Source organism: Elgaria multicarinata, chromosome 1 (genome assembly GCF_023053635.1).
Source record: "Elgaria multicarinata webbii isolate HBS135686 ecotype San Diego chromosome 1, rElgMul1.1.pri, whole genome shotgun sequence".
Lineage (NCBI taxonomy): Eukaryota > Metazoa > Chordata > Lepidosauria > Squamata > Anguidae > Elgaria > Elgaria multicarinata.
Window position 1 is genome coordinate 108,086,836 of NC_086171.1, and position 576,716 is coordinate 108,663,551.

A 576,716-nucleotide genomic window follows, 5' to 3' on the forward strand; every position below is an offset into this window, starting at 1 on the left:
TCTAATGCAAGCCAAATACATCTCTATTTTTTAGCATCTGCACTGTCAGTATTTGGTGGTGGGAGCACTTCATTGTAAACTTACACTACTTGGATGTGATCTGAGGTCTAAGGGTTCTGTGGCTCAGTGGCAGAGCATCTGCTTTTCATGTGGAAGGTCCCAAGTTCAATTCCTGGTGTTGCCAGTCAGTGGCCCTGTTCAGATGACACTTTAGGCTCTGTGGTTAGCGAAACTGTGGTTCTCTGGGATTAGCACTAAGCACAAGCCATGCTGTTGCACACAACACTTTAAGCCATGGTTAGAGCTACTAACCCTGCTGCAGATGGTCCGACTATGGTTAGTGAGTTAGCAGGGTTTAGTAAAACGCATCGCACAAGACACCTTAAACCCTGCTGCTTAACCAAAAGTCTTAACCAGCAGGCTTTAAGGTGTCTTCTGAACAGGCCCAGTGTCAACAGTACTGGGCTAGAAAGAGATGGACCAAGGGTCTGATTTGGTATAAAGCTGCTATGTTCCTATGACAGTTTTAAAACATTGTTTTCCTTTATTTTATTTTATTCTTTAAAGATAAAAGACTCTCCAAGAGGCTAAGGAGTGAAGCTCCAGAAATGGTGTATTGTGATCGCATAACATTGTTTCCAGGGCCTGTACAGAAGGAAAAAAAGATAGGCCGGGTTGGGGGGGGGGGGCGGGTGGCCAGCAATGTGGTCACATAACAATTTTTTCCTGTACAGCACCTGTAAACAAATTACATGATTATGTAGCTCCATTTCCAGAGACTATTTCGGCCCCATTTTGAAAGTACCCGGCAGGAACCATACTTAGACTTTTGGAAAGGCTTTTAACTTTAAAGGTTCTTTAAACTTCTATTGAAAAAGTTAAAGAAAATAAAAAGGGAAATTATTTCAAAATGCTTTTCCATCTCGCATTACTGTAAGTTTAAATTTATGATTACTTTGAAATCTCATAACAACAGAGAACTTATATCTGAACTTAAAATACTGGATTTGTGACTCGGTGAGGAAATTATAAATTATGACAGGGTCACTTTGCCCATAACTAGTTATGGCACTGTCAGAGATTCTCTGCAGAGACAATCCTTCCTCCCTCACACCAGTTTTTTTTTAAAAAAATTGTTTTTCTCAAACTGAATAAGAGGGACTGAATAAAAATAAAGTTTGAATCAGGGGAATGACTTGATAAATAGATCAGTCAAGCAGAACTGTGGTTCTGATGCAAGCAGCAGAAACCTCAGTGGGGAATGATAAATACATTTGTTGCAGACCATGAATATTACAAAGGAAATACCACTTGTGAATAGGAAGACGCTTATATGAATTTCTTGACATTGCACAAGACTAGGACAAAAATTGTCCCCATTCCTTGGAGAACACTGAGCTATGCACTGCCAAAGAAAGACTTCCCACCCTCATTATGGTCAATCTTTCAGTAGTCAATTGTAACAGACTATAGAGGTGTACAAAATTATGCATGGTGTGGAGAATGTGGATAGGGAGATATTTTTCTCCCTCTCCCATAATAGTAGAACCTGGGGCCATCCCATTCAGCTGATTGGTGGGAAATTCCAGACAGATAAAAGGAAGTACTTCTTCACACAATGCATAGTTAAACTATGGAATTCGCTACCAAAAGATGTAGTAATGACCACCAATTTGAATGCCTTTATAAGGAGGTTGAATAAATTCCAGGAGGAGAAGGCCATCAATGGCTACTAGCCATGACTCTTATGTGCTACCTCCAGTATCCGAGGCAGTAAGCCTGTGTGCACCAGTTGCTGGGGAACATCAATGGAAGGGTGCTGTTGCACGATGTCCTGCTTTGTTGGTCCCTGGTTGACAGCTGGTTGGCAACTGTGTGAACAGAGTGCTGGAGCAGATGGACCCTTGGTCTGATCCAACATAGCAGTTCTTATGTTCTTTGCAACCAGACATCATCAGATGGTGCTGGGCTGAACCAACGGAATACAAGGTTTCTATCAGTAGGTCAAATCCAACATATGCCTAACAGAGTAGACCCATTGAAATGAATGGGACTTAAGTTAGTCATGACTAACTGTCCATTCATTTCAATGGGTCTGCTCTAAGTAGGATTTATGTTGGATTTTACCCAGTGACAGCAGTAACTGTCATTGATGGAAACAGAATGCTAGGATAAATGGATATTGGTTTAATTATAGGAATGTACAAGAATTTTATTTCATTTTGCAAATCGTCAGAACTTTCCCTGTTTACAACCCCAAACATGAATTGGAGTGCATTTTTCAGAAAAAGTTCATGCGTTCCCAAACTTGCGATCGCATCAGAAAAATGCGTACTTTGGGGAAACTGCGCTTTAAAATGTGGGGTTCCCCAAAAGTAGGCATTTTAATGTGGAGGGGGAGAGGCACACTTTTGAAATATACACACGGAAATGCAGGCTTTTCCCATTTAAAATGTGCACTTTTCCCATTTGAATGAAAATAAAAATAGGTCGTGAACAAAAATGGGAGTGAGGCAAACCGAGCTTCATGCGCAGATCCTCAATTGTGTTGGACTACAATTCCCAGTAATCTCCAGGCAGTATGGCTGGCTGGAGGATGCTGGGACTTGTAGTCCAACACATCTGGAGGCCACTAGGTGACATAAGGCACCATAGGTCTCCAGTACTCTTCTCTTGCAAGGAAACTGACTGTGTAAATGACTGCCCATAGCATTTTTTTTTAATGCTCTGAGAACTAAGGATCACAAAATAATGTTTCTTCACGACTGCCAGTCCGGGGATGGGTCAAACTGGTTTGTGTGCACAAGAAAGCATCTTGTAAATGGACTTTTGTTTTTAATCCTCAGTTTGCACGCACACACACATTTGCTGACTCTAGGCGAAATATTTGTCTGTGGGTCTATGTGGAAGATCCAGCCATGCGAAGTAAATTCTCCTCCCAGACCTGTTTGGTTGCGTTTTTCCTTGGCTTGTTTTTAAGGCACCGGATGCCAACAGGACGAAATAAATACGTCAATTGGTGTGAGGTTCATGCAAGCCAGAACTGTAACCTTCCTCTTCCCCACCCCACCCCCTTTCCCAAGCCCATGAGGTGATGACGTGCTGAAAAATCTCTCTCAGCTCATGAACAAAGGGACCTTATGGCATATCTGTTATAAGAATTAATGATAGCCTTGGTTTTCTATAATAAGCTACTCTACAATAATAAATGGGTATATAGACGCCTCTCCTTCTCTCCTCTCCATCCCACTGATTTGTGACAGAACATCCAGGTGCTGCCTTCCACGAGAGGAAGGGCCCTGCTAGCAGAAAGTTCTTCTGTCTGATTTTTCAGGATCTCTCCTTCCTCCCACACTACAGCTCAACCCATTCAGCACGGTCTTGTGACTCTCTCTGTATCATTTTCAGGGGGCTGGAGGGGCTGCCACAGGAAGGAGGGGGTGGGAAAGTCCACTTCCACCAGCGCAGTTGATCCAGCCTAAATCTGGATCCAATCCAGAGTAAGCAACTCTTTCACCCAAAGGACGGCCACCCTTTAACCTCTCAGTTTATGGCCAGTGCAGACATTCACCAAGAAAACTAAAAGAACTTATTAAAAATTGGCAAATCTCATTGATAACTCCTGTGGAAATCTCTGCAGATGCAACTTTTCTCAGCTTCCCCAAATGTGCGTTAATACTTAAGGGCTTTCTCCTTTCTTAGGATGTGATAGAAATACATGATACCCATTGGCTACTTCAGTAGTTCTCAAACTGTGTGCTGATCGAGCCCGTGTCTGTGCTGTGAAAGAATTGCTAATCTGCAGCAAGAAATAAATTAAAGTCTCTTGTGAGCCTGGGGCACTGATCCACAAAGGACTTTGCTTGTTGTATCTCTGCCTGCAGTGCTGACTCAAGGCGTTTCGCTACCTGAGGTGAAGGACAAGACGGTGCTCCCTTCTCTACAAACAGAAGCCAATTGGATTGGCAATTTAATCCTCTTTCAGTACTGGTGAGGGGACAGTGTCCTCCATCAGGTTAGCTTAATTCTGTCCTCTTTGCCAGCATCCCAGCACCTGAGGCAATTGCCTCACTCTGGTAGGGCCAGACTGAGTGATTCATTTTCTGTCCCTGCCTTCTTTCAAAATGGCCTCTGCTGGGGGCAAGTAACTCATTCCTGCTTCATCTCTGCATTAGGTATGATTTGATAATTCGCTCACCCCCATTGCAGAGGCACTTCAGAAATACCGACTCTCAGGGAGGTGACTATTGTATCTCTGCATTAGTCACTGTTCTAGGCTTGCCTCCTTCCAATCAGAAATCACCAGAAGTGTGAAATGTGGTCTAATTTAACATACTTGATTGATTTAAATCTATGGCCTACCATAGTCCTTCACCCTCAGGAAAGTCTACAAAACTGACATTTACTCCTTAGGTTACCACATCCATTTTCCTCCCAGTGCCTAGCCGGTATTTCCCAACTGTGTGCCATGAAAAAAACCTGCTAGAATGCTGCAACCAACAGACTAACGAAATATTCAAGGGCTCATGGAAGAGCCCCACTGAATCAGACCAAAGGCCTATCTAGTCCAACAGTGGCCAACCAGATGCCTATGAGAAGCCCACAAGCAGGACATCAGAGACAATAGCCCTCCCCCACTATCGTTCCTGAGGGACTAGTACTCAGAGGCCTCTGATCCTGGAGATAGCTTAATTGCTATTGATAGCTTTATCTTCCATGAAACTGGCTAATCTCTCTTCAAACAATCTGAATTGGGGGCCATCACCACATCTTGTGGAAGTGAGTTCCATAGTTTAACTAGACACCATGAGAAGTACTCCTGTTAGCCCAAAGTGGCCCATGCACTGAAGAGGCTTTTCCTGCTTCTCTGCATGGTTTGCCCTTGCCCCCCCTTCCAATTAGTTTCTTCTGTGTCTCTGCATTGAGTGTGATCAAATCATTCAGTCATGCACAATGCAAAGAATCATCAGAATTACTCATTCCCAGAAGAGGCTGCCTATTGAGTCTCTGCATGAGTGCCTGTTCTGGGTTCGCCTCCCTGCATTCAGGAGTCACATCCAGAGAAGTGACTCATGCAGAAATGCAAGCAATGGGCGTCTCTCAGAGGAGAGATGATTCTTCTTCTAACACATTCTAAAATCGGAGTATGTGTTCGCGTCGTGTCAGAATAGTGTGGCTGCAGCTTTCCTGGTTGTGTGTGTGTGAGATAATATGAGCATCGTCTATCAGAAGTGAGGGAATCTCTGAGCTAGCTGAACTGACAAGTGGCACTAATTAGTGGATGACTTGTTAACTCTGGCATTGAGGTTGGTCAGTCTTGTTTGAAAGGGGAGCAAGGATGTATCCATCCCCAATCAATGCACGGAATGCAAAGAATTGCAATGTTGCGTAATCAGCTTTTTGTAGTGAGTAAGATCGGTTCTGTGTGGAATCCAGGAGCTTTATAGATTTAGTAGCCTCTGTGTGCAGTGATCTGGGTCGAATGACAAAGCAGAGAGCACAAAGGGGAGATTGGGAATTATTAAAGTTTGAACAATGGAGTTGCAGATCACTGATTCAGCTCCATGGCAGATTTCATATGGCTATGTGCTCAAGCATTTGCAGGCTTTGTGTTACATAAGGGGATGCATTCTGGTAATGTGCACAGGGACTCCATTGCACACTAATTATTCATAGATATTATGTGGTCCCGCAAATAACCTAGAGCAAAAATCAAAATGATTTGTAGGAATGCTGAGCTCTCTGTTGCTTGCAGGGCAAATAAATATGTCCACAGGGCAGCAACAATGTTTTAAAAACCAGATTTAGAGCGTCATCACATGGGTGAAAATCGCATTTCCTTACCGTCACTTCTCCATATTTGTCCTCCAGTGTTTGTCCCATGATTGTCCCTCTTCTGCCCATAGGGGAAAGAGGAAGTAAACAAAGACCACATGGCCCATTCAGGAGCCATTTTAATCACACCACTTTCCCTGCACACAGCAGGAGATCGCAGCACATTCTGGTGGTGTTGTTTTTCTAAAAAGCCAGATTAAAAGGGGTCTATTTTGTGACGGGAAAACGAGCGGAAGGAGTGGGAGGCATGCGGGAGGCAGATGTCGTTCATCTAAAGCACATCCATAAGTGGGTAGTAGTGAGCGTGCAATAAAACACTCATCTGATGGACCTCTTAAAATTACGCCATGCATGCTTTTATAAAGGTGGCTAATGTAAGTTGAATGGAAACATTGGCCGTTGCACACACTCAACAGACATTGTTAAGAATGTGATTGGCATAAGTAGGAGGGTTCGTATACTGTCTGCCCAGTGTGCATAGCCTCCAGACAATGTTGGGGAATGTGGAGCATAAACAGAGGACCGTATACCTTGCTTGTTCACTCTACATCTAGTCTTCACTTGGCCACTACATGTATTCACCGTTCAATTTGTGAAATATGTAGCATTGTGAGTTTGGCGTGATCACTTGGTCAGGATCTTTGACAAAAGATCTTTGACTGTTAATGTTTCCTGACTGGGCAATTCACCTGCAGGGGTGGGGCAGAGGCCAGATGAGAGAGCTGTTGGCAGAGAGAGGCTTCATCTTGATGAACCTGGGAAGAACCTGCTCTTATTCTCTGCTGTATGATGAAATCGGCTCTGCTCCGTCAGTGTTATATGGCCGAGCTAAACTGTCCCTAAAACCCTGATTTTCAGTGCCAGGAAAAACATACTTTTGGGTGGGGGATGCACAGGTGTAATAGCTACCACCCTCTTACCCCATTATGCCCACTGTTCTGAGAAGATTCAAAAATCCCAAATTATCCAGGGCAGGCTCTGCACATTTGTGGAGGGAGCTTTTATCCTTTACTTTGCTGATGCACAGCAAATAGGGATCTGCTGCTTCCTTGACAGTTTGCTGGAATGGGGTGAAATGGGTGTGTGTGTGCTTTCCCTGCGAGAGCAGCCCTTCCCAATTTTTCCCCATTAGAGTAAACTGTCAGGGAACACAGCAGATCTCTATTTTTATAAACTAGAGATGCACAGCTGTGCATCAGCAAAGTAAAGGATAAAAGCTCCCTCCACAAATGCGCAGTGTCGGATATAAATTTGGGTCAATTAATGCAGCATCAGAGAAAATTAACACAACCCTGTCCTCTGCCCAGCTTCTGGCAACCAATTGGGTTTGCCATCAACCCCCCAGCTCGACCCTGCAGCAAGGTTACATGGCAGAAGGGATGTGGTGACCTCATTTTGAAGAAAAAAGTTGGGGTAAGTTCCCAACTTTTTTAATGTGCAGCTTTGGCTAAAAGCCCCGCAGTGGCTGTGGGTTGGCAGCTGCATCATATAACTGACCCAACACCACTGTGGGGCTTAGAAGACATATAGACAGCCCCAGAGAGAGGAGGGGGGAGTTTCTAGCTGGAGGTAGCTGAAACTTGGCGATGCTATTTTGAGGAGCACATTCTGAAAAACCTCCTGCCCTCTCTGGTTTATCTCTACTTAACCTCTGGAATGCTTGTTAACAAAGCAAATATTTCAAAGAAGTCATAAATCTCCAGTGCAATCTCAGTGAAAGAAAACTAAGCCACCCACATGCACACACACACACACACACACACACACACACACACACACACACACAGGTCCAGACTGTGTGAGAGGATTGGTATTACAAGGTCAGATGCCACTGTGATCCAATCACTTGAAATCAATGAGCAGAGCAGGTGTCAGAAATAGATCGACCGCTGGAGCTGATGTGAGCTGTAGTCCAAAACCTCTGGAGTGTACCACATTGAGGGATTCTGCCCTAAGGTGTATTTGGGTGAATTGGTCAGTCTTCTGCAATTTGGTGAGATATACTGTAGTATTTGTGGCACCCTGGTTGTGGAATGAACTCTCCAGAGAGGCTCATCTGGTACCTGCATTGCATTCTTTTTGGCATCAGGTGAAGGCCTTGGCCAGATCTACACTGTGTGTCAAATCATTATGATCCCATCATGGTAATGCTATATTCCTCTTGCATGTTTATACCTCGTAGGACAGTTGTTGTGGTATTTTGGATATTGTGAAATAAAAAGCAGGAAATAACATTATGAAAGCGGTATGTGGAATGTGCCCCAACAGTTATTGGTGCCCTTCAATACCACAGTAAAGCAGTAGTGTAGATCTAGCCCAGATTGTCACAGATCAAACATCACAGAGACAGACACACACACACAGAGAAAGAGCTTTATCACACCAGCGTTATACTGTGCTATCACTGTGAATTGCATGCAAAGGACTCAGAAGTTTTCCATCTTATAATCTGCTTTTGTTGTGAAGTACTCCCATGCATCCTGCCTTAATTGTGCAATAAAGCAAAAAGATTCGCCGTATTAAGTTTCATCCCGCGTACCTGCTTCCCTCGGATTATCCCCGTAGCACTAAGCTTTTGCGGTTGTTGTTGTTTTTGCTACCAGGTGACAGCGGTCCTTTGCATACCAGGAAGTAAGTTTAAGGGGGGAAGTAAAAAATCATAAAAAATCAATGGATGACCCAATTCAATTCAAATTTGGTATGCTTAAAGCTCTTCCTAATATCTATTACTGTGCCAATTTCGGTGTCTTTATCTTTAAAGCTTACGCAGATGTAAGCATTTCTTTAAATTCCTGCTCCTGCGCCCCAGCGGCGGCTCGGAAGATACGGCTAAATACGGCGAATCTTTTGGCTTTATTGCACAATTAAGGCAGGATGCAGGGGAGTACTTCACAATTAAAGCAGATTATAAGATGGAAAACTTCTGAGTCCTTTGCAGGCAATTCGCAGTGATTGCACAGTATAACGCTGGTGTGATAAAGCTCTTAGCCCGTACATTTTGAGCGTACCTTCCAAGCTGCCGCTGGGGCGCAGGAGCAGGATTTTAAAGAAATGCTTACATCTGCGTAAGCTTTAAAGATAAAGACACCAAAATTGGCACAGTAATAGATATTTGGGAGAGCTTTAAGCATACCAAATTTGAATTGAATTGAGTCATCCATTGATTTTTTTTAATGATTTTTTTTTTACATTTCCCCCCTTAAACTCACTTCCTGGTATACAAAGGCTTGCTGTCGCCCGGTAGCAAAAACAACAACCGCGAAAGCTTAGCGCTATGGGGATAATCCGAGGGAAGCAGGTACGTGGGATGAAGCGTAAAAGAGCGAGTGAGTGAGAGCGCTTTCACATCATCTGAAATGCAATAATTTCCAGTGGAGGCAGCTGATCCCTTCAGCTGAGAGCAATCACATGTTAAGTTAGTAAGCCCCAAGCAATTAACTGATATGCCTAGAAAGGCAGAACCCTGTACTCAGAACAAATGAAGAACAGTGTATCCTTTCTCTATCTTTTTGTGATGGTATCCGGCGTTGTAGTTGTGTGGTGTGCATTTTTGGCCGTACTGGTTACAGTTGCCTCAGGGCAGGCTTACAGGACACACCCATCTTCTCGTGTTGTCAAGTAGCGAGTACGTGATAAAAAAACCCAGTGAACAGCTAGCCCAGAGCACCACGTGAAAGTTATTTCCTGTTGTTTGTTTCTGTTATGATTCCAGTTCTAAGAATCAAAGTAGAAAAAGAGGAAGATGTGCTTGGGAATTAATGAAGAGAAGGCAAGGTGGGGGGGGGGGAGATAAAAAGATTTTAGCAAAGGGTATCGATTCTTTGTAGGGTGTGGAACAGCATTCCTTTACCTGGTACCCTGTAGATGTGTTGTACTACAACTCCTGTTATCAGAGAGCAGAGTTGTAGTTCAACACAACTGTAGAACTTTAGAATTAACTTCCCTAATGTAAATTGGGTTTGTTCTGCTCTTGGGCGAGCTATTAAACATGGGATGATGAGAGAGAGCTTCCTGTGGTAACTCAGCCTCTTGCAACAACACTATGAGGCTATCTCTGTGTTCCTGAATACACATAAAGCCCATTCTTGTCAAAAAACACAGGAAATTGTGCAAATGGACAGCAGTGGTCTGTCAGAAACCCAATTTGGTAGTCCCCTTGGCTTACATGCATGGGTCTGGTCTTACTTATGCAGAAGAATGAAGTGGCAGCATGCAAGTGGCAGCATTCAGTGGTGGCCCCCCGACTGTGGAATGATCTCCCCGATGAGGCTCGCCTGGTGCCAACATTGTTATCTTTTCGGCGCCAGGTCAAGACTTTTCTCTTCTCCCAGGCATTTTTAACAGCATTTTAACAGCATTTAACAACGTTAAGTTTGTTTTTAATGGACCCCACAATTGTTGTTTTTAAATGGATACTGTTGTTTTTATACTGTTTTTATGTGTGTGTGTGTGTGTGTGTGTGTTTTTAAATTGTATACTTTTAATGTTTACTATTTTTAAATGTTGTAAACCGCCCAGAGAGCTTCGGCTGTGGGGCGGTATATAAATGTAATTAAATAAATAAAATAAATAAAATAAATAAGTAGACAAACTAGCACTTCAGGGAGAAAAGTTCTAATCTAGGTGTCTCCCTGCTTTGTTGGTTATTTGCTTGCAGGGACTTTTATGTAGCTTTTTTTTTTTTTTTAAAGGAATCATCCATCCGCTTTCTGAAGTGATATACAGCCCATTCTACCATGTGATTTGGTTGCAGGGCTAGACAAGGCCATAGAAAACCTACCTGAAGATTCCAAACCTCCAACAATTCTGTATATTATGTTAATGTTCACATTGCATACATACACTCAGCCTGTTTAGTCTAAAGATTAACATCAGTAGTAAACTACAAGTTTGTTTCTTCAAGATTCAGAATAATTATGGTTAGGGTGACCATATGAAAAGGAGGACAGGGCACCTGTATCTTTAACAGTTGCATTGAAAAGGGAATTTCAGCAGGTGTCGTTTGTATATATGAAGAACCTGGTGAAATCTCCTCTTCATCAACACAGTTAAAGCTGTAAGTGCCCTGCCATCTTAAATCTGGTCACTCTAGTATAGCTCCTGCAGCTTTAACTGTGGTGATGAAGAGGGAATTTCACCAGGTGCTGCATGCATTCAAATGACACCTGCTGAAATTCCCTTTTCTATGCAACTGTTAAAGATAAAGGAGCCCTATCCTCCTTTTCATATGGTCACCCTAATTATGGTGTCATTCCACTGATTCCCCCCTTTTATATAGATGGATTAAAATGTTTAGTCATTGCCTAAATTTATATTCAGCCATTTAATAATAATAATAACAACTTTAAAACCTTTGTTTGTTTTACAGGGAAACCTTTTTTTTTTTAAAGGAAGCCTATTCCAGATATGTTCCCAAGGATGAGCAAAATGACAACATGTGACAAAACTACTGATTGTGATTATTTTCATAACAGAGACAGTCACTTATGATGATTTCAAAGGGCCAAATGACAGGTTATTATGGTCACACTTTAAAAAAGGAAGAAGGATGCTTAAACTACTGACGTTTATTTTGGAGGCAAAGCAGCCATGGTCCCTGATCTAGAACATGCACTGATACGGATTGGAGCCTTGTGCCAGTTTTCATTCGTGGGGCAAGAGCAGCTCTGGGTGGTGGGTGGGAATTTTCAGCATGAAACCAGTGAGTGGCCTTGAGGTCTTCTAGCGGCCTGTTCTTCAAAATAAAACTGATCAATTTGACAGGGGCTCACGAAGAAGGACCCCTGTAGATGATCTTAAGGTCCGGGCAGGCACATATGGGAGGAGGCGGTCCTTCAAATAACCTGGCCCCAAGCTGTTTAGGGCTTTGAATGTTAGTACCAGCACTTTGAATCGGGCCCAGACCTGGACTGGCAGCCAATGAAGTTGTAGAAGGACTGGCGTGATGTGGTCTCGCTGGCCACTTGAGGGCTGCAACATCCAAGTTGTGACTTGCATGTGTATTTGAGCAAAGTGTCATGCAATGTGTAAAAGCTTTCAAATCATATCAACTGCGATACTTACCAATTTATTATATGTCAGGGATTGAACAATCAAATGAGATTATAAAAGTGATGTCGTTCCATATGTAAAGCAGCCCCAAACAAATACTGTTGATTGTATATGTTCATTGCTGTTTTTGTGAGCATTTTTGCCTTGTGTACATTTATGGAAACACATTAAACAGCAAAAACAATAATGAACAATCAGTAAGTGCAAAGAAATCCACTTGATCCTCTCCTCCTCTAATGTTATGCTGTTCTGATACATGGAACAAGGAATAGATTAAAAGATACTGGGCTGCAAACACATAACATAAATCACACCCAGAATTCTGAGTGCAATCTCAGTTCTGCAGAATGTGATCTCAAGGTCTCACTGTTGTGCAAGCACCTTTGTGTGTGGGGGGGATGGAGTCATGTCCAGAAGGTATGCTGCCAAGCACAGTTTAAGCAGGCTAGACTGGTTGGTGTTTCTTTCCCCTTTCAACCTTGCCCTCAAAGCTAGCCAGGGGGCCTGTATTAAATGTGTGTTATATTTACACACATTAGAAAGTATGTGAGCAATGGCTGGTTTTACCATCCTCTTGGTGATACAGCAACTCCAGGCCAAGGATATGTCAAAGGCCTGCTCTGGACATACACTTCTCCCAGGGAAATACATGTTCCTGGATCATAATACCTCTCTCTCTCTCTCTCTCACACACACAGCATCTATATTCATTTGCAACTAGTAAGGCAGTTCACTGGGCCAAACTGCCAATGGCCATGGCACACAAAAGAGGGAGAAGAGGCCTTCCTAGCCTTGCCTTTCATTGCTATGCTATGAAATTGTGTGATGCTGGTGCTTCAGCCAGCATCACACAAGCACATGGTTGACTAGAGGATCACCCATATGATGACAGCAGCTTGTGGAGATGATGTCAGCAGCTGGGACAACCCTCCAATCAGCAACTGTACATTTGCTCTGTGTTGACTAGCACCACCACTGCCACCTCTTGGTTACAAAAGGTAAGGCAGGAAGGCCCCGTCCCTTCTGTTGCTTCACCGTAACTGTTGATGGTTTCACCTAGTGAATTGCCTCACTGGCCACTATTGCCTATGTTTAGTTTTGGAAATATGCAATTTTATCTAAAAGCAAATGATTAATCAACTTAAATGAGTTGCCAGGCCAAATATGTCCAGGCAAAGCAAAACATGGAAATTGAAAAGGCCAGCTCCTGCATGCATGCCATTGCCAAGAACTACCTCAGATTTATATCCCTTAACTTGCATCCGTTTGACAAAACAAGGAAAGAATGAACGTTAAGTGCTAATCAATGGTGTATTTATTGAGCTATAAAATGTACGGCTACAAGTCTGCAAAGACTGATGCCATTCTGCTCAGGAATATCCAAGTGAGCAAACTGTGAAGCCTGTGGAAAAACCCAGATTGCAAGCATAGACATTGACTGATCATGAAGATGTTTTTACTATTTAGAAAATATCTCTGAGACAGTACCCTCTAGTGAAGTCCTAGTTGAAGATGGCGATGTTTAGCTATACAGTTAGACATAGTGGAGAGGAAAGTGTATGAAGATGACTATGTACTAGGCTGGCCATGTGTCCTCTTCTATGGAGGACTATCCTTTATTTGAAGGGCTGCCAGGGGACAGCCCTTTATTTTGAAGGCATCCTTTATTTGAAGGTCTGTTCAGTTTAAAGACAAAGATTAAGTTTAAAGAACCATCAGAAGGAATTGCTGAGCCTTGAAGTTGCCCGTCAACAGCACAAGTGCGGCAGAGTGAACAAGACATACAAGAACCAATTTACATGGTAGGTTTAATGTGGAAGGGGAGCATGCTGGGGTTGTTCATGACAGATGCTGCTGTTGCCAATCCACAGCAACTCCGCAGTTTCCCTCTGGAAAAGGTGCATTTTGGGAAAGTCATTTTAGTGCATTGTCTTTCATTAAATGAGCAGTTCTGCTACAGTGTGCCCCGTCCCCCCACATTAAATCCTACGCATGCCTATTTCTGTGACCTGGGTCAAAGGATGGGGCCACACTTCCCCCACTTCCCTATTTTCCCCATGCGCAGAAGGACCACTTGCACAACAAATGGGGTCCTTTTCTCCATTCACAGTAGCACTGTTTCATTCACAATTGTGGAGTAGCCAGTTTACATGTAGTGCACAAAAAAGAGTACACAGAGGGAAAGGAAGGGGCAGCCAGTAGCAGGAGCCTGTAGCAGCGGCATTTTGCCATATCGTTCCTGCGATACACTGAAAACTAAAGGCTACACAGAGGGGAAGGAGAAAGGGTGCCCAGTTGTGGGAGCATGGACAGGACAGGGAACAAGTCTCTCTCTTTCGCTGAGCGGCATCTCTGCAGCTGATGACATTCACTTCAACTGGTGGGACTCGGCATATCCAACCTCAAAGTAAGGCAATTTAAAGTGCTATGTGACTTGTGAATGCGGGTTTTTAGGTGATGTACTGTATACTCCACTTCGCTTGCTTCATGCGCTGCTGATGAACCAAAGCTGATTGCTTCATAATCTGGATAAAAGCTAAAAACACTTCTGCGTGTGTTTCCTTGTTGATTGAGCCCAGGTCACCTGGTCACAGGACCTTTGTACACCTACAGGGGCAAGAGGGACGCAGGGGAGATGATCCTGGGATTTCCGGCTCCCGGGATCATCATCCTGCGTTCAGACAGCTGCGTGATCTCCCAGAAGTGAAGAGGGACGTTGTGCCCGTCATTTTGTTTTAAAGGAATAGGAGCCAGAGTGCACTTGCGCTCCAGCAAAAGTAAGTTAAAAAAAAAAAGCCCTCACCCTGCTCCCCACCCTGCCCCAGATGTCCCTGGCCTGCCCCTGGCCTGGCTCCTTCCCTCTGCTGACCCCTGTTACTTGCAGGGAGGAGGGAAGAAGCCGGGATGATCCAGAGACCGCAGGAACAATTGGGTTTTCCCAGGGTTTTTTTATCCCTGGGAAAACCCGTGTCCATCCCCCCTGCCCCCAGGAGTCCCTGTGCATCATTTGGATGCACAGGGACCCAGTTGTGACCAGCACGGACTATCAGGCTGGTGTAGAAACGGTCACACTCTTCTACACTATAGTGAGATGTGATCTATTTCTATTTAAATTATAATAATTAATTCTAAATTTACATCGATATATACAAATTAGCATATTCACATTTTATGCAAATCTGCATCTTCTTCTTAGGTAATGCATTTCCTCTTTTTTTTTTTTGTTAATTCATAAGTGGGCCCCCCTATTTGCTAGACATATAAGAATTCCTTTTGTATTCTCTTGTACACAACAATTCAGGATGGCTCAGTGCAGCACGAATTGGGAAAGCATGTAGTCAGTTGCTACTTTGGCCAGCAAGAGTTGAAGAATGTGGTAGGCGGCTGGAGAGAAGGAACCCCCCCCCCTTTTTTTTTTGGTTGGCTGCTGTTTCTGCCTAATGGGAGGGGAAAGATTGTGTGAGATCATTTTTTTAAAGTGAAGGGAGTGGGAACCCTGCACTTCTTTAAAGTAGGTTAGATATGAGGAAAAGCAGATATGGTTGTCATCACTCAAAGATGCTGGAGTTGAAAAGAGGAAAAGGCTGAGGAAAGTGGCAGTCATGTGCCCCAGGAGGCCACTTCCCTGAGAAAGGGTAGTGAGAGAAAGAGGAGGGGTCTAGGATGAAGCTATGGTTGGCGTTTCTCCCCTCAGCCCACCCCATAGTCAGTATTCTGGACTAAAAAGGAGAATTTGGGAACTCTTGAGATGATGATTCCACCAAATGGATAATCTGGCCAAATCTACACCAAGCAGGATATAGCACTATGAAAGCAGTATGAAAGTAGTATATAAGGGGCCCGAGTCACACTACTGCTTTATAGCAGTATTGAGGTGCACTGGCAACTGTTGGGGCCCATGACACATACCATGTACCGTTTTCATACCATTTTCATAGCGCTATATCCTGCCTGGTGTGGTTTCTGCTAGGGGTGTGCATGGACCCCCCCGATCCTCTTCGCGGCCAATCCGCAAATTGCGGATCAGGCCCGCTCCGCACGGCCTCGATCTGCCTGGGGGCCACTCCGCTCCGCTGCGGAGCTCTGGCTCCGAATCGGAGCTCCGCAGTGGTGGGGAGTGGTGTCAGGTAAAGCCCCCCTCCCTCCTCCCCCTTACCTGAGTCCATCGCGGCCCATCCCAGCTTCACTAGAACCTGTGGTTCAACCAGGAACTGTAGGCCCCGATTGTGGCCTACACTTCCTGGTTGAGCCGCGGGCTCTAGTGAAGCTGGGATGGGCCGCGATGGACTCAGGTAAGACCCCCCTCCCCCTTGGTCCCTTACCTGGCTCTGCCACCATCTCCACACAGGCGGCGGCAGTGGCAGGGCCAAACCCCCCCTCCTCTCCCTTACCTGTGTCCGTTCGTGGTCCCGCGGCTGCTTCAACTGAGCCCGAGGACTCAACCAGGAAGACTAGGCCGCAACTGCAGGTAAGGGAGAGGAGGGGGAGTTTACCTGGCCCTGTCGCTGCCGCTGCCTGTGCGGAGACGGCGGCAGAGCCAGGTAAGGGACCAAGGGGGAGGGGGGTCTTACCTGAGTCCATCCGCGGTCCCGCGGCTGCTTCAATTGAGCTCGAGGACTCAACCAGGAAGACCCCCCTCCCCCTTGGTCCCTTACCTGGCTCTGCCGCCGTCGCCGCACAGGCGGCGGCGGCAGCAGGGCCAGGTAAACCCCCCCTCCCTCCTCTCCCTTACCTGCGTCCGTCTGCGGTCCCGCAGCTGCGGACGGATGCAGGTAAGGGAGAGGAGGGGGGGGGTTTACCTGGTCCTGCCGCCGTCACGGCAGGGCCAAGTAAACCCCACTTACCTTTTTGGCGGAGCTCCGGATCGAGGCGAAGGATTCGCCTTCACCTCGATCCGCTCCGCAACGCTCCGCGGGTCCCCCAATCATCTTCGCCTCCGCCTTAAGGGTAGGCGAAGCCCCCCGCTCCGCTCCTGCTTCTCCGGTTCATGGAGAAGCGGAGCACATCCCTAGTTTCTGCCTCTTATGTTGACTTGGATATGGATACTGCCCTCTGTCCCAGGCCCTGCATGAAGATCCTGGGAGCCCTTCCAGGCATAAGAACAGTGTGCAGCTGTATCCCTTTAGGTTAAATGTTGTCTGTGAAGCATGCAACGGAACAGAAACAGTATGGAAGGAAGATCCATGACCTGCACTGACCTTTCAAAAACACCAGTGGCCAAGATCAAACACCAAGAAGAAAAGGAACACTTTCCTATATTTGGAAGAGGTACATTCAGTTTTGTTTCAGACAGCTCTCAGCCAGAAGATGAAATAACGGGATCATCTTGTAGGCTGCTCACATTTAATAAATAGATCTACATTTTGGAACCAGAAAATTATGTGCAGAAACAGAAAGCTTTCTTATGGAGAAACTGTAGAACATTTTGCTCAGCTGCATGCATAAAACAAGACTTCCACGTGATACTGTGCCCCTAACTTGCACAGTGGCTGATTGCTGGATCAGGAACAGAGGGCACGTGCTCTCCAAAACAAAGTTGCACTTCAACATGTGCAGCGTTGGCCAGCTATGCAACTTTATCAGCTGAACTAAAAATAATCCACCACGTTTGAGCCAAGTGGTAGGTCTATGCTGTAGGGCAGAAGTTCAACTGAGTGAATATTTGTACTTTGTCAATATAATACTCAGTTCTAGTGGTACAATGTGACCTCTTTCATTTAAATCTGACATTGGGGCTGAGAGAGATTTCGTGTGCCATTCTAAGGCGTTGAAACTATGAGCCACTTGCTTAATTTAGAGGAAAAGCTGCTAGAGATACCTATATTTACAGTATATGCTGCTCTTCTTCCAGGGGGTTCTGGAGGGTATATATCATTTTATTTATTTATTTATTTTATTACATTTCTATACTGTCCAATAGTTGAAGTTCTCTGGGCAGTTCACAACAATAAAAAACATAAAATGCAACACCAGAAAGGATGATATAAAAATTTAAAACTGTGGTATCAAATTAGAATAAAACTAAAACTTAGCAGCTTTGCAATTATTTAAAATACTATAACAGATTTACAAACAACAGAAACTGAAGGGCTAGAATGCTTGGGAAAATAAAAAGGTCTTCAGCTGGCAAGGTGTTACATAAAGGACAGGGATGGAGAGACGGGGGGAAGGTTGTTGAAGTCATGCAGTCAGTGTGTTCAGAGTTTTGGAGTTTATTTTTTAAACAACAACAACACCACAACAATGCAAGGTAGGAGGCGAATTTAAAGGGGGGGGGAAAGCAGCTGAGTGGGAAGGTTTAAATCTCCCTTACCTGTGTGGTGGTACCAGTTCAGAACAAGGGCCCAAGCACTTACACAGAAATAATTAAGACTGAGGATCAGCTGTAAGCTGCATATGTAAAATATCAGTAGTTTTGTCCTTAAGACGGAGTGGAGGAGGCGAAGACTTAAATGGATTAGGCCACAGTGGGCAACTTGCGCCCCTCTGGATGTTTGGGACTTCAACTCCCATCAACCCTAGCCAGCGGTGAGGGATCCTGGGAGTTGTAGGCCAAAACATCTGGAGAGCCACAAGTTTCTCACCCTTGAATTCCAGTCTAGTATGCCTAGATCTGTTGGGACAAACAAACATATAACAGCTGATTTCTCCGCTTTTGAAAATATAGAATCCTGTTATGACTCAGATTTCCCTCTAACACACAGGTTCCGTGATAGACAGTTGTTTGATCTCTGGAGAGGAAGGCTCTAAATTCCAGGAGCACTTCACACAGCGATTGTGGTGCTGCTAAGATTGTTAGGTGCTGCAGGTCTTAAACTACAAGCCCTGTAGTTTTTTTGATAACACTCACAGTTCCAGGTTTTCAAAGAAAATAAATCTATGTATATGGCACCACCTCGTGGTTGAAGTGTATGCAGCACTGTTTGTTTGTTTTTAAAACATTTATTGATCCCTAATTTAGATCACAATCGTTATACACTTCAATTGGGAAGCAGATCCTCTAACAACTCTTGCAAATTAGACCCCATTTTTCATGCCCCATGTATGTCAATTGAGCCATCTACGGGAGAAAGGAAGTGGGCTATTATAAAAACCACCATACAGGGCACCTGTTTCTTTTGTTTTATGGGCTAATTAACCCTGTGTGTTATACTGTAGCAATCTAAGAGCTCCATCACACTGGGGGGAAACATGCTTCCTACCGTCGCTTCTCTGCCCGTGTTTTCGTTCCTCAATTACTTCCTCTTTCAAAAGAGGAAGTACACAATGAGCACGAGGCCCATTCAGTCCGCTGCTCTAATGGCACTGCTTCTCTTGCACACAGCAGGAGAAGGCAGCAATTCCATGCTTAAGAATACATTGGACTTAACCAGAGCTTTTTTGTTGCGAAAGGAAGGTCAGAAGGTGCAGAAGGTGCACAGGAGGCAGACGACGTCATGTGACAGACCTGAACAAACTCCGTGAGTGCCCAGTAACGAGCATGCAATAAAACGCTTGTTGGATAGAGCTCTAAGTCTTATGATGTGCTTTAGAAAATAAAACTACTTTCTCGGTAGCACTGTAGAACCTGAGTATATTCATATTTACTTGTAAATCAATCCCAGTTGAGTTCAATAGGATTTGCAAGTAAATTTATTTTGGATTACTAAATCCTACATGTTTATGCAGAAATAAGGCCCTCTGTGTTCAAAGAAAAGACCATTTGACAAATCCAGTCCTCAAAGGACTGTATATGCTACTTAGATATTCATTTTTATCCCACTTTTTCGGTCATAAAATATGAGCTCCTGAAACGTCTAACAATCATTAAAATGCATTACAATATAGTTAGTTTGCCATTTAAAATAATTCAAAACAATCAAACAAAACATAATCATTATTATGCTGCTGCTGACGGTGTTGCTAATAGCACTAACCCAAGTAAATTAAACATCTTCTCAAATGAGAAGGCCCTCACATAGTTTTCCTAAAAGTACAAACCAAACAGATGTCTTCTGGGAATATATCCCACAAGGAAGTTGCTATGGCAGTCAAAAACCCCATGGTATCACTGCTGCGGGGTGGGGCGGGAAATCCCCATGCCAGGAGGGAGTGCGGGTTTTTCTGGAAGTCATCTGGCCATTGTAGCCCACCCCCGCCCTCTTCCTGGCTTCCAGAAACCAATCATAGGTCACTATCTGCCCTGGAACGTGCCCCGGATTAGCGATGGAGTGAGGTCACATGGCAGAAGGTCCATGGTGTCCTTGCTTTGAAGAAAAAAGTTGGGCTAAGTCCCTGAGTGTCATCAGATGAGCGTTTTATCTCACACTCGTTACTCCCCACTTATGGATGTTTGCAGGTCCGCCTCCCATGTGTCCGCCTCCCATATGTCTCCTGCTCCTTCTTGCCTTCTTTCTGTCACAAAATAGACCCATTTAAATCTGATTTTTTTAAAAATGGAATGTGCTGTTTCCTGCTGGGTGCAGGAAAAGTGGCATGATAAAAACAGCCTCTGAGAGGGCCAGGTGGGCTCCTGAAATGTCATTGTTTACTTCCTCTTTCTTCCCTGTGTGAAGAAAGAGGAAGTATTGTGGGACAGAAGTTGGGGTGGGGAGGAAGCAACGGTAAGGAAATGTGATTTCTCCCTGGGGGAATCTACAAGTAGTACTGAAGGCGCATGCATGCGCCCCCAGTATGCCCCCAAAACGATGGTGTAGACTGCAGCCCAGAAGAGACGGAGGAGGCAGCGGCTGGGGAATCCGGCTGCGTCCTTGCCGCCGCCGCCTCCCCGCCGGCCTCCTGCTGTTGGAGTAAGAGCGACCCGGGTCGGAGAGCTCAGCGGAAGTGGAAGCCGAGCTCTCCGACCTGGGTTGCTCTTACCCCGGCAGCAGGAGGCCGGCGGGGAGGCGGAGGCGGCAAGGACGCGGCTGGATTCCCCAGCCGCCTCCTCCTCCGTCTCTTCTGGGCTGCAGTCTACACCATCGTTTTGGGGGCGTACTGGGGGCGCATGCATGCGCCTTCAGTACTACGTGTAGATTCCCCCCCTCTGTCTGATGATGCGGCCTGACTTTTTTTAAAGTGTAACTTTGGGGAAAAGCCCCATGGTGGTTGCAAATTGATGCAGCACCAATTTGCAGCCACCAAGGGGCTGAAGACCTAGAGACAGCCTGTTGGAATCACTTCGCATGTTGCCGTACTAAAGTGTACCAATATATTGATCCAAGAATATGGTCCTCCAACAGGAACCTACAACAGAAGCCTTATATGTTTTTATTTTTCCTCTAACTTTGTCTCTTCTGTTGTAGAAAAGAAAGAGAAACTCATCCGGTAGCTGTATAGAGAAAGGGTCTGTATTTGACGAAAAGGGTTTTTGACTTCAAACAGAAATGCAATTCCGGAAATATTACAAGATCACATAGCTTGCCTGTTCATGTATACTTATATTAAGCATTCACTGACAGTCAGACAGAAGAAGAAACTGCCTCCAGTATACAAAAGTTTTCTTGCTTGATCACTTGGACACGGTCCTTATTTGCCACAGTTGAACCTGGTGAATGGCCATGTACAAACCTGCCTGTGAAAGCTTATACTATATTGTTGGTTTTTCAGGTGTGTGTGGGGTGGGGGCTTGCCATTTCCCCTGTTAGATTTAATGAAACAAAAAAGAAGCATTTCATAAAATAATAGTGTGTGGAATTACGCATTTCAAGCCAGCAGAAGGACTAGGAGCTGTCTGCCTAGAAGCACCCTGTTCATCAATTCTCAGTCTCATAATCTCTGGTGGTCTAGTGGTTAGTATTCGGCACTCTCGCCATTAACTCAATGGTCTCACCTTATATGCAGAAAACCTGCAATAAGAAAGGATTACTTTTGGTCTCTTACCTGGCAGATTTACTTTAAGATTGCATCTTAAAGGGAGTAGGAAGGAAATCTTATATGTAAATGTAATGTATAGCTAAACAAACTGTACAGTTCATTCTTAACATTGAGGTCACAGTAAACTGACTTCTGGATCCGAAAAGGAAAGACCAAATCTAAAGGACAACACAAAAAGGAAATGGGATTGTACCTGTAACTAACTATGAATCTAACTCATTCAAAATATAGGATCAGACTAAATGAATGTAGTAGGTAAATATTTCAAAACTAATCATAATAAGCCAACAGTTGGAAATTGCTAACTGTTAACGCAGGGTAGTATAATGCTGACATACTTCACCGGCGCGCTGTAAGGATCAAGGCGATCCATGTCCATGAAGTGCTCCGCAAACTCCTTTGCACTGTGATTCCTTCTTGTATTCCTGCACCATTGGCCATGAAGAGGCCTTGAGCTTTTAGCAAAACCTGTTTTCTAAATGACTTTGCCAAGTAACTCGCTGATCCCTGCAAGTCATTTCATGCAGGATAGAAATCAGATTGGTCTTAAGGTTCTTCTCCATAAAACAGTTGGTAATTTGGACTGGACCACCCTCCCGAGGCTCTGAGGAGGAAAGACAGAGAAAGGAAGGGGGGAACAGTTGACTGATAACTCTGAGCTATTGCCATTGAAAGGGACTAGGCCTCTGGCACATATTACAAATGTTTATTTTATTTATTTATTATTACATTTATATCCCGCCATAAGGATCTGTGCCTAGGATCCATGTTTTTATACCGTGGAGGTGCCTTTGAGTACCAGATCTGTGACTTTTACGCCTTGGATCCATGTTTTTGTGCCATGGGAGCACCAATGGGTGCTGGATCCATGATTTTTATGGTTCTCCTTCCACTCATGCTCCCCGCAGCTTCTCATAGTAGCTTACAAAAATAATAAAATACAGAACAGCAAATGAAAATCACATAAAATCACCAAATTAAAACAACAAGCAAGGAAGTACTAAAATCCAAACTGTTAGAAGCATTACACACAATCAGTTCAGCAGCCAGATTTCTGCTAGTCTTAGAACTTGATTGGGAAATGGGGGTGGTAAATACACATTGCAGTGGAGAATGACATAGCACATGAAGGGCTAAGCACCTCTGACCTGCCAGTTCTCTCCTCCTTTAGGATTAAAGAAGAAATGGGTGGTCGGAAACCATATGTTCCCTTTGTAATGTGTAGCTGTGCCTGGAGATACCTAAAGCTTGTTGCTAAAGTCTTTGGAATGGGATACCTGGTGTCTTAGGCCATAGCTAGACCTAAGGTTTATCCCTGGATTATCCAGGGGTCAAACCTGTTCATCTAGGTGACACACAGGGGATCCAGTGCTCAGGCAGGGGCGAACCCTGGATGATCCCAGGATAAACCTTAGGTCTAGCTGTGGCCTTAGTGTGAGCTGCATTTGGTGTGGTGCATGACAAATTGTACAGATCTGCTTTGCTTCTGTTGACTCTGAAGCTACAGTAGCTTTGCACAGAAGATTGAATACCATAGATTTGCATGAACTCTGTGTATGGGAAGATACTGAAGTCTGTTTCTGATTGAGGATTAATGAAATCGCCTGTCACATTCATGTTCTAGCGGTGTTTCTACGTGCTTGATTTCTCTAGTCTCAAAAAGCAGAACAGTAATTTGCAGTAACATTTCCCAGCCCCTTGCTGTGCTTATATTACGTAGCATCACCATTTGGTTTTGTCAGCTGGATTGCTTCAAAGTTGAACTGATTTTATTAAACTGGCTGAAAATGTGGGTTGAGCAGAAAACATATACCTTTAATAAAGCACCCGTTTTCATGTAATTCTGTGGTGTAGACAATTCCCTTGTGATAATGGAAGGGATTGGGGGCGTCTCATCACACCAGCTCCTGTACAGCTGAGGGTAGGACGAAGAGCAGGGCTAGATCTTCAGCACTGCTTTTATAGGTATTGAAGTGCACTGATAACCACTGGGCACATTACACATTCTGTATACCACTTTTCTAGCATTATTTCCCACTTTTTGTTCCGTATTATCCAAAATACTTCAACAGATGTCATTGTGTGTGCTAAATGTGCAAAAGGGATCTAACGTCACCATGGTGGGATCATATCAATATGACACAAAGAGATTTTTTACATGTGCTCTTGATGGTTCACTCATGGAAGTTCATGGGTCCTTTTCACAATGTTGTCAATTTCTGATGCCTCTCCTGTCATATTTTAGGTTTATTCCATGATTTTATAAATCAACAAAATGCAGTAATAAAGAAAAGTTGAGAAGGTTGAGAACTTCATCTTTTGTCACTAGTATCATGATCCACGGAAAGTGCAAAAACCATCATGATCCACGGATCCAAGAAAAACCTCAAAAAATCCCGTGATATTATAGAAATTTAGAAGCTATTGTGGAAGAGAGGGCTTCCTTCAAAAAATGGAAGTCTTGCCCAAGTGAGGAAAATAAAAGGGACCATAAGCTCACACAAAGGTGATGCAAGCAAACAATAAGAGATGCAAAAAAAAAAAGAAAAAAAAAAGCAAGCATTTTGAAGGGCACATCGCTAATAATATCAAGTCCAACAATAAAGAATTCTTTAAATATATCAGAAGCAGGAAAACAGCTAGGGAAGCAGTTGGACTGTTGGATGACAATGGAGTTACGGGAGTACTAAAGGAGGACAGGGAAATTGCAGAGAAGCTGAATTATTATTTTTTTTGCATCAGTGTTCATTGCAGAGGATACAGGACAGATGCCCATGTCTGAACTGATGTTTTCAGGAAGGGAGTCTGAGGAACTGAGGCAAATACAAAAGATGAAGTTCTCAACCTTTTTGACAAATTGAAAGCAAATAAATCACCAGGACCAGATGGTATCCATCTCAAAGAACTCAAATATGAAATTGTGGACCTCCTCACAAAAATATGCAAAATGACCCTAAGCTCAGCTTCTGTACCAGAAGACTGGAAGATGGCCAATGGAACACCAATTTTCAAAAAGGGATCCGGGGGGGATCCGGGAAATTACTGGCCGGTTAGCTTGACATCTGTTCCAGGTAAATTGGTTGAAAGCATTATTAAAGACAAAATTAGTAAGCATATAGAAGGGCAAGTCCTGCTGAAGAAGAATCAACATGGCTTCCGCAAAGGCAAGTCCTGTCTCACTAATCTACTAGAATTCTTTTTTTGTTTTTTTCTGTTTTTTTTATATTCTTTAAAAATTAAACATACAGGCATTACAATTAAAGAAAACAACATACTACATAAATGTTGAATAAATGTTGAATAAACTAGAATTCTTTGAGAGTGTCAACAAACATGCAGACAGGGGTGATCTGGTGGACATTGTTTCCTTGGACTTCCAAAAATCTTTTGATAAAGTTCCCCACCAAAGACTCCTGAACAAACTTAGTAGTCATGGAATAAGAAGAGAGGTCCTCTTATGGATCAGTAACTGGTTCGAGAACAGAAAACAGAGAGTAGGAATAAATGGTCAATTCTCCCAATGGAGGGAAGTAAATAGTAGGGTCGCGCACAGGGATCGGTATTGGGACCATTTCCCCCCCAACTTATTCATAAATGATCTGGAATTAGGAGTGAGCAGTGAATTGGCCAAGTTTGCTGATGACACCAAATTATTTAAGGCTGTTAAAACACAAAGGGATTGTGAAGAGCTCCAAAGGGTTCTCTCCAAGCTTGGAGAATGGGCATCCAAATGGCAGATGTGGTTCAATGTAAGCAAGTGTAAGGTGATGCACGTTGAGGCAAAAGTCCCCAACTTCAAGTAAAAGCTAATGGGATCTGAACTGGCAGTGATTGAACAAGAAAGAGGTCTTGGGATTGCGGTGGACAGTTCGATGGAAATGTCCACCCACTGTGCGGCCGCTGTAAAGAAGGCAAACTCCATGTTAGGCATTATAAGAAAAAGAATTGAGAATAAAACTGCCAGTAACATACTGCCTTTATACAAATCTATGGTGTGACCACACTTAGAATACTGCGTACGGTTCTGGTCACCACACCTAAAAAAGGATATTATAGAGCTGAAAAAAGTGCAGAAAAGGGCAACTAAAATGATTAAGGGGCTGGAGCATCTCCCCTATGAGGGAATGCTACATCAACTGGGATTGTTTATCTTGGAAAAATGGAGGCTAAGGGGAGACATGATAGAGGTGTACAAAATTATGCATGGTATGGAGAATGTGGATAGGGAGACATTTTTCCCCTCTCTCAAAATACTAGAACCAGAGGACATCCCATGAAGCTGATTGGTGGGAGATTCAGGACAAATAAAAGGAAGTACTTCTTCACACAGTGCATAGTTAAATTATTGAACTTACTACCACAAGATGTAGTGACGGCCACCAATTTGGATGGCTTTAAAAGGGGGTTGGTTCAATTCCTGGAGGAGAATGGCTACTAGTCCTGAGAGTTGTGTGCTGTATCCAGTATTTGAGGCAGTAAGCCTGTGTGCACCAGTTGCTGGGGAACATGGGTGGGAGGGTGCGGTTGCACCATGTCCTGCTTGCTCATCCCTGGCCGATGGCTGCTTGGCCACTGTGCGAACAGAGGGTTGGACTAGATAGACCCTTGGTCTGATCCAGCAGGGCGCTTCTTATGTTTATGTTCTTAAATCCTGCAGTGCCATCTACTGGCTGTATCAATGAAACATATGGAACATGCCTACAATGGAACTGGCAAAAACAAAGGGTGGGGGGAAGCACGTGTATTATCCCCAGAAAGATGAAGTCCTGGGAAGGAAGAGGGCTTTCCCCTTAATGTAGAGAAGCTGTGGATTTGGCCCAGGTATCTTAATTGTTCAGACAAGCAAGCCAGTCAGCCTGATCTGCTCTCACTTTATTTGTGCATGGAGGCTTCCTTTAAGCTTCATCCCACATACCTGCTTCCCTTCGATTATCCCCGTAGCGCTAAGCTTTTGCGGTTGTTGTTGTTTTTGCTACTGGGCGACAGCGATCCTTTGCATACCAGGAAGTGAGTTTAAAGGGGGAAATGTTAAAAATCAACGGATGACCCAATTCAATTCAAATTTGGTATGCTTAAAGCTCTCCCTAGTATCTATTACTGTGCCAATTTTGGTGTCTTTATCTTTAAAGCTTATGCAGATGTAAGCATTTCTTTAAAATCCTGCTCCTGCGCCCCAGCGGCGGCTTGGAAGATACGCTCAAAAAGTAGGGGCTAAATACGGCAAATCTTTTTGCTTTATTGCACAGTTAAGGCAGGATGCCTGGGAGTACTTCACAACAAAAGCAGATTATAAGGTGGAAAACTTCTGAGTCCTTTGCATGCAATTCGCAGTGATTCCACAGTATAACGCTGGTCTGATAAAGCTCTTTGTTGATATGGCTGGCCTTCTCTCCTTTGACCAGAGCTGGGTTTTGATTCTTGGTCTGGGTTCTGATCTGGCATTACTCAGGTCACCAGTTCAAGACCTATGGTGTGTTTCAGTCCTGGCACCTATGCCATAAGCATAAGCTGTGGGAGTGCAAAACAACATGTATAATGAACTCAGTACTGAGTACAGATTTCAGCTTCCATCCTACATTCTTTTGCTTTAAAAAGAAGAAGAAAATGCTCTGGCAAGTGTTTGAGCAACGGTGGCTGACATCTCAAGAGCTAAAGGGGCATCTGAATAAGACTAGGACATACGGTGAATGAGATGACATAAATTGGATGAGGCCACCTGAATCACAAAAATGCACAAGTTCTCTGCTGATCACAAACCTTGGTGGAGAAGCTATTAAGGAGAGCTTAATAGCTGCGGCTATGGGGCGGTATATAAATTTAATAAATAAAGAGGACAAAATTGGTTTCATCAAATCATCACAACATGGTAGGAGAGAAGCATGAATTGTTAGTAAAATGACTAGAAAAGGGGTGAAAAATAAAACTTCCAAGAGTAATGCCTTTATACAAGAAACTACAGTGCAACCACATTTGCAATACTGTGTGAAACCTTGGTGGCCACACCTAAAAAAAGTATATTGTAGAACTGGAAAAGGTGCAAAAAAAAAGCAACCAAGATAATCAAGGGCACTTAAAGGGGAAAATTATTATGGTGGCCACTTACGCGTTGCCAGCAAAGAGGAAAGGCATCACCCAAAAAACAAAAAAAAAGGAAGAAAAAAAAAGAAAGAAAAAAAAGAAAGAAAAGAGGACACAAATTTGCGTAACTTTTACACATTTAAAATTATTACTATATTTAAAATAGAAATTCATCATCTTTGAGCTGTTTTTCCACCCACAGTAGGTTATTTCCCCCAATTAAACCATCCTGGGAACCCACAGTCGGTAGTAAGGGTTATTTTACCTATGTTGGGTTAGCGTGTTGTCTGTCACACCAGCGTGGGTTATGGAGACCACTTTCGGAGCTGCCATGCTTGAGCGATCTCTCAGCAAACTAATTTCCCTGCCCATTTAGCTGGGACTCTGAATGGTTTCATGTGTGGATAATTCCTCACTTTCCAGGATTTATCCAGTGCGGTGTGTGGTGGCTCCCCTTAACGGGAACCTGTATATTAAATTTTGTTCAATTTCTGCAAATTTCCATGGAGTTAGAGACCCCTTTTTGTTGCACAGAAAAGGGATCTTGAAAATTTGCAAAGGAAGCTGGGATACTTGCCCAGCTGGGCAGGAGAACTATGAGGGAGGAGGAGCAAGGGGGAAAAACTATGCTGCATAGCTTATTTGTCTGGTTGTGTCAGAGGGCAGAGTAGGCTATTTGCAAAATAAACGTAGTTTATAAGCCACTATGGCTTAACATGGCATCTGAACACACGTGTCTGCATGTCCGCTCAGTCTGCTATCCAGGTACTAAGTGCTGATGAGCAACTTCAAGGCCCCTCCTCGCTCTCCTTTCTTCGGGTTCTTAATTTTTAAACTGGACAACCTTTTTAAAAAAAGACAACATAGAAGATTGTTCTCTGGCTACTTTTCAAACAGAGACTGAGGCCGTAGCTAGACCTAAGGTTTATCCCAGGATTGTCCTGGGGTCAAACCTGTTCATCTAAGTGCCACACAGGGCATCCAGTGCTCAGGCAGGGACGAACCCGGGACGATCCTGGGATAAATCTTAGGTCTAGCTACGGCCTGAGCTATGCAAAGTAGGAAGCATAGCCACTCTAGAAATATATATGTATGCTTGGTATGAAGGAAATAGATAATGAAAAGCTTTTTACAGGGCTGTTTTAAGTTTTGCTGCTTGGAAAAAAAAAGCACACATTGAATTTTAATCCTGGCTAAAAATCTGTTTTCTTAGTCTACATTGATCTATAAGTATCCCAGTCCAGAAATAAATTAAAGATCAGAGAGTTAGTCAAAAGATATGCAGAGGAACAGAGTACTATTTTTTAGCACATTTTCATTATATTAAAGAGTGTGTGTAGGGGTCCTGTGCTGGTAATATAATTGTTTCCCTCCTACCTGTGGCTGTGCCCTCCTTGGAAAATTATACCTGGGCATAAAGTGCTAACTTACAGCTTTGCAGAACTTCAAAGCTGACAAGGAGGCTTGATGGAAAATGCATACTTTTAAAAGTCCCCTTTCCAAGAAATCAGTAATATAAGCTCTGAACCTGGTTTCTTTTAAAACAAGTGAGATATATTTTACTGTTGGTTATTCAGCACTGCACAGGTGAGCTGGTCTAAATCATGTATAAAATAGAAGTGCAAAAGTTAAAATAGTAAAGCCAGCCCATTCCATAAAAACTCTTAGAAGGCTGGCTGACTGCTGTGTTCTATTTGAGAGCAGGGCTACAGGCCAAATATTTAAGAGAGAGATTCTAGAATTTCAGCGGAGGGTGCAGGAAATGGCTCCATATGACTAGGATTTGGGGAGTACTATGTTTTTGTATGCTTTGGTATAGAATTTGCTGGATCATTTTACAAGAGAAATATCTGGCTTATTATCCATTTGAAAATTACGGGTAGCATATTTTGATGTGAGGGAGGGGAAATGAACACGTTAAGGGTTGAATCCAATGTTAGTCCTACTTGGAGTAGACCCATTGAAAAGAATGGAACTTATTTCAATGAGTATACACTAAGTAGGATTAACATTGGGTACAACACTAGGGGTTATTTTTCTTGCGAAATGTCTGGAATAAATGTGCACAAATATGAAAGAGAATTTGCCTGTGTGAATTATGCTTTCATTTCAAATGTACTTTTATGTGATGTTCTCTGCCGTTGTTTGTTATTATTTATATAGCACTGTCATTGTCCATGGTGCTGCACAGAAAAAAGACCAATCCCTGTCTGTTAGCAGTTAATAATTTTAAGAAAGGCGTACCTAAACCAGGGCTGGCAACCCCACACCGGCAGCCTATAATGCATCCCCTGCTGGCAAAAGAATGGTCAGTTTGCCACTGAATTTTGGCGGGAAACCACACTGGAAGCTTAAACGTTTTTTGGGTGTTTTTTTTTAAAGCACCAATTATTTTTTGTCACCACCATACCACAGAATTTCAGCAGCATGGCAGGACTGTGTCCCATAGGGGTGTTTCAGACCCTCACCCCTCATAACCCCCCCCCAACCTTCACGATGACTGCGACATCCCCAAGAATTAGGATTGGCTGCAGGTTTTGTGGACCCTCAGGCAAAAGTAAACCAGTTGACCCTTGAAATGCCCACACCATCCAAAAGATGGTTATAGATGTCCCTACCTGCTCCTCTGCTTCCCTGGTTGTCATACTTGGCTGCTGCTGGTTGCTGGGGTGTATTGAGGGGGAAGGGAGACTGTTGACTTCAAAAAGCTGCCTCAGGTGGAATTAGGAGCTTCCTCCCAGCAGACTCCACCGTTTGTAAAGCCTCACACATATCCCGCCCTCTCCTGCCCATCTGCTCCGAAGCTCGGTCCTGTATCATCCTTAGTACATGTGCAAAAAAGAGTAACAAAAACCATCAAGGGGCTGCAGCATCACATCTATGAGGTTACAACGTTTGGGGCTGCTCAGCTTAGAAAAAAGGCAAATAAAGGTGCAATCTTATTTATTTATTTTATTACATTTATATACTGCCCCATAGCTGAAGCTCTCTGGGCGGTTTATGCATGTTTAGACAGAGAAAAGTCCTAGAACTCCCAGCATCCCCCAACCTTTAGTGTGGGACATAATAGAGAATGTGCACTATTATGCACAGGGTGGATAGGGAGATGTTTTTCTCCCTCATATTAGGAGCCGGGGTCATCCCATGAAGCTGAACGGTGGGAGAATCAGGACGGATAAAAAGATGTACTTCTTGACACAGTACTAGTTACATTACGGGATTCACTAGCACATGATGTAGTGATGGCCACATTGGGTCTTCTCATGCTTAAAAGTCAGGCAGTTATTTTTGGAGAGAGACTGTGCTCAGTAGTGGCTTGAGGGATGGGGAAGAGAACAGCTGGGATGGCGTGGGATTTGCTACAGAGAATTTGAGTTCGTGGGCAGGGTTAAATACTCCCTTGAGTCTTCCCTGAAAATTCTCCTTGCTCCTGTAGTAGGATTAGGAGGCAAATAGGGGGTAGGGAACCTTTGTTCGTAACAGTGTACCCAAACTTTCACATTGAATTGAATGGATTGTGCCTGTTGTTTCAAGAGATTTGGTCTAATCTACCAGTAGAGGGTGTCGGTGGCTTTTATATTCCTTATTAAAAACTATAGGGATTTAAATATACGTATGTAGCCAAAGATTTAGAGAAACATTAACAACACTAATCCTCTTCCGCTTTAATAATTCTGTAACAACAAGTCAAGAAGTAATGGTTCAGATTAATATTGTTCTTTAGCTTCTTTTGCATTGTCAGAAAAAAGTGTTGGAGATGGCTTGAATGGATCAAAATGAGAGCTACTCTCTGGGTCATCACCCCACCCCACCCCCTTGCTAAGACAGTGTGTTTATGGATACCATGACAATAAGCTCTTATATATTTGAAGTCTTGAAACAATTCTATACCATACGCTGAGCAGATGTACATTCTTCAGTGGCACAAATAATAATTTTAGCATCTGCAGCGTAATGCCGATATTTCAAGACGCAGAAAGTGCTTGCACTGTGGGTTTTCTGAAATTAGCATTTAACAGGGAAACTTTGCTATACAGAGAAACACAGATAATCCCTCTCATCAGTAACAATGCAAAACAGTGACGTTTTAAATCCTTGCTATGAAGTATTCAGCAGTATTAAGAATGAAAAATAATTTTAGGGGTTTGGGAAAGAGAACAAATGCTTGCTTATATGGATTCTATATACAGTGAAAAACCCCGTGTAGAATGGAGGCTGCAATTGCTCAAGTGTTAAGCAGGAAGCCAGACTGCTCACTTGAGGGAATGGTATTAAAGGCAAAACTGAAGTACTTTGGCCACATAATGAGAAGACAGGATACCCTGGAGAAGAGGCTGATGCTAGGGAAAGTGGAAGGCAAAAGGAAGAGGGGCCGACCAAGGGCAAGGTGGAGGGATGATATTCTGGAGGTGACAGACTTGACCTTGGGGGAGCTAGGGGTGGCGACAGCCGACAGAAAGCTCTGGTGTGGGCTGGTCCATGAAGTCACGAAGAGTCGGAAGCGACTGAACGAATAAAGAACAAAACTCAAACATCACCTCGAGAAGTAAGTTAGGCTGAAGTGAAAACTGCTTGAAGCAACAGAGCACGGTAAGGTCAGGTGGGGAAGGGTTCAGCTCCCCTTCTCCTACATCCACCCTTTGTTGTAAAAAGTAGACCCCACCTCCATTTTAGAAGTGAGTGGTATGGATTCATGAACAAACTAATATACCCCTGTTACATCTAGGGATACTTCTTAGACAATCAACTCCTAACTCTTCTCAATCAAAAGATGTTGTGCCGCAATTCCATCTTTCTCCTAAACAGATTTTCTATGGTAAGAAAAAAAACTAAAGAAGCAGTGGAAAAATATGGGAGTGTTATGGGTGGAAGAGAACATCTGGAACCCCCATAAAATTCTGTGAATGAGGCAAGGTGATGACATGATAAAAGCTTCACCTGGAAGCACCCTGGTTTAGTCTTAAGGCTATCTCTTATTCTGTCAGCCTGATACTATGCTGACCTACTGTAGAGGGCTGTTGTAAAGATTGAGATAGTATCTGTGAAGTCCTACGAACTATCTAAAGCACAGCCTTGCAAATATTTAAACATTTGTAGCCCATCTAATAGCCGCAAATGGACTCTCACAGAATTTAAGATACTTCTCAGGGCAATATTCAAATGCAAACCAAATTAAAACACTTTTATAAACAGGACAGCAGTCAAAAGATCAAAATCAGAAAGAGCAATAATTGATGAAGGGTGCAATCCTATGCATGCTTAGACAAAAATAACTCCTACAACTCTTTGTAGGATTGTTGGAGGACTTTTTGTAGGATTTTGTTCTGTCTAAATGTGCACAGGATTGTGCCCTAAAGGTCTGTCTAAAAAACAGAAGCTCTAAGACTTGATAATGCAGATTGGCAAGTGGATATGCTTGGAAGTTCTCCAAAGGTAAGAAATTCTACAAAGATGGTCCCATCAGTGCAAAGGTTGTCATTCATCTAAGCTAGGAAGGTTGAGGCATTCTAGCCAGAAGCAAACATTTCAGCAGAAGCCAGGGGGCTGCCTATATGCTCCAAAAGCCCTCAGTGTGTGTGTGGTGGTGCTGCATCAGTTATATGATACAGCAGCCACCTTCAACCCACCATGGGGCTTTCCTCCACATTTAAAAGGGACTTAACCTAGGGTGACCATATGGAAAGGAGGACAGGGCTCCTGTATCTTTAACAGTTGTACAGAAAAGGGAATTTCTGCAGGTGTCATTTGTATGCATTCCGCACCTGATGAAATTCTCTCTTCATCACAACAGTTAAAGCTGCAGGAGCCCTGCCCTCTTTTGTATCTGGTCACTCTACAATAGCTCCTGATGTGATAAATTGGGAATTTCACCATGTGCTGTATGTAAATAAGTGTCACTTGCTGAAATTCCCTTTTCTATACAACATACAGGAGCCCTCTCCTCCTTTTCGTATGGTTACCTTGCTTAACAGACTTTTTAGGCTGGAGCAAGGTGAACACAGCTCTTCTGCCATCTAACCTTGCTCCAGCATCAATGCAGAGGTGTTCCTGGATGGAGGGCAACCCAATTGGTTGCTGGAAGCTCGGGCAGAAGGCTGGGCCAGTTCAAGACAGTGAACCCCATGGCCGCCGGAAAGCCTGTGCTCTCCCTCTGCGTTGGGATTAGCAGAGAAAACATGGGGTTTTGCTTAAGGTGCTGTATATGCACTCAGCACCTGGTGAAATTCCCTCTTCAGCACAACAGTTAAAGCTACAGGAGCTATAACAGAGTGACAAGATACAAAAGAGGGCAGGCCCCCTGCAGCTTTAACTGTGGTGATGAAGAGGGAATTTCACCAGGTGCTGCATGCATACAAAGGACACCTGCTGAATTTCCCCTTTCTGTACAACTGTTAAAGATACAGGAGCCCTGTCCTCCTTTTCATATGGTCACCCTAATGTTGTTACTCTTCTGAGGGAGTGATAGTCTCTCTCACACTGCTCTAATCTTGCCAGAAACCCAGAGAAAAGTGAAAATCCCTCCCAAGCTACCTGGACATCACTGAAGACTTGGGAAAGTGATATTTGTGTGGGGCTTCTGAGAAATTTCAAAGTAGTATGAGGTGTTCCCCACCCCAGAGCTGATACCCAGCAAAGATCTGGGAGGAGACTGAGGGCTTAAATAGTGTAATAGTAGTTTCATTATTTATGATCTACTGACCGCAGACACACTGTGTGTATAAAGCACACAATAAGATAAAGTACATAGAAATTTAAGAGCAGAATTAAGAGCAGGAGACTGAGGGCTTATGTACATGCTGCCAGCTACCTCTCTTCCTAGTCCAGCAGTAGTAGCTGGGTCTGCTTCTTCATTGTCTGAAGCTGGGACTTTTCCCTTCTCTTGAGCAGATCCTTGCTCCTGAGTAAACCTGGAGTGAAAGAATCTTCTGGTGGCCAGGAAGGTGCTCTGATGATGACTCTGAGGCCATAGCTAGACCTAAGGTTTATCCCTGGATCGTCCAGGGGTCAAACTTGTTCATCTAGTTGACACACAAGGGATCCAGTGCTCAGACAGGGGCGAACCCTGGATGATCCCAGGATAAACCTTAGGTCTAGCTGTGGCCTGAGTTTTCCACTGGTCTAACACCACCTAGGCTCTGGATAAGCACGGGACAGCCTGAAACCAAGACAGATTGAAAGGTTTCTTTTGGACTTCAGCCAAGGCATCCCTGTGACAGGGCAGGGAGAAAGTCTGTCATACTGCTTTGAGTTTTGTTGCTGCCCAAAATACAGTGAACACATCCTACCCATGTTTTCAAATTTTACAATTTGGTTGTCAAGAACTTTATCCCAGCACTTTAAGCATCCATGTTATAAATATAAAATAACTCTGGTGTTCTGAAACCCATTGATGATCAATGTTCTTTTAGGTGTAAAGAATCTGTTTCACATTGGAAACAGTAACACACTGGAAATCAGTACCACAATCAATCAAAGCTGGAAAATGAAGTGTCTATAAAAGGTGGATTGACATTCGGGATAATACATTTTGAACTATGCGCTGCCTTTCTTTTACACCACATGCAGTAATATTTTCCCAAGCTTTTCAGCTGTGAATCACAATGACACTTATATGAAACTTCTGTGGTGCAAAGAAGAGAGGAAGTGGGAAACAGTAAAAATAAATCCATGTGATTTTTGGGCCACTGCAGGATGGAATATTTTTGCCACCAGAAATGTCTAATTTTTCTTTTAACAACATACATAATAGAATACAGTAATGGTTTTTCAAGATGGTCTTTTAGCAAGCTATTCTGATGGAGGTTCAGCAATTCCAGCCTTCCTAGCATACTAATGTTGCAATCTCCTGACTGCCAAAACTTATGAAGTAGTGAAAAGCCTTCGGCCTTTCGGAGCTCATAGTTCACGCAAGCTCTAGGAGGCAATCACTGTTGTTCCAAACTGCAGGAAGGAGTGATTCAAAGCCCAGAACCACAGAATTGAAAAGAACCCCCAAGAGCGTAATAGTTCAACTTCCTTGTATTGAGGCAAATGCATTACACCTAAACCACCCCAACAGATGTTTATCAAGTCTCTGAAAAACGCAGGAATTTCCTTGATTTTCCTGCACTTCTCTTACCCTCCCCTCCCCCACACTCCAATTTATTCACCATTCTTATATTTAATGTGTTTGGTCTAAACGTACATCATATAGTTAACGAGACAACTTGACTGCGTGTTAAGGGATCAAGTTGTTAAAAAGAATTTGCTGCAGTAAGTCAGGACATTCACTAAATGTCAGACATTCATTGTCACGTACATACGTTGGTAATACTTATTTAGCAAGAGATGTTGCATGACGTGTTAGTAATTTTTATTTCTTTCTGCGTTGATGTTATTTCACAGAAGATAAGATTTTTAAAGAGATTTGTGTGTGTGTGTGTGTGTATGTGTGTGTGTGTATTATGTCCCTTTTAATATTCAATATTAATGAAATGTGTTTGGAATTTTTTTTTGGTCAATTCATTCTCTATTTGGCATCAGTTTGAAGTTCACCTCCCTTTTAACCCTTTTGCCATTTTTAGTATTGCTCTATTTTGCCATTTTATGGACTGTGACAATGGCAGTGCTGGCCCTACCACTAGGCAGAGTGAGGTGGCCTCCTCAGGCAGCAGAAGCTGGTGGCTGGTGAGTGGCAGTAAAGCGGAGGAGGGAGGAACTGTGCGTTGAACTAATACAAGATTCTTTGATGGCAGCAAAGGTATTAGTAGCATGATATTGTTCAGGCATTCTTCAAGTGTATCTGTGAAGGAACCATGGTCCTCCTGCCTCCTGTACCCCTGACCTGCTTGCATTGAGTGGGAAGGTCTGAAGGGAAATCATAAGCATGTCTGACTGAATGAGGATTCTCCCCACAATCAGGAACACTGCATGATCAGGGTTCGTCATCACGGGGAGGACTGTAACTGTGCTTACTGTTTTTCTTCAGATCTTTTAGGGTGACCATATGAAAAGGAGGACAGGTCTCCTATATCTTTAACAGTTGTATTGAAAAGGAAATTTCAGCAGGTGTCATTTGTATATATGGGGAATAAGGGGAAATTTCCTCTTCATCACCACAGTTAAAGCTGCAGGTGCCCTGCCCTCTGTTAAATCTGGTCACTCTAGTATAGCTTCTGCTTTAACTGTGGTGATGAAGAGGAAATTTCACCAGGTTTTCCATATATACAAATGACACCTGCTGAAATTCCCTTTTCTATGCAACTTTTAAAGATACAGGAGCCCTGTCCTCCTTTTCATATGGTCACCCTAAACATGGGCATGTCGAAGGTGGAGCCCTACAGCTCCTTCATGGATACGATTAAAGAATGCCTGAACAATGCCAGTGAGGGAGGAAGCAGCAGCCAGGCACCTCCCCACCGTGCCTGGGTCCAGCTCCAGCTGAGAGCCCCCTCCCTCCTGCTACCAACTGTCACTGCAGAGGCCACCAGTGAGGGAGGAAGCAGCAGCCAGGCACCTCTCCATCGGGCCTGGGTCCAGCTTCAGCTGAGAGCCCCCTCCCTCCTGCTACCAACTGTCACTGCAGAGGCCACCAGTGAGGGAGGAAGCAGCAGCCAGGCACCTCTCCACCGTGCCTGGGTCCAGCTCCAGCTCAGAGCCCCCTCCCTCCTGCTACCAACTGTCCCTGGAGAGGCCACCAGTGAGGGAGGAAGCAGAGGCCTGGCACCTCTCCATCGGGCCTGGGTCCAGCTTCAGCTGAGAGCCCCCTCCCTCCTGCTACCAACTGTCACTGCAGAGGCCACCAGTGAGGGAGGAAGCAGCAGCCAGGCACCTCTCCACCATGCCTGGGTCCAGCTCCAGCTGAGAGCCCCCTCCCTCCTGCTACCAACTGTCTCTGGAGAGGCCACCAGTGAGGGAGGAAGCAGCAGCCAGGCACCTCTCCACTGTGCCTGGGTCCAGCTCCAGCTGAGAGCCCCCCCTCCTGCTACCAACTGTCTCTGGAGAGGCCACCAGTGGGCGAGGAAGCAGCAGCCAGGCACCTCTCCACCGTGCCTGGGTCCAGCTCCAGCTGAGAGCCCCCTCCCTCCTGCTGTCAACTGTCTCTGGAGAGGCCACCAGTGAGGGAGGAAGCAGCAGCCAGGCACCTCTCCACCGTGCCTGGGTCCAGTTCCAGCTGAGAGCCCCCTCCCTCCTGCTACCAACTGTAACTGCTGAACTTTCCAACTAAGATTGTAGTGCCTGAATTTGCTTTCCTTTCCCCCCCCTCCTCCTCCCTCCCAATTCCCTTTCCTTTTGTGTCATGTCTTTTAGATTGTAAGCCTGTGGGCAGGGACTGTCAAGAAATACTTTTGTAAGCCGCCATGAGAGCCTTTTTTGGCTGAATGGCGGCATAAAAATCCTTAAATAAATAAAATAAAATAAACAAGGCAATAGGAATGCAGGAAAATGACACAGAGAAGTGACATTATGCTGAATTATTGGTCTGTCTAGCTCAATACTGATGACTAGCCAGGGAAGGCAAGCAAGACCATGCTTCAAAGTAGGCCTCCTGAGCATGCTCCAACACCTTCCCCAAGTACCCCAAGATGGCCTCAAACCCATGGCCACAGATCATCCCCCTTCTAATGCATTGAAACGATGCACTTGCCAAATAGCTCCATCTCCCCCAAGCAGACACAGGGTAAGCATGTGGTGCAAGGGCCGGCCCTATCATTAGGCAAAGTGAGGCAGCCACCTCAGGCAGCAGATTTTGGGTGTCGTGAAAAGGCAACAAGTTGTTAATTATTAATGTAGTCTTAATTGTATTTTTACTGCCAGGGTTGGAGGAGAGATGCTTGTAGGGTTTTCTGCCTCAGATGCCAAACTAATTTGTTTAGCCTTGAGTGCTACGTACCTTGATTTTTGGGGTGGGGTGGGGCACTTGCTGTACTGCCTCAGGCAGAAAAATGTCTTGGGCTAGGCCTGCAGTTTGCATTCTGTGCTCACCCACCCAACTGTCAAAGACAACAGAGCTGTCAGGAGTGTTGTGGATGTCCCCTCATTATCAGGAGCATTGTCAAGACTGCTGCAGCTGTCAGTGTTGTTACGACAGTTCATGTTTTTAAGGCAGGTATTTTGCTTTGGATTTTACTGCCACAGAGAACGTAGGATTGTGAGACAATGTTAAGGTGGCAGGAGAATTGGCATAGCAACTACCAGTGTAGCAGGACCATAGGATCATCCGCCCCATCTTCTTTCTTTGCTTATTGGAGACTTTGGAAATATCAACATGGAAATGATACTATATAATGAACACAGTGATCAATATCAGTGCAAAGAGACAAGGGATAATTGAGAAGGTGTGAGGGAAAAGCTCAGTGTTTATGAAAAGGGAAATTGTTTGAATATCTGTGGTTCCAAGTATGTGGGATACGTGCAGAGATTTCGTTACCACAACAGAGGCTTTGTGAGAAAGGAGCATTTGTGGATACGTCCTGCTGTGTAGTTCATGTAATCTGGAGGAAAGTTAACATCATTATACTGCACTTGTGGGATTGTGTAAAGAAGCATTTCTTTCTGTATATCTTCATGCATTTTATTCTTTGAAGCAAACTCCAACTTCTGCCTCACTCTGGCTTTTGGATCTGTGTTTGCTCCATTGGTTACACATTTTGGACTGATCTAATCTCTTGGATGATGAGAGAGTTCAAGCCAGGCTTCTGGTTCATCTGATGGGCTGGATCCGGTGAAGGAGCAGCAGAATTGCCAGACTAGGTTCAGACATACTGTTCTCCCAGGACAGGAAGCAAAGCTGACTCCCAGCACTGGAGCAAGACCACTGGAAGCTCTATGGCCTCCTCCTGTGTTCTGTTACCACAGAGCAATTGATCATAGGATTTTATTTATTTATTTATTATTTTATTTATTACATTTGTATCCTGCCTTTTTTTCCTTCTTAAGGAACTCAAGGCAGCATACATAATTGTTTTATCCTCACAACAACACCCCTGTGAGGTAGGTTGGGTTGAGAGTCTGAGACTGGCCCTAAGTCACCCAGTGTGCTTCCATGGCCCAATGGGGATTAGAACCCAGATCTCCTGACTCCCAAGTCCAACACTCTAGCCACTATACCACACTGGCTTTCCTATATGTGGCTCTTACCCATTTCTACAATTGGTTTCAAGAAACAAAACATGTGGACACTCTTAACCAGCATTCAAAGGGAATCGCTGACATTTGTGTATGGTGCTGAACAGAACACCCTTGCAAAAGGATGGACTAAAATCCAGAGTACAAAGCATCCACCTTGTTTAACAAATCCAGAACACACAGCATTGAGGCCTCTCTCCAAAATTGTGTGAACGTTTCGGCGAATCTCAGCTGAATTTTCTAACTAAGAAGATTTGCAGAATGGGGGGTTAATTATTATTAAAAAAAAATTTTTTTTTTGCAGTTTGGGGTTTTACTGCATACACTTTGCACAGCTCTGGTTAAATACTTGCTTCTCATGATGTCATTGGCAAAAGGGGAGGAAAACAGAATGTAAACATCTGTTTTTTATAAACCAATCCCAGGCTTTATAACTTGATCAGAAAAAATAAGGTTTCTACATGATTAATTTTCCAGTCACAACATGATGAGGGCTTGGAAGTGCTGGAGCTAATTACTTCTCTTAAGCCATGTAAAGCAAAGGATTGAAAAATCAATATTACAAACTCAATTAAAAAAAACAAAAATCCTCATGACATTATCTGATTGAAGTAGTGCTGCAACCCTCCTGCCACATCCATAATTTGAATGGGAAACAATAAGGCTTTGTCTAACTTCTGGGTTCAGCTTTGGAACACGAAGGAAAGTTGCTTTCAAAACAAATGGGTTTAAAGCAGCCTTCGTTCATCATCCCAGAGCCCTCCAGCTATTTTGGACTTCACCACCCATCATCCTTCACCATTTGCCATGCTGGCTGGGGTTAATGGGAGCTGAAATCCAAGATATCTGTAGGTCACCAGCTTGGGGAAGGTTGGTTTAACATGAGCCATGGACCACTGTAATCTGTCTGTTGCATAGCTCCATAATTTGCTTCAAAAAATGCTAAGGAAAGCACTTCAGGGCAGTCGTAGTGAATGGTTTGGGCAAAAGTGCCACATATCAAATCCAAAATATGAGGCCAGTTCCAGGGTTCACTACAACAGGGGTGGGCAGAAAGTTGATCTCCAGATGTTTAGGACCAACTTCCAGAATTCCTGACCATGTTGGCAGGGGGTTCTGTGAGTTAAAGTCAAAACATCTTGACATCTACCTTCTGCCCACTCCTGTTCTAAGGACATATGCAACTATTGAGCTGTAGAGTGGGCACCATCCAACGCTGAAAAGGAAGTCAGGAAGTCAGTAAAAGCCATGTAAAGGAAGTCAGGGTCCACCTGACAACCCTGCAAGGTAGGCTCCTGGACCAAATGTCCTAAACTCCCAGGTAATCCACCTCCCTGCCTTGTCCACAACCGGGATGAGCCAGATGTTCATGGGAATAAACCACAGGGACACATTTAGGGACCAAAGCAACTTTATTGCAATCACTAAAACTACCACGCAGGGCCTTGGTAGTAAAACATCCCCTTTTAAGATAGGAAGGGGGAGAATAAAGGGGGAGGAAGAGGGAATGTGGAAAAAGAGGAGTGAGGAAAGAAGGTGAGGGAAAGCTCTAATACTTAGCCATTACCCCAAGAAGCATTCATACAACCCCACACCCAGCCAAAATCCGGCTGGCCTTCTCCAGAATACCCACACACGTTAAAACATAAAAAACCTTTCTAACTCCGGGCAACCTCCGTGGTTGCCACAGACCTGACCTTCCCCCTTGACTCTCAGAATACCTGACTCTATAGAAACAATGCTATAGGTCTCTATTGATGTCCGTACATGTTACAACCCGCCACTGTCACTTCTGGGTGACCATATGAAAAGGAGGGCAGGGCTTCTGTATGTTTAGCAGTTGTACTGAAAAGGGAATTTCAGCAGGTGTCATTTGTACGGATGCAGCACCTGGTGAAATTCCCTTTTCATCACAACAGTTAAAGCTGCCCTTTTTTGTATCTTGTCACTTTATAAAAGAGGGCAGGGTTGCTGCAGCTTTAACTGTTGTGATGAAGTGGGAATTTCACCAGGTGCTGCATGCATTGTATACAAATGACACCTGCTGAAATTCCCTTTTCTATACAACTGCTAAACATACAGGAGCCCTGTCCTCCTTTTCATATAGTCACCCTAGACTTGTTCTCAAGCTACAATTGGATCTTTTAGTGCTTCATAGTGCTAAAAGCACCATTTTAATGATTATATATTTGCTGCTGCTGCTGAATTTGGTGGTGCAGCACGAGGTGGCGGGGGCCTCATGCAGCTTGTGGGTAACATGTTGCCCACCCCTGCATTAGTGTTAGATTTTTGCTGAATCCTGCTCCGTGGGTCTACATGGAGTCCATACAGGTGACTCTTTTTTTGGCAGCACGATGACCAAGCTACCTGAGAGTGAATGAGCTTGCCCAGGCTCATTTTATCATCTATATGACCAGTGTCAGTGCCTCCTTCCCATCCTATGTGGCAGTTCTAGGCCTTGATCTGTGGGGTTGTAGTTATTATTTGGTGAGTGAGGATGATCCTTTGGGCAGGATGATGCATTAGGCAGCCTTTGGAGTATTGCCAACTCTATTAATTGATGTGGATTGGAAAGAGCCGGCATCCACTGCATCCTAGGATGGCAGGAGGTAATATTATAGCTCATGTACAATTTGGTTATTTTTACAATTTGGCTCAACCTTTAATTTTGTTTTTAAAGTAGCTGGATTTCTGCCAATGCCTCCCCCATCATTCTAAGAGCTGAGGGTCGGTATCAACATTAATACCCAAATGTGATAAAAAAAAACACCCCACAAATAAAATACAGATTAATGCAATACAATGCCAGAATTGTATTATCTCAAAGCAATGAAAAGGCAATCCAAATAAAGATGTTTTCTGTAATATGTTCAGCTTTGAAATTTGGCGGGCCTCCAGGGACATTCTTTATCAGATGCTAGATACCTTCAACAAACCAAGGTGTGTTATAGATCACAGCCGCTCTGCCACCTCCATCAGCCCTTGGATGATGCTATAGTGTGTACCTGGCCAGAATCAACTGGGCACACATGGGATGTCTCCTCTAGCCAGCTCTTGGCCGTGCTAACAATAAGATGTTCCATCGTTAATAAAATCATGACTCTGTGATGTTTCATTGACCGCACTCCTAAGCCTGATGCATGGGAAAATGCTCCTCACCACTTGGCAGACGATAGAGGTGAGTGGCTAACCAGATGGAACATGCACACCGTGGCAAGCGACTACATTGTAGCTTCTGCACTGAACTCCTAAATATCCATAGATGGAGAGACAACGAGACCTAGGCCAGATCTACACCAAGCAGATACAACACTTTGAAAACATTTTGAAAACGGTATATGGAATGTGTCCTGGGCCTGAACAATTGTCGAAACCATTATAAACTGTTATAAAAGTTTAGTGTAGATCCTGCCCAATATTACTTGCCTGTCTTTACATGGAAGTATTGGGAGTGAGATCTCCAGGTTGCAATAACTTGTCATTGTGGTTAGGAGGATAGAAGACAAAGCATGTGAACCCGGGTACTATTTCTCCCTTGGTACAACTTGGACCACTGGAGAGAAATAATTACAATTGAACAAAGCCAGCCATGACAAAATCACCTGCTTCTTAGGTTAACGTATTTTATTCTAGTAATATGAATGTATTTCCCCCCAGGGACTGTATATACAGGTAAGAAAAGGTTAACTGTCAGCAGGAGGGGGGTTGTGTGTGATTGGCTGCTTTGATTCTACCTGGGGGGAAGGGGAAGTGAGTGATGTCAGATGTGCTTTTTTCTGTTTTTGACAGTTAGTTTTTGAGGGTCAATATGCCTCGTGTAGTGCAGAGTGGAAAGCGGCAGTTACTGCAGCCGAAACTCTCCCCACGGCCTGAGTTCGATCCCAGTGGAAGGTGGTTCTCAGGCAGCCGGCTCAGGTCGACTCAGCCTTCCATCCTTCCAAGCTCGGTAAAATGAGTATCCAGCTAGCTGGGGGAAAGGTAACCGCGACTGGGGAAGGCAATGGCAAACCACCCCACTACAAAGTCCGCCAAGAAAACGTCAGCGAAAGCAGGCGTCCCTCTAGGAGTCAGCAATGACTCAAGTGCTTGCACGAGAGGTTCCTTTCCTTTCTTTCCCTTTGAGGGTAAATAGGCTTTGGAATCTGGCAGCAAGCCTATATACAAGGCAGCAAGCCTTTATACACCAGTTGGGGGGACCATGGGTGGGAGGGTGCTGTTGCACCATGTCCTACTTGCAGGTCCCTGGTGAACAGCTTATTGGCCACTGTGTGAACATAGTGCTGAACTAGATGGACCCTTGGTCTGATCCAGCAGGGCTCTTCTTATGTTCTTATGAAGCACCATTTTAGTTCTGAGGGAAGATTTAGAGGGGTAGTGAGGCAGGCTTAGGCTAATTATTAAACATTTATGTAAATAATAATAACATCTGTAGCACTGAAACAACTTCTTGTAAATAATATACTTTCATTTTGTGTTACTGAATTAAATTTATTTTGTATGCCAGGATACACTTTGCCAAACTTGAAGTTTGCACTGAACAGTGATCAATTTGGCACACGGCGTTAATTGTGGCAGGATATAAGGTTAACTACATCAGTGTCTACAGCTGATTTGGCAGTGACGTCCCACTCCTTGAGCTTATTATCCTAAGCGTGAAGGGATAATAGGGGAAGTAGAGGTGTCCAAGCAATTGTCTGGCCTCAGCTGGGGCTGGTTCCACTGTGCCCCATAGGTTGGTTCCCCCATTGTTTCACTTCTTTGTTAATTGGAAGAAGAACATTGATAGCAACAGTCTCAGAGAGGCGTGTTGGCAGTTGGAGCACACACCAGCAAGATTTCAGACATAAGGCTCCATCACACCGGGGGATGGGGGAGAGAAACACGTTCCCTACCGTCGCTTCTCTGCCCATGTTTTTGTTCCTCAGTTACTTCCTCTTTCAAAAGAGGAAGTACACAACGAGCACGAGACCCATTGAGTCTGCTGTTCAATGGCACTGCTTCTCCTGTACACAGCAGGAGAGAGCAGCAATTCTGAGTTTAAAAGTACATCGGACTTTGTGGAGAGTTTTTTTTTGTCGCGCAAGGAAGGCCAGAAGGCGCACGGGAGGCAGACAACGTCATGTGAGGGACCTGAGCAAACTCTGTGAGTGCCCAGCAGTGAGCGTGCGAAAAAATGCTGGTCAGATGGAGCTCATAGTCTTATTTGTGAGTGAAATGTTTTGTGATAGAAATTCCATGCTAAACAATACCGAGGTTCCCTCCATGGGTTATATCCATTTGGAGGCATTTGCTTAACTCTTCTGCTTTAGAAATTGAGTTGATCTGTCTTACCTCTAACTTTCCTGATGGAGCAGGCTTTCTGGTACTAAATATCTCCATTTTTCTGTAGGCTCCATAGGAATCTAGTCCAACCTGGTTCCTCCAGATGTGCTGAACTATGCGCTTCCATAATGCCCAATGCTTATGCTGGCTAGGAATTCTGTGAGTTGCCATCTAACACATCTGGAGGACACCAGGATGGGGAGAGGCTTTCCTTGTCCACTGTCCTTTAGATCACATAAAAGCACTCTAGCTTTACTCAAGTGTGTGTCTGTGTGCGAATGCATTGTGCAAATGTAAAAATGAGTACCACTCTTGTAGCTTTTGGAAACAGTATGTGTTCCTTTTATTTTCAGCTGTATAATAATTCTTGTGAAGTGATGGAGGGGAAATCCAAAGTGAATCATGTTATGCTAACCACTGCTTAAGCTTTTAAAATGAGAGGTCTTTTAGAACTAATTGAAAGTTCTCTGTAATAACAGATGTGTGAGACTTTATTGTGGTTATTCAGGCCCAATTTATATGCTCACACAACTCGTGATCCTGTATCTGCACACACACATGTAACGTGTGAGGTGGGCGCTCTCTTCAGAAGCCTATTTCATGTGCAACGTCAGTTTATTCAGTTCTTTCTCTTTAAAAAAGGGTGGTGGGAATTGTGTGAAATGAACTTACACATACATGGGCTACCATGTGAATGCCCTCTCTTCATATGGGATGTTGGTATGTACATAGAGAAAGGGATGGGTGCACATAGGTTGCTCCACCACCATGTATTTGCTGGTGGATGGATTTCTGGCCCAGTAAGTGTATGAAAAGGATACAAAGAGGGAATGGAATGGGATGGGGAAAGGGTGGGGAAAATATACTGTTTGTATTGTATTGAAAAATGAAAAAAACAACCAACAAGTGAATAAACTCTTAACAACAGCAAATGTATGGAAAGAGGCCAAGTAGTGTGGGAGAGGGACTCTGCACATGTTCAGAGGCAGGTTTTCTTTTATTATTCCATAGCCGAAAACAGACTCCAAAGCTATGCCCCAGAGAAGCCCCACACATATTAACTCATGTATGGTATGTTTTTAATCAGTTTTTAATGTGTATTTTATATCATGTTTTTATACTGTTTGTTTTATACTTTGAACGGTTTTAGTTTTTGTGAACCGCCCAGGGAGCTTCGGCTATTGGGCAGTATAAAAATGCAATAAATAAAAAAATAAAAAAATATTAAGCACTGAAATTGGTCCTAGAAGCTCCACTGCACAGACCCTCTATCTCGGCACATTGAGTGAGTGGATGCCCCATGCTGCTGATGTATGAGCATCCTTAGGTTCGGAAACTGGGGACCAGTCAAGACTCGGGAATAGTTGTGTTGAGAGGTGGAAAGGTGGCTCCTATACAAAAAAGTTTCCTTTCCTGGTCTTGTGTGGAGGAAGTAGTAATAATGTGGGTAAAGCCGCACACTACATCACAGCTTTTGCCCTAATGATTTCCCCTGCCTCCAGTGGTTTGCTACCTAAGGCACAAACCTCTAAACCAAGAAGAGGGAGCCATATCTCACAGCAGCCTTCCCTAACCTGGAGTCCGCCAGACCTTTTGGACTACAACTCCCAGAATTCTTGACCATTAGCCATGCTTCCTGGGGCTGATGGGAGTTAAAGTTCAAACCTTCCAGAGGGCACCAGGTTGGGGAGAGCCTGACTTTACAAAGTCCTACTTTACAAAGGACAGTTCTCCGTTTGAAGGACTATCCTGTTACAGTCCCATTTGAAGATAAAGAACCTGAAGAAGGAAAAACAGGAATGAGCCTTGAATTAACACTAACAATTAGCATCTGGTGAGCTGATTGACCAGGCAACACAGGTCACCCGTTCAGAGTCTTCCCCATTAAGGTGGAATGTAGTCAATTTCTATTTAAATTATAGTATTTATTTATAAATTTGCATATGCAGATTTGATGCCAAACCGTGCTCTCTTTTTCTGGTGTTCCATTTCCTCTTTGGGGGGCAATGAGTAAGCAGGGACCCCAATCAAAGGCAGAGCAGACACTTTGCAGGTAGAAGGTTCCAGGTTCAAACTCCTTGGCATCTTCAATTGAAAAAGGATCTTAGGCAACACACTTGGGAAAGATTTCAGTCTGAGATCTGGGAAAGAGCTCCTGTGCATCCTGTTTTCTCACAAAGCCAGTGCTATACTTGCCACAGCCACCATGGCAAATTTAGCAGCAACAGCATGGGACATGGTGGGGCCCACAAAACAGAGGAATGGAACCACATGAATTGCCCACCCTATGGACTAGACACTACCAGTCTAGATGAATCATTGGTTTGCTAAGGCAGCTGAATATGTTCTGCCAAGGGGAAATCCTTTAATCTGGTCACCAATTTGGGTGGCTTTAAAAGAGAATTGGACAAATTCATGGAGGATAAGTCTGTCAGTGACTTCTTCTCCTTATGGAAGAGGCAGTGTAGCTTTGTGCACCACATACACTACTTGCACCAGTTGCTGGGGAACATGGGTGAGAGGGTGCTATTGCAGTCATGTCCTGCTTGCCTGTTTCCCATGGACTAGATTAAAAATACATTAAAGCAGCACATTATTAAAACGCATGGACCCTTGGTCTGATCTAGCACAGCTCTTATATTCTTCATCTGGTTGCAGAGAGTAAGGAGGGGACACTGCACCAATTATCAGAAAATTAATCTGCAATAAACCCTGATTTTAAGATGTCAAATGCACGGCACTTGCAAACTGAAAGCAGGTCTAAGCCGATATATTTTTAAAAACGGTTCATGCAACTTTGCATTCAGTGGGTGCAAATGCAATAAATGTCCCCTCCCTGTTTCCAATTTTGCCTGAATGATCCAATCTGATGGCGGGCAGCTGTGGCCTCTGATTTCAGCTGAAATTACTCTTGCTGCGGAATATCACAATATAGGCAGCAGGGGAAACCTTCATGTGCCTTTCGGAGTGTGATTTCCCTACCAAACTGTGGATGCCTCCTAGTACTCAAGTTACTTTTTATTGCTAAAAGGAGATGGCGTTAGCCATTGAATAAAAACAATTCAAAACCCAGGGGTTGGTTGGGGAAGAACAAAATCTATAGTCAAGCAATACTCTGGTCCTAATAAAGCTATTGCCCGATTGTGGATTTCTCCCCTCCCCGCCCCCCATACCAATTGCTTAAAGTGGATTTAAACATTCTTGATAAAAGGAACCAGAACAAGGTCCCCCCCCCATTTCCCCCACAACCGAATCACAACGGTGCCTGTGTTTTTATGACTGCATATGAAAGAGATTTGCCTGGAGTGGTTTTGTGGCACTCCAGTGACCCTAAATACCTTTTTTAACAAGTCACCCAAAAAAGGGGCCTCGAAGGCAAAGGTGGGGAAGTGGGGTGGACCAATGAGAGGGCGAGCTGAGCTGAGCACCCACTCCTTGTCGCCTATGCAGCAGCAGCAGCAAGGAGAAGCCTCAGTCCGTAGCCACAGCAGCCGAACTTTGGAGATCCTCTCTGACTTCTGCCAAAGAATTCAGAGGCGGCGGCAGAAGTAGCAGCAGCTGCGCTGGGGACATGAATGGGACTCTCTCTCCCTTCCCTTGGTGAGAGGCTGCCAAACTCTTGCAGACAAGTAGGCTGGGGAAGGAGAGGAGAGCCAACAACTTGCAAAGAAAAAGGAGCTACATTCCCCTTGCCTTTCTACCTCCCTTGAGCCCGTGAAAAGTACTTTGGGCAAAAAAAGAAAAAAAGGAAAGGGAAAAAAAAGAGGATTTTTATTGTTGCTTTGAAAAAAAAAAGGGAAATATGAAATGTTTTTTCTTTTTCTTTTTGTAAAACGGACTGGCTCCTTTGTGATGCTTAGTGTGGGGAACTGAGAGCATCGCTTAGGTAGCAAAGAGGAAAGGTGGGTGGGGGGACATGAATTCCCACAGCAATGTTCCCCTGCGGGCCGTGGGATTCTTTGCATCATTACTTTTGGCTCTTTCTTTTTCACCTTGCTGTGCGCAAGATGCTGATGCAGAACTGGGGACTCAAGCCACGCTTGAAGAAATGCCAGAAGGCGCATCTACCTTGGCTTTTGTGTTTGATGTGACTGGCTCAATGTACGATGACTTAGTTCAGGTGATCGAGGGAGCATCCAAAATTTTGGAGACTTCTTTGAAGAGACCCAAGAGACCGCTTTACAACTTTGCACTGGTTCCTTTCCACGATCCAGGTAAGGCAATGCTTTCCAGCTCTTTTAGAATGGGTATTGCATGCAAAATGCCCACACCCACGTACAGAGATGTATATTGATGTACATTGTACATGTACATTGATGGTGCTATATAAATAAATAATAATAATAATAATAATAATAATAATAACAGTTGGACATTTTCCAGGATCATCTGTTGACTCTGACTTAAAGTATAACAAGTTTCTTTTTCTGAATTAAAATTGGAGGGACATTCGACTCCTTATATTAAAAAAAAAAAAATCGAAAGGAGAGAGATGTGATGGGCAAACTCATCCGAGGACAGGTAATTTTGGAACGTGCCTGCATTAAATGGGATTGTATCACTCCGAAAGTAGAGACCTTGCAGAATTACCTCCCCTGATTGGAAAAAAAGGCACACCCAGTGCTTTACATGAGCCTTCACGTATTTAATTAATTACTTTCCTGCAGCAAACTTGGGTGCTTAAGCAGACACATGGCTTAAAAACAGTTGCTGTCAAAGGCTGGCACATAACATCTTCTGTTAAATATAAGCAACTCCATTTACACAGAATTTTCTAATGGAGTGAATTGTGACTCACAAGTGGTGCCTTGCTGGATACCCATCCGTCACATGGAGATGTTAACTGCAAGGTCTTCCTATGGAGATACACAGACACAACGGAGGGCACATAATATTCCCAACCATCGGATGTGCACATAGATTATATGCAATATGTACAATCATATGGCACGTTTTCAATCAACATTTCCAGAGTTTTATTCTAAATGCAATTTGTCTCCACAGAAGCTAATATGAACACTGGATGCTGAAGGGCAACAATTTAGGCATCCTCCAAAATCATGACCTTTGACCCGCCACCCAAAACTGCTTGCTGCTTTGTTGCATTTCCCATTAAGGTTTCCTGGGATACAATACAGGTTTTATTGTAGTCCGCTTCAGTGCTGGTTCTCCTCCTCATTTGCCTCCCTGCATTCCTCATTCCTTCTGCTGTTTATATACATACTCTTCCTGCTTCCTCTCCCACTCCCCAGCATCTGTTTTCTATCCCCTTTCCTAGAACTTTCTCCTCTTCCATTGTCAAATGTCTCCTGGTGACCCCCAAAAGGAAATAGAAACACTGGATGCCCTGGGCTGGGGCATGCGGCAATAGAAGTCCAGAGATAACTTCAAACTAAACACTGAATGGTCTGTTTAAAAATCTGACATTCCTGCTGTTCATTTCACCTGAGACGCACCAGAACGCAAACATCTGGAATTCAGTTGTGTTGGGGGGGGGGACTGACAAATCCAGTTGTTTCCAGTTATTGCTGTGCTTGTTTGCCTTTAAGAAAAAGTCAGAATACTTATCATGACTGGTACGATAACACCAGTGATTGTTAACAGTGACATACTGCAAATATTTTCCATTCTGTCAATTAAATAAAAAAGAAGAAGCCTTCATTGGCCAAGAGTGTTTGCAAAGCCATTCCTTGCTGTAAGGAGCATGCCACAAAAGGGGGTGGGAAATACATGTTCTCCCTGCTGTTCTCTTGAAAGGCACCAACATATTTAAAAGGGAGAAATTACCATTGCAGCGCAGCAAATGCCAGTAGAGGGCCTGAAGGACAGAAGACTGAAACTCCATTGTGCTTCTTTAAACTAGTAGGCTATTTCAATGCCATTGTATTTTCCTATATTTTGGTTTGCCAACCAAATAGAAACATTTAGTTGATTAATCATCAGCTTTTTTTATTGAGTAGCCGATAATATTTAGATACATTTGCATATTGCCCCAAACCTTCAACATATGTGCCTTTTTGAGGCACTGATGTGAGATAAAGTACAATTTAATAAACAAAAGGTACCACTTATTGTCACGAGGAAAGGCCATCAGTAATACTTCTCCTCTCCCCCCCAAAAATAAACAAGTGTGCCCTTCACTCTCAGTTGTCTCTAGTTGGCGAACTCTGCCAAATGCTCTGAACTAGCAAAGATGTTTTGTGTGATCAGGGCTTTAATAACTGTGTTGAGAATAACTACTGTCCTGCAATACCATTAACTGATTTTCAGTTCTACATGAATGGTTCTTATGGTATTTAGGCTTTATAAGTAATTTTCCAATCTCATATATTGGCTATTATCGTCAGCAACTGTTGCTCAAAATGAGCTCCGCCCCCATGGCACAGGGGTGAGTTCTGCTTATACTGGGGTCCCTTCATTCTGTAGCGCCTGCTCTTTTGCTGCATTTCAGAGCTTGAATCAGGAACTAGAGTGGCCATGTGTTCTACTTTACTGAGGACAATCCTCTATCTGAAGGGTTGTCAGAGAGGACAGTCCTCTCTTTGAAGGCCTGCTCTATTTGAAGGGCTGTCCAACCAGTTTTGAAACTCAAGAATGCAAAGAAGGGAGATCAAAATGGGGCCTTGAAGACTGATTGGGAATACTGGTTACCTGGGCCAGATCTACACTGTGTGTCAAATCATTACGATCCCATCATGGTAACGCTATATCCCTCTTGCACATTTATACCTCATAGGACACACAATGACACTTGTTGCAGTATTTTGGATAATGTAGGATAAAAAGCAGGAAACAACACTATGAAAGTAGTAAATGGAATGTCTAATGTGCCCCAACAGTTATCTGTGCATTTCAATACTGCTATAAAGTACTAGCGTAGATCTAGTCCTGGTCATAGTCTTCCCCCTATGGTGAGATGTACTGAATTTCTATTTAAATTATAATAATGATTTCTAAATTTGCATCTGTGCATACAAATTGCTGTACACAAATGTGATGCCAATCTGTGCCCTCTTTTTTGGGTGACACGTTTCCTCTTTTTTGGGTGTGTGTGTGATGTGTATGCGGCCACCCTACATGACCCTCAGGCCCTTAGACTGGAATCTAGCCTAGTGGATCCTGGGACTAAAACCCTGCAAGCTTCAGTTCTGTCTTGCAGGGGGGGAATGGCTTGACTGTTTTGTTTGTCTTTGGCCATTTCTCTTTCTTTAGCTGCACACCTGTGAATACATACCTCCCTCCCCCAAGACTAGGTCTGCCCAGCTTCCAGAATTTTATTTCTCCAGTTCAAGAGTTGGCAGCCTAGTGTACAAATATCAACTTCTGTGATTGGCAGGGAATGTGAAGTTTTGGTTCAAAGAGACATAGGCCTTAGCTAGACCAGGCTTTATCCCGGGACAAACCCCAGGATCGTCCCTGTGCGTCCAGATGACGCACAGGGGATCCCAGGATCAGGGAGGGATCATCTCTCCCTTGCCCCGGGATGGAGCCCTCCTCTTTGGGCCCGCTTTTTCCACCGCAGAACATGTGACCCGTTTCCGTGGTTTGACCCGGCTCCGCGCACGGGGCACAGTGTTCCTCAGGAGCGTTGCGCCCATCAGGGTTAGGGTGGGGGGAGTGGGGAAACTAAATTAAATTTTAAAAAACCCTTACCTTCAGCACACAAGCATTGGTGTGCTCCGTCTTCTTTAAAAATAAAAATGGCAGGCACGACACCTCTCTTCCTGAGGTCATCATGCCTCACGTGTAAATGGAGGAGGGATCTCGTGTTAATCACAATGCGAGATCTTCCCTCCTCCATCGCGGAACAAAAGGTAGGTCTAGTTAAGGACATATATTCCACGAGACCGGGGATTCTTGATTGGAGACTGCATACTAGTGGCTAGATTGTTGGACTGGGAGTCGGGAGATGCGGGTTCTAGTCCCCCCTCAGCCATGGAAACCCACTGGGTGACCTTGGGCCAGTCACAGACTCTCAGCCCAACCCACCTCACAGGGTTGTTGTTGTGAGGATAAAGTGAAGAGGAGGAGGAGGATTATGTACGCTGCCTTGGGTTCCTTGCAGGAAAAAAGGCGGGATATAAATGCAATAATAAATAATAAATAAAATAAATTCAGATACGCCTGCCCATGGCTCTGGAGGGGCTCATACCCTGTGTGCATGCGCATATAAACAAACCATCTAATAAAAATCAAAGAGTTTGAAAGAACCTCAAAAGGGGATTTAGTCTAACCCCTGCCAGTGCAGGAAATCTGCTGCAGCGTTCCCTATAGGCGGCCATCCAACCATTGCTTTCTTTTAACCTGCAAGCTAGTGTGGTGTTGTAATGAATAAACCAGAGAAGTATGATGCTCAGAGGTTCATATATTTGTTACCTGAATCTCTTTTTCCCCTTCCCCCCTCTCCACCCCCCTCCTTTATCTTCCCCATTGAGAGCAGGGACTTGTCTGTTTTCGCTTATGTTACTCTGCAAAGCAGCCACAAATGTTAACATATCACCCTGATAATCACTGCAAAGGGGGAGGAGTTCTTAATGTCATTCCTGCTAAGGGACTGGTGGGCCGGTGGGTGTTACTTAAGGCCAAAGGCATTCCTTGCAAGAGGTTCGTGTCCTACTGCAAATTAAAGAGTACTGGCAAAGGGAAACTTTGCATCACTGCAAAAGCTTTGAGATCAAAGATTGCTGTTTGCTTCTGCATTGCTTACTGACTTCTCATTAATTAGCTCACATGTATATCAGTGGGAGGAAGAATTAATGCAGCAGACATGAAAGAACAGGCAGCTCACTCTGGAACATACTAGTGGGTGCTGGTGACGGTGTGGTCAGAGGTTTGCAGTCAATGCGCAACTTGTTGTCACGACCGTCTCTTGATGGTGGAAACATCCTGGAAACAAATCGCAGCTGAGAACCCGGGACTGGAGAGTGAAGGAAAAGTGATAAGTTGTCTGTCCTTGATGAGATGCAAGAAAATGGCTCGGATCAGTGTCACTGTTTGCTGAGAGGGCACTGGCCATTTTGGTATCAAAGGAAGACTCAAAAATGGTTCAAACAATTTGGAAAAAATTATCACTGCATGTCAAAAGCATGTCAGGGAGAATCTGGAGATGTGTACCAGATATTATTGTGGTTGCAAATGCAAATTACAAGTGCACCATCAGAAGTGTCATGGAACCAAAAGTTATTAGAAGTGTTCTGGAAGTTGTTTACTATGTTTAATGAGAAACAGAACAAATCACCCTGGGGCCACAATCCTGCTTCCTTCCCATTGATGGCAGGATGTGTGGGTTCTGTGCCTAACAGGAAGTGACGGGAGCAGACCGGGGGTGGGGGGGTTAGACTAGCCTGGTCGATTGTTCCCTCTTCCCTTTGATGGTGTAATTTGCATCTGCAGATACCTACAAGCCACCATTTAAATTTACCCACAATGCCCCAGAGCAGTCAGTAGGTGAAGAGCATTGTGGGGAATTTCAAATGGTGGATTGCAGATATGACTGCCAGGCGCAGGAGCTCAGGCTTCCATGCTGGTGGACTTCACCAGGACACTGAGGTCCCACAAACTATCCAAGGAAGTTACACGTTTGGTCCAGGTCTGCCACCTCCTCTCCATTATGTGGTTGCCATTCTTGAGTGGAAACTAAGGGAAAGGAACAAACCAGCTCATCCATTTCTTCCTGCTACAGTTCTCTCTTGTGCGCAGGTTACTCCAGGCAGCTGTAGCATTGCTAGGCCGGCCACTTAAGCATCTCCCCCCCCCCCCCCAAAAAAAAAGAGGACAGAAGAGGACACTGGTTTGTATAAAATCTGCATGTGCTAAATTGTACGTAGAGATGCAAAGTTAAAAAGAATCATTATGATTTAAATAGAAACACAGTACATCTCACCATAGTGTGAAAGACTGTGACCAGGTGACCTTTGTGCCTTCCTCAGCCTGCTGTCCCGGTGCTTTTGACGGGCAACTGCAAGGCCCCACGCTTCCATCTGTTGGTGCTTTATCTGTTAACTGGACTTGAACTGGGCAGCTCTTCACATAGAGGCTACCTTCAAATAGAGGACAGTCCCCTGGCAACCCTTCAGATTCAGAAAGGCCTCTCTAAAAGACCCTGTCCTCTCATTGGACTTCCTATGACAACAGGGATGAAAGCATCTTTAAGGGAGAGCCAGCGTTTTAGCTTTTGAGTTGAGTCAAGTCACCTGGCCCTTTCTTTGTTGTTTGTTTGACTCTACCTGCACAGCCACCTAGTAAAGGATCTTCTCTGAGTGGCTACAGAAAATTAACAGAATGAAATACAATATCAAGAATGTTGGGTTAGACTGCAGCCTTCCTGAACCTGGGGCGCTGCCCCAGGTTGAGGAAGGCTGGGTTAGAGGGAAACTTGCAGCTGGAGGTAGGGCAGGGGAAGAGCCCAGAGGTCAACTGGTATGTACTTTCTAATCAAGGTTTGAGTATTGGCAAGCTTGCAGTGTTTTGGTTTTGAAGGAGACGTATTCATGAGAGAAAATATTGGGAACACATGTTTATTAGAGCCCAAATTGCAAAGGCTGAAGTTGTTGAAAGAGGGTTTTGGTGTTACTTGAGCCTCCTCAGCATGCTCTGGTAATTGGCAATATTTATTACGAGACTCAGCGTAGACTGAAGCTCTGTACTTTCTCCTTTTAATTTGGTCTGACTCCTCTGCAGATTTGCTTGCAGAAGAGGGTGCATCTTTTCTCCGTGTTTACAATCTAGTGTAAGGTTAATTGACAGCTGGTGGCAGTGGCAGGAATTTCCTGTTTAGATTTATTGTTGTTTAATCCAGTTGGTAATATAGTCCCACCCCACCCCTTTTAACAGATTGGACACTGGCGCTCTGCAGGTTTAGTTATTTGATAAACTCCCCTGTTGTCAGTTGTTTGCCCAAGCTCTGGATTTTGTAACTGGAGAAGACCTTTATTGCTGTATCTCTTTGTAAAAGGGGCCAGAATGTTTTGAAGGCTGTTCTATTAAATTACTTCAGACCTTTAACACATAATGCAGTGGCAAGCCTGGGTTGAAGAAACACTTGACTGGGAGCCACTGCTGATCCTGGTTCCCAAATGTATGTAACAACCCCACCCCATTTTTTTTAAATGAAAAGCAGCCTTTAGAGCCTGCCATTTTGAGCAGAATGGCAGGGGGAAAGGAGAGGAGGGATTGCTTAACCCTTTCCCCACCATGTATGTTTCCATCCATCAGTCTCTGCCCCACCAAGTCACTATGGCAGATATTGCTGGTAACTATAAACGCCTACAGATTTTGCCTCTTTCTCCACTTGCAATGATGCATGAATCAGAAGGCTGTATTTTTAAAATGATTGTCCTCCCCCCCTTTTTTTTAATAGAAGAGTGCAACCCCCTTTTTTTGCTCCAAATGGGAAGGAAAAATGGGACAATGCATTCAGGGAGGCGGTGCTGACTCAGGAAGGTGTAGACTACAAGAAGGCCTCTCGCCCTGAGTCGGGTCCATCCTTTAAATCCTGGACGACCCCTTGTGAAGTTGGGAATGTGAGGTACGCTTCTCTTTGTTTAAAAAGAAAATTCTTCATGATGCTATTGCACTATTCTGATGGAGTGATTGACAGCTGCTGGGGACATTACATTCCCCTGTTCAATTCTCCCCACATTGTACTGCTCCTGCGTGATGTTTTCACCACTTCCCCTATTCTGTCAATAATAATAATAATAATAATAATAATAATAATAATAATAATATTTCTTACCCGCCTCTCCATCCTGATCAAGGCGGGGAACAACAGTAAGTATAAAATACATAAAATACGGATTAAAAACACAGTATACATTGTTAAAACTTCCTAAAAAAACATCCTAAAAGCATCCTAAAATTCCACTGGATAGGCCTGCCGGAAGAAATCAGTCTTTATAGCTTTCTTAAATTTTAAAAGACTGTTAAGTTGAAGAATCTCCTCAGGCAGGCCATTCCACAGTTTGGGAGCAGCAGAAGAGAAGGTCCTCTGGGTAATACTTGTCAGCCTAGTTTTGGTTGACTGAAGGAAATTCTTCCCAGACGACCTGAGTGTGCGGGCTGGATTGTATGGGAGAAGGCGATCCTGCAGGTAACCTGGACCCAAACCATGTAGGGCTTTAAAGGTGATAATCAACACTTTATACTTCACCCAGAAACTAATTGGCAGCCAGTGAAGAGATTTTAAAAGTGGCATAATGTGGTCATCCCTAGGTGTACCGGTCACAAGCCTGTCTTGGTCAGTTTCATCTTTGCTCTAGTCACCTGCTTTTTGCCTTTAAAAAATAAAAATAAAATCTTCATGGTGCTATATCAATATTCAAGGATACTGGGTGGAGGACCAGGATGGAACAAGAGGGGAAACTAGCTGCCACAAGCCCAATTGTCTGTTGGACACACAGACCACATACTGTGGGATGTTTGTGGAACAACCCACAGTGTGTAGCTTGCACCCATGATGGGCTTACATATTGGGTGAACGTGACCACTCACTTTAGACTATTCCAATGCATTGCACGTGGGGCCTATTTTTAGTCTGGAAACTTCAGTTGGTCCAAAATGGATTTCTACCTGTGACTGGGTGTTTCAACCATACTATACTGGTGCTTTGTCACCAACATTGGTTCTTTTTCCATTTTTTGGCCCAATTTAATGTGCTAGTTTTAACTTTTAAAGCCTTTTACAGCTTGAGGCCAGGTTACCTGAAAGATTGCCACACAAGAGAGATCTGTTGAAGAGTGGCCATACAGATTTAGCAGATAAATAAATAATACATTTTTTATGAGTAGGTTTCTGACATCTGCTGCAGGTAAAGAACCCACTGACGAAAATGCTATACTTGTATATACACCAGGGGTAGGCAACCTGGTGCCCTCTACTTGTTTTGGACTACAACTCCCATAATCCCTGACAATTGGCCATACTTACTGGGGCTGATGGGAGTTGTCCCAAACCTTTGGAAGGGCACCAAGTTGGCTTCGTCCCTTATAGAGGTAGGCAACCACCTGCCTCTCTAAGGCTGTATACCGGAAGTGTGTGCCCTCCAGGTTGTCAATTGACCATTATTTTTAGTGCTCCAACTATAAAATCACATTCTGAGGAGAGACAGCTCAACAAAGGTGGTTTGTTATTTTCTGCAGTGCCAGCATTACTAACATCTGCCAATCTCCACCACCCATGTCATAAGAACATAAGAAGAGCCATGCTGGATCATACTAAGGGACCATCCAGTCCAGCATTCTGTCTTACCAGATTATAGCCAGTTATGGATGCTACCAGGCCTCAGAGTTCGATGTGAAGTCTCAGGGTTTTAGACTCTTGCTCATGTCATGACTTGCTAGAAAGGAGCCCATGCATCACCAAAAAGAGGACCGAAGGGAATGATTTGCATAACATTTGCATATGCTAATATATAGCAGAGACTGTCCTTCAAATAGAGAACTATCCTCTCTATAAGAGGATACATGTCCACCTTAGGTAACTTTTCTGCCTGAGTACTTTTGATATGTCCATCAGTTTGCGTCTGTGGGCCAGGCTTTGTTTCTGACTCAGAAAGTTACATCCCCTATGACTACCAGTAGTAGAAAGAACCAGCTCCTGTTATGGATTTATTCTAGGCCAAGGCCAAATCTCCCCTTACTTCCTGTTTCCTGTGCTGATAACATCTCCCAGCAAGCAGTGTTCAAACTCTGTTGTATACCGGCAGTGCTATACTGAGAAAGACAACAGTTCTCCCCACCCGCTCCCGAGGATTTATCCTACTAAAACCCAGGCTATGCTCCTCAATTTCAGATTTCCAAGCCTGATCCTTGTCCCAAACCTTTGGCTTCACCCTGACTCCTTCCTCAGACCTATTTTATGGAACAATTTTAAAAAAAATTTAAAAAATTGCAGCCCTGGAAATCCTTAATATAGTATGGTATGCATTTGCCATTTGATCCTTCCATTAATGACTTAAGTGTTGAAGTTCCTTTGATGGCTGCTGCTTTAAACTGTGTGGCTCTTTAAGAGTGCCTCTCTGTTCGTGTGATCCTATCTGTTTAAACTGGTGCTGGCAGATTCCAGGAAGTCGTTTGAAACTTGAGCTGGAGTGAAGCAATATGGTCAGGATGCCCACTTAGAGCTAAACTACACATACTGCTAATCTTGTTAGGTGTAGCAGGACTTGATAGCCTTTTTTTACTCCAATGTAACTGCATGTGGTCCTGATTTACTTGGGGATCGAAGGATAAAACATTTCTCCCCCCCCCCCCCGCACTCCATGCCTCCCCATCCCACCCTGAAATTCCTCACCATGGAGATTTAAACAAAAACAAAAAACCAAACTACCCCCTCCCTGCTTTGGGGGATGTGGGGTGGAATCTCAGGAAAAATGGGTTGGGGGAAAGTTTAATTTTTCTATAATTTGCTGGTCCTGATCTGAATCAGGGCCACACGCAGTTTCCCTGTAGTAAGGAAAAATAGGCTCAATCTACAACTATACAATCAGCAGAAAGTATAATTTGGCCTTGCACATCCCTCTAAAAGAGGAAGTGCATCAGCAAAAAAGAGGACCAAAGAGGACAAAAACTGGTGTCACAACTGAATATGATAATTTCTATGTATATGCAGCTTTAGAAATAATTACTAAAATTGAAATGGAAATACCATACATTTCACCATAGTGGGGAAGACTGACCAGATATTTAACATATACATGAAACCGTTGGGAGAGGTTATCCGGAGTTGTGGGGTGCGGTGCCACCAGTACGCTGATGACACCCATCTCTACTAGTCCTTTCCACCCAATTCCAAGGAAGCAGTTTCTGTGCTAAACCGGTGTTTATTGGCAGTAATGGATTGGATGAGGGCGAACAAATTGAAGCTTAATCCAGATAAGACAGAGGTGCTCCTGGTCAGTCGAAAGGCAGATCAGGGAATAGGGATTCAGCTTGTGTTGGATGGGGTTACACTCCCCCTGAAGACACAGGTCCACAGCTTGGGTGTACTTCTGGATTCAGCCCTGAGCCTGGATGCCCAGGTTTTGGCGGTGGCCAGGAGTGCATTTGCACAGTTAAAGCTAGTGCACCAGCTGTGCCCGTTCTTAGAGATGTCAGACCTGGCCACGGTGACACATGCCTTCGTTACATCCCGATTGGATTACTGTAACACGCTCTACGTGGGGCTGCCTTTGAAGAGTGTTTGGAAACTCCAGCTGGTTCAAAGAGCTGCAGCCAGATTGTTGACTGGGGCTGGTTACAGGGAGCACACAACTCCCCTGTTAAAACAGCTCCACTGGCTTCCAGTCTGTTTCCGGGCACAATTCAAAGTGCTGGTTATGACCTATAAAGCCCTATATGGCTCAGGTCCAGGTTATTTGAAAGAATGTATTCTCCTTTATGAGCCTGCCTGTGCTTTAAGATCTTCTGGAGAAGCCTTTCTTTCAGTCCCACCATCTTCACAGGCGCGCTTGGTGGGAACATGGGAGAGGGCCTTCTCCGTGGCTGCTCCAGTGCTTTGGAACTCTCTTCCCAGTGAAGCTAGGCTGGCTCCCTCCTTGGTGGGCTTTCGGAAGCAGGCTAAAACTTGTTTGTTCCAGCAGGCCTTTGGAGAATAATCTGGCCTTCCATTTATTTATTTATTTATTTATTTTATTACATTTATATACCGCCCCACAGCCGAAGCTCTCTGGGTGGTTTGTTAATATCTATGTTAATATCTTATAATTTTGTTGTGTATTTAAAACGTTTATGGTTTTGTCCCCCCACCCCCCCAATGTATGTTTTAAACTTTGTAAGGCCGCCTTGAGGCCCAGCATTGGGCAAAAGGCGGGATACAGATAATATTATTAATAATAATAATAATAACAACAACAATAATAACAATAACTAGTGTGCCCTGTTTATGCTCAGTCTGCTGACCAGGTGATAAGTACTGATAATGGGCAACTTCAAGGCCTCTGATGCTTCTCCCTTCTTATGGGTCTTTATCTTCAAATCGGACTTGGACTGGACAGGCCTTCAAATAGAGGTCTTAACATGAGCTGGAGTGATTGAGGCTCTGGGTATGTGCTTTGCTCATTCATGTAATCCTGCCTTTGTGTGTGAAAGCCTGGCTGAAAGGAAAGGAAAGCTTATGGGGCAGAGAAATGTAGAGTCCCTAGAAAGCGGCTGAACTCAACCCTCCCCCCCTCCTTTCAATTTGGTCTTGCCTAGGGGAGACGCTTTGCAACTGGAATGCTGCCATACTGTTTAAATTAGACGCTTGGTGGGGGTAGGGGTAGGGTTAAATGTAAGCAGGAAGCCCATTGTAATTTTCATGCCTCGGACACTAGTCCATTTTCATGAGCTGCAGTTTTAAAGCATCTCTGGGGAAGCTGAATATCACTGAAACATTTCCTGAGTTCGCTTAAGCTGCACAATGGTATGCCGAATATTGTTTTTGCAAAAGAGCTCTGCTATTTTGTATGGTCAACTAGGTTGTAATGTAGCTCATTGAACTGGCCCATTTGCTGCACTATGAATTGTTTTTGGAAAAGAAGTCATTTGGGGAGAATAAACCATTCTCTTGTTTTGCAACACCCCATAGAGTTTAGAAGCTGCTTGATTCACTGCCTTAACCGGCACATTTTAAAATGGATCACAGACTTTTAAGGGACAGTTCACACATGCATGTTTCTCATCACTTGATTACTTGACCCTTGATTATGCAGGTTGGTGGGACTCCACTGAAAAGCTTTGGCCCAGTTTGGATCATGTAACAATCCAGGGTATTGTTGAGTGGGTTGTTGAGAAGGCAAGCGGCAGTGAGCGTGCATGCTGGTTCTCATGTCCCCACCCACTCCTGCTGTGATCAACAGCCCAGGAATGAAGCACCCCTGTGTTAGGAATGCCCATCCCTGGGAAATCCACTTCTTATTTTGGCTTGATGGAGTTTCATGGCATGTATGACTTGCTTTGTGTCTACGAGCTGAGCTGCGGGCCGTTCCCCAAACTCTGGGAACTTTCCCCCCCACTTTTTTTGGAAGATTCTGCAATTTGCACAAATTTCTGAGCAATTTATGCAAATTACAGAGAGCCAGTGTGATGTAGTGCTTGGAGTATTGGATTGGGAGTTGGGAGATCCAGGTTCTAGTCCCCACTGGGCCATGGAAGCTTACTGGGTGACTTTGGGCCAGCCCAACTTACCTCACAGGGTTGTTGTTGTGAGGATAAAATGGAGAGGAGGAGGATTACATACACCACCTTGAATTCCTCAGAGGGAAAAAGGCAGGATATAAATGTAATAAACAAACAAACAAACAAACAAATATGCCCGTAATTTGTGCAAAATGCCAAACTTTCCTCCCCCACCCCAAAATGTGCCAAATTTCTGGAAAATCCGTGAACTGGCCCGATTTGCTGCAGTTTGAGTTGGGCACTGCCTCAGGAACCAAAATGAAGTCCAGGGGTGGGGAGCTGAACCTGGGAAAGCCCCTCAAACGCAACCCTCTAAACAGATGTCTCCAACATCCCTATCCTGGGTTCCCCCCCACCCCAGCTGTTACAAAAAACTTAGTTAATTCAACTTTAAGGGGGAAAAGAGAAAAGAAAGGGGGGAAAGGGAAAAAGAAATAAACAAATAAACAAATTAATAAGTGTGCTGTGTAATCTTCATTTATTTTTATATTGTCCAAATGCTCAGAGCGGAAGTGGGCATATATCATTGTAAGTCTGGTTGTGACGTCTGTTGAATGAATCTCCACTATATAGCATAAAATGCTAATAGTTCTGTTTTTCCTTGGTTCAAAAGCAAATTTCCTTGGATCAAAAGCAAATCCTGGGTGGCTTATCTTGACATCCAAACCGAGAACTCTGGGTTGCTTGGGTCTGAACAACCCAGAGTTCGAACCATTCAAACCGGTCCAGGTTAGACATCGTGATAAATGGGGTGTCTTGGTATCCACCCTGTCCTGCTCTCTAAATAGTTTGGAAAACTGAGGACCCATAGAGAGGGGGGGGAAGTCTTTCCTTAAAACCAGTCCTCACTGCCGTATAGTCAAATGGGTTATGGTTAGTGTACCAGTGTAGATCTGAGGTTCTCCACGGGTCAAGAAAGATGCCATGTCTTGTAGAGGGGCAGGTAGGGTGGTTCCTCCCACGCCATACTTTCCCTGTTTAGATTGAAAATGATAGAGCTGGGAATGCATCACAAATTATTTGTCTTTCATCTAGCACAGTAGACTCGCCATTGTCCAATTGCTCTTGCACACACTTGCCAATTCCTGTGGCTTTGGATGGCCAGTCACAACATTTAATTTCCTCTCCTCCTGCCTGTCTATTCCCAGTCTCTCAGCATCACTGCAAGCAGTGCCATAGTTATTCTTTCCCTTTGCTGTCTCTCTCCTCCAGTGCTGGATCCTGTTTTCTAAATGTAAAAAAGTTATCAGCTTTGAGTCTGAGGAGCACATATTCAAAGAAATCTTAAGGAGGCATAGGAAGCAGTATACTCTCTCCAGCCAAATGAGCAGCTGCTACTCCCTGGTTTTTATCCCTTACTCTGTTTTCTCCCCTCCCCCTCACAATCCCCTGCTTCCAGATCCTGAGCCAATCAACATTACACAAAATTAGGGGATAGTTTCTGGATGGGACGATTTCAGACAGTAGGGGAGTGTTCTGCTTAGAACATTAAAAAACAGACTCCCCCTTCCTTGCATGCATTAAATGAACACACGAGAGGAAAGGGCTCCACGGAACCCTTCACTGCAAATTGAAGTGCTAATATTTTACACCCAGGGGAAATTTTGATCAGGGGGAGCATTCAAAATATCACCTCCATTTTTTTAAGCAGGAGCTTCAAAGCGGCCTGATTGCAAACATGTGGTGGTGGCAGCAGACAGGGCTGGTCCTGCCTTTCCCTCCAAAACTGGGCCAGAGTTACGTGTTCTAGGCCAGATCTACACCAAGCAGGATATGATTAGGGTGACCATATTTTGGAAACCAAAAAGGAGAATAACATGGTCGCCCCCCAAGGGTGTGTGCCCACCAACATGTCTGGCCCTAGGGTGTGTGTCCAGCATGAAGGGGGAGGAGTGCCCTCCCGAATATAGCCTTGGTCACATATCTGATTTTACAGCACACAATTAAGACAAATCTGTTCTACATAACGTCTTAAAGTTAAAATCACTGAAATAAAGAACAAGTGAGACATTCAATGTATCTGAAATTAACTTCACTTACTCCTACTTTTGTAGCTTTTGCTGTACTTTGAAGCTTTTACTATACTCTGTGTGATACAGTCTCCCCTTCCCTCAAATATCTTTTTTGACTGTATCCTCACTCCACTGCAACCCTCATTAGCAGCATTATCAATATCACCATCAACCATTATCATTATCAGCATCACCATCATTATCAGCATCAGCATCATTATCAATATCAGCATCAGCATCCATTATCATTATTAGCATCCATTATCAGCATCAGCATCATTATCAATATCAGGGTCAGCATTCATTATCATTATCAGCATCAATATCAGCGTCAACATTAATTATCATGATCAGCATCCATTATTATCAGCATCATTATCAATATCACCATCATTAGCAGCAGTATCATCATCAATATCAGCATCAGCATCCATTATCATTATCATCATCACCATTATTAGCAGCAGCAGCAGCATTATCAATATCATCATCAACATCCATTATCATTATCACCATCCATTATAAGCATCACCATCATTAGCTGTCCTCCCGGTACCTCCACCGCTGCCACTGTCCTCTTTAACTGGGTGGTCTGGTCCGCTACCTCCGTTGCTGTGTTCGCTCTCCGTCCCATTTCGCTCTCCGCCGACAAGCATGAGGGCAACACGAGGCAATGGGCGGGCCAGGCCCAGCCACCCACAGCAGGGAGCGAAAACTGAGCCGCCTAGATTGGCGATGGGGGGCAGGAGCTGGGAGACGCATTCCCAGAAGTCCAGAATGTGTCTTTCAGCTCCTCCCCCCCAGCGCCAACCTAGGTTTCTCCTGCACACTGGCACCATTGCGCCAAAGAAGGCCTGCATCAGCGTTGGGGGAGGAGCTGAAGACGCATTCTGGACTTCTGGAAACACATCTCCCAGCCCCCAGCCCCCAGCGCTGATCTAGGACAGCTGTGGGAGGGCTGCCGCACATGTTCCCGGAAACCCAGGAACGCGTACTACAGCAGCCCCAGTCCCTGCATTTTGCCTGGACATAACAGGGAAAATGGGGATTTCCCCCCCCGGATAGGGTTTGGCCCCCCGATTCCGGACATATCTGGGCAAAACCGGACATATGGTCAGCCTAAGTGTGCCTAAATGTTACAGGGGGAAGGAGGAGCACGTGACACAGGACAGCCATAGGAGAGGAATACACATCCTTCTTTGGCTGGTAAAAATGCAGTCCGTTAAACTCTACATGAAATTTATTAACATGCTTTTCTTTTGCAAATAAATAAATAAATAAATAAATGCAAACATTTAATTGTTACCGTATGCTCCATAAAACTGTTCTGCAGTGAGCAGTATTTAAATAATTGCATCACAGAATGAAGAAATCCACATCAGGCCTTAGAATAAAATAAAACAATTACAATGAATTGGAGCAAATCCCAGTTAAACCTTGGGGGAAAGCAGTGTTTTGATTCAAAGGGGTGGATATACTGGCCTGTGTACACCTTTTCATAGCAATTCATTCAGAAACCCAAGGGCCATATAAACTCACGTAAAGGTTGCTACCTGGCCCATTAAGTTGTTAACCTTCAAATGAGGTGCAGTTATGGAAGGTAGAGGTGGTTGTTATGGCAAAAGGATGTGGTTGTTCTTCCTTGCCCAGCACCTCACCCAACCTCGTCAGGGTAATCCTCTGGCACAATCACTTGGTGATTAGGGTTATGGTTTTTTCCATTAACATAATGAAATAATTGACATAACAAGAATGCATTACTAACATTGCTGACATCTGAATGGCATTATGGGGGCAACCTGTTGTATTTTTTTAAATTTTATTTGTTCCATTTATATCCTGCCTTTCCCCCAAGGAGCTGAAGGTGACCTTCCTCCTGTCTATTTTATCTTCAGAACAACCCTGTGAAGTAGGCTAGGCTGAGAGTCGGAGACTGGCCCAAAGTTACCTAGTGAGCCTTATGGTCAAGTGGGAACTAGAACTCAGGTCTCCCGAGTTCCAGTCCAATCCTCTAACCACTACACCACACTGGTTCACTGTTGCCATAAGTGTGGGCACCCTTACAAATCAAAGAGCAGTAACAGCACAATAAGTCTGTTTTTTCAGTCTTCTCTTCTGTAGCACTTTATTTAAGAAACCTCTGACTTTGCAGTTGTAACTCCCTATAGCGCCTAGAGAACAAAGTTACACCCCAGCCCAGCTGCATAATTTCCCATACACTTTGAAAATTTAGCTGTAGTTACGAGGTTGACTAGAACTACATTTCTTTGAGCCTTTCTTATGTGTGTCAATTTTTCTCTATTAAAAATGTGTGCATTTAAAATATGGAGTGTTTATAGTCCAGTTTTATTGGCCAAATATAATTTACATTAGTCATGTTTCAACGTAACTTTCTAGCTGTAGCTGGGAAGAAAAATAGCAAAGGGAATCACACCTTTGAGGCATCAAAGTGAAATATTTCCTTGAGGCCATTGCCTTAAGGAAAGGGCTATATAACTGCCACTCCCCAATAGCTGTGAGGACCCAAGAGGTTAATGTATTTCCCTGATATTATCTTAGTTATGCAGAACTAGCCTCTGTAGCAGGATGTGTTCACTTAACATGTGTGAGGAACATCTGGAGTCTCACCCATACATGTTTTCTTAGCCATAGTGGGTTTATTAGTAATATTAGTATTGGCATTAATCTAGTGCCTGGAGGCTCCATCCACAATTAAAGTCTTGTCTTTTCATTTTGGTACTGTACATACACAGTGATGAGGCAATTGGTTGTCCTCTGTGGAACTTACAGGGCAAATGTACACGATTGGAAAAATCTCTTAAAAGCCCAGAGATAAGATATACTACAAATAATCTCATCCATAATGCCTTTTCAGATTTTTTTTTTAAAAAAGCTTTTGCTTCATATCTGAAAGATGTTCGGGCTAACCAGGATGGAGGAGAAATTGTGCCAGATATGTTGGTAAGAGATGGTAGGGAGGAAGAGAGAAAGGAGAGCACATGTGCATGAGTAAACTGACAATATGGCTGCTAGAACCAGTACAATTCTCTGCTTGTGGTGTATACAGATGGATGTTCCCCCCTAAATATGGAAATAGAATTTAAGAGTTCATCATGTAATAGTGGATTTCACTCAGAGTTAAAATGTGCCTATGCTGAGGGCCTTATTGGTTGTGGCACCCAGTTTATGGAATGGCCTTCCTGCAGAGGTTTGCCTAATGCCTATATTGTTATCATTTTGACACCAGGCAATGACCTTTCTTTTCTCCCAGGCATTTTAGAGACTTGGGCCTTAGCCAGACCTAAGGTTTATCCCGGGATCGTCCCGGGGTCGTCCCTGCCTGCTCCCGGGATCCCCTGTGTGTTGGAGTGTGGCAACGAGGGACAGGGCCTTTTCAGTAGTGGCCCCCAGACTATGGAACGAGCTCCCTGACGAGGCTCGCCTGGCACCAACGCTGCTATCTTTCTGGTGCCAGGTTAAGACTTTCCTCTTTGCCCAGGCATATGGTGGCACATCTTAATTACCCACATGTTTAGTTTTTTTAATGGTTTTTAATGCTTTATGTGTGTATGATCTGTGTTTTAGAATTTTAAATTTTGTATACTCGTTTTTATCTTAATTTTAAAATTTCTGTAAACCGCCCAGAGAGCCCTGGCTATGGGGGCGGTATATAACTGTAATAAATAAATAAATAAATAAATAAATAAATAAATAAATAAATTTACATGAACAGGGATAACCCCGGGACAAACCTTAGGTCTAGCTAAGGCCATTGTCTTTAGATTTTATGGTTGTTCTTATATATCCTGTGCTATTTATTTTGTTGTCTTTTCTTTTCTTGTATTCTTTCAATCATTTGTAATCTGCCCAGAGAACATTAGGTATTCAGTGGAAGAATACAATTAATAAATAAAGGTTTTATTTAATTCTGTGGGACTTATATATCTCACTGTGTACTGAAGTGTCCCTTAGCCCTGAGCGCATGTTCAGCTCAGTGGATAATGGCAATGTCTAATGGAGCTGTGGTGTCATGCACACCTACTCCTGGGCAGGATCTACACTACTGCTTTATAACAATTTATAATGGTATTGACAACTGCTGGGGCCCATGACACATTCCATATACCATTTTCGAACTGCTTTCAAAGTGTTATATTCTGCTTGGTATAGATCTGAACTCCATGCAATTGTCTACATGGTATGTGCTTTCCAGCACCCCCCCCCCCAAAAAAGCTGGCATTACAATTGATTGCAATAATATTATTTTGTGAAATGTAGGGATTTTTCACTTTCTAATTTCCAGCAAGCAACAGCTCTATTCAACCAACTTTTAGTTCAACAGCTGCTGAAGCTGTTCTTTTGTCAGGCAGAGCCTGTTCCTAAGGCAGAAGTCTAATCTTTTACCATCATTCAGTTTGTAAAGTGTCATATAGCGCTTGTGGGATATAGCGTCAGAGTTATTCGAGAGCATAATCTGAGGGCTCACTGTTGTAGCCAAAGCTGTAGTTTTGCCTACGGTGCCATGCAGTCTGATTTCTTCTTATCACATGGGCAGAGTTTGCTAATGAAAATGGAAGGTTGTGTGCTACTAGGCCATGCTGTTTACATATAGCAGAAGAATAGATGCATGGACTTACCTTGGTCCAATGGGGTAGTGTGTTGAAGTTTAGCATCAATTGGAACTGATCAGAATTTCTCTCCTTTTAAGGAGGACAGGTGTATGAGTGTGTATGGGTGTGTGTGTGTAATGATCTAGAACGAGTTCTTTTCCCCACACCTCTCCCTTCCTGTGAGGGAAGAAGTGGAGTGTGCAGCAGCTGCACCTTTTTGGACTTGGTGAAGGGAAGCATGATGTCATATAACCTCAAATGCACACCAGTGCGTTTGCTACTCCAGCATTAGGTTCCACACCCAGTGCCTCATGTGTTATACAATGTTATGGCCAGCCCCTATAGAGATATGAATGTTAACTATGCAAGGTTGGGAAGAATAAAGGACATCTTCCCACACACTATAAGTTAGGAGTGCAAAGATGCTCTGGTTGAAAGAGTAATGTTGATATTGTACATTCCATTTACCCCCCTCATTAGAAAGGATTTAATCTAGTGATATTCCAGGTCACTTACATTAAACATTCCATTTATAATGTTTTAATGGTTCGAGCATTGCAAATGGAATGTTTTATTGAAACTCTTCTGAACTAACACTAAATGAAATCCTTTCCAAATTGGAATGCACCAGTACTGTAGAGAGTTAGAAATGAAAGTCTGGATGTGAATGAGCCAGACTTCGTCCATTTTTTTTTCCAGAGGAAAGGTTGCATGTATCTACTCCCTGTTGACCTTTGTTTCACCTTAGGCACTAAGGCCATAGCTAGACCTAAGGTTTATCCCTGGATCGTCCAGGGGTCAAACCTGTTCATCTAGGTGACACACAGGGAATCCAGTGCTCAGGCAGGGGCGAACCCTGAATGATCCCAGGATAAGCCTTAGGTCTAGCTGTGGCCTAAATATGTCTTGGCTAGGGCAAGCCCAGTCTTGAGCTATCTTGCGTTTTGTATTGGGGAACTATTCCTAAATCAAGTTATATCCTTGCGTCCATTTCACAGTTTTCTATAGATATACAGCTCATTCTTTTGTTAGGAATCTTCAGACTGGTTTTAGCTGAAGCTACTCTGCTTCAATTCTACATTGCCTCTTCTGCAAGATGGCAGAGCGGGACTTTGATGCAGGCTCAGAATTGCTATAGATCTTGTAACCGCGTAGGATACATCTTTTCTGCCTATTATATCAGCTGTGTCAAGTATATATGAAGCTAGAATCATTTCGGTCTTTTTATTTCCTTGATTGCAATTCTGTATTAGTTCAACTAAGCCATCATCAGTGTTCTGACCACAAGGCATTCAAACTAATTTTATTTCACTCCACACTATTCCCTTTGTTTTTTTAGCCATGGTAATGAGAAAGCATATTGTAACCCACTAAAGGAGCTGGATGGTCAGACATTGGAAACATTTCTCAGATCTTTCAAATAATGCAGTTGCGCCTCCCTCTACTATGCACAAGAGTCTTAGGCCATGGCTAGACCTGCCGATATCCTGGAGATCGCCCTGGGATCATTCCTGTGCGTCCACATGACGCACAGGGGATCCCGGGAGGAAGGAGAGATGATCCCTCCCTTGCCCCGGGATATCGGCATAGCATTTAATCCTGCTGTTTGATCCCGAGACTGTGGAATGAGTGGGCGGGTGTCGCAGATTATCCTGGCTCCTCACGAGTAACCGCAAGGAGCTGGGAGCCAGGCACAGGGCACAGAGCTCCTCAGGAGCTCTGTGCCCATCAGGGATGGGGTAGGGGGAGCGGGATTTTTTTAAAACAACAACTCACATTTGGCGCTCGTGCTCTCCATCTCCTTTAAGAAAAACAAAATGGCGGGCGCAACATCCTCTGCCTCCTAGGACGTCATGCACCGCGTGTAGACAGAGGGGGAGATCTCACGATAACCAGATTGCAAGATCCTCCCTCTTCCGTCGCTCTAGACCTGTAGCCATGGCCTTACTGTTCTTGAACACAGGAGGTGACTGATGATTTCTGTGTGTTTGAGACTCATCAGTAAATAAGTACACGCTCATCTAACCCTGTTTCAGAAGTGACCCCTATGATGGCAGGTTAAAGAGAAGAGTAAGGACTCTCCAAACGACCCCAGGATATAACAATCACTTTAATATCACTCTGGTTTTCTATACTAGTGCAAATCCCATGTCGCCACAGGGATTAGTAGTTTGATTGGATAAAATTGTGGTTGCCCATTTTCCTTGCAACCTGAACAACTTCATACTTCCAAAATAAATATACTACAAATTAACCAGCAAATGTGAACGCAAAAACAAAAAATGTTCTTTTTAAAATGCTCGTTTACCATTTCATGAAGCTTTGAGTTCGAAAACGGGTGATGTAAGATTGTTCTCTCTCTTTTCCCTCTGGTGCCCTTTCAGCTGTTTCTACTCAGCTTCTCCTCTTCCTCCTCCTCTAACTATCACCAATTGACTTTTCTTCAGCCCCTTTCCCAACATTCTGTGCCTGTCCTTTCCCAGCATACTAGTTTGCATTCCAGTTCAGCTGCATATTCTTTGGGTGGGCTTAGCTAAGACCATCTCGGTCCAGTCCTATGCATCTTTACTCAAAAGCAAATCTTGCTGATTTCAGTGGGATTTAGATCTGAATACATGTGCATAGTGCACTCTGCTCTTTCCTGATTAAACACTAGACTAGTGGTGCAAGAATATGGATGAGTGTTTGAATGTTTTTCTGCCCTGAGTTCTTTTTAGCAAGTCATGCTGGGGCTGAAACCTGAGGTCTTTTGGAAGCAAAGCACATGCTTTGCACTGAGCTATTGGCTCACCCACTCTTTTTTGTTTTGAATCTTTTACACAAAATTATAATCTTCTGTATGTACATACGTATCTATGTCTGCATACATGTGGTAGATCTTGAGTAATAAACCTTACACATCCATCCATCCATCCATCCATCCATCCATCCATCTTTCTATCTATCTCAGTGATTGTCTGAAATTTGATGAATATCAACATTCACACATGAATGCTAACAATCTAGGCAAATGATGTGAATACCCCCAAACCAGGGCATGTTTATTGTGCCCTAATTGTGATTGTTGGTGTTCACCAGTGTAGGTCCCAAAAGTGGGAAGATTGACATGTATTTTCAGACATTGGCACAACTTATCTAGGATTCTCAGTTGACAACAATCACTCACCAAATTTCAGAATTTACTATATATATACATGATTGAGATAGGTGGAAATTGATTTTTTAAATTAGATTTTCCAGTTGTGTGCCCACCTTTGTGTAAAGAAGGCTAGAATCTGTGGAGTCTCACTGCACATATCATTCTTGGTCTGCTCACTCAGTTCATTTTAAATTCTTCTTTCCCCAAGACTACCTATCAGCTTCTCAACATCCCTCGAATTTTTGTCCAGCACTGATATGTTCCAGTATGCACTACTCATTTCTGGTGAATGCTGAAGAGATGTATAATAAATATGCAAAGGGGTGACGTAATCTTGCATTTAAGCAGTTCTGTTTAACTTTTGTCTCATACTGCCACTGCTGATGAGCAGAACCAATTAACTGTGGTTTCTAAACAGATCCTAAACAGATTAGAAGGTACTTAAATGGTGATTCAAATATTCCACAGATCCATGCATCTCCTATGCATTTAGGACACAGCTGAAGAGAAAGGAGCAAGCAGAGGGAACATCAGGGCTTGCTCCATTTGGATTCCCTCCACGGGGCTAACTGACATCATGTCAAGGACCCACCAAGAGGGGATCTACACTAGTCAAGTTAGAACACGTCTTACCGTTTTTAAGTGTACCGTTTTTAAGTGTGGTAGTATTTTGCCACGTGACGTATAGTTTGTGACGTTTTCTGGTTTTTATTTTGAACTTCTCTGAAATAAGTCGTTTTATTTGTTATGATGTGGCCAATTTCATCATATTAAATGGGTTTCCTAATTAGCCAATCACATTCCTGGTGCTTTGCGGGGGGGGGGGGCACCTTGGCACCGAAGCTGAGGCGAAATTTGCCCTCGCCTGACAGAAACAGGCAAAGGGGACATCAGGGCCTTCTCCTTTGGGAGATGAATGGAGGGAGCAGGACCACCCCACCAGCCCTGCTAAAACTCTACTTAATTCTCTCTCCCCCTTTCCTCTTTCCTCCCCACCTCCTTTACCTTGTGTGTCATGTCTTTTTTAGATTGTAACCCTGAGGGTAGGGACTGTCTTCTTTGCTGATTGATTGTAAACTGCTCCGGGCACCTTTTTTGGCTAAGGAATGGGATAAAAATATTTATTTATTTATTTATTTATTTGTATCCCGCCTTTTGCCCAATACTGGGCCTCAAGGCGGTCTTACAAAGTTTAAAACATACATTGTAAAACCTAAGAAAAGAAATGTAACCCCCCCCCACACACACGTTAAAATACACAACAAAATTATAAGTCATTAGCATAAATGGAGGACCAAATTACTCTCCAAAGGCCTGCTAGTACAAACAAGTTTTAGCCTGCTTCCGAAAGCCCATCAAGGAGGGAGCCAGTCTAGCTTCCCCAGGAAGAGAGTTCCAAAGCACTGGAGCAGCCACCGAGAAGGCCCTCTCCCATGTTCCCACCAAGCGTGCCTGTGATAAATATTTATCATATTTATAAATATGATAAATTTGATAAAAAAGTCCTACAACTCCCACATTTCTCAGCCAGCATGGTTAGTTAGGGAACGCTGTGAGTTGAAGGCTTTTTTCCTGTTGAAACATGCATAGGATTGCTCTGCTACCTCCCCTTTTATACATTCCTGCAGAAAAACTGAGGACAATTCACACAGTATCCTGTCTTGTTCTGGTTATCATGACAAAGTGTGAAAAGCCCATTTTGGCTGTGATCAGCTTGCATGATTACCATTGCTTGAAGGGGAAAGCGGGGCAATGCTCACTAGCCCTGACCCCTTTGTCACATCCTCATTTACCTGGCCCTGCCACAGTTCACACATTGGTCAGAAAGGTCTGCATGCATGGGCTCCATGCATGATTTAGAACTCTGAAACCCCCCTGCTTCAGACCTGTAGCCTCAAAGAGTGGGTGGACAACAAGGAGGGCAGCAGGGAATGCGACAGCAGGGGGACATTCGCTCTCCTCTCATAATGGTAATTGTATGATGGAAGAACGACTGATGGGGATTAAGAAGCGTTATGTAAATAGGATCAACATGGATAGAATTGTATGCCACCACATGTTCCCAATTCTAACAAATTTTCTCCCTTTTATGGTAGTGGAAGGGAGCAACGAACAGAGGTCTCCACCAATTCCACCCAACCTACTCTCAGCACAGTGCCTCCGGCAGCCCCACCTTAAAAGCCTAAGGGAAGAGTAGAAGTTGGTTTGCAGTTGCTTGATAGGGGAAGGCAACAACAAACACAGGTCTTCACCAATTTCAACCAACCCACTCTCAGCCCCTTTATGCTTTCCAGTGCCCACTGTGAGTCTACACACAGTAGGCTTGGGGATTTGCCAGTGAACCTGTTCTCTGCCTCTGTTGCTCCTCCTTCCTTCATAGCATTTGGCCTCACTTGTTTACTGTGCCCGTCAGAAGTGGAGTTGATTTCAGTCGCTGTCTGTGTTCTAATGGCCATTATTTTATTTTCCCAGATGCCTGGGATGGTGCATTGTTGTGGGGATAAAATGGGAGCCATCATAAAAATGGAGGCTGCCAGTGGTGACCTCCAATTTCTTTCCCCAGAATGTTCCAGAATGACAGAAAGCATCTGTATATTAAAGAAACAATCTGCACTGTTACCATTTCTTCTTCTTCTAGGGTCTTTCCATATTGTCTATGGTTCCTTTGAAGGGCGACCAACAGCGACCATGTGATTTGTAATTCAAAAATTCCCCTCTCAGGAATGCTCCATAAAGTTAAACGAAACAGCGCCATCTTGTGGCCCAGGATATCCCATGCTAAGTTTAAATAGTGCATTGAAAGTGAAGTTACCAGGGAGGTTGACGGCATGATGTAAAGGATCCATAAACTTGTGTGAGTGGCCAGTCGTGAGTGAGCAATAAATCACAAATGTAGAAGAACTAGTGTACAGGAGCTGGGAAATTAAATTGCTAGAGGCACCTTTTAAATCAACATAATAATTACAAAATGATTAAAAAAAATCTTGCACACAACTAAAAATAAATTTGCTTACTAAAATGACTATTTTATATAATCATGTAATATGGATGTATTGTTGTAAATATATGAATTGGGCCAAAAGGATCTGTAGTAAATAACTTTTTCTAGAAATTGTTTCCAAGAAAATTTGTACAATTTATAAAGTCGTTAATTAATTAGACCATGAAAGTTGACGAAAACATTCCTTTTGAAATTAAAAATAAACTCTGAATGTGTGCCAATGGGCTGTTGCATTTCCCTTGACTCTAGAAACCTCACAGATTTGAGGCACTCCAAAGAACTCTGGCCAGTAAAGTATCTTCCCAGATTTCCACACTGTCAGAACAGTTTTATAATGTATTTAAAAAAACCCTTCTCTCTGTGTGTTTTAAAATAAGATGAAGAATGGTGAAACATTAATATAAAAAAGAAAAGAAAGGTTGGCATGGTACGTAAACCTTTTATTATTATTATTATTATTATTATTATTATTATTATTTATTTATTTATATAGCACCATCAATGTACATGGTGCTGTACAGAGTAAAACAGTAAATAGCAAGACTCTGCCGCATAGGCTTACAATCTAATAAAATCCTAGTAAAACAATAAGGAGGGGAAGAGAATGCAAACAGGCACAGGGTAGGGTAAGCAGGCACAGGGTAGGGTAAAACTAACAGTATAAAGTCTGCACAACATCAAGTTTTAAAAGCTTTAGGAAAAAGAAAAGTTTTTAGTTGAGCTTTAAAAGCTGCGATTGAACTTGTAGTTCTCAAATGTTCTGGAAGAGCGTTCCAGGCATAAGGGGCAGCAGAAGAAAATGGACGGAGCCGAGCAAGGGAAGTAGAGGCCCTTGGGCAGGCGAGAAACATGGCATCAGAGGAGCGAAGAGCACGAGCGGGGCAATAGTGTGAGATGAGAGAGGAGAGATAGGAAGGAGCTAGACCGTGAAAAGCTTTGAAGGTTAACAGGAGAAGTTTATAGTGGATTCTGAAGTGAATTGGAAGCCAATGAAGAGATTTCAGAAGCGGAGTAACATGGTCAGAGCGGCGAGCCAAGAAGATGATCTTTGCGGCGGAGTGGTGAACAGAAACCAACACACTGATGTGAGAAGAAGGAAGGCCAGAGAGAAGAAGGTTGCAGTAGTCCAACCGTGAAATAACCAGTGCATGAACAAGCGTCTTGGCGGAAGAGACAGACAAAAATGATCGAATCCTGGCAATATTATACAGGAAAAATCGACAAGATTTAGCTACTGCCTCAATATGAGGAATAAAGGAGAGCGAGGAGTCAAATATAAAGCCAAGGCTACGAGCTTCCTTGACCGGAGTAAGCGTAACATCATTGACAGTAAGAGAGAGTCAAGACTGATGACTTTTAGCACCACGATGTATTGGCATGTACTTTTTATCGTGAAAATTGTGACATTGGGCTTTCTACTATGGCTGAAAATTTCAGTGTGGAACATCTTTGAATATTACAGGTTCTTCCAGACAAGGCATATATAGTACCATTGCCCTGCCTTATTCACTGAGTTTTACGGGAAGTTCAGATAGCTTCTTCTTTCACTCATAACCCTCCCGTGTTTTCCTACCACTACTTGCATCTTTTTTCTTACAGCAGAACATCTGTTAAGGGAAAAAGAATTTCTGCAGAGGGCATTCTGATTCGGAGTTCCAGGAGCCCTCTGTCTGGAAGCCCTGTATTTCTGACTCAGCCTAATTTGAAGAGGGTAGTGCTTGGAATATTGTCTATTAGTTTTGTGTTTTGATTTTCAAAGGGTCCATTATGCTGAGAGTGTTATGGAAAAGAGGGGCCATAAGAAGACAAAATGTGGGTTTCTTGAACAGACGTCCCCGGGAATATTGAGGTCTGTTTGACCTGAACATATGACATTAATAAAACAAAACTGATAGAGACTCTTCCCAAACCCAATCTCAAAGTCAAATCATGGGTTGCATCCTGATTAAGTTAGCCACATTTTAGTCCCATCAAAATCAATGTCCCATTTTGATAGGACTGAAAAGTATGTGACTTGGTCTGAATCTAAACCTATGTCTATTGGACAATGGAGTGATGATTCCTGCATTGAGCAGGGGGTTGGACTTGATGGCCTTGTAAGCCCCTTCAAACTCCATGATTCTAGTACTCTAGAGTTTTATAACTGACTTTATAGAGGGCTGCTAAAGACGCTGATTTCATCAACAGATTATTTGAGCTAACATAGAGATTTCCATGCTGGAAAATGTAAGGTGTTTTTTTCCCCGTTCATGGTTTTTTCTTTTCATTTTCTGGCAACCTTTTAATGTTTTGCATGGTTTTATAATATTTACATGGCTTTATAATATAATAAGCTTCTGTATTCTGAATCAGTTTTGGTCTATTTATCCCTGAACTCTTTACACTGATAGGCTGAAGGCCTTCAGTGACTTACAGTGTCAGTTTTGGGCCTTAGGCATAGGCAGCTTACTACATGGGGAGCTGAAATATAAATCCTGGCAGGGTTGGTTCTGGAGCTGAACCACTCATAAATGGTTACTCCAAAAGCAGAGTCATGTCCAAGCCAGATCTGAGCCAAGAGGTCTGTTGGAAGGGTGGACAGCCAGATCAGGATGCAGCTGGAATCAAGCACATAGGGAAGCCGGCAGACAGGGAACAGAGCAAGTAAGCTGTGAAGTAGAGGAGGAACAGGCAGGTAGAAATACCTAGAGCAAACTAGGGAGCTATACAATCTAGACCAGAGTCTAGTTGTTGCTCAGATGAAGAAGCGGTATAGTAAAGGTCAGGTCAAAGGTGCCTGAGGGATGGAGCTATTCCGTCCACAACTTTGCAACCTTGAGCAAGTCACCACAAGGGACACCAGTGCACAGTGGGGAGTCTCCTGGCTCAATAACTGTGTTATTCTTTAAGGTACCACACTACTACAAGGTTCTTTGTTGTCTTAGGTAGGTTGTAACCACAGGTATATTATAATTTTTGCTAAGCAGAATTTAATTAGGAACATGTATTGTAACAGCTTTCATATTCCCTCTGTTATGCTTGGGGATAGCTGCTCCTCAAAGAAGGAGCTGTTGTGTGGTGTACCACAAGGTGCCATTCTATCCCCAATGCTGTTTAACATCTACATGAAACTACTGGGAGAGATCAACCAGAGGCATGTGTTCTGGATGGAGTTACACTCTCCCTGAAAGACTGCATTCACAGTTTGGGGGTGCTCCTGGATCCATCGCTCCAAATGACAGCCCAGATAGATGCGACAGCCAGGATTGCCTACTATCAGCTTCGGCTGATACACCAGCTGTGCCCCTTCCTAGAGTTGGAAGACCTAAAGACGGTAGTGCACGCACTGGTAACTTCGAGGCTAGACTTCTGCAATGCGCTGAACATAGGGCTACCTTTGTGCCTAGTCTGGAAACTCTAATTAGTTCAAAATATAGCAGCCAGGTTGGTACACCTAGGGGTGAACATATTACACCAATTTTAAAATCACTTCACTGCCTGCCAATTAGTTTCCACGCGAAGTATAAAGTGTTGGTTATTACCTTTAAAGCCCTACATGGTTTGGGTCCAGGTTACCTGCGGCATCGCCTTCTCCCATACAGTCTGCCCCACGCACTTAGGTCCTTTGGGAAGAATTTACTTCCGTCAGTGAAAACTAGGCTGACCACCATTACCCAGAGGACTTTCTCTTCTGCCACTCCCAGACTGTGGAATGGCCTGCCGGGAGAGATCTGCCAACTCAACAATCTTTCTGAATTTAAAAAAGCTATAAAGACCGATCTCTTCCAGCAGGCCTACCCAGTCGAATTTTAAAACGTCTGGCTGTTATTTTAATAATGTAGTAGTTTTTATATGTTTTTAATCAGTTTTATATATTTTATAGTATTTTTATATTTGATGATGTACACCTCCTTGATCCAGAGGGAGAGGCAGGTAATAAATAAATAAATTATTATTATTATTATTATTATTATTATTATTATTATTATTATTCATATTTAATCATAAGTAAGCCTCACTGAGTTCAGTGGGGCTTGCTTCCAAGTAAGTGTGCATGGGGTTTCAGTTTTAATATATTCCATCGGTCACTCCAGAGCATCGGATAGCTAACTATGACGTTATGAGTTAATGCACTTCTCTATGATAAGCCCATCACTAGGGCTACTACTGTTAGAGCTCAGAGATGAACTGACCAACAAACTGTTCTAAATATTCATTTAGTCAGCAGTGGTTTTCAAACTTTCCTCTTTGAGGGATTCCCCCCCCCATGTCAACATGTCTGCTAAGGAACTCCTTCACATCTGCCACAGAACCCCAATTCTATTCTATGATTCTATGTTCTGGGGCATCCAGTGTGTCTTCGTGTAGTGCTGGCCAGACCTATTGGGCTCCATAATTAACCATGCTTGAACTGAGAATGTGAGCTATAACAAACTCAACCCATTGCTGGGAATTAGAACAGACACAACCCATTGGTAGTGGTGAAGCAGCTGTCTTTCAGGGATATTTCTCTACCATTTGCTGACTAATATTGCCATTCTCTGGAACAAAGTTTGGAAACCACTGAGCATTGATTGCTGAATGAGGGAATCGGAAAATAAATATTCAAGACAGTTGGGATCTTTAGTCAAGAACTGATACCTTTATATAGTAGAGGTTGTTATTCCCAAAAAGCACTGAGAGGATTGTAACCGAGCTTTAATTTTCAGAATGAAGCAAACATGTTTAGGATCTGGGATATATTTTGGTTCAACTTGCTTTTTCTGATGGAAGCTGATTGATTTCCTTCCTTTCTTTAAAAAAATAATAATGATATAATTAAACCCAGCTTCAAATTTGGAGCTAAAAACATCTGAATAATCATAATGTTATGTAGGAAGAAATTTAATAGCTCATGACAGATTTCTAACTATGAACCACTTGGCACCAAGGACCTGATCCAGGTCAATTGATGCTATTTAACCTTTAATGAGCTTTGAGCAGACTTCTGAGAGAACTCTTAGCAAGAAGAATATATATATTTACTGCAGAAAGTCTGCAGCACTTATAATCTTATTTGTCCTTAAAACTCTGTGTGATATGTTGCTATGGGTAAAGTTGGAAGGAAAGCCAAGGAAACAGTGCCAGGGCTGTGGGTATTTGCAACAGAGCTTCATTTGTTTTTAGTGCAAGGTTATCCCACATATTTGTGCCAAGAAAACAGAATCAATTATATTTGCATATATTTACTTGATTTGCAGAATTTTGTCTGCATTTGGGGCGGAGGTGGGGAACACTTTAAAGTGCTTTTAAAGTGGGACTAAGATTGGGCATTTGACTTGGTCAATTTACTGTTCAGATATTGTCAAATAATAGCTGAATGTATTTTTAAGGCATTCCATTTATTAGAACAAAAATAATAATCAACACTTTGACATTTATGCTAATTACAAAAACAGATTAGTTAACTGTTTTTATGAAAAAATAAAAATTATTTCTACTATTAGTTATTTTATTTTAAAACAATGTTACGTAAGGTTTCTATAAATATGAATGATTTACTGAGTAGCTCTTCACTGTGTCTTTTATCCTGGAACACAAAGGCAGCCTTTAATTACAAAAGTAAAAAATAAAAATAAAATAGAAATTAAACAAACAAAAAAAATACCAGCACCAATTGAAACAAAAAATAGATTTTTTAAAGACAGCTGTAGAGGTAAGCTGCCAACTGCATAGTGCCATGGCCCAGTTCATATGCTTAATTCCTGGCTTGCTAAACTAGAGTTTAGCAGCCAGGAGCAAGCAATGGACAGCACACACGCTTCCCCCCCCTCCTGGCCTTCTCCCTTCATTGGTGCTGACATCATTGTCTAATTAAACCTCAGCAATTACAGAAAAAACAGGGAACCACAGTTTAATGTCAGTTTACTTATCAGAGACCCAAAGTGCAGGGCTGGCTCAAGGCATTTTGCTGCCTGAGGTGGAATAGTAAATGCCCTAACTTCCTCCAAAGTCAAGATATTTAGTAACTGAGGCTGCCCAACTTATTTTGGCATTTGAGACAGAAAATCCCGCAAGCAAGTCTCCTTGAGAGTAATAAATAAATAAGTACAAACATAAAATAACTAGCAACTTAACACCCCAGCTGCTTGAGACCACTGTCTCACTCTGCCTGATTGTAGGCCCAGCCCTGCTTAAATGAAAGATACATACAACATATCTTTCCTGTCTCCCCTTTCACTCTGCCGTTGCTGCAGATCCCCACAAATCTGCTCCTAAGGGTTGGAAATCGTGTGGGATATGGAGAGAGATATTAGCGGAAATCCTCCCTTATGTGAATAATAGAGGAGCAACTTAGGATCCAAGATTTAGCATCTTAGCAACTCATCTCCCTACAGGAATCAATGCAACAAATCTGGCAAATTTCCTCAGTTGCAAGAACCTGAGAGTTGTGGATTTGGAATTGGAGAGGGAGGTGGCTCTGAAACCTATAGGATACCCTCAGTGACAGAAGGTCAAAAGGAAAGATATTGAAAGAAACGGAATGGCAAGGACCTTCGGGAGCAAGAGTGGAGGAGACAAGGAGCACTCTGGTGTGTGGGAAATGGGGATATTTTGGTATTTTGTCACCAGTGTCATTGTTATCGTTATCATCATCATCATCATCATCATCATCATCATCGGTCAGCCAGCTGAAGACCTTTTTATTCTCTCAGTATTTCAACACTTAATTTTAACTTAAATTTAAACTTTACTGTTCTAACTCTGTATTTTAGTCTTATATCAGTTTTGCTCCATGGTCTTATCCTGGTTGTGCTTTTTATTTTGTATTTGTGTTTTTAACCTGTTGGTTGTTTTATTATGGTTTTAATTTTTGTGAACTGCCCAGAGAGCTTCGGCTATTGGGCGGTATTAAAATAAATAAATAAATAAATAAATAAATAAGCCACATGTCTGACAGGTGAAGAATCAGCTAACACAGGGGTCCCCCAATCTTTTTGGACCCATGGGCACATTTGGGAATTTGAGAAACTGCTGTGGGCGCAAAATGACCCCCACAGAGAATGTGGCTAGTCACAAAATGGCTACAAAAAATAGCTAAAGTGGGGCGGGGAAAATAAATAGTGGCGGCACCAGAAAAAAACAGGGGGGCACAGAAGGGACAAAGCATATTTCTAGGTGGGAAGGCTCATGTTAAGGTCTCTGAAAGAAAAATAACAGTATATCTCACACTAAAACTGCCATCCTAACCATATATTCTGAAATAAATCATATATTAATAAATTTGGTTAGTTTTTTAAAAAAATATATAGCTTGTATTAGCTATATAAGCCTCAAGAGGTGTGCCGGGGTAATAGAGAGGCTAAAGGCTGGGGGGGGGACAGAGGGGGAAATAGTAAGGCAAAGAAGGAGAGGGGCAAGAAAGAGCAAAGCTAGAGGCTAGAACAGGAGAGAAAGAAGAGTCTTCTAACATTTTCCAAGGTTTTTATTTTAAAAAAAGTTTTTTGAAGGCTCCTTGGAAGGCAGAGCTTCATGGGTGCCGTTCAAGGTATTCACAGGCTCCATAGTACCCACATGTGCCTTGTTGAGCATCCTCAAGATGAGACCTAGGAAATTTATGAAGGGAACACTGTAAAGGTGATTATGTGGCATTATCAGTATCACAAACTGATAGTGGCCCACTGGGTTTGGGGCTGGGGGTTCTGTGGGTCAGCAGTGGGCCTGGTGAGTCCAGTTTGTTAAGTCAGGGCTTAAGTTTATTAGTTTTTCAGATCCCAATGCTTGTTATCTGCCAGAACGAAGATCACCAGTATTTCCCTGGCAGTTGTCATGGATAATGGTGAAGCTCTTAGGAATGCACAGGAAATTGCAACAGGCAGCATGGATCCGCTGAGATGTGCATCCTTTGGGGAGTAGTAAACTGTGAGGGGCAAAGGAGAACTTTCAGAGCTTGGGCTGTGGGATTTCTCCCACTGAATCAGAGAAGTTGTTACGCCTCCGCATCTTCGACACAGTCACTTGGGATGTTGGTGGCTTTTCATGGCAATTGCTGCTACATAGCATGATGTTGATGATGTTGATGTCATCAGCTAAAAATGTGAAGCGGAGTTTTTCCCAAAGTGGGCTGTTAAAGTCCTTGCTGTGGAACTTTTAGATGTATGCAATAAAATGTGAGGAACTGGTATATGCTTAGTTTACTATGGCCACAGCTAGACCTAAGGTTTATCCTGGGATCATCCAGGGTTCGCCCCTACCTGAGCACTGGATCCCCTGTGTGTCACCTAGATGAACAGGTTTGACCCCTGGACGATCCAGGGATAAACCTTAGGTCTAGCTATGGCTTATGTGTTTATACGAGGAAGAAGTGAGGCCTCTAACAAAATTTTACACTGTATCCTTGCCTCCTAACCTGTGTGTTCCTCTTTAGCATTCTAGCCAACCAGCCGGCCAAGCTATCTTCATGGATACTATAATAAGCTGGAAGGAGTTTGAACAGGCCATCCTACACCCCCAGCTCACAGCTTCCCATTTTCTTTTCCTGACACATAATGTTCAGTGGTTCCTGGAAGCCCCTGAGCATGTTTAAGGTTCATTTAGATGAATTGGTCTTCATAATTCTGTAAACCTTGGGAGTTCCCTGAACATATGGATACTGGATACTACCTTCTTGTTTCTCAGAGCCCCTGTTTTAGTTCTAATCTTCTCAGTGCAGGAACTCTACATTAAGTATCAGAGGAGTGTTGTGGTCTCCATAATTAATGGGGCAGGTTACTAAAAGGAAATTACTCAATATATATCCCCATTTTGAAGTAAAATATGCAGGGCTGACATCAAAGATAGGCATGGTCAGGGTCTTGCTACTGAGAACAGCGAAACAAAGCATACATTATTTTTTCCTTAGTATTCCATCTGAAACTAGGATCCTGCCTTGTTGCTCCTGAGCAAGCCAGGATGCATAAGCCAAGATCAAACCCTGGTTTAAATTACTGGCTTGTAAAGGGAGCAACTAGGCAGAATTCTGGTATTGGGGAGCCACTATGCCACAATTTCTGGTTTGTTTAGCCACTTGTGCTAGTGGGTGGAGTCAAGCAGGAGTGAACAAACTGTACACTAAAGTGTGACTTCTTCACAGTAGATCAGGATTTGCCAGTTACTGTTCTGTCACAAAAGTGATCAAGAATTACCTCCTCTACTATCATTTCCTACCATTTAATAATTGTTTTGAAAGTTTGTTTTTCTTCCCATTCCACTCTGCCTTCCTTGCCATTTAACTTGAAGAATTTCTATAAATCCTGCAACTGGAACATGTGCAGTTTCCTGCAACTTTCAGTACTTTTTGTTCAAATGAGTCAAGTCTCTTTATTTTTGAGCCTCATTTGATTGATGGCTACTATAAGGTCCAGTGTTACATTACTTTAAATCTGTATCTAGCAGCTACATCTTCCCTCTCTCTCTCTCTCTTTATCTTTACTCTAGAGTAGGTGTAGGGGGGTAATCCACATCTTGAAAGCCCCCTGCTCCCCCACACTAGTGTCCTGATCCAGATTAGGCCTCCTGGACCTATTCTAGAGTAAAAATGAAAATAAAGATATAGCTGCTAAATACACATTTGAAATAATGTCTGTTTTGGCCCTATGTTCTTCAAAGATCATCCCCTTCATGTGGAATTAATTTTGCTGATACCTTACATTGTTATGGTTCTTAGCAAAGGGTCATTTGCAAACACTACAAACGCCACAGCAAGATGTGTGAATCACATATGCACTTAAACTGGATAATTGCTCTCAAACTCATCCAAATGAGACACAAAGTTCTCAGAATGTACTGAGATGCTCCAGAGTGTTTTAGTGTTGTCAATTTACTGAGATAGTTATTTATTTATTGAGAGGGTTTTCTGTTTGTTTATTTCTAAAGGGTGTTGGTTTCCAATTTATTTTTTTGGGGTGGGAGGTATCAACATTCTTATGGCTTGTCAAATCTATTGGCAGACAGTTTTATGTAGTACTGTTTGGTCAGTTGCTTAGGGACCGGCCTAAACACCATCTTGGTTGTGTTAACTTCAGTTTTGTGGTTTTTGAGTTTAGGAAGAGAAGGCCTTGTTCAGTAACATGCAAGTTTGGCGTAGGAAAAAAATTCTTTGCATATGCGAGCAATTCAGTGTCTTTTCAAAAATGTTTTAAAATTCCCTGAGCTAATGTTGACACTTGATATTTATACTTTTTGTTTTGCAACCAAAGAATAAAGTTGCAGACTCAAGCAGCATGAAGTGCCTCATTTATAATTTCACCAGGTTTCAGGATATATTGAAATCTGGGAAGAGCAAATTGGGCCTAAGGGAGTTAGGGTGCTTCCAGACGGACATCTTCCGGCACTATCTATCAAAAGGTATTGTGCAGGTATTGTGTTTTTCCTTCCCAAAGACAAAAGAAGGGGTGGCGTAATGTGGGAGGGTTACAAAAAGATGACATTGTATGGACCTCCCTCTACTCCATCTGGTAAAATTCCATGTTTGAGGCAGGGTGATTGCCCTTGCCTGGAAGCATCAGTAAAAGAGCTGGCGACTACAGACTAACTTTTCATTTATATGTGTATATCTGCAGTTCTCCATAACTGTTTACTACATATGCTGGATCTATATGAGCGTTCTCCAACATTAAAAAAACACAACCTCGTGCAAACAGAAAACTACAATAGCAGTGATAGCTCCCAGAACGGTGGAGCTGAGTAGGTCCCCTCCCTCGGCGTGTACTTTGCCAATGAATGCACCAGGTTGGAGAAGGCAAGTTAAAATTTATTGATGAATTAATGTTGCAACATGGAACTCCAGTGCAAAATGCAAATTAAGAGTTCCCCGAACAAAGGGATCCTCTTGAATATATAGACTCTGATTACATCACTTTGTTTGTAACATTATTGGTTAGTGTGCTTATCTCTAATGGACTTAACGAACTCTATAACAGCCCTGAGGAAGAGCACAGTTTGCGTTCAAAACGCGTAGGCGGCACCTTGGCACTGTAAATAAACTTTTGTAAATATTCCGTTTTGAAGATTGCCTGGTTCTACCTTTGCCTTTGCCTTCTTTTTACTCCCCCATGCTCTGTTAGGCCATAGCTAGGCCAGCTAGGTGTGTAGCCAGGTCTGCCGCTTTTCCCGGCTACCGGATTTACTCCCGAGTAGCCGGGAAAAGCGGCAGACGGGCCACAGGAGTGCTGTGGCCATCAGGGCTATGGTGGGGATGGCAAATGGAGGCTGGGGAGATTGGAGGGGGAATCGTGGCCCAGGGGACATTGGGGGGTGAATTGCAGGTGGGGGGGCGGGCGGGGGAAGGAGAACGGGGCTGGGGGGGGAGATTGTGGATGGGGGAAGGAGAAAGGGGCCACGGGGGGTGGCGATCACGGATGGGGGGGGGGAAAGGAGAATTAAAAAACAACAACTCTACTTACCTTTCCTGGCTCCTGCCGCTTTAAAAATAAAAAAATGGCGGCCGCGATGGCTCGTCACAGCTCCCGTGTGAATAAGGGCAAGATCTTGCGTTATTCATAATGCGAGGTCTCCCCTCCTCTCCCCCGGATTTTCCACCAGGTCTAGCAAGGCCCTAAGTGCCACACAGGGCATCCAGCGCTCAGGCAGGGACGAACCCGGGATGATCCTGGGATAAACCTTAGGTCTAGCTACGGCCTTAGTCAAACTAGGTTACATTGCCAATACAAGATAAGGTGAATACAATTCATACGTCACAGCTTACATTCGACGCTGATTGGTTGAAAGTTTTTCCTTTGTCTAAGATGCACATAGAATCCGCCATGCAGGAATGTTGGGGGGGGGGTTCTTAACCTTTCACCTGGAGCATAGACTCCCCTTTTACACACACCAGTAGAGGAAGGCTAGGAGATGTCTGTTTGTAGAAAGTTTTATGTATGGAGAGACATTCAAAACCAGTATTCCCTTCTGAAAAGATACAGGCAATTCTACTGCATGTGTAGCTCTTGGCTGTTGCTTAACTGAACAGCAATTTGGCAGTGCTGCCCTAGAGAAATGTTACCACATGGTAAAGAAAGTCCAGCCCAGCCACCCCCACTAATTCCTTCTACTCCTGGGTTGGGTATAAGGGAGACACCTGGGCCAGATCTACACTAAGCAGGATATAACAACATGAAAGAAGTTTGAAAACAGTATATGGAATGTGTCCTGGGCCCCAACAGTTGTCATTGCACTTCAATATCGTTATAAAGCAGTAGTGTTGATCCTGCCATGGATGATATTTATTTTAAAAGGAAGAGCTGGTGTTTTTAATTTCATGTATTTTTCTATGACTAAATTTATGTAAAATTCCAGAAAGTTTTAAAAAAATGGCCCTCAAGTCCACAGAATGCCCATTCTGCCATGCCCGGCATAGCCTGGGCGTGGGGAGGGATTTGCAGGTGGGGCAAGGGGGAGACGTGCCCATCTTGCATTGTGCAGGATTTCGCGCCACTGGGCTGGGAGGAGTTTTAGTCTGGCTAAAAGCAGCCACTTACCCCTTGCAGACCATCTTGCTTTCATGGCTCCCTCCCTCCCTCCCTCCCTCCCTCCGTGTAGGCAGTGTGAGCTTGCTGGTTGCCATTAGGGGGTCGAGTAGGATTTTTTTGCTCACGTTCTGAACTGGACGTGAGTTGTTTCGCCTGCTCCACACTGGGAGCATAACTAGGTTGATCTGGCTGCGAGCTAATTTGGTCACATCTAATTCATGGGCAGGTAGGAATGGGCATCCAGAGGGATTTGAATGGCGAGCATTCATAGGCACTGTTCCAGTGATAGGTGATTCCCAAGGGCTCCCAGTGTTGAGCCTTGTGGCCGGGCTGGGGGATAAGGACCACCTCTGAGGCCGACGTCTCTCACCCACCTTGAGTCTGGGGGCATGGGTTGGGGGTGACAAGGGAAGGTCTCCCTACCCCATAAGGGGACGAGCAGGAGGGGGGCGAAAAGCACAGCACCACCCACTGGGCCAAGAAAGATTGCCCTTTACATAGAAAGGTCTGTAAGCAGGCTAGACTGGATGCCCGATAGGTTACCCCTTTGCAGATCTTGAATAAATGTGGCCCAGTTTAAATCCAACAGTTTGTGTCGTCTCTTATTTCTTGCGTCCGTCCCGCAATCTGTGAGGCTTGGGCAAAGCCACTCTGGTGTGGAATCTCAGAGTCTGATTCGTAGCAATCCAAACTTATTTGATACTGTTGAGGATTTCTCTGACATTCCTACTTTCCTCATATGACATTCCTTGGGTGGTGGTGGGGAATGGCAAGGGAAGGAGAGGAATGGAATGGAATATTCTGGAAAAGTCTGGCTGGCTGGAACCCAGCAAGTTTTGTAGCACTAGACGTTTTGAATATCCATTCAGGCAAGATTTTATGTTAAACAAAACTTGCAAAAAAGACAGTGCTGTTTTCAGGGGGTGGGGAGTGGGACATGATGCAATTTCAGAAATGTTTTTTTAAAAAAGTAATTCTAGCAATTAAACAAAAAGTTTTCTTTCATGCCTAATGAGATTATATGGGATGGGATTGTGGTATGTATATGGGAGGGGGCTTGTGTTACAGAGCTCTTCTGCCCCAATCCCCAAATGATGCTTGGGCCGGATCTACACTACTGCTTTAAAGAACTTTATAACAGTTTTATAGCGCTTTAAAGCAGTAGTGTAGATCCGGCCTTGGACTCTGTTCCACACTGCAACCTTTTGTTGCAGTCCCACTTGTAAGTAATTAAATGCTCAAGAAAAAAAAATCTATCCATGTTCCATCAGGTATGAAGGACACATGTGTAAAATGAAGAGCACATGCAAGCAGTTGCCCAGTTGTCTCTCATTCAGAATGTACATGCTTTTCAAAGGGAGGAAAGATGATCTAAATGTGTGCGCCTTTCTTATTTGACAAATTTATGTTTCATACATGTGTAACAACTTGGCACCTAAATCCCAAAGGTCACATAAGAAGCAGCTCATTGTAGCCATCTTTGTTTGAATGTTTTAATAATGGAACCAGCCCTTTTCTTTAGTATATTCATAATTTATTTTCCCCCGTTTTCCAATAAATATACCTGGAGAAAAGTGGTAAAAACAGGCAATTACCAATGCCCTGTCTGAAGTAGTTTCCCTGAGAAATTGTTAAACGAGCTGAAGGTAGAAACCTGAAAGCTGCTGCTTTAAAAATGAGGTCAACCAATACTTGTACCTCCTTTTGAATAGATGGGATCAGGATCCTGCTTGAACAAACCCAAACAATATCAATATCAGTTTGTCAGAGTTGGAATTCAATCATTGCTTGAATTCCCACTTTTAAATGTCTGTTTCCCGCAACGCTCTGTCCAAAGAGAGAATTCTTGACCTTGTGGGATCTTTGCCAGTTATTTGATAGTGGGTCATGGTGTAACTTGAGGTATCTGATGTTGCTTGTAAATAAAATACGTGTTTTTAGGGAATGATGTTTTGCTTTTCAGGGATTTGGCTGGGCATAAGTGAAGGAATGTGGAAAAAATAAAATGCAGTACTGTTCATACATACTTTCTCACAGTTGGGCAATTGTTCTTGTAGAGCTGCCCAAATGGGACAGTATTTCACAAAGAGCCAATCTGACATTCCTTCATTAAAAAATAATAATCCACGTATTACCTTGTTTCTCATGTCAGATTCCATGATCTTGAAGCTATTAACGCTGTGGATTTCTCCTGGGAATTGAATTGTTTTGTTTTCCTTTCAGAAATTGGTCCTGTAACAATTACCACAGATCCTAAGAAATTTCAGTATGAACTCAGGGAGCTCTATGTTCAGGTGAGTGGACTACTTCCTTCATAAACTGATTTTTTAAAATAATAATTATTATTATTATTATTATTTATTTATATAGCACCATCAGTGTACATGGTGCTGTACAGAGTAGTTTTTATACTAAACTAATTAGTTTAGTATAAAAATAGTTTAATAGTTTAGTATTTAATAGTTTAGTATTTAGTTTAGTATTTAATAGTTTAGTATTTAATAGTTTAGTATAAAAAATTAGTTTAGTATAAATTAGTTTTTATACTAAACTAATTTATTTCCTCAGTGTTCTAGTTTAGTATATGAAGGGAGTGTTTTATTTGGGGGAGCATTCAAAAATATGACTCACCACCTCTCCACCTAGGCCGGATCTACACTACTGCTTTAAAGCACAGTAGTGTAGATCCGGCCCTATAGTCTGAAGAGATAAAGTTGATTCTACCATGTCAATTTACCAGATTGTTCTCTTTTTGTTTCTTTTTCTGGCATTTTAAAACTGCCTTAAGAAATGATCTAATCAAAAGAGTCAATTTTAAAAGGACAGCTGGGATCCAAAGAACAATGAAAGTAGTTCTGTGCACCTCAGGAGGCTTTGGGTATGAGCACACTGGCCAAAGAGATTTTGCTGACTGAGGCAAAAGATTATTACCTCACACCCATTCCACGTACAGATGCTGACTGCACTGGGACTTGACTACCAGTGATGGAATAGCATCCACTTTCATGCTTAATGGCAGCCGGTGTCATGTCTAGCCCTGCTCCTCTTGGGTTGGGGGAAGGTGTTTCAAGTGATCAATCAGAATCAGACTCTGAAGTAGAGGAGACAGCGCCAGAAACATGCCAGATTATACCAGTGGAGGAGGCAGCTCTCACAAGCTCTTCACTAGCTGGGAATGAACCTCCTCCAGAGCTTATCTCCTCAAGGGTAAACACCACACAGCCAGTGGGAAGCCAGTATTCTTCCAAAGGAGAGGGCACAGAGAGATTAGCCAATCTTAGAGTACGCTGCAGACTAAAACGGGCGGAGCTAAAGGAAGGTGAGAGGAAGTTGGCCTGGCTGGCATCTCGTCAGAAGTTGCATCACAACCAGTCTCTCTGAAGTTAACACATTTTGGGAAAGGGCTTTCTGTTTTAATTGTCTCGCTTAATCTCCATAGTTTTGCCTGGAGGAAAGTTACTAGAGATTAGACTCCCTTCAGGTGGGAAGGGATGTTTATTACTTGAATAAAGCTTTGTAGATTACTTAGCAGACCTCGTTATTGTCTCCCAAGAAGGAGGGAGGTCTTGGGAAACACGACAGCAGGCTACTTTAGGAGGCATATGACAGGATGCAAGGTACCCACAATTCTGTTCTCAAACAGAAGGGAGCAGTTGCAAAGCCCCCCCACCCCAAGAGCAATAACCAGGGTCTACTCACACTATTCCCCAGTACCTGCCACTAGAGGCACTATCCTCACTCTTCCCTATGGTAGAGCCAGCCACAGGCATGAGTTTCTAAAACAGCATCCCTTCCACCACCAACCCCCTTTACTTCTTTGCAAACAAGCTGCACTGTATAGAGATGTGTATAGTAATGGTTAAGAGAATGAGTGGATAAATTCCTATTTTTAAACATCCCTAGTTTTAAACTTTACTTCAATACTCACTAAAGCTTGTTTCCTCAGCAGTGTGACAGCCGTGTACATGCTCACTATGATGTTGGGGGTTGGAGAAGGAGGGGATTGTTTTACATGTAGTTGCTGAAGGTGAAACCTAGAAGGTCAGTTGGTACAGTTTTCTGTCTGCTCTCTAGATAACCAAATTATCATTGTTGACATTACATTTAGACCTAGTTAGACCTGACAACCTAGAGCAGGGTTGAGTATGGTTTGAATATGGGCTGTAATTGAATTGTAGGTTGTTGTTGAATCATGGATTTATGTATGAATCTTGCACTTATGGTTTTATTATGGGTTATTAACCATGAGCAACACAGTTCATAAGACAACAACAAACCCTGGGTTTTCTTCCTGTGAGTTGCCTTTGGTTAACAAGCCACAGTTAAACCATAGTGCAGGGTTTACACTTAATGACAACTCACAATTCAACAACAACCCATGATTCAAAACAACCCATACATAACCCATACTCAATCCTGGCTTGTTGTTAATTGCAAACTGGGGCAATAAACACGGTACAATACATTCCGAAATCCCAACATTAAATAGAGTGATACACAAAGTTGCGACAGGAAGATGCGAGAATCTTTTGCTGGAGCGATGTTGTTTCCGGCTTTGATCCAGAGGGAGAGGCGGGTAAGAAATAAAATAATAATAATAATAATAATTTGTGTGGTTCTGGAAAGAAGGTTCCCTTTCTACTCAACCTGCCCCAATGACGTATACACACAGAACCAGAGATATGGAAAACTGAAGTAGAAGAAAGAATGAAAGGGAGACATGTCTCAATGGAACAGACCATAGTACATAGGAAAATAACTTTCATGGCAAAAAACAAACAAAGACTCAGATTCATGCTGCAGGGAAGGAGAAAACAATCTGTTTTTCATTAGTTAAAGGGAAGACAAATTAATGTTATAATTTAATATCTTAAGAACACTAAGGCAGTGGAACAATTTTCCAAAGGAAGTTTTTGAGCAGTCTTCGCTGAAGTCATGACGATCAAATTTGAAAGACCTGTTGATGAGGGTCGTTTAGGGATAATGCACATCAGAAAAGCATGTGCTCTATGTGTCTGGGGAAAAAGTGTACAATACCATGGGAGAAATCTGGTATTCCAAACCCCTGGTTAAAGAAAAGAAGAAATACACAAACCAGTTCAGAATTGCAGGTGAATGTATGCACAATGGGAACACCTATACTACAGATGTAAATTGATTTAGAGCATCCTTCCTTACTTGGTGCCTTCCAGATCATCCCAAGCCAGCAAAACCAATGATGGTGCTATCTAGGGATGATGGAGTGTGTAGTCCAGCACATCTGGAGGTCACAGGTTGGAGAACGCTAGTTCTGAACCTGTTTTATAGTGTATGTATGTATGTATGTATTTCATATTTATACTGCCCAACAGCCAAGGCTCTCTGGTGTAATGGTATCCAAGGTAGGACTCCTGGGCATTGCGGTCCTACCTAGAACTGCAATGCCAAGGATTCATCATTCGAATACCGTGACACCTTAAAACAGGTTCTAAAAGAGCTTTCCGCAACCCGATGCCCTCTTTTGATTGTATAGAGGAGTCATGGTGTGAACAGAAAGAGGGCTTTGCAAAATGAGCATTTTCAGAAATGCAATATGACATTGCATACAACAGCCAAAGTCAAGGCAGTATAGTAATTTATCAAAGGGAATGTTTGCTTACGCAAGCAGACAAAAACTAGTAATACGGGCTATATTGATTCATTGCTAAAGGCAGAAAAAGCATTGCCAGTTCACATCAATAAAAGAAGTGTTTCTTTTTAAAATGCTCATTTCCCATTTGCTTTCTGGCTGATGGACCTTTTCTGCTTGGCTATCCATTCTAAAGTCGGAAGCTACATTTTGAAGAACCTTCCAAGCAGATTAATGGTTTGAGAACAGATATATTACATTTAGCTAACAAATAGCTTGTATTTGTTTCTCAATTTGTTTCCCTGCCTTTTCACCAATTGATCATCAAGGCACCTTACAATACTATTTAAAGCCAATAACCAACACCAACCAGAAAACAGGACACAGTAGTGAGCAATGAAAAGTACTTCTGTATTATATCCAGCCCAAGGCTTAGGAGAAGAGAATGATTTTGACCTGGGACCTTAAACATAATGCAGTAAAGTCCCTGAAAACCACATTTAGAGGACATCCACTGTTGGACTATCACCAGAGCCTGTCCCTGGTAAGCCACCCATCTGACTTCCAGAGAGCCAGTGTGGCGTAGTGGATAAAGTGTTGGACTGGGACTTGGGAGATCCAGGTTCTAGTCCCCACTCAGCCATGGAAACCCACTGGGTGACTTTGGGCCACTCACAGACTCTCAGCGCAACCCACCTCACAGGGTTGTTGTTTTGAGGATAAAATGGAGAGGAGGAGGATTATGTATACCACCTTGGATTCCTTGTTGGAAAAAAGCTAGGATACAAATGCAAAAACAAATAAACAAATAAATAAATTAAGCAGGACCTCAGCTGAAGACTGTAACAAATGTCATGATTTGTACACATCCAATACAGATAATAGGGATTAATGATGAATTTAATTTTAACCAGGACTTTTAAAAATACAGAAAATATATTCAAATTTGCACACAGAAATTGTGGCTTGGATCCTGAGAAAATTTAATTTAAGGATTGGCCAAGCATGGTATAGAAGAAGCCACCCTTCTGCTCTTGCCTCATCAATAGCTAGGGCTCTTCTGGTTCTACTACAAGGCTTTCCCCTCACCCCAACTGCATCACAAGCCTCCAACCAGCAATTGACCTTGGGAACTCCCTGGGTTAGAGAACACATGTACACTCCAAGTCTGGATTTGGGTAAGAACATAAGAAGGGCCATGCTGGATTAGACCAAGGGCCAGTCTAGTCCAGAATTCTGTTCACAGTCTGGCCAACCAGCTGCCAATGGGAGACCCACAAGCAGGAATTGGTATACATAGGCATACTGCCTCTGATCCTGGAGGTAGAATATTACCATGAGGACTAGTAGCCCTTAGTTATCTGCTATGGCTATCTACGGCCATTGCTTCACCCTGCTACTATGAAACTAGATTTTCGCTGAAGAATTTGAGTCTCCTCAGATGGTTGTCTATGTAAGGAGGAACCTTCACCAAACAATTCAATTGTTCATGCTTAAATCAAATGCAGGAAGCAGAATGAGAAATGTTTGTTTGTTTTCTCATTTGCCAATTATGAACAGGGAGGTGGTGACTGTCCAGAGATGAGCATTGGAGCAATCAAAATTGCTCTAGAGATTTCTCTTCCTGGCTCATTCATCTATGTGTTTACTGATGCACGATCCAAAGACTACAAGCTGACGCATGAAGTCTTGCAGCTGATTCAGCAGAAGCAGTCACAGGTAAGGAAACATCTTCTAATCCTGGCTATTTCGAGCCTCTGAATTTTGCATTTCCACCCAATGATTTTTATGCAATGTATCACAATATGGCTAAAATAGGGTGCTAACTGTGCAATCCTATGCATGTGAAACTCATCAAGTGTAAGTGTATATAGGATTCCAGCCTGAATTATACAGTTATGCAAGTTCAATGATGCCCCCGGGAGGATAAGATTGACTGGAATCGCCTCTCCAAATTCTTAGATCAGAGGTGTGCAGCCATAATTCAGTGGGGGAAGGGGACAAGATGACACCCCCACCGAGCTCTCCATAGGCTGTATGATGTCAGGGGGGCTGGTCCTACCGCTTGATGGCAGGCATTTAGCCATGCCCCCTGACATCAGAAGTGGCAGGGCCATGCCCCCAACATCATTTGGTTCCTGGTTCATTGAGGAGAGGATGTGGGATAGTGATGCTACTGTTTCGCAATCCCTTTGTTAAGCTTCATCCCACATACCTGCTTCCCTCGGATTATCCCCGTAGCGCTAAGCTTTCGCGGTTGTTGTTGTTTTTGCTACCGGGCGACAGTGAGCCTTTGCATACCAGGAAGTGAGTTTAAGGGAGGAAATGTAAAAAATCATAAAAAATCAACGGATGACCCAATTCAATTTAAATTTGGTATGCTTAAAGCTCTCCCTGATATATATTGCTGTGCCAATTTTGGTGTCTTTATCTTTAAAGCTTGCGCAGATGTAAGCATGTCTTTAAAATCCTGCTCCTGTGCCCCAGCGGCGGCTCGGATGATATGCTCAAAATGTAGGGGTGAACCTTTTTGCTTTATTGCACAATTAAGGCAGGATGCATGCATGGGAGTACTTCACAATCCAAGCAGATTATAAGGCGGAAAACTCCTGCGTCCTTTGCATGCAATTCACAGTGATTGCACAGTATAACACTGGTGTGATAAATCTCGTTATTTCCAAGCAATGCAAGCAATGGGAGGGGAAATGTATTTCCCCTAGGCATGGAGAGAGAGAAAAATACAGGAAGCCCCACCTCTCTCTGCACTTTGGGCCTATTGACTCTTGCCAGCAGGACATAGGAAAGAATTTATGGGTGTCTGTCGCTATGAAATCTGGCCCTTTGGTGGCCCGATGGACTCCTGGCAAGTAGCTGACTCAGCTTGCATTTGCTGGCCAAGTCAAGGTTTTTTTACCCCCTAAATTTGGGAGCTTTTGCTGGTTGTTTTTTAAAATTTAAGTAAATAGAAGTCAGCAAGCAAATCACGCAAATTACAACCAAATTTTGCATAAATAAGCAAATTGCACCCGGCAATTTGCGCCCATTTCTATTCATGTAATTTTTTTTTAAAGCTTGGGAGAATCCCTGAGCTGGCCTGACTCAATGCAGATCAAGTCAGGACAGCTCGCTGGGAAATGAGCCAAAGTTCTTGGAACGACTCCCCAGATGGACTCCTCCACCCCCTTCCCCCACAGATGGATTCCTTTGCCATCCCTAGAAAAGATTGGAACCTCTTGTGCTGGAAGCTCTGCTGAGAGAACCTTATAGGACTGTTCTCCAAGCCACAAATCAGGGTTTGTCCAACCCCAGCTACAATTTCCTCTATTTCTGATGTTCAAGCATGGCTGGTCCTATGATAATGCCACTGCCCATGCGCAAGAGTCCTGAGGGTTTGCAGAAGCACAAACAGACTAGTGAACCACCCCCTGCAAAATAGCCCAGTGAGTAGTGAGCATGCTCAGGGGACATGCTCACTACTGCCTGTTGTTAGGGGATGCGTGGAAGCAGACGACTGGGTGGGAGAGGGAAGGGAATGGACTATCACAGAGGAATCCAGCATGGCTGACTGCCTGGAACTCCAAACAAGAGCATTTCACACTGCAATAGTTCATTGCAGCCCACATGTGGAATTACTAATATTTTCCACTGATAATGTCCGGTCCTTGCTGCACCAAAGGGCTAAACCCCTTGCCTGGCATCCTTCAGCATATGTCCAGAAGTTCCTGCTGTTATTGATTAGAGCTGGAAGTCCCATTGGCAGGTCTGTACAGGAAATATGACCTGGAGCCTGCAGCTGGATAGGCGGGAAAGAAAATAAAGCATCTTGAAAGCTGGGGGTAATCGTTTCCATTTTTTTAAACCTCGATTTGATTGGGATCTTCGTTTGGCAATTCCAGCAGCTTTTTTGCTTAAAAACCAAACATATTATGACTAATGAAAACTTGTAATTACACAAGGCCCTAATGAATGTTATGAAATAATGCAGCCTATCATCCTACTTGCCAATATGATACTGTTCTTCTGACACTTATTACGCAAATTACTTGAGACTGAAAATGTTAAATATAGCTTATTCCTTTAATGACATAATGTAAATTTCCTTCACCTAATTGCTTTCTGACGCTTTGCTTTTTCCATTTTATTTTATTTTATTGCATGTGAGGGCTATTTAAATCTCTCTCTCTTTTTTAAACCGTATAGGTGGTATTTGTTCTAACAGGAGACTGTGATGATAGATCACATATTGGTTATAAAGTCTATGAAGAAATTGCATCAACAAGTTCTGGTCAAGTTTTTCACTTGGATAAAAAGCAAGTCAATGAGGTATGATGAGAGAAATTTCATTTTGATCTCTGTGGGATATTTCTGTTTCATAGAATCATCAAATCAGAGTTGGAAGGAGCCATTTAGGCCACCAAGTCCAGGAATCTAGTTTAAAATATCACTGACAGATGGCTGTCCAAGGCCATAGCTAGACCTAAGGTTTATCCCTGGATCGTCCAGGGGTCAAACCTGTTCATCTAGGTGACACACAGGGGATCCAGTGCTCAGGCAGGGGCGAACCCTGGATGGTCCCAGGATAAACCTTAGGTCTAGCTGTGGCCCAAGTCTCTGCTTGAATACTTCCAGCAATGGAGAACCTACCATCTCCCTAGGCACTTGTTTCCATTATCAGACTGTTCTGACCTTTAGATTTTTTTTCTGATGTTCAACCAAAATCTGCCTTCCTGCAACTTAAGCCCATTATTTTGTGTTCTACAGTTTGTGTGATGGAGAACAGGTTGCAATTATCTTCTGTGTGACAGCCCTTTTGGTACTCCAAAAGTGCTGTCATATCTCCCTTCAGTCTTATCTTCTCAAGACTTAGCATACCACGTTCCTTCAATCTTTTCTCCTAGGGCTTAGTTTCTAGTCCCCTCATCATCTTTGTTGCCCTTCTCTGAACCAATTTATCTGACTTAGAAGTGTTTATTTATTAGCTTTGTATCTTGTCCTCAGGATGGCATACATGAAGCAGTTCCATTTTATCCTTATGCCTGATTGTTCCTCAGTTTGGATAGAATCTGTCCTTCATTTTAAACTCCACAGAACATATTATTGTGTGGCAATGCAGAGTTTACCACGCATGGGAATGGTAGGATCAAAGCTGTGAGCTAGATCAGCATTTCCTGAACTTTTGATAGTCCACCCCTTATATTTCTGTATGAGTCCCTGACCTGGACTTATTTCATGTTTGGAAGGAAGGCAAGGCTAGAGCTAAAACAACAAAGACTCTTGTGGCACCCTGCATTTATTACAGAGGCCACTTCATCAAATGCATCACCTGTTATCGTCATTGCAGGGATAGAGAGATAGAGATGTAGAAACACAGAAGTATGGAAATATAGATAGTATGGGTGTACAGATAAAGAGAAAGAATGTGAATAGTGAGATCAAATGGCGATAATTGCAGAAAGTGCATCACATTTATTTTTATTTTTTTAATGGCAAATGAATAGTTCTTTCATGGCACAGTGTAACAATCATTGAGTTAGGCCTAACAATTTGCTTACATTGAGCAGCAGTTCATCACTTGGGTGAAATATACTATTTTCAATAATAACAATAACAATAACAATAACAATAACAATAATGACTTCCTATATTAAAGCTATTCACAATAAAAGCATTTTAAAGGTGAGCTATAAAGACACTATAATCTTGTAACTCTTCCAAGAAATTTCAGGTTCCACATTGTTGTTATGGACAATAGCCATTTCGCAAGCTTCTCTTGATTGAATTTGCCGAATCAAGAAGTCACATGTTGTTAATTTGGGTAATCTGAATCATCTGCCATTGTCGTAAACATTCCCTTCGACTTCCCAATATACACAATATTCCATCAGCTGTCTCGTGGTCTCTTTCAGGAAAATATAAATATCTTAAACAACAGCAACAACAAAAGACGCTGGAGTGTTGGTTTATGTAGTTAGAATTTTGACTGCTTTCTTGTTCCGTGCATGAGCTTCAGGACATTGTGATCATGAACTTTTGGATGATTGTTTGCTTTTTTGGTGGCAGATCTGTGTATGTTGTACTTGGAAGTGTTGTGTCTGTTATAACAGGGTTTTATTAAATAAATTGAAACTGGGAATTCGTGTAGCTTGCTCTTCCACACGTGACAGGTGGGGATCGGGCCCGGCTTTCTTACAATATATTTCAGGGGTCCAGAATCTCTTTCAGCCTGAGGGCCAAATTTCATTTCAGAGTAGCTCTCAGGGGCTATATTCTAGTGGTGGGTGGGGCCCAAGGCTAAAATCAAAAGACACCAACCTATTTTACCTTCAAGCTCTTACTGCCAGTAACTGGGCCATAGAAGAGACATTTTGACATTTTAGAAAGGGGAAAAATTAAACAAAAGCCGGGAAACCACCAATTGATAGGTGGTTGGGGAAAAGGCGTGGTCTTCTAGGGAACACTGGAGGTCTGGATTTGCACCCCTACTATAGTATAGAGCAGTAGTCTTCAAACGTTGTGTTATGACCCCAAAGCGGCAAAGCTGTTGCTGCCATGTTAGGCATGGAGAAAATTGTGAAAGTGGGTCCCATATTGCAGGTTGGGAGTCTGAGGTGAGTCTTGGGTTTGGACCAGTTGAAGATCACTGGTATAGAGAACATGGAAATTAAGATACTACTAAGTATATATTCTAACAGCTTTTCTCTCTTTCACTGTGAAGAGATTTTCTCACCTTATTTAAAGAATGATTGTATGCAAATGTATAGGGTTCAATGACAGGTTTGGTACATCTTGGGTCTGGGGGTCAAGTGTTTGCTAACAACATAAAACAGATTCATAAACTCATGGTTCTCCAACAGGAGTAAAACTGGTCATACAACTCATCTTTACATGGAATTCACCATAGCAAGATGAAATCAACATAGCAGAGAGAACAATGGCAAATGAGTTCATCCTGTTTATTTTATAGCAGGGTTGGGGAACAGTTTTCAGCCCTATTTGCTTTTGCCTAGGATATTGGGGGCAGGACCACTATCTAATGTGGGTGTGTCCAGAGCCCAATATGGGGCCTCCATTTTCACACACAAATAGACCCACACCCCATTCATGCACTATAGTTATTGAATTCAATATGTTCTTTAAGAGCAACTAATTTGTTTTAGGATTCCCACTGGACATATCCATACTACACACTTAAAACAGCCATTCCCTCTTCCCAGGATTTCCTTGGAATTATAGTTTGGCATGGTATGGTGAGAAGGCTAGCTGTCCCCTGTAGCATCCACAATTATCTATTTAGGAGTTCTAGTAACATATCCATAATTATACAGATGGCTACAACACATTAAATTGGAACAATCACATGTACATGAAAAACAGGTTGATGGAATCTGTTAGCTACTTAGAACAAACTTTACAGTTCCTTGTTTATAAAACTTGGAGGAAACTATTTTGGTCTGCTATTATATTTTCTTTTTTAAAAAATATTAAGTTTTCCATTTGGAAACACTAATAAAACAAAATTAACAAAATCTGTCTTATGAAAAAGAATGTTTATAAAGGAGAACTTGCTATTTTTTTAAATTTCCAGCTGACACGGGAGCCTGGAGCAAATTATTAGTGGAAAATGTTCACTTGGGGCCTTGCTAGACGAGGCCTTAGCGCGCCTTGAGAGCCGGTTTCCCTGCTGTGCGTCCACATGACGCACAGGGGAATCCGGCCCCAGGCTGCACTGAAGCCTCCTCTAACGCGCCATAAGCGAAGTCGCTTATGGTGCGCCTTTTCCGTAGCTCCGGCCTGAGGCCGGGGCTGCAGAACGTCTAGAGACTTCCGTGGCTTCCGTGGTCTGTGCCAAGCCACGGACTTGGCACAGCGCTCATACGAGCGCTGTGCCCATCGGCCCGGGGGGGGGGAAGAGAGGGGCAGGGGGAAGGCCGGACCTGGCAGGAGGGGGGGGAGAGCAGGCATCGGGGATGGCAAGGGGGGAGGGCGGGTGAGAGAGAGAGCGCCTGGCGCCGCTGCCCGAGCGAGCAGGCAAGCGGCGCTGCCAGGGCAAGGCCTGGCATGGGGGGGGGGCGGCATCGCCCGGACAAGCACCTGGCGGCGCCGCCCAAGGGAGCAGGCAAGCAGTACTGCCAGGGCAAGGCCTGGCATGGGGGGCGGCATCGCCCGGACAAGCACCTGGCACCGCCGCCCAAGCGAGCAGGCAAGTGGCGCTGCCAGGGCAAGGCCAGGGACAGGGAGGGGGGGCTTCATTTTTTTTAAAAAATGGACTTACCTGGTCCGTAGTCTTTGGGCCGCACGTGGCCCCTTTAAACTTTTTAAAAAATGGCGGACGCTGCAGGGATCCCGACATCCCTGCGCGTCATGCGTGTGGAAGCTGGGGCGGGGCACGCTAACGTCAGCGTGCCGCCGCCCCGCCTTCAGGCCGGCTTATCCGGCTGGGTCTAGCAAGGCCCTTGGAATCTTCGTCCTTTGTATACATGGATAGTTTAGATTTGTCTTTTGCATAAACAGAAATTATAGATTAATAATCTCAATTCTGTATGTGCAACATGTGTTCATTTACGATGAGTAAAGTGTAGATAGGAGATTGGCTTTGTTAAGGCTTCTCAAAGAGTTCTTCTAAGCAGTGATTTGAATACATGACAGACGATTCTATTGAACATGTACACTTTGAGCTGGATCAGACCAAAATCCAATCCCTCTTCATGCATTGCTTGTGCAAAGCGACAACATGGTTACAAACCGACTGTCAGTCTTAGCATATAGCTCCACCCCCAAAATTGTGGGTTTCCTCTCTGCCTCTCATTTGTTGAGGGAAAACTTCTGCAACAGGAAGCTTTTTCTCTCTATGTAGGCGCCCTGTGCATGTGATTTAGCAGCCTGGAAGATCAGAGTTTCAAATCATGAGGGCATCTTCTATGAGTAGAAAACGTTGCTCACAGTAGCAGTTGCCCCTCAATTGAGGAGCAACTGCTACTGTGGGCAACGTTTAGGGGCAACTCACCCAAACAAGAGGCCCCACAGCTCTCTGTATGCATGTTGCCCTTTTGCATGAGTAGGGGAGCTTCATGTTTATATGCTTCATATGGCTCCTCAAACTCAATTTATTTCATTCTAGGTTTTGTTTCTTAATGCAACATATTTCAGTCAGTAATGACTAATCTTAACCATACCAGCAGATTGATCTCGGCTGACAGGGTTCTGTTTATTTTGACACGGAGACGTATTTTATCCTGCCAAAAATGCACAAGGCCTTTTAAGAGGAGAGAGTGCAAGTTAAAAATGGATCCATATCTAGACGCGGTATTAAATCTCCGGCTTTATTACATTTTTTAAAATGTACTTTTTTTAAAAAAGGGAACAAAATGCAATTTTGAAAATCTATATAAGTGAAGAAACTAACAGTTCAATCCTAGTCATAGATACTCAGAAGTTATATCCCACTGAGTTCAATGGGCCTTACTCCCAGGTAACTGGTACAGGATTACATCTTAAGGTTATAATCCTATATACACTTGTTTAGAAATAAGCCTCATTGAACTCACTGGGATTTACGTTCTGAGTAATCAGCAAGCATTTTTGAAATTATTTTAATTTCAATGGGAGAACCAAGCATGTGCCTCCTCCTCTCACTGCCTTCTCTGGACTCTTTTATCATGCTGGTAAGTTGTGAAATATGTGTAGTTCTTACTTACATTGTTAGATTTGGTATGGTATTTAACTGAAGTCTCCCCTCCTCCAATGAAAGTATTTGTTTACTCGTAAAATGCCCACTGTTGTTCTGACTGGTTTGAAATGCTCCTCCCCCAACTTCACCATGCTGTTGTATGATGCAGAGTGAGGGGGTGGCCTTTGGCAATTGGGGTAGGATGCGAGGCTACAAACAGGGGGCGTGTATTTATCAGTTGAGCTTACCACCTGGGGCAACGGCACTCCTGGTTTGTGCCATTGATGCCCTGCAAGGCTTCAGAGTGAGGGCAAGGATGTGGCCCTCACTCTGACTTCGACATAATGGATGCCACCATGTGGCACCATCATAAAGCAATTGGAGTGAGGGCAATGCTCCCTGCCTTTACTGTGGAGCCTCGTGGGAGGAAAATGGTACCTGCCAGCAATTGGGAGCATGGTCACTGCCGCTATTGCTGCCTGAAGCATGGAACAGCTGCTGGTGACAGTGAAAGAGATGAGCGGTGGGTGGTTTTGTTAAAGCTTTCTCATTCTCTCTCTCTCTCACACACAGATGTACAGGGAGCTCCCACTTTCTATTGAAAAATGCCTGAGAAAAAGCTTTTGGATCAACCCTAATCCAATATGACAGGCAGGATATGCATCAAGGAAGGGCTTATAGTTAGTTAGTGAACAAATGCATCTACAGCCCAACTGTCCGATGCCCTTGGGGCAGTTTACAGATGTAAGAACAGCAACAGCACTACAATAACAACCAAAACAACACATGCAACAGTAAAAATATATATAAAATTTAAACACGAAGATATTAAAACTATTATTTATTTATTTACAATATTTTTATACCCCTACACATCCAAAGATTTTGGAGCAGTGAACAACAGATAGGATCAAAGAAAAGAAAAGAAAAAACCCACCACATTAAAAACAAAAAACAAATGCTATTTTAAAAAAGAAACAGAGGTCTGATAAAACTGACATGTCCGGACATGTCTGGGCAAAACTGGGCAGTTGGTCACCCTATGATAATATCTAAACCTGCTGTATTAATATATTAATATTAATGATTTTCCAGGTAGCCATTTTCCCAAAGGACTTGGATTGTGCATATATTCACCCTTTTCGAAGTCTGTTCAGCACCCTTGTTTCCATTAGCTGTGTCTTCTTTCTGAATTAGTCACGTGGGTGTTCTGAACTGAACCAATTGTTTAGTAGTTTTCTGGCTTTTGTGTAGTTTTTCTCCATTCTGAAAGTCTGAAATGCCTGTCCTGTGTAGTTCTCAGGCTGAAACACACCCCTGTTTTATTCAATGTGTGGGGATGGAGAAAGCGCATTAGACTACAAAAGTGGAAGGAGTCATGCATCACAATTGCAAACACCGAAAGCATTTCCATTATGTGACTGCAAGGAGACAGGTAATGAGGTAACAGCAAGTTGGAGAAGGGGATTTTATTAAGAAGTGAGAGAGAAGTCCTGAAAATCTAAGCGGTCTGCGGCCAATTATTTCTTAGACAAATATGCAATGCTGAACTATGGAATTTAAATGCGCTTGACATATGTTTTCAGTTTAAAAGCCTGTGACAAATTTTGCTCATTCCTCCCCCCCCCCCGTAATAAATGGACTACATTTACATTTAATTTGCAAAGTTAAAAAAAGGACAGGGGAGAAAGAAGGATTTATTATGTTACCTACATAAGAGAACAAATTTCATCCAACAACTTTGAGTCCTTATATACAGCACAACTGGTGAATCAGTTAGCACCAGCATCAAATAAATAAAAAGTTCAGAGTTTTTAACATAGCAGCAGATCATAATTTTTTATTAAAAAAGGGAAAGGTTTAAACATTTATTACAAGATACAAAGGAACTGCTGAGCACATGTGCAACTAGTTCCTTGTGCTCAACAAGATTTGTGTTTCTTAACCAGCGGCCCCTGTTTTGTTACATGGAAAACTGCTTCTGTATCCTTGCATGGCATAAAAACTTCCTACAGAAGACCAGAGATTACACATATGCTTTTTAGAAATAAATAAGAAAGATGAGATAAGATACTGAACATTCTGTGGTCTCCACTTAGATAAAAAAAAATACTGCCTGGGTTGACTACATCCATAACTTGGGGGATAGGGTTCAGCACCTTGGATAGCTTCTTTCAAGTTCTGTCTGGTTCTGACTGAAACCTTGAATAGGTTCACAGCCCCATCGAAATTGAAGCCACCAGCCTTCACTGGGGAGCCACAGTAGGAGAGGGCTGCTGACCTCATGTCTTGTTTGCAGGCTTCCCATAGGCTTCTTGTTGGCCGCTGTAGGAAGCAGGATGTTGGAATAGATAGATCTTTGTTCTGATCCAACTGGGATTTTATTATGTTCTTCAAGGATTCTCCAGGGGCAGCAGAGCTTCAATGTTCTGCATCACTGCTTTTCCTTTGGTATAGCTAGGAGAATCAGAATAAACGTTGCAAAATAAACAAGAGTGGTTCAAATTGCATAATTGATATACAACATTCTCTTGCACTGAACTGTGGTGCATCATCGTCATCATCGTCGGCGTATAGCTATAGGGCCTGCCATACCTTGGAGATCAAAGAGCTCATTGACTGGAACTTTGTACCCTATAGGTGCCCAGCATGGCCAATGGTCAGGATGTTGTAGGACTTTTTTTCTATCTAAACATGCATAGGATTGTGCCCATAGCACCCAGTTGCATATGACACTTAATTTTGGATTCTTTACCCCAATAGTTCATTTGGTTTTAAATGAAAAGCAGCCTCAGATACAGCAATCAGGACTGGCATGGTGAACCGGTTAGCCCTTTCCCATCTTGCCAAAGGTGCTTTGCATTGCTAGTATCTACTTATTTGTTTATTTACCACTTTTCTGTGCTGCCCTTCTGTTTAAAAACTCAAAGGGAAGCTCACAACCATTGTAAAGCAGTAAAATAGAAGCACAGAAATAAATGCAGTAATTAAAACCAACAACAACCCATAAAAAACAGCAGATTTAAAACCAGCTATGCCACATGCACGAGGTGAGCCTCCTTGGGAAGGGCCTTCTAGATGGGGGGAGGGAACCAGAACTGAAAAGGCCCTCTCTCCAGTCACAGCCACCTGTCTCATCTCAGAAGGTGGGGGGGGGGCTCAAAGGAGGGTCTCTGATGAAGATCTTAATGTGGCTCTTGTGAGAAAAGGTGGACCTTTTAGGCATGCAAGACCCAAGAGGGTGTGAGAGAGTGGGTGGGGTGGGCACGGCTCTCTGTATTGTAATAATAGTAATAATAATAAATTTATTTTCTACCCACCTCTCCCTCTGGATTGAGGCGGGGAACAACATTAAATACAATATAGTACATACAGCTGGTTAAAAGAGCATATAAAACAACACAATATTAAAATAACAATCACAACACCTTAAACTTCTTAGGTTTAAAATTCATCTGGGCAGGCCTGCCGGAAGAGACTATTCTTTATGGCTGCCTTAAACTGATCTCTGCAAATGCACATCTCTGCCACCAATGCACATCTGCAGCTGAACTCTGCAAGCAGAAAGGCAGCTATGCAGAAATCTTTCCCTTGCTAAATCAGGGGGAAGATCCAGTGACAGCATCATTTGAAACTAAAGGTTAGAATATGATGTCATGTTGATATCAAAAGGTGTCAGCCAGCTGTAAATGTGATTAAAAAATGCAATCCAATTGACAAAAACCTCTTTATATTGCCTGCTGAGAGGTTTTTAGGCAATTCAAACACATGTTTTTAGAATTTAATTTTAAAGCAAACACTCAGTCTCGGGCTGACACATTTCATCATCAAGTCAAAGCCAGCTGCATTAGTATGTGGTCTACTTAGAACCCAAGTTTATAAAGGCAGAGGGCAAATTAGCAAGTTTGCAGTCCTGCCTAGAGACAAACAATGCAGAGGCAAAAGAAGGAAGTCTGGCATGAACATAACATTTTCAAAAGATTCACTTCAAGTTTGCATACATAAGTGTGTGTGTGTGTGTGTGTGTGTGTGTGTGAGAGAGAGAGAGAGAGAGAGAGAGAGAGAGAGAGAGGGAGAGACAAAGAAAGTTACTCATCACCATCTTGATTTTAATTTTGCCAAAGTCAGTCTGCTCACAGACTGTGTGAAAAGTGGCTTAATTTAATGCATTTGGATGACTGAAATGTGTAACCCACTCTAACCCTTCCCCTCTCAGGAAACACTACAAGATTTTAACATTTCCTTCTTGTCACATCCATTCCTTATCTTCCCAATGCCTAGCCCAGTATTTTCCAAAGTATGTACCATGAGAAAAGTGCTAGAATACTGCAAGAAATAAATGAAAAAAAAATAACTAAAGGCTCATAAGAATATAAGAAGAGCCCTGTTCAGCATCCATTTCCTTATCTAGTTCAGCATCCATTTCCTACAGTGGCCAAACAGATGCTACAGAAAGCCTGCAAGTGGAACACGAGGGCACATGCCCTCTGTGTTATTATTCCCCAATGACTGGTATTCAGAGGGATACTGCCTGTATCCTGGAGGTAAGCAAATCAGTGGTAAGGAACTTGATTCCTAGTATCAGGACCTCTTGCTGGGAAAGATTGTGCTTGACCACATATTTTCATTCTTCATAAGGTACATGCCATTGCCTCAGGTTCTTGTCAGCCAGGAATCAAGCTCATAACCCAATTGATGTAAACCTAGCAAGAGAAGCACTTCTCAAATTTGAGTTAGAAGAACTTATTTGACCGTTTCTCCCCAAAGCTTTACCAAGCTCTTACAATTGCACCTCACAGAACTGGCACCTGGGCTCTTCAAGTAGCGAGACAAGAAGCATTAATTATTTGGTCATCATGAAACATTTGGAGAGAGAGAGAGAGAGAGAGAGAGGTGAATTTGTGTGTTGTATTGACTGGGCAACACCTTCCTTAGATTAAAGTCTCCAGATTAAACTTCCATTGCATTTTCATGTGGAATTCTGATCTCCCAATGTTCCATTTTATCATTTCTCGGAAAGGTACATCTGAAGAGGATAACTTCAGCAAATCTGAAAGAAACAGTGCCTTCACAAGGAGGCAGCAATTTGTCCAAGAACACCCAGCAGTTACTTGTATCGAATTTGTATTTTGAAATGAGCTCTTAAATCCTCTTATGCATTGGATCACGGGAGAAAAGGAAATAACTGAAGGGAGAATGGCAGAAATATACAAGAACATTACTGGCATGCAGGGGGTGGGCATTTTGTTTTAACAAAAAACATCTTTGCATGAAGAAAATATTTACGTAGTCTTGAGCAATGGTGTGCCATTTCATCAGTTCCACAGAAACGTGCATGCTATGTGCTATCGCTCACATCTGTGAATAGCTGAGAGAATGTACAATGCAATTGGGTCTGAGCCTGTAAAAGCCTGAGCAGTACTACGAAAAACATCTTCAGCTCCCACTAATAAGAGTGTGGAAAAGGGCAACTAAAATGATCAAGGAGCTGGAGCAAATCCACTATGAGGGGAAGTTACAACAGCTGGGATTGTTTAGCTTGGAAAAAAAGGAGGCTAAGGGGAGACATGATAGAGGTGCACAAAATTCTGCATGGTGTGGAGAAAGTGAATAGGGAGACATTTTTCTCCCTCTCCCATAATACTGGAGCCAGTGGTCATCCCATGAAGATGATTGGTGGGAGATTCAGGACAAATAAAAGGAAGTACTTCTTCACACAGCACATAGTTTCAAGTATGGAATTCACTAGCACAAAATGTACTGATGGCCATCAATTTGGATGGCTTTAAAAGGGCATTGGATAAATTCCTGGAGGAGAAGGCTATCAATGGCTACTAGCCCTGATGGTTATGTGCTACCTCTAGTATCAGAGCCAGTAAGCCTATGTACACTAGTTGCTGGGGAACATGGGCAGGAGGGTGCTGTTGCACTCATGTTCTCTTTGTAGGGTTCCATTGCAGCTGGTTGGTTGTTGTGTGAACAGAATGATGGACTTGATGGACCCTTGGTCTGATCCAACACAGCTCTTCTAATGTTTATATGTTCTTAGAAGTGAAAGGTACAGTGCCTCATTTTAGCTAGTAACGTTAAGAACTATCCGTATATGCATGGTGGTTAGCCAAAATTATCCAGAATTTTAGATGGAAAGGTCTGGGATCAGTTAGCATTAATGGGATTGTTTGTTATTCCAAAACACAAACACACTTGTGCCCTGAATAAATTTAACTTCAGATTGTATGAAACAAATGCTTAGATGGAATTTTCCAATGGTCTTAATGATTCCACTGGTCTACCAATCTTGACGCTTTCACAAACTGAAGGGAGCAGAGTAGAAGAATTAGACCTTTGTAGCTTTAAAGCACAGAGGTGTTACATTAATCCCTTGGCAGGCTCAATGTGATGACAAAATGACTGCTATACATACTGATTTGTGCAGGGTAGTGAAACTAAGACAGGCACATTTTAAAATCACCTTAAAATATGGCTGGAATCCAGAGCGGTATCCAGATTGAGCACATGCAACATCCCTCCCCCCCCCGACCCTGTGATTACTCTTTCGAAAGATGCTTTCCCCCATTCCTACCCAAGAACCTTAAAATTCCTGCATAGTTCCTTAAATTTCAAAAACGTTTTGGGAATTACACAGAAGAGCTGGCTCAAGGGGGAAATACTACTACAGCAGCCTTCCCAAACCTGGTGCCCTTCAAATGTGTCGGACTACAATTTCCATTATCCCCAGCTGGCACACCCTCATGGTTGGGTGTGCTAGCTGGGTTGTGGTCCAATACATCTGGAAGGCATCAGGTTGGGAATACTGGTACTAGAATGTGCTAGAATGTGGTACTAGAATCGGTGCTATCTTTTCCTGATTTTGCTTTTTTATAGGTCTCATTCCTAAGCCCCAAATTGCTTTTTGGATTTGGGAAAATTGAAAGAACTCTTTAAGAGTAGTGATGCACAGATTTTGTGAAATCTATTCCATCTGCACTTTGTGGCTTGTCAGGTTCCTTTCATTCCGTCATCCACTCTTTGACAGAATCAGATGCTTTCCAATTCCCCAAGTTTGCGTAAATTCGCATGATTTAAAATACATTGCACTGTGCACTTAATTTCTTAGACCTCCCATCTAGACCTCCAGCATAGCTCTTCTTATGTTCTTATGAGGGAGGGAGAGGAATGCTAGGAAGCTCAAAGAGCTGGGATCTAAAGAGTCAGTAACCTGAAGAGCAGGAACTTGAGAAGACAATGGGCATTGGAAAGGTTGAACTGATAAAAGGAGGGCCAAGGAAGAAACGAGGATTAAGGCAAAACTACACACAGAGCTTAATGGCAGGAAGGAAGAGGACAGGCAACTGAGGGAGTTGATGGAGGCAAAAAGTTAAGTCTAAAGGAGCCTTCCTCCAATTCCCATCCAGCATGATCAATGGTCACAGATGTTGGGAGTGGTGGCCCAAAACATCTGGAGGGCACCGGGTTGGAGAAGGCTGCTATAGTGTCTAGACCCTGACAGGAATTCTGCTAGTTATGGCTTCTTGTGTCACAGCAGCACTGTGACCTGGCCAAGAATTTCACACATTGCTTTAAACTAATCATTGCTTTGAACTAATCAGCCAATTCTTTAGCTGCTGGATTAAAAAAAAAAAGGTAGTTATAATAATCTGCTTTAATTGGAGTGTATAACCTTGATGATTAAAATTGGCATTAACTACCTTCTTTGTGGACCTCTGGACTTATTTCATTTATAAAGTGCAAGGAAATAGCCATATATTTTGCATTTTATAGCATGACATAAGGTGTATGAAATGATTGGACTGATAAGGGAGAACACACTAGACCCCTATAGTCTCATGTTGGTCTTGGACAATCCATTTTCCAACAGTCCAGGTTCCATGTGTGTAAAATGGTAATAATTGACTACATATACAAGATTAGTGTGTGTGTAATGGAAATCCAGACTGGAAAGAGCTTGCAATTCTAAATGATCAATATAAATTGATAGAAATGATCAGTGTAGATTCCTTTTTAAAAAGGAAGCTATATATTGCTCATATGACTCATTCTCTTAGTTTTCTGAAAGTGTATTGGAGAAAGAACAGTTTGAGGTGGTGATTCTGATGGTGATTTTAAAAATCTGAATAAATTACGGGTTAATGGGGACAATTCCTACCTGTTGAACTATGCATCTGTGGATGCTCTCCTTGGCCAAGAGAAATTCATTGCTTCACAATATGAGTTCAGTGGAAGTTCTCATATCCGTAACATGGAAGGGCTTTCTGATTCAAATGTTAATGCAGGCTCCTGGGCAAAGGGAGATATTCATGGCATGGTCCTTTACCTCCCTTGAGCAGCTTTATAGGTCCAGTGACTTGCTTTATATGTTAGGCTTTTGCTTCATTACGTTTATCCCCTGCTACCCCCACCCCACCCCAAAACTGAGATAATGTTAATTGCATTTAAAGGAGTATAAGGAATTGCTTTCTATTACATGTGGAAAACCTGTCCAAAAACAAAGAAACCTAAAGCCGCATGTAACATGCCAAGGTTTATGAACTTAAATTCCAGTCTATTTTTAAAGGTTTGGGGCAAGTGTGGTTTTTAACTTCACATCTAGTGTGTTTGATGGAGTTTTTAGCCTTTAAGCCTTGGCCTCACTTGAATTGCAAACCCAGGGGATGTGAACCCAAACTGAAAAAACAGTTTGTACGAACCTCTGTGCGCTGGGACCTGCCAACTTTTGCAGACTTTTTAGCAATGAGAGCATTGGCAGCTGCAGGGAAAATATGAAACCTTGAGTGGTGACTATAAAAACACTGGCAGCACCAAGGCATAACCTGGGAAGTCAGAGGTGAAACTCAGAGGAACCTGGTAGATTGGATGGGGTTGGGACAGAACTGACGCACTTTAGAGAAGTATATTGAGAGCAATCCAGTAGGCAATCTGGTGTCTTCCCGATGTTTTGGACTACAACGCCCATAAGCCTCAGCCGGTATGGCCCATGGTCAGGGATTATGGATGTTGTAGTCCAAAACTCTGGAGAGCACCAGGTTGCTCTTAGAAGAATCTGAACTTTACTGTCTTTTGAGACCCCAAGGCTGCATTGATATATACCCATACTGACTGGGACATAGGGAAGGAGGTGCTCCCTGAGGTACCTAGGACCTAGACTATGTAAGGCTTTAAAGCAGGGCTGTGCAACCCCCCCGATCCACCTCGGAGGCCAATCTGAAGCCCCGAAGTAGCCCTGAACTGCTTCTGGGCTGCCTCTCCGGGCTGAGCAGCTAGCACCCAGAAAAGTCTCCCCTTCTCCACTAACCTGGTGCCTTCGCCGCCTGCCGCTACTGCTATCCTTGCAAGGATGGCGGTGGCAGACAGCAGTGGCAGGTAAACCCCCCTCCCCACTTACCTGCTGCCTCTGCCATCCACCGCCACCATCCTTGCATCCGGCGACTTCCACTGCAGCTGACACATAAGCTCGGAAGTAGGCCACGCGGCCTACTTCCGGGCTTATGCGTCGGTGGCAGTGGAAGCTGCCAGACGCAAGGACAGCAGCGACGGCAGTGGCAGGTAAGCCTCCCCTCCCCCACTTACCTGAGGCTGCAGGTAAGGGATCCACTGAGGTCCAGCTCCAAAGCGCCAAGGTGGCCTGAAGCTTTGGAGCCAATTGGCTGTGGCTTTGGGCCGCCTCGGCCTTCACCCAAACCGCCTCAGATCTGTGATTCAGAGGTCCAAATCACCCCGATCCGCTTCAGATTCGGGGTTCAGATCCGAGGCGGTACACAGCCCTGCTTTAAAGGTAATAACCAGCACCTTATATTTTGCCCAGAAGCAAACTGGTAGCCATTGTAAAGATTTTTAAACTGGTGTAATATGGTCTCCACGGGATGTACAAATACGTAGGATTGCACTGTAGCAGTACTTATCTGATAGAACTTGACTTTGCTAGTTGGACCAGAAAATGACTGGTGAGCAACTCTTGTGGCAGCTGATTGAGCAGGTCACCACTTCTTGGCCAATTTATGTGGAGAAAGAGTTTGCTTAGAACATTCACAGACCTTCAACCAAGGACCCCTGCCCCTGAAAACTCCCTCTTGCATTTAAATTAATTGTTTTCTTTCTCGTATCCCAGTTCATTTTTAAAGAGATTTATGAGACACAGTTAACTTGTCTCTTCCTAAAACCTTAATAGTTTCAAAAGTGGCCTCTCTCAAGGCTAAGCCTATTGAAGTGGATTTATGGATTGCGTTCTATATCAAGATGGATTCCAGGCACTTGTGGGGGAATTAAATTGTTCAAGTAGCATCTTTCAAAAAATAAATCATGGTGGGTGGAGACAGTTTTGTTTGGGATCTAGTGGTTGCCACAGTTACTGTCTGACTGGCCCAGAAATCCCCCAGTCTGTATGGTGATGGTTTGTGGACCAAGTAGACTTGGTTTTAGCTAGGAGGGGGTGCAGATGTTTGGAGTAGGAAATGGGTGGCACTAGTCATCACTTTGGGACTACAGGTCTTTGGAGAAATGTGTTGAGAACTAGCTGTTTGATGATTGCTAAAGAATTTGATTATGGTGTCCTAGGGGTATTGTTCCGCAAAGCAAAGGATACATCCAAACCGACCAGAGAGCTTCAGCTATTGGGCGGTATAGAAATGCAATAAATAAATAAATAAAATCCAGTGAACTACAAAATGGGCACTGTCATCAATATCCTCTTCTCTTGCAGGTACTGAAGTGGGTAGAAGAAGCAGTGCAAGCTTCCAAAGTTCACCTCTTGTCCACAGACCACCTGACTTCAGCAGTAAATGCTTGGCAAATCCCCTTTGATCCCAGCTTGAAAGAGGTTACAGTGTCATTGAGTGGTCCTTCTCCAGCAATTGAAGTCCATGATCCTTTAGGTGAGTTGTTAATGCACTACTTCCTGCAAGGATGGGTGGTGATGGGTTAATATTCTCAGCACCTCAACAAACTGAACTTCCCAGGATTCTTCAGGGAAAGCCATGACAATGTAAGTGATATAAAAGCTGCAATGCAAGCTTGAAGAATAGACAGGGCTGGCCCAAGACATTTTACTGCCTGAGATGATGGATAAGTTGGCACCCCTTCCCATTCCATGTACAAAAGATGACCAGACTAGCAGTAAGACACTGGTGATGGGGTAGCATCCTCCACCAGCAGTTAGCTTAGGGGCAGACGGCATGTCATACAGAGATCTGCCCTGTCAACAACTTGCTGGAACTCTCTGCCTCCCGGGATCTGCTTCCTAAGGCAGCCGCTTCACTCTGCCTAATGGTAGTGCCATCCTGGAGAGCAGATATACCAATAATAATGTAAAAAAGTTTGGGCTTAGAGACCCACTTGATAGCCCTTTGGAGAACTGGCCTTATCACTGGGTGACTGTAGATGAATTTCTAGAGAAAGTTTCATGAGTACCCCAGTTGATGAGTACTCTTCCTTGGTAAAAGTGCTTCTGTTCTGACATGGAGAAAAAGAAGAATAAAATGAGAGCTAAGAAAATGAGGAGGGCTCAGGCATATTAAGGGATACTAGGAAGGTAGACAAGGAGACAAGGGATTCAAGAGAAGAGTACTAGCACCTCTCAGATGTGGAGGTTTGCTAACTCCAGCATGGACTGCAATGAGACAGCAATAGCAGCATTCTCCACCTATTATTTTCCCCAGCCACTCTCTCCATGAAGCTAAAACATTTAATAAAGATTCTGCCAGAGCCGCTGTTTACACTGGAGAGTAGGGTTTTGAAGAGTCCTTTACCTGTTAATTTGCATTTGGGTCTCTCATCCCTTGTTTACTTCCAAATGTAGCCTCTGTTAAAAATGGCCATCCAGAGATCTCTGGCATTTGCTGCTCCAAACATCCATCTCTAGGTACCAAGCATACTTGGCACTTAACATGTGATTGTATGTTCTTCCACTATGGAATTCCTGAGGTAATTTTGAAAAGCTGTTTTCATACACACAGAAGCACAGGCCTTCCTTTCCCCCCCTGATGCCACTAGATTTTCTTCTGAGTCAGTCCAAACAAAAAGAGAAGGAGAGAGAGAGAGAACCTGAAGCCGATATCCACGTTCAAAATAAGCAAGGCACGTCTGGCAGAGCCTGGGCTTGATGACGGCAAGCAAATACCATATTAAACTGGTCTCCAGAGTCACCCTCTGAGGAAAATTCTCCTTACCATTAAAAAGAGAAACGTTTGTTTTTTTTTGTTTTTTTGACATTATTATTATTATTATTATTATTATTATTATTATTATTATTATTTATTTATATAGCACCATCAATGTACATGGAAGTCTTGACTGTGCTGCCTCATAGAGACATCATGCCTGTCAGAAGAACATTTTATTGAGACTTTTAAAAGAGATGTTTAAAAAAATCCATAGCCCTTCACAAAGAGTCTTTAAATTTAAATCCAAGTACCTTATCTAAGCAGTCTGTTCTACAATTATTGTCCATATGTAAGGTGGTTGTCCCAAGATAAAACCTGGGTAGCCCAGATGGCGTATATGTCTCTGTTAACATCTTAATACTCCTGGAATCAATAATCAATAATCACAGAACTACATGCTGGGAACATGAGTGCTGCTATCATGCTGTGATAAATAAATTAGCTAAGGCCATGGCTAGACCGGGCGATATCCCGGTGATCGCCCTGAGATCATCCCTGTGCGTCCACAAGACGCACAGGGCATCCCAGGAGCAAGGAGGGATGATCCCTCCCTTGGCCCGGAATATTGCCCTACCCATTTTTCCTGCTTTTTCTGCGGAACGGGTGGCCTGGCGTTGCGGGTTGTCCTGGCTCCCCGCAAGTAACCATAAGGAGCCGGGACCCATGTGCGGGGCACAGAGGTCCTCAGGAGTCCCTCAGGAGCTCTGTGGAAGTTCCTCAGGAGCTTTATGCCCATTGGGGGTGGGGTGGGGTGAGCAGGTTTTTTGTTTTTTTTTAAAAAGTAACCTTTTGCGCATGAGAGCTCTTGCGTTGTTCTCCAATTGAAAACAAAAAAAATGGTGGGCGTGATCTCCTCTTCCTCCTGGGACGTCACGCACTGCGTATAGATGAAGGCAACAATCTCGCAATCATAAAATCACGAGATAGTCGCCCTCAAACCCCCTCGTCTAGCCATGGCCTAAAGCCCAAAGTACCAATCCACAGATGAGGTTGCCCACTGTGTCTTTGCACAATTCATTGCTCTGGCCTTGACTCCTTTCACTGAGTCTGAATTGTAACTCAGGAAAAAAAAATGTTCTTCAGCTATCAGAAGTCTGGGAAACAGTATTGTATGGTTTATACTTTTCCAGCGTTAATTCCCTTTATAGAACTCGGCTGGTTTTTCAGGACACTCACTCTTTTAAATAATTGTCTGTGTGAGTGATTTGCTCACAGGATCAATGTAATGTTAAAAGAGGGGACTTCTTTGGGCGCATAGCTACTTTTCTATGAACTATTCATAGGTTTTAAGATAATTACATGGAAATACGTTTGGTGCATAATTAACAGAAGAAACGAAGGACCAAATATTATACACAGCATTTCGTCTTCTCTTTGTGTGTTTATTTTATTTTACAAATAGCCATCAGGGGATGGGGAGAGGAGAGGCCCAGATTGAGACCGCAGACCATGTGCTTGAGGTGGAGTCTAATTGGGTCTGTGGAAGGGTGGAGGCTTATGGCTTCCCTACCTCATGGCTATGGTCCCAGTCCAGCTCAACCCCCAATGCCAGTTACTTGTAAAGAGAGAGAAAAATCAACCAAATAAGGCCAACTGAGATGGGCCTAATGCAATACGGCTGAATATGAAATATGTATGAATTGACAGAATCAAGTGTCATTCCAGTTTTTGCCAGAATCTTGCAAAACTGGGAGCCAGAATAGGCGCATCAGGTTTAGGGTGACCATATGAAAAGGAGGACAGGGCTCTTGTATCTTTAACTGTAATGGAGAAAAGGGAATTTCAGCAGGTGTCAATTGAAGAGGGTGAAATTCTCTCTACATCAACACAGTTAAAGCTGCAGAAGCCCTGCCATCTTTTGTATCTGGCCACTCTACTATAGCTAGTGTAGCTTTAACTGCTGTGATGAAGAGGGAATTTCACCCACTTCAATTGACACCTGCTGCAATTCCCTTTTCTACATTGCTGTTAAAGATACAGGAGCCCTGTCCTTCTTTTCATATGGTCACCCTAATCAGGTTGGCTTGTTGTTTCTTGGATCTCTGCACCTCTCTCTGTCAGAACTCTCACACTGTTGCTCTGTACAGCGATAGACCATGCTCCAGATTTTCAAGTTGTGTGTTGTTGTCAAGGGTACAAGGGCAAAAGGTTTGAGCATCACTGTGGTAATTGGTAAAAATGCAACACTTATTTCTTCTTCTCATGCTATAGGCAAGCTTTTAAAGAAAGGAACTGGTTTGATCGAGTTGCTGAATATTGAAAACTCTGCAAAGGTAGTGAACATAAAAGACCCAGAGCCTGGAATGTGGACAATTAAGGTAACGTAACTGTACTAATGATGTAATCAGTTTTCTAGACGTATGGTACAATTTTATATTAAAGATACGTAGCATTATATTAAAGATACATAACAGGATCCATAAAGTGACGTTGATGATGCATAATCCTTTTTATCATTTTGCTGGGGTGGGCAGAAGGTAGATCTCCAGGTGTTTGAGACTTCAACTCCCAGAAGGCCCTGCCAGCATGGCCAATGGTCAGGAATGCTAGGAGTTGGAAGTCCAAAACATCTGGAGAACTACTTTTTGCCCACCCTGATTTAGGGTGAAGTCTTTTTTTAAACTCACTTTCAGTTGGTTAGGGGCCCTATGATAAAGTTGGCTCTTTATAGTGATTGGATGTTTAAACCCAATCATTTTATTTACTTGTTTGGGGGAAGATGTGGGCCTCTTGACAAGGCACTCCAGAAGGTAGGCTTGGGTTTCTCCCTGGTTTTCAAGTCCTTACAGGGCTAAATCCAATGTGGCCTGGCTCTGAAGAGTGGTAGCTACTCCACTGTTAGCGGCTCACTTTCTGGAAAAGGATTAAACCAAAGCTGTTGCAACATTTGTGTGCCTGGCGAGGAGAACAGGAGATTAAATTTAGGCAAATGAAGCCCTAGGACAGGAATGTTGATCCCACGCCTCTTTAGCTTCTTTGGACAAACAAAAACCTAAGTGTGGTCTGTCACCACCCCAATGAAGCAGAAGACATGTCTGTGATGTGCATGTTAAGCAAATCACAGTGTACTTAAATGGGATATCTTCTGCTGAGCGCTACTGAACAGCATGGATTCCTCTCTAGATGATATTTGTGGCTAGTGCTGAGGTTCCAAAAGCATGGTACAAGCATGACAAAATTATTCCACACTCTGCTGCTGCTTTGAGCTCTTCTGAAGCCAACCCTTGCAAGTTATAATTGCTTAAAGGCTCTTGATGCTGAGCTGTGTCTCCTGACTTCCTCCTCTCCACATACATCACTCTCACTACAGAAAGCACTCCTTTTAAAAACCACAGCCAGCTTTGCAATATAATGAAGTATAGAAGATTGCAAATGTGTCTGAGATTCAGAAGCTCACAAGAGAGGACAAAGTTAAGTTTCCCTAAAGTAAATGAAAGTACTCATGGTACTTGCTCTGCTCACCCATCTGGAGGACAGCTAGACTTGGTAGTAGGCCATATGATTGCATGCTCTGCCCCCCATCCCTGTCTTCCCACCTTTAACTGTGGCTACAGGATATGTCAGCACCAACATTAACCCCTGTTGAGTTTAACCTGGTTCCTCTGTTGAAGCTGTTTAAGGATCCTGGTTAAATGAGGGAAATGGCACATGAATTTAACCACAATTTAAGTGGGTGCAGCTGTAGCTTTTAACCATAGTTAAGGTCAGCAAGTGCTGGTAAGACAGTATGATGGATAGTAACTAGCTGTCCCCCACTGAGAGGCAAGAGAAAAGGGTCCACATTCTTATCAGAGAGGGTTACATCATGGTGGCAGAGGCGGGGGGCACACAGTAGCCTTAGCTAGACCTAAGGTTTTATCCTGGGATCGTCCCAGGGTCGTCCTTGCCTGCTCCCGGGATATCCTGTGTGTCATTTACATGAACAGGGATGACCCTGGGATGATCCCGGGATAAACCTTAGGTCTAGCTAAGGCCAGTGTTTAAGAAAGAAGAAGAAATTTGTTCCAGGGGAGAGGGTGGTATGTGATCCTGTACAGCACTGCCAATCTGTTAACCATGGTTAGGAAAAGCCCAATGTTACATCTGCACGAGCTCTAAAAGGAGGAGGGAAGGATAAATTAGGCTTGTAATGGGCATAACCAAAAGGAGTTGGGAGGCGGGAGGGAGTAAAGCATTAAGGTTTAATCATTGAAAGATTGTGCTGGTGGGTGTTTTACCTGATGGGATTCTTTATTCATTGAAATCTCTATTCTGCCCATAAGGCAGCCAGTATATACTTCAAATACTATTCAAAAATCCTATAAAATGTGAAATGCATCTTTATGTTAGAGTGTTTTCTTATTTGGGTTCTAGTATGCTGCTGTAACAAAGAATGGAAAAGAATATATGAAGAATGCCCTTTCTTTCTAACAAAGTGTGCTAATATGTGTTAATATGCATCGGGTTAGAAGGGGGTTCCATGGATTGGGATCCGGGGAGCTGAGCAGGTGGAAACCTGGCAAGCTTAAGCTCCCAACTGGACTCTTGTGACATCCCTATACTCACTTTCGGGGTTATGAACAGGGCATCCTTGACTGTTTTGGAGAACGCAAATGAAATCCTCGTACATCTCTAGATTGTAGTTTCTCCATGAATGGACTGAACAGGTTTGTGATGTAAATTGTGTGCTTCTAGAAGTCTGCACTTAAATAAAACCTTAGTTATGATTAAAAAGAGTCACATTTTGCAACAAGGATGAATTATGCAACTTTTATTTGAAGTGGGATCATGCCGCCATAGTAGATTTACTAAAGGAATTGCATCGAATAACTCATCAGTTTCACCCTTGTTATAAAGAACATTGAAACTGCAGAGCTGGGGAGAGAAAATAAGTTTGTCACCCTGTTAGAGAAGGATGCAATTCCATATCAAGAATTTCATGTCTACACCAGCCCTATATCCAGGGATCGTCTCGAGATCGTTCCTGTGCATCCAAATGCCGCACAGGGGATCCCAGTAGCAGGCAGGCACAATCCCTCCATTCTCCTGGGATAACCCTTAGATGTAGAAAGGGCCTCAGTCTCCAAAAGGCAAATATAGTGCATCAGAAAGGTTTCTCTTTTTTTCCCCTGCTGGAAGATGGAGCAGAAACCTTCCAGCCAGTTAGGTAAATGGAGCATTTGTTTATGGAGAGAAAGAAAGTGTGTTTGGGGGCGGGGGAAGGATAACTGAATCAGAAATCAACAGGAAGTATTTACAGTTACTGGCTATAGTCCCACACATAGTAATGTGGCTATTTCCCACTGATTTCAGGGAGAGCTATGCAATTGTAACTGTGTGCAGAATTGGAACTGTTGTGAATAAAAGAGTTCTCTGTTGGATGTTATTTATTCAGAAGGTGATTGTGATGGTTGTAGTGGTGTGGTTGCTATTCACACGCAGCCTCCAAACCAATTCCAGTTGATTAGGTGAAGAAGGGTAACAATAAAGAAAGACAGAATCAACCCAGTTTAATGAGTTACACCCTTTGACGTATCCTTGTAACATAAAATGACCTGTTGCTATAGTAACATATAAACAAAATGTACATACTTTCTTAAAACTAAACACCACCCTAAGCCAGACTGCAGTTGTGCATATAACAAAAATGCATGAAATCCAGTGGATCTGAGACCTTTAATTTAATTTTCTAAAAAGAATCAAATCCCTATGAATTTAATTACTTAAATGTAATTGCTTACATTTAAATATTTTCAATTTCATTATGAGGAGGTAGGTTGCTTGTTTGTAATAATGTTTATACATGTTTTTAGGCGTTGTTAGTATTTTGTTTGGAGAGACATCTGAATGGATTTAGTTTTAAACCAAGCATATTTCTCTCTGTCTGTTGCAATCAGGTTTAAGCTAACCCAAAATTAGCCTGACGTAAGCTTAAATAACACAGTTCACATGGGATCTAAATAACTCAAATATGTATCCAATGTTCAAAATTGGTACCATTCAGACATCATGGCAAGCCTTGGTTAAGCACGCTTAACTATTTTTTAAAAATTATTTATTTATTTATTTATTTATTTTATATACCACCCCATAGCCAAAGCTTTCTGGGCAGTTTACCGCTATGGTTTGGTGTGACATTGACAAAGCTATAGTTAGGGCTGCTTTTCTATCTCCAGAGGCTGCTATACCATGGAGGCGGAAGTGAGCTTATGATGGTGTGATGAAAGGATTGAAAACAAAAGCGGACAGTCAGATATTAAACCCAAGTTTGCCTGTTGTATGTTTGGAAGCTCAAGCTGTGGTTTGGCATCTAAATCATGGTTTGCCATGACATCTGAATTGAGACTTTGTTTTATAAGCTTCATAAGTAAAGATAATGGGTTGGAAGGAGGTTCATGGAAGGGGACTGTATGCCTCCCCGTACACCCTTTCCAAAGAGCAGAACACTTTCCTGTTTTGGTGCAGGCTATCTCATTAGGGACTACACTGGGAAGGGAGAATCACCCCAAGTTAGGCGTTGGTATCTTGCACAAGCAGAGCTGTGCTTACGCGAAGCACTTCTGCCCAATTGTTGATAATTCTACCCTGCCTCAGCAGTTCACCATGCCCCATTTCACACATGAAAGAGGGTCATCATGGAATCAGGGGCTGCTGTGTGCATAGGGAAACACCCTTTCCACAAATTTCCTTCTGCTTGCAGGACTCAAGATCAAACTCAGTTTGAGCACCACTTTGATAAAATGAAGAAAACCTAATGGTACACACATCTACCATATACAATACATATACCGTATATTTGTATGTAAGCATAATATGCTTGATCATTTTCCTGGGCTACGGCAAGGTGTTGCCCTGAAATTCCTGCCTGTCGCTGAACAATGCACGTACATGCTAAGAATGTGTTGTTCATAAAAGAGTAATCTACAGAACATAGGCAGCCAATCCATGGCACAGGTTGTCGGAGTTTGGAGTGAATAGTAACAGAATAGCCCATGGTCCTGGCTATGTCACGGCATCATACCTGCTAAACTGAAAGTTGGTTGGCTGAGAGCTGTTCACTCCCGTGTGAATCAGCTGTCTTAGGTGTTTCAAGGTTCACTACCATAGACCTAGGACTGCAGCAGAATGAGGTGGTTGAGTGGACTGTACCACTTCAGACGATGGGCATGTGCAGTGCTGGCGCCAGGGACCTTGGGCAAGACACCCTTAATGGGCTCCCTCTTTCACCGAGTCTGCCTTCTCGCCACCATTGCCACCAGCTGCTTTTGCTCCTCCTCTTTCTCATCATTGCTACCATTTGCTTGCTTGACAAGCAGAGAGACAGTGAGCAAGTAGACAGTGGCATCCACTGCTCTTCCTCCTGCCCACCATCCCATTGTCTTGGCCAGAGCAAGAGGCAGATGAACAAGGAGGCTGCAATGGGAAGAGGAGGAACAACTCCAGGGGTCTCTTGCAGGGGGCCCCTGCTGGGGTGTGAGCCCTTGCCAGATGCCTGACCACCATTGACACTGGCATATCTTGTGCGTCACATGTTGTGTGTCACATTTTTAAGAAGATCCACCACAAAACAAGCCCTTTGTAAGCAGCAGTCCAAAGACTTTGGCTGGCCTTGGTGAACTAGAAACGTGGGGTTGTCAGGACCATATCACTCCCTCAAGCGACAGGGTCTTGTCTCTGACCTTGCAAGACCAAGATCAGTTCCCCTGTTCCCCTCTCCAGGTCAGTCCAATGAGGAATTCTTCCTAAAAATAAGCTGCTTTCCAGCTCAGATGTGGAAGGTAGGGCTTGGAGACTTGGGTTGATTCTGTGCCTGCTGGGTGCTCAGCTAGACACAGAGCTGGAGACAAGCTGACAAGCCTCTACCTCCCTGCACCAGCTCGAAGTGGAACGGTGGAGGTTTTTCTTGTCTCTGGGCTTTCTGTGGTGACAAGCCGACATGTATGTGAGCACACGGCCAGGGCAGCGCAAAGGGAATCCCAGGTTTGCTCTCAACTTTGGGTCTGGAACATGGGCAGAGATCCTTCCTTTTCCTCTGCAGTTCCAGGGTTGGGATGAAGCCTGGGGTTTGTCATGAATATTAGAGGCTGGACCCCTGTCTTCAAGTCAAGAAAATTAGCACCCCAGGGAGAAAAAAAAATAGAATAGGCTATTTGCAATGTGTTAGTTTTCTACTTGCAAGGAGGTTTGTTTTTCCCCAAAAAAGTGAGGTATAAAAGTTGTGATTTCCCATCTTACTGCCTCAAGATTCTATGCATTCCCACCTCATTTTGCTGCTTAAGTTTGTAACATTAGCAGTATTGTCTGGAATCCCAACAACTATCTCAGATATGTCCAAGGGCTTGGACATGTCTTGTGAGTGTGTTACATGTTTGTAATTTGGACAGCAGACCATGCTTCCCCACAACACAGACACAGGCCTTAGCTAGACCTACCTAAAAGTCCGGGGGAGAGGAGGGGAGACCTCGCATTGCAATTAACACGAGATCTCGCCCCCGTTTACATGTAATGCGCGACGACCTCAGGAAGAGAGGTGTCGTGCCCACCTTTTTTATATTTTTAAAGGAGACGGAGCGCACAAACGCTCGTGTGCAAAGGTAAGGTGTTTTTTTAAAAAATAACTACTTTCCCTGCTCCCCCCACCCTACCCTACCCCCGATGGGTGCAGAAACGGGCCACACACTCTGCGGTCTCTGTCTCAGCCCGAGACCACGGAAAAAGTGGGCCCAAAGTGTAGGGCTGTATCCCGGGGCAAGGGAGGGATGATCCCTCCCTGATCCTGGGATCCTCCGTGCATCATGTGGACACACAGGGATGATCCCGGGGTTCGCCCTTGGGATATAGCCTGGTGAGGACACACACACACACAATGCCACACCACACACTGCCTTCGGGGGGGTCCCCTTCCTTTCACAAGCAACTTGCATGGGATTCTAAAATGTCCTTGGGTGTGGACATCGTTGTGTTGTTTTTGGAGCCCTAATAATTATATATGGCATTATTTCCCCATTTAGATGGTTTGTAATAAAACTGTACATCCACTGATAAAAAAAGGAAAGTTCCTTAAAATGTATAATCCCATTATGAATGTCTTATACAGATGTTGTGTAAAACTATAAAAGAGATCTGTTGTCACTGTGTTTGCCTAAGTAACACTTAACAGCCAATTACCACTTGATAACGGGAGTCTTTTTGGCACTCTGTTAACAAAAAAAGAAAGAAAGAAAGAGTTTTCTTTACTCCACTGATCTTGACAGCAGCTGGGCTGTGCCAGAAAACCCTGGGGGTGGTGATTTTACTGAGGTGAAAGGCTAAGCCACATAAATAAATAGTGGCCTTCCCAATAAAGGCACACAGTGATTCGTCAGGGTGCCTAGAGGGAGTGGATTGTCTAAGTAGTGATTTTATGGAAAACAACAGTTTCTTTTAGGCTGCAGTCTATACACACTTACCTGGGAGTAAACCCCATTGAAATAAGTGGGACTTACGTCTGAGTAGACAAGTAGGTTTGTGCTGTTAACATATTTGCTGGCATTGTTTTTGCTACACAAAACAACTTGTGTTCTTTTTAACTTGGTGCGGTTTAATAAAAGAGCCATCAGTTATTCGTCCCTGTACATGGACAAAATAGGGATTTATGGATTCAGAACTAATCTCACTATCTCTTATTCTATGTTATCTCTGCCTTTCCTGAATCCTTTACTTGCATTTAGTGGATATGCGTTGACCATTCTGCTACTGTGCTGTGTGCATGTGTGTTTAAACTGTCCAGCACAAACTCTTGATAGTAATTTAGGATATGTAGTAATGTCAGAGAAATCTGCAACAGAATCAAATGAGTTCAGATTTCTATGATTCTGCAGTGGATCAGTTTTTCCCTAATCACATGGATACCAAGGACTTGTGGACTGGGTTTTTTTTTGGTAACTTTCTGGAATTTTATGCAAATTTAGTCGTAGAAACATGTGTAAAATTTAAAAAAATTCAATGGCTAAAAATGCACATTAAATGTTCATTCTGTGGTGGATTTGCATATTTTGGGGGGGATTTGTAATTTCTCTGAGTGCAAATTTGTGCAAATGTGAATTTGCCACATTTGGGAAATTGGGAACCCCCCAATTCTGTCAAAGCGTGGACAACGAAATGAAAGACACCATACAATCTGTGAAGCACAGATGGAACAGATTTTTACAAAATCTGTGCATCTCTCAGGGGATGTATGTGGATTTCTTCTGAATTGCCCTAGTGTTTGCAGTAATCAAGATGGACATAATATTTGGGATTCTGCAAGTCTGAGATGAGTGAAAAAAATTGTGCATTATACGGAAACTTCCCCAAGCTGCTTTTTCAACTGTTTAGCATCTTTGGAGACTGTCATGCCTTTACTGTATAGTATTTTTTGTCTATTTGTGTTTTTTTATTTTAACTTGTTTTGTTTTTCTTCTGTAAATGAATTCAATCAAGGCCAGATTTCTCTTATCGTGCTTAAGATACTGGGAATTAGGCAAGTCTCTTTGCATTGGTCATGTTTTTTGAAGAACTGTATCTCAAAAGCCAACTAAACAATGAAGTATTTCCTTTATAAAATGCCTGCCTATTTCTTGGTAAACCTTTGGTCTTATTATTTTTAATATGTGTTGCTTAATGCCTGATCTTGGCCATGTTTACATGGAAATAAGCTCCATTATTTCATTGAGACTTGCTTATATACCAGGATTGCAGTCTTAATGTCTAGTGGGGTCAATAAGCTTTCAATAAATTTCACATGCTGATTGCCAAAACGTATTCTCCTGCAATACTTTTTAGACATCAAGTAGTGGGCGACACTCTGTTCGAATCACCGGTCTCAGTACTATTGACTTCAGAGCTGGTTTTTCTCGAAAGCCGACACTAGACTTCAAAATGACTTCCAGCAGACCAGTACAAGGTTAGTAGCTACTGTAGTTCACATTTCAATCATCTTTACCTTCAGGGAGATGTCTCTAATTTAAGTGGTTATTGAATGCCCACAACCTGGGATGTATGAATCAGTCTATATCTGTGTTACTTTCACATATATTCAACATGTCTGCCCTGGCCAATTTCTGCATCATTCTGTGATATATATATATATATATATATATATATATATATATATATATATTAATGAATGAAAGTCCACATTAATTTTCACATGCAACTTTCCTTAGCATATGCATTATTGTACACAACTTCCCTGATGATTTTTTCAGTGATACTCAGCTGTCAGAGATGAACATATAGAATGTAGGGAAGGATGTGTCCCAAAAACATGCATAGCCATATCCCCAATGACAGCATGTTGGTCTGTTCCCCAGCAGCAAAGCTTTTCCTTTCATAAAATAGTAGCATTCGTATGCCAGAGTTTCTGAATTATGGTTGCAGCCTCTTGCTGGGAGTGCTGGGAGTGATATGATGGGAAGCTACATTACCACTTCCCGATCAATCCAAATATATTATGGTCTAAGAGAGACAATGGGGGACCTTGTGCTGCCTAAGACAATTGGAAAGGCCCAGCTTTGCGTGTTTGTAACTCTTCCTTTGTATTTTGTAAATAGGGATACCTACCTACATCCTGCTAAATACTACAGGGATCCATCTTCCTGCCAGAGTGGACCGTCTAGAACTGCTCAGCATCACTGGAGACCTTCTGAAGACACTGCCTGTGAAATATTTCCCTGATAGAAAACCTTATGGAATCTGGAATATTACCGAATTTATTCCACCAAATGATGCCTTCTTTCTGAAAATAACTGGCTATGACAAAAATGATTACCTCTTCCAGAGAGTTTCAAGTGTTTCATTTTCTAATATTATTCCTGGTAATTTTTTTAAGTGTTTTTCTTTACTTGCATGGTCTTCATATATTTAGTAACAAACATTTGGAGAGAGGATTTTCCTGTCTCTCCCTAACTCCTGTGGCTGATATAATACAATTCTTAGTACCATGCAGAAACATGATTGTACTACTCCATTATACTTACATTATACTTACATGACTTGGTTTTTATTGTAGAGGCTCCAAAAGTAAGCATGCCCAAGAAAACCCCAGGATATTATCTACAGCCAGGTCACATTCCTTGCAACATAGCCAGCCTTATACCTTTTACTATGCATTTTAGCAGAAATGGAATTAAACTGGGAATGGATCAGTTGTTCAAGTAAGTAACCATTTTTCAAGTTTATTGTTTGACTTTTAAATGAATAACACACACACACACACACACACACACACACACACAGAGAGAGCATACATTCAACTTCATTATTCAATTGTAAAATTCAGTGATAAAAATTCAGTGATAAAAATTCAGTAAAATATCCAGGGTACCTGTAATCCATAGACTCCCTTTAGGGTGCTTTGCATGTTGCAAGACAGGCCAATAGGCATTTGCACAAGAGATCTGAGACTAAATTGTAGTGTCTATGGGAAGAAGATGTATTTTCGGGTCCTCTTTAAAGTAATAACATTGCTGTAATTGTATGAATGTAGCCAGTAATATATGTGAAAACACTGGGTTGTATTTTAATTCACCAGCACATCCACATCACTGTGCACATGGCCCCTTTAAGTTTTTTTAAAAATCTGTGGTTCTTTTGAAACCCATTTGATCCAGCACAATTAATCTCTTAGTTATATTATTTGGCATGGGAGTGCTGATGGCAATGGTCTGATACTATGTGCTGGGGAACTCAAGTTCCTCAGAAATTTTGTTAGTGGATACTTTAAAGAGAAGGTCAGTTATAGTTGATAAGTTTTGCCAGAAGACAGCTTATTATCAATACTTTCCCCTGCAACACTCAGGGAAAGAGCGGGTGAGCGGTGTGAGCGAGCGAGGGGGCAAGTGAGGGGGCGAGTGAGGGGGGCAAGCGGATGGACGGGTGAGCGAGGAGGCGAGCAGGCAAGTGAGCGAGGGGGGCGGGTGAGGGGGTGAGCGAGCAAGGGGGTGAGCGGGGGGCATCATACATTGTGGGGGGTAATTGGGGGCAGGGGGAGCGTGGAACCCTTTTTTTTAAAAAAAGACTTACCTTATCGTTGGTGCGCTCCTGCGCACATGGCCCCTTTAAGTTTTTTTTAAATGGAGGATGCGATGGGGCTTTCCCTTACCCCGTCGCATCTCACGTGTAGAAAAGGGCGACGGCCCGCACTAGCTGCAGCGTGGCCTTGCTCCTTCTCCTCTGCGGATTAACAGGTAGGTCTAGCAAGGCCCCCTGTATACATGCTAGGATCTTGGCCACCTTCTGCCCATGTCTGGTCTAAAAAGCATTAGTACATTTTGCTTGCTGCACTGCAGGCTTTGGCTTTAGTCTCTAGTTCCATTGCCTTCTGGTCTACCTTTGAGCATGGATGCCCACAGCCCCACCTGACTTTGTGAAGATGGCGAGGAGCAGATGGCTGTTGAACAGTGCAATGTACCTACAGCTGAGCTTCTCCTTTATCCTATTCTACAAATCCTTTTTAGGATGTTTAATTTAATTTATTTATTTTTAAATTGCAGAGAATCTGCTAATGTGAACTGGGAGATTCCCAAGGTGTCTCTGTCGGATGAGGATTACTATGAATGTATTGCCAGCAGCAGTGCAGGAACTGGGCAGGCACAGACATTTTTGGATGTGTCAGGTTAGTACCATTTACTCTTTCCTCTCCAAAGGGGTTTATTTTATTCAAATTGGACTCTGTAAAACCAATCTGATAACAAATCATCAAGATGTCCCAAATTGTGCAGTGATCATGTAGCACAATCAAAAACAAAAGGGAACACCTACTTCATGCAGTGCCTAATTAACTTCTAAAATCCATGATCACAAGATGTCATGGCCACTGCCTTAGATGGCCTTATAAAAAGAGGAGAGATCAGATCCATGGAGAATATCAATAGCCCTGAAGAACAGAACAGATATTACTTTAAGGGCACAATCCTATGCATGTTTAGACAGAAAAAAGTCCTGTAACTCCCATAATTCCTCAGCCAGCATGGATGTTCAGGGAATGGTGAAAGTTCTAGGATTTTTTCTGTCTAAAGAAACATAGAATTGCACCCTAAATGTGGGACTATCAGCCTTGTCTTTTTTCTCATTTTCACTCTAGAGTAAGCACAGAGACCCCAATCCAGATAGGGATACTAGCATGGGGTGTAGGGGTGTTTTTTATGATCAGGATCAGGCAACCTGCACCCACTCTTGGGTAAAAATGCAAAGAAGGGATAGCTGTTAGACATACATCTAAAATAATGTCTGTTTGGGCCCTAAACCATATCTAAATGGAACCTCCATGTTCAGAGGGATGCTTGATGCATCTGAATATCAGTTGCTAGAGTCAAATGGGATGGCTGTCTTTGACTACTACTTCTGACAATGTGCTAACTCCTCCAGAACTGCCATATTTTGGCCATCTCACTGGAATCTTCCTCTAGAGCAAAGTAGAAGTGCTTATATGAGGAAGTGGCATCGTCATTAGCCACCAGTACCACCATATGCATTATGCTTATTGGCAGGGGACAGGTTGACAAACCATTTCTTAACCTAACCAGAATCTGCTTCTCTGTGTGTGGACAGTGAGGAGAGGCTATTGGATAGGGATGTACAGATCACTCTGTTACTCATCTGTGTAACTTTTGCATGTGTTCACCCATAAATTTGTTCTACCCATTTTCAGATGAATCTGCAAATAAGAGACAAAAATGTTCATTTAAATGTTAAAACAGATTTAAATGTGCATTTCTAAATGTATTTTCCCTCTACACATTTGAAAATGTATTTTTGATACTTGTATATCACAACAGTAGGTGAAGTGCAAAATCCCATTGGTAGCTACTTCTGTACATTATTTATTTATTTTATTACATTTATATACCGCCCCACAGCCGAAGCTCTCTGGGTGGTTTACAACAGTTAAAAATGGTAAACATTAAAAAGTATACAAAATTTAAAAACCATCAAAAACATAAAAACAGTATAAAAACAACGGTATCCATTTAAAAAATATAATTCTGGGGTCCATTAAAAACAAACTTAACGTTGTTAAATGCTGTTAAAATGCCTGGGAGAAGAGACATTACTACATAAGGTGTGGGCCAGGTCAGTTTGTATCAGGAATATGGTTGAATTCCTCAAGCTGCTTTCCCTGGACATCTTTGATGAAATAGTTGTTTTGCTTGAGAATCAATGAGTCATTGTGCTTGCTTGAAGATGCAGTCATTATTTGAAGCGAAATGTCTTCAGTCAATTTTCAGTAGCATCATCTCAGGTAAGGAAATTGCTAACTTCATCTCGATGCAGGCTATTTCCTTATCTTGCACATAATAGCAAATAAATTTAGTGAACGTAATTAAGAAAGTCTCCCTCTAAACAGATGGGAAGAATCTGAAAGCAACTATAGGATCGAGATTTTTCATGACATGTGATATGATATAATGACTTAGCAGATAAGGAAAATAGATTTAAAAGACTTTAAAAATACGCATGCATTTATTCCAAATAGTCCAACCAAGAAACGGGGTTAGCTGAACAGCAGGAGTTTTCACATATGGTCAAACTGTCTACAAACATCCTGAAAGAATTTTGAAGTAAAAGAAACTCCCTTATGCAAAGATAAATGTGGACTTGTAAATCAATGTTGTCATGAAAATTTAGTGCGGTTGTGGGGTTTGTTTAGCTTAGTTTTACAAACTGTAAATCTTTCTAAAGGCAACTCCTAAGGAAGAACAAATGTGAATGTTCGAGCATTCTGAAATTCTCCAAACGTCACTTTGAACCTTGGTTTGGCTTGCTCACATTTTTATTCACGACTTGTTTTTCAGTGTGTTCAAATGGGAAAAGTGCACATTTAGAACAGGTAAAGTGTGTATTTCCCCATTGACTAAAGCATGGAAATATGATTTTTTAAAAATAATGCATATTGCAAAGTGCACATCCCCCCCCCCAAATATATGTATTCCGAATGCAATTGCAACTTTGCAAACATTATTCAAAAAGTGTGTTCGTGTTCAGGGTTCTGGTGATTTGCAAACTGAAATGAAATTCTTGTACATTCTTATGTGAAATAATAGAATTTTTATTTAAAAATATATGTTTTGCTCTTATATGTATAATTAAAGCTGGATGCTCCTGTCTGGAATTTGGATAAATGACTGAGAATGGGTGCAGGAGAAATTGCCCTATTCAGGCAGAATCTATTCCTGGCTCTACTTAGTGAGAGCATGCGAGAGTGACCCGCTTTTTCTTAGTAGCCCCATTAGGCGAGTGAGAAATGGGTACTTTGATCCCACTGAAGATCTTCTTGGAACAGGCTTTCCTTCCTATACGAATATTTACATGCCTGCTTTCCTACCCAAGAAATGTATGACGTGTAACCTCCCAATTACACTTGGGAGGTTACACTGGCGCCAACGCTGATTTTATTCCGGCGCCAAGTGAAAACATGGCTTTTTAACAAAGCTTTTAATGGTTGAATTCACTAGGCACATTGTTTTAATTGTTTTAATAGTTTTACTGCTTTTAAATTATATATTGTTTTAACTTGGTTTATGGTTTAATTTGTTTTTAGCTGTGTGTATTTACTGTTTTTATACAGTATGCTTTTATCTGAACGCCGCCCTGAGATCTTATTGATAGGGCGAGATATAAATGTTTTAAATAAATAAATAAATTATAATTCTGAATCCAAACAAATGTGATGAGGGCAAGCTTTGGTGTTAAAGAGCAGTATCCCACAGGCCCATTGTGCAAGTGGCCGTTCCCAATTATTCTAGTGCACAGCTGAGATTTAATGCTTCCTGTAGGAGCCCTGAAATGAGTGACATTATGAATCAGGACAATTCTGCAAAACTCCATTGTGCAAGCATCACTGATATGCCCCGATCCAAAAATGAGCATTTCCACTCATTTCCGGTTGCTCCTGTAGTACACAGGCCGTTGCTAGAAGAGGGTTTAGCCCAGGCTGATACCTAGACTCACCCCTGTGCGTCCAGATGACGCACAGGGGATCCTGGGATCAGCCTGGGCTAAATCCTCCCTTGGCCCAGGATAACTGGCATCGGTTGTGGCCCAGTATTTCTGCAGCCCTGGGCTGATCCCGGGGCTGCGGAAAGTCTAGCTGGTTCCGTGGCTTTTCCCAGCTACATGGCTTACTCGTAAGTAGCCGGGAGAAGCTGAGCACTGCGCCCATCAGATGGGGGGGAATCATGGGGGGAGGGAGATCGGGGCCAGGGGGGAAATCACGGTGGGGGGGGGGGAGAGATTGGGGCCAGGGCAGAAATCGCAGCCCAGGGACAATGGCGGGGATCAGAGATCGCGGGCGGGCGGGCATCGGACATTGTTGGGGGGGAATCGGACATTGTTGGGGGGGAATCGGGGGCAACATTAAATGTATTTTAATGTTGTGCATCAATATTGTGTTTTTAATATTGTATTTTAATATTGTAAACTGCTGAAAGATTTCATTATATTCAGTGGTATATAAATGTCACAAATACATTAAAAAAATACCACTCAGGACCTGACACTGTAAATATTGCTGATTGATTCGAATCAGTCTTTGCTTCAAGGTCCCCATCCTCACATCCTCTTGGGCTTCCTGGGACCATGTTCCCCTAGCGGTGTCTACTCCCATTCTGCGAATACCATGGCCAATAGGTCATGGATAAGGTTTCCCCTTAACTCTCTCTTCTGCTGTGATTGACTTCTTTAGTGTAGGTGCTTTGATGTAGGGACACTAGCGAAGTACTTGCCATTGCGGGACAGACGCAAGAATAAACACACAGAACTTTGGGTTTAAACAGGGGCCACATTTATTCAAGATCTGCAAAAGGGGTGTAATCCTATCGGGCATCCAGCCTGGCCTGCACACAGGCCTTGCTACGTAAGGGCGAGCACTCTTGTCCAGGGGGTTGGCGCTGCATCTTTCACCGTCCCCTTACAGGATAGGGAGACCTTCCCTCGTCACCCCAACCCAACCCAGGCCACTAGGCTCAAGGTGGGGTGAGAAAGGTCGGCCTCAGAGGTAATCCTTATCTCCTAGCCTGACCACAAGGCTCAACACTGGGAGCCCTTGGGAATTACCTGTCACCACAACAGTGCCTCTGAATGCTCACCATTGCAATCCCTCTGGATGCCCGTTCCTACCTGCCGGTAATGAAATGTGGCCAAATTAGCTATCCGCCGAATCAACCTATTTACTCTCCCTGGCTGTTTTACAGTGTGGAGTAGGCGAACAAACTCATGGCTAATTCAGAACATGAGTAAAAAAATCCTACTCAGTCCCCTAACGGCAACCAGCAAGCTCACACTGCCTACAGGGAGGGAGGGAGGGAGCCGTGCAAAGCAAAGAGGGCTGGGAAGGGTAAGTGCCCAGTTTTTATCCCTTGGGTCACTCCTTCCAGCCCAGTGGCGCCAAGCCCAAATGCCCAATCACCATTGGGCAAGCCCCTTCCCTCGCCCTGCCCGCAATCCTCTCCCCATGCTCAGGCTGTGCCAGGCATGGCAGAATGATCATTGCACATGCATGAGAAACATAGAGAAGCATTCAACGTTGCAATCTGTTGTGGCTACGAACTGTGATGCATGGGGAGGTACTCTTGTTTCTCTCATTCTCTGCTCCCCAAAGACCACCGTGCTGCTGCTTTATTACCCTGTTTTCCCCAGAAAGATGTACAGAGCACCCCCATTTCCCTGCACAGTCACATAAAGGGAGTAAAGGGAGTAAGTTCGTCAGCTCGTGATTTTGCTCTATTGATGGCATTAACAAAAACAAGGGTCACATAAAACCTCCAACATCACATAACACACTATGGAAGGGATGCATGAAATGATATTGCAAATGATTGTCCAAACGTGTTCATTGTGGGCTCTATCCGATGCTGCCTGTATGCTAGCGGGACCCACTGCTAGCGCAATGAGAAACTAGTGTTTTTAAATTAACTGGAAACTAGGGGAGATTTATTTATTTATTTATTACATTTTTATACCGCCCAATAGCCGAAGCTCTCTGGGCGGTTCACAAAAATTAAAACCATCATAAAACAACCAACAGGTTAAAAACACAAATACAAAATACAGTATAAAAAGCACAACCAGGATAAAACCACACAGCAAAATTGATATAAGGTTAAAATACAGAGTTAAAACAGTATAATTTAAATTTAAGTTAAAATTAAGTGTTAAAATACTGAGTGAATAAAAAGGTCTTCAGCTGGCGATGAAAGTACAGTGTAGGCGCCAGGCGGACCTCTCTGGGGAGCTCATTCCACAACCGGGGTGCCACAGCGGAGAAAGCCCTCCTCCTAGTAGCCACCTGCCTCACTTCCTTTGGCAGGGGCTCACGGAGAAGGGCCCCTGTAGATGATCTTAAGGTCTGGGTAGGTACATATGGGAGGAGGCATTCCTTCAAATAACCTGGCCCCAAACCGTTTAGGGCTTTAAATGTCAATACCAGCACTTTGAATCGGGCCCGGACCTGGACTGGCAGCCAATGAAGTTGTAAAAGGACTGGCGTAACGTGATCCCGCCAGCCAGTCCCTGTTAGTAAACGGACTGCCCTGTTTTGTACCAGCTGAAGCTTCCGGACCGTTTTCAAAGGCAGCCCCACGTATAACGCATTGCAGTAATCCAAACGAGAGGTTATCAGAGCATGGATAACTGTAGCTAGGCTATCACTGTCCAGATAAGGGCGCAGTTGGTATATCAGCCTAAGCTGATAAAAGGTGCTCTTTGCCACTGAGTTCACCTGTGCCTCAAGTGACAGTTCTGGATCGAAGAGCACCCCCAAACTATGGACCTGATCCTTTAGGGAGAGTGCAACCCCGTCCAGGACAGGGCAAACATCACCTCGCTGGAGGTGATACTTGTTTCTGAAACTTGTTTCTGAAACAGGGCAGGGCATCAGACCTTGCAGAAGGGAGCCACGTTGACCTGGCCCATTCCAGAAATGGCTGGAACACTCATTTCCCAATTTGCTTTAGGAAGTACTAACTCCCTCGTTGTGCTAGGGGTGACTTCTGCAGGAGCAAGAGAACAAACTCTTGGATACTGGCCTGTGAGTGCATATGTTAATGTTTTCTGATCCTATCCCCGTCTGGTCTTCTAGTTGTGTCTGTTGTGAATTTAAAATAATAATAACAACAACATTAAAGATTTGCAAGTACAAAAACACTCTCCTTCCCCATCTCAGACAATCTTTCTCACCCAAATTACAATTGAACTGCCCAGAGAGCTCCGGCTATTGGGCGGTATAGAAATGTAATAAATAAATATCATCTCACTTATTTGTACTTTAGTTGGCTGTGGTACAGTGGATCAAGGATTATTCTTGTCCTCTGTTGCTGGAATCAGATCAGCCTTCCTCCAATGGAGAAACACCAAACACTTGAAGCCTTTATTCTCTGCCCCCCACACCCGCCCCACCAGCTTTGCCATATTAAATCTGAAAATGTTGAATGGCTTGTTAGCCTGGGTACTTACTACCTATGACAGTGGGGAAGTTTTGCCTGGAAGTGATATTCATAAAACAAATGTGCTATTCATAAAACATATAAAAGGCTGTTGAAAACTATTTCCAAGTTTGGCTCCAGAAAAGCTCACTCTGATCTCAAAATAATGTATGCAAATTTATAACGTGCTTATTTGGAGGGGGAAATGCTCTTTTATTTGCATGGTTTGTTCTGAGATTGAATTTATAATAATAATAATAATAATAATAATAATAATGATAATAATAATTTGAGGGCTTGACGTTGGATAGGAAAAGGATAGCTGTTGGAATACGGAGGGTACTAGTAGAGAACTAAGTCAGGAAAATTAGGACATAGTGGCTTCAGCCGTAATCAAATCCAGGATACAGGATATGAAGCCTATTTTCTGACACTGCCTGGGCATTTTCAAACACATTTCTGCACTGATAAGGGCCAGAAACATGTTTTCCTTTAAAGGATGGGAGGATATAAAGGAGTCTTTTTTAAGAATCCTTTTTTTTTTTTTTTGGCACAAGATATTGGGTTTGTGGATGTGTAATACCAGGAAATGAACAACAATGTGTCTTAGATAATTACACTGAAGCTGGGCCCATTTGCCTAGGACCCTACTTATGACACACTTAGAGATAAAGGATAACCCTGGGGCTGTCTATATGCCCTGGAAGCCCCAAGGTGGCTCAACTGGAGGCTCAGCATCAATTATACGATGCAGCAGCCACCTCAAAGCCATCACGGGGCTTTCCAGAGAAGTACCACATTTTAAAAGTCAGGAATTTATCCCGACTTTTCAGGATGGAGTGAGGTAAACAAGGCCCTTTGGCTGTCTAACCTCGCTCTGTCCTAGATGCGGAGGCATGGCCAGGCAGATGGCAACCCCTGATTGGTCGCTGTCCGCCTGGACAGAGTGCAGGGCCCTGGCTGGTGAGGTGACATTGGAATGCCCTGCACTGCCTTCAGCATGGGGAGAAGAGTTTCCCTTTTGCTGAGGAGCCTTTTGCGTCTAACATTTTAAAAGTAAGTGGGGGAAAGCCAGGGATGGACAGGGGCAGCTGCTGTAAACCCCATGCTTGCTCTTTGCCATGGGGATTACATGGTGCAACCCTGGAGGAGCAAAACCACAGGGGTTTGGGGGGATGCGACGCCAATGTTGCTCCATCAAGACAGCCCCCCCTGTTTCTTCATGAGCAAATAGTTAATTAAGGTTTCCCTTTCTCTTTTCTTGTGCGTTGTTCTTGTGGATAATTTTCCTGCTTGTTCTTGTGTTGTTCCCCACAGAACCTCCACCTGTCATACGGGTCGCTAATAATGTGACTGTCACTCCTGGTGATCGAGCCATATTGACATGCTTAACAGTGAGCACGGTGCGTTACAATCTCACTTGGCACAGAAACCACAGGGATCTGAAACTTGTGGACCCCCCTAGGATACGGATGATGAGCAATCTCTCGCTTGAAATCAAAGTAGTAAAACTCTCGGATGCTGGCGAGTACAGCTGTGTGGCTTCTAATGAAGGTGGATCCACTGTGGCATCTGTATTCCTTACAGTGCAAGGTAGCATGGAAAAGGAATTTCTCATATCTTAAAAGACAACACACCCTTTCTTTTCCCTTTCTTTTCATGTCTTCTTTTCTCCCAGATGACAATTTGGCTCTTAGCACACAGATAAATTAGAATACTGTTTTTCTGCATGGCTCCAATTTATTTGTGTGTTCTATTTCATCCATCCATCCATCCATCCATCTATCTATCTATCTAATCTATCATTTCCCCTTTCCCAAGTGCTCAAGGTGATGTTCAAAGTATAAAAACTCTAAAGGCATAAACCAATGGTTTGTGCCTTGTGTACTCAGAAGCCCCCAAACACCAGGATTTATGAGTATCCAATGCAAGGCACATGGAGGATGGAAAGGATCCTCTCTTCTATGCTCTGTCCGCCCTGCAGTTGTTGCTAGACGATTTTGAGTATCTACCTGGGGAACTTTGGGGCGGGAGGGGGGAGGCTGTGCATCGCATAGGGAGCTGTCTAAAGCAACCTCCGTGGTCTCCTCCCCTCCCCGCCCCCGGGAATGCCCCCCTTTTGCCCTCTCCACACTCAGTTTTACAAGCACAGAGAGGCACCCACTGCAGTTCTCTCTGTGCTTGCTGCAAGGGGGAGGGGGCGGGAGCACAGTTTCCTGGCTTCGAGCTTCGAGCGGTGTCTCTGAGGTCAGAGCCAGGAAACCCAAAAATCCTATGTCCCTCCAGACTCTGTCTAGGGGACATGGGATTGCTCCCTTACCCAATTAGGTGAAATCTGGAGTAGCTGTTGCCCTCTTCAGGGGTTGAGTTCAGAATGGGTGAAGGGGGGGATGTGTATAATGTTCCATCATGGGGATGGGAATTCTGATTGGCTAGAGTACCTGTCTCCATATTTGAAAACCTTCGTGCAATGACCTACCCCTTCAAACTCATTCTTCCGGTCAGGAGTGTTGCTGGCGTGTGCAGCATCATTGAGGAGGCTAGGCTCTGTAGCGCTACCCATTTGGCAAGGTCTTTAAATGTGCTCAGAAGCGAATGCCTAAAGAGGTCTAAGGTAACAAAGGAAGCAAGAAAAGGGGGTTGAAAGAAGGAAACATCTATGTCTTTTAAAAATATAATGGCTTGTAAGACAATCTTAGTAATTCAGAACTATTTCTTCATTGATCACATACTGTATGTATCCTAATCTTACTTCAAGGAGCTCAGGATGGTGTAAATGAAATCATTTGCTTTTATTCACTTTATTTTAACTGAATAAAGGGCCCAGAAATCAAAATAGAATACAGCTGCCTTTTGGGGCTGGGAGCTGAGAAAGAATTTAAAAAGAAGAATGTTTGGCTGCGAAAACAAAAGAAACAATCTTGATAACAAAGCCCTTCTTTACTTTCATGGAAGAAGGACACATTTTAAAACCCTTTGTTTAAAATATGTCTCTTTCTCTTTTTGCATCCTCCCCCGCCCCAGGAAATACTCTCAAAGCAATCCTTTCTCTTCCTTTAAAAGCCAATGTCCTTGAACGCACACCTAAATTAGTAGGTATACAAAGATGCCTGGATGCCCTGCGGTTGCTAATTATCGTTCACAGCAGGTTTCAATGGTAGTCATTAGGTGACTTTTTGAAGTTTGCCTCTTGCATGGAAAATATAGAATTGTGAAGGAAGAGTTAGAGGTAGCGCAAAGACTCCCATAGGGCAAAGACTCCCATAGGACCGAGGGAAATTTGTAATCAAGTGTAGTAATCCCTCTTTTCTGGGGTCAGTCAATCACCTACTTGCAGTGAAAGGAAAGTAACAGGGAACAAACATAAAGAGAACCTATGTGCATTGTCAGAAGAGTTTGTTTGGGGTGTCATTTAGAGACTGGGACCTGATTTCTAACACCTTGAAAGTGGTTTGAAAATGGTATATGGAATGTGTCATGGGCCCCCAACAGTTGTCAATACCATTATAAACTGTTATAAAGCAGTAGTGTGGATTCTGTCTGGGTTAGAGGGACACAGTTAACTCCCTTTGTATTTCAGGCCATGCATAATTATGTTCTCAGGAGTCACCTACATCTTTGCAGGTTCTACTGAGGAGGGGTGTCAATATGGCCTATCTACCCCGTCGTAGCTGCGTAGCGGCGCCACGTTGTTTTTATATGATGCAACTGTCAACTCGCAGCGACATCTGGCTTTTACCCCTGAAAGTGCACCTTTTCTCTGTGTGGTTTTACTACAATTTTTAAGTTGCTCTAGGGTCATCACGTTGCTTCTCCATCTGTCAGTAGTGGCCTCAGTTTGGGTTAAGCTGGTGGGCACAGCTGGGGGTGGATCCAAGTCCAGGGTAAGTGTGGGAATCTAGGGCAGAGGGCAGGCCACTGAATGGCCACTGGTACTGAGGTTTTTCTGGCTGGATAACACACACACACACTCCTGCCATCTATATTTATCATTTCTGCCTTGCAGCAGGGGTTTTGAGGAAATCGGCTACAAAGTGGCCTCGTATAGACATCCCCTGAGTGTTGTCATGCAGTACCCCAACCCATGCAGTACCCCAGTACCCATACAGTGCCTTCTCTGTGGTGGTGCCCACCCTTTGGAAAACCTTCCCTTGTGCACTTCAGCAGGCAGAAAATGTGGTATCTTTTAAAGGCCTCCTGAAAATGCATTTGTTCAACAAGGCTTTCCTGGGGCAGTAATTAAATTAACTGTGCCATTCCATTTTGCTGCTCCTTGAATTGTTTGTAGTGTAGTTGGAATTTTTTTTAACATTGCATTTTTATTGTATTTTAAATGTGAGTTTAATATGTATTGTGAACTGCTGAGAGATTTTATTATATTCAGCAGCATATAAGTGTCACAAATAAATAAATAAATAAATAAAGGGTTTTCTTTTAGGTCGTGATACACTGAGAAGGTTGTTGTAGCTGTTATGAAATAGGAAATTACAACAAATGCTCTTAAAATGCACTCTCTTTCACAATTTAATCTTGAATGTATCAAAGTACGGGCCTTTGTCCTACACTTAATCTGGCAACATTTTCAGTTGTGCCAGCCCCTGTCTCCAGTATGCTGAACGCCATCCTTTTCTGCAGTGCATTTAGTGTGGTTAAGCATAATTGAAATGAATAGAGTTGAAGCAAACAGTTAAATGTTTAAACCTCATTGGAATTTAAGCAAGGCTCTTAAGTTGGGCTCTACCTACCGCCTTTTCTGAAGCTGCTTTGCCTTCCTTCAGCTAACAAATAAAAGTTAAACATTGCAACAAAAATACTGAATGCTGAGCTACAGAAAATCCAGTACACATTGATGAAGTATAATCAAAGTTAACACAAGCCAGCCAACATTTTCTTATTAGAAAATATACTGCGATTGTTTGTGTCAATAAATATGCACTTTCCCGGAAATGGGTTCAGTTGAGTTCCATTCCAGGAAAAAAAAACCTAACACAAGGAGAGAATGTATTTTATCTGCCTAATTCTGCTCTTTCCGCAATCTGTGGAATTTAAAAACAATTTAAAATCAGAATGATTATGTGTTGATCTTGTAATTATTATTTTTTTGCATGTGCAGTCCTAGTGCTAAGGTATCACAGCTCTTAATATCAAAGGGAAGTATCTGTTTTCAGGGAGTCAGAAATGGATGATAAATTAAGAACTTTTAATGATCTCATGGCATCACAATTCTATGCCAAAATTCCTCTTGAAAACCACTTTACTTTTAACAGGATAATCCCTTATGGTCCAAATGTGTAGGTTCCACTCTGTACTAGAGCATGGGTGCAGGTAGGGCATATTCAGCCCTGTAGTAAAGCCATTGTGGTGTAGTGGCTAAGGTGTTGAACTTGGATTCGGGAGATCCAGGTTCTAGTCCCCACTCAGCCATGGAAGCTCCCTGGGTGACTTTGGGCAAGTCACAGACTCTCAGCCCAACCTGCCTCACAGGGTTGTTGTTATTGTTGTTGTGAGAATAACATGGAAAGGAGGAGGATTGTGTACACAGCCTTGGGTTCCTTGAAGGAAAAATGTAATAAAATAAATAAAGAAAGAAAGTGGCAAAGTAATGCAAGTGCTTCAAAAGAATAATAATGTTAGGAACCAAGGTATTCTGTTTGGTAAAGTTATTTGTGATTGTGACCTTAGTCACCAATGGCCAGTTGGGCTAGTATTTAAATAAGGAGGGGAGGCAAACTAGCAGGGTGGGAGAGAGCGATCCAGAGGATCTCCTGCAGTCTTAAAAAGCATTCTTAGAAAGCCCACAGGGGCTGGTGGTGTTTTTTTTAAAGAAAAAACCTTCCCCCCATGCCATTTCCCCAATAAATCCCCCACCACCATCCCAGAATTGCAATTTGCTCAATAGGATAAAATTTACAGATCTCGTAATATGGGTATCTGCATGTTTTGCCCTGAGAGGGCTGGTGATTTTCATCAGGAAAACAGTGTAGGAAGGCAATGGTGAAAAACAGCAACTCCAATAGCGCTGTGGTTCTGATCCAAATCCTATCTGCAGCTCCTATTAGCACTTTAGAAGTTATGAGATTATGATCATCCAGTGAAGGATTTGCAGACAGAAAAGATATTTGATTTGAGGGAAGGGGAGACTGTATCACACAGAGTATAGCAAAAGTTTCAAAGTACAGCAAAAGCTACAGAACTAGGAATGAGTGAAGTTAATTTCAGATTCACTGAATGTCTCACTCGTTCTTTATTCCAGTGATTTTAGCATTAAGATGGTATGTAGAACAGGTTTGTCTTAATTGTTTGTTGTGAAATCAGACATGGGAGCAAGGACAGGTGTGGGTGGGTACACACACCCCCGCCTTGGGACTGGACATGTTGGTGGGCACCCCCACCCCCACGTTGTCCTCCTTTTTGGTCACCCTAAGCAAAAGCCATTCTGTCTTGTTTCTGCATCAGTTAGAATTTAGGAACATAGAAAGCTGCCTTATATTGAGTCAGACCCTTGGTCCATCCAGCCCAATTTTGTCGACACTGGCTGGCAGTGCTCTCTGGGGTTTGAGCCACAGCCCTTTCCTGGTGGATGGTTTTTTTAAAAGCTGACATGGAAACCCTTACACATTTTTGTATGCATTTCCCCTAATGTATGCATTTTAAAAAACAACAACAGAGAACTGCATGACAAAATTCAGAGTTGTGCGCAAACTGCAAAATAACTGCACTCCAGTTCATGTATTAGTTCAGAAGTTTTTTAGGTCAGTTTGCATTAAAATATGAACCAAATGGATTTTGTCTCATCCTGAATGCCGAGGTCTATTTGCTTCAAGAGCAAACCCCATAGGACAATTATACGTTTGGATCCTCCATCTTTCTGTCCATTCCAAAATTTTGGATCTAGGGAGATCATTGCTGAGATTATGAGAACATAAGGATGAGCAAGCTCTGTGTATGGAGGACCACCACCCCTGCCAAACTCAATCTTTTAAAATAAATAAATAAATACTATCCCAAAGATGTTAAAAATTTGGGGAGGGGGCAGTGTTGCACCATGGAATGCAAGAGGTTTCCCCACCCCCCAATTAAAAAGCAAACTTGACATGGGAGAAATCACCCCCATTGATTATCCTTGTGTCGCTGGCTACCGCTGGGACAGAAAACAAAGCCAGTAATTGCAGCCAGATGTTGCTATGCTGGATCTTGCAGCATGTTTTGTTGACTTTCCACAGGGCAAATCACTATAATGTGCAAAATGTGTCTCTTAATCAAAGACCATTGTTTCTGAGTACCTCATTCGCTGTGTAACAGAATAACACTGTATTGTCAAAAGAGGTGCTGTTCAAGCACAGTGTGTACTCCCATTTGAGCCAATCTAATGTCAATAGAAAAGTAGATCTTCCTCAAACCCACAAAGCATTTAAAGCATCCCCCAGTCTGTGTTGGCAATGTTTAAAAGGAATAAAAATAGCCCAGGCAGCTGTCCACATGGCAAATCACTTCAGAGCAATTCTGTCATATACATTGAAAAAAGGTGTTTTTTTTTAAAAAAAACCCACTATCTGGATTTGATTCTGATCTTCCTTAACAGAACTGTTTAGCCTGTCCATTGGGTCTTTCCTCCCACAGTTTTGTAAAGCTACTTCATGCTGTTCAGAGCAATGATCTTTACCACAGCTATACTGGTGTTACACTAGTCTTTCCTACAGTACACTAATAAAGTGTGGAGAGCCAGGGTGGTGTAGTGGCTAGAGTGTTGGACTGGGACTCAGAAGACCTGGGTTCTAGTCCCCACTCGAACATGGAAGGTCACTGGGTGAATTTCGGTTGGTCACAGAGTCTCAGCCCAACCTGCCTCACAGAGTGGTTGTTGTGAGGATAAAATGGTTATGTACTCTGCCTTGAGTTCCTTAAGGATGAATAAAGACAGGATATAAATGTAATCTCTATAAAGCTGAAGGTATCTGTGTGGGATGTATGTCCGGAAATGTTTACCCACTTCCAAATGAGTTAGAAACTTGAAATTTGGCAAGCTGATACATCTGGCTGTACAATGTACCAGAAAACATGAAATTTTGGATTTTAAGTGTAATAAAAAAACTAGGCTTATGCCTACAAATCTCAGCATGCCTTGGGTGGAACTCCCAGCATGCCATTGTTAAGAGGCCAGACTTACCAGCCTTTGGCAGCCATTGTGAGAGCACACACAGGTAGCCAGTCCATACCTTTCACAACCAAGACCCCTAATATCGGTCTCGAGCAGTCAACCCAATTCCACATACAAGGAAACAACCCACATAAATGAGCTGCATTCATTTGCGGTGCCTCCTCCTGCCCACTGTGCATGCTTTTAAAATCATAACTAGATATGATAGCATGACTTTGAGAGGCCGAACTCTTAACTTGCTGAAAGGTCCCTCATCCTGATATTGCTGTTTTCTCAGAATCTGGGGTAGGGAGGGAGGACGGGGAGGCATTTTGTGCATGCCCAGAAACAGGCTCAATGGAGGGAGGGCAAGTGCCCAGCCTAGCCCTTCCTGATGGAGCACTTGGTGGACAAGAAGCATGGTCCCAGGACTCGGCCAGAGCTGGGCATGTTCACTGACAGCTGCCTATCTTCCCTCCTTGTGGTGCTACTCCTTGATGCTTTATCAAGGAGCAGCATCGGAAACGAGAGCAGGGAAATGCCTCTCACAGGATGTGGGCACCTGTGGGCTGCCAAAGGCATGTAGAGTGGATGATTTTAAATAAAGCATGGGTTAGCAAACCAGGTCACTATGTGCAAACCAGGTCACTACCTCTCAATCCTAACTCAGCTTGCATTTTCCTGACCTTTCACTAACTTTGTTCTCCTTCTACCTGACTTTCTCCAACTGCCACTCACCCTGCCCACCATTCCATTCTAGCCTCAGCTATCAGTCATTCCTCCATTCATTCTTCTGTTTCAATGGTATAGTCAGGCTTTTGCATAAAAATCATAAACTTTATTCAGTAATTCCTGCATCTGTCTTCGAACATTGTGGTTTAGTTATAACAGGGAAAAAAATGCAGCATAACAATTCTCATCAAGTTAAAAGGCCCGTGGGAAAAATTATTCACTTGGCACTGGAACGCCATTAATGCAGTCAGTATGCAAGCTCGCCTGGGACAAAGAAATCTATAAGCAGGGTGCCACAACTAAGAAGGCCCTCTCTCCAGTTGTTTCCCACCACACCTCAGATGGTGTTCAAAGATTAATACATTATTCAGTGACCTAGGCTTATGCCTACAACTCCCAGCATGCCTTGGGTAGGAGGAAAGACATATCGGGCCTTGGCAGCGATCACCTGGAAATGGCTCGCCATCGTAGGCCTGAAGAAAGAGCCCCTGGGGCTTGCTGCCTCAGTTGCTAGGCACCATCTGGAGTGGAAGGAAAGGAGGGTAGAGCTTGGGGCCCATCGCCAATGGCAACGGCTGAGCTAACCATCAGTCAGTCAGCTCCCTCATGGCCTACCTACGGGCACCGATTGTGCAGTGCAGCATGGACCAGTTCAGCCAGACTTCAGTTCCTATGAGCCTCAGTGGCAGGACTCTCATTGGGCAAGTTGGGCATGAAAGTAGAAGGCATGCCAGGAGTTTTAGATTTCGTTTTCTGTGGGGACAAGGAAAATCAAAATGGCAGCTTCAAGGCAGCCCTGGCCATGTGTCAGGGGTGAGAGAGAGAGGGAGAGAAAAAGAAGAAACAAATTTAATTCGATATAAAGTTACCTCATATGCTTAGCACTAGCCTACCTTGCAGGGTTGTCATGAGGGTGAAGGAGGGAAAAAGAAATGAATTTAATTTGTTAAAAAGTTAACTCACAGGCCTATCACTGGCCTACTACTTTAAGATGATTATCTCACAGACATATATCTCGGGGGGGGGGGGGGGCAAGCAATGCCAGCTATATCAGCTAGTAAATAAATAAACAAACAAATAAATAAAGTGTAAAGGGCTGTGGATATGAAACCCCCTGAAATTTGAAGTGGCACAGCCCAGGTACATGCTGTACCTTCCTAAATACTTTAGTCCACGGACAGGGGATCCATTTCTGGCACAGATTCACTTTATATATAGAAACCCATGTTTGCCCTTTATGGTGTTTTACTGCAAGAAACACGCAAAACAAAATGAGTTTAAGAGCACCAGTACAATACAAAGTTCAAATGGAGCTACCACTATACAAACTAAGATTAAATTTAATGAAATAACTAATCCAAGCTACTAAGCATAAAAAGTCGTAGTAAAAATTTAATAATTTTAAAATTTAATGATTTAATACATAACATAAAATTATATCAAAATAGAAGCTAAGTAAACAGTCCACAAGCACTAAATGGAAACTACAAATTTCACTTGTTTCTACTGGTCATATGAAAGGCTATACACATCCATCTGCCCTATATGTGTTTCAACCACAAGGGTCTTCGTCAGTGGAATGAGAAACTGGTCAAAATTATAGCCCCCAAACAGGTGCCTAGGTTCTTTGCATGCAGAGTTTTACTGAAAGCCTGTTCTGAAGATTTGGTTTATGGGTGCTTCAGCCATATAATAACAGCTATGAAATAGGAGGGAACACTACGTCCCCCTTCCTCCCTGATGCATCCATAAACTGACTGACATAGGCCAGATCTACGAGAGCGGTATATAAGAGGCAGGAGCCACACCAAGCAGGATATAGCACTATGAAAGCGGTATATGACATGTGTCAATGGGCCCCAACAGTTGTCAGTTCACTTCAATACCGCTATAAAGCAGTAGTGTGGCTCCTGCCTCTTATATACTACTTTCATGCCGCTTTCATAGTGCTATATCCTACTTGGTGTAGATCTGACTTAAGCTTCATATAATTATTCGTGGGCTCCTTAGATAAATCTAGTCTTATTTCTCAGCTTCCATTCCCTCTCTGTGAAATGGGAATACTGGTGATCTGTTTCATAGGAGATCAGATTATTGTTAGCCAAATTGGTTGCACAGAACGAGAAACACAGAGAAAGGGAGGACATACCTTTTATTGGACCAACTAGTTTATAAAAACACTGAGAGCTAGTGTTGCATTTATACACCAATAGTTTTGCAATTTCGTCATGCCAATGCCCCATTAGCAAGAAGAACTATATTTTCCTGAAATGAGAGGATAAATGATGGGAAGTTGATACTCCCAGGATCCTTAGTGTAAGCTCTCAAAGGAAAAGCCATTTGAAATGTAGGAAAAAAAGTTCTATGACTTGTTTCCTTTGGCATTAGCACCAACTAATTGCCGAGGGACTCTCAAGTAAATCTCAAGACAGAGCGAATAGTTAAAGATAAATTATAATAATCCTCTTGTGTTGCATTAGCGTGTGAGAGTTTTTAAAAGATATATGTCTTATACATAGCAGTCCTGCCACAGATAGAGGCCATGGCTCAGGAACAGAACACAACTTTTGAATGTGTATAATCCAAAGTTCAACCCCTACAGATCTTGGGTAGTAAATCATGTGATATTGGTTCTTGTGGATAGGGATAGGCAATAGTGGCAGTTCTCTGGGATTGTGGATTCTGGCTTCACTGGCAGGGCCAGCCCAAGACATTTTGCTGCCTCAGGAAAGGACAAGATGGTGCCCCTCCCATTCCATGTACAAAATCTGACTGGACTGACAGATTATTGTTATGGGAAGATGTACTTCACTGAACTTGAAGGTAGCAGGCTAACCTAGGAGACTCAGGCCTTAGCTAGACCTAAGGTTTATCCTGGGATCGTCCCGGGGTCATCCCTGTTCATGTAAATGACACACAGGATATCCCGGGAGCAGGCAGGGACGACCCCAGGATGAACCTGGGATAAACCTTAGGTCTAGCTAAGGCCAAAGTAGACTGGAAGTTAATCAGTTCTTTCCTTGAACACCTTGCTGCTGCCTCCCAGCATCTGCAGCTTGAGGTGACTACCTCACCCTGCCTAATGGTAGGGCCGGCCATGTTCATTGCCCAGAGAACCAAAGGCTAGTGGGAGGCTGTGCTCCCTGCCTCCCAGAAAGAACGTCATGACAAGGGGGAGACCAAGCTGGCCCACAATTATTGGCCAGAGAAGGAACAGCTGCAGGGAGCTTGTTTGGCCCTCCCCTTCCTTACAGAACACCTATAAGAACTTTGGAATTAAGTATTGGTGCTTGAGTTTCTTTTTTCCTTCCCCCTCCTAATCCCCTTTTCTTTTGTGTCATGTGTAAGCTGCCCTGGGAGACTTTTTTTTTTTTTAACTGAAGAATGGAGTAGAAACGCAGCAAGTGAAATAAATAAATAAATAAATAATGAGTTGGTACTGGTGTGAAGCAGAGCTCCTCACAGGCTAAAACCATTCCTTGTAGGTGGAGGAGTCCCATAAAGAATCCCTGCACATCGAAAAACAGATGTTGGGCAGTAAGGTGATGCTTTGGAAAACCATAATAACTAATATGTGTTCTATTTTATTTAACAGAACCACCCAAAGTTATTGCCTCACCCAAGAATCAGACATTTACTGAAGGTTCTGAGGTGTCCATTAGTTGCTCTGCAACTGGCCATCCAAAGCCGACAATAGTGTGGACGCACAATGATATGTTTCTCATGAGTTCCCAAAGGTACATTTTGCACTCCCCCCCCCCCCCCACTATCCTTGTCTTCTGTCTTGAGGGGGGAAATTAGTAAATGTCCTTGATTGAACAAGTTGTGTCTACCCAGGTCCATTTTTTGACTAAGGGTGCAATCCAATCCATGTTTAAACAACCTAAAACCCCTATGCTGGCTGGAGCATGCTGGGAGTTGTAGGCTGGTTGGGACATGCCGGGAGTTGTAGGATGTTTTTCTCTTTAATCATGCATAGAATTGTACCCTTAACTAAAGTCCTCAAGTCACCAACAACTTCAAACAGTGCCGGCCTAGCAAGGATCAATGCCACTGCATACAGAATCACCACAGAATTATGTCCCTGTGGATCATGAAGGATGCTACTAACACAGGCCTGCCCAAAGAAAGAGCAAAGAGGACTGGGGAGATTGTCCAGAAGCAGGGAAGGAGTGCAAATAGTGTTCATGTTAATTACGTGGTGTTTTGTGGTTTTTGTTTTGCTAGTGCACCAGGCTGTAAATTGATAGAGTTATTAGAACAGGTCCTGTTCTGGTGCTTTCCAAGGATTGGTCTAATCCATCCTTCCTCAACCTGTCACCATCCAAGTGTTTTGGACTATAATTCCTATAAACCCTGGCCATTGGTCATGCTGGTGGGGCTGATGGGAGTTATAGTCTCCTTGTGATTTTCTTCTTCTTTTGCTATGCATAAAATGATCATGGTATAGCAGGTAGATAGTCAATGATAGGTAGTAAATAAGCTGCCCTTTTTTAAAAAAATGCTGAGATGTTCTCTGAAAGCTGTCATATAATTAATTATATATGAAATGAAAGTAAGGGCAAACATGTTCCTTACACATAGAAACTGTGTGCATAGATGAAATTTATTATCTGCATTTTCTTGTCATGTTGCTGTGATCGTTGACTTTTTCAAGAATCACATTATGGTTGTTACATCAACTTCCAGTTTTTGTGGATTCTTTTTCCTCCCGCAGGTACAGGTTAACTCCTGAAGGCACCTTAATTATTAAAAATGCTGTCCCCAAAGATGCAGGACTCTATGGCTGCTTGGCTAGTAATGCAGCTGGAACAGCCAAGGAGACAACTATCCTCACATATGTCGGCAAGTATCATAAGAAACTGAATGTATTAATAAAGTCATCAACCATCAACCTATCAATAAGAGACTGAATTTAATCAACTTCTTCCTTTAATAGTGTTTAATCATAATTAATCAGAAAGTCAAAGATCAATGTGTGAATGTTGAAGATCAGTGTGTGATAATTTGAACATACAAGTCTTGCCTTATATTGATTCAGGCTATTGGTGTGATTAGGCCTGTCTGCTTTGACTGCCAATAGTGCTCCAAGCCAGAGAGGTTTTTCACTGCCCTGCTGCCTGAGACATTTTTTTAAATTGGAGATGTGAGGGATCAAACCCAGGATCTTCAACATGCAGTCTATTGATTCTATCACTGAGTTTTTGCTCATCATTATTAATCCCAATGTGAAAACACAGCTATAAATATCCATTGCAAGTTTCTGATTCAGATTAGATTTCTCTGCCGAATAGTAAGAAATGTCCAGAAGATGATTGGCTCAAGTGTTAGGATATTGAGTGCTAAGTTTGCAAAGAAATTTGTCATATGGCCCAGACTGACATAGGCCCTTCTGTTGTTCCTTTGCAGAGGTCCCTAAGTTGACTGTAGTCCAAAGTGAACTTTTGATTGCTCTTGGAGACACCACTATGATGGAATGCAAAACCACTGGAGTCCCACCTCCATGGATTAAATGGTTTAAAGGTATCTTCACCAAAACTGCATTCTGTTTGTTTTAGCTTCTTTTAAAATAACAAATAGTATTTTCTACAGCTCCATCATCAGTATGATATTCTTATATCTTATTTTATTAACAGGTAGCAGGCCTAAATCAACTCATACATCCATTTCCCGATGAGAAAAAATAGCAGCTCGAAATGGATATCACAGACTAGATAACATGGATAGGGCATTTTACAGTGAATAAAGTATCTCATGAAAAGGAGGGGCTTTGCTAGACCTAACGTAAAATCCGGTGGTGAGGAGGGGCCAGGCCGCGCTAGAAGTAGCATGGCCTGTCAGCCCCGTCTACACGTGAGACGCGACGGGGTCTAGGAAAGCCCCGTTGTGTCCGCCATTTTTATTTTTACTTAAAGGGGCCGCGTGCACAGGAGCGCACCACCGGAAAAGGTAGGGTTGGTTTTTTAAAAAAACAGGTCCCCTGCTCCCCCCTTTCCCCAATTTCCTCTTCCACAAACTCCCCTGGCCTCTGATCCCTCCACCCCGATGTCCCCAGCCACCATTACCTGCCGTCGCCAATGTCCCCAGCTGCCATTTCCTGCCATCACCGATGTCCCCAGCCACCCAGCCACTGTTATCCGCTGTCGCCAATGTCCCCAGCCTCCATTGCCCGGCACTGCCATGTTCCCAGCCTGTGATGCCCGGTGCTGCCATATCCCCCGGCGCCATGTCACAGGCCGGGGACATGGCAGCGCCGGGCATCGGAGGCGGGGGACATTGGCAGTGGCGAGAGCGCTGCGGCCCATCCGTCGCTTTTCCTGGCTACTTGCGTGTAAATGTGGTAGCTGGGAAAAGCGACGGACCCGTCTACATGCCCACAGTCTCGGGCTGAGCCATGGGAAAAACCAGGCCAAAAGTGGTGCCGGTTTGCCCAGGGCCAGGGCAGTTTGAGCCCTGCCTGAGCCCAGGATCCTCTGTGCGTCATTTGGACGCACGGGGACTAGCCCAGGCCTCGCACCGGGTTAACCTGCTGTCTAGCAAGGCCCTTAGTGAGAAGCAAATCTATTTAAACTTCCTCTTCTATCGACTGTGTAGTTTGGCCCAAATTCAAATGTTGTAATTGCTGAGGTAAATCCTGTAGTAAACACTACAGAGGTAGTATTGTTGCAAATATCTCATGGAACAGCATCCACTGTTTGCACCACTCCTTGTTCTCAACAAATTGGCAGCCCTTAGAATCATCTGGAAGTTTATAATGAAATAGTACCATTGTGTTGTCTCAAAAAGAAATGAAAAAGCTAGTCAATTCACTGAAATGGGTTTGAGGTTTTTTTTTTTTTAAAAATTAACTACTCATTGTCATTACTTTTTGCCTGGTTCTAGGTGACTTAGAGTTGAGGGCTTCAGAATTTCTTATTATTGACTTTCATCGTGGCCTTCTGAAGATTGAGGAAACGCAAGATTTGGATGCTGGTGACTATATGTGCATTGCAACCAATATTGCAGGAAGCGCATCTGGCAAAATCACTCTGGATGTTGGCTGTAAGCATAATGGCTTCAGAATGAAGCATGCAAATTGCGCAAGCTTGTATAAGATAAACACATGCATTTTGTTGATTACTATAATAACCCATTGTCTGGAATCTAAAGAGATTTGTGTGCACAGGGAAAGCGGTTCCCCGTAATTGGGTAAGTGGTGGTTCCTGATTTTCTTTTCCAGCTGCATCCCCTGTGCCGTATTGAATTCTGTTCCAGGGGGTCCTCTGACCTCTTTTGCGAGATGCAATGAATAGCAGAGGGATGCCTGAAAACCCCCAATGTATACATGGCCTTTGGTTCCTTGCCATTCTCAGTATGGAATTTGTATCGGGGAAGGAGGGAACAGGCTATGTACAGCCATACCTGAAAGCAGCTTGGTTAAATCTAATTTCTTAATACGTCCTGGAATCAAATGAAGTGAGGCGCTTTACATGAAAGTTTATGGGCCAGGTTTACTCCTTTATGTCTCTTTTATATAGTAATTTCAATGTTAGAAGAACTCTAAATCAATTGTTTATCCTTCAGTTCCCCCTCACCCCCACCCCTTGGAGGTAGGTAACTATTGTTCCTGTTTTACAGATACAGGTATGAGGCTGAGAGCTAGTGTCTTGCTTATCAAAAACCATCCAACAAGTTTATGGCTGAGCAATGTTTTGAACCCAGGCCTTTCCTGTCCATCACCGTTCCATTAACAGCATCACACTGAATCAAGAACCCAGCACTTGGCTGTTACAAGATATAAAACTGAGAGCCAGTGTGGTGTAGTGGTTAGAATATTGCGCTAGGACTCGGGAGATTCAGATTCTAGTCTCCACTGGGTCGTGAAACTCACTCATTGATTCTCAGCCTAACCTACCTCACAGGGTTGTTGATAGGATAAAATGGAGACGGGGAGGTCCATGTAAACCATCTTGGGCAAAATGAAACAGCACAGGATACAAACATAATAAATAAATAAATTATCTTGAGTCCCTCTTCTGGCATTGCAAAAGAAATACTAAATGTCGTATTACTCTTACTGATTCCCTGATTTTGTCCTTCTCTCTACATCTTTCACAGCTCCTCCAGTTTTCACACAAGAGCCTAGTGATGAATCTATGGATATTGGCTCAAACGTGACAATGCCATGCTATGTTCAGGGTTACCCAGAACCAAAGGTGAAGTGGCAACGGCTGGATGGCGCCCCACTTTTTTCAAGACATTTTGCAATTAGTTCCATCAGTCAACTCAGAACAGGCGCCCTTTCTATTAACAGTAGGTAGACAAAGCCTTGTAAATATAGAATGCAAGAGAGAAAATATAATGCACAATACCATATTATTGGATGTAGGCCAACTTTGCATGCTGCAGTTTAAAGACAAAGGAGTGCTCCTGCAATCATATTTATGTCGAAGACCATAAAATAGGAAATGTTTCTACACATCTGTTCAAGAGAACATGTGCTGGTATATTCAGAAGCCAGGAAGTGTTTGGCATAGCTTGCAACATCCTTGGAAAACAGATGTAGAAAACCTTCCCACATTACAACTTCAGCTATAGGAAGGAGTGATTTTTAGCAAAATGCTTGTGACTTAAAATCATGAACATGGGAAGCTGTCTTGATACTATGCTAACGAAGTGCCCATCAGAATGATGGATTCTATTTTTACTTTCTCCTTTAGAAGTCATGGGAAACATTGGCTCAGTTCAGACAACATGTTAGTCAACACAGCGTGAAAACTCTACTCAACGGTAGAGTTGAGTAGAACACAACGTGTTCTAATTCCACCATTGTGCAGCTGTGGGCTACCGTGGAGTTGAGTAAAATCCATTGTGACATTTGTTTGACAGTTTCTTCGCCCTCTCTCCTCCCCGCTCCTCCTGATGGTATCCCATCAGCCATTGCTGCAAAACAGCAATCCTGGTGGCTCTCCTAGAGCGGCACTCGCTCCCTTTGCTGCTCTTGCCAGGGAACTCTGTAGCCAGTGGGAAAAGTCAACTCAGCATAATGGGAAACTCCACGGAGCCCTCCACACAACAGTAGTGCAGGAACTCTCCTCTGTATAGTGTGGATATTCAGCAGGGTGTGTTTCCCCCCCCCCCCCCAAAAAAAAAACCACTGTGAGGTGGAGTTTTCCTGCCAGACAACATATTTCTCAATGGTGGTGTAAAAACTCCACCGTGGAGTTCTAAAACCACTGTTGAAAAACATGGAACTGAGCCATTGACTTGCTTCTGAGAAAAGAAATGGCCTTCAGTTGAAAGTCATAGGTTGAGTGGTCTGTACAAAACATGCCCCATCCTGTCCCTGGTGTTACCGTGGCGGGGGGGGGGAGTTTTGCTCCACCTCAAAGGTCCTCTGTTGCATTCCCTTTGCCTGTTGTTGTCAGTGGGAACTAAAATGTTTTATTGCTAGCTTGGTTTTTTTGGTCATACATTGCTTACAGTGTATGCTTGGATGTGCACACTCACACACAACACATACGTTTATAAGTTGGATCAAACCACCAAGTGTCTCTGTTCTGCAACCTCAATTAATTTCAAAATGTTAAGTAAGTCTCATTGACCTGAATGGAAGGTGCTCAGATGTAGTGTCTGATGGAATGTGCCTGCTTTTAATGGCAAGTCATTAAAAGGATGTGATTTATATTTAGAATTAGTTGGATTTTACATGGTAAAATGATAGTCAAGGGGAATTACATATTTGCACTGATCATTTTTGTTTATGGGAATTTTTAGGGTTTTTCTTTTTAGTGATAATCTTGTTTCTTTTGGTTAAAAAAATGTTAGTCAGGGGGAATATATATATATATATTTGCACTGCTCACATTTGTATATGAGAATCTTTGGGGCTTTTTAAAGTGCTAACCCTGTTTCATTTTGTTTGTTTTTTAAAAACTTTATCTAATTTTAGATTTATGGGTTACTGATGAGGGGACCTATATCTGTGAAGCTGAAAACCAGTTTGGGAAGATTGTCTCACGGCCAGCTACGCTTACAGTGACAGGACTTGGTAATTAACTGATATTGTGGGATTTGTAATGGTTGGCTTGCTTGACTTCACTCTAGCCCCAATATTGCATCCAGAACACAAGCAGAGTTTTCCCATGAGCCTTCTGCATATACTGGGTTGAAGAACAATACACGATAATAATCCTGAGTTCAGAATCCTCATTTGTGTTAAATCCATATCGGATTTTACTTCTTAGTTGATAAGTCATTGGGAAAGCAGAACAAAAAATTGTGTCACACTTAGTTAGTTAATTAGATTTCTCTCCTGCCTAGTGTTAAAACACATTTGTTTGAAACTAAAAACATAAAAAAACCTTTCAATTCAAATATAACCTATATAAAACATTTTAAAAGTACAAATATTATAAATATTATAAATATGGTATAAAGATTAAAAATATTAAATTATGTCATGCTAAGTAATTGTATATATTGTTGAGCATTCTTTTTGTTAATAATCTTTAAAACAAAAATGGCAGAAATCAAAACACAGTGCAATGAATATATTATCCTGCAATTCATTATTTAAGTAAGTTACGTACATAAAATTTGTGTATAATCCAGAATGATTTCTCATAAAATGAACTAATTCTCAGATAAGTGCTGTGTACCAGATTGTTTTAAACTGTTGGTAGAAACTCTGCCTTTATTATAGCAGTATGCCTCTCAGTATGCCTTTGTGGGTTTAGTGCCACCAGTATGCTGATGACACCCAACTCTATCTTCCCTTTCCATCTAAGTCTGAGGAAGCTGTTCTGGTTCTAAATCAGTGCCTGATGTCAGTTATGGACTGGATAAGGGCAAACAAAGTGTTGCATATCAGGGAATAGGGATTCAACCTGTGCAGGATGGGGTTACACACCTCATGAAGACTCAGGTTCCCAATTTGGGTGTACTCTTGGACTTGGCTCTGAATATAGATGCCCAGGACTCACTGGTGGCCAGGAATTTGCTCTATGTGGGGCTACCTTTGAAAACGGTTCAGAAACGGTTCAGCTGGTCGAGAACACTGCAGCCAGGCTGTTGTCCAGGGCCCACAACTCCCTCGGCTACTCATCTGTTTGGCTCTTTGGCTACTCATCTGTTTCCGGGCAAAATTCAAAGTGTAGGTTATGACCTATAAAGCTCTATATGACTTGGGACCAGGTTACCCAAAAGATCGCCTTCTCTCATATGGTCCTTAAAATCTTTTGTAGAGGCTTTTCTTTTGAGACCACCACTAGCAGAGGCATGTTTGGTGGTGATGCGAGATGGAGCTTTTTTGGTGGCTGCTCCCAGGCTGTGGAACTCGCTCCCAAGGGAGGCTAGGTTTGCCTCCTCTCTGCTGTCCTTCAAGAAGGACTTTGGCCTGTAAGAGGAACTATGGGTTGGGTGCTGTTTTTATTCTGCAAATCTTATGCTTTTATTGCAATTTAACATGTTTCATTTTTTAAATCTATTTTAAATTGTTGTTGTTTTTGTAAGCTGCTTTGAGTACTATTTGGGGGGGGGAGTGAGGTAGAAAGGCAGTGAATAAATCAAATCAAATAAATAAATAAATAAACAACCAGTTGCTGGAAAACACAAGAGGGTTGTGTGATATTGCTCTTGGCTTCATGTCCTGCTTGTGGGTTCCTCACAGGCAGCTGCCACTGTGGGAACAGAATGTTGGACTGGACAGCCTTTGGTCTGATCCAGCACCGCTCTTACGTTCCTATAGTTGAGCATTCTCTTTGCAGTTTCATGGGAACATGAACAATTATGTTTTATGGTTTCCTTTCCTTTCCTTTCTTTCTCTTTGATACAGTTTCACCTCTAATTGGAATGAGCCCAGCAGCAGCGAATGTAATTGAAGGTCAGCAGCTTACTTTGTCATGTGTGTTGCTGGCAGGGAACCCTATCCCAGAGCGAAAGTGGATTAAAAATAGTATGGTGGTAAGAGAATGTTTGATTTTCTTATATAGTTTTCTGCTTACTTCAGTGGAGAAGCAACCTTGAAAGGCATAACATTGTAATAACTGCATATATATGTGATATAACCTATAGGGTTGCGCTTGAACTATGGGGCCTCAGTTCACTTTCCCACTCAGTGAAGGAAACTGCTAGGTGACCCTGGGCAAGATACTGACCTGGCTTGGATGCAACACCCACCCAGGATTTTAAAAACCCAGCGTTGTCATGAATAACTGGGAATGAGCAAACATACTGAGTCCCACCACCAATTGCTCCTACTGGAAGAGCAAGTGGTTAAACAACTCAGGGATGTGCTGTCCCTGGGTTGTTTGGCATTGTGTGTGAATTGGGAATTCTGGGTTGTTAGTGGTTTGCTTATTCCCAACCCAAGAGTTCTTTTGAGGATAAAATGGGAGAACTCCATAAATGCCACTCTGAGCTCTCAGAGGGGGAAGGCAGGATACAAATCACACTTTTACAAATGTCAAGTAAGAGATCATGTTGAATAACAAAGGCTTAGGGTGTCTTTGCAGTGGGAGTTTTCCCTTGAACTAATGACATCCATTCTGCCCCTGCCTGAAATTACTTGGCGCCAATTCACACATACATTTATATCACTTGATGACTTAACATTTTACAATTTGCTGCTGAATGTATGCTTTTATCTGATTTTGTACCTTAGTTCTATCTCTGGGTGATTTGTGATCTGAGTGATTTGTGATCACTCACCCATACACGCACATTTCTATTTGATGTTGCAGACACCAAGTGATATGCATAATGTGCATGTGTGAACTAGGCCTCAGGTTCAACTTTATGTGCATGAATCCACTGTTCCACATTTGCACCAGTTTGAACTATAGATGAGCAGATTTCTTCATTAGTCTGTTTCATTAGCCTTTTGTGGGTTCACTCTGCTTTCCTTCTGCCCAAACCCAATGTTATAGGGATAATTTCTAATTAATTTCAGATTAGGCAAACCAGCAATTTGCCTCCATTGGATTCCCCCCCTTCCAAGTAAACCATTGTGTAAAGCTTCGGCTATTGGGCGGTATAGAAATGCAATCAATCAATCAATCAATCAATAATTGTGCATGTAGAAACAGCATGTTTTAAATTGTTTTTCCCCTGTGATGGCATGTTAATGCACTCATGCACTTCTTCAGTGGTAAAGTAAACATACACTCTTGTATAATATATATATTTACAATACATTTATTTATTTATTTATTTATTTATTACATTTCTATACCGCCCAATAGCTGAAGCTCTCTGGGAGGTTCACAAAAACACAAATATCAGTAAAGCACTATTGAAGTGTTAAAACCAACTTAAGACTCTTGACAATCCTTCCTCTAGTATATGTGGACTTATAGAACTATACATGTTCTAAAATAGATAATTGTAGAGAGGGCCAAAGGCTCCACCAAGGAGGACTGGTTTTTTTTAGTTTGACAAGGAACTGCTATAGTATGAAGTGATCATATGTGATCATATTTGATCATATATGAAGATCAAATAATAATATCACAATAGCTCAAGGTGGTGCCCAAACAACTTTCCAGCAACTGGTGCAACAGGCTTACTGCCTCGGATACTGGAGGTAGCACATAACCCTCAGGGCTAGTAGCCATTGATAGACTTCTCCTCCAGGAATTTATCCAACCCCTTTTAAAGCCATCCAAGTTGGTGGCCATCACAACATCTCGTGGTAGTGAATTCCATAGTTTAACTATGCACTGTGTAAAGAAGTGCTTCCTTTTATGAATGCATGATTTTTAACCCCCTGAAATTCAGTGACATCACTACTTGTAAGCTGACACATGAAGAAAAGAAAAGAGGAAGCAGGATAAAAAAGGACAACAGAAGCAGAAAGGGCAAAATTTAAATGCTTCATTAACTGCAGAAAGCAGATGAAAATGAACTTATCTTGAAGCTCTCCTTAAAGAATAGGAAGTCTGGATTGTATGAATATCTGGAGACAATGAGTGGGGACATAAGATAATAGATGTAATCTTAGCCGAACTAAAAAGAAAAGGACTTAGAAGAACAGGGATCAGAAAGCAATATGGTGAAGAGAAAATAGGCCTAGAAGGCCTAAAATAAGTTTTGGTATCCAACTGCAGCTATTGCTGGAGTTTCCCGCTAAACTGTATCTGTCACATTCTCAAAAGCTTATTTAAAACTGTGCCCTGGGATGGAATGAGAGGAAAGTTGCCAGGTTTTCTTGAGAATTAAGTACTGCCTATTTGTTTCTCCTCAGGGGTTACGAAGAACATTGGCTCTACCTCCACAGGTGTACAGAATTTGGGAGCATTGGCTTTTTTGTTAGCTTATCTAGCTGCTTTTCTTTTCTTGCCTATGCGTAACATTAGTGTAACATTAGTTGCATAATTCTTTCCACCTCCTCTCCATTTTTTCTCAGAGAGAGGTGTTAATCCCATTGGAAAGCATGACTTAGCCTCCTCTAGTTACTAAGTAGGTGACAAATTCTGCACTCCAAGGAAAAGCTCACAGGGGATTCCATTGCAAAATACAGGAGAAGGAAAAGGTGTTTGGAACAGCTTAGATCTTTCATTTTCATCCCACGTTGAGGTTCCATGCTGTGCCTTGATATTATAGAATGTTGCTGTTGTCTCTGTCCCTGAGAATAAAAGTTAGAGAGTCAATGAGATGATTCCTTTTACCAGACCACACTCAGGGATACTGTTTAGAGAAGGCAAAAGGGCTGTGCCTGCATAACATTTCATTCCACATGCAATTCTTCTTCTGGAGAACTTGTATCTCTGACCAGCTCACTGTTTCTACATACTGACTGACTTGTTATAAACCCCCTTTGCCTAAGAAATAGGGTTAGTGTTCAGTCTGAGTTGTTAACATGGCAAAAGCATTATTGTGAAGCAATAAAGGTAAACACAAAGATAAATGGAACATCACATCTAGTTTGGCTTTATGGTTGCAAGGATGTGGCGTGCTTGAAAGTGTGGGAGCAATGCTTGGTTAAAAAGGCAGAAGGCAGTTGATGGTCAAAGGGTTCTACACCTTACAAGGCCTTTTGCCTCTCCCCATCACTAGCAAAAACAAAAGCATGCAATAGAGATGTTTCTGGTATAGAAATTGGGTTAGCTTGGTGCAAAACTGGTGTTATTTGTGTAAACGCCACAGTATACACAATCCTGGCTGTTGATTCCCATGCTAAATGTAGACAAGAAATAAGGCCACAGCTAGACCTAAGGTTTATTTATTTATTTATTTATTTATCATACTTATACGCCGCTCCTCAGCCAAAAAAGGCTCTCGGAGCGGCTTACACTTAGGAAAAAAGACAGTCCCTGCCCTCAGGCTTACAATCTAATAAAGACATGACACACAAGGAAAAGGAGTCAAGGAGGGAGGGAGGGAGGAGAGAGAAAGAAAGAGAGAGAGAGAGAGAGTCCAGCAGGAGCAGGCCCCGATGTTACTTCTGTCTGCTCCTGTCCCCTCGGTCCTTCTTCTTCCCCACAGGGCCAAGATGGCAGTTTGCCCTGTGGGGGGGGGGGAAGAGTCCAGCAGGAGCAGGCCCCGATGTTCAATGTTACTTCTGCCTGCTCCTGTCCCCTCGGTCCTTCTTCTTCCTCACAGGGCCAAGATGGCAGTTTGCCCTGTGGGGGGGGGGGGGAAGAGTCCAGCAGGAGCAGGCCCCGATGTTCGATGTTTATCCTGGGATCATCCAGGGTTCGCCCCTGCCTGAGCACTGGATCCCCTGTGTGTCACCTAGATGAATAGGTTTGACCCCTGGACGATCCAGGGATAAACCTTAGGTCTAGCTATGGCCTGAGTCTTATCTGCTTTTCCCACCCTTACTCTGCCTCAGGTGGTCCAAACTCCCTATATCAGCGTTCGTAGTGATGGGAGTCTTCATCTTGAAAGGGTTCGGCTACAGGATGCTGGAGACTACACCTGCATGGCGAACAATGTGGCAGGGACAAACAACAAAACAACTGCCGTCAGTGTCTTCGGTGAGAGAAAGATTCAGTGTTTTCCTAGGTTTTCAATGTAAAGAATGCACAAGAACTCTGGGAGAAAACATTGTGTACAAAAAGATATCTGCGGGTCATAATCCACATAGTCATTTTTTTGTTTAGGACCCATTCATTTCAATGAGGCTTGTACATTCTCAAGTAAAGAATGTGAGAAGAGCCATGCTGGATCAGACTAAGGGTCCATCTGTTCACCCAGGGCCAAACCAGCTGTTGACCAGGGACCCACAAGCAGGACATGGGTGCAACAACACCCTCCCGCCCATGTTCATCAGCCACTGGTGTCTATAGACTTACTGCCTCTAATACTGAGATAGCACATAGACATCAGGACTAGTAGCCATAGATAGCCTCCTCCTCCAGGAATTTATCCAACCCCTTTTTCAAGCCATCCAAATTGGTGGCCATCACATCTTGTGGTTGAATTCCATAGTTTAACTATGTGCTGTGTGAAGAAGGCCTTCCTTTTATCTGTCCTGAATCTCCCACCGTTCAGCTTCCTGGGATGACCCGGGTTCTAGTATTTTGGAAGAGGGAGAAAAATGTCCCCTTATACGCATTCGCTACACCATGCATAATTTTGTACAACTCTATCATGTGTAAGGAATGTGGCTTGTGCAGGAGACGTTCCAAGTGCAGGGACGGGCAACCTGTGTCCCTCAGCCTAATTTCACGTGGGTCTCGGCCTACTGCAAGCAATCAGGTCCTTGCAGAGGGCCTACTTCAAGGCCCTCTGCAAGCAATCAGTTTGGTGATCTGTTCCTCCCCCAGCAGGCCACCAGGTGGGGAGGAAGAAGAAGAAGAGGAAAGGGAGAGGCCCTGCCCGTTTTTAGTTCTGGCTATGCCCGCCTCCAGCATGTCACCACTGACAGATTACCCCTGAGGGAATATGGCTCTTGACAGAAAAGACCATAGCCAGGTTACAGAGCCTTATGGTGGTTAAGCCAGAAAGTCAGGCCCTGTTCAGAAGACACCTTAAACCATGGCTTTAACCATGACGAATAAGGCCTTTTTGCTTTATTCACTATGGTTAAAGCCGTGGTTTAAGGTGTCTTCTGAACACGGCCTGGCTTTCTGGCTTAACCACTGTGGCTAATGGTTTAAGGTGTCTTCTGAATGGGGCCATTGTGTGAACCACTTGTTCAAGAAAAGCAGCTGTTTCACATGAATAAGATGGCCTGGATACTGGAGCATGTGAAAAAAAATCTGACATGGCTTTTTTAAAGACTGAGTAAAATATTTTTTAAAATATTTTTGTACATGGTATCCAAAAATATTTTTCCCTGTGGAAAGGTCTCCAAGTGATGATAGTTTTTGCAGACTCACTTGCTTTATTAACAAAACAGAGATATAAGTGGGAATTCTCCAAAGGCTATCTGAGCTATTTGATAATGGATAAAAACAAGCTGCTACCGAAGAGAGTTTGGAGTTTAAAAGAAATAACTTGGGTATCTTGTTTTTAATACCACCAAGAGTGGAATGCCTTTTCAGAGAAAGCAAAGAAAGCATTTGTTTTGTAATGTTTTATGTGTGTTTCAGCAGCCTCACCTTTGTGTGAGGTCATTGTTGCTCTGTTCTTTATAAGCAGAAAATTCTTTTCTATGTCAAATTAATGAAGAGGTACATACGGGAGCTTCCCCACAAAACTGCTGAAACATCCCTTTTCTGCATTACAAAAGAGGCCTTGTGTAAGTGTTTTTGCAAGTGAAGGTTCTCCTATACGTAGTACTTTGGGTTTATATTGCATCATGAAAAAGGGATTCTGCGGCGCTCCGAAAGGATCTCTCTAAGCTGGGAGAGTGGGTATCCATGGCAGATGCGGTTTAATGTAAGCAAGTGTAAGGTGATGCACATTGGGGCAAAAAACCCCAATTTCAAGTATAACCTGATGGGATCTGAGCTAACAGTGACTGACGAAGAAAGAGATCTTGGGGTTGTTGTGGACAGCTTGATGAAAATGTCAACCCAGTGTGCAGCAGCTGTAACAAAGGCAAATTCCATGTTAGGCATTATTAGAAAAGAAATTGAGAATAAGACTGCCAATATCATACTGCCTTTATACAAATCTATGGTGCAGCCACACTTAGAATATGTGTACAGTTCTAGTCACCACACCTAAAAAAAGATATTACAGAGCTAGATAAAGTGCAGAACAGGGCAACTAAAATGATCAAGGGGTTCGAGCATCTCCCCTGTGAGGTAGGTTATAATAGCTGGGATGTAGCTTTCAGAAAAAGGAGGCTAAGGGTAGACCTGATAGAGGTGTACAAAATTATGCATGGTTTGGAGAATGTGTTTAGGGAGATAATTTTCTCCCTCTCCCACAATACTAGAATCCAGGGTCTACGTAACTTCATTCCAGGATATTCAGAGAAAATTCTGCCAAATAGGGCTTCTTTTTCTATGATGGGGGATGAGAAAAAGAAAAAAATGTCTTCTGGGAAAATCCAGCTTAACTCTATTGGCAGGGCACAAGGCAGCTGCAGCTATTCCTGCCAATTCCATGCTTGGTCTAACCTCCTGCCTGAACTGCTGGGCTAGTCAGGCGTTCAGATGTGCCATGCAGCAGTGATATAGATCAATGCAGATTTTACAGACCCGGGGAATGAATAGATGGGAGGTGGCTTGACTCCCTTGTCTTTTGCTATATTGGGGTATTACAAAGTGTGTATTGAGTGCCACATTGCAAGGTAGCAATGGGAAGGGACAATGGTTCAGTGGTAAAGCACATGCTTCGTATGCAGAAGGTCCCAGGTTTAATCCTGGCACCTCCAGGTAGGGCTGGAAAAACTCATGCCTGAAACTCGAAGAGCTGCTGCCAGTCAGTGTCAACAATACTGGATTAGAAGGACCGATGGTGTGATTCAGTAGAAGGCAGCTCCCTATATTGCTAGTGACTCTGGTACTGAATACACCAGGGCAAGTGCTCTGGTGGGTAAATCAGGGGAACCAGAGGTCTATTTCCCTGTGGTATTCCTTAATAACCAGCCACCTTGTATTGCTAGTTTGACAAGACATAAAATGATCCCAGTGTATCAAATGAATTTCGAATCTGCCTTTTTATTAGTCAGACCATTGGTGCATCTAGTTCACCACTGCCTGCATTGAATGGCAGTGGATTTCCAGGTTCCACCCCCCACCCCCAGACAGGAGTCTTTCCTAGCCCTACTTGGAGATTCCAGGGACTGAACATGGGATTAAACATGTATGCAAAGCATGTCATCTACCACTAAGCAATGACCCCAGTTCCTGAGCACACATTGGCCCCGTTCAGGCAACACGCTAAACCATGCTGCTTATCCACAAAATGATTAACGGAATTAATGCATTCCATTAACCATTTTGTGGTTAAGCAAGTGGTCCCCAATCTTTTTGGCACCAGGAACCGGTTTCGTGGAAGACAATGTTTTCACGGACCGGGGGTGGTGGTGGTTGAGGGGATAGTTTTGGGCGCCCAGCCGAAGCGAAGCCAGGATGCTGGGGCGGGCGGGCGGCTTTGGAACGGCGCGCCCAGAAGTCACTCTCCCAGAACGACTTCCGGCCAGGCGCGCCATTCCAAAGCTGCCTCCCCCACCCCAGCGTCCTGGCTTCGCTTCGGCTGGGCAGGCGAGATGGCTCCCCGCGCCCAGATATGCTGGGGTGGGGGGTGGAGTGAGGGTGAAAGCAGCTCACCTGCACGGCCCAGTTCCTAACAGGCCATGGACCAGTACTGGCCCGGGGGTTGGGGACCCCTGGTTTAGCGTGTTGTCTGAATGGGGCCATTCTGTTTCTAGCTTGTAGAATGTTCATTTCAGTTGCCTTGCTACACTATTTTGAATCCTCCTTTTCTTTCCTGCTACTACATTCTCCCTTTATCAGATTGTTTTGTCTTTCTTAACGAGTATGGTGAATAACATACCCTATTTCTTCAATTCTAAGATGCACTTTTTTCCCATATAAACATCTCTAAAAATGGGGTGCGTCTTAGAATCGCGGGTATGTCTTAGGTTTTTTTTTTCTGTTGTTGGTACTGAAATTAGTGTGCGTCTTACAATCGATGGCGTCTTACAATCGAAGAAATACGGTATTTTATGTATTTGCCTCCTACCAATGGTATACTTAATGCAGTGTAGATAAAAAGAAATAATGTATTCGTTTATGAATGCAATGTGCCACACAAACTTTTTTTTTATGATGTAAGGCAAAAAAAAAAAGCCTCTAGCAGCTCCAAATAATGGTTTTGGATGCTTATTTCTTGATAGGACTCTAAATGAATAGGTAGAAATTACAGGCGTACATTGTACTGCAAGGTTTCACATTTTGTTTTGAAAATTGAATTAAATGACCAGAATGAAAGAACTTTGTTAACTATGCAACACAAAAAACTGATGGAAATGGTTTGCAACTCTTACATCCAGAGGGTCACAGGCAATAAAACACAATAAAACACTTATTAGATTGTAAGCCTATGCGGCAGAGTCTTGCTATTTACTGTTTTACTCTGTACAGCACCATGTACATTGATGGTGCTATGTAAATAAATATTATAATAATAATAATAATAATAATAATAATAATAATAATAATAATAATAATTCAATTTTTAGCATTTGGACTTCCAAGCAAACAGCAGTGTGTGAAACTTTTTGCATGAGACAGTGGGTCGGAGCACAAGGGAGATGCATCAGTCCATGGCTTGCAGGAGAGGTGGGGAAGCCGGCTTCCCCACCTCTCCCGGAAGTCTCATGAGAAGGGCGACTTCTGTGAGAAGGGGGACTTCCGAGAGCGACATATCTTGTGCTGTGTCCTGCTGTCTCCTGAGACGGCTGAAGAAGCAGCAGGTTGGAGCACAAGGAAGATGTGTCGGTCCGTGGCTTTACACTGGAGATTTATTCCATTGAGTAAATTTCTGTCTGGAGCCAGAGATTTACCAGAATCCGGGGATTTCCAGTGATACATTTTAAAGCATTTACGTTATAAAAGGCCTCATTGAACTTTTTTTTTAAAAAAACATTTTTTAAAATAAATTTCACTATGTTTTTCTTTTGGGGAACCTAATTTAAAACTTCTCTGAAGGACATCCGAAGAGTTTTTGCTTTACCTAAAGCTTCTCCTCATGTTAGGATTTTCCGACTGATGTGCTTCACAAATCCAATGCCTGAGGCTGGAATATGTTATGGCTCTCGCTGTTGCTAAAATAGGTGATCTTACATCTCTCTCCTCCCTCTCCTGCCGCTGCCCTGCAATGTTTAGGAATGCAAAATGTGTAATATGATGTCATCACATTCAGAATTTCCCACCCATTGCTCCCCTTCATAGGTGGCTACTTTTGTGAGCAGTAAACTCTCCACAATACAATGTCATATCATGTTACAGAGAGAGAGAGAGAGAGAGGAGATGTTATTATTAATGGCAGTCAGACACATCTTGTAATGTTTAGTTCCAGTCCGAGATTAAAACTGTCATACAAGAGGGATTAATGTATGTACTTCCTTATGAGACAATAGCATTATGCAATGTGTAATAATATGTAAAGTGCCTGTGTATTTTTTTCCAGTCCTACCCATAATTCAGCATGGACAGCAGATATTCAGTACTATAGAAGGCATCCCAGTTACGCTACCCTGCAAAGCCAGTGGAGTTCCTAAGCCATCTATAGTCTGGTCTAAGGTAACAACAATGCGTTAAGTCATCTATAGCGAAAGATCAACTGAACTCATAGCTGAGGAATTAATGAACCTATTAAATTTCAATAAATATAATGTTACCAAAATGCCACCTTTTAATATCTCTATATATAAAACGCTTAGGTATGTTTCTGTACAGGCTTCAGCTGATAGGCTTCAGCTGATACAGGTTGCTAGGCAACAGTAACAACGTGTAACATCAGCTGATACAGATTGATAAGCCCCTCACCCAACTCTTCCGGGCTTTCCAAGGTAATCCTGCCCCCTTTCTGCCTCTTTGCTCCCCCCCATGAAGGGGGCAGCACCACGGTCCGGAGCATGAGCGAGCCATGGCCAGGGCCCTTGGTGGCCAGGTGGGAGGCCGCTCGCCTGCTGCGAGCCGAGGCCCCGGCCTAATCTCATGCGAGCTGGGTGGGCGGCCCAAGGCTGACAGGAACCCCGGGCAGAGGGGGACACTTGCTCCCCAACCACTCTGCCCCCCCAGATCTGCCAGACGGCGCTGTATCGGTGGCCTCCAAGCAGCCCGCACCCCTGCGATGATATTTAATTAATAAACTTTAAGATATGCTACAACGGCATATGTTACGCTGGGTACAGCTAGTTTGTTTTTAAATTTCTTAGGACAGTAACAAGCCAAAAACCAAAGCATCATAAAAAGATTTGCCTTCCCTCTCAGCCTTACTCATTAAAATTGGCTCCTGCCATTTCATCTGGTAACACTTTTGTAAATTAATCTGCCCCCAAAAAAACTTTGCAATCCTACTGCCTTTTGAAAGGGGTTAAATAAATACATAGATTTATTTATTTAAAATATTTATACCTTGCCTCTCAGTTTTCATTAGCAAGGTGACTTACAACATTTGAAACTCTATACAATAAATAAAACCAATGTAGTGAAACATCAGTAAAATCAATAAAAACAGAAAAAAGCAGCAGTACAAATAGCAGCTCAGCTGATGGATTTGTTTTGGTTTTACATGGTATTTTAAAACTTTTAAAGCTTTACATTATGTTTTGATCTGTTGCATTTCATGGTTTTAATTGTGAACTGCCCAGAGAGCCTCAGCTGTTGGGCAGTATAAAAATGTAATAAAATAAATAAATAAATAAAATTATAAATATTTATGTCTTGCCTTTCTGTGAAATTCCCAAGGTGGTTAACAATAAAAAGAATGGCAAAAATCTTTAAAACAATTAAAAGACAACAGAAAAATACGGATTTCAAAAATACATACCAGTAGACAAGTGGCAAAGGTAAATTTATTTATTTATTTATTACATTTATATACCGCCCCATAGCCGAAGCTCTCTGGGTGGTTTACAAAAGTTAAAAACAGTAAACATTAAAAATATACAAAATTTAAAACCATCAAAAACATAAAAACAACAGTATAAAAACAACAGTATCCATTTAAAAACAACAGTTCTGGGGCCCATTAAAGAACAAACTTAGTGTTATTAAATGCTGTTAAATGCCTGGGAGGAGAGAAAAGTCTTGACCTGGTGCCTGAAAGATAACAGTGTTGGCGCCAGGCGAGCCTCATCAGAGAGATCATTCCACAGTTGGGGGGCCACCACCGAGAAGGCCCTCTCCCTTGTTGCTATCCTCTGACCTTCCCTCGGAGTAGGCACTCGGAGGAGGACCTTAGATGTTGAGCGCAGTGTACGGGTAGGTTCATGTCAGGAGAGGCATTCCATCAGGTATTGTGGTCCCAAGCCGTGAGGGGCTTTATAGGTTAAAACCAGCAGATCATTTGTTCTGACATAGCATAACCATTCTTACGTCATCGTTTCATCTGAGCGGGTTCATCCCATTGGTATTCTCCTGTCTTTCACAGAAAGGAGAGGTGATTTCTCCCAGCAATCCAAAATTTTCTGCAGGATCTGATGGGAGTCTGCATTTAGTTTCTCCAGGAGGGGAGGAGTCTGGGGAATATAGCTGCACTGCAACAAATGCAGGAGGCTATGCAACTCGGAAAGTACAACTGACTGTCTACGGTAAGTAAAAAATTAAAGCCCAAAATGGGCAAAACTCTCTAAGGGTGCTTCTACACAGTGCTTCCCATGGCAGAGTAACATAGGGTGTGTGTGTGGATTAAGATCCTGCTGCTGTTCTGGCATGACGGTAGCTCTGCCTCTAGCTGCAATGGGCTTGGGGACTGCCCTCCCCCCACTTAACATGTGGATTGCATTATTCGAATTCAGAGCACCAATCCCGCACAAAGAGCAACATGGAGAAGTACCTTTACAAGTTATCCTCTTGTTTTAGCATAGGGTCCCCCACATGGCCTTAACGCCAGATAGCGGTATGGTTCAAATTAAATATGCTGAAGTACTCATTGACTTAGTTTGCATGACATGACAACCCACTATGGCTGATCAGCTGCTCACAGCTGCAGGATAAAAGGTTCTTTTGGGTCAGGTGTTCTTACTCCAGTGTAACATGAAGCAGACTTAAAAACCAAAAGTGTTCGGTAGCATGGGAAGTGCGGGATGAAATTGGCCAGAACATTAACAAGGGGGGCATCGGTTTGCTGGGCTAAATATTGGTCAGGTGGTCTTGCACTGTTTTTGTTCCCTCAAAAGCTGGCAACCCCAATGGATCAATTGAAGAAAGGGCGCTGGTATAGGGACCAAGGAAATAAGACGTTCTACCACAAAGGCACCTGGGATACATGCCAGAGCCAGCAGGAGGACTAAGGTGGACTGAGGAGGGAAATAAGCCACTGGAAGCCACAGAGCGGCCAATTGTCTTTCGGGTTAGCTACTAAAAACAACAACCCATGGTGGCTTATTCTCAGGGTGGCTTGGCGTGACATGAGAATCCACCCACACCTGAATATTCTTTCCTGGTGTGCTAGACCATGATGACAACTAGAGGTGTCCAGTGGCTAGACTGTTGGGTGACCTGAACTGAAATCAAAGCTTTGGGGTTGTGGTGGTCTTGGGAAAGATACTAGCTCTTAGCCTCTAGCCAATTTCATTGTTTGACCATAGGTATTTTTAGCAGTTGTGTCTGTAGTATTCAGCTAGCCCAGAAGGCTACACTGGAACAAAATCCCTGCACCTGATTTGGGGCCATTTCTCCCCCTGCACCGCACCCTCTACAACAGAGGCCCCTCTGTTCAGGAGAGCCCCTCAACACTTTGGCGAAGAGTTTTAGAGGACACAGGATGCTAGAGGGGAGAGGAGGGGAAAAGAGCCTTCTGCTCACACAACTACTGGATACAACCCATTCTTCTGAAATTAAATATCTTTGTATGTATTCCATTTTGATACCTGGGTGTGCTTTGATGATAACATGTGTGTTCTATTTTAGTAAAACCAAGGGTGTCCAGACCTGGAGATCAACAAGGAATTTCACTGGAGAACCCAGTAGTGATGTCAGTGATAGCCGGGGAAGATGTCACACTTCCCTGTGAAGTCAGAAGTTTGCCACCGCCTATAGTAACCTGGGCTAAAGAAACGCAGCTTATCTCTCCCTTTTCTCCAAGGTAACACTTGTTACATTTGTTTTTGGTTTGTAACTTAAATTCATCCCACTGATGTGGATTAGGACTACTAGATCATTCTCTGCACCATTAAATTATATTTCTCTGGGAGGAAATGTCTTAATTGTTGTTCCCCGTTTAGGTCTGGCAGATTTTGTTAACCCAACAGGTTTCACTCTAATTGTTGGAGTGCTCCTATTGATATCAATCAATTCCCTTTATTTATTTAGTTACCCCAGTCCCACTTTTTTGTGGTTTTCCATATTGGGTATGTGCATTGTATTGCAAAATACACTTTGTACAAACTACTAGACTGTCTAATAGAATTGAATAATGCTGTTTTCATCCTGGCTGCTTTTATTAGTAATATTTATGTGTTAGTAATACTGTGTGCACCCTATTCTATTATTATTATTATTATTATTTATTTATATAGCACCATCAATGTACATGGTGCTGTACAGAGTAAAACAGTAAATAGCAAGACCCTGCCGCATAGGCTTACAATCTAATAAAATCATAGTAAAACAATAAGGAGGGGAAGAGAATGCAAACAGGTACAGGGTAGGGTAAGCAGGCACAGGGTAGGGAAAAACTAACAGTAGAAAGGAACAGTAGAAGTCTGCACAACATCAAGTTTTAAAAGCTTTAGGAAAAAGAAAAGTTTTTAGTTGAGCTTTAAAAGCTGTGGTTGAACTTGTAGTTCTCAAATGTTCTGGAAGAGCGTTCCAGGCGTAAGGGGCAGCAGACGAAAATGGACGAAGCCAAGCAAGGGAAGTAGAGGCCCTTGGGCAGGCGAGAAACATGGCATCAGAGGAGCGAAGAGCACGAGCGGGGCAATAGTGTGAGATGAGAGAGGAGAGATAGGAAGGAGCTAGACCGTGAAAAGCTTTGAAGGTTAACAGGAGAAGTTTATATTGGATTCTGAAGTGAATTGGAAGCCAATGAAGAGATTTCAGAAGCGGAGTAACATGGTCGGAGCGGCGTGCTAAGAAGATGATCTTTGCGGCAGAGTGGTGAACAGAAACCAACGGGCTGATGTGAGAAGAAGGAAGGCCAGAGAGAAGAAGGTTGCAGTAGTCCAACCGTGAAATAACCAGTGCATGAACAAGCGTCTTGGCAGAAGAGACAGACAAAAATGATCGAATCCTGGCAATATTATACAGGAAAAATCGACAAGATTTAGCTACTGCCTCAATATGAGGAATAAAGGAGAGCGAGGAGTCGAAGATAAAGCCAAGGCTACGAGCTTCCTTGACCGGAGTAAGCGTAACATCATTGACAGTAAGAGAGAATGAGAGATGAGGAGAAGGTTTAGGAGGAAAAACAAGCAATTCAGTCTTTGCCATGTTAAGCTTCAAGCGACGATGAAGCAGCCAAGCTGAGATATCTGAAAGACATGCCGAGAGACGATCGTGAACATCAGGAGAAAGTTCCGGAGATGACAGATATAGTTGTGTATCATCGGCGTACAGATGATATTGGAGACCATGAGATTGAATAAGCTTGCCCAAGGGCAACATGTATAAGGAAAACAACAACGGGCCAAGCACTGAGCCTTGCGGAACTCCTACTGAAAGGGGAAAGGAGGAAGACGAGCTGCCATTAGTCAACACGCTGAAAGAGCGACCCGCTAGATAGGAGGCAAACCAGTTATAGACAGAGCCACAAAATCCAAGGTCATGAAGGGAATCTAAGAGAAGATCATGATCAACCGTGTCAAAGGCTGCAGTTAGATCAAGGAGAATAAGAACGGAATAATGGCCTTTAGACTTGGCAGTAAGGAGATCATTGGTGATCTTAGTAAGGGCTGTTTCGGTGGAATGCAGAGGACGGAATCCAGATTGAAATGGATCCAAAGCAGAGTTACTAGAAAGAAAGTCAAGACAGCGAGAGTAGACCGCCCGCTCCAGGATCTTTGAAACAAACGGCAACAAAGAGACAGGTCGGTAGTTAGACAGAGATAGCCTATCAAGAGTAGGTTTCTTGAGAATGGGAGAGACTGTAGCATGTTTAAAAGCAGAAGGAAATGAACCAGAGGACAGAGAAAGATTAATAATATGTAGCAAGGAAGGGAGGATAGCAGGAATAAGATTAATAAAGACGCGAGAAGGAATCGGATCACGAGAACAAGTGGAAGGCTTCGAAGAGCGCAGTATTGTAGACAGTTCATCCGCAGAGACCGAAGGAAACACAGAGAAATTTGCAGGAGGAGCTGACAGATGAGGAACAGGAACTGGAAGAGGAGCAGAGCTGGCCAGATCAGAGCGGATAGTTTGGATTTTAGCATTGAAAAAAGAGGCAAAGTTATTAGCAGACAGAGAGGCGGGGAGAGATGGCGGATTAGGCTTCAGAAGAGAATTGAAGGACGCAAAGAGCCGCTGAGGATGCCTAGCATTTGACTGGATCAGCGTTGAGTAGTACTGCTGTTTGGCCAGTGAGATGGCAGAAGAGAAAGAGGAGAGTACAAATTTGTAATGGACAAAGTCTGCCCGGTCCCTGGTCTTACGCCAAAGGCGTTCAGCTGCCCGGGAACAAGATCGAAGGTAGCGGAGGGAAGAGGTGAGCCACGGTTGGGGTTGAGAAGGGCGAACTATCCGAGTTGTAGATGGAGCAAGATTATCAAGAGTTGAAGATAAGGAGGAATTAAAGAAGGAGACAGCTGAGTCCAAGGAGACAGCCGAACAGACAGAAGGAAGGGAGGAGGCTAGAGACTGGGAAAAAGCCTCGTAATTGATAGATTGCAAGTCACGACAAGAGCGAGAAGTGGGACGTGAAGGAGGAGGATTATGAGTAATATTGAAAGAAACTAGGTGATGATCTGACAGCGGAAAGTGAGCAGTAGAAAAGTCCAACACAGAGCAATTCCGAGTGAGAACAAGATCCAGACAGTGTCCAAGGGAATGTGTGGGTGCATCAGACCAAAGCTTAAGATCATAAGAGGAAGATAATGAGCGAAATCGTAGAGCTGCAGCATCTTGAGGGTCATCCACATGAATGTTGAAATCACCCAGGATAAGAGTAGGACAGTTGTCAGAGAGGAAAAAGGACAGCCACGAATCAAAATCAGAGATAAATTTTGAGGATGAGCCTGGGGGGCGGTACAGAACTGCAACCCGCAGTCGCAGTGGAGCGAAGAGCCTCACCACATGTACCTCAAAGGAGGAGAAGCAATGTGAAGGTGGAATGGAAAGAGGCTGGAACTGGCACAAACTAGATAATAAAAGACCCACACCACCACCCCGACCCTCTGGGCGACTAGTGTGAGAGAAAGAGAGTCCTCCAAGAGAGAGGGCAGCAGAGATGGCAGTATCATGGGCAGGAAGCCAGGTTTCAGTAAGAGCAAGGAGGTGGAGAGACCTAGAGATAAACAAGTCCTGGATGACAGGGGACTTAGAAGCAAGAGAGCGACAGTTCCATAAGGAACACGAAAAAGGCAGCTGAGAAGAGGGGAGACAGCGGATAGGAACTAAGTTAGGAGAGACGAGATTGGAACGAGCCATAAGGAACAGATATGAAAGTATGTGGTGACAAATAAAAAGCATTCAAACTTCCTGAAAAGGTCGTGGCAAGATTTGCAGAACATTGTTTAATTTAAGGATAGCAAGAAGAAAGTCCCCAAGTTATTTATACTAATAATTATATAATATTTATTAGTATAAATAATTAGTATTATTAATAAATATTTTTCCTCAGAATTTCCCCATCATTCTCCAAAAAGGTCTAGGGATAAATCCTAAAGTTAATACTTTCTCTTTGGCATGATAATATTGGGCCTTTTTAAACATGGGGCAGCATTCAGTGTTTCAGACCTCACAAACTGACAGTACATACAAAACCCAACAACAGATGCATGGCGTTTGCCTCTTAGTCTTGTTTCATGCCCAACTCCTGTCTCCTAGCCTTTCCCCATTTCCCGCTCTTATTCCCATCTCGGCTTTGTCTATCTGCTGTTTAGCTTGGCTTCAACTTTTGCCCCTTTCTGTGGCTTTGATCATCTTGTTCCTCACCTGACAAGGATTATATGGCTCAGACATAGTGTCAGAATACACCATCGGGAGTGGAGTCTGTTGTGCAGAGAGATCTAGTCCTGTTTTAGCCATGCTTTTAATCCTATCTTTTCGGGACAGCAGCCAGTAGTGCTGCTGGCCAAGCCGTCTGTCTTTATTTTGGCATGATCACCATAAGCCTAAGGAGACTCATTCTGACATAGAGAATTCCTCCTTTTGAAACATCATATTGACTATGTATCAACCATGGACAGCCTATTTCAGTGTTCCCACACCTGGTGCCGTGCAGATGTTCTGGACAACAGCTTCCAGGATTCCTGGCCATTGGCTTTGGGTGGGGCTGATGGAAGTTGAAGTCAAAAACATTTAGAGGGCACCAGGTTTGGGAATCCTGGTCTGCTGATAATATAGTATTTTTGAGACTTCTGACTTGGACCTTGAACCTCTATGGCTGTTGGTTCATACAATTCTTTTTGTCTCAGCATTTGTGTTTTTTAGTCAGCCAATATTGACTTTTAGCCATATTGGCATGCACGGTGCTCTCTTGCGAATGTTGTTGCCATGCTCAGAAGTCAACATGCATCAGGTTTTTTGTTTTGTTTTGCATGCCATTCTAACTGTTTGAAAAGCAGCAGCATTGATGCTATGGTTTGCAAACCTGTGGAATCGCATGTGTCATCCTTCTCTCTTGCAAGAATTGCCATGTCGCGCCTTTCATGGCTTGCTTCATGTTGGCATTATACTGTTAGCATTGAAGCAAGCAAGGAAGGTTACAGTTAATCAGGATTCCCTTGTAATATGGTTTGTTTGAACTAAAGTGAATTTAGAATTTATAGTTAAGAGGCAATATATTTAGCTTTAAGCTGGTGTGTGGTGTTGCCTAAATCAGGGTTAAAGCAAACAATGAAAGAGAGGGGAGGAACCCTAACTCAGGGGGACTGGCAGGCCTCCTCTTCACTTGACAGTGTATCCATAAGCAGAGGGATGGGTGTCACACAGCCAGTGGGCCACATTCAGCCCCCATGGCATCTGGCACCCCCTGAATTAAACATTTTTAAAAGAACAAAATGGCACCCTGGATGGAGCACTAAAATGGAAATAGCTTGCTTGCAAACAAGTTTAATTTAACCATTTTAGTGCTACTGAGCAGTTTCCTGCTGATTTCTCCTCCTCCCTACCCAGTGGCAGCCCCTGGGGGCAGATCAGGGGGCAAAAAATGCCCCCCCAGACCTCCCAGAATTATCCACACCTGCATTAGTACAAATGTTTAGTAAGTCCAGTGTTAAGAACTTCATTAGATGATACACAACTTATCTGAATTGTCTAAATTACACTCAAGTTTAGTGGAAGGGCTGCAGGCAAACTGGGAACATTTAAAAAATCTTTAGTGGGAGAGTTCTTTTGCACCTTTCTATGGCTTTTTAGAGATTAGTGGTTGATTCTTGTGATTAACGTGTTCATCCCTGGAACGAACATTAACCATCAGCCAACAAGGTTGCTGTGGCTTCCCTCATAAAGTCTTTGACAAAACTTTCCATTGCTAAAATCTGGATGTCTTCCATCCAATCAACTAAGCAACATGAGTTTTGGGAAGTGATGATTATGTACATACAAAATCAATCAGCAGGTACAGCTAGCTAGAAATCCAACCATAGGCCCAGCTTCCTTTCACTACATATGTAGCCAGCAAGTATATCTCTGCCAAGTACAGGCATGTGTATTTAATCTGTTGACATTGAACATTATTTCCTAGCTCCTCTCAGTTCATCTCTCAGTTTCCCTCTTCATATTGATTTAGCCTTGCCAAATCCCTGGTCTTGGTCAATAGAGGAGCAGACAGTAAAGGGTTAACTCTACTTCTGGTAAAGGGCAGGGGCAAATTTTGGGGGGTGGACTTTCCAGAGAGGAGATATAGTTATGGGATGTGACATAAGCATGTAATTTGCTCTGGAAAAAACTGCTTGTATATTACCTTTTCCAATATTAGAACAGTAGTAGAGAGAGAAACAATATGGAGGGACAGGAAGGAGGATTCTGTTGTCCTTAAGGAAGTACGAGAAATTTGTTTCAGTTCATTTTTTATCACGATTTACTCAGTTTGTACCTCTCAAGCTGAACATGGATTGGAACACAATGTGTGGTCGAAGTCCACAAATTTCCAAGCTTGCAATGTAACCCCAAAAATGCTTTCAATGTGATGCTTACATCTGAAAATGCACATGAAAAAAAAGTATATGTTCCAAAAACGTGCGAAAATTTTAATCAATGGAAGAAGTATGGCTATATTTTAAAATGTGCACAATTTATGTATACATTTGGAAAAACATGCACGAAAATACACAAACAAATGCATGCATCAAAAAACAAAAACAAAAAACTCTGAGAAAATTATGATCTGACATGAGATTGAACAAACTTTGAAGTGGAATTTGGAAAAGTTCAACAAGCTTGAGTTTTCCTTGTACGCACATCCCCTGATGTTCCTAACTTGGAACTATCGGGAGAATTGCGTGCATGATATACTCAAACTACTCTCACAAACTGATTTTTTCATATTAATGTGGGCAGGCCTGTCTGCTCTACTCCCTGCTTCCCAGACGAATACAGTAAGTCCAACGTTCCACTGTCAGTCTGTGTAAACATACAGTTATAGGACCACCTGTAGCTCTCCAGATGTTTTGGACTACAACTCCCATCATTCTCAGCTGTGGGAATGGGCAAGGCTAACCTTGAGTTACAATACAGTCAAAGCTGTTACAAGTCTCTTATTATAAACATGTGTGTGTGTGTGTGTGTGTGTGAGGGAGAGGGAGAGGGAGAGAGAGAGAGAGAGAGAGAGAGAGAGAGAGAGAGAGAGAGAGAGAGAAAGTTTGCAATATGGATAATTGTCAGGATTTTTAATTATAGGCCACTGATTCTTGACAACAGTTTTAAAATGTTTTATTTCCTTCTTATATTTGTTTGTCTGACTGCTGTGGCTATACTCAAACATCACTTTGTTTTTCTTGTTCTGACTGGAGGAATTACTCTGGGACAAGTTTCCAGCTCCAAATTATCACAAACGTTTCTTAGCCCCTTTGAGACATTGTTGTCTGGATGAAGGTTTTTTATGGGTTTGGGGCATTCTTGTTTTGGGCACCCAATCTTCAGAAGCCATATGATGGTACACATAGACAACCCATGATCTATCCACAAGCAGGTGTGGGGAGTCTTCACTTGGGTTGAGAGGTCCATACAGTGAGGAAGAGTGGATTTAGCCCAAATGTTCCTATTTGAGAGCACCGGGGAACCCCTATTCAGACTATTTATATCTTGCTTTGCCAGTAAGTGGCTAATGTACATAAAATATGATAAATAGTTTGAGTACAGCCACAGCAGTCAAACAAATACAATAAATAAATGAATCATCTTAAAACTCTTGTCAAAAATCAGTGGCCTATAATTAAAAATCCTGACAGAAAAGAAATGTTTTCGCTGTCTCCTTAGGAGCCAATAGAATGGATCTGGAGGATCTCCTTCGGGAGTGAATTCTGTGGGCCAACATCAAAAATGTCCTGTTCCTAGGCCAAGTCAGTCTTATTTTTGATGTTGGGGCCACCCAAAAGAGCTGCTCAGGTCCTGATCTCATTACATATATCAGGAAAAACACTTCCTCAAAAGTGAAAGCATGATAGGAAACTCCTCCAGTTTCTCTGTAGATTGGATCTCCAGGATGACATGTTAAAAGGAATTCTTTGGTCATTCTGAATCTTACTTCATTCATGAGCTATGTAGAATGAAGGAGTTAGACAGATTGCAAACACAGTTAAGTAAAAACAGCTCAACCTGAGCAAAAATAACACCAAACAGATGTTGTTTAGTGTGTGGTATTCGTTACTAATGTCTAAGTAATGCTTATTCTCCTCGTGGTAAATATTTATCCAGCCGTATCTGTTTCCTATTTTTCCAGACACACCTTCCTCTCTTCAGGTTCAATGAAGATCTCTGAGACCCGGGTTTCAGACAGTGGCATGTATATTTGTGTAGCCACAAACATTGCTGGGAATGTGACTCAGTCAGTGAAACTTAATGTATATGGTAAGCCGTTTAAATTTCCGCAAGAGTCTTCTCAGAATTGGCAAAGAACAGTGCATTACATAAATGCACTACTATGGTCCCTGGCACCAAACTCAAATGGGCTGAGGAGTCAAACTCTCTGTTCAGCAGATACTGAGGGGGTCCCAGCAATAATGTTTCCTTCCCAATCTTTATTTTAGTGTGTGTGTGTGTGAGAGCGAGAGCGAGCGAGAGAGCAGTAGTGAGGCCAACTGGTTTATTTATAAAGGCATGTCTACCCTGCTTTTTGGCTCTGAAAAGAGTCCCTGAAGCAGCTTGCAATAAAATACACTCATTTACACAATTGGCAATTTATTTTTAAAAATGCTCCTTTCCATTCAATCCAATATTGCACCCTTCATTACCTCCTGACTGTTCCCAGCTCTTTATCTATGCTACTGTTGGCCTTCCAGAATCCTCTCAGATATCATAATAGCTTCCTCTGGATCCTGATAGCCTTATTAAGACCGGAGGTTCTTCTGCATAAGCCCCGTACAACGATAGGGGCCTGCTCAGGAGCATGTATCTTTAGTGCCTTTCCAGACACAGCAAACAAATTGACAAACTCATATCTTCAGCTAACGCAAAAGCACTAAAGATAATACGGTTTAGCACTGAAGTTTCTGTCAGCAGTCCACATTTCCTCTCAGCTATTCCCTTCTCCTTCTGACTCTCGAACGGAATCTTCTAGAAGAGTTATATTTGTTATGTACTTCCTGTCTCACATAGCAAATGCAATTCTTTTAAGAACAAGTTAAGCTAAGAAAAGCTTAATTCCATCAATAGACTTACCTGTTCACTTGCATGTGTGAAGGACAGCATTGAGTGTGTGAAGGCAGCATTGAGTGTGTGATATATATATATATAATTAATTTTAAAGTTCCTGTGCCATTAATAGCTGCCTGATAAAAAGCAGTTTAGCAGGTGAAGTTTCTCCCAAGCTTCACTTGCTAAATATCCCATTTCTGTTCAAGGCACAGGAGCCATGACAGAAGAAAACTTTGGAAGCCACAATAACTGCAGGTCAAAACTCCACAGAGCATTCAAATTGCTGTGAGTAAATGAAGTCAAGTTAGGGAAGATGTCGTGCACGTGTGACCCAGCTCATAAAGTGTTTGGATTTGCTTTTATTCCATAATAACAAAATGAAACGTTTGTTGTTATTATTTTCATACTTACAGCCACCCTCTCTGGGTTTTTTTCTTTTTCTTTAATGTTTTCCGTCCCTTTAAAAAAAAGGAATGTTTTAAATCAGTGGTTGGACATCCACTGAGATGCTCCTGCATGCCCTCCTCCGCATTGCAGAAGATTTTGAGGCATGCTCTAAGGGTGCACAGTCATTCCATGTGGATCATGGCCAGACCCATTGCGCCTCATTCACCATTGCCTTGGATGAACATAGTGGGTGTCCTAGAACCTTCCCTGTGGCAATGAATAGGAAGACTGGTAGTGTTGATCAAGCTGCCTTACAGGTCAGCTTCTCTGCTACTGCTGTATTTATACCACCACCCCTCTAGTGGGGAACCCCAGGGCTGCCTGGAAGAACACTGTTCAAAACGTACTGATTTGGACAATGCCTTCAGCAGTTACAGGGATAGTTATCTATCATTTTTTCCTCTGTGGGACCTGCAGTATGTAACCCATCCCTGTGTTATCTTCCTGGCTGAACTTGTGTTGGCTGCAGGGGATTTAACAGAGAGGAAGTTAGACCGTCAAAGAGGATATGTAATGAACTGTCGTCACAAGACATTCAGATTGCTTCGCCTTGCGGAGAGCAAGTAACCGGAGTGTGCTTGAGGGAGGGAGGATGGAAAATAAAACACAAACATTTCCAGTCTAGACTTGTGGTATTTAATCAGCAAAGTCTTCATTGTTGGAAGCATTCAAGTCCAAATCTCCAGAGCAATCCTTTGGCCCCTAGATAGCGACTGGGGGTGCCATAGGATGCTGCAGATCTCTGCCCCTGTAGACAGAGCTTCTAGCACAGAGAAGGACACCTGCTGCAGAAAGCTTCTCTTACGAGGTTGCAACTGCAACCTGGTAAAAGACATGTGGGTGGGGGGAGGGGAGAAAATGAGCTGTGCTGGTGGGTGGGAGGGGAGAGGCCAGGCTGCACAGTATCCTATGGCCTCTTTGGTCTCCTCCCTGCTGAAAGGTAAGTCAGCTACATGGGCTCAGAGGCCTGTCTAGAAACTTTTTGTATCGACACACACACCCTCCTCTGACTCTACGTGGCTTTTCCCAGAAGAGCATAGGATAGGTGGAGGGCTACAAGCTCAAAGCCTTCTATCTATTGAGAGCACAGCCCATGCAGCTGAGCCCTTACAGTGCAATCCTATGCATTTTTATATGTAAGTAACTCCTACTTGTGTTCAGGATTGCAGCCGCAGAGAAATTAAATTGCAGTTTTATAAGTTGATATGCTCGCTGGGGAATAGTAAGACATTTTTTTCTGTCTAAACATGCATAGGGTTGTGTCTTTAGTTGCAGAAACAGGCTCTAGGTTGTTTTTCATGATTTCATTGCCAAATGTTATGCTATGTTGATCATATTGGATTGAGTTGCCTTCTAAAAACTTCCTATATCAGCACTAATTGATTTGCTTTGCCTAGTTCCTCCAAAGATCCAACGTGGGCCTCGAGTGATGAAAGCAAAAGTTGGTTACAGAATTGATATACCTTGCAATGCCCAAGGAATTCCACCTCCAATGATCACCTGGCTTAAAGAGCAGAATCACATTTTGATAGATGACAGGCAATATGCCATCTCTCCAGATGGGGCGCTGAGCATCAGCAAAGTCCTACTTTCAGACGCTGGAAGTTACAAATGTGTGGCAAATAACATTGCTGGCCGTGATGAAGCTGAGATAATGATCCATGTTCAAGGTAACTATAACACTACCATGAGAAAGATTAATTGCCCCTTACTTCTAAATTGGGGGATATAGTTTTAACTTGCAGTGAAGAGCTATTTGATGTTGTATTATTATTATTATTATTATTATTATTATTATTATTATTATTATTATTATTAAAATTTTCATACAAGTGCACATAGGTATACTGGTGAAGGGATCCTATTATATATCTATACATATGGAGAAAGACAATATACACAAATAAAATATAAACATAAGGTCAGATATAACAAAATTCAATGTTCATTTGCAATCCAGAAAAAAAAAGACTGTGGGGTGGAGGGAGAGGGGAGCCCAAATTCATGAGTAAATTCAACTAACTGTTATGAACTGTAATAAATAAATAAATAAATAAATACACAAAAAAACAATAGATCATATATAGCAAAATTAAGGGCCAGACTATATTAAAGATGTAGCATGCATCTGCCCCTCTACTTTTTATGCACGCACAAGAGGGTGTGCAGGGTCCGATCTGGATTGGGACCACTGCACAGAAGGAGGGGGGGATTTAAACTTTCAGTCCCCTCTCCCCTGCTGGTAGTCAACCCGCACCTCCATGCATGGAGTGTTTAAAAGGAAAGAAAATCTTCCTTCAGTGCCAATAGAGATTTCATTTTTTAAAATCCATGCATGGGGGGTATATTGTGTGTGTGTGGGGGAGAGATTTAAACATCCCCTCCTCTTAACTATACGCGCCTTGCACCCGGTGTTCCTAAACCAGATCGAGGACCTGCATGCTTAACTATGGGTAATTCATAAGCAGTGGAGGAGGTGCAGGCTATATCTTTAGCATAACAGTTAGTTTGGCCCTGAGAAGCATGTGGGAGAAATGTGTATTAAATTTCAGTGAAAATACATCCATTTCATATTTGAGTAGACACCTTTATATCTTGCTCAGCCCTTTCTGTTTGATAGGGTCATTTTTTCCCCATTAATGCGGTGGCTGAGAGCATATTCAGCCAGTTTATATATCATGGAGTGGTTGCAGCCTTCTCAGGATAATTCCTTTAGCAACTAGAAAACACACTGCAATCCGCTGAGTTGCAGTAGTATAGAATGTGTGAGAGATTGACCTGACATCTCCAGTACATATGATATGTTACCAACCTAGCCTTGGACAAGCATTCAATAAACTGCTGGCTGGGAATGATGGGAGTTGCAGTCCAACATATCTGGGGGACACCAAGCTGAGAAGGGTGCTGTCTATATGCACTCAAAACCTCACAGTGGCTGCGAATCTGCGCTGCGTCAGCTATAAGACACAGCCACCGATTCGCAGCCACTGCTGGGCTTTTCTGTGAAGCTGTGCTGTGAGAAAGTCATGGACTTACCCTAATTTTTTGGGTGGGAGTGAGGCCACCCCGGCTCTTCTGCTGTTTGACCTCACTCTGTGGCCAATCCAGGGGCGAGGGGGGGGGGTTCCTGGTAGATGGCGACTGGCAATTAGTCACCGGAAGCCGGGAAGAGGGCAGATGGGCGGCTTCAGGGCCAAAATCTACACCAAGCAGGATATGACACTTCGAAAACGTTTTGAAAACTGTGTATATGGAGTGTGTCCTAGGCCCCAACAGTTGTCACTACTATTATAAGCCATTCTAAAGCACCAGTGTCTATAGATCCTGCCCAGTACACAGACGACCACCAGAAACCCTGCGCTCCCTCCTTGGTGTAAGCAAAACGGTGGCGTTTAGAGGGAACGCGGTGCTGCAAAGACCGCCCCAAGATTGCAATAACACATTTTAACATTCTCTGGTCTATAAGTCAAGTAAGTAAGACATATCTTTGCTAGCATAATGATCTCTCTCAAGTTAGACAAGGACAAGTTCACCCCATTTTTTTGATGCACTGACCATTTCCAATGTATTTTTTTTAAAAAAAATAGATTTCTACCCCACCTTTTTAATTTAATCACTAGGTGCATAAAAATCTGAAAACAACATAAGACATAATAGTAAAAGTAAATTAATACCTCTAGAATCAATTCACAGACGTCTGGGGGGTCAAACACAATCTGTAGTCTTTTCAAGAATATGAGATTGCCAGGCATTATTTTTTGCAGTGAAGAAACTGCGCCCAAATGGTAAGTAATGGGTACATTTGGGGGAAAGACAATACTTGGTATTAGGTGTATTCTGCTGAGAAAGGTTACCTTGCTTTTAATGCCGATATTTGTGGGCATTATCCCGAAGTTGACACAGCCCAGCAGATGGCACCATCGCTTCTCTGGTGGACCATCTGGTAGATGCTAGCTACACAAAGGAGTATTTCAGGTTTCAGCAGTAAAAAGCCAAGTTGTTTATTATTATTATTATTATTATTATTATTATTATTATTATTATTATTTATTTATATAGCACCATCAATGTACATGGTGCTGTACAGAGTAAAACAGTAAATAGCAAGACCCTGCCGCATAGGCTTACATTCTAATAATTTTGTTAGTAATAAGTAATAATAATAATAATAAGTAATATAATAATAATAATAATAAATAATAAGTAATAATAAGTAATATAAGTAATAATAATATTATTAGTAATAATAATAAGTTTGTATGCTGATGTTTCCTCTACTAAATATGGTAAAATGTTAAGGGCAGCGCACATTTCTAAATACGTTGGAGACACATGTCAGGGCCTTGTGATTGACCTGGATTGAACTGATTCATGTCTAATCTAGCATGTGGTCATTCTTGTGGTATGTATTCAGAGAATGTATGCTTTCCTCAGAAAGTGCTAGAATTTTTGGCAAATTTTAGCACTCCATATTCATTGTATGAAACTTTTCAATGGAGGGAACAACTGTATAACCCAGGATATGTAATCAAATCCTCACATTTGAAAATTATGTATTAAAAATGACAGCGAAACAACATCAACAGTTCAATGTCAGATTTTGAGAATTTCAAAGGGTGGATTAAAATATTTCAATTTAAAAATGAAATTCTGGGAAACTTGTGAAATTATACATTTAGGCAAAATTCCATTTTTGTTCTGTGATTTGTTTTAGAACCTCCTACTGTAGGTGCACTTGACCCACCATACAACACTCCATTTCAAGAAAGAGTAGCAAATCAGCGAATTGCCTTTCCATGTCCTGCCAAAGGTATGAATACCATATTATTTTGTGCTGCTTGCTTCATCTTTTGGAAGCACCTTGTTGATTTTTATATCTTGTTGGCCTGTATTATAGTGAAACCATACTGGATGTGGGGGGAAAACACCCTTGGATAAAACTTAAAATGATTGGAGATTTTTTCCAGTTTTCCAATTGAGATAACATTAATTTTTATGGGCAATCACTTTGAATAGTGTAAGTTTATGATAGTGACCATGAGTCATTGCAGAGGTAGAAAAAAGATTTCTCCCTACCTTGTCTTACCTGTGAGAGGGCTGTGGCTCAGTGGTAGTGCACATCCGTTGTATGCAGAGGAACCCAAGTTAACTTCCTGGCATCACCAGGTAGAGCTGGAAAAAAAATTCTGCCTGAAATCTTAGTTTAGAGGTTAATCTGGCCCTGTACTTGGAGTCCTGAAGTATCTTCTCTGCCTCGTTGCCAGTTACCAGTTGGATTGGAAGCAAACACAACAAAACTAATCCGTTTATGAGCTAGGAGTGCATTGTTTGAGTCCTCTAGCACTTTGCTGCTGCTGCTGCTGCTGTTTTGGACCTTGTGTCAGTTCAAGTTCTTTGGAACTTGGTCTATATTTCATTAGAAGACTCCCAAATAACTTATTCATAGATGCTGTTTCCTTTTGAATTTAAAATCCAGAAGGCATATACAGGGCTCTCTATTCTCCCCTATAGGTACCCCCAAACCTATTATAAAATGGCTACATAACAACAGGGAGCTAACTGGCAACGAACCTGGTATTTCAATCTTGGAAGATGGCACACTGTTGGTTATTGCTTCAGTCACGCCATACAACAACGGAGAATATGTCTGCATTGCAGCCAATGAAGCTGGAAGCACAGAAAGAACATATAAGCTGAAGGTTCATGGTAAAAGCACACACCTATCATTATTTACAAAAGGGCATCTTTTATGTTATAGTAGCAATTAGATGATATTTCATGGTCCATTGTGATTTATTTATTTTTAAACCGAGACCCTGATCCTTAACTAGAGTTTAGGCGTTAGTTGTATAAACGTAAAAAAGAAAACAAAGCCAAAGCCATTTTATTGTGTGTGAAAGCCAAAACCCCAGAGGACTGAGAAACACCCAGATACGTGTGTTTACATGCATATTTATTCGTATTATTTTATGGCAGTTCCACCTGAAATCAGAGATCAGGACAAGGTGACAAATGCATCTGTTACGGTTAATCAGCCTGTAAGTCTGTTTTGTGAGGTATCTGGCAACCCATTTCCCATCATCACCTGGTATAAAGATGATGTCCAGGTATGTATAGGCGTGACTAATTGTTTCATCAAGTCCAAAATAAAATCAGTCTTAAACCTTGAAGTAATAACTGTGAATGTTTTTGCTAGCTTCTCTTTGGTGAGTGTTTGATGATGGTGGTTGGATTCAGTTAGATTTAAAGTGGGCATTGCAAAAGTTTAAGCAGTGCTTATACAGAGAAGGGCAGGCTGCCATGTGGCTTAGTGGTTACAGTTACGTTTCTTCCATGCAACCTTATGCAACCTTCTATAGTTGTTTGCGTAAGGTGGATCCTGATTCCAGTCGCATCTATCTATAGGATTTCTTCTTAAGTGTAGAATCACATATCCATAATACAATGTTGACATCCTGAGAATGGACTATGAGAAGTGGAGGGGCTACTACAGCTTTGAATTGTAGTATTTTTTTCTGCATCCTTTCCCTTGTAGAGAATTAGTCCAAAGGCCGGAATTAGTGCCTCTTTTCCACTCAGAGGTGCTTCAGGAAGCATCTGCCCTATCAAATTTGAAGAATCATGATAATTTCATATATGGTAATAAAGTTATCTAGCTTCTGCCATTACTCTTCATTGCTGGACATTCCTTAACTTGCAGTAATCCTTCGAAATTATGACTAATTTGGCACAGGAAATTGTCCGTGTGAGTTGCACAATTCAGATGCCGTATTTGGTGGCTGTTGGCTCAGTTGTTCTTGGATCTCTTTCAGATTGTGGAGAGCAGCACTCTGCAGATTTTGAACAATGGAAAACTGTTGACGCTTCTTAAAGCAGCTACTGATAATGCTGGCCAGTATTCGTGTAAAGCCACCAATATAGCAGGGAGCTCTGAGAAATTCTTCACTGTAGATGTGCGAGGTTGGTACTGTTGTAGTCTGAACAAGTAGTCTTTGGTATTTCAAATAAATCTGACTAAGCCAATCATGCAAGTATGAAAGAACAAAAGTAGGAAAGCTATGTCAAGCCAATCTTTCTCACAGTCTTTTGCAATATCTTGAAAGTGTCCTGTGACGCTTATTAGTTTTTGCTGCCCCACTCTTTTGATGTGATCCAGCCCCGCTTATGAGGGAAAGGGAGCAGGGAGGTTGCTCTTTTGAAAAGTACACTCTGTTCGACAATTTCAGTCCAGAAGAACAGAAGTAATTACTCTGAACTCCAGAACTGATTGCACTTTATAGTGGTTGACCCAGGTATAATAAAGACTGGGAGATAGTGGTTTACCTAAAGCCACTCAGGGTACAATCCTTAGGAAGAAACAAGTCCATAACTCCTGTCTATCTACACATGCATATGATTGTGCTCTTAGGTAGTATAGGATTGCACTGTTAGTGAGTTCATGCCCGAGGTGAAATTTGAACCTGGGTCTTCCTAAATTCACAGCTCAGGCTCTTAACCACTATACTAGATTTCACTGTTGAAACTACTGCCAGAACCTCCCATTGCCGTTAATTACAAACTACCATTGTTCAAGTGTCAACCCTATATTGGAAATGAACACATGTAGCAGGAATCTACAATAAATTCCTAATCTAAGAACAAAGCTATGATGGAGGCATATTCCGATGTATATATTTACAAGTGAAAAGAAAGTGAAATTTCAGGATTAGATTTCACTCATCCTCAATCATCCTGCTGAAAGAATTGCATTCCGCTCCACAATGCATTCTATTTAAGCATGCTCCTCCTCTTTGACGATTGATTGTTGATGCTTTCTTTTTCCCCTAGTCCCACCTACTATAAAAGGTTCCGATTCATCCAGCGAACTTTCATTCATCCTCAACCAAGAAGCCACTTTAGAATGTAGAGTCAGTGGCTCTCCTTTCCCCATCATCCAATGGTTTAAAGATGGCAAGTAAGTGAAAGTCCATAGATTGTTGGAAGTATTCTCTATGGATAGAAAAGAGAAGTGAAAAAATATATGGAATTCCTCTCTCACTTCCTGTTCATCTAATAAAATGGGTGCATAGCCACACTTTGATTGCACATTATGTACTAACAATAGATTTAAGTGAAAAACGTTTGTATAAAATCAAGTCCTTCACCCATGTCAGCTGCCATGTTTGTGGTATCTTTTACATCAGTGCAGGGGAATCAGAGATCTCAACCCAGACCCTTCTCCTTCGCTGTTGGCTGCCTCAGAAAAGTGACCTCAGAGGAGGAAAAAGAGACATTCTGGTGGGCATGGTGGGGAGGAGACCCGAGAGGGCTGAGCCACCTCCAACCTCCTTCTTTCCCTCTCTGAAGTGCGCTCACTAGCTGGGCTAAAAATCCCATCTAGCAAAAATCAGGAAAGACAGAGGACGAGGAGGCAAAGATCATCTCTATCTCTCTTCCCACCCTGGTGGCTTCAGCCTGGCAGCTCATAGGCAACTCAGCAGCCTCTGGGTTTAGGGGCTTCTGAGTTGTGAGGGTGCAATAGCCCCCTAAGGCTTTTAAGAATGTAAAATTCTTTTGAAGTAATCAAGCACTTCTGTGACGTTTGTAGTGCATTACCAATTGGTTAGTGCCAAATTCAGCTCAGGGTAAAACTAGGCCTTGTGCAAACCAAATCTGCATACTCCTATGGCTTTGCGGTCAAGCTTTGCATGTCATTTTTATATTTTTTCGAAGAGAAAATGGTGTCAGTCACGTGAACAAGGGTGGACAAAAAACTGCTGCAAAATTAACTCCCAGTTAAATGAATGGGGCTTACAACAAAACATGTGATTTTATTGGGGCTTGCACAAGAGAAATTAAGTGTATTATCAAGTGTATTATTTCATTTATTAGACAGAATACATGAGTACATAAAACATTTTAGCAGATGTAAAGAGTTACATTCCAGCACTATGTCCTGCAAGACTGAGCTGTTGTGGCTCTGAACTACTCATTTTTCAGGAAATTTCATCCATTAAGGGGATGAAATTTGGCAGTACAAATGTTAGTTGGATAACAAAAATGACTATATAACTATTCTTGGACAACAGTTAACATTTAGTAATGCAGATTGGTGGCCAACCGGAAATCAGGGCAGTGCAGAAATTTGCCAGTAACTGTTAGTTGATGTTTTATCTTTATCGGATGTTTCAGCACTACTTTGGGCCGATTTGCACACAGGCTTACGTTGTAAAGCCTTTTAGTAATTGAATAAATGCTGTAAAGCTGCTGTTTCTAATAGTCTGGATAGATCTACATAACAAATGTAAGGCTTTGTAGATCAAAGGGAAATCATGTTATCTTACTTGCACTTGCTTCCTGCTTCTCCTGCACAACTGTAATGTGCTCTGCATTCCACGGGAGGAGACGAACAACCACACGCTCTGTAATTGAAAATTTCCCCTCCTCATGGTGCTCATAGTAATGAATGGGAAATATGCCCTCTTATTGGTGTTTTTTAGTGCAATTTTGTCTGCACACAATAGGAAATCCCGAGGTATTTCAGAAGAATCTGGATATCCAAGTGTTTTTTTTTCACGGAATAACCAGGGGAAGGAGCAAGAGATGTGCAGGAGGCTCACGAAATGACCCACAAACTTCCATGAGTGGCCAGTCACGAGCTTGCCATAAACCGTTCCTTTAAAGAAGCCCGTAAAATGTTCTGAAACTAATTTAAGTGTTGAATGAGGTGGATTTGCTCAAAGGAACCTGGGGACAAGACCTTTGTGAAGGTGCAATGAATTTTTTTAGTAGTCCCTAACTCACTACCGGAACCACAGCTTGTTTGGTTTGTTGGAGCCATGGCAATTCAGTAGGTTTGGCATTGATTTAAATTTATAATGCAGATAACCGACACATTGGTGTTACCGTTAGGCGTGCTTAAAGAATTTGATCTTGGTAATTCCGATACAAATGGACCTGATCTGCACCTCCCAGACTAGCATGCAGTTCGGAACTTTGTTATCCACCAACTTTCACACTTCCAGAATGTTCCAGTGCAGTTCTTGGCTCCAAAAACGTATCAAAATATGTTTAGAAATGCATATTTAGAGAGAGAACGCGCTTAAAGATACGTATTTAAATCTGAAGTTTCATGTGGATTTTTAAAGAAAACATGGCAAATGAATGGTGAAATGAAACAGGACAGGCTTATGAGTGAACACTTGCATAAGTGACATGGTGCAGAAATGAGCTGATTTACCCATGCCTAACTATAATAGATGTAAGGGAATCATCTGTAAAGCAGGGGCGAGGAACCTCTTTCAGCCTGAGGACCAAATTCAATTTTGGAGATGCTGTTGGGGGCCACATTCCAGTGGTGAGTAGGGCTGAAGGCAAAATGGATGGGGCCAAAATACCCAAAGATACCCAGCATATTGTAGCCTAAAGCTGCCAGTAACTGAGGAGAGGCATCTCAAGCTTTTCGAAGGGAGAGAAAACCACACAAAACTGGGAAACCACCAAACAACCAGTGGCTGGGGGAAAGAGGTTGGGATCATGAGATGGGGTGTGTGACCACCTAGGGAGTGCCAAAGGGCAAGATTTGGCCCCTGGGCTTGAGGTTGCCCATCCCTGACATTTAGCTCCATCTGACAAGTGTTTTACTGCACGTTCGTTACTGGGCACTTGTGAATTACTCACATGACGTCGTCTGCCTCTCGCCCATCTGCCACCCTTCTGCCCATTATTGTGCTGCAAAAAAACCCCTCATGAAGTCCGGTTGCTGCTCTCTCCTACCGGACAGAATAAGGCTAATTACTTCCTGTTTTCAGGAAGTGACATGGGCGCGGTGACAGAAGAAGCAACGGGAGCCGCGCATTTGACTAGATGTGATGGGGCTTATAAGGGGATGAAACATAATCTAACGACTGTATCCAGGGTTCAAGGAACGGGAGTTAATTTGGTGTCCTTCAGTATGGTCTTGGTACACCCACATCTGCTTCATATGCACTAGCTTTCTATTCTGTAAAAATAAATGAGCAGAAACCAGAAACAAATACTCGCACCAAAACCAAACCATGAATTCTATGCCATTTAGAGGCATGAATTACAACTGGAAGATTCATCCCAGTAGGTTGGTTTGAATTTGATTTTTTCTAATGCTGGAAGTCCTATTTTAGTTCAGAATCAAGTAATTTTGTCAAAAGGAAGATACTAACGCAAACAGCACTTTGTCTTGCGCTATATGTTAATAGGTCATTTAAATTCAAATTGTCGAGAATGGGGGAGATATATATTTATGCAGGAATAAGTTTGTTGCATTCGGTGGGGCTTTTCCCAGTTAAGCATGCATAGGTGATCAAACACGCTATCATAATTGTAGCATTTTTTCCCCACAGGCCCCTCTTCTTAGGTGATCCTAATATTGAGGTTTGGGACGAAGGACAAATCCTGCACATTAAGAGTGCTCGGAGAATTGACAAAGGGCACTATCAGTGCAGTGCCACCAATTCTGCTGGTAAACAGCTCAAGGAGCTCAAAGTCAGCATCCATGGTATGTAACTACAAGTAGATACATGAACTTCTGCAGAAGGGTGGTCATAAAAATGGCGGAAGCCCTTGAATCATGGTGTGTTGTGCTTCAACCAAAAAAAAATGTTCTCTTCGCTTAAAATGCATTTTTAAAATATTAATTGACAATATTTGTAGTTACCTATATGAGAAAATTTTCAGGGTGGCTAACACCAAGGCATTTACATAACAATAAAAGAAACAACAAAAGTAAAAATACAGCATTAAAACAGTCACAGAGAGTAAAAATTGCTTAAAACTAAATCAGATTAAAAGGCCTAGGGTGGTGGGGAATGGTCTCTACCTGGCATTAGAATGGCACCAAATTCTGAAGAACATCTCCACAACTGGGTGGGTAATGAGTGAGGGAGGAAGCAGCAGCCAAGCACCTCTCCACCGTGCCTGGGTCCAGCTCCAGCTGAGAGCCCCCTCCCTCCTGCTGTCTCCTGTAACTGCTGAACTTTACAACTAAGATTGTAGTGCCTGAGTTTGCTTTCCTTTTCCCCCTCCTCCTCCTCCCTCCCAATCCCCTTTCCTTTTGTGTCATGTCTTTTAGATTGTAAGCCTGTGGGCAGGGACTGTCAAGAAATACTTTTGTAAGCCGCCGTGAGAGCCTTTTTTGGCTGAATGGCGGCATAAAAATCCTTAAATAAAATAAAATAATGTGGAATGAGGCAGTCCTTCAGGCCTTTCATTGTTCCAAGCCATGAAGGGCCTTAAAGGTCAAAAGCAGCATCTTGAATTGGTTCTGGAAACTGATTGGGAGCCAGTGAAGGTGGTGAAGCACTGGTCTGGTGTCCTCATATCATCCAGCCCCAGTTAGCAGTCTCACAGCCATATGAACTGACTAAAGATTTTGACTGTTTTCAAAGGCATTGCAGCAGTCCAATTAGAAGGTTTGTGATAAGGTGAGCCAGATATAAATAATGGTTTGAATTAACTTTTTCACAAGTTGAAGTTATGTGTGGTAGGGAAGCAAGGTCATGCCTTTCCATCCTGCCCACCTCTCTAGCCTCTAGGCTAACTGGCTACCCACATAGGAGCATTATATTTGCACATTCATTCATCCATTCATTCATTCTGCAGTACTTTTGTTTCCTGCCTTCTTCCACTTTTGGAGCCCAGGGCAACTATCAACCCAAGATAATACAACAATATAAAATAAAGATGGACATCACTAAAAAATAGCTTAAAACAGTAGTGATAGATCTTTGTAGGGATGAACCTAACACAGTATATAAGTACATCCAGTTCCAAGTACTTGAACAAAGAGAAATGTCTTCAACCTTTGTTTAAACAGATGCAAACAGTGTGGAGGAAGGCCTATTGTCACTTGGGTGGGAGCTCCATACATGGGGTGCCATCACAAAAAATGCCTTGTCTCTCGCCACCACATTTCCTAGCCTCTGCTATTGGTGGGACGATGGCCTAATCTACACCAAGCAGGATATTGCACTATGAAAGTGGTGTGAAAGCGGTATATAAAAGGCAGGAGCCACATCAAGCAGGATATAGTAGTATGAAAGCATTGTATGTTGGGTCCCAACAGTTGTCAGTGCACTTCAATGCCACTGTAAAGCAGTAGTGTGACTCCTGCCTTTTATATACCACTTTCATAGTGCAATATCCTGCTTGGTGTAGATTAGGCCAAGGAGCAAGACCTGCTGATTGTGGGTCTTAGGTCATTTGGTAACTGGGAAGACGTTCCTCCTATACTTGAGTCCCAAGTCAACTGCATAAGGCTAATGCATGTCCATTCCAACATAGGTAGACCCAAATCACTTGTGGGCTATTATTGATCATACAGTTCAGACCTACACATGTTGGATTTGACATACAAATGTTATGTACAGATATCTGGTGGGCAGAGTGAGAAGACAAGACTTTGACCATGCTTCCTCTCCATGTGATATTTCTACATGCAGAAACATTTCTCTGAACTGACCCAAAGGCACACAGGACAAGCTTGTGCGAAAGGGAATTTTTGGTAGTGCTGGGAAACAGCTTTTGAAGAAGTTGTTAAAAGTGCCTGAAGACTATGGCCATAGCTAGACCTAAGGTTTATCCCTGGATCGTCCAGGGGTCAAACCTGTTCATCTAGGTGACACACAGGGGATCCAGTGCTCAGGCAGGGGCAAACCCTGGATGATCCCAGGATAAACCTTAGGTCTAGCTGTGGCCTATATTGTTATGGTGATTATATATATATATATATTCCATTGATCTCTGAAGGAGTTCAAGCACCATGGGGCTTTTTGTCAGAGAGGATTTTGCTGAAAGCAAAGTTTCACCTTACTCCTAGAGTTAACAACAGCATCAAGAGGATTTGCAGACGTTCTCCAGGGCACAGATTGTGAGCATAACCCGAGGAAGGGAAGCTGGCCGGAAAGAGTAGCAGAGATTTATGTAGGGGTTGTAATTATTGTCTAGCCTTGAAAGAAGCCAGGCAGAACAAGTCAAATCTCATATAGTAATTGAGACAGGAGGCTTGTGATGGACTGCCAGAATACTTAAGAGGAGGTTATTAGCGAACTTGCATATCACGGCTTCATTGGAGTGGGGAGAGAACAAAGACAGACAGGAGGTGAAAAAGGAAATAATCTGTAGGGATTAATCTGTAGCCTATGCAATGCAAACTGACCACATGTTCTAGGGCTTCAAAATAAAACAGAATGGAGAATGAAGGCTTGGACGGGGGCGGCAGTATATCCAATTACTTTTTTCCAGCCTCTATGACCCCAAATGCAGACACTTGTTCAAAGCGTGGGTGTGAGACACAGACAAAAGAGTAGCTTAATTTAATCTGTTATTTAGTTGTCTGCTTTCTGAAAGAAAGGTAAAAGAAAAAAGGGAGATAATATGCTTTGGGGCATAATGATATCCTGTTTGTATGGATCTTACAGTCATCGCTGCTGTTACATTTGCACATTGCCTTTTAATGAAATTGAACTGTTATGTGTGGACCAATAAGACCAGCTTTACACAAATTTGTGCTGACATGGCTGCCTCTGCCCCTGTGCTTGTTCCCACGCACCTTTCTGGCTACATATAAACATGTCTGCCCTCATATTTCATTGTGAGCATCATGGGTTTACCATGCATGTCATGAGCTTCCCATGGGACTGGGCATATTGGGAAGTAACCTATACTGCTGCTGCACTTCCGCTCATTCTGTTGGGTCAGCGGGGCCCACAATTTGTGCAATGACGAGTTAGCGCTTCCTAAAGCAACCCCAGAAATGAGCAGAAAATCTAATTTCTGAATTGGCACACATCAATGAAGCTCCCTTCTGTGAACTCCACTGACCTGCCTCATTCCAGAAATTAGCTTTTCTGCTCATTTCCATGCTTTGAAAAGCATGGTTTAAAAAGTTTACTTTAAAAACTGCTAGCTCCCTGTTGTGCAAGTGGTGGCTTCCATTGGTGCACTAGAAGCACTAGATACTGCAAACACAATGTAATAGGCAAACACAATGATGGCCAGCATGTGCTGCAACCCACCACTGATTGTGTGAACTGTTGGTTGGTTGAGGCATGTGCTGACTATCACTGTGAATATTCAAGCTGCTATGGGCAGTTTCCACAGCTTATCATAACATATGGTCCTGGCCAGAGTGGCTTGTTGCCATGGGCAACAAGGCACCCAAACCCATGGGCAATCCTGCAGATTGGCCCACAGGTACTTAGATGTTCCCATATCAGTGTGGTAGCAATTACAGAAGCCATGCTAGTACAAGTGAATATGAGTGGTAGTGGTCGAAATCATCTAAATTGACTTTAGTCTTTTTAATGACTCCGTTTTATATATCACTGGCTATACCTAAAAAAAATATGGCCCCAAAGCTATGTAAAGGCTGTGGTCAGAAAGAAGAAGAAAGAGTAAACTTGTAGCATAGAAACATAATCCTAGCCAAAGTGTTTTTGTAGCATCTGCTAAAGTAAAACCGTATGTCTACCTCCTTACAGAATTTTGAAATGTTGGTGCTCTATATTTCAAGAGCTTGAGGCTGAACAGTAGATTTAAATATATTTTTCTTGTTGTAATATTTGTGTTCTTATCTTGCAAAATATTTATCCCCATTTTGCTTTTTGATGAGTTGAATTTGAATAAGCAGCTATAGCAATTTAGTAGCACATACTCCTTCTAAAAGTCATTAATATTGTCATGAAACCTTAGTTAAGATTAGTGGGATGGAATTGACCAGAAAGGAAGCAAAGTCATAATATTCAATGAACAGCAGGAACCTCAAATTAATTGTGATAGTTGTCAATAGAGCCAGCCCAAGAAATTTTGCTGCCTGAGACAAAGCGCAAGATGGTACCCTCCTGATCCATGTGCAGAAGCTGCTCAGACTGGCAGTTGTCTTATTTTGACACTGGCAATAGTATAGCGTCCCACCAAGGGCAGCAGGCTAGCTCAGAGCATGCAGGGTAGGCCACATGGCCCCCATAGCTCTTTTATTCAACACCTCATTGCCACTTCCTGCTCCCTCCTCAGCATCTGCCATCTGAGGAAGCTGCATCATTCTGTCTAATGGTAGGGCTGGTCATGCACAGAGAAGTAAAACTAGCTGATCCAACTCTTGACTGAAGGGGCTCACTTGAACCCAAATTTTTAAATGCTGCATTTTATAAAAGGTTTTAGCCATTTCTGATGGCTTTACTTAATTTATATAGAAATTACTTAGGCCTTGTTCAGACCAACATTTTTCTATCTAGCGTGAGAAGGGAGAGATCTTTGAGCTCGTATGCAATCTCTCTTTGCCCCGTTCTCCCTGGGTACGAAGTAATGGATGAATTGGCCTAACGCCAGATTCTTCTTTACCTAGGATCTTCCTCAGTCCTCTGTCTATAAGGATAGCAGGGTCAAAGAGATCTCTAGATCTTGCTCAGGCCAAAGAGGTCTCAGGATCATGTTCAGATCAGATATGGATTGTGATGTCAAGGTGATCGCTGGTTCAGTTGAATCCATTTTATAATCAGTAGAAAAATTGAAGAGATCTTAGACAGGATAATAGGCAAAAATAACCAGGAGGTATATCGATCATTCATTTAAACCCCTCTAAGCAGTGGTTTCTTTGTTCTTTTATAGCTCTGAAGCACAATGTTAACATGATGATATCTTGGAAACTTTTGGCAGGTTGGCATCTGCTGCCTTTGTTGGCAGCCCGCTGGCGTGCTCTCATGACCTCCATCAGCAGCCAGGCTACACATGTAGCGCTTGTTTGAGACAGCATAGGAGTATGCAGTGAATGTCTATTGCAGTGTCTTCTATAAGCATCTGCAAATGATTAGTTTACATACATTATTGTTGGCTAGAAATCTGTATAAGCTTTTGCCTCGAGAGTAAAGGGAATTAGTTTGGGTTTCAAGGCATGTTGAAACCAGCAGGGTGTTGAAGTGATACTTGTGGACAGGCCTCCTGAGGAAGACGCGGTGGGTTTGGAGGGTGAATTTTAAGGCCCTCCCTTGCCAATGTGAATCCAATGTTGGGGTGTGTGTGCATGTTTGTTTGTTTGTTTGTATTGTGCTGAGCTGTCCGGCAGTGCTGAGGGTCTGGCCAGTGAAGCAACCTCTTCTTTATCCATATGCTTTTCTTCTTCTTCTTCCCTGGAAGCCCTTCCTTTGGGGTTTTGACTGAACTGCAGGATCCATGTGGCTCAGCTAACTCTCTTTTCGTTTCTTTTACCCAACATAAAATAAAATGCACTATATCAGTTTGGTTCTTCTTACACTTGGGAAGGCATCACGTATATATGGGAAAGTGGGCTCACCTACATGTTCACACCTGGGACGGTACAGATGCTTGTGAATGTATGAATTGGGATTCTCTCTCTCTCTCTCTCTCTCTCTCTCTCTCTCTCTCTCTCTCTCTCACACACACACACACACACACACACACACACACACACACACACACGTATGGATTAAGGGGCCTTTGGAAGTGGTTTTTTTTATATGGAAGCCTATACTACTATGCTGTTCAGAGAAAAATTGAACATGGGTTGAAACCAAATTCAAATCTCTTCTCCGCTATGACGTCAGGGACAAATTTCTATCTCTTGTCCATAAATCCTGTTTCTATAAATGAAATTGACTCTCAGAGGTGTTGTAAAACACGGCAGAAAGACTATGTGGGACTTGATATAACTACTACTGTTTTGAAGTGCAGTTGCTTTGTATATTACATCATTGAATGTTTTTCCATATACAAACATACAAAATTATCAATTCAGGGAAATGGACTTCTGCCTAGCTTTTTTTCCTGACATGCTAGCCTTCTATGTGTGGAGGTACCCCCTCCCCCTTAGGGGAGTATATTTGAATATGCAGCATTGCCCCCGCCCCATATGCAATGGGCTAGGAGTAGTTTTTCCACATTACTTGTTTTTGTGTAGGCCAGCCTTTCGCAACCTGGTGCCCCCATATGTGTTGGACTACAACTCCCATCACCCCAGCCAGAAGGGTCATGCTGGCCAATACTTCTGGGGGACATCAGCTTGGAGAAGGCTGGTACAGGCTGGCGCTACGTGATGAGGTATGTTACATTCTTCACGTAGAGGCTACTATAAATAATTTAAGGTGCAATCCTATGCATGTTTAGACAGGGAAAAAAGGCTTACAACTCCCAGCATGCCCCAGCTAGCATGGCTGGCTGCAGCATGCTGGGAATTGTAGGCCTTTTTTCTGTCTAAATATGCATGAGATTGTGCCCTTAGAAACTATGTTCCCACATTACTGCACACCATGGCTTTGTTGGATTTTGTTTTGCTATTGTGGAGAAAATGACCTGTCAATGGGGAGCATTTTATACTCCAAGTTATCATTAAGCAGTGGCTTAATATTAGTTCATCTTTTAAAGACTTAAGATTTACTCTTTTTTGCATCTTGGTTTTAGTGTTTGTTTTCCCTTTGCTTCCCTGGAAACAGTCCCACCTGCCATCAAAGGAGGAAACGTTACCACTGAGGTGTCGACATTGCTAAACAGCATAGTCAAGCTGGAGTGTGAGACGAGGGGGATCCCAGCTCCTACAATAATGTGGTATAAAAATGGCCGCCCCATCATTTCTAGCCCACAAGCCCTTTATTTGGAAAGGGGGCAATTCCTTCAGATTCCTGATGCCCAAGTCTCCGATTCTGCTAAGTACATCTGCCAGGCAACTAATGTAGCTGGAACAGCTGAAAAAATATTCCAAGTGGATGTCTATGGTAAGAATAGCTGAGGTATCATTGTGCACTCTTTGTTCTGTGGTTACCAGTTTTAAAACCATGTACAGCGACAAAGCTGGAAACTGATCTGTGCAACGTGACAGCTTCTGGGCCTGATGAAAATGACCCTGTCTTGTGTTGCCTCGAGTCTGTCCCTCAGCATCTTATCAGCTGCTTTTGCCTCAGGCTTTCAGGTGGTTCAGGGTTGAGCCAAATTCATATAAAGCAGAGGGGGAAGGAGGAAATTATTTGAAATATAACAGGGGTGTGAGAGAGGGGAAAGTTAAGCCTCCCCCTTCTCTTCCCCCACACACTGCACTTTCCCTGTGAAACCACTTCTCTTCAGGGCCGGTGCCAGACTATTTTGCGCCCTAGGCAAGGTGAGCTACCTTCATCCCATCCCACCCCCCCCAAATGCCAACTTTGATTTTTAAGAACAGATGTTTCCTGGAGAAAATAAGAAGCACAAAACTTGAAACTGCTAAATTTATTTTAAAGTGCAAGAAATACGTCATGCCAATTATAGCAAACAAATTGGAAAGGAACGTCTATGAGTCTAAAATGCATTATTTAATAGGAATATCACCTCCAAATCATCCCCCACAACTCACACGCATGTACACACACACACTCAGCATCACTCACTCCAAACAAACACACGCATGAACACATGCATTCACTCAAAGACTCCATGCACCCCATTCACCCATACATTCTCTCTTTCTCTCTCTCTTCTGGGCATGTTCCAGAAGTTCGAACGTTTTGCTGCCCCACCTCCACCCCAGCGTCCCTGGCTTTGCTTAGGCTGGGCGGGCGCAGGGCGCCATCTTGCCTGCCCAGGCCCAGCTGAATCCTCGGGTCGGGCTGGCTCACAGCCAACGCGCGTGAGTGCTGCGCTGTGCCCGGTGCCCCTCTTAGCTTGGCGCTCTAAGCGGCCGCCTGAGTGGCCTCTATGGTAGCACCGGCCCTGCTTCTCTTCAACCATTTTCCTCCCAGGGAGATTACTTCCAGTCTTGGGGAACATCACTGGGAGAAAGTATAGGTGGGGATTCAAGTCTGTCTCCCCCTCCCACTCACCCACCTTGAGCTTTAAACACCCCCTCCACAATTATATGTGTGCTTCCAGACAAACCTTTTAATGTGCAATCATCCAGTCTCGTTCAAAGAATTCTGGGGGTTACGATACAAATAGTAGCCAGATCTACACCAAGCAGGATATGACACTTAACCTGTAAATAAAATGATTTATTACAGGTACTCTAAGCCAAAAGTGATTTCTTATCCAAGGAAGGTTTATAATACTCAAGAAAGGGAGGAGCTCAGGACTGAGTTAAAAGTTCCAAATAATAAAAGAATAAACAAAATCAGATGTTACTTTCCACTGTCTAATTCCTGCATAATATTAGAAAAATAAAGAGCTTTCTAAGATTGTTTCTCTTTATAGTTTTTTTTACATAAAAAAAAAGAGGAGGAAAAGTCACGGAATAATTACCAAATATTCAAAAGATTTATTTAAATAAATATTCAATTATTTATTCTTGTATTATTTGGAACTTTTAAGTCAGTCCCGAGAAAAAATAGCCCTTGGTACCAGTCAGCTTGGGTAGGTCTAATTAACTTTATCTTCAACAATAGTTTCCTAAAAAAATACAGCAACAGGTGCTTGCCTTTACCCTGGCCCTTAGAAGTGTTTGTTTTTGTTCCTTAGCACACTGGCCACTGAAGAAGACCTTGAGTTAAAATGTGTCTGGCCAAAGGGAAAAACTCCACTGAGCATTTTCTGTCTAGTAGTTTGATTGTATTACTGTACATGTGATAGAATGCTCTGTATATGTTTTTTAATATTATATTTTAACTTATAACACTGTATTTTTAACCTCTTTCCTTAACTTCCTTGTTTGCATTTATATTGAGTTAGGTTAAAGCCATCACCTTTTTGTTGCATTTATAAACCATTTTAAAGCAGTAATATAGATCCTGCCTGTGTCATCACTCCTGTATTTTCCCACATTTTGTTCCATCGTTTTTCTCCCCAGGAAAAAAATATGTTAAGAAAGAAAAGACCGAATAAATGCACAGTGCCCTTTTGATTGTTAGCTCTAGGCCCTCTGCCTAGAACTACCTTATATGAATTTGATCAGGGAAAAGCCACAAGTGAGGAACCAGCTCTAAGTGTTGCACATGTTCAGCATTCTCACTTGGAAAAAAATATTTTGCTGGGGCTGGGGGAACTCGATGACATCTGCCAGTAGGGTTTTTAAGGCACAATCCCATGCATGTTTTGATAGAAAAAAGGTGTACAACTCCCAGCATGCCCCTGTCAGCATGCTGGGGCATGCTGGGAGTTGCATGCCTTTTTTCTCTTCCATAAGCAAGTTTAATCAGTAAGTGTCATTGCATTGCAGTGTTGGCCAGCCAGAATATATATGTTGTCTTGTGGATGGGGGGGAAAAGCTCCACATTGGACATTGTTGTTTATTCGTTCAGTTGCTTCCGACTCTTTGTGACTTCATGGACCAGCCCACGCCAGAGCTTTCTGTCGGCTGTCACCACCCCCAGCTTCCCCAAGGTCAAGTCTGTCACCTCCAGAATATCATCCATCCATCTTGCCCTTGGTCGGCCCCTCTTCCTTTTGCCTTCCACTTTCCCTAGCATCAGCCTCTTCTCCAGGGTATCCTGTCTTCTCATTATGTGGCCAAAGTACTTCAGTATTGCCTTTAATGTCATTCCCTCAAGTGAGCAGTCTGGCTTTATTTCCTAGAGTATGGACTGGTTTGATCTTCTTGCAGTCCAAGGCACTCTCAGAATTTTCCTCCAACACCACAGTTCAAAAGCATCTCTCTTCCTTCGCTCAGCCTTCCTTATGGTCCAGCTCTCGCAGCCATAGGTTACTACGGGGAATACCATTGCTTTAACTATGCGGACCTTTGTTGTCAGTGTGGTGTCTCTGCTCTTAACTATTTTATCAAGATTTGTCATTGGACATGGTTAGCCATAAAAGACGATTTCCGGAAAGCAGAAAATTCCCATAAGCAACAAAACCCCCATAAGTTGGAGCATTCTCTGAACGTCAAGTTAGGTTGGATGGAACCAATCTGATTAATTTTAATAATACCTTTTCTGGATTGAAAACTATGTCTTTCTACTTCTGCCTTTTGTCCCAGTTCCTCCGATTATTGAGGGTGACTCTGAAACAATACAGAACAAGCAAGTGGTTGCTGGCAGTTCACTAGTGCTGGAGTGTAATGCAGCAGGCAACCCACCTCCCCTGCTGACCTGGCTAAAGGACGGAGTTCCTGTGAAAGCAAGTGACAACCTCCACATTGTGTCTGGTGGGAGGAAGCTGGAGATCTTGAATTCTGGAGAGGCTGACCATGGCCAGTATGTATGCGTGGCTACCAGCATAGCAGGAGAAAAAGAAATCAAATATGATGTGGAAATCCTAGGTGCGTTAAAAACAAAGAATTGAAGCTTCTTCTTTTTCGCTTATTTTTCCAGTATTACCAAATTTATATTTCCACAAAGAAAAACATGTGATTTATACACTGCATAATTTCTTTGGCTCCAATCTATGTTAAATTTGCAATAAATTGTTCTTGGCGTTCTGTGTTCAAAGCTCCCTTGGATACATATCACCATGGTCAAATCCATCTGTCCGGTTGTAGGGATGCTATGATTGGTTTGTCCAGTCAAAGTGTAGAGTCATTGTGGTGGAAAAGCTGAAAAGTAACAGGTTTGGGATTCAGTTGGGGAGTTAATTTAGGATTTAGGGGTGGTGGATTAATGCTGCTTTGAAACGAATCCTGTTTAACCTGTAAATAAATTGATTTATTACAGGTACTCTAAGCCAAAAGTGATTTCTCGTCCATGGAAGCTTTGTAACACTAAAGAAAGGGAGGAGCTCGAAGTAGTATTTTAGGCTCCAATCTTAAGCATGTTTAGACAAAAAAAATGTCCCACAACTCCCAGCATTCCCTAGCCAGCCATACATAAATGAATGAATAAATCTGACCATATTTCTGTCTGTGCTCCTTGTTTTGCTTTCTTTTGTTCCAGTACCACCAAGTGTAGAAGGTGGAAATGAATCTTCAGACTATATTGTGATTCTCCACAGTCCCCTGGAGTTGGACTGCCCAGCAAAAGGAACTCCTCTGCCAACAATCACGTAAGAGGCTGCAGTCCAATTATTTTTTAAAAAATAACCATCAGTTACTCTGATATGACATTTGGCTGGAAGTAAAAGTTAAATATAGAAATATGTGATCATAGGCAAAAAAGAAAGGAAGTGGTAGAACTGATGATGTTGTTTATTTTCTTTAGTGGATACTGGTGGAATAGCAATGGCAGGGGATCACATCAAGGAAAGTCATAAGTTAAGGGTTAATTTGTTTCTGGGTGGGGTGTTTTTTTTAAGCAATTAGTAGGTACAGTGGCAGGGGTCACTAAGTGATAGCTCTGGATGCAAACAGAGGCCACAAAGGGAGAGGGGGAATGTTGCATAGCAGCCAGGTGGAGCCAAATATGTTTCCTTTTAGTCTGGGTTTCTTGTGTATAAAAAGACTAACATGTTTACTTAGTTCTGTAGTAGTAGTGGTTTTATTCTGTTAGAAGCCTGGCCTGATTTCCTCTGCTGTTTTATACTTTTGGCTTCTTAGCCTGGAGACTTTGCTGATAAACTGCCATTTACAGCAGTCCTATCAACAGTTTTGTTCAGTAAAAATTGCCAAACGCTTCACTTTCTGGATTAAGGTCATCATCAGATGAGCATTTTATTGCACGCTTATTGCTGGGCACTCATGGATTTTTGCAGGGGGAATAGCTATTGCATCAAAGATGCATTCCTGTGCATTAATATGTTTGTGTTTTAAAAAAATACACACAGTCAGGGCCAAAACACGCCGATAGCCAATCAAAAAATGTGCCGAAAAGGGCGGCCACCCACTCCTGTACATGTCTGAAACTGCTGGACATGCCTCTGCCAAGCCAGGAGCTTACGCCAAACAGCAACAGCTTCGGGAAGGTGGGGCACACCAACTATGGACTTCGGGATCTTAGCGAGAGAGCTGGAAAAACCAAGGCAAAAACAGTCAGTGCTATTCCCGAATAACTGAGGGGTCATCCCTAGATCACTGCGGGAGTAGGTGAATGTCATGTGGCATGGTAGGGACAACCTTGATATTCTAGAATAAACAGCTGCTGTAGATTAGGCCTTAGACTCAAACTGGGGCAGCATTTGGAGAGTGTTCTCTCCAGCTCAAGGGACTTGAGGCATGAGATGGAAAGATGGAAAACCTGGGGCATCTGGAGCCTATGGCTTAAAGAACAACATGGAGAATGCATTGCTCTGTTTACCAGGCAAAGGCAGAAGAACTGGCTCCTTCCAGCTATACAGGCCTGGCCAATCCAGAGACTTCATACTGCTTGTATCTACAGTACCTCACTCGGCTACACTTGAGACTCTGAAGCTCAGCCTCTGGAGCCTCTCAGTTATTGTTATGTGTTGAATTTCTGTACCACCCCAGAGCTGAAGCTCTCTGGGCATTTTACAAAGATTTAAACTATTAAAAATACAGCATACGATTTTTTTTTAAAAAAATACCATTTACACAAACCGACAATACACACAGAGACAACATATATCTAAAAACAGGTTTAAGCAATCAACCATAACCATAAGACAAGTCCAGGACCTCAATAAAACTCATTGTATGCTGCCAAATGCCTGAGAAAAGAGAAAGGTCTTGACCTGGAACCAAAAAGAGACCATTCCATAGTTTTTTGGGGGGTGGGCACTCTAAGAAGGCCCTCTCCCTTATTGCCATCTTCTGAGCCTCCCTCAGAAGAGGCACCTGGAGGAGGATCTTAGTTGTTGAGCGTAGGTTCACATTAGGAGAGGCACTCCATCAGGTATTGTGGTCCAAAGTCATGTAAGGCTCTATAGGTTAAAACTTGCACCTTGAATCAGGCTCGAACGTATACAGGCTGCAAGTGCAAGCGGATTACAGTCAGTTTTAATATGTAAATATATTGACGTGCGCTTTTCTGTTGTGAATGTGACATTTTAAAGAACTGCTTTCCGTTCACTAGATGGTTGAAAAATGGCCAGCCTGTTGAGGAGGGAGCTGGATATAAGATCTTGCTGGATGGACGCAAGCTTCTCATCTCACGGGCTGACGTGTCAGATACCGGCCATTATCAGTGCATAGCGACAAACAAGGCAGGCGACAACAAAAGGGAATTCGATGTGACTGTGCACGGTGCGTTATTTCTCCAGGAAGGGACAGGGGCAGCAGGGGTGGGGGAGGGGAGTTGATTATCGCACAGCCTTTATTAAGCAGCCTTAAATCTTTATCAGTTCGCTCAATACATAGGAACAGAATTAGGTTATTCATGGCATTGAGAAGCTTTATGCTATTTCCCAGAGAAATACAATGCAAGTCTTTGAAAGGTGTACTACTGTATTTGTCTACTAAACCTTTTCTTATCTGGTTCTGAGTCTTTTCAGACAATCTTCATTTAGTGCAACTTGGATGTTGAGCAAAACTCAGACATCTTTCTAGAGTGTTCCCCCTTCCCCCTCCCTACAATTCCTCCTATAGCTCCACAATATATGGGGCAACTGATTGGTGTCCTACTGCCATGGCATTGTGAGTTTCCCCATCAGCAGCAGCCAATGCCATGGAGCAGGAACAGGAGTAAACATGCAATATTTTGACATTAGGACATGAATAGTATCCTAGTATATATCAAGGAGGGAATTAAACTCACTAGTTTTTGCAGGGGAATTAGCTATTTCCCATTTTCAGTTGCAGCTGCATGTTTACTGTATATTTTATTTGGCCCATTCTGACCTTGTTCAGATGACATGCTAAGCCACAGTGGTTAAGCATCTTGAGCTAAATATTATGGCTTAGTGTCTAGTGTGAACCATTCCTAACCATGGTGGCTACAGTTTAAGCACGCTCACTAACCATTTGCTGCAAAAGGGTTAGTGGCCTAATTATGGCTTAGGGTGTTGTCTTAACAGGCCCAATGGAACCATTAAAATATTCTTTTCACTGGTTCCTACAATTAGGTAACTATATGCAGGTCTATATTAGCTAGGGTGACCCTATGAAAAGGAGATCAGGGCTCCTGTATTTTTAACAGTTGCATAGAAAAAGGAATTTCAGCAGGTGTCATTTGCATATAGGGAGAACCTGGTGAAATTCCCTCTTCATCACAACAGTTAAAGTGCAGGAGCTATACTAGAGTGACCAGATTTAAAAGAGGGCAGGGCTCCTGCAGCTTTAACTGCTGTGATGAAGAGGGAATTTCCCCAGATTCCGCATATATACAAATGACACCTGCTGAAATTTCCTTTTCAATACAACTGTTAAAGATACAGGAGCCCGGTCCTCCTTTCCATAGGGTCACCCTAATATTAGCTAGATAACTCCCGAGAAATAATCTGAACCATTTGAAACAGTTCGGCGGAGTTAACGGATCTTGTACAATATTATGTTTGTGCAGCTCCTGCATAAAGTTATCTGTTGGTTTCTTTGTAGTCCCTCCAACGATCAAAGCAACTGGCCCTCCTGAGAGATCAGTGGTGATACACAAACCGGTAACACTACAGTGCATAGCCAATGGCACACCCATCCCTTCCATCACGTGGTTAAAAGACAGCCGGCCTGTAAACACTGCTAGAGCAAATATTAGAGTAAGTATCAATACTTAGATCATCTATAGCTTTAAATATCGATACCTATTGCCATGTTCGCAGTAAGGAATCAGAGATGCAAAATAAGTAAGGTGATTGGACAGAATTATCTTTGTGTGGGCCCTCGCCTCTACGACATTGATAATGCTGGGCCCGGCTGCTTGAGCCACAGTGCAGCTGCACTGACACTCCTTCTGAACGTCTACATGGGAATGAGCATAGCTGAGGGGTTTCCAGGTGCTGCCGCCTCCATGCTCACCCACCCGAGCACTCACAAGGCTGGTCCAGGGGCGCCTGGGAGCATCCGCGCCTCCTCTTCTATGGTTAGTGGGGGGTTTAAGGGGAAAATGGGGCTGACGTGTTTTGTTTTGTTTTGTTTAGCTGTAAATGCAAAGGATCACCTATTATTATTATTATTATTATTATTATTATTATTATTATTATTATTTCTTCTTACCCGCCTCTCCCTTTGGATCGAGGCGGGGAACAATATTAGTACAGGAATCAACAAATCTTAAAAAACTCTTGATTTTACATTGTCTGGGTAGGCCTGCCAGGAAAGGCTAGTCTTCAAAGCTGCCTTAAAATCACATAGAGAGTTAATTTTACAAATCTCATCCGGCAGGCCGTTCCACAATCCAGGGGCGACAGAAGAAAAGGTCCTCTGTCCTTTACAGCTAACTGTGAGGGGGAGAACAAGGGGGCAAGAATGGGGTACTCCCTCCCTGGCGGGACTTCCAACTTCCCTTTTAAATTTTATTTATTTTTTCTAAAGGCTCCGCAGAGGCCTTGCTCCAATCTAAAAAAGTTGGGTTAAGTCCCCGACTTCTTTAGTGCGGAGCTTCAGGGCTTTGCCCCTGGATTGATCTGGAGTGGCGGCTGTGCGTCATATAGATCACCTGCCGCCACTCTGAAGCAATCCAGGGGCAAAGCGCCCGTGAGGACGAGCCCTAGGACTAGACAAGTTTTTGTGTCTTATGCAGAATGAGATTGGGGGGGGGGACATTGTTTTCATATAAAGAGAACCAAGATGGTTGACAGTGCAAATATTTTAGACACTTCAGAGATCTGTATTTTCCCATTTATGTTTGTTTTCTTTTCCAAGTATATATAATAGACTTTGTAGTCAGTCTTAAAAATTAATTCAATTTGGGATAAAGGGTAGGAAGCAAAGATCTATAGTCAGTAATGGACACATAAGGCTGACCCAGGAATTGGAATCGAGACTCATCAATCTCTATATCCTCATAACAAGTCAAGAACAAAAACAGTGCCCTAAACTATCCAGCTAGAACAAAGCATGCATTGTGCACAATTTATCCTAACTGACAAACAGGAATTTTGTAATAGGGTTTTGGATTTTTGAGCCATGGTTATTGCTGTAGCTTGGGAGGAAAACGTGTCTTTTTATCAAGTCGTGCATATATTCTGCTGGAAATCCCAGTGGCTGCATTCATCATCCCAAAGATAGCTTGTCTTCTTGTTTGTTTGTTCTCGAGCAGCTGGAATCCTCAGGACGCATTCTGCAGATTTCTAAGACTCTTATGGAAGCTGCTGGCAGATACACCTGTGTAGCAACAAACGCGGCCGGGGAAGCTCAGCAGCACATCCGGCTGCATGTATATGGTAATGGCTTTCCTAATTCTGACTGGCAGCTCAGTGTAGTCTGTTGATTGATTGACTAATTGATTACAGCTACTTCTACAAGTACATAAGAACATAAAAAGAGCCACGCTGGATCAGACCAAGGGTCCATCCAGTCCTACATTCTGTTCACATGGTGGCCAACCAGCTGTTGACCACAAGCAGGACACGAGTGCAACAGCATTGTCACACCCATGTTCCCCAGCAAATGGTGTACATAGGTAACTATCTGGATGTGAAGCCATTGATAGTGTTCTCCTCCAGGAATTTATCTAACTGCATGTCCAACACTACATCATGTGGCAGCAAATTCCACACAGTTTAACTATGTGCTGTGTGAAGAATTATGGTACTTTCTTTTATCTGTCCTGGATCTCTCAGCAATCAGCTTCATGGGATGACACCCCCCACCCCAGTTCTAGTATTGTAGGAGAGGGAGAAAAATGTATTTCTATCCACATTCTCCACACCACGCATAACTGTGTACACCACTAACATGTTTACTGCTTGACATCCTAAGATTTCAAAGTGGTTTACATAAAAACACGTATGATACAAAATAAAAACCATTGAGAACTACAAGTTCAACCGCAGCTTTTAAAGCTCATCTAAAAACTTTTCTTTTTCCTAAAGCTTTTAAAACTTGATTTTGTTCTGACTTTATACTGTTAGTTTTACCCTACCCAGTGCCTGTTTACTCTACCCTGTGCCTGTTTGCTTTCTCTTCCCCTCCTTATTGTTTTATTATGGTTTTATTAGAATGTAAGCCTATGCGGCAGGGTCTTGCTATTTACTGTTTTACTCTGTACAGCATCATGTACATTGATGGTGCTATATAAATAAATAATAATAATAATAATAATAATAATAATAATAATAATAATAATACAATAAATACCTTTAAAACATTACAACAAAACACGTAAAAGAGAGCAGTGTCATAACTGATTACAAGTCAGGGAAAGCTTGAGTGAACAAATGCATTTTCAAGAGGCATCTGAAATTCACCAGAGTTTCCACCTCTTGAACTACGCATGGGAGAGTGTTCCAGAAAGTGGGTACCACTACTGAGAAGTTCTGCTTACATGCTATTGCCTGGTGAGACTCTGTTGGTCATCATTGCACACATGTCCATTTTGCTGCTCAGTTTTTCTTATTTGGCAAAAGTTTTAGATGCTTGTGTTCACTTCCAACACCGCCAATATGTTGCCCCTACAAGCATTAGTTTTGTAACTGAGCCCCAGTATTGTGAAGAAGATAATTGTGAGTCTGGAGATTCAGGACAAGTTTTGATGTGACCTGTTCTAGATAAAGGATGTGATAAGGGAGGCTGACTGGGAACAATGACTTCCACAGACAAATGGATGCAAATGTGCTACTATCTAATAAAGATAGCTGATCAGAGAGACCTCCTGCAAGATGGAGAGGGGCCATATTTTATCTTAGTCCCCATACAATTTAGGCTGAGATTACCAGCTGAGTTTAATTCCCCCACACAGTATGACACAAAGTGTTTCCTGTGACTGAACACTGTGACGTAAATTCTGCCCTCTCAAATACTTTTGGAATTGATACAACCATGGTTGAATCCTGGGTGTGAGACAGAAAGCACTTCTCATAGAATCATAGAATCATAGAATAGCAGAGTTGGAAGGGGCCTACAAGGCCATCGAGTCCAACCCCCTGCTCAATGCAGGAATCCACCCTAAAGCATCCCTGACAGATGGTTGTCCAGCTGCCTCTTGAATGCCTCTAGTGTGGGAGAGCCCACAACCTCCCTAGGTAGCTGATTCCATTGTCGCACTGCTCTAACAGTCAGGAAGTTTTTCCTGATGTCCAGCTGGAATCTGGCTTCCTTTAACTTGAGCCCGTTATTCCGTGTCCTGCACTCTGGGAGGATCGAGAAGAGATCCTGGCCCTCCTCTGTGTGACAACCTTTTAAGTATTTGAAGAGTGCTCTCATGTCTCCCCTCAATCTTCTCTTCTCCAGGCTAAACATGCCCAGTTCTTTCAGTCTCTCTTCATAGGGCTTTGTTTCTAGACCTCTGATCATCCTGGTTGCCCTCTTCTGAACACGCTCCAGCTTGTCTGCGTCCTTCTTGAATCGTGGAGTCCAGAACTGGACGCAATACTCTAGATGAGGCCTAACCAGGGCCGAATAGAGAGGAACCAGTACCTCACGTGATTTGGAAGCTATACTTCTATTAATGCAGCCCAAAATAGCATTTGCCTTTCTTGCAGCCATATCGCACTGTTGGCTCATATTCAGCTTGTGATCTACAATTATATTCAGACTATGTGACCCAAGATATTGTTTGTTACAGAAGAATTACTGTGTTCTCTGCTCTTTTTCCCAGAAAAGAGAAAGGAAGGTTCTATTGGAGAATCTGCCATCTTTCAAATATTTTGGAAGGTAGCCTTTAATACCTCAGAAATACCTCAGTTGCTTCTGTGGATCAACCTGCTGAATTTGACAGATATAAAAATGTTTTGATACAAGCCCAGAAAGGCCCTGAGAAGTGCTACACCTGTCCAGAGGTCCTTTGACAATGTGTAGCTCCCCCAAATGCAGCTTTCTGTGTACAAGAAGTGAATGTAAAAAATTCTAGTAACTTGATTCACTCACCATTGTCTCCATTTTCATGTCTACCATTTGCCCTTTTATGGCTTTACGTAATTTGCATGGTGTGGGGCACCACAACTTTGAAAACATCCCAAGGAAAAAAATCTCCACTGCTGGGGAAAACATCCCCACTGCTGTTTTCTGAGTGCCCTGCACTTATTTATTTTATTTTATTTTAAATTCTTTTTAGGATGCGTTTAAGGGTAAACCCATCTCAAGGCAGCATACAGGATTTTTTTAAAAAAACGTACAAAAATATAGAAATAGGCTCAAAAATACTATAAACACTACAAAACAATATAAGAGCAAAGTAGAAATATTTTGCTTAGAAATATGTTTGTAGGTCATATCTCTGCATTTCTTTGAGTCAGATCAATCTGTGTTGGTAATGTCACAAAACCTATGTACTGCCTAAGGACAGAGAAAGACGGGATGTTGTGTGGCCATAATTTTCTACTTCTTTCCAGAGCCACCCAGTCTGAAGGATCCAGGGAAAATGATAAATGAGACTGTGGTTTTGAACAATCCAATACAGCTGGAGTGCAAAGCATCTGGAAATCCTTTGCCAGGTATATATATCTGCAGAATTATTTCTCATAAATTATAATTTTCAAATTGGCTGGGTGGAAGGGGTTCTACCAGCCACCTTACCCTTGAGGAATGACATAGCTCATCTGCTGCAAAGCATCAATGCTGTCTTGTATTTGTTGCAATGAAGCCTCTGACACTGGCTAGGTGAGCTACTGTGAATACATGGAATGTTCACAAACATTCCAACTGCATTCCAAGGTAGAAAGTTGAGCATTTGGCTGGGATTCAAACCTCACAGATCCTAGGGGCAGAAGTAGCTTTATGATGCAATCTGAGGTTTGGGGTAACATGACGTGGCTAAAAGAAGGATGCAGAATAGAGCTGTACAGCAATTAAGACTGGGATATTTCCACCATGTATGTTTAGAAATACATAGAACTGCAGAGTAGTGCTGTGCCGAATCCTGCCCCCCCCTCTCTCTCTCACTCACACACACAAACACACCCATGAGCATTTCCATGTGGTTTTAACTGGTATCTGGAAACAAACCCAAGTAATATAGGGATCAACAGTGTCATATATTCCACAGCATCTGTCTGAGGGCTTATGGAAATTGCCCGAGAAGAGCAAGAATAGGAGGACCACAACAAATGCTTGAATAGGCAGCCTGATGAGAAATTTGTTATTGCTGAACTTGTTTGTGACTCAGAAGTGAGGATGAATCCCTTTTTACCTTTGTCCACCTTCCCCCCTCCCCATTTTGTACGGGAGTAAGGGGGGAAAACCCTTTCATCCCTCACTTTTCCTCATGTGCTATTGGCTACATGATACAGAATTCTGCAAAGTGTTTTACATCCAATCTTGACATAAACGTGAGTGATATTTGAATAAAAAGTTAGTAAAAAAGTCCCCTCAGAACAACCTCTTGTGTAGATTAATGCAGAGTGAGTAGCTTTATATTCCTGTCCCTCACATTCTCTAATTTCACTTGCAGTTATCACATGGTACAAAGATAACCAACCTCTCACCAATACTGCCGGCATCACTTTCTTGAACAGAGGGCAAGTTGTACAGATTGATGGCGCCCAGATCTCTGACACCGGCATTTATAAATGCGTTGTGGCGAATGCAGCGGGAATAGCTGAGCTGTTCTACAGTCTTCAAGTTCATGGTAAATATCTCTTCTCATTTTTTTTTTAAAAAAGGACAGCTCGGAGGGGGAAACACCTCTCTGCATTTCATCCACACTTTTCAAATTTTATTGCATGCACTTAATACCTTCCAGGTCCTCGTTAAAATCATTTTCCATGGTGGTTTGAGAAAAAGCAGAAAGCTTGGTTTTTGTAGCACTGACATAACTTTAAATGGGAAAATACTCAATTCCGAAGCGTTTTGCTTGTCAGAATTGTGCAGTATAGCCAAGCCTGGAAGATAGATCTCAGTGGCAAACTGAGCCATTCATTTCATTGCTGCTATTTTTTAAAGACAAGTAATATTCAATTTTTTCTGGCCCAAGGCCCACCTTTAATCCCAATGAACAACATTAGTTTTAAATGTTCATTGTTTTCCACACTCTGACCCAATTCAGAAACCATTGTTTGTCATTAGATGCTAATTACCCACATGTTTAGTTTTTAATCGGTTTTTAATGCTTTATGTGTGTATGTTCTGTGTTTTAGAGTTTTAAATTTTGTATACTTGTTTTTACCTCAATTTTAGAATTTCTGTAAACCGCCCAGAGAGCCCTGGCTATGGGAGCAGTATATAAGTTTAATAAATAAATAAATAAATAAATAAATTTAATAAATAAATAAATTAGATGCACAAGTCGCAGCAAGCCCCAGGTTTGTGTGGCTCCCCAATCCCTTCTTCTTTTAGGTGCAGAAGAGGACATTTATATTTATACTCTGCTTCTTGGATTTGTTGCCCAGAGCTTGTTTCTCTTTGTGTGAAGACATTAACCTCACAGACTGAGGCCTAATCTACACCAAGCCGGATATTGCACTATGAAAGTGGTGTGAAAGCAGTATATGAAAGGCAGGAGCCACGCCAATTAGGATATAGCGGCGTGAAAGCGGTATATGGTATGTGTCAATGGGTCCCAACAGTTGTCAGTGGACTTCAATGCCGCTGTAAAGCAGTGGTGTAGATCCTGCCTTTTATATACCGCTTTCATAGTGCAATATCCTGCTTGGTGTAGATTAGACCTGACTCTTCCTAGTCATTGTTCAGCTCGTTACCCTTATGATCCAGGTTCTTTCTTTCATAAATGTTCTGCATGAATTTATGATAATTTCCGCATTTGTTACCTTATAGCAGAGCTTTCCAAACTGTGTGTTGCGACACGTTAGTGTGTCAGCTGCAGTGTGTAGGTGTGTCACGCGAACGTAACGAGAAACCTCTGAGTCTATGTGAAATAAGCAATACCAACTTGCATGCATTTTTACACAGCAAAGGCGCCGATTAGTATGGTGCGCTAGTATATTCCCCTTCCGTCGTATCCGTGTATGCACACCACGGTCGAGGGATCATACAGGTACTGCGCATTCGCAGTATGCATAATTGGGTCGAAACAGCTGATTCCGCGTCACTTCGGGTGACACAGCTGCACCTGAAGTGATGCATTCGAGAAATTCCACGGATCCAGCTTTTTGATAGAACACCGTCTCAACCCCCGCTCGATCGCAGCTCGACAAAATTGGTTCAATGTGAAAAGTCTTGGAAATGTATGTTATTATCTTGCAAATCATATATTTTTAAAAATATAAATGAAAGGTTTATGTCCCCATACATTTCGTTATTACAATTTATGTATGTGTCCATATCTGTTATAAGGGGTTAGTTTAACCTCCGGTTTGCTAGTAAAACTGAATTACTGTGTCGCGAAATGATGCATGTCTAAAAAGTGTGTCACCGACGTGAAAAGTTTGGAAAGCTCTGCCTTATAGTATAAAGTATTTAATGTATACATTTTATGAGAAACTGATTGGCTGTTGCCAGCCACCTATGTAATCTTTGTACAGTTATAATGCTGCTTTTGTGGAATCGATACTAGCCCAAGAATAGCATGAATATGGAAAGCCCCCTCTCCCCACCCCTGCCAAATGGTTATTTGTTCAACACTGAAGAAGCACCATCCGCTTAGATATCTTTCCACTTATTCTATTGGCTTTTTGAAAGACAGGGCTGCAAGTCCACTTTGGAAAAATCTACTTTAACAAGTCCACTGCTGAATATTGGCACCCTGATTTGTAAGGACTACATTACTCCACTGAACTAAACAGAAACTGGGTGCAGTTGCTTTTAATATTAATTGACTAATAATGACCTTGACCAGGACATTTTCTTGGGAGTCGCAGATAACTCAAGACATAGCCAAAAGCAGTTAACTCCACCCAGTCATTAATGGTTAGGAAATGTTTGGTGACAAGGATATTAACTGCTGTTCTAAGCCAGAAACAGAAAAAAAAGCAAAAGCAAAAATCATAGTGAAGTCCCCAAATAAAATGTACCATTAAAAAGAAAGATGCCAAGTGAATTTTTAATAAGAAATGCATAAAGTTAGCAAACGTCTATGTATCATTATGACTGGCAGTGTGACTGTAGAAATGGAGCCTATATATCGCAAGGACACCCCCTACTCCATTGGGGGCAGACACTTCTTCCTCTCAAAATGGCCCTAGAATTGTTCTGATGCAATACGCTTCTGCAGAGGTAATGTGGGTTGACATTCGCCAGCCTGCCCCTGAAACATCTTGGAAGTGCATCCTAAATTTTGCCACTAGAGACTGAGACTGTAAAAGTCAAGAGGCACTTTTGACCCAGCATTTTACAAAAATCCATTTCAAAAAACACATATGCACACAATTCAAGGGTATATACATATGAAAGAAACATACAGATCACAGTTGTATTGAACACTTGATTTTTCTCCCACTTTCCAGTTCCACCCTCTATTTCTGGCAACAATGACATGGTAACTGTTGTGGTGAATAATCCAGTAAGGTTGGAATGTGAAGCCCGTGGGATCCCGGTTCCCATTCTGACCTGGCTGAAAGATGGCAGCCCTGTTTCTAGCTTTTCAAATGGACTCCAGGTACTTTGATGCTAATGTTGATACTTTAGATCTCTTATAACTATTTAAACCACTTTGTTTAATGGAATCAGTGAACTGGGCTCTTGGGTAGCCAAGGTGCTTGCCTAGATCCACCCTGGAAGTGGCTGTACATAGTTTCTTTGCAAATGCTGCTTGGTATGGTCTATTTGTAGTATTATGTATCTACCTGCACCTTCATTTGATGCACCAAAATTTGTGCTCTTTGAAAGTCACAGTAAAAACACTGTTTTTACAGTGAATTTGTTCCAAGCTACCATTATAGGTTTAGGTTATGGTATGGCAACTTAGCTATTGTCAGCCACTCTGGAAATTTTGAATCAAAGGGCAGCATAGAAATATTCAAACAAACAATTAATACAGTCCTTCCCTACATGGAAGTGTGTTTGGAGAAATGTTAGTGATGCTGCCAAAGTCCGTAGTTCCCTAGTTTGGAATATGAACCTTAGTCCTTGGTGCCTTGAGGTGCTTGCCTCCAATCTGAAGTGAGCAATGTGACCTCCAGAGTTCTTCATCTCAGATTCAGATATGAGCCAGAGAAGAAATCCTCCCTTTCCCATACCTCTTAATTGCCAATGGTAGTGGAGGCCAAAAGGAATGTGTCTCCCTCATTCCTTTCCTCCTTGGTGCCTGGGTCACTGCCATAGCATTGATCCAGGGAGGAAAGGAGATGCATCACATTGTCTCTGTCACCATGGCTGCTGCAGCCAGGTAAAGGGAGGGATCAGCTCTTGCGAGATGAGACAGGTAAGGAGGTTGAGGGGGGAGGATGGGGGCTCACAGGTATGGCTATGGAAGGGATTCTGACCCTCTAACACTCTGAATTATGTCGTCATGGACATGATGTGAGCCAATTTTAGACTGTAATTGGAGTTGTAACAAGCTATTTTAAGACATTTCAGGAAAATAGCTCATTTAACTTAATTTCAAACTGAGCCTAGTGAGCTTCGTCTATCACTGAAAATGTCTAGTTGTTCAAATTTTAGAGTAACAAATAATTAATAATTTTAGATTTATCTGTGGAAGATTGTAAAGCAATGAAGGAATTTTTCAAAATATGCAGGATTATTCTGTATGTAAAATCATATAGCAGCAGAAAAGTTACACTAGCTGATTAATGCAACTTAATATATGATTATGCTTATCAATGATGCCATCATGTCCTGAATAACCGAACTCATGACACTTATTGACAACTCTGCCCCCTTTCTAGATTCTTTCTGGAGGTCGCATCCTGGCATTGACAAGTGCACAGATCAGCGATACGGGAAGGTACACGTGTGTTGCAGTAAATGCAGCAGGGGAGAAACAAAGGGATATTGATCTTAGAGTTCATGGTGAGGACCCCTGACAACTTTCTTAAACACAAACATTGAAAAATGCCAGTGACTGAAATAATACATTTCTTGATGGATTAGAAAATTCCAGTGTGGCAAATAACACCTTTACCAAACCTCATAAATTACTGAAAGCTCTTCAGGAGTACTGTGTTTCTGTGGTTAATGCTCTTATACCTGTTTTGATGGTTGATTTTGTGGCAACAAGAATGCATTCTCCTGGGACTCAGAAGTCCGAGAGGCAAATTTGTGTACGCATCTCTTTCTGAGATGTTCAAGCTATGCATTTTTATAACATACAACTTAACCAAGCTGGAGGGCACTTTAAATTTGTGAGTTCCCCTCCCACCCCAGATTTTGGTGTCTGCCTTGGATGGCACTGATATGTTCAAGGGGAAATTTATGAGTGTGCCTCTTGGACATCTACTGGAAGGGAAGTTGGTTCTCCAGTTTAATAACTCAAAGGGAATAATAATCTATTGGGTCTTATGGAATGTTCCACCATTGTGGAACACAATGGAATGTTCACACACCAATATCACCTGCCACTAAAGCTATGTACATTAGATGTGCAGATGTTTTGTTCACATTTACTGATGCACAGGGAAGAGAACACATTGCTCTGCTGTTTTGGTGGAGGACATCTTGGTGCCAACCACAGGAGGTTAGTTTAGATGTTACACAATGGTCTCTGGTTTCTACAGATGGCCATTTAGAACTAAGAAGAGAGAATGTCTATCATTATTATTATTATTATTATTATTATTATTATTTATTGCATTTTTATACCGCCCAATAGCCGAAGCTCCCTGGGCGGTTCACAAAATGCTGAGATAGAGATACTTAGTAAATTACATTTTAGGTGAGGCTACTTGAGATAATTTTTTAGGTGTTCACCTAAGTTTTTTGTTTGTTTCTTGCTCAAAATGTAATGTGTGAAGGTTAAAGGTGCATGTTTGCAAATATATGAATGGTACAGGTACACTTATCAGAGACCTGGATTACCTGCAGCTCCCTGCCCAAGTGGCACGGTGTGGCAAACTAGGATTCACTGCTGTATAATGACCTTTCATTCATTCTAATCTATTCAGGTTTTGCTTCTTATTTTGAAATTCAGTGTTCTTCAGTTCATTTGACAGGGAGGAAAAGGAATTGGAAGAAAAATATTTGCAAATAAATAATCGCTTAAAAATACTGAGTCCAATTTTCTGTTCCTCATCTGCCGGAAAGAAAAATTGCCTCTGTGAATTCTACAAAGGGAGTGAGATAAGCAGGGATGTTTTTTACAGTTAATATATTGCTTATACACAGAGACCAGACTTTTCTCTAAATTATTTCCATACTCTGCAATCAGCTGTTCCGTTTAATGGTCCCTGTGCAAAGGAAAACAGAACAGTGATATATTTTTTTTAAAGAATGGCATCATTGATATACACAATATTGCAAGATGGAGCCATTTTAATCTTCTGTTTCTTAATTAACAAAATATTTTTCTCTGAGAAATGCTGCATACTATGGATATAGTTTGTTTCCAGTGTTTTCTGTTTCCACCTTTTGTGTTTTGTGTAAATCTGACCAATCATTTGCCCAAGGATATTTCACAGCTAATTTTAAAAAAAACTGGTGTTACTAGATGAACAGTTCAAGGTTACAGGAAACTTAAAAGTGGTGTAGGAAATTTTAGAAACAACTTTAAACTAATCAGGGTTTTGTTTTTAAGTTAAGCTTTACCTGCATTATAAAAACAGTATTTGGGTGGGGAAATGAGATAAAACCAATTGTACAGTCAAACAAGTAGTGTAGAAAAAGTTGTAAAACTGCTGTCATTTGTAAGTTTTAATGGGATACTATTTATTTATTTATTTATTTATTTATTACATTTATATCCCACCTTTCTTCCATTGTGGAACTCAAGGTGGCTACATGTGATTCCCAGGTGGTCTCCCCTCCAAGCACTGACCATACCCAGACCTGATTAGCTTCAGCAAGGTGGCTGCCTTCAGACCATGTCTAACAAGTCAGGCTTTCAGGGCTAGTAATGTAGTGGAGCCACGGCTCTCAGGGGCAGCACGTTTTGATTTGCTGAGCAGAACTGCAACTCTTGCAGCTGATGGGGGGGGGGGAAATGAACGCTTGCAGCAACAATATATTGTTCCCAGTTGTAATGCAAAGTGTTCTGGAACCTGCCTTCACGGTGCCACTCTGCCACCAAACCCCATGGTATCACTGCTGCAGGGTGGTGGTGAGTAATCCGTACCGGAGGAGGCAGTGTGGGCTTTCTGGAGACCATTTGGCTCGCCAGGCCCACCTCCTGCCCCTTACCTGATTTCTAGCAACCAATTGGAGGTTGCCTTCTGCCCAGGAATGCCCCCGGCACAACACTGGAGCAAAGACAGATGGCGGAAGAGCCATAGTGACTTCACTCTGGCAGGAAAAGTCAGGATAAATTCCTGACTTTTCCAGTGTGCAGTTTCGTGGAAAAGCCCCGCGGTGGCTGCTGTGTTGTATAACTGTGGGGCTTTGATACCATATATTATTTATTTATTTATTTATTTATTTATTTAGAATATTTATATACTGCTCCCCATTGAAAAATTTCGGAGCGGTGTACAAGGTAAAATGAAAATAAAAACAGAATAAAAACAGTTAGAACAAAATGTAAAAGAAGCAATAACAGTAATCCAAGGCTGCATGTTAAAGAAAGGCTTCTTGGAATAAAGATGTTTTCAGGAGGCGCTGAAAGGAGTACAAGGTTGGCGCCTGCCTGACCTCCAGAGGCAGGGAATTCCACAGGAGCGGTGCCACCACGCTGAAGGCTCTTCCTCTGGTGGATTCCAATCGGAGGATGGATCTATGTGGAACCACCAGGAGCAGGCCCTCAGATGACCTCAGTGACCGGGCAGGTCGGTAAGGGAGAAGGCGCTCTCTCAGGTATCCTGGTCCCAAGTTGTTTAGGGCTTTGTACACAAGTACAAGAACCTTAAACCTGGCCCGGTAGTGAATAGGCAGCCAGTGCAGTTCCCTCAGCAGAGGAGTTACATGCTGGAAAGAGGCAGCTCCAGACAACAGCCGAGCTGCAGCATTCTGCACTAGCTCCAGCTTCCGGAGCAGCTTCAAGGGCAGCCCCACATAGAGCGCGTTGCAGTAATCTAACCTTGAGGTTACTTATGCTTGTACCACCGTGGTCAAGCTATCCCTGTCCAGGACAGGCCGTAGTTGGCGAACCAACCGAAGATGGTAAAAGGCACTCCGAGCCGTGGCGGCTACTATATAGAAAACTGTCTGGCCTTGAATGGGCAATTAAGAACTACTAGCTTTACAAAAGATGAAAACTGGTGGAGATGAAAACTGCTAGAACTGTTTTGTTGGTATGAATCAACAGAGCCGCCAGCAATTTTTGGACTCTTCCTGGGGGCGTGACTATGGGGACATGGGGACCCATGATGAGGGCCCGCGCTTCAAAATTTACCAGTACGCCACTGTTCGGTGCTCTTTCGTAGCCTTTGGTTCTGTGATAACAGATGCATCTCATGCAGGCACCCAACTTTATTTGCCACAGCAAAAAGAGATGAAAGTAAATGTTGAAATGTTTGTTCCTTCAGTTCCACCCAACATCATGGGAGAGGAGCAGAATGCCTCTGTGGTCATGGGAGAAGATTTAGAACTCGGCTGCCAGAGCAAAGCCATTCCCCCGCCCAGCCTGCAGTGGCTGAAAGATGGTCGGCCGCTGCTGAGGAAGCTGGGCCTCAGCATTACAGAAGAGGGAAGTGTATTGAAGGTAAGGGTTAAAACGCCCAAGCTTTCCTCTTCTAAGGCTTTTTCACTCTTGTGATGATGTATGGAGTGGCGATCTGGGGTGAGAGAAGAGAAAAGATGGGAGGCAGGCATTGGCTCTCAGAGAGGGAGGGGGGAGAGAAAAAGAGTTTGCCTTTTGTGAAATAGGTTTCTGTTAACCCAGACAACTGTAGTTTCAAAGGATTTGTGTTTTGTGTTTTTTGGGGGGGCTCAGAAGCCACCTCTGGCTTGTACTCATCTTTGGGCCAGGTTACATGTCCTTGGTGTCTACCCATGCCTCCCATATCAGCCATTTTGGGATGCCTGGGGCAGTTTCTCAAATCGCCACATGTACCCATGGGCCCCAAAAGTTTGCCTATCCTTGCACTAGACTGTACCACCTCCCAGTTTTGCTTTAGGGAAGACACGGCATCAAATGTAAATCAGAAGAATTTCTGTCTAGCTATTGAACTATCACCAGCCCTTGCAAAAGCAGTGGAGACTGGTAGCTTCGATTGCCATTCTGGATTTTCAGTCAAAACCAGCCAGAGCTCTAAAGGAGCTATCCATGGTGCTGCACCTGTTTGAATGATAGCTGCTTTAGACTTCTGTCTGGTTCTGATGAAAACCCACAATGGATTCACACACACCCTGAAATTGGATAGCCACCAGCCTACACTGTGCAAAAGTATTGGGTGGGAGAGAGAATAACTTGTACCTACTGAGGTAGGAAAGCAATGCTTGAAATAGGTCTCCCTGTTCAGTAACTGCCTACTCATGGCCTTTGCAGATTCTTGAAGCTGCAGGGAGGTCTTGGGCAGTGAGGTCATGCTATACTGCGATGCATACATAAACAAGAGACCAAAGGTTTGTTTGTTATTTATTTATTGCTAGATTGAAGGAGCGCAGGCTCAAGACACGGGACGCTACACTTGTGAAGCGACAAATGTGGCTGGAAAAACAGAAAAGAACTACAATGTCAATGTGTGGGGTAAGGTTTGCAGCCAGGCATGGATGAAATGGGTGCTTCTGGAACATCTGCCGTCCTTCACAGGATCTTATGCACATAAATGCCTACATGAATAGCTCTGGCTCACATTATCCATCCATTGCTTTCTTGTATGGCTAATGGGTTTGATATGAGAGGGGCTACAGAGTTAGGAATTTACTGGAAGAAACATCTGTGGTGGGAACCAGTCTGAGGCTAGTGCCCGTAATCGACCACAAGTACAACCTGCCATGTTGGGGCCAGATGTGAACTAAGTTTAGTATTTCTGTGGAATGTCACACAATGCATTTTCTATGAATTGCAGCCCTTGAAGATCTATGATTTTGCGATAAGCCAAGATAAAGGTCTTCTTCGTATACGATCTTGCCTGTTACCTGTGTCCTGGTGCCCCCACCCCAGCAGGGCTAGTGGTCAGGAATGCTGGGAGTTGTAGTCCAAAACATTTGGGAAAGCTGGGTACCAATTTGGGGAAGTCTGTTATAGCCCAACAGTATGCTGAACAATAAGGCTATGCGTTCTTATTCTGCATATTGTTTCTTGTTGTCATATGAATACCCAGTATTAGAATAACCTCTGTGATCCTTGTAGATGGTGTTTTGGTTGATCACTTAAGCATCACACTAGATCTTCATATATATATATATATATATATATATATATATATATATATATATATGGCTCGTTCTTCCCAATTTTCATGGAAACCATGGGTTTGCCTGTGAAAATAATCTGTGAACAACTGTTTAGAATTATATTATTTGTTTGCACACTGGGGCTAGAAGCAATGTTGGACTGCCTTTTTGTGTTGCAAATCCAGTAAAGCTGTCTCTGTGATTTAGTATCAGCCTGTTCCCCAGAGCTAGCTCCAGCTCCAGAAGCTGGCAGCATTCAACAATATGTGTCAAAGGCTTTGCTTCTTGGAGACTTTAGTGATCTTACTGGATCAAAGCAGAAAGGACTAAAATAAAAGACTGAAGTTGGTGTGATGCAGCATAAAGCCTTACTGCTGCCTACATTAGAGCTTATGTATTTCTTTGATGTTTAAAACACAGAAAGTGTCAAAGAGGGTCAAATGGAAATGTTTTGTTCATGCTTTGCATATCGTTGAAATATTTCGAAGAAACTGAGATCCCTGCCTGTGTTTCTTATTTATCACGTTTAACCTGTGAGGAATTCAATTCTTGAAATAAACACCTGTGTAGGAATGGGCTTATATATGCAGTGGAAGCAGGCCTATCCAGTGGAATTTTAAGATGTTTTTAAAATGTTTTTAGGATGTTTTTAGGATGTTTTTAACAATGTATATTATGTTTTAATTGAGTATTATGTATTTTATTATTTATTGTTGTTCCCCGCATCGATCAAACTGGAGAGGCGGGCAAGAAATAAATTTGTTATTATTATTATTATTATTATTATTATTATTATTATTATTATGGATTCTTTGTGGGCTAGTGGTAATATATGTTATCAGAATATCAGGTTTTTTTTAATATATATATATATATATATATTTACCCATTGTAGTGCCACCAAGTATTTACAGTTCAGATATAATTACTCAGCTGACTGTAATTGAAGGAAACCTCATCAGCATGATATGCGAGTCCAGTGGAATTCCACCACCAGCCCTCAGCTGGAAAAAGAATGGTAAGTGACCACTCTTTGTGAGGCCTTTCCCGGGGCCTAGGTATTGCCTTCAACTCTTTTGAGCGTTGGTGCTTACCCACCACATTAGTTTACAAAAAGCAGCCAAACCAACCCCTCTTCTGTCCTCTTAAACAGGAATATGGCTGGTACCACCTCCAGTAGTTAATACAGATTGGACATATGAGTTTAAAAATGCTTTTGCTTTAATAGAAGGTGCTTTCAAAAGGTGCTTGCTCCTCCTTGGTTTAAGCTTACCCAGCCTGCAACTTGAAGTGACTGGAGTCAAGGCACCATTAATGTGTGGTGTAGTGGCTAAAAGGGTTGGACTGGGAGTCAGGAGATCTAGTCTGCACTTGGTCATGGAAGCTCACTGGGTCACAGCCTCTCAGCCCATCCTACTCACAGGGTTGTTGTTGTGAGGCTAACATGGAGAGGACGAGGACTATGTACGCCATCCTGGTTTCCTTGGAGGAAAAACAGTGGGATATAAATGTAATAAATAAATAATAAATCAGTACATTATGTGATGTTTGTGTCTACCTTCGACAATTGCAAAAGCCAACTTCCTTCCCCCACTAATCTCTCTCTTGCTTCTTCAGCCTTCCTTTCCAGTCAGCCAAGATACAGGCTAGATGCTTTCTTGTGGCAAACGAGGCCTTCAGTCTTTCTGTCTTACTTCTGATCATGGGGACCGTTAAACCTTTTGCATTGTGGAGCAGTATATAAATATTGTAAATAAAATCAATCAATAAAAATAAATTGCAAATATGTATGCCATCTAAACCCACCATAAAATGGGTTATTAAATGCCATAATTTAGACAAAACTTACAAAGTTTGTCATGATTTCTATTACTGCAACAATACCTGTGTCCTCCCTTCACCGACCATAGTTGTTGTTTGTGGGACCTTGATGCATTTTAGCTGATCTAGACTGACAGGAAACAGAAATGAAACAGAGTGTCTGCATTTTGGACAATCAAATCTCTTAATAAGCTGAGATATGAGCAAGCGTCATGCATCTGTATCATTCTTATCTTTGCGTGAGCAAGTAAACGAGCCAGAAAGCCACAGTTAACCATAGCTTCCTATTGTGCCCAAACCGTGAAACTATGGTTAAGCCATGGTTTCAAGTTGGCTTCTTTGGAAGTCCAGATGTAATGGGAAGCTATGATTAACAGCTGCTTCCTGGCATATTTCCATGTTTGTGCAAAGAGAGGCTGTAGTAAGGGAGGCAGTGGTGGTGAAAATGTGAACAAAAGGAACCCAAAAGGCGACCACCGTAGAAACAAAATATACCAAATGAATTAAATCGTCATTCAAAAATTATACACACTTGTTTTTACTAGAATAACTATTTACAATCCAATACTAGTACAAGTCTACAACAATCAACTATCACATCAGTGTAGCATATCAGTACATATCAATAGCATATCAACAATCATTTCAAACCAAATTTAAACAATCATTGCAAAAAATCCGACCCATAGACATCAAACACTTCATCTAATCACATCAACAGTATATTAAGACCAAATTCAGTCAACAAGGTTCATGTTATTGCTTGTTTCGAAGTATCTTCTTCAAAAACGTTGGTCTTAGTACTCTGTAAAAAATAACAATTCCAAAGTAAACAGGTGCATGAAGCTCATTCATATACTGGCTTATTAAGCTGAAATTTGATCTTCCAAACTCAGCCTGAAATACATGTAATATTTTGTCCTATGTTCTGTATTTTATATCTGAGAGAGTATTTCTCTTGCAGGTTCTCCATTACTGGCTGACCCTACAGGTAGGGTCAGGGTGTTATCTGGAGGAAGGCAGCTGCAAGTTTCTATTGCTGAAAAATCAGATTCAGCTGCCTATATGTGTATGGCTTCAAATGTAGCTGGATTAGCAAAGAAGGAATATAATTTGCTGGTATATGGTAGGTCACCAAAGAAAATTACCTGTGGTGTTAATTGGTTTGGAAACTATTGCTGTGTGAGATCATGTTAAAAAAAAAGCAGTGTTTACAATCAAAGAATGAGAATGGGCCAGAAGAATATTACATTCAGCCATCTATTTTGAAATAAGACCAAAAGAAGTTAGCTTGTAGTTCCCAGTCGGAAATACCAGTTTAGATTATCTGTAGTATAAGAAGCATTGATACCTTTGCTAAAGCTTTGGGACAAATGGAACATGCCATGTGAGATCCGTGATTGAATCTTGACCCAACGTTTTCATCCTCCTGCATGATTTCTGGATGGATCCCTCCACCCAGCTGATATTAACCATGGGATTAAGGATATACAGGCATTACTTTCCCCTCTGCAGTATTAGGGAAGGATTTGTATCAAGGGAACTTACACAGAGGTAAGGGTTGAACTCTTCTCTCCCCCCATGCCGTGGCCTTGATACAAATCTCCCCCACTCCACCCACAAATGCATTTTGCAAAAGGAAAAGATGTCAGAGCTTGTCCCCAATTTCTCACAGCAGATTTAATTTTGCTCTCAGAAGCTACACTCTTGATGCTAAAGTTTGGAACATTGTTTTGTTTTTCTGAATAGTTCGTCCAACTATATTGGACAGTGGGAGCCAACAATCGGATGTAACTGTGACCCGAGGAAATAATATTTCATTAGAATGCAAGGCAGACGGTGTTCCACAGCCAGCTGTCACCTGGATGAAGGATGGTCGGCCATTAGTCAAGGGGAGAAGAGTTGAAATACTGAATGAAGGACATCATCTTCGACTGAAAAACACTCAGGTGTCGGACACTGGCCGTTATGTGTGCGTTGCTGTGAATGTGGCGGGACTGTCGGACAGGAAATATGACTTAAGCGTTCATGGTGAGCAAAGGAAATGTTTGCAACAGAAGAGATATACGAAGATGCATGTTTTGGAGCCAAATGAGCTACTCTGCTCTGTAGTAGCTCTAAGTGGGAGTAAAGTACTTGACTTGAGTGAATGTGTGTGGATTTGCGCTGGCAAAAGAAAAAGCATGTCACTATAAGGAAGAGATGTATAGCAGCTAAAGGTAGTTAAGGCAAGATACAAAACTTACCATGGAATCCTTATAATAGTTCCTGTATCAAAAGCTTACTATCTCATTTGATTTTATGTTCCCTTCTATCCTACCATTAGGAAAATCCTACCATCAAGGAAAATGCCTTCATCTGTTCAGAATGAAAACTTCCTTTACAAATGTATGATATGTGGGATTTCTTCTGAAATTGTTTTAAGCAGAAGCAGGAATATGACTGAATAATGTTTTCTCATGTGTCTTGCTTCTCTTTGTTCGGGGCTTTTGTAGTCCCTCCAAGTATTGTGGGTGACCTGGCTGTGCCTGAAAATATCAGCGTAGTGGAGAAAAATCCTGCCACCCTGATTTGCGAAGCTTCAGGAATTCCTCATCCATCAATAACATGGCTGAAGTATGGGCAGCCTGTTTCTTTGAGTAGCACTATCAGAATCCTGTCAGGTAAGCAGGAAGACGTTGCTTTTCATATGAAAGTTCCAATGAAGAATATTGTTTGCAGTTGACTGAAGGTAGCACAAAGCAGAAGCATGGGGAAAAGCATCTGTAAACCAAATGCATGGTCAGCAAATAGTATACAATATCACGGGGAAATTATCTAGAAGGAGGAGACCCCGACATGCCAAGCTCACATAATCATGTTCCAACCAAACAAAATAAGAGGCAGTGCACAATCACAAAACAAGGCTGGACTATACCACTTCTGATTACAGGTGGGCAAGGTTCAGTGCCCTTACTCAAGAGGGTAATTCTCCTGCATACAGAACATTAGCAAGTCAGGGAGAAGCATTCAGGGAGAAGCCTTCCACTGATGAACTAATTTTCTGTCTGCAGGGATTTATTATCTTGCGGGAGAGCATTCGAATATGGTTTTGATCCATGTTCAAATCCCAACTCAGCCATAGACTTATCCGAGAGGATAGGTTAGAGGCCTCCATCTATCTTATGCCCTGCCAGCAAGAGCCAGGCAGGCTAGGAGAAGAATGCTTCCTTTTTCTCCTCCTCCTCCTCCTCCTCCTCCTCCTCCTCAAAAAAGCAAAGAAAAGATGCCCCCTTGAACTCACTTACCAACAGTGGATGGAGACAGGTGATCCATAGAATACTGTGGATCCTGGCCTCTATCCTTTCCTCACCCTTTCTTCCTTCCCCACCCACCAGAGCGCCCCCCTTTTGACCTTTCTGAGGTTCTCCAAAGTTGCTGTTGCCATTGCGACATTGGAAAACAGCCTCCACGGTGCTTTCCGTAGTGGCTGTGAGGGAGAGGGAAGGATCTGATGTCAGATTCCCTTTCCTTTGGTCATAGAGGTATTTTTCGCCTCAAGACGGGGAATCTGAAATATCCTAAGTTTCCTGGTATGCTCCCTGACCATAAGATTGCTCCGTTAGTAACCATTGCATAAGTATCTCTCAGTCACATTTCCTCATCACAGTTCCGCAGAGCTGATGAGAGGCTGAAAGAGATAAGTTCTGAATCTTAGGGGCTTTCCTGCTGCCTCATGACAAACCTTACTCATTTTTGAGTGACCCACTGAGGAAAGCTGCGTTGAAGGTTCTGGAATTTAGCTCTAAAAAGCAGTACACCTTGTGATTGGAATACATGTGAATATTGTGGAGGGGAAACATAAATTCATATATTTTATTCTGGCTCCCATTTTTAAAAACAGTGGAGGAGAAGGAGGGATATAATTTAAGGGACCTTAATGGGACATCCATAATTAGGAACATACTAGGGTGGATCTCATTGGGGAATAACACAAAGACATCTAATTGAACCACACAGAGAGCTGTGGCTATTGGGAAGTATAAATAAATACTAAATAAATAAATAAATAAAATAAAATAACCTTGTGTTTTGCAGCACGAATCTGATTAAGTGCATCATTAAGTGCATTACTGCTGTTTTTATCTGGTTGAGCTTTTATATTGTATTTTATATTATGGTTTTATATACTGTGGTTTTATACTTTGAATGGTTTTAATTTTTGTGAACCACCCAGAGAGCTCCGGCTATTGGGCGGTATAGAAATGTAATAAATAAATAAATAAAATAATTAAGAACCACTTTTTAAAAGGCTTTTCATTGCAAAAATGAAGACTTGCCACTGTATTTTGAAAACATTGCTTTTTTATATTTCTAAGCAAGTCTGCAATATATTTTTTAAATAAAGGCATACTTGGTTGCCAGCATGCAGAAAGATTAAATGTTAGAGTCAGCCTTTATTATAATGTTCGGAGTTACGGCTTTTTCTCTTCAGGTGGCAGGATGTTGCGCTTAATGCAGGTGAATGTAGAAGATGCGGGTCGTTACACCTGTGTGGTGACTAACATTGCAGGAGAGGAAAGGAAGAGCTTTGACCTTTCAGTTTTAGGTGAGTGCAGCAACTGTCAGAAGGGCTAAACCACCCAGACAGCTTCAAACTATTGGGTGGTATAGAAATGTAATAAATAAATAAAGCATTTTTCCTCCTAACATTCCTGAGTAGTTGTCCTGTTTTAAACTCCACTGAAAACTGGTGTAGCCAATAAATTGATGGCCCGAAGACAGGAAAATTTAGCTTGTAAAAATGGTTCCTCTTCAAAAAAATTCAGGATCTCAACAAAAGTTTGATCAGATAGTTTAGTTGAAACAGAAATCAACATCCCATTGAAACTAACATTATCTGGGCACCTTGTGCTATATTTGAGCAAACTGTAATATATAATACTTTTGTAGGCCTTTTTTTAAAGCAATGATAGTACACTGGGCTTATTTGCATTTAATGTTAAACTGTGGTTTAGTACTACATGCACAAGCAGAAAGAAGTGCAAACAAAGCCTTCCCTTTTGATCCCGTGTGGCTAGAAGTACTTTGCCAGCATTTAGTTTCAGTTTCCCCTTAATGCTGACCCTGCCTTCACAACACCACTTTGGCATAGCTCTGCTGCTAAAGACCGTGGTTTTGCTGATGTGGGGTGGCGGTGCGTAATGCAGATTGCTGGAGAGTGTGCGGGTTTTTCCAGCGGTCATCCAGGTACCATAACACATACACACGCCCTCTTCTGCTTCCGGCGACCAATCAGATGTCGACATTCACCCCGGACTGCCCCCAGCTCTATGCCAGAGCGAGGTCATACAGTGGAAGGGCCATGATGACCTTGGTCTGAAAAAAAATGTCGGGGTATGTCCCCAACTTTTCTACTGCGCATTTTAGTCTGTTTGCCCATAGTGGCTGTGAATCGGCAACTGCATCATATAACCAAAGCAACGTCAATTCACAGCCACTGTGAGGCAAAGAGGACATTTAGACAGCCCACCTGGCTTGCCATTATATTCAAATTCTGGTTAGGTAAGCCAACCAGCTTTATAACCCATGATTTGAAGTTGGCTTATTTTGAAACTTACTTTGAAACTGTTTTAAACCACTATCCTTGGTTGACAAGCCAGAATTAAGAAGAAACTGAAAGTAAGGCCGTTGCTAGACGAGGCGTTAGCGCGGTGTGACGTCCGGTTTCCCTCCTGTGCATCCAGATGATGCACAGGGGAATCCGGTGTCAGGCCGCGCTAAAACCTCCCTTAAACCAGCATAAGCGAATTCGCTTATGGCCCGGTTTTTCCACAGCCCTGGCCTGAGGCCGGGGCTGCAGAACGTCTAGCAGGGTCCATGGCTTTTTGCAGCTGCTCGCTTACCTGCTCATACGAACGCTGTGCCCATTGGGCTGGGGGCGGATCCCGGGGGGGGATCCCGGGGGGGAGATAGGGGCCGCAGGGGAAGGCCGGACCCGGCAGGAGGGGGGGGGGAGAACAGCAGGCATCGGGGATGGCAAGGGGGCGGGAGAAGAAGAGTGGGGGACAGGGCATTGGGCATGGGGGGAGGACGGCCGAGCGAGTGGGCAGGGGGGGCATCAGGAATTGGGGGGATTGGGCAGGGGGAGCGGGGGGGGTTATTTATTTATTTTTTTAAAAAACCACTTACCTTCTCCGGCGGCTCTCCAGCGCACATGGCCCCTTTAACTAAAAAATAAATAAAATGGCCGACGCCACGGGGCTTCCCGTTGCCCCTTCGCGTCTTACGTGTAGAAGCCGGCGACGGCCCGCACTAGCTCTAGTGCGCCATCGCCCCTCCTCCCTGCCGGCTTATCCGGCAGGTCTAGCAAGGCCCTAAGTGCCTGTAAAGTTTTTCTCCCAACCATACAGGTGGAGAAGGTGGTGGGTAACATGCAAGTCCCAGAGTTTGCTGGGGCTCATTCCATGTCATGTATGTAGTACTAAACTATAAATTAGCATTATGTGTGAACCAGGCCAATGATTTTATCCACCCAAGGAACTGAGGTGATAGTGGAATGGATATGCATACCATGAATAATGTTGCTTTCTTATTTCACTTGGAAGTCCCTGGGGTGGAAAAAAAGTCTAAATTAATGTATTTAATATTTCATCATACATTTAGAAAAGGCATGGCATTTTTCACATGTCCATCATGACTCAGCATGTAACCAGCTTTTGTGAGTGTAGAGAATATGGCTGCTGACAGTGACATAGCATTTCCTAATGCTGACTCATTGCCATCTTCTTGTGCTTCTGTGTTCTCATGCTGATCTTTTTTCTGTATCTTGTTTTTGTCTTAATCATGTAAAAGTTCCACCAGGCATTGTGGGAGGAAGTGAACAGGAAGATGTGAAAGTAAAAGAAAAGCAGAGTGTGATGCTAACATGTGAAGTGACAGGTAAGCCAAAGTTTGTCCTAAGCATACTTGGTTACAGTTTGCATTGTCACAAGACTGTGTTAGTACTTACTAAAGCCAAATTAGATGTGCTGTAGACATGGGCCTGCCCCGTTTACAACCAAATTGGTGGGCAAGAGAGGGGAGCTGAAACTTCTCCCTCTGTAGCCTTACCTCTTTGTCTCCATAACTTCAGGCTATGGATGCTTGAGCATTTTGTTTGGTCTGCAAGCAACCTGATCTGCACCTCCTGAACTACAGTGGGGATCCTCCAGATGTTGCACTCCTCTTGTTGATGGAAGAAAACCTTGTATTCAAGATGCAGTCATTAATATCTACAAATATCTGTTGTTCTTTTGTCAATTAAGGGAACCCCACTCCAGAAATTACATGGTTAAAAGACGGGCAACCTTTCCTACAGGATGATGGCCATCAGTTAACATCCAATGGGCGCTTTCTGCAAATGATAAATGCACAAGTAGCAGACACAGGGAGATATACATGCATTGCATCCAATACAGCTGGAGACAAGAGCAAAAGCTTTAGTGTTAATGTACTTGGTAAGTTTTCTGGGCTGGTAGAGGGAAGTGCTTCCTTCCAAAGCCGAAGATGAATCTATCTGGATTAAATTTATCAATAGATAAATGTATTTACATTTGTATCATTTCTTGCAATGCTGCTGACCAGACTTTCGGGGCTTGGTGCCTGGCACCTGGGGGAGGTTAAAGGGAACGGGGTGAGCATGTGGTATCAAGATATGAGCAGTGTGCTCTGGGTGAGTTGCAAGCAGTGCCCACATTCTCCTTGAAGTGCTTCTAGTCCACCTAGTTGACATGGGTCCACCTAACAGCTCCAGGCCCCATCACTAGCCAAGATAATTTGTAATGTTAATTGCTGGCACATAAGGGCTACTTCCCAGGTGATGTTTCTGAGTCATGGCGATGTGGCACTTGACATTTCTGCATCTATAAACAGCACAGGGACAACTTAGGTATACACATGTATATGACTACTTCAAATAAAGACTGCAGTATTGTTTTTCCTAGAGACCAAAAAGGCTTTTGACAACTGGAATGGCACTATCACTTTTGTTTCTTATAAATGCAATCAATCTTGGACATTTCTCTCTCTTTTTGTCCTTAATTTGACTTGAGTTAATAAAAACTCAATGGCCGTGGAAATACTCATACATAAGGACTGTTTCCATGTGACATTTGAGAGAGAACCTTAGGACTAGAATAGGACTTAGAAAATAAACCACAGGTGTGGGGGGGTGCGCGTGCGTGTGTGCATGGTGTTTACTACTGAGAAGGGTCATGTTGTCTTCTGGCTAAGATGAGAAACACTAGAGGCATGTATGATCCTATGTGAGTGCTAAAGAGTCCATATAGCACCAGTTGTTAGCAATGTCAGTCTGAGCTGAATTGCCATGTTTTTTGTTGAGTTGATTTTTTGTTAAGCTTGTTTTTCTTGTTTCTGATCTTACTCAGTGTTTCCATCCATTGTGGGGGCAGATAATGATGGGGGTACAGAAGAAGTCACAGTTATCTTGAATAACCCCACATCGCTGATTTGTGAGGCTTATTCATACCCCCCAGCTACTATCACCTGGCTGAAAGATGGCGTAGCTATAGAATCAAATAGGAATATCAGGATTTTGCCAGGTAATTATTTGTATTCCTTCTATAATTTGAAATAAAAATGCATCCTTGCTGATACTTACCTTCATAAATCAGTTTTGCAATATCACTTGGGGAAGTCTAGGTGGAACAGAGAATGATGCACAATAAGTTTTAGTTGACTGTTACTCTCTCCATGTGATCAATGCGTAACATATCCTTGTGCAAGGAACTGCAGGCAAGACAAACACACATTTTACATGTTGTATGATCTCACTGATATAGGTTTAGAAACCATCAAAATGTTTGTGTTATTGGAAATTTAGACCTAGCTCTCACTAAGGTGGTATGCCTAAGTCTAGGTATTTACCACCGTATAGAGCAGTTGGGTGGGAGGCTCACATGGCTGAATGTTCCTCTAAAAAAGAACATATCCTCTACATAAAAAAAACCCTAACATATGAGGGAAATGCTAGGTTAGAACCCTTCTCCCATGCATTTTGTTTTCAATTTGAAGGGAATGCTTTTTGTTTAGTTTAGTTTTGTTTGGAGGAACATTCAGTTATGTGAGACCTATCCCCACCTAACTCTGAAGTGCTAAACTCAGGCTTAGCTAGACCTCTTCAGTGAGGACTAGGCCTTGGGTACATAGGAGTTCTGTGTCTTTAGGATTTATTTGCACATGGGGGGCATCCAATGCATTTAGGATCCACTGTGGGGTGTGATCATGGGCTAGTGAGCTCAAGTTAGGTTTAAAATGATTGATCAGTGTAGGTTTAAGCAAACACGAGGACTTAGTAAAACCGTCTCCTTAGTCCCCACAACTAGCTTCTAAATCAAATTGCTTTTTGAAAATGGGCCTCTTCACCTTGTCTTGTGATGTGAGAACAGTTCAGGGATGTGGACAGGCACTCTTTCAAAACCATTAGAGAATTCTGTCATAAGGGAGTGTTCTAATTTGGCTAGGACTTGGGACCAATTCACATGACCATTGGGTATGTGGTGGATTATTATCGGGATTATTATTGCCTATTTTATTTTCTTGCTTGTGGTGAGCTTTGTGTGGCTGTCAACACATTTACTTCTCACTTCAGAGGAAGATACTCAAGCATTAACTTGGGGAAAAACACACTTTTTCAGGTGGTCGAACTCTACAGATTCTGAATGCTCAGGAGGATAACACTGGTAGATATACTTGCATAGCTACAAATGAAGCAGGGGAAACATTAAAACACTATGAAGTGAAAGTCTACAGTAAGTGTGCTAACATATCTTCCTTCTGTCACCTGTTTGATTCTTGTTTTGTTTCTTCCCACTTCCTTCTGCTTCTTGAGATTTCTGATGCAACCTCTCCTCATTTTATTCAACCACTACGTTATTCCCTTATTAAGCAAAGCAAAGCCATGTGTCTACTGGCGTGATTAAGCATGTATCCACATTTGTGTTGCATTTTGTGGCATTCATGCCAGTATATGTTAGGGCTAAACTAGACGTTGCACGGTCTCTTGAGTAGCTGCAGGAGATGATGGGTTTGAGCAGGGATGGGGAACCTTTTTTGGGTGAAGGACCATCAGCATCATCACACAGGGAGAAATCGCGTTTGCTTACTGTCGATTCTCCGCCTGTGCATTTGCCCCTCATTGCTTCCTCTTTTGAAAGAGGAAGTAAACAACTTGCATGTGGCCCATTCAGTGGGCCATTTTGATGGCGCTGCTTCTCCTGCACACAGGAGAATAAGTCGGACTTACAGGGGTGGTTTTCTTGTGGCGTGAAAAAGGCTAGAAGGGGCAGGAGGCAGCTGACATCGTGAGAGGGATCAACAAAAATCTGTGAGTCATTCTTTTTAAAGTCATTCTTTAAAAAATGACTAATAAACACCCCAGTTAAAACACCAAAGCAGCATAGATCTAAGATTAAACCACAGTTGCCACCCATCCATAAGAACTAGCACATGATATTGAGAATGGTTTTTAATTGTTGACACTCGCTGTATGAGAAGAGGGCCAACTTTCCAAAGGTTGGGTTCCACAGCTGAGAAGCCCCTTCTCCACACTCTCACCATAGTAAAAGAAGACGCCTCAGGTGCAACAATCCTGATGTAGAACAAGTCTTGCAACTCTGGCTTGGTCTTCCCCATCCAGTGGATATCCAAGGCTAGATCTACACTGCTGCATTATAGTGGTATTGAAGTGCACTGATAACTGTTGGGGCACAATCCGCATTCCATCATTTCCTGCTTTTTAGTTCACATTATCCAAAATACTGGAACAAATGTAATTGTGTGTCTTACGGGGTAAAAATGCGCAAGAGAGATATAGCATTACCATGATGGGATGGTAATGATTTGATACAAAGTGTAGATCTAGCCCAACTGAGAAACTGACGTTTCAGTTCTTGGACTCTTTCTTTCTGTGCAGTCCCTCCTACCATCAACAGAGGGGATCTGGCAGGAGTGGGCTTGTCCCCTAAGGAGGTGAAAATCAGAGTGAACAACAGCCTGACACTGGAATGTGAAGCTCACGCGATCCCTGCTGCTGGCATCAGCTGGTACAAGGATGGACAGGCCAGTCACAAAGTTACTTCCTTTCGATAAGCGATCTTAAAGAGACCAATAAGCTTCTTTGCAGCACTGTCTTCCTTGCCTCCCTTCCGTATCACAAAAATATGGTAATCTAGCACCATAGGAAGTCGTGCCTTCTTTCAATGGAAGGAGTAAAGCTGACAAAATTCCTGAGCCCCAGAGCTTCAGGATGGTATAGGAGGAACAACCCATGGAACTCTGCCGTTCTGCTTACGTTTTGCAATTCTGTATTGCTCCTCCTTGCACTTCCATTTTAGCACTCTGTACTTACAATGTATTCCATATTTTTGCTCCTCTTGTATCCACTGGCATGTGGAATATTACTCTTGGCTCATAAATTTTTATAGGTACTGAGAGCAAATCCCATCAATGGAGAATTGGATGCTCTAAGTTTTTCCAGAACTTGTCTTTTGGCAAGAGTTAAGAGCCCTAGTATTAGCAAGCACATTAATAGAAACATTATTCTTGTTTCAGTTGGCAAAGAAGAGGAGAGCATAATGAAAATCCCTACAAAAATCATTTTCTTTTTAATATTTCTTCTCTTAATGATTTGTAAATAAACAATCAGAAATAACAATACCCTCAACTTTGGGATGGAAATTATAGCAAAAGTGGAGTGTTAAAACATGACGCGCTTCAAATGCAGCCACCAGTCATATGTGGTATTCGGTTAACCTCCTCTCTTTCCTGCCGTCCTGAACTGCAGTTATGGAAAAGGGGTATCAAACACCTGACTGAGAAAAATGCGGAGGAAATTTCCAGGTGCACAGAAACATACTTATTGAGCAAAAACGTATTTATTGATTCTAGCATCTTTCAAATATTTTCTTTAGTGGCATACTTAGGCTCAAGTAACTCGAGTCTTTGGCCTCCAACTCTGCTGCTAAACCTGGCAGGCGACACTGGAAGTCTGGATGTGGCCTTGTCAGCCGCAAGTTGTGTGGGCATATTTTTCATGTGTAACACTTTCCTTGCATCTTTTATGAAATGCTCATGTCTTCTCTTGGATAATTCAATCACAGCCTATTACATCAGACGATCACATAACAATCCAAGCCAGTGGACGCATCCTACAAATCAAGGCAGCTCAGATATCTGACACTGGCCGTTATAGCTGTGTTGCCACAAATATAGCTGGAGAGGATGAGCTGGAGTTTGATGTCAACATCCAAGGTAATTCTCTCTCTCTCTCTCTCTCTCTCTCTCTCTCTCTCTCTCTCTCTCTCTCTCTCTCTCTCTGTGTGTGTGTCTTTCTGTCTGTTTTTTAGGTTTAGGGCCCATGGGCACATTTGGCTCTTTGAGAAACTGTCCTGGGCACCAACACAAAATGGACGTCATGGGAGGCATGGCAAAGGACAGGTAACCTGCCCCAAAGACTTGAGTACAGGGCAGAGGTGGTGTCTGAGCCCTAACACCCTAAACAACTCCTTTAAACCCATAGTGTTCAGCACCAACAAAACCTATTTCATAGCAAATCCAGCTACCAGTTAGAAAATGTCTTTTGGTGTTGTTTTTTTAAAGTAGGAGAGGTTGGCACTTTGGTGGGCAACAAGAAAAGTGTCTGGGGTCTAGGTGATAAAAAAAACAAAGTGTAGCATACCTCTGTGTACTTAGTATAAATGTAATAATAATCACTCCTACAAGTAATTAGTAATCCGCTTAGCTGGCATGCAGAGCAAAAATGGCAGAAGGGCAAGGACATGGCTGGGGAGGACTCCCAGGGTATGCAGGAATGTATCGGCATTTTGTTTTTTTTTGTTTTTTATAATAATTTTTATTCATTTTCAACACTATATAAACATAGATAAACATTTCCAAAATATAACTGAAACTAACACAATAAGAAAAAAAATACATCAAATATCTGCTGCATACATATTGAATAATTGTTGAGTACAAATATCAAAAACTATTACATATGCCTTATCACACTACAACATCTTCATTCTTAACATAAATGTGCACCCCCCACCTCGGGATCATTCTTGAGTCCAAAATCTAATCATTTCTTCTGCTGGTGGTTTCCCACTTCCCTTAGTAAACACAAACACTAGGAACTGTTTCCAGATTCCTTCGAACTCATTTATTTTAGTTACGCCTTTTCTCCACTTAATATTGCATGTCAGTTTATCATTAATGGCTATGTCCCATACTACTTTATACCATTCCTCAATAGAATATTCCCCTTGGATCTTCCAGTTCCTAGCTATCATCAATCGTGCTGCAACCAACAAACTCGATATCAGCTCTATAGTTCCTTTTCCACACTTTATATCTTCAAATAGTGACAGCAATGCTATTTTTGGTGTTTGTTCTATTTTCATTCCCACTATTTCTTCAATTTCTGAAAACACCATCTTCCATAATCTTTGTACATATTTGCATTGCCACCACATATGTAAATACGTTCCTTTTTCCCCACATCCTCTCCAACAATTTGCTGAATGTTGATCACTTATCTTATTCAATCTAACCGGGGTTAGGTACCACCTCCATAAAATTTTAAAATAATTCTCCTTTATTCTTACTGATAAACTTCTCAACACTCTTTGTTTCCATAGTCCCTCCCAGCTCTGTCGCCCTATTTGTATCTTCAAATCTGATTCCCAAATCATTTTCTCTGTATTCTCTCTAAACTCCTTCTCTAACAATATTTTATATATTTCACTCATTAATCCTTTTGAAACTATACTACTTCCTTTTCCTTTCTCCTTACTTACTACTAATTCTTCAAACCTCGTCATCTTTCTGCACATTCTATTATCTTTAATCCACTTTTTATTCCATTGTTCTAATTGACCATATTCTAGCCAAGATAGCTTCTTCTCCTTTAACAAATTTTCCATATCTCCTCTTGTTTTAATATCTCTTACCCAGTCCTTTAATTTTATTTTATTTTTCTCTTTTAATATTTTACATAATCTACCCTTTAGATCCTCTGGGAAATTCTTTAACATTATTATCGGTGTATCGGCATTTTGTATGGACCTGCTGCCTCCCCTCCCCACAAGCCCCTGAAGCTAGTGGGGCTGAGGGCCTCACATTGCATACTGCCTTTGTGCCACCTTGTTATATTGGCAGCAGAGAACAGCATCTGTGTATGAGCTCCCAAGACAACTGGAACTAGCAACTGGAACTGGGGATTAGGCAGAATGGTAGCCAGTAGCCTGCTCCTGTGTATCTCGATACTATCTACGAAAAGGTGTTCAGCCGTGTGCACTTGCAGGTGGGGAAAGGGACAATCAAATAAGCGCAACATTGAGTGTTTGCCTGTGACGATGCTCAACACGTTGAATCAGTTATTCCAAAGGTGTATGAAGTGTTCCTTGTGCATTGCTTAGAGATGAGCAGATTCATCAGAATATGGTGAAACTCAAGCATGTGTTTATAAAGTTCTCCCTGTTAAAGATGTGTGTGTGTGTGTGTGTGTGTGTGTGTGTGTGTGTGTGTGTGTGTGTTTCTATGGACTGTGCCCAAGAAAAGTATTGCACTTGTACAGGGCAATTCTTGCACATGCAACATCTTGTTTCCCAAATCTTTTTATTTTATCGTTAAGATAGAATGCTGTGGTTACACTCTCTCTTTTTTCTTTTTTGAAGTTCAGAATTAAAATGTCCCATTCTTTTTGTCCAGTCTTTTACCTGTGTCATCTGTCACAGTTCCTCCTAGTTTCCGAAAACCACCTGGAGGCTGGGAAGATGGCAACGTGCTGGGTACAGGACTAGGAGGAGAGCCCAAAACTGTGATCATGAACAATCCTCTCTCTTTATATTGTGAGACTAATGCTGTGCCCCCTCCAGTTCTTACCTGGTATAAGGACGGTTATTCCCTGAGTTCCAGTGATAAAGTATTGATATTACCAGGTTGGTATTAATCAGATTAGCATTTATTTATTCAGACAACCAATAATAAAAACATTTCCCTCTTTCTTCAAAGCGGTTTTATGCAGGTTACTGTCGCTCCAATTCCTGTTGGTGCAGCTTTGTATGCTGCAGCCTGCCAAATATGGCGACTACAAGCAAAGAAACTCTGCTCCATGACTGTCGCTGTGCATGGTTACTTTCATTTCAAGAATGAGAATAGAGTCCCCACTTTGCTCAGTTTTCCCTGAAATGACTGCTGTTGGAAACTCCTGGCACAAGGAGTGCAATATCTGTATTTCTTGGGGCTGGTACATGGATGCCACTGATTTTCATATGCACAAATGTCCTTGGGCTCATGTGCATCACAGTTTGAGGTAGAGGGATTTGAATGTGAGCCAATTTATACGTGACTGCCACTATCATGGCAGCTCCAGAAAGAGCTGTCAGAACATGGCAATCACAGTGATTGCCTGCAACTAGGTGCTCCTATACTCCCAATACATCTACTGGGGGAATTTACACCAGCCATTTATTGCAGGATTGTATCGTAGTTGTCAATAATGGGGCACATGATGTTCACCTGCTCCGGCAGTGCTCGCAGCTCCACCTCTCAGTTTAACCAGAAGATCTCTGACTGCTTCTGTCATGTTTGTTTTTTGGCTCTCTCACTTCCATTGCAAAGAATGTGTGCGGTGCTCCCCCTTTGTGAGGTCGCTGCTGTTCGCCACGAGTTCCGGGTTCAGCGAACATCCAATCAGCTGTGAGGGGCGTGTGCATGGGTGTTTCACCACTGACTTGGTTTTTTAAAAACATATCTCTGCACAGGAGCGCATATTTGCCATAATTCCTAACCCCTGCATGTGTTGCTGTGTATCTGCGCTGGGGCATGTCCCTCAAAAAAACCCTGTGCCCTAGCCCCACCCACTTCTACCAATACACAAGCAGAAATGCCATAACGGGGCACATGGGCTCCCGCAATAGCACTCCTGTCATTGCAGGAAACTTCGCTCAGGTGTGCCCCGTGAGTGCCAATCACGGAAGCAGGAAAACTGGCAGTCACCCCTCTTCCATTGCGAAAGTGCTGTAGGTCTAGATTAGGCCGCTATCTGCTTCATGCAAATATTGACAAGTATAGCCACACCTATGAAAACTTGTTATTAAGGCATTTCTTTCAGGGATGTTCAAGATATGGCAACCTATCTACTAAGGGGCTGGATAATCAGGAATCCTCTTAGATCTTTGCTTCCTTGGGTTTCTTTCAAGGCAAAATCCAAGCTGATGGTTTAGAATTAAAAAGCTTTAACCATTTTGGAGCCCAGTTCCTCCCTTACTTTTAGTTCTTTTAGTTATTTACTTATGAAATGTATTACCCACTTTTCGTTATAAAATAATCCCAACAACCAACAAAACACACTAAAATCATACAACATCAACTCAAAACAATCAGACAGTGGAGAACAGTAATGCAGATATATAACAGTTTACATGATGCAGGGGTGATGTTGGGATCCAGCCCAAAGCCTGGGTGAATGGAAAGAACATTCCCATTTTAGACTCTCGTTTTCTTTACAATAGATAGGAGTTTCCTATTTTGATGGCTACCAAGACATATCCTCTGGGCTATACCACCTGTATACTCTGAGCCCAAAGAATGGTGTCATATAGACATGTGTGTTCAGTTGTTGCCACAAACCTTCCTGGCCTTAACCACATGGCAGCATTTGAGCCAGAGGATTTCCAGGTAGCTACTGTAAGATGTTGTGAGCAGTTTTACTGTTGTTGTTGTTGTTGTTGTTATTATTATTATTATTATTGTTGTTGTTGTTGTTGTTGTTGTTGTTTACATTTGCATACCACCCCATAGCTGAGGCTCTCTGGGCAGTTTACATAGGATAAAAACACTTAAAAACAATATACAAAAATTTTAAATCACAAAAACATACAATTTAAAACCACAGGCTAATTACATATTGCTAAATGCCTGGGAGAAGAGAAAAGTCTTGACCTGGCACTGAAAAGATAACAATGTTGGCGCCAGGCGGGCCTCGTCAGGGAGATTGTTCCACAATTGGGGGGGCCACCACAGAAAAAGCCCTCTCTTGTTGCTGTCCTCTGAGCTTCCCTTGGAGCAGGCACCCAGAGGAGGACCTTGGATGATGAGCGCAGTATACGGGTAGGTTCATGTCGGGAGAGGCGTTCTGTCAGGTATTGTCCCAAGACGTGTAAGGCTTTATGTATGATAATATGCATATTTTTATATTTTAATGTGTAGTGCATTATATACTATTTTCAGATTTTCCTTTAGTGTTTAAGCATTGTTACCTTCCCTAAAACCGTAGAAGGAATAAATAACGTTTTAAGGCTAGAAGGAGAAATGCTGGAAGTTGAGCCTTAGCGAGGCCTTGCTTCTGCATTCCAGTCTTCCGGAATTTAAGAAAGCCACAAAGACTGATCTCTTCTGGCAGGCCTACCCAGTTGAATTTTAAGATGCCTTTTTAAATAATTTGCTGCTTTTAATAATGTATTCATTTTAAATGTTTTAATTAGTTATATGTATTTTATTGTGTTTGTATTTGTTCGATCCAGAGGAAGAGGCGGGTAACAAATAAACATATTATTATTATTATTATTATTATTAATTGGATGCATATAATCATGGAGATATATAATATAATCATGGAGAAAAAAGTGCAACAATATATTTCATTCATTTCATTTATTAAATTTATTTAATTCATTCATATGATGTATTCAGTTATTTGGATCTCAAAGGAGGGATCTGTGTTTAATATGATGAGAAGCTCCATTTTTCTTTCCTTTTAGGAGGTCGGGTGTTGCAAATTCCACGGGCTCAGAGTGAAGATGCTGGGAGGTACACGTGTGTTGCCGTAAACGAGGCAGGGGAAGATTCCATCCATTACGACGTCCGCGTGCTTTGTGAGCTCACCTTATATTGTTTGATTTGAAAAATCCTATGTATCTGTGAAAGTAACTTGCGCTAAACATTGGGAGAATGAAATAATTGTTCGGAATTGTTTTTCAATTAAAAAGTTAGGGCTGCAATGTTTAATGGGTTCATGGGTTAGATAATCCATTTAAATAGTTTCCACGATTAATTGGGCAACAGTTTTAAAATGTTTTGTTTTAAATACAAGTTGGTGGGTTAAAATCCCAACTCCTATATACAATTACCTATTAAGTCCTTATCAGTGTTCTGATTATAGAAGGTAGCCTTAAACATAGTGAGAAGATTCAACAAATGAAGTCAAGATTCCACTTCGCTTTCTATCTGCTTAGGCACGGAGCTGGCTCAAATCCAAAGACTACATTTTAACATCTCAAAGCTATGACTTTCATGCCTGCATTGGCCCATATGTTTTATCCACATAGTCTTTAATAACTTTTGCTGAGGCTGCATTCACATATACAAAAGAGACATGGCAATTAGCCTGCACCAATATTCCATGAGTATCTGGGCTTGACAACGTGTTCAGTAAAAATTTGGGCTTGCATACACTATGATGTGCACCAGAACATAGAAATTCCAAGTAGGCTCATACGAGAGCAGTAGACAGCAAGACCTCTCTGTCAACCCTGTTTCCTATCAGTGGACAGTATCCAGTGGTGTCATTCCGCACTCAAATAGCGTCAGCAGAATTCTTCTGAATCATTCTGTTGCACAAGCAGTTGCAAACCATGCTTGCACAACTGGTTGTACAAGCCATTATGCAAGTGTAATATGCAGCAGGTTGCATGACAGGTTGCGCAAGTGTAATGTGCAACAGTTTGGACAGGGGTTTGCACAAGCATAAGGTATAACCAGTTGCATAGCCACACTTGCACAAGTATAACTTTAATTGGATTCTCTTCTTGTGCATGGTTTGGAACCTGGTTTCCGCTAGTGCAATGTTATTTGAGTTAATGGAATAGCACAGTCCATTAGGATTGCCCTATCTATCAAACTGTCTATCATTAAATATTCAGTCTTAAGTGTTTATAGAATTTTAGTGTTTACAAACGGTGGAGCAAATTTGGCAGGGATCTGTCCGTTTTGAAGTATTGGGCAGCATATGCTAAGTACTTCATAACAAAAACAAGCATTTGTCACATATAAGGACCCTGAAACGTTTTATAATTATACTAAAAATAATTTCAGCAGTGGAGCAAGATAGAGACTGCATTATTTCATTTTGGGAGCTCCTTAAAGATTATAATTTGTTTATTCAAAGCATTTTTAACCCCATCTTTCAGGGGCCATTTCCCTCACAAGGCAGCTGCATTCTGTACTAATTGTAGTTTCCAAACCATCTTCAAGGTTAGTCCAGTCTAGATATAACACAGCATTTGAGACTAGGTCTGCCTTATCTGTATAGAGCCACACCTGTCTAACCAGTCTAGCTAACTACACCTGCACAGAGTCTCAGACTGCATACTTGACTTGTCAAGGGAAGTGCAATCCCACCAGGAATCAATTGCACACCTCCATCCAGATCAACAGATTTCCTGACCAACAGCACTTCCATCTTATCTGAGTTCACCTTCAGCTTGTTTTCCCTCATCCAACCCAAAATTGCCTCCAGACATTTATTCAGGTTTCCAATGGCTTCCCTGGGATCAGATTGTGGAAAACAGTGAGACAGTTGTGTTATATTTTTCAGAGGTATTTAGATGTAGCAGATTTTGTCCTCTGACCAGGTGACTCATGAAATCATTCTAGAATTCTTCTATAAATGCATTCTTTCACCAATGCAATTTTTTTTGCCACACTTACTTAGCTGAACAAGTGGAACATTTTTTCAAATCTCCTATTTTGTTTTTTGTTTTGAAATATTGCATTTCTCAGACAGAAAGCAACTATCTATATATGAATGTTCTGTTGTGAATGATATTTTGAGCAAGTATGTGAAGTGGGTTTTCTCAAAACTTTTTGTTGCTCAAACCAGAGATTCCCAACATGTATTCTAAAAACTTTTTGCCCAGTCCTCCTTCTCCGACCATTGCCTTTATTCCCTCATCATTTTAGAAGTCAGCCATTCCACTTTGGGAAACTCTCTGCATGCAGGAGAGACATGTTGTGACTTGACTGTTTGCAGACGGCCATTTTGGCCTGTTTGCAGATTTGATGTTCATCTTCACTTTTGTGCCTCTCGGATATTTCATAAGGATGCCTGTGGTTAGAAAACTCTTCCCCGTAACATTTGCATTCTCTCTAGTGCCACCATCCATTCCTGGAACCAATGGAGACATCCCCGAAGAGGTGACTGTGATGATGAGCAAGATGGCCGTGATGGAATGTATGGCAAATGGCAACCCTACTCCAACTGTTACCTGGCAGAAAGATGGGCAGCTCTTAGTTGAAGATTCCCAACACAAATTCTTAGCCAGTGGAAGAACCCTTCAGGTAACACCATGAAGACATTTCGTCTAAATCATGGTGGCCAGTGGACCACATCCAGCTCCTAAAGCAATTTTATCAGCTCCCTAAGAAGTCTTTACATTTATTTATTTTTCCCTTGAGGTAGTGGTAAAATGTTTGCTGATAGCTTCATTTGTAAGGAAACTTACACTAATTGCTCAAAAGATATTTATTTATTAATTAAATGTATATCCCACTTTCCCCTAAAAATAGCAGTCAGATGGATCAGTAACTGGTTAGAGAACAGAAAGCAGAGAATAGGAAAAAATGGTCAAGTCTCCTAATGGAGAGAAGTTAATAGTGGGGTCCCACAGGGATCAGTATTGGGACCAATTCTTTTCAACTTGTTCATAAATGATCTGGAATTAGGAGTGAGCAGTGGAGTGGCCAAGTTTGCCGACGACACCAAATTATTTAAGATTGTTAAAACACAAAGGGATTGTGAAGAGCTCCAAAGGCTTCTCTCCAAGCTGGGAGAGTGGGCATCCAAATGGCAGATGGAGTTCAATGTAAGGAAGTGTAAGGTGATGCACGTTGGGGCAAAAAAACCCAACTTCAAGTATAACCTAATGGGATCTGAGCTGGCGGTGACTGAACAAGAAAGAGATCTTGGGATTGTGGTGGACCGCTCGATGGAAATGTCCACCCACTTTGCGGCCGCTGTAAAGAAGGCCAACTCCATGTTAGGTATTATAAGAAAGGAAATTGAGAATAAAACTCCTAGTTTCATACTGCCCTTATACAAATCTATGGTGTGACCACACTTAGAATACTGTGTACAGTTCTGGTCACCACACCTAAGAATTGATATCATAGAGTGGAAAAAGTGCAGAAAAGGGCAACTAAAATGATTAAGGGGTTGAAGCATCTTCCCTATGAGGGAAGGTTACAACAACTGGGATTGTTTAGCTTGGAAAAAAGGAGGCTACAGGGAGACATGATAGAGGTGTACAAAATTATGCATGGTATGGAAAATCTGGATAGGGAGACACTTTTCTCCTTATCTCAACAAAATACTAGAAGCCGGGGTCATCCCATGAAGCTGATTGGTGGGAGATCCAGGACATATAAAAGGAAGTACTTCTTCACAAAGCACATAGTTAAATTATGGAACTCACCACCACAAGATGTAGTGATGGCCACCAATTTGGATGGCTTTAAAAGGGGGTTAGATAAATTCCTGGAGGCAAAGGCTATCAATGGCTACTAGTCCTGATGGTTGTGTGCTGTCTCCAGTATCCGAGGCAGTAAGCCTGTGTGCACCAATTGCTGGGGAACATGGGTGGGAGGGTGCTGTTGCACCATGTCCTGCTTGTTGGTCCCTGGCCGACATCTGGTTGGCCACTGTGTAAACAGACTGCTGGACTAGATGGATTCTTGGTCTGTTCCAGCAGGGCTCTTCTTATGTGCTTATGTAGTGCTAAAGCTCTTCCTGCAAGGGGTGGTGTAGACTTTATTGTACTGCTTGGCCATCTAGTTTGCATGGCAATTATTCAACTTTTTTGTGTGGCAAATATATTCACGTCCCCAGGGCACTGGTCTCTGAGAACTCAGAGCATGGCCATCCTTGTCCTAGGTCAAGCACAAGTGTCTCCCTTAGTCCTGATTCATCTTCTTCAAGGTTTATTTGCTTCCTCATTTAGTGTCCAATGAGCAAACTGCTCTTGTCCAATGCATGGCACATACCTCTCTAATTTGTCTGTCTGGAAGTAGCAGGGATGTGCCAGCAGCAACTTGCACACGGAGCATCTGCTTTGCCTGGAAAGGAGGAAGTGGTAGAAGCAGCCACAGTTTCTGTGGTCAGTCAAGGGGAGGAGCTGATGGGGACCCGTGACCATGGCTGAGCTTAATTCAAAAATGCATCAGATGGCAAAAGTTTAATCAGTTTAATGGTTTTAATTAGTGTTGTAGCCCTAATACTTTTTGTCAAAGCCTTTGAGGGCTAAATTTGGATCTACCTTAAGCCAACCACCTGAAGCATTCATTCATGTGATAAGGAGAATGTTATCATGGAAAATGGCAATGTTGCTTCCTCACACATCTGACTGTACAGTAGGGATATTGTGAGAGTCTGGTCAGGAGCTCGAATGCGGTGGGGATCCCCAATTACCCATAAGTCACTATTTTGCAGAAAACCGTAGGTAAGCATTTTATGTAAATTATCATTTTGTGAAAATGGCAGCTGTAAATAGGGCGATTTACACGAAATTACAAGAGTAAATGTAATTAGACTATTGTAATTTTGTGTAAATGGCTCCCCAGGGAAGGACATGAAGCACATACTTTTGATTATAGCTACAAAGCAAGCATTGTACTTTATACAGCATAGTTCAGAAAATAATATAATAATTGTCATCACTACTTACGTGTAGGAAGTGTGTTGTCCCCCATTGGCAGTTTCAAGTGACTGGCAAACTAAAATACAGACAGTGACATACAACTGAGGAATATTATTAGAAACGGAATGTATAATCCGGAATTACCATTTTGATATTGATTTGATTTGATTGGTATTGATTTGATTTGATATTGCAATTGGAATATTGATTGTGAACTGTTGAAATTGTAATTGGACTACTGAGATAGCCTAGCTACAGTTATCCATGCTCTGATAGCCTCTTGTTTGGATTACTGCAATGCGTTATACGTGGGGCTGCCTTTGAAAACAGTCTGGAAACTTCAGCTGGTACAAAACAGGGCAGCCCGCCTACTAACAGGGACTGGCCAGTGAGATCATATCACACCAGTCCTTCAACAACTTCATTGGCTGCCAGTCCAGGTCCGGGCCCGATTCAAAGTGCTGGTATTAACATTCAAAGCCCTAAACTGTTTGGGCCCAGGTTATTTGAAGGAACGCCTCCTCCCATATGTGCCTGCCTGGACCTTAAGATCATCCACAGGGGTCCTTCTCCGTGAGCCCCTGCCGAAGGAAGTGAGGCAGGTGGCTACTAGGAGGAGGGCCTTCTCTGCTGTGGCAGCCCGGTTGTGGAACGAGCTCCCTAGAGAGGTTCGCTTGGCACCTACATTGTTTTCTTTCCATCGCCAGCTGAAGACCTTTTTATTTTCTCAGTAAATTAACACCTAATTTAACTTAAATTTTAACTTTGCTGTTTTAATCTCATATTTTAACCTATATTAATTTTTGCTGTGTAGTTTTATTCTGGTTGTGCATTTTATATTGTATTTTGTATTTATGTTTTAAATTTGTTGGTTGTTTTTATGCTCTTCACGGTTTTAATTTTTGTGAACCGCCCAGAGAGCTTCGGCTATTGGGCAGTAAAAAAATGTAATAAAATAAATAAATAAATAAAATAATACTGACATGGTATTTGCTATATACATTCTATATGTATTAATGTAACACAATGATTGTGGTAAAAGTATTTATTTGTTAAATATACTTTATTGAATCAACAAAAATATCTCACAATATATTTTTGCGTTCTAAACATTTTAAATATTTTAGGAATTTGAACTATACTTCATAGGCCCTTGCTGATACTTGCCCATTTATAGCTGCCATTTGCCCCAAATGGCAATTTATGTGAAAGGGCTAGATGCCATTTTGTGCAAAATGGTGACTGCTGGAGCAGAGAGAGCGAGGCCACACGCTGGGCACCTGTGGACAGTCCAGCAGCTCACCATGCATGACAAACAGTGTCAGGTGGCTGGCAGAGGTCTGGTGAATGGCAGGCAATGTGGGCCTAGGAGAGTTCATCAGTCCCTACCAGACAGCGACCATGAGGCAAATAATAGCTGGATACCTATATTGAAAATATAGTTGGAGTGTGTGTATGTGTGTGTCATCAGTTTACTTGTTTAATATAAATGTGTCGTTGTGCTGTCTTGATACTCTTTTTAGATCCTGAATTCCCAACTAATAGATACAGGAAGATATGTCTGTGTTGTGGAGAACATTGCTGGAAGTGCCAAAAAATATTTCAATCTTAACGTCCATGGTAAGATTCCTATTTTCTAGGTCCGTTACTGGTTGCATTCCCATAAGTGATATTCCATGCAAAAAATAAATAAAAATCTGCTCCTGCCTCTTATTGTGTGTTTGCAAAAGAACCCACAGAAATAGAAACAAAGCAGAAACTGTTAAATAGACTTAAATGTACACGAATTGTCAAGTAAAGTCTTGTTTCAGCAAGGTATTAAAGTTTACATTCAAAACAAGAACTCTTCATGGAGCCAGAATATCACCATCTTAACTTAAATAGGCTTCTTTCTACCTGACCTCGGTCTTTGGGGCAGCGCTTCATTCTACTTTTTCCATCTGAGGTATCCTCCAGACAATCTGTTACCCAACCCCACCCGCAGTCTTCTTGATCACTTCTGATATCTCTGTAGAACTTTTAATTGCTCAAAGTGCTTGAGGGTGAAATCCTATGCATGTTTAGACAGAAAGAAATCCTGCAGTTTCTCTCTAAACATGCATAGGACTGCATCCTAAGAATTCGTATTTCATCCTCTTAAACTTCCTGCAAACTAGAATAGGTAGATTAGGATATAGTTTGGTAACACAACAGTTTTACTGGAGCTAATTAGGTTAGTACCTGGATGGTAGATAGCATGCAGGCTATCACTTGGTTAAAAAAAGCCAATAAATCAAGTAGATTTTGATTTCTTGATTAAGTGGAATACTGCAATCTTTGATTTACTGCCTGGTTCTGCTGTTGAAATGGTCAGACATATTGTCGCATACAAACTTTATCATGTGCCGCTATCTGAACCACTGGGACGTCTTTAGATGGTCTGACCTGAAAGTGCTATAGAATGTTGTTCTAATTCATACGTGAAACAAGACCAATGATGCCCCATGAGATAACCTCCAGAGGTCTTCTTTATATGAGCTGGACCATGGATGGTTGGAGTCAACAGTCATGGATGGTTGCTGTCAACCTTGTAAACAGATTTCAGTGAATGTTTGCTTTGCCAGAAGGAGTACTGTTGGAATTTGAAACCTTAGAGAATCAAGAAATAGATAACATTTTTAAAAAATTTAATCAACCACATGGAGCTAAATTAGATATTATGTTAAAAAGGCAACTGTCATCGAAATTAATGTCTGTACATCTATCGCCACCCTCCTCTTATGCTATATCTAGTAGAACTTACCTGTGTCTTGATATCATGACACTTCATGTTACCTCACACACACACATGCGCCACATTATTGGCTAGTGCTAATGGGGCAGCAAGATTCAAAATGTCGTGATATCAGAAGGACAGAAACAAGATTTGCTAGACCAGTGGTTCCCAATTAGCTCAGTACTGCGGACCCCTTGTTTTTCAAATGCCAAGCCATGCCTCTACTTTTGAAAATTTTGTTATCTCTATGGTAGTTACCTGTGCGAAGCAATTTTTTGGAGAAAATAAGGGGTAGCCCCTAATAACAAAGGATTTTAGGTATACTAAAAAACAGACAATAAAATTTGTGATAGTACCACACAAAAATGACAATGATTTAGTTAGGAATATAAAGACGGATTTAATTTTACTAACGTCTAGTTTACAATTGAACAAATTATGACTTGTCTAGCAGCGACTAAACCAAAATGTGATGGGAGAAATCTTGCCTCTTTTTGTCCCAAACAATCCCTTCCACATCCAGTTCAATATTTCCTACTTTTAATCTCAAATCTGGATCAACTTCGAGCTGATTTCTATACTTGTTCTTCATATAACAAAATGTCGAAAATGTGGAACAAAAGGCAACTAGATGTTTCAAAGCTTTTTCACCTAACTTCTTATAATCAGGAAAAACCGTCACCCAGAATTGGTCCAGTCCATATTCTTTGAAAAATGATTTCAATGAACCACCACAAGTCACATCAACAAGTGCATCTTGCTGTTCCGCAGATAGAGTTGTTAGTTGTACATCACCACATTCAAAAGGATTCCTTCTCCATGAGTTTTCAGGATTAGATGCAGGGAAGTAATCTCTGCAGCTAGTCACTAAATCACGCAGGTGCTTTCGGCAATGACGTCACCGTCGAAGCAAACAGAGCGCGGGAGACGGAGTATTTTCTTTTATTAAAATGCAGACCCTGCAGAGCTAATATGTGAATGGCGCCACGGACCCCCTGGGTGGGTTACGCGGACCCCCAATTGGGAACCTCTGTGCTAGACCAAATCGAAAGGTAAGAGAGAGCTAATAAACCAGTTGCATATTTAGCAAGTCTAGTTTTGTCCTTAATGTTTAATGTGAACTCCCCCTGTTTTTGAAGGCATGCGTATGCTTTCAAAGGAAGCAGTACCTTTAGTTTAGCTCCATCTCTCTCTTAAAAACTATTTATGTAGGGGATTAATCCTTGGCTGGGACTTTCCTTGAAAAACAGAACTGGGGAGCTTCATGGGTAGGGCCACCCAGCTCGTGTTTCTGATGCAAAAAACATTGTCATTCACCAGCATGAGTTATTTTCCTTCAGTGCCAAGAAATGAAGCGTTTCCTGAGATTTCTTTCTGCTTTTAAAAGCAACGATTACTTTCCTAATATTAAATGAGGGATAACCTAAGGCAATGTTGCTTGAGAAAAAAAGTGGAAATACACACTGTTCAGAAAATTGCAAATCATTTCCAAGGCTCTTAGGGTTGTGTTCTTTGTCCCCCACCATTCTCTCTTTGCACTCTCTCATCAAATCTTACATTTTTTCAGTACCACCTACTATATATCCTATATTCAGCTGTAACTCTCTTCCCCACACCTTTCTCCCTCCATTTGTATTGACATATTTTAAAATCCAAAAACTTGAGAAGTTTTCTAAAAAAAAAACCCCATTTATTTGACTGTCAAAATAAAATCAAGCAATCTTTACAAGAATACGTGATTCATAAAAGCACAACATATACATAGAATTTTGCAAAACTTGGTGGTAACAAACAAATGAAAAGATTTTAAAAATTCTAAGGATTCTTAAGGAGTATGTCTTACCCCACAGATCTTTCTGACTGTCCCAAATTAGACGAGAAGACAAAATAATGTTAATTTTTTTAGTCCTATAATGTCTGGGAACTGGCTCTGGGATTTATACTCTGCAACTTCGTGAGTTTGCAAGAAATCACTAACTTGAAAATGGTCTTTGAACGCCACCTCTTAACAATGGTCTATTAAAGCTTCTGGTTATATCTTTAGAAATAAAGTTTACTTCATTTCCATGTCAGAATTTTAGAACAATACATTTCCACAAATTAAGTTTCTTTCCTTTGATCCCAGTGTCTCTGGGTTAGCTTTGTTATTAACTATTAAATGCTCACAACTCTATTTTTCAAAATATTTTCTCTCTTCATTTTAGCATCATAAGTGGGATTTTTACCAACTAACTAGCTCTTCTGCTGAACTTCTTCCAAGAGATAGTGACATGCTGAAATGCAAGTGATCAAAATCTAATTTTGTTTGCCAATCAACTTAAAAACACTGGCCATGGTTACTTGGATTTGTTTGCAGGGTTTGTTTTTGACTTACAATTCCTGGCTTGTTTGGGAACAACAAGCCAGGATCCACAGTTCGGACAACATGCTAAGCAACCATCCATGTTTGTTTAGTGGTTGCAGGAACAGGGAAGAACAAATCTGGAGCAAATGGACTTCTTCATAATAAGCCAGCATTCTTGTGCTCAGATACATAGTTCAGGAAGGCACAAGATGGCAAAATAAAAGTGCATTAAGTCAGAACACACTGAGATCTAGTGTGGGGTAGTAGTTAGAGTGTTGGACTGGGACTCGGACATGACGCTCACTTGGTGACTTTGGGCCAGTCGCTGATTCTCAGCCTAACTGCTGTGAGGATAGAATGGAGAGGAGGATCATGTATGCCACTATGAATGATATAATATTGCACTGACACTAAGGTTGAGTGTATGTGTGCAATTTCCCACTTAGCGTGCAGGTTCCAAGACCTAGTGTGGTTGTAGGGTCAAGACTGCAAGATTAAGACTTGTATATCTTTTGACAGTTCCTCCAAGTATTGTTGGAATTAATCCGGAGAAATTGACTGTTGTGGTGAATAACTTCATCTCCTTGACCTGCGAGGTCACCGGGTTTCCACCGCCTGATCTCAGTTGGCTCAAGAATGGAAAACCTCTCAGCTTGAACACAAATGCACTTATTGTACCTGGTGAGCAAACTCTGTTGTTGTGGATGTTTTTTTTGTTCCGCAGAGGCATTTGCCTTCTTTTCCCATTATCTTAACAAAGCCAAGAAGGAAAGTAGATAGGGCCAAATATGTGCTTAGTGTATTTCTGTTCATCAGTCACTGCTGTACCAATAATGCATTTGGCATAATATATTTCTAAAGTGATATCATTTGAAGGAAAACACAGATTCCTAAAAGGTTTCAAGGAACTTGATCAAGCTGGAAGGAAAATTTTGTAACTATTTGGAACAGCCAGTTGGGTCTTTCTTGTTATCTATTTAAAAAAAAAAAAAAAAAACTAGAAGAGAAAAATGCTTCTTTTGTTACTATCAGTGACTTGGGGACTTTATTTTTCCATGGGAATAGATCTCATCTGCGAGTTGTTTTGGGAACTGCTCAGAGAATGTCAGCTATTGGGCAGTACAAAAATGTAATAAATTAATCAACAGGCTTGCCAGTTTCAAAGTTGTAGTTAACATTTTCAGTTGATTAGTCTAGCAAATATTGTGAAAGAAGTGCCCTTCCCCGTGTCCTGGCACATGGCCATGGGGAGGCTATTGTGGGTGTGGAGGAGAAGAGACGTGCTTGCCCACCATTGGGGGGGGGGCATTTGGTGCCAGGAGCTGTGGGGCGGCTGCTCCTATATAAGGTCCTTCAAGGCTCTTCAGATCACGGCTTCCTCCCTCCCTCCCTGTATGCAGTGTGGGGTTTTCCTGGTCGCCCTTTCGAAGGCCGAGTAGGAATTTTTGACACAGTCTTATTGGCCTGGCCTAATAATAATAATAATAATAATAATAATAATAATAATAAATTTATTTGTTACCTACCTCTTATTAGTACAACACTAATAAAAACACCATAAAATACATACAACTAAATGTGTTGTATGTGTCTTTTTGCCTACTTCACACTGTAAGAGGGGAGAGAGTGTCTTAGGAATTATAATATTCTAATTCTGGTTAATTTGGTCACATTTGACTCAGGCTGGTAGGGTGGGCATGCTTAGAGGAAAGGGATGGTGATCATTCTGTGGCACTGTTGTTTGGTGACAGGTAATGCCTGTCCTCCTTCACCCACAATATATGTATGTCATTGAAACACCATAGCTCAGTAGTAGAGCACATACTTCGCATGCAAAAGATCCCAGGTTCAATCACGGCTTCTCCAGATGGGGCTAGGAAAGAATCCTGCCTGAAACCCTGGACAGCCACTGCCAGTCAGTTGACAATACTGGGCTTGATGGACCAATGGTCTGATTCAGTATAAGACAGCTTCCTATGATGCTCCCACCCATCCTGAAAACACTTATAGGTCATGGAAACTGCTTCTGCACGTACCTTTGTTTTTTCCTTAAATGTGAACAAGTAAGGGAAATACATGCTGTTGTCTTTAAATTTCTACAGGTATTTCAATAAGAACATCTACATAATATAACATTTAAATCATATTAATGTCCCCCCTCAACTATTTCAGCTTATTTACTTGTGGTGTATTGGGAAAATAAATTAATACAAGCTACTTTTTTTTTTTAGCTTTGATACAAAATACAAGTAAAATAAACAATCATAGATAACTCTCTAAAGCATCAGAAAAATTTCTGATGCAAATAGAAACATTTCTGAAGCAAATTAATTTTGAATAGGAATTTATCCCCAGAAAACCCATATTATTAGTTTGTATAGAATCTACCAACTAACATGGCATCAAAGATGCTACTGGTGATTACTGGCACATGTGAAAATTATTTACGCTCATTTATTGTTGAAAATCTAGATAGGTTCCCCAAAGTTATTCTAAATTTCTGTAGCTGATGTTAGGAGTGCAAGTATCTAGATATCCATTGAACCAGGGTATATGAAGGATCTCTGTTCCCAGAATTCTTTTGGATCCCAGTTGCTTTTGTATTTGGGCCTCCCAAATTTAAAATAGATAGATGGCTCAGGTGGTTGTTCTTATACATTCCAAGGAGTAAGACAGTAAGATGAAAACAAAACAGAGTGAGAGAGCTATACTGAAGACAAGGTCGAAAAGGGTTTTAAGGGAAAAGGAAGGTACAGGGGGGGAAATAGGAACATTGCTTTGTATCATTCCTTTCTCTCCAGTGACGTCAAAAGACACAAAGAAGCTGACTATGTACACCGTTTCTTGTTTGTTACACCAAACAGAAAAGGCTAGGACAACATAGCCCAGAGAACTAAAGCATGCAAATTGGACTCCGACAGGCCAGGAAGCTGCTCATTGGCCCTTTAGAGAGGCCCACTTTGCAGTCTTGAGAGAAATAGTTCTCTAAGGACAATTATTACGTGCTATTTAATGAGAGAGTTCAGGCTGTCATATCTTGGTTTAAGAAGGCAAGAATTTAACAGTTCTTTTGTCCTTACCTGTAGCCACTTGGCTCCTCCCTTTGCTCAAGATGGCAAACAAACCAGGACATTTTTCAATTAATGATACCTTCCCATTTTGTTGAAACCGGAAAACTATGGTTAACAGCTATGGAATAAGCTCAGATTATTAAACCACTGTTTGAAGTTGGTTTATAATTCTGGCTTGTCCCAAAATTGTTAGCCATAGTATCCTGATTCGGACAAAATAGAAACTATAATTAATTGAAACCTTCCTGGTTTGTTTTCTGCCTCACACAAAGGGAAGGAGCAAAGGGTGTGTGTAGGGTGGGTGGGGCAAAAGGTCCATTCCTATTTTGGCTTACTAAGCCAAGATGGAATTGTCTAAATGTGGTCGATGAGCATGTCTACACTATGCCTATATCCCGGGGTAGTCCTTGAATCGTCCTTGTGCATCCACATGACACACAGCAGATTCTGGGGGCATCCTGGGACTAGCAAGGACTTAGTCTGGGATATTAGGAACCACGGAAAACTTAACTTGCGGGTCTAGGACCATCCCAAGGAGCGTGGGCCATGTGGCCGCTGCTACCGGGTTGTCCTCCCCTCCCCGCGAGTAGCGGGGACCGTAAAATGGGCACAGAGCTGCATGGTGGCAGTCTATGCCCGTGGGTGGGGTGGGGAGCGGGGTTGGGTGGGTTTTTTACCCTTACCTTGGCGCTGGAGAACAAGTGTGCTCTTCTTGTTGTTGTTTATAAAAAATGGCCACTGCTACATCCTTCTGGGACGTCGTACAGCTGTCTAGACCCCCAGGGAGGATCGCGGAAGCCGGTAAGTCCACAATCCTCCCCCTACATCCTTGTGGTGTAGACCTGCCCAATGTTTCCGAGACTGGAGATCAACAATAGCTTAAGAGAGTGAATGTGTTATGAGAGCAGCTAGATCTACTCTACAGCTTTATAGTGGTATTGAGGTCCACTGATAACTGTTGGGACACAATCCACACTCTATATGTACCACTTTCAAAGTCTTATATCCTGCTTTTTATTCCACATTTGTAATGATTTGACAAAAGGTGTAGATCTGGCCTAAGATGAGCGTACAACATGTGGGCAATGATGGCTCTATCATTCTACTGTATGTCTTTAAAAACAACAACAACAACTAATCTCCCTATCTCTAGCTTCAGTTCCATATGAAACCTGTTTCTAAAATTTTATGAACGCAATAATTATTTAATTATCTACAATGTTGTGGAGACCTGGTATTCTTTTGTCCCATATGTGAACACCACCTCACAGGTTCCTGGACCACTTAACAGCAGTCTCCTCCTTCTGGAGGGACTTACTCCCTGAGTAAGGTAAAGGGCAGGAACAGAGAATACAGCAAACAAACAAGGACAAGATTAAGTAACATTGTATGTGGCTGCATTCAGTATTGATTGTACAGAATAAACAGTACGGTATGGCTTGTACTTGCTCTTTGTGGCACTGTGTTGATTTTGCCATTTGGTGTTGTATTTGTTCTTATATATTTTTCCTGGGGGGAGGGATTTAAAACAATTTCAAAAATATCCCATTTGAACCATTTTGTCATCTTTGAATAATTTCAGGTGGTCGCACACTGCAGATTCCCAGGGCACGTCTGTCTGATGGTGGAGAATACGTTTGCATAGCCAGAAACAGTGCTGGGGAAAGCAGGAGAAGGAGTTTCCTGACTGTTTTTGGTATGTTCCTACATCTTTAAAATGAGAGAACTCCCCACCCCCACCCCATTGACAGTATTAACATTAAAAATCCATCAAAGGCAGCAATTCCTCCTTCTGGGAAAAGTTAAAGGATTTCTTCTTCTTCTTATGTTCACCCCCCCCCCCAAGTTCCTCCTAGCATTAAAGACCACAGTGGCACAGCTCTTGCCGTAGTAAACGTGAGAGTGGGCATGCCGGTGACGTTAGAGTGTGAATCCAATGCTGTTCCTCCTCCTGTCATCACCTGGTACAAAGACGGGCACATGATCACAGCGTCATCTAATGTCGAAATCTTAACAGACGGACAAATGCTTCATATCAAGGCTGTGGAGGTATACAAATGTGTTCTTTTTCTTTATTTACATTTACATTTGTAGGGATTTTTTTTACTCTAGGAGGGTCCTCAAAATGGCATACATCAAACAGAAAAAGGTAGGTATTAAAGCCACATCAAACAACCTTGAAATTGTAGCAAAGAGGAAAAATAGTAGGGATGTGCTCCGCTTCTAATTGGACCGGAGAAGCAGGAGCGGAGCGGGGGGCTTCGCCTGCCCTTAAGGCGGAGGCGAAGAGGATTGGGGGGTCGGCGGAGCGTGGCGGAGAGGATCGAGGTGAAGGCGGATCCTTCGCCTCGATCCGGAGCTCCGCTGGAAAGGTAAGTGGGGTTTATCGGGCCCTGCCGCTGCCGCTGTCGCCCATGTGGCGACAGCGGCAGGGCCCGGTAACCCCCCCGCCCTCCTCTGCCTTACCTGCCTCCGTCCGTGGTCCATCGCTGTCTTCAATTGAACCCGCGGTTCCACCAGGAAGTCTGGGCCGCTTGCGGCCCAGACTTCCTGGTGGAACCGCGGGCTCAATTGAAGACGGCGACGGACCGCGGACGGAGGCAGGTAAGGTCCCCCTCTCCCTTGGTCCCTTACCGGGCTCTGCCGCCGTCGCCGCATGGGCGGCGATGGCGGCAGGGCCTGGTAACCCCCCCTATGGGGGGGGGAACGGAGCTTCAATCCGGATCCGGAGCTCTGAGCGAAGCGGAGTGGGCACAGGCAGAGTGGGGGCGGGGCGGAGCGGCCCGATCCGAAAATGGCGGATCTGAAAGTGAAGCAGAGTGGGGGGTCCGTGCACACCCCTAAAAAATAGGAAATGATTATAAACAATATTTTTAATTGCATTTAGATCCCACCTTTTTTTCCTCCAGAGAACCCAAGGTTCTTCCTCCTCCTATCTATTTTAGCCTCACAGTAACAATCCTGTGAGGTAGGTTGGGTTGAGAGTCTGTGACTGGCCCAAAGTCACCCAGTGGATTTCCATGGCTGAGTGGGGACTAGAACCTGGATCTCCTGACTCCTAGTCCAACACTTTAGCCACCACACCACAATGTAACCATCCAGCCTGAAAGCCCTTTATGTCATACAAAGTTATAATCAGCCTTGAATGGATCCCTTGTATGCTATTTTTCTAACTGGCATATAACCGAAGGTAAGCCTGTTTCGTACAACCACTCCTGGGGCTCATTACACTCTCTGCAGCTTTTGCTCCACCTTCCCACTTGTACTGAATGCTTGTTTGACAGAGTGGATCTTTGAATCAACTGCCATGACTCCTGATCACTGGCCGACCTGGTTCCCGTAAATGGGCTGCTTACACATTGAAGGATAAAAGCATGGGTTGGGAAAGAAGACCTCTCCATGCCTTAGTGGATGCTCAGTCCAACGTTTGTTGGGCTTTGTGTTGAGCCTTGTGTCACAATGGAGGTCTTGGTTAAGTACAGCATCCTCTTAGCAATGATACTTTTTAAATCTGAAAAAGCTATTATTGGGGAAAGTGGCACTTTCATACCATTCTTCTTCTTACATTCTCAGGTATCTGATACAGGCCACTATGTATGTAAAGCCATAAATATTGCAGGACGAGATGACAAAAATTTCCATCTTAATATTCATGGTAAGCTTATGCTGGGTGAACTTCCACTGATGTAACCAACAAACTGACCCTTGTTAGGTTTAGTTAATCAATTTGCAGGAATGCTCCTTAATTGCCCTTGTTGCGTCCCATGAATGTATAACAACAACAACAACAACAACAACAACAACAACAAAGTCATGGGCTTGAGGAAGGGAGGGGGCACAGAGTTGGATTCCCATCCAAAGTATCTCAGCCTTCAGGATCAACCATCACCTTTTAGGTAATTTTGTACTGCTCTCATTCACAGTACCACCCAGCATTGAAGGCCCTGAGCAAGAGTGGATCAATGAAACCATCAGTAACCCTGTAACCTTTACATGTGACGCTACTGGAATTCCTCCACCAGCAATAACATGGCTTAAGAATGGGAAGCCACTCGGTAACACATTACACATTGCGGCTTGGATTGTATATGATGTTTGTTTGCTTAGACATCGTTATTTTAATTTATATCCCACTTTTCTACATATAGTACATATAGTACCCAAGGCAGTTACATATAGCATCTGCTGCAGCTTAAATATTCAAAATGGCTGCCAGCACAAACTGCAACCCACCGTGGCATAAATAACCTCAGTGGGCTGTGGTGATTGTGCAAACCAGCCCATTGTCTTCAGTGGATTGCTGCAACTTTCTGAGGCCAGATGTTGGCTGACATGTAGCTGGCCTTGCCTGCCCCTGGAGGAATGGGCTATTTTTTTAAAGCACACTTGCCTGATTCTGCATCTGTTGACTTCTGCAAGATTGGAGAGATGGAGGACTCTTGGGGACTCGTGAATCCAAGGGTGAATGTGAAGGGCATGGGAGAAGGAACTGGACATTCCTCCCTGAGGAGCCTGCACCCTCAATGGTCTAGCATATGCTCTGCATGGAGGTGGTCCCAGTTTTGATCCCCAGCATCTCCAGATAGGGCTAGGAAAGAATCCTGCCTGAAACCCTGGAGAGCTGCTCCCTGCCAGTGGTTATAATACTGGGCTAGGTGGACCAATGGTCTGACTCAGTATAAAGTATGCTTATATGCTTTAAGGTAGATTCCTGCAATGAGCAGGGGGTTGGACTCAATGGCCTTGTAGGCCCCTTCCAACAATACTATTCTATGATTCTAAGGCAGCTTCCTATGTAGCTATGTACTTTACCCTCCTCTGAGGCCACAGCTAGACCTAAGATTTATCCTGGGATCATCCAGGGTTCGCCCCTGCCTGAGCACTGGATCCCCTGTGTGTCACCTAGATGAACAGGTTTGACCCCTGGACGATCCAGGGATAAACCTTAGGTCTAGCTATGGCCTGAGTCTTCCTCAGGGTAAGCAGTCCCAGGGTATTGGGATCAGGTATCATGTCAGAACCAAACAGACCTTACAGGCCTTATTTCCCTTCCTCTAATAGAAGGGATTGGTTGTTGATTTTAAGCAATGGTTTACAGATTTGAGATGAAAATAAACCAGTTTGTACCAAGTTGAAACTTCTGCATATTTTCAACCTGCTGATTTCTTCTCTCCCCCTACCCCTGCATTTAGAAAACTCTGCCTCCCTTGAAATGCGTATTTTGTCAGGAGGAAGCAAGCTTCAAATCACCAGATCTCAGTATTCAGATAACGGGAACTATTCCTGCATTGCCTCAAATGTAGAAGGCAAAACTCAGAAATTGTATCTCCTTTCTGTTCAAGGTATGTACGTGTGTGTGTGTGTGTGTGTGTGTGTATGTGCGTGTGTATGTATGTGCGTGTACACCCATGCCTTCCCTATTTTTTTTAACTAAGGTGAAATTGGTATCAGTGCTGTGCAATAACTTAATTTTGTCCATAAGCTCCAAAACACTTTACAGATAAAATCCTAACTAAAATGCAGCAGACATGCTTAGCACAGCACTGTGAGAATGGGAATTCTGTGTGTAACTCTGTATCCTCATCCAATCCTTTCTAATTCTCCTGAGTGTGTTTCTATGAGCTTGATTAATTTACAGCCAGGTAAGAGTGAAGGGCTGACACAGAAGCACTCATCAACCTCCTATTCCCAATAATGGGCCAGGTGTTGCTGGGAGTTTGTGCTCTTCTTCCTTTCCCCACCTTATTGAGATATTGCTAAAACACTTTTTTTCACACTCCCAAAGTACCTCCAGATATTCCTGGATCTGAAATGCCAAGTGAAGTCAGCGTCATCCTTGGGGGAAACATCCAGCTTTCCTGTAAAGCCAATGGAATCCCCGCACCAGTCATCCAGTGGCTGAAAGATGGAAAACCAATCAGTGGTGATGAATCTCAGCGGATAAGGTGAAGTGTTGACTTTTCTCATTCTGAAGCAATCCAGAGTCCAAGCAAGAAGTAAAACGAAGGGGGAGGAAAGTTGAGGAAACTCAAAGGGAAAGAAAGGTGGGAGAAAGCCAGGAAAGGGAGAACAGCTTGCAAAACTAGTCAGAAAAACCCAACCAGAACTTTGTAATTTATTTATTTATTTATTACATTTTTATACCGCCCAATAGCCGAAGCTCTCTGGGCGGTTCACAAAAATTAAAACCATAATAAAACAACCAACAGGTTAAAAGCACAAATGCAAAATACAGTATAAAAATGCAGAATACAGTATAAAATACAAAATACAGTATAAAAGATTTTATGAGCCTTCGGTATATGCTGTTCATAGACAATTTTGCGTTTGAATGAAGAAATCAAATCAAAATCAAAGTCTCTTGATCACTCTAATGTGCTATATAAATTCTATTTGTTGTTGTTGATGATGATGATGATGCACAAAGATGGAACATACAGGCAGGGAAATTGCACCTTTCTAGAATCTACTGCCCTACGTGACTGCCTCATGTCATGTCATGGTAAGGTCAGCACAGACTGGAACTCAGCTTGTATGAGTTGATTTACAGGACCAATTCAGTTGTATCGTAAATGTGGATTGCCCAGATCCATGGAGTATTTAACATAAACCCAACCAATTATGTAATTTTCTTTCTTTCTTGCTGCCTATATCCAGTTCACAATTCAGTCTGTATTTCAGCCCTCTGAAAAGCTTAAATGCATATTGAGCCATGGCTTGCTGAACCCTATGTTGATCCACTCAACTGATGTTCACGACATGCTAGATGGTCCTGTGCAACGGCTCTAACTACCTAATACGTACCTCCCTACCCTATCTCTTCCAGTGAGATTTTCTTTAACTAACCATGCTTGTAATTACAGCAATAAACATTCAAATGACTTTAGAAATACTGTTGTTTGGATCAGCTTCTGAGTATGTAGGATCTGAGCTCGTACAAAAACCTTTCCGAGCGTGAATAGAACAATGGGTCATTCTTAGATATAGAGAATTTCCCCCTGTTTACTCCAGATTCTATTCTAAGTTATTCTAACTTTAAACACATGTGAGAAATTGACCCTCTGGCGAGGTATGTACCATAGTGTGTTAAAGCAACTGCACTGGCTACTTATTATCTACCAAGCCAAGTACAAGGTCTTGCTATTAGCATATAAAGCCCTGAACTGCTTGGGAGTAGGTTACCTGCAGTTCGCCTTCCCCAATACAGACCTGTGCGATTATTCAGTTAATCAGAGAAGGTCTTGCTGGTGGTACCACAACCTGCAGCCTGCCATCTCTCAGCAATCAGAAAGCAGGCTGTCTCAGTGGTGGCTCCCAATTATGGACTGATTCAGGAGGTGGCGACTGTGTCATGCTTTAGACACTAATGAACAACCCATTTCTTTACCCAGGCCTTCCCTGAGTGAATGTGCTGCCCTGCCTACTTGTTTGTAATAACATTGTTGTTTTAATGTTTTTAATGGATTTTAATTGTGCTTTTATTAATGTTTTATGTATTTTAATTGTATTTTAATGTATAATGCATTTTGTGAACTGCTTAGAGATATTTTTAAATATGATCAGTGGTATATAAATTTATTTCATCATCATCATCATCAGATACTGAGTTGCAAACCAAGAAGGTCCCCATTTCTAATATTGCCACTGCTATAAACTCAGTTGGCAAAACACTCTCTGTTTCAGCCTCTATCTTATTATTATTATTATTATTATTATTTATTTATATAGCACCATCAATGTACATGGTGCTGTACAGATAACACAGTAACATCTATAACATAATGATAGTGAGACAGGCTTAAACTACAGTGGCAGTGTAACGATTGCTAAGATATATGTAGATTGTGCAGCTAGAGTGCTATACAATAGTTAGGTATCATTCCTTCCATTTCCAGTATTTAGAGGTGAGTGCCATTTACCATTTATTATTATGGCAACCCTGAATGGGTTTTAGCCAGTTACAAGTCATATATAAAATCAAATACAACAAGTGCCAGTGCTTGTGGAGACATAATGGCTCCTTCCACACACAAGAAAGTTATTGATAGGGTCAAGGAAATTCCAGGGTTTGCAGAAATATAGGGAAAACCCTAACGGTTGTGGGAATCTGAAAAACAGCCCAATAAGGACTGAGTATGCTCAATGACCACAGAATACTGACTGACTGTTGTGTGGGGTGGAAGTGTGGGGTGGGGGCATGGGGATGGAGAACTGGGTGGGAGAGTGAATGGAATGAAGTATCCAGAAAGCTGACTCTTTGGAAAGCTGACTCCACATTGCAACATTATTTATTATATTGTATTTAATGTTGTTCCCCACCTTGGTCCAAAGCAAGAGGTGGGTAATAAATAAATATATTATTATCGTCATCATCATCTTTAGTTACAAGTCCCACTTGTTGATGGTGTTTTTGTTATACTGTATTAATCCTGAAGCCTAAGGTCATGGTTAAGTTTGGTATCAAGGTTAACTCCTCAGGATGTACTTCTAAAAACACACACCAAACAATTCTGTGATTTCTTCCTCTAGCCTGGCTCCAGATGGCAGCTCGCTCAACATTTCTGGAGCCCTTACGAGTGACGTAGGAAAATATACTTGCGTTGCTACCAACTCTGCAGGGGAAGAAGACCGAATTTTCAATGTGAATGTCTATGGTGAGTTTTGTTTTCAACATGGCATTTCTCTTATAAGATCTCCTCTACTTCGTAAGGGAAGAAGATATTAAGGTCTTATACAGACCTAACCGCTGCTTATGATAGTTAGCTGAATAGGAGTGGGGGCATTTATCCTTTTGTAGGGTGGCTAATGTCTGGGGTTCATGAGACCCTGAAGAACTTTGTGTGGCACATATTTGATAAGATCATTAAAAATCCTGTCTCCCATACTTGTTCTTAAAAATACTAATTTGGATCCCTTATGATTGGGAACATAAATTTGAATAATGACAGTTCAGTAAGAAATCAGAATCATATTTTAAACCCGCTTTTGAAAACCCCTACAATTTCTATTTTGATTGCTCAGTCACATTTTTTCTGATTATGCAAGAATGAAAATATTCTACAAATAAAAACACTGTAGAAGTAAGTGTATCCCTTTCTAAGAGCTGTTGTTTGTCATGTGACAGATTCACAGACACATTAACTCCCATGTAACTAAAGTATGAAAATCAGCTGAAGCAAGAGCTGAGCTAAATCTGTGTCAAATTCAGTTTTCTATATTAAAAGTGTCTCTTTCAGAAGTGAAAACTTTTAGACAAAAACATAGGCAGCCCATATGAAAATTCTGTTTCAGGCCTGTTTTGATGGGAACAGCTACATGCTGGGAGATGCTATGCAGTCTTCGCTGAAGAACATAAGAAGGGCCCTGCTGGATCAGACCAAGGGTCCATCTAGTCCAGGACTCTGTTCACACAGTGGCCAACCAGACGTCGGCCAGGGACCCACAAAGCAGGACGTGGTGCAACAGCACCCTCCCACCCATGTTCCCCAGCAACTGGTGCACACAGGCTTACTGTCTTGAATACTGGAGACAGCTCACAACCATCAGAGCTAGTAGCCATTGATAGCCTTTGCCTCCGGGAATTTATCCAACCCCCTTTTAAAGCCATCCAAATTGGTGGCCATCACGACATCTTGTGGTAGTGAGTTCCATAATTTAACTATGAGCTGTGTGAAGAAGTACTTCCTTTTATTTGTCCTGGATCTCCCACCAATTAGCTTCATGGGATGACCCCGGGTTCTAGTATTTTGAGAGAGGGAGAAAAATGTCTCCCTATCCACCTTCTCCACACCATGCACAATTTTGTACATCTATATCATGTCTCCCCTTAGCCTCCTTTTTTCCAAGCTAAACAATCACAGTTGTTGTACGCTTCCCTCATTGGGGAGATGCTCCTGCCCCTTGAACATTTTGGTTGCCTTTTTCTGCACTGTTCTGGCCCCAAGCAAGACTTAAGACGAAAAAACTAGAGGTGCCCTGTAGGGTCAGCCGCACAGCTATGCAGTCCCAGTGAGCCCTAAACAGTTTGGAGGGCTGGTGGAGTTTTTTTTGTTTTTGTTTTGGCATATCAATGTAACAATTACTTAAAGTTTTCAATCTTCCAGAGATTAGTGTATACTGAAAAAAAACAATAATATTCATTCTTTGCAACAACAAAGGTTTGTTCCAAAAGTTTAGTTCAGCCATAGTTTAAACCTTACAGCATATGATATATTTTCTGATTTGGGCCTTGATACGTTGTCAACTACCACTACAGAATATTCTATCTGAAGTCAAAGTGACTGATTTTATCTTTCCAGTCCAAGCACTGCAGTACCCTGAAATTTCATTAAGATTAATAATATTAATAATCTATGGTATGACTGAGGTAAATGTTCTCCAGCAAATGTTTTGGCTCAAAAAGAGGTTTTCAGGGAGGGGTATATGTGAAAAGTTTCCTAAAAGACTCCACAAAGCTTATCTTTCTTGCACAAGTTCTCAGTCTTTAAAACGTAGCTCTTTTTCTAGTACCGCTGACATCACCCCACAGCCAATCATATTTAACGATGTGATAAGGGCAAACAAAGGCAGGGGTGGAACTTCCTGAGTAGGCATTGATGGAGTGTCCATTGCAGAACATTTAGCACAGCTGCCAAAGCAATTTACTTTGGCCCCTGGTGACCCTACCAAAGATGTTTTCAAGTTGTGAGAAAACAGTGCAGGACATTTAAGAATTTTGTATTTTATCTCTCTCTTTGGATCGTGCATATAACATATAAGTTATATAGAGTCAGAATCGGACTCAAAGAGTACTTATCAATGGAACCTTCTCAAACTGGGGAGAGGCAACGAGTGGGGTGCCGCAGGGCTCAGTCCTGGGTCCAGTGCTCTTCAACATTTTTATTAATGATTTGGACGAGGAGGTGCAGGGAACGCTGATCAAATTTGCAGATGACACAAAATTGGGTGGGATAGCTAATACCCTGGAAGACAGAAACAAACTTCAAAGTGATCTTGATAGGCTGGAGTGCTGGGCTGAAAACAACAGAATGAAATTTAATAGGGATAAATGCCAAGTTCTACATTTAGGGAATAGAAACCAAATGCACAGTTACAAGATGGGGGACACTTGGCTCAGCAATACTACAAACGAGAAAGATCTTGGAATTGTTGTAGATCACAAGCTGAATATGAGCCAACAGTGCGATATGGCTGCAAGAAAGGCAAATGCTATTTTGGGCTGCATTAATAGAAGTATAGCTTCCAAATCACGTGAGGTACTGGTTCCTCTCTATTCGGCCCTGGTTAGGCCTCATCTAGAGTATTGCGTCCAGTTCTGGGCTCCACAATTCAAGAAGGACGCAGACAAGCTGGAGCGTGTTCAGAAGAGGGCAACTAGGATGATCAGAGGTCTAGAAACAAAGCCCTATGAAGAGAGACTGAAAGAACTGGGCATGTTTAGCCTGGAGAAGAGAAGATTGAGGGGAGACATGATAGCACTCTTCAAATACTTAAAAGGTTGTCACACAGAGGAGGGCCAGGATCTCTTCTCGATCCTCCCAGAGTGCAGGACACGGAATAACGGGCTCAAGTTAAAGGAAGCCAGATGCCGGCTGGACATCAGGAAAAACTTCCTGACTGTTAGAGCAGTGCGACAATGGAATCAGCTACCTAGGGAGGTTGTGGGCTCTCCCACACTAGAGGCCTTCAAGAGGCAGCTGGACAACCATCTGTCAGGGATGCTTTAGGGTGGATTCCTGCATTGAGCAGGGGGTTGGACTCGATGGCCTTATAGGCCCCTTCCAACTCTGCTATTCTATGATTCTATGATTCTATGAAACGTACTCATTTTTATATAATACTGTGCCTGAGCACAAGAGCTAGATAACTGTGACACCATTACTGCTAGGTAGTGCCTTTTCATTACAGAATCTTGCAAATTCTGGACCACAGTGTAGAGAACAGAGTAGCCTCTGACTACATTCCTGTCTTTACAATCCATCCTTCTCCCAGCCTCAACTTCCCTTCTCTTGGTACCTAGTGTCTGTACCAAGAATGGACTTGCTAAGAGTTCACTGACATAGAGTTTGGAGAGAGGGCTTCCAGAAATGCGGAACTCAGTTGGACAATATGGCACCACATAATGGCAGGATACAGCTGATAAATGCGAAGACACAATAGTTATCATTTGTGTCCCTTTTGATAGATTGAACAGGAACTGCTTTCTGGCCACAGGCACAATTCTAAGATAGATTTATATAGAAATTCAACATGATCTGGCAAAAGGAATAGTATCAGGGGGTTGCCGATTGCAACATTTGGATATTATTTAGTTTGGAACACGATGGGGAATGTTGCCTTGGATTGGAAAAGCGGTATTGCTGCCATCTTGGGGTTCAGCACAAGGTGAGCTACTTCATCAGGAATAATTTCAAATATCCACTGTTTAATATATGAGCCTGTCTAACAACTTTGTTCCTCTTCCGAGGCCCTGCTTCAGGTCTACCCAGAATATGGGGTGGGTACCAAAGTTAGGGCCCTTTCAAATGTGATACCCAAGACCTGAATCAGCCTCCCAAAGAGCATCCAATTGACTTCATCATTGCTCACTTACAGATGGGCAACAGGCATTATTATTCCAGCACACACTTTTGCAGAATACCATCTTTAAATTGGCTTTTATGCTGCTACTTCTCTTTTGTGTGTGTTTTAATCCTTATTAGACTGCTGTGGTTTTGCTGATACTTTGTTGTTGTTCTTATCGTTCTTTGTTACTTTAATTTTGAGTATAAGCTACTTTGAATATTTCTTAGGAAGTTGGGTTATAAACACGGAAAGTAACTTCCCCCTCCCTTTGGTTACAACGTTTAGTCCCGCCAACTATAACAAACAATAAGGATGAACCTGAAGCCCTAACAGTCTTACTGGACACTTCGATAAACATTGAATGCCAAGCTGTGGGCACTCCACCGCCGCAGATAAATTGGCTGAAGAATGGGCTCCCCATTTCTATCTCCTCACACCTCAGGTTGCTGTCAGCTGGACAGGTTCTCAGGTAAGGTTTTAGTGATTTAGATTCAACACAGTTTCAGTTCAACTTGAACAGAGATCTCTACCCATTTTGTGTAACCAGATCCCAAGAGGTAGGATTCGTTGCCTGAGGTGGGTGGAGTTACAATATTGGGTGGACACATTAATACTCAACAGTGATATCACATGCATGGTAATTTTGCTGTCTTCTGGAGGTCGTGCGTCATTCTTTCCTACCATTAAGGCTAGTAGTTCTCCATTTTCTTATGAAGAGAACAATGGAATTTTGACTTTATTTGGGACCCATCTGCATCCAGTTTCTATCCTTATCAATTTTTACTCCTCGTGTTCTCCAACATGTAGGCTTAGAAGGGAATTGAAAATCAATAAAATGAGCGTTTGTGTGCATCTGTGTGCTACACTTACATCATACACATCCTCCAGGGATCTCTCCCAATCTCCCATACAGGTACTGACCAGTTCTAGCCTTATTTGTTTCAGTGATAGAAATACATGTGGTGCCTTCAGGTCAGCCTCCAGATAGTCTGCAGCTCCAGATAGTCTGCAGAGAAGCCCTACAAAACCCCCAGGGCAGGGGGCAAGGATAAGGCTTAGTGCTTATCTGTCTCTCCAGAATATCTCACTCAATCTATCCAATTTTCCTCTAGACTTCTTTCTAATAGATTTTATAGTACAGGCTGTCTTCTTTTTCAAGGCAAAGAGGTTGAAGGTTGTTGTCTTCAAGGTGGCCCATCATAGCCACATTGCCTATCCCAACTGAGTGGTCTTATATTATTCATTGAATACTTAGTTTGATAAACCTCTAAAGCAGCCTTCCCCAACCTGGTGCCCTCCAGATGTGTTGGATTGCAACTCCCATAATTCCCAGCCAGCTTGGTCATCCTGGCTGGGAATTATGGGAACTGTAGTCGAACACATCTGGAAGGCACCAGGCTGGGGAAGGCTGCTCTAAAGGGGAGCGGTTTCCCTGTAAAAGGGAGGGTTGATGAGCAACTGCTGAAAATGTCTGTGTTCCTTGAAAGGGCACCTGAATATTATTGTTAAAGGAACATGTTCGACCAAGTTTCGAAACTGCTTTGGGTTATAGGTGGAATGCCCAATTCATGTAGGTTAGAGACAATATTTATATTTATATATTTATTTTTAAAACAGGTGCTGCCGTTCAGTATGAATATTTCTAGGGTAGTTTACAACATTAAATAGGTCTAGGCCCTGATGAGATCTTCTCACAAATAGAAGCAACACGTTCATGAGGTCCCTACAAGCTAAAGTAAAGCATTATTGTGTTCTCTATAAACTGGAGAGTGCTGTGTACTGGGCAGAATAGTGTGTTCCACATTGTTACCTTTGGCAAAATACCTGCGGTTGTGTCCCTTCCAGAATTGTAAGAGCACAGGTAGCTGATGTTGGCATGTACACCTGTGTAGCCTCCAACAGAGCTGGTGTGGACAACAAGCATCATAGCCTTCAGGTGTATGGTAAGCCTTTCTATGTATTCCCTCTCTATGTATTGTAAAGCTTTTCTATGAGCCTGTTCGGACCACACGCTAAGCCATGGTTAGGCCAAGAACCCCTTTGCAGCAAATGGTTAGTGAGGGTTTTAAACCATAGCTATGTAACCACCATTGTTAGGAATGGTTCACATGACGCGATAAGTTATGTTCACATGACATGAGAAGCCATAATGTTTAGCTCAAAATGCTCAACCACCATGGCTTAGCATGTCTTCTGAAAAGGGTCTATGTATAAGCCTCTCTATGTATTGTAAAGTGAAATTGTAACATTTTTAGGAGTTAATTTCCTAAATGTGATATGTATGTATGTATGTCTTACATTTCTCTCACTCATCTGAGCTAAACATATTATTATTATTATTATTATTATTATTATTATTATTATTATTATTTATATAGCACCATCAATGTACATGGTGCTGTACAGAGTAAAACAGTAGCCTCACAATGCCAGTATTATCTGCCTTCTCTTGAAAGTCTCTGCCTTCTTTAATCACTTTAGCCCTTGGGGGCTGGTCATTTGAACAATACCTATGTACTTCAGTGCTGAGCCAAAATAATGCTTCCTGTTTGTTCAAAAGCCTGGTTTTGGCAATTTCAGCCCTTTCTATGAACACATTTCTGTTGTTTCAGTGCTGTTCTCCTGGCACTATTTTCTCCTTTTCCTTCACAGTCCTCAGCTCACTTGTCCACATTGTTGCTGTGTGACCCGCAAGATTTTTACCATGATATCATGACATTATCTGTTTGACATGATGACGACATGGAACCTTATAAAGAAGTGTGTGTGTGTGCGTAAGTGTGTGTATGTGTGTGTGTGTGCAGTAGGAAGAGGGAGTGGAGAAGACACCTTTCAACCACCACCCTCATCCATCATTGCTTCTCGGGATTCAAACCAGTGTGTTATTTCACACTCTAGAAATAGTAGTAGCTTAATTAACTAAAGTTTTGTATTCAAAAATTTCTGTTGAGTTAATGTCACAGTTATCACCGGTGTTTCCTTGCAGTTCCACCCAGCATAGACAACGGCGGAGGAACAGAAGAAATAACTGTTGTAAAAGGAAATCCAGTCTCTTTGGTGTGTTTGGCTGATGGAACGCCAACACCGAATATGTCATGGCTTAAAGATGGCCAACCTTTAGACAGTGGCTTCCATGTGTCATTGGACAACCAAGGAATGGGTCTTCATATAGCAAAGTCAGAGGCTGATGACACAGGTAGATACACCTGTATAGCATCTAACAAAGCTGGAGAAGTCAACAAGCACTTTACTCTTAAAGTGCTAGGTAAGGATTTTAAATGCTTTTTAAAGAAAAAAATCTATAATTTAATGACCCTGGAAGCCTGGCCAATCAAAGGTTATCATAAGGTTGGCTGCTAAACTGAGTATCTAGACTGGTGAATACTTCCTATGTAATCACTTTTTGCAAATATTCCATGTGCTGGCATTAGTTGCATGGGTAGCCATCCAGGTCTCCAACTGCAGGGGATGCTTTAGGGTGGATTCCTGCATTGAGCAGGGGGCTGGACTCGATGGCCTTGTAGGCCCCTTCCAATTCGGCTATTCTATGATTCTATAAGTAGGGAGCATAGTGTGTATAAATTCCATATAAATGTATGGAATGTGAGGAAAGCTTTAGCCATAGTGGGACCTTGAGTAGACATCAAAGAACCCACACAGGGGAGAAACCATACAAATGTGTGGAGTGTGGGAAAAGCTTCAGTCGTACATTCACCCTTCCTTTAGATCAAAAAATTCACAGAGGTGAAAAACCATTTCTGTGCACGGAGTGCAGAAAAAGCTTCCATCACAAATCTAACCTTTCCAAACATAAATGTATTCCAAGAAGGCAGACACCACAGAAATGAATTTTAATACAGCTGTTTTTTATGCTTTTTATTTTTTAAAAAAACTTTGTATATTTGTTTTTAATGTTTACTGTTTTTAACTTTTGTAAACCGCCCATAGAGCTTCACCTATGGGGTGGTATATAAATGCAATAAATATATAGTAAAGCTTGATTGGTGTCTACAGCTAAGTGGCTTCCTATGAAATGTTTTCAAATGTTTGTCATGTGGTACGTCGCCATCTGCTTTCTTAAAATGCCTACTTAAAATGCCTGCAACTAGCTAGGTAGGGGATGACAGTAGCTAAGGACCAATTTTAAGGCTGAGTAGCAGTTTGGGATGTGGTTTTCTGTGTCTTCTTCCCACACCTCTCCTACAACATTTAGATACATGATTTTTAAAATTAAGTGATGGATATCTTGCAATTTCCTTCTCCAGAACCCCCTCGTATTAATGGATCAGAGCAACCTGAAGAAATCTCAATAGTGGTTAACAACCCACTAGAGCTCTTCTGTATTTCTGATGGCATTCCAACCCCCCAAATCACATGGATGAAGGATGGGCGTCCACTGCCCCAAACTGACGATATTCACATCATGAGAGGAGGAGAGGTTCTTCGAATATCCAATGCTCAAGTAACTGAAACACAATAAATGGCCAATCTCACCAAATGGTTTTACAACCATCAACAGATTTGTCTTTCATTTAATTTCATTTTGTTGGAATTTTGTTTCTAATTGAGGCTCTTTGGTTATCCTGCAGGTAGAAGACACTGGAAGATACACATGTTTGGCTTCTAGCCCTGCAGGAGATGATGACAAAGAATTTTTAGTGAGAGTACACGGTAAGGTTTATTTGGAAGAAGTGGGAGTGCTGTTTATGTGTTAGGGGCTTGGATACAAATACATGAGATGGTTTCGCTGATTCATGGTCACAATGACACTAGTGTAATCAATTACAGAGGGGGGAGCCATACAGATGAAATGAACTGTTGTAGAGATCTAGACTGAATTCAGTCCGGGACAGTGTATCCGGACAACCACTTTGCATAGACTGAAATGGCTTGAAGCTGCTGAAATGGTTGTTTGAACTGGCTCAGAAAAGAAGCATCAGATACATCTTGTACAAATCATGATCTTCATTTTGAGACCCTGGATGAGCTTGCTGAAGTTCTCTGAATTCATCTCAAAGTTCGTTCTGATTCGAATCCGTATAAGATTGTGAGCTTTTTCTTTGCTTTTCACATTAAAATCTCTGTGTGTTTTCATCAGTCGTGCACATCTTTGAAATCGTTTTCTCCCATTAATTAAGGCATGTTTGTGTGCATTTTTTCAAATCTGCACATGCTGTCGAATACAATGTTTTGATCTGCGAATCACATTGCAAGCCTGGAAACGTATGGACTTCAACTGCAGATTGCATCCAAGTCTGGTGTTTAGTCCAGAAACTGAACAGGATAAATCCTGATGAAAGATGATCTGAAACAAAATTCTCATGCATTTCTAGAATTGCTTAAAACAGGAGTAAATTACTTTGAGGCTTGCAAAATTCCATAGTGGCCAGGTTTAATAAACTTTTGACAATTTGGTTTATCAGATCCCTTGTGTCTTTTCCTCTTGGCAGTCCCTCCTAATATTGCTGGTACAAGTGATCCTCAGAATCTCAGTGTCCTGCAGAATAGGCAGATAATACTGGAATGCAACTCAGATGCAGTCCCTCCCCCTACAATCACATGGCTCAAGGATGGAGAGATTTTGCAGGTATGTTCTCTTTGTGACTTTCCCCGGAGATGCATTGATTTAAATTGGCCATATGCTTTGTGCAGCAGCTCAAACTATATGCAGGGTGGAAAATTAGGATTGCACCAGCCAGACTTGCTCCTCCTTGCCAGTAGCATATGTTTAACTTAACATTTGTGTAGGAACCCACACGATGCGTGTAGGCTGGATCCCCTGAATTTGTATAACTCTGCTTTGTCATGTGCCGATTGCATGGACAAACTTTATGCACTTTGCTTCAAGATAACATAAGAAGAGACATACTGGATCAGACCAAAGGCCTATTTAATCCAGCATTTAGTCTGCCTCTGGGAAGCCCACAAGCAGGACATGAGCACAACAGCACTCTCCTGGTCATGCTCTCCACTAACTAGCATACTGAGGCATGCTGCCTCTGATACTGGAGGAAATATATAGTGTCGTGGAAATGTGTGAATGGGCTGTTTTGTCTGTGCCCACCCTGTTTTGATGTAAGCCCTTTCTATTAGAAATTAAGTTCTATAGCAATTTGATGCAAACTGTAGCTGAAAATATATTGAGCAACACTTGCTCAACCAACAAGAAGTGTTGACACATTAGTCAGAGTGTGCACCTCCCAGCGAAGACAGGAAGAGTAGTAACCACAAAGGAACAGATGTTCCAGGATTGCAATACCCATCTACATATTGGTTTTCTAGTCTTAGAATTATCTTCACTTTGCACATGCATAAATGCCATGTCACAAGACGGTGTCAACACCAGCAGTTGGAAGGTGGAGTAAGATGTCTGCAAAGCAAGATAACAAAACAAACAAAACAGATAGAGATGTATTTCCTGTAACTATTGCAATACCCATATATGTAAGGTATTCTAGTCAGAGAAGTACTTAAACTCTGTACTTGCCTAAATGCTTTGCTTCTCATTGGTTATTGCATTGCAGAGCTGTATTATGATTGGTGAGAAAGTTCTGCCATTGTATCTGAGGAGAACTGACCCTATAAATATGTTAGCCTTTCCTGAAATTGTTGGGCAGTTCCTCAGGTTTTCTGAGACTGTCACCTTGCAGCACTGCAGGCTGCTCGTAATAAACCTTCTAAAGGGAGAGAAATTGTGTCTTGAGAGTCTGTGACCACCACTCAGTGAACCACGGGAACCCGCCCTTTCGGGTTCCACCACAATAGCCATCATGAATATTAGCTATTGATAGCCTTAACCTCCATGAGATGGTCTGAACTGAAGATACTTGAAGAAACAAGTTGCTGAAACTAACCGGGTCTGGTCAGTGCCTGAATGGGAGACCATCTGAGAACTCCCATGTAAGTTGCCTTGAATGCCATGATGGAAGAAAAGCAGGGAATACAAGTACTAAGTAATTAAATACAATTTATGTATGTACTCTTCCTCCCTATTGCCGCCAGATCCTATCCTATCCTGTGAATAGAAATGTTGCTGGTTCTGTACCTTGTTGAAAATAATTTCAGCGTGTGAAAACTCTCTTCTCAGGCGACTCCCCGAGTTCGCATCTTATCCAGTGGGAGATACCTGCAAATCAATAATGCTGACCAAAGCGATGCAGCAAACTACACCTGTGTGGCAAGTAATATTGCAGGCCAAACCAAAAGAGAGTTTGCATTGGCTGTAAATGGTAAGGAAATGAAAGAATCCTTATATAATCTTTGTACAGTGTTTCTGTGGCATATCACATAGGTGAATGCCCAGCGTATTAGAACCTCAAATAGTGTGTATAGACAGTAACCTGCTTATTTCATAGTGGAAATGTGTTCACAAAAGTTATGCCTTCTATTTTGACCATAAGTGCATCCACATATGTACTTAAAGCAACTTTGCAAGTCTCAACTTGTTCCTCTACTTGTTGAACTAGAGCTATGCAGTCAGCAGAATTGTGGTGCAATTTATCATTTCAGAGAATAAGTGAGGGATTCTAGGTCTGAATGTTTATCCATATGTAATAACTTCTCTCACACAGAAAACTCATCATCATCATCATCATCATCATCATCATCATCATTTATTTCTTACCCGCCTCTCCACTTGGATCGAGGCGGGGAACAGCAATGAATATAAAACACATTAAAACTGATTAAAAACATAGCATATATGATTAAAGCATCCTTTAAACATCCTAAAAACATTCTAAAATTTTACTGGATAGGCCTGCCAGAATAGATCAGTCTTTATTGCTTTTTTAAATTCTAAAAGACTGTCAAGTTCCTGAATCTCCTCCGGCAGGCCATTCCACATTCTGGGAGCAGCAGAAGAGAAGGTCCTCTGGGTAATACCCAGTTTTGGTTGCCTAGTTTTGGTTGACTGAAGTAGATTCTTCCCAGAGGACCTGAGTGTGTGGGGCAGATGTACGGGAGAAGGCGATCCCACAGGTAGCCTGGACCCAAACCATGTAGGGCTTTAAAGGTAATAACCAACACTTTGTACTTCACCTGGAAACTAATTGGCAGCCAGTGAAGAGATTTCAAAACTGGTGTACCTTCTGTTTGAGTGACTACTATTCTGTGTGCAGGGGATTTTTCATATGAGGAAACATTAAATATGCAATCCCGTACCTCCAGTCAGAAATGCTACTCAAGCAAGAAGGACATCATATTTCTGCTGATCATATGCCCCCGCCATGAGCTGCGAGGACACTAAACTAATGATTGTTTAAACCAAGTGTGGACAACTTGTGGCCTTCTAGATGTTTTTCCTTACAACAGCCATCAGCCCTAGCCAGTATAGGTCATGGTGAGGCATCATGGAAGTTGTAGGCTACTGAATAACTACGCCCTTTTAAGCATTCATCAGGTTAACAGCTATTTCAGGACACTCAGTTGGGAAAGGCTTAAGATACTTGTTAGAGATGCAGACCCATGTCTTAATTAAATTGTTATTTATATGCTTCTTTTCTTCTCTCAAATAAAATGTTTGTATGCAATGAATGGTGGGCACCATTTCCCTTAGAAAAGGGGTGGGCAGCTTTGGCCTGCAACTCCTATCATCCCTCACTACTAGGTCTGATGGGAATTGTAGGCCAAAACTTCTGGATCATCTTAAATTGCCCTCTTGTCCCTTAGAAGAAGACACCATACAATAGGCAAAGTTCCTGTTCAAGGGTGATACCAGTTCCTGTTCAAGGGCGATACCAGCAAAGTTCCTGTTCAAGGGCGCTCCTCCTCATCCATGTTTATTTCTCAAGGCCACAGATATCTTTATAAGGCATAAAATGTAACCAAATGAAATGCTATCAAAATACACTGGGTTTTTTGCAATTTTAATATACCCAGGAGCAGATAATTGATTGTAACTGTGAATCTTGCCCACACCCACCCAACTGAAATCTTTTTGTGTCTTTCCCAACCACCTCACCTCACCAAATCCCAAATGGCAACCCTGGCCATAAAGCAATCTTTGCAGTTAGTCCGCAGAGGGCTTCAAAATGTCATCAGATTGTTAAGCATACATCATTAATGTACACAGGCTTTCTTTGGGGCCTGATTTCTAGCTTTAGAACTCAAAGCCCCACCAAACCCTGAGAACAATTTCTATAGCACTTTCGAGATTTTAACTTGTATACACAACCACATTACATTTCCTGTTTTTCAGTTGAAGGACTGAAGAATAGTGATTGTGTAAACTATCAGAAGGGCTCAGATTTCAACCCTTTTGTGTAAGACTAGCAAAGTGTTCATGGGGACAAAGCTGTGCCCTCTTACTTGGAAGTAAGCCCATTGATCTCAGTGTGACTTTCTTCTGAGTAGACGTGTGGTGTAATTTGCTATATATTTAATATGTTGGCTGGACATCTGAAAAATACAGTTGAATAAACATTTACATAATTTTATTTCTTTTTAAGTAGCATGCCAGCACATAAATATTTGCAATCTGTAATGTATTAGATGTTCATATAAAATGTGACATGTTTTTATGTATTGTGTTAAGTATTAGATAGTCCTGGTGCCAAATTGTACAGATGGAAGCCGTCCATAGACATTGTTTTCACATTCAAGCACAAGTATTGTTGGATAACAGAAATCCCCGTGTCTAGTAGAAGGCAGGAGCTCATATTTCAAGATGTCCCTGACCAAACTGTCTGTCTGATGCTCTCTTGGATTCTCTATTATATAGTTGCTCCTACAATCAAAGATGGCCCACAGATGGTGACAGTGAATATGAATATGTCTGCTGTCTTGGAGTGTATTGCGGAAGGTATTCCAGCCCCAAGAGTTTCATGGAGAAAGGATGGAACCCTTTTCGCTGGGAATAATGCCAGGTAATGACTGATTGCCAGAACAAATGGACATTCTTCAGTACCCTCTCCAGATTTTTAATAATGTGCTTGCAGTGTTGGAGTTAAACCCACCCATTCTGAGATGGGTAAAAGAACAGGTGAATGAATTCAGAAATGTTTGGGACCAGGGTATGGGTATTGGATTGTTGAGTATGGATTAGGGATGTCAGAGAAATGAGCTTGGATTTCTATGAATCCAACCTGGAGATTCTGCAGCAGGCTGGCTTCTTTTGCGTTGCACAGAATCAAGTTGCGTCAGACACTGGAGCTGGCATGGCATGGCAATCTCAATCATCGAAACAGTCTGTGCCGGCTAGTGTCGTTGGAAGTTGTGGCCACTCCAGGTGGCTGACTCTATGGCTGCCACTCCCCCCACATGGCACGGCCATTTTAACCACCAGAGATCCCAACAGACAATATGGTAAGCCACCCCAGGGCCCTGCAAGTGGGTGGCTACCTGGGGTGGTTTATTAGTCATTGTTATCGGATTTTTCTCCCCTGACACAACATGCTAAGCCACTGTTGTTCACTTCCCATCACTAACCACGGTGGCTTAGCGTTACATGTGAACAGGCCCAGTAAGATTTCTGAGTAAACATGCTTGGGATAATTTTGCAGGAGGTTTAGTTTTTCAGGAGAATTTGTGTACCTGTTTCCTGACATACAGGTCACCTTCGCAGATCTCTGTTTGAACTCTGTAGTGATGAGGTCTCTGAATACAAAATACACATGCACAGGGCCTGTTTGTGAAGGGTATATTAACATTATTCAATGCTCGTTCCTCTAAAAGTATATCTTGCAAGCAGGAACAGGTTAGGCCTCCTACTTCCATTTTAAAAACTTTTTGACTCTGTAAGTCATGGTTCTGAAACTGAGGACCAAGTCCAAATATACAGTTTGCTTCTTTACTTTGCCTGTTTTTTAAAACATTAATTTTTTAATTGGAATAAAACTCTGCTTTAGAGTTTTATTTGGGTTAGAAGGAAGAAGGTTCTGTAAACAGAGGAACTATTGAATTGTGTGTATGTGTGTGTCTTACATCCTCTTTTGTATTGTTTTAGATATTTAGTATCAGACAAAGGATCCCTTCATATATATGCAGCACAAGTTACTGACACTGGGCGCTATCTTTGCATGGCAACCAACGTTGCTGGCACTGAGCGCAAGCGGACTGATTTCCACGTCCATGGTAAGTATGCTCTTCTGCAGATAAATGTGCCCCACAGAAGAACTGTAATGGACCCCAAGTAACATGGTTATTCTTAAAACTAAAAGATGTAACGTCATCCATCCTAGCCATGGACATTGCTTGCACGCAGAGGGATCTCTATAGAGCCCTGTTTCCTCTTCAGTGCCTGCATGCTGGGCCATTATGGGGAACAAGAGTTTGTGCACACCTGCACTCCTTTCTGAATTAGAGCTTAAATAATATGTAGCACAGGGCAGGGCCCGCTTGGAATACAGGAGGTACACACAGATTCCCCAGTTCCAACAACGCCCTTGTGTTTAGCACATCAAAGAGAGGGAGAGGAAAATGGGGTTCTGTTGAGTCCTGTGTGATCTATATCTGGGCTTTGGAGAACTCATGGGGGGTGCGCCCCGAGAAGTCACCGAGCCTTGCTCCGAGGAGTCTGCTTCAAGGAGCCAGGCCACACGAATCTTTGCTGAGCCGCTTCAAGGAGACTTTGCGAATGGCGTGGCTGGCGGAATTGTCCACTTTACAGAGGCCCCAGAAAGCGCGCTTTGCCATCTCTCCCATGCCAATCTGGGCCTTAATGGCCCTCTTACACAAGGCTACCTTTCATAAGAGGGCCTTTAAGGCCCCAGCTGGTACAGGGGGGAGGGAGAAACACACCATTTTGCCTCCATTCTAATGGCAGCAACAGCCATTGGAGTGAAGGGGGAAAATACACGATTTCCCTAGCTTTGCGGAAAGGCCGTTAAGACTCCCATTGGTGGTGGTGGTGGGAGAAACACATAATATCCCCAAGCCTGGGGAAATTGTATATTTTCTCCCTCCACTCTATAGAGGGAGAAAATATGCAATTTCCCCAACCAATGCTTTGTTTCCTCTCCCCACAATTTGCAAACAAATCATACATCGTTTTGCTCCTTACAGTATACATTTCAGTTCAAAATTACCACCACTGAAAAAAATTCAATTATATTTTTTTTCTGCTTGTGTTGATTTGTTGAACTGGGCAAATAAAAAACTCTTTTCAGTTGCAATGATCTTCATTTTATTTTAATCATCTTACCTTAGGGCTTGAAAGCAATAGATCTAAGATATATGACAGGGTCCTAACCTTTAAACGCAAGCAAGGAAAAACTGCAAGAGCATGTTGGCTTGCGGCCTGCACACTTCACAGTTTTTCTTTGTTTAATTCATTGTACAGAAATGGCCAAAAAAAAAGAAAAGAAAAAAAGAGAGAGGATGTGTGTTCCCGGTGGTCCCAGTTATCTAAATCTCTTTGTTTTTTCATCAAGTGTTCTTCTCCCATTAACGTTTTCAAAATCTGCAAATTGCCCCCATATCGTAAACATTTCCTGAATGCAGAGTGGCCTTTTCAGTTTCTTGTCAAATACTGCTGTGCTATCTTTTGTGCTTTATTTCCTAGTTCCTCCCTCTGTTGCTCCTGGGCCTATCAACATTACAGTAACTGTGAATGTCCAAACCACCTTGCCATGTGAAACCTCAGGGATTCCTAAACCAACAATAACCTGGAAGAGGAATGGGCAGCTCCTTAATGTTGATCAGAATCAGAACACATTCAGGTGACAGCTCCTATTTTCTTTGTTATCCATTGTATAGCATTATTAGGAAGCATGCTGCTTAAAAGAGAACTATAGAAGAAAGAAGAGGAAGAGGAGGAAAAGGAAGAACCTTTGCCCTGAGATGCATACAGTCTAGAATATGATATGGGGAGCTCATATTTTTCATAGGTTTTATATGGGGATTAACTGTGATTTAGCCCCAGCAACTGCAATTAATGCTTCATAAATGATCCTTGGAAGTAATCAGTCGCTATAACATCTTTGGCTTTGTTTTGTATTTCTTATTCTCATGAACCAATATATCAACAACTACCATGTCAAACTTCTTATAGTTGCTACAGCAACTTTCATTTAAAAATCTTCACTACAAAATTGCATATTTATATCTCTTCTGTGTACATACTATAAAGAATACAGGTCATCTGTTGGGCCTAAGCTATTTGCAGGTGCTTAGCTCTCCTGTGGTGCAAAGATTCCTAGCTCTGAATCCCAAACAAGCTACTCTTGCCTGGGAAGATGATGAGGGGCAAGGACTCTTCGTCAGAAATTTTGAAGGAAAGACTGGGAAGGAATGTATTGGAGATACTTGAGGAAGGATAAGCTATCCATTCTGAGAGAGAGATGCTGGACCCCTTCATAATCCAGTCAATAAATAATTTATAATGCCAATCGTGTCCAAATAATTAATCCAAACTCCAATTTGCACTCAGTCTGGGGCCCTGAGCAGAGCTAAGCCTTCCCAAGAAGCCACTGGCTCGGATATGAGGGAACATTATCATTGCTGTGCATCAGTCTCCATGTTCATGCCACAAATTGGGCCACCTTCTCACTCCCTTTTATCAGGGCTTACTAGAGGCAGGACAGATGTCTGGGAGGAGCCAGTTAGTGGTATGAAGGTGTTGAGGGCCTAATCCAGATACATTTAGAATTGGATCCAGTCTGTGGATACTTGAAATCTACAAGGAACCAGTCTCAAAATCTCTCAACTGAGAATTCCTGCTTAAAGCCATTAATCTGAACTAGAAGCTGATGCATTAAATCCCTTGCAATTTTCTGATACTACAGTAATTGAGTTTCAGTTATGAATCATATTCCCTATGATAGTAACATTAATGACTGCAGCTTCTTTCCTCAAGCACTACAAAGAACTATAACCATGCCTTCTCTCCTTCTCCCCAGACTTCTGTCTTCAGGGTCACTAGTAATAATTTCTCCCACTGTAGATGACACTGCACTCTATGAATGTATGGTATCAAATGAGGCAGGCGAGGACCGAAGAACAATTTCTCTCATTGTACAAGGTACAGTATTGTGGTCATGTCAAAATGTCTTCATTTACATTCCACATGTAAGCCCATTGGCTGTTAGGAGAGACTGGGCCTGACAGACTGCTAAGAAGTCAGCTGTTCATGTTGAGCTCTGGGCATTTCTGGGCCACCCAGCTGTACATCTTTTCCTCTCTTTTGCACAAAATAAGAAATTGCATAATTTAGTGAGTTAGCTGGTCCAAGCTATATTATATAATGTAAGAAGACAACGTACCAAACCCACCTTCCATGCATGCCCAGGGAAGGTTTGCAGATTTTCCCTTCTGGTCATAGCTCCTCATGGAGTAGTGCTTTGCACCGCCAACCTTCAGGGACGGGGCTGGGAAACAAAGCTTACAGCTAGAAAATCGAACCAAGGGAATCTCAAATTTAAATGTCCATGTATACAAAGAGATAATTATTTAGCCTTCCATGCGGTCGAAACGCCTTAACATAATTCTGCAGTCAGCTCTTGAGAAACTGTCCTATTGCAAATAGGTCACGGAGAGAAACAAGTTCTCAAGATGCAAAATAGATTTATTGACAAGAAGCCCAACACATTCCGGCCTGTCCTTTATTTTAAGACCTTGTTCAGGGGGGTAGAAGGAAGTGTCTGCAGATTTTCTTCTAACAAAAAAGATTGTCTCCTGTATTAATCTGTTGGCGACCAATAAAGGACAAGCCCAAACACCTGGGGCTTCTTGTAGATGCTTCCTGAGAACTTTTTCTTGCCTTTCTTGTGACCTGCTTCAGATGCTCTTTTCCTTCTGGTTCTTCCTACTGCGAGCAGGACTGCACCAAATGTTTCTCTATTTCACTATTCAGTTTGAAAGTAGCCCTTGTGGTAAATGATCAATGTTTTTATTTTGTTTTTCTTTCCCTTACTTTAGTGCCACCATCCTTAGCAGATGAAGTTGCAGATCTATTGGTAACCAAGTTGTCTCCAGTCGTGATCCCCTGCACTGCATCAGGCGTTCCTTTGCCCACCATCCACTGGATGAAGAATGGAATAAGACTTCTTCCTCGAGGAGATGGCTACAGAATTCTATCTTCAGGTTGTGGATTACAATCATTCTGAATATGTTTTAGAATTTTATATTCATATTTTTGGAGGAATGTTAATGACATTTTTGCTTTCCTGGGCTGGAGTGTTTGGTTGGAACTAAACATTATCTGATAACTCTTGTTTCCAAATGGCTGTTGCCTTTTCTTGGCTAAAGAGTGGCATAAGGAGGGAGTGATTTGCAGGGGAGAAATGAAGGACAGGAGTAGGGTAGCTTAACTCTCCCAATGCCCACTGTTTTCCCACTCCTTCCTCCTGCTGCTTTTCTTCCAACCCAAGTTCCAGACTCATGTTTGTGATGGAAAACCAAATCTACGATCCTGCCTTGTGAAAAGTGTAGGTGGGAGGAGTTGCAGGAGGAAAGTAGTGGGTAGGGTGGTGGGTTGAGCACTGCTATATGAGATGGAGAAGTGGTTTGCTCGCAAGATGTTTTTTCAGCCAAAAGCTACAGCCATAACCCAAAATCTTATTATAGCTATCGAATAGAAGAGTTGGAAGGGGCCCATGAGGCCATCGAGTCCAACCTGCTGCTCAATGCAGGAATCCACCTTAAAGCATCCCTGACAGATGGCTGTCCAGCTGCCTCTTGAGGGCCTCTAGTGTGGGACAGCCCACAAACTCCCTAGGTAACTGGTTCCATTGTCGTACTGTCTGGAAGTTTTTCCTGATGTCTGGCCGGAATCTGGCTTCCTGTAACTTGAGCCCATGATTCTATGTCCTACACTGTGGGATGACCGAGAAGAGATCCTGGCCCTCCTCTGTGTGACAACCTATCAATGGCTACTGGTTTTGGTAGCTATGTGCTACCTCCAGTAGCAGATGCAGTAAGCCTGTGTACACCAGTTGCTGGGGAACAGGGATGGGAGGATGCTGTTGCACTTGTGTCCTGCTTGTGAGTTCCTGATCGACAGCTGGTTGGTGCTGAACTAGGTGGACCTTTGGTCTGATCCAGCATGGTTCTTCTTATGTTCTTAAATGGTCATTTCCTCTCCCCCCACCCCACACTACCAATCATGGCTTTTGTGTAGTTTCCCCCCACTTCTAAATGGTCAAAATGCCTCTTGTGGGCTTAGTTACTGGCAGTAAGTAGTGGAAGCTAAAATATGCCAGTAGTTCTGCCCCGGCCCCTTTGGCCTTTAGGCCCGCCCACCACTGGAATCCGGTCCCCAAGAGGCTCTTCAAGACATCTCCATACTTCTGCTACCTTCTTCCCATCCTCCTTCAATCAGTGCCCAGCCCTAATGGTCCGCTTCCTTGGGGTTCTATAGTCTTGCACTGCCTCAGTCTATGGATTTAGCTGTGACAAAGAGAAGGAGGATGGATGAACACATTTCTATTTCATTGGGCGTTTTCATCAAAGGCTCAAACATGAGGAACATCTTGCTCCACTCCCTCTGATTTAAGTTTAGGTTATGTGGAAGAATGTCCCACTAGCTTGCACACTCGCTTTACTTTCTTGAAGTGCCTGAGATTTGCAAGTGATCCCTAATAACTATTTAGCTGTTCTAGATGTACCATAATTGATCAAAGTTTCCCACCTCTTCCTTTAGGTGCTATTGAAATAACTGCTGCTCAACTGGACCATGCAGGAAGGTACACCTGCACAGCACAGAATGCAGCTGGCTCTGCCCATCGACACATTACTCTTCATGTTCAGGGTGAGGTGGGAACTTGTATCTTTCTTGTCCAACGCAAAGAGAATTGTCTCCACAACTCCGAGTCCAAGAGACTACTATTCATTCAGAATTGTCAGATGGTACAGTTCTGTTGGGACTGTACCATCAGGCTGCCAGTGGGTATGGATATTGTTTACACCTCCCACACAAAAATCTCTTGGGGTTAAAAAAAAACTAGCGCATCAGGAAGAGAGAGGTTTTAGTTAACCCTCTGCTTGAAATCTAGTTTTCTACAAGCAGGAAATGTCTGTGTATGGTAACATCCAAATGTGCCTTCTCCCACTTGAAGTACCTATACCTCATGATTATTCTGAAATGTTTAGCCCTGTTCTAATTCTAGAACCTATATTTATTTTAAAATGTACACATACCTTTAAAATTTAAATCCTTGATGGCTTAAAGCAGCAAGTTGCTTGTCCTTATGAGTGTGCTTTGTAAATCTACTCCTGAGAAGTAGCCTTTGCTCACCCTCCGTATGAGGATGAGTGAAGGCTAGAATTATTATTATTATTATTATTATTATTATTATTATTATTATTATTATTATTATCATTATTATTATTATTATTATTATTTATTTATATAGCACCATCAATGTACATGGTGCTGTACTATGCAGTTCCAGTCCTATGCACATGTACTTGGGAATAAGCTACACTGAACTCAGTGGGATTTACTTCTCAATAGATAATATGGATGTCCATCATTGGGCTATCCGGTTCTTATTTGGGTCAACAGAATTCTGCAGCATGAACAACTTGCCTTGCATCTATGAGTCAAGCTGTGGGCTGTTCTCCAAACTCAGGGAACTTTTTTGCGCATTTTTTGGAAAATTCTGCAATTTGCGCAAATTTCTGAGCTATTTTTTTTCCAAATTCAGCCATAATTTGCACAAGTTGTTCAGAAATTTGCAGGACGTATTCCTCCTCCTGTAAAATTCTCAGAAAATGTGCAAACTGTGAACAACCTGAAGAGGGTTTTTTGTCCTGAACAGTGGCAAAGAAATACTTCAAATAAATTTGAAGGGGAAGAAGATGCGAGGGAGACTGGAGCAGGCAGGCACCATCGGGGCCTGCTTCAGTTGGACCCCCCCCCCCCACAGGGCTAACTGACATCTTCACCCTGTGGGGAAGAAGATGCGAGGGAGACTGGAGCAGGCAGGCACCGTCGGGGCCTGCTTCAGTTGGAACCCCCCCCCCCCCCAGGGCTAACTGCCATCTTCACCCTGTGGGGAAGAAGATGCGAGGGAGACTGGAGCAGGCAGGGACCATCAGAGCCTGCTTCAGTTGGAACCGCCCCCCCCCCCCCAGGGCTAACATCTTCACCTTGTGGGGAAGAAGGAGCTGTTGGTTTGCCCCTCCATTGGGAGATGAGAGGACAGAGCAGGGCCTTCCCACCAGCCTAAACAGTCTCCTTAATTTCTTTTTATTTTCTCCCTCTTCCCTCCCCATCCACTTTTCCTTGTGTGTCACGTCTTTTTTTAGAATGTAAGCCTGAGGGTAGGGACTGTCTTCTTTATTGATACATTGTAAGCCGCTCCGAGAGCCTTTTGGCTGAGGTGCGGGATAAAAATACTCTAAATAAATAAATAAATAAATAAATAATAAATTAAATAATTGACTTGATAGATCAGTAGAAGAAGAAGAGAAAGGATCATTCAGAAGGAAAGGCACCAATTGTATCAAAAAATGGAAGAGCCTATGTTCTCAAGTGCCAGAAAAAGCTTTAATAACTCTGATGCATTTTGAAAGATATTTTGTTCCTCAGGTTCATGTACATCTTGCAAAATCTTGAGAATGATTCCTCTGTTTCAATCTAATATTATATAATTAGAACTGTACTAATCCTGCGCTGTTTATCTTTTGCATTATATTGCATTTTCTTCTTTTAAATATATGTATTGTATTTTATACTTTAACTGTGTTTTAAAATGGCATTTTAGATGTTTTTTAATTGGATATAATCCGCCCAGAGAACATTAGTTATTGGGTGGATTAGAAATGTACTAAATAAATAAATAACCAATATCAGAGCTTTTTCTGGCACTTTAGATCATTTTCTCTTCTGTTTTTGGTAGACCAGTAATCAGCTCTCTTTTTTTACTCCTCTCTCTAAGAACCACCAACTATTCGAGTCCAACCTGGAACACTTGAAGTTATTCTCAACAACCCAATTCTCTTACCATGTGAAGCAGTAGGCATACCTCATCCTGTAATAACATGGCAGAAGGAAGGGGTCAGTGTTATCACAACAGGTATCTCTCTTCGTCTTATAATTTTCAGTTCTTCTAAGAATATTTCGCAAAATGCAGCTAGAAGGAAACTAGCACCACAATTACGTGCCCTAATTATGTATCCAATTATTTTGCTTCTTTTAAAAATCTATTTTAAGGTGTTTTATTCTGTTTTTATTTTATTTTATCTTGTACACCACTCTGAAATTTTGAATGGGCAACAGTATATAAATATTGTACGTAAATAAATAATTAAAACATCTCCCAGGGCTGATTCACACATGTGTGTACATCAAGTGATGACATTCATATGAGAATAGGCCATTAAAGATAGACTTTTTCATGCTACCTCAGTGTACGCAATGCTTTTCCATGGAGTCGATCCTCCCATTCAGTTGCCAATCACCAAATGTAGAGAAATTAACTGATGAGCATGTGTATCTGAACCAGGTCTAAGAAATGCCTGTGCAAACTTTTCGTGAAAATTCAAAGAAGAGTTTACAACCTCTCTAGGAAACTTATTCCACCACTGAACTACTTGTACAGTTCAGATAGCAGTTCTAATGTTTAACCTAAATTGATTTCACAGCTCTCCTGGAAGGAACTGGCACATAACTTGGGAGTACTCCTAGATCCAGCCCTGTCACTTGAGGTTCAGGTGGCTAGGAGTGCCTATTTTGAGCTCCAAGTGGTTTTCCAGCTGCAGCCCAGTGATTCATGCTCTGGTAGCCATGGGTTTGGATTATTGCAATGTGCTCTGTGTGGGGCTGCCCTTCAAAATGGTTCAGAACCTGCAACTGATGCAGAATGCAACAGCCCAGGTGTTGACAGATAGCATTTGTAGCACTCCTATCACCCTATTCCTAAAGGATTGGGATTGGTTGCCAATTTGCTTCTAATTCAAGGTTATTTGAGCCTCGTGTGGCACAGAGTGGTAAAGCAGCAGTTTCTGCAGCTGAAACTCTCCCCATGGCCTGAGTTCGATCCCAGCGGAAGCTGGTTTCAGGCAGCCGGCTCGGGTCGACAAAGCCTTCCATCCGAGATCGGTAAAATGAGTACCCAGTTAGCTGGGGGAAAGGTAATAATGGCCGGGGAAGGCAATGGCAAACCACCCCACTTTAAGGCCTGCCAAGAAAAAGTCAGCGAAAGCTGGCGTCCCTCCAAGAGTCAGTAATGATTCAGCGCTTGCACGAGAGGTTCCTTTCCTTTCCTTCAAGGTTATTTATTTATTTATTTATTACAAGGCTCTCTGGGCAGTTTACAGTTAAAACCATAACATACAACAAGTCAAGCTTTATTTTTATTTATTTATTTATAAAGCACCATCAGTGTATATGGTGCTTTACATAGTAAAAGAATAAAATAGCAACAGCCTGCCACATAGGCTTTAAAACTTTAAAAATTAAAAAATACCATATAAACTAAAAAAAAAAAAAAAGTCCATGGAATGCCTGCCTGAAAAGATATGTTTTCAGGAGGTGTTTAAAGGATGCTGATGTTAATATGTAAAGCTTTGAACAACTTGGGCTGTAGCTAGACCTAAGGTTTATCCCAGGATCATCCCGGGTTCGTCCTTGCCTGAGCGCTGGATGCCCTGTGTGGCACTTAGATGAACAGGTTTGACCCCAGGACAATCCTGGGATAAACCTTAGGTCTAGCTATGGCCTTGGATACCAAATACCTGAAAGAGTGCCTGTTCCCCTATACACCAGCTCAGGAGTTAAGATCAGCAGGGGCGGCCCTGTTACCAATGCTGCTGCCCTTGGAGGTTCATGGGACAGTGGCCTAGGAAAGGGCCTTCTCTACGGTAGCCTGAAGGCTGTGGAATTCCCTCCCCTCTGACGTGCATCTGGAGCTTTCATTGTATGCATTTCACTGGCAAAGCAAGATGTGCCTTTTTTACTCAGGCCTTTGGAAGCGAATAAAGCATTTGGATTTTGATTGAATGGAGCTTTTGATGGTGGTTTTCAGTTGTTTTATATTGTTTTATCAATATGTATGTTCCCTGCCCTGGGATAGGAAGTTGAAGCACAGATTATATATTTAAATAATATATAATTAATAAATCCATTTGATTTTTTTTACATTCTCAGCGCACAAGGTGTATACTTGTTTCCCTTTACTTTTGACATCCTTGTAAACATCTGAAAATTGCCTTTTCAGCCTTTTTTTTAATATATATATATATATATATATATATATATATACGCAGTTCCTTCAGCCCTTCTTCATATAATCTGTCTAGGATTTAAACTGGCCTTCCTTTATTTCTGTTCAGTTCTTATTTAATACATCCTGTGAATGTGTTCTAGGGAACAGTTTTACCATTCTTCCCAGTGGCAGTTTGCAGATTGCAAAAGCTGCTTCTGAAGATGCTGGAATTTACATGTGTGTTGCTCAGAATCCCGCAGGCACTGCCGTTGGAAAGATCAAGCTAAAAATTCAAGGTAAGTTTTGTACGCAGACTACAAACTTGTTATTGCATGGTTATTACTGACCCTTTTCATACGACATGCGAAGCCACGGCGGTTAAGCATTTTGAACTAAACATTATGGTTTAGTGTGTCGTGTGAACCATGACTTAGGGCCCTTTTCAGAAGACACCTTAAACCATGGCTTTAACCATGAGGAATAAGGCTTTTTGCTGTGGTTTAAGGTGTCTTCTGAAAACAGCCAAGCTTTCTGGCTTAACCACCATGCTTAAAGCCATGGTTTAAGGTGTCTTCTGAATGGGGACTTAGTGCGTAATGTGAACCATTCCTAACCATGGTGGTTACATAACCACAGTTTAAAATGCTCACTGACCATTTGCTGCAAAAGGGTTCTCGGCCTAACCATGGCTTAGTGTGCCAGCTGAACCGGGTCTTTATTACCTTAGAAAGCATTAAGCGTAATTCTAGAATGTTAACTGAGATTTATCCTACTAAACCTCCCTACGGAATGCCTCGTTAGCGCCTCACCAAGGAAAAACATGCAAACAGTAGTATAGTTCACTTGGCAATGCTTCCATTTGTCCCAGTGAAGGCTGGTGGCTCTGATTTCAGTCAGAGCAAGTCAGAAGTCTAATGGAGCTATCCAAAGTTCGGAACTTCTGATTGGTTCTGACTGAAACCCAGAGCAGATTTACTATCCCATTGACCGATTGGAGCCATCAGCCTCCCCTGTTTTGTCCCCTACCCATGAGGAAAAAGAGGTGGAATGACAAGAGAGGTACCTGGTCAATGGAGGAACCTGGTCAACAGTGTTCCCAAAATAGAGGGATGTAAAAGCCTGTGACCCATAGTCAGTGTTGCCCCATTGTCTTCTAGCACTGTAGATTCAAACTGTTAATTATCTTCCAGTTCCTCCAGCTATCAAATCTCATCTTGAAGAATATGTGGTGGTTGTGGATAAGCCTGTCACACTGCTGTGTGAAGCAGATGGCTACCCAGCTCCTGAGATTGGATGGCATAAAGATGGACAGAAGGTCCCAGAATCCATGAGGCAACGAATTCTCAGCACAGGGGCTTTGCAGATTGCATTTTCTCAGCCTGGTGACACTGGGCGTTACACATGCACTGCTACAAACGTGGCTGGATCAAGCAGCTCCAATATGGAACTCACTGTGCTTGGTAAGTAGGATTAGAAGCGGAGAACACGAGCTGGGCAACTGATCGTGGTGAAAGCTAGTAGGGTGGCAAGTTTAGGTTATTGTTTTTCAGATACTTTATTTCTTTTTGTACATATAATCACACAGTCCCAGCTGTAATCAATAGGCTGTTCCACTCTAGCAACACTAAAAAGGCTTCTGTTCATGTTGGGTGTAAGGATTTCAGTTTCACACAGTGATTAACTAAAAAATAGCCTTCTAGTCCAAATTATGGACTTATTTCTAGTTCCCATATTCTCTATTTTAAATTACTCTCGTCCCACAATTGTGCCATTTCCTCTCATTTATTTGTAGAATGAAGCAGTCCCGGTTCTATGCTATATGTCCTCTCTGCTTTGAAACCAACCAGGTCAAACTCTCTCAATAAATATCCACCATATGGTGTCTAATCCCCTTGCATTGGGACATACTTGTGAATATTATTACTGACACACACAAGCACAGACACACACACAGACACAGAGCTCACTGTCTAACTTTGTAGAAGTCTAATGGCGCATGTAATGATGTTCTTTTTAAATCTTTACACAGTCCCACCTAAGATACACCGTACAGAGAACCACTACACCGTTGTTGAACATTCACAAATTGTTATGCCATGTGTTGCTGATGGGATGCCTGCACCATCCATGAACTGGAAGAAAAATGGCATTCTTTTAACGAGCATGATGGGGAAACGCACAACTGTGCCACATGGAAATCTCATTGTGGACAATGCTGTGGTAAGTAAAACGTGCTCAAGTCAGATAGAAGTGAAGACTGGCCTTTTTTCTCTTAGTCATGGATTTTGTTATTTGAAGACGTTAAATTCAGAAATGTGCTGAACTCTGTTTGGGAAGAGTTCAGCACTACACCCCACACCACATAGATCATTTTGTGGTTGTCCTTGGAGATTTTTTTTTCTTGCCACAAAGAGTTGGACTGTGGGGTGGTGGTGGGAACCCATAGCTCAGTAGCTCTCAAGCCTTTTACCTTGAGATTTTGGGTAGAAATTGATTTTTTTCTGTTGCTGGAGCTCATTCAGTTAATCAGACTTAATGGGGCTCTATGTGTGGAGAGCCTATGGAGGTAGAATCTCAGAGAACTGCTTCTCTTTCTCTAAATCACCTGTAAATCCAAAGCCATGAAGAAGACTCAACCTAGTAGTAGATGGTGATGAGCCAGTGGAGGCTGGTAGCTCTGAATTTGGTGGGGCTGTGAATCCATTCTGGGTTTCAGTCAAAACCAGCCAGAGCCCTAAAAGAGCTATCCAAGGTGTTGAGCAGCTTTTGGAAATGCCCCCTTAGTGCAAATGGCCGATATATTTATTAAAGTAGATTGCATTTTGTTTAATTTTTTAAAATGTGCCATTCTTTTTTTCTGCGTACAGCCTGAAGATTCTGGCAGCTACACCTGTATTGCCAGCAATGTTGCTGGTGAAGATGCCCACACTGTCAACTTGACAGTCCATGTGCTCCCCACCTTTACTGAGCTCCCAGGAGATGTGGCTTTAAACAAAGGAGAACGGCTTCAATTAACTTGTAAAGCAACTGGAGTTCCCATACCCAAAATCATATGGACTTTTAACAATAATATTATCCCAGGTGGGTTAATCTAGGGAAGGATAATTTGACAATATATTGTGAGATGAGATATGGGAAATGCAGGTTTCATTTTAGATATTTGAATTGTTGACATGGAGTTAGTACGTGCGTTTGGGAACGATGTCATTTGTATCTTGCAGTGTTCTGGTGCAAAATGGGCAAGCGATGATCAACTTTGGTTGGCAAGGGAGTCTCAGCGTTTTGAATTAAAAAGAACTCTTTACTAGACCAAATGGAAAAGCGACAAAATGTCAGACAGAAAGAGCAAACCATGGGCCATCTCATGTAAGGCCATTATCTAAGCAGGCTGTTCCAAAAGTGGAGCCCACCATTGTTTCTATTCTGGAAGCAGCATTCACCCCTTGCGCAATGGGGATTTAGGGCTTCTTTTAGGAAGCCTCAAAATGAGCAGAAACTCTCATTTCTGGATTGGGACAGGTTGATGGAGCTGCCTTATGTGAGCTCTGCCAACCGGCCCCAATCCAGAAATTAGTGTTTCTGCTAGTTTCCTGTTTCCAGAGGAAGCACTAAATCTCCATTGCGTGGGTTGTGGGTGCCACTTGCGGCATGGCTCACTTGGATACTGCCCAAGATGTTTTAGAAGTTACACAATATATAAGCAACATATCATGAATTATGCCAGCATGTGTTTTTAGCCCTGCTGTCCTTAAAATAAATGCTCATGCAGGCGTGATTGCCACATGCATGCATTTGAAGGAAGAACTGCTCTAATACACGTAGGTGCAATTCATCTTCTTGTGCAGGTTCTGCATTTTGTACTGTAATGAGCACATATTTGCATGTACTGTCTATGATAATCCATAGAAGGATGTGGGAGATCCATTCTCAGTCATCTGGTATGCATCCACCCAGCCCTCTCCAGTAGCTTCTTGCAGTAGTGATTAGCTTCATGCATCTTGCGTGCACATGAACACATGTTAGTGGAAACACAGAAGAATCCCAAATGCATGGAAGATTATTAATTGATTGATTTGATTCGAGTTCTGTCCCAGCTTTCCATCTGCCCAAAATGGCACTCAAGATGGCTAACAACAGTAAAACCAAGAATTAAAGCAAAAACGTAATTGAAACAATCATAAAGTCAAATCAACTAAAAGCACAATTAAAAACAACAAGAACTAAACAGCACCCAACCCAATAGAACCCCGTTCATCAACAGGAAAAATTAAAAAATGAACGGTTCAGAATAACTGTGATTGCCTTTAGAGTGCTATCAATGGAATCGTGTGTACATAGGTAACTTGAATGTGCACCTCCCTGTCCCTGAAATAGCTTCTGCCAAATCTCCACTATCGCTGCAGGACAAGGTCTGAGAATGGACTTTTTGCCAAGGGCAGGGTGGGTGTATTGTGAGCCCCTGTATAGATCCTCTAACAATACTCCACATCCATTGTAAAAACTGCCTTTGACATGCATGTTGGAGAAGCAACAAAGCCCAGTGAGTACTGACATACTAAACTCATTGTTCGGGTATATATTACTTCTTTCCATCATCCTGAGGGTCTGGGATATCTCCCACCCCACAAGATTATATAACACATTGAATCACTATTAAAATGTAAGATGCCCTATCTCTTAAAACCACTGAACATCTTCTTAACTGTCAGCACTGAAAGCCTTTGTTTCCTGGTCATGCTTAGGTAAATCTTTATTAGAAAGCAATCAGCAAAATATTCCACAAAAACAAGATGAACTGCAAGTAGAACTAGGAACAGAAAGAATGGCTAATGATATCCACCCGTGTTTCTTGACTACAAAGCTGTACCTTCTAGCATATGGGATACTGGACATCCAAACCAATGCTTGAAAAATATATAGCTTTATTGAGCTTTACTGAAGTTGTTTTAATTTTTGGTGGTTTGCTTCTGTTTTTCTGCCAGCACAATATGATGATGTGAATGGACTTAGTGAACTTGTTATCGAAAGAGTGTCTAAAGAGGATTCAGGTACCTATGTGTGTACAGCAGAAAACCTGGTTGGTTCTATCAAGGCTCTTGGATTTGTGTATGTTAAAGGTATGTATTACTGGTAAGTTTGGGAATAATTTTATTGACTCCTAGTTTCACATTATGTCTAACATCAGTATCATAGATGGCAATGGATAATAACGGAAATAGACTGCTTATTTGTTTGTTTATTGCATTTTTATACCTCCCAATAGCCGAAGCTCTCTGTGTGGTTCACATAATATGAAAATAAAAAAACTCCCATCAACAGTCGGACAAGATACCTCTTGTTCAGTGAATAATCAAATTCAAAAATACAGTTCACAAAACTGGATTCATTTTTGCCAAATTTCATGTTTTAACATCTTTATTTACTATTTTGAATTCATGATGAGTTTTCTACATATGTTTGCTTCAATTTTCATTTGATCTCTTATTTTATATGTATTTATTTAACCTATTTCCCCCCAGAACCTCCGGTCTACATGGGAGATTATCATTCCAGTAGGATTGAGCCCCTGGGTGGCAATGCTATTCTCAACTGTGAAGTTAGAGGAGACCCGCCTCCAACTATCCAGTGGAGCAAAAAAGGCGTTGGCATTGAGATCAGCAACCGAATTAGACAACTTGGCAATGGATCCCTTGCCATCTATGGCACAGTAGTGAGTCAAGGCTCAAATTGGTACTGGTGAAATAAATGAATTAATTATTCAGGATTTATCACTAATTTTTGTATCCCACCTTTCTTCCAAGGAGATCAGGAGGACAGAGTTAAGACTATCCCATTTATCTTCATAATAACTCAAGAGGCTAGGAGTGAAACATAAACTAGTGTTAATATCCCTTTCAATATTTATAGGGTTGGATCCAAACTTAGTCATACTTAGAGTAGACACATTGAAATCCACAGACTTAAGTTAGTTAAGTCCCATGGCTTTAAATGGGTCTACCTCAAGTATAATCTAATCTGGATCTAGCCCGTAATATATTTTACATGTGTGTTTTATAATGTACTATTCTACTATCTCCTGCAAACGGAATTCTCAAGCATTTCTATGCTACAGTATCGTTTCTAATCTCTCAAGCTACAATCCCAGCTATTGATATACATTATGGCATTACAAACTTTCTGCAGCCTTTATTATGTTGTAGTGGATCCCTTCTTGTTCATCTATCTATCTATCTATCTATCTATCTATCTATCTATCTATCTATCTATCTCACTATTTCTAAGACAGGAAGGAACAATTTCTAAGCCAGAAGACAATTCTGGATTTATCTCTTGCCTAACAAAATGCTTTTTTCTTCAGAATGAAGATGCTGCTGAATATACATGTGTAGCTACAAATGATGCTGGTGTGGTTGAACATCATGTCACCCTAACATTACACAGTAAGCCACAAAAGGATATTCATACTCTTATACTGGGAGGTCTAAATGTCACACTGCTGCTTTCAACAGAAATTAAACTTATTTATTCATTCATTTCTCTCTCTCTAATAGATTAGGTGGCCAATATCCACCTAATCAGCTTCATAACTGAGTCCCAAATAAGGTGTTTCCCACCTTGATGTTGCTTTCACCCATGATTCCATCCATCACCTGTTAATCTGTCCCAATGAAAATAAACATCCCTTGTAGAAGGGCATCATGGTATCGGGTGATGGAGGGCACGCTCAGAGATGGGAGACACCAACTAGGGATGCTTGAGGAATTCAGTCTTTGCCATTTCTTATGTGAATTGTCCTGATCCACCCAATAGTCCAGGAGGTGTGGATTGGGATGACTTTCAGATTATTTTTCAGATTTTGCACTTATAAGAATTTTTGCAGTGCAGGTCTTGGCTCAAAAAACACATCTTAGGAATTTATATTTTAGGTTAACCTACTTTGAGAACAAACATGTCTAGAAGTGTGTATTTTTTTTTTAAAGAAAATGCATTCAAAAAAATTTAAATGCATATTTAATAGGATGTTTGTGCAGAATTTTTAAGGAAAAATGCACAGGTCATTGTGGAAATGGGTTGGAAAGGATATGTAAACAAACATGAGAAAATATTCATTAGGAAATAGACTAATATGTTCATTCCTATTATCCCTGAGGCTTCTCGTCTTTCCAAGACAGTGACATTTTGACATCAGCATCATCTTTTTCCACCAGAGCTTGTGGGAGTTTAACTCAATATGAGCGCAAGTGGAAAATAATGTTGCCAGTGTCACTATGGTGGGAGTGTGCTTTTCTTACTGCTCAGCCCAGCCACTGGCTCGGAAGAAAGACAGGCCGTGCGGGCATTTCTTATTTTTGAGGGAGCCTGGTACCTTGATCCCTTGTTGAAGGAGAGGGCACAGCAGGTGACAGAGAAAATTGGGCACTTACAGCCTTCCATTTGAATTCTCAAGCACCCATTAAGGTTTCAAGTGCCCCTTAAAGTTTTGAGAGCTCAAACAGATCGCTTGATGTACAAGGCTGAGTACAAGGCTGCGTGGCCATCTTTAAACGTTAAGCCAGCAAACGTGGTAAACAATGTGAATCTGGGTAAGGGTGCTTAACCCTTCCCCAATCTGACACTTTCCCCCTGCAATCTCTATTGGTCTCTCCCACACCCCATAATAACAAAAGGGACTTTGACTTCCTTGTTGCTTCAGGGAGATATAAGTGAGAACACAATAGTAAGTGGTCCCTGTCAAAATTTATAACCCCCTCTTTATTTCCAATTCCCTTATGAATAAAATCTTTAACATACCACTGATCATATTGAAGAGGGAGTGTTGGAAAAAGGGAAGAGATCTCAGTGATATATCGCAAACAGGGAACATTCTGTTTATCTTAGGTGCACCTGTTATTACAATTGAACCAATAGAGACTATTGTGGATGCTGGAACCACAGCAGTGCTGAACTGCCAAGCAGAAGGAGAACCTCCTCCAACTATTGAATGGTCTCGCCAAGGCTGGCCTCTTTTTAACGAGGATCGCATGACCGTTTTGACGAATGGCTCCTTGCATATTGCAGTCGCACATAAAGAGGATACTTCTGAATACGAATGTGTAGCTAGGAACCTCATGGGTTCTGTACTTGTCAAAGTGCCCTTCATTGTCCAAGGTGGGTATTAACACCAGGTTGGGGAAGGGTGATCTGGAAGTAGCACGGCAACAGACTGTAAGTCATTTAGGAAATCTATGGTCTTGAAAGGCAGCATCAGGAAGGTTCTTAAGCCATCGGTCTTCCTCATTTTCATATACAGGACCCACTATTGTTCATGGTTATATGTGCAACTCAGTCTTCCTTCCATTCAGGTTCTTAAAACATCCATACATGGGTGTTACCAGGCAGACTTCCACCCAGGACCTACCCTGCTTTGCCATGCAAATAAAATGATAGTGGGCATCTTCAAGTGGGCATTAAGCCAGTGGAGACTGGTGCCTTCGATTTCAATGGGGCTGTGATTTCATTCTGGGTTTCAGTCAGAACCAGACAGAACTCTAAAGGAGATATCCAAGGTGCTGAATGCTAGTCCCAAAAATGGATTCAGGACATTGGAAAGCTCCTTCAGGGTTCTGGCTGGTTCTGACTGAAACCCAAAATGGAATCACATCCCACTGAAATAGGAGGCACCAGCCCCCACTGCATTAAGCTTAATTTACTCTTCTTTAGTTTTTTTTGGGGGGGGGAGTGTCTTTCTGTTTCTCCTTCTTTTAAAAAAACCCAAAAAACAAAGCAGCAGCAATGGCCCTCTGTTATGACTCATATGTCAGGTCACCATCTAGTTGTGGGTCAAGACCCACCCACTGAAGACTAATGGCTGGGGTAAACTGTTTTTAAAAAATGTCTGACATTTTCAAGTGGTTTTTTTTTAATAAGAGACAGGGAGAGCTAACATGCACATGCCTGACTGTGAGAGGAATATGGACTAAAATTAATACAATTGTTCCACTCCAGTGCATGGTGGCTTTTCTGAATGGCTTGACTGGCAGCCATGTAGCCTAACATGTGGCCAAGGTGTTCAAAAGAGGATTCGTCTGTGTAACAATCCTCTCCCTGCAAATGGCGGGCGGCGCTGCACCGAGCCTGATTATGAAAGACGCAGCTGTCAGAACAAACTATGTCCAGGTAACTTTTCACTCTTTGTATACATTCTTATGAGGTCTACCAGAAACTCAGAAGGCACTTAAGAACATAAGAGCCATTCTGGACAAGACCAAGGGCCCATCTAGCCCGGTACTCTGTTCGCACAGTGACCAACCAGCTGTCGACCAGGAAGGGAGTTTGGCATAAAGGGCCCTTGTTGTCAACAGTAAAGCAATGCCACTGTTTCAGCTGTTCATGGAGGGCTCACGCATTATTTTCTGTTGTGGCATGTATCGTGAACCTAAATACAGTTACTTTGAAATGAAGCTCCATTTGTGTTAGTGGAACCTCCTTCCAAATTAGCAAGCTTAGTAGCCTTGATAACAGTAAATAGTTTTTATTTTAACAAAAGGAAGTTCCAGGAAAATTCTGAATAAAGAGACATTTTTTTGCCATTTACCTGGGGTTCATTTTGACTGAGGTTCATTTACCAGGCATATCTGTATATCTGACAAAGTTTTGCTCATCCCAATACGTTTCAGCCTGTATCTTGAAGAGTCACGTATAATATATGTTCTATTTAGTGGATGGCAGCTGGTCGGAATGGGGTTCTTGGGAAGAATGCTCTAAAACCTGTGGGCAAGGCAATAAGACAAGAACCAGAACATGTAGCCACCCTCCAGCTCAACATGGCGGAAAGCCCTGTGATGGCAATGCTGTGGAGTCAACCATATGCAACGATAGGCCGTGTCCAGGTAAGGATACTGAGGGGGCTGTTAAGTGGCACATATGAATTTTCTTCTCTTCTCTAGAGGGTTGCTTCTCCGTCTCTTTCATGTTAGGACCCACCTATAAAGCTTGGGTACTATTTTAGGTCCCCCTCTCCTCCATCCTGCATCCCCCAAAAGCATCCCTAGAAGCTCTTTGGGCCTTCCTTCCTCAACAGGGTGGGCAATGTTGCAAGACTGCTGGAGAAGGACTAAACTGCAACTCCGCTTGCATAAGGTGTGGTTTTAGGTTCTTCTTTGTGGTCTCTGTGCATCACACATATGGGCTCTGTGCAGAGCTACAGTCGGAAGACTTCTATAGTTTAGATTAATCTTTGGCAGGAACCCTCCCCCACTCCGTAGTGCACATGTCTAGGAGGGTTCCCACCCAATCCCCAGTTCTCCTTTGACCACCTCACGGCTACATCGCCGAATTTCTACTCTAAAGAAAAATTACTATTTACAGCTGAGTTTCGTACTTTACCTCAAGTTTTCCTCAGCGTTACTTGCTTTTTGTATATAGTTACCTATCTTCTCTTTCAAAAAACAAATAAATTAAAATTAAAATTCCCACCTCCTCGCCCTAGATACCAAAGGCGAAAGAACGACTTTAATGACAGGCGTCGGTTTTGACTGCACTCCCCATGACATCAATCCTTCACCTTTCGGCCACCGACTCTCAAAATTCTTCCCCACATGGAATTCTTCCCCAACAAACACATCCACCTGAGAATGTGGGCAGGATGTGCGGGGCACTGATGTAGGGAAGAAGAGATGGGAAAGATCCCGTGTGCAAGCGTCCTTCCACTTGTGCAACCTCAGGATCCAATCTGATGCTTATTGTCTTTGTTAAGGAAGTTTCAGGTTGATTGGTAACTTTGTTTGTCTTCCAGTTAATGGTGCCTGGGGCTCTTGGCTACCATGGGGACCTTGCAGTGAAACATGCGGCAAAGGTACTCACACCAGATTAAGGCTATGCAATAACCCCCCTCCTTCATTTGATGGCTCTTACTGTGACGGGGCTGATAAGCAGATGCAGGTTTGCAGTGAGAGAGACTGCCCAGGTGAGTTGCGCACAGGACGGATTATCTATTTGCAGGGCTTTGTGGGTTTTTACAAAGTCAAATTCTGATCTCATAAAAAATGTAATTTTAAGAACAGGAAACTGTAGATGGAAGGTAAGAGGGGGATGAAGGGAAGTCGAGGTAGATTTGGGCTTGTGGAGTCAATACTTGGTCTTGAAAATATGTGGGTCAAAAAGGCTTCACTGGAAACTCACTGGAAACTATCCCTAGCCCACTGCATTAGAGATAGAAATCAAGAGAGAGTAAAATTTTCAGAAGAGGTACTCCTCTCATCAGGGTGGACAATTTAGTCTAGTATCTGATACATCATTTTTCTGTATGCAGGGAGGTGGTTCCCACCCACCCCCATCTATCAAGGAGTGTTCAAAAACACAGTCAATCAGAAAGTGGTACAGTCCAGAAAAAAACATTATGACAAGATTCTACTTGAGCAGGCTATAATTTGGCCAGTCGTTCAGCTACGATTCCTTTACTCCCTATGTAACATTTCTTTTCACATGTCTGCCCTGTTCATTCACTCACTCTCTCACTCCATTTCTATCACAATAGCCAAAGCTCTCTGGGTGGTTCACAAAAATTAAAACCATAACAGCATGATGATTGCGTCCAGTTCTGGGCTCCACAATTCAAGAAGGACGCAGACAAGCTGGAGCATGTTCAGAAGAGGGCAACCAGGATGATCAGAGGTCTAGAAACAAAGCCCTATGAAGAGAGACTGAAAGAACTGGGCATGTTTAGCCTGGAGAAGAGAAGATTGAGGGGAGACATGATAGCAGTCTTCAAATACTTAAAAGGTTGTCACACAGAGGAGGGCCAGGATCTCTTCTCGATCCTCCCAGAGTGCAGGACACGGAATAACGGGCTCAAGTTAAAGGAAGCCAGATTCCGGCTGGACATCAGGAAAAACTTCCTGACTGTTAGAGCAGTGCGACAATGGAATCAGCTACCTAGGGAGGTTGTGGGCTCTCCCACACTAGAGGCCTTCAAGAGGCAGCTGGACAACCATCTGTCAGGGATGCTTTAGGGTGGATTCCTGCATTGAGCAGGGGGTTGGACTCGATGGCCTTGTAGGCCCCTTCCAACTCTGCTATTCTATGATTCTATGATTCTATGAAGGATAAGATAAAACCTTTAAAAGTTTAAAATATAGTAAAACCAAAGTAAAAGCCAGCAGCAGTATAAATATCTAAAAACACATTTAGAAAGCAAAATTGAAGGACTAAAAAGCTTAGGACAATAAAACAACAACAACCGTATTCTCCTGGTACTGAAAACACCGTAACAGAGGCACCAAGCAAACCTCTTTGAGGAAGGCATTCCACAAATGTGAAAAGAGTGACCACTGAAAAGGCCCTCTCCTTAGTAGCCACCTCACATCATTTGGTGGGGTTACCAGGAGGGCCTCTGAAAATGACCTTAAGGGCTGGGCAAGCATATAAAGCAGGGGGTGAGGTAGCGCAGGGGGGGAAGGCATCGAACCCTCCCCTTATGTCTCCTCAGTTTATTTATTTATTTAATTACATTTATATACCGCCCCACAGCCAAAGGTCTCTGGGCAGTTCACAAAAGCTAAAAACAGTAAACATTAAAAATATACAAAATTTAAAAACCATCAGAGACATAACAACAACAGTATAAAAACAGCAACATCCATTTAAAACAATTCTGGGTTCCATTACAAAACAAACTTAGCGTTCAATGCCTTTAAATGCCTGGGAGAAGAGGAAAGTCTTGACCTGGCGCCTGAAAGATAACAACGTTGGCGCCAGGCGAGCCTCATCGGGGAGATTATTCCATAGTCGGGGGGCCACCACCAAAAAGGCCCTCTCCCTTGTTGCCATCTTCCAAGCTTCCCTCGGAGTAGGCACTCGGAGGAGGACCTTAGATGTTGAGCGCAGTGTATGGGTAGCTTCATGTCGGGAGAGGCGTTCCATCAGGTATTGCGGTCCCAAGCCATGTAGGGCTTTTTAGGTTAAAACCAGCACCTTGAATTGGGCTCAGAAACATATAGGCAGCCAATGCAAGTGGGCCAGAATCAGCGTTATATGCTCAGGCCTCCCTGCATCAGCTATCAATCTGGCCACCGCATTTTGCACAAGCTGCAGCTTCTGAACCGTCTTCAAAGGCTGCCCCATGTAGAGGGCATTGCAGTAATCTAATTTGGAGGTTACTAGAGTATGGACAACTGAAGCTAGGTTATCCCTGTCAAGCACTTTTATCCCTTCCTAATTCACCTGCAGTATCAGAGCTATGAAAAGTGCTGGAGCAAACAACTGGAGGGGAAGGAAGGAAGCGGGGAGGCCTCAGTTCTATTCTCCCCTGTACATCTTTTCTGTGAATGAGGGATGTACCACCTGCTTTGCACATAAATGACGGTCCTGTTTCATTTAATTTGGCCCTTATATTCTGCTCTCTTGTATTATTTCTGGACACCTTTGTGGTTATATGGAATGTGTACAGAACTTGTATTTCAGTGCAGGAAATGGAACTGTATTTGAAAGAGTGTAAAACCTCAATCTCTCTCCCACTATTATTTTTTACCAGTCAATGGAAAGTGGTCTTCTTGGTCCAGCTGGAGTGTCTGTACTATGTCCTGTGGAGGTGGCACCCGGCAGAGAACAAGAGATTGCTCAGACCCACCACCACAATATGGCGGACACACATGCGAAGGGAGTGATGTGCAGGTTGACTTTTGTAATAACGACCCTTGCCCCAGTAAGTGCCTTTGGGACTGGAACCATGGGGGGATACAGAGCCTTCCTATAGATAACTTTTGCTCTTCTCCTAATGCCAGATTGCCGAAGCCAAATTGAGTGAAAGTCCTTGGTAGCTATAATGAGGCAGATTGAAACACTAGTGTTTTTTTTTTCTCAAATGTTTTGCAGTACTTTAATTCAGGGGTGGGGAACCTGTGACCTTCCAGATGTTGTTGGACCACATTCCTTACCATCGGTCTGCTGGGGCTGATGGGAGTTGGAGTCCAACACTTGGAGGCCCCATTGGTTCCCCACCCTCCCTTAACGATATATACCTGAAAGCTGTTTTGTATGCTACATTTGGAAGAAAGATCCTTTCCAGCTCTCAGCTGGTTGATGAGTGGAATCACGTCACAGATCCAAGTTGCTGTGGTTGCCCTCAACTCACACAACCCCATCCACTTTTGAACAGCACAATCCGTTCACACTGTATCACAGTATTATCAAGGAATGTAAGGGATGTAGATAAACACCAAGAACAGAAAGAGTTTGAATTAATTGGGGGGGGGGGACAGCCACATGGATCACATACAAAATCTCCCCTGAGGTGCAAAAGGGGACCAGTGTCCACATGCAGCATTACAAATAAACAAAAGCCATAAATGCCCCAGCCTTGATGCCCCAGCCTTGACAGTGAAAAGCTCTTCCACGCCATTCTTAGAGGCAGTGTGCCTCCATTAGTATACAAATTGGCCTCCAGGTTGGGACAAAAGCATTCCATTGGATTTCTGTGCCCTTAAGGGTAAAGATTACTGATTTGAAAAATGCCTTGTTTCCACAGTGCACGGTAATTGGGGCCCTTGGAGCCACTGGGGAACTTGCAGCCGAACATGTAATGGTGGCCAGATGAGGAGGTACCGGACTTGCGACAACCCTCGTCCACTCAATGGAGGAAGGGCCTGTGCCGGGGCTGATACACAAATACAGAGGTGTCGTGCAGAGCTATGTCCTGGTGAGTTACCTTGGTATGTACATGGCTACTACCTCTATACATGAAAGGCAACAGTCTAGATTTCTGTATAGTACTGAAGTGATGAAGAACCCAATTTGCATGTGTTATTTCTTTTTAAAAAAAATAAAACAAAGATACTAGAAGTAACAGCCTATTTTAAAGAGGCTTTTTGCTTTTGCTTTTTTCTTCTTCATATGGCCACGAATCCACCAGCCAGGCTGATAGGTTTGAAATATGGCCAATGAGCTAGCAGCTGTCTGCTCTTTTAGGCCTAAAGTACATGTGCTTTGCAGTAGACCCGTGTCTTCAAATGCAGCTCTGCCCCCACAAACCCAAAATCAGGGGTGGGTGCAGTTTAAAGCACCAAAGGCACATAGGCAACAGTGCTGAGCCTTCCTTCCGTGTGCTGTTTTATCTTTTTGCAACCCTCCACGCCTCCACCCCCACTTTTTCCCCACCTGGGTTTACATCCAGTTACAGACCCTGGTTGGAGGGAAAGGGCTTTATGGGGTGGACTGCCAGGGTTTAGCACTGCCCTTCACTACCCTATTCAGCACTTGAATCACACCTCCACATCCTGATTTAAGGGTGACCTGGGTTGACGCACATTTGGAAAGACAAATCTGCTGCCCCCCGATGCAGTTTAGGCCTTACATAAACCAGTCATATACATCTTCCTTGTATTGAGCAGAGTTGTGGGTGTGTAACCTTAATGTGATCTAGAGTAGGTTTTCTTTAAAAATAAAGTACAATCTGATACTAGGATTCTGGGGGGCTGTCTTCACAGTGCCGGATTGGCACCACCTCCCTATTCAACCCCGTGCTTTCCTTCTCCCAGGTCAGCAGCGGGTAATCCCATGCTGAAGATGGAGTGAGGGGTTTCCGGGAGGCCATCTGGGTCCCGGAGCTGCCCCCCTTCCTGATGGAAGGTCACCTTCCACCAAGCTCCACCCCCAAGTTGACCCCAGATTGGCCACGGAGCAATGTCACATGGCAGAAGCATTGTATTAACATTGCTCCATTTGAAAAAGTCAGGGTAAATCCCTGACTTTTTCAAATCGAAGCATTGTGGGAAAGTCCCGTGGTGGCTGCGAAGCTGCGCTTGCGTCGTCTAACCAGCACAGTGCAGATCCACAGCCACCGCGGGGCTTTCCCCATGTATAGACAGCCCCCAGTTCCCCCACACACGTTTCGCTTAGTACAGAACATTTGCACCCACTGTTAAGTAAGTTACCACATGAAAAGCATCAGTCCAACTCTGTTAATTCTGCTCTCAACCTTCTGTACTGGTTTACAGAGCATGGAAACTGGGGGACATGGCTGCCTTGGAGCACATGCTCTGCTTCTTGTGGAGGAGGGGAGCAGACCCGGACGCGGCTGTGCAATCATCCAGCCCCATCCAACAATGGACGTCCTTGTCCTGGAGACAAGTCCCAGATATCCAGGTGTAACTATCAAGCTTGTCCAGGTAGGTACGCAGATGCAAGACTGTGTATCAAATGCTGAGAAGCAAAAGAAAAAAAAGATTATGTCATGGATGCTGTGGTGCATGATATTCTGACCTGAACAAAGGTGTTCTCTGAATACACAAGAGAATTCAAGGCATTCAGTGTACAGTGTAAACATGTGAGGAGAGGGAACTCTGTACACCCCCCTCCATTTCTAGCACGTTTCTGTCACTAGACTAGAAACTAGATGGACGAAACTACACTTTACAAGACACAGAGCCACTGCTGCTCCATATCTCTGTGCTCTCTTTCTTGTGATGTCTAGTACAAAGAAAAAGTGTCACATTATTAGTACAAAAATGTGCATCTTCACACGTCTTTCTTACATTGGGGGCAAAGGTATAGAGAAGGGAGATGCACAGCATCTGATGTAATAAGGAAGAGAGAATAAAGAGACACGGAGCGGGATCCCTCAGGTTGGCCTTCAGATGAGAATGTGAAGGGGAGCAGCCATAGCTAAGAGAAAGGTAACATACACAAGGCCCCAGTTCAATCCCTGGTATCTCTAATTAATTGGATGTTGTATGGTTTGCCTAAGGCCTTGGAGGGCCACTGACAGGCAAAGTTGAATGTATTGAGCTAGAACAGGGAGTTCCAGTCTTTTGGGGCCATTGGGCATGTTTGGAATTTTGAGAAAGGGGGAGGTGCCCTTTCACAAAATGGCTGCTGTGGTGGGCGCAGCTACTCACAAAATACTAATTACACAGAAAGACAAAATGGCAAAGGTAAAAGACAAGTGACTTGACCTAAAGCCTGAATGCATGTCAGAGGTAGAGTCTGAGCAAAACCACAAACCCGTCCATTTGAACCTACAGTTTTCTCGCCTGTTCAGATTCCTCCCCCACCCTGCTGCAAACTCTCTCTCTCTCTCTCTCTCTCTCTCTCTCTCCCTACACTCCCAGCACAGAAGATCCACTCATCCCATTAACATTTCTTTCTTTTTCTCTGGGTAATTCCCAAAACACTCTGGATCACCTCTACACACACACACACACACACACACACACACACACACACACACCTTCCTCTGGATCATTTCCCCATGCCATAACACATGCTCTCGCTTGCTCTGTCTTCCACCCCAATTCTACCCAATGCTCTCCAGTGCCCTTCACTAGGGCATTCCCTGATGCTCTTCCCAGTCCACCAAAATTACATGGCAGGATCTTTTATTTTTCCTTCCTTCTCTCTCTCTCTCTCTTTCTCTCTCTCTTTTTCCAACAGTTTTGGCAGATGGCTGGGAAGCAGCAGTGCACTGGTCTCCAACTGCCTCCCTTCCCTTGTGTAACCCAGAGACCTGCTGAGAACAGGAAAGGAGTAGGGTGGGTGGGCCACAGGTTGGAGCTTTGCTGCTTTCCAGCCACCTGGGATTTTCTTTGTTTTTGTCTTTTAAATCACTTTTTAAAACCAAATCAAGAGGGGCAGGATGCACCAGCAGGCACCTAGGGAGATGTCTAGGAGCACTGTGGTGCTCATGTGTTCTGCGTTGCCAGCCTCAGGGCTAGATTGCCAGCCTCAGGGCTAGATTGCCAGCCTCAGGGCTAGATTGCCAGCCTCAGGGCTAGATTGCCAGCCTCAGGGCTAGATGACCTGAATCAGGAAAGGGCAACTTTATTTGCTCCAAGGACTGCATAGCTGATGGAGAGCCATGACACATACTGGTATTACGAGTACTTAGACTGTTATTGTTGTGCTGGATCTGCACTAGTGCTGGGACACACTTCGTATACCACTTTTCTAGAGTTATTTCCTGCTTTTTATTCCATATTATTCAAAATACCAAACAGATGTCATTGTGTGTGCTACAAGGTATAAATGCGCAACAGGGATATAGCGTTACCATGATGAGATCGTATCAATATGGCATGAGGTGTAGCTCTGGCCTTGGTCTTCACCTTTTTGGTGGAGATGTAATGAATCTTCTGACCAGCTCACAACATTTTCACTAGGCTAAATGGACCGATGTTCTGACTTATGTTCAGCTAGACTCAGTGTACACTTTGAAAGTTTTTTGCTCAATCTACCTGGCCAAACTTTGCACATGAATCCAACCATTTCTTATTACTGCTTCACAAAAAGGTACCTTAAAAACGTTGGAAAGTCATTAAAATTGCTGGGTAACCCAAGGGAAGTTGCTTGTCGCTCTCCTTACCTGAAAGCACACAAATATGCAGAAATCTAGTAAAAAAAAATTGAAAATAAGTTTTGAAAATACAGGTGTCTCTCTTATTGCCAACACTTGGTATATTTTTCAGTTGTTTCCTTAAAATATGGCACCAGAACACAGAAAAGTTTACATGTCCTGGCCAAGATCCTAACCAAAGAATTGCATAAAGGCTGCCTGAATTCCTCCAGGAATTTGTTCAGTTTCCTTTCCTGGCATACTCTGCAGCCATTAACACTGGCAAGCACTGTTAAACGATAGTTGCTTTTCACACTCCGAGGACTTTGCTTCTCACTCTGCTTTTTTCATTTTGAGAAATGTGCAACTCATAAAAAGGCTCTGGAGACCCCTCTAGGGATCTACGGCCTGGAAGAAGTTTTGTAACGTCACCGTTTGAGTGTGCTGTTTCATTTTATGTCTCCCTCTAAACAGAGAGGCCACTGTGGCCGCACAGAACTCATGTTTGTTTTTGTTTGTCTTTAATATTACAAAGTAAGTGATTTTACAGATAAGGATGATGGCCCGATCCAGCAGGGCTCTTTTAATATCCTTATGTTCTAAAATATGCTTATCTAGTCCAGCATTCTGTTCCCACAGTGACCAACCAGATGCCTATAGGATAGGAAGCCCAAAAGCAGGACATGTGTGTAATAGTAACCTCCTGCTCATGTTTCTGTTACTTTGATATTCAGAGATATACTGCTTCTGTTACTGGAGGTAATATGTAGCCACCCTGACTATTAGCCAGATTCAAAGTGCTGGTATTAACATTTAAAGCCCTAAACGGCCTGGGGCCAGGCTATCTGAAGGAACGCCTCCTCCCATATGTACCTGCCCGGGGGTCCTTCTCCGCGAGCCTCTGCCAAAGGAAGTGAGGCAGGTGGCTACCAGGAGGAGGGCCTTCTCTGCTGTGACACCCCGGCTGTGGAATGAGCTCCCTAAGGAGGTTCGCTTGGCACCTTCATTATATACCTTTAGACGCCAGGTGAAGACCTTTTTATTCTCCCAGCATTTTAACAGTCTATAAATTAATTGTAACTTTGCTGTTTTAAATTTGTAATTTTGCATTGCTGCTGTTTTTATCTGGTTGAGCTTTTATATTGTATTTTATATTATGGTTTTATACTGTTGTTTTAATCTTTGAATGTTTTTAATTTTTGTGAACCGCCCAGAGAGCTCCGGCTATTGGGCGGTATAGAAATGTAATTAATTAATTAATTAATTAAGTAATAGCCTCATCCTCCTTGAATTTGTATACTTCCCTTTTAAAGCTATCCACATTGGCAACTATTACTACATTTTGTGGAAGCGAATTCCATAATTTAACTATGTGCTGTATGAAGAAATATTTTTTGTTTGTACTTTCTTTCCCTTCCCCAACCTCCCCGTTAACAGGTGGGCCTCCACGAACTAGAGGAAGTGTCATTGGCAATATTAACAACATTGAGTTTGGAATAGCTTTTCTGAATGCCACCGTAATAGAAAGTCCAGATCTGGACACTAGAAGGATACAAGCCAAAATTACAAATATCCCTCGGACTCTTGGTATGTCTGATTCTTTTGTAGTAGAGAGTTTACCAAGGCTTATCAAAGGTATACAGTTTAATTCAGCTGAAATACTGGCTCACAGTTGGCAAGAATGGCCTGTGTTCATCATGGCTAGGAGACGAGACAGCGTGGTTTTCTTGGGGCACATCTACATGAAGGGTTTGCCCCAGGGTGGCTTTGCAGTAGCAGCATGTCATCTACATGACGCAGCTGCCATTGCGAAGCCATCCAGGGGCAAACCCTGGAAACTCCGCTCCGAAAAAGTTGGGCACTTACCCGACTTTTTGGGCAATGGAGCCCATGGTGCCCCCTGAATGGTCGCCATGGGGGGGCCCGCACCTCTGGAAAGATTTAAAAAATGGGGGAGGAGGAGAGAAACGAGGCTGTTCCTCCCCACCTTTTTAATTTTATTATCCATATCTGCAGAGCTCCGCAGATACAGACAATAAAAATAAAAATAAATGGGGGTGGGTGGGGAGGAACAGGTAGCCAGACGGAGGAGACGTGGTTTGCCCAGTCCCTCTCGTGTCCTCCTCTGGCTGGCTTGTTCCTCCCCCACCCCCCATTTTTATTTTTAATTATTTGTATCTGTGGAGCTCCGCAGATACAGATTATAAAATAATAAAAAGGGGGGAGGAACAGCCCTATTCCTCTCCTCCCCCTCCCGTTTTTGTTTACTTTTCATGAGGTGCGGGGCTGTAAAATTTGCACTTGCCTTCCTTCCCGTGCAGAAGCTGGGAAGGAACGCAAGTGTGGGTACATAGCGCCTGGCGGCGCCAAAGCACCTCCGTAAAAATGGGGGCTTTGACTTTGCTACCACCGGGTATCACATCCTTGCAGTTAATATACTGGCACATCCTCCTGTATCAGAGAATGACATGCAAAACTATTTATTTATTTATTATTTGGAATTAATTTTATTCGTCATTCAATTGTAAGCCTATGCGGCAGGGTCTTGCTATTTACTGTTTTACTCTGTACAGCACCATGTACATTGATGGTGCTATATAAATAAATAAATAAATAAATAATAATAATAATAATAATAATCTGTTGTATGAATGGCAAAACTGATACCTAGTTTAGAGTGAAGACAAATGAAATGTGAAATTTGAGTTTGCACATCTTTTTCAAATAGGATAATAACTGTCTAGAAGCAGCAGCAATAAATTAGAACCCTCTCTACATTAAAGGAAATCACTTTGTTTAACTGGGGCTGTTGTGATTCCTTGTTTTTTTGGCATGATTGATATGGGCTGCATTACACAGGAGGAGAGGGGCAACAAGGCGGAAAATCCTGCTTTTTCCCCAGGCACCTTTAAAGAGCAGACATGTTTGAAACGAAGGAGTGCCTCCCTCCCTCCCTTGCATATGTGTAAAGGAGCGGGGGATGGGGTGTCTTGTTTTTGCCTGCTGTAAGTCTGCAACTCTCCGCACTTACTTGGGAGCCAGTCCTATTGAACACAGTGGGGCTTACTTCTGAGTAGACACATGGGGGAACTACAGAAAGAAGAAAAAAACCAATTAAAAAGAATCACATTGGATTAAAACCTAGCACAATTATAATCTATCTTGTGGTCTTATAGAGCACTCTACGTACCCACGGCACACTTACTTGGGAGTAAACCCCATTAAACTTAAAGGGGTGCTCTTGGTGGTGGTGGGTATCAAAACTGTCTCTCTTTATTGCAGGGAGGCATTTGTAGTTTGTATCCCGTGTTTTAATGTTTTTTAATTTTACTGAACCTCCCAGAGAGCTTTGGCTATGGCGTCGTACAGAAATGTAATAAACGAAATGAAAAACACAGAAAAGAGGACAGCACGTGCAGACGACTGTGTTTTCACCATCACGCTCACTGTAATCTCCAGGGTTATGACTGGCTCTGCTGTTTTATGAAATATTTACTGCAATCAATAACAAAGGAAAAAGTTTATTCAGGGTCACATGATATTTTAAGCCAAACATTTGTGTGTGTGTGTGTGTGGATTCTGGGAAGTAATGCAAAAATAAATGAAAACAAAGGACGCTAATACAAAAAACAAATGTTGCTGTACTTGTAACAATGTTTTCCCCCACTAAAGGTCCAGCAATGAGAGCACTGGTTTCTATTCTGAGTCCCATTTATTGGACAACAGCCAAGGAAATTGGAGAAGCTATGAATGGTTTTTCACTCACTGATGCAGTTTTCAAGAGAGAGACACAAGTGGAATTTGCTACTGGTTAGTAAATTGGGAAAGAGGTTTCCATTTTGCATATCAAACAAAAGGTGTGGAATGAGAAAAAATATGATTTTGGCAATTTTGGGTGCTGGTCCTTCCGTAATCCCTGTCAACTGTCAATCCAAGCTGGTAGCTTTAAAGTTTTTAGAGCACATTTAAATGGTTCATTGTTAGTTAATTTCAGGCCATGCGCTGCTTATGAATTAGAACAATTATTAAAATTCACAGGGGAGATCTTACGAATGACACACGTTGCCCGTGGCTTGGACTCAGATGGTTCTTTACTCTTGGATGTTGTCATCAGTGGTCACATACTACAGCTACAGTCATCAACTGATGTTAATGTAAAGGTAAGTCAAAATGTTACTGAAACCGTATATATTACTCTTTAGGTTTTTTCCCTCTTATATAGGAGGAAAAAACATAACATTAGCATGTCATATGATGCTACTATCATAGATGTTAAAGAGGTCTATAGGATATTGGATAGGTCTATTCTATTGGATAGTCTGCTCATTCAGTAGGCCAAGATTTGTCTCTAGTCTTTTTAGGGAGCAATGTCTAGCCCCTAGACATTGTCTGAGGGGTCATAGGATAGTGGGGATTTCCCCCCCCCCTCCAAAGTTGGAGACACTGTCCTAACCTCAGAAGGAGGAGATGGAGATCCACACACCCTACCCTGCCCCCCTTCATAGCCTGCACAGTTCTTCCTGTGCCAGCTGGCCTCCTAGGTTGGAAATTTGACCTCGGAGGGAAAGAAGGCGTTCCAGTTGGGTGGGGAGGGGAAAAGACATTGAGGCCAGCATATGATTTATCTGGAACCTCTTCCAGCCTCCTTCTCTCCCCCTCCAAAGTACTGTCGTTCCAAGTTTGGGAGCTTCTGGGTATTTAGAGGGCAATCAGTCGCTCTTTTGAACTGCAATGTTCACTTTGTTTTCACTCAAGATCTTTTGCTCCACAATTATAATAAAGCTGCACCATTGTCAATCTCAGCTCTTCTATTTTTCTAAAGAAGTATTTTCTTTTCTTCTTCACTTCTTCACAAGCTTGCTTCTTCATTGAGTATTGCAGTGCTTTGAGCAACCAGACACAGATTAGTTACTATTCTGCCTATTGTTTAAGAAGGAATTATTTCCCCAGAAATTGAAAATCTGATACACTAAATATGGGTGTGTCCTCTGTATGCAATGCTGTATTCAAAACACCTTGGGAATATTACATCTGCATTGCGCCCTGAATGAGCCTTAAGAAATACATTATACTGGTTGTCTGGTCAAGATAGTTTAAGTCACGTAGCAGGTTGTGCTGTTTGCCTTAGCAGCTTACAAAATTAATGCTTAAAGCCCTGACTGCCATCATAGTTCTATAAATTTATTTATTTATTTATTTATTAAACTTATATACCGCTCCCATAGCCAGGGCTCTCTGGGCGGTTTACAGAACTATGAGTCTTTGGTTTAAATGTCTAGATATATTTCATTTCAGATTCACTGAGCTCTTTATTTGCTTAATTATTATTTGAATATTTTTTTCCTGTCAAACATTATTGAAATTTTGAATCTGTTTTATTAATGGCCTTTGGATGGCAAATAAGTAACATGACAGGACAAGGAGGAATGATTGAGAAATGAAACATTGCTGGGAGTTCCAATATGTTAGAGTGTTCCCATTGATCTTATTGGATAGAAATGGTTACTATGAGTGAACCAAAGAGTGAAGAGCCCCCCCCCCCCATACACACACACAAAATGGAGATAAGAGGTGTTCCATAATGGAACTTGCCCATCATGTGCTGATTGGGAAGGACATTTTTATTCTACGGATGTGTTTACACCTGCACTCTTAAACAGCAGTAGCCTATCTCAGTAGGACAGTCAGCAATAAATGACTTCACTTCTGTACTGTTGATCCAAGTCCATCTATATCCTATTTACTGCTGGTGTCACTTTTATAATGAATTTCTGCTGTCTGAGAATTTGTGCACAATCATGCACATTGCGTGGCCTCCATATTGGTTGATTCATTTTAAGGAATGGTTGTGCTGATGGTTGTGCGTTGCTGCATATTAGGTATACTCAATGGGAAGCCTGGAGAATGACAATTTAATGTCTCCTTAATCTGGAGTTGTGATGTTCATTTCAGGATTATACAGAAGATTACATTCAGACAGGCCCTGGTCAGCTCTATGCTTACTCTACACGACTCTTCACCATAGATGGAGTTAGCATGCCGTATACTTGGAACCATACCATTACCTACGATCAAAAGCAAGGATCAATGCCCTTTCTGGTTGAAACACTACAAGCCTCTTCTGTTGAAACAGAATACAACCCACTCGAAGAAGCTCTAACTTTTAAAATCCGTGCTTCCATTACAAAAGGTATTGCTTGGGGGAAATTGTACACAGGGTTTGTGCAAAAATATATGCTTCAGCCTTGTGGGACGGACGCAAGAAATAAGAGACGACACAAGTGCTGGAATTAAACTGGGCCACTTTTATTCAAGATCTGCAAAGGGGGGTTCTCATCGGGCATCTAGCCAGGCCTGCGTTCAGGCCTTCCTAAGTGAAGGGCGAGCTTTCCTGGCCCAGAGGGTGGCGCTCAGTTTCGCCGCCCTGCTGTCCATCCCCAACGTGGGGTAGGGAGACCTTCCCTTGTCACCCCCAACCCATGCCTCCCAAGGCTCAAGGTGGGTGAGAGAGGTCGGCCTCAAAGGTGGTCCTTCTCCCCCGGCCTGGCCACAAGGCTCAACACCGGGAGCCCTCGGGAGTCACCTATCACTGTAACCGTGCCTTGGAAGCTCGCCATTATATTCCCTCTGGATGCCCCTTCTCTACCTGCCTTAATTAAGTGACCAATTATCTCGCAGCCAAATTGACCTAGTTATACTCCCCCAATGTCTTACAGTGTGGAGTAGTCGAAACAATTCACACCCAATTCAGAGCGTGAGCAAAAAATTCCTACTCGGCCCCCTAGTGGCAACCCATAGTACACACTGTCTACAGGGAGGGAGGGAGGGAGCCGCAGAAGCACGAGGGCAAGAGGGCTTGGAAGGGTCGGACATCTGCTCTTAAGGGCCCGAACCCCGCCCAGCCCCAGTGGCGGGAAATCCTGCCAACGCAGGATAGCCACGTCTCTTACCCTGCCCCCGCCCACAAAACCCTCCCCACGCCCAGGCTTTGCCGGGCATGGCAAAATGGGCATTCTCAGAAGTGGATTATGTCTAAACCAGGATATTGATTTTCATTCCAAGCCTACCCCTCCCAAGGACTCAGATCAGGTCACATATACAAAAACTACCTGTACAGTGCCAATAAAATGAGACAAACCAAATGCTAAAGTTCAGGCCATTAAGGTTTAGCCAAGTAAAACAGTTTTGGGTTGGACCCATTCTTAGCACAGACTTAGCATGGCTTAGACCCATGCTTAGCACAGACCCATTGAAATCAGTGGGGAAAGTTGGTTATACTGACTTAAGTCTCATTGATTTCAATGGGTTCACTCCAAGTCTGGATCCTACTGAATGCATCTAAAAGATGCTCAGGGTTGGGCTTTGACAAGTCACCCCACCCCCAAAAAGGAGTTTCATGCTTGCAAGGCAGTCACTGGCATATTCTGCCATTTACAACATCATGAATATCAGGTCAATGGAGGAGTGGGGGAGGGCGCACAACTTTACAAATAAGTTTGAGTAGCCTGAGACCTATACCAGGCATGCCACTCTTGGGTATATTTTATTTATTTATTGCATTTCTATACCGCCCAATAGCCAAAGCTCTCTGGGCAGTTCACAAAAATTAGGTAGGTTTGAGCAATGGAGTCCCAAACATGCATAAGCCATTATCTAGTGTACATGTTCAGATTTCACACTGGCCCCTCTTCCATCTTCCCAATAAAGTGGAAGTGGGCAGTCCTTCTATGCTCATAAAGAAGGAAGGCCTCCTTCAGGCACAGTATCTGACATGCTAGTGAAGGTTCTTGCATTTTTTTCCCCAAAATTTGGACTGATTTTTTCCATGGTTTTACATTAAAAATACATCTTATACACCTTCACAGCAGTAGATTTTTGCACAAACATTTGTCTAGCTTTGAATAGAGAACGTTTCAACCAAAATGCAAAGGACCTTGAAAAAGTCATGTAATAATAGACCCATTGAGTTTAAGAGACCTTGGAGGTAGGGATGTTGGAGGAATCTGCAATGGATTCAAATGAGTTTGGATTTCTATGAATCCAACCTGCAGCTTCTGCAGCAGACTGGCTTTTCTTGAGTCACATGGATTCTGTGGACTGCTTTTTCATGGGTGGGTGTGTATTAGTGTTGATGTCCATTAACTATTGCACATTAGCGCAACTAATGCCCTTGTGCTAACGTGAATTAGCAGAATTGTTTTCTTAAAAATCCAATTCCATGAATAAGCGGCGACGGAACAAAAGACACTTGACAATCTGTGAAGCACAAGATGGAACAGATTTAACAAAATGCATGCATCCCTACTTGGACGTCATCAGTCCAACTCCCTGCTGAATGCAAGATCTGCAATGCAGGATGCAACTACAGCATCCCTCTCAGGTGTTTGTCCCACCTCTGTTTAATCACCTCCAGCAGGCTCACCACCTCCCGGGGCAGCCTTTCCCTCTGTCGAACAGCTCTTACCTGCCCCTGCCGACTGTCAACCTCTCACATCCTCCTTGCAAGGAGAGAATGAAATGTTGGTGGGCGGCAATGGGGAATCCCACAAGCCACCATTTTGAGTAAAATTGCGAGTGTCCTACTTACATAAATTGCAATTTGTGCAAAATGGCAGCCATAAATAGCAACATTTATGCAAAATTACTGGGGTAAACAGTCTAACTAGAATATTTACTACTGTAATTTTGCACAAATGAGGCTATTTACTCATGATTTAAGTAAGTAGCACACCCATGGTTTTTATGCAAAATGGTGGCTTGTGAGGGAAAAAAGATGCTGTGAACTCTCACCAGGCACCTGCAGACCTTCAGGCGGCTCATCCTACATGCCCACCAGGGTCTGGCAAGAGTCCATCAAGCTGCCCCAGGCAGGATGCAGGGCAGTTCACCCATCTCTATGTGACACCTTTTCAGCTATTTGATAATACTCGAGAGTTTTTGCCATTCTGAATAACCCTTGGCTTCTTTATCCACAGGAGACCAAAGCAACCAATGTCCTAATGGGTTTGGTTTAGATTCTTCTGGGTCCTACTGCTTGGGTAAGAGGATGGCCAGAAACAAGATTAAATAATATTGAATTCTCCGTTTAATGCCTTGCCTGTCTCCTATGAGTCCTCCTTCCTTCCAAAGCCCTCTGCAGCGTACAATCCCTTCCTATTTTCTAGATTGCTCCCTCTCCCTTTTGTTTCATGTAGATTGGACGACATTAAGCTACAGTTGGTGAGCCTATTGCTCTTACACGGTGGACTTATTTGAAAATTGGCCTGGTTCAGACAACACGCTAAACCTTGCTGCTTAACCACAAAAGCAGCAGGGTTTAGCGTGCTGTCTGAACCAGGCCATTGTTACTGTGTTACTATAAGATTTGTTACATTGGAAAAAATCCAATGTTGTCTGTGGAAGCAAACTGGCATTTACACATTGAAACGTTGAGGCTGGGATTCAAACCCGATCCGAATTTGGGGTGTCTGGCTTCCATTCTGATCCTTGAACATGGGGTATGCGTGGAGGACATCACTGCACTTTCAAGCACCTTTTTGTTTAAAAACAAACACTATTCATTCCATGTGAATATGGGGGAAATGAGCTTTAAAAACACAACTGAAGTGGTGTGCTGGTTTTTCTTTGTCACTTTGAACGTAGTAAAGGATAGGAAGCAAACTGTCGCTGCAGTTTGAGTGAGATTAGCAATGTGGTGGGAATTGGATTCTTCTCTTCTTCATTTTGTTGTTAAATATGAACATTGCAAATCTCAGGCAGCTAACTAGACCCTATAGGCGTCATGTTGCCAATATATGTACTGAGAATGATATTGAAATTTTATTCAGTTTTGCTTTTTATCATCAGATGAAGATGAGTGTACAGCTCGAAATCCATGCTCCCATGTATGCCACAATGCTATAGGTGCCTATTACTGCTCATGTCCTAAAGGCCTTACCATATCAGCAGATGGAAGAGCATGTCAAGGTAAGGGTCATTTTAGATGGCATGCAGTAGCTTGAGAAGAGGGAGATACAAACAAACAGCAAACCCACAAGTACAATGTAACCCTCCCACCCCAGATTTAACACCATTAGAGTAAATCCTAGAAATCATTTGGCTCAAGTTTGGCTGACCTCTGCACTGGGTTGCACTTTTTTGGGGTGGTATTTGCATCCCATGAGATAATATTATTTATTTTTATGCATTACATTGATATTCAATCTTTCTTTCATGATGGAACTCAAGGTTTGTACATGGGGTTCAGTCTCCCATTCAGGCACTGGCTTGAGAAAGTTTGTTGCATTATATATTTTCAGACCTTGACCTGAGATATTAACATGGGTAATATCTTCATGATGAAATGGATGCTGTTTCTTCTCCCGTGATATGCAATGAGGCATATCTACACTTATGGCTTGCCCTTTATTGCAGATATTGATGAGTGTGCCTTAGGGAGGCATTCGTGCCACACTGGCCAAGACTGTGAGAACATGATCAGTTCTTATCGTTGTGTGGTTCGCTGTGGGATTGGCTTCAGAAGAACCTCAGATGGACTGAGTTGTCAAGGTATGGGAATGGATTTATCTGCCAACAGTGATCATTAAATAAGACAAAACTACATTAAGCAATGCTTTCATAAGGCCAGGATGGATTCCTGAATGTAGTAAGAAATGGATTGAAATATATGGTGTTTGAAATATTTTCTTCTCACTTTGTTATTCTCTGATAAGATTTCTGCAGTTTCCAAAATAACCAGCTAGACAGAGGTTTTTCATTAATGCTCTTTCACTCACTTGTTCTGAAACATAGGTTCTTGTTATTTAAGTGTAATGTGACTTTTCATTTTGTGCTGCTCCCCTCATGATCTAGACTAGAGCAAGGGTGCACAACCTTTTTTTTTTTGTCCAACAGCCACATTGCTGCGCACACACACACACACTCACACAGGCCTGGGGTTTCTCTTGCTAGGTGTACCAAGAGAATCCCTTCCTTATCTCCAATCTCTGATGAGAAACGGCATGATTTGAAGCGGAGAATCAACAGATCAGGCTGGGTTTTAAACCTTCACACTCCCAACACTTCTCCATCAGCCTCTTCACTCTAGCTGCTTTTCTGCATGGCATAGCAAACGCAGCTACACACAGACTCCTGGCTGGTGGAATAGTGGCTGCAGAAAAAAAACAGCAGGCAGGGCGAGGGTCAAGCAACCCATCTCCCCACCCTCCCCAGTGACTTGTCCCCCTGTTTGGTGGTAGTTGTCCAGTTCAGCCCTCTGGGAACAAGCGCTGCAAGTCTTCAGGGTAAGCAATGTTTAATGGTGTCCTTCCTCTTTAACAGATGTTAATGAATGCCAAGAGTCTAACCCTTGTCATCAACGCTGCTTCAATACCATTGGAAGCTTCCACTGTGGATGTGATCCAGGATATCAGCTAAAAGGCAGGAAATGCATGGGTATGAAATAGCACAGAAATGAGCGAGAATAGTTTATCACCTGTAGGTGAACATTTCTTTCAGCAGGCCCACAAACTTGCAGTCATTATTGCAGAATGCACCTTTATACCACGTCCTGAGGTCTAATATCATGCTATTGAAAAACATAGTTTTCCATTTGTTTGAGGTACTAAACATTTTTACTGGACTCCCTGCCCACTTGGTTATTTAAATACAAGTGGGTATATGTGAAAATTCATGGGGACAAGAGAGAGAGGGATTGAGATCATAAGAAGTGTGTCTTTGGAGAGTATTTCCTTCTCCCCTCAGGATTTCATTTGCAAAGGAGTAGATCCCCTACTCCTTTGTAGCCTCGTGTGGCGCAGAGTGGTAAGCGGCAGTTACTGTTACTGCAGCCAAAACTCTCCCCATGGCCTGAGTTCGATCCCAGCAGAAGCTGGTTCTTCATCATGGTCTATGCATCACACATATGGGCTTTGCGCCTGCGCAGAGACCGAACGGAACCTTCTATAGCTAAGTGGAATGTTTTTGGCGGGAACCCCTCCTCCACGCTACCGCGCATGTCCCTGGGGTTCCCACCCTTACCTCAGTTCTTCGTCGTCCACTATTGTGCTTAGACTCATAGAACGAACCTCTAGCGTTTCTCAAAAATTTTCCCTCTTAATTCTGGTTTTTCCTCAACTTTTCTTCAGATTTTTTCTGTCTTCTTCTCTCCTCTCTTTATCTATCTATCTATCTATCTATATATAAAAAATAGTTTTTTAGTTGATACTTTCTTCAGCGACCCGCTGTCGCGCTCGCCTGAGCCGCATGGCAGTGAAGGCCCCTTTTTGCAAATGTGTTAAGTGTGGAGCGAAACTTCCTCCTACAGACGGTCATTCACTGTGTGTTCTCTGTCTGGGCGAGGCTCACGTAGTGCAAACTTGCCATCACTGCATGGCATTTACCAAGCAGACTAGAAAGAACAGAGTCGACCGTTTGCGCGCCGTGTTGTAGGAAAAAGCCCTCAAGGCAACGGACGCGACGAAAATGGACAAAACGGCATCTAATAAGACCGTTGGAGGCCGCAGCACTGAAGTGTGCGATGATACCAGAGCGAACAGTAGGGCACTGATACCCCTCACGCCTGGGCGGTCATTGGCAAGTTCCGCAGCCAAGAAAATTGCAAAAAAGGCTCAGACGCCAAAATCTTCCTCTGATCCGGAAAAGAGGAAAAAGAAGAAGAAAAGGGATGGAAAGTCCCCTTCGGTACCGAAAACGGCCCATAGCCATTCAACTGTCGTAGCGGTATCGACAGTTTCCACATCGGTACCGAGAATGCTCTCGTTACCGACACTAGAGGCCACAGCCACGGTAGCGGCTCGGCCCCCGAGCTTGTCGGAAGGAGGAATCCGAGATTCGGTCTCTGCAACCTCGATAAGGGAACCAGCGCCCTTAGAAACTGAGGAAACCAGTGCTGTTCCTCAACCATCACCGAGACCAGCGGCCACGGACAGTCGCCCACCAAGGCGTGAATGGGATGGGATGTCCCAGTACTCTGAACCCCGTTCCAGGCACGAGTATTATGACTGGGATTACTATCGGCCTCAACATTATTATCCTCATGGCCAGACTTACCAGTATCTGCCTGAAGCCTATTTCGCCCATCCTCCTCCTACATCTAGGGTTCTTCAAATCCCTCTGGCTCCACCTTCGTCTCATCAAACCTCGCCTATACCGAGCCATAGACGCCATAGCCACACCTCTTCGGCACCGATGTCGACCGCTATCGCTACAGTACATGTTCATCAGGAGCAGGCTGAGCCAACACAGCAGGAACTTCAGCCTCTCAGATAGCCTTCACCCGAAGACGATTATCCATCTGACTCAGTATCAGTTATATCAGTGACGCCTTCGGCACCATCACCGGAAGATGCGTTTCACGCACAAGACCCTTCTTCACCATCTGAAGATATGGGCAGGTTCTCAGAACACATGCTGAGAATGGCCAAGGCTCTCGGCTTGGATATCCAACAGCCCGAGGATCCAGAGGAGGACCCAATTTATGATGTATTTCATACTTCATCTAATACAGCAGTTGCTATTCCTTTACCCTCTGCTTTGAAACAGACTGCGCAGCTCTCTTGGAAGACTCCAACTTCCACACAGGCTACATCGAGGAGACTGGAAACCCTCTACCGAAAACAAGAGAAGGATGCGGGGTTTCTATCTCAACACCCCAAACCCAACTCGATTGTGGTGGAATCAGCCCAGGGACAATCACAAAGGACCCACTCTGCCCCTGTAGACAAAGAGGGCAGGAAATTGGACCTCACAGGCAGAAGGATCTACTCCTCTGCCTCTCTCGGTATCAGAGCCTCCACGTATCAAGTGACCATGGCTCGATACCAACTCTTCCTCTGGGAGAAAGTAGGGTCACTATGTGACTACCTCCTAGAGGACAAGAGAGAACTGGCGAGGGTCTTTCAAACAGAAGCCTCAGTGATAGCGAAACAACAACTATCAACCGCGAGGCATCAAGTAGACTGCCACTCCAAGAGCATGATGGGTGCCATCTCTCTAAGAAGGCACTCCTGGCTAAGATCCGCCAATCTGACTCAGGAGACTAAAACTAGGATCGAGAGCATGCCCTTCGATGGAGAAGGTTTGTTTAACTCCAAGACCGATGACACGTTGGATTCGATTTATAAGGCCCGTACTACGGCAAAGAAAATGGGTTTCACTGCCCCTCCTCCACAATACAAACCTAAGCGTTGGACCAGACCACCTGTCCAACAACAACAACAACACCGCCCTCAATACCAGGGACAGTCAAGGCAGCAGCACCAACTCCAGAGAAAACGACCTTACCAAGGCCGTTACCAGCATGACAAGCATCAGCCCGACTTCAGTAAAAAGCAGCGGGTTTGACTCCTCCATCCCAGATCCACCTCCCTTTGCAAACCGCCTAGCACCGTTTTACCATCACTGGGAGTCAATAACATCAGACTCCTGGGTGCTCACTATCATCAACTCGGGGTATGCCATTGAGCTCGATGTCCTTCCTCCTTCTTCGGGAGTGAGAGTAACAGCGCCATCCCCTCCTCTGCTTCTCGAGGTACAAACCCTATTAGCGAAGGGAGCCATCTCTCCCGTACCCACAGAGGAACTCAACCAGGGGTTTTTCTCGCGCTACTTCACGGTCCCGAAGAAGGATGGAGGTCTTCGACCGATCATGGACTTAAGGCAATTAAACAAATGCATCACTCCGAAGAAGTATGACAACGCTCACTTCTATTCTGCAGCTCCTACACAGAGGAGTTTGGTTCGCTGTGGTGGATCTGAAGGACGCGTACTTCCATATCTCCATCAGGAAGTCGCATCAAGCTTACCTGAGATTCGCAATACGCGCACTCCAGTTCCAGTTCACCGTTCTTCCATTCGGGCTGGCCACGGCACCGAGGGTCTTCACGAAGGTGATGGCGGTGGTGTGCGCCCACCTAAGACAAAAGGGAATTTACATATACCCGTACTTAGACGATTGGCTTCTGGTAGCGAACAGCAGTTACACGCTCCAGAAGGATATACTAACCACTCTCAACCTGTTGGACTCCTTAGGTCTATGGGTCAACGAGGAAAAATCCATCTTGACCCCACGCCAGAAATTGGACTTTATAGGGATAACTCTATCTGCTCGGGACGGGAGAGCATTCCTGCCCTGGTCCAGAGCAGACACCCTTCGGGACCTAGTCATCGTTACCGAAAGCCGCCTAAAAGTCTCAGCATGGACAATCCAAAGACTGCTAGGCTTAATGGCAGCCACCACCGCAGTGATCAGGCTTGCAAGACTCAGAATGAGGATCTTGCAAGGGTGGTTCTTAAGAAAGTTCGATCTTCGACGCGATGCCCGACGAACTTACCTGTCGATCCCGAAGCAAGTAAGAGCATCCCTGAAATGGTGGTCTTCGATGAAGAATCTCTTAGAGGGGGTCTCGTTTCAACAAGAAGCCCCTTCGGTAACGATTACTACGGATGCCTCGTTGATCGGATGGGGTGCACATGGCAACTCCCTTTCCGCTGAAGGTCGCTGGCCTCCTTCCCAGAGGGAACAGCACATCAACCACCTAAAACTCTTAGCAGTGGAAAATGCAATAAAGACCTTCCCACAAATTATCGAAGGCCGAAATGTCCTGATCGCGACGGACAACACCACCGTAGTGGCATACATCAACAGACAGGGTGGAACAAGATCACACACCCTGAACCGATCGGCACTCAGAATTTGGAACTGGTGCATAAAGAGAAATACTTACCTGACGGCGATCCATGTAGCGGGGAAGGAGAACACCGTTGCGGACTCCCTCAGCAGGTCCTTCCACGTCGACCACGAATGGGAGCTCGATACCGAAGTCAGGGACGATCTCTTTCGGTATTGGGGTCGCCCTGCTGTCGATGTCTTCGCTACCGAAGAAAACGCAGCTTGTTCCAAGTTCTGCAGCAGAGCAGGAAGAGGAAAGCACTCTCTAGGAGACGCTTTCACCAGAACTTGGGAAGGAGATCTTCTCTACATCTTTCCGCCTTTTCCACTGTTGACAAAAGTGCTAGCCAAGATCCAGACAGATAGGTTGGATTGCATCCTCATCACACCGTGGTGGCCTTGACAGACAAGGTTCTCTCACGCCCTTCGACTGTTGAACGGGAATTACATCAGACTCCCGTCGATACCGATGCTGCTGTCTCGACACCAGGGCAGGGTTCGACACTCAGATCTGTCGACCCTCAAAATGACAGCATGGAGGATAGCAATCACTCCTCCCTTCATATAGGGAACCTAACTGTAGACCAAATTTTATTGGCATCGCTAAAGCCTTCAACAAGGAAGTCCTACAAAACGAAGTGGCAAAGATTTCAAAAGTTTGCCTTAGACAACAATCAGGCACCAGAATCTTGTCCTTTGTCATTGATTCTCAAATACCTATTGACACTTTTTCAGCAGGGACTCAAACTCACTTCGATCAGAGTCCACCTAGCTGCTGTTACGGCTTATCATCGGAGCATGGATGGTTTTTCACCCTTTACGCATCCAACATCCAAAAAATTCCTAAAGGGACTTAAGAATATGATACCGACAGTAAAGTGTATCGTTCCCTCGTGGAGCCTGTCAGTTGTATTACAATCGCTGACAGGGAAACCCTTCGAGCCCATGGCCTCAACAGACCTTAGGCTTCTGACATTCAAGACTGTCTTCTTAGTGGCCATCACATCGGCTAGACGTGCAAGTGAGCTTAGAGCTCTCAGGATAGATGCTCCTTATACTATTTTTCACAAGGATAAGGTGGTGTTATGCACAGACCCTGCCTTCCTGCCTAAGGTAGTGTCACCCTTTCATCTGTCCCAACACATCACTCTACCAGCCTTCTTCCCGAATCCTGCAACACCTGTTGAGTCTTCATTACATACACTTGATGTAAGAAGAGCTCTTGCTTTTTATAAGGCTAGGACAGAGAATTTTAGGAAAACAAATCAATTGTTTGTTTGTTATGGGGAGCCTTCTAAGGGACTCCCTGTGTCATGCCAGCGATTATCACGCTGGATTGTAGAGACAATTGAACTTGCCTACTCTATATCCAAACTAGAGCTGTTGAAGCCTGTGACAGCTCACTCTACTAGACCCGTCGCAACATCTGTTGCCTTCAGCAGGGATGTTCCCCTGACAGAAGTCTGTAGAGCTGCAACGTGGTCCACTCCGTCCACGTTTGTTAGACACTACAGTCTGGACACTCGTGCGAGACAAGACTGCTCGTTTGGGAGGACAGTGCTCTCGGAGATTCTCAGATGATGCACCAACCCACCTCCAAAGGTATGTCAGCTTGCTACTCGCCCATATGTGTGATGCATAGAGACCACAATGAAGAAATGCAGGTTGCTTACCTGTAACTGTAGTTCTTCGAGTGGTCATCTATGCATTCACACAACCCACTCACCATCCTCACTTGGTGGTGTGAAACTTACAATTGACACGGTTATATGTACAACTTTACTTTATTTAGTATACACTCATGTTTATGGGGGCACAATGTCGGACTCCTGTAAACTGAGGTAAGAGCGGGAACCCCAGGGACATGCGCAGTAGCGTGGGGGAGGGGTTCCCGCCAAAAACATTCCACTTAGCTATAGAAGGTTCCGTTCGGTCTCTGCGCAGGCGCAAAGCCCATATGTGTGAGTGCATAGATGACCACTCGAAGAACTACAGTTACAGGTAAGCAACCTGCATTTCTCAGGCAGCCGGCTCAGGTCGACTCAGCCTTCCATCCTTCTGAGGTCGGTAAAATGAGTACTCAGCTAGCTGGGGGAAAGGCAACTGCGACTGGGGAAGGCAATGGCAAACCACCCCGCTACAAAGTCTGCCAAGAAAACATCAGCGAAAGCAGGCGTCCTTCTAGGAGTCAGCAATGACTCAAATGCTTGCATGAGAGGTTCCTTTCCTTTTTCCAGATCCCTTTCACCACTGAAAGGATCCTTTTGTAGGGGAATGGCAGGAAAAAGAGAATCTTGTGACAACTTAAAGGCCAACAAATATATTACGGTCTAAGCTTTCATAAACGACAGCTCACTTCATCAGATGCATGAAGTATTATCCTGAGTTGTTGGTGAGGGGTGGAATTATAAACATTATTCTAATTACCAATATGTGTCTCATATACATACACTTAGAAGGATAACACTTCATGCATCTGATGAAAATAGTTGTAGTCCACAACAGCTTATGTCAAAATAAATTTGTTAGACTTTAAGGTGCCACAAGATCCTTCGTTGTTTCTGGTAATTCTTTGGAATTTGAGCATGGCATATTTGCTCACTAGCAGCTCTTGACCGAATAAAAGCGCTGAACTTAATTTTTAATATCTTAAGATCTAAAGGCAAGTAAGAATCCAAATTATGCATGTTTCAAACTCCATAATTTTAAAAACAATTTTATTGTGCTGACTGGCTGCAGGATAATAATGAGTATTTGGAGTTAAAAGCCCTAGGGTTTTCTTCACTAAATGGCAGTATATGTTTTCCCTCACACAGAAAAATGCAACACAATTTTGTGCTGGTGGGGTGGAGAAATAAATGTTGTTGAATATCTCAATTAAAATCCCTTTCACTTGGTAATAATAAAAGGTAAAATAACAGTGAAATCCTATGCATGTTTAGATAGGGAAAAAGAATTCCACAACTCCGAACATTCCCCAGCCCACTGGCTAGGGAATTCTGGGAGTTGTAGGACTTTTTTTCTGGCTAAACACACCTTGGATTGCATCTTAATATGACTTTTGCATAACATGCAAATTATAAGACCTTTTCTTTTTGAGCACCACCATGATTTTTTAACAAATATTTTCATTACTAAATGTATTCTTAGTGGTTTTTAAAGGTGCACAAGTATATAGAAGAGAGAGAGAAGTAAAGGAAACAGGATTGCCCATAGTCTATGTGAGGTGAAAGCATAATGCAACCCATTTAGCTATTTCACTTTCTGTCTCTTTAAAGATGTGAATGAATGTAGGCAAAATGTATGCAGACTTGATCAGCTATGCAAGAATATGCGAGGTGGCTATAAATGCATTGATCTGTGTCCAAATGGAATGACCAAAGCAGAAAATGGAACATGTATAGGTGTGTAGGTTTATTTACCGTAAACTATGGGTGCTACCATATGAATTTCTGTGCTTTGTTTAGAGAATTGTGTGGGGTCATGGCGTTCTCATCTTCCATTTGTAACCCTGCTTCTATCTTATTTTTCACCAAAAATATCTGCTAGGGAGGGGAAAATGGAACAGCTGATCATTGCCTTTTGATTGATAGTGCTAGGAGCCCTGGATCTGGAAGGACCCTACAGTAGAGAACCAGGAGACCAGCTATTTCAGTAGTCTCCATCTTGTGCCATCATGACTGTGAATATCAGTCATGAACTACTTTATGAATAATGTAACTCATACTTTATAATCATGAATACAACTTATGAACAGTTACATGAATCCATAATGGTCACAACACAAAAACAAATGGAAACTCTTTTACTTTTTATTGGACTTTTAATGCTTCGGTCTTCTTCATCCCTTGATGGGGCTGTTCACATAACACACTAACCCTGATTGAGTGTGGGTTGTTGGTTGAACCATGGGTTAGTGTGTTGCCTGAACCCAGGATATTTTCCACAGGGTGGCTTGTTAACCATATAGTATGGCTTCTTAGCCTCCCTGAATAACCAACAACAAACCATAGGTTCTCAAGGTGGCTTGTTTGAGAAAAATAACCCACACTGCATAGTTAACAAGCCACCCTGTGGAAAATTTTCTAGGTTCAGATAACACACTTACCCACAGCTCAACCAACAACCCACAGTTCAAAAACAGCCCACACTCAACCACTGAGCATGGGTTCGCATGTTGTGCAAACCCAGTCAGTGAAAAGTAGTAGATTGGTGGTGTATACTGACTTGAAAGAATATGGGAAGAAGAGCAAATGAATAAATATAGGATACTTTAATTCCCACATCCTGAGAAGAAATTCTGAATGGGGTAGTATACTGTTGCAGCAGAAAAGTATAAACTCTTGGAAATGGAGGAATTAAAAATGTCATTTAGGAAAACTTTGGGTGATCCTGGGAGAGAAAGGGTTGGATGCAGATTTAAGTGCATGCAATTAGACTGGTGGAAGTGGCCTTCACTGCCCCCTCTTTCCTACAGCAGCCTTTCTAGCCCCCTGAAAATGCTACAGAGAGGGTTTGGGGACCCTGCTAAATGGGGTTAGCTGTGGTGCAGTGGGGAAGGGCAGATCCTCAAAAATTATGCAGGGGAATCTTCTGTGAGTGGAGCCCTTCCGTTAATTGAGGCTCTACGTCAGGAGGAAGAAATATGTGCGTTTAAATTTCCATGTACTAGTACTAGTTCTACATACTTTTAAGACTTCCAGAGGGATAGCCGTGTTAGTCTGTTGCAGCAAAAATAACAAAAGGCCTTGCTTGTGCTCCTTGACAGATATTGATGAATGCAGAGATGGTACCCATCAGTGCCGATACAACCAGATTTGTGAAAACTCACGAGGAAGCTACCGGTGTGTATGCCCAAGAGGGTACCGATCCCAGGGAGTTGGAAGACCCTGTATGGGTAAGTTAGAAGCAGGAGTTGTATGAACATTAGTGCCATTCTGGTGCTCATCATCTGCTTTTGGATGCTACTTATGCTACAAAAATGGTTCTAGTTGATATACATAGGGTGACCATATGACCAGATTTGCCCGGATTTGTCTGGGTTTTTGATGGCAAATCCAGGAGGGGAGGGGAAATCCGGATTTCCTCCTCGCCAAAGAGCAGCTCTAATGGGAATTAACAAAAATGCTTATAACTCTGTCATTTTTTAAGATAAAGACATGAAACTTGGCACAATGGTAGCTCTTAGGAAGGGCTCTAGACATACCAAATTTGAAACAGATCCGTTCATCCATTGATTTTTTAGGAATTTTTTAAAAATTGAGGTTTTAAAATTATTATTTTTAAAATTGTCATTTTTAAAGTTAAAGAGATGCAACTTTGTACCATGGTAGGATTTAGGTAGAGCTTTAGCCACACCAAATTTGAAACAGATCCGTTCATCCATTGATTTTTTAGGAATTTTTTAAAAATTGAGGTTTTAAAATTATTATTCTTAAAATCATCATTTTTAAAGATAAAGAGATGAAACTTTGTACCATGATAGGATTTAGGTAGAGGTTTAGCCAAACCAAATTTGAAACAGATCCGTTTATCCATTGATTTTTTAGAATTTTTTTTTAAAAAATGAGGTTTTAAAATTATTATCTTTTAAACTGTCATTTTTAAAGATAAAGAGCTGAAAGTTGGCACCATGATAGCTTTTAGGTAGAGCTTTAGCCATACCAAATTTGAAACAGATCTGGGGCCAGTAGCAAACCCTGTTAACAACAACAGCAGCTTGCAATGAGTGAAGATACAGTCAAAAAAGATATTTCAGGGAAGGGGAGAATGTAACACACAGAGTATAGCAAAAGCTTCAAAGTACAGCAAAACCTACAAAAGTAGGAGTGAGTGAAGTTAATTTCAGATACATTGAATCTCTCACTTGTCCTTTATTTCAGTGATTTTAACGTTAAGATGTTATGTGGAACAGATTTGTCTTAAATGTGTGCTGTAAAATCAGACATGTGACCAAGGCTATGTTCGCCCCTTTGGAAACCTTTTTGGTTTCCAAAATATGGTCACCCTAGATATACATCTTGAAATCAGCAGGTTCTAGAGACAACTAAACAGACCTTAAATACCTCTTACTGAAAAGAGATATTAAAAGAATGGCTGATTTCAAATGCACAGAATTCATGGGCAGGATCTACACTACTGCATTAAAGCTCTTTAAAGCGCTTTATAACAGCTTTGACAACTGTTGGGGCCCAGGACACATTCCATATACAGTTGTCAAAACTGTTATAAAGCGCTTTAAAGCAGTGTAGATCCGGTCCTGGTGAATGTGGCTGGTAAAATAAGTTTTATTACACCAGATAGAGTAAACTTGCATGTATAAGGACAATGGAAGTGCATTTTATGAAATGCATGTTGCAACATACTCAGTTCAGGACAAATCCTAATTTTGCACGCTTCCTTATTACGTTAGGTCCTTAACAAGTGGCTAGTTGTCCCCAGAGAGGTTCGCTTGGCACCTACATTGTTTTCTTTCCGTCGCCAGCTGAAGACCTTTTTATTTTCTCAGTATTTTAACACCTAATTTAACTTAAATTTAAACTTTGCTGTTTTAGTCTCATCTTTTAACCTATATTATTTTTTGCTGTGTGGTTTTATTTATTTATTTATTTATTACATTTTTATACCGCCCAATAGCCGAAGCTCTCTGGGCGGTTCACAAAAATTAAAACCATAATAAAACAACCAACAGGTTAAAAACACAAATACAAAATACAGTATAAAAAGCACAACCAGGATAAAGCCACGCAGCAAAATTGATATAAGATTAAAATACAGAGTTAAAACAGTAAAATTAAAATTAAAATTAAAATTAAGTGTTAAAATACTGAGAGAATAAAAAGGTCTTCAGCTGGCGACGAAAGGAGTACAGTGTAGGTGCCAGGCGGACCTCTCTGGGGAGCTCATTTCACAACCGGGGTGCCACAGCGGAGAAAGCCCTCCTCCTAGTAGCCACCTGCCTCACTTCCTTTGGCAGGGGCTCATGGCGAAGGGCCCCTGTAGATGATCTTAAGGTCAGGGCAGGTACATATGGGAGGAGGCGTTCCTTCAAATAACCTTGCCCCAAACCGTTTAGGGCTTTAAATGTCAATACCAGCACTTTGAATCGTGCTCGGACCTGGACTGGCAGCCAATGATTTTATTCTGGTTCTGCTTTTTATATTGTATTTTGTATTTGTGTTTTAAATTTGTTGCTTGTTTTTATGCTCTTCGTGGTTTTAATTTTTGTGAACCGCCCAGAGCGCTTCGGCTATTGGGCGGTATAAAAATGTAATAAATAAATAAATAAAATAAAATTTTACGTGCTGCATATACTCAGTGCCATATGATGCAAACTTACAAGCAGACTAGCTATTTGAGGCCCAAGCTACATATTACGTTGTTTACATAGTTTTCTGTTGAGTGCAGGATTTTTCTCACAAAAATAGCCAGTGAGGATCAGGACCCTGGTATTGTGGTGGTGGTGGAGAACTTCTAACACTTTCTCTCTGGTGCAATCCCTATCCATATTGGTCCCCCCACCACCACCACCACACACACACCTACTATTTGCATGGGGGGAAGCTGCCATTGAACGTAATGCTACTTTAAACACTGGCAAATTAGTTTCATGTGTGTTTTACATATTGATCGTTCTAATATTAAAAAGGGGGTTTGACTAAACAAATGTTTTATATTAAGCATGGCTTTAGCAGTATAACAGTGTGGCATGCTTCTTTCAAAGTTCTGCTACAGACTGAAACACTGCATCTTTAAAACCGCATTGCTATACTTCTGTCATGCTTTCAATTTATTTTTCAATGTCATTTTTTAATGGCTGGAAAGAAGAGCTTATAATTTTATTTATCATATATATTAATTAATATTCTATGACTGCCTTCTCTGCTAAAAACCCATCAAGGCAGTGTACAACAATTAAAACAATAAAACCTTAAAACAATAAAAACAAGAACAATAAAAACATCAAAACATTTATGCTACTTATTTTAAAAATTGAAGAGATGCATCTTTACACCCTTTCTAAAGGCCTAATTTCTTTTTAGCAAGAGTAAGGAATTTACAGTGCAATCCTATGTAAATTGTGCCCATCGCACCCAGTGTGCAAAGTCCCAGGAAAGTGTGCAAAGGATTGCAGTCTCAATTTTACATTAGAGTGTGCTCACATTTCAATGCAGGTGTTGGCAACTGCTGAAGGAGATGTTTTGGCCTGTAATTCTCATCAGACCTAGCCAACATGGCCAATGGAAAGGGATTATGGGAATTGTAATACAAAACATCTGGCGGGCACCTGGTAGCTTACCTCTGTGTTAAATATTTAGAAAACCTCTCAGGGCCTGGGACTGGCAATCTTAGAAAATCTTGCCTATGGAAAAACCTAGAGCAAATGGAAATCCACCCAGGCCTCTATTTTGCTTATTGTATTTATAGACAATTTAATTTGCCTTTGTTATGCAAGAGAGTCCCTTTGTTATGCAAGAGCAGGGCTAGTCTGTGTGTGTGTTTTGGTAACCAAGACGATTACATGGTTTTCACGAACCGTTTCACAGGAAGACTAATGCATGCAGTGTGTGTAGCCCAGCAAATCTGAGCTTTGTGATTTCAGAATCACGTTTGTAATTTCAGTTTGTTCCACAGACTGATGTGCTTTTTTGTGTTGTTCTTTTTCCCCTCCTTCCCCTTGTCACATGATGTGTTGCTTTGGAATCATGTCCCATGAGCAGACATTAATGAATGTGAACAAGTGCCTAAACCTTGTGCATATCAATGCATGAACAGCCCTGGCAGCTTCAAGTGTATCTGTCCTCCTGGACAACAGATATTAGGCGATGGCAAATCTTGTGCCGGACTGGAGAGGTTGCCAGATTATGGCACCTACTACAATACCTATAACTATGCTCAGTTCTCCCCCATGAGAGACTACTATCGACCTCAGCAATATATCAGGGAATCCTCCAGTCTCTACAGCTCCTACACAGAGTATAGCAACAGCAGAGTTCCCATCTCCAGGACTAAAAGGAATGTTAGAGAGACTTGCCCTGAAGGCTATGAGGCAAGAAATAACAAATGTATAGGTAAATGTCACCTACAAATATATATATATATGTGTGTGTGTGTGTATGTGTGTGTATGTGTGTATATACTGTATAAAGAGAGTGATAATGCATATTTTCCTTCCTTCCCTCCCTCCCTCCCTTTCTCTGCTGTTCATTCACTGTTAGATGCTTTTACACACTGATGTGATGTGTGATTTTATGGGATGCACTATCATACTTGTTTATTTATTAAATTAATTTACTTCCTTTCCATTAATATGTAAATTTCAAATAGCTGGAAAATATTTTGCCAAGCCCCTAACCCCATCTTGCCAGTATTATATATTCCATTTATTGCCAGTATTATATATCATATTATCAGTATTATATATATTTAAGAGCAAAAATTAACTCTAATATAGACTGCAGACCTAATACCTTTGTTTATGCCAAAACTACTCTTGACGTCAGTGGGTATGGGGCAAGAGAATGTTTTAAAGAGACTGCTGGGTTTTGGTATACTGGAAACATTATCATTGACCGAGATTGAGGGCTGTCCATTAAGGGTGCTGCCACTTTGTTAGGCACAGAGGGCTCATCTACACCAAACAGGATATCCCACTATGAAAGTGGTATAATAGAAGGCAGGAGCCACACTACTGTTTTATAGTGGTACTGAAGTGCACTGACAACTGTTGGGGCCCATGACACATCTACACCAAGCAGGATATAACACTACGAAAGCGGTATATGGTATGTGACAATGGGGCCCAACAGTTCTCAGTGCACTTCAATACCACTATAAAACAGTAGTGTACGTAGCTCCTGCCTTTTATATACCACTTTTAAACCACTTTCATAGTGCAATATCCTGCTTGGTGTAGATGAGTCAAGAGAGCACACACACACGTTAACAAGTGAGTAAGGGCAAGGGAAGCATGTTAAGTAGCTTTACCTGTGCTTTTTACTTTAAAAAAAAATGGGGCGGCGGTGTGGGGAGTGTTAATCCTTTGAACCATGTATCCAGAGAGGCAGGAGTAATAGTGGGAGGATTTAGGTATATGAAGTGAACTTGTCTTGAAGGCCTCTGTGCAAACTCTCTTGAGCAGGGGTAGGCAACCTTTTTGGGCCTTGGACACATTTAGCCATTTCAGACACTGACTTGGGCACCACCACAAAATAGCTTCCATAGGAGGAAGCCACCATGACATTGCCTGTACACGACAGAGGTGGTGTCTGAGCCCCAACTCACTAAACAGCTTATTTGAACCCACAGTTATCAGCACCATTAGAGACCTATTTCACAGCAATCTGAGCTGCTGGTAAGAAAATGGTTTTTTTAAGGGTGGGAAGGGTAGGATAACAAGAAAGATGCCTGGGGGTACATTGGTGCCCACAGGAACCATATTGACTACTCCTGCTCTTGGGAATGAAAGCTGAGACCAGGGTGTCACTTCCAAATTGGCAGCTGCCTCGCATCAGGCAACACTAGGAGTTCTCTCTGACTCTGGATTCACTTCACATGGGGAGGGGCACCAGCCAAAATGGAAATGCTATGCAAATGACTGTCCTTCTGCTTTTCATCTGGGTGGTCTCACTCCCTACACAAATGTGCAGAAAAAAAATGTTAAGCTCAGGCAAACAGTAGTGTGTGAGACTGTTGTGACCCTACACAAAAGTGACAGTATACTGAAAAGGCCTCCAACCAACTGCAGGGCCATCATGGACGCACTCCCGTCATGCAGATAAGGGTGGAGTTGGCTACATTCAGACTACCAGTTGGCTATCCCTGCCTTTCTACATAAAATCGTGCAGAACCGCAATGTATTCTCCACTGAGATGGATGAGAATATCAGACACCTTGACACTATTGATAAGACAGATGATTAGGTCCATGCCTCACTTTCTCTCTTATTCATTTACACACATATTCAGCATGATGACTGCACCAGATGAGCTCAAAACATAATGCTTTCCACTAAATTCAGTTCTCACATTTAGCTGAGATTCATTTGGTGAGGTCCATTCATGTGTGAATTTATTTACTACAGGTGTCCGTTTCCATCACTGATAGCTTGTTTTAGGACAGGTCTCTAGAATACACTTATTGATCATGGGACATGTAATACAACTGAGAGCTGCACATGTTCAAGTAGAAAGAAGCATTGAAAAATGAATAGGAAATCTTTTCTCTACTGCCTTTTAGAAACATGATTTCATGTGCTGCTCACCATCTTCTGGTTAGTTTTCCCTAGGCAGAAACAGTGGTGAGAGCCTGGAAGTGACACAAGACTGAACCAGTGCTGGGATTGTTTGTTTACTTATTTCATTATTTAAACATTTATTAGCTGCCTTTCTGGACCAAGTCCAAGATTTGCTTCTAAGGGTGCCATTTAGTAAGTGCAGAGGGAGCAGTCACCCCTGACATACATACATGCACACACAACACCTATAGGCTATATTTATAGCCAAGTGGTGTAAATAAGCAAATTGTCTGTAAAGAAAGGTGTATGGGCTAATGGCAAAAATCCAAATAGACAATCTTCTTTGAGCTGAAGTAAGCTAGGGTGACCATATGAAAAGGAGGACAGGGCTCCTGTATCTTTAATAGTTGCATAGAAAAGGGAATTTCAGCAGGTATCACTTGTATATATGGAGAACCTGGTGAAATTCCCTCTTCATCACAACAGTTAAAGTTGTAGGAGCTAGACTAGAGTGACCAGATTTAAAAGAGGGCAGGACACCTGTAGCTTTAACCATTGCGATGAAGAGGAAATTTCTGCAGGTTCCCCTTATATACAAATGACACCTGCTGAAATTTGCTTTTCAATACAACTGTTAAAGATACAGGAGCCCTGTCCTCCTTTTCATATGGTCACCCTAAGTAAGCAGATGATTAATGGCAACCTGTTAGGCAACTCATCCTTTCAAATGGTGGGGATGAGGTAAAACAAAAATGAGCTACTTTGCGTACTCATCAATTGAGTTCTTAACGGAAATGTAGAAAATATTCCCCTAAGAACAGCAAGCATTTAGGTACCATCAGCATAGGAGGGGATCAATAACTGTGGGGCCTTGGCTCACAATCCTTTCCCTATATCTCCCCACTCCCCATGCATTCCAAATGCATACTTTCCCTGACTTGCTTCCAGTGAGGTGTCTCCCAAAAAATCTAAGGGTGAAACTACATGTTACATCCATTAAAACAAATGGATCACTTTTTGCCAAAGCAAATTTTGTAGGTGTGGCATTCCTGAGCGGGGGCCCTTGCTTCCTTTTGAGAAAGCAGAAAAGAAAGACATAACTGCTGGCTACATCTTCAGAGTAACACATAGTTTGATCAGGCTGCAGGGATGAGGATGATTTACATTTCAATTGCCAAAGCTATCTGGGTGGTTTACAATATATTAAAATCTTAAAAGCACAATGAAAAACTCAATACAAAAACAATTTAAACAATATTGGTATGACCAATAGTGGCTCATCTCTGGTACATGTTTGGCGAAGCACATGTCTCTGATCATATTTAACATATACAGAAATGCTAGAATACCTGTATCTTATGTTGTAAGATATATTATCAAATGAAAGCCCTAACTAAAACTATGCTGGTGATTTTAACCTTCCCCTAGTTTATAAATTCTAGCATCTTGACCTTATGGGTTGAATTCTGCAGTTTCCCTACAGCACCCACCCACCCCTAAAAGTTGCCAAATCCTGTAATAAATAGTGTTGTCTAATTTTCTGGGTGTAAGATGCTGAGGCTGAGCTCATTGAGGGTGTGAGGGAGTCATTTGTACCCAATGAGAGATTTCCCCCTGGAGAGCCATATATTAGACTAGCAGCTCCCAGAAGACATTAATGAGATTGGCTTTGGTAATTCAGAGCCTTCCATGCCAGCCTTTGGAGGTGTACTGACTTAATTTTAAACAATTTGCACCACAGGCCTCATCCTTTTGCCTTCCAACTTCTAAAGTGCAACCCTAGGGTGCCTGCAGACCATTTCTATAACTGAAAGGTATCAACTTTAGATTCTGCCTGGTTTGAAGGATTTGACAAGAAATACTTGTCTAATAGTTGAGGATTCTTTTTTTTTAAGTTACATGTAACGAAACCTGAAAATTTTTGAATGTGACAAGATTCTTCAGAGTTACTAAACTGCAGCATCTAGAAAACATATATAAAATAGCCTGACACATAAACCTTAGGGAATATCTCTCTCTGTGTAAGAATTTGATTTATTTTCTGGAGTCTTGCCTCAAAGAGGTTTTTCAGTGTTTGTCTCCACTCCTCTGTATTTTAATGTTTGGTTTTCTGCTTTTTACAGATATTGATGAATGTGAGAACAGAGATGCTTGTCAGCATGAGTGCAGAAACACCTTGGGAAGTTACCAGTGTTTCTGCCCAACTGGTTACCGGGTAATGCCCAATGGCAAAGCATGCCAAGGTGAGACCATACTTTGGTAAAGTGGGAAATTGTACAAGAAATGTAACATTTTCACCATTGGTTCAAGCTCATAAGTACTTGGAAAACAGCCTTGTGGGAGAAATTGGATAATCATGCTTCAGCTGATGTTGAGACAAATGTATGGTAGGTAGAAAATTTCCATATTAATAATATCAGTGGTGGGCTTTTTGTTCATCCAAACGGAGCCTATGATAGTTTATTCAGGGTTGTCTTTTAAGGAGGGGTGGGCTGTACCCTCTCATACACAGTTTCAAGGACATCAATACCACTGGTCAATTGATTGGTTCTAGAGCGATCTAGCTGGTTTATTATCCATGCTATTAAGTGTGCTGCTACTAAGGAGAGGAGGTCAGTTGCAATTGGCAGTGTGATGTTGGGGGCAGATTGAGGCATAGGATGACTGGAATGTACTTTAAGTTAGGCGTGGTAGATTTCAGGTTTGCGGGTTCTAATTTGTTATTTCCTCCCCAAACACGAAGGTCTACGAACCAGAGCCCGCCACAAAATAATGAGTGGGGGCAAGGAGAGGAACAGGATGTCTCTGAGCACGGAATTAGCTCCCCACTAGCTTTCTTTGTTTCAGCAGCATAATATTGGGGTGGGGGTTGTTCTTGCTAGTGAGACTGTGACCTCCAGTATGGCAAGGGTACATTGGGCAGCCATAAACCCTGGCTGATCTGCTGCAAATCATACAGAGACCTTCCAGGAGATCATATCTTCTGCCCTCACCTGTAATCATTGTTATCAGAAGCAATTAACTGGCCTTATCTGATGAGTTTGCATACCAAAACGCCATTAGTCTGTTTGCTTACAATAGCAAAATGTTTTCCCCAATAATAACATTGCTGCAGTTATTAAGAAACATCTTTACCTATAAAGCTGAAAGCATGTGTGAGGGATGTATGTCCAGAAATATTGTTCTCCTTCTACCTGACTTTCTCCAACTGCCACTTACCCTGCCCACCATTCCATTCTAGCCTCAGCTATCAGTCATTCCTCCATTCACTCTTCTGCTTCAATGGTATAGTCAGACTTTTACATAAAAATCATGAATTTCATTCAGTAATTCATGCATCTATCTTGGAATATTGTGGTTTAGTTATAACAAAAAAAGGACGCAGCATAAAAAATCTCATCAAGTTAAAAGGAAAATAAAATAACAATAATTCCCACTTGGCATTGGAAAGCCATTAATGCAGTCACTCGGCAAGCCTGCCCGGGAAAAAAGAAATCGATAAGCAGGGTGCCAAAATTAAGAAGGCCCCCTTTCCAGTTGTCTCCCACCACACCTCAGACATTGTTCAAAGATTAACGTTATTCAGGGACCTAGGAGTATGCCTACAACTCCCATTATTATTATTATTTATTTATTTATATAGCACCATCAATGTACATGGGTGGAAGGGAAGATTTATCGGGCTTTGGAGGCCATCATCTGGAAGTGGCTCTGAAGGGAGAGTGCCTTGGGCCAGATGCCTTGGTTGCAAGGCACCATTGGGAGTGGGAGGAAGGAGGATCCAGCTCTAGGCCCACCAATGACAATAAATGAGCTGTCAGTCAGTCAGCCGGTTCACTCATGATCTACTTATGGGCACCACTTGTGCAGTGCAGCGTGAACCGGCTTGGTCAGACTTTACTTCCCATTAGCCTTGGCAGTAGGATTCCCTTTGAGCAAGTCAGGCACTGTGGTGAAAGGCATGCTGGGAGTTGTAGTTTTCATTTTCTGTGGGGACAAGGAAAATGTCCGGTGGCTTCTGGGGGGCAAGTGCCCAGCCCAGCCCCAGTGCTTCAGTACAGCCTCTTGCTAGAGCACTTGGTGGGTGAGAAGCATGGGTGCAGGCCTTCGACCTGGCCCCCCTCAGAGGCTTCCCAGCACCTGCTGAAAGCCCCGAGCAGAAGATGGTTGAGTGGGCCACGGAGAGCTACAGCTTCAAGCCGGCCCTGGACTGTGTCGGGGTTGTCGTGAGGGTGAAAGCGCAAAATACAAATAAATTTAATTCATTTAACAGTTAACTCACACGCCTAGCAGGCGTACTACTTTAAGACAGACATGTATCGTAAGGGCCCCCGAGCAACGCTTGGGTATATTAGCTAGTAAATATAAAACCAACACAACTATCTTATTACACTGCCTTATTGCCATTTATTATTGAACGAATGCAAGAATAGGCCTTTGGAACATTCCTGAACTTCGAGATATAGTGCCTAAAATCCTAGTGTCTATGTGTGGGAAGAGTTTTGAGTTGTTGTTTTTACTGTGTATCTGATAAAATATTTCTTTTAATCAGATAGAGACGAATGCTTTGAACAGAACATCCACTGTGGACCAAACCACATGTGCTTTAACATGAGAGGGAGCTATAAGTGCATAGATACACCTTGTCCTCCAGATTATCAACGAGATCCTCTTTCTGGGTATGTTTTATTTTCAACCCTCTTAGTTTTTCCAGATTTCCTTTCAGACAACATAGCATTGCAAACACGTACATCGCACACACATATCAGAGCTTCTTCCTTCGAACTCCTCCCACAACTGGAAAGAGCTCAAATTATATTCTGCCCAAGTTCTTCCCATGTTGTAACACTTCTACATGCAGAAGTTTATCACCACCATAGCTGGTGCCAATCACCACTCCAGTTAACGTCCTAAGGAACTCCTTGACTCTTCTGACTTCGGTTCCATGAATCTCTAGGCATAATTCAAGGGGCTGATTTTTAAGTTATAAAAGCATTTAGATTTCAATCCTATACACATCTACCTGGGAGTAAGTACCATTGAACTCTATAGGACTTACTTCTGAGTAGGTGTGCATAGGACTGTACTGTTAATAGCTTGTGTCATTCCTTCCTTTATATCCCATTGAGATTTCTAAGAACAGCAGGAAAGCTACCATGAATTATAACTATCCATAACTCATGTCTGCACTGCAGTAATATTTTAGGAATTTATTTAAAATACTTATATCCTGCCTTTCTATTTAAAAAGGCAGCTTATCAAACCTGAAATCATTAGTAAATCCTTTAAAAATTACATCTAGTGAGGTGTTATTAGCTGCCCTATACTGGGGGACTTTTTTCACTGAAATGTCTGTCAGAAGCACCAAAAGGCCACTTTATTTTGCCTGATCTTTGGTGGGCAGGCCTGATTGGGAAGGAGAGTAACAATTCTTCTATTTAATTTGGCTTAAATAGTTGTTTCTTGCCTCATGTTTTTGGCTAGCATATAAAGAGAGTGATTAAAAAAATCTCTCACAATGCTGAGACTTTTCTCTGAGGGCTGTAACAAAACAGTCTATGCCTGTTTCCTTGTTATAAGGAAGCTGCCAGAACTGGTACCGTTCAAAAACAGGGTTTCTCTTGGGCTCACAATAATTTTTGAATGCAGCAAGGGCTTCTTCTAGTGCGTTACTTTCAGGATCTGCACAGATATTAGGAATGTTGTTGTAAATTTCTAAAGCCTTTTCTCCTACGCAGTGCAGCACTACAGCAATTTTGTAGCCATCTGACTCTTCCTCAGCTTTTGTAACTGTAGTCTCTGTTCTCATTTTCTCCAATTTTCTCTTAAGTTCCCAATAAAGCTTAGTTCAGGAGCTAAAATGCTCCATCTTTTCTTCCAATATGGGGGTGGGCACTAAAAACCCCTCTTCAAGTAGCTTTCTGAAAAGGATAGTCCACTTCTGACACCACGTGGTATCCTTCAGGCATAGGGTCCATAGGAGTGAGCTTACCAGCTCAGCCCGCTGCTTGCCTCAGACCTAGACTGCCAGGCAATAACTTCAGAGCTTTTTCTTTGATGGATTCCTTTATTAAAACCTCCTGAATAGCAGCATACCAAACTCTTTGCAGCAAAGCCCACCACAAAGAGCATGAAACAGAAGTCCCACCCAGACCTTGGATGAAGACCTAGAGACTAGCAGCTGCAGACCTCTTAAAGGTACATTCGCATATCACACATACTTTAGCTACAGGGTCGACTAAGGCCCAAACTAGATGCTAAGGGGAGGTGCATAGACACCACCGGCATGCCTCTCACTGGTAACATGTGACACAACATTGGCCGGATCTACACTACTGCTTTAAAGCGCTTTATAACAGTTTTGACAACTGTATATGGAATGTGACCTGGGCCCTAACAGTTGTCAAAGCTGTTATAAAGTGCTTTAAAGTGCTTCAATGCAGTAGTGTAGATCCTGCCATTGTCACATTGACTTTCTCCTGCTCTTATAAAATGGCAATATGCAGAGGAAACACTAAGGCAATGACATCACATCACTCATTTTTTTCAACTACACATTACCAGGGATACATAGGCTGGCAGCACCCATCCATTTCCCCATAACATTGCAAAGAGTTCTTTAGTTCCTTCCTAAAAGTAAAAACCTTGTACTGCCTTGTGCTGTATTGTGTGAAATTCCTGCTTAATGGCAACTTGGCAATCTACCTAAAAAGCTCCTGAGCTCCCAACCTTGAGAAACCTCTGGTAGCTGGATCCATTGACTTTATTTATATGTTTATTTTAAATATAACTATAAACAAAAAGGCATGTTTGCTTAACTTTATCACTGTTCCAGGCCTAGGCCTTCATGGTTGTGTTTACTTTTAGGTTCTGCCTCAAGAACTGCCCACCTAATGATCTGGAGTGCGCCTTGAGTCCCTATGCCTTGGAATACAAATTTGTATCCCTTCCATTTGGGATTGCTGCCAATCAGGATTTGATCCGACTAGTTGCCTACACTGAAGACGGAGTGATGCATCCAAGGACAAGTTTCCTCATGGTAAACGAGGAAGTGACGATCCCTTTTGCACTCAGAGACGAGAACTTGAAAGGAGTGGTGTACACAACCAGGCCTCTGCGAGAGCCAGATACGTACAGAATGAGAGTCAGGGCTCTGTCTTATAGCGTCGATGGAGCCATTGAATATCAGACAACCTTCATAGTCTATATAGCTGTGTCTGCCTATCCATACTAGGAAAAGCACTGCTGACAGTAATCAAAGTATGTTAACCAAATGCATACAAGTGCCGCTGGGTATCACCACTTCCAGAATGAATGCTGCCTCATCTTAAAACAGTTGCAGACCTTGCAACTTGGGGGGGAAATATGGTGCTATGTTCTATACTTGTTTTGTCCCTCTGGCTGTCAATCTGTTAAAATAATTCCATCTTGACAAAGAATTACCATAACCCTTGATTCATCGGAATCTTAACCACTTGCTTTATTTATTACACTGGAGCAGTCACTTTCCAAAGATTGTTCTGCTGACTCTTTGTAACTAGTTAGAAATACTAGTTAGGTGGTAATTTAGTGATTAAAAGTGGAAGGCATTTTGTTCCCCCCCCCCGAAATGAAAACAAAGCAAAGTATATTTCTCACAAAATTGCAAGAAAAAAATTAAATTACTTTAAATCATTGTTTTATTGCTTGGTGGAGATATAGTTGTCTTTTCTAATCACAATGAAAAGTACCACTTTCCTCACATTCACAATCACTAAAAGAAGACACTATTCTCATGTCAATAATTAACTGGTAGCTTCCAGAAGACCAGGGAAGAATGCCATTAGGGCTGGGCTGTTACACACATTACACAGCAGCAAACTTGGTCAGCCACCACAATATAAACAAGATGTAGCCAATCCTGGCTCTTTTGCTCTATTCCTAATGGTACATGTGTTTTCAAACAACTGTTAATCACCTTTTCAAGCGTATGCTCTAAGGGTGCAGTGGTGTCATTCACAAATTCAAATACTGCTAGTGGAGCTGTGCTGGAACTTTCCATTGTGGACGTATTACAATGGCTTGCTCAATGGCTTGTGCTACTCGTTGCACAATGGGTTGTGCAAGTGTCATGCACAAAGTCTTCCACAATCGCATTTGCACAAACTTAACTTTAGTTGGATTCTCCTCTTGCACAATAGTTTGGAATCTAGTTCCCATTAGTGTAATGTCATTTGTGTTAGTGGAATGACACATATGGATACTGCCCCCAAAGGAGTCCGTCTTAGGAATGGACTGTCACCATTAGGGTGGCTATATGAAAAGGAGGACAGGGCTCCTGTATCTTCAACAGTTGTATTGAAAAGGGGATTTCAGCAGGTGTCATTTGTATATATGGAGAACCTGGTGAAATCTCCTCTTCATCACAACAGTTAAAGCTGCAGGTGCCCTGCCCTCTTTTAAACCTGGTCACTCTAGTATAGCTCCTGCACTTTAACTGTTGTGATGAAAAGAGAATTTCACCAGGTTTTCCATATATACAAATGACACCTGCTGAAATTCCCTTTTCTATGCAACTGTTAGAGATACAGGAGCCCTGTCCTCCTTTTCATATGGTCACCCTAGTCACCATCCTGCTCATCTTGAAAGTACTTGGGGCTTTTTGAGTGTTCAGTTCAAATAATTTAAAAAAAACCTGCAGAGCATTTTTCCTCTCCCCACTTCCCCAAAGGGAAATAAAAGTTTAGGGAGGGGGAGGCAATTGCAGGAGCTCTTGGGGTGTGGCATGAATTTAGGCAGGGGTGCTTGTATAGTTGAGCAGTCCGCTTCAATTTTTTTGCTTCACTCCTAGTCCTTAGTGCCCTAGAAAATGTCCTATACAGTTGCTTCCCACTTATATAAACAAGTAGAGCTGTTTACTCTGATGATTTAACACATCTGAATTCTATATTCCAATATTCCTAATTATAGGCTTTGGATCTATTCCCCCCCATCTTCTCTTTACAACAACCCTTGCCTATTTTATAAGTTGGGAACACAAGCTTAGTATACTTTAATTAAAAGAGGAGGTCTTTGGTGGATTGTGCAAACAACTAAATTCAACTTTCTCCTTCAAGGGATGACATAACAACAGCTTAGTTCAGATGGAATTTTGCCCTATCCCAAACTAAATAGGTTTCAAAAAGAAATAATTCTAGCAAGTTTGGTCAAGCAATGTGTTAGGTGTCATTACACTGTAAAAGGTGGTAACAAACTCTGGAAGTAATTTTTGCCAAGATGTATTCTATTTTTTATGAAAGCATCTGTATATATATAAAGTTTTGTTTGCTTGTGTGTATTTTCTATGCAATATCAAAGAGGTTTCTCAAAAAAGAAAAACGTGTTTTACCAAAGAGTGTTGTTTACGCAATGGAAATAACCAAAATAAAGGTTCACATTCTTCTTTTTTAAATAAACATGGCTGTACAGCTACACAATGTTTATTATTCGGTTTCCTTAACTTGTTTTACGCTCTGGATTATTTTACAGTATTTTCCAAGGCTATAGATAAAGAGAAAAAGGGAAGCAAGGATATTGAAGTATTGAGCTTTTCTAGATGAGGCTATTTAACCTGCTGTTTCTACTTCTGGTTTCATTGCAGAATTAAGATTGGGGCTCTACGTGGATTATTTTCCTTTCCTGCCTCTCTATACTTCTGCTACATAACCTCTAGGTGGTGCTGCAGTACAGCAGAACAACACTACTGGGGACTAGCCCTTTATTTCACTTTCACACAAAAATACTGGATTTTCCCAGCTCCCAAAGCGCTCCCCCCCCCAAAAAAATGCTTTTAAAACTCATAAGCAAAACTAGATTGTGACAACAATGTCTAAAGTATCCATAAACATCCATGAGTGAAGAATGACAAGTGCACAATTAAAAGCTTCATCTAGAAAAGCTGCAGCTTCCCCACCATATTATACTGGAAGAAGTGGTGGAGGAACTCTATTTCTCTCCTCAATACATATGTGCATCTCAATGCAAATTTCTGCAAACTCTCAGCCTCATGTCCTGATCTGTTAAGCAGTGGCACTGACATAATTGTGTAGATCAAGCACAAGGGGACCACGATACTGATGCAATGTCACAACTTACAAAACAAAGTAATGCATATGTGATGGATAGAGTCTCCAGGCTGTTTCGCTACTGCAAAAATATGGACCACTGTTATTGTTCTGGCAACAAGAACTGCCACCAGATGATGTGGAGCAACTGTTGCACAAAGCTAACGCCTTGGCACAAAAATGCGAAGAGGGAGACATAAAAGAATACAAAAGGGGCAGGACTATAAAAAAATTGCATATCATTTTAAAGAACTACCAACCCCACATCAGTACAATATATATTTGATCCTGTTCAGTAGCAGTCATGTGACTGCCAATTGCAGTCCTGTGGTAAGATATCTGGCCAGTTGCGTTGCATAACGTGGAATAACAGGACAAGAGAACTTCTAAGATGCACTAAATTATAATTTATTCAACCCAAAACATCTTGATTACATTCTTCATCACGGGCACTGGGTTTCCTATGTTAGATTTTAATCAAAATGCTTAATGTTTAATAAATTATAATTTAGTATACCTATGAGATTCTTCTCGTTCTTACATTTTCCTTTTTTCCTCTGCATAATACGACTGTGTAACTATGTTGGCATAAACTGTACGCATCTACTACACTAGGATGCTTATTTATCAATGTGTACTTTGTACCTATTCATCAACTTCAGGATATATTTTTTAACATAAAAGCAAGGGTGGCATCTATATAGTGACCATTTAAATTGTACATTGTGACTCCTATTTCTGACCCTCAGAAACTGATTAGCAAAGCTTTCACTGCCAGAGTATTTTGGCTTGACTCCATACTACGCTAGGCATGATACAATGATACATGGTTGTTTCTGTTAGTCCAGCTTATGCCATGCTGACTCATCACAGCAAGCAACACGGTCAAGGCCAGGACAAATATTCCTCATTTAGACATAGCTTTCAGCAGCAAGTCTCCACCAATGTTATACAATGATGTCACATCACAGTGGAGAGGGGACTAGCTATGGGATGGTAGAATGACAAGCTATGGCATACATCAAGATTGCCCAGTGGTTTATCACAGGCTTTAGAAGCTTTAGAAGCACAAACAACTAAAATGATTTCTGTACATCGTAAGAACCATGGTGGACCAGACCAAGGGTCCATCTAGTCCAGCACTCTGTTCACACAGTGGCCAACCAGCTGTCAACCTTCTCACCCATGTTCCCCAGCAAATGGTGTATATAGGCTTACTGTCTCTGATACCGGAAAAATCCCTGTGACATCTTCCCCCTATTGTGAGATTGTTGTGAGAGTGTCATGCCCCATGCGAAGAGACAACACATGCATTCCGACTGTAAGCTGCCTTAGGCATTTTACAGAAAGGTCAGAGAGCCAGTGCAATGCTTAGAATGTTGCATGGGAGATCCAGGTTCTAGTCCCCAGTTGGCCATGAAGATTTTGAGCCAGTCACTGACTCAGTCTAACCTACCTCACAGAGGAGTTGTGAGAATAAAATGGAGAAGGAAGACTATCAGCGTCATCAGACAAGTGTTTTATAGCACGCTGGTTACTGGCCACTTACAGATGTTCGCGGGTCCTTTTGACGATGCCGCCCACCTCCTGTGCATCTCCTGCTCCTTCTGCTCTATTTTCTACGGCAAAATAAAACCAGGAAAACTGTTGTTTTTTTATTGAAGTGAAACTTGCTGCCATTTCCTGCTTTGTGCAGGAAAAGCTGCGCAATCAAAATGCCCACTTGAATGGTCCACATGATAGTTGCTGCTTCCTCTTTCTTCCCTGTGTGAAGGAGGAAGCTGACCGTCCCTATTGTGGACCATAAGTGACAGTAGGGAAATGCGATCCCGCCCACCTCCCATCTGATGACACTCTGTGTAAGCTGCCTTGGGCTCCTTGCAGGAGGAAAAGAACTGGGATATAATTAGATTATATCATTAATAGTATAATAATATAAAACTTGATAATGATTTTTTTGGGGGGGATCTCACACTGGATGGTGGGAGAGGAGTAAGTGTGAGTTCCATTTTAGATGTTTAAAAGAGATGTGAAAATAGGACATAGATGTGCCAAACAAGTGCAAGATCAAGAAGCACAAATCACTTGCTCTGCCTATTCCCACTGCTTCTTCCTAACATCTGGCAATGCTCCAAGTGTAAGACGATTTAAAGAAATAGTTCATATAGCCACAAAGCTTAAGGTATAGATTGTCGTCTTGTCATGATACATTTGCAATCAGGCTAAAAAATAACTACACATACAAAATACTGACATACCATGTGAAGGGTGCACATGCGTGCCAGTTTATCCTTTCTCTTTCCAAACACATGAAAGTGGCAATCCAGAAAGTATCACTCCCTGCAACTTCCATGTATCTTAAAGGAGAGATGTGTTTTGTATATGCACACAGCCTGCATATGGTGCATTTGTATGAACAGAATGCTGGACTAGATCAGCCTTTGGTTTCATCGAGCAGGGCTCTTCTTATATTCTTTTGCCTGCTGCACTGAGTGAATCGTTCAGTCTCCCTTAGCGTAGAAGATGCAGCAGAATTATGTGGCCTCCAAGAAAACCGTACAAATGTTCGTTTCCCTACCATATGAATACATTACAGAAGTCCTCCTAACCTTTCAACTTTTCACGCCCAAGTGAGGATTGATTTGAGTGGTGTAAATCCCAGAAGCATCAGCCAAATTGGCCCTGGGTCACGATTTCCTGGTGGAGCAGGAAATGGAATTTTGGCAAAGAAAGAGGAGCATGCTGTTATTTTTAAAATCATAATCATATGGGCATTAAGTTAATGTAAGCAGCCTAAGGAGAGTTGTTGAAAGCCTCTTCCCTAGAGTACGAACACACAAACACACACACACACACACCACACTAGTGCCTGCATCATGACTGCATGATTTTTTGTCAATTGTGATCAGGTACCTTGCTATAGAAGAGGTGGCAATCCAACATGGGATATTTCCTTGCAGGAACAATCATATGCATTAACCATAAGTAGTATATGGCCCTACTTCCTGTCAAATTTATGCAAATGAGCCATGTGGCTTTGTTTTGGTCACGTGACCAAAACAAACACCACGTGACCAGAAGTGACGTCACTAGCTGTCAAAAACAAGCAGCACGTGGCCGGAAGTGACGTCACCAGCTGTCAATACAAACAGCACGTGACCGGAACTGACGACACTAGCTGTCAAAACAAAACAGCACATGACCGGAACTGACGTCATCAGCTGTCATAACAAAACACCATGTGCCCAGAAATGCTGGCACTACCTGTCAAAAGAAAGGCCACGTGGCCGGAAGTGACGTTTTTTCTGCGGCGACCGGAAATGATGCTTTTTGCAGGCGACCGGTGGAACATGTCCAGGCATGTCTCCCCACAGCCTCTCAGCGGTTGGCTAAGGAATATCACATGGCCTGCCCCGCAACCAATAGGAAGAGTTTTCAGAACCCCTAAAGGATTCACCAGGGTGTGCAGTGCTTTTCAGACTTTCAACCCGTCGGGAACAGTTGCTGATTTTAAGCAGGAGACAACATGGAAACCCCCAGCACCCCGATGAGGCCTATAAATCCTTAAATAAATAAATCTACCCCACTGGCACCAGACAGGCCTAACCCCAGAAAGCGTTATCTCAGCACCAGCTCGGACGATGAACAGTTCCCACCAACAAAGACCCCACAGGAGGAAGATGATGAGATCTCACAAATATGGCAAAGCTTGTTGGAATCTATCTTGATACCAAACTCTATAATGCAGGTAAAACTTTTTTTTTTCCTGGCATCCTATTTATGTGCAAAAACAACTTGTAAGAGTTACAGAAAATTACATTTTCCCCTTAAATTTCCAGGAACCAGCAGCAGAGGCTGTAACAGCTCAAGAATCTGAGAAGTGCATCAGTACTAGCACCCCACCGTCACCTATTGAGCTTTGGAATATGGCTTCTGCAAGTAACATTCACATTCAGGTGTGTGTGTTTTCAGTGTTCTGTCTAAAAAGTTTTCCAAATAGATTTAATGTTAATAGTTTTAAAATATCTTTTAGGCTCCTGAAGCATTGGCAAACAAAATGACATTTCCACAAAACTACGCATTCTTTGTGCAAAGCTCTGGTTTCAGCCTGTGTTGCATGTTGTTATCCTCATTGGTTATTCTCTAAATTGTCTTGCTTTGACCTCAGAGAATGTGGACCAGGTCTTAATTCTGACTACAGAAATTAGTAGATCTATAACTCCTCGAATGCACCTTGAAAAAATTATGAAGACCACCGACCAATCCTTTCTTCAGCATGTAGAACGCATAATCAAAGATCGGCCCTATAAGTCATTTCTTACGTCTGTAAATGCTGTTTTTAGAAATTCTGTCTAAATTCCTTCATTGTTAAATTGTTTTGCATCATTGGGAATTAAAAAATAAAGAAAACTTTATTTCTTTATGTAAGCAATAGTTTTATTTTATTTCACACCACAGGTACATAATCCCATCATGGAAGGAACTAAGTCAGGGTGGGGGTCAGGGAAGGAAATGAACAAGGGCAAATCTAATCACTGTTGCATGGGGCAGAAGGAACTAAGCCATTGTGGAGTCAACAAGGGCACACCCCAGAGGCAAATCTAATCACTGTTGTATGGGGCAGAAGGAACTAAGCCATTGTGGAGTCAACATTGGCTTTATCCAGGGGCAAATCTAATCACTGTTGTATGGAGCAGAAGCAACTAAGCCAGGGTGGGGGTCAGGCAAGGAAATGAACAAAGGCATACCCCAGAGGCAAATCTAAACACTGTTGTATGGGGATGGAAGTCTCAGCCAATGACAGTCTTCAAAACTAGAAGGACAACGCCCGGAGCCAAAAAGTATATAGAATCAGAGCAATGCAGAAACCATCTTTGGTGCCCATAGGGGTCTGAAGTTCTCGGCATGTAAATGGTGAGTGATTTTTTCTTTTCCTTCAACTCTCTATTTCTAAAGAAATATTTTTCGGCTTATTTATCTCTGCTAAATACACAGAATAGCAAATCCTAAATGCATGCTTATTTTAATTTTGATTGTGGTGGTGTAGAAACTCTATCTTTTCAATTGAGGGAGCATGATAAAAAATAGCCCAAGCATATGGCCGTGTGTATGAGAAGGTAGTTACTTTTACTTAAATATAAGGCGTTTTACATTTTAACTATGAACCCTTTAAATTGGAGCTAGGGTAAAATGCTTGTGCCTTGGGTAAGTGGCCACTACTGTAACAATAATAAGAAGTCCCACACTTATGGCTTAAGGTATTTTAATTCATAGACACAGCTGAAATTTCTATACAAGAAAAAACAGCCATTTCAGAGTGTAACATTTAAGAAAAAAGGACAGACATTTTTCTCCCATGCGGTAGGACGGTTTCTCGGCCTTAACCACATTGAATAATCCATTTTCCAGTGGTAAAGAGAGTAAAACAGTTTCAGTTAGGATATACAGTACTAATATAGTTTGCCTTTTACCCCGTTTCTTCAAAGGAGTCATACCCAGCCGCCATTTTCATTGATCCACTGCGCCTTGGTGTTGTGGATATATTCTGCCATGAACTCTACCATCTGTCTTGTGTTTTCATGAGTCATAAGAATCCCACATGCTTGTAGTTTCTTTAAAAGAGCAAACCCAAACAGAATAATTGATAATAAACGTCCAAAATTAATTTTTCCATCAGAAAATTCTTCTTTCATCACAAGATTGAAAATTCTACAGCCGTCCTCCATAGAACGCAGTTCAAGTGTATCCATAAGCGTCAACAGCTCCTTGTTAGCAAAATCGTGATACATAGAGGTAAGTTTCTGTAAAATCAGAGTTGTTCTGTATTGTGATGTTTTAGGTGAGGGTTGTCCAGAAGTACAGTTCAAATAGTTTACAAAGAGTTTGTAAACATAATCAAATGATACAGGATCCATTGGCCTTTGAAGCATAGTAAAAAAAAAGTCCGACGCTCTTTTGTGTTGTATCTGGTCATATGTGGGCTAGCCCCAACATGTCCTTGAGGAATACCTGAGGAATACCTGTTGTGTATTCAAACTACTTGTGTTTTACAGAGGGTGTTTGTGAAATGTCGCAACAAAAGAAAATCGCTCAACCAGGGAGCCAGAGCCCCATACATGAACCTACCCATACTGAAAATCAAGGTAAAGACAAACATGATTGTTATTTCATTTTTATTTTGAGGGTAGTGTTATCTTGTCATGAAAATATTGTGCAAATGTTGAATGTTTATTTTTTCAGAACAATCGGATGACCACGCAACCAATGAGAATCTCAAACCTCAAGATTCAAAGACTGAGACAACACATGAGGGGCCCCAAGCATCAAAGGATGACAGACCTGGAGGCCACGGTAAAGCCAAACGAAAACTCAAACACCTCACGGGGAACACTTTAAAGCCATTTAAAAAACGGAAAGTGGGCACTTCTGCTTCTGATAATTTAGATGACGTGTTTGAATGGTACAAGCAATGTACTGAGGAGACTATGTCAGCTTTGAGTGCCCGCTTACTGAGACCTTTGGGTGTCTTTTTCCTTATATAAATCTTCAAAAAATTCCTGAAATTTTTTTATTTTATCCTTCATCATGTGACAATAATTACCTTGCTTATTTTTTACTGATCCTATCCCATTTTTAGCTTTTTCCTTTTGTGTGAGCTTGGCAAGCATTAAAGATGGTTCTAAATAAAATGGGATTTGGAAATAAATTTAAAGCAATAATAGAGCAGTTATACTCCCAAAATACAGCCGTAGTGGTAGTAAATGATGGAATTACGGATAAGATACGACTAGCCAGAGGGACAAGACAAGGTTGCCCACTCTCGCCAGTCCTGTTTGTATTGGTGCTGGAATTGTTGGCAAATGTAATAAGAGAAGATGGGGATCTAGAGGGGATAGGTAGCAGTAATAAAATAAAGTTGAATATGTTTGCAGATGATACGTTAATAACTATTAGAGATCCTATAGGTAAAATGGAAAGAATTAAACAGCAGTTGAAAGAATTTGAAGAAGTTACGGGGTTAAGAATAAATTGGGCAAAATCGGAATTGATGTTATTTAATTACACTAAAAAGGATGAAAAGGCGTGGGAAGGGAATGTTACAGATTTGAAAAGTAAAGAAAAAATTAAATATTTGGGAATTAAGATTACTAAAAAATTTAGAAGATTTGGAAAGCGAGAATTTAAATGGATTGAAAAAAGAGATAGTAGAAAAATTAAAGAAATATAAGAGACTGAACCTTTCACGGTTTGGAAGAATAGCTTTAATAAAGATGAAAATTTTACCTACGATTAATTTTATTTTTAGGATGCTACCAATAAGAATTTCAGATTTAGAGTTAAAAAGTTGGCAGAATCTTATAAATAATTATTGTAATGCAGAGAAGAAATCAAGGATTAATAAAAGTAAATGGTATTTAAGCCAAAGAAAGGGAGGATTGGGACTCCCAAATATTAATTCTTATTATGTAGCAAATAGGTTAAGACATATTGTTGAAGCAATTTTAGGTGTAGGTGATTTAGATTGGACGGAGAAAAAATCAACAAGTAATATAGAATTAAAATTGCATAATGTATTCTTTAAGGAAAGAGGGAAAGGAAAATGGGTTAATGATTTAGATAATCAGTTTTTGAAGTTCCACTGGGAACTCTGAACAAATATAAAAAGGAACTGCTTTCAAGCAGCTCCTCCTTAACACCGGTGATAATGTTAAAGAATTTTCCTGAAGATTTAAAGAACAGATTAAGTAAAGTTTTAATAGAGAAAAATAAAATTAAACTAAGAGAATGGCTAAGAGGGATGAATACAAGAGAGAGGTTGGAGGAGGTTTTAAAAGATATAAAATTAACGTGGTTAAACTATGGGCAATTGGAACAATGGACTAAAAATTGGGTAAGAGAAAATGGAGAGTGTGGAGAGATGACGAAGTTCGAGAAACTAATAGGAAAAAAAGAAATCGATAAGGGACAAAAATATAGGGACAAAAGGGTTAATGAGTCAATTATATAATATATTAGCTGAGAAAGGATTGTTGAAGAGTGTAGGAAAAGTGGTTTGGGAGACTGATTTGAAGATACAGATAGGACAGCAGAGTTGGGATGGACTATGGAGACAGAGAGTGTTGAGAAATACGTCAGTAAGAATAAAGGAGAATTATTATAAAATTATGGAGGTGGTATTTAACTCTGGTTAGATTAGATAAGATTAATAATCAGCATTCAGCAGATTGTTGGAGGGGTTGTGGTGAAAAAGGAACGTATTTACATATGTGGTGGGATTGTAAATATGTGCAAAAGTTGTGGAAGATGGTGTTCTTCGGGATTGAGCAGATTGTTGGAATTAAAATAGAGGACACACCAAGGATTGCATTACTCTCACTGCAAGAAGATCTTAAATGTAGTAAAGAAACTAAGGAACTGATAACGAATTTGCTGACGGCTGCAAGGTTAATCGTAGCTAGGAACTGGAAGACTCAAGGAGATTATTGTATTGAAGAATGGTATAAAGAAGTGTGGGACCTTGCTATAAATGATAAATTGACATGCAAGATTAAAATGAAAAGAGGTATAGTAAAAACGAATGATTTTGAGGGAATCTGGAAAAAGTTCCTAGAGTTTGTGTTTTCTAAGGGAAGCGGGAAACCACCAACAGAAGAAACTATGAGTTTTTGGAAACAGGAATGAGATCCCGAGGTGGGGGGTGCACTGTTATGTTGATTATGAATATGTTTAATAGATTAAGCTTGAATATATGATATAAAGGGTGTTTTATGTTTAGGTATTATGTTCTTTTTGTTGTTGCTGTTGAAGAAAAATAAAAATAAAAAATTTAATAAAAAAAAAAGAAAAAGAAATTTTAGCCTGGGCTGTTTCCAAATATTTTGTTGACGTATGGGGTCTCAGTAAGCTGGCACTCAAAGCTGCCATAGCCTCCTCAGCACCTTGCTTGTACTTTTCAAGCACGTCATCTAAATTATCAGAAGCAGAAGTGCCCACTTTCCGTTTTTTAAACGGCTTTAAAGTGTTCCCCGTGAGGTGTTTGAGTTTTCGTTTGGCTTTACCGTGGCCTCCAGGTCTGTCGGCCTTTGACGCTTGGGGCCCCTCATGTGTTGTCTCAGTCTTTGAATCTTGAGGTTTGACATTCTCATTGGGTGCGTGGTCATCAGATTGTTCTGGGGAAAAAATAAACATTCAACATTTACACAATATTTTCATGACAAGACAACCCTACCCCCAAAATAAAAATGAAATAATAATCATATTTGTCTTTACCCTGATTTTCAGTATGGGTAGGTTCATGAATGGGGCTCTGGCTCCCTGGTTGAGCGATTTTCTTTTGTTGCGACATTTCACAAACACCCTCTGTAAAACACAAGTAGTTTGAATACACAACAGTGGGCGGTGTCCTCAAGGACATGTCGGGGCTAGCCCACATATGACCAGATACAACCCAAAAGAGCGTCGGACATTTTTTTTACTCTGCTACAAAGGCCAATGGATCCTGTATCATTTGATTATGTTTACAAACTCTTTGTAAACTATTTGAACTGTACTTCTGGACAACCCTCACCTAAAACATCACAATACAGAACAACTCTGATTTTACAGAAACTTACCTCTATGTATCACGATTTTGCTAACAAGGAGCTGTTGACGCTTATGGATACACTTGAACTGCGTTCTATGGAGGACGGCTGTAGAATTTTCAATCTTGTGATGAAAGAAGAATTTTCTGATGGAAAAATTAATTTTGGACGTTTATTATCAATTATTCTGTTTGGGTTTGCTCTTTTAAAGAAACTACAAGCATGTGGGATTCTTATGACTCATGAAAACACAAGACAGATGGTAGAGTTCATGGCAGAATATATCCACAACACCAAGGCGCAGTGGATCAATGAAAATGGCGGCTGGGTATGACTCCTTTGAAGAAATGGGGTAAAAGGCAAACTATATTAGTACTGTATATCCTAACTGAAACTGTTTTACTCTCTTTACCACAGGAAAATGGATTATTCAATGTGGTTAAGGCCGAGAAACCGTCCTACCGCATGGGAGAAAAATGTCTGTCCTTTTTTCTTAAATGTTACACTCTGAAATGGCTGTTTTTTCTTGTATAGAAATTTCAGCTGTGTCTATGAATTAAAATACCTTAAGCCATAAGTGTGGGACTTTTTATTATTGTTACAGTAGTGGCCACTTACCCAAGGCACAAGCATTTTACCCTAGCTCCAATTTAAAGGGTTCATAGTTAAAATGTAAAACGCCTTATATTTAAGTAAAAGTAACTACCTTCTCATACACACGGCCATATGCTTGGGCTATTTTTTATCATGCTCCCTCAATTGAAAAGATAGAGTTTCTACACCACCACAATCAAAATTAAAATAAGCATGCATTTAGGATTTGCTATTCTGTGTATTTAGCAGAGATAAATAAGCCGAAAAATATTTCCTTAGAAATAGAGAGTTGAAGGAAAAGAAAAAATCACTCACCATTTACATGCCGAGAACTTCAGATCCCTATGGGCACCAAAGATGGTTTCTGCATTGCTCTGATTCTATATACTTTTTGGCTCTGGGCGTTGTCCTTCAGGTTCTAGTTTTGAAGACTGTCATTGGCTGAGACTTCCATCCCCATACAACAGTGTTTAGATTTGCCTCTGGGGTATGCCTTTGTTCATTTCCTTGCCTGACCCCCACCCTGGCTTAGTTGCTTCTGCTCCATACAACAGTGATTAGATTTGCCCCTGGATAAAGCCAATGTTGACTCCACAATGGCTTAGTTCCTTCTGCCCCATACAACAGTGATTAGATTTGCCTCTGGGGTGTGCCCTTGTTGACTCCACAATGGCTTAGTTCCTTCTGCCCCATGCAACAGTGATTAGATTTGCCCTTGTTCATTTCCTTCCCTGACCCCCACCCTGACTTAGTTCCTTCCATGATGGGATTATGTACCTGTGGTGTGAAATAAAATAAAACTATTGCTTACATAAAGAAATAAAGTTTTCTTTATTTTTTAATTCCCAATGATGCAAAACAATTTGACAATGAAGGAATTTAGACAGAATTTCTAAAAACAGCATTTACAGACGTAAGAAATGACTTATAGGGCCGATCTTTGATTATGCGTTCTACATGCTGAAGAAAGGATTGGTCGGTGGTCTTCATAATTTTTTCAAGGTGCATTCGAGGAGTTGTAGATCTACTAATTTCTGTAGTCAGAATTAAGACCTGGTCCACATTCTCTGAGGTCAAAGCAAGACAATTTAGAGAATAACCAATGAGGATAGCAACATGCAACACAGGCTGAAACCAGAGTTTTGCACAAAGAATGCGTAGTTTTGTGGAAATGTCATTTTGTTTGCCAATGCTTCAGGAGCCTAAAAAATATTTTAAAACTATTAACATTAAATCTATTTGGAAAACTTTTTAGACAGAACACTGAAAACACACACACCTGAATGTGAATGTTACTTGCAGAAGCCATATTCCAAAGCTCAATAGGTGACGGTGGGGTGCTAGTACTGATGCACTTCTCAGATTCTTGAGCTGTTACAGCCTCTGCTGCTGGTTCCTGGAAATTTAAGGGGAAAATGTAATTTTCTGTAACTCTTACAAGTTGTTTTTGCACATAAATAGGATGCCAGGAAAAAAAGTTTTACCTGCATTATAGAGTTTGGTATCAAGATAGATTCCAACAAGCTTTGCCATATTTGTGAGATCTCATCATCTTCCTCCTGTGGGGTCTTTGTTGGTGGGAACTGTTCATCGTCCGAGCTGGTGCTGAGATAACGCTTTCTGGGGTTAGGCCTGTCTGGTGCCAGTGGGGTAGATTTATTTATTTAAAGATTTATAGGCCTCATCGGGGTGCTGGGGGTTTCCATGTTGTCTCCTGCTTAAAATCAGCAACTGTTCCCGACGGGTTGAAAGTCTGAAAAGCACTGCACACCCTGGTGAATCCTTTAGGGGTTCTGAAAACTCTTCCTATTGGTTGCGGGGCAGGCCATGTGATATTCCTTAGCCAACCGCTGAGAGGCTGTGGGGAGACATGCCTGGACATGTTCCACCGGTCGCCTGCAAAAAGCATCATTTCCGGTCGCCGCAGAAAAAACGTCACTTCCGGCCACGTGGCCTTTCTTTTGACAGGTAGTGCCAGCATTTCTGGGCACATGGTGTTTTGTTATGACAGCTGATGACGTCAGTTCCGGTCATGTGCTGTTTTGTTTTGACAGCTAGTGTCGTCAGTTCCGGTCACGTGCTGTTTGTATTGACAGCTGGTGACGTCACTTCCGGTCACGTGTGCTTGTTTTGACAGCTAGTGACGTCACTTCCGGTCACGTGGTGTTTGTTTTGGTCACGTGACCAAAACAAAGCCACATGGCTCATTTGCATAAATTTGACAGGAAGTAGGGCCATATACTACTACCATAAATTGATGAGATGGTGAGCATTGGAAAAGACAGAGCTAGGAGTCTGTATGTCATGTGCATCTAATAGTGATGACAACAACAATAGCCATTCAAGCTATGCAATTCTTCAATTGTATTTAAAGAGGACTCGATGGCCTTATAGGCCCCTTCCAATGATTCTATGAGGAATCTCCATGCAATGTTGCTGCAGCAGGCAGCATGAAATTTCCATATCCAATTTTTAAGCACAGCCACTCCATGAGCAGTTTCCCTTCCACTGAAGTGAATGCCATACATTCCAACTGTTGCTATTTACCAGGAACAGTCCCCATTTCCTGTTATTCCTGGTAAATCCATGTCACCATTTTGACTGTTGGAGACGCCTCTTAAAATGTTGTTAGCATGCATAGCTAGTGTAACATAGAGAAGGGATTAACCTTCCCCAACTTGGGTCCCTCTAGATGCTCTAAACTACTTCTCTCATCAGTCCCAGCTGGCATGGCCAATGGTCAGGGATGATGGGAGTTGTAGGCCAAAACATCTGGAGGGACCCAGGGAGGGGAAGGCTGAAACAGATGTTGCACTGGAGTAGTAAATGTTTTGTGGGGGGAGGGGTTAGCAAAATGTATAATATTGGATAGTACAATTAAACTGAATTATTACTCAGAATAGTCATATCAATACTGAACAACCAATAGGTTTACAAACACAATATCATCAGATGCCTAGCAATCACCCACACCAAGTTATATCTGCCAGTTCACAGTTGTATCTGGCAGTCTACAAAAAGGGTGTAGTTGCAGTGTACTATGGATCCCCGGTGAAATTCTGTTTCAACTACAGGAAGTCTTTCTCACATATTCAGGTAGACATAACTCATACGAGTTTATAACTCAGGAGAATTTGAAAAATACTGATGTTGGAAAGCAATTTAACATGACTGAATAATCAACAGTCTGCCAGTCCGTAAAGGCAAGATAGCTTATTAAATTCATGGGATAATGGTGAGATAGTCCCTCTGTTTTTTCCAGCTCACCCTTCCCAGTGTGTAAATACTCCTACGACCAGTTGCAGACACAGCAGTCATGGCACACTGACTGGCAGACTGTTGATTATTCAGTCCTTCAGGAATGTTAAACTGCTTTCCAACATTATCAGTCTTTGCAAATTCCCATAACTCTTATGAGTTATGTCTACCTGAATATCTGAGGAAGACATCTGGTAGTCTGCCTGATACAACTGTAAACTGCCAGTTTGGTGTGATTGATTGCCAGACATTTACTGATATTGTGTCTGAAAACCTATTGACTGTTCATTAATGATATGATTGTTCTGAGAAATAATTCCGTTTAATTATACTACATAATATTATATGTTTTGTTTTTAAAAAGCCATTTACTGGCAAGTGTAGTTAAAGTGTTTGTTCTGAATTTGTCTTTTTTGTTCTGTATAGCTGAAATAGATGTTCGCCAGAGAGATCTGGGCGAAAACCTTGTCCTTCCAATAAAGCTTCCTGGGTGACCTTGGGTCTCGGTCTCGGTCTCGGTCTCGGTCTCGGTCTCGGTCTCGGTCTCGGTCTCTCTCTCTCTCTCTCTCTCTCTCTCTCTCTCTCTCTCTCTCTCTCTCACTCTCTCACTCACTCACTCACACACACACACACACACACACACACACACACACACACACACACACACTCATCACATATGTTGTCCTGAGCTACTTGGGGGAGAATACTAGGATTCAAATTTAAGAAATAAGAACAATAATTCTTTAGGTTTTTGCCCCTCTCCTTGGTCTCTGGATCTTAGATCTTTGATTAAAAGCAACAAATTTTGACTTTAGTTAAGGACGCCATAAAGGACCACTTTCTTCCCCATAAACTTGTCTGCATAGTGAGGTCATCTTTAGAGACCCTTCTCTGCATCCATGCCTTTGGAGATTAGGCCCGTGGAAAGTAGGATGAGAGCTACTGTGGCACCTTGTTCAAGAGAGACTCACTTGGTGCTTATCCTCTCAGTGCCAGGCAAAGTTTTTCCCCCCTAGGTTTTTAAAGTGACATTTGCTTTTATCTTTCTGCTCTTTCCTTATCTTAGAACACATTCTAAATAGATAACATATCTAGATAGGAAATGCTACTGAGTATGCAAAACTATATACACACCTAATTAGGACTCCCTAATTGCACAGAACTATATATGTTTGTGAATTAAAAGAAAAGGAATTTATCCCCCTCCTCCAAATAGCCTGACAAGGACCTGTGAGCTTCCAGGCCTTACAGAATATTGATGGCAACTGAGTTTATAGAGATAAGAAATTATAGGATAACTCATTTCATTGTCTGGATACGGATCTTCCAGATTCAAACTGAATACCAAAGACAGGGACTTTTGTAGTCACTGCTACCTTTCGTTTTGCTGAGTTGGGGAGGGGTGAGAAAGGGCATGCTGTTGTCCTATTACAACTATGCTAAAATCCTCTATTTTTTAACGGACCATTTCTCCATCATTTTATGAGCAATTCTCACTTCTACCCCAGGGGAAGGAAAAAGCATCCAAAAGAACAAGAACCCACTACGTGACTCTTAAATAATGTCTTCCTTTATTTCTGTTTTATGTCACCCCTTCCTCCCTGCCTCATATGTTTTAATGTGATTTTAGACTGTAAGCCTCTAGGCAGGGTATTGCTGTTTTATTACTATATACTGTACAGCACCAAGTACATTGTTGGTGCTATATAAATAAATAAACAAATAAATGTCTATGGCTGACATCAGTTGAGGCATAGACTGCTAGGATGTAAATTGATGGGGTGGGTGGGGGGTCTATGAATCGTTAGAAAGTATGGAATGGGGGGGCTGTGCAGGTGCTTGAGGAAGGTATGACTGAAAATGAAGAAGTGGCTTGTGGGGGGAGGGACACCAGATTTCCCTACCTGTTGTATCTTACTTTAAAAGAAAGAAAACAGAGCACTGGGATTCTAATACACTCCTTTTGATGTAACATGCAGTTAGGCTGTACTACTTTTCATGACTATTTGGGAGCAAATCATATGGAACTCAGTTTGGTTTGCTTCTAGATAAGATTGGCCTGCAAAGTAGAGGGATAATTGTTCAAGTTATCCATAGGCATCTGTTAAACGCTTGAGTAGAATGAACCTATACAGAGGTTTGGAAGTTTAAGGGTGACATCATGTGGCATGTCAAACGCACTGCATGAATCTGTTTCCCCCTGCCTCAGCTTATTCTGCCAAACAAAGTTTATGCAGTCCAAAAAATGAATTCATATTCATTCTAAACAATACAGCAAATCCGTACGCAGGACTTACTTATATAGCTCCAGTTCTCAGTGGAGGCTGCTGGCTCCAATGGCAGTGGGGTGATGAATCCATCCTAGGTTTCGGTCAGAACCAATCCGAATTCTAAAGGAGCTACCCAAGGTGGGCCTTGGATAGTTACTTTAGAATTCGGACTGATTCAGACTGAAACCCAGAGTGGATTCACTGCACAACTGACATTGGAGCCACCAACTTGTACTGTCAGCTCAGAAATTCTCTTTTAGTTGTTCCTTTGAGTAAACAATCCCTAAGCAAAGGAACACGAATCGCCAGGAGTTTCAGCCAGAGGGTTTCGTTGCTCATGTTGGCTAAAGCTGGTTGGAGGCTCAAGTGATGCAGAATCGCAGATGCAGAAGGCGGTCCTTAAGGGGACCCAGGTCCTGATTGCGATATAATACCTCTAGTATCAGAGGCAGTATACCTAAGTAGAACAGTTGCTGGGGAACTCAGGCAGGAGGGTGCTGTTGCACACATGTCTTGCTTATGGGTTAGCTGCAGGTTGGCCAATGTATCAACAGAATGCTGGACCAGATGAGCCTTTAGTTTGATTCAGGACGGCTCTTCTTAAGTTCTTACGTTCTTTGAGTCCAAATGTGTTTAGGGCATAAAAAACAAGAAGGGGCATGGCCTCGGATGGGAAAATGTGGTTAGAGGAAGATAGCTGTAAGATCAGTAGCTGCAAGAGATTCTTATCCCACTAGGAACTGCCTTTCCAGAAAGCCATCCAACACGTGAACCAAATTAATTGTGATGTTGTTTATGTCTTTAATCCTGGAGTGGTTGACTTTAAAAAAATCACTGGTGCAAGTTGGGGGGTGGGGGTAGGAATGAACTGAAGCAAGCCTATGTCTTGAAGGAAGGGGGGCTTTAACATTTTGACCCCTGCCACGGTCCGAATTGGAATCCCCCCGCTATTCACAATGGAAAGATAGTTCCTATTGGCACCAATGGGTGTTTTCCTCTCATTGTGCAAAGCAGGTGCATAAGGGGGAAGGGTTCTGATTGGGACTGTGGTGGAGGAGAAAGGTTAAAGCCCGCCCACCCACTCCGGGCTGCCATGGTCCTGATCCAGCTGGAGGGGGATGCAGCAGCTATTTTTGAGGGGGGAAACAGTCACACAAGGGCTAAGGATGTGAAGAATAACGTCATGTCTAGTTTGACCCTGAGATTCATCACCTTCTGGAACTGCTTCAAGACCTTCCTATTTTGGCTGCTTTCACTCCTATAACCTGACAGCTACTTTCCTTGACCTGCCTTAGGCATGCATTGGTGAGGTTTTCGTTCATTTTGTTCCTTAGATTTTACTCTCTACTTAAAGTTGTCTTGAATACTTTTTTTCAAATGCAAGCAACAAGACCTTTGGAACAGGACATGCTAAAAATAACAAACAAATAAAAAACAAAATGACAGCAGGATGTCACATTTGTGCTATGGTGGCCCATGACCTCAGGCTTTCAGGTCTCCAGCTACTAAATCAGAAAACTTTCTCCAGTTAAAATGATCATAATTGCTAGGCTCCAAAACTGATGCCAATTATCTTATGATGCTGGAATCCATGTGTACACCCTCCAATTAAAACACTGTGTGACTTTTGCAAAGAGAACAGCAGAGCACAAGTAACACAGGGCCAACTATGTGGCAACACCATAAACACCAAATAAGCATTATTTTATCCCCAAAAGTAAGCACCCGCCAGGCAAGTACACCCACGGGCCCAGGAAAAAAAAAAGAGAGGCATATGTGCCTGCAGGGCCGAAAAGCTTGCCTACCCCTGCTCTTTAAGTAAATAAGGAAAGCAAAATGAGACAATGAGGTGCAAAGCTTGCTTGTAAGAATGAAATAGTGTAAATAATAACTTTATCAGTTGTTAATTAACAAGGCTTAGTGATCAAATCTGCACCACTGCTCAGGAAATATATGGGGGGGAAAATTCAACGGGAAACTTGATTTAAGTCAGTGGTTAAAATCAGACTTTTTTCTTGCTGATTTACATCATTGCTTTAAATTGCCTTAACTGGAACCAACCCGCCTGCCCCTTTCCTCCAATGCTGAAGACCTGAGGAAAATTCCACTTCTGACTGTGTTATTTGAATTGGGAAGAAATCCTTCATTGCCTCCCAATCCTCATCACCTGCTGCAATCCCATTGATTATTAGCCCCTCACTAGTTGCTGCCATTTGCATTTTTAAAACATCTCTGCATCTAAATGCAAAGATGTGCTGAACATCCCGTCTAGTTTGGTCCTCTGCATGCTTGCTTGGATGCGGCATTTTCGAAGGACCAAATTCCCCATCTCTTGGCACTAAATTACAAGTGCTAGGCATGAGGCATGGGGACTGAGGAGGTGGTTGGTGGTGACAAATCTATATCCTCAGTCGGGAAAGAAATTTGGAATAATTTTAAATAATTATACTGGCTGAGAATCAAAAAGAAAAACATGGTGATGAAAACATTTGCTCCAATTGAACTCTACTGGCTTCAGTGACAACTCTTGCACAACTAGTTTAATCTGGCATGTTTTCATAGTGGACAACAAAAAATGCTTTCCTTTAGGGCCTGTGTTACAATGTCACCAGCCAGAATTTATTTTATTTATTATTTATTACATTTTTATACACCCCAATAGCCGAAGCTCTCTGGGCGGTTCCATAATGGTTCCTCTTGGTCATCAATTTAAATTCATCAACTTATTAGACAAGAAGTTCACCACTAAATTTATGAGGTGGGAGGACAAGTTCATTCCAAAGATTACACACACACACTGACAGTTCAGAATTGCACTCGCAAGTACTGAGGCAGAGACACTTTCCTTATTTGTAAATTCTGGGAGTGGCTGATCAACTGACAGTAGCCAAAGATGTGAATCTATGCTTAAAATTAACAGGGAATTGCATCCTTGGAATTGACAGGGGCTGGGGAAGGTTTCCAACAAAACAAGGGGGTCTGAGGCCTAGTACCAGCACAAATTTCAACACAACAATCCAACTATTAACTGCACTTATCAGGGAAAACATGTAAGATACCAAAGGGCTTGCTTTTTGACACCACTGTATAGTCATGCATATCTAATATAATCCCCTCTAATAGGGAATGCTGCTGGTTGAGTGCCAACAGGAATGAAGCCAAAATGGAGCCCCGGAAAAACAAGAGGGAGATATCGATACACGTGGCTGAACCCCAAGATATTCAAAAGTACAAACCATTGGGGGGGAAATCTGAAGGAAAAACGAACAAAAAACAACTCAATGAGAGGTGAGCATGAGTTGGCAATGAACCACAGAAACAAACATACCAAAAAAAAAGAAAGAAAGAAAAAAAAAAGAAAATGGTGGGGTGCCATGACTTGCGCCCCTTCATTTTTAGTATTTAGAAGGAAGAATGGCTTGCTGGAACCCTGACCAGGAGCACACCTGTTGACAAGCAGGAGTAGATGACAACATTGTGTTGCAGTTTCCACTTGTAAAACAGAAAGAGAAATAATCCCACATGAAAAAAACATTTGGAAACAATATAAAGGACTGGAATGGGTGTATGTATCACACAATATGCACACAAAACAAAATTTTCAAACTTCTTTTTTCTTTACTACATTTGCTTTGCAGGGTTCTGAATCAATCAGACATTCCCTTGGGTAGGGCTGGGCACGGTCAATGACGGCACCAGAGCACAAAAGATCCACTTCTTTCATTGACCGTGCATCCACAAAGGCAGCATCCGATTGGGTCAGCTTGCCGCTCCTCAAATTTAGCAAAGAAAAAATACCTTCAGTGTTAAAATGGTGCCCTGTGGTGCAATCTTCAGCAGCTGGCCATTACAGCGCTTCTTTTTATTTTTGCAGTGGCACAGCAGAAGGGGAAGTTCCTGATGGCAGCTAAAAAAAAGTTAAAAGAAGACTGGGTTGACTAGCAGAGCAGCAAGGTTAGGCAGGCCAGGAGAGCAACCCCTGGAAAGTATCTTGCCCAGAGGGACCTCAAACCTTGTGGCACGCAAGATAAAAAATGGTGAACAACAGTTCTAATTGCCAAATATATTTCAAATGTGCAGCCTTCCTCAGTGCACAGATGTCTAAATAAATAAATGGTAAATTTGCTACTCACATTTGATAAGACAATTCAGGCTTGCATTCATCTATAGCCACGTTGCTTTGTTTTTAAAGAAGAAACATAAATCCTTCTGGAGGAAGGCCTTCACTCTCCAAACAGCAACCAGGTGAAGAGTCTATTAGTTCAATAAATCAGCCAATACAATTACATCTGTCATGAATGACCTACACTAATTGCCAATTGCTTTCCAGGCTCAGTTCAAGGTGTTGGTTTAATCTTTAAAACTGAAAAACCTAGCTATTCAGTGGAACACCTGTCTTGCTATGAGCCTGCCCAAGTATTAGGTTCTGCAGAAGAGACAGTTTTAAGGGCATGAAAGGGCTTTTTCATGTGTTGTTTGCAAATAATGGAAGGTGTTCCCTCAAGAACTAAGATGGCTTCCCACTCCCTTGGAAGGGTATGAAGACTCCTTTTTTTCACCTAGCCTTTTAAATCATGTAGTTGTTAATGGACTAGTGTTCTACTGTTTCAGCATTTTTAAATATTGTTTTAAGGTTTCACTGTTTTAAACAAAAAGCCTTGATGGTTTTTAGCAAATAAGGCAGGAAATGTTAAATAAATAAACCTTAGGGCCCTTTTACACAATTCCAAACTGGAAATAATGCATCACTGGTTTTCATACTCAAATAACATTTTTTGTGGGGGAACAAACACACACACACACACACACACACACAGTGTGAATTTCCACCTGAAAGAAAGGTAAAGGGTATGGGAAGATTGCAGTGGTACATGTGCCTATGACTTCATCGCACATTAGTGTCTGTGGGTAAAATTGAACATAATTCCAACTTAGAGTAAACCCACTGAAATGAATGGGGCTGAAGTTAATATTGTATAACATCTCTCATTCATCTGAATGGGTCTACTCTAAGTAGGACTTACATTAGATTTTACTTTGTGTGTGGTGTTAGGGCAGGTATGTGTGCCTATTGCTCGTACATACTGATTCTACTTTGAGCCTGTATAAACTGGCCTACGAGTTGCAAAAAAACCCAACTTTTATCTGCTCCTTGTATCGCCAACTGTGCTTAGAAGAGGTTAATCTATGAGTTTCCCCCCAATCTTGTTCATGGGCTCCAGTCCTAACAATTATGCATTAACAGTCAGAGAAGTGTCAATTACAAATTCTCCACAGAGACATTTTGGGACTAAACAAAAGTGTTTGGTTACGCCATCTCACTCATGGATTGGGGCTGAAAAGCAAGACATTTTAATGCACCGCGAAACTTAATCTTCCATTTAAAAAGACATAAAGGCATTTGTCGTGGAAACTTGGGGAAATCCACAAATGCATTCAGTGTTTATGTTTGCTTTTAACTCTGCCAGTCATTTCTGAAAAGGTTCATGAAAAATGAATGGGATTTTGACATTAATCCATATGCAGAAACCAATAAAAATGTGAATGTCTGAAAAAGAGGGAAATGATTTTCTTTATATAGTCCCAACCCTGATTACTATATTTACATAAATATAGTCCCAAAATGATTACTCAAGACATGCACATGCTACATATTAAGTACAATTTTGGCACAAGCAAAAAATTAAAAACACACACTAGAGACTTCACATGTAAGAGATGCCATGAGAAATAAAAGTTAATGCTATTTGGATTACTTTACTATGGAGCAGGACAGGCAACTAATAATTTGTTCATTTGCTAACAGGAATAGTGTTATATGTTGATAAGTGCCTTGTGTGGGGTGGTGGTTTAACATTCAGTACAATACATGTTCATGACACTTTAAACATATAATAAAGCCAAAAATAGCAGACTAAATTGTGGTTTGTGAATATGCAAGTTCTTTAGAAAAGAAAAGGAAGGAAAGAAAGACAACTTCATGATTGATGGTTTTTCTTTTTCCTCTCTCTGAAGAAAAATGCACATGCACCACTGTACGTGAACATTAAGAATTTATTTTCCTGTGGACTCACAGAAAGAGTAGCTGTGGTTTACAGGAAGTAAATGTTCCCTGTTTACATACAACCCCCTCCCATTTGTAATTTCTCAGAATACTAACATTCCTTCATAAGGCTTTGAAAAGAGGCTTATATGGAGGGGGGAAATTTAAACATACACGCATAACAATTAGTTATATATTACTTCATTTCATTTCTCCTCATAACATTGCTGTGAGAGCTAGGCCATTGGGTGCCATTTTACAGGGCAGGAACAGAGTAAAAGATAGGGACTTGCTTGGTGCCACATGAAACCCAGCCTTACCATGGAGCAGTATTAGGCGGCTGGCTCAGGTAGCAGATTTTGGGAGCCATTAAACAGTGAGAAATTGTTAATAATAATAATAATAATAATAATAATAATAATAAGAAGAAGAAGAAGAAGAAGAAGAAGAAGAAGAAGAAGAAATCAATGTTTAATTAGTAGGGCTTGATTTTTATAGGGACCATTTTAATTAGTGTCCTGAGTCTCAAAAGCATATTTGCTTAATATTTAAGGCTGTTTTTCATGTGTTTGTGAAACAAGGGATGAAAGAGATAATATTAAAGATGACTTCTTTTTCTCACAATTTGTGGTAGCTTCTAATTTATTACATCATAAATTCTCTCATAAAGCATTAAATATCTATATCAAGGTTTTGGTCATATGCACACTTATTTAAATGTAATTGATTAATTTATCAATTAATCAGTCAGAGGCATGTGATTAATCATCTAAAAAATTTATTGACTGAGGATAGGCCTAGTTATTTCAGAGAGGCACTGCTTGTTGCACCTCAGCCCTGCGTCAGATCCTCATATCACGCTGGATAAAGATTTGAACTTGAGTCTAATAGGGCGAAGTCCAACTTTCTGTCCTTCACAGTGGACTCACTATTCGAACTGCAAGGCTTAGAAGCTGGGAAATGACTGTGTTGTTGTCTCTCCGTGGCAATTATGTCATGGCAAAATTGTATTGACTGCCCAACAACAAGACTTTTCAACAGATGTGCATGATACTCATGATTTAGCAAGCGGAAACAAATTATAGCCTGATCCATTTATAATGAGGTAATGTCTCCCAAGCAACTGTCAGCACTCTACCTTGTTTCATTTAAAGGTCTTGTAAAAACCATGAAAGCTCAAAAAGAACAAGTTTGTATTATCTTTCTCGGCTCACATTTTTCTTACTATAGCTTTACTAAGACAATTTAATAAGTGTAAATAACATGGCAATAATAACCGCTGCACTCTTACATTACGAGAACCCAACCCAATGATAGTAGGAATAATAATAATAATTAATAATAATACTGAAGAATTCCAGGCTGTTGCCTTAGACTAATACTCTCTAATTTTGGCAAAGATAGCACTGCTGGAACTGGAGGACTCCAAACTGCCTGTTTGCCTACCTTGAATGAGTGAGCAAGCAAGCAGTAGCCACACAGAGACCCTGTTCAGACGACACACTAACCCACGGTGGTTAAGCATTTTGAGCTAAACATTATGGCTTGTGAACCATGACTTAGCGTGTTGTATGAACCATTCCTAACCATGGTGGCTACATAACTGCAGTTTAAACACGGTCACAAAGCATTTGCTGCAAACGGTTAGCTACATGGCTTAGCATTTTGTCTGAATAGGACCAAAATAAGAAGAAGAAAAAAGAAAAAGGGGGTGGGGGAGCAGAACCTTCCACCAGCCTTACCTTTTTCCTCTGTGTACTGGTCTAGATTGGACTCAGAGGAAGAGGGCAAACGAACTGGCGGTGGCAAGAGCACTGAGAAGGAGGAGGGTGTACTGAAGATACTCTTCCCAAATGCCCACGCAAACCTGGAGCTAGCATGGTACATAAGTAGCAAGGCGGACTAAGGGCCAAACTAGATGTGACATTAAATGTATTGGCTGCAGTAGGGGATTTCCTTCCAAAGCAATCATCAGCTTTCAACGCAAGGATTTCCCAGGAGCAAAGAAGGGGAGCCCCATGAGCAAGCAAAGAAGGTGGCTAAGAAGCCTCAGTTAGCCATAGCTTCCTATTGCGTGAGTGGAGTGCATAAATAGATGACACACACAGAATGGATTTAAAATAAGGGCCACTTGATTTATAATTCTGCAAGAGGTGGAGGCCTAAGCGGGCATCCTATCTTGGCCATCAATCTGGCCTTAAAGGGATTGGGCGAGACATTTGTAGCCAGAGAGGTGGGCCCTGTATTCCACTACCCCTCTGGCTTCCCCATGATGGGGTTGGTAGGCCTTCTGGTGTCGCCCCCCCCCCCCCGGTGTTACGAAACTCCGGGTGAGTGAGAAAGGTTGGCCTCAGAGGTAAGCCCTATCTCACCAGCTGTTGTCACAAGACTCCCAGCTGTGAGCCTCAGGCGTTACCCCTCACCACTAACGGTGCCAAAGAATGCTCACCATTCCTATGCTTGCCCATGATGCCCGCAAATAACCGCCAAATCAAAAGTGTGACCGGTAACGCCAATTAACCTAATTAATACTCCCCCATTGTCTCACAGTGTGAAGTAGGTGAAAAAACTCATAGCCAACTTAGGATATGAGCAAAAAATTCCTACTTGGCCCCCAAAATGGGCAACCAGCGAACCCACACTGCCTACAGGGAGGGAGGGAGACTCGCGCCAAAGAGGGGGCTAGGAGGGGCACAGCGCGTTTTATACACGAGCTGCCTCCTCCCCCTCAAGTGGCTCCACTGGGGATGAGCCAATGGCTTGCCCCCACGCCGCGTCTCTCCTCCCGCACCCGCAATGGCCTCCGCACGCCCATGTTCCAGGGCGTGCTGGATAGGCTTTTACCGGTAAAATAGGAGTATGTTTAATAGTTTCCAATCAAGACAGGATTTGGAAGTTGGCTTCCAAATCTGGCTTGTTTTGAAAACATTTGATCATCCTAACACAGCCTTTGACTCAAGTATTTTATAATTTCATTCAGAACCATGAATATTGTTCTTTCGGGCAAATAGTGAATGAGTTGTCTGTGTCTGTAAGCCTCTCCCACTATCAGATGAAGTGTGTTGGGCTTGTCTTGGACAGCTCTTTTCTTGTGGCTAGACAGGAATAAAATGTAAGCATTTCTAAAAGGGTGGGATAGGTTTCTAAATAAATAAATTATTCCAGCATTTATAAATTATTCCAGTATTCAATACATAATACTCACTGTCTACAATCTATGACTCATTCTAAAAACTTAATAAAAGAAAAAAAGGGGGTAGAGAGAGAAGAAAAAGGGGGAATCTTAGAAAGTCTTTCCTCTAGAAATTTCAGTAAGGAAACCCTGCCATTTATTAACAATGCTGCATAAATTAACAGATTTTGGCCAGAAAAATAAAAGTTATTTTCTATGCAATTAGCTAAAGCACACACACACTGCATATATCCACGTCATAAAGCAACCCTACAGTTCCCATGGTTCTTTAGGGAAAGCCATGACTATCAAAGTGGTTTGTAATACTGCAGTGTAAATATAGGTTTTGAGTCATCTATGTTGATTGTCTAGAAGTCCACTTCATGCCTAGACTCTTCTGATGTGTTTTTGCACTTTGTTAATCTTCTGGAGGAGAAGACTATTGATGGCTGATAGTCCTGATGGCTATGTGCTACCTCTATTATTATTATTATTATTATTATTATTATTATTATTATTATTATTATTATTATTTATTTATTTATTTATATAGCACCATCAATGTACATGGTGCTGTACAGATAACACAGTAAATAGCAAGACCCTGCCGCATAGGCTTACAATCTAATAAGTTGTAGTAAACAATAAAGAGGGAAGGAGAATGCAAACAGGCACAGGGAAGTGTAAACAGGCACCGGGTAGGGTGAAGCTAACAGTATAGAGTCAGAACAAACTAAATATTTGAAGGCTATAGGGAAAAGAAAAGTTTTTAGCTGAGTTTTAAAAGCAGTGATTGAGTTTGTAGTTCTCAAGTGTTCTGGAAGAGCGTTCCAGGCGTAAGGGGCAGCAGAAGAAAAAGGACGAAGCCGAGTAAGGGAAGTGGAGGTCCTTGGGCAGGTGAGAAGCATGGCATCAGAGGAGCGGAGAGCACGAGCGGGGCGATAGTGTGAGATGAGAGAGGAGAGATAGGCAGGAGCTAGACCGTGAAGAGCTTTGAAGGTCAGCAGGAGAAGTTTATATTGGATTCTGAAGTGAATTGGAAGCCAATGAAGAGATTTCAGAAGTGGAGAGGCAGTAAGCCATCGGTCTTCAACTGGTGGGTCATGACCCAAAAATGGGTCATCGCAAAGCTGTTGCTGCTATGTGGCCATGGAGAAAATGGTGAAAGTGGGTCCCATGTTGAAGGTGTGGAGTCCAAGGTGGGTCTCAGGACTGGACCAATTGAACACCATTACAGTAAGCCTATGATTGTACACCAGTTGCTGAGAAGCATGGGTGGGAAGGTGCTGTTGCACTGTGTCCTACTGCTTGTGCATCCCGGGTCGACAGCTGGTTGGCCACTGTGTGAATAGAGTGCTGGCTAGATGGACCCTTGGTCTGATCCAACGTGGCTCTTTTTATGTTCTTAGATATTAAGGTATTTTTGTTAGCCATTGTTAAGAAGATACATCTTATACAAAGCTGTAGAAACTGTAACATATCTAATTTTTAGTGAGATATTTGCCATATGACAAGGGAGATTCCCTTCGCACATTGGTACCCTCCAGATGTTTTGGACTACAACTCCCAGCATTCCTATCTATGGGCCATGCTATCAAGGGCTGATGGGAGTTGAAGTCCAAACCATTTGGATGTCACCAGATTGCAGAAGACTATTGTATTGTATTCCTTTCCCTAGATGGAGTGAGCAAGACCCTAATTTTGCTCCGTAGCAGACAAGGGTAGACAATGGATGTAGGAGAAGAGTGGGGCAATGGAAGTTGCAGCTCCTCCCACCTTTACAGCCATGGGACAGAAAGAAACTAGAAACTGACTTGTGAGCTCCATCTCAGACCAGTTGTGCAAGTAGAATACACAAATGCTTGCCTAACGAAAAATTCGGCAGAGCTCTGCTAACACTATTTGAGTTTTTGGAATGACACCATAGGATATGTCCCTGACAATAACACAAATGCATTCTCCCCCTCCCAAATAAAATTCAAAGATTTCACAATTAGCACAATTCATTCAAGTTTCAGGATTTGGATGAGTTTTTTTTCAAATGCAGAAAATTTAAACTGTATTTTACAGGAAAATGGAAGCCAATGTAGAGCACACATCCAAAAAATACTGTCAAAATGAGAAGCAAAAACAAACAAGCTGCAGAATTTAAAGTTTGGGTGAGAGATTAAAAATAAGAAACAGGGAGAAGAGCATTGCAACAATCAAGCCTAGACAATACAAGAGTTTTATGGTATCCATTGAAAAACAAAGCCCAGAGATACTTAAAATTTAGAAATTGCAAGATTTAGGTGTAGCAGAAATAAAAGAATGGAAACAATGAATGAGGTTATTATAGCACAACACTGAGGGGAAACCAACGTAATGTTTTTCCCTCAGTTTAAATTGGGAAGGGAAGGAATGTGCCATATTTTATTTAGTGGTGTTCCCCACCTTGATCCAGAGGGAGAGGCAGGTAATAAAGATGATATTATTATTATTATTATTATTATTATTATTATTATTATTATTATTATTATTATTTCCTGCTGTGTGGCAGTTTCACCGCAGTACAGCATGGCATGGCTGGGAGCACCTCAGATGCACATCTTAATATGAATGATACCTATCAGCATTACATTACTTTCAATGGCTGTGTATCACCATCCACTTGTAAAATATAGTGCACTATGCATGACAAAAATAGGATTGGGGCCAGTGAGCATCAGCCTGATTTCCTTGTCATTACTACCAAATATTTTCATATTCTGTCATCCCTAGAACATATGTTCACACCCTTTGAGCCCCCATTCTGAAAACTTGTGGGAAAGGAAGTGCTTTTCAAAGGCACAAAAATGTTCTCACGCACACAAAACACACACAGAGAGCTTTTCTACATGAGGCATTTATTGTCTGCTTGAGATTCCTTACTCACTGTTGTTTACGGGTTCTTCTGACAAAGGCATGAAAACACTTTTCTGTTTTTCTTTGGAGCGAGGAAAATGGGGTATTATTTCTGAAAGTGAAAGAAAAAGTATTTTCCTATTTGTGTAACTGCGATATTGGAGAAATCCACAATAGATTCAAATGAGTTCGGATTTCTATGAATACAACTTGTGGATTCCATAGCAGACCAGCGTTTTCTGAGTCACACAGATTCCGTGGACTTGTGGACCCATGTTTCACTTTTGGGGGGAGTGTGCTAATTATTATTATTATTATTACTATTATTTTGTATTTATTTACATTCTACCTCTTCCCCAATCCTTGGACTCTAGGTAGCTTTACAAAATTAAAACATATACAATTAAAATATATAAATAGAAATATACAAAAGTTAAAATAGTATTAAACCAGTTGTAATAGAAGATTTAAAAATAAAATAAAAGGCAAATAACAATTAAAAAACCCCAACACATTAACACAGATCCAGAGTATTCCCAAAGGCCTATTAGAACAAAAATGTTTTGCCCGTCTCCGAAAACAGCAAGGCGGAGCCAATCTAGCCTCCCTGCGAAGGGAGTTCCAGAGCCTTGGAGCAGCCACTGAGAAGGCCCTCTCCCATGATCCCACCAAGTGTGTCACTCAGAAAAAACTGGTCTGCAGTGGAATCCGCAAGCCATATTCATAGAAATCCGAACTCATTTGAATCTGTTGTGGATTTCTCCAATGTTACACAAGTAGGAAAATACTTTTTCTTTCACTTTCAGAAATAATATTCAATTTTCCCCGCTCTAAATAAAAAAAATAGCACAAATGCATATTAACCAATGCACATGGCGTATTTTTGCAAGTGTGCATTAGCGCTGGTGTGCACTTGCACTAGTGGGCATTAGTACTCATGCAAATTAGCGCAAGTAGAACTGAATTCTGGTTTAAGAAATTCTAATTTCATCAATAAGAGGACAACAGAGCAAAAGTTTCTGAAAGACAATCTGCGAAGCAAGGCAAAATATATTTAATTAAATCCAATCATCCCTAGTGTGTGGGCGAGTGGGGTACTCAGCTGCATCAGCAGTGTAGTATTTAAACTTAAGAAAGCTATGAATTAATAAAAAATGAGAATGAGCTCTGGTGAAATGCTAAAATATCAGAATAAATTGAACTAGCAATATGGAAAGAATAAAAACAAACAGGAAAAGAAGGGGAATTCAAAAAGATTAAAAGAAAGACAACTATGAGCTATGAAGTAACAGAAAGAAATTATTGGCTGTTTACTAATTTGCTACCCACACTTAAAATGGCTTCTCTTGGATGGTAGTCTAAAGATGGCACTGCGATACAGCATAATTTCAGATTAAAATTATCAGTGACAAAATGCCATTTTATCAGAATTATATTAAGCAAGGCAAAGAGAGAAGGAGAAATGAGAATTGCATGTTTGTGTGAGAATCATATGATTATTTAGTTTCCTTACAAATCTGGAAGAGTAATGCACTTAGCAGGTGGTGTTAAGATTTAGAACATCCTGTTTGACCACACCCTATTTAATGTCAAAGATGTGATTTTCAGATATTGACCACATGCTGCTGGAAAATGATTAGTATCTGTCTGTATTTTCAGTTTCACAAATTGGACAGGCTGTATTTTTCTTTTGCTTCTGATTGCAAAATATATGCCTGGAACAACACCTTTCCAAAGTAAAAAAAACCAAAAAAACCTTACTCAACAGTGTTCAATTTACACACTCCAACAGAACAACTGACACGATCATAAAATACATGATTGTTTTGCTCTGGTTGTCTGTACTGATATTAATTGATCATAACTAATTTTCACATCCACTTATACAGAATCAAGCAAACAAAAAAACCCAGAGCAAACTGACTTTAAAAATTTACTGTCATTTCAAGTGATAACATAAATTTGATGTGACAGTAGCAGATTTATATTTTTAAACCAAGCTTTCCTGCTATAATGCAAAAACTAAAATAGTAATAATAGCAGCTTGCTCTGGTCCCACAGAAATCAATAGAGTATTGAAATTAACTAGTCTAGAGGGCAAGGTGCATCCAAGTCTTGTTAATTTTCTTTGTAATGTAAACTTTGCACTGTTTTTAATGACAGCTGATATGGATAAAGGCAGCCTTAGGAAAGTCATTTATCTCTCTCCTACACACACACACTCACACACACACTTCCAACCTATCGTAATACTAATCTGCTTTACAGCACCACTGCAGGGATTATTGAGATAATGTGCATAAAGCTTTTTGAATATTATAAAGAGCTATATAAAATTTAACTTTGAACATTCTAATTTGGGAAAAAACATTGCCTATAAATTTGAGAAATAACTAAATAAATATTATTTTAATTTACATGTGCAGATATATGGATTTGTACCTTGTCAGATGCAAAAAATTAAGACTATGATAAGGGATGGGCTGCAGGAGCTCAGTGGTACAGCATTTACTGTGGATACTGAACGTTCCAGGTTTAATCCCTGGTGTCTTCAGGTAGGGCTGGAAAAACTCTTGTCTGAAACTCTGGAAAGCTACTGCTAGTCAGTGTCAACAATACTGGCCTATAAGGACCAATGGCCTGACTCAATTTATTTATTTATTTATTTATTTATTTATTTAGAGTATTTTTATCCCGCACCTCAGCCAAAAGGCTCTCGGAGCTGCTTACAATGTATCAATAAAGAAGACAGTCCCTACCCTCAGGCTTACATTCTAAAAAAAGACATGACACACAAGGAAAAGTGGATGGGGAGGGAAGAGGGAAAAAATAAAAACAAATTAAGGAGACTGTTTAGGCTGGTGGGAAGGCCCTGCTCTGTCCTCTCATCTCCCAATGGAGGGGCAAACCAACAGCTCCTTCTTCCCCACAAGGTGAAGATGTTAGCCCTGGGGTGGGTGGGGGTCCAACTGAAGCAGGCTCTGATGGTGTCTGCCTGCTCCAGTCTTCCTCGCATCTTCTTCCTCACAGGGTGAAGATGGCAGTTAGCCATGGGGGGGGGGGTGTCCAACTGAAGCAGGCTCTGATGGTCCCTGCCTGCTCCAGTCTCCCTCGCATCTTCCTATGATCCTGTTCAGGTGTTGCTATGTGCACAACAAGGGATCAATATCTAAGGCCATAGCTAGACCTAAGGTTTATCCCTGGATCGTCCAGGGGTCAAACCTGTTCATCTCGGTGACACACAGGGGATCCAGTGCTCAGGCAGGGGCGAACCCTGGATGATCCCAGGATAAACCTTAGGTCTAGCTATGGCCTCAGACTCAAATGGAATATTCCTCCTTCCCTGGCTGGCCACACAGTGCTTCCAGTGTCAATGCCAAACCAAACATATGCCTTTTCGCACGCTCCAAGTAATTTCTGAGGAACATGTATGTACTTCTAGAACATCATATTTTATGTGCACTGCTCAGAGTAAAACTACATGTTACATTAATTACATAGTAGCTGAGTCTTGTCTTTTTCTTTACTTGAGAGTAACTGCATGCGAGCCCTATTTGGATCTTGGATCAGGACCAGTGTGCACCAGGAGGGGGATTAAACCTCCCACCATTACTATTTGCTTCCCAAAACAAACAAACAAATCCACACAGAAATCAGTACAGCAATTCTTGTTGTGATTTGTTGCCCTTCACATTTCCTAAATTGCAACACACAAGCAAAATGTTCTTTACATCATGTGGAAGTTACTTCATACGCAGCATGCAATGAAGAAAAACAAAAATGGGGGGGGGGAAGCATTACATCCCATGGATATATTTTGGGTTGTTTCCCCCTATCCCCCATATCTAAGGTCTGCCAAAGGAAGGGTGTTATTTTTCACAGCCATTTCTGGGAATGCTTATTCATCTATGTTAGAGGGGTGGTGGTGGAACTATTACAGCACAGTAACAGCAAGCGAAAGAAAACAACCAAATGCATGCTAAGCTTTTACTGAGCGCTCTTTTGGGGTTTGCATGCTTCAGATCCATGTCTCCTGTTTCATTCGGGTTATCTTCTCTTTTAGGGTTGACAAGTCCCTTAAGAGAAGATGCTCCAATTATGAGGAAGGGAGATAAAGGGTCCCTAATGAAATTCACATTTTGTTTGGAGGCAGCCAAATTTTAATCTCCCTTCTAAAAATAGCAGCACAACAGGGCCGATTCTGACAGTCTCCCTTGTAATTCAAACACTGTGTGCAACAGCTGTACCTTCTCTCCTGCGTTCCTTATTTGATGCTTTGTTCCTTGCTCCTTCTCCATGACACACCTCAAAGCCTACTTGCTACAGCACCAATCCCTAACTAAAATGTCAATTTTCCTTAAAAGCAGCCATTTAACAAACCCCATGCAATTATCTTCATATGATTTATAAATTTATTCCAAAGAGCATGGGTTTCCTTAAACACAGGGCTTTCCCTCTCAGCCCTTGATTTTCTCTTTCTCATATTACCTTCCTCAGGGTTAATCCATTGCCCCATAACTCCCCTCATCATATAGTGAGTCAGTGGCAGCGGCAGGAAAAGTGGGCCAGACTCTACATACCCAGCCTAAACCAGGCTAATGGCTAGTCCAGACTTCCTCTCCTGCTTTTTGCAGAATACCTTCTAACTCAATACCAGATACGGGGAAAACTGGAAAAATGAATTTGTATGTTAGTGGTGCACAGTAAGAGACTACTCATCTTCAAAAAGGGCAAGGTCACACATCTGTATAATAGGCTGGGCACAGAAGCTAACTCCTGAATCCCCTTTTCTTGAAAGCAGTGCTCACAGTTCCTGACCAGCCGCCCTCAGAACTTCGAAGAGTTTCACCAACACCTTCCATTAGAGCAGTGGTTCCCAATTGGTGGTCCACGGACCCCAGGGGGTCCGCGGCACCATTCAGATATTCACTATTCATTTCTGGAGTCCACTGATGACGAATTCCTACCAGAAGTAAAATATAACATCACTGAGCACCTGCGTGATTTAGCAACTAGCTGCAGAGATTACTTCCCTGCACCTAATCCTGAAAACTCTTGGATAAAGAATCCTTTTCAATGTGGTGATGTACAACTCACAACTCTATCTGCGGAAGAGCAAGGTGCACTTGTTGACGTGACTTGTGGTGGTTCATTGAAATCATTTTTCAAAGAATATTAACTGGACCAATTCTGGGTGAAGGTTTTTCCTGATTATAAGAAGTTAGGTGAAAAAGCTTTGAAACATCTAGCTCCCTTTTGTTCCACATATCTTTGTGTACAAACATTTTCGACATTTTGTTATATGAAGCATAGAAATCGGCTCAGTGTTGATCGAGATTTGAGATTAAAAGTAGGAAATATTGAACCGGATGTGGAAGGGATTGTTCGGGACAAAAAGAGGTATGATTTCTCTCATCACATTTAGGTTTAGTAGCTGCTAGACAAGACATAATTTGTTCAATTGTAAACTAGACATTAGTAAAATTAAATTCGTCTTTATATTCCTAACTAAATCAGTCACTTTTGCGTGGTAAAATCACAAATATCACAAATTTTATGGTCTATTTTTTTAGTATACCTAAAATCCTTTGTTATTAGGGGCTACCCCTTATTTTCTCCAAAAAAATTGCTTCGCACAGATAACTACCATAGAGATAACAAATGCTTCAAAAGTAGGGGGTCCATGGCTTGGCATTTGAAAAACAAGGGGTCCACAGTACTTAGCTAATTGGGAACCTCTGCATTAGAGCACAAAAGTCGGGCAGCTGTTGTGTGTTTCTGTAATGTGCATAGCACAAATTTCGCCTCAGCTATGAAGGTTCTGCTTGACCTGAGGCAATCTCAAAGCTCCATCCGACGAGCGTTTTACTGCATGCTCATTCCTGGGCACTCGCAAATTACTTACATGACGTTGTCTGCCTCTCGCCTGTCTTCCGCCCCTTCTGGCCGTTAATCCATCGCAAAAAAAAAACACAACCCACCTCATTAAGTCCGGTTGCTGCTCTCTCCCACCAGACTGAATGGGGATAATTCCTTCCTGTTTTCAGGGAGCGATGTGGGAGCGGCGACAGAAGAAGCGACGGGAGCCATGCATTTGACTAGATTTGATGAAGCTTTCAGTCTCAGCCCTACACTTGCAAAATGAAGCTAAGAATATTTAATTGAAAATGTCTACCTTGACTTATAGGTAAGGCAGCCACAAAATTAAAAGGTCTCTATGAATGATAGTCCTTGTCATTCTGTCTGCATTGTTTTTCCTTGTTTAGAGATTAACTGCCAGATTGGGGGAAAGACGTATTTTATAATGTGTAAGTTATGCACAGCCGTGTTTTCCACTACAGGAATGTGGACGCAGTCCAAACAAACAAACAGTATGATGCCCCATTTCCGCCTTCAGTATTCACATGGTAAGAACACAATTGCACTGATCTTCATGTTTTTATAAAATTCATAACTTATCTGACATTGGGAATAATTGAAAATAACAGCCACATATCACATACTTCAAGAGCAGAAAGACATGGAGGGAATCTACACTTATTATTATTATTATTATTTATTTATATAGCACCATCAATGTACATGGTGCTGTACAGAGTAAAACAGTAAATCACAAGACCCTAGTGTGCGTTTCATGGTATTTCGCCACATGACGTATACTTTTTGACGTATTTTTCTTCCCTTTTCGTTTTATTTTTCGAACTTCTCAGGAAAAAGTCATGGTTTTTTGTACGTTGTGCCCGAATTCTTCGTATTAAATGTGTTTCCAGTAGCACTGGGGGCGTGTTTATTTAATTTCCGCGCCTAAACCTCCAGCCGTTAATTTTTTTTAGGCCCGCAAAAGTGAAAATGGAAGTGGCTGCTCGGCTTGGTGTGTTGTTTGTAGGTGGCGGGTGTCTTCTGATCTAAAGAGAAGAGAAGAGGGAGTGGGAGGGGAAATGGCAACACGGGAAAATAGAAGAAGCGGGTTACGTTCCTAAGTGTGCCAAAAAAGAATGCTTTCCCACTGAAAGAGAAAACGTAAGTAAAATTTTTAAAAACACCTACGTTTAAAAATGTTTTTAAAAGAAACGTTTATATATTGTAAAAAAAAAGTTTCATATACCAGTGTAGATGTCTCCATGGTTTTAAACATCGCTATGATAGAATACTATAATAATTGATGGATTTGTTTTCTGCCTGATAACATTTTCTCCCTGCCTTCATAAAATGGAAAATAAAAAATAGGCCGTAGATGTGAACAGATCAGAGTGAACAGGTGGGGTTTCACTTTTTGTTCTGTCCCTATTCCTTTGCCTTTAGCCTGCCTGACCCACAGACATTAAACAGGAAATCCTTAACAGAATGAAGACAAATGGAGGAAAAAATGACACCTACTTCATTTCTGTGTATCTATCTACACATGAGCAGGGCCAGTAAAAATTATGCCAAATCTGAATAGAGACTGGGTTATTATAGTTATACATACACTGATATAAGCAGAAAAAAGCACCTGCTAAATCCCTTCTCCTAGTTTTGTTAGCATATCAAGCAAACAAATGTTGCAGAATTTACATTAACTTTTAAGTGAAGAGCAAACCGAGTCTGAATCCAATAGACCATAGGAATGTGGAACCCCACAATAACTTAGTAAGTATAAAGCTGATATACTTCCTGTTGTTTATTTTCAGTATGTGAGTAGTTCTTGGAAAGGCAGTGTAGGATTGCGCAACTTTTGACCCACCATCCCTCAACCATGTATCACGTTGACCAAGTAAGCCCCAAGTATAACATAAAGTGTTATGCACTGACAATTTGCACCATCTTTCCTTCCCAGTTCGTGTGTATGGCCACATCATACATTATGTTGTCAATGCGGTGAGCAGATGCGAACATGATTCCTTACCCTATTTCCAGATGGTCTGCTTCGGTAAGTATAAGTCCTAGATCTCAGTCTGCAACTCTGATTCGTCAGGATTTCTTATCGTTCAGTTAGGGTTTTTTTCTTTGTGAGAATATTACTGAGTAAAAAACAGTATCAAAGAAGTATAACATTATTAAAATTAGAGATTGACATATGACTTAACAATGTAACAATGCCAAACTGTAATCTTAAATACATTTTCGAGTGACCTATTCAGTCTAAATGGCTTCTGCTACTTTCTTTGGGAGAATGCTTTACCTCATTAGTTTTAGGTTGGGAACAACCTTGGAAATGTCTCTTCTTTCCTGACAGTTTGGATGAATCCAAGGTATTGGGTGTTGTTTTTTTAAAATGGAGCTAGTTATGCATCTATCCATATCTGTCCCTTATGATTCCATCCAAAAAGTTCTTGAATTCATTACGGCCCCCTGCCCATCAGCACTGCAAACAAAGGCAACAGCAGATAATGTTAGCATGTAGCACCTTCTTTTAAGGAACAGTTTGTTTTATAATGCTAGCACTGAGGCCCAATCTACAGGAGTGATTTATTGCGGAGTAAGAGCACATCAGGGTCATTCATAACACATGACATTGTCACCACTCTGCAGCAACCACACAGCTTCCCTCTCAAAAAGGAGCATTTTCGAAAAGTCTGTTTTCCCCTTAAACATGGCTCCCGCGCAGTTCTGCTGCTGTGTGCTGTTTGCCGAAATTAAATCCTGCATACTAGACATGCTTAGGGGTATGTCTGTGACCTGACTGTGACTTGGTCAATGGGTGGGGCCGTCACTTCCTCCCCCCTTCCTTTTTTCTCCCGCTTTGGATACAGGCTTCTTATCCCACGTAGCACATTTACGCAGTAGTGCTATTTTGTTGCTCTCCTTTCCTGGGGCTTGTCTATATGGCTTCTTTACCCTGACCTAAATGCGCATATTCGTGTTTTAGGTTACATGACACAGTCGTCCATTTGCGTCAGCACCGAGTTTTAACTGCAATAATGCGCATATTCGCATTCACGTTTTACCACGGCATTTAGATTGGGTCCAAGTTTGCACCGCGTTATGGCTATTTGTCTTTTGAGGAATTATGTCGGATTTTGACATGTGGGCGGAGGTTTGAGGGTAGGATAACATGATTGGCCCATTTCCCAATTTTGCACCAATCCTCTGCTTCCTTAGTTTGCGCTGATTTTAGTTTGAAGTCTCTCGGCGGAGCTCCTCAGAGAAAGCTTCTTAAAACAAATTTACTCCTATCTCTCTCTCTTGCATTTCTGTTCCACCCAATATGCGAAGCTCTCTGGGTGGTTCACAAAAAGAAAGAGGAGTAAACAGGCAGCCAGGTGAGGAGACATGGTCTGCTGCCTCCTTCTTTTCCCTTTTCCCTTTTCCCCCTCCCTCCCTCACTCCTGGTTCATGCAGGCTGTTTCTTTGAATTTCCTTATTGGGAGCAATGATGTGACAGGAACAGCTATAGGAACAAAGTGAGAAACGGGCAGGAAGCCTCGTTCCTTTCCCTCTGTAGCCTCCTTCCTTTCCCCCCCTCCCCCTTGGTTTGTGTGTTATATTAGTTTGCGGAGCTCCGCAGATAAGATTTATATCTTCGTTGGCTTCTCCTCTTTATCATCGTATATGGGATAATGTGATAATGCACATGTGCACATTAATAACTCACTATAAAAATAATAATTCAGGAAATAAATGGCTGGTGCTGCTGCAGTGTGATGCTCTTTACCTACATTCGAATCAACGAAAAATCAGTTTTTTATTTAATGAGGAGCAATCCCGCTGTCATATAGATGAGGGCCTGTTTATTTTTACTTTGCACTATTTCCCAGTTGCACAGTTTTGGTGCTTCAGGGGCAAATTAGAGCTTGACTGTCATTTCTGTGTAGAAGGGAAGTTTCAATATTGTTGATTCGCAGTCCTGTAATCTCACAATTGTCCAACGTCGCATTAGCGAGATAGTCAGAATTTAGTTATACTGGGGTAGTAACTCTTTCTCTCCACCCTTACAATGACCAGGAGCGCAGGGAGCAGGGCGTCAGTATTCCTAATTCACAGTGCTGGTGGATGCAAGAGAGGAGGTGTGGAGTAAACTATGGGACATAATTCATCTCTTTCATTAAACTTCCCTGAGCAGGGGAGCATTGAAAGGGGTGGGGAGCAAACTTCTCTCATTTGCTGAGCAGGACCTACGTGGCTGATGTTCAGTTCTACTCGCTGCTCACCCAACCCCAAAGTATGGCAGTTTCAAGTGCCGTTTGGCCTGTGAAAGCTGGTTTTTAGGTAGTGTATACTCTGCTTTTCTTGCTTTGAGTACTGCTGATGATCTAAAGAGATTTCATGAAAAACTGGATATAACCAGGAAACCCTTCTGAAACAGTTTGCATGTAGATTGGGCCTGAGTCAAAACTGCAGGGAACTCTCAACTACCTGCCCATTTCTCATTCAAATATTTACATGGCAAGCAATTTATAACATAATGGAGGATTATTATAGAAAAATGCAAATCAGGTTTGCATCAAAAGGAATGTCTCTATAAACCAGCCCCTCCACATTTTCAATATATTTTATGATGTTCTACACACATGCACATACATTTATATACACACCCCAGTTTCTAGTCACATCTATTTCTATAAAATGAATGGTGCTGCTGATTATTTGGTGCTGCTAGGATGTCATTATTCCCAGGATATTCTTTCAGTTCTTCCTGCATTTAGAAATAAAAAAAAGAAATGTATTAGTCTTGAGAAGATAGTAGGTACTTAAAAAGAAAACAAATGTTTGTTACATCTATGCTTACAACTCCACTCTCCCGCTTCCTAAGATTATGTTAACAGTAACAGCTGTATTTATATAGCCAGGCATATTTACTCAGAAGTAAGTCCCATTGAGTTTAATGGGATTACTGCCAAAGAAATATGCATAGGACTTCAACCCTAGTTAAGTCATTAGAACAAAAATTGAAGGCTTTCTGAGTGTCTATGGAAATTTGGCAGTGAACATGGAACTTTACTCCCACCCAGTTAAATTTTATGGTGCCAATTTACACAAACATTTTGTTCGTTGCTGACTGCTTATTTTGTCAATCCAGATTATATTTTGCTTCCATTTTTCTCGTAGTGAAGTGATTGAGACGTTTTACTACATGCTCAAATCACAGTTGGCTGCTGTAAGGAAAAATCCTTCTAAAATCCAGGTGCATACTCCAAAATCAAGAGTTACACTTGAAAGATAGGGATCGTGGAATATTGAACCAAAATGTTTTAAAGTCCACATTAGTCCTTTCTTCTAAAAATTCTCATCCTTTCCTTATTAACTTATAGAGAATCCAGAAGACATCATTGCCAAATTGCTATATATCTTCTGTGTTGTCCTCCTAAATTTTTAAAGACCTGATTTAGGGCTGATTTTCACAATAAAATGCCTGTCCGGTATGGGCTTTTAAGGTGAACTGTGCCTTTAATTAAATGCTTCCTTCTTGCAGCTTCTACCCCTTTTTATTGGGACTGTATTTATTATTTATTAAACTTTAGGCTGGCTAATCAAACTAGATAAATAAAAACATAAAATAAAAAATAAAACAATGATAATAAAACAGTACACAGTAAACTAAGATAAAACCAGCACCGAGGTGTAAAAACAGTTGCACTGAACAGGAAGCAGTAAAAAGAGGTGGAGACTGCAAGCAGAAGGCTACTAATTAACTTTGCATGGGATATCTGCTGAATGGATCTTACATTCTCTTCTTCAAGCTGCAAAACGTCTTGGCTGGCCCTGATACAAGCACAGGCTGTAAGAGGCTGAAGAATATTAGTAATACACAGGCATCCCATTCAGACATCATCACATCAATACACACACATACTGCCAGCACAGAAACACACACACACACACACACACAGGATCACCCACTCCAAAACACATGCACATACATTAATTCACTCACACAACCAGGCATCCCATTCAGACATCAATATACTCACACACTGCCAGCACATACACACTCAGGATCACCCACTCCGAAACACGCGCACACACACACACACACACACACACACATCCGTTCACTCAAACAACCAGGAACCCCATGCACCCGTACACTCTCTCTCACACACAACTCAGTCTTACCTCCTACTTGTTTCTTCTCTTACTTGCTTCCTTTTCTCTTGCTTCTTCCTCCCAGCACCAATCTTCTTTTGCTTCTTCCTTCAGCTACCCTCCCCTCCCCACCGCCGATCTGGCCTTCTCCTTGGCTGTTGTGATGGTGCTGGCCAAGGAGAAGGCCAGATCATTGCTGGTGGCGGGGCTGGGGAACGCGTTCCCAGAAGTCCGGGAATGCATCGTTCTAGGCCCTCCCAGTGCCGATCCAGGCCTTCTCCTTAGCTGGCACAATCCGGGAAGTCCGGGAATGCATGCTCCAGGCCTTTTCCCTAGTAAATTGAGGCCCAGCCCTGGTTGCCCCAGAGAGCCCCATTTTTCCAGAGGTCTCCGGGGTTTTCCGGGTCATCTGGTCTCCCTTCTTTTGTGCTTATTAAGGTGGGGAACTAGATTCTTAATAAACAAGATAGAGGCTCATAGGCTGGGTGGGTGGGTGAGGGGAGATTTCAATTTTCTTTTATAAGCCTTACATACACACAGACACACACACACACACACACACACACACACACACGTTAGACTAGATTATTTTGAGTTTCTGAACATGTCCTGATTGTTTATTTGCCAAATCACTGATCCTAACCCCCTGCCCCTGAAGTCTTGTCAATTCAGCCTTTCACCTTTTATGTCATGGGACAGATGAGAAATCTCTTCACTTCTCTCTTCATTTCTGTGTATGTGTTTATTAGAATGTCCCAGGTTTGGGGATCTTAATCTATTCCTTCCTCCCCTGCCACTAATTTCTATGATTTATGGGGTTTGTGGGGAGGGGAACCAAAATTCTATTGGTTTTGCCAGCCTTAGGAGACTTCGTTGCACCATGAGACTACAATAATATACAAGCGGGGAGCATTGTGATGACCCCACCCTGCACTTAAGCCCTGTAGAACTCTGTCTAATGTCACAGTACTCGTTTTCTATGTTCCTGCAAGCCAGGCCTTGGAAAGCAGTAATGCAGGGATCTCCAACCTTGGGCACAGTTGGGGATTTGAGAAACTGCTATGGGCAACAGCACAAAATGGCTCCCCAGGAAAATGTGGCTAGTCATATAATGGTTGCTGAAGGGTGGGGGGGCTGGGTCATCAAAAGTGAGCTAAAAAGGCCGGTGGGGGGGGGAAGAGAAATAATGAAGCTAGAGGTTGGGGGGGGGAGGGAAAATCAGCAATCCAAAGGGGTAGAGGGGAGAGACAGAGCAAGGCTAGAGGCTAGAAAAGGGAAGAAGGCTACCTTAACATGTTCCAAGATTTATTTATTTTTTAATCATTTTTTGTTAAGGGGGTGAGGAATGGAGAACTTTGTAAGTGTCATTGGAGGTCTCCACCGGGCACCATGGCACTCCGTTGGGGACCCCTGTAGTGTTTGTGCTAGAACAAGAAATATTGTATAGTGCTACAGGCAGCTAGTGTTTAGGGTTGGCTCTCACCCTGAATAGGAGCACTAGTGGCCAGGGCAAGTATGAAGATAGGAATTGCTGTCTAAATGGTGCAGCAAATCTTGTTTTAGTGTTGGCTCTAGCAGGGCAAGAGGGGTGCCTTTTGGATTCAATGTGAGACCACAAAATGTCTTGGGCCAGTACTGCTAGTGATTGCGTTACAGTACTCTTTTTCTAGGCTCTATCTGGCCCAGAACAAGAGCACTGTAAATTCAGAGCAGTGAGCTCCAAATAGGAGAATTATACATTTCTGATTGATGCTCTTGGCCCTGTGGAGGGACAGTGATGCAGAAGAAAATGATGATGTTTTTCCTTCCCCCCTTCTGAAATATTTCCCCGTCTGCTCTATGTTGCTATAGAGCTAAATCACTACATTCCTGGGCTGAGTGCCTCGAGGATTGGGTACCCAATGAGGATTGGGTATGCTGTTATGTGAAGATAGGTGTGGGCTCCCAGCCCCCAAACCTACGACTTTTTAGTCCTACTATTTATTTATTTATTACATTTATATCCCGCCTTTTTTCCTCCAAGGAGCCCAAGGCGGCGTACACAATCCTCCTCCTCTCCATATTATCCTCACAACAACAACCCTGTGAGGTAGGTTGGGGTGAGAGTATGTGACTGGCCCAAAGTCACTAGGTTTCCATGGCCAAGTGGGGACTAGAACCTGGATCTCCCGACTCCCAGTCCAACACCTTAACCACTACACCACACTGGGCCTATTCAGAAGACACCTTAAACCCTGTTGGTTAAGGCTGTTGGTTAAGCAGCAGGGTTTAAGGTGCGATGCGTTTTGCTATACCCTGCTCACTCACTAACCAGTCAGACCGTCTGCAACAGGGTTAGCAGCTCTAACTGTGGCTTTAAGTGTTGTATGTGACAGCACAGCTTGTAGTTAGTGCTAGGGTGACCATATTTGGGAAACCAAAAAAGAGGACACCTATTGTGTGTGTGGGGAAGCAGCTTTCTGAGTCCTGCAGAAAGTACGTTATTCCCCCACCACCTTAAAGAACCCGATTGGAGTGGAGGAGGGGAAAGGATTTCATTCTGCACCACCACCATCCACTCCAATTGGGGCCTTTTCTATAATGTCCAGAATGACCCACTTTCCCCTTTAAGACCTCAATTGGAGCTTGGGGTAGGGGAATGATGTTCCTCAAGAAAGCATGTCATTCCCTCCTGCCATGCTAATGGCAGCCTTAAAGGGGAAGGTGTGTCATTCCAGGACATTATTGAAAATTATAGAAAATTCCCCCTGACACCATGGAAAGAACAAAAACCAGGACAAATCCGGGGAAATCCTGACAGTTGGTCACCCTAGTTAGTGCTAACCCCAGAGAACCACAGTTTCGCTATCCACAGAGCCTGAAGTGTCATCTGAACAGGCCCGTAGAAGCAAGAGAGATTTCAGGACATACAGAAAGAAAAAAGAAATGTCCTGGACAGGGAGAAGTGTGGTCTGGGAATTCATGCTTCATCATGTGTGTCCCCAGTTTCCCTCTCTTATGTGCAGTAGGCTGAAATGAAGCAAGCAGCAAACTCTTTGTTTCCCCTTCAGCCTAAGTCCTTGCTCCTATGTTTTGCCCTCATTCTGCCAGAGTCCCACAGGTAAAGACCTCCATCTTATACTTTTGAGGTTCTTACCATTCAAACTTATATGGAGCTGTTATTTTTCTGCATACCTGGGGATTCTGTTGAACATGAGGAGGTGGGGATACAATTGTGGTGATTCACCTGTATATGCATTCACACAATAAAATCCTTTGACTGCTTCTTGATAGAGAAATCTTCAACTCTGGACAGAGTATGAAAGTGATTATTCAATTCATTTACTGTCAATTTAAATCCTAAACATTCCCTTCTAAGCTTTTGCGAGAACCATCACAAGACTCCTCTAAAAGCTAAGAACAAAAACAACAAAATCTAGATTGAAGAAAATACAGGCAAGGTAGCAGATACACATGTCTGAATGCTCAACCATGTTAAAAAAAAAGCCTCATGCACATAGAAAGCTAGCATTGTCTTGGAGAATAATTTTATCGCCATCTTTATCTTTTCCTTAATAGGTGTTCTATGTACAGAGATTTCCACATGGAGGGATTTTGTGTTATTAATCTGGGAAGCGTTTACAAAAACTCTATTCCCCTCTAGTATTTTGAAATCGAGAATATGACTTAGGCAGGGACAGTTGCATGTTGTGATTCTGCTGGTACATGGAAGTGGGTGGGTTGCAGGACACACAGATAATGTGTTACTGGGCACAGAATTTAGCTTCCGAGAATGAATCTCAGTTTTGTTTTGAGCGCGTTACTAGCCCTTATAGCTGTGAAATATGCCCGAACAAATGCAGACAAAACCTTCTGAAATAACAGAAACTAGAAGGATGGCAGATTGGTTGGGACTGAGTTCCTTGCTGCTCACTCAGAACTTACAAAAACAGAATTAAAAAAACCCAAACTATGCTGAACAAATTATGAAAAATAAGGCTAACAGTGACTGCTAGTCCTGATGGTTATATGCCAATTCCAGTATCAGAGGCAATATGCCTATATACCCTAGTTGTGGGACGGTGCTGTTGCAATATGGTTTTCCCATGGGCAGCTGACTTGGCGTTGTGTGAATAAAAAGCAGGACTAGATGGACCCTTGGGCTGATCCAGCATGGCTCTTCTTTTGTTCTTAATTGCACAGATTTGTAATGTCAGTTACACAGATTTGACATATACAGATTTGTGATGATTTATACAGGTCAAGGAATTTAGCTTTGATTGGCCCGGAACTTTGGTTGCCTGGATGCTGAATTTTATTGTATTGTATTGTATAGAATTTACACAGTCCAGTCCTTTAGTCTAGATTTATTTATTATTTATTTATTTACAATATTGATATGCCGCTTCATACCTAAAATAGATTCCAGAGCGGTGAACGTAGGAATAAAAAGGTTAAAAGATTAAAACAGCAAATTAAAATAGTTCAATTTAAAACAAAGTACCGATAAAAATGCTGGCTGGTCACTTGAGGAATGCTTCCTGGAAAAGAGTTGTTTTCAGGAGGCACCAGAAGCAGCGCAATATTGGCGCCTGCCTGACCTCCGGGTACAGAGAGTTCCAAAGAGGAGGCGCTACCATGCTAGAGGCTCTTCTCCTGGTGGACTCCAACTGGGCCATAGGTCCACATGGAGCCACCAGGAGCTCCATGTGGACCTCAGTGACCGAGCAGGTTGGTAAGGGAGAAGGCATTCTCTCAGGTATCCCGATCCCAGTTTGTTTAGGGCTTTGTACACTAGTATTAAAACCTTAAACCTGGCCCAGTAGCCAATTGGCAGCTAGTACAGTTCCCTCAGCAAAAGGGGCAGCTCCCGACAACAGCCAAGCTGCTGTGTTCCGCACTAGCTCCAGCTTCTGGAGCAGCCAAAGGGCTCCATCACACCAGCGTTTTATCGCACTCTCGTCATGCCTGGTTTGTGGTTTTGCAGCACGGCACTCAGATGACGTCATGCCTGTCTGGATTATTTCCCTCAAATGGAATTAAAGCACCCTTCAGCCCCTGTGTAGTGCTGTCTTCTCGCTATTTCCTTTGTTGGGGCCGTGTGCTTTGAAGGGAGAGCTTGCTGACGAAAGGGGAGGGCAGGGCGGTTCTCTTCCTCCAGCATCGTGTCAAACCTAACGGACTTGTGCTGGGTCAGTTGAATTGACTTTTCCTGCTCCAACCGCACTCTCATTGGCCGCAGAAACGGAGCCCAGCCGTTGAAATGTTAAATTGGTAAATCGCTAGACAACAAAGCCTGTGGGGAGAGGGGAAGGAGCCCGTGCCCTTCACAGTGTTACAACCAATGAACTGGAGGCGGAAGGAGAAGGGGCGGGCAAGGCAGGGTGGAGTGGGAAGAGCAAACAAGCAAAAGGGAGGTTTCATCAGTATAGCGCGATACCACAAACCCACTAAAGGGCCATTAGCTTGATACGCTAATGAAATGGAGCTAGAAATCGCGGAGACAAGCCAGGGGAAAAAAGGAGGTGTGATGGAGCCCTTAAGGTCAGTCCCACAAAGGGTGCATGTATGAAAACAGGAATTGTTCAAAGAAGCCTGCCAAAATCAAAATGTAAATTTGAATTTGAAGGGCTGCTTCCCACCCGACCCTGGGCTTTCAGAAGGCAGTGGGCAAGTCCTAGTGATCTGAAGAGGGGCTATGATAGCCCATGGATCAGTGGTGCCGGCTTCCTCCAAACAACGAGCAGATTTCCTTTCCTATTTCACATGATAACCTTCTCCTTTCTGAACTTTATTTATTTATCTATTTATCACATTTACCCCCTGCTTTTCCCCCTCTTAGAAGGATCCCAATGTGACTTACATGTTCCTCTTCTTCTCCATTTTATCCTCACAACAACCCTGTGAGGTAGGTTAGGCTGGGAATCAGTGACTACCCAAAGTCACCCATTGGGCTTCATGTCTGACTGGAGACTAGAACCTGGTCTACAATCTATTTAACATGAACAAGTATATACCTCCAAATCAGTCGGTTATGATGATCTGCTACTGCTATTTCATGCTGATGCCTGCCAGATACATCTGATTTCTCAGGACAGTTTGTTCACTCAACTAAAATATTAGAAATGTGTTGACTAATAAGTCTAAATTTATTTATTTTTCATATTCGTTTTTCTTAATGGGAGTGTTTTCCAGATGTTGCTGTCTAGTCTTCTGGGAGGATTTCCAATAGATGTGGAAAATGTGCTGTCATGGGTTGTCACAGTTTTGTCTAACATGCTGCCTAATTAGTCCATCCCAAATATTCTCACCGATATATATATAAAGATGTGGAGAATCATTGGTAACAGAAAGAGCCATTGGAGGGTAAGTAGAATCCCTGTTTCTGTGCAGAGAACTTTTGTTCAAGTTCTAATGATACCCAGGAATAAAATGTAATGTAGTAGTGTAATGGATAAATATAGAAATAACTCTTAATTATATTTGACATTGTTTGTTATCGGCGGGTGGATTTTGTGTGAAAAGATTGTATATTTTTTTCGGATTGGAGTTTTTGGTTTGGATTTTTCTAAAAATAACTTAAGGAAGGTTTTTTTAAAATAGGCTGCCATGATATATATATATATATATATATATATATATATATATATATATACAGTATATATGAGAGATTATGACAGGCAGGGTAGAATTTTAATATAAATAATATATTCAATTTAAAAGAGAAATAATTTGGCTGAACAGCCACAGGACATCTTTAAATTGCTGCATGTTATGAATGCTATGTTATATATTTGATTGTATCAAATAGTAATATTATACGCAATACGCTATGGCTGTATTGCTAGACATGCCACCTGGAAGTAAGACCCATTGAAGCCAGTGACGCTGATTTTATTTATTTACTATTAACATTTATATACCAACTTATTTGCTAAAGGGCTAGCAAGGTGTTGTACAACAATTTAACAAAATTAAAATTCAGCAGTTCTGAATAGAACATATTGAATTGCAAACACACACGCATATAATAAGCTGTGACAGCCAACAGATTATTTTAATATAGTAATTAAGGCGATGAGGGGTTAAATAACTTTTAGAAATTATTTGAAATTATTGCATTCTGTGTATGTGCGTGTCTATTATTCTCTTTAGAAACAGTTAAAAAGTGGGGATAGGAAGTGACTCCATGAGTTTTAGGTACTCTTCATTTTATAGAGCTTAGATAATTACATACATATAATTAACTATCATTTCTGCAGCACTTTTCCTGAGTAAAGAACGTTATACTCCTCATCTTGTTTATCTTCCCCTACATATACTCCATGCTCAGTTGGCATAAAAAAAAAATGTATAAGAAAGATACTTTAATGGTACAACTTTAAGCCTGTGAACCACATATACATTGTAAGTTGTTTTGATGAAATATGTTTGGATCTTAGAATAATAGTGACATTATACTTACTATGGGAATAATACTAAATAAATAATTTGAATTTCTTTAAAGGAAAGACAGATTCCCTCAAAATCACCATGGCTTGGAATGTATCTTGGATCGGCCTTCTTTTACTTTCAGTGTTCTTAGTGCAGCAAGTTTCTTCACAAGGTACTGTGAAATGTCCAGCAAAACCAGTATTGTTTGAGAATAACGGCAGCTCAGTCCATAAAGTGAAGTATTAAAAGTTAAGCTGGATAAAAGCACACTTTGGCAACCATAAGTGCTGGAGCTCATATTTATGGTAACCACGGGTATTTCATCCCAAAGAGCCTCCACACAGTGACAGATTTTCCTCCTGATTGTAATGATTGGAACTTAGAAGTTTTCACTACATGGATTGGGGCCACTGTGTTGCGAGTTGTCATTGGGGGACAGCATGGAGGCTGACAATGTGATGCCTCTTATCCACGTAGTGAATACTTTCAACTGTTATGGCATGAGTGCCAGAAGCCCATTTTCGGTCGCAAGGCTGTAGCAAGTATAATGTGCTTTGCTCTGATATAAGGGATCTGATTTACTGTTCGGAACATCTGATGCCTGCAGTATACAAGTGTTAAGGGCTTCTTGGTAGGAATAGAGATGGTTCCGGGAGGAAGGTACCCTCTTTTCCCCAGGACAATTTCCATGCTGCATTAAGCCCTCCAGGACCTTAAACACCGAAGTGATGTAGTGAAATAGAGGTAACACAAATAGGATTTAAATTATAATTGCTCCCTAATCCGATATATAATGGGTTGGATCCAAAGGTGCCTGTCTGTTCATGGAAAGAGTCGTTTCATGAACAGAAGGGCCTTTGATCCAGCAGAGGCTCCTGCCAACATAAGGTGGGGGTGATCTTTGACAATTTTCTTGTCTTCTTGAACCCCTCCCCCTGAAACAATGTCCTATGATATTCTGGAGGGGGGGGGCGGTCAACCAAAGAATGTGACTGGAGCATTCTTCCTGTGAGCAGAACTTGCTCACAGGATCTTAGAGCCAAACTAGATGAGATGTTAAATGCAAACAGCATTTTTTAAAGAAATGCAAACTACAAAAGCTGGGATTGGCCTGATAATTATTGGGATTGCAGCAAGCGTGGGGAGGGAATTTCCCCCTTTCCTCACCTACCGGGTCCTGAGGAATATCTTTCTATTGAAGCTGACAGTTCCTTGGGGGCAGGCAATCACCCATGGGGTGATTTTCAGTCTCAGGTCCATTGACTGTATCACAGTTTGATTTATCTATTTGGGTCATTAATTCTGATTTTATAGTGATTATAATTATAGTGAGTTGTGGATCATTGTTATTTATTTTTATGTTGAATTGTTTTTATTAATGTATTGTATACTGCCCTGAGATCTATTGATACAGGCAGATTAGAAATATTTTAATAAATAAAATAAAATACGTAATGTAATATCACAAGGACCTCTATTGATTCTACTGAACCCAGTAGAATTTGTTTTTCAAACCTTGGGTTCTTGCAAATGAAGCAGCAAGTGAGCATGCTGGTTCTCGCTGCCCAGTCACTGCAGCTGGGTGGACAATCCAGTGACATCCATGAGTTAACTGCGGTTTACAACTCTGGGTTGTCTCCCCACACAACCATCCAGAATACCAAGTTCATGAGCTCCATCACACTAGCAAATTATCGCACTCTAATCCTGGCTCCAGTCATATGCCATGAAACATGGTCCAGAAGGCACAAAATGTTGCTCAGGAAACTAACTTAGTGTTAAGTATTATTAAAGGTTTAGTAAAAATGATACTAATAATAAAAAATCAAGGCTGAGCTTAACTGAAAAATCAAGATGCATCTATTCATCCGCCACCAAATCACAGTGTTGCTCAGTGGCTGCATTTGGATGTCATGATAAACTATGCTATAAGAGGAATGGGGTGTGCATGTGTGTATGAGCTTCAGAGTGGCTAGGCTTGTTCCCATCAAGATAAGCCATGGTCATGATGGGAACAAGGCTAGCACCCCCTGGTTCATGCGCTCCCCGCTCTGTGCTGCTTTGCCACTGCTATGAGGAGTATGGAAATTATTGCTTCCATTTTTGATTACCTTTGGCTTGTTATCGCATCTGAACCTGATAAACAGTGCTTAATGTTAACTACGATTTGCTTGAAACAACTTAACTTCAAACCATAAGTTATGAAGCTCACTTGTTTTAACAAGCATAGTTAAGATAATCACAGTTTAAGATTTAGATGACATGAAAAGCCACAGGTCATCAAAAATGGAAGCAAAAGCTTCTGAACTCCTCTTCATGGTCACATTGGTAAAGGAGATGGGAAGATGAAATCACACAAGCCCAGGTGCAGGGCTGGTGCCAGACTATTTTGCGCCCTAGGCAGGTGAGCTGCTTACCTCCACCCCCACCCACCCCAGCGTCCCCCACCCCAGCATACCTGGGCACGGGGTGCCATCCTGCCCGCCCAGCCGAAGCGAAGCCAGGATGCTGGGGTGGGGGGACGGCCGGCTGGCCAGCTTCAGAAAGGCTCAACCGGAAGCCACTCTACCGGAGCGGCTTCTGGCCGGGTGCACAGTTCTGAACCCGCCCACCCACTCCCCCACCCCAGCGTCCTGGCTTCGAAGCCAGCGCCCAGCCGGAAGCCGCTCCTGGTTTCAAAGCCAGGATGCTGCCGTGGGGGGCGGGATGCCGGCTGGCTTCAGAAAGGCATGCTTGGAAGCGCTGTTCCGAAGCCGCCCACCCACTCCCCCACCCCAGCGTCCTGGCTTCGAAGCCAGCACCTGGCTGGAAGCCGCTCCTGGCTTCGAAGCCAGGATGCTGGGGTGGGGGGCGGCTTCAGAATGGCGCGCTTGGAAGCCGCCCTCTCAGAGCCGCTGTGGGAGCGTGGCTTCCGGGCACGCTGTTTGGCGCCCTCTTACCTTGGCGCTCTAGGCCGTCGCCTGAGCTGCCTCTATGGCAGCACCGGCCCTGCCCAGGTGCAGGTAGCCTTGTTCCCACCCTGAATATGAGAGTTCTCATAATGTCCTAACACAGCCAGTGTCTACAAATTGTACATGTTACTGTGAATGTTTGAAATTTGGGGAATGTTGACCTTCGTGTGTGAATGCTGACAATTTTGCATACATTTTGTTACTACCCGAAAATAAATAATGCCACACTTCTTGAACCTAGACAAGTGGACACTAAGGTTACATTTGGGTGACTGACAACACTCAGCAATATATCTCTGACGTTCAAGGTACATCTTGATGAGGGGTTTGCCCTGAGGTGGATCCACAGTGGTGGCAGGTCAGTTGTATGAGGCAGCCGCCATCGCAGAGTCTTCCCAAGGCATTCCCCTTATGCTCTGATTTTAAAAAGTTGTGTACTTACCGCGACTTTTCCCAGTTGGAGCAAGGCGATGCCGGCTTCTGCCATCTGTTGCCTTGCTTCAGAGCTGCGGCGGAGGCGTGCCCCAGCCGCTGGAGGCCTCCGATTGGTCACCATCAGCTGGACAGGTGAGGGACACAAGCACACATTCCCCCCTCCTTCATTTCACTTTTTGTTGTTCTCTCAGTCTTTTTTTAAAAAAAATGGAAAGAAATAGGGGGACATTTGGCAATGCGAGCCACTAGCAGACAGGCAGGTAGGAGAAAGAGATGGGCGTAGGAGCTGGCACACTGCGAGCCGCCCATAGAATAACGCCTCCACATGTCTCCAGCGTGGCAGAAGGACGCCATGCCGGAGAGATGCATAAACGCCCAAAAAGAAAAAAAATCTTTAAAAACTGGGGGGTGGGTACAGATGCACCCTGGTGCATGTGCCATGACAGGTGAGCGCAAGGGCAGGGGCAGGGGCTCCTTCTCATGCAGATAGCGGCAAGGAATGCAAATGTGGGGTGTCGAGGGCTCACGGCGCCGATGCACCGCCATCAAGACACGACCCAGATTTCAGGGAGTCACTATAAGCTATCTATCCAGAATGAAAATCAGCAGCACAGTAGCTTATTTGGATCCAGTTTTATGCTGCTCTCTAATGTTGTGTAATTTGTAAATTACATGTCTAATTGCAAGACTGTATAATATTAATAACTACAGTCTTATATACATACGAAACACAGAACCAGAGAGTATGATGACGTTAAATGTCCAATTCATTTTAATTGGCAAGTCAAGTATGGTGTTATTTTTCTTCAGTTATTTTAGGAAATCAGTTGTTCCTAAAAGTAACTTTTGGTAGATAATGGGCCCGTTCAGAAGACATATTAAAACGTGGCTTTAACCACAGTGAATAAGGCTTTTTGTTTTATTCGCTGTGGTTAAAGCTGTGGTTTAAGGTGTCTTCTGAACACAGCCTGGCTTTCTGGCTTAACCACCGTGGTTAATGCCGTGGTTTAACGTGTCTTCTGAACGGGGCCTGTGTGTTGTGATCTGTGTAGATGGCTCATCAGTTTCTATGCACTTCATTGTAAGAATCCAATCCCTCCCTCTCATTCTCCTTTTTTGCCATCTTCTATCTATGGTGAGGAAGATGTGACATATACTGGACTGTGCATGCAGCCATAAATTAAGAATTGCTTTAAATGACCTTCAAGAAGTCACTAAATGTTTATGCTTTGGTTACTCTCTCTGCAGAAACTAGATAATGTATACTCAACACTTAATACAATGGTTAATTGAAATTTTGCAAGTTGATTACATGTTTCGATTCTTACTCTGAAATGTTATGGTTATATGTTTGTCCAATATGTTGTGTTTGATCCATTATTATTGTCTCCTGTATTGTGTACATGTTGTTTGTTGTTGTGTCTAGAAATTTCAACCCCTTGTCTTGAGTAATTTCATTAAATGTTTGGTCTTCCTCGTTTTTGGTTTATCTATTAAATGTTTGGTCTTCCTTGTTCAAAGGGAAGGATGCCTTGACGTACTGAACTGCACTCAAGTCAGTAAGTCCCCCTCCCCCGCCCGACACACACACTTCAGCTGGCTAGAATCTCACAACCTCTATCAGTACCAGCCATGAATGTTCTATCTCCCAAATGTGAGGCTATCCCAATGCCATCGGCATTCAATGTAGTGGGTTTTAGTAAACAAAAAACAGAAAAACAGTTGCTCAGCCTGCCAGAGGTCAACAGTAAAATGAAAAGGGATTGTCTGAATGGATTACCCATATTTTTTGCTCTAAATAGTAACTGGCTTCTTTGAGCATGTGGTTCCTTCCTGGGAGCATTTCCTAACAATTTGTGGGTGATCTCATTTTTACCTGTCTATATACATAGGAATCATTCCCGAGTTCTACTGGAGCTTCTAAATGAAGTGCAACTTGATGCAATCCATGCTCTTTGTTTCCATCAAAGTCTTTCCTTGTGGATGCATCTGGGCCACTTTCATGCATCCATAAAATAAGAGCAGCCTCGCTACATTTTCCCTTAAAACCAGAGTGGATGTAAGATGGTTTCATGACATGGGAAGGGTGCACATTGTGCAGAGCATAACTGCAGATTATCTCTAGCACAGCTTTTCCCAATTTGGCCCCCTCTATGTTTTGAGCTACAATTCCCATTCACCTGCCAATGCTGGCTGAGAATGATGGGAGCTGTAGTCCAGCACGTACGGAGGTTGCCAGCTTGTGGGAGGCTGCTTTTGCCCATCGTAGGCAGTGTGTGGCAACGGGAATGGAACTAATTCACACAGGAGAAACGCTGCAAAAGTAGAATTGCTGCACACATTCTGTGTGGGTTGGATTCTTTAAGAGCAGAGAAGGAAGCTGTAGCTCAGTGGCAGAGAACATTATTGGCTTTGCTTGCAGAAGATCCCATCTTCAGTCCCTGGCTTCTCCAGGAAGGGATGGGAAAGACAGCTGTGTGATATCTTCGAGCAAACTGTAGGCCTCTAGAAGTTGAACACAAACTCCCAGCAGCCCCAGCCCCAGATAATGGCAGCTGTAGTCCAACAATATCTGGAGGGCCACAGGTTGTCCACCTCTGGTGTAAGCAATAGAGAGCTAGATGGAGTAATGGTCTCACTTGAAAGAAGGCTTTGTTCAGGTTTCTGCTTAAGGTCTAACCATGGGTTTTCAAGGTGACTTGCTTGAGAAAAATAACCCACACTGCATCGTTAACAAGCCACCTTGCGGAAAATGCCCTCAGGTCAGACAATACACTAACCCATGGTTCAAAAATAGCCCACACTCATCCGCTGAGTGTGGGTTAGCATGTTGTGCGAGCCCAATCAATGTGCAAATGTTTTCAAGTATGACGAATATGCCCCATGCTAGCTAGCCTTAGTCAAAGGGTAATTAACTTGGACTAACCTTGTGATGTGACCTTAGGGACCAACGCAGCCCAGTGAAGTTTATATGGTGTCCAAACACCAGAGCCAGCTGTAATAGTTTTATGGCAATGAAACCTTTCTATGAGATAAGTGTTGCATAGGGTACGCCATTGGAAAAAAGAAATTGACATGAGTCAAAAGACTTATATTGTGTTCAGTTACAAAGAACACATGATGGGGCAAACTCCAATCTTATTTTCTCTTACTGAACTCTTCCCTGGCCTCAGGCAAGACATATAAGCTGCCATGAAAGAAAGAGACTTTTTAAAAAAGTCAACCTTTTTATCTTTTAAAGCCTCCATGTGATCTCACATCTCCTGAGGTCAAATGGACTGGTTTGCTTTAGTTGAGTGTTTCAAGATAGAATCCTAGAACAGTAGAGTTGGAAGAGGCCTATAAGAAGACATCTCCAGCTGCAGTATTTAAATATTTTTGAAGCATTCAAACTTGCAGAATGTATTCATGTGTTGACATGAATGAGAACCAACGCCCCCCGGCCTGTATGCCTAAAATGCTACCACATGAGCATGGCAGGGTTGTTGAATTTTGCTTCCACCCACTACACACACATTGGATTGAATGCTACTCCAGATGTTCCCCAAGCTTTAGGAGAGTCTTTTCAAGAAGCACACGGGGCTGCAGTGGGAAAGGAAGCCATGAAAAAACCATACATTGTACTGCATGCAGCCCTCTTAATCCCATCTCATATTTTAATGTTTTGATCATGCTAGTCTTAAATAATAATAATAATAATAATAATAATAATAATAGCCTACTTTTCCCCTCCAAAAAGAAGTTGCTTAAAGTGAATAACAAAATATAAAAAGCATTTAAAAAATCATAAAATAGTTTTACAACAAGCTAAAAGCAAGGGAAACGAAAAGTAACCCCCCACCCACCCCAGCCCCATAAAGCACCAAAACAGTCAATAAATAAAATGAAGCAATAGTTTAAACTTCTATATCAGTTTTCCCCAACTTGGTGTCCTACAGATGTGTTGGACTACTGGCACATGGCCTGGGGATGATGGAGGTTTCTAGTTCAGTATACCTGGAGGACACGGGCCTCCTTACACAACGTGATCCATGAATAACTGCTCCTAAGCACTCCTGTTTTTGTCATGAGGTCTGCAGAGGAGAAATTCCTTGTAGAATTTACCCTGTGGCAGTAGGATCATTCCTACTGCTCTGAAAGACTTCGCGATTGTGACAAGTGCGATGTTGAGGCTATATGGTTTGTGTTACGATGAAATTGCAGCGGGAGGGGTCCTTTTAAAAAGGGAAAATGACTACCATTCCTCTCAATGTTTTGCTATTCATTATTTCCTAACAAATCCTTCTGGTTTGGCTATATTTACAGCAGTATTGTGTGATTTTAGATATATCAAGCTGTGCAGGGAGATGTGGGGCAGGGTTTTCTAGGAAGCATGACTGCCAATGTGATAGTGGCTGCCATCTCTACAATGAGTGCTGCACAGATTACAAGACAGTCTGCATTGCAGGTAAGTCCTCAAGTGCAGCCTTTCTTTTCTTTTTTCCTTTCGTTCTTTTTTTCTTTTTAGATGAATAAGCAGTGTTCCATTAAGATAGTGGCTTTCAAACTGTGCATTGAGGATTAATGGGGTTCCTGGGAAACATACCAAGGATTTCCCTAGGAGAAGATCAGTAATGATGGACAAGCTTCCCTGAAAGTCAGCAGTCCCTGGAAGACTTTCCTGACCATCTCCTTTCATGTGCAGGACCCGTCCCTTCCTCTATGCCCTGCCTCTAACATCGTCTGGCCTATTCTGGCTTTCTTTGTAGAGATGGATGTAACGGGGATAGGGAAGAGTGAGGCTGTCCGAACCATGTCCTTGTGGCTGCAGCTCCTATATTCTCCCAAAGCCCTCTCCCTTCTGAGAGGGTGGCACTTGGACCAGATGGGCTGGCCTTTCAGGCCAAATTCAGTCCAAAGGTTCCCATCCCTCTGTGGGGGGCTGCTATCCATTGCATGGGGGCACCATGTAGACCCATGAGGCCAGGCCTGCATCCCACAGGAACTGTTAGTGAATCCTACAAACCTATGTGTTGTACACAGCTTCCACAGGAGACATGGCGGGGCTCCTCCCCACACAAGCAAATTTATGTGGAAACTGGAAAGGCTTCTATAAGGATAGGAAGTTTGAAAAACCACTGCCTTAAAATCCTTCCCTTTGATACCTGTTACTTGTTGTCTCACTGTTTATCATATTCCTTTGTGTCCTGTGTGTGTTTCACTCTCTTGTGTGTGTGAATATTACATTGTGATTTGCAAACTCTGTGCCAGGACTCCTGACACAATTTCCAGATGTCCATGAGTAATTCCTATGAGTTGTGGTGTAAACATGTCATGTCATGTCATATCATGTGAATGGTTTCAAAATACAATTTGTTCTCGTAACCCAATCCTCAGGGAACCAAAGTACAATTCACAGGATCTCTGGCTAGCAAATATGATGTACAAACCATTGACAAAATATGGTTCATTTATATCCAACCATGAGAATAACCCAGTAGGAATTATTCAGTTTCTGAAAATCTTGTTACAGGGTCTGTTCACACAACACGCCAACCCACTCTCAGTGGTTAAGTGTGGGTTGTTGTTGAACTGAGGGTTGTTTGCTGAATTGGGGGTTAGCAGGTTGCTTAACCCAGCATATTTTCCACAGGGTGGCTTATTAACCATGCAGTATGGATTGTTAACCGCTCTGAACAATCCAACAACAAACCATGGGTTCTCAAGGTGGCTTGTTTGAAAAAACAACAACCCACTGCATGGTTACTGACAGTTTAACAAATAACACACAGTTCAACAAAAAGGAAAAAGGAAAAGAACCTCTCGTGCAAGCACTGAGTTATTACTGACTCTTGGAGGGATGCCAGCTTTCACTGACGTTTTCTTGGCAGGCCTTATAGTGGGGTGGTTTGCCGTTGCCTTCCCCAGATGTTGTTACCTTTCCCCCAGCTAGCTGGGTACTCATTTTACCGATCTCAGGAGGATGGAAGGCTGAGTCGACCCAAGCCAGCTGCCTGAAACCAGCTTCCGCTGGGATCGAACTCAGGCTGCGGGGAGAGTCAATTTCATTTTATTTATTACATTTATATACTGCCCCATAGCCGAAGCTCTCTGGGGTTAGCGTGAGTGTGGGTTAAGTCAATATGAAAATTGAACCCTCATTCAGAAACGTTTAAGCATGACTTTTCAAATGCCTTGCACTTTTCTAGAATGTGATCTAGATTCCAATGCAAATGGGCACATTTGGCTGACTCTTCCCAAAGCTAAGTCAACATAAGCAAACTGTCTGGTTCCTTAACTCCCTTGTTAGCTACATTACATATGAAATTATCCCAAGCAGTGTGTGTTCCACTGTTCATATATTCTGTGATAGTGGGCTTTCCAGACAGTGTAATTCAGAGCCAGTACTCATACCACAATGTCTTGTGTACATGTTCCCCACGTATCTGATGTTCGAAGGGACAATGTTATATAGAACATGTCATATTTTACTTGGTGATTATCTGTGGCCTTCCAGCGGGAAATCCAAAGTTCTGGTAAATGAGGTAGGTAAGTTTTTATATTTATATTTGTTGGAAAGAAAAAGGGAACAATAATACTCTCCCTTCCTCCACATGTACTCACACTATATGGTGTTAATGTTCAAGTGACATTTATTTTATTACATTTATATACCGCCCCACAGCCAAAGCTCTCTGGGCGGTTTACAACAGTTAAAAATGGTAAACATTAAAAAGTATACAAAATTTAAAAACCATCAAAAACATAAAAACAACAGTATCCATTTAAAAACAACAATTCTGGGGTCCATTAAAAACAAACTTAGCGTTGTTAAATGGTGTTAAATGCCTGGGAGAAGAGAAAAGTCTTGACCTGGCGCTGAAAAGATAACAATGTTGGCGCCAGGCGAGCCTCATTGGGGAGATCATTCCACAGTCAGGGGGCCACCACCGAGAAGTCCCTCTCCCTTGTTGCCATTCTCCGAGCTTCCCTCGGAGTAGGCACTCGGAGGAGGACCTTAGATGTTGAGCACAGTGTACGGGTAGGTTCATGTCGGGAGAGGCGTTCCATCAGGTATTGCAGTCCCAAGCCATGTAGGGCTTTATAAGTTAAAACCAGCACCATTAAATGATACAAAATGAAATTCTTATGTCCATAGGGTTTTATCATTATAGCGACACAGGGAAAATTAAATGTGTTTAAGGGAACCTGAGCAACAACTCTAAATCCTATCCAGCATGCTTCAAATGAATGTACTTCAGTTTAAATTTTACAAACCTACCCAGAGGTGATAAATAAATTCAGCGGACTTAAATTCATGCCTGCAGCTGCTATGATCCCTTTATATACACAACAAATGTCAGGATGCGAGCCAGATATCTTGGCTGGGGATGCTAGGACTTCTCCCCACCTCTGTCTAAATTTACATAGGATTAAACTAAAGTCCATTCTTGCATGCAAAGAAAACAGTGCTAACCTTCTTCCATCATTCTGTGCAGTTGTCTCCTGTAAAGGACGTTGCAACGAAAGCTTTCAAAGAGGGAGACTATGTGACTGTGATTCAGATTGTGTAGAATTTGGCAAATGCTGTCCAGACTACGAACAGTCATGTGTAGGTGAGTGCTTTTAGCCTATCACGGTCATTCATCTCCTTTCCCCATACTTAGCCTATAACCTGAGTTAAGGAGATCAACCTTGGGACCTTTTTCCAATGCCAAGATTCAGGCCTAGTTTCTCCACACAGAGAACTAGTATTGCCAGGGAGAAAGCTAAGCTTCAGCTATTCTCTGCTAGTTTTCTATGTTAAGGAAATTATATGTAGGTGCATTCAGTCATGTGAAGCTGGGTTACTATAGCCCAGGCATAAGTTTACCACCTCAGTAGGAACTAGATTTATTTCTTTTTTTTATCTATGTAGTTCCAAATTTTGTCACACTTTAGCAGTGTTGCACTAGAATGGGATAAAGAAATATTCAAGGTTGAGAACGGTCTTTGAGAAGGGGCCAATTATTGGGTCGATAGGGGAGCCATTGGGATAGATAGCCTGTTTGGCCCAGAATACCATTCCCAGCTGAGCATCACTGGGGACAGAGAAACACTGGGCCACCATGTTACTGAGCAAATTGGCCAAGTCTGGACCAATGGCATCACATTGACAATAACAGAATCCAACAGGGAAGGTCTGGCTCTATTCTCAGTAGCTCCAATCATTTCCTGGATTCCCAGACTCTGTGCAGTCCTCACCCCCATCCCAATTCTAAAAGGTTGAAATGTCTTACCTAAGGCTTAGGCATTGGCAATAAAAGCTTTTAAACTACAACATTTCAATCTGGCTTCAGGCCTGGTTTTGGGACAGAAACAGCTTTGGTCGCCTTGGTGGATGACCTGTGCTGGGAACTGGACAAGGGGGAGTGTGTCCCTATTGGTTCTGTTGGACCTCTCAGTGGCGTCCTATCCCATTGACCATGGTATCCTTCTTGGTCACCTTGCTGGGATGGGATTTGGAGGCAGCCCCATCCAGAACAGGCAAACACTCTAATTCCCAGACCTGGCCTCTGACTTATCAGGATTCAGCTTCAGTTTTTTGGCCCTCATCCAAGCCATTTTAATTTCAAAAATATTGGGCACTAGAGTGAGTTAGGGAAACAGAGCTAGGAAAGAATCTAGTAAATCTGGGGTAGAGCTGGGGTAACACCTGGAGAGTTAAATATGGGGCATTTGAGGGACATTGGCTTAAGTACTCTCCAAGCCAGGAGGGGGAACCATTTTTTACCCAAGGGCCCTAGGCTGGGACATTGGGGGCTGCATGCCAGCAATGGAACATTTTCACACATACAAACACACCATTCACACACTGGGATTGAAGATAAGTCCTTTCATCACTCTCAGTCGTGGGGCAGGGGAGAAGGGCAGGGCCTTGGAAAGAAGTTTAGTGGGCCAGATGAGGACAGCCTAGGGGCCAGAGGTTCTCTATGGCTGTTCTCAATTTATTGGTCTAGCTTTGGCCAAAATAACATTTTTTCAGAAGGGTCTTTAACAGGTCTTTTGTTTAATATTGTAAACAATACTGCTGCACTTGACCCATATTAAGAAGAGCCTTCAACTGAGATATGAGCTTTATGCCTGATTACAGCTCCAGCTACTGCAGTACGAACAACCACCACCACAACCCCACGGACAACCACCACTACGACCCCACGGACCACCACCACCACAACCAAACCATCAACCACAACGTCCAAACCCAAGTCAACAACGAAACGTTCGCCCAAACTTACACCAAAACCAAAACTTAAACCTAAGCCTAAACCTAAACCTAAACCCAAACCTAAACCTAAACCCAAACGCAAACCCAAGCCTTTAAAGAAGCCAAAGAAGCAAAAGAAAGTGTCTCATGAAATTATGGAAGGTAGGAAAAAATGCATTAAGTGGATGTGTGGGAGTCCATTGTGTGCTTTTTGGTTTGTGATTTGACTCTCTTTTTTACAGTTATTGTGTGAGCCTTGAGAGTGATGGTAATGCTGCAGAAAAAAGGAAACAAATGATGGTACTGATGCATACATCTCAAACCCAACAATACTGATAAATTCTTTTACTGACTTCCACAGAGCCCAGTTTACTATAATATTTACACTATCATGCCGATCCTTGCCAAAGTAATGCCTCCCCATATGGTGTATTTATCAGGAGCGTTAGCAGTGTAAAAGGTATAGTCTTCTTGCTCTCTTTCCTGGGCAGGATCTACACTACTGCTTTAAAGCGCTTTATAACAGTTTTGACAGCTGTTGGGGCCCAGGACACGCTACATATACAGTTGTCAAAACTGTTATAAAGTGCTTTAAAGCAGTAGTGTAGATCCAGCTCTGGGCTCTCTTAAGAATCCCTGAAAATTAGAACCATAGTGGTGGGTTCTTTGCCATGATTCATTTTTAATATAACTGGCAGTTGCCCATTCCTTTACTATGTATGCTACTCCTGGCTTGAAAAAAATGACTGTGACTTTAAAATAGAAATGCTCCTTATTGCAGACTAAAGCCAAGAGGTATGACACACACATGCACACGTGTGGATATATTTGCAATGGAGAAGGCAGCACATTAAATTCACACAGCTGATTATATGCCAAGACTTTCCGATTGGTTTGTGGCCAATATCCAAAAAGGTAGTTTAGGCACACACAGGGGCCTGGGGATGGCCAGTGAGTGCTCCCTATATTTTTCCTTGAACAGAAAACTTCCATATCCTTTCACAAACTGTTTTTGGACATTACTCAGTTTCAAAAATAGTTTGCCATGTAAACAGGGCTGGGCTGTTTAAGAAGCATGTGCCCCAAAGTGTTCTGAATTGCTTTATCTGTATTTGATAGCTTTTGCATTTTCTTTTGATGTAAACCTCTCTGGGAATTTCTATTGAAGAACGTTAAAGAGCTTGCTGAAATTAAAAAATAATCCTCATTATTTTCAATGGCATATTAATTCATTATTAATAATGAAGGTATTCATTATTGAATAGTAATTATTCAGTGTGGAGTTCATTGGCTCCTGGCCTATATGTTCACTTGCAGAAGAAAGTGTTGTCCCAACAGAGAATTTCATAACAGGGGTTCAAATTTGTGGACTTAATAGTGTTCAAATTTGTAGCAGTTTTCCAGTTGCTTAGGAGCAAACAACATTTTGAAGGCTGAGATCCATGCTGAAAATACACTGTGGGCTTGAGGGCAACTGTTGTCCATATTGTTTTTGGGATGTGACTTGACAAAACGTTCCAAACTATGCTTTAGGCTCCTCCAGTTCATAATTTGGATTTAACAATAATAAGGTTTGGAAAGGGCTGCCTCTCCTCTGATGTGTGCGGCTTTCTCTTTATGCTGACTGTATGTGCTTGACTGTAGAACGCTCGGAACTTTCCAAACAGTCTTCCTCATCCTCAGTCTCAAAGATGCGGAGAAAAACGGCATCATTAAGTGATTCTGGCGATAAACGCAAGAAGAAAAATGATAAAAATGCGCAGGAGTTAGAAAAAAAGAAAGGTATGCTTTGTGATCATTTTTAAACACGCAGAAATAAGGGCTTAAAAGAAGTGAAATAAGTCATATTGCAGTTGGGGGGGGAAGCATTTTGTTTTCCTTCTTGAAAAGGACTTTTGAAATGTATCATAAACTGCTATTCTTATATGGCATGAGCCAGTCAAGGCTAAGATCCCAATTGGGGTGTTGAGTTATTGCTTAAACCACTTCTATTAAAGCTAATAGGGCTCCAAAGTGCTTAGGTTTAGCAAGATATCTCTGTTTAAGAATATATATTTTTGAGGGAAATGCTTCATTATTCTGAAAATATAATGCAAATCAATTGTTACCAAATCAGTTCAAATAATGTTATATATTCAAGAACTGAAGGGAAATTAGACTGGCCCATGTTACAGTATCTTAAATTTGAGTAATGCTTAATTTTAAATATTTCAGCACCAACTACTTTTTCAATACGGTTTTGATCAAACATGAAGGGATAAACATGTTTAATTTAGATCAAGATGGGTAAGATTAAATGAGTAAAAAGTAAAGGTCAACGTTTGGGGCTTGTAACCAACACCTGGCACTTTGGGATTGCCTCAGGATGCAGATTTATGTGGAACCTTAACCAATAGAAAGGTTTAAAATATATGTGTTTGTCCTAGTGCCATGTCCTCTTATATGTACTTGAAACCCGGATTTCTGACACGTGGGTGCTATAGAGGTCCTTTCATGCAGTACTGCCACAATGGCGGACGATGAAGAACTGAGGTATGGCGGGAACCACAGGGACATGAGCAGTAGCGTGGGGGATGGTTCCCGCCAAAAACGTTATATCTAGCTATTTGAGGTTCCGGTGCAGGTCTCTGCATGGGCACAGAGCCCATATGTGTGATGCATAGAGACCACGAAGAAGAATTATGTGGAACGTCAACCAATAGAAAGGTTTAAAATATTTGTGTTTGTCCTAGCGCCATGTCCTCTTATATGTACTTGAAACCCAGATTTCTGACATGTGGGAGCCACCTAAATGTAGATTAGCAAGATGCAGAAGGCCTTCTCAGTTGTGCCCCCACTCCCCATTTATGGAATGATCTCCCTAATGAGGCCTACCTGACATCATTGTCATCTTTTCAGTGCCAGGTTAAAACTGCCCTCTTCTCACAGGCATTTGGCAGGTCCTGAATTGCTCTGGCTAATTGTTTTAAATTGTTTTCGCTATAAGCTATTGTTGTGTATAGTATCTGTTTATGTCCTTCTGTGAATGGGTTTTATACTTTATAACGTATTTTAATATTTTTAATTTTTGTGAACCACCCAGAGAGCTTTGGTTATGGGGCAGAATAGAAATACAATAAATGAAATGAAATGAATGGTTCACTGGTCCAAAATTACTGCAAAAAAAAAACTGTGGCAGGAAAATCAGTCCATTCCAGTATTTTGAGGTAACATGTTAAAATCTCCTGTGTGTTGGGGAGACTTAGAATATTTATGCTACTGAAAATCTCACTAAATTTATCTCTCCCCCTACCCCAAACTACAGAAACAGCTTTGTAGCACATCACGAACAGCAGGTTGGTTATATGTCCACTGGCATTACTTTGTCCAGTTCTGTTGTAAGCATATCTAGTAGATTTATATATGTTTCCTGCAATAGAGATGTTATTAATTCTGTTGTAGTCCTGAGTGGATTCTGTCAAACCACCATTTAAATAATTTAGCAGTAAGCCTCACACAATAACCAGATGTTTGATCTCCCTTTTTTTGCTTTAGCTCGTGAATCATCGAAAGCCTTATTGAAAACTTCAAAATCCAAAGTAGTGAGAGTGATTTCAGAGGAGGATGGCAGTGGGGTAGACAATGCAGTGACAACAGTAGCTACTACAACTACTACTATTGCAACCACAACAAAGCTGCCATCTACCTCAACTACGACAAAGTTGCCATCTACCACAACCATGACAGAGCTGCCGTCTACTACGACAAAGCTTGCCTCGACCACAGCCACGACGAAGCTTCCCTCAACCACGGCCACAACAAAGGTTCCCTCGACCACAACGATGCTTCCCTCAACCACAGCCACGACAAAGGTTCCCTCGACCACGGCCACGACAAAGGTTCCCTCGACCACGGCCACGACAAAGGTTCCCTCGACCACGACGAAGCTTCCCTCAACCACAACCACGACAAAGCTTCCCTCGACTACAACGAAGCCACCCTCAACCATGACCACAACAAAGCTGCCCACGACAGAGCTGCCTTCGACCACACCGTCCGCAACCACAACGAAACTGCCCTCAACCACGACAAAGCTGCCCTCGACCTCAACAAACCTGCCATCTCTGACTACAAACCAAGTTGACACAGAGCATACAACCCAAGGAAATAAAGGTATTGCAGCAACTCCTGAAAATCCTGTTAGCCAGACCCCATCTTCCCAGCCAGAGAAAATGACCACATCTTTCAGAGTTACAACCACAAAACCATTAAGTGTGCCATCTAGCACAACTTCTAGTATCAATAAGGTATTGACATTATCTACTGTGGCTAGCGTTACTATGAACAAAGACACAAGTTCTGCTACTCTGGAAACCACAGGTATTCCAGCTAATGATATGAGAACAATATCAAAAAGAGACACCACTACCATTGCAACATCAAGAACTGACACAACCAATGCAGACAGCCAGGTTACAAGAGAAAAGAGTGAAACAACGGGTGAAACGGATAGAAGAGAAGCAACTACTGCAAATAAAAAGACTATAGTAACTGATCTTAATGACACAACTAGAAACACAGACACTACATTAGTGACAGCAGGTAGCACATCTACAGAGAGACTAATAACTGATAAATCTGATGCAGTGGACACTGGCACTACCAATACAATGAAAGAAACAAGCACAGGTAATAAAGACTCTATAACATCAAACAAAGGAGACACTGCTACTACAGCTGGAAAGACTGTAACAACAGAAAAAACAAGTGGAAAAACTGCAGTCAGTGAACCTGTAGTAACTACAACTACAAATGACCTAAGATCTACAGGTGAAAAGACAACTGCATATAAAGAATTAACATCCGTAGAAAGAACAGATTCCACTGCTGGTAGTGTGAAACCAACTATGGATGATAAAAAGGATAGTAGCACTGTTGAAGTAAAAGATACCACCACAGCTGATGAAAAAGGAACTACTATGGGTGATAAAGATACAACTACAGTTGTCAAAAAAGAGACAGTCACTCTTGTCAAAGAGACGACCACAAAGAATAATGAAACAAACTCTAAAGAGGCATTTGTTCACAGTAAAAAGACAACTACTACTACCAAAGAAATTATCACTTCTGATGAAATGAAAACTTCAGAAAATCCAAAAAAATCAAGTACAACTACTTTTACTGAAAGAATGCCAACTGTAGAGCTGGTGACCTTAGCTGATGGCTCTGAAAAACCATCAAGTACAAGCCCCAGAGATACTACGAACACAATAGGTTCAGGAACTACATCTCAGCCCGTCAGACAATCTGATCCATCTCAGAAACCAACTAATGAGCCAGTTATATCAGAAGAACTCACAACGCAAGATGATTCAGATCTCACTCCACTTATAACTGTTTCAAACAATCCTCAAGAAATCTCTGATCCTTATAAAGAAGCCAGCAAAAATATTAACTCTCTCATGTCAGACAGCCCTCAAGACTTATTCTCAACTCCTGCTACTCTGATCACAAGTACATCTCGGTCTGAAGGTGATTATAGAAGTGTCAGGACAGAAAGAAGCACTACAGTCATAGAGACAATAACACAGACTGAGCCACCAAGTGACATAGCCAACCTTGTTCATGATGACAAAACCAACAAGCCAGAGAGTGGTACCACAGCCACAGACCCAACATTAACACTGGCTGATCCGACAACTTATACACCCAGCCTTGCTGGTGATGCTACAATTGACAGACCAGAAGGAACAACCACAATCACAGAGACAGTAATACAGAAAGATCCAACAAGTGGCACACCCAGTCCTGATAGTTATGTTAAAAATGAAACACCAGAAGAGATGACAGCAGTCACACAGACTGATCTCTCAAGTGGCACAGCAAGTCCTAATGGTAATGATGCCAAAATAGAAAGTAGTACTATGATGAGTGAGACAACAATAACACAGACTGATCTAGGGGACACAACCAGTCCAGATGGTATTGATAAAACTGACAACTCAGTGATGAGTACTAGCATCAATGAGGCACCAATATCACAGACTACGCCAGGTGACACAAGCAGTCCCGGTGGTGTTGATAAACCAGACAACCCAGACCACATTACTAGCATCAGTGAGACAACAATAACACAGACTGACCCAAGTGACACAACCAATCCTGATGGTGTTAATAAACCAGACAACCCAGACCGGACTACCAGCGTCAGTGAAACACAGACTATGCCAGGTGACACAACCAATCCTGATGATGTTGATAAACCTGACAACCCAGACAGCACTACTAGCATCAGTGAGACAATAATAACACAGACTGATCCGGGTGACACAACCAATCCTGATGGTGTTGATAAACCTGACAAACCAGACCGGACTACCAGCATCAGTGAGACAATAATAACACAGACTGATCCAGGTGACACAACCAATCCCAACGGTGTTGATAAACCAGATAGCCCAGACCGGACTACCAGCGTCAGTGAAACACCAATATCACAGACTATGCCAGGTGACACAACCAATCCTGACGGTGTTGATAAACCTGACAACCCAGACAGCACTACTAGCGTCAGTGAGACAACAATAACACAGACTGACCCAGGTGACAAAGCCAATCCTGATGGAGTTGATAAATCAGACAACCCAGATGTGACTACCAGCACCAGTGAGACACCAATAACACGAACTGCCCCAGGTGAAACAACCAGTCCTGATGGTGTCGATAAACTTGACAACCCAGACAGGACAACTAGTGTCACTGAGACAGTAACTATACAGACTGATCCAGGTGACACAACCAATCCCAACGGTGTTGATAAACCAGACAGCCCAGACCGGACTACCAGCGTCAGTGAAACACCAATATCACAGACTATGCCAGGTGACACAACCAATCCTGACGGTGTTGATAAACCTGACAACCCAGACAGCACTACTAGCGTCAGTGAGACAACAATAACACAGACTGACCCGGGTGACATAACCAATCCCAACAGTGTTGATAAACCTGACAACCCAGACAGCACTACTAGTGTCACTGAGACAATAATAACACAGACTGATCCGGGTGACACAACCAATTCTGACGGTGTTGATAAACCAGACAACCCAGACCGAACTACCAGCGTCAGTGAAACACCAATATCACAGACTATGCCAGGTGACACAACCAATCCTGACGGTGTTGATAAACCTGACAACCCAGACAAAACTACTAGTGTCACTGAGACAACAATAATACTGACTGATCCAGGTGACAAAGCCAATCCTGATGGAGTTGATAAATCAGACAACCCAGATGTGACTACCAGCACCAGTGAGACACCAATAACACGAACTGCCCCAGGTGAAACAACCAGTCCTGATGGTGTCGATAAACTTGACAACCCAGACAGGACAACTAGTGTCACTGAGACAGTAACTATACAGACTGATCCAGGTGACACAACCAATCCCAACGGTGTTGATAAACCAGACAGCCCAGACCGGACTACCAGTGTCAGTGAAACACCAATATCACAGACTATGCCAGGTGACACAACCAATCCTGATGATGTTGATAAACCTGACAACCCAGACAGCACTACTGGCATCAGTGAGACAATAGTAACACAGACAGACCCAGGTGACCCAACCAGTCCTGATGGTGTTGATGAACCTGACAACCCAGACAAGACTACTAGTGTCACTGAGACAACAAAAATGCAGACTGATCCAGGTGACACAACCAATCCCGATGGTGTTGATAAACCAGATAGAACTACTAGTGTCACTGAGACAACAATAACACAGACCAATCCAGATGGCACAATCACTCCTGACGGTGTTAATAAACCTGACAATCCAATCCAGACTACTAGCATCAGTGAGACAATAATAACACAGACTGATCCAGGTGACACAACTAATCCCAATGGTGTTGATAAACTGGACAATCCAGACAGGACTACTAGTGTCACTGAAACACCAATATCACAGACTGATCCAGGTGACACAACCAATCCTGATGGTGTTGATAAACCTGACAATCCAGACATGACTACTACTGTCACTGAGACAATAATAATACAGACTGATCCAGGTGACACAACCAGTCGCGATGGTGTTGAGAAACCTGACAACCCAGAAACTAGCACACCCAGCCCTGATGTTGATGATATAAATGACAAATTGGGCTTGACTACTACTGTCACAGAGACAACAATAGAGACTAGTCCAAAAAGTGGCACACCCAGTCCTGATGTTGATGACAAGAATGACAGACCAGAAAGCACTACGACAGTCATAGAGACAATACTAACAGAGACTTATTCACCTGCTCCAGATGGTGATGATAAAAGTAATAACCCAGAAAGGAGTACTACAGTCACAGAGACAAAACCAACACAGATTGATCCAGCTAGAAGCACACCTGTTGGTATTGATAAAAATGACAAGCCACAAGTGACCACCACAGTCGTAGAAACAATAATAACAGAGACTAATCCAAACAGTGGCACACCCAGCCCTGATGTTGATGTTAAAAATGACAGACCTAAAGGAACTACCACAGTCAAAGAGACAATAATAACAGAGACTGATCCTATCAGCCCTTCCGATGCTGTTGAAAGTATTCCTTCAACAAGGAATCCAGAAATCCCAGAAATAACAGTGACACAATTTAAGCCACCAAATAATGAACCTGATACTACAAAACTAACAGAGATAACATCAACAAGTACACAACCTAACTCACCAAATGATACACCAAGTCCTGATCAAAGTGACAAGCCAAACAATCCAGCTGAAGTCACTCAGACAACTACCACAATCACAACAGAATCCAAACCACTGAGCGATTCCCCTAATACTGATGAAAGTGAGAGCCCAGGCAGCATCACTTCAGTCTCAAAAACAACTAAAACTACCTCAACAGAATCAAATCCTAGATCACCCAAACCAGGTGACAATACCAAGTCAGAAGTCACCACAAAAATTACACAGACTGTAACTACCACAACTACAACCACCACCCAAACAAATACAACTGAACATCAAGGAAAACACACCCACGATGTTACAACTAATACAAAAATTGATCTTGTTTCAGATAGAGAACCCAGCAAAGAAAATCCAACCAACAAGAATGCAAATGCTACAGTAACACAGGTGACTACAACTTCCTTGATAACATCAAAGCCTCCCGACACCCTGGACAAGACTACAGTAGACAGGTCTACACCTTATACATCCACTTTACCCACTATACGTATTCCAACAAGAAGACGAGTAATCAGTTACCCCACTACAACATACTCTACACTCTCCACAATCAGACTTCCAGAGAGGATTACCAACATAACTACAAAGTATGTTCGACCAGAAAAGATTGTCACACCCCTTCTATACGAAGGTATGTTTACTTTTTCATAGTTTAATTTTTTAAAAAATGATATACCGTGCTATATCATTTGATTTCAGGGTGATTACAATGCCAGTAATCTTACTTGTATCAAGGGTGGACTACTGTATATCACTATAATTATACACCTAGAGGATATGTGTGTGTGTGTGTTTGTAAAGTGTATAGTCTTTACACAGTTCATAGTGGACCAGGATGTAATTTAGGAAGGGGTGAGAGAGATGCCCCCATCTGTGTTTCTGACTGCAGATGATTAGTCCTCAGCTGAATAGTAAACACAGCTAGTTATATTATAATAACAACTTTTTTCAATCTTGAATATATCCAACAGTAAGTCTTTGTTATCACGTACTGAAACCTGAAATGGTGCTGCTGACTGCAAGATTATTATTTCCTCAGCTATGTAGAAAGATGTTTCGGTGAGGCTCGTCACAGAACTTGATGGGCCTAGGAAGGGGACTGATTTTATTTATTTATTACATTTATATCCAACCTTTCCTCTGACGTGCTAAAGAAGACATGCATTGTTCTCCCTCTTCCGTGACCCCTGCCCATTCCTTTTATCCTTACAACACCTTATTCTAAAGTAATGAATCTGGAAGAACTAGTGCTGAAAAAGGCTATGGAAAAGAATCAAGCCTAGGAATGGCTGGCTTGACAAGTCATTTTGATTTGTGGGAGTGGAGTTTTGAAATTACATATGGGATTCTGTTGTGGGGAGTCAGTTCGGAGCTGCCTCCTACATTTCCCCCTGATGGTTCATCTATGGTAACATTATGGGCATATTTATAAAGGCTGGTCGACGGCAATAGAGTTTTCGAATACAGTATGATCCCATGACATCAAATAAAGTGTTTCCAGATCCATTCACATTTGCAATATTCATTGAGAGGGACTGGCTAGAACTGATTTCTTTTGGAACATTCAGGCCAATATGAATTTGCTTGCATGTAATGTGTATAAAAAAATATGAACGTGTGTATTGGCTGTTTTCCTATCCTCTGGGCAAGATGGACCCTTTGCGTACAAAGAAAGAGGACTCCAAAATGTTAAATCAGGCGACATTTCATATATTTAGATCACACTTGCCAGGTCACAAGCTGTGAAATGTAATGAGAAGCACCCATTGTGATTCCAGGGACCTTTACCGTTCTGGAATAAGGAGCAAAGATCTATAGCCCTGTCTTTAAAATTGACACACACACCACAATCCTAAATCAGATGATCAACTATGAGAATCACTGTGCCATTTAAAGTTGTTGCTTTTGTTGGAGATTCTTATACTTACTTTTGATGGTTCTTTAATATTTTTTCTTTGTATTTTACTTAATGTTTAATCTTTATAACATTTTCCAGATTCACACATTCCCTTGCAGAGCATGCCTTATACGAATGAAAAGATGTTACTAACATTGCACAGAGAAACCTCTTTGAATCCAAAGAACATATGCAGCTTCTAAACACTGAGTTTAAAAGGCAGTTCAATATGCCCAGTAGATATGGGCCACGTCAAAGTTCATATGTTAAACTGCATTTTATTTTATTACATTTTATGCCACCCTTCCCCCAAGGAGATGAGGCAGCGTACATGGTCTCCCCCATCCTCATTTTATCTAGGGATGGGAGAACCAGGAGTTGTCTAAATTCTCTGAAAATCACTTCGAAGCTTGTTTCAGCAAACTTCCACTTTCATTTTCAACTTGTTTCCCAGCTGGTTCAAATGGGGAAAGTGTGCATTCGAATAGGAAAAGTGTGAATTTCCCTATTTGTGTGTTTCAAAAGTGCACACTTCCCCCCCATTGACTAAAGCATGGAAATGGTTTGGGGTTTTGGTTTGGGGGTTTTTTCCCGTATTTTTTTAATACACATTTCAAAATATGCATTTAAAAAAATACACACTTTTAACACGATAGCAAATGTGCAAAAATAATAAAAATGAAAAAAGTGCTCCTGCTTGAGTTCAAGTTTTAAGATTGCAAATGGGACACGTTAACATGATGTGTGAACAGAAACAAAATTCTTGTAAATCCTTAATTTTATCCTCACAGTAATTCTGTGAAGTAGCTTAGGTAGGGCTGAGAAAAAGTGAATGACCATTCCAAATTAGGTTATGGGGTGAAATTTATTTTCAATATCTAAACTATTTACATTAAATGTATATTGCTTATTAGGTTTGCATTGTTCACCCAGTGAACTTCATGGCCAAGCAGGAATTTGGACACGGATCTCATGGGCCAAAGTGGACCCCTCTTACTGACTGGCTCTATTTAAGAGGTGGTCCCATTCACCTTAATTCATACAGCATGGTCATTCCTACAAGTCCATTTAGCAACAATACATCATCAAAAAGCATGTCCTTATGGCTGTGTTGGTTGTTATGGAATAATTTACCAATGTAGTATAATGGACTTAAGACTGGGCTGGAAAGACCCAGGTTCAAATTCCTACCAAGCCATGAAGGTGCCTTGGGGCAGTCATTCTGTCTTAGCCTAACCAACCTCACATGTCTCTTGGGTGGATAAAAATGGGTGGAACCATAAATCCTGCCTTGGACTTCTCAGAGGAAGGGTGGGATAAATCTGTAATCAAATCTGGGTTGTACCAGAAACTATATGAACTAAATCCATTTCTGCTACATCATCTGTAACATAACAATAGTGATAAATCTTGTGTGGATGAATGGCATAAGGAACGCCTGCTGGTAAGCTTATCATAAGAGTAAGCTGTATTTTTTTCTAAATTGAAAAGGCTTTAATTTTATGGGAAATAATTTATGCAAGAGTTTCCTTTTGAATGATGTGCTAAGATTAAAACGTTGAGGATTATGCATATGGAATGTGCGATCTGAATGCAAAGTAGGTCACTAGATCCTGGAAAAGTTCTAGAAATGGCCAGTGCAAATGGCCAGGGTGCCAGAAGCCTATTAATTATGCCTTAATAAAGTACTGTACATTTCTTATGTCTGGGAAAAATTAGGTTATAGGGTGAAATTTATTTTCATTAAACTATTTATACTAAACTATTTACATTTGTATATTGCTTATTAGGTTTACGTTGTTTATGAAAAAAAAACTTTGCTATATAAAATGTGGATTTTAAAAATAGAAATGGCTAATTATTTTGTCCCAGATGTACCTGATGAGATGAACTTGTGCAACCGGAAGCCTGCAGATGGGATTGTCCCTTTACAAAATGGATCATTAGCTGTATTCAGAGGTGAGTTAGCAGACAGAAGAGCTTTCATGAGTTTCTGAAAAGATAACCCATAGTAAAATATGTGTACAGTTATGAACGATGCAGCCCCAGTCCAGCTGACCTTGAAAGCTAGTGTCTGCAGATGAACATTCATATATCTCATTCCATTTTCATATCAAAAGACACATCTGGCCAGTACAATGGTGCTCAAATGAGCATTGCAATGCTCATGGCTGGTGTCAAAAGCAGGCATGCTCAGGCACCTGCCAAGGCCCACACCTCAGCAACGGTCCACTGAGAAGCGCCTTCTGGAGTTACCTAGGGTGACCAACTGTCAGGATTTCCCCGGATTTGTCCTGTTTTTTTGTTCTTTCCATGGTGTCAGGGGGGATTTTCTATAATTTTCAATAATGTTCTGGAATGACACACCTTCCTCTTTAAGGCTGCCATTAGCATGGCAGGAGTGAATGACATGCTTTCTTGAGGCACATCATTCCACTACCCCGAGCTCCAATTGAGGTCTTAAAGGGGAAAGTGGGTCATTCGTGGACATTATAGAAAAGGCCCCAATTGGAGTGGATGGTGGTGGTGCAGAATGAAATCCTTTTCTCTCCTCCACTCCAATCGGGTTCTTTAAGGTGGCGGGGGAATAACGTACTTTCTGCAGGACTCAGAAAGCTGCTTCCCCACACACACACTAGGTGTCCTCTTTTTTGGTTTCCCAAATATGGTCACGCTAGAGTTACCCCTCCTCTTCACCATTGCAACCTGGTTGTTCATCTGCCTCTCACTGGTGGTGAGAAACTAAACCCATTGAGGGTGGACCATTGAGGGCATCTTGGCCAAGGGCCTCAGGAACCTGGAACCAGCAGTGGCAATGCTAATGTGAACTCCTTAGAGATTTTATTAAGTGGTACTAGAAGTATTACAACAACAACAACAACAACATAGCGATGTACCCATCAAGCCTGTTTCTACAGAGACCCTTCACTTGATGGGCTGGGGTAATGATCATGGAATCATAGAATAGCAGAGTTGGAAGGGGCCTACAAGGCCATCGAGTCCAACCCCCTGCTCAATGCAGGAATCCACCCTAAAGCATCCCTGACAGATGGTTCTTCTTCGTGGTCTCTATGCATCACACATATGGGCTTTGCGCCTGCGCAGAGACCAGACCGGAACCTACTATAGCTGAGTGGAACGTTTTTGGCGGGAACCCCTCCCCCACGCTACCGCGCATGTCCAGCGGGGTTCCCGCCCTTACCTCAGTTCTTCGTCGTCCGCATTGTGCATAGACCAGCTTAACCGAACCTCTAGCGTTTTTCTAGTTAACTTACTTAATCTTCTCTTTAAACCTATTCATTCTTCAATCTTTCCTAATTCTTCTTACTTCTTTCTTATCTATATATATAAAAAAAAAAAAATTTAATTGTAGATAGTTTTTCCCTCAGCGACTTCTGTCGCCTGAGGCCCGTATGGCAACGAAAGCCCCATTTAGGAAGTGTGTAAGGTGTGGGGCGAAACTTCCGCCGACGGACGGACACTCTCTTTGTCTCGTTTGTTTGGGAGAAGGACACGTTGTGGAGGCCTGCCACCACTGTATGTCGTTTACAAAACAAACTAGGAAACATAGAGCCGATAGACTTCGCTCTATATTGTGGGAAAAAGCTCTCAAGGCTACTGAGGCTCCCAGTATGGAAAAAACGGCAGTTGGTAAGTCCGTTACTGAAAAAACGGCAATCCGTAAGCCCGTTATCGACAAACCAGCAGACCGCGGCACTGAGGTGCAAGCCAGAGCTCATAGGGCACAGATACCCCTCACGCCTGGCCGGTCTTTGACGAGTTCTATGGCTAAGAAGATTTCAAAGAAAGCCAGAACTCCTAAACCTTCTTCGGAGCTGGAGAAGAAGAAGAAGAAGAAGAAAAAGAGGGACGCTGAAAAATCCACCTTAGCGTCGCCTCGAGCGGCGGAGCCGGTTAGGAGTCATTCCACGCCTCCCATTGCTCCGACCGCGTCGATGTCGAGGCCTCCCTCGGCATCGAGATCTCAGTCGGTACCGATGGCCACGGTACCGACACGCCCACTCAGCCTTTCGGAGGGCGAACTAAGAGATTCCGCGTCAGCGGCTTCTTTTCAACAGCCTACAAGGCCTCAAACGTTGCAGGGATTAATCCCACTACAACCATCTCCAAGACTTACACCTCGCCGTGAATGGGACGGAGCTTCTAGATACTCCGATCCTCAGCCAAGATATGAAGATTATGAATGGGACCGATATCGTCCCCAGCGCTACTTTCCGGATCGACAGAGTCCCCGGGAAGGTTACTATGCGCACCCGCCACCTATGACAAGAGTGTGCCGGTTACCACTACCTTCACCACCTGACCATCAGGCTTCGAGGGTGTCTACTCCTCGGCAATGTATGCAACCTTCGGCGTCGACCGGGGCAGTTCCCACGGTACCAACAGACCAACTTCAATTGCAGGTGGTTACGCTGTCCTCTCCTGAGCAAGACTACCCTTCAGATTCGGAATCGAGGGTGTCTGCGACTCCAACGATGCCCTCGCCGGAGGATGAGGTCCACGATGACGACCCTTCCTCTCCTTCGGACGATATGGTCAGGTTTTCTGACCATATGCTTAGGATGTCACAGGCATTGGGTTTAGATATCCAACAAACGGACGAATCGGTTGTGGACCCCATTTATGATGTATTCCAGACTACCACTAATCAAAGACTTGCTATTCCCGTCCCACATGCATTGAAGCAAACAGCTCAGCTGTCTTGGAAGACACCTGCTGTGACTCAGGCTACGTCTAAAAGATTAGAGACTCTTTATCGAATCCAGGAGGAAGGCGTCAAATTTTTGGTACAACATCCAAAGCCTAACTCCATCGTGGTTGAGTCAGCCCAAGGCCAATCGCAGAAGGCACATTCGGCACCGGTGGATAGGGAAAGGAGGAAATTGGACCAGACTGGTAGAAGGATTTACTCCTCTTCTTCTCTAGGTATTAGAGCGTCAGCATACGAAGCGACGATGGCGAGGTACCAGCTTTTCCTGTGGGAAAAGATGGGGTCGTTATGTGAACACCTCCCGGAGGACAAGAAGGAGCTGGCGAGAGTGTTTCAAAATGAGGCCTCTGCAATCGCCAGGCAGCAATTATCCACGGCCCGACACCAAGTGGATTGCCATTCGAAATCGATGATGGGCGCAATATCTCTGAGGAGACACGCGTGGCTCAGATCGGCTAATTTGACCCATGAAACCAAGTGGAGGATTGAGAGTATGCCATTCGATGGCGAAGGACTCTTTAATACTAACACTGATGAAACGCTGGACTCCATCTACAAAGCGAGAACAACGGCTAAGAAGATGGGGTTCACTGCTCCTCCTGTGCAGTATAGGCCAAAGAGATGGGTGAGGCCGCCAACGCAACAACACCAGCAATACCGGCCTCAGTACCAACCTCAACCTCGGCAGCAACAACAACAGTTGCAGAGGAAGAGACCATACCAAGCTCGATATCAACAAGATAAGAGGCAACCTGACTTCTCTAAGAAGCAGCGTGTTTGACTCTTCGGCCCCAGATCCACCCCCTTTTGCGGACCGCCTAGCACCCCATTACCATCTATGGGAGTCAATAACAACAGACTCCTGGGTGCTCACTATCATCAACTCGGGCTATGCCATCGAGTTCGATGCCCTTCCTCCTTTTTCCGGCGTGAAAGTAACGGCTCCATCCCCTCCTCTGCTGCTCGAGGTACAGACCTTACTATTGAAGGGAGCCATCTCTCCCGTACCTGCAGAGGAACTCAACCAGGGGTTTTTCTCCCGTTACTTCACGGTCCCGAAGAAAGATGGAGGTCTTCGACCGATCATGGACTTAAGACAACTGAACAAGTTCATCACCCCGAGGAAGTTCCGTATGACAACGGTTACTTCAATTTTACAACTTCTACAGAAAGGAGTTTGGTTCGCAGTGGTGGATCTGAAGGATGCGTATTTCCACATATCCATCAGGAAGTCGCATCAAGCTTACCTTCGGTTTTCGATCGGTACATCCCAGTACCAATTCACCGTTCTTCCGTTTGGGTTGGCCACGGCACCGAGGGTCTTTACGAAGGTCATGGCGGTGGTGTGCGCCCACCTAAGGCAGAAAGGCATTTACGTTTATCCATACCTGGACGATTGGCTCCTCGTAGCGGACAACAGCGAGGCGCTCCAGTTAGACATATTAACCACCCTCAACCTGCTGGACTCGTTAGGGCTGTGGGTCAACCACGAAAAGTCCATTTTGACTCCACAGCAGAGACTGGATTTCATAGGGGTAACCCTATCCTCTCGAGACGGGAGGGCATACTTACCGTCAACCAGGGCGAACACATTACAGCAGTTAGCCATCGATATCGAGAGCCGCCGAAAAGTTTCGGCATGGACAATTCAGAGACTGTTAGGTCTGATGGCAGCTACTACGGCAGTCATCAGATTTGCAAGACTCAGAATGAGGATCGTGCAGGCCTGGTTTTTGAGGACTTTCGATCTCAGGCACAATGCTCGACGAACTTACCTTTCGTTACCAAAGCAAGTCAGGGCATCTCTGAAATGGTGGTTCTCGATGTCGACTCTTCTCGAGGGCGTTCCTTTCCAACAAGACGCGCCTTCGGTAACGATCACGACGGATGCATCCTTAGAAGGATGGGGAGCCCATTGCAACTCCCTTACCTCTCAGGGTCGTTGGCCTCGATCACAAAGGGAACATCACATCAACCATCTCGAACTCCTGGCAGTAGAAAATGCAGTAAAGGCGTTTGCACAGATGATCGAAGGCAAGAATGTCTTGATCGCGACGGACAATACTACCGTAGTAGCATACATCAACAGACAGGGTGGAACAAGATCACACCCTCTGAATCGCTCTGCACTCAGGATATGGAACTGGTGCATAAAGAGAAGGACTTACCTGACTGCGATCCATGTAGCCGGCAAGGAGAACGTCGTTGCGGACTCTCTCAGCAGGTCCTTCCATGTCGACCACGAGTGGGAGCTCGACGTCGAGGTGCGGGAAAGCCTTTTTCTATACTGGGGTCGTCCTGTTGTCGATGTCTTCGCTACCGAAGACAACGCAATTTGCGCCAAGTATTGCAGCAGGGCAGGAAGAGGAAAGCAATCTCTAGGAGACGCTTTCACCAGGATTTGGAGAGGAAATCTCCTATACATCTTTCCACCTTTTCCAATATTGACAAAGGTGCTAGCCAAGATCCAGATGGACAACTCCAATTGCATCCTGATCACACCGTGGTGGCCTCGACAGACGTGGTTTTCTCACGCTCTTCGGTTATCGAGAGGGGATTACATCAGGCTCCCGTCGACACCGAAGCTACTGTCTCGACACCAGGGCAGGGTTCGACACGCAGATCTGTCGACCCTCAAGATGACTGCATGGAGGATAACAACCACTCCTCCTCTGGAACTAGAACTTTGACTGTGGACCACATTATATTGGCAGCACTAAAGCCTTCCACAAGGAAAACTTATGCAGCAAAGTGGCAAAGATTTCAGAACTTTGCATCGAAAGATGTTCAAATACCAGAATCTTGCCATTTGTCTCTCATCCTCAATTATTTATTGACACTCTTCCAGCAAGGACTTAAGCTCGCATCCATCAGGGTTCACCTTGCTGCGATTACATCTTTTCACCAGGGTATAGATGGCTTTACACCTTTTACCCATCCAACAACCAAGAAATTCTTGAAAGGTCTTAAGAACACGATACCAACTGTGAAGAGTATTGTACCACCATGGAGCCTGTCAGTTGTACTACAGGCATTGACACGCAAGCCCTTTGAGCCCATGGCTTCGACAGACCTTAGGTTGCTTACCTTAAAGACTGCCTTTTTAGTAGCCATTACATCGGCAAGACGGGCAAGTGAGCTTAAAGCTCTTAGGATAGATGTTCCGTACACTATCTTTCATAAGGATAAGGTTGTGCTACGCACAGACCCAGCCTTCCTACCTAAGGTGGTGTCTACTTTTCATCTGTCCCAGCATATTACTTTACCTGCTTTTTTTCCTAATCCAACTACACCTCTTGAGTCTTCTTTGCATACTCTCGATGTAAGAAGGGCTCTCGCCATCGTCGCTTCTTTTTTACAAAGTCAGAACAGAGACTTTAAGGAAAACAAAGCAATTGTTTATTTGTTATGGTGAGCCTTCTAAGGGACTCCCTGTCTCTTGCCAACGACTGTCACGTTGGATAGTGGCGACAATTGAATTGGCCTACTCTATTTCTAAATTAGAGTTAGTGAAACCGGTGACAGCTCATTCCACCAGAGCTGTCTCAACATCGGTGGCCTTCACCAGAGGTGTCCCACTGGCAGAAGTCTGTAGAGCCGCAACGTGGTCCACTCCATCCACGTTTGTCAAGCACTACAGTTTGGACACCCGTGCGAGGCAGGACTGCTCATTTGGGAGGACAGTGCTCTCCGAGATCTTCAGATGATGCACCAACCCACCTCCAAAGGTATGTCAGCTTGCTACTCGCCCATATGTGTGATGCATAGAGACCACGAAGAAGAAATGCAGGTTGCTTACCTGTAACTGTAGTTCTTCGAGTGGTCATCTATGCATTCACACAACCCACCCACCATCCCCACTTGGTGGTGTGAGATTTATAAATGACACTGTCATATTGTGGAATGTACTTTATTTAATTACACTCATGTTTATGGGGGGCACAATGTCGGACTCCTGTAAACTGAGGTAAGGGCGGGAACCCCGCTGGACATGCGCGGTAGCGTGGGGGAGGGGTTCCCGCCAAAAACGTTCCACTCAGCTATAGTAGGTTCCGGTCTGGTCTCTGCGCAGGCGCAAAGCCCATATGTGTGAATGCATAGATGACCACTCGAAGAACTACAGTTACAGGTAAGCAACCTGCATTTGTCCAGCTGCCTCTTGAAGGCCTCTAGTGCGGGAGAGCCCACAACCTCACTAGGTAACTGATTACATTGTCATACTGCTCTAACAGTCAGGAAGTTTTTCCTGGTGTCCAGCTGGAATCTGGCTTCCTTTAGCTTGATCCCGTTATTCCGTGTCCTGCACTCTGGGAGGATCGAGAAGAGATCCTGGCCCTCCTCTGTGTGACGTTTCAAGTATTTGAAGAGTGCTCTCATGTCTCCCCTCAATCTTCTCTTCTCCAGGCTAAACATGCCCAGTTCTTTCAGTCTCTCTTCATAGGGCTTTGTTTCTAGACCTCTGATCATCCTCGTTGCCCTCTTCTGAACACGCTCCAGCTTGTCTGCGTCCTTCTTGAATTGTGGAGCCCAGAACTGGACGCAATACTCTAGATGAGGCCTAACCAGGCCAAATTTTGATAACCATGCAGGAAATGATTTCTTTTTGCAGAAAGTATTTACTACATTCATCAAACCACCAAAAAGCAACATGTACAGGATCCCACAAATCAAAACACCAGGCCAGCTGTGGTGATTGTATTTTCCTGCCCACCTCCTTCCACCTCTAGCAGTCACTCCTGTATTAGGAAAGTTGAGCCCTGTAGAGAGACAGTTTGCTGAGGATTGATACGTACCCCACCCTCACCTTTGGCATATGCTTGGCTTTGTAGGTAATTACTACTGGTTGCTGAATGGAGTAAGACCTCCTTCCCCTTCCCCTCGTAAAATCACCGAGGTGTGGGGCATCCCTTCTCCTATTGACACCGTCTTCTCTAGATGTAACTGTGATGGCAAAACCTTCTTTTTCAAGGCAAGTAATTTCATAGTGCGGATGTTGGGATGTTGACAAGTTAATATTTGCAGATGCTGATTAGAATATGGAAATCTGGAATGTTGCACTCAAACAAACAAACAAACAAACATACAAATTCAACTCCAATTTTGGTGCCAGAAAGCTTCACATTCTACAGTGTTTCATCAAGAAGAAAATTAGATAAATCCTACAACAAATTGTTTAGTCAATGTAAGGCTTAAACTGGCTGAATAATTTATTGTAGGACTGGTTGTCTTTTGTAGAATTTGGAATGATTTATTTCTGTGACAGTTTTGGTTTTTTTGTCAAGGAATGTATTGTATTCTGTTTCTAGCCTGTACTTCTTTAGATTGTAGGTGGGGAACTCACAGGATCAAATGTTTCTGTATGTAGAATGTAAAATATTCCCTCCTCATAGAAAATTACCATGTCAGGGAGCAGGGTTCTAGGCTAGCCTTCTTCTGGACATGGTGGTTTTCTATATGCAGGGATTTAATTTATTTATTTGTTTGTTTTGTATAGAAGAGCTTTCAAGCACATGATTCATGATCTGCAGTGTAAACTACATGTCTCAGTCATGTGTTCAAAAATAAAAGATCAATAAAAGGACTTAAGCATGCTAAAGCTGCAATCCTATGCACACTTACCTGGGAGTAAGCCCAATTGAACATAGAATCATAGAATCATAGAATCGCAGAGTTGGAAGGGGCCTACAAGGCCATCGAGTCCAACCCCTTGCTCAATGCAGGAATCCACCCTAGTGGGAACCCATGAATTGCCACAATCTAGTGGGAGCAACCAAGCATACTGCCTCTGGCATGTGGGGTGTCTGAATCTGACACTCTAGGTTTAGCGGTTAAACAACCCAGAGCTAACTTAAGCTTTGTTGGTGGGTTAACTCTGCATATCTGGGTTCGGATGTCATGCTAACAATTTACAAATGGGGCAATCATAGGTTGTTAGATAAAAGCAGAAGTAAGGAGGCAGCATGCTCGTTTGCTCACTCTCCTCTAGATTCAGCAATTTGTGTGTTAATTAACCCACAGATGCCTTTGTGTGGTGTAGTGGGTTAAAGTGTTGGACTGAGAGTGAGACGATCCAGGTTCTAGTCCCCACTCGGCCATAGAAACCCTCTGGGTGACTTTGGGCCAGTCACAGACTCTCAGCTCAATCTACCTCACAGGGTTGTTGTGAGGATAAAAATGGAGAGGAGAAGGATTATATATGCCACCTCGGGTTCTTTGAGTAGGAAAAAGGGTGAGCAATATGTGCAAGCTGGGTCTCTATGTTGCATTGGCACCGTTATACTAGGAAGTAAAGGGACACAACATTTTTTGCCATCACATTTTGAGTGCAACATGAAGTGTGGAACTTACAAAATGCAAGTAGGGCCATCACTCAGTTAAAGTCATAAGTGTTTTGACTTTCAATGAAATAAATCTGCATACGTTTGCATATAAAAACAATCCATTTTGAAGAAAGGCTTGTTTTCTTTGCTTTCAGATGATGCATGTATGTGTCACAGCAGTCACCATCTTAAAAGAGGCATGCCCCCTTTGCCTCATACCTCTTCTAGGAAGGTGCCTCTCATCTGTAGTTTTTATAGATGTGTATATTAAAATGCTTAACATGTTTCAAGTGATGCCTGATTAATCGGGAACACTTCTTTTATTAATCACTATAAAACCTTTTGATTGATCTAACTCATTTGTCAACAAAATGTTGCAGCATTAAACTTAGTACTTCAATTATAAACACAACTCTCATGCAGAATGACCAAAAAAAAAATGTTTCTGAATGAGAGAAATCACCACGGAGTTCAGCCACCTGGTAAAAACATCTTTCTTGAAAATTAATATGGAAACATTTTGAAGAACAAGAGTAGTTTCCAGGAAACACCAGAATACTCCACCACACCTCGTATTAAATATTTCCTATTCCTCAGCTGGAATTTTAAATACTGTTAAAAGTGACTTCTGAAATGCCAGCAACCTGCAATCATTACAGGGAGATAAAACAAAGAGGCTCTTAGAAAAGAACAGGACCGTCCCAAGATGCTTTGGTGCAGCACACAATCCAAGATGTATTTCCCCAGGATTCTTTGCAACAGTCCAGAAGGGAGTGGCACTAATCTCAAATGGCATGTGGCTTTTGGTGACCCCTCAGACTTTGCCACCTTTGTGGCAAACGACCATTGGGCCATTGGGTTGACACTGCTTGTGCAGGCGTAATCAGGCTAAATTTAAGAGTCTTGTGCAGTTAACTTTTACATGTGCAATTCAAGGGCCAAAACAGACATTACTCTAAAGCAGCTATGTCTCGCTCCACAATGCCCATTTTTACTTTGTATTAGGTGCTGGGGTTCTTAATCCAGATGAAGTCCTTAGCATGGGAAGGAAGGCAAAAGGGACTTTTAAGATCCAGATCAGACCCATTACTGGCTCTACAGTAAAAATGCGTGTGGAAATATATGTAGTTGCAAGATTTTATTTATTTATTTATTTATTTATTGAATTTAAGTCCTGCCTTATTTCCTCCGAGGAACCCAAGACGGTGTACATAATCCTCCTACTTTCCATTTTATCCTCACAACAAGAACCCTGTGATGTAGGTTGGGCTGAGAGTCTGTGAGCTCCATCACACTGGGGGTTAACACGCTCCCTGCCTCGCTTCTCCACCCATGTTTTCCTTCCTCAAGTTACTTCCTCTTTCAAGAAGAGGAAGTACACAACCAGCACGAGGCCCTTTGAGTCCGCTGTTCTAATGGCGCTGCTTCTCCTGCACACAGCAGGAGAGAGCAGCAGTTCTGAATTTAAAAAAAACATCGGACTGAAAGAGGGTTTTTTTTTGTTGCACGAGGAAGGCCTGAAGGGGCAGAAGGAACGCAGGAAGCAGACGATGTCATGTGAGGGACCTGAGCAAACTCCGTGAGTGCCCAGTAATGAGCGTGCAATAAAATGCTCATCGGATGGAGCTTTGTGACTGGCCCAAAGTCGCCCAGTGAGCTTACATGGCAGACTGGGGACTAGAACCCGGAATTCCTGGTTCCCAGTCCAACACTCTAACCGCTACAACACGCTGGCTCTTCAAGATGCAGATTTAAAGCAATGTCTGCTTTGGCCCTAATTGAGAGGTTGTTTTGGTTAAGCCTAATGTCAGAGCTAGTGCGATGTAAGAGGCATTAAGGCGTTGGACCACAACTGGGAGACTCCACTGAGCCTTGAAAATTACTGGGTGACCTTGTGCCACTCACTATGTCTCAGCTTTGTTTTGAGGATAAAACAGCGGGAGTGGGGAGAACCAATGCATGCCATCGTGAGCTTCTTGGAGGAAAATTGGGATATGAAAAAAAAAAGTGAAGTATATATTAATATTCCATGAGGTATGTTCACTTAAGTCTTAAATTTAATTGTGCGTTCTAGTTAGGATCTTATCACCAAATCTTCTCTTCTATTACCCTATCCTTCTTTATGTTCCCAATTTGTGTTGCCCCACCCCGCCAAATCATACAAGTAAACCATCACTGGGAGCAGCTTGGGTGGGTCAAAATTTAACTTCCAAATCATACATGTTTTAATGGGAACATCCAGCCTAAACAAACAAACCAACCACTGGAAACAAAGACCCTGTTCAGATGACACGCTAAGCCATGGTGGTTAAGCAGTTTGAATTGCAACATTATGGCTTAGCATGTTGTGTGAACCATTCCTAAGTATGGTGGCTGCATAACCACAGTTTAAACACGCTCACTAACCATTTGCTGCAGAAGGGTTAGTGCCCTAACCATGGCTTAGTGTGTTGTCTAAACAGACCCAAAGTCTCTCTTTCAGCCTCTATGCTTGGCTTGAGTAAGAACTAAACTTTGCTCAAGGCAAGGGCTTGTAGGGAGGAGGAGCCCTGCCACTGGGTCCTAGAGAGAGAGAGAGTTCATGTTTTCTGCCAACACACAGTGGGTGTGTTCACACATCATGGTAAGCCAGAATGGCTGGCTCATTTTGTTTCACTGTGAATGAGCAGCATGCTGGTGCATACAGCTTATTTGTTCCTGCTTAATATGCCACCCCCCTCGTATGAGAGGATGTAACGTGTCCCATCAGCCTCTGGCTGCTCTCCAACCCTCTGGTGCAATGTAACACCAATTTTTAAAAAGGGATCCAGAAAAGTTCCAGGTAAATTGGTTGAAAGCATTCTTAAAGATAAAATTAGAAAGCATATAGAAGAACAAGCCCTGCTGAAAAAGAAGCAACACAGCTTCCGCAAAGGTAAGTCCTGTCTCACTAATCTTTTAGAGTTCTTTGAGAGTATCAATAAACATGTAGACAGGATGATCTGGTACACATTGTTTATTTGGGCTTGAACCCAAGGCTACTAAGCAAAAATAGCAGTCATAGAATAAGAGAACAGGTCCTTTTATGGATCAATAACTGGTTAAAGAACAGAAAGCAGAGAGTAGGAATATTCTCTCTGTGGAAGGATGTAAACAGTGGGTTTCACAGGGATCAGTATTGGGACCAATGTTTTCCAACTTGGAATTAGGAGTTAGCACCGATGAGGCTCAATTTGCTAATGACACCAAATTATTTGGGGTGGTTAAACAAAAACTGATTGTGAGGCTCTCCAAAAGGATGTTTGCAACTAGGAGAATGGGCATCAAATGGCAGAAGTGGTTCAATATAAGCAAGTGAGAAGTGATGCACTATGGGACAAAACCTCCCAACCTGATGGGATCTGAGCTAGCTAGCGGTGACTGATGAAGAAAGAGATCTTGCGGATGTAGTGGACAGCTTGATGAAAATGTCAACCCAGTGTAGCTGCTGTGAAAGAGGCAAATTCCACGTTAGGCATAATAAGGAAATGAAATGAAAATAGAAACAGAACTGCCAAGATCAATTCCCGTGGGGTTCTAGATCAGTAAACATGAGTTTGGAATATTGGGTGAGAAAGGAGTTTGGAGATGAGCTCGGAGGAAAGAGTGTGCACGAAGAGCAAGATTTCCACCCGATCCTTTCTCTGCTCCATAGCATCCTTTTGTGATGGCACTTGGCAACAGAAAAGCCCCTCTGTAGGCTTGGCTATATGCAGGAACAGAAACCTGTATTTTATGGGAGAATTTCAACATGTGTTTCTTTCAGGGTTTGCTTTTAAATCGAGTGTTGAAACCTTGCTTCAAGTGCCGTTCTGTAGAGAAGCATGTTCATCAGCACATGGAGCAGAGCATGGTGGTGGTGGCGGCTTCTACCCTGTGCAACATTCTGTGCAGGAATCATGCTAGTTTCCAGAGACAGTAAAGACCTTCTAGTTTTTAACAGCATCCCAAGCCTAAACTTTGTTCTATTCCTGCTTTGATGAAATTGATTATTACTTTTAGGGATCTGTCGGGTTATTCGATTAATTGGTCAACGGCTGAACTGATGCTGATTGGAGATGGCATATATTCTAGTGTGGTGGCTAATAGGAAATTTTGATGGTGCCCTGATTTTATTACCTATCTGGGAATACTTATTCACAGAGATATATTTCAATTGATTAAAATAAATTTTAACAAGCTGATTGATGAGATTTCACGAGACATAGATGGGCATCATTCAAGTAGGGTCTTTGGGGAAAGTTAATGCACTAAAGATGAATATTATTCCTTGAACTGTTTGTTATGCACGGCATTCCTCTACTTACATACCTGGCAAATATTTTCAACAACTCATTGCTCTGTTTTGTAAATTCTTCTGGCATTCTTCCCCACCATGAATATCTTTGAAACAGATGGAGCTTCCAATGAAAGAAGGTGGGTTTGGTTTCCAGATCTTGCTTTGTATCATCAGACCTATCTGTTAGCTTGCACTAAATTTTGGTCTTTTCCAGTTCGTTTAGATTTCCCATGCTCATCAGTTCTGGAATCCTTTTGTTTAGATGCTCTTCCCAAATGGATGGCATTAGGCTCTCAACATACTAGAATAAATAACCCCCCTTCTACAATCTTGGCTGCTAGAGAGGTGTGGTATATAGTATCATGTCAATGAGAGTGATCCATTCTCCCATGTAAAATTGACTTATGCAGAAATCCAGAGTTAAGAATTGGAAAGAAAGTGTGCTTGTGGAAGACATGGATGGATAGGAAGATTTTTATTTTGGATCAATTAATAGGTCCGGATGATGAGTTTTTGTCATTTTCTGATGTATGTGTTAAATGTAATTTACCTACTATGGCTGAATAGCAATACTTGCAAATGCATCACTTGCTGGAATCCAGGTTTGGTCGAGCTGCTTTTACAGGTTCAGACCCTCTATTACTGTTGGAAACACTTATAGCAGCTGAACAGGGGGTGGGGAATTAAAAATATATTTTATTGCTAATTACTTTAAATTAATTTGTATGGTCTTTTATAATTTTGGTTTTAAGCTCGTCCCAAGTCACAATCTAAGGTGAACGATCACTCATCAAAGCAGTAAACAAATGCATGTCTACATGCGAGAAGGCTTGTCCTGGAATCTACCAATGTTTTGCATGACTGTTCTTCCCTGTAATTTTTTCCTTATGTATTTTTCCATGGAAGAAAAATGTTGTATTGAATTCAGCCTGATGTTATATTTCCACATGAATGGACTAATCTGTATTAGTGCCTTAATGCAATATGTGTTTTACGACTTGGTGTAACTTCACCCATTTTAATCCTCAGGGTTCTCAGTACTGGCGCTTCACCAATGATAAAATGGATGCTGACTATCCCAAGCCAATTATAAAAGGATTTGGAGGACTGAATGGGAAAATTACAGCAGCTCTCTCTGTGGGCAAACACAGGAACAGTCCAGAATCTGTGTATTTCTTCAAAAAAGGTAATTTTCAAGTCCCTTAAATACTTAGGCTTGGTTAGTTAAAAGAATATCAATGTTGACTCTTCACCGATGCAACCAAGGCCTTAGCTAGTCCTAAGGTTTATACCGGGATCATCCCGGGGTCATCCCTGTTCATGTAAATAACACACAGGATATTCCAGGAGCAGGCAGGGACGACCCCGGGATGATCCTGGGATAAACCTTAGGTCTAGCTAAGGCCTAAATTATTTCTTTGATATGTGCATTGCTGATCTTGGATTGCTAGCTGGTATTACATTACATCTTGTTCTATCACTTGGTAGAATTAAGAAAAATGTCAATTAAGACATATGCATTTCAATCAATTAAATCGGCATAAATTTGCCTGAGCAAAATCAGTGGTTTGAAGGGAAGGAAGCCTATTTATTATATGATTATGCATGCATCCATTTAAATTATGGAGTTTTAGTGTTTTACTGTTTTTACAGCTCAACCTTGTCTTGTCTATTCAGAAGTAAATCCCATTGAGTTCAATGGGACTTACTCCTGGGTACTGGTGTATAGGATTGCAGCCTTACAGGGAGGAGGACACAGAGCTCCAGCCTTGGTAATGATTTAATAATAGATTTCCCTCCACTCCTCTTCAGCTACAGAAAGGTCCTCAGTAGTTCCTACCAGAGTGAGATGAAGGGGGGGGGGTATGCTTGTGCGTGGGATGGGGAGGGGAGAGGCTGAGGATTGGCTGCATCTAAAACGCCACTTAAACACCAGCAACATGATAGCAAAATGGCTTCAGAGGCCCACCTAGCAAGAGTCATTGCAAAGGAGGACAGCAAGGCTGGAATTCCAGGAATCTCTGCGATTCCTCCTGCTCTGCTGGGCTCTTGATGGCAAGGCTTAGAATGGATGGAGGGCTCCAGCTTCGGAGTGTTCCATCCACTGGGTCTTCTCCTCAGTGTTCTTGTCTTTAAGGACACAGCCCTAAGGAGTGTTTAGACAGAAAAACGTCCTACGACTCCCAACAGGCCCCATCAGTCTTTCTTTCTGTCTATTCATGCATAAGGTTGCATCCTTATTACTTTAAGGTTTTATTGTTTAAATAGTTGTGCACAGCCTTGATGGTTTTTTTAGCAAATAAATAGATATGTAAACATTCATATTACTAAAAAATTCTGCTGCCTGATCAGGGCAGTTTCATAGAATAGTAGAGTTGGAAGGGGCCTATAAGGCCATCGAGTCCAACCCCCTGCTCAGTGCAGGAATCCACCTTAAAGTATCCCTGACAGATGGCTTTCCAGCTGCCTCTTGAAGGCCTCTAGTGTGGGAGAGCCCACAACCTCCCTAGGTAATGGTTCCATTGTCATACTGCTCTAACCGTCAGGAAGGTTTTCCTGATGTCCGGTCGGAACCTGGCTTCCCGTAACTTCAGTCCATTATTCCTGCACTCTGGGATGATTGAGAAGAGATCCTGGCCCTCCTCTGTGTGACAACCTTTTAAGTATTTGAAGAGTGCTATCATGTCTCCCCTCAATCCTCTCTTCTGGCTAAACATGCCCAGTTGTTTCAGTCTCTCCTCATAGGGCTTTGTTTCCAGACCCCCAATCATCCTCGTTGCCCTCCTCTGAACACGCTCCAGCTTGTCTGCTTCCTTCTTGAAGTGTGGTGCTCAGAACTGGACATAGTACTCAAGATGATGCCTAACCAGTGCTGAATAGAGGGGAATGGTTTTAAAATAATAGAACTAATGGATTTGGGTTTTTAATAGATTCATATTCCTCCCTATCTATCAAAAGATTAATCTAAGAAAATTACAGCCCTGGCTGTATCCGTAATCCATTCACTGAAGTTAAATATGAAATCTTTAAAAATACTAAAACTGGGACATACCAGGTTCTATGTCAGAGCAAACTACAAGTGGGCTGCATTATTGAATAATAATAATAATAATAATAATAATAATAATAATAATAATAATAGCATTTTTTTGTCAATATGATTTTTCTGTTACAGGTGGTAATGTCCAACGCTATACATACAAACAAGAAGGAGCGAAGAAGTGCAAGAAGAAAGTTGTGACTGTGAAATATCCAGCTTATAAACCAACAGCTGTGATTAGGAAGAGACGGCGACGCTTTGAACGTGCCGTGAGAACTCAGCAGATTTTCCGCAGCGTCAGAGTCAAACATTATCCCGTCGTTCAGATCAGCCATCATCCAACAGGTAAGTTCGTCATTTCTTACTACTAAAGGATCATAGCCCTGCAGTTAGGTTGTTAAGTCCAATTACATCCAAAATTAAACAGCCTGTGTTCATGACTACAGCTGTGGATGTATGTCCTTCAGCCATTCAGCTTCTTTTAAATGTATTTAAGCCATTGAAACTTTTCTTGTGCCAAGCAAGTTCACCTGTAATGCTAAAGTATTACAGGTGCAAAGTGCTGAGTTCATGCACTGCCCCCCCTCCATACACACAAGTAGCAGGGGGAATAATTTCATTTGGCTTTAGCAGATTTCTGGTTTGTCATTACAAACTAGGAATATATTTTTTTAAACTCGAGTTTGCTAAACAAACCGGAAAAACAACCCAGGGTTGGTTGTTAGTTTGTTTAGCAATTGACTAGAGTTTCTTTCAAACTACAAATACTGGTTTGCAGATATGACAAGCCACGAGTATGCAAAACGGAAACTAAATTCTGGGGTATTCCTCCTCCTGGGTGGGTACTTTTCTGCTGGTACATGGCATTAAATGCTGACTTAGCATTATAACCAGGCCAAAACTTTTTCAGTCTTTCTATATCATCTGCTCCCTAATTTCAAGAGAGATTATTTTGTGTTTGCAGGAATACTACAGCCGGAGGTCACAGTTACATCATATTGGAGAGGATTTCCAAAAGAAGTTAATTCTGTTATCTCAATCCCGAATGCTCAGAAGGTGGATGGCTATGACTACTATGCTTTTTCTAAAGGTATGTTATGACTGAAAGGTAACAACCATCTCCAAGACTGGCAAACTTTTAAGGCTGCTTCTTACAAGTAATTTTGTACTCCACTTCAGATCCCCAATTAGAGAAATGGATGAATTAGAGAAAACCCTTGCCTTTTCCCTGCTGTCTAAAATACCTGGAAGTACTGAACAGGAAAGGATCAGTGACTCGCTTCTGTGTATTTTGAAAAGGAAAAAGCATGCACTGGATTTGGATATGAACCTGAAGCATAAAATAACTTCTCCTTAAAACCCAATTCTATGCATATCACATTGAAGTAAATCCCATTCTGTTCAATGGGATGTATTTCCTAAGTACATGGGACTAAGCCAAATTATAGTAAGCATTTCACGGGAAGAATTCAAATTCATTTATTCAGGTTGTATTATAATAGCTAACAAAGGTGTTTATATTGTTAAGCATTGTCAAGGCTAGCTCTTCTACTGGGTGGAAGACAATATTGTGGCCAAAAGTATTCCCAAGTAAAGGACACATGAACAGCGTAACAACGTTATGGATTATATCCATACTTAAATCATGCTTAGAGTATTGCATTTGTACCTGCACAATTGTGTGTTTTAGGCTATTGGAGGAAATGGGCATTTTTACCGTTTTTTATTTTGGCTTATTTTTCAAAGGTTTATTTGTGCCCCCCCCCCCCATTTGGAGCACCCAGGATTTTCCTTCACCTGGGTGCAAATGCACAGAGGGTTGAAGGTGGATGGCGTGCCTGGCCGCTAGGTGAGGCTGTGTATGAAGTTTGCTCCTGATACTGCAAATGTCCAAGGGTTTATTAGAACCGCTCCCTTTTTGGTGCACTCAGGATTTACCCTCCTCCACATGTAATTACAAAGGTTTCCTTGTTGGATTGGGTGCGTCCCGATTAGGAGAGGCTGTGTGTGAAGTGTTGCCCCAATCTTGCAAAGTCCCACAGTTTTATAGCCATCACCCCCTTTTTGGTGCACTCGGGATTTTTGCTCCTGGTGACTAGTCATGCAGGGTTTTGATGTTGGGTCAGGTGCCTCCCGATGGCAAACTTAGAGGACAGGGAGTGGTGGTGAGTCAAATTATACACAGTAGCTTATCAGCCCAGATGTGGCAAAGATCACGGACTATTTCAAAAACAAGCTACCATCATGGGCTCTCGTGACGTCCGAACGCGGCCAGTGAGGTTACATCTAGATTGCACGTTTTTCTCTCTCTTTCAGATCAATACTACAACGTGGATATGGGCAGCAGAATAGCAAGGCCAGTCACACTGAAGACTGGGCAGACTGTGTCCAAAGCCTGGTACAAGTGTCCTTTAGAATGATTTGGAAGCTCAGCACTCAACAACAAGCAACTATGTTTGACAGTTTCTCTAATTTTTATTAATAAAAGACAATGAAAAGTTCATAGAGCAATCCAAATTTAAAATAAAAAACTGCTTTAAGCTTGAAAGCCATTACACTAATACAGAATAAAGGCAGACTAGACAGTATACACAGTTTCCAAAATTTGTACAGAATTTAATTAATATTGCCTCTGTTCAGGCCTCCTCTGCCACCCATTGCGTGAGTTACACCTGTAAGAAAAAGTAAGAGTATTCATTTATTTTTATTCCAATTCACTGCTATTAGCCTTTTGCTACTTTAAATGTCAGTCGATTCCTTGGAAACCAGCCTCCTACTACTGCCGTTTTAGGAAAGTAATTTCACAATCTTATACTGGAAAAAAGTCTCCCCATAGTCAGAACCATACTAGATACCACATGCTTAATTTGCGGCGGAGATTTCCATTCCATTCCACCTATTGTAGGTATAATCAAAAACAGCAGACTGTGCTGGGGATACCTTCTAGTTCACTCCAATGTGTTACTGAGAACTAGGTTGATTCCTTCTTACAGGCTTATAGGAACAATTCACTTTGGAGATGGCTGGCATGTTGATGGTAAAAATTAATTATTTGGAATTAAGTTCCGATTTCTTTTAATGCAACTAATCTCCATGTTTAAGGAAGATCAATTCTTGAAGCCGTTCCAGATATCACGGCCTCTGACAAGATCTTCATTAAAAAAAATGAAGAAGTAATTTAGAGATTATTATTTCTTTTAAAGCTCTACTGAGGAGCTACTTCTATTTATTTGTTGCTGGCTACTGCAACTCACATACTGTAGAAAACCATACACTGTTCCACATCAACTTTAAATATTGTCATTTCTAAATGAGTATTTGGGTTGCCATATATTTTAATGTCTTTGGGGTAAAGAATTTCACATAATCCAGTATCTCTAATCCCCATGCATGGTGTTTGGTGGCTGCAGTACTATTCAATACATAATCCATTTTTGTTAACAGCAAACTTATTAGAAATCATGTAAGGCTTAATAAAGCCAGGCTATAGCACTGAAGGACACCTACCCCTCTGCTTGTTAAACTGACGACCACGAACTACAGTTCTTGACGTTGGTGGCTGAAGTCTAACCCGTCGGAAAGGCTTGGGATGATTACTGCTTGTGTCTGAAAGGGAAGCAAAGAAGTAAGGACATGATCGTAGTGACTTGTGTTGTAATAGTCACGGGTGATTTTCAACATATAAGCTCTTTTCTTGATTTTTGTACTCCAGATTTGTGAGGTTCCAGCAAATAAAATTGCTAAGTGGAAAAACAAGTGGCTTCCATCTTTTTACATGTTGCTCTCTAGTTAACGTTAATTTTTATCCCCAACTGTACTTCAATATTAAGTGGAGATAGAGAAACTCCTCTATACTGAGAAATTTACTTGGCAGAAGGGATTTTTGGAAAATTTTGTTCAGTCCAAATTTTTAAGTGAGCCAAACTAATGTATGCCTCCTGGACAAATATGTGGATTAGAATGCAGTTCTCCTTCAGGTTGTGCACTTTTGCAATGACGTTTTTGGCTTGAAAATGCATACGGAAATGTGTATGCTTTAAACGTGAATCCTTACATGGTTTTAAAAATCAAATTGCAGATGATGAGAAAGATGGATTTAGGATTGAACACATGTATTTTTATTTATTATTACATTTATGCCCTGCCTTTTTTCCTCCAAGGAACCCAAGGTGGCATACATAATCCTCCTCCTCTCCATTTTATCCTCACAACAACAACCCCTGTGAGGTGGGTTGGGCCCAAAGGCCCCCAGTGGGTTTCCATGGCTGAGTCCAACACTTTAGCCACTACGCCACACTGACATAGACTGACTCATCCATCCCCAACTCAATCGTAAGGGAAAGCAGAAGAAATCATAGAATCATAGAGTAGCAGAGTTGGAAGGGACCTACAAGGCCATCAAGTCCAACCCCCTGCTCAATGCAGGTCAAAAGTCTGGAGAAGTGATGACCACACCGTATGCTTGATTAGACCTTTCAAGCCACAAGGATCTACCTGGGCCCCCTTTCTTCCCATCACTGGGATCAGATGAGCGACCTCCCTTCCCATACTGAACAGATCGCAATTGCTCCTCTATGAATACAGACCAAAGGTGGTGGGGGAAAATACTTCCTAACTGAAAAGTTCAAAATTTAAAGCTTAATTATCTGAATTCGGCTGGGCTCATCAATGTAATAGTTCTCCAAATGGGTTCTCCAGACCAACAAGATTTGATGGGACTGAATTGTACCTGCAGATGAACTGGAAGGAGGATCTTGACTGGTAGAAGGAAGGTCTGACTCATCAGGAGCTTGAGCTGATTCTTCTTCTTGCTGGCTATCAATTTCTAGTCCAACCTCTGAAGTAATTCTAGAGAAAAGGGAAATCAGGGTGAAATGAGACTGCCAGGGAAAAGTTTAAAACGGCACGGGAAATTGTGTAACAAAATCCACCCAGGTTGCCATGGGATGTTAACTCCGATGCCATCTCCAAAATTCTTTCTATAGCTAAAACTTCTTTTTGTCTTCAATAATTTTGTTATTTTCTACAGAAAGCAAAACACATATACAAAAGGCCATAATCCATTTGAGGCAGTGAAGTAGTAATTGAAGCTATCAGTTACTATCCCTTTTAGCCAGCCCAGTGTTAGATAAAAACCACAGATTATATATAAAATCGAAACACAAATAGATCATTCTTTTGCAACTCTTGTATATACTCTACCAGGGGTTTCTAGTCCAATGCAAATGAAGTTGTTGTTTTTTCTCTTACTAACGCCGTGAGTTTCGCCATCTCCACCAACCTGAGGAGCCATTTCTCCGTTATTGGTACTTGAGTCTTTTTCCAGTATCATGCATATACTAGTCTTGCCACTGTTGTCATACACAAAAATAACAGTCCTTTTTTTGGAGTTGATCATCCATAAGTCCCAGCAAAAATGCTTCTGGTTTCATTTTTATATTTATCTTTAAAAATTTTTTGCATTAATAAATGAATTTTAGTCCAGAAAGATTTTGCTTTTTTACATGACCACCACATATGGTAAAAAGTTCCTTCTTGTTCTTCACATTTCCAGCAATCTCCCAAACAACCCCTGTACATTTTCGCTAATTTTGAGGGAGACATATACCATCTATACATCATCTTGTAGAAATTCTCCTTAAGTCTAGTACATAGCTAAAGCTTCTAACATGCTGAGATTTGAAGTCCTTCCTATCTCTTTTATTACTAAAAGAGAGCAACTGGGATGCTGACAGCACTGCACAGTTAAACCTTGATTATCATTAATAGGTAGCGATGGAATAATGAAATGACAAAGGTTCAGTGATGAAGCCCACATCTTGAAATTCAGTATTTATGTACTACCGAAACATCAGGCATTATGAGAGAGAGAGAGAGAAGTAGTTTGAGTAAGAGAAAAGGGAGGACCTTTATATTGCGATGACCCTCCACCACTTGGAATTAGGGACGCAGGCAAGCACCATGACATTGAATTTTAGGCATGCATACTACATCTCTCTGGAGGATTCCTGTCACTGAGAGTTAGACCATGCAATGGTAAGGGTGGAGGGTAGATTTTGCTCTCGCCTAGTCTAGTATTATCACTTTAACTAGGAGTAACTGGATACCATTAATTCACTTTGGGGCAGCATTTGCGAGGGCCAAAGTGACAATCTATTCAGGATTAACTGTAAAGAATCCTGACATAAAGAGTTGAGCCTACTGCTATATGTAATTGTCCTGCCCTTCCATCTTCTCTTTCCTGGCCATATCAGAATTTGACAGAATGTGGGGAAGCTTCCATTACACAAAGATTATTTAAGGACGATGGAATCATTTCAGATTTCAGGGTTTAGAGTAGGAATTACAGCAAGATTCCAATCTATCTCCTCCGATAGATCTAACTTGAAATTGTAAATATATTTTCTGTCTCACTGGTTTTCTGCGGGCCATTTGTTTTCCCCGGTTACTTTGTAGGTGATATCTACAGGGGTGTCCAAGACTGATCACATCTGAACAAAATATAGTGGGGCGTCACTCTAAGGTCTTGGTTTCCAAAGAAATGCTGTTTTCCAAAATGCTCTATCAAACCCCTTTGGATATGAAAGCTTGGCAGTAAAATGATTGAGCTCATGCATGAAGCTGAACAGCAGCAGCTCTGCAGACCACACACACTGGCAATGAAAAAAGGAGAGCATTGGTCAGAGTCAACCAGAGAAAGAAGGTTTGGTAAAAAAACACTTCCTCTGCTGCCCACTATTGGTACCGAACAATTTAATGGCACTTCACCATTTGAGCTGTCTGTAATTTTCAACATCACCCAACACCAGAATATAACAGAGTCTAAACAAGACCAGTTTGAATGTGATTTTTCACTGTACGTGGACTGATTTGTGATTCACACCCTGCAGCTATTTGGCAATCCCATTTCAATAGCACTTTCTGGCAGGATCTACACTACAGCTTTATAAGGGTTTATAACGGAATTGACAAATGCTGTGGCCCACGACAGCCCATATACCATTTTCAAACCACTTTCAAAGTGTTAAATCCTGCATGGTGCCTAAGAGTGTTCAAAATGCTTTATACGCCTTATCTCAGAAACCCTTGCAACAAGTGAAGATTTGAATCCAGGCCTCCTTGGTCCTAGTTTGATACACTAACCAATGCACCAATCTGGATTTCTAGGGACCTTGTGACTCACAGCTCAGTTTAGCCACTACACGACTACTTTAAAGTGGTCCAGTCCTGCAACACTGGCCGTTTTTAAGTCCCCCAAGCCAGGATTGACCTGGATCCAAAAAGATGTGAATCTCCAGGAGCGGTGAGTTCTTGGCGTCTTTTTATCTGGGGATCCAAGTCAATCCCAGTTTGGAGGACTTAAAAATGTTGTTGAAATATGAGGAATATAACTCAACAAATCCTCTTCTTTCCCCAACCATAAGCAACATTAAACTGTTTGTGATATTCTGATCCAGACGAAGCAGTTGTTGTGAAGCAGGTAGAAATAAAACCGGAGGCCTGTAGCTCAAGTATTCAAGTTATCACTTTGTTATTGTAAACTACTTGATTTCGGTTTGGGTATATTTTCTTGGACAGAAAAAAACGGAATGCATTCTTTGCCATATAGCTGAAGAATAAATTTCAGTATGGTGACATACAAGCAATTACATACATGCAGGGTCTTAACCAACTGATGCTTTGAACTTACCCTTCCGATTCTGCCTCAACGAAAACTTCATCACCGTCATCACCTGTTCCAGATTCCGAAGTGGTTGATAAGTTTCCAGTGGACGTTGTAACCATTGGGACAGACTGGGACGCATGTTCTGAAGCATCAGCAGCGGTACTTTCAGTAAATACAGACACTTAAAACAAAGAAGGGCAAAAGCAGATAATAAGGCACAATTATCCAAGCATTCTATGCTACACAGACCCAAATTGCTGTCAAGAAACCCAAGATTTTGAAAATGTAAATACAGTAACATTCAACTGATTCGAGTGTGAAATGGGATATATTGGTGCATTATTATTATTATTTCAAAGAAGTCTTTGCTGTGGGTGCATAAAGGATTCAAGGTCACAGGAGATACCTTTTACACTGTGATTCTTGCAATGCAGCCACCTCGCCTATAGCTGGTTTGTTAAAGAAGTCAGGCCCTGGTCTCTACTCTACTTGGGAACCCACATGGAAGACACTCTTTAGATAAAAGTAACCTACAAGTGTATACTCTTCTTAAACAAACAGCTGTATTTTAGAAAAAAGGTAGTCAGTTCGCCAATATATAGCAGCATATTTGGTAACACCTTCTGTGGCAAGAAGAGGTAAGCAAAGTAGCAGCCATTATAAATTCATGTCTTGTAGAACCAGCATTATTTCCAATACTCACCAGGTGCTGCAACCTGTAGTGGAGTCGTTGGGACACTACGACCACCTGATTCTTCTTCATGGGCAAGGAAGAGTGGGGTTTCATACATTCCTAATCCTAAAAGCAATTTGGGAGGAGTTAATCTGAGCCTAAGGGGCAGGATATATACATAACAGTTAATTCCCTATCCTAGTTCAATTTTTTTAATATGGTATTGGCTAGGCTCTACCCTCCGTGAAGCATTAAGATGAAGGTTGTTGTTATTGTTGTTTTTCAAAAAACAATAGTGGCCTAACTCTCCATTACACAATAACGAAAAACACACACTCCATGTACGTAAGTTGGTGGTCTCGCAGTACCAAGCCTAGCAGCAAATGCTAGGTCACACGAGCCCTGCCTTTTCTGGGGAGGAGGGGATGTTAACCCCTGGTCTGATACCTCCTCAGAAGAAAATAGATTCTGCACATGCAATTCAGTAAACCTGCATAGATTTTAAGTCTCATTTATTCCGCTTCTAAGATTCTGGGTTTGAAACAGTTGATTTTTGACAAAGAATAGGGTGTCAGAAAGCCAAAATGAACACAGAAGCAGAAGGAGAAATAGATTGGGGTTAGAGGACCATTGGAATGGTCCTCTAACCATTCCAATGGTCCCAGAGGGATTTGGAACAAGAAAAGCTGACATGGGAGAACGATGGAAGGAACGATGCTAATCCTTTCCCAAATCCTCCCCACTGTTCACCAGTTTTCCTACTACAGTCTCTGAGAATTCACCGTATATTTTTCTCTAACCCTCTGAAGGCTACAATCTAGATTTTGTTTCATTTGAACAAGTGAAATGTACGATTTAGAAGATGTTGAATTCCAGGCCCAAACTGCCTATCTTACAGTACATTTTGCAATTGTAGGATAGAAATACAACTTTTGAGAAATTTGAGCTTGCGTGTTTTTAAAGAGGCAGAGAATGATCTACAAATTATGTCACGACCTCTTTAGCACCCCAGCTTCTTCTTTTTTCTTTAAGGCAGGCCAGTGGTGGTGGGAAATTATCATATTTGAATTGTCTGCCAATTACATTGTTCTACAAACCCCGCTGAATATCAAACAGAAAGACTGGCTTGTATATCTGTACCTCCTTGCGATGCGAGTTGCCCAAGATCTGACTGTCCAGAACTCTGTGGCATATCTTCGGGAGGTCCAAACCTGAACCTAGGAACTCCGGCAACCTGAGGGGAGCTGGAAGAAAGGTTGCATTCAGTATTATATATCACTAGCTAATTACTCATCAGTATAACAGATGGGGAAGAAGGAAATAAGTGAACAAGGTGACTGCATAACAATTTTCTCCTGAAAGTGGAATTTATCCCTGCGATGTATTTGCATAGGATTCCTCCCACAGGGCGAGGGCAAGCAGCTGACCGAAGAAACTAAAGGCAGTATTTAAGTTGACAGAAGCGCAGATGTAAATTACACTGAGCCAATGTAAGGGATCTCTGGCACATTATCAATCATGCAAGCTGGGAATCTCATCACGCTACTGGTGTTGCACTAGAGGTCTGTTACAGTAGCACATGAGGACTGAATCCCAGCACCCCTTGCTGAGTGTCCCTGCTGCTGGTGTGCGTCAGATCAGAGATAGCAGTGGGGCACCGTCTCAGGGGGTTTTCTTCAGGGGGGCTGGGCTTGAAGCCTAGGCCCTGCCCCCATGGCGCAACCCAAAAGACACCCCGAGCTAGACTGTGGTGCCCTGTGGGCTGGTTTAGGCCTGCAAGCAGGAAGTTCTGCCCGCACCTGCGCTAGCACAAGGTAATTAATGTTCATGGTCGTGTTGACTTGGATAATGCCCTAAGACCGCATTTTCTGCAATAGAGAGGGGATACGTTGACAAGTTTGAAAGATGCTCACTATTATCAGCTGAGGAGAGTTCAAGCAGCAGTGATTTTAAAACTGCATGAAACATTGTGCTACGAAAGCAGTTTGGGAATGGAATGGAGGTTTTGAGGAAGTGCAGCCAAGGTAGCAAGGCTTTTGAGAGAAGATATTGTGCTTTATAACAGGGCCTTGGGCTGGTGTTTTCAACTGTGTGGGTGTGTTAAGGGGACCCTGTAAACCTCAGGGTTCCAGCCATTTATTCTGAACTGCTTCAGTGACTTTAAAAGGATGAACCGGTTGGGGTTGCTGCTCTTTTTACATTTTATTAGATGGCCGTAATGCTGCTAAGTCACTGAAGATGCAACCTTACAGGGTCACAGCTCAAGAGTCCACTTACTGGATTGCTTCTGCAAATCCATCGGTACGATGTGGGACCACCAATGTTGGGGTGCTTGGAACTGTCCTGTCCTCGTCATCAAAAAAGTGTTGCTGCTGAAGAAATGATTAAAATGACAAAGCAACTCAACAGCTATTCCTATTGCTATTCCATTTTTTTTTTTAAAAAAATTACAATACCTTGCCTGTTACTACTGATATAAAAAGAGATTATATTCAGCTCATGCATTTCCCCGTTTCATATTTTGAGGGACATCAGCCATTAATAAGTTAGCAAATGAGAACCACAAGGAAACTGTTCCCAAGCGAAGGCACAAGCCTTTTATTTCTATTATCTGTAACATAAATGCAGAGACAGAAAGACACACCCTCTCTAGCATTTGCATTGGGATCAGCTCCAATTCAAAGAAAATGGGATAAATAATTTTAAACCAGCAAGGGGCCACACTCACTCTGTCAAGGAGAGGAGGCTGCAATGCAGATACTCAATTCACTTTAGGATGCATGAAATGCCAGGAGCAAACTGCCTCTAAATGAGTCCGGAGCCTGCCATAGCACGATCTGAGAGAGCAATCCTACGGTCCCCGGCCAGGGACCATAGGATGGCTTCGAAAACCAAAGACAGTGTTTCGACCTTGGAAGGGGGAGCCAAAGATCTGACCCAGACCCCTCCCTGCTGGCAGGGAGAGAACCGCCTGGGGTGCTTCTCTAAGGTTGGAAAATAGACCTCGGAGAAGAAGAAAAGGAGGCATTCCAGTGGGAGGGAGGGGAAAGAGACTGGGGAGGCAAGGATATTATTTATTCCGAGGCTCCTCCAGCCTCCTCCCCTACCCCTCCAAAGTGCCATTGCCCTTAATGAATGGAAGGATCTATGTTTAAAAACTGGAACGCTTACCATGCCGCCTATGCCAGGGGTGAGCTGAAGTCCACGTCCCACTGACTGCCTCCGAGTCATCTGGATTCTCTGTAAGTTAAAGGAAACATTTTAAATGCTTCAGGATAAAATTAGGTGCAGAAATCTCAGGCCTATTGGCCAAACCTATTCTCAAGCCCATTAACACAGGCATGGACAAATCAGCCTATTCCTGGTTCATATCAGTTTCACATGGTCTCATTCCTTAAATCCATTCCACCCCATTTCTTCATTAATCTGTAATTCTAAGGAAAACATAAGAAGCGTTTTAAACTGTTTTTAGCAGTCCTAAATTAATCAACTAGTTAATAAATTTATGACTATTGCTATTAATAAAATTAATATTAAACAGCTAAGAGCTCCCACTTCAAGGCTAATTGTCTTAAACTGACATTAACATCAAATTTAAAACATTTTAGATGGGAGATTTAATATCACACAAGGTTTTAAAACATGTAGAGGGAAAAAGAAAGAAAGATTATAAAAAAAGGGGAGGGGGTGATAATTCCTGCTTTGAAGAAAACGCTATGAGGTTTCATGACTGTCTTGGGTTTTATTGTCATCTGCTACAGAAAGTATATTCAATGAGTGGGTTGAGCAGTCTTCTTTGCTACTCAAGAGGTTTCTGTCTAGTTAAGCTGCAGCACCAGACTAGACAGGAAGCAGAAGGAGCCTCCTAAACCAGCCCCCTACGAAGTCTCCTTTTAAATTGACCTGTCAACCAATACCAGCGCATGACGCCTTTTTCTGCCGAACGTTACTTCTAGCTTCCCCAATAAAAAATAAATGAAAATAGATGAGAACCAGTCTGGCGTACGTGTGAGAGCGTTAGATTTAGGCTGCAATCCTATGCACCAGACGTGGTCAACCTGTACTTAATTCTTTTCTCTTCCCTCCCCATTCCTTTTCTCTTGCGTGTCGTGTCTGTTTTGAGATTGTAAACTTGTGGGCTTGCTTACTGATTGAGTGTAAGCTGCTCTGGGAGCCTTTTCTGGCTGAGGAGGATAAAAATACTTAAATAAATAAATCATAAATATACCTGTGGCCCCCCAGATATTGTTGGATTTCAACATCATCTCCAGGGCCCCTGCCATGGGCATTTACTTGGATTAAGCCCTATTGAACTCAATGGGACTTACTTCTGAGTAGACACCTGAAGAATTCTGCTACAAATCTGGGTTCAAACCCCTTCACTCCTCAGCCTTACATGAGTGACTTCGATCTGTCAGTGTGATATACCTCACAGGATTTTTGTGAGGAAACAAAGACTATATACACTGCCTCGAAGAATCTGGGGGGATCTGGAGAAAATGAACATAAAACACTAACATAGGACACAACCTCTGAATATCCAAACATTCACTTAAGGCATAGAGAAGTGAACTGGAAAAATATGGGGGGGAAAACAGCACTATAAATTCCTTGTGTTTCTTTGAGTAAACATTCAGTGAGGTTTTGTTGGGTTAAAGACTGCTATTAATAACACTTTTACTGGGGGTAATATTTATTTTATTTTGGATGGATTCAAAACACACCCATTACTATATTCCTGGACACTTTTATTGCTCTTTCTGCACAAAGCTAGTGCCAAATGTGAAGAGAAAATAAAACTTCGCCAGGTATGGCAATTCGCAACTACCCTGGAGGCTCTTATTTCAGATGAAAAGGAACTATCTAATGCCAAAAGCACAGGAACGACCACTTTTTAGAGCAGCTTTCTCTGTGGTTTCCGTACCTGTACTGGTGGTCCCAGCTCTGGTGGTGGAGCTGGAATAGCGTGAATCGTCAGCCGTGGGGGCAAGGGGTGAGGCCGAGGTGGACGCGGCACCTGTCTTTCCGAAGCAGAAGTTGGCTGTTGGTCTCTCAGGCTTTCCTGAGAGAAAGCGGACTCTGCCACACCTGTGCTCCCTTCACCTGACGATGAAGAAATCGACATTTACAAATGGATATTTGCAACCCCAAAGTCTGCAGTCGGCCATTTCCAGTTCCCGAACCGCTATTCAGTAAGGTGTTTTTTTTCCAAATTTGTATTTAAAGTGTTACAGAAAAAGAATGAGTACAAACAATCCCCTAACAATTAATATCAAACCAGCAGTTATATACAGTCGAGTGAAAAAGAAACTACACCCTCTTGGAATTGTATGATTTTACATATCAGGACATAATAACAATCATCTGTTCCTTAGCAGGTCTAAAAATTAGGTAAATACAACCTCAGATGAACAACAACGCATGACATATTACACTGTGTCATGATTTATTTAACAGAAATAAAGCCAAAATGGAGAAGCCATGTGTGAAAAAGGAAGTACACCCTTACTGCTTCCATAGGAATTAAGATGCTAAGTAGCAGACAGGTGCTGCTAATCAAATGTCCGTGATTAATTGATCATCAGCAAGTATGACCACCTCTATAAAAGGCAAAGTTTTTTCAGTTTGCTGGTCTGGAGCATCCAGGTGTGTGTTAACACAATGCCAAGGAGGAAAGACATCAGCAATGATCTTAGAGAAGCAATTGCTGCGGCCCATCAATATGGGAAGGGTTATAAGGCCATTTCCAAACAATTTAAAGTCCGTCATTCTACAGTGAGAAAGATGATTCAAAAGTGGAAAACATTCAAGACAGTTGCCAATCTTCCCAGGAGAGGACGTCCCAGCAAAATCACCCCAAGGTCAGACCGTGCAATGCTCAGAGAAATTGCAAGAACTGAAGCAGGCACACATTGTTGTACATCCGGTTCTGATGCATATTGAACGAATCTCCTCCATATGGCATTGAATGATGTTTATTCTGATTTTCCTTGAATTTGAAGTGAGTCATAAGTTACTTTTTCTGATATTGCCACAGACCATACATTTCCATACCATGAAGTTAAGTTCAAATTGTCCAGTTTTTCCCACTGCTGCGTAATTGTCTGACGAGCAGCCGACAACAGGGATATTATTAGATCTTTACATTTCAATCCAGTATTAAGTCCTTTGTATATTGATAATAAAAATAATTCTGGATCATATACAATTTTTTCTTTAGTAATAACGATTAATTCTCTATGTACGGATCTCCAGAATCCCTGTATATATGAGCAAGACCACCCTAAATAAAAATACGTGCCTTTTACCTTGCAGCCTCTCCAACACAGGGGACTGTTAAGTTTTAGTGACGTGCTCTAGTTGTACTGGTGTTCAATACCATCTATGCAATATTTTCAGAGAAGTTTCTCAAATAGAAGCTGATATTGATCTAAATCAGTGGTTCCCAAACTTTTTCAGGTAACCTGGGTAGCATAAACTAAAGATACTTGGTTCCACAAACTCATGCCCCATGCCCCCTACCCTACACTATAAAAATCATTATTCAGAATAGTGGTTTTCAATGACCCACTAAGGAAGATAATAACAATAAAATTCAAAACAGTAACAATTAATTGAATATTTATTCAAAATCCATTTAATTTTTTTTAGTTTATTCAATTAAAGATAATTGATTAACTTGATCTAGCGATATCATCTTTTCAAAGTCTGATAGTCATTTAGCAAGAATATTAGATATCACATTTAGTAACTAGGGTAGAGTACCTCACTCTTCTGTAAATTCTTAATGTGATGGAATGGGCTTCTTAAACAGTATTAATACACTTGTGGATTCTTCCCCTATATGGCTTGGGACCAAACTACCTTCTCCCATAAAAATGTCCCTGAGTTTTAAGACCTTCTGGAGAGGCGCTTCTTGGAAAGGACCACCTCGAGCGCCCCCCCTGCCACCCCCTTGCCTCTTAACGCCCCCCTATGCAATCCCAACGCCCCCAAGGGGGTGGTACCGCCCACTTTGGGAACCACTGATCTAAATGGTCTGTTGTTCCATAATTTATTCCATCTAGCTTCTTCTATTTCTCGTTCAAAACCTCCTTCCCACACTTTCCTCAAGCCCTCCATTGTGCCCATCTGGGTAGCATAAACTAAAGATACTATTCCCTTCCCTCCTTCCCCTACCATTAACATTGCTCGTTCAAATGCTGTTAAAGTTCTAAGTGCATGTATCTTTGTGTTAGTGTCCCTAAGGACATGGGATAATAGAGCTTCTTGTAGCCATCCCAGGCCTAATTCTTCTATATTTTTCTCTTAAGTTGTTCTATTGTTTTAATTCCAGCAAACTTACTTCATTAAAATGAAGCCTACTTCATTTTAATACCTTGCCAGCAAAATAGAAGCTGGGAAAATGAGCATATTTTTCCAAGTTAGAATTAGAACAGGACATATAAATGAACCCACAAACTGTACTACTGGCTTTCAGGGATTTCAATACATCCTTTCCTACTCTGACTTACTGAATCAGGCCATCTGCAATATGAAACCAAGTGATGTTTTAAAATGATTTCCAAATCATTTACAAATACTTTCCCTAAAATCAAGGTTTGCAAGAAGATACTGCTAGTGAAAGGTATCTCCAAAGACTGTCCTCCACCCCACCCTGCCTCCACACATATACACTTTTCGTGAAAACAGCAAATGAACTATACCACAGTTTTGAGAGTCAGCCGCTCTCTGGCTGCTTTCGCCTCCAGCAATACTTTCTTCAGCTTCTGTACTGGGATCCATTCCATCAGTACCCTAAAAGAGACAAATCAAAGAGCTGAGGCGTTAAGTGTAATAAAAAAGCTGTCATCTCCTCTAAGCCTTTAAGAACCCTTTTTAACTCACAAACACCACCCCATGCTTTAAGCACTTCTCTAGCTCTCAAACTATATTTCTATTCGTATGAATAGGACAAATCTTAATCTGAAGATTATTCTCTTACCAAAATCAAATTAGATTTATTTGTGCATTAAGGGAGTGCATTAAGGGAGATTTTGTGCATTAAGGGAGATTTTATGCTCATTTCTAATTTCAGGTAGTTTGAACCCCCCCCCCCCCCCACAAAACTGCCTTCATTGAAGTAAAAGCAAATGATTTAGTTAACACCATCATAATTTGGTTGTTATTTTTACCTCAGCATCGTCTGCTTCATAGCCATCATTCCCATCAACGCTCCCAGTGCCTTCATTGCTATCTTCGCCTTCATCTCCCATTCCAGTGTCTTCATCGTCGTCATCTTCCTCATCTTCTTCCTCATCTTCATATTCCTACCAAGAGCATTAGCGCAAAACAGAATTGTGTGGGTGAAATAGACTAATTTTAATTTGGCTTAGAACCTTGTTTGAAAGATTCTTGTTTAAAAGGCTTGTTTGAAAGCATCTGTTGAAAAGACTTGTTACTAAGACGCTGTTCAATGACACGCTATGCCATGGTGGTTAAGCATTTTGAGCTAAACATTACGGTTTAACGTGCTGTGTGAACCTTGGTGGTTACATAACCATGTTTTAACCACACTCACTAACCATTTGCTGCAAAAGGGTTAGCAGTCCAACCACGGCTTAGTGTGTTGTCTGAACAGGGCCTAAGAGTAATCAAACCTGCAAATTCTCCTTCTGTACTGAAGCAAAATCCATACTTTTTAAATGATGGCAACATTGGTGGCTTTGCTCACTCATTAATGGATATGATGCAGCTTTTGTAACAAGCCTACATCTCCAGACTTTTCTTCCTGACCTCTATTTGCCTAATATAGGTACAATATTTTTTTAATTTTTTTTTAGTAAAATATTCAGTTTTTATAAATATTTAATAAAATAAAAAAATCAATTTCCTGTTAGGGCTGAAGCTGAATTGTGCAGCACACTAAGAAAACACAAACACTCATTTGCTCATAATTTCTAAGAGGTGCAAGGTACGTTTTTATACTGAGTGTAAAAACGCACAGTTAATGTAGAATAATACTCTGCAACTGCCTATATAAAGAAAGACCTCAGGTTGGATAGACTGCAAAACCCTAGGAATTTATCCTTGTTAAATAAGCAGTAACGTACTAAACCATTCATTCACTTCTTACATTTCTATACCACCCAATAGCCAAAGCTCTCTGGGAGGCTTACAACAATATAAAACCTTTAACATTTTAAATAGTTTTAAAACTAAAAACAATTGATAATAAAACTATCAGAACCTAATAAAAGACTAAAATACGCCACCATATGCTGTCAAACGCCTGGGAGTAGAGGAAAGTCTTAATCTGGTGCCCAAAAATGACAATGTTGGTGCCAGGCAGACCTCACTGGGGAGAGCATTCCATAATCAAGGGGCCACCACAAAGAAGACACCCTCTGTTGTTGCCATCCTCCAAAACTCCATTGGAGCAGAGTACTGCAGTGTATTCAATGTAGAAATGTATTTTTTTCCTTAGTAAAGAAGAAAATAAACGTAATACACATACTTCTGCTTCTCCATCATTTTCTTCATCCTCATCCTCTTCATCATCACTGTCAATGACAATGACATCATCTCTCTTGCCCTGACCATCCTGGGGTGATGTTGTATTCTGCTGATCTGACTGAAGAGGCCCAATATCTATTGGAAGGGACTGAGATGTTTCCTCACTATCTTCCATGGGAGTATACTCCCCCTGGGTAACACCCTTGAAGTCAAGGCAAAGATAATAAAAAAAAAATCAGTAGATTAAACCAAATAACGCCAAAATCAACAAGAGATATACTGTAGGGGCAAGGCAGAAAAGTTCCTCTGTGGGTGGAGGAGATCTTCCCCAGCAGAGAATCACCCGAAAACATGAGAGAAACTGCAGCCAGAAGACTACAAGGTGCTGCGGCCATGCTCCTTCCATTGCTGCAACTGTTTGGAGCGAGTATGGCTGTTACAGAATGGCAGGTCCTTGCCAAGGAAGGTTCAAACTGCTCCTCTGAGTTGTAGCAAAGCAGCAGGCTACGGGTCCCTACTTTGCCTGAGGTTCACTGAAGCTGAGAGCACGGATGGGGGTTCGTCAGCGAAGAACTGTGGACTGGAGTTCTGTTTTTTACTATATATTTGTATTATATTAAAAGCCTCTCTCGACATCCTGCTTTTGAGCAGATGTTTCCAGTTTGCCTGTCAGAAAAGCTTACATGAGCTTGTCAATACACAGGATCCTAACGTCTACGTAATCAAAATCATCCCTGCTGATTTTACAGAGGCTTTTGTTGTAAAGGAACAAGAATTACAACAGGAAAAGCTAACTAAATTGTGTAGGGCTCCATTCAAAACAATTTCATTGTAACTATGTCAGATCAAAAGAAAGCACTGCTCAGGCTCCTTGCTCAAAATATGCTTACTTTTTAATGTAATTATAGCCGTATTCTGGCGTTCAGTAAGTGTAAAGGTAAATGTCCCCCACCCCCAGCAATTCATATGCTGCTGTTGTCCTCTGCTGTGGAATGAGCTCTCTAGAGAGGTTCGCCTGGCACCTACCAAGTGAAGACCTTTTTATTTTACCATCCTAGTTTTTACCATCCTAGTGCTATTATTTCCTCACTCTGCAAGGAAGGGCCTAACAGATGTTTGAATTAGGTCAAAAGCTACTACCCTTGTATTTGAACACTGTCAGAGTATATGCCCTGTTGCAGAGGTGAGGAACCTCTTTCAGCCTGAGGGCTGAATTCAGCTTTGGAGACACTCTTGGGGGCCACATTTCTGTGGTACGCGGGGCTGAAGGCAACGGAGCCCTGAATGTCAGTATATCATAGCTGAAAGCTTGTACTGTGTGCGGCTAAATAGCTAAGAACGTATAGACTGCAATCTAAATATCTATATTATCTGAAGTCGGTCTGAAAAGGAGAAACTCTGTGGTTATAAGTAGGACAGCTTAAGGACCCGGAACATGAAAACAGCCCCCTTTCAGACAGTTGGCAGCACAGATGTGTGGTTCTGTCCCTGGCCAGTACCCAATGCAAGACAAGTGCTAACATAAATTACATTGTGCTAGCCAATAAATTAAATTTAGGTGAAGGAACCTCTTGCACAACAGCAACAGCGTTAGCATGTGCAACGGGATTCCCTAGAAAACCCATCATGGCAGCAAATGCGCTAGAGCAGCCTTCCTCAACCTGGGGCGCTCCAGATGTGTTGGACTACAACTCCCAGAATGCCCCAGCCAGCTGGCTGGGGCATTCTGGGAGATGCAGTCCAACACATCTGGAGCGCCCCAGGTTGAGGAAGGCTGCGCTAGAGGTCCCTTATGCTAGTGCAATGTAATTTACGTTAGCCCTCATGTTGCACTGGACACCGCCCTCCACGTTCAGTGAAAACTGCACTCCACACACTGTTGCATGAATAACGTACAAACAATCATGACTAAGAATGCAAGGCCAACAATTACTACAGAAGGACAAGCTGGATGTGACAAACCATTGCAGCAGTTCTCTGCCATACTGCATCATCTCGGAGTCAATATATATTTAAGGCAAAACGGAATTTTACTACAGCGAGTGAAATAATAAGTGTGCCACTTCAAGCCTTCCCAAAAGTAAAAGGAAGAGAAAAGATACATAACTAATGTACCTTAATATTAGGGTTTGATTGGTAGGAATGAGATACATCTACCATTATGTTCAATAGGAATAGTTTGTACTGAGCTTTACTGCAACGGGATGCATGTTCCACCCAAGGGTAGTATCCTATTGTGCCTGTGCATCTGTCCTCACGTTGGGGAGCTCAGGTGACATGGCCCACTCTGGAAATGAGCATTTCCACTTGTTTCCTGAGTTGTTTTTTTAGAAGAGCCAAATCCCTGTTGTACAAGCAGTGTCGCGTGAACGCAGCAGAACCAGGGGAGGTAGAGCAGCACTGTTGGATACTGCCCTAAGAATATCAGTGCTCCCCATTGGTCCGAAATTACCTTATATTATAGTACAACTGAATATTGGTCAGAAATTACATTATAGTACAGCTGAATATAAGAGACCTTGGCTGGGATTGAAAGCACAATGCCACACAGACATGCTTTACATGCTCTCACACTATTGCCCCGCTCGTGCTCTTCGCTCCTCTGATGCCATGTTTCTCGCCTGCCCAAGGGTCTCTACTTCCCTTGCTCGGCTTCGTCCATTTTCTCCTGCTGCCCCTTATGCCTGGAACGCTCTTCCAGAACATTTGAGAACTACAAGTTCAACCGCAGATTTTAAAGCTCAGCTAAAAACTTTTCTTTTTCCTATAGCTTTTAAAACTTGATTTTGTTCTGACTTTATACTGTTAGTTTTACCCTACCCAGTGCCTGTTTACCCTACCCTGTGCCTGTTTGCATTCTCTTCCCCTCCTTATTGTTTTATTATGATTTTATTAGAATGTAAGCCTATGCGGCAGGGTCTTGCTATTTACTGTTTTACTCTGTACAGCACCATGTACATTGATGGTGCTATATAAATAAATAATAATAATAATAATAATACTTTTCCCTTCTGAAAGCAGCCCACTTTAATCCCTGAAGGTCAGGGCTCTCTCTGGAGTAGTGCCCATGAGGTGGAAAGGGCTGCACCTGAAAGGGAAGATTGGGAGGTGCATCCCAGTCCAAGCACATGGACTTCTCCGGATCCTGCCATGACATACACGGAACCGTTCTACTGGTTAGAGGGAGAGTTGCTTACTTCTCCAATGGAATCCTGTGAATCCTGATTGTAGGTTTGAGCTTCGATTTCTCCATCTGTGCTCTCTTCTGCAGTTACTTCTTCCTGAAATATTACATTAATCCATTACACTAATTTAAATAACAGATGATGGGGAAATGTTGAGATTGCCAAAAATGCGGGTCATGAACATCAACGCTCCTAACTGGGCCTCCTAACCATGACAAGGTACAAATATTTCAGCAAACCTTAAGTAATTATATTACCATTATATAACCCTACGTGAACCAATTTATATTTACTTCACCCTTAGCCTAAGATTCATTCTAACATCATCCATTTAAATTTAATGTAACTAAAAGGGAGAGTAGAAAAAAATGAACAGGCACTATCCAAAATCTCAAGACTGCTCCGTCTTTTCCTTGGCTGTTATTTATGTAACAAAAAAATGCACGTTAATTGCATTCACACAATTAACGTCACATCAAGTTTGGCCAATAGGTAGACCTGTCGTAATGCAATACTTTTTACTGAAATCAAAATAGTCATTCAGCTGCTAGACATTACGCAACATACGATCAAGTAGTTGCAGATCAAATGACCTGCATCTTCCTGGCTGAGCCAGCCGTTAATTTAAGTAAGAAATTTCTCTTAGTGCTATTGATGCAAGTAAGTCACATTCATGCAGTAAAAAACCGCAGAAGGAAAGCTGAGAAAACTCGTCAGCATAATGGCAGTCCTGATCAAACTCGCCTCTCCAACTTGGCCATTTGAATTTCAAACCTCCCTTAGCACCGTTGGAGGCTTGTTCTCTGATGCAAAAAGCAGCTTCAGTGTGGCAGCTTTTGTCAAAACTGTGGCAAGGGCAGCTGCTATTCATGGGGCCAAAAAGTGTGTGTCAATGGCATTCACACAATTAACGTCACAACTAGTTTGGCCCTTCTGGGAGACTGGAAATGTTTTCAAGTGTTAAAAAGGCCTGGGTGAGCCAAGCCTTGGGAAAACCATGACTTCTGAGATTCTGACCAGCTCAGTTCCACGCATCAAGCAAATAACATGGAATTTTGTGTGCTAAGCAATGAGCAGCCTGCTCTCAAATCCCAGCAGAATAATCCCTAAAAAGCAAAGATGACAAATCCTGCCACCAAATTTGACACGAGGTAATGCTACTTTCCTCATTCCACTGCCCCCTCCCCAAATGCTTTAGAACAGGGGTAAGGAACCTCAGGCCCGAGGGCAAAATCCAGCCCTCCAGGGCTCCCCAGATGTCCAGGCGCCCTTCCCCTGGCCCCACCTGCTCTTCTCCAATCACTGATCATGAGGTGGTTTCCCAGCTTTTATGTGTTTTTTCCCTGTTCCAAATGCCTCTTCTAAGGTTTACCTACTGATAGTAAGAGCTTAAGGTACAATAGGCTGGGGGGCTTTGGGGGGGCAGAGTATCCCCCCTCCCCTGGAGATTCTCTGAAATGAAATTTGTGGCCTTCAGGCTGAAAGAGGTTGCCACCCCTGCTTTAGGACTTTTTAAAGCCAGCTTTCTGGGACAGCTTTCTCCTGCTTCCATCAGTCCAGTTGTGGCGCTCACGACCAAACACAACTAAATTATTATTCTCCTTACAAACCTCTGGTCCAACCCTCTGCACACTTCTCAGTTTTTTCGAAAGAGGCATATCGACCATTTCCTCGGGAATCTGCTCTGAGTTTTCAACCGTGCTATCGTCTTCTTCCCGCGCACGTTTGGGTAACGAAGAACTTGGTGTAGCTGAAACTTAAGGAGAACGTCTTGTTTAATTCAGAAATAATGCAGTTCGTGTCTGAGGGCGCTATCCCTTGCACGTTTAGCTGGGGAATGCTGGGACTTTTTTCTGTCTAAACATGCATTTATGTATTTATTTATTTATTGCCTTTTCATACCGCCCAATAGCCAAAGCTCTCTGGGCGGATTGCACCTTGAGTAATTGAGGACCAAAAGGGAAATCAGTGATGAGGGATTTTTTTTTTTGAGGGGCACCTTGCAGTATAGTATATCATTTAGAATTTAGAGAGGTGATTCTTTTAAATTACACTTTTAAAATAATTACCTCTTTTAATTCTAAATTACATATTTAAACAAAAAACAACCCACACTTATCTTATAAAGCGCTTTCCCTACTTTTGATTAACAAAGAAATGAAGCCAACCTGTGCCAAACACTGCTGTTGACGTAGAAGGCCTTTCGATCTGGGAGCTCTGAACCACCTCCAAAATGGTGGGCGAGGGGTCTTGAGTGGCTGGTTCAATCTGAGGATGGCTCTGCTGAGTGGGCTGCACAAAAGCGGTCGCTTGCGTCTGCTGCTGCACTGTCAAGATGGGCTGAGAGAGAGACGTCTGGACATTGGGGCTGGTGGAGCGCACAGATCCACTTGTGCTCCCGAAGACTGGAACATGTTCAACTGGTCCTTCTGACTGCATAGCTGAAATGAAGTTGTTATATTAGCTAGTTACCTTAATGTACATTTAACCAACCCATTTTTTTTTTAATGAATGAGAGAGCCATAACTTTGGCCTGGAATTTAGGGTATCCAACTCTGAAAAATATTTCATTTCACTCCCTTTTTTTTAAAAAAAAAAAGGTGAGTGATATTGGTAACAGAATCAAGTGAGTAACACCCGGCGTACAGTCTAAAGCTGGTATGCCGATGTAGGGAAAAAACCGCACCAATAAGCGTAGATGCTAAAAACAGAAATCAATTCTGGTGCTTGATAACGCCGTAACTGCGGGTGAGAAAACCAGTGAGACACAGTAGCTCCTGCTGGCACAGCAACTGTTTCCAGCTCCTGACGAAGGACAACACGTCCGAAACGTTGAGCAGAGCACTTTTGGATTTTGAGAACAAAATAGTTTTTAATACGTACAGTCTAAAGCCTCATCTGGTTCAGTGTCTGTTCTTCAAACAGCAGTCATATCTGGATGTGATTCATCAAGCTTTATACAACACACTCGATGTCTAGAGAGGGATCTAAGCCTTGCTATCTAGTTTATTTAGGACTTACCACAGAGGCAACTGATGCAACGCTGAGCATCACCCGGGACTGCATATTTCAGCTGCATAAACATGAATATGCATAACTCTTGTAACGAACAAGTAACTATAGTTGACAAGCATAATTGCACTTCTACTGCGGCGTTATACTTTCCCAGTCGTTACTTGAAAGCAGCTTTCCTCAAGCTAGTACCTTCCAGATGTATTGGGCTTACAAGTCCCATCACCCCTAACCAGCATGGCAAATGGTCACGCTGGCGAGAGAGAAGACATTTAATACAGATCAGGAAATTCCAGCTAACATTTCCTTGCTCCCTGTTTCTCATCCTTCGACATTTTTGGAATTGCTTTCAAATTGATGGGCAGAATCCAGTGCTGCCCTATCGCTTGCAGAACCGTGATCTAGCACTTCTGGAGGCAAGCCGAAATGAACAGGAACGCTCGTTTCTGGAAGAGGGCAGGCTGGCAGACCTCGCACAAGGGAGCGCTGCCACCCTGCTCCTTTCCAGAAACAAGCGTTTCTGCTCATTTGGGGACTGGCCACATGCAGGCCAGAACCAGCAGTCAGCAACGCTAGCATTGGATGTGGCAACAGAAATTTCCAGGTTTTAGTGAGAATATTCAGGCTGCACAAAATCCTTCATTTAGGGACATCCTTAAGCACAGAGATGTGAAAGTCTGGGGGAAGGAAATAGAAAAAAAATGGGGGAGGGGAACATAAAAATCGGAGAAGAAATGTTTCCCCCACTTTTTCTAAAACTCCCTTGGGGAAAAAATGGTTTTCTTGGTTAACTGGGGTTGGGAGGACAGAGTGTCCCATTTCCTCCACCCCCCATCCAGGCTTCCACATCTCGATCTAAGCACTAGGATAGGTGCCAGAAACGTACCACTCTAAGGCAATGATATTCTTATGACCACGATAACACATCACAACCTCAAACGTCATCCAGGGTTTCCTCTTTTTAATTACTCTATGGCTTCACAACTTGTACAGTACCGTTGGGCAGCAGGTGGTCAACCCTTCTGGCTTAGACCCTGTTCCAAGTAGATCTCTCCCCGCCCACCCCAAATTGCACCATGTATTTAAAAATAAGTGTTTATTGTAAGTATCTTGATTGCTAGGTGATATGCCTTTTGATCAGCAATTACCTTCCTGAGTTTCCACCTGCGTTGTTGGCATAACTGTGGCTGTGGGTGTAGTTGTAGGGTTTGTTACTGTAGCAGGAGTAACCATTGGACGGATACTGGCCCTCGGAGTCGATTTGTTCCCAGCTATTGCAGCAGCTGTCACTTTGCTTGGGGTGGACACAACCGGAGTTGGTTTGATGTTGGCTGTTGGTGGATCTGAAGTACTAGCACTAGAAACAAGCCCAAACTGTAGGTGTTAGTTGGGTGTGATTTTAAGCATATAAAAACAGCTATAAAGCAACTTGCCCTCAGTAAAGGGATCTCCAGAAGTATAAAACATCTAGGCTCTTTCTCACCCCTCATGCATAATCTGGAACAGGTCTTAGGTTCGCACACTTTGTCCCAGAAAGGAAAGGAAAGGAACCTCTCGTGCAAGCACTGAGTCATTTCTGACTCTTGGAGGGTCAGAAAACGCTGACGTTTTCTTGGCAGGCCTTATAGTGGGGTGGTTTGCCGTCGCCTTCCCCGGCAGTTATTACCTTTCCCCCAGCTAACTGGGTACTCATTTTACCGACCTCGGGAGGATGGAAAGCTGAGTCGACCCGAGCCGGCTGCCTGAAACCAGCTTCCTCTGGGATCAAACTCAGGCTGTGGGGAGAGTTTCAGCTGCAGAAACTGCTGCTTTACCGCTCTGCGCCACAAGTTCTTGATAAATGTGCTGGATCAAACCAAAAGCCTATCTAGTCCAGCATTCTGTTCACACTCCATGCCATTGGGAAGCGCATATGCAGGACATGAATGAAATAGCAACCCACTCGTGTTCCCAAGCAACTAGCATTGAGAATCCTACTGTCTCCGATATTGGAGGCAATATATTGCCATCACGCTAGTTGCCATGGATAGCCTTATTCTCCATGAATTTGTCTAATCCCTCTTTCAAAGCCATTAAAGTCAGCAACCATCATTACACCTTGTTGTAGCAAGTTCCATAGTTTAGCTATACATTGAAGGAAGAAGTAACTTGCTGTTGTCTGTCTGAATCTCCCCACCATTCAACTTCAATTGGATGAGTCTGGGTTATAACGTTATAAAAGAGAAAAAAGAACATTCTCCCAATCTACTTTCTCTCTACCATGCATAATTTTACTACACCTCTATCATAGCTCCTCTTTTTCTAAGATTAAAAGCTCCAAAGAATCATTTTGGTTGCCCTTTTCTGCACCTTTTCCAGTTCTACAATAGCCTTGCAGATAGCGGTTGCACCATAGATTTGTAAAAAGGCATTACAATACTGGGAGATTTATATTTGATCCCTTTCCTAACTGTATTATAAATACTAATCTAAAATTTGCTATGTGAAGAAGAAGCTTGTTAAATAAGACTGGGGTGGGGGGGATCAACCGAAGTATAGAAAAAGGAAACAAAAACTCACATTCCTCTGTCACCTGCAGCAGGAGTTGATTTAAGGGTGATCTGCCTCTGCTGTTCTGGAGCCTAATGGATAAAACACTTTCGTAAGCCATAGGAACCAAGATTTTAGCAGAAGTGTACTGATGAAATAGCTCTCGAGTCCTGCATCCTACTGAATGGTCATCACAATATTTACTCCTAGGTTTTTATTACAAGGATTCTTATGCATGTATTATTAATATTTATATACTGCCTTACTTGCTAAAAAGCCATCAGCGAAGGCAGTAGGACAATCCCAGACACATATAGCATGGGCTCATGCAAGTCAGGTTGGCATCTCTCTCTGTCTGTCTCTCTCAGTTACACACACACGCACCACATACCTGCCTCACTGAACGTACATAATGACAGGAGGATGAAGAAACAGCAACAATCAATCTGGTGGAATTCTGTTTAGCAGATGGGAATTTGAGATTCATCCACAAGGCCAAAGTTGCCCAAATAGTCTACCTTATTGGTAGATTCTGCAGGCTCGTCTCGCTGTTCGTGATGCCTCTCTTGCTGCTCTCGTAGCTCTCTCTCTAGGCGGCAAATGCGGCCTTCATACTGCGATTTAAGCGCACTCATCCGCACTTCCAGTTCAGACTTCTGCTCTTCCAGCGTGCTGCTCTTTTGCTTCCACTCCTCATTTTCTTTAGTCAGCTGTTCTTTTGCACCTGAAGGAAAGAACAGCAGGCCCAGGCTCTTCACTGCGAAGCTGCATACCAAATCCCTTCAGAGAAAGTCTGGGATTGGGACAGACTTTCTTGAAGTCTCTGGTCTTCAAGACTTCAAGAAAGTCTTGAAGACCATACTAGAGGCCATCGAGAGGCAGCTGGACAACAATCTGTCAGGGATGCTTTAGGGTGTATTCCTGCATTGAGCAGGGGTTTGGACTCGATGGCCTTGTAGGCCCCTTCCAACTCTGCTATTCTATGATTCTATGAATAGACTTTGTGTGAAGAACTCATTATATAATAACCCAAATATATATTATATCATCGTACGATGGGAATGTTCAAGGCTACATGGTGAGGGGATTTGGATCAGACTTGCCTGCCTCCCATCTAATATCCCCGTCTTGAATGTCGTATCTTGATAGCGGCCCATATACATAGACTTGAACCACACAATGTCAGAGTATAAAATTTGCACGGTTCAGCCTCCATGTGTCATGTTCTCTCTCTATAGGCCCCTGCATTAATGGAACCCTGGTCCTTATCTAGAACAGGCTGCTCTTCTCATAGGTGTAGCCAATGTAAACTTCCACTCTTTCTAAGAAGGAGCACCTTCCAGTTCTGGTCTTGGATATACCAACATACCAGAGCCTGCAAACAGCTCTGGCCTACTCAATGAACTTGATAAGGACTCTCCACCGCTTTCAGCACCCAGCTTAGGAAGAGAATCTATGGCCATTAGCCCTGTTGCGAGGATGGTGGGCATCAGTTCTTTTTTCTATTGAGAAAGGAAGTGACATCTACTGTGTTGGGTATCACTTGGACTTGTGTGCTGGCCCAATTCCTGATCCTCTCACCTCAAACATCTGGATAGAGCTATGCCATGTTTACTACAACAGCAGCTAAAGATGGAATGTTTTAGAGTGGTGGGGTGGGTGGGTTAGAAATTCATTGAACACCATACCTACAACTTTCTCAGCCCATTTCACAAATCTAATGGGATGGGCTTTGGCTTTTGGAAGTTTGTGCCTCAATAAAATGGTTGGATTTTAGGGAGCTGTAGGGATCTCTCTTATTGCCAGAACTACAAGCGGCCACTTCTCTGGAATTTAAGAATTCACCTGTCAACTGATGAATCCTCTGCTTGGCAGCCAGAAGGGTCTTCTTAGTCTTCTCTTCTTTCTCAGCCACCTGTTGCCTGAGCTGCTCTTCCTGTGATGTTTTTTCCTGCAAATCTTGATGAAGACGGGAAACCTCTGACTGCAGGTGGGCTACCTGTTCCTGAAGATTTTTTACTTCGGTGTCCTTCTCTCCTAGAGTCTACAGAAGATATTGAAGCTTTAGGATACCAAGTTACTTTCAACAGCTATTGGATTCATGAAGCAGCGTGTATCCATGGGTCTTCAAGGCAGAAAACAGTTTAAATCAAAGTTGTTTCTTCTTGTGATATTACATGGAATTGACTCTGTAGCAATGTTTTATTATTACCTGGTTTTCATCCTGCATTTTCTACAAGGAAATAACATGACTTGGCCAAACTTTGTAGCCAAAAGGGATATGAACTCGGATCGCCATGATCCAACCACAACATCCTGCTTCTGACATGCTAATATGTCAGAAGACTCAAAATGTACATTAGGGATAAATATATACGCACCTTTTGTAAATTTTCGAGCTGTGCCTCCAAGGCTTTTATCTTGGTCTCAGCTTGGGTTAGGGCCTCTTTCACCTCTTGAATTTCCTTGTCTGAAGCGTGCTGCTCTTGCTGCTCTATAAAAGACTGAGTTGATGCCTCTGCAATCACCTGCATTTTCAGACAGTCAACGTAAACAGCATCAGTACTATTCTTTAGAAGAATTAAAAAGGTAACTATAAGAAAAAATTCTCAGAGAAGTAAAAAATAACTAAGGGGAAAAAAATACAAATTGATAAGAATTCAGGGGAACCTACAAAATTAGATAAAGTTCATCATTTCTTTCATACTATCTCTAAGACATCTTTATTTATATTCTTATAGTTGTTTTTCTTTGTCTCTAATATTTATCTCATTGTTCTGAAAAGTCACGTTTTGTAGCTTGACCCTCCCAAAGTTCCTTATAAGGTTGGTTCACACATGACATTCAATTGTGGGTTAATTTACCCTCGAGGAGCTGCAACACATGCTGGTCACCATTATAAATATGCAACCCCCAACCTGGGGTTGTCGTGTTGTGTAAACCTGGCCGACAGGGTTTTGACGATTAAACAGCCATCACTTAACCCTACAACAGGCCACGGCTCCTTGAGAGTAAATTAACCTACAATGAGCTGTCCTATCATTTGAACCAGATCATAGTGCGAAATCTTATGCATAGGTACTCTGTGCCAAATATTATTCTCCCATTCTCTTAAAGATGGTGTTTATTGTACCCCTACTTTTTGGGGGTGCTATTAATATTTGAGCTGGAGTTAACATATCGGCAATCATCCTCTGATTATTAAGTGCTACCACTTCATCTAAACTACCCGATAATAACTGGATTTATAGATAGTTGTTTCCAAGTTACTTTCTCACGCTACTAATGCTGACCACCACTGTCGAGGTCAGCAGTGCAGTGCAGTGTAACAGGCCAAAGAGCCTCTGCTGCTTATATAGAGGCATCAAGCATTCTAGTCCCTCCATACAGGTTAGCCATTTCAGAAGAAATATGGGGTTTGTTGGTGGTGATGGGGGCTGGGCTAGGCCATGGTCTAGGAAGGACAACACTATCAGATCACTGTCAATGTGCTGTGACCAGGGGCAAGGCCGGCGCTTCCATAGAGGCCAGTTAGGTGGCCGCCTAGAGCGCCAAGGTAAGCGCCCCCAGAAGTCGCCCTCCCAGCCTTCCGCCCTGCTCCCCAGCCGAAGCCAACCCGGGACAATGGGGGGCGGGGACGGGGGGCTCCACGTTCTGACATCCGGCGCGCGCCGGACGTCAGCACATGGAGCCGTCTAACCGCCCTCCCCCAGCTTCCCGGCTTGGTTTCGGCTGGGGGCTCCCAGCCAAAGACAAGCCGGGACGCTGGGGGGGGGGGCGGGATGGACGGGAGGACTTCAGGCGATGGACAGGTAACCTGTCTCCGCCTACCTGGGGGGGATACGGTGGGGTGGTGGTGAAAGCAGCTCACCTTGCCTAGGGCGCAAAAAAGCCTGGCACCGGCCCTGACCAGGGGGAGAAAAAGCAGGACACACACACAGAGAAAATAATCAGGCTAAAACATCATCAAGGTTACCAAGATGCAACATGGCTGCACAGTACTTTAGTCTATAAATATGTTCTGTAGCATTTTTAAAAAGCAATTCTAAGTAAAGTTAGACAGAAGTACATGAAGTTTATTGTTTTGTGCAGGTGTAAATATTAGACAGTGTGATTAAAACGTGCACATTTGTTAAGAGTAGCTATGTCCAACAACCTGAAAAAGAGCAGATTTTAAATGTCAGAGGTCAAAACCGACCTTATCATGTTGGGCTTTCAGTTCTTCATATTGCGTCTTGTATCTGCGTCCAATTTTCTTGACCTGAGTTATTGTTTTAACTTTGTCTTGGATGTCAGCCACTTTCACTTCCAGCTCCTTTTGAAGGGCCTCCTTTTCAACTTTGGTTTTTGTTAGGTCTTCTCGGAGGCTCTGCACCAGGTTCTGATTTGTCGTGAGGGATGCGCTTGCCCTGAACACAAATGGAAGGAGCAGCACGAGAGAAGGTGATTTTCATCTATTTTGCCAGCGGTTCTTAAACTAGTCTCAAGCTATGGTGGCTGCAGGAGCATCCCATACAAACCGGAGAAGAGAACCAGGGCCCTGGTTAATGCAGACAGCCATTCTGTCTGCTTCTGAGAGAGCCTGTGAGCTAGATTCAGATAGATGAGTGGAACTCAGCTCACGCAAGAGGGTTTGTTCTGGCTCCTCCTTCCTACTATAAACCCCTATGACCCCCTCCCTACCCTCTAGCCACTCCTGAGGGTCGATGGACCTTCTGGAAGAGCACATGATGGGACCCAGAGGGCTGGAGCGGGACAGAGAAATTTGGAGAGATCAATGAGGCTGCCTTATGAAAATGGAAGTGCCTTTCCACTTGCGCCTGCATGTATAAAACTGCCTTTCAGAAAGAGAGACTGGCAGAAACGCTCTAGAGTCTTGGGCAGAGGTCTTTCCCAGCCTGTCTACCAGAGATAACCCCATGAGAGATGCTGGGGCTGAACTAGGGACCTTTTGCACACGAAGTACGTCCTCTACCACTACATTACTGGCTCTTCTCCTACTATCAGCTTGCCCAAGTTGTTAGAAAGTAGTTCAGGTTACGTGCCATTTTTTCCTCTTTCAAATGGAAGGTTGAGCCACCAATCTCTTTAATACTGGAAATGCTGGTGATTGTGCCTGGGGCCGTATGCATGCCAGGTAATATGTTCCACTGATGTGTTGGCATTTCCTTAAGGTGAGGGAGGCCGCAGCCCCACTTAGGCAAGGGGAAGTAGGGTATCAGAGGGTAGAGTCCAATGCTGGCCATTTGATAGCAGAGCTGGCCACAAATTCTGGTCCACAGGTGGCCAGCCCTGCCGATTCCATTCCGCAAGCAGCTCCTACCGCTTGCAGAATGGGAATTTAGCACTTCCAGAGTCAAGTCCTGAAACAAGGTCATTTCTGGAAGGGGACCGCTCTCTTATATGGGCATCACTGACTTGCTAAGTACTGAACAGCCCTTCCATTTGCGGAATGGAACTGGCGGGGCCGGCCATACACTCAAGGCCAGCACTGGGTTCTGTCTTGAATCTGCAACTCCTTGGGTAAAGGCTGAGCACTTTCATCAGGATTAAAATCGCCATTCTCAATGTCCTGTGAACGAACTGCTGAGCAAGATCTTAATACTTTAAAAAAACAAACACCAGTATTTTTTTGTGGGAGGGGGAACCCACAAAAGAGGAAGGGGGAGAAAAGATATATAGAAAGAACATATAAAACCTAATCCTGCACAATAATCATTTACATCACTCTGAATACAAAAAGAAAAAGAGGGCAAAAGAAGTATTTAATACCTCCAGTTCAAATAAATACATTAATATAAGTAGTCCATATATCTAAATAAGCATCCATACAAATTTAACAGCTATAGGAGATACATTCAAATGTAGTAAGAGTAGAAAAATCTTCAGCAAGGTCTTCTTAATACTTATAGATGAACAATACCATTATTTCGTCCCGGCATTCATATCACTGCATTCAGTCTCTTTCAGTTTCCAACACATTCCTTGGAATTTACCTGGCGATTTCTGCTTTAAGTCTGCCAATTTCTTCACTCATCTGCTGTATACGCTTAGTGTTCACCTCCTTCTCTGAAAGAAGCTTCCGATACTCTTCAACATCTGTATCTTTTTGTTGGCTCAATAGGTGCTGGAAGAAGGTATTAAAGCAATCTTAGCCTTGGTTCTTACAATAAAGCCGGACAGGGAAGGGGGTGCAATTCAATGCAGATCCCGAGCACGTTTCGGACTGTGGCAGAACACAGAAGGGGATACGAACGGCATTAACTCAACTAACTGATTTGAAATGTGACATTTGAGCATCAAAACAGGTCCCTTTCCAAAGCTGCAAACCAATGCCAGAAGCAAGCATGTGGAAACCTCAGGGTCTGGATTCATGGGCTGGGATTCCAAAGAATTAGTTTAAGCACATTTGCTCGAGTGAGTTTTTCTGCTTTTTTCCTTTGAACAGCAGACTCCACATGCCACATCACCAACTACTTCCAAAGCTCTGCTCCATTTCCAGAGCAGTTGGCCGTGCTGCAATTGAAGGAAGACGGGGCAAAGCTACAACTGGGAGCCCATTCACACCAAGAAAAAGGGAATCAGGCACAGCTACTGGCTTTACCACCTGATGCTCATTTTTTTATCAGCATCAATAGTATCCCAGGCCTCCTAGATTCTCAAACAGCTTTTCCTCAAGCCCAGAGAGCCCCACACATTAATACACAACCTCATCACTGGTCTCCCTCCACCCAATGTTTCTGTAACGTCTTAAATGCTAGCCTTCCTGCTCTTACTCCGAAACACCCAAGAAAATGTGCAAATGCCTTTCCTCATAATCTTAGACCGCAACTGTTGTCATATCCTGTTTATCTTTCCTTTTCTTGCTCTTCCAACACTTAGCTACGTTCTCAGCCAATAAGGAACCTGCTTAATTTACTCTGTGGAAATGTCATCTATGTTGAGGCCCTGCAACAGCAAATGGTTCTAGAATGCAAGGTCACCTCACCTGGGTTCGGGCTTTCCAGCGTTTGACATCTTCTTCCAACAGCTTCTTCTCTGCCTGCAGCATCCCACTCTTCTCGCTCAGTTCAGCATTTGACTCTTGCAAAGGCAAGATGTCCGCTTCCAGCTTGCGCACCTAAAGCCATACATTTTTTGGAGAAGTTACTGCATGGCTTTGTTTCCCAGGCTAGTTTCCCATGCAGATCGTAACATTTTGCCTTAGGGAATGAATAGCCCCCTTGCTTAAAAATCTTTTAAGGTCTCCTCGTTTTCCGGGTAGGTAGATTATGGGGTTCTATGATACAGTGGCAGCTAGGTTTAAAATGGTCCATTTTGTTTAAGCGTAATTTCCATATGTAGCCAATAGTCAGATCTCATTAACTCCCCAGAACTTAAAGGGAGTCAATGTGGTGTAGAGCCAGTGTGGTGTAGTGGCTAAGGTATTGGACTGAGAGTCAGGAGATCTGGGTTCTAGTCCCCACTCGGCCCTGGAGACCCACTGGGTGACTTTGGGCCGGTCACAAACTCTCAGCCCAACCTACCTCACAGGGTTGTTGTGAGGATAGAAATGGCAGGTAGAATTATGAATGGCGCCTTGGGGTTCCTTGGAGGAAAAAAGGCAGAATATAAATGGAATAAATAAATAAATAAATAAAGGAGAACAAGCCAATCATTTTATAAAGTGTCAACAATGCACCAGTGTTCTAGAGTTCTGATGTAAATGAAAACCACAGATGTGTATCAGCGTATCTAATTGACAAGATCGATTAAGGGCACAATCCATGAATTGCGCTGTGATGTTCAGCTGCGTATTATGCAGTAAATGTAAATATATGCAAAGTTAATGGCTTATATTATGCATAAAGTTCCAGGAAGTAAGTAGGCCTCAATGTACTTACAATTTCTATGCACAGGTTATGAAAGTAGAAGAAGGGGGGGGGGGAATGCCTGAATGCTGATTGGACGGAGGAGGGGGAGTGCTTGGATTGGCTGTGTGAGAAGGGGAGGAGCTGGAGAAATAGAGCTATATATAGTTGTGGGCTGAGTGTGTGTGTGGGGGCGTTATGATTTTGTGAAGTGAAGGGTAGAAGTGATTGATTATAAGAGAGTTAAAGTGTATGACTCTGTGAGAGGCAGATGCTGAATAGAAAGATTTGGTGTGGGTTATTGTGCTTTAGAATAGATGGTAGTATTCTATAGTAGAACCTTGTAAGGAAGAACGGACAGAAACCATTACGCTTAGGAACCATGTAACCATACACATTTGAACTGAGGAAACCAATAAGCTTATGTACATGCACTTAAGTTAATAAATTCTACAACATTTAGAATTTAGAATTGAACATTTAGAATTGAAACAACTGGTGCGGTCTGTGGAGGAGAGAACAGTTAATGGTGGCAGCGGAATGGGAAACTGAGGGATAGGTTTCTGGGCTGTGGGGCCTAAAGAATAAAGGCAAGACAGGAGCAGCAGCAGTAGGCCAAAACCCTCATACACGTCATTAGCACAGGGGGGACTGAAGTGGTCCTGGGTGCTAGTGGCGTGGATAGTCCTGTCAGGTAGCTTGTGGGCATTCTCAAGTGAAGCCAAGGCAACACAGGTGGGCAGGACATCACATGCGCCCTCAGGGATCGCAAGTCCCCGAACCTGGAGGCTTGCAAGCATCCAATGCAGGGCAGGAAGAGTGGCAGAGGTGATCCTCACTTCCTCGTCCTCCCACTCTGAGTTTTTCGCTAGATGGGCTTTTTTGCCCATCTAGCTGGGGCACTTCAGAGGAGATGGGAAGGAGGCTGGAGAGGCATCGGGATAACTCCTATCCTGGCCCCACCAGTTTCCCCTCCTCCCCACCCACTGAAACGCCCCCTTTCCCTCTTCTCTGAGATTGAGTCCCCGACCTTGAAGAGCAGCGGATGTGGTTCTCTCCATGCTGGCTGCAAGGGGGAGGGGGCATTTGAGCCCCTCTTCCCCTCTCTGAGGTCAGACCACTGTCTCCGACCTTGGATCGGGGAATCCAAAGTATTGTCTAGGGGCCATAGGATCATTTTCTTAGGGTGTTGTTTTAGGGTTCTGAAAGCTGGATTTAAAATTCACACTGACTTTTGCTTGCATTTGCTGCAGCTCCTGTTCCAGTCTCTCTTTCTCTTCCCTCAACATCTTGTTGGTTTCTATCAAAACATGCATGGTCTCGGTCTTCTTCATTAGTTCTTCATGCTGAGCAATTGTTTTTGCTGTCACCTAAATTCAAAGCATTATTGAAATCCAAATTTTGAGAAAAAACCCAGATTTTTTCAGCTTAGATACACATGGAGTGCCATTATATTTCCTTGAAAAATTACTAGTGCATCCAATATTTATTACTGTAGCAAAAGTTACATTTTAAAAGTATAAACCATGTACAATATAGGTGACACCCCAGGCTCTTAACATTTGTCCTTTACATAATCCAGTGATTAAAACTTTCTACTCATTCAACCTTGACTTTTCTGCAGCAGAACCTCTGTGAACTGCACCAAAGATTCTTGGGCATCAGTGATCTAGGGTGCACAGTCAGTTCGCATGGAGCACCAGGCAGAAATCTCAAGGTTTTCCTGAATACAGTTGGAAAATCATGGACTTAATCTAAGCATTTCTCTTGACTTTGTTTTAAAGCGATATTCTGTACAGGCACATATCTCAAATTCTAGAACAGTAGCTTTTCTGAAAGTAGGCCAGGGATGTCACCCAGGAATTATCAATAACTTTAGCAGCATTCCTTGTAAACTGAATGTCTGCCAATACGATGCAACATTTGCAAGACGACTCTTAGAGCCAATATAAACAGAAGATACTTCAATCAACTTCTAACCAGGGTGACCGAAAGTGTATGTGTGTACATACATACCTGCACCTTCTCTCTCTCTGCATTCAGACTGTCCTGCAGCTCTTGAAGCTCCCTTTCCAAATGTTCCACCCTCTGGCGGTAGCGTAAGCTCTCCACCTGAGCTACCTCAAACCTAGTTTCTGCAATCTCCTTTTCTCTACGTATAAATCTGCAGTGGAAAGAAGCCGTGGGGTTAAAAGCCTCGAATTACTAGCTTGTGAAGGAAGCCAGAAAACAAATCATATGCCTGAGAGATGTTGGGGGCTTAGCTTTGCCTATACGCTTCCAGACAGAATTAAAGGTGCTGGTAATGACATTTAAAGCCCTAAACGGCTTGGGACCTCGATACTTGAGAGAGCGCTTCTCCTTATATATGCCTGCCCGAGACCTTAGATCTGTTGGAGGAGCCCTTCTCCGCATCCTACCAATGCAACAAATACATTATGATGGGACAAGGGAGAGGGCTTTCTCTGTGGTGGCACCCCCACTGTGGAATGCCCTCCCCTTGGAGGCCCGACTGGTGCCAACATTGGTTTCATTTTGACGCCAAGTAAAAACATGGCTTTTTAACAAAGCCTTTGATGGTTAAACTCACAGGCACATTGTTTTAACTGTATCTATTGCTTTTCAATTATATATTGTTTTAACTTGGACCATGGTTTAATTTGTTTTTAACTGTGTATATTTATTGTTTTATACTGTATGTTTTTATCTGTACGCCGCCCTGAGATCTTAGTGATATAGGGCAGGATATAAATATTATAAATAAATAAATAAATAAATAAATAAATAAATATCACATTGTAAGGTCAAATGTAGACAAAATATGAAATCATAGTTTAAGAAATGGAAGCAGATCATTGGATTGTGTTCTCTATCCATTGTTCTGTGTGTATGTGTGTGTGTGCACGTGAGAGAGAGAAAAAGAGAAACAGCACACTTGTAAGAGATGCTGGTCTTATTCAGATTTAAGCTAGGTTATGAAATGGAGTTGACAAGCACTCTTAAATTATAATTAGCAATCGTCACATATAATGCCCAAGCAGGGTAGAGGACAAATGGGGTGGGAATATGACAGCGGAGAAGGAAGGAGCACAGAATCCCTCCACCTCCTCCCAAGCCGTAGAAAAGGGTTGCCCCTAACAACCGGACCAGTCGTAAAATGCTTTCATTTTGTTAAATCCTTCCTGTCAGAATTCTGAACATCTCACACGTGACCCTGAAGCAGAGCACATAACTGGTACCATGCAAATACCGACCGATTAAAAAACCCATATCAGATCAATATACCTAAGAATTTCCACAATCTGCTCTTGTGATTTTCCCTCTTCGCTGAGGGAGACGTTTAACGCCCCTGGCATGCCTTCCTTCATTGAAGACGTCATCTTGTCGCTCAGAGTTTCCAGCTGCTCGTGCAACAGTCGGTTTTGTTTTTCTAAGTCTTCACAGCGAGATGCGAGCTTCGAAGCTTCGTCCTGCCACAGAAGATGAAAGCCGGTCACCACAGAAGCTTCAAAAACCCTGGGTTCAAAGGCGATACACATCTGTTAGGTTTGTGTGGGTCACGGCAACGAGAAAAGTAATAATACCTTCAGCATTCTCTCTCGCTCCTCCCACGAGGCTTTGCTCTCTCGCAACATAGATTCAGCTTTCTGGGCTGCGTCCTCCAACTGCTGCTTGATCGTGGAATTCTTAGCAACTTGCTCTTTGGCAGCCTGTAAGGCTTCAACGTCAGAGGCATGAAGCATCAGCTCCCGTTCGTACTTATTCTGCGCTTCCGCAGCGATCTTGGCCTGTAAGAAGCCACAGTTATCACCTCTTCTGAACTTTTCAGAAACTCAATAGCTTTCTTTCTTCCTTTCTAAAGCTGTCTCCCAAATTATAGGTTTCTGTTTGGTGACCGAAGTAATATTTGGACATATCTGTGGGGAAAGCAAAACCCACACCATTTCGAGGCGTGCTGCTGGTTCCCTTAAAATTTAGAGGCAGGTTAAAATAATGGGGACCAACATCCTCAAAAATACACAGGAAAAGGTAAAAAAAAAAAATTAGAAGGGTTCCTCTTGCGAAAAACACACTTTGATACCTCCAAGCAACTTAACACAGAGGCTCCAATCAGGTACTCTGTGTATATGAGAGTGTGTGCGTGCATGCTCTGTGCATTTGAAAGGTTACAGAATTATCTTCTCTATTGCTGCTGCCGTACGGGCTGAAATAATCTTCTTGCAGCAGCAAAAGTTTTTAAAATTTCAGAGAGAAGGTCAAATGGATTCAATAGGCACAAAACAGGGCCAACCAATTAAGCTTTCCTCTTTCCATTCTTGGATCCTTGACTAGGCGATGATGATTTTGTGGCAGCAGACCACTCATTGCACCTGTTTACATTTACGTTCCCAAGCAAGGTGTGAGATAGCATTACAATGTATTTCTAACATGTAGGTCATGTTTGTGGTCCCGGTGTGTGTCTCCCCCCCCCCCCTTTACATTGAGGTTCGGAGTATTTGTTCCAGGAAGGACAAGATGATTTCCCCTTTATAAAAAGGGGAAAGCAGCAGAACTTCCCATTGATGGGAGAAGTAGCGCATGTCAAGGTGAGGGTGGGGCTGTGAGTGGCTGAATCAAAATATAGGCTAGGAAGCGGTGTTCTCCAGCCCTGTGTCTCTGCGTTCAATGGCTGGTGCTGAAGCTGGATTTGAAAAGCAGAAGCCTTCCTGGGGAGAAGGAAGTGCTGGTATTAAAATTCAAAGCCCTAAACGGCTTGAGGCCAGGTTATCTGAAAGACTGCCTCCTCCCGTAAGTATCTGCCCTGACCCTAAGATTGTTTCCGAGCCCGATTCAAGGTGCTGGTTTTATCCTATAAAGCCTTACATGGCTTGTAACCACAATACCTGATGGAACGCTTCCTGACATGAACCTACCCGTACACTGCGCTCAACATCTAAGGTCCTCCTCCAAGTGCCTACTCCGAGGGAAGCTAGGAGGATGGAAGCAAGAGAGAGGGTCTTCTCTGTGGTGGCCCCCCAACTGTGGAACAATCTCCCTGACAAGGCCCGTCTGGCGCTGACATTGTTATCTTTTCGGTGACAGGTCAAGACTTTTCTCTTCTCCCAGGCATTTAGCAATATGAAATGAGCCTGGGTCTGTTTTTTAGGCTCATAGTTTTTAAAGTTGTTATAGTAGTTTTAAATGTATGTGTATATTGTGTGTTTTGTGGTTTTTAGTTTTTGTATATTGTTTTTAAGTGTCTTACTATTATGTAAACCACCCAGAGAGCTTTGGCTATGGGGCGGTATACAAATGCAGCAATAATAATAATAATAATAATAATAATAATAATAATAATAATAGAACAGAATACAGTACTGATGGGTCCCGTTTTCAGTGGCTGTACGCCAAAAAGATGCAAAAAAAATAACAGCCAATTAATCCTTTAGATTAGCACAAAAACAATGCTAGAGTACCCCAATGAGATTTGGCCATTTATGAGAATCATCGCCACGCAAAACCAACTGAACATAAAACTAATCCGATCGATACATGATTGATACCCTTCATTTAGGGAGGATTTAGAAACGTACTTGTTCCTGACAGTCCCGTTTAGCTTGTTGCTCATTGCTCAGAGCTGTGTTTGCTCTCTGAAGGGCTTCCTGGACTTCAGATTTCATACTGGAAAGGTTTTTCTTAAGCTCAGAAAGCTGCATGTGAAACATGAAGTATCAAATAGTCAAGGCTTTGTGTAAACCATTATGCTTTAAAGTTACAGTTGATAGGAACAATGAATTATGTACTTAGAAGTAGTTGTAAATGCATCACGGATTTGCTAAATTCAAGGCTGTTGTTTCTGCAGCACTTCAATTCTTTCTTTCCAAAGCTGTGCCTCAGTTAAGCAGCCTTAATACACTTCGAATCATACTTTTTATCTGTCTGAAACCCCCACTGCCATTACTAACTGGGCCTCGTCATTACATGCATGCTGGAGAGGGAGGCTACACATCAGATGATCTAACTGTGTGGATCCAGCTTTTTATTTCCAGGACTGAATTCAATAGTCACTATACTGTTTTACAGGAATCTTGTTATAGTAGACCCAGCTGAGACTTCCATCAGCAGAACAGGGAAGGAAGACTTGAATTCCCTCTGCCCACCCCCCACCCCCATCATAAAATCTACTTCAGAAGGCTGGAGGAACAGGGTTGAAACAGCATGGGAGCTGGGAAAGGTAATCACATTCTGCTGATAGAAGCCTCCATTGGATCAAAGAGCCTTCCGTCAGCAGAGGGGTACTAACTGGAAACAACCCATAATGCAGATGTCTACGCAAAACATGCTGGAGCAAAAAACCCTCACAATTTCCATGTTGCTCTAACTATGTCAAAATGTATATCTTCTTAATATGCGGTGGGTCAGTGATTGTTTGTTCTGCTGCAAAGCTTCGTGCAAGATGTACAGCAGACAATAAGAAGCTGAGCAATGAGCAGAGAAATCCATAGTACCTAAGATCTAAAAGAGCATGGAACTGGTTCAATGTGCCCAAGGGACTTAGAGGATTTATTTCTAGAATAGCAGCACCCCATCCATCCCATTGACAGCTTTTGAAACTGAAAGAACTTGCAAAAAGGGGAGAAGCACTTTGAATGCTTAGAGTGCGGAAAGAGCTTTGCTCACAGGACAAGCCTTAAAGAACATCAAAGAATTCACACAGGGGAGAAGCCCTATGAATGCACAGAGTGAGGAAAAGGCTTTGCTCATAGCACAAACATCAAGCAACATCAAAGAATTCACATGAAGAAGCCATAAAAGTTCTCAGACTGTGGAAAGCAATTCAAGCAGAGGTTGCACCTTGCCTCACATGAAATGATCCATTCAGGTGAGAAGCAGTATGAACGCTTTGTGTGTGGAAAGTGCTTTCGTCGGAGCACACAATGTAATTTGCATCAAAGAATTCACTCAGTAGTAAAGCTTTTTCAGTGCTCTGAGTGTGGAGTCCAGGACGTACTCTTGATTTGTTTTAAATGTTCATTGTTTTAACTTTTGTAAACCGCCCAGAGAGCTTCGGCTATGGGACAGTATATAAATGTAATAAACAAATAAATAAAGATTGTAAGATGGCATGGAAGCTTGCTCTTCACTCACACAAAGAAACCACACTAGTTATGCTCAAGCCCTTGTCTTTATATGAAATTCCTCTTCCAATCCTAGCCATGTTCTTTTGTTATCTACAGAGAAAGAAAAGTGCATGGCAGAGAAAACGCCTGCTGCTGTACCTGTTGTTCCATGTTTTCTATAGCTTTACGTTTCTCATCCTGCAATTCCTGTTTTTCCTTCTCTGCTTCCATCAATTTCTTTTCTAGTTGGGACTGATACTCGGACGATTCCTTCAAGCGGGTTTCAACAGTTGTCCGAACTTCCTCTGTCACCTGGACGGTGAGATCAATTCAGTTTAAAATGCACAGAATTCACTAGAGACATGCTCATATTCTATCATATTCCATATATCCTCCAGAGTGAAAAGTATGCTTGTGCTATCTAAAAGACAGGCAAACGCTTAAATTCTGTTATATTAGCCTCTCTCTGTCTCTGTCTCTTTTTTTTTATAGGGAAAAAAATACTGTTTGATGTAACAGACAAAGAACTAGTTGTTAGCTTGAGGAACTTGCTCTACAGATAAAGTCAGCCTGAGAAATACTCCTCTCTTCTTCTTTTTTAAAGGAAAAAAAAATACTGCTTGAATGTAATAGACAAAGGATAAGTTGTTAGCTCGAAGAAGTTGCTCTAAGGATAAGGCCAGTCTGAGAGATACTCCTGGGCCAACAGGATCTTTTATAGTCCCCCAGGGATAGGCCAATGAGAAGCAAAACACCAATAAAAATAAAAGATTTGCCACTGACCATTAGAACAGTCAGTATAAGTTGAAGGTGACAACCTAAACAGCCATTTGATGGTGCTGACTAGGAGGACGGGGGTCACCATTGCATCTCCGGATTCAATCCTAATCCACTTTAAAAAGATGGGCTCTGACAATATAGTTGAGTCCACTGTTTCAGTCCAGCAGAAAAGATGTATTAGCAGATTTTAAAGGTCGCCATGATACAGCAGCAATTCAGACAGGCTTGATGTGCACTGAACTCCGATTGCATACTGCTGCAAATGGAGGTATGCCAGCATATGGAGCGCTTATTTATTTATAAAAACATTTATATCCTGCCCTCTTGTCAACGACCTTCAAAGTGGCTCACGAACAACATTTAAAAACTGCCCATAAAATGAAAGCAGTACTTTCTTTTCTTTAAAACAAGCAAAACAAGAGGGCAATTTCACAACAGCCGAATCTTTAGAGCAAAACCATTCTTTTAGACCAAAGGCACTCTTTAGAAAGCCAAGATTTGGCTGCAGCAAGGTATACATGCAGACCTCATTGGGAAGGGTATTATTTGTTTATTTATTTATTTATTAGATTTTTATACCGCCCAATAGCCGAAGCTCTCTGGGCGGTTCACAACTCAGAACTCAGAACTCAGGTTCTGCCATCAAAATGGCCCCATCTCATATTTGGCTTGCCATGTTTTAGATGGCCCAGGACATATGTGTGACGGGGGCCATCAACAAGGGCTCAGTGACTGACCAAAACGCCCCAGCAGGTCTGCTCGTTAATGCATCCTGGGCTCAGAGTATTTAGTGGCTTAGACCATCAAAATCAGCATACTGAATTGGGCCTGGAAGGAAATTGACAGTCAGTGTAACTGAAATAGCATTGGGGTGATATGACCAGAAAGCCTTACACCAGACAATGGTTTGGCTGTTGTATTCTGAAGCAAGGAAGTTTCTGAACAATTTTCAAAGGCAGGCCCATATGGAGCGTATTACAATAATCCAACATGGACATCACTAGACCTGGTCATGGCCATTCGTGCACAGGAAAGGACATAGCTGGAGAGTCCTCCTGGCTACAGCTGTCACCTGGGCATCCAGAAGAGCTACCTCTGGAAGGACTCCCAAGCTTCGCTCCTGGTTCTTAAGGGAGCTTTTCTCTTCCTACCATAGGTCACAGTGAGAAAGCTGTACTTGCACAGGCTAATTTATAGCTAGCAAGTAGTATGAATAGTATCATCACCTGCTTTTCTTTGTTAAGGGATTCTTCAAGGCTCACAACCATCGCTCGGTACTGCTCCACGTTGCTTGTGGCGGTCTTCAGCCTTTCCTTTAAATCGTTGACTTGCTCGTCAGATTGCCTCAATCGACTCACAAGATCATCCATATCCTCACTTGTGCTTGGCTGGCCTAAAAAATTTAGAACCATTACATTAAATAAGTTTCCAAGGAATACCGTGTTAATGTTGGCCAGGTTTGCATGATCGGGGAAGGAAAACAGGCCATCGTAGGTTATTTTCCGAGCCGCGCATGTCAGTTGCGGACCGCATCATGACCATAATACAAATTGTTGAACTTTGTAAGCCAAGCATATGCGTTTCTTACATTACTGTCACCTAGACTGAATCCAAACCAGGTTATTCACACTTGGAAAGGAAAGGAACCTCTCGTGCAAGCACTTGAGTCATTGCTGACTTCCAGAGGACCGCCTGCTTTCGCTGACGTTTCCTTGGCAGACTTTGTAGCGGGGTGGTTTGCCATTGCCTTCCCCAGTCGTAGTTCCCTTTCCCCCAGCTAGCTGGGTACTCATTTTACCAACCTCGGAAGGATCGAAGGCTGAGTCGACCTGAGCCGGCTGCCTGAGAACCAGCTTCCGCTGGGATCGAACTCAGGCCGTGGGGAGTTTTGGCTGCAGTAACTGCTGCTTACCACTCTGCGCCACACGAGGCTCCCATTTAAAATCAGGGCGAAAAGTTCATCATGAAATCAACTCCTATTGATTCCAATGAGAAGTAGTGCAACCGAGTCTGTGTCCCTGCTGAAGATCATATAAACCTCCTTTAAAAATAATACTTGACAATCTTGAAGGAACAAGTAGACCAAGATAAAATTAAATGAAATAAGTGTTACTCAGAAAGTAGTCTGCATAACTGACAACATTCAAGCCCTATCTTAGGCGCTTGCCTCCTCAAATTTGGGCATACTGAATTCCACTGGCTTTAACAATGCTAAGGTTGCTGTCCCATGTTGACCAGTACTCGACAAAGGTTCAAGTTGGCAAACATTTGTTTTTTCTTACCTTCACCAGGAGTTCGCTGCAATGACTGGGAGGCCAACTGAGCCTCCATGTTATGAAGCTGTTGTTTCAATGTCGCAATGTCCTTTTGGGCATTCTTCAGCAGTTCTTTCGTATTAATGTGAAGGTTCATTTCAGTCTCAAGTTGCCTTTTAGTATCCAACAAATGAATCTGAATAGAAGCACACATACCTTACTTCAAAGTCAGACTGACCAAAATGTAACTCGGCTGGAAGCAGAAGTAGAATTTTTATATAAACCTTAGCCAAGGTTGAAGTATCGGTTTGGCCTCCTCTCTCAAAAACCCACCCATAATAGAATGCAATCATAAAATACTTCTAAAAGTGGTATCCTTGTTTTCATCACTAAACATGAAAAAAAAAATCTACAAAAGAATTTTTTTAAAAAGGCTTAAGTTACCAAGCTTCCTGTAAGCAGTTGAAACCAACCGCACTCTGTCCACAGATTTATTAAAAACTGGCCACCCTGTTTCCCATGTCTGCTATTTTGCATAGCACAGAACAGGGGCGCTGAACCTCTTTCAGCCTGAGGGCCGAATTCCATTTCAGAGAAGGTCCTGGGGGCCGCATGGTGGGTGGGGCCTAGGGCAAAAAAAGGGCGGGGCCAGAAATACCAAAAAAAATTAGCTGAAAGCTCACTGCCAGGAACAAAGCCTTAGGAGAGACATCCAACCTTTTAGAACGGGGGAAAGACAGCACAAAAAGTGAGGAACCACCAAATAAGGGGTGGGGCCAAGAGGAAGGGGCGTGGCCATGTGGGGAGCCCCAACGGGTTGGATTAGGACTCCGCCTGGGCCAGATTTGGCTCTGGGCCTAAGGTTCTGCACTCTCACTATAGAAGATGATTTGGAGCTGAAGTGAGTTATCGGATGCTCCTGGCTCTTTTAAGGGAAGGGGATCAGAAAGCAATAAAAGAGAGGCATAGAGAAGGTATACGAACTCTGCACCACAAGAAGTATCAGAAGACCGCAAAGACAGACTTGCCCAGTGATGACAAACCGTTCTAGCAAGTCCATAGTATGTGAAAGCGCCATTCTAGGGTGCTGTAAAGTAGATTTGCAGCCCCGTGTGCCTTGGGGTGGTCTTGCCTACACTCTATGAAGCTGCAGAGCAGGCAGCACTGAAGAAGAGGCAGGGAAGAAAAAAAGAAAGCCTGACTTTGTACCATACGCAGGTTCCTCCTGCTGCCCAGGAGAGCCACGAATGCCAGCTCCTTGTGTCAGCATTCAGCTTAAAACCATATCTGAGATCCACCTTCTTGCATCCCCGTCAGCATTGCCTTTTCCTGGATTCCAAACTCAAATGCGGCAATTCTAGACACCCTTCTCACCTTATGAAACAGAACTCCTCCCATTCATCCCTAACCTAGAAGCAGCCCCTGCCAAACCCCTGACATCCCCGATCCATATTGTTTACCCACAAGACAGGATAAGGTCACTTTTTAACCTTCTTATCATGGCACAGTGGTGGGACCATGTTGTAAAAACTGTTCACTGAACTTCCGTAAACCGCCCAGAGAGCTCCGGCTATGGGGACAGTATAGAAATGTAATAAATAATAACAACGAAGATTCCCCCTTTAAAAATCTTATTTTCACATCATGAGTGGCTCCAAAGACACATGAAGCTAAAGAAAATAGTTGCAGACACTGGGCAGCATCCAATACTGTCATTATGCCGCTACTCATTCTGTTGTGCCAGCAGGTCCCAATCCCCAGTGCAATGGGAACTTAGCACTTCCTAAAGCAACTCTGGAATTGAGCAGAAATGCTAGTTTCTGGAAAGGGGCAGGTCAATGGAGCGCCCTCCTGCAAGCTCTGTGGATCTGCCCAGTTCCGGAAATGAGCCCTTCCGCTCATTTCAGATTGCTTTGGGGGCCAGTAGCTTCCCACGCAGCCAGCATTGGATACAGCCCAATGTTCTGCAAACACTTGAGCAACAGTTTGCACGGTGTCGTAATAGGTAGGTGTGGCGTTACACCCCACAAGTCAGTTCCCTAATGTACGTCCAAATTTGTAAGTCTATTGTGTTTAGAATGTTGACCTGAGTGGGTGGAGATTGAATATCTTAGGAGGGGGGAGGAGGATTTATAAGGGAATGACTGAGGTGATGGTGGGGTTGTTGTTTTTGAAGTACTTGGGTTCGAGGGGAGAATTAGAGGATCAGGGTAGAGAGGGGTGTCTTTTGAGTGTAGTGTGCATATAGTCAGTTGGTGTATATTAAACAATCCTGATAATAAAGGAAGTTCAAGAGTGAAGCAGTGAGGGAAAGGAAAGCGTGTATAAGAGAGAAAGGATTGGATGAGAGGTTTTAACAAGGATCTGAAAAGTTTTATTATAAAACAAAGTCTGTGAACATTGAAATGAATTTTTATTCAGTTTGTTTTACTACCACAAAAAATCCCACGTGCCTCCTTGGCATTTATCATCTGAAGTTATATACCTATAACACCCGTTCTGACATTAATTCACCATCAGCACATGTAATTCACAGCGCATTATTTTATTCCTGAAATTGTTCCTGTGTAACCCCGTTCTCCACATAGTTTGTAGAAAGGTGGTGTTTGTCCCTCACCTCAGGCTCCTAAAGTGGTGGTGCTTAGCTTGAGCAGGGAGTGTCCGCAGACACAGGCCTGCTGTAAAGAGCCTGTGTCGTGGCAGTAGGTACTATAGCAGCTCCCACACTTGTGAAAGCAGAGGGATCTCTTTGGACTCAGTTTCAATTTTATGCGCATGTACAGGATACCTTTATATTCAACCTTATGATTTGAAGAAATGAGATATTAACTAATTAAACTCTCTTCTGGTATCTTGAACTAGGAATGAATCCAGGCTCATTTATCTTCCCTCTCAAACATCAGTAACTCAGGAAAGGAGAATCATGTGATCGGCTTGTGGCTTTTATTTCTAATACTTACATCTTGATTTTTGGTGAGGGCATGCCTTTGTTCCGCCTCATTTTCCAGTTTTTTCTTCAGCTGGGCTATTTCCCGTTCCAGCTTCTCTATTTGGTTATTGAGCCTCTGTTGAGTGTCTGTCTCGGCCCTTTCCAGTATCACCTAGTAAGAGCAAGACGTTTTTACATGGATCACCTCTGCCAAATCATGCTCAAGGGAGGTGAGCTTCCAAATAGTTTTTATTAAGCCCCTTACACACAGTAAACGTAAATGTAGAAACATATATGCAGTTCCAGAACAGGTGTTCCCCGCGCACCCATTATTGTGACCGCAAAGCCAGAGAGTATGCGGAAAAAAAGACGATAGAACATACCTGAATAGATTGTAGATTAGTAAGCAATAGATTTTGTCCCCTTTCTTTCGCTATTAAAGATTCTCTTTGCTGAGTCAGACGAACCTCGGCCATTTTCAAGATATCTTTTTCTTTTTTCAAATTCTCGGCTCTGACCTTAGGAAGAGATGACATTTGATTCAGTGAATTTGAATTTTATTATTCAGGCAACCCAGCATGGGTTTTAGCCAGATACAAGAGTCGTGATTACATTACATTACATTACAGCATTGTACTAAACTTCAAATATTGAACTTTTACATATAAAACATCATATATGGTGCTGGGATTTTTACCAGCAATCTTAGTTATCATCAGGGGACACTAAGTCTTTCCTAATTTTTGCTGCTTTCGCTGCAAAGCAAGCCAGGTTTAACGAGATGGATTTCGCAGTGTTTGTGAATAGGTAGCCAATTTTATCCAGATCTGTATAATGAGTAATTGAAGCCAGAAATCTCACTAGATGTTTATAGCTAGGGGTGTTGTATAGTTTACAGTATGGAACATAATGAACTGTACCCTCTACTGCTTGGTCACCACAAATACATAAACGTTGTTCTCTAGGGATGCTTTTGAAACTCCCCTCTTTAAAGTTGGATTCAATGTTAATTAATCCAATCCTGGTAAAGTTAAGTGCTGATATCTAAGTAGATCTAAGTTATTCGTCTGAAACCTCAATTCACATTAATATCCAGTCATTTGTGTATATAAGGCCAAAATAGTTTAATAACTCATGCTTAGTTAGCTCATCTGTTCCCTAAATACAAAAATGTATCAACCAGCTCTATAAATGAAGACAAGTGTATGATTCAAGGACGCTAAAATCTTCTCTAGCTATTACTACTGTAAAGTACCTACAATTCTGCCATATTCGTCCTCCAAGGGGTCCCTTGTAGCTTACATACTTTGTCTCTTCTTGACTGACAGGGATTGGCTCTCATCAATCAATCAATTAAAGCAGGGGTAGGCAACAGGGTGCCCGTGAGCTCCAGTTCACCCTTGGCCGCCATTTTTGGCACCCACCAAGATGCCCAACCCTTCCCACTTTTATTTTATTTTTATTTTTTTTTACAAATTTTCTTACCAGTAGTTAGGATTGCTTCAAAGCAAAGTGCTCCCATGCTCTTTCCCCATAAATGCCTCTGGGCCACACATGGGGGGGGGGGGGGTCAGAGCTATTCTTTGGAAATGAAGATGGTGGGTAGCTGCAGGTTGATGTGTTCTTCTGCAGTGCATCCAGCCACCAGGAAGAGGTGCTCAGGACAGTTTGTCAAACTGCAAAATGTGCCCAGGCCCCCCCAAAAAGGTCGTCTACCTTTCAGTTAAAGAATGTGCCTCTTGCGCAGTCACGAAAAAAATGGCAATTAACAGAAATGAACTGCACTAGTTACCTCTGCCACAGCTAGTTTTTCATTGGCTCCTCTCAAGTCTTGTGTCATGGTGTTGATGATCTGTTCTTGCTTCTGAGTGGTTGCTGAAAGCTTCTGGATTCTCTCGTGCAACGATGTTATCTCTCTCCGATAGCCTTCTACGTTATCTTGCAGCATCTCGTAACTTTACAAGGAATTAACATAGGTAAGACTTAGTTTGACCAATTTGGCATGACAAAATAAAATAAAAATTACAAAAAGGTTTCACTAAAATCATAAAAGGAACAAACAAAGTGATGGGAAAGTCCAACAGGTTTTTACAGTGGTAGAGTTAATTGATAAACCTAGGGACTTCGAAAATAGCAAAGTGTGCCATAAATATAACTACCATTTTTAGATGATATAAAACAGGTGGGTCCATGGAACAAAATGGTGCAGTGTGGAATGCTTCATTTCAGGGTTCCAGCTCTCCTCCAGCCCCTCCCTGGTTATCCTTCCCCCCTCCAACAGTCAGTCAGTATTCCATGTACAACAAGCTTGTATCGTCCTCATGTACTAACATCGTCCTCATGTGCAGTTTCTGAACAGTTTTCAGATATTGTACGAATCATGGTTACCTCAAAAAAGGAAGGAAGGCGCACTACCCAGCATGGCCACCTCCTAACCTTAGGTAGATCAGACATTCTTAGGCCTGCCCTGTTCCTTGAAGTAACTTTTCCAACTACAAGGGGCCACAGAACTGTGGGTTTTGCGGTACAGATAGCATATGCTACTTCTAATGAGGGAATTGTGAAGTTAATTGTACAGGAGCCTTTTATTAGCACGCCTAAACATTGTCTTACCGCTTGGAGGCAAATTCAAGTTGGGTGGAAATCTTTGTATTCTGTGACCTCAAGTCTGTAACCTGTTCTTGAAGCTTCTCATTTTGTTCATTCAGCAGTTTGTCATTCTCTGCTTTTTCTTTCTTGTAGCTCTCAAAAAATTCCTGCAGCTGTAGAGAGTGTTGTCCACATGTTAACAGATTCAACGGTGAAATAGAAAAGTGCTAGTTTTGTGTGTGAGGATAAATGTATTTGGAGAAAGACCAATTGGTACCTGCTTAAGAGCGGCCTTTGCTTCTGCTGCTTCCGTTGACTCAGAGGCTGCTCCAGAAACTGGCGTTGACATGGCCTGAGGAGTGCCTGATAAGCGTTTAGGGGTTGACATCAGAGACATTTCCTCTGGCAAGATGCTCGGAACTATACAAAACCAAAAAAGCATAATTTACAACCCAGAGAGAAGAAATCAAAATATCCCTTGTTTATTACATGTTTATACTCCCCTGCCTCCAAGGCGCTCAGGCTGGTGTGCTTGGTGCTCTCCTCGCCCCACCCTATTTAATCCTCACAACAACCCTGAGAAGCAAGTTAGGTTTAGAGAGAACGACTGGCCCAAGATCATCTAGGGAGCTTCAACCCAAGTCCCTGTCCAACACTCAAGCTGCTATCCCACATTGGCTCTCGTTCACATTCATTGGCCAGAACTTCCCGTAATGACACTGTAGTGGGTTCTGGAATTCTGCACTAGAAACCCCAAATTCTAAGACCAAAGTCCACGTTTTTGTTTAATTTAGGCCCCATGGTTTGACCAAATGATCACCAAGGCATTACAATGCATTACAATACAGAATCAACCCAGTAGTGCCTGTTCCTCTGGCTAAGGCCAGAAGGCAGAGTGTTTTTTTCTCCTTTGCTTCCTGACTGGCAAGGCATTTCTACAATGGGGTAAATTCTACGAACAGGACAAATCTTCATAAATATACATAGGTGTGTCGTATCTGTGCACAACTGCACAATTTGTCATTGGGAATTTCAATTCTTTTGGTGAATGACCAGAAAAGAAAGATTAGAAAGACACAGAATGGGGGTCAGGGAATTGTCAGCCATACCCTATTCGAGGTACTGCATTCCCATTAAAACATCATTTTACAGAGAATGGTTGTTATTGGGTGGATTAAAAATATAATAAAGAAATAACAATTTACAGCTTTCACAATGAGATCACTACTACATATCTAGCTCTCCTGTTACTGTTTGCTGGAAGGCAGGTGGCTAGTCCCACAGGTAGGGCAGGTCTCTTACTGCCTTCCCCAACCTATCTAGAACTCCTGTTACTGTTGCGCACATAAGTTTCATCTTCCTAGCTCAGAAAAAAGGGCTGCCATAATAAATTTAAAGCATGAGCTTTTACAGTGCTACAAAACTCTTTGTTGTTTTGCTTCAACAGACGAACAGAGCTATCCCTCTGGAAATCCTCCCAGTTAACATTCTTGAGGATGGCACATGTCATAATCTTCTCGACCTTACAGAGACTGGCTGGAAGTGTGCTGTTCTCCCCAATTCCCACAGCCTCTTGCAAAATTCTCAGCTAAAGCTTTTGGAAAATAAAAAAAAATTAAATCTCATGTGTTGCTGAACACATGGCTCAAAACTGAAATTGTTTCTGCAAGATCAACTGTGACGTACGCAAAGAAACTGATGTAATATAAAATGTGACATTGGATCTGAACTCTTCCTCCACAGGAGTTTAGCAAACTGCTCCAATCATTAACCTGAAAAAAGGTTAGGACAACTTTGGGGACATTTCTACCCACTCTGTTTCTCACTGTATGTCACTAGATCATCATCAGCCTAAACCTTACTTCTGTCATAATTCATCAAGGCATGTTTGCATTATGGATCTCACCCTACCTTGCAACGGAATGTTAACTCCAGTTGTTTGTGCCAGTAAGATGCGATACATATCACGCTGACGAACTATGGAGTCCACCAGCTGCATCTGGTGGTGGCGTGACTCACGCAACTTTTCTAGCTCAGTGATAGCTTCGCCAAGTTGACCCTGAAGCTCAGAAATCCTGTTATAGCCAGAAAACAATTTTTTACTAATCTTGAAATATGAATTTTAGGCAGCCAAAGATGATTAAAATCAACAGAACGTTGGTTTAATGGACATAATGTTGAACTAGGAGCCTGGAATCCAAAGGGCAGATATGAGCTAGGCTCCCTTATCGCAACGTGTACAAAAAGGTTATGGATAGGGCTTTAGAGATGCGGAAAATTCCCTGAACGCATTCATTCAATATCAAAATTCTTTTAGCTTCTTCACATTTTGTTCCTGAACAGTAACTCCAGATTCTCTCAAATTGTGCTTGTGAACTTCTGTGGCAATTCTAGGCATGAGAAAAGATGATAGTGTCAAGACTGAGAAGCTTTTAACAATAAGGGCTAGAACCTTGATGCAAAAAGCAGCAATGAGCCAGCACAGGGACAGAAAAAAGATAATAAGCTTAGTGAAAAATCGAAATCACTAATATCTACTGAGGTGCAAGCATGGCATCATTAGCTGCAAGTTAATGACCCTGTTCAGACGACACACTAAACAATGGTGGTTAAGCATTTTGAGCTAAACATTATGGCTTAGCGGGTCAAGTGAACCATTCCTAACCATGGTGGCTACATAACCACGGTTTAAACACACTCACTAACCATTTGCTGCAAAAGGGTTAGCAGCCTAGCCATGGTTTAGCATGTTGTCTGAACAGGCCCAATTTGTGCTATCAAAAATGTTCAGAGTTACCAAAAGAAGAGTACGTTACAGATACGACCAAGGCAACAATAGTGTGTTTGACCCATTTTCACATTTTGCCATTAAAGATTTAAATAGTTCTTACCAAATTACTTTATTAGAACAAGAATATCAGCATGTACAAGAGCCTTGTTTCTGAATGTTTAAGCACATTACCAACGGTACATACTTCGATGAAGTGGTTTCTTGCTCCTCTTTCTCTTTAGTTTCACCCAGCTCTCGAAGAGCTACTAAGAGGCGTTGATTTTGCTGTTGAAGCTCCTCAATGTTTCTGTAGGAGACCAGGTGCTGGCTTATTACTTCGGAAGAGCTGCTGATATCAGCAGAACTCACTTCTTCATCACGGATAACATGATTGCCTCGGGCTTCTTCGAGTTCCATCAAAAGCACTCTTATCTTTAAAAAGAAAATAGACCATTCATACTAGAGAACTACAGCTTCCAATGCTCTGTTGGAATAGTGATGGAAGGGGAAATCACACCAAATAAAGCTAAGGGTTAATTTATTCTTAGTTAGTAGGTGCAATAGCAAGGGTCACTCAAGGTGCACAGCTCACTAACAGGTCTGGATGCACCAGGGAGCCTTGGGTTCAAACTGGGATCTCACAAGGGGTGGGGTGGGGGAGGAATGGCATCTATGGTTTTAATTTTTGTGAACCGCCCAGAGAGCTTCGGCTATTGGGCGGTATAGAAATGTAATAAATAAATAAATAAATCTAGCAGCCTGGTGGAGTCAAACCATTTCCCTTTTTAGCCTGGGTTCTTTGTGTATAAAAAGACTAGCATATTTAGTATGTTCTGTAGTAGTAGTGGCTTCATTCTACGCCCTTATCTGGACAGAGATAGCCTAGCTACAGTTATCCATGCTCTGATAACCTCTCGTTTGGATTACTGCAATGCATTATACATGGGGCTGCCTTTGAAAACGGTCCGGAAGCTTCAGCTGGTACAAAACAGGGCAGCCCGTTTACTAACAGGGACTGGCCGATGAGATCACATTACGCCAGTCCTTTTACAACTTCATTGGCTGCCAGTCCAGGTCTGGGCCCGATTCAAAGTGCTGGTATTGACATTTAAAGCCCTAAACGGTTTGGGGCCAGGTTATTTGAAGGAACGCCTCCTCCCATATGTACCTGCCCAGACCTTAAGATCATCTACAGGGGCCCTTTTCCGTGAGCCCCTGCCAAAGGAAGTGAGGCAGGTGGCTACTAGGGGGAGGGCTTTGTCCACTGTGGCACCCCGGTTGTGGAATGAGCTCCCCAGAGAGGTCCGCCTGGCGCCTACACTGTACTGCTTTCGTCGTCAGCTGAAGACCTTTTTATTCTCTCAGTATTTTAACACTTAATTTTAACTTAAATTTAAATTTTACTGTTCTAACTCTGTATTTTAATCTTATATCAATTTTGTTGCGTGGTTTTATCCTGGTTGTGCTTTTTATACTGTATTTTGTAATTGTGCTTTTAACATGTTGGTTGTTTTATTATGGTTTTAACTTTTGTGAACCGCCCAGAGAGCTTCGGCTATTGGGCGGTATAAAAATGTAATAAATAAATAAATAAATTCTGTTAGAAACCTAGACTGATTTACATTGCTGTCACACTTCTGGCTGCTTAGTCAGGAGACTGTTTTATGACCTGTATAGTTTGCCAAGTTCTTTATTTTTTGGATTCAGCCGGCTTTATTCAGCTATTTCTGCTAACACGCTGCATGCCAATTACTCAGGTTTCTCTGTCTGTGTGTCCATCCCCTCTTGTGCCATCCAACCTGAAAAATATTACCTGCTCTGCAAAATCTGCTGCAGAAAGTCCCCCAACCCTTGGGATCTCAGACTATGGTTTTTGGCAGAATATCTACTCTGGCTCTTACTTCCAAGTGAAACAGTTAATCAGGTCAAAGGCTTGCAGGAATGTGCTGTCCCCGAACTAACCTGTTGTGAAAGATCTTTGACTTGGATTTCAAGTCTCTGGTTCTCTCTTTCAAGCATAGAGGCTCGCTTGTTTGCTTTATCAGCACCTTCTTGCAAGCGCTGGATTTCCTGTAAATCAAATAAAATCAATAAATTAAAAGCAGCAAAACAGCTGACTCAACAAAAAAGCAGCCAAAGCCACATTGTTAACCTGTTTGTGGGATGTCAGAAGGAAAAATGGCGGACACACACAGCCTGTGGAAACAAGGTATTCCACAACTCCAGGGCAACAGACAAGGCAGCTCTGAGAGGAGGTCAATCTGGTCCACAAGTAGAAACTTGAAGCAGAGACTCCTCCAGCGATCTCAGATTTGGGTGAAGCTCAAATGGCAGTAAGTGCTCCCTCACACATTACTCATCCATCTAAACAGGCCAATGTTGATAGTCACTGGACCTGTTCAGTCAACATGCTAAGCCATGGTTAGGCCGCTAACCCTTTTGCAGCAAGTGGTTAGTGAGCGTGTTTAAACCGTGGTTATGTAGCCATCATGGTTAGGAACGGTTCACATGACACACTAAGTCATGGCTAAGTCACACAACATGCTAAGCTATAAGGTTTAGCTCAAAACCCTTAACCATCATGGTTTAGCGTGTTGTCTGAACAGAGCCAATAAGAAGAAAACTGCCATCACACTTGCAACAAATCAACTACAAATACATCATTGTGTCAGGGAGAATGCTTCCTAGGCTAGAACACTAGTATGCTATATGCATGAAGTTTAAATATGTATATACAGGGGACCATTTAAATACATAATCCCCAATTGCAATCTGAAGCGGTCCAGTCCAGTCAAAGCTGCACTATGCATTTTGGCCACAATTGTGGATCTCAGGTCCAGAATACAAACTCTAATTATCTGCTACAATTTTACCAGAAATGTTGTGGGGACGGGGAGAAACAGCAGCTTAATTATGTGGCTATAAATTGTCCACAATAGTTAGGTCTGAAATCAGAAATGGGTGGGAAGTTCTAGAACTTTCTTCAAGGAGTAGCTGTACATGAAAAAAGACTCACTGGTCAAAACCAATAACATAGCTGGATAAATTTATAAAAGATATTTTATTTTGAATCCTAACTTCAGTTACTTTTTATACTAACCTTCATAGCTTGCTCAAGTTTCGCAGAAAGACTTGCTACAGCTTTTTGCGAGCGTTCGTATTCTTCACGTTGACGCTTCAGAATGGGTGCTTTGGCTTCTACCTCCTGCACTATTTCATCCAAGTACTTATTAATCCTCTTATTCTCTAATTTTTCCAGCAGCAGCTGATCCTGCGCTTCTATGTATGCATTGTAAAGCTGGGTGGAAAGACCAAAACACATGAACAATTCACCTCTCCAACATGCCAGCTAAAAAAGACAGGCATCAATTTATCTACTGGCACACATGTAATCACGAGATATCCTGTTCCCAGCATGTGTTCTGTTACTGTCTCGCCAATACCCTTTTGGAGAACTTGCCATGCAAACGACCCATGCAATCAGCCCCCACCCATGTGGTCATGTCATTCAACTCCTCCCCCACCCACCCCCAAATCCATAGGGTGCTTCATTGAAAAACAGATCTGACAATAGAAAGTGATTTGGCCAACAGCAAGGCTGAAACAAAACAGAGAGGAACAGAGGCTTCAGATAAACTATTTAAAGCTGGAAGGTCTCGTTACAGGACCAATGAACTGATTATCCAGCACAAGCAAAGTATTCGTTTGGGACAAGAAGACAATATTCCCAGGAATCCTTGCTGTTCACTTTCAATAGCTTACAATATCTATCTTCAACAGCAGCACTCATTCATTCATACACATGGATAAATGCACCGAAATCAATGGGGTGTGCATACTTGCAAATTTGTGCAAATTTGCAGCTAGCAAGTGTACTTTCTTCACAAGTCATCTTCTCAATTGAGTCCATGAAGAAGGCCTTCATCTTTGCAAACAGCTACCCCACAATGCGATTTAGGAAGAACCCAAATGTACAAACTGTGCACACCATAGCCTCCTTCCTTTCCCTAGAAGGATCACGCTCAGAGAAAACTTATGAGGAGACTTTATTTCTCCTAGAAGAGCATTCAATTTAAAAATGGTCCCAGTGAATGAGGCTACAACCAAACAAAGACACACGAACTTGCAAGCTGTACCATCTACTTATTTCCTACCTCCGTTAATTTCATGCCAGGCTTTACCACCTTTGCTACTGCGGCAGCCGTAGGAGACATAGCCGCCAGCTCGTCCTCGGAAAGGATGGCCCCTAGTACAAAAAAAAAAAAAAAGGCCATCAAACATGTTTTTATAAAATGATCGTCATTACAGTGGGCAAACGAAATATCAAGGCTTCAAACTATGTGCCCTATTTTAATCAACACCTTGGCTGCATTCGAACACCATGTGCAAGTTTAGCCAGATGTGAGCAATGCCTCCCCACCACCACCGTCCAGTTCACACCCTGCTCTCCCCCTCATGCACAACCAGGAAGAGTCTGGAAGCTTCTTCTCCCATTTTTAGTTAACCACAGCTTGCCATGTTGTCTAAACCTGAAACTGTGGCTAATGTTAAGGGTGATTAATTTAAACCAGCTCCGGAAGCCACTATTTGAAATTGGTGTCTTTTCAATTAACTACAGTTAATGTTAACCACAGTTTGTCAGTCTAGATCACAAACTGCAGTTATCCAAAAGTAGACGCAATGCTTTTGATCCGCTCGTCCTGGTGGAGGTGAGAGTGCATGAGACTAGGCTTGTTCACATCTCACTAATCATTTAGCGTGACGTCCGAATGCAGCCACTGAGAAAAGTGACCCTGCACACCCACGTATGTGCAATCTCTGAATAAGCTTCACTGTTTTGGTTATCCTGTTTCTCAGCCTTCAAAGAAACAGCACACTGGAATTATTGAAGTATCTATATTAAAAGCAAAAAGAGTAAAGGGGCAAGAAGATTGCTCAAGAAAACCGTCTATATCCTGCAAATAATATTGAACATTATCACAAAACTAACTGGTTTTCAGAAGAGCTTTGGATATGGATTTCCAAATGCAAGAACAGTACAAAGTACTGTAGAGTAAGGTTATTTGTAATGCTAAATGTTCACTTTTTTATGAAGTCAATTTCCTAGGTGTCAACAAACCTTTACGCTTGGTGGCTGAAACCAAATCGTTTGCATTGTCCAACTCTTTCTCCAGCTTGCTTATCTTTTCCTTCAGTTCTTTTTCCACTGCAGCCTTCGATTGCTCCATCTCAGCCAAATGTTCTTGGATTTCTTTATTAGCTGAGAATGGTAGAAAAATAAATTGCTGACACGTCTGAAGAGTACATAACACTGCAAGACAATATCAGAGGTGCTAAAGGCACAATCCTATCCATGTTTTAGATAGAACGTGGCTGAGAAATGCTGGGAGTTGTAGGACTTTTTTTTTTTGTATATTCATACATAGGATTGTACCCTTAATGTTAAGGATGGGGAACCTCTGGATCACCAAGCTGGCCCATCAAATGAGGCCCATCCCTAAAAGCCCTACCCTCTGAGGGGAATCCCTGCTGTTATCTCTAATCACTGGTTGGAGATAACAGCCTGGATTCCCTTCAGTGTGTTGCTCGCCCTCCTAACTGGAAGGGAGAAAGGCATAGGGGAATTGGAATGATAGGACATAACATCAGGGATTCCTCTCCCCACTAGCTTCACCAACCCCACATCCTCTCCTATGAAGGAAGTCGTGGGCCAGGCAAGGCCACGTCGACGGAGGCATCAGCTGAAGGAACGCAGCTCCAGACATCACCTCGGTTGGGGAAAGCGGTCATGCAGCATAGCTGAAGCTCCGCTGGAGGAGCCTCCTGATGTCATTTGGCTAATGGAGGGCTGCTGTTTGTGTGATCCATCCATCCATCCAGAACTAGCTAACCACACCAGATATAGGTGATGACTGAAATCCCCTCTTTTAGCAATATAATTTGCAAAAACATTGGGCAAGAAAAGACCTGAAGATCAAGACCTGGATCCAAATAGCAAAAAACAAACAAACCCAAAAACCAAAACCAAAACAAAACAAAACTCACCCAATGTCACACTGAAACTGATGAAAGTGTCAAAGGCAGGTTTGATATGGAATGAGAGTCAATTAATGAACTGGCTAGCAATTTTAATAATTCAATATATTATGTTATTTGCTGCTTTGGTTTAAACCGAAATTGACTCTTTAAATACTGTGTCATTGTCATCTGGATGTTGTCAGAGTCCCTGAAGACTCTATGGAGGTATGTTTTGGCTGGATATACATCTTAAAAGCAAATAACAGTAAACAACTCCACTGGCCACAGAGAAACCCTTTAGCATAACTAAAGAGCTCTTTGGATTCCTAGTCTTGATTTTTCTCAGATTTAAATACTATAACTATAAAAGACGGAAGATACAAATAAGCTGCTAAAAAACAAAGGCGATGTTCTCCTATTCCTCACCTTCACCTGCCTCTTTCAGAAGTTTGTGAAGCTCCTCCACCGCTTGAGTCAACTCATTGCTTTTTGACTCCAGGTCATCTGCAGCACCCTAAAATGTAACATGTTGAAGCACCACATAATCAAATATATCGGCAAAAATACGCAGCACTTTTTAAAGCCTCAGGACATAGAGAAAGGGCAGATTGGGCTCATAGGATATTGTGGAGATTTGGAAGGGGGAGTTTGTAGAGTGCAAAAATTAGACCCCTAGCAAACAGAAGCCTAACCTCAACTCCTCTGCTAAATAAGTTGAAATAACATATATCATGCATATTTTCAAGCTTCTCTCAACTCGTGTGGCACAGAGTGGTAAGCAGCAGTTACTGCAGCAAAAACTCTCCCCACGGCCTGAGTTCGATTCCAGCGGAAGCTGGTTCTCAGGCAGCTGGCTCAAGTCGACTCAACCTTCCATCCTTCCTAGGTCGGTAAAATGAGTACCAAGCTAGCTGGGGGAAAGGCAACTGTGACTGGGGAAGGCAATGGCAAACCACCCCGCTACAAATTATGCCAAGAAAACGTCAGCGAAAGCAGGCATCCCTCTAGGAGTCAGCAATGACTCAAGTGCTTACACAACTATACTGTTCAAAACAGACATTCTATGGAAGTTGTCAGATTCTGTGCTTTGAAACAGACTAATAACGCAATTTATGATGTGGCGATATAAACTTGTCACAAGCAGGATCAGTATTAAGACATTCTGCATGAAACACACATAAGCTGTGCGGGCAAGCCACACACCCCAAAAACTGGGCCTCTATGGATTCTTCATGCAATGTTTACTGAGATACCAAGCTGCATTTTTTTTCTTCGAGATGAGAACACTTAAGAAAAATCAAGTCACTGCTAAATAACAGGTCACCTAATCTATTATCGTTCTCGCTCAAATTTCCCATGAGATACTTGCTTTTAATATGTTGCATTTCATATTAGTAAATGAATCCCAGCAGGCAGAAAAGTGGGTTAAATCTCCATTGATACAGATATGCAACATATGCAAAATGAAAATGAGATAGGACCAATGTCTACCCCAAAGTTTCCCAATCCTATAATTGAGGGATCAGGATCAACCTGTAGCCTCATGCGTTTGCTCTAAAATCCCTCCTTTTTTCACTTTTCGGTATTATCCACGGTTAGCGTTACATCTGCACCAAGGTTAATACTAATCATGGTTACTTTTAAAACAGAATCAGATACCACAGTTAAGACGATTTGCAAATCCTAAAGATTAACGTATTAACAGGATTTATTTTTTTTAAAAAATAAAGGACCTCAAGAGCTAGGCACTCCACAGCGGTTATACAAAGAACAAAACCTGCCTGCAAACTGACAGTGCAAAGCTGATGAAGCTAACGACGGTTGGTGTCAGCATGCCCTGCGCACCATGGTTAATGCAGTAAAGGGAAGGAAGGGGGCAATTTTGCAGGAAAGAGTTGGAAGTGAGAATGCGCTAGACATCAGCACCGATGGATGGTGCACATGCTTCCACATTGGTTTTGTCTTCCTTTTATTATTATTTATTTATTACATTTATATCCTTTCTTTTTTCCTCCAAGGAACCCAAGGCGGCGAACATAATCCTCCTCCTCTCCATTTTATCATCACAGTATCAACCATCCTGTGAGGTAGGTTGGGCTGAGAGGCTGTGACTGGCCCAAAGTCACCCAGTGGGTTTCCATGGCCAATTGGGGACTATTATTATTATTATCATTATTATTATTATTATTATTATTATTATTATTATTATTATTATTATTATTTAATTTATTTATTTATATAGCACCATCAATGTACATGGTGCTGTACAGAGTAAAACAGTAAATAGCAAGGCCCTGCCGCATAGGCTTACAATCTAATAAAAGCATAGTAAAACAATAAGGAGGGGAAGAGAATGCCAACAGGCACAGGGTAGGGTAAGCAGGCACAGGGTAGGGTAAAACTAACAGTATAAAGTCCGCACAACATCAAGTTTTAAAAGCTTTAGGAAAAAGAAAAGTTTTTACTTGAGCTTTAAAAGCTGCGATTGAACTTGTAGTTCTCAAATGTTCTGGAAGAGCGTTCCAGGCGTAAGGGGCAGCAGAAGAAAATGGACGGAGCCGAGCAAGGGAAGTAGAGGCCCTTGGGCAGGCGAGAAACATGGCATCAGAGGAGCGAAGAGCACGAGCGGGGCAATAGTGTGAGATGAGAGATAGGAAGGAGCTAGACCGTGAAAAGCTTTGAAGGTTAACAGGAGAAGTTTATATTGGATTCTGAAGTGAATTGGAAGCCAATGAAGAGATTTCAGAAGTGGACTAACATGGTCAGAGCGGCGAGCCAAGAAGATGATCTTTGCGGCAGAGTGGTGAACAGAAACCAACGGACTGATGTGAGAAGAACCCAGATCTCCCGACTCCCAGTCCAACACTCTAGCCACTATGCCATACTGGCTCTTTTCGCCCTCTCACACCCTAAAATAATCCTTCTTGGGGTGCTCTCTTGTCTATGGGCTGTGGGAAGAAAAAGTAGGCCCAAGCAACCACAAGCTGTAAATTACTGGTGAAACTCCAAACACCCTGTCATCTGGAGTTAGGCAGGACTGGAACTGAGCGGGAGCTCTCTCCCACACAGATTGCACTATACAAGTTTAGCCATTTACATAGCCCTGCCTGTCTGGGGCAAACGGGAGGAGCAACCCATTCAAACATACCCTCCCTCCACTGTAGGAAAACAGATGAATTGTTACCATCACCATATTATTTTCGCCAACTCCTTAGAACACGGCTATCCATGCTCATGTCTTCACAACTGGACACAAATATTTTTAAAGGTACTGGTTATACATTAGAATATAACATTTATAGTTTAGGCTGCAATCTAATACCCACTTACCTGGGAGTAAGCCTCACTGAGATCAATGAGACGCACTTCTAAGTAGACAGGCACAGGATTGCACTAATAAATGGATCTATCCCTCCCAGGTCTTATTGCAATTCAGCATTTATGAGCAGAGCAAAAACATTTTCAAGAGTTACATTTTCACTTACATTTTTAAGTAAAGATGATGAAATTTTGAAGTTATTATTGAAATCGTACCTTGTATAAATTAGATAACTTGATATGGGCATTAAGTTCATTGTGGAATCTCTCTTCCATATTAGCTTGCTGATCTTTTGCCTGGTAAATAAAGATGTTTGTATAGATTAAACAGAAAAAAATACAATTTAAAGAACTGAGAAACTCTTACAGTGCAGCAGTAATTTGGTACTGATAGATAATCATTAAGAAATCATTATGATTAAAATGTAAGGAAGGCTCAAACCCTCACCTCTGTAGTATTATATTGGGTTATGTTTCAAAGTAGAATTTATTTGTTGTTTTTTGTTTTTATTTTGTTTTTTTTATTATTATTTTCCTGCTCCCACCTGCATACATGTGATAGTGCAGGCATTCAGTAAATACAATAAATCAAGGTGGAAAAATACAGAATACATTATTCACATGAACCAGAGAGACCGATATGCTACTGGCAGAGTATTATGAAACTGAGTGTTACCAACATACATAATCCCAATCCATAGCGAATGTATCATGTTTCCTAATTCCTTTTGCCAGTTGTAACTTGTTTGTATCAGGCTATTTAACGCCATCATTTTGGTTTTGCACCCAAACGCTTCAGTATTTGGATGGAGATGGTGCAATTAGCAATTTGGCCAGATTCACTGCATTCCTCTAAAATATATCTCCGCATGTAATACAAAGTCACCATGAGGAATCCAGATCCAAGAGTGTATGCAGGCTTCCGTGGAAGGAAATCTTACTGAAGCTTACATTACACGACTGCCATGTAGGAAGTGCTGCACTTTACGGACTACAAGTATGGAAGTGAAGCTATCGCAAATACTGGCATGATGTTGCCGAAGATGGAGGTCAAGGCAAAGAAAATTATGCTCACCTCCTTCAGTTTTGCTAAAAGATCTTCCACGTGTTTCTGTAGATTTTCATTCGATTGCTTTAGCCCACCGACTTGCTCTTCCAGCCTAGAAACCTATGGAAACGTGGATGACGCAAGGCAGAGATGTTTGAACGTACTTACAGCCATCTGTTTTCTAAGTAGCAACAAGATGCCTCTAGGAAGCACACGAAGAGGACAGGAAGACCACTGTTCTCCCCCAATGTTTGCTGTCAGAGCAACTAGCAATCAGAGGTATACAGCTTCTGAAAATGGGGGATTCATCATGCCCAACAGCCACTGATAAACCAGTAAGCCAACACCTCTCAGGATCCGATACTGTCAGCATTACCTTGTCAGTATGACCCAGGACATTAGATTTTGTATCCATCTAATTGTTCTTATTCAACTATTTGTAGCCCAGAAATCTGGGGTACTAGCGACAGAAAGCAAATATATCAGATTCTCCATCAGCTTGACAAGTAAATCCAGAGAGGTACTTTCAGCTTCATTAAAGGCTTAAGAAAATAATATTTAAGGCATGACAATGCTTTATTTTTACCTCCTCTTTTTTGTTCTCCAGGCTACACTTGAGCTCCAAGATTTCACTTCCTTTTTCCCGAGCAAGAAGCAGGAGTTCGTCTGTTTTTGTCTTCAGTTCTGTATTCAGCCAAGTGTTCTGACTCTGTAGCAACTCTTTTTCCTGTTCCCACCTTTGCTCACGATGCTAAAAAATAAGATTATATTACTATATGCAATTAGCTCTATTCACAAAAAAAAGGGAGTCAAAAGGCAAGGAGTGCCTTAGAGGCATATACACTATAATCTGCAGCACAAATCCTGTTAAGAAAATCCTTTGGGCAATTCATACTAAATGTGCATATGCAGGAATTCCTGTCAGATAATTAGCAAAGTTCACACCATTGGGGGTTGTGTGCCCCAATGAGCTGTGTTGTGTGCGAACGTTCTGAATAGGGCGATCAGGAAGTTATTATGGTGTGCGAACCTAGCTGTAGGTTATTTGAAGGTTAAACAACCCTCACATAACGTACTGTAAACTGAGGATTGTGCGAGGGTTGTTTAATCCTCATATTACACACAGTGGCTGGCTTCGCACAAGGCAACCCCCCAGATTGGGGATTGCCGATTCAAAATGGTGCCTGGCACATGCTGCAGCTCATCAGGGTTTAAACAACCCATGGTGAACCCGGTGTGTCGCGCGAATCGAGTAAACGTTGCACTGTTAGCTCAGAAGTCCAGCTGCACTCAGTGAGGCTTACACAGAAGCATGTACAGGATTGCATTCTAAGTCAAATAAACTATGGCTAAGAAATATAGCAGTGGCTTATCACCATTTCATTAGTAATCCCCAATGACCTAATTTTTTACCTATGTGTCCACTACCGGTATATTGTGAAGTGTCTCAGTCTGCTTGAACATTCATTAAGCATAAGGGTGCACTATGTGAGAGACAGAATAGTCAAAGAACCCTTACAGATAATGAGTGATGTGATGTTTTACTGCTTATGCCGATGTTATTAAGTATAAAATATAAGAATGTATTAAGGTTTGCAGAGTTTAAAGTAAGTACACACTGTGTGTTTGTTGCAAAGTGGTAAGTATGAGACATAGAGGAGGGAATGAGTGCTGGATGGAAGGAGAGTGCTGATTGGATGTTTGTGTGGAGCGTCTGGATTGGCTGTGAGAAGGGGAGGAGTCAGAGGACTGTGTAGAATATATAGGCTGCTTCTGTTCCTCGTGGTTTTAATTTTTGTGAACCGCCCACACAGCTTCGGCTATTGGGCGGTATAGAAATGAAATAAATAAATAAATTCTGACTAGAGAAGGTATCGAATGCTTTGGGATAGAGATAGGAAGGGTCTCTGTGTTGGTTGTTTTGGTGGATTAGAGTGTTGGAAAGAGAACAGAGTAGTTTAGAGAGGGATAGAGTAAGTAGGAGTACTTGAAGTTATATATTGTGAAACATTAAAGTGAAGTAACCTATGAAACCATTACGCTTTGTGCTCTGAAACCATACGCTTGTCACGGAGAGAAACCTGCATATTCATCTTGTTAAATAAATAACGTTCATTTAAACCTGGTGTGGACATTGGAGTACCTGGGGAAGGGTACAGGTAATCATATGGTGGCAGCGGAAGGGAGAAGGTTGGGTCAAGGGTGCTGATCTGTGCTGCTGTGGGGGCCTAAGCAGAAGGAGGCATGCCACAGGGACAGAGTTGGCATCTCTAGCCCTGATGAGTGCACCTGAGCTGGGTCCTTTAGCGTCATGAAAGAAGTAAAGTGATCCAGAAGTAAACCCAGTGGAGGGTGGGCGTCACAAGTGACCTTTGAAAATTGATAATTAAAATAAGGTAGATATATAGGAGAATAATGTCACTATCTTACTTCTACAATTCTGTAAAAGAGCTGGGCGCTAACAAGCTTCCCAAGACTCACCTTTACAGAAAAGGCCGATGTCTGAAGGTCATCCAGCTGTAACTGCAGTTCTACCTTTGCAGTGTTTGCTGCTGTTAGTTTCTCATTCAGACGTTTAACATCCTCTACAAAAACGCATACAAAACAGAGAGGTTATTTTTCAATGTTTGACGCCAGTTAAAAACAATTTGCTGTAATGAGATCTATCAGGTTATAACACATTTATGACTGTTTGTCCGAGTAACAATTCAAGGCATCACAGGATCAGTATGCTACAAAACCAAGACTTCGCATATTTAGGGAACTACCCAGTCTACTGGAGCCCAAAGCAAAATCTGCACTGGATGCATCCCTGTGCTTGCAACTTCATGTGCCGCTCATTCTCAATAATTCAAATGAGCCCGTGTGAGCGTGCTGCCAACAGAATAAACCAGCTGGTTGCTGTATAGCACCGCTGCACAAACATTTCTCTATGTTTTTGAGACACCTCATTTCTTCCTGAGAATAAAACTCACAGGAAGGCACCATGGGATTTCTGAGATGGCCATGCCATTAAAGAAATCAGAGCGGCCATGGACACCAAAGTCATCGCTAAATGTGTCTGGTGTGCTTTCAAGTTCATTTTCATTTTTACTGAAAATAGAAACAGAAATCCTCCCTAAATTCAGAATTTGTCCCACTTGTTTAGGCCTAAAGTGTTTCGCTCCAAATTACATCTTCTTCACTGTTGCTTATTTTAAGCACCTCAGAAGAGCCCTGCTGCATCAGACCAAGGGCCCATCTAGTCCAGCACTGTGTCCACACAATGGCCGACCAGCTGCCTGCCAATTTAAGAATTGCCACTGTCAATTTGATCTTTGAACCACACGATTTTTAACAAATGCCACTGACATACTGAAAGGCCTTTCATTCCTATAATTTTGTGTTCACCATTTAAGTGCTCCAGCTCTTGGGCTCTTCTTTCACTTGTTCGGACCAATTCTCTTTTCTCTGCTTCCAATTCTTCTTTTGCTCTGGTAAGCTGACTCTGAAAACAAAAGGGGAAAGTTTAAAAGGGTGGAACGTTAAAACTTACTGCAGCACAGTAAAAATGCCACATTAAGACCTTTCAATCCCAACAATTTTAAGAGACATGAATCAGCAAATCAAGTCCAAAGAATTCCTATGGATATAGTCAAAGAATTCATTGGGCCAAATGTCTCTAATCTCAAATTTATGGAATAAAAAGTATTATGGCGCAATGTTGTACAACTTATTTAGATTTAGATTTTTCCATGAAGGAAATATTGCTGCCCATTAAATATAACATTTATATAAACACAGAAGCAACCTCAACCTTACACCATATGAAACAGAAATCTGCCTCCTTGCAGTTTCTGCACAATCCAGGGCTCAAGGTCACATGCCAGTCTTCTATCAAGCTAGAAATAAGAGATACCAGTACTGCAGTGCTTACTATTAGAACAACTACACCCTCGTCTTTCTTGCTGATTCTCCAGAATTGGTTTGGGCTTGATGGGAATATATTGACAGACATTTAAGAATGCTAGCATTCTGTTTAGAACATAAACAACACATGCTAAAGAGTGTGTTTGGGCCCAACTGAAAATGCTGGTGACTATCTCTAATCCTTTAAACAGTTTGGGGCAAGGTTATTTGAAGGGATTTCATAGAATCATAGAGTTGGAAGGGGGCTAACAAGGCCATCGAGTCCAACCCCCTGCTCAATGCAGGAATCAATGTACATGGGGTTCCCTGGTAGTCACCCTTCCAGAAACTGACCAGGCCTAGACCTGCTTAGCTTCATCAAGTTTGCAGCATCCCATGCCATCACACCAGATAAGATGTCTGCATATGTAGAGTATGAACCTGCCCAACCCCCAAAATGAGCCACCGATGTGGCTCACCACCAAGGTCCATCAGGTTGGCATGCCCAAGAGATAGGTTCTTCTCTGTGGTGGCCCCATCCTTGTGGAATGTCTGTTATGTAAGAGATATGCCTGGCTCTCTCACTATTTTTTAATAGGTCTTAAAGACCTGGATGCTTCAGTCCACTTTTAGTTTAATAAAATTGCTGATCTATATTTTATGAATTGAAGTCTAACGGTTAACAGTCACTTTAGTTTGTATCAGAATGGAATGCGTTACGCTGCTGTTTTCATGAGTTGTACTTGCTATTTTTATTGTTTTATAGTTACGTGTAAACAGCCTTGAGAGGACTTTAGAATTGACAGGGGGCATAAAAATATTTAAAATAAATTTTAAAAAAGAGACAGCAGCTACCTCCAAGCCACCCTCCACATACACCCAATCAGTTGCATGGGCTGGAGAATCAGATAGAAGGAGCCCAAGTGCATGAGAAGAACAGGCAACTTTTCAGAGCAGTTGCAGTGTTTCCTTTTTTGCCTGCATTTCATCAGCATCCTGCAAAATACACTCCCATACTGATCTTCTGGGACATATAGATAAGGATGGGTGAAGCTGCTTAAAAGATCTGGTGTTGGTGAACCTTTTCACCAAGTAGTATGTTCATTTCTCAGCATTTATTGTGACCACTTCACCTCCCGTAGTCAGGCACAACAGCGTACAGTAAATAATAACATGTAAGATGTTACCATCCTGTTTTCCCAGGATACAAAAGAAGCACAATAATTTCTTTTATAGAAAAAGTAAAGGAATCTGTTTGCTATAGTGGCTTGTCCCCAGCAAGCCCTGACAACTAAGGCTAATAAGTGTGTGTGTGTGGGAGCACCTTATTTTCACCATAAGCACCACTCTCGTTTAGGAATGCTATTATTTTGCTTAAATAACATTGACAGATGACAGCTTCCATTCATCTGCAGGACTGAAGCCATCTGTACCTGTGTGGCTGCATTGTGATTCTGAGCGGCTTCCAGTTCTTTGTTTCTCTCAGTCAGCGATTTCAACTGTTCATCTGGAAAGGAAAGGGGTGACAAAACGAATTAATATAAATGCACCCATCAGAAGCAAGTTTAGTTACGGGCCTTCTTACTCCATCAAAATGATAAAATACTTGGCCCTAAGATGCTCATCCCTGTGTGGTGTCACGATCAAAAAGCCACCTGACCATACCAAATATGTCTCAAGCACACACCCCAAGGATGTGTTGAACCAGGATGATCAGGGGTCTGGAAACAAAGCCCTATGAAGAGAGACTGAAACAACTGGGCATGTTTAGCCTAGAGAAGAGAAGATTGAGAGGAGACATGAGAGCACTCTTCAAATACTTAAAAGGTCGTCACACAAAGGAGGGCCAGGATCTCTTCTCGATCCTCCCAGAGTGCAGGACACAGAATAACAGGCCCAAGTTAAAGGAAGCCAGATTCCAGCTGGACATCAGGAAAAACTTCCTGACTGTTAGAGCAGTACGACAATGGAATCAGTTACCTAGGGAGGTTGTGGGCTCTCCCACGATAGAGGCCTTCAAGAGGCAGCTGGACAGCCATCTGTCCTGTATGCTTTAAGGTGGATTCCTGCATTGAGCAGGGGGTTGGACTTGATGGCCTTGTAAGCCCCTTCCAACTCTGCTATTCTGTGATTCTATGAATTATCAGCAGATCCCCCTCGACTGTGAAATCTGCCTTGTAGGTTTGCTTAAGTTCAAGCCTTAGCATATTCTAGGAATCATGTTCCTGTATGCCCAGACTTTCAGAAACAGGTTTTAGGGTTGTCTGGGTGCATTGCTGGACCTGTTAACAGGCATTTGAGTCCATTCTGATATGAGTTTTATTGCTTCATCTAGCTTTTTAACCCCACAACAAATACATCTATCTAAATAAATGGCATCATGTTTCCCTCTAGCACAAGACTGATGTGAAATAAACCTATTTTCATGGGAAAGCTGAGTGGATTGTTTCCATATTCCTTTTAAAACATCACAAAAATAAACACAATATTTATCAACCAAGTTAGCGCACAGCAATACTTACTAAGTTTGTGGAGCTCCTGTCGGAGATTCTGACATTCCTGCGTCTCGTTTACAAGTCTCTCCTGACTTTGAGCTAGTCGTTTTTCTACTTCGAAGTACTGTTGCTCTGCAAAACACCCAATGACGTGACATCAGAATTTGCCCTTTCAGGGAGAAGTACAACTCAAGATGTACCACCCATAAAGAACAGCTTTGCAAAATGCACATGACCTCTGGAAAAGTACATACATTTCACATGTGAAGATTATTTTGTTCTTTGATCAAACACTTGGAAGACTTACAAAATTTCAGAGAAACTGAGGGAGCATCAATATATTGGAGCATCAATATATTGGAGAGAGCTTCGGCTATTGGGCGGTATAAAACTGTAATAAATAAATAACTAAACAAACCACATTGCAGGCTTTCTGGAGAAATATATGCCAAGAGGGTCTCACTGTTGAATGCATTCTTAACCATTCTCTCAGACCAGAAGCAATTCACTCATTCTATTCCCCCCTCCACTTCTTCTTTTTAAAGATCTCACAGGCTTCAAGTCGGGAGAAGGCGATTGGTTAAGGATTCTACTAACCTATCCTATCCTTGTCAACTCAGAGATTAGCCTCACACTAAGCCACGTGGTTAAGCATTTTGAGCTAAACATTATGGCTTAGCGTGTCGTGTGAACCATTCCTAACCATGGTGGCTACATAACCATGGTTTAAACATGCTCATTAACCATTTGCTGCAAAAGGGTTAGTGGCCCAACCATGGCTTGGCATGTTGTCTGATCAGGTCCACTATGTTCAATAAGACTTACTCCAAAGTAAGTGTGCATAGAGTTGCAGCTAAAATTTATCTCAGCAAGACATTAAGAGTATTAAAGGTCATAGTAGCCCCCTGACTCCATTTTAAATAAGCATACAAATTGGCAACTGAATTCAATAGGCTTTAATAACCGTTATATATATATATTAAGCCCATGGGGGGGGTGGACTTCTTCAAGTCTCGTGTTCGGGCCCTGCCCCCTCAGTTCAGACCTTGCCTTGCTGAACTGGCAAGGTCTGAAGGAAGTTCTACTTGCATTTGCTTTAATGCGAGTAGAACACTCACACGATGGCAGACCCTGCCTTATCAGTGTCCCGGATCGCAGAGAATTCTACTCATGTTCAAGTGACCATGATTAGAACTCCCTTCAGATTTTGCTGATTTCACATGGCAAGGTCTGAATTAAGGGATGGGGGCAATGCCCTGGGAGATGTAGGGGGAAGGGCCAATGTGCATGGGCGTGGGGGATCACTCCATCCAATTTAAGCCCTCATGCATTCAGGCAAAGGCCTGAATAGGGCTATTCAATTTTAAGCCTGAACAGGACTAATTTTACTAAGACATGCAAGGATACATTACTCTCCAGAACATAAGCATTCAGAAAACACACAGTATGTCCATGAATCCTTGAGGACATCAAACAGACACTCTGGCTGATCACAAGCCCTATAGTCATATATAGTAATAGTCATATATAGAGCCTGCTCGTCATTCCCAGATGAAGAGAATGGCATCGTGAAGAACCTCGACAACGGGACTTCTCTGTAGCGGCACCCAGCCTCTGGAAAACCCTCCCTCGTGCGGTTCGGGAGGCAGAAACTGTAGTATCTTCTAAACACCTCCTAAAAACATATCTTTTTAAACAAGCCTTCCCTGGACTGTAATTTATTCTGGTTTTATGTGATTTTAAAGTTTTAAACTGGATTTTATGGTTTTAGTTGTAAACTGCCCAGAGAGCTTAGGCTGTTGGGCAGTATAAATATGTAATAAATAAATAATAAAGATATCACTCATGTTTAGTTAATTATATCAATCAACTCACCATTTGATAAAATACCGAATATAACTGATAATCGCAAAGCTACTTTTGTCATGATTTGTCAATATAAGATAAGGTAATTGAGTATATAACATTACAACGGGTATGTAGTTATTGCTTATCTGCCATACTGGATCCAGATGACTTTCTTTTTTTTTTTAATGAAATGATTCTTGTGCGTTGGGACTGCATTTTCCAGCACCCAACTTGCAATATGTTGCTGTTGAGAAACTGTTACTCTAGAAGGGCTATTGTAATGGCCAGTGCTGCTGGGAATGTGTGAATGTGAACCGCCCAGAGAGCTTCGGCTATTGGGCGGTATAAAAATGTAATAAAATAAATAAATAAATGTCACAGCATATATTCCTACCACTTTTCATTCCATGTTGTGCTCCTAAGACCAGAGCTCAGTCTGGAGTAAAAGAAGATCTGGACAGAAGTTGAAACTAAGTCTCAAGATAAAGTGTAAAGATGAGAAGATTTTTCAATCTTACACTTGTTTAGCGTTTCAAACACTCTTTGCACTAGCGTTATCTCCTGTTGGTGGTTTTATGCTGTTGTTGTAGACTTCCTGCTTGTATTTTATTGTACTTTAATGGTTTTACACAACTAGAGAACCTCAATGAAGGGGTGGAGAGACATGGCAGACCTAGCACCACATTCCAACCCATGCCGGCCAGGTTGGAAAAAGATTTTGTTTAGTACTATATGCCAGGTCAAGTCTGTTAAAGACGGGCCCTTCCCAAGGAAACAGAGCCCCTCTACCAGCAGCAAAGCATCAACATACCATTCCAACTCCCATCAACATCAGGGCGGTTTGCAAAATGGGGCTGATAATGCCTGCTATTTTCCTGAAGTTCTAAACCAGACTGTTTCGACGTAACTTCAACAATCTTTCATAAAATATACCCAAAAAGTGCAATGTCACCCTACCTTACACAGTTATCTGTTACATAGAAGGCATGGACAACTTGTGGCCCTCCAGATGTTTTGGCCTACAACTCCCATCAGCCTTAGCCAGCATAGCCAATGCTGTGGGATGATGGGAATTGCAGGCCAAGACATCTGCAGGGCCACAAGTCGCTGACAGATAAATGTGTAAGGTCAGGCGACATTATACTCAATTGGTGTATTTTATGAAACATTTAAGTTAGAAATAGTGCTCGTCTGCCCACAAAGAATCCCAAGTTCCATATTTGAAGAATATAGCAGCTTTAGTTTTATATGATTCTTGTTCATGGGAGTCCTGAACGTTTCTACAGATTCTGGGATCTGCCTTCCATGAGAGAAAGGGCTCCACTTGCCAGAAGGTGCCTTTGCCTAACTTGGGGGGAATCTGTCAGCCCAGCACTCTGTGCTCCACTCTATTCACCCTTTTACTTCACCGTTGACACCATATATTCTAGTACCTTACCTCAGGTACTTTAAGAATTCAATCCAGTTTATAAAACAAAATAATTTTTGTTTAACAATAAGTTCATGCAGTTTCTCAATCTTGTGGTTTCATTTGTTGCAGTACTTCTTTGTTACAATACAGTATCTCATACAGCCTACTCTACCCATTAGTCAAATCTATCTCCTCCTATTCCCTCTTTTCCCAAAACAATAAACGGTTGATCCTACTCTGATCTAAACCCTTTCAGCAGACAAACCCAGACTCCCTCTCTGTCAACTCTCCACACACAACTCTAACTGCTTCTAAGTGCTAATCGGCACACACTGGAATCCTACAACCAATCAGCATCTACTCCAACATTCCATGCACTCAATCCCCCTTCCAACAGGATTAACCACTTACCATCCTTACCATTCGAAGTCCAAACAGCACTTACAGCCTAGATAAATAGCAATAAACAGTAAAAGATCACAGAATCCCATCCCATCCGTACCACAGCTCATCTCATTCAGCAGAATCTCCTGCTCTGTGTTACATTTTCAGATGGCTGAAAGTGCTGCTCTGGAGAAAAGGAGGTGGGGAGGCCCACTTCTATCAGCATAGTTGATCCAGCGTAAATCTGGATCCAACCCTCTGTATTTACAGAGTTGTTTAAAAAAAACCAAATGCACCAAGGCTTTAAAAATGTCACTCATTCTATGAAAGAGTGAGGTGCTTATTTCTGTATGCCACTCAGGATTTCAAGCATAATAAACCAAACATCATTTATAGAGGGTTTTTTTCCTTCATCTGAAGACAGGACTGTGCGTTTAAATGAACTTCAATCAGCTTTCAAAAATCTGTATTTTAAAAAAGAGAACAGATTTTGGAACAGCAAGCAGTAACAGCAAGTTGTTGTTGTTTTTAAAAAAAATCAAAATCAAAATCAAACAGCAGCAGCAAAATTGATTTGTGGGATGACAGAGTTTATTGTAGCCAGCCTGAAAAATGAAAGGGATGTACATGCAATACTTTGACCACCTGCAGGGTGATCTTATAAATGTCTATTCAGAAGCATGCCCCATCGAGTTCAATGGAGTTTACATTCCAACTACAGCCATAGTGACCTGCTTTACAAAACTGGTGTGACCAGCTAGTCACAGCTACAAATTCCAACACCTCTTACAGCAAAAGTAAGAGTCTCGGGGCACCACCATACAGGCAAACAAACGTAAATGAACTCAGTCAGGCTTACTTCCAAGTAAATACATACAGGCAGCCTCCTGGTGCCCTCCAGATGTTTCAGGTCACAAGTCCTAGAATTCCTAACCATTAGCCATGCTGGGACTGATGGGAGTTGAAGTCCAAAACATCTGGAGAGTAACAAGTTACCTAGGGAGGTGGTGGGCTCTCCCACACTAGAGGCATTCAAGTGGACAACCATCTGTCAGGGATGTTTTAGGGAGGATTCCTGCATTGAGCAGGGGGTTGGACTCTATGGCCTTGTAGGCCCCTTCCAACTCTGCGATTCTATGGTGCTAAGTTGGCAAAGGCTGCGTTAGGCAAAACGCTGGAGCATCCAGACATGAATTTGGGTTAGAAAATGTCCATCTGAATCCATCCTTAGCTGAGTGATTCATTCGCACTGCTCCCTTCCTCCTCGTTTTACCTCCCTCCCCTCGTCGACATGTGTTTTCCGTGCAAATGTATAAAAACGACGGCTTCGCTGGATCCCACCTGGATCGATCCAGCCCAGCCCAGCCCAGCCTCCGGTTCCCCGGAGCGCCCAGGCCACTTGGCCCCACTCACCGCTGTCCACTTTGTAGCGTTCGTGCCTGGCGCGAAGCCCGTCAATCTCGCTCTGCTGATCGGCCAGGAACCGCTCCAGCTTCCCCTGCACGGCTTTGGGCAGCTTGGCCACTTCGGCCCGCTCCAGGACCTGCTGCAGCACCGCCGCCATCTTAGGCAGGAGGAGGGGAAAGGGGAGGAAAAGAGAGAGAAAAACCGCGTCCCTCCGCTTCGCCCAATTCAGGCCCGTGAATGGCGGAAGGGAAAGTGCGTGTGCGTAGTGGAGACGCTCGCAGGGCGCACGCGCAAAGGCCGGCTGGCGCACGCGCAAAGCCCCGCTCCCTGGTTTGTTTGTTTGTTTATTTATTTATTTAATTTTATTTAGAGTGTTTTTATCCCGCACCTCAGCCAAAAGGCTCTCGGAGCTGCTTACAATGTATCAATAAAGAAGACAGTCCCTACCCTCAGGCTTACATTATAAAAAAAAAGACATGACACACAAGGAAAAGTAGATGGGGAGGGAAGAGGGAGAAAAGAAAAAGAAATTAAGGAGACTGTTTAGGCTGGTGGGAAGGCCCTGCTCTGTCATCTCATCTCCCAAAGGAGGGGCAATCCAATAGCTCCTTCTTCCCCACAAGGTGTTAGCCCTATGTGTGTGTGTGGGGGGGGTTTCCAACTGAAGCAGGCTCTGATGGTGCCTGCCTGCTCCAGTCTCCCTTGCATCTTCTTCCCCACAGGGTGAAGATGGCAGTTAGCCCTGGGAGGAGTGGGGTGTCCAACTGAAGCAGGCTCTGGTGGCCCCTGCCTGCTTGAGTCTCCCTCGCGTATTACATTTTTATACCGCCCAATAGTTGAAGCTCTCTGGGCGGTTCACAAAAATTAAAACCATAATAAAACAACCAACAGGTTAAAAAACACAAATACAAAATACAGTATATAAAAAAAGCAAAGGTAGAGACAGAAAGCTTTGGATTCTTTTTAAGCGGTGAAATATGGGAATTGTAGTGCAACATATTTGGAAGACAGGATACAACACTTTAAAAATGTTTTGAAAACTGTGCATGTAATGTGTCCTGGGCTTGAACAGTTGTCAAAATCATTATAAACCGTTATAAGCAGAAGTGTAGATCCTATGTTTGGGGAAGACAGTGGAAATTTAAATTGGATTTGTATGTGCTGCAACCTGAGCTGTGAGAATAGCTCTTTTAGAGTTCTGGCTGAAACTCAGGATGGATGCACAGCTCCACCGAAATCAGAGGCACCACTAGCCTCCAATGCTAGTTTGCCTTGGATGTCAGTATATAACAAATCCCGCGACAGCAGTTTAAAGCACCATTTAGCAACTGTGACACAAAAGGGTAGTTAGCTGCGGTAAATGTTCCTTAGTACACAGGCAATAACCATTTCTAACCTGGCAAGGATAATGTTTGTGGGTGGCATTTGCAGCATAATTTTAAACGACTGACGTTGCCACCCAATGCAGGTCTATTGAAAAGTTTTAAGTCCCCTGGAGATCAATGGGACTGATTTGTGCTTGCTGTTCTATGCATGTTTATACAGAACAAGTCTAGGACTTGTTTTGTATAAACATGGATAGGATTGCGGCCAAAATCACGTGTGTGTGTTTTCGTTCTAAATGAGATGCAAGATAAAAGAAGCGCGATCTTCTGCGAGGCGAGAGAACACGCTGTTCCCCAATCTCAGCTAAGCCAAATTCCTCCATTTTTCGCCCCGAAGGTGCAACTGCCATTTTTTACCCTTGTACTGAGATTACGAGTAGCGTCAAAAGTAACTAGGAACTATTAACTCCAGATAAAGAAATGGTCAGTCTACTACTTTAAAAGGAATATATCTTTCTGTATCTATATCTAGGGTGACCATATGAAAAGGACAGGGCTCCTGTATCTTTAACAGTTGCATTTTGTTGTTTATTCGTTCAGTCGTTTCCGACTCTTCGTGACTTTTTGCATAGAAAAGGGAATTTCAGCAGGTGTCATTTGTATATATGGGGAACCTGGTGAAATTCCCTCTTCGTCACAGTAGTTAAAGCTGCAGGAGCTATACTAGAGTGACCAGATTCAAAAGAGGGCAGGGCGCCTGCAGTTTTAACTGTTGTGATGAAGAGGAAATTTCACCAGGTTCCCCATATAAACAAATAACACCTGCTGAACTTCCCTTTTCAATACAACTATTAAAGATACAAGAGCCCTGTCCTCCTTTTCATATGGTCACCCTACTATATCTATGGCTGTTCCAAGGTTGGCTGGGAATCATTTTCTTCTCTGTGTGGTGAAAATGCCTCCAGAGGTACCAGAGGCAAAAAGACACTTCCGGTCCATTATCTGCGCCCTGTTGAGTGTGGCGGATTTACTTTTCCATTTGCTGCCCTTGGCTATTTTAAAAGGGGGAGAGAGAAAGATTATTTTTTGTCAGTTGAATGGTTTCGGCGGCTTCTTACTCTTCCCGTGCGGAATACGAGTATCAGGAGGAAACGTCGGAAACAAAAAGGGGAAGGGTGGGTACAGGAAATGTACTTCCGCCACACTCAAGATGATGAACGAAAAACGTCATTTGACGTCCATTTATATACACTGCATGAATGGCCTACGTCATCGATGTGCGCCTTGCTGTGCGAACGAGAACGGCGGCGCTCGGAGATGACGGAAGTTAGGCCACCTCAGTGGATGCGGAGAGAACGAGCCGGCTGATGAATTGGAGAGGGAGAAATGGCGAAGCAGCCTTGAGGAGGTGACTGCGTTAACTGCTTTGTGGAGAAGGAGACCATGTAGGCCTGTGTAGGAGACTTTGAGTCCTGGGGGGTGGAGGTGGAAGGGTGTCACCTTCAGAAGGAATAACTTCAGAAAGAAATGTTGATGGGATGGGGCTGATTCTCATAAGCTTATTTGCTGACTCTCTTAAATTAGAAACCTAATTTCTATGTCTTTAATAACCCAAGTTGTTCTGCTGTATCTTTTTTTTGCCTTCAAAGTCTTTTTTTTTTTTTGACAGAGCTGATAAATATTTGGAATAATGGGAAGAAGCTACTTTGTAGATGAAGTCGTTGGACAATATCTGTCCGAATTTGCCGCTACCAAGTCAAAAGCTTTCATCACTGGTCTCTTAATAGGACAGGTAAGTGTCATCTTATTTTTCTGTGTATTCAAGGACTCTTCCCACCTGCTGCAAGTTCTAGGAGCCTCTTTGTGGAGAAAATACTCAGATAGTTTTAATTAGCCTTTACGTTTGTTTATTTATTATATTTTTATACCACCTAATAGCCGAAGTTCTCTGGGCGGTTCTCAAAAATTGAGCACTTTACTTGGTGCTTAGTAATGCAGTCCTGTTCATGTTTGCTCAGATGTAAACTTCACTGGGTTGAACAGTAAGTGTGTTTGGAGTTGCCACCTAAAAGCAAGACGTTCTTACCTGCACAGAAGTTCATAGAAATGAATGGACATAGATGAAATTTCTGCAGGAGTCTGCTTTTCAGGGGCCGTTCCACAGAATCATTTTGAGATTGTGCATTTTGGATGGGTTTTTCATAGATTAGCAGCACTTAGCAGTTTTACTGAAGTAGCACTGTACATTTCTTAAAATGGTAATTATAGGACAGTAGCAATTTCAGTTTTCCTGTACGTTATTATACCGTCCTTACATCTTGGAAGCACTTAGTTGAAAATGAAATTGTTAATAAAAAAACAAAGCCGCTTTCAGCCATATGGCTTTTGTTGATGTTGCATCAAATTTGATAAACTAGTACCTTTTAGTTACAATTGCATTTTCCAGAGAGGAACATCTGACCTGTCTAGTGAAGGGCTGTGTTTGAGAGATTGAATACTGGCTAGGGAAACTACTCACAGCCTGAACTTATGCATTAAGCTAAGTTAGATGTACCTATGCCTGTTGATTTCAGCCTTGTTGCACACAACATATTGTAGCTGGATTTGTAGACTGCAAAGCGCAGCAGTGGATTTGCAACTGTTAGATGAGTCGGAGGCTCAATCCAGTATTGAATTTCTGAAGAAGTTTTTGGAAGTATCTTTTCCCACTTCTAAGGGGTATTTTTGGATAAGACCTGTGTGTGTGAGTGTGTCTGACTGACTGACTATGTGTACAATGAATATATGATGGTAAATGAGCAGTTTTAAAGATGTTAAAGGTTGGATTTGGGTTGCTCTTCTCTCTCTAGAAGTACTTACCTTTTTTTATTATTTCCAGTGCTCCCAGCAAAGAGACTATGTCTTGCTAGCGATTCGAACACCTCTAAAAGAGGAGGAAAATAAAAGCAATACAAATTATTCTTCAGATTTGTCTAATATTGATGAGGAATGGGCAACAGCACATGCCACTCAGGTAATGCACATGTATTTCTTTGGTTTTGAAAAGTACTGCTACTCTTGAATTAGTTTTTAAGCTGCTGCATACCACTTGTTTTTAGTTCAATTGCTTAAACTACAAACACTGGAATACTGTACATGCCTATGTCAGCTATAAACTCAGCTGAATATCCCTGCTGATTTTTCCTTCCTAACATGTCCTACTTCATCTTGCCTGTTTTAATATAAATGCTTAGCCCTCAGAGAAGTGGTCCACATAACTGTACAGCATCAATCATACTAGTGGTCCAAAATATTAAAATATAATCAATCATAACAAGTATAGATGACTTTATGTGTGCATGTTCTGTGTTTTAGAGTTTTAAATTTTGTATACTTGTTTTTATCTCAATTTTAGAATTTCTGTAAACCGCCCAGAGAGCCCTGGCTATGGGAGCGGTATATAAGTGAAATAAATAAATAATGTTCAACATTATCAGTGAAATATTTTGGAACTTGGAGGGCCATTGCAAGTCTGTTTTTTAGTTGCATGTAATATAATAAAAAAATAAGATGTAACTATAAAACCCTGCCTAAGTTAGGCTAGGATGCATTTTAGTGAGAGATTGTTCATTTATGTTGGTTTGCTGTTGTTACATTTCCTAGATAAGTTAGGCAAAGAGGAATTGCCCGAAACCATCCTGAGCAGCAATTTCCTTGTTCCAAGCCCCAAATACTAGGTGTTATTTATTTATTTATTTATTTATTTATTATTGCATTTATATCCCGCCTTTTTTCCTCCAAGGATCCCAAGGCGGTGTACATAATCCTTCTCCTCATCATCATATGTTGTTCTAGCATTAAATACAACTTTTCCAAGTGTGGAAACTTGTTATTGCACAGTAAGTGGTGAAGATGGAAATAATTTACAGATATTGACAAGATCTCTACATGTTGCAGGCTACTGATTGAGTAGTGTCTTTGGGTTAGGACCTTTTCTGGGCAGCTGCTCCAGATGAAAGATGTTATGTATCCTCTAAGAGCAAGGAATGTTTGCTACTTAAACACCTTATGTTGCCCATTACTCAACGTCTTGTATATGTTGGCAGATGTATAGGTATATGAGGCTTTTTAAAAAAATATCTTTTGTATTTTTCTAAAATTCGTATTGTTAGTTGTGGAACTTCCATTGCACTTTTAAATAGTTTTATATTTGTATCTTGAAATTTGAGTTGCTCAGCAGTGAAATTGATTTGGTAGGTATCAAGGATGCTTCCTGGAGGACTGCTAGTTCTTGGTGTTTTTATCATTGCCGTTCCAGAGCTGGCAAAAGAAATCCAAACTACTTTACGGAAGGTAAATGATACAGATTACGTTTTTAGCTGAATAGCAGTTTGTACTTGCAGCCTTGGCTATTTTATTTATCTCTTACAACTTTTGACTCCTCTCTCTAACTTTCTACATTAGTGCCCAAGGCAGCTTACAATGATGTAAAGAGATATAGAATCAAAAGCATGCAATCAAACTAGTAATATTCAAATTAAAAACAAAAGATAATAAATGGAATAAAAGAGCAAATAAAATCAATCTGAGACAATAGGACAGTAAAACAGAGCTGCGGCCAAGTAAGATAAATTAAAAGCCTCGCAAGGCAACAGAACAGAAGTACTGAACATATAGGCAAAAGGTCTTCAATGAAAGGGTAGTCTGGCTTCTCTAAGATGAGAATTCCAGAGCCTGGGCACAGCCACTAAAAAACCCATGTCTTGAATCCCCACTAGACAAGCCTCAATTACTAATGAAGGAGAATCGCCTCCCCGAAGATCTTAAAGCTTAGGCAACAGTTCATGGGAGAAGGTTTTCCTTCAGTTACTTGACCCTAAGGGTGCTTATAGGTTGTGTCCTGGGTACTTTAAGCCCCCAAACTTGGGGACTTATGACTATACATTGCAGGGAGGCTGCATCATGTAGGGGATTCTGTCCTCCGTTTTCTGTCCTCCCTGCTTTTTTGACTAAATAGCTGATTTTGGCTGTCTGGCTGGGGGCTCTGGAGTGGGAGAACGGAGGCTGAGTGGTGCTTGGGAAGCTGTGTAAAGCAGGTTCTGTGGTCACCGCCCCTCACCGCCCCCGGGACTGCCCCCTTTTTTGCTTTCTCCATCCTCGATTTACCAAGCACAGAGAGGGAGCTGCCGGGGTTCCCTCTCTGCTGGCTACAAGGGGGAGGGGGCAGAGAAAGTGCTTTCCTGACTCCCGCTTGGAGCGCTGTCTCTGAGCTTAGTGCCAGGGAACCGAAAAATCCTATGTCCCCACCCCCACAGCGTCTTGGGGATGTAGGATTGCTTCCTAGGGCGATTAGGTTATGGGTGGGCTGCGCTCAACCCTGTAGCTATGAAAGGGACTCATGGAACGTATCTGTGAGGATCATAAACTGAGGTGACGGTGGTGGTGTCTTCTTTGATTTCATTGAGCACCTTGTAAAGAGCAGCGAAATATTCTGCTGTAGAAATAACATTCAGTACGTGGGTTTAGCAATGGAGTTTGAGGTCCTCTTTCTCTAACTTATGGCAACTAGAAACCAGCCTTAACTCCATCCTTATTCTCTTCCCTCCCCAAGCTTGTTTTTTCTGTAGAAAAATCCATAGCTAAAAAGAGGTTGTGGAACATTTCGGGGGAAGATGGGTCAGACCGAGTGGCTCTTCATCTTTGTTCTGTTACGAAGAAGTATCCTTTTTACAGCAAAGTTAGAGCCTTCAGTTTAATGTGAGGATATATGAGTATCTGTGCTCTGATTTGCGTTCATTCAATGATGCAGGCGGCAATCTTAATTGTTGGGCACAATTAGATTCACTTCTGAGTAAATCTCCGTAGTCTTTTTCATAGCCACACTTACTTGTAAAGCCAGTTGTAAAGCCATTGGCACGTTACCAGTCGCTGAAAAGAAAATCAAGTTTCACCTACTTGGTTTTTTAAAAATCAGTAATTGTAAGGAACAGTTATGGTTTTGACTGGATGTTCAAATTGTAGCCTGTAAATTATGGCAAGACTGAGCAAAGGAGTTATTTATTACATTTCTGCACCACCCAATAGCTGAAGCTGTTTTAAAATGATATATGATAAAAATACAATATAAAACTATAGTATAAAATAAACATAAAACCCAAAATAAAACCTAGCAGCAGTGCAAATGTTTAAAATACAATATCAGATTTAAAACAACAGGAACTGAAAGACTAAAATTCCTGGGAAAATAAGGCCTTTACCTGGTGCCATAAGTGTAGGCACCAGACAAGCCTCTCCAGGGCGCTCATTCCACAACTAGGGGTCCACAAAAGAAAAGATCCTCTTCTTAATCACCACCTCGCTTCCTGCTGAAGATAATCTTAGGGTCCAGGCAAGTATGTATGGGCGGAGGTGATCCTTCGAGTAACCTGGCCTCAAGCCATTTATGGCTTTGAATGTTAATAGCAGCACTCTGAATTGGGCCTGGAAATGGCCTGGCAGCCAGTGCAGATGGAAAAGTACTGGCATAGTATGAACATGTTGGCCAGTCCCTGTTAACAGACTTGCTGCCTATTTTGGACCAACTGAACGTTCCGTAACATTTACAAAGGGAGCCCCATGTACGTAATCAGGCTATCTCTGTCTCAATAAGGACACAGTTAGTCTGATAAAAGGTGTTCTGTGCCACCAAGTCCACCTGTGCTTCTAGTGACAATTCTGGATCGAAGAGCACCCTGAAGCGAAGAACCAGATCCATAAGAGGAGTGCAGCCCCCTCCGGGACTAATTAGTTGACTGATATTAGTTGACTGGTATTTCTGGATTAAAATAAATGGGGCTAGGAATAAAAAGAATATGATAATTGGAGTCTACTACCGACCACCCAATCAAGGAGAAGACGAGGACGAAACTTTTGAGAAACAAATTGCCAGTGTTTCAAGGAAGTGTGATGTAGTAGTGATGGGGGACTTCAATTACCCTGATATCTGTTGGGAGACCAATACTGCCAAAGAATGACCATTACTACCTTCCAAGAAATTCCTGACATGTATGGGTGATAACTTTCTCCTACAGAAAGTGGTGGAAGGAACTAGAGGATCAGCAATCCTTGACTTGTTATTGACCAATAGGGATGACTTAGTGGATAAAGTGGCAGTTACAGGAACTCTGGGGGAAAGTGACCACGTCATACTTGAATTCTTGATTATGAAGGAGACAAAAGTCGAGCGTAGCCATACACGTACTCTGGATTTTAGGAAAGCTGATTTTAATAAACTCAGAACTATAATAAGTAAGGTCCCGTGGCAAGGGAGCCTAATGAGAAAAGGAGTGCAGGATGGGTGGGAGTATTTAAAAAATGAAATTTTAAAGGCACAGTTACAAACAATTCCAACCAGGAGAAAAGATAGAAGACAACAGAGGAAACCAATGTGGCTCCACAAAAAGCTTAGAGATGACCTGAAAACAAAAAGGGATACATATAGGAAGTGGAAGGAAGGCCAGGCTACAAAAGAAGAGTACAGACAAGTGGCACAGAAGTGCCGAAATGGCGTCAGGAAGGCTAAAGCTGTGAATGAGCTGAGATTAGCGAGGGATGCTAAAAGCAATAAAAAGGCTTTCTTCAGATACGTGAGTAGTAAAAGACAGAGGAAAGAAATGGTGGTTCAACTGCTTAATGAGGATGGCAAATTGATAACAGACGACAAAGAAAAGGCTGAAGTGCTCAATTCCTACTTTGCCTCGGTCTTCTCCCAAAAGCGGGTCTATGCCCCCCTGGAAAAAGTGAAGCAGAAGTTGAGGGGGCAGGATTGCAGTTTGAGATTGATAAACAAATGGTCAAAGAACACCTAATTTCTTTGAATGAGTTTAAATCTCCAGGGCCCGATGAACTGCATCCTAATGTAATGAAGGAGCTAGCAGAAGAACTCTCAGAACCTTTGTCTATTATCTTTGCAAAATCATGGAAGACGGGTGAGGTGCCGGATGACTGGAGGAGGGCTAACGTTGTCCCTATCTTCAAAAAGGGCAAAAAGGAGGAACCTGGGAACTACAGACCAGTCAGTCTGACATCCATCCCTGGGAAAATTCTGGAGCAGATTATAAAGAAGTCAATCTGTAAACACCTTGAAATCAATGCAGTGATTACTAGAAGCCAACATGGATTTGTCAGGAACAAATCCTGTCAGACTAATTTGATCTCATTTTTTGATAGGATAACCTCCCTTGTGGACTGTGGGAATGCTGTGGACGTCATATATCTTGACTTCAGCAAAGCTTTTGACAAAGTACCACATGACATTCTGATTAACAAACTAGCTAAGAGTGGGCTAGATGGAACAACTATTAGGTGGATTCACAGTTGGCTACAGAATCGGACTCAAAGGGTACTTATCAATGGAACCTTCTCAAACTGGGGAGAGGCAACGAGTGGGGTGCCGCAGGGCTCAGTCCTGGGTCCAGTGCTCTTCGACATTATTATTAATGATTTGGACGAGGAGGTGCAGGGAACACTGATCAAATTTGCAGATGACACAAAATTGGGTGGGATAGCTAATACCCTGGAAGACAGAAACAAACTTCAAAGTGATCTTGATAGGCTGGAGTGCTGGGCTGAAAACAACAGAATGAAATTTAATAGGGATAAATGCCAAGTTCTACATTTAGGGAATAGAAACCAAATGCACAGTTACAAGATGGGGGACACTTGGCTCAGCAATACTACAAACGAGAAAGATCTTGGAATTGTTGTAGATTGCAAGCTGAATATGAGCCAACAGTGCAATATGGCTGCAAGAAAGGCCAATGCTATTTTGGGCTGCATTAATAGAAGTATAGCTTCCAAATCATGTGAGGTACTGGTTCCTCTCTATTCGGCCCTGGTTAGGCCTCATCTAGAGTATTGTGTCCAGTTCTGGGCTCCACAATTCAAGAAGGATGCAGACAAGCTGGAGCGTGTTCAGAAGACGGCAACGAGGATGATCAGGGGTCTGGAAACAAAGCCCTATGAGGAGAGACTGAAAGAACTGGCCATGTTTAGCCCAGAGAAGAGAAGATTGAGGGGAGACATGATAGCACTCTTCAAATACTTAAAAGGTTGTCACACAGAGGACGGCCAGGATCTCTTCTCGATCCTCCCAGAGTGCAGGACACGGAATAACAGGCTCAAGTTAAAGGAAGCCAGATTCTGGCTGGACATCAGGAAAAACTTCCTGACTGTTAGAGCAGTGCGACGGTGGAATCAGTTACCTAGGGAGGTTGTGGGCTCTCCCACACTAGAGGCATTCAAGAGGCAGCTGGACAACCATCTGTCAGGGATGCTTTAGGGTGGATTCCTGCATTGAGCAGGGGGTTGGACTAGATGGCCTTGTAGGCCCCTTCTAACTCTGCTATTCTATGATTCTATGGGTAAGGTGCAATTATTTCCTTTGCTATCAAGCTTTGCTGGATGAGAGGACCAGCATGCTTAAATGTATTAGAGGCCTTCCTCTCTGACCAATGTGCCACATCCCTTTGGGTATTCATACAGAGACTGCAACATAGAATACAAAGTAATTCTGCTGCAGCAAAATCTAGCCACAATTGGGAATATGGGTACTGCCATGTCTCAAAGGAACAGCCACTAGCTTCTAAGCTGTGGTAATCTTAAGAGTCTAGGATAGAAAATGGTGCAGAGACTCCAGTGGAGAAGGGCACTACAAGATGGACCTCTGGATGACTGAGAACCTTCTCTGCAGCCTGGTAGTTAATGATGTCTGATACCAGCCAGTAACTCCTCTTGACTAGTCTATTCCTAGAATTACACCATGAATGGCTAGTAGTCTTGATAGCTTTATTCCTGTGGTACCAGGTCATCTTGCCCTTTTTGTTTTAGCAGTTACAGAAGTCAAGTATGAGGTTGTTGGACAAAAGGTAATGGTGTGTGTGTGGAATGTATTTTGTCCAAGGCACCAGACTAAGTAGGTCCACACTGGATACATGACACTTTCCATTTGAGATTGAAAACAGAGAAGATGAAGCCCTATTCAGGAGGCCAATGTGGGTCTAAAATAAATGTGTGAAGAGAAAGGGAAGTGCTCTAGGTCCGTCCACCTCCTCACACATTTCCATCGCCCTGTACTTATGGAGGGTGAGGGTCTGAACAGGACAGCCACCTGTATTTGTGGAGGTTCTGCACGTGACCCTGTAAAAGCAAGGGTCTTGGTTGTGTGGTGGCCCTCCTTTCCTCAAGTGTTGATTCTACACTGCAAAAGAACACCTGAATAGGGCTTGAGGAGCAATCTGATGAGGTCCATTTCTCAGAGATGAAAGGCATCTGTATCCTGCAACAGCTTAGACAATGACTTAGTTTTATAAATCTGTCTTATCATATCTTTTAAACACATCCAGTTGTTATTTCTTAATTAGGAACGAATAATTTGTCGCACTTATGATGTACAAGATCCAAAGGTGAGTTATATATATATATATATATGTGTGTTTGTATGTGAAGAAGAACGTGGGTCATTTTCAGCCACATCTGTCAGGGATATTTTTTGTAGACTGCTTCAAATTAACAGAAGTTTCCTAAAATTGATGTACTCTTGGTTTTTAGTAGAACTTGCTCAAAGCAATTGGTTGGTAGAATGGCGCCCTTCTTTCTCCTGCAGCTCTTAAAGTTTGCATGAACCATTTAACTTCAGATGAACCGATAACACTGCCTTAGGCTGCAATACTGTGCACATTTAATCTAGAGTAAGCCCCATTTAATTCAATTGGACATACTTCTGGGTAAACATATATTGATTTTTTTTTGGACTCCATAAGAAACTGAAGAAATGTTTTATCTTTCATGCTCTTTGGTGTGTTCGTAATATGGTCTCTTTTCTTCTCTCCTGTTCAGAGTACAGCGAAGCCGGCAGACTGGAAATATCAGAATGGCCTCTCTGCTTCCTGGCTATCTTTAGAATGCACAACTAATGCTAATATACACATCCCACTACCGGCTACGTTGGCCAGCCACGACCTAGAGAAAAATACAAGGGTAACAGAACAATTGCTATGCATGACTTATTTCTATTAACTTAATCTATAAGTATGAAGATAGGTGTATATCATTCTGTGTTGTGCTATTTCTGGTGCCAGCGGAAGACCTTTTTATTTTCACAGTATTTTAGTGATTTATTCTAGTCATTTAACTCTGCTATTTTAAATCTGCATTTTAGAACTGTATTTTAAATTTCTGCATTGCTGCTTAGTTTTATTCTGGTTGGACTTTTGAATTGTGGTTTTAAGCTTTCGTATTACATTTTATGCTATACTTACAGTTTGAACTTTTGTGAACTGCCCAGAGAGCTTCAGCTATTGGGCAGTATAGAAATGAAATAAATAAATAAATAGCTCTGTTGATTCCTGGCTTTGCTCTATCTGCTTTGCTGCTTCTAAGCCATAACAGCTTTCAGACCCTTAAGCCGCTTCCCCCTGTCTTCCTTAAACTTTTGCCCAACCCCTGTTCTTGCTCAGAGCCTATCCCAAACCATTGTAATGCTGCTGCTTCTCCTATGTCGCTTGTCAGTTAATCCCCTCTGTCCCAGCTCCAATAGACCTTTCTTTACTCATGGCAGACCCAGTCAGTTCTGTGCTTAGTCTAGTGTCTAGGACTATTATGAATGATCAAAACGAGGTCTCTCAAGTAACATTACTTAATGCCAAAGGGCAACTTTCTGTATTTAAATCACTGGTATTAACCTATTCATTTTTCACTTTCTATGGAAAGTATATTTATTTATTTATTTCTTACCCGGATCGAGGCAGGAAATAACAATGAATATAAAACACATTAAAAACTGATTAAAAACATAGCATACATGATTAAAACATTCTAAAAACATTCTAAAATTTCACTGGGTAGGCCTGCCGGAATAGTTGCAAGCTATTTATCTCTCTGGACTTTTGTTTATGGCTGTTGCAAGCTATATGGTTGCAAGCTATTTATCTCTCTAGATTCTTTGTTTATGGCTGTTAGCAGTATTTATAACTAATAGTAGCTATTTAACTGTTCAAAGCGCTTGATGTTGGCCACAGTTCAGGTGTGAGTCTCTTCTAATGTCAGTGGCAAAGAGATTGTTTAGCAAGATGTTATTGCAACATGCATCCCTTTCTTTTAATTCTACTTTATAGAATGGATTAGTACGATGGGCCAAACAGATAGAGGAAGCGGTCTTTTTGATCAATGGTCAAGTCAAAGACGAAGATGCCGACTTACTGGAAGGGCAGGTAAGTGCTGAATGGCATATCATTAATGCTGATGTAGAACACAATGTCTATCGTAGTATAAGTTTTTACTAGTCAGTTTAAAAGTACAGTAGCTGCAATTGAATTGATTTGGATCATTCTTACAGTGGACCCTTACATTAGAGGTAATAATGCTATTGCAGGGAGGATGGCCAAATGAGTCTCTATCCTAAAGTTATGTGTCTTCTTTGACCAAGCAGTAACTTAGCAAGTTGCTACATCCACATTGTAGTAAACCTATCTATAATGTCTTGCTAAGTGTTGGGGAAAACTCCGCATGACATCTGATCAGGTATTACCTGAATAAGGATTCTGGAAAGGGGGAAATTTGTCCTCACCACTTTTTAGGTTATTGCAGACAGACTTGCCAAACAATTACTGTAAGTATACACCATGGTACGCTGCCATTTACCAGGTGCTGTCTTTATTTTCCTATTGAGAGTGTATATTTCCTCAGTCCATCAGCTAAGAAGTCTTGAAAAATTATGTAGGGAAAGGAGATATTCCGTTAGAAGATAGCAACTTTGGAGCCATATTGCATTACTAAGTGATAGGGATGAATGGATCAGACTATTTTTGGTGTGTCAGTTTTTTGTGTTTAGTCATAAATACATTCCATCACATTTCCACACTAATCTGCCTTTTTTTAAAATAGCTGTAAAAATAGTACAGATTTGTATATGCATTTTATCATATTATGCACATTTTATTTAATATGCATCTTGGTACATTTTAAGCTGAATCACAGCAGCACAAAAATCAGAAGTGCAGAATTAGAAGGATAACTGCATTCTGATGTGCACGTTACTTTGAGAGGTGTGAATCAGCTCAGTTGGACTGAACGAAATGCTCAAACATCCTTACTAAGTGACCATAGCAATTATATTTATCTGTTGGTAATAATAATAACAATAATCCTCTCTACTAGGCTTCCTTTTTGAGGTCAGTCATTATGCATCTCCATGTGGACGTTGCTCTCATACACCAGTTGGATAGGCTCAGTCAGATGCATTTATTTTCTGAAACTGTGCACCTTTTGGGCTTTTACACATTCAAGCATATTTTGAGTACATGATTTGCTTTAGTCCCAAGTAGCCACCACAGTGCTTAGAAGAGAGCCCAGCCACAGCAAAACCATATGGCGGTTTTGCTGACTCTTGCAAACTATATCAGCTTAGGCTGATATACCAACTCTGCCCTTATCTGGATGGAGATAGCCCAGCTACAGTTATCCGTGCTCTGATAACCTCTCGTTTGGATTACTGCAATGCGTTATATGTGGGGCTGCCTTTGAAAACGGTCCGGAAACTTAAACTGGTACAAAACAGGGTAGCACGGTTACTAACAGGGACTGGCCGACGAGACCACATCACGCCAGTCCTTTCCCAGCTTCATTGGCTGCCAGTCCAGGTCCGGGCCCGATTCAAAGTGCTGGTATTAACATTTAAAGCCCTAAACGACTTGGGGCCAGGCTATCTGAAGGAACGCCTCCTCCTGTATGTACCTGCCCGGACCCTAAGGTCATCCTCAGGGGTCCTTCTCCGCGAGCCCCTGCCAAAGGAAGTGAGGCAGGTGGCTACCAGGAGGAGGGCCTTCTTTGCTGTGGCACCCCGGCTGTGGAATGAGCTCCCTAAGGAGGTTCGCTTGGCACCTACATTATATGCCTTTAGACGCCAGGTGAAGACCTTTTTATTCTCCCAGCATTTTAACAGTTTATAAATAAATCATAACTTGGTGTTTTAAATTTGTAATTTTGCATTGCTGCTGTTTTTATCTGGTTGAGCTTTTATATTGTATTTTATGTTATGGTTTTATACTGTTGTTTTATACTTTGAATGGTTTTAATTTTGTGAACTGCCCAGAGAGCCCTGGCTATTGGGCGGTATAGAAATGTAATAAACAAATAAATAATGAATAATGGCAGACAGAGAAAAATGTGCAACAGTTTAATTTATCTAAAAAATGTTTTTCACACTTATTTTATATAACTCACAACAGCAGAAAACTCTCAGAAGGAAAAAATATCCAAAATGGATTGCCTCCTCTCTTGAAACTCATGAATTCTCTTAACTGCTTTCTATCCTTTCATTATCTCTACAGAAAAAGTCTACAAGAGGAAACATGCCATCAGCTACTCAGAGCCTTGACGTTAGGGTTTTAATGCAATTGGTAAGTAAGTTCACCAGTGCAGTAAGTAGCATAGAGCGATGTAGGAAGTCCCTGGTTAAAACCTCACCTGATCTATAAATTCACTAAGAGTGCAATCCTGTGCAGGTTTAGACAGAAAAAATATTACATCTCCTAGCATGCTCTAGCCAGCAATTTTGGCTAGGACATGCTTGGAATTCTAGGTGTGTTTTTTTCTTCCTATGCATGGGATTGCACCCTAAGTGATGTTGTACAAGCTGCTATCTCTTGGCCTCAGTTCCTCCCCATGTCTATGTTTTTAACTTTTGTAAACCGCCCAGAGAGCTTCAGCTATGGGGTGGTATATAAATGTAATAAATACATAAATAAAATAAATTTCTATGGCCTTACCTAGACCTAAGGTTTATTCCGGGGTCGTCCCTGCCTGCTCCCGGGATCCCTTGTGTGTCATGACCCCAGGATGATCCTGGGATAAACCTTAGGTCTAGCTAAGGCCTCTGACATGGCAGAGGCTGCTTCTGAGAATGGGAAAGAAAGGATATTTCTTCCATGCTGATTTCACGTCCCACAGGAAACATATCCGAGAGCTGGTGTAGCCATTAACTCTATTAGTTGGCCATGTGCATATTGCTATATCTTCAGTATTGTCACTAAACACTCTTAAGAAGCACTATATATTAAACTCCCCATCTCCATTAGAAATTCTACACTGGGTTGTGAAGTCTACAGTATAAGTTGCTATAGGTTGCCAGCCTGTTTGGATGAAATGTAAGCCCCAGATCTTTAGGGACCATGAGAGTGTTCCAAGAGGCCAGGTGGAAAAGCAGAGGACCTCTTTATGCTCAAGTGACTACCTCTGAAACATTTTGCAATAACTGTGAATAGCTGGTAACTATATCTTGGAAATCTGTCTTAAATTGAGAGAGAAGCTGATTTTGTGAGTATTAGAGTGCAGCCCTACATAGTAAAAACGAATGATTTTGAGAGTATATGGCAAAAGTTCCTGGAGTTTGTATTTTCTAAAGGAAGGGGGGATCCACCAACAGATGAAACTATGAGTTTTTGGAAGCAAGAATGAGATCCCGAGGTGGGGGGAGCACTGTTATGTTTATTATATTATCTTTAATAGGTTAACATCGAATATATGATAGTAAGGTATTATAATGTTTTTGTATTAAGTGATTTTGATTTGTGTTTGTTGTTTCAATAATAAAATAATAATAATAATAATAATAATAATAATAATAATAATAATAATAATAAAAAAGAGTGCAGCCCTATGCATGTTTAGCATCTTTAGACAGAAAGAAGTCTTCCAACTTCCAGCATTCCCTAGCCAGCCATGGTGGGTTATTTTCTGTCTAAACATGCATAGTGTTGAACCCTTAAATTCTTAATTCATGCTTTTGGTGAAACTGTACATATGTCTTGGGTGTAGGCTGCTTCTGCTTTGTCTTCCCTTGCTGATTCTGGCCTCAAATGCTTACCAATAGTATAAATACGAATGGGTAAATCTGTGAACTTTGTTTCAATCCACATCAGTTTGTGGCTTTTAAAAAGTCAGCATGAACATTTGTATGCATTTTTGTGTGCGTTTCTCCTCGTGTGGCGCAGAGTGGTAAGCGGCAGTTGCTGCAGCCGAAACTCTCCCCACGGCCTGAGTTCGATCCCAGCGGAAGCTGGTTCTCAGGCAGCCAGCTCGGGTCGACTCAGCCTTCCATCCTTCCGAGGTCGGTAAAATGAGTACCCAGCTAGCTGGGGGGAAAGTAACTGCGACTGGGGAAGGCAAGGGCAAACCATCCCGCTACAAAGTCTGCCAAGAAAACGTCAGCGAAAGCAGGCCTCCCTCTAGGAGTCTGCAATGACCCAAGTGCTTTGCACGAGAGGTTCCTTTCCTTTCATTCCTTCTCCTATATACACACTTTTTGCATCCGGTTTTCCTTTTCTAATTGTTTTGAATGCTTTTTCACAAATAACGTGCACGTTTCCCTAGCCGACGCATTTTTCTATGCGTTTTTTGTTTGGAGAATTTCGTTAAAAACTCTTGATAAGTGTGAATGCCAAAATATAAACTGTGACCTGTTTTGTATATTGATTTGGAGAGTTCAGGTTTGGTAAGTTCTTGTCAAAACGCAAACTGAGGAAAAAATGTCCCTGTCCCTAGATAGCAGTATTCGTACAGAGTTGAAAAGGAGTAAGCCAGCAATATGAATACTAATCTCCACCCACCAAATCTCAATCTGAAATGCTTTTTTTAAAAAATAAATTGCGAAAGATCAAACCGAATGAGATTTGAAGAGAGAAAATAAATAGCCAGCAGTATGTAAGGTGCCTGAGAAATTCCAGCAGGATTTACTATTTGAAAGCGATGCAGAACCAGCTGTATAATTCAAGAAAGCTATTACTGTGCTTGTGACTTCTGTGTGTTCTCTCTTTCAGTCACGAAATTCAAACTCCAGGTCCACAGCAACAGTCCAGGTCTGCAGCGGTTCCATAAATCTTAAAGGTGCTTTAAAATGCAAAGCTTACATCCATAATAACAAGCCCAAAGTTAAAGATGCTGTTAAGGTACTTTTGCTGCCCTTCAGTGTACTGAAGGATTTGGTCTTGATCCCATACCCCACCCCCAATACTTTTCTTGAGATAAAATAGAGGGTGTCATTTCAGTAGGCCACACTTCACCCAGAGCACCCTAAATTTCACTGAGAAATGCCAAATTGAAACCAAGAGCCTGTATTCTATCTGTACTTGACATAAATATGAGTTCTGTGTCGGTTCTGAAAAACATGTTTTCCTTCAGCGCTTGTAGAAGGTAATAGGAAATGTTCTGTTCTTGCACATTAATATGACACTTAACAGTGTGGTCCTGTACATGCCTACTCAAAAGTAAGTCTAATTGCGTTTTCTGGGGCTAACTCTTAGGTAAGTGGATATAGGATTGCAGCTTTGGGGGTGAAGGTGGGGGCAACTAGGTTTTCCTAAAGTTGATCCAACCTTGAGGGTTTTTCTTTCCTGGACTTCGGTATACAGAGTGGCCTTCAGCATCTCACGTGGTCTCAGAGAAAAGGCGATAGTCGTGGCAGGCAAGATTGATTTTTAAAAAGCCAGTTATTTTGCATGTCAGCACCACCAAGGCATTTGGGTTACAGGGCAAGGGAGAAGGAAAACAAATAACCCAAGGACTGAGTAAACCAGGGTTTGTTCAATTGTCTGCAAGACAAACCATGGGTAGGGCAACAAACCATGGGTTAAATAAACCATGGGTTAGCCTTATGGTGAACCAAGCTATGATGCCCTTCCATAGAAGGGACTATAACCGTGCGTCGTATTCAACAATAGAAGTTTCACTTCTGTGATGCTTTGGCCTTGTAATAAAAGTTTTGTCCATAGGACTGTGCTGCCCCTTCTTTGGCTCTCCACACAAAGACGAATCAGCAGTCCAATGCTAGGAGGCAGGCTGAGTTTTGACACATTGCTGATTTAGACTTTCATCTCTCCCCGAGTTGCAGTCAAGTGGTGGGAGACTACCAGGTGTCCACATCCCACCACAGATGATCACAACTGTGGATCGGATCAGGCCCAATAGCTGTGTTTTAACATTTTTGTTTTTTCTTTAAAACAAACAAAAAGTTATCCATTCAACCATAATGTTGACATCAAAGACAACTGAAATCTTTCTAATATTTCCCTTTGTATCCTCTGAAATAAGCTTGGAGCCAGGGTTGCCCTTCCCTATTCATGTTTGTAGAGTTAGGTGCAAGAAATATTTGGAAGTAAATAGATTATTACTCTCCCACTTGTATACATTTTTCTCATCTTCTATAGATGTTTCACACATTGGTATGGTGGATTTCATACAAATGCATATTGCTAAATAATCCTACTTTTCATCCCAGACTGGACCTTCAGCATTCCTCATTATCAAAAAAAAAACATGGCAGGTTTTTCACTAATTTTTGCTTCACAGAATTGGCGGGCCTCTTCAGACAGTATGCTAAGCCATGGTTAAACCGATAACTGTTTTGCAGCAAGTGGTTACTGAGCATGTTTAAACTGTGGTTATGTAGCTATATTGTTTAGGAATGGTTCATAGGTACTAAATCATGGTTCACACCACACGCTAAGCCATAATGTTTAGCTCAAAATGCTTACCCATCATGGCTTGGTGTGTTGTCCGAACTGGGCCAGCATTTACTTCTAAGTAAACATGCTTATGGTCACATTCCATGTTCTTTCCATTGCTTTTTGCAGGACCTGATCGCTACTGTGCTCAATGGTGCCTACTAATTTGTAGTATAACTTAAATAGTCAGCTGTTCTGCACATAATGGCAAATCATGGGTTAATTAACCCACAATTTCCCATGCAAGAACAGGAGTGAGCAAGCATACTGCCTCCTGCATGTTCCTCACTTCTGCTTTTTCTCAACTACCTACAATTGGCCAGGTTGTAGGTTATTGAGTGTGATGTGCATTCCCAGAGTGTGGTTCTTGAGGGGTGAAATAACCCAGAGACTGTGTTGGCATTGCGTGGTGGAAGGCAGGCTACCCCTCACAACACCGCCATGCAATGATCAACTCATGGAGGGGATCATGTGTACCCCCCTCCCAAGTGTAACATTTCAAAAGTCCACCCTATGATTTTGCAATTTTGACATCAGCTGAGTTATTTGAGTATAGTGGGTTGTGGAATGTGTAGGAATGAATTGCACTATCTTGAGCTTAAGTTAAGTGTGTGTTGTGAAGCTATTTTTCCACCCTATTTTTCCACCCTATTGTTTATTTTACTGGGAAGATGGTTATTAAACACAGAAGACTGAACATCTTCTCCATATACTCTAGCTGTGACTTAGAATATTTCTTGGAGATTTTAGAATGTTTTTGTATCTTGTCTTTACAGGCCTTGAAGAGAGATATAATAAACACTCTGTCAGATCGTTGTGAAATATTGTTTGAAGATCTGCTTATGAACGAAACACCAGGAAAGAAAAGTAAGAAAAGGGGGAGAGTAATTGGGCAACAGTATGTTTTCAATGGTGCTGCTTGCGTGTTGACAGGAGCCATGAGATGTGAGGGTATTGCGGGAGCTTTGAAATCGCTGCACTGGTTGCCTGTGAGCTACCAGACCTGATCCAAGGTGTTAGAACTAGTGCACAAAGCCCTAAATATCGTCCCTTGAGGAATGTAGCCTATCAGGCTACCACACATGGCAGGGCCTTCTCTGTGGCGGCACTCTGGCTACGGAACTTCCTTTCCAGTAGATATTTGGCTGTTGTCATTTTTGGCCCCAGTTAATTCTCTGGCCTCCCCTCATCTCACATCAGTCCGCTGGTCTCTGTCCACCACTCTGCCGCTAAGATCATCTTCCTGGCCCGCCGCTCTGACCATGTCACTCCGCTTCTGAAATCTCTTCATTGGCTCCCAATTCATTCCAGAATCCAATATAAACTTCTCCTGTTGACCTTCAAAGCTTTTCACGGTCTAGCTCCTGCCTATCTCTCCTCTCTCATCTCACACTATTGCCCCGCTCGTGCTCTTCGCTCCTCTGATGCCATGCTTCTTGCCTGCCCAAGGGTCTCTACTTCCCTTGCTCGGCTTCGCCCATTTTCCTCTGCTGCCCCTCATGCCTGGAATGCTCTTCCAGAACACCTGAGAACTACCAACTCAATCACAGCTTTTAAAACACAGCTAAAAACTTTTCTTTTCCCTATAGCTTTTAAACTTTGAGTTTGTTCTGACTCTATACTGTTAGCTTCACCCTTCCCGGTGCCTGTTTACACTTCCCTGTGCCTGTTTGCATTCTCTTTCCCTCCTTATTGTTTACTACAACTTTATTAGATTGTAAGCCTATGCGGCAGGGTCTTGCTATTTACTGTGTTATCTGTACAGCACCATGTACATCGATGGTGCTATATAAATAAACAATAATAATAATAATAATAATAATAAAGACTGTGGCAAGTGCTCTTTTTGTTTTTCTAATTGATTGTGTTGATGATTTTATTGTATTTTATAATGTATTTTTAATTTTAGAGTCAGTATTTTAACATTGTTATTTATACTGTGTTTTATGTAGGTTGTGAGCCCCTCTGGGCTCTCTGTGAGCCCAGAGGGCAGGATAGAAATCAAATCAAATAAATACGTAAATAAAAATGACTGTAGTTCTCCTCTTTAAATCTGGGTTTCTAAAACAAATTATTTCTGATAAATGGACATCTTCAATAACAAGTGAAAATAAAAGCCAGACAAGATTATTTTGTAGGCAGTGCTGTCCACGTTGGTCTAATAATAGCTATTTTTCTTCATTCAAGTTATTCCAGCCATCACGCCGAACTTTCTGAAAATCTCCATAGTCTGCCAACTATCGAAGTGTGGTTGCCAGCTTTCTTTACCAGCCCCAATTCCTATGTCTTTGACAGCAGCTTTTTCTGTAGATGTTAGTATGCAATAATTTTATGCAGTGAAAAGCTTCACACGCTTGATTTCTGCAGATCAAGCTACTGCTAAGGGTACAGGAGCAGGCCAGTCAGTGGGCATTGTGTTCAAGGAACACAAGTCCAAGGCCCCTATAAATATGTGGAAAGAGTTTCTTGGTTCTTTGTAACTTGGCCTTTGTTTCTGAGCTCAGGGCACATTTTGTAGTTGCACATAGTAGTAAAAGTTGTCCTTCACGGGCATAAAAGCATCATCTTTTGTTGCTTTCTTTCAGAAGAGTGGGCCAATCAAAATAGCTTCGCAGCCTTAATGTTGTTGGTCACTTTGCCCCTTGTGTGGAGTTGTTGTTGTTGTTGCTGCATGAACTGAATGGAAACCCAGTTGCTTACAGCATGATCTAGCGTATAATGGAATCTGGCTTAGATGCCACTGTACCAAAAAAGCTGGACTGCTTCCTTAGTCTTTGGGGAACTTTCATGTGTGATACTGTATTTCTTCAGTTGTAAGACGCCATCGATTGTAAGACACACACTAATTTCAGTACCACCAACAGGGGGAAAAAAACCCTAAGACACACCCGCGATTCTAAGACACACCCCATTTTTAGAGATGTTTATATGGGGGGGGGGGAGTGCGTCTTAGAATCAAAGAAATAGGGTATATCCAAATTGTAATGTTGTTAATTGCCTGCTATTTTCAGTTGCCTCTTTAGATGGCGTACGTTGTCCACATTTGCGAACAGCTTTGCATGATATATGCCAGCCGTGTTTTTTAATGCTGTTGCTTAAACTATTTCTTAAAGATCATTTCTCCTGCCTCTAAACAGTTGATACGTCTCAAGTTTTCTTTTTTATTCTATTTTAAAACAAACCTTTTTTTGTTATTTCCACATTCCCTTGACCTACAGCAGGTAATAGTTGCCAGAAAGATAGCTTTTTTAGTCTGTTACAGCACAAACAACAAAGTTTTTAAAATGTCACATATCTATCTACCATCTATCTGTCTCCTGTTTGGGCAGAGTTTATTTTTCTCCTGTTCTTGCTGGAAAGCTGTTTTGGATCAACAGAAACACCCTTGTAAATTCTTAGTAGAAGCTCCTACTTTCCACCACAACATCCTCCTCCTTCTGCCCATCTCCTGGCCTAGTATCACAAGTGGGTGAGACAAAGGTGTTATGTCTAATACCTCTCCTTGTATTCCCCCCTCAGCAAATAGCTTGGAAGTCGAGGCAAATCTGTTCAGCAAACATACCTTGCTTAAACAGAATTTGCATGTTTTGACATGTTTGTGGGCCATTATGAGCGTTCGATTTGTTTAATGCAGATTAGGCAGAAGTATCAGAGTATGTGACCACCTAGGGATTTTACTATATTAATAGGCAAACTTGAGAATCCTTTGGCTCAACCATGCTGGCACCATCACTGGTCTCCACTTCCCGAAATGTCCTCAACAGATATACATTATTGTATATCTGTTGTATGTATATTGTATGTACATATTGTTTTGTATGTACATATTGTATTGTATGTACATATTGTATGTATATTGTTGTCCTCAACAATATACATACAGTGTCAGGGCTATGTTTGTATAGGCATGATGCATGTACAGCATTGGTACCATCCGTGGATATTTCATTTCTAAAATGTGATTCCCCACTGCTAACCTAAAAGGGTCTTGCAGCAACTTTCAGTGCCTTAATAGCTCATTCATAATTAAACTAATACAAAATCAGATACTGGCAGCTTGGGGGTTGCATAATTGGCATGTGGGTCACACAACATCACTGGAGTTGCACGGGCACTATTTTTGTTGAAGCATTTACAGTATTGTGGGACCAGTGTACCAGAATTAATAGAGATGGGGGGGTGGGGAGATGGATAACACACCCACTGCAGTATATGTTAGTGTTCATACTATTCTTTAATGATATTTAAAAAGGGCTTGCTCTCCCCCCCCTTTATTTTTTTTGTTCTCAGATTCTGAAAGAGAGTATCACACCTTGCCTTGCAGAGTATTTGCCCCCATTTCTGGGTCCAGTGTGTTGCTTTGCGATTATAAGTTTGGTGATGAAACAGCTGGGGAAATCCGAGAGCGTTTTCTTGAGATGTTGGATCAAGCTGTTCAAACAGAGGATTTACATACTGCTGAGGAAATGAATACGGGTAAATATAGCTGCTAATTTCAGAACCGGATTACTCTCTACCAGGAATTACTGAGAAGCCAGACCTGAAGCACAAGCACATCTTAACGCTGGTTCACAGAATGGTTGTTATCTCCAGCTTGAACCTGGATTGGTTTCAAGATGGTTTCAAGCACATCTAGTTGTACAGGATTTCTAGGGCTTCAGATACACAAGGCAAGACGTTTAGGATGCTATGTTTGTGCGTCATATGCCCAATTTTCACATAAATATTATATTGTAAACCAAGAAAGGATTTAGAGTCATATCAACTGATATTTGAATAGATTGAAGGTTTGGTTTAGGCTCTTTGTGCTTATCCCAAGCCAGATTTTGCAGTAGCCAGAAATGTGGTAGTGGGGCCTAAAGGTATGTTGAAGTGTGAGGCTGTCATGGGGCAATGCAAAAGACACACCAACCCAAGCTTTTTAAATGCTACTGTTCTAATATATTTAAATACTTTTAAATGCAGGGTATGCTTCTTAAACATCCCAATTTCTTTGCACTCAGTCGTCAGAAGGCTACGACTTGGAAGCAAGTTTGCTACTTACTAACTCTTACATTGCAATCTAAATAAGGGCTGCTTTAAGCAAAAGAAAAGCATGGTCTCATATGTCATGTCTGGTTTCGCCTTAAGTAAAAGGAACCATAAACTTAAAGCAATTCTATGTGTCTAAAAGCTGCAAGGAATGCACTTGGGAAAATAGACTCCTTCCCTTGCGGCTATGGCTTATCTTGAAAGCAAACAGATCAGAGGAAAGGAGGGAGGCAACACAACGGCTAAGATGAGTTATGTAACATTGGTTGTCCGCCTATGATTCTCTCCCGTGCAGTCCCTATACTTGTGTAACAGTGACACAAGTTTCTTCTCAGTTTTAGCTTGCATCTCTTAGCAGACCCAACTCCAAACTTTTGCTTGGCTGAATAAAATTATCTATAAATTGGCTTGTTTGATGTATAATTTGCACAATCAATGCAAATGATAATTTGGTATGCATCTCTTAGACTTCTGTGACTAGAGACTTCTATTATTCAGCATGTACAAGGAAGATTTGCATTAGCAATTGGCTTTGCTAAATCCCAGCTTCTAGCATCAAGGGGTTAAATCCAGTGAGTAGATAAACACAAATAAGATTTCAGTGAGGGTAATCTCTTCCCTTGCACTTATTCTTTGTTATCTAGTTGAAGATGTAATGAACCCAAGAGATGGGCACCCTGACCCCTACAGAGCCTGTGTTGGCATCCAAGACAAGCAGAACTGGTCCATTTTGTAATGCTGGGCAGAGGATTGAGAAACTGGGCTTTCTAAAACTGTAACAGATTGGTGGGGCAGGGATTCTCGCAACTCAAATGTGTCTGTCAACTTGACGTTTACATGCAATCCTATACTCAAAAATCCCATTGAATTCACAGGTGTCTGTAGGATTGCAACCTAAAAGGCATTGCGTAAATCAGACATGTAGTGTTTTCTTGAACTGTTCCTTCCACATCTTTTCTTCATCCACATCTTTTCTTCATCCACATCTTCATCCTACACCCCAATAAGCTGTTCTTTACGTAACTGGAGTACATGCCACCATGGTAGTACTACTGACATGGCAGCAGAAAACTGTACATTGTAGTACCAGCAATGCTGTTAATTGAGATGCTACAACAGTGCTGCAGTTCTTGACCTCTCTATACTTACTTGCTAATGCCATTATCCATAGAATTGGGTTGTTAGGAAGAATGCAGAAATTATGCAGCTCGTGTTTTGAATTGCTGATCGTTTATTTGGCTTTTCATTTTCAGATGGAGAGTGTAGCACTCCAACTCCAAGTATATTGCAAATTAACTTTGAATGAGTGCTGAAAACATAATTTATTGGGAAAATAGCTATTAGCTCCTACTGTGTTCTCTCTCTCTATGGTTTTCATTAGGGAGAATGTCAACGTCATAATAATTCTTTACATCATCAGCATTCCTTAACTTCATGTCCTCCAGATGTGTTCAGCTATAATCTCCATAATCCCCAGGCACCATAGTGAATGGTCTCCTGGGTAGGGATGATGGGATTTTAGTCCCAACACATCTTGTGGGCATTGCGTCGGGGATGGCCGCTTTACATTCTTCTAGAGGAGCGGTATAGTTTACATACCTTGCAAGAGGCCGTAACCATAAAGGGGAAGATTGCTAGGGATGCAAGAGCAGGAGAGAAGGTAAGAAACCTGACATTACAAATGTACCAAATCTATAATCACAGTGTTTGTTCTGTATTTAAGAACTCTATTTACTTAGAAGAATTTAGAATTCTGTGCCCCAAATTTAACCGGGACCAAGAAAGAATGCTTAATCATATTAAGAATGCTTAATCATTATATAATATCATTATGTAATATCATTAAGCATTATGATTAATGCTTAATCATAATGTAATATCAGGTTTCTTCCTTTCTCCGCTGTGGCACCCCGGCTGTGAAACGAGTTCCCCAGAGAGGTCCGCCTGGCGCCTACACTGTATTCTTTTCATCGCCAGCTGAAGACCTTTTTATTTTCTCAGTATTTTAACACCTAAATTTAAACTTTGCTGTTTTAATTCTGTATTTTAATCCCATATCAATTTCTGCTGTGTGGTTTTATCCTGGTTGTGCTTTTTATACTGTATTTTGTATTTGTGTTTTTAACCTGTTGGTTGTTTTATTATGGTTTTAATTTTTGTGAACCGCCCAGAGAGCTTCAGCTATTGGGCGGTATAAAAATGTAATAAATAAATAAAAAATAAAAGTAGGGGAGAAATATAATAGTAACATTAACCACTGGGAAGCTCCCTCGAATGCCTTCTAAGGACCCACACACTTATGTACTTTGAATGACTCAGGTTCTTTTTTATAACTGTCCACATTTATTTTGGATACCATTTGCCTCTTTGATCAACCAAGATTTCACAAATATCTGCTTCCAGAGCTGTTGGTTGTATGGGATACCCTTATCTATAAAGGGGTACATTTATAAGGCCTTTTCCCATGTAAAAACTGAAGGAGAATGTTGCCACAAGGGCAGCACCTCAACATTTACCTTAAAAGATTGCATTTGTATTGGTCCTTAGAAACCCAAGAGAGCTTACAGTGATCAAGGGATGTTATTTTGCCATTGCTCTTCTATGACTGAAAATTTCCCCCAGTTCTGGCCAGTTTCTGAGTACAAATGGCAAACTGAGGAGTAAATTGAATTGCATTATTAGGTTTTTCAGTGACAGAGTTTTGGACTAAAGTACAGGATCAATAGTGCCTGACCGTAGACTTTAGTGCACGTCGTGGCCAGATGAGAATGCAGGACTTCTGAAGAATGCTTTTACTGTAATTTGAACTTGGATTTTCTGGAAAATGTGGCTTTAGTGAATGACTCATAGTCGTTCCATTTCTGTGCGGTCATCCAATTTCAAAGGTTGCTAAAATGAAATGCCCATCTGCTTTGTACTACTTTTGTTTTGCTTGAGGCGGCTGAAAGAAGCCACACGTTGGAATATTGTTGGAAGAGTTGACGTGCTTTCAATGACTCTTCGCTGATTTGATCCAGAACTCATTTGTACCTGCTCCAAATTTGACGCACCTGGGGCCTAGGGTCCACGCTGCATTGTATACAATTATTTATTTAGTTATTTATATTTTTTGATGAGATTGTTTTGTTTTGTCATGGCCTTTGGCTTATACAATAAATCGATGATGTTGATGTACCTGCTCCCAGAACGGGTGGTGATTTGGAGTATAATTACCATATGTATGCAACCACTGGAGGGCCAGGCGGTCAGCAAGCACTGCCTTGATTCAGTTGGTTGATGAATGTGGATGGAACCTGCTTGATAGGAAGGTTTGTTGCCTATGCTGGCAGTTAATTGATCTGTTGCTGTTTCCTAAGCAAGCATTTCATGCAAACCTGTTGTATGTCTTAGACCCATTTTACATGCACCCCAGTTGATCCGGCTACTGCCACCTTCCAGAGCTATGAAAAAGCTTTCACCCACATGATCCATCTGACAGCATTTAGCATATTACGCCAGCAATGTAGCTCCCAAGGGACCAAAAAGCTACAACGAGGACCGCCTGGCGCAAACATTGCTATCTTTTCGGTGCCAGGTTAAAACTTTTCTCTTTTCCCAGGCTTTTCGCAATACCCTGGATCTGTTTTTATAGTTGTTTATGAAGTTATTTATAACTGTTTTTATAATGTTGTATGTTTTTGTGGTTTTAAATTTTGTATATTGTTTTTAATTATTTTAATGTTTTGTAAACTGCCCAGAGAGCTTTGGCTATGGGTGGTATAGAAATGTAATAAATATTAACAACAACAACAATAATACTTGTGTGGTACGCTAAATACCGTTGGTGCAAGCTTTTACATGGACTGAATTGGGAGTAATTGTGCATGTCAGATTGCATGTAAATGGGTTCCTAGTAATTCCCCTTCCTTCCTCCAAATTCTTATTCTGTATTCACTATATTATCCACTAATGTTGAAATTATTCAATTTCTGGGAGCCCCAAGCCTTCAATGATTAATGGTATACTCTTTCTTCTGTGTTTTAGTTGCTTGCTTTGAAGCCCCTCTTCAATGACTGTGATGCGTAAATGAAGCCCAGGGCTGTGTGCAAGCTGTACTCAAGCTAAATTATACAAATAGGTTTTGCATATGTTCACTTGCTTTTTTTTAGCTTCCAAAACTGTTTTTTTTTAAAATAATTTTGCCAATGATGTGCACTAGACAGCAAGGAGGGAAAAACAGTGAGAGAATTAGATTAGGTAAACACACATTTACTTCCTCACTCTGGTATCATTTTTCTTCACGCAGTTGAAATAAACCCACCGAAGGAGCTCCAAGGTGAAATGCCTCAAAAACGGCTGACAAAAGAAATGGTTCTGTTAAAGCTTCACCAAAACATAGGTATATAAGTTCCAGCAATTGCTTTTTCACTTTTGGAACTAACGTTCTCTTTTCTGGGTATGATCATCCACATAACACTTTTCCTGCTGCCTCTGTGAATAAATAATAGCTGTATTAAAGCTAGGTAGAGAAAGGTGAATTTGAGGTTTAGAGGATGGATGGATAAATAAATAAAATTCATTAATTTTCCAGAACAATGATTGAGAAAAGTCATGAAGTAGTGGACGACCACAGATGTGTAAGGGGAAATTAGCAGTCAGTGGGGGTTTTTCTAGCTTCCCTAAAGAGCATCCTCTCTGTGGCACATTTGGTTAACCTCTCAAATTAGGAAGGCCAGTTTTGATATAGCATTTGTAGTAAAGTATCAAGAGTTGGGAAAATCGAAACCCTGACTTGTAGATATACAACGAGATCCTCTGGAATAGATCTAGCCAGTGTGGTGTAGTGGTTAGAGTGTTGGACTGGGAGTCGGGAGATCCGGGTTCTAGTCCCCACTCAGCTGTGGAAGTTCACTGGGTGACTTTGGGCCAGTCACAGATTCTCAGCCCAACCAACCTCACAGGCTTGTTGTGAGAATAAAATGGAGAGGAGGAGTATGGAGAAGACTGTATGCAGTCTTGGGTTCCTTGGAGGGAAAAAGGTGGGATATAAATGCAATACAGAAATAAACTATAATTTGTTTTGATAATGTGCTTGGCATTTACTGTGGTAAAACTGTTACAACTTGTTACAAACATATTAGTGGCAGGATTTGCAGGTTGGCGTGTCAGCTTGAACATTTGTTTCAAGTTGACACACAATTATTGCTTTGTTTCAAAAGGAAGAGCAATTGATCCAGGCTTCAATCTTATACCTCCTTACCTTGGAGAAAGCCTCACTAAAACCACGGGACTTCCTTCAGAATGCACATGTATAGGATTGCAGTGTAAACTTCCTAAAAAGCGGACTGTTCCTGCTGAGCTAGTCCCCCTATTGTTGCGTAATATTAGCTGTGGTACACCTCTGAACACTGTCGCATTTTTACAGTATTCTGTAGACTGCTGTCTTCAGTAATCTGTTTTGTGTTAGTAGTTCAGTCACAAAAAGAAGGTAGAGATTGACTGCTGTCGCCTCCTGGGTTCACAGTTCAATGGCTTAATCCTGTGAGCTGCTGCATAAGCATTGTGACTCATAGGATGATGCCTAAAAGTTCCCAGAACAAGGGCACAGATGATCTCCTTGGACTGGCCATGGGACAACAACATTGCCTCAGTTCTGGTGTAGCAATAGGCCCTTCTCCAGGATCCATTGGTTGGCCTGGGCTCTCCTGCAGCTGCCTAGTGCTTCACCTGTTTTGTTAATCTCTCAAACACTTCTAAGGTGTGCTCCGCTTACTAAGGTAGGAGTGCTTTTTATCTGCAGCAGTGCAAATTACGATTTGTGGTGCTACAGTTAAGAGAAGCTACTAAAGATTGGAGTTTAAATGGGCATCTAACAGAGAGCAGAGAAGGAAGAAAGAAGACAAATGACGAAAGCTCTGGTTGAATTGTAAATCTGTAAAGTTCGGTCTTTCCAAGTCTTCATCATTTGCTGGCCATCTTCATATCTGCTGTCTGAGTCTTTGATTATGAGTCTTTTGTGGTTATGTTTGATAATCTATGATGTCTGAAATACAGTTACTTACTGTTTTGAGCTTGGTAGGATAGAATGAGCTATCCATGTAAATATTTTCTTTAAGTTTGTCTCTCAGAAATGTGGGATAGAGCCAGAAGCTAGGGAAATAGGGAGAGAGATGCTTTGAGGGCCGGGCAGAAGAACCGTGGGGCAGCAGAATTGCACTTCCCCTGCCCCTAGACCTCCTCTGCACATAATGTGTACTGATGCATATGTGTATCAATATCTTTATAATGTTTATAAGTCTGCTCTAAGAGTCTTGCTTCTGCATTTTGTGGTATTGTTCAATGTGCCAGAATCTAGAACATATTTACCAGAGATTTTGACCAATTGCTCAGCGTCTCTCAGAATGAGCTAGACCTATCCAGGAAGCTATGAAAAAATTGGTGAGCCTCCCTCTATGGGTAAAATCAAACATAAGTTCTCCATAGAATAGATCCATTGAAATGAATGAGACTTGTTAGTCATGACTAGTCCCATTCATTTCAGTGGGTCTGTTCTAAGTAGGACTTCTATTTCTACCCTATATTTCCAGGTCCAATACAAAATATCTCTGTACAGCCTGTTTCTCTGTGTATTCAGCCTAAGAGTGCAGGACATTCCTACCGGCCTTGCTGCATAAGGCTCATGCATTTAGGGGATCATGAATTTAACAGGTGTATCAAATTAGGCCCTGTGCATACAGTCAGTTACTTATTGTGTCCAATACACACACAAGCAAAGTGAGTGTAAATAGAGGTTGTTCCTGAAGAAATGGAGAAAATATGCATATTGAATAAAATGAATAACTATCTAAAGCCCTTGTTATCTTCATACATTCTGGGTCTTGTTGGTGAAGCACGTACTTTATTTCAGGGACTCTTACTGTATGTCTTTGTGTTCATCTCATTCCTGTTCCTTTCTGTCCTAGTAACCAGGTGATCCTGTTTGCGTACTGAATTTGTGTTTCCTTTGTCACTTTTTAGGAGCGGTGATAGCTGTGGCTGTTGCAATATCGGCGGCAGCCTTCTCCTTTAACTACTTCAGTGATTAGCCTTCCAGTATTTAAGAACCAGCCTGAAACCTCCTGCCACCACAGATGTACTCAGAAGGTGCACGCTTCTAGAAGTGAATGCGTTAACAACCTAGCGTGTCACCTAACGATACAAATTAGCTGTTCTAACTAATGATAGCTTCAGCTGTCTTGTTTCTGCATGCAAATAGTGTAGGTGGTATGGTTTTTAAAAGCGAGAGGGGGGGAAACCCAACACAATCAACTGGCAGGAAAATAAGTGTAATATAACATTACTTTTCCAGGAAGAATTGTCAAACGTCTACTTATCTTTCCTTCTTACTAAATAAAGGACCATTGTTAAAGTTGTTACGTGTGTGTGTTTTTTCAAGAGATGTTGAAATTGTGTGAGATTAAGTGAAATGAGTTTTCCTATCGTTTGTTTTCTTATCAGGCATAACTACTACTACACACACACCGCAATTCTTGCAAACATTCTTGGGGTTTGTACGATATGTTTACATTATAGATTTTAACATGGTTTATTTCCCCTTTCCAGGGAACAGTGGAAACTCCAGATCTGTTAGGCAGGGCTAAGCACCAGTAACAGAATACTCAGCACCTCCACCATTTACAATTCCCAGTATTCTGTACCAGAAATCATGTCAATTAGTATAAAGTCAATTATAAGTTTGTGTAGTGACAGTATGACCTTAATTGGTTTGATAAGTCCTTGTTCATCCAGCATTTTATGTTTTCTGAGCAGTATGTTGTAAATTTTGCAGTGTGTTGGGATTCCAGACATCATCAATTAGCTCAATCCTGTACCAGATATAATGTTAGCAGACTAAGAAAAAGCAACATACTCCAAGTATACCCCTCCACCTCCAAACACAACCCCCTCATGGTATGTAATATGTGTATGTAAAGTACATTGCCAAGCTGAAATTCACAGTTAAAACATCTGGCCTCTTCACACTCTCGCTACTGAAAGGTGTTGTCATTCTGAATTCCTCCTGAAATACTGAAGGGCAAAATGATATCAGGGTGTTGTGTTACCGCTCGGTGATCCATGTGGCTACGTTTTGCAAATGCGAACTTCAGTTTTCATTTGGTATCCTGGCTTGAAGCAGCTTGACTATCTTTTAGCACTCAAGAAAGCTATCAAGACTGATCTCTTCCGGCAGGCCTATCCAGCAGAATTTTAGGATGCTTTTAGGATGTTTTTAACAGAGTATACTATGTTTTTAATTAGTATTTTATGCTTGCTGTTGTTCCCTGCCACGATCCAATCGGAGAGGCGGGTAAGAATTATTATTATTATTGTAGAAGCTGTTGTTGCATGATACCTGGCCCTCCAATATGCAACAACAAAATCCATATATAAGAGATCATCTTTTACAGATTTTGCGTTTATATGATGACTGTTATCTGGGTGGGGTGTGTGCGTTGGCAAGAAGCCTTAGAAGTAATAATGCCTTGTATGCTATTTTAGAAAGTTAGCATTTAAACAAACATGGGGAGAGTCCAGGAATGTAGTGGTTGAAGCTATCAAAGGCTTATTCATCAGGGGAGTGCCCTCTTGAGGGCAGTGTGCCTTTTATAGCTACCCTCACCTCCTGAATACAATCTGCTAGCCTTCACTTGTAGTACTTAGAACTAGATTTGATTTTTTTTTCTCCACCTGTTCTCAGAGAGTTAATTATCTCCTTTCCCCCCAACTTGGAATGCCTACAGTATGGGACGGACCTACATAGTTTTGATAAAGTGCCACATCTCCTTTTTAGACTTGGAAATGGACATTGAAAAGCTAGGATCGCCTTGGGTGAAACACCTGGTGGTTCAATATAACAAGTTCAAGTGAGGTTTGGTTTCTCTCCCCTTACCTCCTCCCCCTTATGAACAACTGAGAAGAAACAGCTAGGCCTTCTTTTCTCTTTTGCTGCGGGTAAGGTGAATAAGACACCTGTCACAGTGTCTTGAGGGAACCCGGCCCTGCAGACATGGCCATGCCCCATGGAGATGATGGGTGAGGTGGTGTCAAGAGCAGGACTCTGCCTGCCCCATCCGTGTGGGCTTGCTACACATTTCAATAGCTGGGTGGAATGGAATTGGGAAAGGGTTGCGGTTGGCAGTAGTTACGGGGTTTCCCCATCTTGCTTGCCAGTATAACTGCCAACTTAGTTGAAGCACGTTTCCTCCCTATTAAACTCATTCAGTGAGTTTGAAACGATGTGCTGTCCCTTATTTGTAGACATCGGAGCTAAAGTCCTTGTTATGCTGCAAGTTAATTCCTGTTTGGGGATGGTTAGGGTTACCAAACTTTGGAATTAATTTTTTTTACTGTACCCTCACCTGGTAGTGTGATGAAGCAGAGCCAACATGGAATGAGGTAGGGGTGCGTCCTTGTGACTTTGGGCCCATTCAGAAGACACCGTAAACTATATCTTTAACCATGGTGGTTAAGCCAGAAAGCCAGGCAGTGTTCAGAAGACACCTTAAACCATGGCTTTAACCACGGTGAATACGGCTTTTTGCTTTATTCAACATGGTTAAAACTGTAGTTTAAGGTGTCTTCTCAACAGAGCCTGGCTTTCTGGCTTAACCACTGTGGCTAAAGCCATGGTTTAAGGTGTCTTCTGAATGGGGCCAGAGTGGAGCAAAGACAGAACGTGGAAACAGGACAGTCACATTCTGGTTGGAGCCAAGGTGGGTTGTGGCAAGTCTTGAGGTTGGAATTGGGGGGTGGGGTAATGTGTTGGCCACTCTCACTTGTAATGATTCTAATGGTTAATTACAGATCTGTGCACTTGCCACAATTCTGCAGAAGCACAGAAAAAGAATTGAATTCAGAGAACTGTGATGATTACAATGAAAGTACATTTCTAGCAATTACGGTTGTAAAGGTATTCTTGAAAGTGTATGTGCAATGCCTGGTGAAATCTCAAAATCCAGATTGAACAGGATGTCCAGTAATCAGCAGGCCAAATAAATAAATACATAAATTTTATTATTATTTTAAAAATAACATGTTCGTTCGTATAATGCAGTCGTAGGTCCCAACTTGTAGGCCCAAACATTCTGAAGATAATATCTCACCATTGGCTGTACTGCCTAGAGCCACTGGGAGATGTAGATCAAAGCACTTGGAGGTCCATAAACTGCCCACCAATGGCATGATGCATACAGGTTGTAGAATGTAGTTTTCTTGGAGCAGAATGTGGGTTACTTTACTATAGAACTTCTTGGTTTTATTTTAGTACACACAGTGCCTCTTAATACTGATTACCTTTCTGGAAGTTCAATAGAAATAATGGAAAATTGGAAACTAATTAATTTGATTGATCAAATTAAAAACAAGTTACTGGGACTGGATGCCATTTGCCCCAGACTCATCAAAGGGTCTGTGTTTCTCAAGGGGTCCTTTGCAATCAAGGGTAGGACAACATTAAAGAGGGAAAAGGTGAGGGGAAGTCTGTACCTCACAACAGCAGGTCTCTCTTTGCTCAGACCAGCAAGGAAACCTGAGATTAAAGCCTTTATTAGAAGAGCAGATTATTCTTTCTTGCCCAGTGGTGCAAGGAAGCTTCTCTAGCTGGGTGTGTCTAGTCTCTGCTATTTCTCTTTCTGGCCCAAATTGTGTTAAATTCAAACATGTCATTTCTCAGTTCACTGATTCAAGATCTGCTTAGGACTTAATTTCTAGGTGTATGAAGTTGCTAAACATAGGGAATGGCTGTAGCTTAGTGGTAGAGCACATGCCTTGCTTGTAAAAGATCCCAGCTTTAATTCCAGGCATCTCCAGGTATGTCTGGAGAAGACATCCTGTCTGAAACACTGCAGAACCACAACAGGTTGGTCTATGCTAGTTTTCCCCTAGGTGGGGATGGTAGGATTTATAGTCTAAAGGTGTTATCCAAGGTACTGGATCCATTTGGGGATATCTGGATAGCTCCTTCAGAGTTCTGATCGAAACCAAGAGTGGATTTACAGCCCCAGACTCCACTGACCAAAAGTCAACATAAAACGGACAGAAGATTTCAACTTCTTAGTGGATGAGCCTTCAGGGCAATGCATAGAACTACAGCATGATTAACAAAAGAGGGATGTTACGGAAATATATGCACATTTCCCTAACTTGGATAATTTTTATAGGCTGCAGAATTCCATTTGTATTTGCAGAATTTTGAGATTTTAAATACAAAACATGAGTATTCACACTCCAGACATATTGGACTACATCTTCCAGAATCCCTGGCCATTGCTGGCAAAGGCTAATGGGAGTTGAAGTCTAAAACATCTAGAGTCTTGGCAAGAAACATATTTGGGCATTCCCCCTCACACAGTTAAGCATCGGGGGGAGAGCGGGGCTGTGCCCGCTAGCCACACCCGCACTGTTGCATCTCTAGCAGCCCCCACCTCCCACATTAGTGAGGCCATAACAATGTTTTGGTTGATCAAAACTACTTTTAGGTGCATGAAAAACAACAACAAGGCAGTATCCAACGTGGTACTGCCACTAATGTAGATTACGTTGCGCTAGTATCCTCTGGTCTCTAGTGTGGCCCCCACAATTTGTCCCTTTTCATATTCAATTGTGGTTTGCTCCCAAAACGCGGTGGAAAACCACCAATTTTTTGGTTGCCGCGACACTGCCAACAACAGAAGTGTGGCCCTGGGGAGTGGAAAACGGCCACCAAACCTGCCAAAGTTGCCGACCCCTATGCTAGCATAAACAACCTCTACTGAAAATGGGGAAACCCATCTGTTGGTGTTGAGCTAGGGACTGTTTACACTAATGCAATGCAAATTTGTTTAGCAGTACTGTTCCACTGGATACTGCCCCAGTGTTTCCTTGATGTTTTTTTAAATAACTAAATTCTAAATGGTCCTAGTATATTCATTTAAGAAGACATCTGGATCCTTGAAAGGGTGCTTTTAAAAGTATCCTTTATTAATTACATCACCACAAAATAGAAAGTTTTAATCATTTGAATATTTAGCAAACACCAAGTTTTAATATAGCATGCAACTTTACACAATAGTATTTAATAAACGCGTCTTAATACATCTGAAAATGTTCTTTATATCTTTTCTAGCATTAGCCCAACTTCTATGATTTTGCAACCATTAAAGACTCACAGTGACTAAACATGTGTTCTATAGTTTCTATATGGCTTGTAAATGTGATTTATCTGATTAGCTGTTAGTATATCATTTCCAAACAGTGCTGGCTGAATATAATGCCTTTCAAGTGACAAGTGTTCCCTAATTGGAATATTGTCATGTATTTTTAGATAATTGCTTTTAATTAATTCACTTATTTTCAGCTGATTCAACTGTAAGTTGTTTTGAGAAAAGTGGATAACATTTTTGTTGGTTTAATAAACATAGATAAAGGATCATTTCAGGTGTAGTTTTTTTCAATTATTTTAGGCTAAAAAACCATTACATTTGAAAAAGCTCAGCTGGAGAGGTCTTTTAGCTCCATGTTATGTTTAGCACAATCCAGTCTTGGTGGTTTTTTAAAATTTTTTAAATCTTTCCTCTATATAGCATCCAATGGATGCAATCCAGTTAAATGTGCTTAAGATCTATTGAGCTATTATGCATAATAATATGCTAATTGTGCCCTAAATTTGAAGAGTGTTTTTGCCATCCCTCGTTCATTGGCACTCATAGCACCATCTGAAGTAGTCAATTTATCTTCCCACTTTCAGGTCTTGACCTGCAAAATTGGAATAACAGTCTACTCCAAAATCCCATTATTTCTTACAGCCGATGTGCTGAATGTTTACATAATAGAATACAATAGTTCTCCAATCCTAAAATCAATGCTCATGAAAACCATGAATTAGGCCAGATTTACACCAGACAGGATATGACACTTTGAAAACTGTATATGGAGTGTGTCCTGGGACCCAACGGTTATCACTATTGTTATACACCATTTTGAAGCAGTAGTGTAGATCCTAGGTATATTACATGAATGTCTGGAAATGTGTGTTGGAACTACCCTTTATGTTATGTTAATATTCATTCACAAGAAGGGGGTACTTAGGACAATGGTAGTTAACCAAGGAAACCAGAGCCAGGCAGCAAGTGCCCATATCCCAAGTCCTGATCCACAATTCGTCTACACCAGGTTCTAGAGCTGCCCTGAATATACAATGTTCACAAGGCAACTCGACTGCTCATATAATCAGTCATTCTACTTCATGGACAGGGAACATGTGGTCCTCCAAATGTTGTTGGGCTGCAATTCCCACCTGCCAATGGTGAGTGATGAGTTGTAGCCCAGCAACATCTGGAAGGCTGTATGGTTTCCAACCTTGTTCTAAGTTTTCCTGACAACTCACCACTTTGCTGATGGTTCTAGTGCCCCAACAGCTCTGCAGGCTTAGGCCTTGTGCAACTTTCATGTCACCGGACCTCAGCCAAATGATTATTTGTTGATATGAAAATAAAAGGGGAAATGAAAGGTGAAGAGGAGCCCAACAGAATGGGCCCTCTGTGTGTGTGTGTGTGTGTGCTTGCATTCATCCACATACCTCTTAGTTAGAAAATTAGTCTCTATAATTTTCTAGTAAAGCCCTTGGTTTATGAACAGTTATGCATAGAAGCAGCTGATTACATACTGCAGGATGCAACCCTATACACATTTCCCTGGGAGTAAGTTCTATTGAACTCAATAGGGCTTACTTCTAGATATATAGCTTTGCCAGTTAAATATATGTATTGTCTGCGTATGGACATACAGCATTTGCTAAATGAACTGGGGACCAGGTGAGATCCAATTGCATTATGTACTGAGGAGGGGCAGGAAATGCTGAGGTATTCGATATCGTGTCAACTATTCAACTTCTTGCTCTCCCACGGTGCCATTCCCCAACGCTGGAATTTCCTTCTCAGGTAGTAACCCATACTCATTAAGGAACGCCTCCACATCTACAGCAAAAAACTCTTCGTTGAACTGTTCAGTGACACTAATGAAATTGCTGACAAGCTCTCCAGCTTTGTACACGAGAAGCGTCGGGAGGACATCGCTGGAGAAGCGGTCTCCGGCTCCCGTGTTCGAAGCCTTGATCTTGCAGAATTTCACGGTGGAGTACTCGGCAGCGAGACAAGTCAAGCTGCTGTTGAGTGCCTCGCAGCCCTTGATGCCATCTTCATAGATGTGGACAATGACCGTGGTGGTTTTCCTCTCCTTCTCGACAGCTTCCAGGAACTGCTCCCCATTCTGCAGCTCTGAAAGGTAGCCGTATTTTGGCCCGAAACTCAGCCTCTGGTGCATGTCCTGCATGCAGCGCTTGCGGTATTTCCGTAGGCAACTCTCGTCTTCTTTGTCATCATTAATGAGCTCGTATTCCTGCATACTCATCTACAAATATTTGGAAGGGTAAACTTTCATTACTGACCAAACCAAACCCCCAAACGAGAGCCTCATGGAACAAAAGGCCAACATGTCACAGTGATTAATGAATAGGAGAGGAGCCTTAATGATATTTTCTTTAATGTGGATTTATGATAAGTTGTATTGTTGCCAATGGAGACTTCCCTCCAGGTGCAAAGAACCATCTTGGGATGGGTGGGTGATTTCTAGCAGAGCGTTAACTAATAAATAAGGTGCATCAATAAATGAAATAGGCAAATAAATACATCAGCCTTAAGGCATGCAGATGTACTGTCATAACTATGCTCATATGAGGAGGTTAGAAAGAGCTGACTTTGGAGATTGTGATGCAGTAAAGGTATAGGGTTGCCATCTCTCAAAACCCTGACCTTTCAGGGTTTTCTCTTCCTCTTCCTTGGGGTTTCCAGGGCTAGCAGTTAAACCTCAGATCAAAAAGCCAAAGGGAAAAGCTATTTTCTACAGGGACTATTTCAGACCTGATTCTAAAGGGTTCGGATGACCATGACCATGTGTTCAAGGAACATGGGGGGAGGGTTTGCAGGGGTGCAAAGGCTACCCTGCCCCCCTGCCAGGAGCCATGGCTCCCTGCCATGTTTAACATATGTGAGAAGGGGCTTTATATGCATTCTGACCTCTCGTGCAGAGGGAATTCCCCTCCTTGTATGGACAATCTCTATGCATGTACACACGTAGATCCCTTCTCCTGCATGCGGAATGTGCAGATGGGAATGTGATCACTGGGGACTCCTGAACACACAGCTTGAGCAAAGTAGCTCAATGGCAGCTCTTCACCCAGCAAAGGTCTGGGGGAAGACTGAAGGCTTATATACTTGCTGACCCTGGTTCACCAGTCGTAGCTGGGACTACTTCTTCTGTTACAGCAGGGTCTTCTTCCTCCCAAGTAGACCCTCCCGAGTAAGCAGTGGGCAAAGGGGTGTTTTGGTGGCTGAGTAGATGTTCCGGTGACAATTCTGTGCATTCCACCTGGTCTGTCACCACCAGTGCTCTGAAGAGTCATGGGGCAAGGGAGGAGAGTTGGGAATCCTAACTGGGGTTGGGATGGAGTTGAAGGGTTCCTTTAGAAACTCAGGAGAGGCATCCCTGCAAAGGGACCCCTCAGGTTGCCCCATGTTTTTTGTAGGACTGGGGATTCCTGAGGAATCCAAATCCTCCTCCTCTGAAGAGGCCTACTCACTTGGGTGGGCTGACACGGGGGCAAGCCTGGCCCCAGAAGTCCATCATGTGTTCCTTGAATGTGTGGGGAGGTTGTTTGAACCCCCACTATTGAATCACTTGAATTGTGTGTGTGCGTGTTTGTGTGTGTGTATATATATATACTTATATTTCTTACCTTGCGACTGAATCTTTCTCTGGTGTCTTTATCATCTCTACTTTGAGAGCGATAGGGTGAAGACATTTGCCTGATGAGGATCTCTTTCTTGCTTACAGGTAGAGCATCTCTGTCTTTACTTTCTAATTTAAACTTTCTCCAATCATTGATTACTCCTTTAGGTCCTATAAGAAGAAAAAGTTGTTACTATTCTCTCTCTCTTTCTCTCTCTCTCTCTCTCTCTCTCTCTGATGATATGATTGTTGGGCCCCTTGGTCAGAGGAGACTCAAGGAGTGGAGCCTAGTGAAAGAAAAAGACAGCTACAGAGATTGGTAGTTCCCAGTACTGTTTGAATTTGAAATATGTTTTACTTATCATGAAAAAGATTTGTAAAACACTTCTAAGACAGGCCATTGCTGGGGGTAGATGGAAGTCCAGGGTAAGCGCAGGAAGACAGGGTAGGGGGTAGACTTGACAAGCTAAACGGCTGCCTCCGTTGTGGTTATTTGACCAGATAGCTTGTGTTCCCTCCTGCTGTCTAAATTTATCATTCCTGCCCCACAGCAGTGATGCTATGGTTTTTTTGAGGGAATCAGCTGTAAAGTGGTGTCATATAGACACCTGCGGCATTAAGCAAGGGGTACATAAACGATACTAATGTTTCTTTACCTGTATGTGTAGCCTCTGGTGCCTCAAATTCTTCTTCCAAACTAAGGTTTGCTTCCTCTTCCATTGCTGTGACTGGATGGGCAGACACTAGCAGAGTAAAGTAAGCAGTTATTTGACAGATGAAATGTAGGATTCCAGAGCAGACAAACATGATTTTCTGTTAGTACTGCTTGCTAGTTAAGAATGCTATCTTATGTTTAGGCAGAACAATTTCGTACAGTTCCCAGCATTCCCCAGCCAGCCATGCTGAGAAATGTTGGGAGTTTTAGGACTTTTATCTGTCTAAATATGCATAGGATTACACATTTAGCTTATGAAACCATACTAAACAACTCTCCTATTAATATTTCATACGCTGGGTTCAGACAACATGATAAACCATACTCAAGGGTTGTGTGTAGGTTGTTGTTGAAACATGGGTTATTGTGTTGTCTGAACCCATCCATGCTAACAAACCATGGTTTGTTAACCATGAACATCCTACAGTTCATAATTCAACAACAAACCATAAGTTCTCTTCATGGGTTGTTTGTGGTTAACAAACTGAGGTTTGTTTTTGCAGCTAGGTTCAGACAACACAATAACCCGCATTTCAACAACAACCTTGAGTGTGAGTGATCATGTTGTCAGTAGGGATGTGCTCCGCTTCTCTTCGGTTCAGAGAAGCAGGAGCGAGGTGGCCTAATTCGCCTCCGAAAAAGGTGGAGGCGAAGAGAGTCAGGGGGGCTGCGGATCGAGGCGAAGAGGATTGCCTCAATCCGGAGCTTCGCCTGGAGGTAAGTGGGGGGGAGGGGGACTAATCTGGCTCTGTCGGCGCCGCCATCCATGCGGTGGTGGCGGCAGCGCCAGGTAAGGGAGCAGGGAGGAGGGACACTTACCTTCCTCCATCGCAGGCTTCAATTGAGGCCCCGGTTGAAGCCGGAAGTGAAGGCCGAGGCCCCTTCCGGCTTCAACTGGACCCTCAATTGAAGCCCGCGACGGAGGAAGGTAAGGGGGCGGGGTGGATGGGTGGCTTATCTTGTGCCGCCGCTGCCGCCCATATAGTGATGGCGGCGAAGCCGGATCTCGCTCCGCGGAGCTGAGCAGGAGACGGGCGGAGCGGCATGAAGAGGATCGGGCCCGATCCAGATTTGCTGGATCGGGCCACGAAGCGGATTGGGGGGTCCGTGCACACCCCTAGTTGTCAGAACCCAGTGAAAAAGAACAACATATCCAATTCTTAAAAGAGATTATTAAAATGTAGAACTGTGTGCCAGTGGCCTTTCAAAATTCTCCACCCTACTTGTGGTTAGAGAAATTGGGTGAACAATTTCACTGAATTTCTCCAAGGGGAGGAGAAATTCTCCAGCAATTTCTCTCAGGTAGCCATTACCATTGGCAAGGGTTGCAGAACATCTTCTTTCTTTACTTTTTTCTTTTCCTCCTAAGGGTTTTTGGGTTTTTTTGCACTGCTACTACAAGTTGCAACAGCATTAACTATGTTGTCAGCCTGGCCCCCATTTTGCTTCCTCCACATTGCCCCATATACCTTGCATCACTCAAGGGCATTGAGGGGAGGGAATGTAGCCATCACAAAAAATAATAGTGGAGAAAATTCTGAAAAGTGTCCTTTTATTTCTAGGAGGAAAGGAAAGAAAATCTCAGGAATTTCCTGAAAGTTGTGTCTCCCCATGACAGGGGCTTCTGTTTTTCTGCCTCATTCTCAGGGCATTTTATAATTTAATTTGTGTTGGTGGTGTTTTTGACCTTACCTAAACACTGAGATATATTGACTATATTTTCCTTTCTATTACACATCTCACCATTGCTGTACAGTCTCCCAGGCTGCCTGCATTTCCTGATCTGAAAAGGCCCTAAGGGAGGAATAAATTCATGATGTCTTCCCCTGGGTGGGAAGTGTGGGAAACTAAGGAGGCTACAAACTATCAGAGAGATGACTGGACAATGAAAGACAGGACACTCACACACACTCCTCAGCCATCTCATAAGTAAGGTATGCACAAGAACCCTAAACCCAACCCATGAGAATTTCTCTGAAATTTCTTCTCAAAAGCAATTTCTTTTCTATCAAATTGAATGAGAAAGGTCTAAATTTTTGTGAGATAAATTTTTGGCACAGCAGTATTAAACCTACATGAACCTACCCGTACACTGCGCTCAACATCTAAGGTCCTCCTCTGAGTGCCTATTCCGAGGGGACCTCGGAGGATGGCAACAAGGGAGAGGGCCTTTTCGGTGGTGGCCCCCCGACTGTGGAATGATCTCCCCGATGAGGCTCGCCTGGCGCCAACATTGTTATCTTTCAGCACCAGGTCAAGACTTTTCTCTTCTCCCAGGCATTTTAACAGCATTAAGTTTGTTTTTAATGGACCCCAGAATTGTTGTTTTTAAATGCATTCTGTTGTTTTTATACTGTTTTTTATGTTTTTGATGGTTTTTAAATTTTGTATGCTTTTAATGTTTACCATTTTTAATTGTTGTAAACCGCCCAGAGAGCTTCGGCTGTGGGGCGGTATATAAATGTAATAAAATAAATAAATAAATAAATAATAAAAGTACTCTCAGCTAGAATCTAGCTATACACTGTATAGAATGTAATTTAAAATACACAGAGTTCCCTAGGATGCACCATTCCATATTTCCCCCCCAATCTGAGTTATACACACTCTTTTCTGCTTGCCATCACCTAAGCTATAGAAAAGATGGTTTTATGTGTTTCCACCATGAGTTGGCAACATGTGACCCAACTGTTCACTGTATTTTTTTCAGAAATGTGAACGCCCTAAGTACATTTTGGTTGTCTTGCAGTGAGAGAACAGGGAGCAACCCTTTTCTTCAATGTTAAATGATCCTTTGGTTTAATATGACCCTGCAAATAGTTTCAAGTGTGTCTAGAAAGATTATGGGCCAATTGAAGTCTTCAAATTATAATAATGGAGGTCTTCAAAACCAATCTTCAATCTCCACAGAAGATATGTGTTGGACCATATAAAATACTGCACAACCTGAATTGACTAATATGGCAATCAGTTGGTAACCTCAGTGTTGAGTTCTTTCCCACTTCTCAGTCATTCTAGTTTAAAGACAAAATGTAAATTAAGCAAGCACTCAGGTGTTATGATAAACTGCATGGCCGGGAGTGAGTGGCAGATTTCACTAAAGGAAAAGAGGTAAGATTTAAAGTCCAGTTCTATGGGATGCGCCCTAACTACTTGTAAGCCTCCAAACTCACCTCATGCCCTGCATCTAAGCTACATGGTGTTTTTTTCCCAATCTACCAGAGGCCTTGGGGAGGGAAAGAGTCTGGCTGGGGATGGCCATAGCATTTCTTGTATGGCTGCTGCCCCGGTCTCCTCCACGCCCCCAGGAGCACCTCTTTTTCCCCATCTCCATGCTCCATTTTGCAAGTTTTCCATTAGTTTCCCCATCTCCATGCTCCATTTTGCAAGTTTTCCATTCCATTTTCCATTACGATGGGATGGGAGCAAGATTTCCTGCCTTCCAGCTCACAGCCCTAAGAGCACAGAGCCAGGAAACTGAACAACCCTATGTCCCCTCCAGATGCTGTCTAGGGGGCATAGGATTGCTCCCTTCTAAAGGTTTGAAATTTATGCCACCTTTTTGTTGTTTGCTGCAATATTTACACACACACAAATCATTAAAGAGATGGTTTCCCCCCTTTCTTTTAAAAAAGAATTAATAACTCATTTGAATGAGAAGCCCTCTCCTTTTTTTTTAAGCAAATAAATATATACCTAGTGCATCCTTCCCCAACCCAGTGCTCTCTCGATGGGTTGGGGGTATGGGAGGTGTGAGCCAACACATTAGGAGGTTCCAGATCAAGAAAGGCTGATGTAGTGCATGGACCACTTAATTCTTGGGTCTTCAATGTGATGCTCCAGGCTCCCTGCCTCTTCTGATTTTTTTTAAAAAGATATTTTTAATAATTCTTTTTTGAGCTGGAAGGCTGGCATGCTGCAAAGCGAAGGGCTGCCCTCCAGTGCCATCAACATTTGGGTTCACAAGGGTGGGTTTGCGCTTTAGTGTCATCCCACTTCTGCTATGTATTTACATACTTGGGCAAGTTGCTTTTCTTTTAGTCTCGCCAGTTTGCTGTCTGAGAAATGAGTGTTTGGTCATCATTGCAGCCATTTTATGAATGAGCAACCCCTCGCCATGGGAGCCATTTTGTGAGAGCACCCATGGCACACTCTCAAAATTCCAAATGTGCCCACAAACATCAACCTCCCCTGAAAAGTTGGGGTCCTGACTTAATTGTTTATAACAACGGCCCTTTCTACACCTAAAGGTTATTCCAGGAAAATGGAGGGATTGCCCCTGCCTGCTCCCGGGATCCCCTGTGTCTTATTTGGATGCACAAGAACAATCCAGGGATGATCTTGGAGGAAAAGGCAGGTGTAGAAATGGCCAGAATCTCCTCAGGGCCAGTTTCAGCCAAAGTAAACAACAGAAACCACATTTATTTAATCCCATGTCTTCCTCGTTCCAATATGAAGCAATGTGGGGAGACATTACTTTCCCATCAAAAGGAGCTTGTGGTGAGTGAAGCTGAATAATCTTTCTCTCCTTACATAGTGTCATTTTAAGTACTTCTACTCCCACCTCTGGCTCATTTATTTTTTTGTTTCTTACGTTTTTATACCGCTCAATAGCCGAAGCTCTCTGGGCGGTTCACAAAAATTAAAACCATGAAGAACATAATAAAGCAACCAACACTCTAAAAACACAAATACAAGATACAGTATAAAAAGCACAAGCAGGATAAAACCACGCAGCAGAAGTTGATATAAGATTAAAATACAGAATTAAAACCGTAAAATTTAAATGTAAGTTAAAATTAGTTGTTAAAATACTGAGAGAATAAAAAAGGTCTTTAGCTGGCGACAGAAGGAGTACAGTGTAGGCGCCAGGCGGGCCTCTTATGGTACTGAAGATGCCTTGAGGTAAAGATATCTAGGGTGATTGAAAGTGGGAAGGTAGGGATGTGTATAAGGGTGTGTGGGTCAGCTTTCTTCACTTGTGTGTACCTTTTGTTGCCAAAATTAGTCCTCCCCCTGCTTTGTAAGTGTAAAGGACAGACATATGAACGAGTATCATTACCCCTGTCACATCTGTGCGGCTCTCAGTGTGACGGATCCAGTGAATGAGCTGCACTGAGGTATAGGTACTCCTGAGGAGTAATCACATATACTCCGAAAACAAGCATGACAGGAACTTCATATGTACAAGGCTGTAATCCCAAACTTTGATAATGAAGTGCACTGATAATTGTTGGGGCACATGACACATTCTGTATACTGCTTTTGTGGCATTAGTTCCTGCTTTTTATTCTATATCATCCCAAATACCGCAACAGATGTCATTGTGCATACTACGAGGTATAAATGTGCAAGAGGGATGTAGTGTCAACATGATAGATCAATATGACACATGGTGTAAATCTGGCCTTGGACTTCAACACCATTTAAACAAATGGCCATTACTTTCAAGTAAATGGTTATAGGTTTAAAAAGAGGTGTAAAAATACTCTCAGTTATTACTGCTTGGGCGGGGTGTGCGTATGTGGTTCTGAGGTGAAGAAATATGGGCAGTCTTACTCCGTTTAAAAGAGGAATTGTTTGATCTGGATTTTTGCTGTGTTTGGCCCGGAGTTATACATAAAAATATCCCAAGGAAGCAGAATTGCACTATAAAGTGATATTTTTAGGGAGTTGCAAGTGTGAACAGGAGAAAAACGGCTCTAGCCAAGAGATAAGTATCTTCAGCTTCATATGACTATGCAGCATAATTAAAGGGTTCAAAAATTAATTACAGAAATGTCTTTTGCTACTTCCTTGTATATTTCAAGGCCTCCGGGATTACATGGCATCAAAGTGCAGTAAGAAAAGGACTCCCATAGCTCAGTGGTAGAGCACATTCTTTGCATACAAAGGGAAAAAAACCCCAGCTCCAATCACTGGCTTCTACTAGTAGTGCTGGGGGAAAACTCTTGTCTGAAAGCCCAGAGGACCACCACCAGCAAGAATGGACAATACTGAGATTGACAGACCATTGGTCTGACTCTGTATAAAGCAGCTTCTGATGTTGTTCTTATATTTTCATTCTTTATTTTATTTACAATATTTATCCACCGCTCCATATCTAAAATAGATTCCAGAGCGGTGAACATAGGAATAAAACAGCACATTAAAATTATTCAGTTTGGAACAGAATATATCCATTCCAACTATTGGGGTTTGCAAGAGTCTAAGCAGAATAGAAGCACTGGAATTCACCTCCACCTTCTCAAAACATTTGAAAAGTAAGAATATTTTGGTACTGTATTTTGGTGGAAGTTCTACTAACTTATGGTGGTGGGGTGCAGCTGCTCCATTGCGTGTGAATGCATGTGCATGTGCACAGGAACCATTTTCGACCACATGTGTATTTTGTTGTTTTATTTTTTGTAAACCAGCCGGAGAACTCCAGCTGTTGGGAGGCATAGAAATGTAGTAAATAAATAAATGTGATTCACTTCTCAGGCACACCTTTATCTTTATGTAATAGTTCTGCACAGTGAGCCCCTACTAGATATTTTAGGGGGTGCATTGCTGCTACTGGCCTACATCTCTAATCCATACCTCCCTAACAAGCTATAGTAAAAGATACCAATGACCCACCTCCTCTGTACTTCACTGGCCTGGTTCTCACATCTATACCATGGTATGGGCTGTTGAATTCTGGGTTGTCGTGAAGAGCAAAAATGGCTGTGCTAACAAACCATGGTTTACTAACCATGAGCAACACAGGAAGGGAGTCCATGGTTTGTTGTTGGACTGGGAACTCTGGGTTGCTCAAACAATGGATCATCGTTATGTGTGAACCCAGAACTGTGGGTTTTGTTGTTTATTCGTTCAGTCGCTTCCGACTCTTCGTGACTTAATGGACCAGACCACACCAGAGCTCGGCCACAAAGGCAGTGGACAAGAATAGTAAAAAACAAAAACAACCTCAACATGCCATTTTGGATATGTTGAGAGAGCAGGCAAAGGGGGGGGGGAACAAAACAAGGATTTAGAAAACAAACCAAGGTTTGTTCAAGCAACTGCTAGACAAATCTTGGGCAGGGCAAAAAACTACGGGTTAGATTAACCATGGTTTAACATTATGTGTGAACCAAGGCTGGATCTACACTATTGCTTTAAAGCACTTTATAACAGTTTTATAGCGCTTTGAAACAGTTAAAGCGCTTTATAACTGTTATAAAGCTCTTTAAAGCAGTAGTGTAGATCGGGCCAAAGTCATGACTGCTGTCAGAAAAAGTCACCCTGATGGCATCACATCATGTACTTATCGGTTACTAGATGTTACTGGGGAATTGTAGGTGGGTGATGGCCATGCATTCCCCATAATGTCTATCCCTGGCCTGAGTCACCATTGTTATAAGCGATTACCTGTGTTTAAACTCTGCGTATGCTGGCTGAAGTCACAAATCTCTTCCCTTCAGGAACAAAGATGACTTATGTCTCCGATTGATAACGGTGCTACAGGTATACAAACAAAATTCTAAAGGGTCTTAATATGCACAAGGTTTTTTTTTTCAGTTTAACCTTAAATGAATCTGTACGACAGCCCACTAAAATCCCCCCTCACACACACACAAAATGGAAGCTGCTATCCCCTGTTGTTTTGTTATTGGTTAATTCAGTGGACTATGGTAACAGCAACTGATTTTGTCTCATCTGAACGGCAGGGAGAAGTGAGAATAGAAACCAGGGAAAGTGGTTTGTGTCAGACTGAACTATTGGAAATATGCTATCACCTGCTCTTGAGATCAAGCTTACTCCAAGCATTCTCATGATTAGCTGAAGCAAAGCAAGACTAGATTAAAATATTTCGAGGATGAGCATAGTGTCAGGTTGCATATGTTTAATGAAGGAAACGTATCTGTGCAGGTGGAAGACTTGACATTCTTTCTAACATGGTTCCTTGTCTCTTTTTATTGGAAGGGCTTTGGCATGTAACTTTGAATCATTGCAGTTCTTGGGATACCTCTTGTTACTGCACTTTCGCATGAGCACTGGAATCTGCAGGCTTCCTGCTTATGTAGTCCGCAACTTGAGACCACCTCAGTGACTGATGCTTCATCTTGGGCAGAATCCAACGGGGTACTTATACCCCTACCAATGCCTTTTTGCCCCTCTGATTCCTTTCCGCAAGCAACAGGTCCCACTGATTTTGTTGCACAAGCGGGACCCACGGCTTATGCAAGGGAGATTTTGCACTTCCTTGGGGAAGCCCTGAAATGACAGGAAATGCTCATTTCTGGAATGAGGGAGGTTGGCGAAGTTCCCTTATGCAAACTCTGCTAAGTTGTCTCCTTCCAGAAACTAGAGTTTCTGCTGATTCTGGGTAGTCCTGAAGTACTAAATCCCCATTGCGCAAATGTTCAATCCAAAGAATGGAGACTCTATTTCAGATAGTTTTGTTTTTCCTCTTTTTGTAAAAAATATATATTTAAATAAAGACCCTCAGCTCTTATAAGGCTGAGGTTATAAATCATATTGCCAGAGAAGCTGGAGTGAAGTTGGCACTTGGGCTTGAAGGATCAGCAGCGGGTGATGATTAAAAAAAAAATCAAACAAAATATTCCCCCCACCCCTTTGCCAGAACTTGAATATTATTTAATTTATTTCATTACATCAACCCTGGCTTTTAAAGCCTGTTCTTCTTTCCCCAAAAAAGCTTGTTCCAGAAAGAGCAGTAAAATGATGGCTAAACTAGATATGACATTAACTGTGTAAATATATTGAAATTATACATTTTTAAATAAAAGTATATAGCAGCTGTCGGGGAGCCTGAGCAGCACTGGAACCACAAGGGGTGTGGAATCACAGAATCATAGATTAGCAGCTTCGGAAGGGGCCTATCAGGCCATCTAGTCCAACCCCCTGCTCAATGCAAGCTTTCCACCTTAAAGCATCCCTGACAGATGGTTGTACAGCTGCCTCTTGAATGCCTCCAGTGTGGGTGAGCCTACAACCTCCCTAGGTAATTGGTTCCATTGTCGTACTTTTCTAACAGTCAGAATGTTTTTCCTGATGTCCAGCCAGAATCTGGCTTCCTGTAACTTGAGCCCATTATTCCGTGACCTGCAGTCTGGGAGGATCAAGAAGAGATCCTGGCCCTCCTCTGTGTGACAACCTTTCAAGTACTTGAAGAGTGCAATCATGTCTCCCCTCAGGGGAGTTGAACCCCCTTTCCTTCCAGATGAAAAGACTTTCCAAGTTACTCTTTGCATTGGAATGGAAGCTCCGCTGGTGCCAGCAAAGGAGAGAATGGGGTGGAGACTTGTGTGTACCTTTCCCACACCATGAACCCCTCAACTGTTCATCTTATTTCTAGTCTCAGAGCTTACTAGGGGGAGAGACTAACTTTAAAAAAAGGTTGGGAGGGGCATTTGCCAGTGAAAGTCCACAGGAATGGTTCCTCCCACCCTCCAGTTCCCCTCTGAAGATATTCTCCAGCCCCCACCTTAGTGTTACAAGGCAAATACAGGGCTGGGTTTGCCTAGGAAGGTGTAGCTCTCTGGATTACAGATGCCACCATAACACTTCTTAATGTGGATTGAGTAGCAGAGTGTAAAAGGACTATTTTCTCTTGATGGTGAATGAATGATGGGGCTACAGCATGGGCACCGGCACATCCTGCAGTTGTTAGTTGGAAGCCACTTGAACGGCATCTGAGAGGGCGCGGCTGCTGGAAAGCTGCCTCGCTCAATCATATTAAGGCCTCGTCTAACCTAGCACTCTGTTTCAAACAGCAGCCAGCCAGATGTCTCTGGAAGCATAGGAGCTGAGCACCTGGTAGTCAGAGGTATACTGCTTCTAGACACATTTTCCTGTCAGGTTATTGACAGGTTTCCTCCATTCATGCATTTGTTTCATCTGTTAAAACAGGGCTGGGGAACCGGTGGCCCTCTATTTATTTATTTATTTATTACATTTTTATACCGCCCAATAGCCGAAGCTCTCTGGGCGGTTCACAAAAATTAAAACCATAATAAAACAACCAACAGGTTAAAAGCACAAATACAAAATACATAGCATAGATGTACTTGGACTCCAACTCCCATCAGCCCCAGAGAGCATGACCAATTGGCAGGGAAGATGGGAGTGGTAGTCCAACCGCATCCAAAGGGCCACAGCTCCCTACACTTGCTATATTAAACTCATCTTTAAGCACAACCTTATTTTCACCAAGAAGAAATATCTCACTTGCAGCCATTTGTACGTGTGTATGTGTGTGTGCACGTGTAACCCACAGCAGAGACAAAGGGTTAAAGCTCCTACATGCTTTGTGGTACTGATCTGGTTCACACCCCTGCTATGGCCACATACTTTTTTTTTTAATCATACAAATGCCAATTGCGTGAATAATGTCCTGGTTTGATCCTATGATTCCGGATCAGAGCACGACCTATTGGGGCCTGGGAAGAGGTCAGAAGAGGATCTTTGAAATACCTGTGCTCATTTTGTATCTTCTGAGGATGACCCCTGCCACTGAAAATGAGTTTGGGTATCTTAACTAGCCCTGTAAATTCAAGTGGTTTAGGCAATATAGTGACCACATACCCAGAAAATTGCTCCCTGTGTTGGGAGCGGTCTGCTTTATAGTGGCCTGCCATTACTGCGGGTGATCCAGGATGGACTCTGAAAACGTTGCAAGGTATGACAAAGATTCATGCCAGATTAAAGGAGGAGCCATGTGATAGGAAGAAGATAAATAAACCCGGGTTGGTTGACGTAGAACGCTGTCAGGTTCACTTTAGTTCGCTGGGGTTGATGAGAGTGTTAGTGGATTTACTCAATCTATCCTCTTTAACAGAGTTAATGCAGTTCCTTATTTGGAATGATGGAAACATTTTAAATAGATGCAGGACAACGTTTCACTGGTCATTAAAATTATGTCAAGTTGGCCAACCATGTTCATTATTCTGGTGTTACATTTCCATTACTCCCACCCCTGCAGGTAATGTGCCCTGCCACTAACACTTTTGTCAACCTTGCCTCCATTCCCACACCCCTGGTCTGTGTGAACTCCAGAGCACATTGGAAAGGGCTCTATGCGTATACCAATGTACTTATGCATTGTTATTTTATTTATTTCATTTCATTTCTATACTGCCCAATAGCCATTAATTAGTATTTCAGTGTTCTCCTACACACCTATTGAATTGGATTTAAAGACCACATGGAGCTTCCAGTGCCGATTCCCACTTCCCTTTACACACTGGAAAATCTCCAGGGAGTGGGGAGTTGAGAATGCCATAGGAGGTGGCACATGAGGAGGCGGCATCCGTTGGCTGAAGCCTCTGTTGAATCAAAAACCACTCTGTTCGCAGAAGGACTCTTTCTGCAGATGGAGGGCCCTGTTGGACCCAAGCCATTGGCTTCATATGGATTTAATGATAAATCATGGTTTATTATTAAACCTAGCCTTTGTTGCAAGAATGAGCCTATTCCCACCCTCCCCCAGGTGGGTGGGAATAGGCTAGGCTCCCTTCCCCTCTTCTGGTTTATCTGAGAGGAGGAGTTCAGAATCCTTCACTTCCCTTTTAGACTAACTGTAGCTTTTCATAACATCTGAACTTGGACAATCTGTGGTTAGTCTTAATTATAGTTGGCTGAGACGAGTTATCTCCAAACCATGGGTTATGAAGGTGGCTTGTTTCAACTAACCATAGTTAAGATTCACGGATTAGGTTTGGACATAACAGTAAGTTGTGATTAATTGAAACTAGAAGCAAAATCTTCCAGTCTCTTCCTCACGGCCTTGACAGAGGGGAGGGGGGAAGCACACAAGCCACAAATGCATGCACATAACTATACACCATTGTTTATTGTTACATCTGCTACTTTTTCCAGTAAGGCTGAATCTTGACAAAACATGAATGAAGTTAGCATTATGATAATTATATTTCCAGGAGATATGACACATGTAAAATTTTAAAGACATTTTCTTTTAAATTATGACAGATTGAAACATAGCACCCTGTTTTACATCAATGAGACAATTCTTCAGTAGAAATTGTTTCATTTACTTATCATTCTTATTTAATCTGAGAAGGTCCTTTCCATGACCTATCGTAAAACTTCTGATGCTTCCCTCACCATTTTCAAGTGGGAACCCACCATTTTATAAAACCCCAAAAATGCAGTAATAAATGGAAAATGCGCTATAAGGCAGCACCATCTGCTGGCGGTAAAATTAAAACATAAGGGAAGGAACTGGCAAAAACAAAGGGGAGGGGACATATGTATTGTGCCAATCTTTAAATCGGTAAAGATTCTGGAAGTCAAAGGCCCGGAAGGGCTGCAAGTTTTTTGCTACATGTAGCAAATGTAGCAATTTCAGCCCAAAGTCTGAAATTGTGAATGATTACTATGAATAGATATATTTTGGTTTCATTGAAAATTTTCGGTTTCACTTTTTCTTTTCTTTGTTCCTCTTTCCTTTTTTCTTTTTAAAACAGCTGGAAGTCTGTACATATAGTTGTTTCCTGAATCCTGTGATAGCCCAGCTCCAAATGGATTCTACAAGATTTTGATACGAGATTGCCTGCTGCCCAGGCACTCAACCATAAATAAGCTTTTGCGGGAGGGTGTGTGTGTGTGTCCAAAATGAAAAACCTGCTTTACTGGACCAATATGAGACTCAGAAAATAATGAAGTCAACGTTTTATGCTCAAAAGGTGAGATACGTTGTACTGGATCCAGAATTAGTCCTTAATGGGACTTAAGTTAGTCACTGATTCCAATGAGTCATATGAACTAACTCTGGATCAATCCCATAAACAAGGGGCTGTCTTCACGGCGCTGTGTTAGCACCACTCCACCACCAAACCCCGCGCTATCGCTGGTGTGCAGTGGTGGCAAGTTGGCCTTACAAGGGCAGGCAGTGTGTGCTTTCCAGCGGTCATTAGGCTGTCCAGGCCTGTGACCTCCTCCTCTTATGGCTCCAATAACAAATAGGAGGTCGCCTTCCACCGAGCAGTGCCCCCGGAGTGGCTCTGAGCAAGGACAGACTATCAGAAGAGCTGGGCTGACCTTGCTATGCCTGAAAAGTCAGGGTAAGTCCCTGACTTTTCAGCTGTACATCTTTGTCTCTTTGCCCTGGGGTGGCTTCGAATATGCAGTGCAAATTCGGCGCCACCCCGGGGCAAAGATGACAGCCCTCCAGTTCATAAAAGGAAACATAAAGTAAAAGAAAAAAAAGAGAAGAAGTAATAAAACAGACCTTGAAAGCATAAAGAATCATAACATAATAATAGTTTGTCATAATAATTACTAGCCTTCTGAATGCATACATTTATTCATTGCTTTTGTGATCCTACATAAATTTTAAAATCTGTTTTAGTACGATTCTCTCCTTTTCCAGATTTTTGAGTTTTGTTTTCTTTTGACATTTTGTTCATGCATCTCACCTTTTTGATAATGGTTGACGATTCTATACTCAAGTTATACAAAGATGGTGGGAAAATGGCACACGCGCAGAGTGCGTCTATGGAAACACAGCTAGTGCCCACCACTCAGAAACTGGGCCACTGATGACACGCACATGTTGCCTATATATCAAGGCAGCCAATGAACTCTCAGCAATCAGGATATACCCTGTATCAGAACATGCACAACACTCAAGATGACACCAGAGTACCCTGGGAACTCTGCGCATTCCCAGTGGCACAACCAGCAACAACTCCAGTATTACCTGTCCCCGTGCATTCCTACAGGTGAGGGTTTGAATCCCCTTGTGCTACTCACATCCACTGGTTTGGAATACACACACACACACACACACGAAGGAGAGAACTTGGAGGGGGGAACCAGTCACATCAGGGACAAAAGAGAGGGAAACCCCAGAACCTTTACAGCAAGTGTCTGAACCACATGAGCAGCTAAAGCTGAGGCATAGTGAGTTATTGAAGGACTTCCTAATAACTTCAAGGTTGAGAATGATACATTCATGCTATTTTACTGTTGTTTTTATTGTTTTAATTGCTACTTTATTGTGATCATGTTTTTTATTGCTTTCAATATTTTATTGCTTTTAATATTTTATGTATTTTATTGTTGTAAGCTGCCTTGTGAGGGCCTCTGCCCTGAAAGGCAGCCAAGAAATGTTTAAAATAAATAAATAAATGATGATGATGATGATGATGATGATGATGATATATTTATTTGTTACACACACACAAGTCTCCCAAGAACACACCCAGTATTCTTTCCACTAGTCCAGGAGCTGTGGTAAATCTCAATTGGTCTTTGCTTTTACGATGGTGTGGTGTGTCAGTCTATTGCTCCATAGGTTTTAGTGTTAAAGCAAGGCTGTTCGGGATTTTACATTTCTGCAAAGACCTTCAGAGTTTAAATGAACTCTTGAATTACAGACCTTGGCTGCAGCAGGCTCATTCGTACATTTTATCAGCCTTGAGTTGAACACACATATATAACAAGAAGTCTATCTTTGCTGGAACTGGGTCTGAAAATGTGGCAGAGAGCTGACTTCTGCAGGAAATCCATGGGACTATGGATTCTAGAAATCTAATGGGAATCAAGAATCTGTTGGAGTGTTAATGTTGTGAACCCACATGGAGGTTCTTAAACCTTTATTTAAGAACCTTAAATAAAACATGTATTACTGAAACACCATAAATCTCAAGTGTCCTCCTTCTAAAGGAACTAAACTCAGGATAAGCTCTGGAACCCCTGAAACACTTCACTGCCCTGAATACTTTGTTACAGTGAATGTCCAAAATGTAGTACCATTTGATGCTCACGTGTGAATACTGGCAATTCCTGATTAACTTTGTGCTTGTTCAATAACAAAGATCTGTTTCCCCACTTTTTGGACAATCGGTGACTGTCAACATTCACCAGTGGATCACTGAGATTTCACGCATTCACCACATTCAACATCCACATTTTAATTGTAATATCTATCAAATCTCAGTCATTCACAGAAATGTATAAATAAGGATGAAATGGAAGTTAAAGATAATTAGAAAGAAGCAAACACAATGCACTTACATTCTAGGGTTAATCTCTCATTGACCTAACTAGAACAGGTTCTTCATCTGTAGGGTGACCATATGAAAAGGAGGACAGGGCTCCTGTATCTTTAACAGTTGCATAGAAATGGGAATTTCAGCAGGTGTCATTTGTATATATGAGGAACCTGGTGAAATTCTCTCTTCATCACAACAGTTAAAGTGCAGGAGCTATACTAGAGTGACCAGATTTAAAAGACGGCAGGGCACCTGCAGCTTTAACTGTTGTGATGAAGGGGAATTTCACCAGGTTCTCCATATATACAAATAATACCTGCTGAAATTCCCTTTTCAATACAACTATTAAAGATACAGGAGCCCTGTCTTCCTTTTCATATGGTCACCCTATTCATCTGAGGGAAATTTTTAATCACTGCATATACTGAAGGACCATATGCTGCCATTAGTAGCTGTTACTTACGGATTTATAATGCTCAAGGTAATGTAAGAGTACTGGCATAGATAAACTAGGCCACAGCAAATCAAGTTTGTTATAAATAAAAAAATCAACTTTTTATATTTATAAGCTCATTTTATATCAATGACTCAACAGATTTAAAAAGAATTATACAAACATTTCATTAGATAATGATGGTTTTTTAAAAGAGTGATGATTTTTAAAAGTAGGATGTGTTTGCAAAGTGAACAGTAGGTTGGACCCAAAGGTGCCTTGTATGAGCAGAAAGTCACTTCAGCTTGCACAAGATGGCCTCCCTGAATTCTGCCAATCACCCCTCCCACTGCAGTTCCCTATGCCTGATCTTACACCATTCTGGAGAATCCCCTGATCCTCCAGAGTTGACTTTCATGGGGGTACCGGGAGAGGGGCTGCAGTAGGGAGGAGGGGACAGGAAACCTCCATTGCATAAGTGGAATTTGCTCACACTTTTCTGGATCCAACCCAATATGTTTGGAAATCCATTAAAAATTAACTGGGTGGGACTACAGGGTAGAGTGAGGGAAGAACTTGCTAGAAAGGGACAGAAACAGGATGGAAAATGGTGGGATAAAAGAAGAGCTGGGGCAGAATTTTGTGGGTTAGGGGCGCAACCCGGGAGGGTTATGAGATTGTGCCTGACACACTCTTGAGAGTTCATGGGCAGAGCCAGGCACAATCTGAAGTTTAGGCTACAATCTTATACACCCACTTACCTGGGATTAATTCCCATTGAACTCCGAGGGGCTTACTTCTAAACAGGGGGATATCCTATGCATGTTAGTTAGGATGAAAAAAATCCTACAACTCCCAACATGTCCCAGCCAGCCACGCGACCTTAATGGCTTTCCTAATCCCAATACCGGTAACAGAATTATTGGTAGAGCAATAAAATCCTGAGCAATTAATTGGCAACCCAACTATTAATTGGCAACCCAACTATTATTTAAGAGGAGCACAATTATCTGCTGAAATAGATGGGTTTTGAGTCCTTTATAACCTGGGACCCAACCATTTCTTCTTTGCATTACTATAGAAAGAGAAAATCAGTGAAAAGAGGAAAGATTCTCTACTTCCCTTCCTCACAAGCTTTGTGGCTCGGATCCATCCCTTTGCTGGCATTAGTCAACGTTTCACTCGCACAATGAGGGAGGATGACTAATATGGCGCACCAGTTGCATCCAGTGGTCCTGATCCATGGGAGTAGCTTTCCCAGAGGGTGAAAGGGGTATCAGCAACACCCTTCCTCCAGCATGAATGGAAGAACCTCCACTCACATAAGCAGCGGTTGGGACCCAATCCTATCCTTTAATTCTTTTGTATCCCTATATCTAGGCATGACAATAAGCCCCCACAAAATCCCTACCCCATTCCTTTGGATCAGTTCCCACAAAAAGAATCCTCCTGTCACCACAACACCATTAATCAATTCTTTGGGCCCACAATATGGAGGGCCAGTTAGGAGACTAGTATAATAATCCTTCTTTAACAGCAAACATAAAAATAACTTGTAGTGTTTAAGAAAAACAACTTATATGGCGGATATCTTAACCAAAGTCTTATGTAATAATTCCGTCTTGATTTATTGTGTACAACTTAGGAACAGGAATATTGAAAGCTGACTTATACTGAGTAAGACCACTGGTCCATCTAGCCGAGTATTGTCAAATGTGACTTTCCAGTGTTTCAGCCCTACTTGGGGAGGCTGGGAATTGAACCTGGAACCTTCTGCATGCAAACCATGCACTTGACCACGGAACCACAGCCTTCCAACTTATTACAGTCTGCATTACACAAATGCAAAAGATTCTCCAAAGAGGCATTTAAATCAAGTAAATATGATTTAATAGGCAAAGCCTAGTACTAGGCATTTCTCACATTTTACTAACTTAAGCCAGGTCTACACCAAGCAGGATATAACATGATGAAAGTGGTTTGAAAATGGTATATGGAATCTGTCATGAGCCCCAACAGTTGTCAGTGCACTTCAACACCATTATAAAGCAGTAGTGTAGATCCTGCCTCTGTCTTCAGTCCTATACACACTTACTTGGGAGTAAGTCCCACTGACATCAATAAAACTTCCATCTGAGTAGGCAGCCATAGGTTTACACAGCTGCTCCTCAACTTCTTGGCAAACTTGGCATTCAAAATGTACTTACTAGGTGATTGCGCTGAATAGGAAACCGTTCATTGATTTCAATGGAATTTAATTCCAAGTAAATGTGTTTATGGCCATCGATGATGGGGGTCTGTGTGCGAGGGGATAGCTAAGCTTTCAGTCTATGCAAACACAATCAAAAACAATTCATAGCTTACTCCAGGCCATATTAAAAAGATCGATCAATCCAAAGGTTTGTAAGCACCATGAGGCAAAGACTTTTTTTTCTTATGAAATGTTAAAGTACTATATAGCCTGAGCATGCTGTACAAATATATAAAATTGACAAAATAAAGAAAACTACCTTGTGAGTTCAGGTGCCCAGCTCCACTTTTCCTGGCGTAGCCACCAGCGTCCTGGATTGGGTGCAGCTGAGGCAAGTGTGAGTGCCTGGCTGCCTTACGCTTGAGGACAGATAGATCTGGGTAGAGATTTAGGTCTGTGGATCATGATGACCCTAACAGAAATAGCTCTTGCCAGGTATAAGAGGATTACTGTAAAGGAATTAGCAAATTCTGTTAATTAGCCTGGGCCAATGAAATGCCAGGCTTCTCAGAGGTTTAATGGATTTATACATAGATATAATTGGTAAAGAAAACACACACACACACACACACGCACACACACCGCAAACTGCCCAGTGGGGGTAAACGGATAACTGCAGGACATTATGAAGGGCCACTGTTATAATCTCTAAAAAAAAACCATGATTGCCATAAAATAGGAATTGAACATGGCTTCTCATTTGCTAGGTGGTACAACACTTGATTTCTTGTTAGGTGTAGAGGTCACTGTTGTACTCTATTATTGCACCTAATACCAGTGGAGGCTGGTGACTCTGATGTCGGTGGAGGGCTGTGAACCTATTCTGGGGTTCAATCAGAACCAGCCAGAACTTTAAAGGGGCTATCCAAGGTGCTAAGCCTAGTTTGTGAATAGGATCCAGCACCTTAGACAGCTCCTTTAGAGTTCTGGCTGGTTCTTCTTGAAACCTAGAATGGACTCACAGCCCCACCATAATTGGTGTCACCATCCTCCACTGCCTAATACTAACTATAGCAAGTTCTCTGGCACCAGACAGTTTATTTCTCTCTTGGGGACTAACTTTTACAACACTTCTAGTAAACAACATGACTACAACTCCCATCACCCCCAACCAATATGTAGTCCAATACATCTGGAGGGTACCAGGTTGGGGAATGCTGGTTTAACACTTTTAGGAGTTGTCTTATGACTACAGAAGTATAATATGTATTTATGATGACTAAAAATGAAAGCGTACTTCCTAAATGCAAGTGGTGGTTTTTTTTAGGAGTTTAATATGTCACATCATAGCTCAAAAAGTCTTTTTGCAATTTCTCTTTTAGCTAGATTATACTTTGTCCAGTTTTGCACATTGTATAATCTACCTTCAGAAGAGATCAGCCATTAAACCATCTTTTGAACGAGGAAAGGTTAGATGAGGATATGATGTCCATCCCTAACACCTGTTCGCTGGTGTTCGCTTCAGCCCTTTACAGATTTGAGCTCAGTTATATCATGGTGCACAATGTCCAGGTTCTCTCTGTGTGGTCACTGAACATTATGCAGATTGGAGAAAGGGCCGGTGCATATATTCAGGTCTCTGATATGTGGGATCTGGGTAAAAAAAGGATGACTAGTTTTTAGAATGTCCTGTGATATGTCACTAGACGAATGCTTGTTTTAGAGCAAAATATGTGCCTTCTGATTGCAACCTAGAGTTTGTGGCAACCTTACTCTATGTGGTGAAATATGGCTTTGAACTTTTCATTGCTTACTTATAAAATTGTTCTGTACAGGGATCTATAACAGTCTAACTTGTTGCTAATTTCAGTGTGTTCTTCCTAGTGAGCCGTGCTGCTATTTTTAGATCTTAATCCAACTTTCTGAAACATCTAATTTAATCCAAGCAATGTTTAAATATGTTGGGTTGAATCCAGACATAGTCATTCCTTGAGTAGACCCACTGAAATCAGTGAGACTTTGGTTAGTCTGTAATTTAAGTACCATTGATTTCAATGGATCTACTCAAAGCATGGCTAAGGTTGCAATCCTATGCACATTCACCTGGGAGTAAGCTCTACTGATCTCAATGGGACTTACTTTTGAGTAGACATGTCTAGGGTTGCACTAACCCACTGCACAGATTATACTGGGATTGCATTGTCTTGTGTACATTGTCCACAAGACAAAGTACACAAGACACTTCGTCCTAGTGAGAAGTACATTGATGTGAGATAAAAGCTGAGGGTTCTTTTCTGTCATGTGTAGGATGGATCTTGACTTTTGCCCTACCATAGTTGTGAAGGTGTCTATTTTGGGATGGCATTTTCTCTTTCTGCCAAAATAGTGTTGTACCTTACAGGAAGAACTGGCTTTGATTTTTGCTTTTGTGGATAGGACTGTAAAATAAATCCTCCTCTCCATCTGAAACTTCTAAAGTTTTGGTATCAATGGACAAGTTACAATCAAAGCAATTGTTTAGAAATTAAATAGTGATCTCTGAATTGGATCCATATAACAGTTTTCTCTTCAGCCCACCACTCAAGCCACTTACAATATTGGAGGCAAAGTAGTGTCTCCAATACAGAAGGTGACAGTAAAATAAGGATTCCATTAGGTTAAATAGAAATTGGGGAGTTGTTGTTATAACCTTACTAAAAGGGTTTCATCAGCCTTCCTGAAAATTACCCATACCAGAAAGAAAAGCCTATTTTACATAACCTGAAAATTTCAGGAAGATTAGTTAAAGACTGAGGGAGAAAGGGCAGTTAACAGAAAGAAGAATAAAAAAAACGTTGGTCATGCAAAAGTGGGCCTCTTCGGATGGGCGGTATTTCTTGTGATCACCATGGTTTGTCCACTGGTTTCCCCGTGAGCTTTACACGATGCCATTGCCATGCAGTTGTTGTCTTATGTCTTCCCCCCTGCTTTTCGTGTGTTATTTTGCTATGGGGAAAATATGGTATTTTGGGCTGTCATACATTGAAACTGCCATCATTTGCCCACGTAATCCAGTTGGGCAGTGCAGCGTTGATGTCAGTACCTCATCAATTTCAATCCATTCACACTTTCCACATTCACTCAGATAGTTACCAATGTTGGAGCAACAGAACCTGGTAGCCAACCAAAGTTGTATATTCGGAAACAACATTCATGGATTATTGAGGTTTGATTGTATCTTCTGTCCAGTATCTTCTCTCAAACCACATCTTGTTGTTCACATTCCACAGTCAGCTTTGCACCTCTTTCCCCCCCAGTTCTTCAACCATTTCCTTCTGGTAACTTTTAACGTTCTGTATAGTAAATTTCCTTCATTAAAACCTCAGGAATTCTTTGACCCAAGGTGGCTCATTATATGATTTTACATGACAATATTATAGAGGCACTACTTCAAAATATATTCAACACTTAGCATTCAAGTTTTTTTTTAGATGGTTGTATATCTTGCCCTCATTTGGATGCATCAATATTTATAGCATAGTTGGCTGAGTGAAGTAAGGCCTTTGGTTCAACTTAACCGTTTGTCATTCTCTGTATGTTTGTTTTTATGTTTGTAACGAAGTGTCCCTCGAACACCAAGGTATTAGAATGAAATTGGTACTCGTATAAGGGCAAAACTCTACTTTTAGAGTTAAAATACGAGGCGGACACCATCCCCATCATGAAGTAGTGGGAGAAGGGGAGAGGGTTTTTTAAAAAAAATCTTATATGTGATATCGGCTTGAACATGGAGATATCTGAGGTGAAGTGGAGAAATAAAAGTGTATGCTCAGGACTCTGTCCTGTGGGTGCTTCCAGGGAAGTCTTTTATTGCACCATCTACCCTGTTTCATTCACCGAATGTTATGCAGGCCCAGGGCCCCATCTTTAAGGGGTGCTTTGGCACCATGAAGTGCCTGCACCCACACTTGTCTTCCTTCCCGGCATCTGCATGGGAAGGAAGGCAAGTGCAATTTTTCTGGGGCCCACGCCTCTTGAAAAATAAAATAAATAAATAAATAAAAAAAAAACTGGGGGAGAGGAAAGGAACAGGCCCATTCCTCCCCCTTTTAATTTTATAATCTCTATCTGCAGAGCTCCGCAGATATAAGAAAAATAAAAACGGGGGAGGAATGAGGCAGCAGAGGAGGAGGACGCGAGAGGGACTGGAGAACCACGTCTCCTCCCTCTGGCTGCCCGTCCCCCCCTTTTTAATTTTATAATCTCTATCTGCGGAGTTCCGCAGATAATATAATTAATAATAAAAATGTGGGGAAGGAACGAGGCAGCCAGAGGAGGATGCAAGAGGGACTGGAGACCTGTATGAGTAGTGAACCACCCATGTCTTCTCCCTCTGGCTTCCTGTTCCTCCCCCCACCCCATTTATTTTTATTATATATATTTGCAGAGCTCCGCAGATAAAGATTATAAAATTAAAAAGGGGTAGGGGCCATTCCTCCCCCACCATTTTTAAAAACTTTTCTAGGGTCATGGGTCGCCCATGGCAACCAATCAGGGGGCGCCATGGGCTCTGCTGCCAAAAAAATCAGGGTAAGAACACAACTTTTTTGGAGCGGAGTTTCCAGGGTTTGTCCTCGGATGGCTTCGCAGTGGCGGCTGCATCATGTAGATGACATGCCGCTAGTGCGAAACAACCACGGGGTGAACCCTTTGTGTAGATGTGCCCCAGATGATGTCATCTTTCATTCATTAACCTCCCATATTTTTCCCACCACTTCTTGTGTATTCATTCTTACCACAGAATGTCTATGAAAGAGAAAATAATGTAATATCTGTACAACACCTTCTAATTGATAGTGCTAGGAGCCCTTCATCTAGAAGCACCTAATATTTTCAAGTATGAACCTCAGCTCAACCTCCACACACCCATTTACACACACACACACACACACACACACACAGAGAAATTAGTATGCATATCTGTATCATAATTCTCTGAAGTTTAGTCACTAGATTGACCGCTGCAGATTGATTGCCCTTTTTAATGAGGAGAGCCAAATCCAAAATACAGAGTAATGCAATATCAGAAGAGAGACCTCTCAACTATTGTCCTTCAATAGTCCATTACATTTATGTCTCACCTTCCTTCATTACATTTGTGGCTCAATCTGGTGCTTCTTCAGTCCATGTCTGTTCAGTAGTACACTGTCTCCACTAACTGTAAAGTCTTTTCCCAGGTAGCATCTGATTTGGAATCCAGACTATATTTTCAAAGAAGGTTACACAAATAACCTTTGCAATATGAAGAGTTGTACAGTCTTCCATATGCTTGAACATTTATTTATTTATTTATTTATTTATTTATTTGCAATATTGATATACTGTTCTCCATTCAAAATTTTGGAGCAATGTACAAGATAAAATAAAATAAAAACAGAATAAAAACACATTCAAAATAGATTTTTTTAAAAGAAGCATCTCACATAACCAAACCACTACATCATGCTAAAAGCTCCATCACACCGGGGGTTAACACGCTCCCTACCGTCACTTCTCCGCCCATGTTTTCATTCCTCAGTTACTTCCTCTTTCAAAAGAGGAAGTCCACAATGAGCACGAGGCCCATTGATTCCGCTGTTCTAATGGCGCTGCTTCTCCTGCACACAGCGGGAGAGAGCAGTAATTCCAACTTTCAAAAAACATTGGACTTAAGGAGGGTTTTTGTTTTTTTTGTCACACGAGGAAGGCCAGAAGGGGCGGAAGGCACGTGGGAGGCAGACGACATCATGTGAGGGACCTGAGCAAACTTCCTGAGTGCCCAGGGCCAGATCTACACTACTGCTTTAAAGCGCTTTATAACAGATATAAAGCGCTTTAACTGCTTTAAAGCGTTATAAAACTGTTATAAAGCGCTTTAAAGCAATAGTGTAGAGTGTCCTCAGTAATGAGCATACAATAAAACGCTCATCAGATGGAGCACTAAGCTTCTTCAAGCCCTCTACAGGAAGGAAAGAAACACATCATCAAAATAAAAGACAAGTTGAAGCCCACCACTACCACCACAAATGGGGAGAGGTCATCAAGTTCAATCCATAGTCAAACTAGACTTGAAAAAAGAGGAAAAAATATTTTGTTGAATCAATGACTCAACAAATGATATACCAGTCTAAATGAGGGTGTGATATCAGACCTTTGATGATAACACTAGATGGGAATGTTTAACCAACCATAATTTATGTTTAGAGTTCAGACTTTTATAAAGGGTGTCAGCATCATCTGAAAATGAATAACAATGCACATGAAAGCTCTTTTATGAAGCATTCTCTATAACTTAAACATTTTGAAAGCAGGCCAGTTAAAAGAAAACCACTTTACCTGTTTTGAAAGCTTTAATGAAAGACAGAATATATGTTGTTAGTTGAAGTTCATCTTCCTGCTTTGTCAAAGATGTCCCTTAAACCATTCTTCTGAAATTATAATTTTTTAAAATAAAATGTGCTTCTAGTTCAAACTGAACGCCCCCTCCTCGACTGAATCCCATGCATTCAACTTCAAAAATAACCACTAAACAGTGGTTCCTTTCTGTTAATTCTTTATTCTGTTTCTTGCATTTGGCAGAGGCAGAGACTAAGGTTAAATTTGAATGTGAACGCTGACTCTAATTTCTAATCCTTATCTTAGATTAGCCTTTACACGATTAACGATGCAACAGAGGAAAGCAATGTATCAACAAAATCATAAAACTGTTGAAAGACAGCTTTAAAAAAGAAGCATAGATAAGATACCTAGCTTGGCCTACTCAAGAGAAACTGAGATAGCAAAGTATTACTAAGCAACGATATTCACAGCATCATTCAGAACTAGAACTTTTTTTTATTTGATCACAAGCATGCACCCAGATGAACCTGATTTGAACCCTTACATGAAGTTTCTACATAAAAGAGAGCTTAAATAACAATCAGTCCCCACCCATGTAGAATTTCTTGATTCAAGTCATGTCATTATTTTGCAAGTTGCTTTGATAGTTCTGCCTACTCCCTCACATAACAAAATACACAGTTTTATCTCAATGGATTTTATAGGTAATTACAGTTGAATCTTACTTACTCAGTTATTAATTATAATTTGACTCCTTCCTTATTCTTTCTGTCCCATGCTACTCTATTTATGTCTATAACACTGTAGTCGTGCCAATAATTTTCTAGAGCAAATAAGGGGTGAACATAAATGACAATGTACAAAGTGGTAAGTTAGCACAGTGTAGTGTGACCATATGAAAAGGAGGGCAGGGCTCCTGTATCTTTAACAGTTGAATTGAAAAGGAAATTCAAGCAGGTGTCCTTTGTATATATGGGGAACCCGGTGAAATTTCCTCTTCATCACAACAGTTAAAGCTGCAGGTGTCCTGCTGTTAGTGGTTCTGCTAACACTGCCGTCTTTTGTATCTGGTCGCTGTAGTATAGCTCCTGCTCCTTTAACTGTTATGATGAAGAGGAGATTTCACCAGGTTCTCCATATATACAAAACACCTGCTGAAATTCCTTTTTCTAGGCAACTGTTAAAGATACAGGAGCCCTGTCCTCCTTTTCATATGGTCACCCTAGCACAGTGTGCATATAACCATTTGGTATACAAGTTATCTGGGTGGACCACCATTTTCCTACACATTCTACCACATTTCTGCATTGTCCCTCATCGCTCCTCACTCCCTGTATTGGCATCGCGGAAGATTTTTTTGTTATCACAAGGAGGTATAGGTGGGGTGAACATGTGTTTTCATGGCACTGGCCAAGGTCAGATGATTTCGCCTCTTATAGATATCACTTTGTTGTATAAGTAGATAACAAACCACTATATATCACTGTGACATTTAAGTATAAACAGGGGAGCAGCCCCCGAGCTTCAAAGTATCCTCCCAAGCTAAAGGCACCTGTGTAACAAGACCCTCCCTGATAAAGCAGTGTCGACACAGATAAGGATGTTCGAGGAGGAGTAGGGGAGGTGACGGGTGCCTGTTGCCATGGGTCAGCAGCTGACGATCAAAGACCAGAAGGCAGACAAGATAATGTATAAAAACCAGCACTACAGTCTGTGGTGGGGGGCTTCTGCATAGACCAGTGACTCTTGGGGTCTTGCTCACTGCCAACCGAAGTCCTCGGCAGCAGAATAAGCAAGAGGCTGACGAACCTGTCTCAGTGCACTCTCTGTATATGCTTCTGGTAATGTATGCTAGTTGTTAGAGAACTAATAAATCACTCATGACCTTACTCCCTGGTCTGGTTATTGTCTCCAGGATCTAAAAAGAACCTTGTTTTGACTTCCTAGCTGGCCACTAGCGGTCAAAACGATACACTCCCCTTTCATGTTGTGCCTTTTCAATGGTAAGCTTGGGGAGGCAGGAACAGACTTTTTGTCTATTAGCAAAAAGACTGTTTACTGGCCTTATATAAGCTTTTCTGAGAGACTTTGGGCCTGAGCAGTGAGGTAATAATGCTTAACAAGTAAACAAACAGCAAGTTGTATAGTAAAATTCTCTTCACCACTTTGTAGGATGATATAGAGATCCCAACTAGATGACTAAACTTCCCTCTAAGTGAGCTGTAGGAGACACATGAAGGTAGAAATCTTGTATCATCTTGGCGAATCTGTAAGGAGATAGTAAGAAGGATTTTATCACACATCATGAAGAGATGTATGGCAAAATGCTTCTCTGTATGGATTCGCACAACCTAGTTCATTAAATTATTCCACAGTAATGTTCCATGGGTACCACATGATAGAGTCATCTTTCTATCCCCCCCACTTTTATGTTCACTGAACCCTAGCTATATTTCCATAAAGGGATACCCCTTTTTGCATTCTCTGTTCTGTTATACCTTACAGAATATTAATTCTGCCAGTAATTCTTTTTCACCTCAACTTAGCACAGTTGACATTCTATGAAAAAGCTTTCACAAAGTCCCCAAAGTGTTTGTATGCATGTGTGTGCTAATTAAAACACCTTTTTTCTTCCAATAAAAAGTTCTTAGACTTCTGAAGACTTCTAGGGTTTTGCTGCACATCAAACATTTTACAGCCAAATACTGTTGGCTTCTTACAACATCACATCCCCAAATCCTCTCTATAGGAGATATATGAAGTTTGAAAGCAACTTTCCTCTTATTCTCTGATTATTTACCAAATGTATAACCTGCCTTTCAACCTCATAGGTCCCTAAGTGATTTCTGGCAGCTTTCCTCAGCTTTTTGGGAACTCAGGTGGGTTGTGTTGACCTATTTTTTGGGAGGAGGTACACAAAAACATATTTTGCTTTGGAAACACACTTCATCACTTCAAATAGGGCTTGGACCACTTGGATCACCTCAATGCCAAACCAGAGCCTTGCTCTGAGACATCTGAAGCTTCCTATGTGTCCATTAACTACAGAATTACAGAAATTAAGAACATAAGAAGAACCATGGTGGATCAGACCAAGGATCCATCTAGTCCAGTAGTCTGTTTACAAAATTTCCCACAGGAAACCTGGCTTCAGTTGTCCATGCTCTGGTAACCTCCAAGTTAGATTAAAGTAATGCACTCTACGTAGGGCTGCCTTTGAAGATGGTTTGGAAGCTGCAGCTCATGCAAAATGCAGCGGCCAGATTGATTTCGGGAACCAGAAGGGTCGACAATATAACACCTGCTCTGGTCCGCTTGCACTGGCTGCCTGAATGTTTCCGAGCCCAATTCAAGGTGCTGGTTTTGACCTATAAAGCCTTACATGGCTTGGGACCACAATACCTGATGGAATGCCTCTCCAGACGTGAATATACCCGGCCACTACGTTCAACATCTAAGGTCCTCCTCTGGGTGCTACTCCGAGAGAGGCTTGGAGTGTGGCAATGAGGGACAGGGCCTTTTCGGTGGTGGCCCCCAGACTGTTGCCCAGGCATGTGGTAGCACATCTTAATCGCCCACTTGTTTAGTTTTTTAACGGTTTTTAATGCTTTATGTGTGTGTGTTCTGTGTTTTAGAATTTTAAATTTTGTATACTTGTTTTTATCTCAATTTAGAATTTCTGTAAACCGTCCAGAGAGCTCTGGCTCTGGGGGCAGTATATAAGTGAAATAAATAAATAAATAAATAAATAAATAAATAAATAAATAAGCAGGGCATGAGTGCAACAGCACTCTCCCACCCACGTTCTCCAGCAACTGGTGTGCGTGTGCATACTGCCTATGATCTCAGAGGTAGCATATAACTGTCAGGACTTGTAGCCATTGATACAAGTCCTGACAGGAATTTGTCTAACCACCTTTTAAAGCCAACCAAATTAGTGCCTACCAGCAACTGAGAATAAAAGTAGGTGTGATTGCTGGAATAAGGAGGGCAGGGCACCACCTTCCTATTAAAGGTTGTAGGGGAAAGGATGTGGTTAGATAGACATTTATTTGCATCAGCCTCCAGCCATTGCAACCAATATATGCAAAATACAAACAACTAAACCAGTTGTGGGAATGTCTGTTGTTGGGGAGGGGGGTACATGTGTCCCCCACAAAGTCCTGTAGGGATCACTCACTCACATCACTTCTGCAATCCCAGTGGTTCTGCTGGAGAACAATCCACGAAGGAAAACTTCTTGTCCATCTCTGAACTAAACAGATAATATTGCCAAATTATATATATATATATATATATATATATATATATATATATATATATATAATGAACTATGACTCAGAACACTTACTTTCTAGCAGCTGTTAAATTGTCCTAGATTGTCCTAATCTATAAGGAAAAAAAGATGCACAGAGATCAGAAGAATGCCCTAGGAGAGATAATAATAGTGGAGTAATTAACTGTTTTTGTGAATTTTATTTATTTATTTACAATATTTATCTACCGCTCCCCATTGCAAATTTTGGAGTGGTGTACAAGATAAAATGAAATAAAAACAGAATAAAACACTTTAAAATAGATTTTAAAAGGATTTCAATAGAACAAAGAAAATAGTGGTATGTGAGCCAATGTTTTGATGTTACCATTTCCACATGGCACACACAATTTTGCAGTGGACATTCCTTCAAGGAATGCTGAGGTAGCACATTCAGTCATGCTCTAGAAAAAACACTTGCATATTTTAGAATTGTTAGAATCCGATGCTGGTGTATCAGAGGATTAGATGGAAAGCAGTCATACCAGGGACTTTTTTTTTTTCATGGCAGACAAATTATTCTGTTGTTTGACATTTCTCGCTGCCTCAGTCTCCTTTCTCCCTAACTTTATGGACAATAAGATTTAGTGGTAGTTGTGAAGGATCAAAAGAATTAATGGCTTTCATCCAACTACTCTTATGTTTTTACACATTTATCAATCAGGGAGAAATAAAGGAAGCAGGCCAGAAGAGGAAAAATTCAACCAAAGGCAGACTCTAAACTTTCGAAGGCAACCCTGTGTAAAAATGGAAGAAATACCAGCTTTGGGCTGTACAATATCCAATAAATTTTAATTGGCATCAGCCCAAATTTGAATCCCAGAAAATAAATCGACTAAGGATTTAGTCTTGAAAACATCAAGTGCTGAAATTATAACCTTTTGTGCAAAAAAATGAAACAAAACAATAAATACTAAAAATGTTATAC

At 42.3% G+C, this 576,716-nt stretch overlaps 4 protein-coding genes across 7 annotated transcripts; 2 read left to right on the forward strand and 2 right to left on the reverse strand.

Moving 5' to 3' along the window:
- Positions 1-49,165: 49,165 nt before the first annotated feature.
- Positions 49,166-340,170, forward strand: HMCN1 (hemicentin 1). Its single transcript, XM_063134738.1, has 107 exons — positions 49,166-49,463; positions 89,858-89,928; positions 94,803-94,961; positions 97,443-97,565; positions 113,627-113,798; positions 117,297-117,403; positions 125,868-125,988; positions 126,638-126,901; positions 127,096-127,240; positions 128,579-128,700; positions 136,823-137,098; positions 147,970-148,111; positions 149,092-149,219; positions 149,784-149,897; positions 151,257-151,415; positions 152,472-152,666; positions 154,306-154,404; positions 156,190-156,317; positions 160,189-160,333; positions 165,891-166,003; positions 167,859-168,018; positions 169,340-169,514; positions 177,471-177,598; positions 180,229-180,501; positions 183,546-183,641; positions 184,343-184,537; positions 184,808-184,938; positions 185,644-185,791; positions 186,659-186,785; positions 190,189-190,343; positions 197,290-197,568; positions 200,733-201,014; positions 201,625-201,733; positions 203,656-203,825; positions 205,116-205,270; positions 206,773-206,896; positions 210,005-210,106; positions 211,063-211,239; positions 214,013-214,164; positions 215,396-215,519; positions 219,122-219,297; positions 220,188-220,284; positions 221,830-221,952; positions 223,720-223,881; positions 224,505-224,786; positions 225,251-225,418; positions 227,230-227,343; positions 229,590-229,676; positions 230,042-230,233; positions 231,164-231,337; positions 232,433-232,546; positions 233,710-233,855; positions 234,896-235,046; positions 237,533-237,736; positions 240,560-240,673; positions 242,950-243,137; positions 247,015-247,111; positions 251,110-251,271; positions 255,244-255,357; positions 255,508-255,710; positions 257,235-257,316; positions 257,585-257,716; positions 258,854-259,003; positions 259,447-259,606; positions 262,191-262,315; positions 266,511-266,694; positions 268,071-268,168; positions 269,212-269,490; positions 270,491-270,687; positions 270,815-270,896; positions 271,676-271,812; positions 273,313-273,454; positions 275,947-276,091; positions 277,171-277,298; positions 278,728-278,884; positions 280,064-280,185; positions 281,082-281,246; positions 282,805-282,912; positions 285,047-285,184; positions 287,476-287,610; positions 288,505-288,774; positions 289,344-289,534; positions 290,182-290,395; positions 292,297-292,431; positions 292,834-293,024; positions 293,673-293,754; positions 295,193-295,462; positions 296,300-296,470; positions 297,013-297,183; positions 298,089-298,259; positions 300,825-300,995; positions 301,818-301,988; positions 303,286-303,456; positions 307,056-307,205; positions 309,291-309,428; positions 309,657-309,778; positions 311,571-311,808; positions 314,594-314,656; positions 315,465-315,584; positions 316,032-316,166; positions 316,938-317,051; positions 324,567-324,692; positions 326,057-326,185; positions 330,009-330,359; positions 334,648-334,767; positions 337,077-337,203; positions 339,392-340,170. Exons 1-107 carry the CDS (start codon positions 49,166-49,168, stop codon positions 339,756-339,758), a joined length of 16,956 nt encoding a protein of 5,651 aa, XP_062990808.1. The 3' UTR covers positions 339,759-340,170.
- Positions 340,171-433,923: 93,753 nt separating this feature from the next.
- On the reverse strand, positions 433,924-506,309 carry TPR (translocated promoter region, nuclear basket protein). 3 transcript variants are annotated; one of them, XM_063134850.1, is made up of 51 exons: positions 506,125-506,309; positions 501,096-501,200; positions 500,007-500,080; positions 498,076-498,172; positions 497,167-497,270; positions 495,272-495,436; positions 494,713-494,805; positions 493,854-493,934; positions 490,746-490,833; positions 489,421-489,561; positions 488,456-488,547; positions 487,402-487,599; positions 486,264-486,371; positions 484,507-484,733; positions 483,443-483,606; positions 481,809-481,951; positions 481,556-481,704; positions 480,735-480,897; positions 479,326-479,460; positions 478,974-479,114; positions 476,041-476,209; positions 474,985-475,151; positions 473,138-473,290; positions 471,452-471,568; positions 469,463-469,666; positions 469,164-469,348; positions 467,895-468,042; positions 467,111-467,248; positions 465,017-465,148; positions 464,025-464,155; positions 462,227-462,437; positions 460,410-460,556; positions 459,874-460,072; positions 458,547-458,752; positions 458,059-458,120; positions 456,648-456,856; positions 454,656-454,928; positions 454,098-454,243; positions 452,500-452,583; positions 449,304-449,504; positions 447,982-448,116; positions 447,514-447,604; positions 444,732-444,910; positions 442,979-443,047; positions 442,085-442,176; positions 440,948-441,051; positions 439,838-439,933; positions 439,159-439,315; positions 436,198-436,316; positions 434,976-435,074; positions 433,924-434,140 (listed from the first exon to the last, which is right to left on the reverse strand). In XM_063134850.1, the coding sequence occupies exons 1-51, from the start codon at positions 506,273-506,275 to the stop codon at positions 434,085-434,087; spliced, it is 7,098 nt and encodes a 2,365-aa protein (XP_062990920.1). In that variant the 5' UTR covers positions 506,276-506,309; the 3' UTR covers positions 433,924-434,084. The 3 variants fall into 3 exon arrangements, with proteins under 3 accessions (XP_062990920.1, XP_062990910.1, XP_062990930.1); XM_063134840.1 differs by having other exon boundaries at positions 442,085-442,179; XM_063134860.1 differs by lacking the exon at positions 449,304-449,504 and having other exon boundaries at positions 442,085-442,179.
- A 2,526-nt stretch (positions 506,310-508,835) lies between these two features.
- ODR4 (odr-4 GPCR localization factor homolog) lies at positions 508,836-538,387 on the forward strand. Of its 2 annotated transcripts, XM_063134871.1 has the most exons (14): positions 508,836-508,851; positions 509,113-509,235; positions 510,322-510,456; positions 511,680-511,775; positions 513,034-513,140; positions 517,828-517,864; positions 518,298-518,438; positions 519,575-519,670; positions 521,789-521,857; positions 524,276-524,404; positions 526,735-526,825; positions 530,249-530,434; positions 535,275-535,367; positions 537,986-538,387. In XM_063134871.1, exons 2-14 carry the CDS (start codon positions 509,134-509,136, stop codon positions 538,051-538,053), a joined length of 1,350 nt encoding a protein of 449 aa, XP_062990941.1. In that variant the 5' UTR covers positions 508,836-508,851; positions 509,113-509,133; the 3' UTR covers positions 538,054-538,387. The 2 variants fall into 2 exon arrangements, with proteins under 2 accessions (XP_062990941.1, XP_062990951.1); XM_063134881.1 differs by lacking the exon at positions 508,836-508,851 and having other exon boundaries at positions 509,109-509,235.
- A 6,471-nt stretch (positions 538,388-544,858) lies between these two features.
- On the reverse strand, positions 544,859-547,501 carry PDC (phosducin). Its single transcript, XM_063117223.1, has 3 exons — positions 547,426-547,501; positions 546,777-546,940; positions 544,859-545,392 (listed from the first exon to the last, which is right to left on the reverse strand). Exons 1-3 carry the CDS (start codon positions 547,487-547,489, stop codon positions 544,865-544,867), a joined length of 756 nt encoding a protein of 251 aa, XP_062973293.1. The 5' UTR covers positions 547,490-547,501; the 3' UTR covers positions 544,859-544,864.
- Positions 547,502-576,716: the final 29,215 nt, after the last annotated feature.

What these genes read in the sequence shown, in the direction of transcription:
- PDC (XM_063117223.1), bottom strand. Translation starts at nt 547,489, where the DNA reads ATGGAAGAGGAAGCAAACCTTAGTTTGGAAGAAGAATTTGAGGCACCA. An exon ending in ACCAGAGGCTACACATACAG is followed by an intron (nt 546,941 to 547,425) that starts GTAAAGAAACAT and finishes TTCTTCTTATAG; the next exon opens with GACCTAAAGGAGTAATCAAT. An exon ending in GAGAAAGATTCAGTCGCAAG is followed by an intron (nt 545,393 to 546,776) that starts GTAAGAAATATA and finishes AAATATTTGTAG; the next exon opens with ATGAGTATGCAGGAATACGA.
- ODR4 (XM_063134871.1), top strand. Translation starts at nt 509,134, where the DNA reads ATGGGAAGAAGCTACTTTGTAGATGAAGTCGTTGGACAATATCTGTCC. An exon ending in CTTTGTTCTGTTACGAAGAA is followed by an intron (nt 513,141 to 517,827) that starts GTATCCTTTTTA and finishes TAATTAGGAACG; the next exon opens with AATAATTTGTCGCACTTATG. An exon ending in CGAAACACCAGGAAAGAAAA is followed by an intron (nt 526,826 to 530,248) that starts GTAAGAAAAGGG and finishes TTTTGTTCTCAG; the next exon opens with ATTCTGAAAGAGAGTATCAC.
- HMCN1 (XM_063134738.1), top strand. Translation starts at nt 49,166, where the DNA reads ATGAATTCCCACAGCAATGTTCCCCTGCGGGCCGTGGGATTCTTTGCA. An exon ending in CTACAATGTCAATGTGTGGG is followed by an intron (nt 220,285 to 221,829) that starts GTAAGGTTTGCA and finishes TACCCATTGTAG; the next exon opens with TGCCACCAAGTATTTACAGT. An exon ending in CCGTGCTTCCATTACAAAAG is followed by an intron (nt 311,809 to 314,593) that starts GTATTGCTTGGG and finishes CTTTATCCACAG; the next exon opens with GAGACCAAAGCAACCAATGT.
- TPR (XM_063134840.1), bottom strand. Translation starts at nt 506,275, where the DNA reads ATGGCGGCGGTGCTGCAGCAGGTCCTGGAGCGGGCCGAAGTGGCCAAG. An exon ending in AACTTGAGCAAGCTATGAAG is followed by an intron (nt 486,372 to 487,401) that starts GTTAGTATAAAA and finishes TTTGATTTACAG; the next exon opens with GAAATCCAGCGCTTGCAAGA. An exon ending in AAAATGATGGAGAAGCAGAA is followed by an intron (nt 448,117 to 449,303) that starts GTATGTGTATTA and finishes TGCTCTTGGTAG; the next exon opens with GAATATGAAGATGAGGAAGA.